A 468,803-nucleotide genomic window follows, 5' to 3' on the forward strand; every position below is an offset into this window, starting at 1 on the left:
TGGGTTCGATCCTCAGCACCACATAAAAATAAATAAATAAAGATATTGTGTAAAAAAAAAATTTAAAAAGAATACCATGCAGCAGGAAAAAAAGAAAAATATTCTATGTAATAATAGAATGGAATACGTTCTATTCCATGTACAATATCTCCAAGACACATTGCCAAGTGGGAGAAAAAGAAAAAGAAAAACCAAACAAATTAAAATAAAAAGCAAGGTGCGTAGCATGCAACATTCTGGGTTAAAAGAGAGGTAGAAGATAATAATATTCACATTTGTTTGCATATGCATAAGAAACTCTGGAAGAATACACCAAGAAAAACTGAGTGAATGAGGGACTTCATACTGTGTATTTTTCTCCTTAGTCTTTATTTTTGACCCACATAAGAATAAATTTTTGAACCTATTCTAAGAGATAATTTTTTAAAATATCTTTTTAGTTGTAGATGGACACAGTACCTTTATTTTATTTGTTTATTTGTATGTAGTGCCGGGGATCGAACCCAGTGCCTCATGCATGCTAGGCAAGTGCTCCAGCACTGAGCCACAACCCCTGCCCCAAGAGATAAACTTTTTTTTTTCAATGTCTTTATTTTGTTGATTTATTTTTTATGTGATGCTGAAGATCCAACCCAGTGCCTCACATGTGCAAGGTAAGTGCTCTGCCTCTGAGCCACAACCCCACCCAAAAGATAAACTTTAACATGTGAAATATGTGAATTGTCATAGAGACTTCTAGTTTCCAATACAATACTGATTCTTGCTTATTAGTAACAGAAGCCCCAGACTACATTTCCTACCTCATTTGTAACAAGATACAGCCATGGGACTGATGAACTAAAGGTGAAATTGCTATTTGTGTCTTCTAGGAAGAATTAAAAGAGACAGGGCATTTGTTCACCCCTCCTCTCTTCTGCACCTGGAATACAATTGTGATGGCTGGAATTCTGATAGCCATATTAAACCATAAGGACAAATGTCACTCCCTTGGGGACGCTGGAGCAGGAAGTTGTCTGCATCCCTGATGATTTTGTGAAGCCGACATATCGGCTCTGGACTTTTCACCTTTGGGCTTCTTTTTGTGTGTATGGAAAATAAGTAAATTTCTTACATTATTTTATTTATTTTTTTTTTTTAAGGAGAGAGGGAGAGAGAGAATTTTTATATTTATTCTTTAGTTTTCAGCCGACACAACATCTTTATTTTTTTTGTATGTGGTGCTGAGGATGGAACCCGGGCTGCACGCATGCCAGGCGAGCATGCTACCGCTTGAGCCACATCCCCAGCCCTCTTACATTATTTTAGACCCTATTTTTTCAGGTTTCTTCTTTTTTTCCTCTTTGCTAATCCTAATGCATAGGTGTGCTGATCAACTACCGAAAGGATGTTAACTTTTGTTATCCAGTTTTGGCGTGATGACAAGATTTTTGTTTTCTTGGTGCTTTTTGGTATTTTCTATGCCAAACATGTATTTTAATAACAACTATCACTTTAAAACAACATTTAGCCAGGTTTGGTGGCACATGCCTGTAATCCCAGCAGCTCGGGGGAGGCTGAGGCAGGAGGATGGTGAGTTCAAAGCCAGCCTCAGCAATTTAGCGAGGCCCTAAGCAACTCAGTGAGACCCTGTCTCTAAAGAAAACACAAAATAGGGCTGGGGATGTGGCTCAGAGGTTGAGTGCCCCTCAGTTCAATCCCCGGTACAAAAAAAAAAAAAAATACCCACATTTACATAGTTACAGGAAATGAATCTTAGAGTTTCTGGTTTTGCATCCAGGGAATTTCAGTTTCAAAAGAGAGGATGATGATCATGATGACACAGAGGCACATCTCTCTAAGCCTCTCACCAGTGGGTATTTTTTTAGCTGCAGAAACCTCAGCTGCATTCCCCACCCCCACCCCCTGCTGTAGAAGGGTAGCCTCAGGTCCTCCCACCAAGGAAAAGCTTCGTGTGGCTTTAAATTGTAAATGGAATCTAGACAGGGGCTTGGAGCCAGGTCTGATTGAGATTTGCCAAATCCCGAGGCTCTACTCTGTCTGCTTTCTGCTGGGAAACAGGTTTCCATTGTCTACTGACTAACTGAAGCCAGGAAGAAATCCTCCAAGGCCTGAGGACACGGAGTTTATGCCCGTTCTGTCTGACTCATCTTGGGAGGATTGAGAGGCCAGCAAACATTCTTGGTCTCAGGCGCTACTTTCCCAAATTGCCATATATAATCAATTCCACAATGAGAGTCTTTACAGAAGAGGCGTTGAAAGGGGGTTCTGAGAGGACCCCATTAGCACTGTATCACCTGAGTTGTGGCTCTCAGGTGCCTGCCATTACAGCCTGTGATTCACCCTGTTGGGCCTTGGCTGGGCTTCTCCCTGGACACCCACCTCTAGGGATGAGGCCTGTCTGTGGGTTCGGACTCCATGGTACGAGTTACAAATACAAGGCTCTGATGCGTTCCTAGCATGCAAGTTTTATTTTTATTTTTTTAACTTTTTGGGGCATCAGAGATTGAACTCGGGGACAGTTGAGCACTGAGCCACATCCCTAGCCCTATTTTGTATTTTATTAGAGACAGGGTCTTAGCTAAATTGCTGAGGCTGGCTTTGAACTTGAGATCCTCCTGCCTCTGCTGTAGGGATGACAGGCATGCGCCACCCCACCCAGCTAGCATGCAAGTTTTATTAAAATATTTTTGGGGTGTGTGTGCGAGTCTCACAGTACAGAGCTTCAAACTGTTTGGAGACTCCTGATGTACTCCTGGGATATTTTGGTTGGGGAATTAGGTGTAAACCCTCGGCTTACAGGATTTAAAATTCATACTAATTTGATACAATTCCTGGTACTAGAATACACCTAATCTTGTTTAGACAAATTCGCCCAATTCCTTTATGGAAAAGTTTTTTATAAAAGGTAGCTGGAGAGGGCTGAGATTGTGGCTCAGCGATAGAGCTCTCGCCTTGCATGGGCAGGACCCAGGTTCGATCCTCAGCACCACATAAAAATAAAGGCATTGTGTTGTGTCCATCTACACCTTAAAAAAAAAAAAAAAGGTAGCTCAGCAAATACTTGTGTATCCAACTAACTCAGAGCCCCATGAGGCTTCCCTTTCCTTCCCACCCTCTGGACATCTCCATTGAAAGATCTGATGGCCTTCTACGGACTCCAGGAGGCCCAGTCTTTCCACTTCCAAGGTAGCTACCCTGGGCCCCCAGGCAACCCCATGACATTATAGTGATGCTAGGACATGGGGTGAACCATAGAGGTAATCATGAGATAGTCAGGGCCCCCTTGTAACAGTGGTCCACTTCGCCTTTGGAATATAGTGCTGAGGTTTTTGTATTTGTTTATTGTGGTGCTGGGGATTGAACCCAGGGCTTTGTGCATGCAGGCAAGAACTCCACCAACTGAGTTATATCCTCAGCCTCTGAGGCTTATTTTTAAAAGGGACACGTTTTCCTTTTCTTCTTCTCCCTCTCTCTAACCTGGGGGCGGGAACAAGGTTACCTAGAGTTATCTGTGTTCCACAGGAAGGAGATGTCTGCCAGAGGATCTGGGGAGTGAATAACTCCCAAGTTCACAAGTGAATCCTAACGCACCAGCAAGGTGCCCTGGGACCCCCCCTACCAGAGCACCCCTGGAATGCAACCCTTTAAAACCCCCCTGTTCCTTCTGATGGGCAGAAATCGCAGCCTCTGGGACAGGAGGAGACCCCTGAGTTTCTCCTTTACTAGCAAAGCAATAAAATTCCTTTTCCCAAAACTGTGTCCTCATTATGAAATTTGGCATTAATTGGCACTTAGGGACAAGGACCAAATTTTTGGTTACATCTTGAAAAGGGCACCTTAACTGAGCTTGCTATTAAAAGCATGGTGTGTGCTTTCCCACCTTAATTCTCAGTTTGTCAGCTACCAAAAGTTTGTTACCTGCCTTATTCATCTACCCTTAAATGTCCTTATCAGCTTCAGAAGCCAGGTACATCTTCAGGGCCAGGTTTTCTAAGGACCAACAACATTGGGGGCTGGGGTGGTGGCTCAGTGGTAGAGCGCTTGCCTAGCATGTGTGAGGCACTGGGTTCGATTCTCAGCACCACATATAAGTCAATAAGTGAAGGTCAATCAACAACTAAAAAAAAAGAATAACATTGTCCAGGAGCCACGGAAACAACAAATTCTGATTCTTCCATGGGAGAATGCAAGAGTCCATCTAGCCAATCACAGACCACCTCCAAGCGAAGATATTAGGAAGCAAAGACCTTGGGAGGTGACTGTGGTCTGGCAGGTGGGCCCAGTGGCTGTGGGGCCGAGAGCAAGGACTTGGGCCTTTGACATCCCCCTGGTGGGTGCTGATGGGGAAGCAGTGGCTAGGTCCCTCTGTGAGTGAGTGGCCCCCTCCAGGACCTGAGGGGCTTGTCCTGCACAAGGCTTTTGTCCTTGTTCCCCGAAGTTGTACCCTCCCAGGCAGCCTGTGGGTGCCCCGAGAAGGCACACTTCCTTGGGGATCTGCAGGAATCAGTTGGCATGGGCAACGGTTTCTTACTGAGGAAAATGCAGCATTGCCACCGGCACGTTGTAGCAGACACTAAAGGCCCACTCCCTGTCGCCCCACCACATATCCCAGGCTAAAATAACACCTATTTTGCTCATTGGAGGGGTATTCCTGTGTCAGGCAGGGCAGACCCCTACACCCACCCACTCAGCACAAATCACAGCTGCGCAGATTGCCCTTCCCTTTGCCCGTGATTGCTTGGGTCCAGGGTATTGGACTATTTTGGCCAACGGGACAGAACCTGAAGGGGCTGGAGGCGGGTTCTGAGAAAGAACCTCATGCTGCCGTTTAATACAGGGGTTCTGAACATAAACGGCACGACCCTTGTTTAGTGTGTCATTAGGAAAAGAAATACATACACAAACTCCTGGTGAAGATGCGTCCCAAAGTGGGAATTCATTTCTAACCTTCACTGGGTAGGGATTATTTTGTGGTTTTTCTTTTCTAACTACAGACAGACATGATACCTTTATTTTATTTATTTATTTTTATGGGGTGCTGAGGATGGAACCCAGGGCCTCACACGTGCTGCTCTACCAAGGAGCTACATCTTCTGCCCCTATTTAGTTGTTTTTTAAAAGTGAACTCTGAGACCACGGACTTCAGAGGACCCGTTTTTGTTTTTTTTTTAAAGAGAGAGAATTTTTAAATATTTATTTATTTTTTTAGTTCTTGGCAGACACAACATCTTTGTTTGTATGTGGTGCTGAGGATCGAACTCGGGCCCCATGCATACCAGGCGAGCGCGCTACCGCTTGAGCCACATCCCCAGCCCTTAGTTGTTTTTTAAATAAGAAACTGTTATGCCAGATTCGTGGGACCCCAGTAGACCTCCAGGAGCCAAATCCGATGCAATGCCACAAGAGTCTTTATTGCAAGCTCGAGCCTGCACTCACTACCATTCCTGACGCAGTGGTCCCAGGGAGTAAGTCCCGGTCCTTTGTTCAGTGAGATTTTATAGGTTTTGGGGGGATATTCTATGCATCACAACATCACACAGCAAATCATTCCATACCACAGGAAAGTCAAACAACAACTCTTAACATTGATTAGCACATTCACTGGAGGGAACAAGTTAGATAGGGGTGATTGGTTAGTACAAGAGGGGGATTCCTTTGAACTGATTGGTTTAGGCCACGAGGGGTGTAGGTGCTAAACTACATAGTTTCCCAACATGTTATCAACCACCATAAACTAGTCATCTGGCATCCCAGGTATTTCCCTGTCTCATGCTGATTGGAGGTTGCTAGGGGGTTGCTATGGGTCCTCACCTAGCCTAACTGAGTCAGGGACACCTGGCACCTCAGACCTCTCCTGTTATTTACAGACAAACAACTCAGCAGGGTGGGTATTTTCCAAGTACAAGGGTCACGCCCCCTTCCTTGCACAGGCTTTACTCTGAGGTAGAGGCTGGTTTCTCAAAAATGGAGTCACATTAGTTTCTCAAAACCACAGCAAATGCACTGAATAGCATTACCCAAAGGAGAAACTTCCTCTCCAGGATGCAGTTCCTTCTCTGCCACAGGTGGCTGTTGGTGGCATGCTGACTGGTGGCTGTGTGCGCAGGCTTTGATGCTAGATCATTTGGGTTTAAAGTTTTGCCTTGTTTTCTCCAATCTCTGTCACTATAGGCAAGTTATTTAGCACTTCTGTGCCTCCGTTTCCTCATCTATACAAGACTAGTATCTGATATCATTGGTACCCCAAGCTCTTCAAATCCAGGACTTGCCAATCCCGTTATTTGTTTAGAAGCCCGATTTCCATCCTGAGAAACGCATCATCATATACCGGCTCCCAGGTCATCACTGCTTTTGGAGAGAGACAACTCTAGTTTGCAAAAGGCTTGGCTTATTCTTGAGCAGGGAGACAATATTCACCCCAGCTGCTTGGGCAGGGATAGGATCTGACCCAGGGTAGCTAACCACCAAGCTGATCATGGAACTGTCAAAGCCTTTGGTATGGAAAGCAATGCTCACCCAGGCAGGGTGGTGGCAAGTCACACCATGGATGTTTCCTGGGGCCTCCAAAGACCTGGACTTGAGAAGAGTTGCCTTTCTCTAAGGAGTTAGGATCTGAAATCAGTGTGGAAGAAAGAGAGACACCATCCGGGACATCTACAAGTTTTCCCTCAGCGGGGTCCAACACAGCCAAGTTTTCCTCTCGGGATGAGCTGAACACTAAATGAAGCTGATTTACAGTCAGGGGACAAGTCGTCCTCGAGCTTTAAATACTGAAACCACGCTCGGTGTCCCAGACACCCATGCAACGCACGACTCGGGGGAACTGAGACTGTTGGAGGGAACAACATATGTCCTGCCTCACGCTTGCTCTGGGGCACGTGGCCACTGATTGCAAAAGCAGGTGGCAACAGACACGTTCTCTTTTTTTAAATCTTATCTCCCCTCCCACCCCAAATATAGGCAGTCAAATTTGTGGAAGTTACAAATGTGACTTGGAGATTCTTCCCTAGGACTGAATGAGGCTCATCTTCCTTATCATGAGCTGCATGTCCCTGTTGTTTGACCCTGTCTGGCCATTGGAAGAGCCCAGTGGTGGCTTCTGGCCTCTGAGAAGAAGGTCTGAACCTTCGCCATGATCCTGTCTTCAGACTTTGACTTTCTCAGAGCAAGGTTCCTTCCCGAGGCGGATGCGTTTTCTAGGATCAGAATTTTCAAATGGCCAAATCATCTAAGGTCACACACACTATTAAGAGAAAGCTGTGGCTCACTTTTCCCATGTCCCACGTTCTGTTTTGCTTCATTTTTCTGATAGGAGGGTAATGACAGGCTTTAAGGAGGGATATAAATAGCATCCCAGATGGGCGAGTGGGAGGGGTGACAGGTCTTTTGCCCAACTCTACAAGATGTCCCAGCCAAACCTTTTTTTTTTTTCCTTTTTATTTTTTATTTAGAGACAGGGTCCTGCTAAGTTGCTTAGGGCCTTGCTAAGTTGCTGAAGCTGGCTTATTATTATTATTATTATTGGTATTTTATTTTTAATTTTTTTCTAATTAGTTATACATGACAGCAGAATGCATTTTGACATATCATACATAAATGGAGTATAACTTCTCATTCTTCTGGTTGTACATAATGTAGAGCTACACCAGTCTTGTACTCATTATCTGCACATAGTAGAATGAATCGGACATTATTACCCTATCATTCCTACCTTCATATCCCCTTCCCTCCCTTCATTCCCCTTTGTCTAATCCAAAGTACCTCTATTATTCCCTAGGTCCCCTGCCTTATTATGAATTAGCATCCACATATCAGAGAAAACATTGAGCCCTTGGTTCTTTGGGATTGGCTTATTTCACTTAGCATGATATTCTCCAGCTCCATCCAATCACCAGCAAAATGCCATAATTTCATTCTTCTTTATGGCTGAGAATATATATTATATAATATATTTATATATTATATAATTATAATATATAATATAATATATTTATATATATTATATATAATTATATATATACCATATTTTCCTTATCCATTCATCTGTTCAAGGGCACCTAGATTGGTTCCATAATTTAGCTATTGTGAATTGAGCTGTTATGAACATTGATGTGCATCACTGTAGTATGCTGATTTTAAGCTTTTTTGATATAAACTGAGGATTGGGATAACTGGGTCAAATGGTAGTTTCATTCCAAGTTTTCTGAGGAATCTCCATACTGCTTTCCAGAGAGGTTGCACCAATTTGCAGTCCCACCAGCAATGTGAGGGTACCTTTTTCCCCAACATCCTTGCCAACAATTACTGTTGCTTGTATTCTTGATAATTGCCATTCTGATTGGAGTGAGATGAAATCTTTTTTTTAAAAAAAATATTTATTTTTTAGTTTTTTTTAAAGGTGGACACAATGTCTTTATTTTATTTTTATATGGTGTTGAGGATTGAACCCAGCTCCCCGCGCATGCCAGGCAAGCGCACTACTGCTTGAGCCATATCCCCAGCCCGAGATGAAATCTTCAGAGTAGCTTTAATTTGCATTTCTCTAATTGCTAAAGATGATGAACATTTCTTCATATATTTGTTGATTGATTGTATTTCTTCTGTGAAGTGTCTGTTCAGTTCTTTAGCACATTTATTGATTGGATTATTTGATTTTGGGGTGTTGAGTTTTTTGAGTTCTTTATATAACCTGGAAATCGATGCTCTATCTGAGGTACATCTGATTAAGATTTTGTCCCATTCTGTAGATTCTCTTCGCATTCATTGTTTCCTTTGCTGTGGAGCAGCTTTTTAGTTTAATTCCATTTTATTTAATTTGATTCCCACTTATTGATTCTTGATTTTACTTTTTGGACTGTAGGAGTCTTGTTGAAGAAGTCAGTTCTTAGGCCAACATGATGAAGATTTGGGCCTACTTTTTCTTCTGTTAGATGCAGGGTCTCTGTTCTAGTGCCTAAATCCTTGATCTACTCTGAGTTGACGTTTGTGCATGGTGAGAGATAGGGACTGAATTTTATTTTATTGCATATGGATTTCCTGTTTTCCCTGCACTATGTTTTAGAAGAGGCAATCTTTTCTCCAATGTATGTTTTTGGCGCCTTTATCTAGTATGAGATAACTGTATTTATGTGGGTTAGTCTTTGTGTCTTCTTTTCTGTACCCCTGATCTACATGACTGTTTTGGTGCCAAAACCAAGTCATCGTTGTTACTATAACTCTGTAGTAAAGTTTAAGGTCTGGTATTGTGATGCCTCCTACTTCACTTTTCTTGCTAAGGAGTGCTTTGACTATTCTGGGTCTCTTATTTTTCCAAATGACTTTCATGATTGCTTTTTCTTTTTCTTTTTTTTTTTTTTTAACCAGGGGTTGAACTCAGGGGCACTCAGCCACTGAGCCACACATCCCCAGTCCTATTTTGTATTTTCTTTGGAAACAGAGTCTCACTGAGTTGCTTAGCGCCTCACCGTTGCTGAGGTTGGCTTTGAAATCACATTCCTCCTGCCCCAGCCTCCCGAACTGCTGGGATTACAGGCGTGCACCACTGTACCCGGCTGCCTTTTCTATTTCTAAGAAGAATGTCATTGGGTTTTTAATTGGAATTGCATTAAATCTGTACAGTGATTTTGGTAGTATGGCCATTTAGACAATGTTAATTCTGCCTATCCAAGAACAAGGGAGATCTTTCCATCTTCCAAAGTCTTCTTCAATGTCTTTCTTTAATGCTTTGTAATTTTCCTTGTAGAGTTCTTTTCACCTTCTTTGTTAGGTTGATTCCCAAGTATTTTATTTTCTTTGAGGCTATTGTAAATGGGGTAATCTTCCTAATTTCTCTTGCAATGGATTCATCATTGGTGTATAGGATCACATTTGATTTGTGGATGTTAATTTTTTTAATATTTATTTTTTAGTTTTAGGTGGATGCAATATTTTTATTTTATTTTATTTTTATGTGGTGCTGAGGATTGATCCCAGTGCCTCACACATGCAAGGCAAGCACACTACCACTTGAGCCATATCCCCAGCTCCTATGGATGTTAGCTTTATATCCTACTTATTTGCTGAATTCATTTATTAGTTCTAGAAGTTTTTTGGTGGAATTTTTGGGTCTTCTGAATATAGAGTCATGTCATCGGCAAATAGTGATAGTTTGAGTTCTTCTTTTCTTATTCAAATCTCTTTATTTTCTTTCTTTTCTTCTAGTTGTTTTCACTAGCATTTCAAAGACCATGTTGAATAAAAGTGGTATAAGAGGGCCTCCTTGTCTTGTTCCAGTTCTTAGAGGGAAGGCTTTCAATTTTTTTCCATTTAGAATGATGTTGGCCTTGGGTTTAGCAGATACAGCTTTTACAATGTTGAGGTATGTTCCTGTTATTCCTAGTTTTTCTAGTGTTTTGAACATAAATGGGTGCTATATTTTGTCAAAGGCTTTTTCTGCATCTATTGAGATAATCATGATTCTTGTCTTTAAGTCTGTTGATGTGATTAATTTTGTTTATTGATTTCCATATGTTGAACCAATCTTGCGTCCCTGAGATGAATCCTACTTGACTGTGGTACACTATCTTATAAATATGTTTTTGTATGCAATTTGCCAGAATTTTATTGAGAAATTTTGCATCTATGCTTATCGGGAATATTGGTCTGAAGTTTTCTTTCCTTGATGTGTCTTTGTCTGGTTTTGGTATCAGGGTGATACTAGCTTCTCATAATGAGTTTGGAAGGGTTCCTTCCTTTCCTATTTCATGGAATAATTTGAGGGGAATTGGTGTTAATTCATCTTTGAAGGTCTTATAGAAAGCAGTTGATCCTGGGCTTTTCTTAGTTGATAGGCTTTTGATGTCATCTTCTATTTCATTGCCTGAAATTGATTTGTTTAAATTATATATGTTTTCATGATTCAGTTTAGGTAGGTCATACATCTCTAGAAATTTGTCAATGTCTTCAAGATTTTTTTATTTTCTTAGAATATAAATTTTCAAAATAGTTTTTGATTGTCTTCTGTATTTCAGTAGTGTTTGTTGTGATATTTCCTTTTTCATCATGAATTTTAGTAATTTGAGTTTACTCTCTCTTAGCATGGCTAAGGGTTTATCAATTTTATTTATTTTTTCAAAGAAACAACTTTTTGTTTTGTCATAAACATATGTGTGTGTGTTTTGTTTATATATATATATATATATATATATATATATATATAGGGGGTACCAGAGATTAAACTCAGGGACACTCAACCATTGAGCCACATCCCCAGCCCTATTTTATATTTTATTTAGAGACAGGGTCTCACTAAGTTGCTTAGTGCCTTGTTGGTGCTGAGGCTGGCTTTGAACTCACAATCCTCCTGCCTCAGCCTCTGGATATGTTGGTAGCTGCTAGGATTACAGGCATGTGCCACCATGCCTGGCTAAAAATATTTTTTTAAATTATAAATAGACATGATACCTTTATTTCATTCATTCATTCATTTGTTTGTTTGTTTGTTTATTTATTTTTTTTATGTGATGCTAAAGATTGAACCAGTGCCTCACACCTGCTTGGCAAGTGCTCTACCACTGAGCCACAACCCTAGTCCTGTTTTGTCAATTTTGAATTTAATTATTTCCTGTCTTCTACTGCTTTTGGTGTTGATTTATTCTTTTTCTAGGGCTTTGAGATGTAATATTAGATAATTTATTTGTTGACTTTCTGTTCTTTTTTAAAAAAATGTTTTAGATGTTGATGAATCTTTATTTTATTCATTTATTTATATGTAGTGTTGAGAATTGATCCCAGTGCCTCACACATGCTAGGCAAGTGCTCTACCACTGAGCCACAGCCACAGCCACAGCCCAACTTTCTCTTCTTTTAAGGAAGGAGCTCAATGCAATGAACTTTCTTCTTAGCACCTCCCTTATAGTGGCCCAGGTTTTGACATGTTTATCACTATTTTCATTTACTTCTGAGCATTTTTTAAAAATTTCATCCCTGTTTTTTTTCAGCTATCCAGTGTTTATTCAATAGCATATTATTTAATTTTCAGGTGTTAAGAGTAGCTTCTATTTAAAAAAAAATTTTAGACATTGAAGGCCTTTATTTTAGGTCACTTATGTTCAAGGTTATTATGGAGATATGATTTGTGCTGAGAACTGAACCCAGTGACTCATACTTGCTAAGTAAGCACTCTATTACTGAGCCACAAACCCAGCTCTATTCTATTTTTTTTTTATCATTGATTTCTAATTTCATTCCATTATGATCTGAGAGAATGCAGCATATGATCTCTGTTTTTTTTCTTTTTGTATTTATCTATTTATGGTCTATTTTAAGTGTATTCACTCATTGATGGATAAAATACTCTCTATATGTCTGTGAAGTCTAAATTATTGGTTATATTATTTTGTTCTATAGTTTCTTTCTTTAGTTTTTGTTTGGAGGATCTATCTAATGGTCAGAGAGGTTTGATAAAGTCACCCAGTATTATTGTGTTGTGATTTATTTGATACTTTTTTGTGTGTGTGTGTGGTGCTGGGGATCGAACCCAGGGCCTCGTGTATGCAAAGCAAGCACTCTACCAACTGAGTTATATCCCCAGCCCTGATTCTTGAATTTGAGATGGGTTGTTTGATGTATATAGATGATCCATTGTTTGGGGCATAAATATTTATGATTTTTATGTCTTATTGATGTATAATACCCTTAAGCAGGATGAAATGTCTTTCTTTGTCTCTTCTGATTACCTTTTGCTTGAATTCCATTTTATCTGATGTGAGGATAGAAACCCCTGCTTATTTACAAGATCCATGTGAACGGCATGTTTTTTTCCAATTCTTTCACTGTCAATCTGTGGATGTCTTTTCCTATGAGGTGAGTCTCTTAGAGACAGCATATTGTTAGGTCTTGTTTTTGAATCCAATTTGCCAGTCTTTGTCTTTTGATTGATAAGTTTAGGCCATTTATGTTCAAGGTTACTATGGAGATATGATTTGTATTCCCAGTCATTTTGGTTTATTTCTGGTTTTTAATTTGAAGGTTTCTCCTTTGGTCGATTATTCCTTTAGTGTAGTTCTTCCCTTTGCTGGTTTTCACTTTTTCTTTTCATTTTAGCTTCACGAAATATTTTGTTGAGAATGTTCTGTAGTGCAGGCTTTCTAGTTGTGAATTCTTTTAACTTTTGTTTATCATAGAAGGTTTTTATTTCATTTTCAAATCTGAAGCTTAATTTTGCTGGATATAGAATTCTTGGTTGGCATTCATTTTCTTTCAGAGCTTGGTATATATTATTCCAAGACCTCCTAGCTTTGAGGGTCTGGGTTGAGAAATCAGCTGAGATCTGAATTGGTTCCCCCCTAAACATAATCTGACATTTTTCTCTCCTAGCCTTTTAAATTCTGTCTTTATTCTTAATGTTAGGCATTTTTACTACAATGGAAATTACAGCCTTGGTGTGTGTCTTTTGTAATTTTGTACATTTGGAGTCCTGTAAGCCTCTCATATTTGATTTTCCATTTCATTCTTTAGGTGTGGGTAATTTAAAAAATGTTTTTAGTTGTCAATGGATCTTTATTTATTTAGTTATTTTTATGCAGTGCTGAGAAATGAACCCAGTGCCTCACTCATGCTAGGCAAGTGCTCTACCACTGAGTCATGACTCCAGCCCCAGGTTTGGGTAATTTTCTGATATTATTTCATTGAAAAGATTGTGCATTCTTTTGGTTTGTATCTCTGTGCTTTCATTTGGAAAATCTTAAATTTGGTCTTTTTGTGTTATCTGTTATTTCTTGGAAGTTCTGTTCATGATTTCTTAACATCTTCTCTCCATGGTCAACTTTTATTTTCATGATTATATATTTTGTCTTCACTGCCTGAGAGTCTGTCTTCCAAGTAGTCTATCTGTTGGTGATACTTTCCATTGAATTTTTAATTAGGTTTATTGATTCCTTCCTTTTGAGGATTTCTGCTTGATTTCTTTTCAGAATCTCTCTTTATTAAAGTGATCTTTCATCTCCTGAATTTTCTCTCTCATTTCATTCCTTACATTGCTTTTACATCACTCAGTTTAACTATGTACATTTTATCTTTTTATATATATATTATTTTTTTGGATACCATACCTTTATTTATTTATCTATTTGTATGTGGTGCTGAGGATTGAACCCAGGGCCTTACACACCAAGCAAGTGCTCTACCACTGAGCCACAGCCAGAGCCTCTTAACTGTGTACATTTTAAACTCATCTGACATTTCATTTTCCATATTGTCAATGGATTCTATTATTGGAGAATCTTGGTTTGTTTGGAGTGATTTGTTCCCTGTTTGTGTGTCTTCCCATCTAGCTGTAAGTCTACCCTGTAGACTTACAGTTGTCCCTGAAGGTTTTCAGTACCTCACCTTTAAAGGGAAGAAAAAAAAAAAAAAACAGCACCGAGTGAAAAATAATACACAGCCTTAAACCAAGTAGCTCTACTAAGACATCTACCATTTTTGTTTTGTTGGAATAAACAGAAATGATGTTTTCAATTACTGCCTACAATACAAACAGTAAATTAGCAAAAGAGTTTACAATTTCAAATGGTTGACAAAGAGAGAACAGAAGTGGTATAGGATGTGATGTTTATGAGGAAGGAAGAGAAAAGATAAAAGTAAAAAATTATAGGAAGGGCTAGGGCTGTAGCTCAGGGATAGAGCCCAGCATGTGGGAGGCCCTGGGTTCAATTCTCAGCACCACATATAAATAAATGAAGAAACTAAAGGTCCATCAACAACTAAAAAATATATTTAAAAATTATAGGAAGAGGGGCTGGGGATGTGGCTCAAGTGGTAGCGCGCTCGCCTGGCGTGCGTGCGGCCCGGGTTCGATCCTCAGCACCACATACCAACAAAGATGTTGTGTCCGCCGAGAACTAAAAAAATAAATAAATGTTAAAAATTCTCTCTCTCTCTCTCTCTCTCTCTCTCTCTCTCTCTCTCTCTCTCTCTCACTCTCTTTAAAAAAAATTATAGGAAGAGTGAAAGAGGGATTAATAGAGGTTGGCTTTAGCAGGAGAAAAGAGAGAAAGAGAATCCAGGGAAACAGATAACAGGAAAAATATATATAAAGTAAAATTTTTTTTTAAATTAAAAATTGAAAACACACACACACACACACACACACACACACACACACACACACACACACACACACCAAAACTGTAATATACTATCCATACATCCCAGGCTTCAATGAACCAATGCATAAAAAATACTTGGTTTAAAAAATGGTGGACATGTGAGAGGAAAAAGAGAAAGGGGGGAGGGAGAGGGAGGGAGGGAGGGAGGGAGGGAGGGGGAGAGAGAGAGAGATCTCGATGAAAAATTGTTTCCATTGGAACTCAAAACTTTCTTAGTTCTCCTTCTCAGCAGTTAGGTGGAGTTGTCTGGAGTAGGATGCTGGCTCCACTCTCCGCATGGGTGGGGTTGCTAGGGTAAGGGTTAGATGTGCAGGTGAACTCCTGGAGGCGGGGTGCAGGCTTAGGTGTGCTCCAGTCTCTTGGCTGGGTGCCAATCGGTCTGGAGATTTTACATCAGTGTGTTTCCAGCACTCAGCAATTGCCATCCCACCCCACCAAATCTTTTTATGGCATGTGTTTCATAATCTAGAAAACTCGAACTGAAGTTTTGGTAGGGCGGGTGAGTTAAGTTAGATTGCATTCATTTAAAGAGCCTGGGAGGTTTGGAGATTCTACTTGGAAACATACTGTATGGTTTCATTCATGATACTAGAAATAAAACCAGCAAAGAAAAAAAGGAAAAAATGAAGGGCTTAGGGAGGTCAGGTTTCAAGTTTCTCCCCAGGGTCTTTCCCACTTCTGGAGAATGCTGCCAACAATTGTTCACAAGACCGACCACAGCCCTGAAGGCCAGCTGCATGTGGAGATGTTTCTTCCCCGGAGTTCCACGGTGAATTCCAAGTTGGAATGAGGGCAATTGGCAGCTGGATGGTTCCCATAATTAAAAAAAAATATATATTTATACAGCAATAGCAACTGCTGCTTATCTGGTTGAGGTATTCTGAGCAACTCCACCCTCAAGGGGCTCAGATGAAGTATAACTAAACAGCCCGAGAATCCCAGCCCTTCTCACATGAGAAAGGCCAGCCCTCTATGGGCTGAAGAGGCAGAAGATAAGAGATTCCCCAGGAATTGTTCAGTTCTCCAGGAAGCAGAGACCACAGTGAGCACTGTGTGTATCAGACCTTGTTAGACTCCTCCTACCTGATGCCTCAATTTTCTTAAAAAAAATATTTTTTAGTTGTAGTTGGATACAATACCTTTATTTATTTTTTTTTGTGGTGCTGAGGATCAAAAACCTAGGGCCTCACATGTGCTAGGCGAGTGCTCTACCACGGAGCCACACTCCCATCCCTGATCCTTCATTTAATATGACCACTTCATGGATCTTCCTGGGTTGGGCATTTCCCAACTACAGTTGCTATGGTTTGAATGTGTCTCCCCAAAGATTACGTATTAAGAACTTAGACCCCCAGAGTCATATGTTAGTGATGTTTGGAGGTGGGAACTGTGAGAATTAGATGAGGTCATGAGGATGGACCCCCTAGAAGACATTAGAGGCCTTGTAAGAGAAAGACCTAAGCTAACACACTTGATCTGTCGCACCATGTGATGCAGAGGCTACTGGGAGGAAAGGCTGAGATAGTGGAACTTCTCTGGGAGGAGGGAGAAGTGACTGTATATGGCAAGCTCCTCCTGTCCTGTGTGCTGGGCTGGTGGCCTAAGACACTAAACTGAATGATGGTGTCCAGGTGATATCAGAAGAGCCACTTGTCACCTGGTGAGCTGACACACACAGTGCCTTGGTGTCAGCAGACACTGGCATCCTGTGTCATTTAAAATTCATATCCACTTTGTTTCAATCCTGGCACAACTCTTCCCCTGTTTAGCACCCCTTGGATATAGTTTCCAGGGCCTTGGTTGGCATTTGGTCACACGTTTAACACTAAACACATCCTGTGCACCTCTGCACAGCCTGGCAGCATCCAGGAAGGGTCTTGAAGGGTGATTTTCACAAGAACCATATTACAGCAAGACAACTGTGGAAGGGGGGAAGCAGAGGAGCCCTCTGGCCTCTAGTCCCTTGTGTTAAGTTCTCAGAATTCCTGGAAACGGCAGTGAGGGCCGTGACCCATGAGGAACATGGACATAGGATGCCGTTTGAAAGCAGACTCAATGTAAGCTTGGCGGTTTGAAAGCATGCTAATGATGAAAGTCACTGGGGAAAAATAATCGGACAGAAACAAAATATATTTATTAGAAATATTACAGTCACACATCTTACACTTTCAGGTTAATACATCTATGTTAGCATGTCATGTCCTGACAGTGCTTGGTTCGATCTAATGTGCTCTTTGTAGAAACTGGGCCATGGACGTATCAAGTGTACTCAACTACTGCAGTTAAAAATCAGTGAACTACACAGGATGTTATGGGTTCAGCAAAACTCCAACCTGGGTCAGAGGACTGAAATGGCCAGTGAGCAAGGGCAAAAAGTATTAAAAATATTTTTTTAAAAGGCTGCGAGGTTATAGGTTCTACTGCTTCTCAAAATGGCTCTCAAAATGTGGAATGTAAGAACTAACTTCTGGGTTTGGTAGGTGGGCTTGTCTCTAAGGAAAAGAGTTCACCATCTCCACAGGCCAGTGACACGTCCACTTCCTCCATGGGGAAGAGGGAAGGCAGAGACTGAGAACTGACATTTGTCAGTGGTGGGGAGGAGAACACAACAGCTCTCCATTCTCATGAGAGGCTAATCACTCTGATAATTTTTTTGAGATGGCATCTTGCTATGTTGCTATATTGTCCAGGCTGGCCTCAAACCTGGGGACTCAAGTTATCCTCCTGCCTTGGCCTTCCAAGTAGCTGGGACTACTGGTGGCTGCCACCATGCTCAGCAGGACATTTTTGTCTTCCACCCATAGCATCTACTTTGGATGACTTCTACAAGAGCTGCCCACCAACCACAGAACAAAGGACAAAAAAACAGAAGACCAACATTGTTTCTGAGGTGTGAAGGGCCTAGGAGGCAGGTTTGTCACAATGCTGCCCTGGGGAACACTAGCCCTACCACCAGTCAGCTGAGAAGCAATCCAGGAGGCAACGCAGTGCAGAGAACTGCCACTTCTCTTTGTGTCTTAACTTCTCAGGATCTTGTATTTTGCAGCTTTTATGGAAAAATCATACATTAAATTTTTTCTGCAGAACCACCAAATAATTTTAAATTAAGTACCAGCTGGGGGGAGATGGAAGAATCATGGGCTATGATGGTCTCTAAAATCCTCAAGCCAGACAACTGGAAATGGTATAATTTGCTGAGAACTAGAGAAAATATAAGATGCTATTTAATTTTCTTAGTTTACCAGTTTTTCACCGTCAGTTTTGTGCTCTGAACGTTCCCAAAACTTGCACCTCCACACTCGGATCACCTCTTCAACAGTAAGGGAAACTCCTTGAATTTTAAGAACAAACTGCATGTGGCAGTTTGTTTCACAGGACGTTTTCCCCTCCTTCTTTACTGATAAAGAAGGGTCAGTGTGGCCAGTCATGGGTAACGTCGGCTCCTACTGGAGATGGCACGACTACACATGGCTCTGCCTGGCTCAGAGCTCCTCTGAAGCCCTTTTCACATCATCATTGCAAACAGAGTGTCAATCAGGCTCACCATCCCTCTGTGAATCCCAAGACCTCAACTGCTTGCCCCATACAAAACCCTGGGGTAATCCCAGTTTAGGCACCACCACCCACAGCTCAACCTGACTAGTTGGAATATACGTCTCTCCACTTTGATGGTGGCAAAGGAGAAGCTTGGGAATAATAAAGATGCACCAACAATGTCACCTTCGATGTTAACACAGGTGCAGGAAGCAGCACAGGCAGGGACTTTCATCTGAACACATTCAGCTGAAGGAGAAAGTTAAAACTGTTACAGCTGAATCCCAAGCTTCCATATGAAAACAAGGGGCTAGTTACATAATGAATGCTGGTCCCCAAACAACTGCTTGGGAGCTTGACTGCTGCACTGCTGTGGGGCCACAAAACGAGTCCCCGAGGCCTCGGAATGACAGACCACACATCTCTGCTCCCATTCCAGATATTCTGACTCACTGATCCAGGGAGGCTGGGCATGTGGCTTCTAGAAACTTCCCAGAGGATTTGGATACAGAGCCACAGCTGAGAACCACAGACCAGACTGGGAGGCAGAAGTTCCAGCCTCACACAGGTCACAGCAGTTTGAGAATCAGGGCTGGCCTCACTCAGCAGTCACCTCTGGGAAAAGTTAACCTGGAGGAGGGGAAAGAGCCCATTCTACTCCCAAGACAGGGAGTGGACTTGAAGTCTCCATAACCTGTCCCTGAATGAGCGGCTCAGATCAGCAATCAGGATTCACTTTAAAGAATTTTGGCAGTCGTTGTAACTCTGGGGGACTTAATGTAAAGACACCCTTTGTCAGAGGGGTACTAACAGCTATTTGGCACTTAAAACAGCAAGTCATGGACATTTACACATCTACCTTGACTGCCTGTGTGAGTGGCCCCCTCATTTGCTACAGAATACATTTATTTGTCCAAGTAGAAGACCCGCCACCAGATGGATACCTAAACAGAGCACCTTGGGAGGTCCCTGCCTCTACTAGGGTAACCAGTAGGATATCAGGGGAAATGCATTTCCCTCCATTCAGTGATATTGGAGCCATCAAAGCCCACCCCCAAGAGCTTCTTTTTGTCATGCAAATGTAAAAGGTCCAGTAAGAAGTCCCAAGGACTAAGTCGCCTGGAGTTGGAATACTATTTGGATTTGCTGTCTATCCAGAATCCAGAGGGACATACATCCTCAGCCTGTTTGTGCAAAAACATAAAGACCACAACATTCACAACATTGCACACACACAAGTGACTCTATCAAATTCTTCATGTGTGACAAATGTGCGTGGGTATGAATAGGAGGTGAGTAAATGGGATAGAAGGCGCTGTGGACAATGACTGTGGTTTCCCTTTCAGCCCGTAAACTGTCCACTGTACACACTCCCTGCTATGAGACACCTCAGGGGACCTTCAGCAAGGCACCGCAGGCTCCTTTGCATACTGAAGACTCAAATAATTGAGTTCTACAGAGCCAAAGTGTTTCCAAGGTTGCTTTGAAGCAAAGCAAAAGTTTCTTTGTTTTCTGTGTTTTGTGGGGCGGTTGACAAGGGCAGTTTTTATGAAAGCAAAAGCCAGGGGTTTTAAGTAAAAAAAAATCAAAAAGCAAAAAACAAAAAAACTGGTTTGGAGGTGTTGTACCTCAAGAATCTCTGTGCAGATTACTCATCAAGTCACCAAGTGGGATTGGTGACATCCTGGGTTCTTTCTCACAGAAATATGCCTGTGGGATCTTGGTTTGGAAGAAGGAAGGCCATCCTCTTTAGAAACCTGCCATGGAAGAGCAAAGATTCCCCAACTTATAATCCAAATGCATTTGCATTTGCAATAGGGACACTGTAGAATCCAGCTCTAGTTTCTTCTTTGAGTGTTGATTCACTTGGTTTGAGCCTTTCTTAGAAATTCAGGAGGCTGGGCAGTGGGCAGAGCAAGACTGGTGGCAACCAGGTGCTTCCAGGACAAACTGACGTTGGTGGCAGCTACTTCTTTTGGGCCCTGAGGTTTACGTCTCAAAGTACTTGTAGATCTGGGCCACATACTGCATCACGCTCTGCCAGTCAGGCCGGTCAGTGTACAACATCTCACTGAGCTCCTGCAGGGAAAAGGAAAGGGGACAAATTACAAGGGGAATGTCACAGACCCCTTCCCACTAAGGGACTCATATCCAGGTCTTGGCTTTAACTGCCTGAAAACTCTCCACCTACACAACGATGTAGTGCTAAATGTGCCAAGGTAAAAAAGACTTTTCATCCTATTTATTCCCTTTTAACAGATGCAAGGCATGGCCTCTTGTTGCTTTTGTTTTTAAACATGACAGCATTAAGAAAGATCTGCAAACAGATGATCTCAGCCATAAATTTGCTATCAGAAAATGATTTCTGTTTTCCTTAACTACAGTCACATATAATTAGTCTCTGACTTCCAGGGTTCCATAGCAGTGGACATGTTAGGTGTACTCTCTGCTTCTTCATGGACTTTTTCATATGCCATTCCCCACGCTGCTGGGTTGTTTGGCTGGCTCCCACTGTGCTGGATGCTCTCTGTCTAAGGGGACTACTGCCCAAGGTTGACAAGACATGTAATTTATGTTTACTTCTTCACTGTTCCAGAGTTCACAATGAACATCTCTGTGCAGGACTGTTTCCTTCCATTGAATTACTTAAGAGAAATTCCTAAGAACAGAGTTGAGCCAATATAAACACTTATTTTGCTAACATTAAGTCAGTCATATCTTTTAGTGTGTGAGTTTTTGTTGTTGTTTATTGCATTAATTTAGTAAATTTCTTGCATTTACATATTTACTTTTGCTAACCTCTTCCTCTTATTTTAAAAATTTCATTTGTTTATTTTTGCTAACTTTTCAACGCGCAAGCTAATACAGAGGCTATAAAGTGACAGGGAAGAGGACTAGGCATTCTGCAGAGCAGTCAGTCGAGCTTTTTGAAAATTTGTGCCACTGGATTTGTTTAATAATTAACTTTGGGTCTGAATTTGTATTCTTTTGTGGTCACAGGAGGATAATAGGAAAGAACCTTGATGGAAAAGCCAGAAGCAAAGATGCAATGGAAAAAATAAGGCTGAACTGAGCACATCTGTTTCTGGGCGGTGACACAACTAGCTGAGGTTGTTAACCAGCCATTTATCCTCTGATTCAACAACATCTAAATATATTTTGCTTCCTTCTTTGCTTCCTGGTTATGCTAAAATTATCAGTGTATCATTCATTATTCATTGAGAAGGAGTCAAAAAGGAGTAAGTGGAACAATCTACACAGAATAATTTTAAAAGAAAGAACAAAATTTCCCCAGATTACAAGGATCAAAAAGTCTCTTTCCATCTGGGCATGGTGGAGCATGACTGTAAAATCCCAGCTGCTCCAGAGGCTGAGAGGCAGGAGAATCACAAGTTTGAGGCCAGCCTTGGCAACTTAGTGAGACCTTGTCTTAAAAATAAAGGGGCTGGAGATGTAACTCAGAGGTGAAAGTGTCCCCGAGATCAATCCCCAGTACCAGAAAAAAACCAAAAACATGATCAAGAAAGAAAAAAAAATCAATAAATGGGACTTTATAAAAATTAAAAACTTAAAAAATGTGGCATTTATACACAATGGAGTATTACTCTGCATTAAAAAATGACAAAATCATAGAATTTGGAGGGAAATGGATGGCATTAGAGCAGATTATGCTAAGTGAAGCCAGCCAATCCCTAAAAAACAAATGCCAAATGTCTTCTTTGATATAAGGAGAGTAACTAAGAACAGAGTAGGAACAAAGAGCATGAGAAGAAGATTAACATTAAACAGGGATGAGAGGTGGGAGGGAAAGGGAGAGAGAAGGGAAATTGCATGGAAATGGAAGGAGACCCTCAGGGTTACACAAAAGGAAGTGAGGGGAAAGGGAAAAATAATACAGGGGGGAGAAATGAATTACAGTAGAGGGGGTAGAGAGAGAAGAGGGGAGGGGAGGGGAGGGGGGATAGTAGAGGATAGAAAAAGCAGCAGAATACAACAGACACTAGTATGGCAATATGTAAATCAATGGAAGTGTAACTGATGTGATTCTGCAATATGTATACGGGGTAAAAATGGGAGTTCATAACCCACTTGAATCAAAATGTGAAATATGATATATCAAGAACTATGTAATGTTTTGAACAACCAACAATAAAAAAAAAAGAAAAAAAAATTAAAAACTTGGGCTGGGGTTGTGGCTCAGTGGTAGAGCACTTGCCTAGCATGTGTGAGGCCCTGGGTTCGATTCTCAGCACTGAATATAAATAAATGAATAAAATAAAGATCCATCAACATCTAAAAAAATTTTAAAAAATAAAATTAAAATTAAAAACTGCTCTGAGAAAGAGTGTTAAGAGAATTAAAAGTTACAGAGTGTGTGGCTGGGGTTGTAGCTCAGTGGTAGAGCACTTGCCTTGCTTGTGTGAGGCACTGGGGTTTGATTCTCTACATATAAACAAACAAATAAAAAAGGACCATTAATAACTAATAAAATATTTTTTAAAAAGTTACAGAGTGGGAAAAAATAGCTAAAAATCACATATGATAAAGGACTTTTATACAGAATATTAAAAAAATTTTAGGGCTGGGGCTGTGGCTCAGGGGTAGAGTGCTCACCTAGCATGTGTGAGGCCCTGGGTTTGATCCTCAGCACCACATAAAAATAAATAAATAAAAGTATTGTGTCCAACTACAACTAAAAAATAAATATTTTTTTAAAAAAATTTAAATCCAATAATAAGAAAGCAATCTGATTTAGAAATGGGCAAAAGATTTGAATAGACACTAGACCAAAGAAGATATGTGGCCAATAAATAGCATATGGAAAAAAGCTCAACATAATTTGCCAATAGAGAAATGCCAATTAAAACAAGATACTCCCCTACCACCCCACCCTATACTGGGGAATGAACCCAGGGGTGCTATATCACTGAGCTACATCTCCAGCCCTTTTTATTTTTTGAGATAAGGTGACTAAGTTGCTGAAGCTGGCCTTGAATTTGTAATCCTGCCTCAGCCTCCCAAGTAGCTGGAATTATACGCATTATATACTTGGCAAGGTACACCCCTATACCTTTTAGAATGACTAAAATCTAAAAACATGGCAGTACCAAAAGTTAGTGAGGATACAGGAGAAAAAAAAAAAACCACCTCTTTTCAACTTACTTTTTACAACTAAAACCACTGCAATAAAAACAATCAGCTGGGCGTGGTGCTATGAGACCATAATCTTAGTGATCAAAGGATTGCAAGTTCAAGGCCAGCCTGTGCAATTTAGCAACCAGTTTTAAAAAGCTTTAAAATAAAAGGCTGGGGCTGGATGTGTTGGTGCACACCTGTAATCTCAGCAGCTAGGGAGGCTGAGACAGGAGGATCAGGAGGGGCTAAGCAACTCAGGAAGATCCTGTCTCTAAAGAAAATACAAAATAGGACTGGGGATGTGGCTCAGTGGTTTAGTGCCCCTGAGTTCAATCCCCAGTACCCCTCACCCCCCCCCCAAATAAAGGCTTGGGATGTCACTCAGGGGTAGAGTGCCCTTGCATTTAATTTGTAGTACCGAAGGTATTAATTTGCCCAATAATTTTCCAGACAAGCAAACACACAAGAAAGCAGCAAGTGGATGCCAGGGTGAACAGGGCTGGGGTTGTAGGGCAGTGCTTGACAGCAGGATGAAAACTAGGGGCAATATTTTTTTGGTTGGGTTGGGGGTACAGGGATTGTACTCAGGAGTACTCAACCACTGAGCCACATCCTCATGTCTATTTGTATTTTATTTAGAGACAAGGTCTCCCTGAGTTGCTTGGAGCCTCACAGTTGCTGAGGCTGGCTTTGAATCCGAGACCCTCCTGCCTAATATATAATGGGGAGGGTGTCCAGGTAGCATTCAACCTAAAAGAGGATCCCATAACCCCCGACTTAATGTTAATGCAGGCCTTCTCAGAGGAATTTGTGCTAAAGGCATTGGCTAGCCCTATTCACTTAAGAGAAAAGGTGAATTTAGTGAAATTCCTGCATCTCTGTGATAGTATCTAGATAATAAAGCCCCAAGTGGATAATCATAGAAAGTGACATATGAGATTTTCTGTTTGTTTTGCCAGGAAACATTCAGTTATACTCATTTGGCCATCTAATGAACCTATGGTCTTTTTTTGAACATGATCCAAAGTTAGGGTTTGAAGCCATCTATCTTACAAAAGCCAGACCCCATGATGTAGGATCGAAGAAGTTTTTTTCCCCTCCCCGCCCCCCAAAGAGATTTTAACTGGATTTTTTTTCAACTAATGATACAAAAATCTAAAGAAACTTGTGAAGCAAAACGACTGCAGAATCCCTCTAGATGTTTATAATTGCCTTTAAATAATAATTTTCATTCTGATTAATATAAAATATTAATTTGTGATTTAATGGGTTATTATGAAGCAAATATTATGTATAATGACCAACCAGATCAAGAAAAGACCCCTTCCCTTTCACGATCTGCCTTGACAGGTTGTCATTTGTGTCTTTCAGAATCTTTTGCAACACTAATCTGGCGAGAAGAAAACTTCTACTATTCATATGAAGCTGATTCTGATTTTAAGATAGAGAGATTAAGTACCCTTTACAATTGCTACATCAGTGCTAATACAAAGAAATGATTCTTCAATGAGGTGGATACTATGTATGGTTTCCCATGGAATAAGAATCTAATTCTGGGCTGGGGTTGTGGCTCAGGGGTAGAACTCTCGCCTTGGACATGCGAGACCCTGGGTTTGATCCTCAGCACCACATAAAAATAAATAAGTGAAGTAAAAGTTCTTGTGTCCAACTACAACTAAAAAATAAATATATATAACAAAGAATCTAATTCATGGAACGCTGAAGACCAATAAAATGGAAGAGAAAAAAGTTCCAGCCAGGATGAAAATGAATTTGATTTAAAAAATAATGACTATGATTTTCCTCAATACTTTGATGTTAATGAACTTATAATTAACATCAGAAATGAACTAAAGTTTCCTATTTTATTCACTTAATAACTCATAGTTGTTAATTACAATCAATAACCTGGAATTGTTCTAAGAACCTTTTAACTTAGATAATAACAAAGGCAAGTCATGTGTATGCCCATGTTCATGGAAGTACTATTCACATCAGCTAATCTGGAAGCACCCCCAGCGTCCAAAGGATGAATGGATGAGCAAAGGTGTGGAACAGACATAAAATTGGGATACTATTCAGCCTTTAAAAGGAAGGAAATATGAACATATGCTAAACATAGATAAACTCTGAGGACATTATACTATGTTAAGTAAACCAGCTGGAAGGACAAATACTGTATGACCAAAGATTATGTATGACAAACACCACTTATATAAGGTACCTGAAATAGGTAAATTCATAGAGACAGAAAACAGAATGGTGTTTGCCTGGCTGGGGATGAAAGAATGAGGAGTTAGTGTTTAACAGGCACAGCGTTTTAATTTTATAAGATAAAAAGAGATGGAGGGGATGTGAATATACTTAACACCACTTAAAAATGGCTAAAATGGTAAAGCTTATGTGTATTTTACCACAATAAAATAAAATCAATATCATTTATTGACTTAGATGATCATACTAAATGTTTAAAAAGACAGTTGGAAAAAAAGTAAGGCTTCTTGCTCTTGGGAGATTACAACCTTGTAGGGGTGGAGGGAATGGACATAATCAGATGAATCATCATATAGTAGGGCATGGGGATATCAAACTATGAATAAATTGTGCTTTAAGAGCCCAAAAGGAAGACAGGGCTGTCACAGAAGCAGTGTTACCTAGAGGTGATGGGCAATGGCTCTAGAGTCTGCCTGCCTGGCTCGGATTCTTGCCTCTGATACTCATTAGCCATGTGATCTTTTTTATTAACTGCATGTGTCCCTGTCCCACCTGCATCATGTATCTACCTCACAGGATTTCTGTGAGGGTTCAGGAGGGTCAATATATGGAAAAATCCTAGAATTGTGTGTGATATATAGTAAATATGAGAAAAATGTGTGTGTGTGCGCGTACACAAGCCTAATTAAGCTCAAGGTAACTATGGAAGCACACATAAAGTTTATACCAGAGTAGGCTCAGTCATGCCTAACGTATATTTAAAATCCTGAGTTGTAATGACATTACTCCATTGGGGCTCCGAGGAACACTGTCTGTGTGACTATCCTGTTGGCTGCTTCAGCTCACTTGGTGAGCAACAGCCCTCATGGGCTAAATGAACAATGAAACAGTGTGCCCCCACCAAGCCACAGACACATCAGCCCTGAGGACACATTACTGTCCTTCTGTGATAACGACAATGATGCCATATATCCTCTCTTACCCAGTGCTTTCTGTAAGGAGTTGCTCACCCCAGTGATGTGGCAAGATAAATCTCTCTCATTACACAGTGGCTAGGGAGGAATGCTGTCTAAAATTTGGGAGACACTATAGAACTTCACTTTTTAAAGATCTTATCCTTGTTAATCTGCTATACCCAGAAATGTAGCTGTACTTAAATATGTAATTATACATGGAAATTTTTCCCGCATAATCTTAATAGAACTTAATCAAAGATGGGGTTAATTATGATTGTCACTTCTGATTGGGTGTAGTTTTAAAAGTGTTGAAGGAGCATCTCATTATTAACCTGACTCCATTTTGTTTCTCCCGGATCTTTCCTTTTCTGAGTTGCTCTTTCGAAACCTTAGTGTATTTTAAATTCCAGGATCACAGGGGCTGATAAATATTCTGAGAACTAAATGGAGACTGTTCCCTAAGAAGTGGCAATTTCCTTGAGACTAATAAGATTCTGGATGACCAGGCCCAAGATAATGATCAACCACATTATGGCCTAACTGGGATTGCCTTTGTTCTCTCACAGCTATATAACCTCAAGGTAGCTCCTGATTCCCCAAAGCCAGCCCTAAGATCTGTCTTCCCAGTGTGGCTGCACTGAAATTGAAGTTCTCTTCTTGTTTCACCACTGACTTCTCTACCTGTTTTGTTTTTTGAGGGGGGATGAGTGGCTAAATCTAATCTGTTGGGACCCCTAGAGTCGGGCTTCTGCGCTGGGACTGTGTAATGGTGTCGAGTGTAACTCAATACATGGCTTTTCAGTCCGTTTCAAGATACTGGAAAGTAGAGGCTGTGGGTGTAGCTCGATGGTAGGATAGGTGTCTAGTCTGCTCAAGGGCCTGGGCTCAGTCTCTAGCACCAATAAGATATTTAAAATCAAATTTAAGAATATAAGAAATTTCTACTTTGCTGTATAAACTGGTTACATTGCTTACAAACATTCCTGAATGCTTTCAGGATTAGTCATCATGTCAGCAGCCACTTTCAACTGTCTATGCAAATAAAATTGTTGGCTCCAACAATCAGGTCAACAAATTATCTCATTTATGTCCTAGGTCACTAACTTCTACAATGCTTTAGATGAAAATTAAGAAAAAATAGCAAATTTAAAAAGAAGCACATATACTATAATACTAGAAAGAAAAAAAATATTGTTTGTATAATATAATTTCCTAACAAGTTTTTATCATTTCTGGTCCTTATGTGAACTGTTTGTACTTGTTGATTGTCCCACTATTTCCAGACAGTATAAATCAAATTCCTCTTACTTCATCATGGTTAGATGTGTAGGGCCCCTTACTCCCTTTTAATTTCTCTGGACTTAAATATACATGATAGGGATATTTGTTTTCTTAAAGGTTTAAAAGAATTTGGGCTCACTGGGACTCTTGTTTGTGTGTCTATGACTACATTTTAAAATATGCATTCAATTTCTTTAATGGTTAAAGTTCTATTTTTGAATAGGTTCTAGAGAAATATTTGGATTTAATATTTTTAGAAATATTTTGGTATTTCTCTGGAAATTTCTGTTTCCAATTTGTGGTATAACATTGTTCATATTACTAAGATTTCTATAATAGGTATACTTGTGCTTTTTTATTTTTTGGATTCCTCCTGTCTTCCAAGGGTTATGAAATTGTATCCCGTTGTTTTACAGCTTAGATTTTCCTGATCATGAATGAAACTGAACATCTTAAATAGTTAGTGGCGATTCATGACCCAGTTCTGTGAGTTGTATATTCTAGATTTTGATAATTTCATTTTACTTTAAAAAAAAGTTTAAAATTTTTTTTTATAGTTGTAGATGGAGACTACCTTTATTTTATTTGTTTATTTTTATGGGGTGTTGAGGATTGAATCCAGTGCCTCCTACAAGCTAGGCAAGTGCTGTGCCACTGGACCCCAGCCCCAGACCTACTTTTTGAGTTTTGATGAACTTTTATTTATTTATATGTGGTGCTGAGAACCAAACCCAGTGCCTCACATATGCTAGGCATGTGCCCTACCACTGAGCCACAGCCCAGTGGTTTATCTCTTATTACTTGAATTTAATAATTTTCAGTGGTTTATCTCTTATTACTTATTAGCTGGAACTTTTTATAGGTGTTCAGTCTAATCTTTGCATTTACTGTAGTTTCATTACAATATTTTATTTTATTCATCCTGGTTAGACTCATTAAGAATCATGGGCTCTTGTCTTCATCATTCTGGAAATTTTTCAGGTACTCAATATTCAAATATTGTCTCTATTCCATTATTATTTTGGGGGGTACCAGAGGTTGAACTCAGGGGCACTCAACCACTGAGCCACATCACCAGCCCTATTTTGTATTTTATTTAGAGACAGGGTCTCAATGAGTAGCTTAGCACCTTGCCGTTGTTGAGGCTGACTTTGAACTTGTGATCCTCCTGATTCAGCCTCCCAAGCTGCTGGGATTACAGGCATGCACCATTGCACCCAGCTATTCCATTATTTTTAACCTCTGTTTCAGGAATTCCACTGGACATGGGACATGGAAATAGACTGCTTTAATCTTCTAGGTCTCTTAAACTCTGTGACAGACAGTACTAGCTGGTTAACTTAACAGTCATTCCCAACCTCTCTTTCCCTTGTAGACTTCCCTCTAGAGAGGCTGGAAAATGTTATATGTTGATTTTCTCAAAAGCCCCTGCAGTCAGGGTGGTCATATAACAGTACTGCCAGTGAACTGGAGGGACCCTAGGAAGCCTTTTGCTTCCCTTATCAAAAGAGAAAGATATGAAGGATTGGTTCTATTCCTTCCCTCTTCTCCCTTCCCCGCAGGTGGGAATAATGTCTGGAGTTTGGTAGTCACATTAAACCACAGAGAAATATGGGAACAAAGAGTCAACAGATAGATTGTGGAGTGCAGTGAAGAGACATTCCAGGTCTTTTATTAAAACACTGAGCAGGGAACTAAACCTAAAAATACGTTTGAACTTCTCATTAAAATAAAAAAAAATTCTTTGTGATTTCAAGCAACTGTTAGTTGGGTTTTCTATTTCTTGAAGCTGAATGTATACTGATAAAGGCCCCCTATTATATTTTCCATTTTTGATTGTTTTATATTCTGAGCAATCTCCTTATATTTATTTTCTAGTTCAGTAGTTCTTTCTTTTGCTGTATCTAATCAGTTTGGCAACTCATGTCATTGTTTTTTTAATTCCAAATTTTCATTTGTAGAAGCTTTACCTGATTACTTTTCCAAAACTCTTTTTTATACTATCAAGGTCCTTCCTTATTGTTTCTATTCCTCCTTTTGGGTCTCTTTTAATAAATTTAAATGTAGTCAATGTAAAGTCTTTCATTATTATTTTTGTGGGGTTTTTTTGTACCGAGGATTGAACTCAGGGGCACTCGATCACTAAACCACATCCCCAGCCCTATTTTGTATTTTATTTAGAGTCAGGTCTTACCGAGTTGCTTAGTGCCTTGCTCCACTGCATGTGGCACAGGTCTTTCAATATCAATCTCCAGTTCTGGTAGATAATCCTCTTGCTTGTTGTACCTACTGACTAGCTTAGTTGGTAACTTTCTTGAGTGATTTGGATGATTCGGAATTCTGACTTGTGAGCCTATTTCCAGCAGCCATTGTATTACCAAGAGACTCCTGTATCAAAGAGTAGAAGCCAAGGGCTTTGCACAGCACAGATACAAATTTGGACTCTAAATGTTACCTGGCTCTTTTTTTTCCTTACAAGAGATTTTTTTTTTTCCTCCCACAAAACATCCAAGGTGGAGATAAACTTCATTACTTTTCTGAATGATGCAGGTGTAGCTTTTAAAATCTCAAGATTTTAAAATCCTTTCACTAAGAGGAAGAGTACACTGTGAGCCCTGGTTTCATGTGGGGATCTCAGTACTAGTGCTTTGTTTAAGGGAGCTTAGATTCTTATCTCTTGTTCCTGTGATTAAATAAAGCCTGCAGCCACTAGGGCTTATGAGGTATCTACTTATTATAAGCCCTATATCACCAGCCCCATCTCTGTCCCCTAGGGTTGCCATGATCTCAGGTCATGCCTTATGGTTTGTTTTTTACTTTCTAAATTTCAGGCATCTGTTTATTTTCTATTTTTTTCCAAAAGCTTGATTATATATTGACATTTAAACATTTTTTTTACAATTTTACTTATTCTAATTAGATATATATGAAAGTAGAATGCAGTTCAATTCGTATATATAAACAGAGCACAGTTTTTTGTGTCTCTGGTTGAATGCATCGACACTTTATTTACTTATTTATTTAAAAAAGTTTTTTAGCTGTAGTTGGACCCGATACCTTTATTTTACTTATTTTATGTGACGCTGAGGATCGAACCCAGTGCCTTGCATGTGCTAGGCAAGCACTATGCCGCTGAGCCACAACCTCAACCATGTATCGACATTTTAAAAAATGATATTTTATTGGGATTTCTAGATGATTTGTGTGCGCTAATGATAATTTAGCCCACTGTATTTCCAGAACTGAAATTTATCCAGTGAAATCTTAATTGAAAAAACACTAAATCATTTGTGATCAGACAAACTGGATAAATTTGTACAGGGATCATGAGTAACAGATCTGCAAATAGATTTTGGTGTTCTATAAGAAACTGTCTAGTAGATGGCATAAAATTCTTTATCATATATTGAATAAAATATAAAAAGGATACAAAATAGGATACTTACCAAGCTGGGTTTGATTCCTACACTTTCAGCTGCTTCAAATGCCAATAAGAGATTCTTCTTCTAGGTTAGAAAGACAAAGGGGATAAAATCATCATCTTTTAAAAAAAAAGTAGTTTTTGCTAGAAGAGAACATCAGTTGACACTCCCCTATAGATTATTTATGATTTTAAGACAAATAATAATTAAATATGCAAATAATGGTCTCAGTTTGAGGATTAACATATTATAATTACATTGAAAATAACATTATTGTCATCTATCAAAGATCCATAGTTCCAAAGTCATGATCCTCTGCCACTCAATAAATGGTTTCAAATTGGGTGCAGTGGCACATGCCTGTAATCCCATTAACTCAGAAGGCTCTGGCAGGAGGATCTCAAGTTCAAGCACAGCTCTGGTAACTTAGGGAGACCCTCAGCAACTTAGGGAGAATCTGTTTCAAAATTTAAAAAAAAAAAAAATGTAAATCAGTGGTAAAGTGCCCCTGGATTCAATCCCTAGAACAACAACAACACATTTGTTTCAAGAAGATTTTCCTCTTTATTACTCTACCCACTGATCAAATCATACCGAATTTTAAGTCTGCTCCAGATTTGGATCCTTCTCCAAAAGTGTTTTTTTCCCTACAGTTTCTGCTTATCTTAGACTTTTCTTAGTGGGAGAAGAACTTTGTGTCTCTTTTATCATCTAGCTTCTTACTCATTTTAATGAAAGCTTAAAGTTTACAATATTCTCCTATGGCCCAAATTTTCCATTCTAACATGGAGGTACTGCCTCATGGACCGTGACTTCTCTGCATAGCTTCTCATTTTCTCTTTTTTCATACACTCAAGCTCTTAAACATACCATTCAACAAAATCCTTTAGCCCAGAGCCCTCTAGAACCTCGTACGAATTTTTGGATTAAACCCCAGTCTTACTAGAGTTCATTCTTAGGTTTTCTTCTAAGGTAAGAATGTGGGGGAAAAACATTTTCTGGATGTAATCACATGTGACAATATCTATATTCTTTTTATTTATTTATTTTAATTAGGTATATATGACAGCAGAATGCATTTTGATTCATTTATACAATTACACACAATTTTTCATTTCTCTGATTATACACAGTGTAGCATTGCACAAATTGTGTAGTCATACATGTACTTAGGGCAATGATGTCCATCTCATTCCACCATCTTTCCTGCCCCCATGCATCCTCCTTATCCCCACCCTTTGCCCAATCAAAATTCCTCCACACACGTCTCCCCCAACCATGGATCAGCATCCACTTATCAGAACATTTGGCCTTTGTTTATTTTTTGGAATTGGCTTACTTCGCTTACCATGATATTCTCCAACTCCATCCATTTACCTGCAAATGCCATGATTTTATTCTCTTTTAATTCGGAGTATTCCATTGTGTATATATGCCACAGTTTCTTTATCTATTCACCTATGGAAGGGCATCTAGGTTGCTTCCACAATTTAGTTACTATGAATTGAGCTGCTATGAATATTGATATGATTGTCTTATTATAGTATGTTGATTTTAAGTCCTTTGGGTATAGACCAAGGAGTGGGGTAGCTAGGTCAAAACAAAGTCTCTTCTACCATCACACATGGTTAACAGTTTGATTGGACAGAAAATTCTACATTGAAAATAATTTTTCTTTAGAAAAGTAATAGTGCTGCTCCATAATCACTCAGTCCTAGTTTTTAGCTCCTGAAACTGTTTCTGTCTATTCTTTAATGTTTCTTTGGAGAGATGAACTTAAGAATCATTTGGTCATGTTTCTAATTTGGTCATAATTCATTTTAAAGCCATTAGGATTTATTAAAATTTAAAATTGGCGTATTAAATATTATTGAGAGAAAAATGTTCCACTACCTATTCATGTTCTTTTGTTTCTTGCAGTGTTAGGGATTGAACCTAAGAGTTCACATGGTAGGCAAGCATTCTAACACTAAGCTATGTCTTCAGTCCTTTTTATTTTAGAGACTTGGTCTCATTAAGTTGCTGAGGCTGGCCTCAAATTTATAATCCTCGCCTTCTATGTGGCGAGGATTACAGGCATGTGTGACTATGTCTGGTTGTTTTATGTTCTTTGGTGGAAATTCATAATTTTATATACTTAGGTATTATACATAGCCACATTTCGTAGTACACACCCACAGTCCCATGTACTTGGGAGGCTAAAGTAGAAAGATGGCTCAGTCTAGGAGTTAAAAGCCAGCCTGAGCATCATAACAAGTCCCTGACTCAAGATAAAATAAAAAGGGCTGAGGATATAGCTCAGTGGTAAAGAACCCTTGAGTTCTATCCCTAGCACTGGGGGGAAAAAGATTTTATACAGAATTTTATACTCTATTCCATTTCCCCCATAGCTTTCACTCTGCCTGAGACTAAAGGGTTTGCCCTGACACTAAAACCAACTCTGAGAAACCCAGTGAGAGAGAAGACCCAGAAAGATGTGGCTATATGTTTCTTCCAGCTGGTGGTTGAGGCTTTGAGAAGCTGTGTTCTGGCCTAAGATTCTAACTTTTTTCCTTGAAATTAAGAGGTATTAATCAGTTGGACTGGAAATCTCACACTTGCTTCCATAATACTGTTCTATTCTGCTGAGTTGGGGCACTGGGCATTGGTTTCCATATTCAATGCGGCCCAAAGCACTCTCCTATGTTGGTGCTAATGAGGCCTTTTCCTTATTGTAAACTTCTTTGGGTTAGAATAATAAGGGGCTCTGTAAGCCTGTTTTTAGGTGACCATCACTCCTGGAAGTCAAGATACAAACATTTTTATGGCTTTTGAGATGTACTGTCAAATTGCTTTCTAAAATGTTATACCAATTTCCTTTCTAGCAGTAGTGCCCATTTTTGGTACCCTTACCTGGACAGAATATTAGGACTTCCAAAAGGCTCTGCCAAATGTGTCAGGCTTAAATAAGATATTTTATTTTTTATCTGTATTCTCGGATTACTAGTAAGATCTAAAAATGAAGGCATTTCTATTTTTCTTTTTTTAAATTTTTTTATTATTTATTTTTGGTAATGGGGATTGAACTGAAGGGCACTTAACCACCGAGCCACATCTCCAGCCCTTTTCTGTATTTTATTTAACAACAGGGTCTCACTGAGTTGCTTAGTGCCTTGATAAGTTGCTAAGGCTGGCTTTGAACTCATGATCCTCCTGAGCCACTAGGATTACAGGCATGCACCATGGTGCCCAGCTAGGTGAAGGCATTTCTAAGTAAAGATTTTATAGGGAACTCTCAAGGCCCTCTAGTGTGATTTACATAAAACCAATTGTGTTTCTTTGCAGATATGACAGAATAGTCCATACTGCAAAATTTTCTCAAATGCTCTGACTTGAGTGACCAGGTGTCACTATCCTAATACTCTTTCACTGGAACGTTGTCACAGGCACTGTGTAGCAGCCTCTGACAGGAGCAAAGAGTTTATTTTTTTATTTTTTTGGGGTACCAGGGATTGAACTCAGGGGTGCTCAACCACTGAAGTCACATCCCCAGCCCTATTTCTCTTATTTATTTATTTTACTTATAGGTAGACACAATATCTTTGTTTTTTATGTGGTCCTGGGGATCGAACCCAGTGACTCATGCATGCTGGTTTCCATATTCAATGCAGCCCAAAGCACTCTCCTATGTTGGTGCTAATGAAGCCTTTTCCTTATTGTAAAGTTCTTTGGGTTAGAACAATAATGCATGCTAGGCAAGCACTCTACTACTGAGCCACAATCCCAGCTCCAGCCCTATTTCATATTTTATTTAGAGATAAGGTCTTACTGAATTGCTTAATGCCTTACCAAGGCTGAGACTGGCTTTGAACTTGTGATCCTGCCATCTCAGCCTCCCATGACACTGGGATTACTGTTCCCAGCTAAAGGTAAGCCCTCTAAAGAAGCTGGGAGTGGGAACTCATTTGTCTATAAGATGTGAGCTTCAGTTGGGGACAGTGTGAGGCTGTCTTGCAGTGTCTGCCCTGGGGAAGGTGTAGGTAGGCCTGAGACCTTCCAGTTCCAAGACAGTCTAAATCCTCAACCTAGAGTATAACTGTCACCAGCCTGGCTAGCGGGGGTTGAGCTGTTGGAATACCTCTCCTGAAACTGAAGGGAGAAATGATGCCAATTCTAGAAATTCTCCTCTCACATTCATATTTCATTTCAGATCTTAAAATAAGCATACTCCATTCAATCACCTGACTATAACTCATGCCCTGTGACTGCATATCCTTTTAATGTCACAGAAGACATCCTTGTTAGTTTTATCAGAAATTCCCTATTTAAAACCGGTGTCAAGCTTACTTGCTTTAATTACTTTCATCCATATGGGAGCAGCTCATGATTTCAGAAACTTCTGGGCTAATTAATAGCTATATCATAAAGTTTCATTTTAAAAAAGATTATTTACTCATTTACTTAGTTATTTTGGTTCTCAGTTCTCTACCGCTGAGCTACACCTCCAGTTCCTATATCCTATGATCTATAGATCACAATTTTAATAGACTTTCTCAGATATTATGAGGCCTCTTTTTATGCCTCTTTTTAAAAAATATTTTTAGTTATAGATGGACATAATTATTTTATTTATTTTTGCATGTGGTGCTGAGGATCGAACCCAGTGCCTCATGAGTGCTAGGCAAGTACTCTACCACTGAGCCCTACCCCAGCCTTCTCTTGGTGCCCTTTTTGATGTCTATGTACTCTAAAAGACCCTCTTAAAAAACAAAACCCCAACACTGAGGCTTGCCAGAACAAGACTGCAGGCTAGAGTCTGGATGATGTTCAGTCATCCTAAGGATATCTGAGGTCTCTATTTCATTCAAGTCAACTTGTTTCCATAGAAACCTACTTCAAATATGCCCTTGATTAGGGACAGTCTGACATGAGTGGTGGGAACATGAGGCTGAGGGAATAATTTTATAAACTGGGCACACTGTGCTGACCGCCACATGCTTTCACTTCTAAAAAAGCAATTTACCTGCAGCCCTGCCTGGCTTCAGTCCACAGGACATGTTACATTCCTCAGCAAGCTGCCTATTATCTGCTAGAGAAATGCAGGCCCAAAATAACACTGATAAGAAGAACATAAATTACCGAGAACAGGAGGGGACCTTCTGTGACCCTTACACAGACCAGATCCCAGGACTCAGGAAGATAAAGTTAATTCCCCCAACCATAAAATCTATAAGAACAGGTTCAGTTAGAACTGGTCAGCACCGGCCAAAGTCCCCCTACAGTTGTCATGGGGTTGGGGGACTTGGAAGTCTGCTGTCAATCACAAGTCAAGAGGTGAACCTGAGTGAGATTCTCTGGAAACTTTCCTGGGACCCCCAATTAAACTGGAGCGCAACAGAGACATGCTGTCCCCCTCCCAAATGATCTACTTTTCTCTTTTAGAGTGTCCCCTTCCCCCCTTTCCTACTCCTTCTAATAATCTTATGCCTGTTAGAATTTCTGAGTAACATGTCTGAAATCTTTCTGATTTGATTGGGGGGACTGTGAAGGGGAACCTCAGTTTCCTGGAAGGCCCCAGCCCTGAAACACCCATTTTGGGAAAACTCTCCTGTTTATACCATCTCTCCTCTGGTAAGATTCCCTTCACACTGGGTTTCACACATATGCTCAGTTTTACACTGTATTAATTTACTTAAGTTAACACATCCTGAAAATGCTTTCCCATAACCATAAGGAATCGGGCCTCTCACCCCCAGGGCACGCTCGTCACACCTCAAGTAGCCCAAAAAGTGGCTGATGCAGTCATTGTACTTGGAGGGCAGGGGCGGGGGGTGGGGGGTGTGGGGGGGTGGGGGGTGTGGGGGTGTGTGTGGGGTGGGGGGGTGGGGAGTGTGGGGGGTGTGGGGGTGGGGGGTGTGGGGGGGGTGTGGTTAGAAAATAGGAAGCCAGATGTTCCTTCAGGGAACGGTGGGCAGGTGGTAACCGAGACCGAGGTGGTGGGACACAAATCCAACTCCAGTTGATAGAGAGGATGTGAACCCAAACAGATCTTAAAATGCGGCAGGTCTCTGGAGCTGACTCCTGAACCACATCAAAGACCCATGGTCTTTCACCTGTGGCTGTTCCCTGAGGTCAGCAGATAGATCTGGGAAAAGGAGTACAACCCTGTAAAAGACCCATGATGTAGAAAATAGGGGCCTCTGTCCTGTCAGAGCAACAGAAGGAAGAACATCAATGTCTGCCTGCCCTGCTGCATGTCTCCAGGCTGCGAGAGACCATTGGGCACAGAGGTCACGTCCCAGTGGGGGAATATCAGGGATCCAGAATGAAACAAAGAGGTTTCAGACACCAGGACTTGAAGTGTGAAAGCGAATATTCACAGGCCCATTATTTCCAACCAGACCTGAATTCGATTCAAAGACATAAAAGTCAAGTCTGCTGACTGCAGACCAGTGTCACTTTCCAAAGACACAGGCTTGTTGGAGGTATGCTCAAGCTCACACTCCCTACAGTTTTAGGAAGGCCTTAATCACTTTCCGTTGTCCTATGTCCTCTATTTCCTTGACTGTTTCTGTGATCAGTGGAAAAGCAAGGGCTGAAAAATCAAGAGGGTGCAGGGGATGGACACCCAGATCATGGTCAGATGCAGGCTTTGCTTGTGAGGCTATGCCAGATGCCTTGGCCTCTGTGAACCTTCTGGCCCCAACTCCACTCCTACTGTCTGGCTGCTCCCTCCCCTTCCCTCTGCTAGGTCATCTCCCTCTACCTATAGCACAAACACTGGAGTCCTCATCTTTCTACACTTCTGCTGTGGTTATCCGTTTGATGTGGCTTGAATGTGCCCTCCAGTGTTCACGTGCAGGACAGTTGGCCCAGTGTGGTGTTGGGTGGTGGAACCTTTAAGACACAGGGGGTAATGGGAGACGATTAAACCACTGCACGTGTCACCCTCAGAAGTAATTAAAGTCGTGCTTATGGAGCATGATTGGTTCCTACAAGGGCAAGTTGCAATAAAAAGAGCAGCCCAGCATAGATGGCTTCTTGTTTCACCCACTGATCTCTTCTGCACATGCTCCCACCAGGTGATGCCATCTGCCCTGAGGTCTTTCTCAGAGGCTGAACAGATGGGACACCCAGTCTTGGCCTTTCAGAATCCTAAACCGTGAATTAATTAAACCTCCTTTTTTTTTTTTTTTTTGTACTGGGGATTGAACCCAGGGGCACTCAACCACTGAGCCACATCCTCACCCCTATTTTGTATTTTATTAGAGACAGGGTCTTACTGAGTTGCTTAGCGCCTCGCTGTTGCTGAGGCTGGTTTTGAACTCGTGATCCTCCTGTCTCAGGCTCTGGAATGGCTGGGATTACAGGTGTGAGCTACTTGCACAGATAAATCTCTTTTCTTTATAAAGTACTCTGCCTCAGATGTTGTATTACAGCAATAAAAAACCAAGACAATTTCCCTTAAGACATAGTGACTGGATGATCTCTAGGCCCATAGCTTTAAATATCATATGTACCCTGTCCAATACAGTAGCCACTTGTGACATGTGGCTATTTAAATTGAAATTAACTAGTCAAACTAGTAATAGTTCATGTGCTCTTCAGCTCTTGTGGTTGATGGCTGCCATATTGGACAGTACAGATATTATTCCACTACACAGCACTGATCTTCACTGATGATCCCAGATGGTTATTTCTAGCTCTGACTTCCCATCTGAACTCCAGACTTGCTCTCCAGTTCCTTTTCTGACACTAGTACCTACATATTTCTGATATCTCAGACTTTAACAGGATTAGAAACAAAATCTTTTTTCCTTCAAAATGTTAAATAATTCTGTCCATCCTGTTTTATAGATTATAGACAAAGCACCCACATAAAAGTGCTCTATAATTTTAATATGCTCTATGATGGTTGATTCTATATGTCAACTTGGCTATGCATGGTATGTCCATTTGACTCCTGATGTGGGTTAAAACCTCTCTATGCATTTCCCATCCTGAAAAATGGTTTTTTCAAACTTGTCAAACTGGATATCCAGGAGTTATCTTTGACTCCTTCCTCTTCTCTTTCCTACAATCAACCTGTGGCTAACTCCAGGTGATTCTGTATCTAAGACATATTTTGAGCCTTTCTACATCTTTCCATCTGCACTACCACTACAGTCTCAGTTAGTGGGTGAAGTCAAGGAAAATGAATTCTCTGGATGACTCCTGCAATAGCTCCTTCTTCATTCTTGTTCTCCTTCCAATGCAATCTTTCACATAAAAGTCAGAGAGCTCTTTTATAAACACCAATCATGCCTCTCCACTGTTTAGAATCCTTCAATGGCTTCCCACTATACACAGAGTAAAGAATAAACTTCTCACCAGTCACCTGCAGAAGCTCTGTGGGAATTGGCCTCCTCTGCCTGATCCCTGGCATATCCAGAAGCCTCTCTTCCTACTCCCTGGAATCCAGCCAATGCTTCCTTCCATATCCTTGACAGCACCCCGGCATTCCCTTCTTAATTGTTCCATGAGCTGGAAGGGCTCCCCTAGAGCTTTGTACGGCTCTCGTTCACATCTGTTCTTCAGAAATCAGCTTGAGTACCATCTCCTCAGAAGACTGTCTCAGTCTTCCTGATCTAATAGGATTGCCAGGAGTGGGATGTTGCTCAGATGAGATCCCCACTGACCGCTCTCACAGTACTGTGTTTCTCTCTTGGCTTTTTCACAACTTGTAAAAGTTGTGTTTATCATCTGTTTATCTTATGAGGGCACAGAACAAGCCTGTGTTGGTCACTGTTGTCTTTATGACTGTGCACCAAGCTTGGCAAGAGATTCTTTCTGAGTGAAAGAGTGCAGGACCCAGGCATGGTGTTTTCTAAAGCACACTCTGTGGAATATGATTTTGTAGGTTGTACAAAGTCAGAGTTGACAAGCTACTACCTCTGCACTGAATTCAACAGCCACGGCCACACAGTTACATACTGTCAAGGGCCACTTCAGCTTAATGATAAGGTCGAATAGTTATGACAAAGACCATTATGGTTTGAATGTGAAATGTCCCCCAGAGGCTCATGTGTTGAAGGCTTGGTACTCAATGGAACAAAGTTCAAAGGTGAGAAGTGGGCTCTGCTCTCATCAGTGAATCAATCTGTGATGGGTTCATCGCTGAGGACATTACTGGGAGGGGGTGGAGCCTTTAGGAGCCTATTGGGAGGAGGTAGTATGTCACTGGGGGAATGCTCTAGAGGGGCATATTGGTCTCTGGCCTCCCCATTCTCTAAGCCAAGCGACTTTTCTACACTGTGACTTTTTATTGTGATGTCCCACCTCACCTTAGGCCCAGAGCAATGGAGCCAGCAGACTATGAACTGAAACCTCTGACATTGTAAGCCAAAATAAATCCTTCCTTCTTTAAGTTGTTTTTCTCAGGTATTTTGTTGCAGTGACAAAAAATTGACTAACATACCAAATGACTCATAAAGCTATTTGGTTCCTAACAGATAAGTCTGCTAATCCTTGTTATGGGCGATTATAGCAGAACTAAAACAAAACAAAACAAAAGGTTCTGTGGGTCTGACATATGTTGAGTTAAACAAAGTCATATGAAAATCTCCAAAACTGTGCCATAACATACCATTTCCTTTTTTGCACTTGCTGGTCCTTTGGAATAAACTTTATTTTGCTTTTTGTTTTTGCAGCATTAGGGATCAAACCTTGCGTATGACAGGCAGATGCAGTATTTCACTGCATAATTGTGATCCCTGAATTGACAAGTATCTCATGCATCCTAATCTTGTGTCAAAGGTAATTTAATAATAAATGATTTTTAAGTAATACTGGCACAATGTTTTTAGCTTCACATAGTGGTTATACTCTTTTTGCAGAAAAAAAGGCATAAATATCTGACAATTATGCAGTGAAATATGATGTTCTTCTATGGAGCTTAAACCACTAGCCTTGGAATAGACTTTGAAAAATGCTGGTTTGAACAATGAAGGTGAAATTCCATCAAGTTTTCTCTGGACAGTGTGTGATAAGAATTTCTCAGTAGTCACAGTAAACTGGCCTTCAATACTTCAGGGGTAAGTATTAAGAAGGGAAGCTGAGAAGTATCTATTAAGGATTGGACTTCATAGAGTAATCATGCATTCAGTATCAATATCCTAGCATCTCTTTCAACTCTATAAACAATCCCCAATGGGATATATCAACATAACTAGGAATACCCCCTGTAGTTCTAGAAGAGAACGGGATGACTGAGCAGTGACTTACTTTTTCTTGACTGTTCAGCTCATGGTACGGGATGTGGGCAGGCAAGTAGGTGTGGAGCAGAGCACAGAAGGCCAGGCCATCACTCCAGCTGCTGCTGAAGTTGGTGATGTCAATGTTCTGCAGCAGGGAAAAAAGCAGTATTAAACCCCTAAACTGAGCAATGTCAATACAAGGGAGACTGTTCGGTTAGGACTCTAACTTTGGGTTTTTGGAAAGGCAACATAGGAACGAACTACCCCAAACTGCTGGGAGTACATTTGATTTTGGCACCTAGAAAGGCTTGGTATGGTCCCCATTCTTTTCCAGGATAGTAGGAAAAGAAGGTGTAAATACTCAAAACAGCAGGAAATTCCGGTTGTCTCCTGCAGAGGTCTTCCCACTGAGTTGCTTTGTATATCTCAGTACTTCCCAGATATATTTGGCCAAGAGAGAATCATCATCAACATCATCAACATCATGTGTAACATAATCAGCAACAAGCAGTTCAAGATGAACAAAAAGGTCGTAAAGCCCTGAGTGACTGGTCTGGCAGCTTGTCTTGCTTCCTCACCTGGAGAACTCCTCAGTGGAGAGAGAGACCTTCAGGCTCCACCGTCCCTCTGGGAGCACACCATCAGTGGGGATCACATGGGGAAATGGGATTCCACCTTCAGCACAGGCGGGGCTCCTGTTGGCTGTCTGGTTCACAGTTATTAAGAAGCTAAAATCTAACGTTAAAGAGCCTCCTAGGCAGGTGGCCTAGGCTTGCAGCTCCAGGGTACCTCTGCCTTGCAGATCTTCAGACCTTCCTTGCTTATTCTTACAGGGTTTCCTTCCCTGGTTTCACAAAGCTTATCCCAGATGCAATGTCAGGTTCTAAGGCCTGTGAAGGCTTTCATGTTTACGTGGTTCAGTTCAAATGTATTGAAATAGCTCACAAGGGAGGTCTGCAAGGGGTTGCAGAAGTGGGGCCCACTTGAGGCTTGGGTTTTATGTCTGTGTTCTGAGCAGCCTGAAGGTGATAAAAGGAATTGGGCCAGTGCAGGACTCCTTGCAATCTCTTCACAGTTGCTGGGGCTTGAGCACCCAGTCCTGGGAAAAAGGGGAGTCAAGAAAGCTGGCAAAGATTTTGAAGAGGGGTGATGGTCGCTGGCTCCTTCTAATGGAGTGGATGTTGACAGCCCCTCCTTCCCTCTGCCCAAACAGCCAAATGTAACTATAACCAGTCAACTCTCTGACTGCCCTGGTGTTTTTTTCTTTTTTTTTTTTTAGAGTGTTTCTATCTATCAGAGGCAACTGGCAGTTTAAAAGGACAGGAAAAGAGAATAAAAAATGGCATGAAGTTAAATTGGAATAGGGAAGGAAGACCTTCGTGGAATTCTTCTCAAAGTGTGTAGAGAAGTTTTAGAGAATATACATAGGTGGAAATAAATAATAAAACACAGCAGAATGTTTCCTGTGAAGTTTCCTTGGAAGCAAATGATCTACGCTCTCATTTGTGTTGTTTTTTTTTAATACCTTTATTTTATGGGTTTATATTTTTATGTGGTGCTGAGGATCAAACCCAGTGCCTTATGTATGCTAGGCAAGCACTCTACCACTGAGCCATAACCCCGACCCCCATTTGGGTTTTTATCTAGATTCTTCCAGTATTAGTTTGAGCTAGCCTCACCCTTAGCCACAAGGTTGGTCAAATACCTCATTGGTGAGTAATGAAATTGAGACAGAAGAGGTGATGTGACATGTCACACATGAGCCTTTCCTGAAGGGCACAGACACCAGGAACCCACACCTCTGCCTTTCTATCAAACCTCCTCTTGCCTTTAGCCAAAGTCCAAATGATTCTGGTGGACCCTAGACCTTTATCCCAACACACAGGCTATCTTGAGTCTACTTTGCAATTGCATTCACCCAGGGAAGGACATTTGGTTGAAAGCAACACACCACTGTGATAATGCCTCTCTATTCAGATTTTCATGACTGAAGCACAATTAACTTGTAATAGTTGCTAAACATCAGTGTTACATAAAAGTCTGAGAATGCCACTGTTGCAAGGGGCCCTGTATCCATTTTCAGTTTGACTGTAATGGCCCTCTGAGAAGCTGATCACTGGAATTATTTGGCTCTAAAACCTCTTTTGGTTCAGTAGTTACCTGGCAAGACCTGGATACTTACAGACTAAATAAATAAATAAATAAATAAATAAATAAATAAATAAATAAATAAATGCTTTGGCTTTGTACTTTCAGAAGAGGTTTATATGTTTAAAGAACAGAGGGGAAAAAAATGGGCCTGGGGGTTGGGGGAATGATCTATTTCACCAGCTTAGATTCAAGCATTCAAACTACACATCACTCTGGAAAGGGGAACTTAAGGGGGAAGGACAAGGTCAACCTTGGGGAATGGCTCTTACCAAAAATCAAATTCCTTTCCTTTCTTTCTTTGCCACACACAGGTTGCCTGAGACCCCATCTTCAACTAACCTCTCATATGGCTGTGACTTGGAGGAGGGAAAGCCAGGATGTATTTCCAGAGGCCACATGCTTATGCCTTTTATTTATTATGGCCCCTATAGTTTCTTTGTAAACAGAAGCAAGCACCGCAGAGGGATTGCAAGCGTTCCTTCTGCAAGGCAACATAGACCTAGATCATTTCATTTCCAACAGAAGGCCACATTTTAAACTAGAAGTTGAATGCTCAGTGGTCAAGATGAAGGTCCTTTAAGTTTCAAGCTCCAAAGATGCTGGGGGTGGTAAGAATAGTGATATTTGTCAAATGCCTACAATGTGTCTGCCACTGTGTACTTTGTCATTTAATTTTCAGAACTGCCGTACATGGTTAGTCGGGTTATGCCCATTTTATGGACAAGAAAGCTGCAGCAAAAAGAAATATTAGTGCCAGAGTCAAGGTTTAGTTCCATGTGACTACAAAGCACATGTATTGTTTACTGTGGGATACTGTTACCCAGGGAGGAAGAGGTTGGGGGTGGGTGGGTGTTGAGGCAGGACGAACTGAGCATAGAATTCAACACCATCTGCAGTGCTGGAAGCAGACCCTACAATTCCTGGATTCACATCTAGGACAAGAATAAACAGAAATGCTGAGGCGAGAGAAAGCAGATTCTAGAGGGAGTCAAGGATGGAACTTTGACTCCATTACTCTTGTAAGTTAGTAAACTAGAACCACATTTTCTGTCACCAGGCTATTGATCACAAGGAACAGGCTCTAGGGTAAACAGCATCACTCTTCCAGCACTAGTGAATGTTACACACTGAGAAACTTATATGTCCCAAATGGGCCAGATTCTCCCTTCCTCCTCCAATTTATTTTATATTTAAAACTTTTAAAATTTGCTAAATCTTTTTTTTTTTGGGGGGGGGGGGTTTACTGGGAATTGAACCCAGGGGCACTTAACAACCGAGCCACATCCTGAGCCCTTTTGCATATTTTATTTAGAGAGGGTCTCACTGAGTTGCTGAGGCTGGCTTTGAACTTCTGATCCTCCTGTCTCAGCCTCTTGAGCTTCTGGGAATGCAGGTGTGTGCCACTGTGCCCAGCTGCTAAATCTTTCCCTTCCTAAAACATGAGAACATTTAATAGACATGTGTCTTGTGTCAATTATCATATTGTTACAGGGGCCATTGATTTGGACCCAGCCCTTATACTAGGCCCCAGTGGATCAGATAAACCAAAATGGGGTCACACATGCTAAATAATCCATCATCAAACTGAAACTTCAAGGAAACATTCCAAGACACAGACATTTTCCCTGAAAATAGGAGATTCTAATCTACTTGAGTCAGAAGAAGGAAGTTGCCCTCAGCTTTCCTCTTTACAAGCAACATGATGTTAATATGTGTTTTTTGTTTATACTGTTTTCCTGTTTCCACCTTACAAAAACCCACCATTTTGTCAGCAGGAGCTCTCACTCTTGTTTTATAGCATGAAAGCTGTTCTGATCAATGAACTGAGAATAAAAACCATTTAGATTTATAACTAATTGTTATAATTTTTTCTTTCAAAAGATAACAATATGAAATACCATTTCCTTTCTTTTTTCTTTTTCTTTTTTTTCGGTGGTGCTGGGGATTGAACCCAGGGCCTTGTGCATGTGAGGCAAGCACTCTACCAACTGAGCTATATATCCCCAGCCCCCCATTTCCTTTCATCAGCAGAATCTTCAGAAGCGTTTTGAGAGGTCAAACGGATCCAAAGATGTGATGAAGCCATCCATCTCACAAAATTGAGAAAGTGTCTGGTATATTAGTAAACAGAATCCCAGTTAAGAATAATCACTGATCTATCACTATAAATGAATAAAAGGTTCAGACTAAAATCTCATTACATCAAATCCATGATTGAAAAATGAAACAAAATCACCTGTCACCTCAGGACAGCTCAGATTCACAGGATATTTCAGAACAGATTATAGCCTGCAGGTCTCTCTGGAAGATTGAGACACATTTTATCTACTTATTTATTTATTGTTCTAGGGATCAAACCCAGGGCTGGGGGTGTAGCTCAGTGGTAAAGCATTTGCCTATCAGGTGTAAAGCCCTGGGTTCCATGCCCAGGATCACCAAAAAGAAAAAAAAAAGAAAAAAGGAGAAAAGACAAACATTTTAATGTAAGACACACTTCGACAATAAATAATGGGCTGGGGCTGTAGCTTAGTGGTAGAGCACTTGCCTTGCATGTATGAGGTGCTGGGTTCAACCCTCAGCACCACCTAAAAATAAATAAAGATACTGTATTCATCTACAACTAAAAAAATTTTTAAAAAATTAATAAGAGTGCACAGAAGTCATATTAGAAAATCGAAGAAGTATTCCACCTTTTAAAATAGGGAATTATTATGGGAATTCCAAATTTAGGTAATCTAATCCCACATCCAGGTCAGGAAATGTTTCTCTTATGTGTAAGCTATTCTCCATGTTTAAGACTTTTTACTATTCTGACACTGGCAGAGATGGAGGATAATCAGGTACGATTTGTATTATTAGACTCATTCCAAGAACATTACACCATCAAGTAAAAACCCTACCCTTTTTATTACAGAGTGGAACAACCTCAATTCTTGTTCCCTGAACGTCACTTGAAATGGTCTCTAATTGCATTTGAGTGCCAAGAGTGTCAACAATTCCGTACTTGACACGGCTCACTGAACAACTCAAATTGTGTGTACACATTCTTATCTCAGGAGAGGATGGCTGTCAACCTGCAAGCACCACGCACTTCTCAGGCCGTTGCTTTTGTTGCCATTATTACAAAAGTGATTTCGTTACCAGACATGGAGGCATATTTCTGTGAGCCACAGGTATATTTTTGTGAATGAGGAGTTAGCTGACGTGGTGTGACACAATTTGGTTCTTTTCTTTTCTCTCTCTCTCTTTTTTTTAAACACAGATGTAAGATGAATTACAGAAAATAGATGCGTTGATGTATGCTTCATCACTCTCCCCTCACTTCACTCTGAAAGAGCCACACTGCTTACATTACGGTTCCCTTGTGGATCTTCTAGAGACCCCTGCAAGCTGTGTGGTATGCAGGACTCCTACCAGCAGAACAGAGGGAAGGTCAAGCAAGCTAAGAATGGGAGTGGATGAACAGGAGAGAGAAGAGTAGTCTCTGAAGACCCTGGCTTCATGGGGGCTGTGCCGTACACTTTGTATGCAAATATGGTAGGGGTATAGGTTGAACCCAGAGACGCTTTGCCACGGAGCTATATCCCTAGCCCTTTTTATTTATTTATTTAGAGACAGGGTCTCATTAAGTTGATCAGCTGGCCTCTAACTTTGCAATCCTCCTGTCTCAGCCTCCTGAGTTACCATTGCACCTAGGCTGGTCTGGTAAGAGGTAACATTCCAAGTGTATTTGACAGTTACATTTCTAAGAGCACTTAGAAGAAAATGTTGTAAATTACAGAATTTTGTCCCTTTTGGTGCTACAAAGTCGGTTGAGAATGAATACACTGAATCATACATGAGAAGTTCAACCTCTAACTTTAGCAAATATTCCAGACTGCCTTTTGAGTGGGTTGGGTGTCACCACAGTTCCAGAAGGATGAATGCAGAAATGCAAAGGCTGTACTTTTTTTTTTTTTTTTTTTTGGTACTGAGGATTGAACTCAGGGGCACTCAATCTCTGAGCCACATCCCTAGCCCTATTTTGTATTTTATTTAAAGACAGGGTCTCACTGAGTTGCTTAGTGCTTCGTTTTTGCTAAGGTTGGCTTTGAACTTTCGATCCTCCTGCCTCAGCCTCCCAAGCGCTGAGATTACAGGCGTGCACCACTTTACCCAGAGAGGCAGTACTCTTAATGCATGGAACAGAAGCAAAGCAAACCCTAACAACCTAGAGCATTTTGCTTCCAGAATATTAATCTCATTTGTCTTCTGTTGCCTGGAAACCCAATATTTAGTTAAAAAAAAAATAATAATCATAGGAAAGAGAAGCCACAGAGCACACACTGAAATGACTCTTGTGCTCAATTCTACTGAGGATACACAGTTGGACTTGGTGGCTGTGTGACTTTATTCCTACCATTCCATCTTCTCTGAGGATCTCTGGTTTCCTCCATTGCATTTCTAAGAATGGAATGACTCTGAATGCACTAAATAGCAAAGTTTAAAAACAATTAAAAAGCAGCAAAGTAAAGCTTCTGGGAAAAAGGCAGGAAATGGATTAGAAAATGTAGTATGTTAATTCCTGCAAAAATTAGCTCTCTCAGGCTGAGGGTGTCTTAAATATCCTTCCTCCCAGGATAGCTCTGGGGCTTTTCTTGGTAGGTCTTCATTGTCACAGCTGTGAAATAATGCTTTTGTTTGTCTTTTAATGTAACAATTTATAGATCCCAGAGGATAACAGATGATCATTCCTCACTAAGGTTCAGCATGAGTAAGAGACCAGGAAGGTCCAAATTCACTTTGAAGATTTGGTGGGACAGAATACAGAGCATATACACTAATCAGAAGGTTCATGTGAAATTGCAAAAAGGCAGCCTATTCCTTCCCTGTATTTGTATTTAGCACTCATCCCTTGTCTCAGGCAGGTGTGTGTACCATAGAATTTTAATGTTTCAGCTTCAGGCCAGGCCATCTGGTCAACTTCAAGTTATACATGGACAGTGTGGCCTTCTACCAAGGACTTTAGTGACCTGTACAAAGGCTTCTGTGTCCCCCTCTCCATATAGCATCCTCCCTTCTGCCATCCCATCGAATGAACTGTTCAAGGTGCCTTCTCTGATTGCTGCCTTCTCAGCGACTGTGTTCTATTCATTGCCAGCTCTCTGTACTGTGATGTGGAGACTGTGCCCAAATGGAGGGCTGGTGACCAGGGCATCACCCTGGGTTTCTCTTCCCATGGAGATTATTCCTGTGCTTGTTCTCTAGAGGTAAATTCTAGATGGATACATTTAAAACTAAAATTGTAACATTAGTAGAAGGAAATATAGAAGAATAGTTTCATAATCTCAGGGAGACAAAGTTATCTACAGCATAAAATTCAAAAAGCATAAAAGACAGGGCTGAGAAATCTTACTATACAATGAAGTTTCTATATGACAAAATTTTAAAACTATATGTACGTATATATAGAGAAAATGAGAGAGTGCAAATGATGAATATTTATAATATATGCCTATAAGCAATAAGGAAGAGAGAACACAAGTAAAAATGGTTGTAAGAATAAACCAGTGATGCATCAAAGAGGAAATACAGTCTGAAACCTATAAAGAAATTTTCAGCCTCACGAGAAAATAAGAATGGTGAAACAAAATTTTCACTCATTAAAAACTAAAAAGACTGGGCGGGGATTGGGGCTCGGTGGTAGAGTGCTTGCCTAGCATGTGTGAGGCACTGGGTTCAATTCTCAGCGCCACATATAAATAAAATAAAGGTTCATCAACATCTAAAAAAATTTAATTTTTTTAAATTAAAAAGACTGCTAATTCATAGAGTTAATGAAGATATGGGGAAATGAATTTTCTTATATTGGGTGATGAGAATATAAAATGGTATAGGATTTTAGGAAGACAACTGGAAGTATTTTTTTTTTAAAATGAAATTATTTGACCCAGTAGTATCACACTAGGGAGATCTGTTCTAGAAAAGACATAACTAGAATGAAAAAAAACTAGAAAAGACGTGTAGAATATTGTTCAGAATGGGGAATTAGAAATATCCTAATGGAAGTAGGCTAAGTAAACTTTTTTTTGAGATTTTTTTATAAAAAATAATCTATAATATAGTTTCCTAATCAGCAGAAATTTCTGTGAAGCTCATGGGGAAAATCTTATGTTTTTTTTTTTTTTTTCCCCTGGGGTGTGTGTGGGTGGGGGGTGGGGTACTGAGCCACTACTGAGCCACATCCCCAGTAATATTTTGTATTTTACTTAGAGATAGGGTCTCACTGAGTTGCTTAGTGCCTCGGTTTTGCTGAGGCTGCCTTTGAACTTGTGATCCTCCTGCCTCAGCTTCTGGAGCTGCTAGAATTACAGGTATGCGCCACCCTGCTGGGCCTTATCTGGTTTTTGATGGGTTTGTTATATGCAATAACTTGTTGCTTTTTGGTAATATTTTGATAGATGTCAATCTAGATGGTTAGTCCTATAGTTTTCTATGTGTTCACTGACTTGGTTAAAGAAATTTGGGAAGGATATAAATAACAAATTCATAGATTCATGATCCAAAAATATTTTAATAGGCAAAAAATAGAAATCAAATAAGATGGCATTTAACTTGATTCTTCTTCATCTTTTGTATATTTCCAATCTTTCTATAATGACAATGTATTATTTTTACAGTGAGAACTAAAAATAATAACAAAACACATAGACGAAATAGGCCAATGTGGTAATGAATTTATAATTTCCAAGGTAATGAATTTATAAAAGTCCTATTAATTGTAGGATTTAGGGTCAAATAAATTGTGGAGGAGTGCCCTCTTACCTGTGTTTTTTCAAAATTTGAGGAAGAAGAAAAGGCTGGGTTATAGATGAGGGAAGGCAGATGTAATTAAGAACTTGCTAGGTCTGGGGATGCTTACCTAGCATGCACTAGGCCTTTGGTTCAACTCCAGCCTCTGGCCCCCTCCCCCCAACACACACTAGAGGGGATGGGGCCCACAGCTCAAATGTAGAATACATGCTTAGCATGTCTGTGGAAGAAGTGACATTGGGATTTCCAAAGCCAGAACATAAAAAGCCTTGAATTTCTATCCAAAACTCTTGGAATGCTCTCTCTGGGGCCTCTGTAGCTTCTGAGGTATGCAGAAATCTGTGGAGAAAGCCTGGCCAGCTCCTAACTATTCTAGCCTGTAGCCATTTAAGGTTCTAGACCTCAAGGAACAGAGGGAAGTCACACCTGAATTTCAGATTTGTGGTGGCAGCGGAGGGACCCAACACTATTGTTATTCTAATCTACTAAATTTGGGGATAGTTTGTTTTGCAGTTGTAGATAAGCAAAACAACTTCACATCACTTCTGTGACATCTGCTACAAAGGACAGAATCATCTCTCTGTGACAGTGGAAACCAATCTTTTGTCCCTAAAGCAGATGACTTGGGTTTTCTTTCTTTTCTTTTTTTTTTATTAGTTGCTCATGACAATACAATGATTTTGACATATCATACATTTATAACTTGGGTTTTCATTGGAATTTCTATCCACTTTTGATCCTATTCATAATATTGCTTTAATCACTTATTTCTCTATTTAAGATTTTATATTTGGACTTTTTCTCCCAAATCAAGTCTGACAAGTTGTATTTAAAGGAGTTTATGGGCTGGGGTTGTGGCTCAGCGGTAGAATGTTCACCTAGCACGTGAGGGGCCCTGGGTTCAATCCTCAGCACCACGTAAAAATAAATTAATTAAGGTATTGTGTCCAACTACAACTAAAAAAATAAATGTTAAAAAAAAAGGAGTTTAAAAAACATGGACCTGAGCTAGGGACATAACTCGGGAGTAAAGGGCTTACCTAGTATGTATGAGGCCCTAGGACCCCGGGTACCATAGAAATAAAAACAAAACCCCCAAAATGAACCTGTTTAATCAATCTGGTCAATTCTTATTAAACATGAGTCTCAGGAACCAACGTTATGATGGCTTCCCCTGTTGGTGTTCTCCCTTCTGGAATATCTCAGGTAGGTAGAAGGGTTTTTGAAGTAGAGGCCTTATTTACCACAGCTCACGGTAAATAAGAGAAAACTGGCCTTTATTTTTCTCTGTAAAACTTTCTTGGTTCTTCTTCCTGTTTTCTTCCAGGTGAATATTTAACTATTTTTTTAAGTTTAGGAAGAAAGACATTCTGTTGGGATTTTAATAAGAATTGTATTCGATTTATAGGTTAATTTGGAAGACCACTTTTTTTTTATGATTTTACCCATTTTCTTTTTTTAAAACCCCACTGGAGGAACTAAGGGTTTGGAATATAGATAAGAAGGCCATGGTTAGTGAGATCAGGAAATACTGTACTGTGGTTTACCTGGCAAGGTCAAAGGGAAAAGTTATGGGGATTGTAAAAAAACAACACTCCTTTGAGGATAAGAGCTTCTAATGACAAGGAGACTGCTGTATCAATAGAGCTGTTTGGGCAGACACCACACAGCTACTTTCTGAAATAGAATAAGAAGGCTTTTCACACCAGAAGAGTGGCTGAGACTTGTGATGGTTAATTAACTGTAGGTGTCAGCTTGACTGGATGAAGAACTATCTGGAGGACTGGTAAAGCATGACTTTTGAGTGCCTCTGTCAGGGTTTCTAGAAGAGACCTGTGTGAGTGAAGACCCACCCTCAGTGTGGGCAGGCACCATCCAATTGGCTGGGGAATCAGAACAGAAAAATGGCAGAGAAAAGGATTTTGCCTCTTTTCTGGAGCTGAGAATCTCTTTCCTTTCCTCCCCCTTTCTGCCTTCTGAATGGAGTGACACAGTAGTGAGAAGGCCCTTGCCAGATGCTGGTGCCATGTTCTTAGACTTTCCAGCTTGCAGAACTGTGAGCCAAATAAAGTTCTATTACAAATAAATTACCTATTATGTAGCATTCAGTTACAGCATAGAAAAGGGATGCAGACAGAGCTCTTATTTTTCTTGCTTCCTCCTTTTTCACTTAAACACTTGAGAGCCTCCACCCTTGCAATTTCTTCCCTGGGGTTCTCTGGTTTGGGTATCTTGACCCTTGGTTTAGTTTGTCTATTTATTTTGATGTCCTGAGAAATGAACCCAGGGTTGCTTTACCACTGAGATACATCTCTAGCCTTTTTTATTTTGAAACAGGATCTCGCTAAGTTGCCAGGTTGGCTTTGAACTTGCAATCTTCTTGCCTCCTGAGTAGCTAGGATTGTAGACTTGTGCCATGGCATGGACCACTTGGTCTAATTTAACTGCAAACTCTGGATCCTGCTGTCCAATAACTCTTGACCCATTTGGCTGGGTCCACATCCATATTGGCACTCCCTACCCCAATTCTTGCCAGAAGCCCAACTGATGGGCTTCTATACAGCCAACGTTGGCAAAGGAAGATGAAATATCATAACTAAGTACAACTTTGGTTCTATAGCGTCCTGTGAGCAGATCTTTTCTGTACCTCTCACCCTGAGAATCAAATGATTCTCTGCTAGGAATCCCTAGTTCCAGACCATATTCCAGGTCTCTGGAGAAAACATTTTTGGAATTTTCTTCCTCAACTTTTCTCTTCTACCTTTCTGTAGAGTTGAGTATCTTTTTGTTAAGTTCCTTCTTCTTATTATTTTTTCTAAAAAGGGATGGTTATTGGGAACTCTGCTGGTTCTACTCATCCTAGAATCACCCAGTCACTCACTTTTCAGGCTGACTTATCTGTTAGCAACTGTTATACCCTAAATTCTCCTAGCAGAAAGCTTATCTATATCCATCAGTTCCCCAAGAAAATGTTAATGAAACCTAATTATGAACCACATGCACTAATGATTCAACTCTACTTAAATCTATATAGCCTTTTGTCCATAACTACAGTTATCAAACTAATTGAGCCCCTCTACTTGTAAGGTGCTGAGGGATATACAAACAATGAAGCATGGTCCCTGCCCAGTATAGGTCACCACATCATGAGTGAGGCAGGCAAAACACACTTGAGCCTGCAAAGTAGCACATGCCTATAATCCCAGTGACCTGGAAGTCGAAGGCAGGAAAATCACAAGTTCAAGGCCAGCCTCAACAATTTAGTGAAGCTCTAAGCAACTTAATGAGACCTTGTCTCAAAATAAAAAAATACTGGGCTGGAGTTGTGGCTCAGTGGCAGGGCCTCATATGTGTGAGGCACTGGGTTCCATTCTCAGCACCACATATAAATAAATAAAAAATAAAGGTCCGTCAACAACTAAAAAGGGGGTGGGGGGCTGGGAATATAACTCAGTGGTAAAGTTCAATTCTTTACTGGGTTCAATTCTCAGTACCAAAACAAAACAAGACACACTTAACACATGTAAGTCTGGGATTTGGAGGAGTCATGATGAGGTCTGGTTCCAAAGAATGAGTAAATTGCTAGTAGGATTTACCACAGAGTTCTGGGACCCTGGGGACAAAAGTCTGGGCTCTCTTCTGTCTTTATTAAGATGATAATCAGATTTAACTAAGCCTTGGAACACCGAAACGCTAATTACTCTAAAGAAGAAACCAACCCAAATTGCAAGCAGCTCCACAACTCTTCCTCCTTCCCTCAGGACAGCAGCTGTGTGATCGACTTCAGGAAAATGACTCAACTTTTCTGGCCTATAGTTTCCTCATCTCTCAAATGAGGTCGCTGGATTATATCAATGGTTTTGAAATGATTTGAAATAATTAGTCATAGGACCTGTACTTCCATCTAAGTTTCCGCAGAAGTTTTTCCCCCCTAGTGAAGTTTGAAAGCCACAAGATTCAATGATCTTTTCTTTTGCCTTCTTTCACATATATTCTATTTTTAACTAACCTATACAACAGCCACTAATTAACATTAAATACAATTAAATATTCAGTTTCCCAGTCCCATTAACCATCTCTTAAGTGCTCAATAATTACATGTGGCCTGTAGCTGCTGGATTGGATAGCATAGCTTTAACACTCTGAAAGTTCTAAAAGACAGTGCTGGCCTGCATTTATACAAACATGTGTATGTGCATGCGTGTGTGTATGTGTGTGTGTGTGTGTGTGTGTGTGTGTATGTAGAAATATTTTATACAAATGGTAGCATGCTTTTTATCCTTACTGAGATATATGGGGAGAGTGCCTTTCACTACATATAGAAAACAATTATAATGAAGAGATCAAGAAGCCAGACAGCAAGAGGTAAATACTGGTTCTGTCACTTACTAGTGGGTCTCTGAGCAATTACTTGACCTCGTTATGCCTTAGTTTCTCTGTCCTTAAAAATGGATATACACTTTAGACATGGCTGGGAATCTACCTGCCATCCTTGCCTTAAAAAACTTTAAGGACCCTAGAATCAAATGAATTAGACTCTGTAGGAAAAGACATGTCTTAAGATAAAAACAGTAAGTTTTAGAAAACAACATGATTTTCTTCACATCGTGATGCTCTAGAGCTCCAAATTGAGTATTTTTAGTAAGAAAAAAAATTTAAAGGTGGTCCTTCTATATTTTTGGATGTGCTTACTAAGAAAATTACACATAACTGAAGAAGTCTAAGAAAATCTATTCCAAGGCCAAGTTTAATTTATTTTTGACAAATAACTTTCAACCCAATGTCAATCTCCCATCCTCAGAAGACTGAATTCAATCCCTGAAATCATTAAGACTGTGGCTAGATGAGTTCTTTTTTCCCCAAAATGAGCATTTTATGAGTAAGAAAGTGGAAAAAATGTTCAGTGCAGATTCACTTGGTGTTGTTATTATGTGAACAGACTTACATGCTTTCCTGGGGGATGGAGAAGGAACAGCAGCAAATATCAAAGCCTCCTTTTTGTTCATGAAGGTAAGATAATGGCTACTGGTGTTTGATGGTATCATGCGCCAATATCAGCTGCTAGCATACTTGACCCTAGGAAGACCCCTGCCTAGATCAAATGGCCCACAGGAGGAAAGAAACCCAGGGTGCTTTAAATTAAACTATTTCTTAGTAGGAGGAAACATTTATAAATTTTGTTTTGAAAATCTTACTTTTACTTCTATACATATGAAAAATGTGTACACTGGCAATTTTTTTAAAATTTACTTTTAATTGTTAAAAAATGTACACATTTATGGGAGTACCATGTGCTGTTTAGTTACATGAATATACTATATGTGTTCAAATCAGGATAAGCATATTTATCTCCTAAAATGTTTATCATTTCTTTGAGATGGAAACCTTCAAAATCCTTTCTTTCAGCTTTCTGAAATATATGTTGACAACATGGCTGATGCTCGTGCCATGTCCTGAGCTTCTAGAACTATGAGCTAAATAAACCTCTTTTCTTTATAAAATACTTACCCCCTCAAATTATTTCATCATAGTGATGTACCAGTACATCTGATGACAACTGCCTGTTGACCTGGCCCATGGAGCTCTCCTTCCATCTGCCTCAGAAAGTGTCCCTGGCAAGAGCAACTGAGCCTAGGTTCTGCCTCCAATTTTGACTTCCAACCACAATGGGGCCAGCTAAACTCTTTCTCATTAATGCAATTTAGCTTTGTGGCACTGTGTTTTAAAAATATGTTTTTTGGTTTTCTTTGAAAAGACCTGTTTACTCTGCACAAATTTGGCAAAAACTTGACTTCAGCTTTAAATCTCACAACTATCCCTCAAGGCCTCTCAGCTCCTCAGGCAAGACCACCTCTGCTTTTTCACTTTTTAAATCCATACATCTTCCCATGCAGCTGGCGGATGACTAGAAATCAGAAAGAGGAAACCAGTAAGCATACTAAAAATGAAAATAAGATAAAAGGAATAAGATAAAATAGATACTAATAGCCACAAGAAAATGTGAATTATCTAAACTTCCAGATTATTTATAAGGCTAAACTAACTACAAGAAATACATCTGGGCTGTTGATGTAGTACAGTGGTTCAGTGCTCTCAGAGTATAAGCAAGTCCCTGGAATTCAATTTCCAGTGCTACAAAAACAGTAATAACAACAACAAAGATAAACCTAAAACATGTGACTAAGAAAGGGTGGAAATAAAAGAAGTAAAAATATATCACACAAATAAGAGCTAAACATAAACAGGAATAGTGACTTTGGTATCATAAAATGTAAACTTCTAGCTCAAGAGGATTAACTAAAATAAAAGGTGAAGCCTACTAAGGAGATATAAAAGCTAGGAACTTTTAAGTTTAGTTGAAAATGTTTAAGGTCAAAACTTAAAAATCAAAGATTTTAACAACAACAACAAAAAAATCACAATCAGAGTTAAAAGACCTCAAAGCACCTCTCAGAACTGAATAGATCAATGGGACACGCAGTGACGGGACATGCTCCACTCCTGAATGAGGCTCAGGGGCCAGAGGGTGCCTCTGGAACAGACATTCAAGACCAGAGCTTTATGACTGAGCAACTAAGAGGTCCTTTCAAGGATGTTCCTGGGAACAAGAGAACACTCAGTCCCAAGGGATATTAAATCTTTGCTTTTAGAGAATACAAAATCTGTCTGGAACTTTCAAATGAGAGATTTCCCAACTGTCACCCAAGATGATGATGATGATGATGATGATGATAATAAATCAGTTTTTGAACATCAGAATCTTGTAAATTAAAAAAAAATTTTTTTAAGTACTGGGGATTGAACTCAGGTTGCTTAACCACTGAGCTACATCCCCAGCCCTTTTTTATATTTTATTCAGAGCCAGGGTCTCACTGAGTTGCTCAAGGTCTGGCTAAGTTGCTGAGGCCAGCTTTGAATTTGTGATCCTTAGCTTCCTGGGCTGCAAGAATTGCAGGCTTCTGCCACTGCACCTGGCAACATTTTTTTCGATTAAGAATTTATCCTGGGCTGGGGATGTGGCTCGAGCGGTAGCATGCTCGCCTGGCATGTGTGGGGCGCTGGGTTCCATCTTCAGCACCACATAAACATAAAATAAAGATGTTGTGTCCACTGAAAACTAAAAAAAAATTAAAAAATTCTCTCTCTCTTTAAAAAGAAAAAAAAAAAAAAAGAATTTATCCTGTCACCAACCCGACTACAGAAGGCAGTGTTATGGTTTGGATCTGGATTGTTCCCCAAAGGCTCATGTGCTAAAGACATGGTCCCCAGTGCAGAAATGTTCATAGGTGGGAATTTGGGAACAGATTGATCATGAGGGATTAATCCATTGATGAATTCACAGCTGAATGAACTACTGGGAGGTGGTGGAGATTATGGGAAGTGAGACTTGGTTGAAGGAGTGGGTCCCTGGGGAGTGTGTATCTTGTCACCAGCCCTTTCTTCTCACTCTCTGCTTCCTGGATGCTATGGGGCGAGCAGCTTTCCTTTGCCATGCCCTTCTGATGTTTTGCTGAGCCCATAAAACAAAATAAAACTCCTTTAAGTTGTTTTTCTCAGGTGTCTTGTCACAGCAACAAAAGTTGACTAACACAGGCAGTAAAGTAACTAACTAAGCAACAACAAGTTAAATACCCCTTTATTACTAATAGAGTAAAAAAACAATATGCTTTGGTTGTAGCTGTGGTACATGCTTGTGTTTCCAGCTACTTTGGAAGCAAAGGCAGGAAGATCACCAAGTTTAAGACCAGCCTCAGCAACTTAGTGAAACAATTGTCTCCAAATAAAAAAAGTGGGGAAGGTGGGTGGGAGGGAGCTAGAGATGTAGCTCAGTGATAAAATACCTCTGGGTTTAATTATCAGTATCAAGCAAGATCAATCATTCCATAAAACATACCATGACAAAGTTGTGGTTTTTCTCCCATATAAGAATGTTTCACCTCTAGGAATCTATCTATATTGCTAATTATATAAACGAGTTAAAAGGGAAGACATCATATGGATAGCTCAGTAAATGCCAAAAAATAATTTAAATATTATTCTTATTTCTGGATTAAGGAAAAAAACAAAATCAAAACGCTCAGTAAACTCAAAACAGATACAAGTTCCTTTAGCTGATAAAGTATTTACCAGAAAACAACCCAAAAATCATATATATTTTTTAATATTTATTTTTTAGTTGTAATTGGACACAATACTTATGTTTTTATGTGGTGCTGAGGATCCAACCCAGGGCCTTGCGCTTGCTAGGTGAGTGCACTACCACTGAGCCACAATGCCAGCCCCCAAAAATCATATTTAAAGGTGAGATATTATTAATGGAAAATGAGGCAAGACTATCTACCATCAATAGTATTATTTAATATTGTTCTGGACTTTCATGAATGCAATAAAACATAAAAAGTACAAAAGGCATAAATATTGAAAAGAAACAAAAATCATCATTATTTGTAATAGTTTACCTAGAAAAGTCTAAAAATCAGTAAGTAATCAAACAATAAAATGTAAAAAGGCATAAAAATTAACACAGAAATATAACTAATGAGGGTCAACATTCAGAGAGCCCTTGTGGTGGAGCATCAGTATAATATGCAGTACTAACGGCCACTTTTTGGTTTTTCTGACCAGTTGCAACCTGTGTCAGAGAACTGGACTAACAGATCAACAGAAGAGAACAGAGTCAAGGCACATACTGCATTTCCATGTCTACCTGGATCTATCAAGTAGTCGAAGACAGACTGTTAAAGAGATGATGCTAGGATACCAGGCTGGGGATATAGCTCAGTGGCAGAGTCCCTGCCTAATATATGCAAGGCCCAGGGTTCCATCTCCAGCCCTGTGCATGCACACACACATGTGCACACACAACACAAACACACACAGAAAAATAAATAATGCTAAACAAATAGCCATGCCATCCATCCATTTAGGATAAAAAGGTAAAAAAAAAAACTCTTAGCATATAAATTACAAAAGGAAACAAGGGCATGTAGAGTGTACACCTTTACCACTGGAAGACAGAGAAGCTGTACCTAAAAATTTATGACAGGAAATAATTTCTGAACTATAATTTTTTTTTTGCCCAATGAAACCATCAAATATCAGGGTAAAGTACAGATGAAAGCCATAGAATTTTACCTTCTATGAACCCATTCTCAGAAAAATACTGTGAAAAAAAGGGGGAATTAGGAGGGGGAATTAAAGGACGTGGGATATAGAGGATCAAAAACAAGGAGCTGGGCGTGGTGGCACATGCCTACAATCCCAGTGGCTCGGGAGACTAAGGCAGAAGGATCGTGAGTTCAGAGTCAGCCTCAGTAACTTAGTGAGGCCCTGAGCAACTTGGCAAGGCCCTATCTCTAAATAAAATATTAAAAAAGGGCCAGGATATAGCTCAGTGGTTAAGTGCCTTGGGTTCAATTCCCATTTCCAAGAAAATGAGCGGGAGGTGGGGAGGAAAGCAAAGAAATAACAGTGACTGGGCACCAGGCAGAGAGGACAGCATGTGGAAGGCCAAAGATTTCAGGTCAGATTTTCTGAAAATGAAACTGGAATTTCTGACTCATATGATGCATGGAATTAGTTCACAGACAGTTTGGGGCTGAACAGTGATAAAAGTTGTGCATCCCTAAATCTAAAAATCCACTTGAAAAGTTTCAGATTCTGGAGCATTTTGGGTCTCAGATTTTTCAGATTAGGGACATTCAAGTGGTTCTATGAAAATGATGAAAATGGAAACACTTTTGCTTCCAAACATTTCCGATAAAGGATATTCAACCTGTAATTACACAGAAAACTGAATAAACTACAAGCAAAACCATTTTAAGTGTAGGAGGAATAAAAGGTTGTGCAAGGGCTGGGGATGTGGCTCAAGCGGTAGCGCGCTCGCCTGGCGTGCGTGCGGCCCGGGTTCGATCCTCAGCACCACATACCAACAAAGATGTTGTGTCCGCCGAGAACTGAAAAATAAATGTTAAAAATTCTCTCTCTCTCTCACTCTCTCTCTCCTCTCTCACTCTCTTTAAAAAAAAAAAAAAAAGAATTAACCAAAAGACATCTCACAGGAAAAGTCAACATCCTCATTGAATATGTGGTGATGGAAAGATAAAAAAAAAAAAAAAAGGTTGTGCAAAAAGGAAAGAGCAATAATGGCATGTACTGTGCTACTACCTGGGTACCAGTGAATCACATTTCTATCGTTTTTTTTTTTTTTTTTTAAGTTGTCAATGGATCTTTATTTATTTATATATGGTGCTTAGAATCGAACCCTGTGCTTCATACATGCCAGGCAAGCACTCTATCACCGAGCCAGGACCCCAGTCCCATTTCTATCATCTTAATGAGAACTCAAAAAATCATACAATTATGAAAGAATAAGAAGACAGGAAGAATGGGAGAGGGGTAGTCGAAAAGAGAGAAAACTTCATTTCTTCTATCAGGAGCTCCAGACATTTAAAAAAAAAAATCCAGAAATTGCAGTTTTGAGCATCCTCCTTAGCTCCTTAGCAATGCCCACTGCACTGTCTGGATGACCTGACCTGACAGTGCTTGACTCTGGGGAGTGGAAACAGACCTCTCAAGACAGGCTGGCTGCTTGCTTTTAAGAGCCTTTGTAGACCTTATTATGGGCATGTTTAACTTAGATGAAAATAAAAACTAAAACGAAAACAAAAAGATCTCTCATAAATCTTAAGGAATAAAGATGATCACACAAATAGAAAAATATGCAAAGCAACTACACTGGTAATTCCGAATGACTATAAAAAAGATTAACGAACTGATAAAAGGTGCTGTATTTCTATTAGTAATGAGAAATTATCTTATCCCAGGATGAAAAAGATAAAAAAGTATGTCTATTCAGGATTTGAGAAGGTACAATTATCATACATCAAATTATAGAAGTGTAAAAGGAATAATTTTATAGTAAAAATTTGATAATGTGGATCAAAATGGGAAGGGCAATATAGCCCTTCATAAAGCAAATTCACTTCTAGGAATTTATTTTATAAAAACTTAGAACTGGGGCTGGGGTTGTGGCCCAGTGGCAGAGTGCCTGCCTCCCATGTATGAGGCACTGGGTTCGATCCTCAGCACCACATAAAAATAAATAAACAAAAAATAAAGTTATAACAAAGAAAAAAACACAACTGTTTCACAAGTATTTAACACAAACTTAGAAAAAGGCATGACAGATGATATTTATCATCATGATGATTTTTAAAAACTTTTGGTGAAATTCATGTAACAAAATTTGCCATTTTAAGCTAATTCAGAGTGTACAGTTCAGCAGCTTTATTTGGTAATGCTGTGCAACCTTTGCCACTACCTAGCTGCAGTGCATTTTCATCACCCCACAGGACACCCTGTACCTATTAAGCAGTCACTCTACTCCCTCTTCTCCCTTCTCCTCAACCTCTAGCAATCACTAGTTTGCCTTCTGTTTTTATGGATTTTCCTATTCTGGATCTTTCCTGTAAATGGAATCATACAAAATGTGGCCTTTGTATCTGGCTTCTTTTACGCAGCACGTCTTCAAGACACATTCATGTTGTACTATATGTCAATACTTCACTTCTGTTATGGCTAAATAAAAAGTTCAGGTTCTAGGATTGCTAGGAGGATTTAAAGGGCTCAGCAGAGTCACAGCTACTCAATTATAGCTATTCACAGATTTATTACAAGGAAAGATACATATCAAGCAAAATTAGGAAAGGGAAAAGGCACATCCAGTGAAATCCAGAGGAAAGCAGGCACAAGCTTCCAAGAATTTTCTCCCAGGGGAGTCATTCGAGTTAATTCTCCCAGCAATGATCTGTGAGAACATGTATGAAATGTGACCTGCCGGGGAAGTTCACTAGTGACCCAGGACCCAGGATTTTTACTAGGGGGTTGGTCATGTAGGCCCCCTCTGCCTACTACATGCCACACCCCAGGCACCCAGAAGGAAAGCAGGTATTTAGCATAAACCAGAGTTTGCAAAAATAGTTTAGACAAAGCAAGCCACTCTTTAGGGTAGTAGGCGCCCTCCTGAAATTTAAGTTCCTTGATGCCAGCCAGGGGACAGCCTGGTAAGCAGCCTTCCGAGGATTACTATCCTTACTACGTTCACTTTTCTCCTCAGTGGCAAAAACATGGCTGCCAACAGTATCTTGATTTTATGTGGTATTACAGAATAATCTTTCAGTTTTATTTCCAACATTTCTGGGGAAGGGGCTACTGCACCCAGCTTAGATTCTCATGGCTGCTGCTTGGAGTTCATGTACATGAAGGAAGAAACCCTTCCCCATCTGCTGCACAAACAATCAGAGAGGTCTTTCTGTGCCCTTCAATGGTTTTGTTCAGAAAGTTATTCTTGTGACTTGAGGTCTCAAACATATGGGGAGGTACACACAACTGGGAGTGAGAGGGAGCGCTCCAAAGTGCAGGCTCACAAGAGAAAACCAAATGGAAAGACAGGTAACCAGGAGAGGGCTCTGAGTCCATCACAACTTGAAAAATGAAAGTCTTTTTGTCTTAGATACGTAGGTGGCATGTTCCTATAAACTTAGAAGCTTGGGAGGCTGAGGCAGGAGGATAACAAGTTTGAGGCCAGCCCAGTTAACTTAGTCAGACCCTGTCTCTAAATAAAATAAAAGGCTGGGGATGTAGCTCAGTGGCAGAGTGCTCCTGGGTTCAACTGTAGTACCACAAAAAAACAAACAACATCAAGCAAGAAAGCCTTTATTTTCCAACAAATTCTACTATTATAAAAAATAGGCCTACGTCATTTAAAATGTCTTCACAAATCACTGTGTTGTAAGCTGTCACAAAAGTAGAAGATATGTGGAAAGTAGCCTCAACAGAGTAGAAACTCACGATTTTCATTTTCTACTGGGAATATATCTTTATAATAAAGACAGGAAAAGGTCCTCTGATGACAATAAATAAATCAGAGAATTTTACTTTCTTTGAAAGCCCTCAAGAGACCTGTCTCAAAAAAGAAAACAACACATAGAGTCTCAAATGGCCTGACATTTCAAAGGCTGCTTGCTATTTGGATAAGCATATTCCACTGTGTCTCTGGGAACTCAGAGATGGAAAAACAGAAATTACGTGCAACGTGGGTGTTCTGTCCAGATTCAAAACATGATTCACTTTGGACAAAGACTGATTTTTTTTTTTCTGGCCAAAGAAAAGAAGCTAACGGTCTTCATTAACAGGTTAATATCACACTCTAAGATATCTATCTGTCCTTTAGAGATAGTGCTGGTATCCCTTGCTATCTGAATTCTTAACAATATAAAATCAGAAACTGAACAGAGTCAGATAAATTTTCAAGTAAATCCCTTGACAGCTGAACCCTTGCTTCTTGCTATCTGAATGAAATGCAAGAATCATACAGTGTTTGAATAACAGGAGATCCTTCCTTGATTTGTCTAAGGGAAGGGCCAGCAAACTTTTTCTGTAAAGGGGCAGACTATAAATAGCTTTTGTTTTGTACCTCATCTGGCCAAAAGGTCTGTTGTACTTGGCTCTGCATTTGCTGCAAAAGCAGCTACAGATAATGTGTATACAAATGGGTAACAATATGAATGGGTTACAAATGAACTGTTTTATAATAAAACTTTATTTACAAAAACATGTGGTAGGCCAGATTTACCCCTCGAGCCATCTAAATCAAGACTTTAATCAAGACCAACAGCATCAGACCCATATTATTACGATTTCAAATGACAAAAACTTTGATGATATAAAACATCACTCCTAGGGCTGGGGATGTGGCTCAAGCGGTAGCGCGCTCGCCTGGCATGCGTGCGGCCGGGGTTCGATCCTCAGCACCACATACCAACAAAGATGTTGTGTCCACCGAGAACTGAAAAATAAATATTAAAAATTCTCTCTCTCTCTTTCTCACTCTCCTCTCTCACTCTCTCTTTAAAAAAAAATCACTCCTATTATCTTTATAAAATAAGAGGGGACTATGACAAAATGAGAAAATTCTGAATTATAGTATGTGCAAATCAGGGTAAGGATATTTTAGGTATGTCACTTGAAAAAAATACTATTTTTCTGAAAATGTTTCATCAGATTTTTATGTTTATATTTTAATTTTAAGAGATGCAGTTTAGCAATAAATACCTTGTTAATTATCACATGGCTTTGAAGTGGGATGGCAGAGATGTTATGAAACTCAACCCAACAGGAACCTAAAGTCCATTCCTTGTCTTACAGTTCCAGAAGAGCAAATTTTCGTTAGGTCTTGTTTTTCTACTTTAATTTTTTATTTCCCCCAAGAAAAGAACTACTTTAACTATCTACTGTAATACCCCATTATGGCCTTTTCCCTCAGACTTCTTAGAATCTGTCTTAGAATCTGGCCCTCCCCCCCCCACTTTCTTTGAAGTGCTGGGGGATAAAACCCAGGGCTTTGCGTATGCTAGGTAAGTGCTTTACCATTGAGCCACAACCACCCCCAGCCCTTACATTTTTTAAAAAATATTTTTTAATTATCAATGGACCTTTATTTTACTTATTATATGCGGTGCTGAGAAAAGAACCCAGTGCCTTACACATGCTAGGCAAGTGTTCTACCATCAAACTACAACCTCAGCAAGACCTTACTTTTTGACTTAATGTACTATGCACATCTTTTCCCCTGCCATTAAAGAGATTTTCCCAAAGCATAATTTTTATTCCATTTATTCCACTGTAAACATATATCATAATTTATTCAATTCCCCTATATATATCATCTCTAGTCTATTTTAAATAATCATAAATAAAACTATAATGAATGTGTTATAATTACATCTTTATAGGCATCCATGCTTATTTCTTTTACATGAACACCTAGAAATACAAATTAATTCTGTTAGAGGGCATTTTTGTTTATGTTTTTGGGTACTAGGGATTGAACTAAAGGACACTTGACCATTGAGCCACATCCCCAGCCCTATTTTGTATTTTATTTAGAGTCAGGATCTCAGTGAATTGCTTAGTGCCTTGCTTTTGCTGAGACTGACTTTGAACTTGTGACCCTTCAGTCTCAGCCTTCTGAACCACTGGGATTACAGGCATTTGCCACTGTGAGCAGCTTACAGGGCATTTTTAAGATTCATGCTACACATTGCTAAATTTCCCTCCCTAAAGTTGGTATTCATTTGCACTTCCACCAATGGTGCAGTAAGATTCTTGCTTTGATCACTTCATCATTAAAAAAAAAAAAAAACAAACTTCCAGGGCTGGGGCTGTAGTTCAATGGTAAAGCACTTGCCTTGCATGTGTAAGACACTTGGTTCGATCCTCAGCACCACATAAAAACAAATAAAGATACTGTGTGTTCATCTACAACTAAAAAAAATTTAAACAAAACAAAATAAAACAAAAAAAACCTTCCAGCATGGTAAGTAAAGAAACTGTATTTCATTTATGATTTCTTTGATGACCAGTGAGATTGAACAATTTTTACATTTAGTTAAAATAGCAATTTTATGGGTTTTTGTTTTTGTGTGTGTGTGTGTGTGGAGGGTGTTGAGGATCAAACTCAGGGCCTTGTACATGAGAGGCAAGCGCTCTATGTACTGAGTTACATACCCAGCCCAAAACAGAAATTTTAATTTTTGATCATTTATATTATTATTATTTTTTTAGTTTTTCGGTGGACACAACATCTTTGTAGGTCGTACTGAGGATCGAACCCGGGCCGCACGAATGCCAGGCAAGCGTGCTACCGCTTAAGCCACATCCCCAGCCCAATTTTTGATAATTTATAACAATTTATGATATTTATTATTGAGTTCTTTCAATTTTATTATTTATTTATTTTCTCAGAGCTGGGGGCCATATACAGGGTCTCAAGTGCTAGGCAAGCACTCTACCACTAAACTACATACCCCATAAATGATTCAAGAGAAACGCTTTAACTTACATGGAGTTTGCTCTATTGAATTCAAGTCTCTATAGTCATAGGTGGTTGTCAGAGTCTATGTAACAGAGAAGATATTCAAAACCCCGGGAAGGTAGGATTACCACTTTCTTCCCCTTGAAGATGAATGAGGAATACAATGGAGGACAAGTGTATATGCAACGTCAGGGAACCATGTACCAGCTGGGACTTGGCAAAGGCCAAGTCATCATCTCTACTATGGGACTGAACTCCCACTCAGAAGCCTTGAGTTCCATTTCCACCAGAAATAGTAAGGCATGATGCAAAAGGCCAACTCCCCAATCTCACCCAGACCCATTCTGTACTCACCCATTATCCTTAACCACTCCAGTCTTTGTTCTGTCTCTCTAACACATTATACTCCTTTCCTCCCAAGCCTTTTATATGAACTGTTCCTCCTCCTGGGATCCTTCCACCCCATTACCGCAGGGCTGGATCTCCTCTCATTCTGGTTCTAATTAATGTTACCTCAGATGCGTATTCCCAATCTACAGCTCTTCCATAATTACTCCATTCTTTTCTTTAATTCTCTGCATAGCACTCAGGCCCATTCCCTTCTTCTTCTTTCTTCTTATTTTCTTGTCTGCCCTTCTACTCTTGACCCACCCACTTCCTGGAGGTCTAGACATGGTTGCTGAATAGCATCTAGCAGGTATTCAGTATAGAGTTGGTTCTCCCTATTTGTGGGCTCTACATATGTAGATTCCACCAATCTCAGATAGGAAAAAAATTATATATTCATATATATATATATATATATATATATATATATATATATATATATATATATATATAGTTAGTTAGTTAGTTAGTTTTTCCTATCTGCAGCTTCTACAACTATGGATTCCACCAACCTTAGATCAGGAATAATTTTTTTTTAAATTGCATCTGTACTGAAAATGTACAGATTTTTCTTGTCATTATTTCTTAAGCAATAGAGTATAGTAACTATTTACATAGTCTTTACATTGTGTTAAGTTTTTCTTTTCTTTTTTTTTTTTTAAGAATAATTTTTTTTTAGTTGTCTATGGGCCTTTATTTTATTTATATGCGGTGCTGAGATTTGAACCCGGGGCCTCACACATGCCAGGCAAGTGCTCTACCACTGAGCCACAACCCCAACCCTATGTTAGGTTTCTAAGTAATCTACAGATGTTTTAAAAGAGGATGTACAAAGGTTATATATATACAAATACTATAATATTGGATATCCATGGATCTTAGTATTCTTCAAGAGATCCTGAAACCAATCCTCTATTGATACACAGGATGACTATATAACCCTTAAGTGAGTCTATATATAAATAAAGTTAGTTTGGTAATATTCCCACAATCGCCACCTTGGGTCTAAAATTAAGTTTGATTATTCCCCAATCAATATTCTTCTGATTATCTCATGCCAGAGTTCAAAGTATCCCTATGATGTTTCTTCCAGAAATTGTATGAATCAAAACTAACAGTAGCACCCTACTCAGTTTTCTGGGCACAGCCTGATGCAACACTACCCCTAGGCTGACAGCAGCATCCCCCCAGGTGCTGGGGAATATAACCCTGGGCCTTGTACAGGCTCTATCACTGAACTACACACCAGCCCCCAGTACCAGTTTTCAACTGCAGCTCTTCCTATGACTGCCACCAGACTCCCATTAGTGCTATGAACCTCACTCCTGGGTCCTCAGTGCTTGTGAAATAAAGCTATAGGGCCTTTGGAATATTTTTTTTTAATTGGTTCTTTCTGTTATACATGATGGTAGAATCCATTCTGATTTAATTATACAAGCATGGAATATCTTATTCTAATTAGAAGTCCAGTCTTGTGGATGTACATGATGGGGACTCTCGGATTTTGATCCAGCCTTGATTAAAATTAAAAGATAAAATGTGAATCACATTGATGTGTGATGGTGTGTGTGTGTGTGTGTGTGTGTGTGTGCGTGTGTGTAGACAGACACAATATCTTTGTTTTATTTATTTGCTGGGAATTGAACCCAGTGCCTCAAAGGTGCCAGGCAAATGCTCTACCATTGAGCCACCACCCCAGCCCTGATGTGTGCTTTTGAAAGAAAAGATCTTGTTGGTGATGAATTTTCTTATTAAATTACCTTGTTTAAATTATCTAACTAAAGATATGGAAGAGTTGATTATAGTATATTTATATAATAGTGACTACGAAAGTATTTAAGAAAAACACAATCCAGGCATGCAAAAGGTCATTTGAGCTTAAACCTGTGGAGATTAGGTTCTTACTTACTGTGAATCAGTTTTTCTGTTCAAAATTTCCCGAGATATTTAACTATTCTCCACAATTTTTGTTTTAATCTCTCATGAGTGAAGCCTTTAATGATGCAGCATATCATGGCAACAAAGCTTGTAAACAGGTTTGTTACAGGAAATAGCCTTTATTTATTAATGTACAGAATATAAGAAAATGTTCACGTAAGTGGTAAATGAACTCAAGAAACTTTAGATAAGCAACACAGTCATATCTATATCTACATCTAACTATATCTGGTCTAGGTTTTTTTTTTTTTTCTTTTAAAAATGCTGGGGATTGACCAGGGCCTTGTGCATGCAAGTCAAGCACTTTACCAACTGAGCTATATCTCCAGCCCCAAAGTTTTTCTTGTTTATTAGAAAGCTCTAGAATCTTTATGTCTGGCCTCAGAGAATGCTTAAACAATAAGTGTCTCTAGTAAATCCAACTATGCAATCTGGTTCTTTCATGATATCTATAGGTTGACAGGAACAGGCTGGCACCAAAACAACAAAGTGCTGAGTTCTTACAACTACCCACAAAATGCCACATGGAGTGGTCTATGGTTTTGAATCAAGAACTACAGTGCTGCAGAGCCCTTGATCTCAGTGCCCTCAGACCTCACCTAGGCTGAGAATGAGTTTGCTCTGCGTTCTGCCTTCCCTTTGCCAAGGAACCCAAACCTGGAATACCCTCTGATGAACGTGCAGAATTCACTTTTAAGTCTCTTCAAACTCTTCTGTACCTCTCAAAAAGCATGAGGAGGCACAACCACTCCTTGCATAGGTGACACACTGGCTATATCCCTAGGGCTCTGTCATGTTCTTGGACTCTGTGGCTAATACTGGTCAAGGTCCCAGGGAAATTTCAAAAGGGTGAAGTATGTCAACACCCTGAGCAACCTTGGAAGTAGATTCTTTTTCAGAGCCTGAAGGTGAGAGCCCAGTCTAGTTGACACCTGGACACAGAGGCAGAGAACCTTGCTGAGCTTGCAGTGGCTTTCGATCCCCACAATTGCAAACTACTAAGTGGATGTTATTTAAGCTGCTACATTTGTAGCAATAAAAAGTAAGAGAGAGGGGCTGGGATGTGGTTCAAGTGGTAGTGCGCTTGCCTGGCATGCGTGTGGCCCGGGTTCGATCCTCAGCACCACATACCAACAAAGATGTTGTGTCCACCGAAAACTAAAAAATAAATATTAAAAAAAAAAAAAGTAAGAGAGACCTTATTGGGATCATGAGTTAACATACCATTCTATAGTCCTTTGGTAGACTCAGGTGTTTAGTTAGTTTAGGTGACAGACAAGTGATTTTCTCTTCTTCAGGTCATTAGTGTTTTCATTATTCATGATTATTGTGTTTCTAATTTTTTTTATATTTATCTTTTAGTTATAACTGGACACAATACCTTTATTTTATTTATTTCTTTTTTAATGTGGTGCTGAGGATTGCATCCAGGGCCTTGCACATGCTAGGCAAGTGCACTACTGCTGAGCCACAACCCCAGCCACTCTGATTTTTTTTTTTTTACAGTATGAAGACTCTTACCAACTCAAGACACAGGTTAAGAATGCTCGTGGGTTGGAGTCTCCATTTGCTGCCTATTCACACTAGAATCACTAGGGTACCTATCTTAGCCCCTTGAGACTGCTACAACAAAATATCACAGACTTCATAGCTTATAAACAATAGAAAATTGTTTTTTCTGATTCTGGAATCTGGGAAGTCCAAGATCAAGGCAGATCAGTGACTGGGCAGGGCCTATTTTCTGGTTCATAGGGGAAACCTTCTGGCTGTGTTACTAGAAGATGGAAGGGGTGAGGCAGTTCTCTGGGGTCTGTTTTATAAGGGCACAGATCCCATCGGGGGTGCCTGACTGAAGTGAGCTCATGGAACTGTAATGGAGCAATCCTGAGCTGCAGCATTGGCCTGGTACTGTGATTGGGGAGTGCTGAGGGCCATTGCCAAGTAGGAATGACGCATCAAAATCTCCTTGCCAGCGTACCCCATGCTGCTTAGAGGACATTCGATGGGACATTGCATGTATGCTTTAGTAAGGTGACCTTGCTCAAAGACCAGGGCGGATCGGGGTTTAGAGTTGATCAGGTTTGAGGAACTTTCCGCTCCTTGAGTTTAAGACAATAGGGGTTTTAGGGAAATTGGAGGTTGAAGATTATTGCTGCTGGGATTAGGGTGTTCCTGCTGCTTGTTCCCATTGAGATTCAAATGAGATTTGGAAAAAGCCCATTTGGAGTAGGTAAATTGGGCTGAGAGATTTTAGATTGCCACTGAACCTGTGTGGAGTCGGTGTGAGTTCGGGAATAAAGAATTGCTGTTTGAATCTACAAGTGTGTGGTGGCTCGTGATTCTGTGCCAAGACGAGACCTTGGCAGGGGAGGAGGTCTCCACCCTATTCCTGTGAGTCCCCAGGAGTATCCTTGACTGTGGCTGGAGCTATCTTCCTGCCTGGTGACAATTGTGATGATGACCTGTACCTGCATGAATCAGGGCCACCCAGGGCTATGCATACCCCAGTGCCTCTCAGCCCTGAGCCTGGCATGGCCACCCATCCCTGTGAGTATCCCTGAAAACCCTAAGCTTGGCTGAGCGGCTGCCAATGCTACCTTACTCCCCTCCTCATTGTTGCCAGGACCTGACAGGTGATGGATCTTGCCAAGTATTTTCCTGCATTTTCCTGGAGGGGTGGCAGTGAGCACCTCTGCCATCTCTTGACAGCTGAGTGCAGATGGACCTATCACACACCAATAGATTGCTACGTTAAGTGCAAACCTCAGTGTGGGCAGCAAAGAACTGGCAAGATCTATACAGAAATCCTGTGATTGTGTGCAACAATTGGCTGTGTGCTTACCTGAGCCCACCTGGGTGGCTACATAAGCTTCATTCCTCACATCCTCAGAGAGCCAGTTCAGGAACCTGTCCTGTGCACTGCTTCCCTTGTGCTCAAGAATAAGTTCCAAAAAAAACTCGTTTGGATCATGTAACTTTGCCTTTTCATGATTTCTATCTCAAATTAAGCAAAAGAGCCCAAAGTTGACCTAGTAATATTTTTTTTGAGAGAGAGAACTTTAATATTTATTTTTCAGTATTTGGCGGACACAGCATCTTTATTTTTGTATGTGGTGCTGAGGATCGAACCTGGGCCGCACGCATGCCAGGCGAGCGCGCTACCACTTGAGCCACATCCCCAGCCCTTGACCTAGTAATATTAAAAGCTGAGAGCTGGCGACACCTCAAGAACTGTACTTGGGTTTTTCATGGTTTCTATCCCAAAGGGACCAACAGTTGCTGGCAGACTGGCAACATAACCACCTTCCAAAAACCTATCTCCTAAAATCATCACACTGGTGATTAGGTCTCAACATATGAATTTGGTGGAGGGAAGACAAAAAATACTGGGGCCTGGCTCCTCCTTATGAGACCTTGATTCTTTAGAACTATAGTTAGACCCAGATATAGGTATTTTTTAAAAGCTCCCATTGTTCCAAAGTGTAGTCTGTATTGAGATTATGCTTCAATGGGCAGAATGCTAACACATCTTTCATAACCTCCACTCCCTGGTATTATACCATGATGATTCTACGTTAGGTCACAAAACGGATCTTATATATGTAATTAAGGTTATTAATGAACTGACTCTAAGGTAGGAAGGTGACCTGGGTGGGCCTGAGGGGTCACATGCAAGTTTTAAGAGCAGAGCATTTTCTCCAGTGGATAAAGAGAAAGAAACTGGGTTAGCATGAGGTGCTAGGTTGGAGATGGAGGGGGTCATGTGGGCAAGACCCAATGGCAGCCTCCAGGAGTTAAGTGAGACTCCTGGTGGACAGCCTGCAAGTAAATGGGGACCTTGATCTTACAACTTCAAAGAAATCTGTCAACAATCTCAATAAACTTGGAAGTTGCTTGGTCCTTCCCCAGAACCTCCAGGTGAGGATTCTAATGTGACACTCTTCTTTCAGCTTTTGAAAGACCCTGTCTTCTTCATTTTCTGTTGCTTTAACAAAATACCGGAATCTGGGTAATTTGTTAAAAAAAAAAAAAAAAAAAGGAGGTCTATTTGGATTTATGGTTATGGAGGCTGGCAAGTCCAAGATCATGGTGCTAGCAACTGATGAGGGCCTTACACTACATAATAACAACAAGCTCAGATCTCATGCCCTCTTCTTAGAAAGCCACTACTGCCATCAAAGGGACTCCACTCTCATGACCTCACTTAATCCTTCCAAAATCCACTAACATGGATTTTGAGATTAAATTCCAACATACTTTCAAGCCAAGCACTGTCATGCATGCCTGTAATACCAGCTACTTGGAAAGCTGAGGCAGTAGAATCATAAGTTTGAGTCCAGCCTGTGCAACTTAGTGAGATCCTGTATTAAAAAAATAGAAAGGGCCAGAGATACAGTTTAGTGGTACAGCACTTGCCTAGCCCTGGGTTCACTCCCCAGCATTGGAGGAAAAAAATAAAAAGAGTTTCCCACACACACTTTCAAATCAGAGAAGACTTTAAAGTGCAGAACTAGCCATGCCAAGTGGGACCTCTGACCTACTGTGAGGTAATAAACAGATGGGGTGTAAAGTTGCTAAGTCTGTGATAATTTGTACACAGCAAAAGAAAACTAATATAGGGGCTGGGGTTGTAGCTCAGTGGCACAGCACTTGCCTAGCACGTGCAAGGCACTGGGTTCGATCCTTACCACTTCATACAAATAAAAATAAAGGCAGTCTGTCCAACTACAACTACAAAAAAATTCTTAAAAAGAAAAAAAAACTAATACAATGACAGAGATGAAAGCATTAAAAATTCTGGGCCATTTCTAACCAAACTCTTCAATCGCACTTCCCTTAGCATAAACTTTGGTATCACTTTGCGCCTTCTTCCTTTCTACTATAATACTGCTCTTGTGTTCTAATTTAACACAGGAAACCAGAGGTCTTTAAACCTTTTAAGCTCATCACTTTAAAAAATGCTAATAGGGTGGGGAGTGGGGGGTGCTGTACAGTAGGAGGCTGAGACAGGAGGATGAAGACTTTAACACCTCAGCAGCCAGGGCTAGGGATGTGGCTCCGTGGTTAAGTGGCCCTGAGTGCAATCCCCGGTACCAACCAACAAACAAAAAACAAAATTGCTAAGTGATGAATCCTAGTTTTGTTTTTTCTTCCTTTACGAGACTGAGAATGAAACCTAGGGCCTTGCACATGTCAGGCACGTTCACAACCACTGACATGAACCTCATTCTGCATTCCAGCTTTTGATATACAGAAAAGATGGAGGGAATCCCTACCAAGGCCCTTGACTAAATCACCATATCAACCACAGAATCCAGGACATGGCAGCATCCTAAGAATGCAGCCATTTGTGCAGGTGTGGGGTGGTTGTACTTTGCCATAGTTCTTGGGAGCTAACAGGACTGTGGAGAGATTTAAAATAAATCCCACATTTTCATCAGAGGAGATTCCTGGCCCAGGTCCCTTGTAAGAGTGCAAGGCAGAATTATTAGTGGTTAAAATTATCAGTGGTTAAGTGAAAATTTCTCCATCATAATATAAAACTAGGAGCTAAAAGTAGAAAGAAAGGGAGATGCAGGAGTTCTCTGGGTCAGGTCTATCCCTGATGTGGAATATAGCTAACAGGCATAAGGAGCACCAAGTTCAGGGATGGAGAGTAATTTTCAGGCCTTCTGGGAATCTGATATTCCAAAATAAGACCCAAGGATGTAGGAGTTGAGCAGAATGTTTATCTTCTCCTATGAGAGGCATTTCAAGGTCAGTGAGGACCTCCCTCCACAGCCAGAGTTCCCTCTCAATCCTCAGGCCATTTTAGGTGAACCTGGGGTTTTTTCAAGAGTCCAACTTTCTAGTGCTACTAGAGTTAGAGCCGATATCTCAATATCTCATATTATTTAAACTCCAATTGATGAAGTCACTAACTGGATGGCCTCCTGACTCTGACCCTCTATGCCTGGCACTGTTGTTTTCATATCCATGGGTTCAGTTCACCACGGTCAATTACGGTCTAAAAATATTAAGTGGAAAATTCCATGTTTTGAGTGAAAGAGATAAACCACATTTATATGACATTTATTATAATATATTGTTATAATTGTTCTGTTTTCCTCTTGGTTATTATTAATTTCTCCCTGTGCCTAATTTATATATTAAACTTTATCATAAGGGCTGGGGATGTGGCTCAAGCGGTAGCGCGCTCGCCTGGCATGCGTGCGGCCCGGGTTTGATCCTCAGCACCACATACCAACAAAGATGTTGTGTCCGCCGAGAACTAAAAAATAAATATTAAAAAAAAATAAAATAAAATAAACTTTATCATAAATATGTATGTATTAAAAAAGCAGTAAATATTGGGTTTGGTACTATCCAAGGTTTCAGGTGTCCACTGGGTATACTGGATACATCCCCAGTAAATAAAACAGAACTACTATATTTGATGTGGCATAACAACCTTGATGGAAAAACCAAAGTCTTTCTGGTAAACCTTCACTCAAATGTCACCTCCTTGATCGCTGTATTACAATTATATCCAAACAGCCATAATTCCCAGTCCTCCTTCCCTGTTCTACTTTTCTTCACAGCATACACCTCCTTCTAATTTAGTACATATTTTGCTTTTTAAATTTTAGTTAACTGTCAGTCCCCATAAGAATATAAGTCCCCAAAAACCTGTCTCATTCACTACTGAATCCCCAGCACCTAAAGTATTATTTGGTACTAAGGATCCCTCCACAAAAACTCATTATTAAATTAATATAGAGGTATTTAACATAACCTGTCACACTATGTTTACATGCAGTAAAAAGAAAGTTAAGTCAAAATACACATGATGGTAGAGTGAGTGTTTACCTCGCATGCGCAAAGCCCTGGGTTCAATCCCCAGCAACACCAAAAAAAAAAAAAAAAAAAAGTTACTGGTTTTCAAAAGACTATGAACCTTGTTGAAAATTATTTGTTTTGGCTAATTATGAGAGATCTCAGACAAATAGATCTAGACAAAGAATATTCTATTAAGGAGCAAAAAAGCAGACACATACAGTTTATATTTCCCTCTAAATTTATAGACATTTAACAATGAGTGAAAAGTATTCTTCAGGAAAAATAAGTGGTGGGTCTCATCAAATGGAAAATGTCTTGAAAACTATTTTAAGATGTTCACAAAACAACAAAGAAGTTGTTACAGCAGGAAATATTATTTTCACAACTATGACTAGAAATATCTTACTGTCTATCTCATCCCTGCCTTCTAATTATAACCATGTCACATCACAAGGGGGCTAATTCCTTCTGAAAAGTCTGTCTTTTTATGTGCCTTCTGGCAGTTCCCTCAATCCATTTCTGTGGCGGGGAAATGATGGTGCCCAAAACCAGCCACATTGCGGCTGAGCCACAATTAAGGCTTCATTCCTGACTGACTATTCTTGTTAATTGTTTTCTTCAACTTTCCATTACCATTTCTGTTTCTTTTATGGAAAAACATCCCATAATCAGCTTTCTCTCTCTAGCTTTTTTCTTTTCCATTTCCTCAGCCAGCAAGGCTGACATGCTGAGGGATACTGTTATTGAAGTGACCTCTGTTTTCAGAATGGTTCAACCCTTAGACAGGGGCTGATGCATGGTAGACAGAGTCAATGAAAGAATAAACAATGATAGCCGGGCGCCTGTAATCCCAGCAGCTTGGGAGGCTGAGACAGGAGGATTGTGAGTTCCAAGCCAGTCTCAGCAATGGTGAAACGCTTAGCAACTCAGTGAGGCCCTGTCTCTAAGTAAAATACAAAGTAGGGCTGAGGATGTGGCTCAGTACTTGAGAGCCCCTGAGTTCAATCCCTGGTATCAAAAAATAAAATTTAAGGAGAAAAAAAACCCAAAAAACCAATGGGCCCGATTGTAGGTACCGCTCTGTTTCTCAACTATCTGGGTTGGCTCTCAGCCAAGGCCCGTTTCTTGCTAGTTTTTTTCTCTGTCCCTGCTACCCACAAAATTTTGAGGTTGGGAAGGGTATGTTGTGGTGCCAAAAATCTTTAAAAGTTTTAGCAAAATGGGGGTAAAGGTGTGAGAAGGCTAGTATGAGTAGAAAATGAGTAATTGGCAATTTTATTTTATTTTATTTTTTAATATTTATTTTTTAGTTCTCGGCGGACACAACATCTTTGTTGGTATGCGGTGCTGAGGATCGAACCCGGGCCGCACGCATGCCAGGCAAGCGAGCTACCGCTTGAGCCACATCCCCAGCCCCTGGCAATTTTAAATAGGTCATCTATTTAGTGTGAAAAGTACAATGATAAAGCTTCTAGAAGAAGAGAGGATAATATCTTTATAAACTTAAAATAAACAACAATTTTTTTTAAAGAGAGAGAGAAAGAGAATTTTTTGATATTTATTTTTTAGTTTTCGGTGGATACAACATTTTTTAATGTGGTGCTGAGGATCGAACCCAGCGAGCATGCTACCACTTGAGCCACATCCCCAGCCTCAACAATTCTTTTTTTTAAAAATTTTTTTAGTTATAGCTGGGTGCAGTGGCACACGCCTGTAATCCCAGCAGCTTGGGAGGCTGAAGCAGGAAGATCACGAGTTCAAAGTCAGCCTCGACAAAAATGAGGCACTAAGCAACTCAATGAGACCCTGTCTCTAAATAAAGTACAAAATAGGGCTGAGGATGTGGCTGAGTGGTAGAGTACCCCTGAGTTCAATCAAAATTAAAAAAAAAAAAAAAAAAAAAAAAAGAGTTCTGAGCAAAAAAATAAACAGTAGTGAAAGTGAGAGTAAATCTACCCCATGAAGGATGAATGGCCACATGAACCTTTGACTTCAGAGTCCACCTTGGCTGGCAGATTCCATTCCTAATATTCCCAACTGCACAGGCCCTTTTGTGTCTGAGTCATTAGCTTCTCTGCTCTGCACCTCTGGAAGCCCCCTTCTCTCGATGTCACCTGTTTTAATCTACTCTTCCTCCAACGCCTCCTCCATGCCACCTCTCTAGGGCCTTTCTTTATCTCACATACCTGTTTTCCTTTCTTCTCTGGGTTCTTTCTATGTGGCATTTAATTAATTCTGCCATGTATTATAATCGATTGTTCTCCCAAGACTGTCCTTCTGGAAGGTGAGGCTCAGATGTGATCTTGTATTATTTGTGAAGAGTCCCACCTTACTCGAGTTAAATCTGCTTTGCACCCAACTCCATGTAAGGCTCCAAAGCAGGCTAGACTTAAGCTTATTATGTTCAAAGGACAGATTTTTGTTGTCAAGATTACTGTGATCTCAAAATAACCAAGGGATATAATACAAAACTAAGTAAAGGTTTGGGTAAATTATAAGACATGTAACATTGGGCTGGGGATGTGGCTCAAGCGGTAGTGCGCTTGCCTGGCATGCGTGCGGCCCGGATTCGATCCTCAGCACCACATACCAACAAAGATGTTGTGTCCGCCGAGAACTAAAAAATAAATATTAAAAAAAAATTCTCTCTCTCTCTCTCTCCTCTCTCACTCTCTCTTTTAAAAAAAAATTTAAAAAAAGACATGTAACATTCACTAGAAGACCTTTAAAAGAAAGTAAAATTCCTCATCATTGAGTTGATAAAGTTATGTGTCTTTGTGGAGGCAAAGTAGATACCAAAGTTATATTAATGTTATTATAGAAATTATGTTTCTTGGTTCAAAGCTATTGTACAAACTGAATATGTTTTTGGTCTTGTTAATTTCATTTTGTATTTTCCTTGTAGAACTTAATAGCTTTTGCCTGTTAATGTTTTGAAGAAGCACTCCTTCTAACAGGACAACCTGAGTTAATTTTCAAATTAGCCATCACCTATAGGACAGACAAAATATTAGGCTGACTTCCAGTACTAATACTGACCTCAATTAAATGGAAGGGATAAACAAAATTAAAAGCCAGTACACCCACTTTAAGATTGGTGAAATTGACTTGATGGATGTTTAAAACCAAAACCAAGTTAAGAAAATTTAAGGGCTAAGGGAAAATAGCCAATATTTGGTTCTTGCCCTCTGAGGTCAGTAAGGACCCAGGGAACTACAAGATTTCTCTAAAGACTTTGCAACTCTGGGCCATATTACTTCTTGACCAGGAGGATCAAAGGGACCCTGGAGAAGAGGAAGTCAACCAGTGCACATTCTGTAAAAAGGAAGGTCATTAGGGTGATGTCCCTGATGCTTCCAAGGGAAGCCACATGTGGTCAGCAAGACCCTGATCCATCCTAGTAGGTGGCACTAAAGAAGATAAGAGGCTTCTTACAAGTTCCCAAGTAACCCCTGAGGAATCTCAGCTGATTCTTAGTAATAGATAGAAAGAAACAAGGTCAATTTTGACCAATTTGATTTTATATACCTGCCAGGACAGTGTAACCAAAACCATAGTCGTACATGGGCATTTAAAAGAAAAGCCAATAGATCTTTTGATGTAACTGGAGATGTATATTTATCAGTTGTGGGAGGCCAACCTTACGGGTGACTGAGTTACACTCCCCAGCTGGGTGCTGAGGCGCTCAGTCACAGAAATGGGTGTGTCTTGCTACAGCTCCATGGGTGAAGCTATGCTCACCTGTTCCTTTGTAATATACCCCCTTTCCCTGTTTAGGATAGAATCTTCCATGGAAGTGCCTTGTGTGTGTCCCCTCTTACTGTGCCTTGGGTGTGGCCTACCCAGGTGTCAGTCAACCTGCAGACAGTGGACATCATGAAGACAGACTCAGCCCCTGAAACCTGACCCCTTGCCTCATTTGAATAGCTTCTCCTCAATAAAAGGGGTCAGCGCATGCTCTCACTCTCTCTCTTTCTGTGGACCCTTAAGGTCAGAGGAGCCGACACAGCAACTCCAAAGAAAAAGGTATTTGTGTCTCTTGTGTGGTTATTTCGTGCAGCCCAGTTAGCCCAGTTTAACTGGAGTGACCCCTGAGCCTTTTAGAACAGAAACCCGGCAATCAGTCCTCTCAAAAGTAAATAAAACAGGAAGTTATAAAGAAAGGGTTTTTGCACAAGAAAACTTGATACATGAGTTGATTCTTAGTTCAAGATGTACAAGTCTTCCTAACCTACATAGGCAGACTTGATCTGTGTTTCTTCCTTTTTTTTTTTTTTTTTTACTGGTATGATTATTATAAACTGCCACTCAAACTCCCCTTCTAGAATTTGCCATTTATCACTTCCCTTCTGATGACTTGATTTTAATCAAGATCTGAAGAGAAGACAGTTTTCAACCAAGCTGGAAAGTCCCTTACCAAGTCTCGTGATCACCAGGATGGCTATCTGAACTGCTAAAAATGGGAAGACTCAGGGTGATTTCTACCTTGAAAAGTTTATATCTTGGATAGATGAATACCAAAGAGTAAATGAAAATGAAACCAAAAGGTATAAAAAGAAAGAGAGGGGATTTGTGAGAATTAGAAAGCCTGATGGTCCATTTTCAGAATATAGTGTTTAGCTTTAATTGGATCCAACTATAGCCCTTCCGTTTTGCTCCTCATAATCCTAAAATTAGTTGATCATGGAGATTGTAACCCTGAACTCATCTAATCAGAGTGAAGGGTGGTGCTACATGGGGTCAGAGATATGAATCAGTGACTGCCTAGGTGTGCTTGCTAGCCAGGTTCCCGTAGCATGGCCTTCTGTTAGAAGTAAGGGTTAGCCTTGCCCACCCACTTTCAAGCACATGTTTGACTTCTTGTGGCACCTCATTATTTCTAACATCACTGGAACAGTGAAAATTCAAGCCACATTCAAGATGGACTTGCCAACCTCCATATGATATAAAAAAATTATATCTTGAATATCAAAGAATTCCTTAGAGTAGTAAGGAAAAGAAAGAAAATGATTTTTAAAATAGCCAAGGGCTGAGTCTACAGTTCAGAAGAAGAGAGAATTATTAGTATGCATAAGGCTCTGAGTTTAATTTCTAGCACCAAAATAATAAAAGTGGGCAAAGGACTTGAATAAATACATCCTCAAAGAGACTATCCAAATGGTCGATCAGCACATCAAAAAATTCTCAATCCTATTAGCCCAAGGGAAAATACAAATCAAAACCACAAAAAAATACGTTCACCCAAAGACCAAGATTAAAGAGATTAAGGACAAGCCAGCATGGTGGCATAACCTTGTAAACCCAGCAGCTCAGGAGGATCACAAGTTCAAAAGCAGCCTCAGCAAAAGCAAGGTGCTAAGTAACTCAGTGAGACCCTGTCTCTAAATAATATACAAAATAGGGCTGGGGATGTGGCTGCATGGTTGAGTTAAAAACAATACTAAGAATTGGTGAGAATGTTGAGAAACATATCTTTTTAAAGCTGGTTGGGTGTAAACTACTTCAGAAGTCTGCTTGGCACTATCTACTTAGATATAAGCATACTATATGGCCCAGTAATTCCATTCCCAAGTGGGATAAGAACATACATATTCTAAGAGTTCACGTACAAAAGCATACCTGTACTATTTATAATAACTAGAAATGACTTAGTTGTCTAACAACAATAGAATGAATAAATAATAATCATACCACAGGTTACTAAATGATGAAGAAAGTAAACAAATTATAGCTATTTGCAACAATATGGACAAATTGTACTAACTTAAAACTGTGTGGGGGAAAAAAACAGACATCAACTATTACAATATTTTTGTTCCATTTATATGAAAGTCAAGTGCAGGCAAATCTAACTTAGTATTTGGGATACATACGTTTATAGAAAACTATAAGCGAAATTGAGGTCTACAGGTATTTTAGGGTATTGTGAGGGATCATGGTTGGAAAGTCGTATGAAAGGTGGCAACTATCAATGCTGAGTTTCTAGACAGGAACAGTGATGACATGGCTTTTGCTTCATTTGTAAACTCTATATATCAACAGACTTTTTTCTTTGTGATATTTCATAATTAAAAAAAAAAACTACGTCAGGTACTTCAGAGAAAATAAACACTGTCTTAGTAAACCAAGACTCTTACTAAAATAAATGCAAGCATTCTTAAAACCACGGAAAAAAATTTTAGAAAAATCCTGGAGGACAACATCTTGGGGTCTTTGTGTGAATTAGGAGGATGCTTTACCAAAAACTGTGTCTGAGGAGAATAAGTCTGTCAGGTGTACTGGGGAGGGGAGCTTATGCCCCCTACGAGCAAAGAGAAGGGTTCCCTCCCCACAGGAAATGCAGCTCTCTGCATTCAGGAATATGGTTTGCAGGGAAGTCTGAAGATGTGCTTTGAGTCCCACCTGCCTCTGTTAGGCCTTTGTGCAGTGCAAAAATATCACTCTCCCTGGCAGCTCTGCCTGGGAAGAGAGAATGGTGACAATCAAATGACAACTGGACCAGTAAGCATATGCATACATGGAACATAACCTGGAACAGGGCCACTACCGCCAATCTATGTTACTGTTCCTTACCGCATAGCCTTCTGTCTTCTTCTGGCACCATTTTAGTAGTGCGTTGCGCTTGGAGCCGCCGTATTCACGAGCCAGGGCTGCTAGAGGGTCTCTTCTTTCCACACTTGTTAGAAAGAAGAACGCATAGTAAGGAGAAGATATTGGCTTTTAAAACTCTCAAATATACAAGCAACAAGTAACTAGATTAGAAAAAATAAAAGCCTAAGTTTATCCAGAGGTACTCCAAAGAGATAACTAAATTAGTCACATTTAATAATATATCTTATGTCTCATTAAATAAAAGAAAACCTAAATCATGCTTCTTGACAATCCTAAACTGGGGAGAGTTTAATTCTGTTTTAAAAATCCATCTATCTATGTATCTATAAACCTATCTGCCTATTTATTGGGTACCGGGGATTGAACTCAGGGGCACTCCACCACTGAGCCATATCCCCAGTCCAATGTTATATGTTATTTAGAGACAGGGTCTCACTGAGTTGCTTAAGGCCTTGCTTTTGCTAAGGCTGGTTTTGGACTTGTGATCCTCCTTCCTCAGCCTCCTGAGCCACTGGGGTTACAAGAGTGCGTGCGCCACTGTGCCCAGCTCTTCTTATTTATTTAATGAAGCACAATATAATTTTAATTAAAGACCCCTATACATAACATAAAAAACAGATCTGAAGACCACACCTATATCTAAGCAATGTGTAAAAGGTAACATGTAAAAAAAGAAGGGCATACTAAAAACACCAGATCTGCTGCTTATGAGAGGTAATATGAGTAGAGAGGGAGGAGAAATAAGTAAGATAAAATGAAATGACTCCAAAACTGGGGTTTTGCACACACTGAAGTGATACTCAATTCTTAGTATCTGATGTAGCCAATATCTTTTTTTTTAAATTTATTTTTTAGTTTTCGGCAGATACAACATCTTTGTTTGAATGTGGTGCTGAGGATCGAACCCAGGCAACCCGCATGCCAGGCGAGCACGCTACCGCTTGAGCGACATCCCCAGCCCTGATGTAGCCAATATCAAGGTGACTTTGCTAATACCTTAGCATCCCGTGATCAAAGGTTTAGATGCCCCATCCTTGATTTTCTATCAACTTGACATTAATTTTCATGCTAGCCCAAATTTCAAACATTAAAAAGGGACTTAAAACCATAACTAAACCAAAACCTAACTATGTTTCTATAGGATTTTTGTACAGTATCCCATTTCTCTAACACCATGTGCACTCATTGTAATAGTGAAAATTTATTAAAAAAAAAAAAAGGCACATCCATAGGCAAACACAAATGAGTTGTGATCTAGTCACACAATGTTACTCTATAGCAAAACGAAAGAGTTTAGAGCCAGCCTTAGCTAAAGCGAAGCACTAAGCAACTCAGTGAGACCCTCTCTCTAAATAAAATACAAAATAGGGCCAGGGTGTTGCTTAGTGGTAACTAAACTCACTTAGTAGTAACTAAAGTGAGAAACAGCATTACATTTTTAGTTAGCCTAAGACCCTCTTAGACTTGATTCTTCTCCCTGCTTAACACAGACCTCTAAATAAAATACAAAATAGGACCCGGGTGTTGCTTAGTGGCCTAGTGCCCCTGAATTCAATCCCTGGTACACCCCCACCCCCTCAAAAAGAAGTTATTTATCTTTCATTTAGCTGACCTTTGTTGGGAGAATTCACATTTTGTGATGGCTCTTATGCTTCTGTACATTAAAAAATTTTGTATGTTTTTTTTTTCCTGTTAATCTATTGCCAGTTTATTTGATAGACTAAAATTATTAAACTTTCAGGGGAAGGTTGAAACTTTCCTACAGTATCTATTCAATATTTAATAAAAATCTTTGGGCTGGAGATATGGCTCAAGCGGTAGTGCGCTTGCCTGGCGTGCGTGCAGCCCGGGTTCGATCCTCAGCACCACATACAAACAAAGATGTTGTGTCCGCTGAAAACTAAAAAATAAATATTAAAAAAAAATTCTCTCTCTCTCTCTCTCTCTCTCTCTCTCTCTCTCTCTCTCTCTCTCTCAAAAACAAAAAATCTTTTAAAATGATCTTTAAAAATGGAATAGGATGATCCTAGACTTTAGCAATATGAACCAAGATAGAGATATTTTTGGAAAAACAGTTCAAATGTTAATTCAATTTTTTGTGTGTACATTTTGATGAATGCTTATCTGTACCTGATATATATGAAGTCAAGCCTGTAAGTTTCTTTGGTCAGTGTTACTATTAACTACAAAGCTCTAGTGACCATGGCTGGCATTATGTCACCCCTCAGAACTGAGCTTCTGTGCCAGGCATGGTAGCATATACCTGTAATTCCAGCCACTCAAGAACTTCAGACAGGGGCTGAAGATATAGTTCAGTTGAGAGAGTGCTTGCCTTGCATACACAAAGTCCTGAGTTCAATCCCTAACATCACACACACAAAAAAACAAAAAACAAAATAAACAAACAAAATAACCTCACACAAGAGGATTCCAAGTTCAAGGCTGGTCTTAGCAACTTAAGTGAGATCCTGTCTCAAAATAAAAAAACAGAAAGGGCTGGGCAAATAGCTCAGCAGTAGAGTGTCTCTGGATTCAATCACTACTACCATAACAAGAAAACAAAAACAAAAACTGAGCTTCTGCACTTTGCACATTAGAAAGAACAGAAATGAGGGGCTGGGGTTGTGGCTCAGCGGTAGAACGCTCACCTAGCACATGCGAGACCCTGGGCTAGATCCTCAGCATCACATAAAAATAAATAAAATAAAGGTATTGTGTCCAACTACAAACGAAAGAAAGAAAGAAAGAAAGGACAGAAATGATGAAAGCTTGTAAAAGTTTCTGTATAAATATAAGACTAAAGCATTCAACAAACATTCTTTCTTTAAAACATAAGTAAATATGATCCCTCCTCAAATTTAATAATTCAGGTTGAGAACTTCTAAAGTAAGTACTTGCTATTGTCACTGTCATAGGTTAATCTCAATGACACGAACATAAAATTTAAATAGAAAATTAATTTTACTAATTTAACCTTTCATGACGAAAGGTACAATGTAAACAGCATACTAATGTACACATAGCATTTTGAATGCATTTAAGATACTAGTTTGAGAAGTGCACTAATTCTGGTCCTTAAAACCTATCTTGATTTTCTTAAATCTCTGCAAATAAACAGGACAATATATAATATTTAGGGATTGAAATTAAACCCTTAAAACAAATGATTTAATCTACTTGGGTCCAAACATAGTCTATTCCCAAAGATTCAGAATTGGCACTTATTCGGACTTTCATAAATCCTTTTCCATATTGATGATTATAATATTTATTATAAGTTGCTACACTAGACAGTTTTATATATTCATCTATCTACCAATTCATAAGTATATTCTGAGTGAAATGCTGTGTATATCACAGAATGCAAGGGCCTGGGAAAGATACCAAAGACAAAATATCTACTATTCCCTAAATTACAGCCATTCTGTAGACAAGGGCAAAGACTATGCAAATTATTCACACTACAAAGCAGCGTATTCAAATGAATGAAAGACACCAAAGTCAGAGAAGGGGAACGTCAATGCTACCAAGGTGGTTAGTATCACTTCATGGTAAGTTTGAATTTGAAGAAGCAGCAGTATTTAGGAGTATAAAAGGACAAAAGGAAAGCATTTCAATCCAGCAAATAAAGATCTAGAATCAGAAATGTTCGCATTATATTGCAAAGGCAGGGAGTTAGGTAGGCTTGGAAGGAGGGAAAAACTGGGCCATTCTAGCTGGTGAGTGGGGGTGGCACTAACTTGTGGCTTAGCTAAAAAATAAGGAGTGTGGATGACAAAGTAATGGGAGTTTCTGAGAGGTATGCAGCAGGATGCACTCAGTGCTTCAGAAAAATAGCATGGAGAAGCAGGGAAGTCACAAGGGATGCAGGAAGCAGCTGAAGGAGGTCTACTGGAGTCTAGGTGATCAGAAGCACCAAAGGGGAGGAGGTGGCAGAGGTGTGAGAGAGAGAACAGACTACTGATAACCATCTTGCCAGGCTCAACATTCTCTCCCTCTCTCACTAGATCTTTAACATTCTTGCTAATGTTCCTTTAAACACTGATCTCAAAAATGCCTTTCTAATGCTTATTATATGCCACTGCGTTCTGATTAATCTGCCTTAAAGAGCAGGTCTAATCTTAACCACTATTCAAAAACAAAAACAAAATCCCACAGACTTAGTGGTTCCCCATGGCCATACCAAAATATGTAGGAACCTTTTCCTTGCTAATGAGGACTGTTTGCAACAGGCCTGCGACTTGCCTTTTCAGAGGTTAACATCCTAGTCATCCATCTACCACTGAACCCTTGACAGAGAGCTGCTGTATACGTCTCAGGGTCCCTGCCCTGAGAAGCCCAGGTTCTAGTTCCACATCTTGCTCAGGATAGCACCTTGCACATCCTGGCGGAATTTTCACATCTCTCTAGACTTCTTGATCCAATTAACAACACCCACCCCAAGCACTGTGCTTATCTTTTTTTTTTTTTTGGCAGCCCTTCATTTCACATAATACAATATAGTATCTACTGTCCCTCTTTTAGACTCATTGAAGGCAGGTACTGTCTTTTTTTGTTGTTTGTGTGTGGTATTGAGGATTGAAGCCAGGGCGGGGGCTCTACCACCACCAAGCTCCAATTCTAGCCCTTTTAAAAATTTTTTTGAGAAAGGGTCTCTCCAAGTGGCCAAGATTTGCCTCGAGCTTTTGATCCTCAGCCTCCCAGGTAGCTGACATTAAACATGTGCCACTGAACCTGACTCAGGTACTGTAGCTTAATAACTTTCACTCAAGAGGTATATACATAACTAAATTGTCCATGGGGGATAAAACAGAAGGAAGACAGTCCAGTGTTTTCTGATTTCTCATTGTTTAAAATATGGTACCTGAGTTTGCTTGGTGGTTTCAACCCCCCGGTGGAGGCGCTCAGCAGTCTGGTACTCCCGAAGCCCAGGGAGGGGGGTCTGCTCAGTGATTCCAATGAGGGACTCTTTCTGAGGTAAGGGTCTGGCTTCATGTCCTCAGCTCTTCCCTTCAGAAGATCTGTGTGAACAACAATATAATCACCTATATTTGAAGAGGAGAAATCTGACAGTTCATCATACTTTTATTCTCTTTTTTTGTGTGTGTGGGTGTGTGGGTGTGTGTACTGGGGATTGAACTCAGGGGCACTCAACCACTGAGCCACATCCCCATCCCTATTTTGTATTTATTTAGAGACAGGCTCTCACTGAGTTGCTCAGCACCTCACCATTGCTGAGGCTGGCTTTGAACTTGTAATCCTCAGCCTCCAGAGCTGCTGGGATTACAGGTATGAGCCACTGTGCCCAGCATCATACTTATTCTTAAGTACAATTCTTATTTTATTCTCAAGTACAAATATACAAACACACACACACACACACACATACACACACACACACACACACATACTCATGCAATTTTCTCTCCTGAAGTAACAAAAATACAAACAGGGACATGGTATTTGCTAATGATGCTTTAGGCAGTACCAACTACATAAACTATAGGACCTAGATGCCAAATTAGCCTCTGGGCAAAAAATGATTATTAATTTAAAAGTGACTTTATCAGAGCATTTAAGCAAAGTATGGGCCCTTCTAACAGGCTGTGCAACTACTCAGTTTGGATGCCGTGACCCTGTCCCTGTCCCCAAAGAATGTATTTTATTTTATTTGGTAGGCACCAGAAAGAATGAGCTGGCAGGAAAATGCCTCATGATTATCAGCTCACAGTCAACAGCAGAGAAAAATCTTGAGGACTAAGAATGATAACTTATAATTTTATAAGAAAAAAGTTATTCTAATCACAAGGTCTGGTTCACCAAAAATTTAGCAAAATTCATCCTTTTAAACGTTCCAAATACTGTCATATTAGTCTGGGTCAAAACAGGTCCTCAAATGGGCTGAATCCACCAGATAATCCTTAAAGCACCATAAAAGTAGAAAACAGGAGAAAATATTGAGAATGATTTATATTGATAGAGGAAATGAGCTCAGAGAATCAAGTTCAAAGCTACAGGACAGGCCAGTGAGCAGGCTGAGCCCTGCGGTTGCTTCCTGTGGTCCTACATATAGTTACAGAAGAAAACAATACTTCTACAGCTAATAGCCATCAATTATGGGTAGTGAAGTTGGGAGTGAGGCTAATTAGCTCTAAATACCCGAGAAAAATAGTGTTTACATCACTAAAGAGAACAACAAAAACAGAACATTAATCCCTGTTTCTGTAGCTTCTGATGACCTCAATGTTGACAAGCAATTTCTGGAAATGACTAGAAGAAAACAGTTTTCACTGTGTAATCCTTTCTTTATTATAGTAAATAATATTCCCATAGACAGGTGCCTGGTGGTGGATGAGGTGGGGAGGGTTGCCAATGAGCTATTTACTCCCAGCAATAGTTGTGGTCTCAACTTCAATATTTATCTTGTCAATCAAAAGGATGGTTTCTCTAGACCAATAGGAAACTTTGAAGCTGGTGGGACATAGAGAAGAGGATACATATACTATTGTTCAAAGCTCACCTACCAAGTATATTTAAAAATGGTTAAGATGGTGAATTTTATGTTAATATCTTTTACTGTAATTTTAGAAAAAGCAAACCAAACACTATGCATATAATTAAGTTATTCCCTATTTTATGTTATGTAATAAGTTATGCAGTTTTGAAAATCAGTCAGGCTTTCAATTTTCTGCTTTGGCTTTCTCCCTCCCATGGGGCTCATAACTTTAAGGTGAGGCTAATACTCATTTACCATTTTGAAAATTCTGCGATTCTAAAAATGATACTAAGTCAACTGTGCTTATGTTCTATATGCCGAAGAACAAAAGTTTGATGACACCGTATCTGTTTACAATATAGCTTACTAAGTATGTTAAGCCCATTATTGAGAGCTATTGCTCAGGGGGGAAAAAAAAAGATTCTTTTCAAAATATTACTGCTCATTCAAAGTGCACCTGGCCACCCAAAAGCTCTAATGGAAATGTACAATGAAATTAATGTTGTTTTCATGCCTGCTAACAGAGCATCCACTCTGTAGCCATGGATCAAGGAGTAATTTCAAATCTTATTATTTGAACAATACATTTCATAAGGCTATAACTGCCATAGGTGATGATTTTAACAGTAAGAAGTGGATTATACACAGTGATATCTTTTTTTTTTTTGGTGTTGCTGGGGTTTGAACTAGGGCCTTGTGCATGTGAGGCAAACACTCTACCAACCGAGCAATATCCCCAGCTGGACAATGTTATTTTAAGAGGCATATTTTAAGAATTGTGGAAACCATAGGCAAATTCAAAATAAGATAGATTTTAAAATTTTATTTGTTTATTTACTTATTTTAAAAAGTAGAAGAGGGACTGGGATTGCAGCTCAGTGGTATATCACTTGCAGTGCATGCAAAAGGTACTAGGTTCGAATTTCAGCACCAAAAAAATAAATAAATGAAGATATTGCGTCCATCTACAACTAAAAATAATTTTTAAAAATAGAAGATATTCTTTTGAGAATCAGTGAATATATCTTTGCAGACGTATATAAACGTACGTATGTACATATACATATGTATGTAATAGAAAACAATAACCAAGTTTGACATTTGTCTCTAGGTCCACGCATGCTGAGACACCCTTTTGTCTCAGGGCTGCACAACTGGATATAGCATCCACAAATGTCTACATGCAGTGCTGGAAATCAGTTGAAAAAACTGATATCAATTATTTTCTTACATTCAGTTTCATGAAAAGGCAAGCAGAAAAGTCAGCCCCACAAAAAAGTAGGTCAAAAGAACTTCATGTTTAAGGTAATTTACCTGAGAGAGGAAGGTCTGGAAGATCTAAGCGCTGAGTCACACCTTTGTTGGCTGGCCTCAAGCTGCTGTAAGTTGAATGCCTCTATCAAAACAAAAGGGCACAACAGCACAGGTGAGCTTGTGACTTAACAAGGGCTGGGGGTGTGGCTAGGTGGTAGAGCACTTGCCTAGCATGTTTGAGGCACTGGGTTTGATCCTCAGCACTACATAAATAAATAAATAAAACAAAAGAAAGTTATAAAAATAAACAAACAAACTGAAAAACCAGCCTCTACCTCAGAGCAAAGCCTGTCCAAGAAAAGGACATGACCTTTGTCCTTGGAAAGACCCACAGAACACTCCTAGGCACATTCCCACGCTGATAAGTTGTTTATCTACAAGTAACAGGAGAGATCTGCTGCACCAGGTGTCCCTGACTCAGTTAGGCTAGGTGGGGACCCATAGCAACCCCCTAGCAACCACCAATCAGCATGAGACAGGGAAATGGAATGCCAGATGACCCTCCCAGTAGTTTATGGTGTTGGGAAACCATGTAGTTCAGCATGAACACTCCTCTTGGCTTAAACCAATCAGTTCAAATGAATCCCCCATCTTGTAGTAACCAATCACCCCTACCCAACTTGTTCCCGCCAGTGAATGTGCTAATCATGTTTTAAGAGTTGTTTTATGATTTTCCCTCAGTGTGTGATGATTTGCTAAGAGATGCTATGATGTATGTGAAGTCCCTGCCTTCCCCAAAGAGTGCATAAAACTGCTGCAAACCCTGGGCTCGGGGCCTCTCTGCATCACCAGTTGCTATGTGTGTGCAGAGGACATGGAGGACAGAGCTAGCTCGCAATAAACACCTCTTTGCTGCTTACATCGATCCTGGTCTCTGGTGGTCTTTTGGGGGTCCTAAATTCGAGCATAATAAAACAAAGAACAACATAACAGAGGTGCATGTGTGTGTATACATAAAACATTTTAAGCACACCAGAATCACTATTGGGGAGCTTTGAAAATAATTTATTTATTTGAATAGGTAGTAAATGCAATTGGCATACTACTAAAAGGAGGAAAAAAAGTGCAAACTGTGAAAACAAAAATTCTTTTACTCCCTCATCTATTTCTTTTTCCCAGAGGTAATAATTAATCAGCTTTGGGACTATCCTCTGTGGAACATTCTCTATATATTCAAAGCAATGCACAGAACATTTTTTAATGGCCATAGTTATATGAAAAGATGCTCAATTTCACTAATCAGGGAAATGAAAATCAACACCACACTAAGATATCACTTCATTTTCAAAAGGAGGCCATTATAAACACAAACAAATGAATAAACAAACAAAAAACCTAGAAAATAACAAGTGTTGGTGAAGACCTGAAGAAATGAGAACCCTGTATTCTGTTGTTGGAAATATAAAATGGTACAATTGCTATGGAAAACAGTATGAAAGTTCCCAAAAAAAGTTAAAAATAAGACCCATCAGTGCTATTTTTGCATATTTAGCCAAAACAATAAAATCAGAATCTTAAAGAGATATTTACAGTCATGTTTAATGCAGAATTATTCACAATAGCCAAAATGTGGAAACAACCTCAATGTTTAGCCAGAGAAAATAGAGAGCTGCTATTCTAGAGAACTGCTATACATCATGCTTATAGTTAATAATAACATGTTTTACTTTAAGAGCCAGGTGCAGTGGTGCATGCCTAAAATCCCAGCAGCTTGGGAGGCTGAGACAAGAGGATTTGGAGTTCAAAGCCAACCTCAGCAACAGGAAGGTGTTAAGTAAATCAGTGCCCTGTCTCTAAACAAAATACAAAATAGGGCTAGGGATGTGACTCAGTGGTGGAGTGCCCCTGATTCAATCCCTGGTACTTGCCCCCCACCAAAAAAATTTTTGTTAAGAATGCAGATTGGGCTGGGGATGTGGCTCAAGTGGTAGCGCGCTTGCCTGGCATGCGCGGGGCGCTGGGTTCAATCCTCAGCACTACATAAAAATAAATGAATGAAATAAAAATTCCTGATATATCAGGGTTGTGGATGTAGCTCAATGGTACAGCACTTATCTAGCAGACACAAGGCCCTGGGTTTGATCCCCAGTACTGCAAAAAAATAAAAATAAAAATTGCTGGTACAGGTAATTTATACCTTCTCTTCTTTGTAGCAATCTTGCCAGAAGTTTATCAATTTCCAATCTTTTATAATAATTTTTTAAAGAGAAAGAGAGAGAGAGAGAATTTTAATATTTATTTTTTAGTTTTCAGCAGACACAACATCTTTGTTTGTATGTGGTGCTGAGGATCGAACCCGGGCTGCATGCATGCCAGGCGAGCGCACTACCGCTTGAGCCACATCCCTAGCCCAACAGCTAAATCTATTTAGTGTTTTAAGTTATGAAATTTAAAAACAAAAATGTTTATTTTTATTTATTTATATGTGGTGCTGAGGATTGAACCCAGGGCCACATGCATGCTAGGCAAGCGCTCTACAACTGAGCCCCAGCCTCAGCCCCAAGTTATGGAATTTCTAATGAAATCTTTTTTTTTTAAATTGTTAGTTTTCTGAAATTATTTATCTTGTCTTTTATTTTCTTGACTTTTGTATGCTGGCGGTTCACTTAGTTCACTATATAACGCTGTATTTGAAAAAATGTGAATGTAGATTGAGGTTATGGATAATATAATCTTCTTCCAACTTATTTATTTCTGCTTCCAGGAAGCAATTAAGAGTGAAGTTTGGGCTGGGGATGTGGCTCAAGCAGTAGCGCGCTCGCCTGGCATGCCATGCGGCCCAGGTTCGATCCTCAGCACCACATACCAACAAAGATGTTGTGTCCGCCGAGAACTAAAAAATAAATATTAAAAATTCTCTCTCTCTCTCTCTCTAAAAAAAAAAAAAAAAGAGATTTATAAAAAAAAAAAAAAAGAGTGAAGTTCATTTACATCCAAACCCATGTTTCTATAGATTTGAAAATTAGACAAAAGCTTTCTTAAAGATATTAATGGAGAGGAGATGGGGTCATAGCTCAGTGGTAGAGTGCTTGCCTAGCACATGCAAGGCACTGGGTCCGCTTCTTAGCACCCCATAGAAATAAAATAAAGATATTGTGTCCATCTATAACTAAAAATATTTTTAAATAGTATTAATGGAGAATATTTTAGTAAGCTAATATCTAGAAAGATATTTTAAAGTAGGATACAAAGTTCCTTAAAATCATAAATGAAAACATTGAATACAGAAATATAAAATTTCTTTTTTTAATTTTATTTATTTATTTATTTATTTATTTATTTATTTATTTTTAAAGAGAGAGTGAGAGAGGAGAGAGAGAGAGAGAATTTTTTAAATATTTATTTTTTAGTTCTAGGCAGACACAACATCTTTGTTGGTATGTGGTGCTGAGGATCGAACCTGGGCCGCACGCATGCCAGGCGAGCGCGCTACCGCTTGAGCCACATCCCCAGCCTCTTTTTTTAATTTTAGAAATATAAAATTTCTATACAGTAAAAGATAACTATACATAGAGTTAAAATATAACAAAGAATAGCAATGTGTATCAACACAAATGTTAAAAAGCACAACATAGGCTGGAGTTGTGGCTCAGAGGTAGAGCGCTCACCTAGCATGCATGAGGCACTGGGTTCGTTCGATCCTAAGCACCACATAAAAAATAAAATAAAGATATTATGTCCACCTATAACTAAAAAAAAATAAATATTAAAAAATCCACAATACATCAAGATGACTTATAAATAGGAAAAAGACTAATAGCCCAAAAGAAAAACAGGTAAAGCATATGTGATCACATATACTCAAAAGATACAAAATGGGGCTAGGGCTGTGGCTCAGTGGTACAGCACTTGCCTCGTAAGTTGAGGCACTGGATCAATCCTCAGCACTACATAAAAAACAAATTAATAAACAAAAATATATGTGTCCATCTACAACTAAAAAAATATTTTAAAAGATACCAAATGATCTATAAATATATGAAGTGTTCAACCTTACCAATAAACAAAGTAAAATAAGATATCACAGTTCATTTACTCAAATCCTCAAAATGTATAAAGGGTGTTAAAATTCTTGGAAAATAGCACTTTAATGTGAGTGGAGCGCAAATTTCAAGGTAATATATCAAAATTTTCATGTTCCAAGAAACAGCAAGTCCATTTCCTTTTCTAGTAATTCATTTTCTATTACTCAGAACAAATTTGGGTCTCAGAATTGGCTCACTGAACTTCATTCTAGTTCCTTTGTAGGGTGACTCACTGAATTACATGAGACTGAAAAGCTAAAGGGTATATTTTTCAAACTCCCTCAAAGTTTGGTTCACCCAGTGATCTACCTAGCTTTTGTCAACAGGCCCATTCTCAGAAGACCTGAAAGGGGCAAGGGAGGGTAAATGTGCTTTTGCTAGCAATCATGGCTTGGAGGCATACTGCCTGTCTCTGGCAGGGATGGAGGTTCTGGTGTGTGATCCCATAACTTCATGGTATTATGAAGGAGGGGGTAGAGCTTGTGTTCTCCTGGCATGAACTACACCTGCAGCAGTATGGTCCTGAAGCCGGCCCTAGATCCTGGCAAAAGTGGGGGTCCTAGGCCAGCACTTAGTGAAAGAATTCCTGATTCTGGCAGAAATAAAAGATTTTTTTTAAAAGTTATTTTTGTCTTGTTACTCGACACTAAACCCAGGGGTACTTAAGCATGGAACCACATCCCTTTTTAATTTTTATTTTGAGATAGGACCTTGCTAAGTTGCTGAGGCTGGCTTTGTGATCCTCCTGCTTCTCCCTAGTCATCAGAATTACAGGCATGCACCACTACACCCAGCTGCAGAAGATTCTTTGATGGGCCAACTTGAGATGTTTTGAGAACCTTTCCTAGAAGCTCAGAGAGACTAAAACCTTCTCTTCCAGTCCTTTCAGTATCAAAACCCCTGAATCACTCTAGCTTAACTAGAGTGATTTCTGATATCTGCAAATGAATGAATCCTAATATACTCTTACATAAAAATAGTTCCTTAGGAGGTCAAAAATTTGTAAAAGGACCTTCACTGTACTGCTTTTATAATAAGGTAAATCCAAAACAATCTAAACATCTACCTGAAAGACATGGTTACCTACATTCCTCCCACTCTACCCTAAACTCCTCCCATTACTTGGCCCTGCCTGCCAAGAGGGCCCTCCAAAAGTAACTAGCTCCTCCAATGATCTGGCTCTGCTTAGGCCCCCAGACTCTCGAGGTGGCCCACTGCCATTTTCCCCCCAAAAATGTGCCCCTCCAGTGCTGAATGAAGCATTGCCAGTCCATGGGGTCTTCTCCCATTTTTTTTTTTTTATTCTCTTTCATGTGCTTTCATCAATAGAAGAGTAGCTAAATAAACCACTGCATGTAATGTAGCTTTAAAAAGGATGAATTATTTCTCCATATATTGACATATAAAAACATATTCCTTCATTTGTTGAACAAATATTTATTGGGTTTTTACTGTGATATGACTATTATGCCAGTCATTGTTCTAAACAAGCAAAGTCTCAAAAATCCCTATCCTTATCAAAACCAGCCTCAGTAACTTAGTGAGGCCTTAAGCAATTCAGGGAGACTCGGTCTCTAAATAAGGTATAAAAAAAAAAGTTGGGGAGGGGCTGGGCTGTAGCTCAGTAGTAGAACACTTGCCTAGCCTGAGTGAGGCACTGGGTTTGATCCTTAGCATCACCTAAAAATAAAAACCAAACATAATAAAGGCAAGCTATTCATCTATACAACTACCAAAAAAAAAAGGGTAGGGGAGCTGGGGATGTGGCTCAGTGATTAGGCGCCCTCTGGGTTCACTCCCCAGTAAGGGAAAAAAAAAAAAAATCCTGTCCTCACAGAACCTATGCTCCAAAATTAAAGTGAAATGAGTGTCAGAAAAATATGTAATCCCATTTGTAAAGCGAACACACTTGTCTTCTCCACCCCATCCCACAGAGATATATGTAAATAAGAACATCTAGGATACACAACATGCCATAAACAGTGGTTGTTTGGGACCTTCTAATACCTGCATGGGAGAGACAGCAGCTGCTGGAGTGGTCCTTACTGGTATTCCACTTAGGGGACTTCTGGGGGTCTTATGGACAGAAATATTCTGTCCAGTTCCACCTACAAAGGAAAGAGATTGAAACATACATGTTTGTTCCAGATAAAAAATCACAAATAATAGTTCTCAATTTGTTGTTACTTTTTTGGTGACTTCAATATTCCATGATGTTCAGTGCATTATCCTTTTCTCTAGAGTGAATTGGGGAAATGTGAGGGGAAAAGTGGGAGTTGGTCTTGGATATAGGATAAATGAGGAAAAAGAAAATGTCTATATAATAAGGTTCCTCTAGGAGGAAAGGAACAGGAAAGCCCATACACAAATCATTAACTGTTGATTCATTTCTTACCTGTGTCTGACTCACAGTGAATATCAATAGTCTTATTCAAACACAGGAACAGGAACTACACCTGGAGGCTAACTGGTGGAAATAAATGTTAATAAGCATTATCAAGGCTTATTTAAAATGTAAAAGACCTTGAGGCTCACCTGGGGAAAGCTGCAGTTGTCTGGGAAGTGGAAAAACTGAAAGGTGAGGATAAACCCAGATGGATGTTATTGGAAGACCATAGCCTTCGTGCTGTTTTCACATAGATTTTGCTCTATGCTCTACCCAGAACCATATATAAGCTCCTAAATTAGCACACCAAAATGGGTTTTTCTGCTAACAGCTCCCTTAGTGCATGGTGGGAGTTTTATTTCTTCTCTATTAAATAAATACTGCTCTGTTTATTCTTCCCATCTATGATTGTCTATGGATTTTATTCTTAAAAATTTACGAGACAAGAACCCAGAGAAAACTGGTGAAGTGGGGAATCTAGTCTTATCTCAAAACTCCAGTTTCAATGAGGCTTTCCTATCTTTGAATATGTATAGCCTAACATGTGAGTCCAGTTTAGCTGCAAATTATTTCAGCAGAGACAAGCAAGTACATCCTAGGATTAGTTATTCCAAGCCTCCAATACAATGCATATTTGTTATAGTCAGGGAAGAAAGATCGTTTCTGAGGAGAGATGCACATTCCATTTCTTCAATTTAATGAACTCTGTATATTACATATATGTGGTATGAATGTGTATTTTTCTCATATACATAAGTAAAGCCAGAATTAGGCAGTCAGTATAGATAGGTAAATCGAGTCAGATTAATCAAGGAGGCCAATTTTGAGTGAGTCAGGAGAGTTGGAGATTGTCCTCTGAGGGATTGAAAAGTTAATTCCTCCAGAGCTCTTCCTCCATCCTTACCAAGAACTTGCCCCTGCTCCAACCTGTTGCCAAGGTAACCAGTCCTAGGAATTGTCCCTCCCTACAGGGAGCTATAAAGTTGTTAATTAATGTGTCAGGAGCTGTACCATCCTATCCTTCCCCCTTAGGCCCACCTGTTTCCCACCTTTTGGCTATCCCACCAAGCACTGGGTGGGTGGGTGGGGGGGCTAATCACATACACGGGATGGAGAAAGGTAAGGGGAAGAGGACAGGAGAACAAAGGAAGCAGAACACCTGGCTTTTTGGGATACCAGGATGCCAGCTACAGCCCCCTCTCCCTGGGGGGTGGGGTGGGGGGGGAAGTCTGTTACCCCTTTGTAAATAAACTCTGCTTTAGATGCTTGCCTCTAATGTTCAAACTTCAACATTCGAGGGAGCAGAACCCATCACCGGTAACTGGCAATATCCTAAGGGTAAGTTTAACTAAAGGGAAATTGTGAATCTGTCAGGTCATTGCATTAAAGGTGCAAATGCACCAAGATCAGGAATGACCAAAAAAAAAAAAAAAAAAAAAAAAAAAAAAAAATCAGCACCAGAACATGCAAGAGGTAGAAAGAAGTCTTAACAGCACACTGCCAAGTAAGAATGGCCAGGGTCCAACAAAAAGGATGAATGCACAGACGGGATGCCTCATTTCCTGGAAGATAAAGCCTCTGGCTGACGCTGCTCATTCTCAGGAGATGTGAAGAAGGAAAACAGTAGTGATCTGAATGTAACGGCTACAAGAAGCAGAAAAGGAAGAAGGCGGCTAAGCAGAAATTAAGAGGTTGGGAAGAGGTGTAGAGAAAGGGAGGCTGTGTTTGTTTTATCTATGAGCTAGACTCTCTGTTTTGGCCTCACTGAGCCTCTGCCCGGCTCCTGCACTCTTCATACAGTGGCTGCCCAAGGCATGACCTAGAAAGAGCCCTGGTGGTCATTATGGAGCAGAGATGATGTGTCAAGACATGATTTGAATGTGGAGCTTTGCTTTTGGGAAAAAACTATTAAATACCTGAGCGTCCCAAGTCAAATGACTTGATCAGTGACTTAACAGTCGTCGCAGACTCTGCAGGTGCTGGAGCTGTTCTGGTGACGTAGACGCCATGCCACCGGCCAGCAGCATCGACCTCTGAGGGCTCAGATTCTTCATTCACAGCTCTGCATGGTAAAGAGCATATTAAGTTGAAAAGGTGGAGGATGTCCCCATGGGGAAAAGACAACGGATGGAAATAGAACCAATACAGAGAAAATGCACAAAGCTGGAAGGAGGATTATAAATTTAAAATGCCATTTCCTGGATCAGCTTTGCATCTTTAGGAAATAACATACTACTCTCAATTTTTCAGAAAGAGGTGTTCTCTAGGAAATGGTCAGAAATAATGTTTATATGTATAATGACTTGATGGTACTTCTAAATAAATGAGTCTACTCTGCAAATGATGAAAAAATACAAATGTTTATTTAAACATTTAGCTTCCTATCAATGGCAGATGCTGATTGGCTTGTGGACATTTGTTCCAAACCCCAGGTAGCATACTCAGAGGTTGGAAAGATGAAATTTTGGGACTCTTCTGCAGCTAAGATTTCAGAAACACTTGAGCAAGATCTGGAGTGAGACCTGAACTCAGGGAGAGAGGCAGGGCATGGGGCATTCACTATGGTGATACAGACTGTAACAGAGACAAGTTGCTTCTAGTATTGGCAATGGTGGTTGTAGCTTTCCAACTGGGCAGGCAGCCTCCCAATTTTAAGGCTCCCCAACATGGTGGAGACATAAGGGACTCTGCAAACTCATCCTGGAAGCTTAGCTGGGAGTCTTGCTTCTTTAGCCCTCCCAACAACTCTGCAAGCCACTTAATATCTTTTTGCCTAAGCCAACTAAAGTGCAATACATTATATACAACAGAATCCTGCTTCATATATCCTGTTGACCCTCTAAATTCTGTGTGCTATTAATCTTCTACTCTCATCAGAATTTTTTTTTCTCCTTTTTTTTTCTTTTTGGTGTTGGGGATTGGACCCAGGGACCCTTAACCACTGAGTCACATTTTCAGCCTTTTAAAAATTTTTTTATTTTGAGATAGGGTCTTGCTAAGTTACTCAGGACCTCAATAAGTTGCTGAGCCCGACTTTGAATTTGCAATCCTTCTGCCTTAGCCTCCTGAGCCCCTGGAATTACAAGGGTGCATCACTGTGTCTGGCCACCCAAATTTTCTGGTAGGTTCTTGGTGTGGTTCCTAAATTCCTGCACAGACTCATAGAAGAATCTTTTAAAGACAGAATATGTGATTCTGTCCTCTCATGCATGGCTTCCTCATCTCATGTCATTTAATCTCCTTGTGAATGAGCCAAGACAAGAACTCCCAACCTCTGATTGCTAAATCACTGCTGAAAAAAAAAATCATATTGCCACAGCTGTTTTGCAAGATGACTAATTTATGAGAATGGATCAAATAAAATATTTCTGGCAGCATATTTTAATAAGGTCAGTAGAAGTTTAAAATACTTATTTCCTGATCTTTCTGAAAGAAACCTTAATAAGCTTCTGCAATTGAATTTACTCATCCTTAATCCTCTTTGCTTTCTTCTGTTGCTGTATAATCAACAGAGAAAATTTAAATGAAGCAGTGTTTTAATTTAAAACACTTAAACCACTCTGCCCTACACTCTTGACCTGACTTCCCTTTCTTTTGAGTGAAAACAAAATTAGCAAACTCAAAACTTTTTGGAAAAAACTATCAGAAATTGTAGGGGGTTTGGTTTTAAAAAAAAAAATTAAAGGTTTATTGAAAGGAGTTAGTTGTTGTATTTCCTCCTTGTGTTACACAGTATAAAACCAGACGGTGAGCTGGGCACAATGGCACAGTCCCAGATACTCAGGAGACTGATGCAGGAGGATCACTTGAGTTTAGGAACTTGAGGCCAGCCTAGGCAACATAGAAGACACCCTGTCTCAAAAAACAAACAAACAAACAGTAGAAAAAGAATAAAATCAGGTTAGGTCTAAACAGGGGGGAAAAAAAAAAAAACCCCTCCTTTTTATCACAAAGATCATCAACAAGGTAGGATACCTTCTTACCAGTCCACTTAAATGATTTGCTATCAAAGTATCTCCAAGGAAGATCATTTTCTAAAAATTAATTTTAATTTCACTCCTTGTTAATTAAATAAGAATAAAATGGAGGATCCTACCTTCTGTTGAGGTATTCCTAATTTTCTCTTTGATTCAAAACATCAAATGATAATTAAAAAGACTCACATAGACTTCATAAGAAAACCATAAAGCCCTGCCTTCAGATACCAAAGATGCTATTTCAAATGATCAGTCAGTCTTCTTGGCTAGAACAACATCAGTCAGTATGAGGAAGCTAAGCAAATTATGTAAGTAGATTAGAAAAATACCCACTAGATACCCACCATATCATATAACTCTGTGTGTATGTATGTATGTGTGTGTATGTATCTCACATGTGTGTAGAAGGGATACACAAAACAAAGCCTGAATTTAATAAACATAGAAAACAGATAAGAATTTTATTTATTTATTTATCTATTTATTTATTTGTTTATTTTTTGGTGCTGGGGATTGAACCCAGGGCCTTGGGCTTGCAAGACAAGCACTCTACCAACTGAGCTATACCCCCAGCCCCTATTGGTTTTATTAGTACAGTCAAACATCCATTATCTAAGAATCTGAGATATAAATTATCTAAAATCTAAGACTTCTGAGCACTGACATAAAGCCAGAAGTGGAAATTCCACACAACCCCACAGGACAAGTATAGGTAAAGCACACATGCACTAAAAATATTGTATAAAATTACCTTCAGGCTATGTGTATAAGATGTATATGAAATATCAGTGAATTTCGGGTAAAGACTTAGGTCCCTTCCCAAAATACCTAATTATGTATATGCAAATATTTAAAACGTGAAAAAAATCTGAAATTCGAAACACTTCTGGTCCCAAGAATTTCAGCTAATAAACCATACCTCACATCAGATTAAACACACAAAGGGTGGTCAAGGATCTCTCTGTGTGTGGTGTGTGAGTGTGAGAGAGACAGTATAAAATAGATTAAGAAAACTGAAAAGTCTATTTGCATAATACTGGGGTAGGAGAAGCCCTAAAAACAATCCTCTCAGAAACAGTAAAGGAAAATACAAACAGACTATATTATATAACAATATAACGGCTGGGGGTGCTTCACTAGCATGTGTGAACTCCTAAATTCAATTGCCAGCATCACAACTAAAATAAGTAAATAAATGGAGATCCTATAAAATATGAAATTTTCCATGATGTAGTCAAAAAAGTCATATTATACTGTGATAACTACTAATTTATAAACTGGTAAGAAAAAAAATAATCAGTTCAGTGAAAAAAACTAGGTAAAAGGGCTAATCAACTGGTAATTTCTAGCAGGGAAAATGCAAACAGTTAGTAAACATATAAAAATATGCTCAGGGAAATGCAAAGTGTTAATAATATATATATTTTTTGCTTATCCTGATATCCAATAAAATTGATTTGTCTCAGTTGATAAGTCTGTGTAGAAGTGGGCATTCTCATCAAGACTAACACCATCACGCAGGCTGGGGCTGGGACTCGTGGCAAAGTACTTGCCTAGCATGTGTGAGGCACTGGGTTTGATCCTCAGCACCACATAAAAGTAAATAAAATAAAGGCATGCTGTCCATACATGACTACAAAATAAATAAATAAATAATTTAAAAAGACTAAAGATGGTAAATAATCTGGCAATATCTATGAAAATAAAAACATGAATACTCTTTAATGCAGCAATCATATTTTTAGGAACCCATCCTATAAAAAAAAGGTGGTGGTGGGGGCACGGGGCTGGGAGTGTAGCTCAGTGGTAGAGTGTGTGTTTGGCATGGTTAAGGCCCTGGGTTCAATTCCCAATATCAAAAGTAAATAAGTAAATAAATTAATAAATTAAGATACAACCATATACGGTTATGTTACACCATTATTTGAGGGGGAAAAGAGATTCAAAAATGTAACCTTGGCATCTCAGCATCTGAATATTCTCAGATCCACGTAGAATACCATGCAACTCTTAAAATTACTTAGATTTGTAATACTGCCCAGGACACATCAACTGAAATGTGAAGGTACATGGTACTGTGTAGAATATAATTCCAAATTTATAAAAAATATAAAAATGAGCCCTACTGGTACATTTATATGATATATGAGTAAAGGGAAAGATAAAGAAAAATACACATACTGTTAACATTGATTACCTTATAGGATGATGACAAAATAAGGAAAAGGATTACTATTTTTCTTCACATATCTTCAGTTCATCATTAGTATTCCCACATAATTACTTCATAATTAAGAAAAATCATATTATTATTATTATTATCATTATTTTGGTACTGGAGATTGAACTCAGGGGTACTCTACTGAGTCACATCCCAGCCCTATTCTGTATTTTATTTAGAGACAGGGCTGGGGATATAACTCAGTTGGTAGAGTGCTTGCCTTGCATGCACAAGGCCCTGGGTTCGATCCCCAGCACCACATTAAAAAAAAAAAGAAAAGAAAGAAAGAAGAGGTATTTAGAGATAGGAGACAGGGTCTCACTGAGTTGCTTAGTGTCTTGCTTTTGCTGAGGCTGGCTTTGAACTCTCCATCCTCCTGCCTCAGCCTCCCAAGCTGCTGGGATTACAGTTATGAGCCACCACACCCAGTGAAAAAAATCAAATTATTAAATCATCAATCTAATTGTTTTTAAATTTCAAATAGTTTTAAAATTTCAATTTAGACTTCAAATTCTATGTATTACTACTTTCTGATACTCTAGAGTTTTGCTTTAAATATTACTTTATGCAAAAATGTTTTCACGTTTTCTTTTTCAAACAATGAAATCATTAAAAGTTACGTTCATATTCCATTTCAACCTATTCTCTACAACTTATATTTCAAGTCCAGCTTATTTCTACTTCAAATTGTAGTCTGAAACTAGGGTCTAGAGATAAAAGCTCAGTGATAAAGTACTCCCTAGCATGTACAAGGCCCTGGATTTGAGTCACAGCATGGAGGGGAAAAAAGTTCTGAAAATATATTAAGGAAAAATGTCAAAGCAACATAAAGGTCCTGAAGAAACATGATCAATGATTAAAAATCAAACAACAGACTCTTCTAAATAATAACATATTTATTTAGCACTTCATAAACTCTTACATATAAAAATATTCAACAGTACCTGGAGTAAAGATAGATCAAAATATGCATGTGAACACAGTTGTGCATTTTAAGTTGAGGTTACATTTTTCTTATTGTTTTTTTATTTACTGTTGTTTATATTTGAAAACACCCAGCAAGTAAATTTTAAGTCATTCTAAAAATTCTCAATCTGAGGTAAATATCTCCTAGAATAAAAATTTCAATCCTACTAGACAATTTCAGCAAGTATCTTAATTATTTTTACAGAGAAGACATTAACGTCTCTCCCACACAAAGCTAAATATTTCTAGTGAATCTGTACTCCCCAGTTTGATTCCCCAAAACATCTTCCTGAGTTTAAAGAGCATTCTTGATCCTAATTTTTCCTTTATTAGCTAACAACTCCTATCTTATCCTTAGCATGCATGATGCAGCTAACAACCCTACACTGTATACACTTTAAACGACTCCTCACATGAGAAGTACAGTAGTAGGCTTTTGCCTGATGGACTTTGCTGAATCAGGTAAAGACATTTACAAATGTTCTTCCCAACTCTGAATTGTACACTTCTGCATTAAAAAATCTTTTAAGTTTTCATGGTAAGTTTTATTCACAAGTCTTTTGTTGTAAGTTGTCCTTCATTAGTTTTCAGTTAGCACTGTTACTGCATACCTATCTGGTTAACTTCATCTTTTATTATCAACCAAATATCTATTTATGTTTAGCCCAATGAAGATTCTGGAAAATAGACCAAAGCTTAGTGGTAGCTTGTTTCAGATGAGGTAATAAAGCGAGACCCCAGCTTGGAAAGGCTGAATCAAGACTTGATAAAAGGGAGCAGAACTTTCTAACTTCTTCAGAATAAGGCATCATGCAGACGGCTTCTTATTTTGCCTTGAGTAGTGTGAATTCTCAGATTATCAGATACTATACCAAAAGGCAGCATAAAAATAAACTCCAAAAGGAGAACCCATACATTCACCAATACTTGGAGTTTGCTATGCAGTTATTCTTTCTGAACACTCCGGTTGCATATAAAATATTTCTTTCAAAGGACTTGTTTTTAAATTTTTTTCTGAACTTCATTTTACTCTTCCAAAAAGAGAACACTGAATCTTCTGAGGGGGGGACAAAAAGATTATCTTTGATCATGCATGATTTGATTCCAGAATGTAGGAAAAAAAGTAAAGAGACTTGATTGCAATGACTCTGTGGGGAACAATGAATGTACACAAAACAACTGGGTTCTTTATAAAACAGTAATTTCTCCTCTATAGACTCCCCCTTTCATATAGAAATGGCTGTAGTTTCCAATCATGGCAAGGGCTGGACTGTCTTTCTTCCACCAAATGCTCTGCTAGCTGACAGAGACCATGGAGCTGTGAAGATAGAAATGGAAGGGAAGGCTGGTAAAGGAGTGACGTAAGGCAACGGGGTCTTCGTTTATAACATAAGAATTAACAGCCTATACTGTCCCACAGAGAAAAGCAAATACCCACAATAGGGCCAATAAGCTTTCACTCCCACTATTACAATATTTTTTGGAAGTCAAAGGTTTTCAGACAGAAAAATGTCAAAGACTTCAAAATGCCATTACGAGGCTCCTTCCAGCAGAACTTCTCCAACAAAGAAATATGTTGGAGAAGCAGAGATGCCCAGGTAAACACCTGCCCTACTGTCATTTACAGAGAGGCTCATGCTTACCTCTATTATCAAGGCTAAATATATATATATATATATATATATACGTGATATATATATATCATGTATATATATATATTATTATTATGACAGACTAAAAATCCTAAGGGTTTAAGGGAGTCATATCAAAACGAATCTGTAAAATGGGGATCAGGAACCAGAGAGGCAGATGTAGGCCTTTAGGCTTAGACCAGGACTGGGGATACACATCAGCGGTATAGCATTTGCCTCGCATATATGAGGCCCTGGGTTCAATCCTCAGCACAGCCAAAAAAGTAAAAAAAAATGTACAATTACAGGCTATATATTTAATGTTAAACCTGTAAATTTAAACTACGAAAGAAATATATAAAGAAGAGATCATGCTTCCTGGAGTGAAAGGATACCAAGAGGACTAATTTTTACATTAAGGGTCAAATGAAAGGCCAGTGGTCGTGACAGTTGTAGGAGCTAAGGTGGGTCTGTTCAGTAATTGCTTAGGAATTCCATGGGAACTGGCCCCCTCTATGAAGGCCAGGGATTCAGTATCACAGACTGCATCTTAGCTCCCAAGAACATATACCTCCAGCTCCCATTCTTCCCTTTCAGCAGTAGCTACAGAACACTTGCTGAGCAGCTGTGAAACATTAGAATGCTAAGAACAATACAGAGGGCAGCACAGGTACACACAAGTGATGTTAGGACGTGACGTGGATGTGCACATGCAAGTTACAAGCCAATTCCAGCAGAGTCTGCACAAGACAAGCCACCACACTGCTCACTTCAGCTGGGACAATGTGAGAATCAGTGGGTGGTACGGGCTATCATGGAAGCAAATGCCCTTAATTAGAAACAAATTCTAAGTGTTTTCAAAGACCTCTTTCTTTTTAAGATATCTTCCACGGATGCTTATTTGGTGTTACATGATAAACACAGTATAAATTGTGTAAGTCATCCTAAAAATAATGGCTTTAACTTTTTTAGAATGAGAAATAAATGCATATGGGTCATTCTCTGCCACTGTTCACGAAGTACATCAACAATGTCTTTCATTAACAAAGTTTGTGTGTGGCCTATAGAATCGTGATGTGTCTCCTCTGTATCAGTCAGGCCTCAGAACTCAACTTTTTAGGAAGAAGATCTGATGACCCCACTCCCCCTCATGCTGGGAATCTAACCCAAGGCCTTGCAAATGTAGACAGGCACTCTGCCTCTAAGCTACACCCCCAGCCCCACATCTGATGTTTTAATTTCAGTGAAAGTCTTCATTTTTTTTGGTACCGGGAGTTGAACTCAGGGGCCCTTGACTACTGAGCCACATCCCCAGCCCTATTTTGTTGCCCAGCGCCTCGCCATTGCTGAGGCTGGCTTTGAACTCGGGATCCTCCTTGTCTCAGCCTCCCAAGCCACTGGGATTACAGGCGTGGGCCACCACACCCGGTTGAAAGTCTTCATTTCGATGCCTTTCTCTTAATTGTTCAAAATGGGAAAAGCCAAGGTTGAGAAAGTTTTTCATTATCCTTTTATTCATTAATTTATATATTCAGTAAAACACAGACTGCTTTCAGGTTTGTTCAAATTTCTGTGACAGAAAAATCAGGCCCACAGGTCACAGCTAAAATTCAGAGATTTTTTGAACTGAGGTTCAAAGATTGTACCAAATAAATGGAGTTTATTAGCACTCATTTCTGACTTTCCCACTACGGGAAGGCCAGTTGACCAACCAGTCTCAGAATAGCATGGTTTAACGGGACCCTGAAACACTACTATATATGATGGAGCTAGGTCTAGGAAGGGGACACTGGTGTAAGAATGTCACTGCCTTAATTTCCCATGAATCTTAACATCATTTATTCTTACTCTAAAATTTAAATAAATACATAAATAAATAAATAACATCAGCTGGCTGTGGTGACAGGGGTTTGTAGTTCCAGCTACTCAGGAGGCTAAGAAGGGAGGACCCCCTGGATGCACAAGTTGGAGACCAGCCTGGGCAACACAGCAAGACCTCATCTCGAAAAATTGATAAATAAAACAAAAATATCTCTGAAAATGTAACAGGAATGAAGATCTTTAATCAGTTAAATAATATCCCACTTTGTTTTAGTTACTGAGTTCTTGGTAACAAGTGCTAATTTGTTTTCCTATCTAGACTCATCATTCATTTGCCCACCTATCAGCCCAGCTCTTAACAATCTCCTTGAATATCAATCTGTTCAAAATGAGAATACGAACCAGTTAACCCCATGTCACAGTCAAGGTACTTTTCAGGATGCTCTTACCTTCTCTCAGTTGTGCTTGGAGGACCTCATCAGAGGGTGTTCTGCAAGTTCTGTGACTGTGGCTGAGCCAAGAATGACCTTTGAGTTCTTATGAGATGACTGTCGAAGTCAAATTAAGTGTCAAGCACTTATTCAGTCAAGATGGAAACACTAAGTTGCTGCAGGAGCTTTGAGGTATGAGTTAGTTGGTTTCCATTCTTGTCCATGGTAGGTGCAGGAGGTAGCTGAGCCATCAGTGAGTAACTTTGAAATGGTCAGCTGCTATTATTATTATTATTATGTATCAAGGATTGAACCCAGAGGCATTTTACCACTGAGCCATATCCCCAGCAGTTTTTAAAATATTTTATTTAGAGATAGGGTCTCAGCTGAGTTGCTTAGTGCCTCACTACATTGCTGTGGCTGGCTTTGAATTCACAATCCTCCTGCCTCAGTCTCCTGAACTGCCAGGATTGCAGGTGCACACCATTGAGCCCAGCAAACAGTCAACTCCTTAAGGGGAGCAGCTTACCAGACAAGTGAAAAATCAGACAAGAAACCATCACCAGCAGTTGTCTGATGTTCTGCCAAATGCAATGACAGGCAAGACACATTCTGATGCCAATGGTTTCCTGTAATGTGTCATGTTCTGATTGGTGTCAATTCTAAAATTTTGAAAGGTTTTGTGATAAAATTGTGATTAAATTGCTAGATTTGGAAGATAGGCTTAAGAAAAAAAAATCATAGGAGCTGGGCATAGTGGCACATGCCTATAATCCCAATGACTCAGGAGACCCTAAGCAACTTAGCAAGACTCTACCTCAAAATAAAAAATCAAAAAGGGCTGGGGATATGATTCAGTTGTTAAGCAACCCTGGGTTCAATTCCTGGTACCAAAAAAAAAAAAAAAAAAGGTGGGTGGGAGAAAGAAACATTCTGTGTTTAAAAGAAAAAGTAACTTTAAATGTGAAGATGCAGAGTGTATGAAGCCTTGGACTATCTGGACACACAGAGATTACCTATTATGTAGAGCTAAAGCCTGTATCTTAGAATCTATGGAAGAAATTCAATATCTCATACAATAACCTATTTAGGAACACCATGAAAACTCAGGGTTTGTCTTTTACCATTTATCTTTAGATAGGAAGTAACAAAAGCTATGACTTAGTTCTTCTTCCAAAGACGGACATTATGGAAGCAAGACAGACAAAGGCAGACACAAAAGCAAACTAGAATGACCTTGTAGTCCTTTCAGCAGGGAACACTGGGAAATCTCCTGCCTTCCTGTAAAATCACGTCTGTGGCTAGAGGGAAGACGGGTGACTGGGAAATAATGATTCTGGTTTTTTCAAGACTGAAGTGTGAAACTGGACACATTATTCCTTGTCTAGAGGCCACTTAATAAAAAAAATCATAAACAAAGAAGCAGGGATTTATTGGAGCAGGTTTTATGATAGAATTTTATGATTCTATGATAGAAATTTATGATAGAACTGAATTCTGAGAAGAAATCCACTCTTTCCAATGCCATGACACTCATGATCACAGAACATCAGACCTCAAGGTGCAGAAACAAGCCAACAAACAACCCTTCTGATCCTGGAAAAACAAGATTAGGGTAAACTGTACACATCAAAATTCAGAACCCACTAAATCTGATTTTATAAGACTATATTTTACATTTGAAAGATATCTAAAAACTCAAAAATAGTTTCCTAATATTCAAAGTTAAGGACAGTGACTCCTGATTGGGGAAAGATAACATTTTATTAGTCAAAGTCTAAAATATTGCTTATAATTTTATCTATGTCCCCCTCCCTTTAAATTTTAAATCATAATTAGTTTTAAGCTCACCTTAGGAATACCTTCTTCTTAAACACCTGTTCAATAGGGCCTTTGTGCTAACACATGAGAAGGGGAAGTCATGAATCTGCAAGATCTTTTGTTTTCCACGCTATCTTATCCTTTTTAATAGATTGGGTTATGTCAGGCCTTATTTGAAATAGCCCATGAGAGCAGTGATTTGAGCCTAGATTTGGAAGGTTCCAAGTAGGGAAGTGGCATGGTTAATGGGAGACTGATCAAAGAAAAGACATCATAGAACCTGGCACAGAGAGACACAAAAGCTTTTGTCTCTATAACACAGCCTCATGCACAGTGATTAAGTGAGAAGCCAAAGCACTGTTCAGGGGCTCATCAGACTCACGGAGATGGGGCTCCACCCATGACCCACCTGCTATGGCCCTGCATGTCCCCCAGCTCCTTTTGTAGCCTGGCGTTCTTCTCTTCCTCTTCCAGCAGCCTCCTCTTAACAGAGCGCAGTTCCTGCTGGGCCTCGCACTTGATGTCATTGGCCACAACCACTGCAGTCTGCAGGTCTGCCTGGAACCGCCTCCATTCCTCTGTCTCCTCCTGAAAATGCCAGAGCCCAAACCTGTGAGAAAGGCCTCCTGGGGCAAACACGCAGGCAGGGGCCTAGACTCACCATATCAATCCCAAGGAAGAACACAGGGAGGCCCTGCATTCATGTTGTCTCCCTACTAAGAAGAGGCACAGATGGAAATTCCTTCCTCAAGTCACAGAATTCTCCATCCTAAAACTGAACAATTGATTTCATTTTACTTCCTGCCAACAGGAAGGCTCAAGTTGTTGAAATGTTCGGTGAGAAAGCAGACTTAGAAAGGGCAACTGGTATTTTCCTAATGTTTCCAAACCCTGGGAACCATTTATAGTGAGACAGTGGAGAAGGTCCCTGTTCACAGCTGTAACCCACACTCACCTTTATCTGCTTTGTCAGGGTCTTCAGCTGCCGTTCCAAGTCTGACTTCTGTTCCTCCAATTTGATCACATTGCCTAGAAGCAAGTGATTGAGACAGGAGTTGAAAACGTTGTGAGAGAAAGTAAGCTGGGAAGCAGAGGGACAGCTCTGCTTATTGTCCTCAGAGGGACAATAAGGCAAGTCCATTCCTTCCACTATAAATTCAGTTTTTAGCACCCAGCGGATGGGGAGCTAGCAGCAGAAGGTTCTTCCAAGACAGGGATTGGGATAATTTGGGAAATAAGTAGTGGGGTTTTTTGTTTGTTTGTTTTTAGGATATACCACCAGAAGTACCACCATGTGGCACTATAAGAGAAGACCTCAATAGCTGTTCACACTTACACACTTGTGTTGAGCACTTCCCTGCTATTTGCACACAATTGTCCTGAATAGTCTTTATCACTGAAAGGTGGAGGGCTTTTGTATAATAGAGGATGTAACTGGTTATTACTCCTGTGAATCTGAAATGCATTTCTAGAGTAGCAGTTCTTAATCATAGTTAAACCTCAGAATCACATGCGGCACTTTTCAAAAGCACAGATTTGTAAGACACCAACTCTAGACCTATGGGCTCCAGAATCTCTGAGCACAGATAGAATCTGGGCCCAGGGATATTCTAACAGCTTGATCACCTCTCCCAAATTAAGAACAACTTTCCTCACTGGTTCTCCAAGTCTCCAATTTGCTCCATGAGGCTATCAGAGCCATTTAAGTGTTCTTATCATGTCAGTCACCAAGGTAAAGTTCCTGAATGGTTTCTCTCTTCTAGAGCAGCACTTGTCTATTAAGGATATGAATAAGAATCACTAGAGAAGGTTAAAGAACAAATCTTTATGGTCACATCCTATTCCAGCAGTGGAGCCTAAGAATCTGTGTTCGGGATCAATGCCTGAGTAAGAAAATCCTTCTTCACTTCTTTTTCTTGTTCTGCCTGTTTCTCTCAAGACTCTTATGGGAAAGAGTGATTAGGGCTGGAATTGAGTGTGCCTGGTTCTCCTAACAAAAATATATCTTAATAATACCTTAATATTCCTAACAGAAGTTTAAAAGCCCTTAAAAGTTGCTCTGTGTTATTTTTCAGTCTTGGATAGATTTTGATATAATCACTGGGGATGGGCCTGAAATCTGCTGTGGACACTAATTATACACTGGTTTTTTTGGTTGTGTCTGGACTGACTCTTAAGAATTTAAAGACAATACAACCATTTTCTCAATAGCAATATGCCACAAAAACAAAACCCAAACAAAACAGAACTCATCTCCTTTGACTTCACTTTTTTCAAGGGCAGTACTCTTTAGAAATAGTCTTTAATTGTATCCTAGTACCACCGTTGAGCCTGGGTGATACTGAGAGCCAAGACTCTACAGTTCGTCATGTCTAAGGAAGAATGGAACAGGTACTATCACACAGGCGCAGACCGCAGTCAATTCTCATTATTTGTGGTAGCTACATAAAGTTGCCAAGCTCACTCAACTAGCAAGGACTGAATCTCTGCTCATAGGGGAAAAACAGAGTTAGGTTCCTATAAGCCTCTGGTTAAAACATCTTTCATTAACTGAAACTCTGTTTGCATTACATAGGTTTGTCTGCCAAATGAATATGTTAAACGTGTTAGAAACATGCTCTTCCCTTTCTTTGTGACACGGGAAAGATATTTTTAAAATCTTCTGTAGCATGAAGAACCTTTCTGGCTCACAAGTTTAACTTCTCTCACACCTTCTGGGTGTGCAATGAGGACTGATCATTTTCCTGATCCTGAGCCATATAAAGTAAATTTCTTTGGTTTTTGACATTGCAATAATGCTGCCTGCTATACTTCCTTTTGGCCTCCATCTCACAAATCCATAAATTTATTCCTTTTCTATCTTCTCCATAGCGTCATCTTACACTATATGTGTTACTTTAGCACTTTCCAGAGCAGTCTTATGAGCAAATTGAAGAAGTTCTTCTTTCTTTCTCTGAGTGCACTGGGTTGTTGACTCATTAACATTGAACTCATGCCAGTGGCTCAAAACTCAGTCCTGAAACAAGTTTATGTGACACACATGACTCTCCATCAAGGTATATCACAGCTTTCTTTTCTTTTTGGTCCTGGGGATTGAATTCAGAGCACTCAACCACTGAGCCACATCCCCACCCCTATTTTTAATTTTATTTAGAGACAGGGTCTCACTGAGTTGATTAGCTCCCCACTTTTGTTGAGGCTGGCTTTGAACTTGAGATCTTCCTGCCTCGGCCTCCCGAGCTGCTGGGATTACAGGCGTGTGCCACATGCCCGACCCTATCACAGCTTTCTTATACTTAGGGTCAGCAGAAGGCACTTCAGTATTGCACTGTGGTAGAGGGGTGCACTTTAAACAGCAAAATCACCAAAAACAGGCACAAAAATGTTAAAAACATGGCATTAGTAGACTGTAAAAAGGACACTGGTATATAGTATCAGAACTGAGATAAGAAGACAGAGTTTTTTATCTCAGTTGGAAATGTAAGTGGTAGGATGACTCTAATTTTTCACTTCTCTGTGCATTTCCAAAAATAGCAACGAAAGCATCATGAGTACTGATTTGGGATTACAAATAAGTTTTAGTTAGTTAGAACACAGAATCTGTGAATAATGAGGATTAATCGTACATATTGGGGAACTTCTCAGATAACTAAGCTATTTTTAGTAATGTGTTAGTATTAAAAGCTCTGTACATAATTCTTTCGTTATAAAAGCAAAACACATTAGATGTGATAATTTTATAAGAATTATTTGAACAAAGCAGGTAATATTTAATCTTTTTAAAATATTTCCCTAGTCAAAGCAAACAATGAGCTTATAAATAAATCATATATTGATGTCTCTTTAGTAAGAAGTGCCAACATCTGTTATCTGATATCCTACTGTCAACGGGACACATGTTGGAATTGTTTTCTCCCTCAGACCAAAGGCACACATTGTTCACGCCACTCTGAACCTCTATCCATCAGATCCAAAGACAGCACATTGTCTGTACTTGATAAGTGTAGTAAACAGTTCATTTTGAATGACCCTCTCCTACACCAGGACTATCTGCAGGAAATTTCCATGTGAACAGTCACATCTAAACTCAAAACAGACTAAGTGGTAGTATATACCACATGTATCTGTCTCAAGACAGAGGCAGCAGCATGGCTCTGCCTCATGACACATACTAGTACCTAACATCTGAAATGTACATGCTCCTTCTTATAGTTGTCTTGTGCTACTGCTCATGGTTAATAATCTCTTCTGTCATTTACTTTCTGACTTAATTTAAGAGATTAATGATTATTTCTTAAGTGCCATTATTCTTTTTTTTAAAATATTTATTTATTTATTTTTTTAGTTCTCAGCAGACACAACATCTTTGGGTTTTTTTGTATGTAGTGCTGAGAATCGAACCCAGGCCGCATGCATGCCAGGCGAGCGCACTACCACTTGAGCCACATCCCCAGCCCAAGTGCCATTATTCTTGAGAGATTACAGAGTAGTCATAAAACTCTTCTTAGACCCCGCACACACACATTCTTAAAAACTGTTCCACAGTCACCTGCGAATACCAGTTTCTTTAGCATCCTACTCAGGCCCGTTCCACATTTCACCTGGACAAGACTTCACTTACTTTCCAGCTCACTAATGAGTTGATTATTGTGTAACTTGACAGCCCGGTGCTGTTCCACCTGATCTTCCAATTCGAATATAGTTTCTTTCATGTCTTTTATCTCTGCATCACTCTCTGATGCTTTCTCTTGCAGTTTTAGGCTGGTTCTGCTCAGCTGTTCTGCTTGATGATCACAGATCTCCTTCAGGTAAGAATAATCTTTTTCCATCTAGAACAGAGAAGGTTCCCCAGTTAGTGTAATGGCAAAGAAGTTCACCAAAAAGTAGCAGAAAGGCTGGCTGGTGCAACAGCAAAGGATGCTCTTGGCATGTAACGTTTCTTTTATTCTTAGTCTGAGAAACAGACAAGGCTGTGAATGTTCAGGAAAACGTGTGTATCCAAATGGCTGCATTTTGTGCCCCTTTTCACAAACAGAAGGAAAGCTACATGTACTTAAAATAACTTTCTTTCCCACACCAGGGTAGAACACTGGTTTTGTGAGAGGCGCTGGTGCTACACTGGTGCTGGTGCTACTCTGGTAGGAGGGATGGGATGCCTGGTGTGGCTGCTCCATCTTCTATCTGCTATGGAGCAGCGCCCTCTGCTGGTTAGACACAAACAATGCTCCTGAAACCTGACCAATCTGCAAATCCCCCAAATCTCAACCCTAAGATACTTGTTGCAGCTTTTCTTTGGAGAAAATAAAATGATAGACCACACAGAACATAGAAATGTGCATGCCCCAGAAACAGAGGAGTAGCCCATAAAAGTAATATCATCTGTTTTTAATTATTACAAGTTGTAATAATTAACACAGAAAAGCACTCCAAATAATGAAATAACCATTCACCCAGATATACTTAACAATAGTTGAGTTTTGCCACATTTGCTAAATCTTTTACTTTATTAATATTTGTTAACACATCAACCTTCTCTCCCACCTCCAAGAGTGATAAGCATTATCCCCAAATTGATGTGTGGTCATACTTTGAAGGGTTTTCCACTTTTATAATAAATATATGTCCCCATGACATATATTTAAATATATGTCCCCATGTCCTGGATATTTAAAAACTTTTACACAAATGATATATTATGTTTTTTTTCATGTACAATATTATACTGAGGTATATAATAAGTAATATGCTTTTGTCCTGTACTATACAATTCTTGTGTTCTTATAACTTGTTTTTTTTGTTTGTTTGTTTGTTTTGTTTTGTTTTTAGTGCTGTGGATTGAACTCAAGGCCTTCTCCATGCAAGGCTTGTAACTTGTTTTTAACTGTGTTTTGGAAAGGAATCCATATTGCTACACATCTCATTAGGTCATTACTTTAATTACTGCATATTATTATTCCCCCGTCTGAAAATACTAATTAATTCATTATTTTGAACAACACAGCAATAAACACCATTGACCCTTTTCTATAGTCCTTTAATGGATATTATTACATAGCTGTATATTTAGGGGAGTAATCTAAACTTGATACCAATAGATTTCTTCCCAGGTAGTTTTTTGGGGGGAGGGGTTTCAGGGACTTCATCTGCAATTTTTTTTCCAACTGCATTTCATGTGCAAAACCTTCTGGCTATGAACTCTATGGGGACAAGGACTTCATCTGCTGTATTCACCACTGTATCCCCTGTGCCTGAAGGTCAGACACAGAGGAAGCAATAGGGGGATATAGCTTAGTTGGCAGAGTGCTTGCCTTGCATGCACAAGGCCCTGGGTTCAATCCCCAGCACCCCCCCACCAAAAAAAAAAAAGTAGTTGATGAATGAATGAATGAACAAACAGTGAAGGGCAATCCTGCAGTGTTTTTCACTTGGGAAGCTGTGGATGAATGGATGGAAGAATGGAAGGAAGGAGGAAGTGGGTAGGTAACAAAAAGTAAGAAAACTAATAAAAGAACCAACACTGCCAAAGTATACTACCTGTGCTAAGGGTCAGCATTGCTCTGTGAAACTTGTATTTCAATTGTAAAAATGTGTGGCTCTGGACTGTGACGGTAGAATATATCACTGCAGTGTGTGGTCAAAATATTTAAAAGCTGTTGTTCATTAAAATGGTTCCAGCTCCAGACTCTGGGAGCTGGACTACCAGGTTTTAAATCTACTATATCAAACCTTTTATCTTTTTAATCCCTCTGCCTGAACAATGGGATGGTTCAAGAAGTAATGTACTCAGAAAGTTTATCAAAGTGCCTGGTACATAGTAAGCACTTAATAAGAGCCACTCTTTATTTTATAATGAGCTTAGGTATACAATATGAATAATAATATAGGTCCATTCAACCAAGAAAATCTCAATTTGTTGAAAAAGCCAGAAGTCTCATGATCTTAACAATAGCTATTTTGTGAAACAGAAGACAATTTCAAAGAGAAGCAGCCACAACATTTTAAATACAGAAGGCTGAAGTCTGAAGCGATCTGGAGAGCAGTAAGGGCAGGCTGCCTTTGTTGGGAAGAGTCAGGCAGAGGAATGTTATCTGGGTTCTAGAAATATGCATGAAACTGTCTGGGATGTCTGTGAGTCAGTTGAGCAACGGAACCCAAAGACTGAGCACACCAAGGAAGGTCTGAGTGCAACCAAGGCTGCTGGACCCTTTATAGACTCCCATGTCCCTTTATTTCTCATGTGTTGGCTCATCATAATCATGGGCATCAAAGAGTGGTGACATGGCATAGCGATGGGTACAGTGTGGACTGCCAGGTCAGTAAATCTATATAAATCAGGTACTGTTTCAAATATACTGATCAATTCTTGATTTTGGAGTAATTCTCTCAATTTAACAGTGTATTTCAGAAAGGTACTGAAAAAAAAAAAGGAAGAAAGAAAGAACAGAACTGAGGCAGGAGGATCACAAATTAAAGGCCAGCCTTAGCAACTTACTAACTTACAGAGGCCCTAAGCAACTTAGTAAGATCCAGTCTCAAAGTTAAAAAAAAGTGATAAAGTGCTTCTGGGTACAATCCTCAGTACCTAATATTAATAATAATAATAATAATAAATTATAATTACACAATTATTATTATTATTATAAAAATTTTTAAAAGAAAAGTAAAAACCAAAAGCCCTTAAGCAGCCTCAACACTTCTTATAGGGACTCGATAAATAACAGGCTGGTGTTTTAATATTCATTTCAAAGATTAACAAAGAGAGGGGCTGGGGATGTGGCTCAAGCGGTAACACGCTCCACCTGGCTTGTGCGGGGTGCTGGGTTCGATCCTCAGCACCACATAAAAATAAAATAAAGATGTTGGGTCCACCGAAAACTTTAAAAAATAAATAAATAAATATTTTAAAAAAAGATTAACAAAGAGAGGGAGAAATTAATCACTTGAAAAGAATAATCCTGTGTATCAAGTAGCTGAGAACAAACCTTTTAATTTCATGATTGTTAAGAGTTCGAGGCTGCCTTTTATGTTGGCTTTTCTGCTGGCCAGCAACACAAACTCCTTTGAATTTTAGCTTCTCTGGATCAGGAATTACACTATCAGAAACCCAGCAACGTGATTTTTCCCTTGAAAAGAGAAATCTCTTCCATGGATTCCAAACATCTCTCATCTTTGAAAATCAACTTTTTTTTTTTTTTAAACATTTTTTTAAGAGAGAGTGAGAGAGGAGAGAGAGAGAGAGAGAGAGAGAGAGAGAGAGAGAGAGAGAGAGAGAGAGAGAGAGAGAGAGAGAGAGAGAGAGAGAGAGAGAGAGAGAGAATTTTTTAATATTTATTTTTTAGTTATCGACGGACACAACATCTTTGTTGGTATGTGGTGCTGAGGATCAAACCCGGGCCGCACGCATGCCAGGTGAGCGAGCTACCGCTTGAGCCACATCCCCAGCCCCAGAAAATCAACTTCTTGTGGCTGGGGTTGTGGCTCAGTGGTAGAGCCCTTGCCTAATATGTGTGAGGCACTGGGTTTGATCCTCAGTACCACATAAAAAAATAAAATAGGAAAAAAAAAAAAGAATATTCCATTATTATAAAAAAAATCAACTTCTTCAGAAATGGGTCCTTTAAGGTTATATTACAAGTAGATTCAAAGGAATTTCTCAGGAACACCAGGACTTCCTGAGGAGAAGGCAGTGAAAGCCATTCCGGATGGCCTAAAATTGCCAGAGGCACGCGGCAGCAGAGGTAGCTCCACAGCCCAAGGGCAGTGCTGGGAGCACACATCCAGGGCAGCTCTGAGACCAGACCCACTGAATCTTGGCAAATGTCACTATCTCCCAGCGCTCAGCCAGATACTGAATTTGAGGAAAAGATTCTATCATAGGTCAGGTTCCCTGGAAACATGTAGAGATGGAGAGGTGGACAAGGGAAGTTTATTGAGAACTGCCTGGGAGTGGGAGAGGGGTGTCCAAGCTGTGGAAGAAAGAAGCAGAACCATGAAATTGTCACACAAAGACTTCAGTTAATCCCCTGGGGATTAACATGAAGATGCCCTTCAGTACTGATCCAGATGGAAGCAAAGCCTGGAGCTTGGTCCTCCTGGGGCTTAGCCACAGTATGGGCTACCCTGTGGAAGGCAGCACTCCTCAGCAGAGTTAAGTCCTGGCAGGAGGGCATGCTACAGTCCTGGAGAGCTCCTGGGGAGTGGTGCCCCCACCTCTGCAGATATTAGAGAACACTGTGGTGCCACATACACACATTCAGATTATCTTCTTGGGGAAATGAGTAACTGGTCAAAATAGTTTTACCATTAGGTCAATCGACTACAGTGAATAAAGACCTCCAAAAGGCACATCTGTTTATCTTTGTTGGGTAAGATGAAGTATAAAGGAAATCAAACTAAGAACCATGGTCCCATCTTACACAAACTAGTCCCAAGAATAGAAAATTTCAAATAAAGAGAATACACTAAGGAAACAGGTTTACAGCTAACCTAGCAATGTTTCAGTATAGAAGGAACTAGGAATTCACTACATCAAAATCAAAGCATCCTGCAAGACGAAAATATGGTTTAAATATTTTAGTGTTGTGGTTGGTTCTTCTTCTTTTTTTAAATATCTTTACTTTACTTATTTATTTCTATTGGTGCTGAGGATGGAACCCAGTGCCTCGCATGTGCTAGGCTCTATCGCTGAGCCACAACCCCAGCCCTGCTGTGGTTATTCTTAATAGGTTCTCAAGAAAGAACTTTTTTGAAAAATCAGACCCTGCCTTTCATACATCATTTCATCATTCAGTCATGTATGAATAACATAGAGACATAGGCAGATGTAGTTATATCACTGTAATAAATTCTAAATAAATTCCAATATCATTAAAGTTGTATAGATAGTTCTGTTAGAAACCAGCAAAGGTGGATAAGTTATGTTGCCAATAGCAAGGTACATGGCTTGTAAAATAAACCCTGTACTGCTTCTTATGTAAGGATGTTGCGTTTTTGTTTGTCTGTGGTACCACGGATGGAACCCAGGGCCACACCCATGCTAGGCAAGTGCTCTACCACACCCATAGCCTAGTTTGTCATTTTACTTGGCTTTTGACTGAATCTGGTGATTATACTGTCTATTTGATAAAAATGATCCTCAATACTAAAAAAAAAAAGTAAATCATCTAGGAAGGAAGAAAATAAAGACATTAAGATCCAAACCCGGGCTGGGGATGTGGCTCAAGCGGTAGCGTGCTCACCTGGCATGCATGGGGCGCTGGGTTCGATCCTCAGCACCACATAAAAATAAAAAAATAAAGATATTGTGTCTGCCGAAAACTAAAAAATAAATATTAAAAAAAATTCTCTCTCTTTAAAAAAAAAAAATCCAATCCTGGGGCTGGGGCTGGCGCTGGGGTGGGGGCTCAGTGGTAGAGCACTTGTCTCGCACGTGTAAGGCTCTGGGTTTCATCCTTAGCACCATATAAATAAAATAAAAAGGCACTGTGTCCACCTACAACTAAAAAAAAAAAAAAAAAAAAAATCCAACCCCCACACATTCCAATAGTGACTTCTTTTTCAACAAACCTCAGAAATGTGAAATGTGTAACTAGGGAAACATCCTAGTTGCCTATAGTTTTACTGCTTCTAAAGGGACAAAAGGGTCTAAGGAAGGCCTTAGGTACAGGAAATGAAGTAGCTCCTGGCCTGGAGACCTTTGGCCTAAAGCTGAGGGGTCATCTATGGCTGACAGGCAGGTGCTGACAGGGGCTCAATGAGCAGGCCTGAATACCTTCTTTGCTTCAACAGTCATCACTCCTCCCCAAGCTGCTCCAGGTTCTGTGCTCCCTCTCAGGAAACAGCACAACCACATGTGCAACCACACAAGGGGAGGATTGGGGAATGGACCAAAGGCCTGTTTCTAGGGATCCCCAATATCATATTGGACACCAAACCCTAATGGGCCTAACTCCTAGAATATCTAATGTCTAAATGTCTTTCAAATCCTGTCCTCCCTTCTATCTTGTCCCCTCTTCAGTCCTTCATTCTTTCTTACCTAACTGTGGCTAAAGCAATCTTTCTTTTTTTTTTTTTTTTGGTACCGGGGATTGAACTCAGGGGCACTCGACCACTGAGCCACATCCCCAGCCCTATTTTGTATGTTATTTAGAGACAGGGTCTCACTGAGTTGCTTAGCACCTCGCTTTTGCTGAGGCTGGCTTTGAACTCTGATCCTCTTGTCTCAGTCTCCCAAACTGCTGGGATTACAGGAGTGTGCAACCGCACCCGGCTAGCAATCTTTCTTTTGTCCTTTTTAAAATATATACTTTTTAGTTATAGGTGGACACAATACCTTTACTTTATTTTTACATGGTGTGAAGGATCAAGCCCAGTGCCTCACGTGTGCCAGGCGAGCACTCCACCATTGAACTGTAGCTCTAGCCCAGCAATCGTTCTGAATCTGAGATTCTCTCACTCCCTTGTTTAAAATTTCTAAAACCAAAAGCACAAACCACAACAAAACAATAACTTGGACTTCATATAATTAAAATTAAAACAAAAAATTTGTGCCTTCAAGGACATTAAAAGACAGTAAAAAGATAACCCACAGAATGGAAGAAGATATTTACAAATTGCTTCTCTGATAAAGCATTATATTCAGAATATGTAAAGAATTCTTAGAACTGAACCGTAAGACAAAAAAAAAAATGTGTGAGGGATTTAAATTGTTTCTCCAAAGATGATATACAATTATTAAGTATGTACATGAAAAATGCTCAGTATCATTAGACACTGAAGAAATGACTAATGTCATCTTTGGGGAGGTGCATATCAAACTTTAGGCAGCTTACACAAAAAGACAATAACAAGGGAGAGGAGGATGTGGCAAAAGTGGAAACCAAACACTTTGCTGGTGGGAATATAAAATGGTGTGACCACTCTGAAAAACAGTTTGAGAGTCCCTTACAAATTTAAATACAAGCCAGGTGTGGTAGCGCACACCTGTAATCCCAGTGGCTTGGGAGGCTGAGGCAGGAGCATCTCAAGTTCAAAGCCAGCCTCAGCAAAAGCAAGAAGCTAAGCAACTCAGCGAGACCCTGTGTCTAAATAAAATACAAAATAGGGCTGGGGATGTGGATCAGTGGTCGAAAGCCCCTGAGGAAAAACAAAGTTAAATATAGAATTAAATGATCAGGAATTCCACTCCTAGGTATATGCCCAAGAGAAATGAAATATATTAATACAAAAGGCTGTATGCAAACATTAATAGCAATAGTATCTGCAATAACCAAAAAGGTAGAAACAACTTTCTCATCAACTGAATGGATAAACAAAATGTGATGGATTTATACAATGGAATATTAGCTATGAAAAAGAATGAAGTACTGACATAGGCTACCGTGTGGGTTAACCTTGAAAGAACTGCAGTGAGTGAAAAAAAATAGATGATAAAAGTCACATAGTATATGATTTCATAAAATGTTCAGAAGAGGCAGATCCAAAGAGTCACAAAATAGATTAGAGGTTGCCAAAGGATGGGAGGGCAAAGGTGATACGGGGGAAGCATGTTATGGTTAGCATATGTGTCTCTCAAAAGCTCCTGCTAATGCAGGAATATACAGAGGTAAAACTATTACATTATGAGAGCTGTAACTTAGTCAGTCCATCCGCATTTGAATGGACTGGGTGGTAACCATAAGCAGGTGGTATGGATGGAGGAGGTGGGTCACAGGGGGTGTGCCTTGAAGGGTGCATCTACTCTGTGGCCCCTTTTTCTTGGATCCTCTCTCCAGCTGCCCTGAGGGAGCAGCTCTTCTCTCTACCTCACATGTCTTCCATGATGTGCTGCCTTTTCTTAGGCCCAGAACCATGGAGTCAGCCCTCTATGGACTGATACCTGTGAAACTGTGAGGCCCCAATAAATTTTTTCTCCTCTAAGTTGCTCTTGTCAGATATTTTGGTCACAGTGACACGAAAGTTGACTCAAGCGGCGGTGACTTTAATATGTGGTACAGATTTCTTTACTGGGTAATAAAAATGATGTAAAACTGATTGTGGCAATGGCTATACAACCATGAGAATATACTAAAAATTACTGGCTTATACATTTTCTGAATTATATCTCAATAAAGCTGCTATTTTAAAAAAAATCCTTCTAAGACTTACTATGTCTTGAGGGTGAAATTCAATCTACGTGGTTGGCATTTCTTCCTGTTCACTTCCAGGGACCATCCTATGCACTCCAGCAATGACAAAAAAATGAGCATTACTTCCTCAAGGGCCAGGCTTTCTGGCCTTAGGACTTGTTATTGTCTTCTAGTGACATTCCCCAGTCCCTACCCCAACACTTCACCTGGTAAACTCATTCTTACCCCTCCTCATCATTCAGGCTAGAAGTCAAACAAAAACATTTCTTGATAATTCAGGTTTTTGCTGTAAACTTTCTCACTGTGTTATAATCAAGTAAAATTCTTCTAGTAAATGAGGCTTTGTTTTTTCAGTGGGGGGAAAAAAACAGCATTGGCCTAAGACCACATGGTATTAGAGTCATTAGGTCTGCTTTATATATTTTCCTATCTCTTTGCTTTCAGTAACCAGAAAGCCACATAAATCAGTGATTAAAGACAGACATGTTGCTGGGTGCAGTGGCGCATGCCTGTAATCCTGGCAGCTCAGGAGGTTAAGGCGGGAGAATCTCAAATTCAAAGCCAGCCTCAGCAACAGCAGCAAAGTGCTAAGCAACTCAGTGAAACCCTGTCTCTAAATAAAATACAAAATAGGGCTGGGGACGTGAACAAGTGGTCAAGTGCCCCTGAGTTCAGTCCGTACCAGTTCAGCTCCTGGTACCCCCCCCCCCCCACACACACACAAAAAATATCTAGGCATGTTGAAGTCAAACCCAGTTTTGATCCTGGTTTCATCAATTAATTAATTAAGCTTATATTGACAATATCTACTATGTAAGGTTATGATGATTATAGTCTCTAAGAGTGCCTAACACATAAAAAGCATTAAAATACTAGCTATTATTATTAAAATATGATAAAATTTGTTTTGAACATATTGATAAATTATAGCAGTCTCTTTTAATTCCACTGTAAATTTCTTTGCCATTCATTCACTTATTCACTGACAAGTATTTATTGAATACCTAATATGTGGATGAAACAGCAATGCTAAAATCATATACAGCATAAAAAGTAAACAAACCTGGAATGACAGCTTGAGTAACTCTGCCATGAGTAAGGATGTTGTGTTTGTTGTTTTTGTTTTGACATCTAGCTTGGCTACTATAAAACAACTTCTGCTTCATTCTTGGCCACACTGTGAATAGGTACTGCTGATACTCATAGCTATATTGCATTCTTACTGACCTAAGTTTAAATTTTTCTTTCCTTTTTTGCAATGCTATTCTGCCAAGGGAGAAGAGAATATGCTAGTTTATTTACACTTCTGTTATGAAAAAGACTGATAGAAAACTCAAAGGTGTAGAATAAAAATCTGAATTTTATCTTTGGGAACTCACAGGCAAGCTGAAGAAGCAGGGGCTGTGTGCTGGGAATGGCATTGGCAGTAGCAGAGCCCCATAAAAGTGCTGCCCCAAGAATGTACACAGGAGGGAGATGTTGGGGCAACTCTAGGGCTCCCAAAGAGTCCTGAGGTCACATTCAAGGACAAGAATAGTGCTCGGGCCTTATCTCATTAAAAGAACTAACATGACTAAGAAGAAAAATGAATTTGTCACAGGGGATGAAGTTCTGGCAAGGAAACTCAGAAAAGGGGCAGCCCATGTAGGTCGGCAGTGAGAAGCACCCTCCTCCAGTGGAACCACAGTAGGTGTAGGAGGCAGAGCCACAAGTGTTCTGTGTTCCGATCACCCACAAGACCGTATTTCTTCTCCACCAAAGTTCAGCTTCAACTCTTCCCTCTGAGTTTCAGAGATCGATCTGCTGGGAAGAACCTGGTATATACCCCATCATGTGACTACTGTGTTTGGGGCCATGTCGCTATTATATCTCACATAATAAGGGACACAAGGGCATTCTAGCTGTGTAATTTAATCTTTGTAAGCTTCAGCTCCTAGTGCATAGCCAGGCAGGAGGGGGCCTTCAGCAAATTTCCCTGCAGGCCTCTCCTCATGTTGCCACCCTGAGGTGCCTCCTTTGAGTCTACCTCCTCCAGGCTTCCACAGGACAGCTGCAGCAGGCTGTTTATAGAACTTCCTCACTTGCCTTCCTCCTCGTTGATGTTTTGTGGCCAGAAAATGGGGTAAATTATGTCTCAATTGAAGAGGAATGAAATCTCCATGTCTTTGGATAAGTAACCTTAACCCATAACCAGTCCATCATTCAGGCAGGAGAAACGAATGAATATTCTCCAAATTTTCCCTGAACTCTACACAATAGATTTGCCAATACTTCCAAGCACATCCTGAGGTGCTATGAAGGGCAAAGGCTTTCACACAGAGATTCTGGTTGATCTAGAACAAAATCATTTGTTGAAAGAAGCCATGAGAGTCCATGAGTTAATGATCCAACGGAGCTGAAGGCCTCTTTGAAGAAGTGTTCCCATAGCTAAGACTGAAAGCTGCAGAAAACACCAGGCAAGAGAGACAGAGAGACCACTAAACCAACACCCAGAAGCAGGCAAGGACTCAATCTAGCTGGTTCTGGGCAAGGAGGGAAACAGTGGGGCTGAGGCTGGAGTATAGGGATGCCAAGCTGCTGGGCTCTGGGCATCCATGAAGTGTTTGATGAAATGGGAAGCCGCTGAAGGACTTACATGATTAGGTTACCATGAGTGCTTTGTGGAAAAAAGTAAAGATATGGAGTCCTGTGGGGAGGCTGTCAAACAGTGCCTATAACCCCCCTTTTTTCTTTCTATGGGAACCTCAATTTTGTTTAAGAATCAGGTTATGAACTTATTTCAAAATCGGTGGGCTGGGATGTAAATGTGTTTTTTTTTTTTTTTTTTTTTTGGCGGTGGTAGTGCTGGAGATTGAACCACGGCCTTGTGCATGCAAGACAGGCACTCTACCAACTGAGCTATATCCCCAGCCCACAAATATGGTACTATTTTGACCAATCAGACATAAAGGAAAAGAAATTGGGAGAAGCTTCCCAGGAACCAGGTTCTACTCATAGAACTGAGAGGTCTGAGGACACGTTTTCTGCCTGGAACCACAACATGTGGTTAAAGAGGCCCAAGGAAGCTGAGCTACCCTGTACCCTTGGCAGGAGGGTCGAGAATAATAGAACAGAGCTACCAGCCCATAGCCCTGGAATTATGGAGCCCTGGAACCACTGCTAGCAACTGCCTGAATTCTGACCTCAGAGAATGGAAGCAGCGAGTACGACAACTGGCATACATCACAGACACTGGGGTTTTCTGTTTCATGTGGTCCAAGGCATCACCTGGGGATTCTATTGGACCACCTGATTACTTAAGGTTTTAAGATCTCTTAAGTCCTTAAGACATTCTATTCTGAAGTCATGGCCATAGGATTATTCACTCATTATATCTTTCTCTCAAATTCCAGTTCTGCAATCTTTGCCCAGAGGTTGCTCTAATCAGTTTGGCCTCAGAATCAACCTTGGTTACACACTGATCACTTTGACTCTACTGGGCTCCCCTGACCACCCACAGTGAGTGGTTATTTATAATCGTCTTACTTCTTTGGAGGAGAACCATGAGTTTCTGAAGAAAAAGCTAGTTTCTAAACATACCAACTATAAGCTTTAAGGCCTCGGTATTTTTCTTTTAAAATTTCTAAGTTTCAAGCCTAGTCAAGAAAGTCTATTGTAAAATCAAGATCCCAAACAACTGAAAAAGGTGAAAATCAAAAAATTTAAATCTGGCACAGTGGCATATGGTATATGCTTATATTTCTGGCTACTCGGGGGGTTGAAATACAAGGATTCCTTGGTCCCAGGAATTTGAAGGCAGCCTGGGAAACACTCTGAGACCCTGTCCCAAATAAATAAATAAAATAAACTTAAAGCTGGTTGTCAAAAGCTGGGGGAAAAAAAATAATAACCCCAAGCAACTACAAGCTGTTATCTGGCTACAGGGGCTATCTGGGTACCTAAATGCCTCACAGGAAGCTGAGGCTTTGGGGTCCTGTGGACATCATGACCTTTTTCAAAATTATACCGAAGTGTCTTACATAAGCTGCCAGAAAAATGTATAGGGAATCTACCAGAGAAAATGAAAAGAACGGAGATATTGGGGTTGGGGATGTGGCGAGTTGGTAGAGTGCTTGCCTTGCACGTATAAATCCCTGGGTTCAATCCCCAGCACCACAAAAAAAAAAAAAAAAAATGGAGATATTATTAGTGAACTGCTTAGACAAATTCAAGGAAGAAAAATCCTATGAAACAAAAACATAGTTATTGTACTAAGTTTCTATTTATTTCACAAGGAAAAGTACTATATACTATCCAAAAAAGAAGTACATTTGAAGACTTCAGAGTTTCTGTTGAGTCATTAAGTAACATATTTGAATTGAAACTCTTATAGATTCACTAACTATTAACTCTGTCAGGTATAGTAAATCTGTAACTATTAGATTGTAGGGTGGGTTGGCATTGCTTTTCCCCTTTGTAAATACACGACTTTATTCTTTTATCGTATCTATTTCTTCTGCCAAAAATTAGAGTGGATGAATATGATGCTCAAGGGATAAAGTACTGATCACCAAACAGTCTGCTCAGTGATAAATAGAACAGTCCATTCTGGCAGCTGCTTAAAGTCATCATATGTGAAGATTCTGGGCAAAAAATGTCAAGCGAAATGACTGAGCACTGAAGAATGAGGATTCACCCCAGGAATGCCAAGATGACTTAACATAATCTGTTATTGTAATTCACCTCAGTAACAAAATAAAGGAGAAAAAAAGCAATGTGATGGCACAAAAATAGATGTCAGTAGATACAGAAAGAATTTAACCCCTATCCTTCATTTAAAAATCAGACACGTCTTAGCAAAACACTTATAATAACATAATATAGGTTATGTACCAAATGTCTACAACAAAAATAATTAATGATGAAATGTTAAATGCTTCATTTTGGGCACAAAACCAGAATACACCCACCATCATACTTCTGCTCAACACGGTGGATGGAAAGAGGCCTGCCTGAGGTCATAGACTTGTCACTGGGTAAGTCAGGAAGACCCAGTCTAACACTTACTTCTTTAATTCTATGCTAAAACTGTTCCTGTTATCCTTAAGGCATGGGTCGCTTAAGCAACATCATTTGAATTCACAATTGCTGATAGATTAGCTGATATTCTACAGTGGGGATACAATAAGCTACTATGGTTTGGATATAGTGTGTCCCCACCAAAACTCACAATGAAATTTGATTCCCAATGTAGTGGGATTGGGAGGTGGAGCCCTAACAGGTGATTAGGTTTGGGGGGCTCTATCCCTATAAACGGATGAATGCAGTCTCATGGGAACTCTCATGCTCCTGAAACTAGACTGGTGACCTTGACAGGAGATTGTTACCAACTAAGCCTGACATCTCCCCTCACTCTCTCACACACGATCCATCTTCCGAATGCAGAGCTTCTCCTTCCAATTTTCCACCATAAGTTGAAGCATAACCTGGCCCACGCCAGATTTGACCACCTGGTTTTAGATTTTCCAGCCTCTAGAACCAAGAGCCAAAATAAAGCTTTTTTCTTTTAAATTACCTAGTCTCAGATGTTCTTTGAAAGCAACAGAAAACAGAGATGGTCTCTTCCATAGGTATGGATTATACTTTTTCTATGTTAATATAAAACAGCAGGAAGATTAAGTTACAGATTCACTGCCATTACAAATCAATGTCTTTGCAAACAACAGTGCAAAATCATAGAGCTGAGGTCTTGATAGGTATAAAGAAACCTTTTGTGGCAGCATATCTCATCTTTTACCTCAGACTTTCACCTAAACACTGCCTAAAATCTTTTTCATCTTCCATTAGAATTTGATAACTTTAATTAGCCAGAAATAAGATATGGACTATATAAATAACAGCTTGATTTTATAACATTTATAATAACTTGATATTAAATATATATATCTTGTGCTTTATATTCTACAGAGAATGCAAATACTTGCCTTTTCCTCCATATCATATTAAGTTTACACCAAAAAATTCTACATTTTATTGTCATTATTTAGCCAAAACCACATGAAAGCAAAAAATTCATGACTTTAAAGAAAGAACAAAGTTAAATGAAGAATTTTACTTAAGAAGCTAGGAAGAAAACAAACAAAAATGTATAAAAAGGGATATAAAAGAATTTTAAATGATAAAAGAAATGTATAAATCAGAAATAGATTTTATAAACAAATCTAATGGGGATCACTGTATTAATGAAAGATATACTCTATTCTTTTTGGCAGAAAGATTAAATAAAACTCTGTCAATACAGGTTTATATGCATAAACAAACTTGTAAAGAACACACAAAAAATGTTGATAGTTTTTTCTTCAAGATGTGATATTAAAGGTTATTTATTTATTTTAGTTGTAAATGGACACAATACCTTTATTTTTATTTACTTATTTTTATGTGGTGCTGAGGATTGAACCCAGTGTCTCACACTTGCCAGGCAACTACTCTACCACTGAGCTACAACCCCAGCCTCATATTTAGATTATTAGAGGTTATAAAGGTCACTTTTTATACTTTTCTGTATTTTCTAAATCTTCTATAATAAATATTTTATGATAAGAAGTAAGCTATTTTTAAGATGCCAAATTATTTCTCACTGATACATATATTTAGTGAGATACCAATCAAAAATACCAAAGAGAACAAAGAAGGACTAAAAGAGGACTTGAAAAATACTCTTTGAGGGCTGGGGATATAGCTCAATTGCTAGAGTGCTTGCCTCACATGCACAAGGCCCTGAGTTTAATCTCCAGCAACACACACAAACACATACAAAAAGTCCTTGGTGGTGGGGGACTAGGGCTGTAGCTCAATGGCACTGGGTTCGATCCTTAGTACCACACAAAAATAAACAAATACAATAAAGGCATTCTGTCTATCTACAACTACAAAAAAAAAAAACTTAAAAAAAAGTCTTTTGGGAGACTAAATATTTTGTAAAAGAGTACTCAGTAATCTTTAAGCAAAATAGATAAATATTCTACTGGGTGACAAAGCAAAGCTTCATTTATCTATCTACAATTAAATGAGTACCTGGCTAGTAACCTCGAATTCTAATCCTGTGTTTTCAATAACATACTTATGAATTTAGAACATAGACGATGGTAAAAACTCCTAACACAACATACTACTACGACCATCAGAAAGTCGAACTGCAGAATTAGGATGAGACTGACAGGTCTCAAGACAGATGAAGCGATGCAGAAAAGTCTGCCTAAGAGCTTACAGCCCAAATTGCTGCTTGAATCAGTGATAAACCCCCACATAAAGTGAGAAGGGTTTTTATCCTCACTCCCCAGCAGACCCCTAATTCACAGACCCAAGAGCTTGATGAAGACAGAAACAAGAAGTCATCTCTCTGTATCTACCCTGTGGGGTAGGCAGACTATCCTACAATTATTATCAATCTTGCATCACACAGGAAAATTCCAGAACAATCAAAAGGTCACTTGAAAATGAATGAAGTGATCATTTATTTGATCTTGGGCTAGAGAAGATCTTTCTAAATTAAAAAGGTAAAAAAAATATTTTTAAAGGAAATGATTAACAGATTTGAATGACATAATTTAATACCAAGTGTTGGCAAGGGCTCAGGGAAACAAGTGCTCTCATGAACTGCTCGTGGGAACAAATTGGCATAATATTTCTGGAGGGCAATCTGGCTGAATGTGTTGAAAGTCTTTAAAATGTTTATACTCTCTGACTCACCAAGTCAACGTCTAGGAATTTTTCCTGAAGAAATAATCAGAGAGAGACAAAAAATGTATTTACACTAGTGAAAGACCAGAAAAAAAAAACATAAATATCCAATAAAACACATATGTTTAATAACACAGGACTAGTGAATATAAGATAGTTATATAATAAAGTACTATCTGGTATTTAAAATAATATCCAAAAGAATAATTAATGGGGAGAATATGCTCAGAAAATGTTAAATGCAACAAAAAAAAGTTAATAACATGTACAGGATGGTTCTAAATGTTATTTTCTACAGTGCTGAAGATGAAAGCCCAGGGTCTCATGTACTCTATCATTGACCTATGCCCCCAGCCCTTAATTTTTTTAAATTTATGAGATATATGCATACATATTTTTGACAGAAAATATTAAAATAGTGGTTGTATTATTTTTTAAATATTTTTTTAGTTGTAGGTGAACACAATGCCTTTATTTTTATTTATTTATGTTTATGTGGTGCTGAGGATTGAACCCAGTGCCTCACCCATACTAGGTGAGCATTCTATCACTGAGCCACAACCCCAGCCCATGGCTGTATTATTTCTTGCTGGGAAAACTGGGGACAATTTTAACTGTTACTAATAGCTAAACTCATGATGATAGACTTAGATAATTCAATCGTCAAGCCTCAGCTTAGCTGTCACTTTTCCAGGAAGTACTACTTCTGTACTACTCCTGCCCTGCCCCCCTCCCATATTATTCTCAGGTCCCTCCTCTGCACTAGACTGCAGCTTCAGCAGAAATTTTTTTTCTTCGGTATTCGATGAAAACCAGGGCCTCATGCATGCTAGGCAAGCATCTACCATTGAACTGTATTCCCCAGCCCTATGAAATTCTTTATCAATACATCCTGCCATTTGATGTGATTTACTATATCCCCATTATCCTTTCAATTGCCTGTAGTCAGAAATTTGGGTATTTCCTTTTGAATCTCAATACCAGTCCATCTGGAATCACAGATCTTCAAGCATTTAGAATGCTAAGTTCATGAATGAAAGTAACAGAACAAATGATTCTCTTTGCAACTTTAAGGTCAAGGAGAGAAACGTTAGTAAGGATGAACAAATACCAGGTAAGAGACACCTATTCTTACCTTGGCTAGCAGGCTTGAAACATGTTTAATTTCACCATTTGCCTTTAGCAATTCTTGTCTGAGCTCTGTGCAAGACAGTTCCAGTTGATCTTTTTCAGCTCGAGCCACTTCCAACATTTCCTGGACTTTACAGTTCTCTGCTGTCTGCCCCAGGGTACTACTACTGGTCTCCATAGTTTTTTGCTTTTCTCCCTCCAAATGAGACTTCAAGGACCCATTCTCTGTCTTCAAGCCTTCCAAGGTAACTCTACATTCTTCCAAAGTTTTGGCCATCACACTATTATTACACCGCTCTAGTTCTAGAAACCCATTAAGTTTTTCATTTTCTTCCTTTAGGTGCTTAATCATGTCTAAAGCTCCTTGGTTTTCCTCCTCAACCTTCCGTAAGCTACAGGTCAACTGCTGCTGAATATTGAGCAACTTCTCTCTTTCAAAGCGGCTCTTCTCAAGAATATCTGTGCACTTCTGCTCCAGCTCCAGGATTTTTCCTCCTTGGGCACTGGGCTCTTCATTCTTCACTCGCTCTTGTAAAAGGTTTATCAGTTTCTCATTTTCTTGACTTAGCTGCTCTGCCCTTTCTCGATGCTGGTGAAAGGATGTCTCTAAAATCGTCTTCTCATCCACCAGTTTCTCGTTCTCAGCTGTCAGTTCCTGCACCATTTGCTGCTGGTCTGATAACTCTTGCAGAGTAGCCTGCAGCTCTTCTGCAGTGCTGTGCTGATTTTCTTCCATCTTGTGTATCTTCTCTGTGAGGGAAGCCAGGGACAGCTCGCTGGCGTTATTTGGGGAACTCCCAGTAGGGGAACACTTGGAGCTCTTAAAAGGGTTGCTAGTGGAGGACAAGGGCCGAGACGGGGTATCTGCAGTGATGTGCTCAAAATCAGAGGCATCTGGTGACAAGGAAGCTTTGGTAACATCGCTGCTCGAGGACCCTGATGTCCGCAATGTATTTCCATGTGTGTTTTTTTTATACTCTTCAATTTCACTTGACAGCTCATTTCCAGTTGGACTTCCAAAGCTTGACTCTTGAGTTATAGATGTTGGGCAGCTGCTGTCACCAATGTGACTTGCTACCCCTTCAGAATTTGGTGACTGCTCGAGGTAAGTCAGTTTCTCCTTCAAGGCCCTATTTTCTTCCTCTAGGTCAGCAAGCTCTTTCTGAAAGATTTTGTTCTTCTCCTCAAGGGCTCTTAATAAAGATTCTGTGTCACCTGGTGGGGCTGATATCCCATCAACACTTGGGTCCGAAGCATCAGTCCCCTCAGTGCTCTGGGCCCTTCTCTCCTTACATTTCTTTAGTTCACTTCGAAGCCTGTTGATTTCACTGTCTTTGGCTTTGGCTTCTGCCAGAAGTTCCCGAACTTGAGACTCAAGAACAGCTTTTTCTCCACCTTCATTCTCTTGCTTGGATTTGGCTGAAGTGGTCCTCAGGTGCTTGGTAGGGGTCGGGGTACAGGAGGAAGTTGGACTGGACCCAGATTTCCTTGGGTTGGAGGGACCACGGGGCACAGACCTCTCTCTTGAGACAGTTACTGAGAGTTCTCGGGGAGCTGGAATGCCTGTCCGTTTGGTTGTTGAAACAGCCCCTAAAAACAGAAGGAAAAAAATGAAGAAAAACACCAGAAAAACAAGAACTTTTATAATGGAATGACATCCAAACACATGGCATAGTGAATGATGGGGCTATCACCTTTCAACCATTTCCTCCTGTTACCCACTTCCTGTTGGGGTTTCTCTATCTCCTCCCACAGCCCTACCCACTTGGGAAAGCTGACTCTCAGTCTGAGCTACTCAGACAATCCTATCGCCAGCTACAGTTGCTGGCACAAAACAGGGGCACACAGTATATTAATACCAATGGGCACAAGAAAGGTTTTCAGGGCAGGCTGTCAAACATCACTGGATATCAGTAAGAAAGTGCATGAATATGGAATGGCTTGCAACCACTTTGCCCTTGTAAGAGGAAACTGGGATTGCAGACAGCAAGATAGAAAGAAGGAAGCCAAATTTTTATTGGCATTGTTGAGCTGCAATACAGATGCCCTGTTGCTGATCTTTCAGCTACACCAGCCAATGTTTATGCTTCATATAAGTCACTATGGAACAGTTTTTCTTTAACTTGCAATTTAATACATATAAACTGATACAATGTTGGCAAATAAACAATAGCCATTTGACAAAATACAAGTTCATTGAGCATTTCTCAAAAAAAACTTGTAGAAGGTATCATTAACGTATTTGAGCACAACTCTGATTAAGAAATCAATGAGTTTAATCTTAGTATTAGAGGGGAGGGGTAGTAATTAGAAGACACAATGATACTAAACAGAAACTGATCAGACCATGATGTATCAATTTTAACACCACTGGAAATGGTATGCTATTTGGAGTCACAGAGAAATAAGAATGAATGGGATAAGGATGTATTATGAATATCTATGGAATAGTTATAAATATTAAAGGGATTTATATGACATTGAAATGATACAGAATTTAGTATATTTATAATGGGAAATATAAGATATAAAGAATTATTTCTTTATTTTCATCTATGTTGTATCACAGACACATAAAAAATATTCTAGGGTAAAAACCCAGAAACCATTCTTGTTTGTGCTCTGGAATTGAAGACTAATATTAGAAGTGAAGGGGAAATGAAAACTCTTGACCTGTTTAACACATGCAAAGACCATCAAGGCTGACTGTTGCAATCCTGCTAACAAAGGATCCCAGAAGTGATCACCAATCTCCAGGTGTCTTCAGAATAGAAAGCAGGTGTGGGAGAATGCCCCCCTCTCCAGACAGGCACAGATTTAGAACCCAGCCTGACCCAGATGCTCCAACCCACTACCCAGATTGCTAGGGAAAAGGAACAGCCACCAATCTAAACACCTGACTCGGAAGTGATGATGTACAGGCGGGTAGCTTACCTTGCTAAGCACCTACCACTAAGTCCTTTTGAAACTTTGATATAATAAAGGCCAAGCTGTCATATTAATGTACAGAAACTATGATTTTTAAGGTAACTCTTTTAAACTAAGCTCCTGGGACAGAGACTGAGTACCACAACAGATTTTTGATACTTTTAGGTATCTAGATGCCTCACTTGCATCATACTGAATTACTCAATGAAGAAAAGATCTATTTAATTTTTCTTATAAAATGAAGATTAAAACCACTATGCAATGAAATATTTTAGTAACAACAGCTCTCTAGAATGAAGTCATCCTGGGAAGGACTATGATAAACACTGCAAGATAACAAAAGTTATGGCCCAACAGGCATATATGCAAGTCAAGGACTCATTATCACAGCAGCATCTGCCATTCCTAGAATACCACTAAATTCAGGCTCTCCTTTCTTCTTTCCTCCTTCCCCGCTTCTTTCCCCTCTCCCTTCCTTTCTTCTTTCTACCTTCAATCATTTTTTGGTTCTGAAGATGGAGAGAACTCCAACAGAACAACAGAACAAATTATTTCTAGCTATAATTTAATTAATTCCTTCCTTTTGGTTCTAAATCTCAATCTGGTTCTTCTCAAAAATGTACCTAACTATTCAATTTTTTTTCAAATAGCAAACCAAAGTTTATTTATGAACTACATCTAGCGCATTATGAAATATATAATCCAGTTGTATTTTTCATTACATCTATTCTTTTTCTTTTTAAATATATATATATTTTTGAAGTTGTAAAACAGAATGCCTTTATTTTGTTTATTTATATGTGGTGCTAAGGATCGAACCCAGTGCCTCACACACGCCAGGCAAGCACTCTGCCACTGAGCTACAGCCCCAGCCCTCTTTTTTCTTTTTTAAAACTACATCTGTATCTGTTCTTTAAGGTTCTCTCTTCTGTGTGCACATCACTTCAGAAATATAAGAAACAGAGGGAAGATTTAAAGAGAGCTGCTAAAATGCATCACAGACACATCAGACTAAACCTGGGCTGGTTCATGGCCTCTCACACCTTCCATAAGTGCCTACTCTCCAGTCCAACATACTTCCTCAGGGTACTCAAGGGAAGAAGTAAAGTGGCAATGATGTAAGCCCCTGAAAGACACCTGCTAGTGGAGTCTCCTTCAAGTACAGACATCCCCAACTAAAGGTGGTTCAACTCATGTTGATGTGAAAGTATATCCATACAACCATTCAGAAAAAAAGTTGCTTTTCACTTTTAGTAAGGAATTCAATAAATTAGTGATATTCAATACTTTACTATAAAATAGTTTTTGCGGTAGATGATTTTGCCTAGCTTTATTCTAATGTAAGTGTTCTCAGCATGTTTCAGGTTGGCTAACCTAAAACTGTTAGGCTTTATTATCTTGGTAGGTTTGGTGAGTTAAATGCATTTCAACTTAGCCTATTTTCAACTTAGAATGAGTTGTGGTTTTAGTTTGCATTTCCTTGTGTATTAGTGGCTTAGTAGTAGAGTGCTCGCCTACTACTCAGTAGTCTCACCATAAGTCCAGGAAAAACATCTTTACTGTGAGTTAAGACTCATTGCTAAACAATGTATTCTAAACCCCTGACACTGGCCATGCTACCTTACAAAATACATCCTTGCAAGGTGACAGCAGGGTGTCAAGAGGAATGGGCAGATGGAACTGTGGTGGGCTCAGTCAGCACCTTTATATCCTTTATTCTCTTCCCATTCCCCCACTTATTCCCACTCATGAGCTTAACTGGCCAGCTAACTGAAAGAGGTTGAAATGAAAACAAGCTCCACCTCTTAACTAGGAAGACAAATACAAAAAAAAATTAAAATATTTAATATAATATTTTTAAATGCCAGTGAAAACAATATTATGCTGTGATTGATCACAAGTATATAAAACTAAATATTCATAGACACGAACTAGAAGGGAATATAGAATATTGAGAACAGTTGAGTATTAAGCTGGTTGCTCTGTAAGTAATTTTCTGTTTCCTTTTTAGTTATATTTATGCAGTAGATTTTAAAAAATGGGGTAACTAAACAGTATGTAGAAATTCACCAATACACAAGGAAATGCAAAATAAAACCACAATGTGGTATCACCTCCCATCTGTTAGAATGGCTATGATAAAAAAAAAAGATGAAAGATGAGTGCTGGCAAAGATATGGAGAAAATGGAACCCTTTGCACATTGTTGGTAGGAATGTAAATTCTGGAGAACAGTATGGAATTTCCTCCAAAAAAATTAGCATGTGATCCAGCAATCCTACTTCTGGGTATATACGCAAAGGAAATGAAATCTGTTATGTCCAAGAGATATCTGTACTCCTGAATTCACTGCAGCATTGGGAAATGGCTATGTCGAGTACATGTATTCCCTCATAAACTTACTAATTTTTGTGGTGAAACACTTGAAATCTCTCCTAGCTATATTTTTAAAATATTTTATTTTTTAGTTGTAGATGGACACAATACCTTTAATTAATTAATTATGTGGTGCTAGGGATCGAACCCAGTGTCTCACATGTGCTAGGCAAGCACTCTACTACTGAGCCACAACCTCAGTCCCTCTCCTAGTGATTTTTAATGTATCCAACATATTGTTATTAACTGGGGTGATCATGTTGTATGTGAATTTTTTGAACTTACTCATCGTAACTGTACACTTTGGCCAACATTTCTCCAGCCCCTTCTTACAAGCCCCAGTCCACTATTCAACTCTTTATTTCTATGGAACCAACTTTTTTAGACTCTACATGTAAGTGAGATACATGTGTGGTATTTGTCTTTCTGTGCCTGGCTTATTTCATTCAGCGTAATATCCCCAGAATCATTCATATTGTTGTACAAAGAGTTTCTTTCTTTTGAAGGCTGAATAATATTCCACTGTGTGTATATACTGTATTTTCCTTTTCCATTCAACTGCTGAGGGACACTTTGGTTACTTCTATATCTTGGCTACTGTGAATAGTGCTGCAATGAACATGGTATACAGGTGTCTTTCCAACACATCCAGAAGTGGGACTGTTGGATCAGATTGTAGATCTATTTTTAATTTTCTGAGGAACTTTCATACACAAGGCTGCTTCTCTGAAACACTCCTTTGGAGTCATACTTTCCTAGCTTTTCTCCTACCTCAGGGGCCACCTTCTATCTTCTTTGCTGATTCCTCCTTCTCCCTCTACGTTTTCCATGCTAGAATTCTTCAGACCTCAGTCCTGGGACTTTTTTATTACTTTATTTTCCTGGTGACTTTACTCAATCTCATAATCTTTTTTAAAAATAGTTATTTTTTTAATATTTTTTTTTAGTTATTGGCAGACACAACATCTTTGTTTGTATGTGGTGCTGAGAATCGAACCCGGGCCGCACGCATGCCAGGCGAGCGCGCTACCACTTGAGCCACATCCCCAGCCCCTAAAAATAGTTATTTTTTAGTTGTAGGTAGACACAATATCTTTCTTTCAATTTTATGTGGTCCTGAGGTTTGAACCCAGTGCCTCACATGTGCTAGGCAAGCACTCTACCACTGAGCCACACCCCTAGCCCCAGTCTCATGATCTTAAATACTTAATCTCATGAACTTAACTGAAGACTCCCAATTAACTTTTCCAGAGACCTCTCTTCTCAGCAACAAATTTGAAAGTTAAGGGACACACTTGATAAGCATAACTGAACTATCATAAAAACATCTTAAACTATATCCAGGAGATCAAACAATCAGTTAACAGAAGTTTCAGAAATACTGACTGGCGGAAACCAAATGGAAGAATTTATCAAAGAGGAAGAGAATTCTCCAAAGATAAAGAACGTGTTTCCAAAACTCATGTCAAGCAAAATTGATGAGAAAAAGAAAAAGATATATTTTTAATGAAGCTTTAGAATACCAAAAATGCCTAAAAATTTGGGGAAGGCATGTGGATAGAGAATAAAATGAGCCATCACTGTGCATTTGCAATACTGAATTCTAGAAAGCAATCAAGTAAATGCCTTCAAAGTTCAGAGGAAAAGATTATTTCAGTCTAGAATTCTATATCCAACTAAAATATAAACCAATCACAAAAGTTAAAAATACATGTTAAAAGTCAGGTATATAGTTCAGTGGTGGAGTGCTTGCCTTGCATGCTTGAGGCCCTGGGTTGAATCCCCAGCACTGCAAAAAATAAATTAAAATAAAAATATCAGTATAATTTAAAAATACACATTAAAGCATTCGAAGACTCAGAAAACTGAAGTGTCAATACCCACTCTAAGGAAGTTATTTGAGTGTGTGCACCAGTAAAACAAGGGGCTAAACCAATGAGGAAGAGAAAAAGTGATCTAGGAAGCAGTGGCTCCATTACAGGAACCAGTCAAGGGAAGTCCAAAGATGATACCCAGAAACAAGTTTGAGAAAAAAGTCTAGACCGGTTCAAGAGGACAAAGTGCCACCAGAAGGGAAGTTTCTTTGACAGAATATCTGCCTTGATGAAGACTATGAAAAACAATGAGGAAATAAATTTTAAAAAGTGGAAAAATGGGGCTGAGGATATGGCTCAAATAGTAAGGCACTCGCTTGGCATGTGTGAGGCACTGGGTTCGATCCTCAGCACCACGTAAAAATAAAATAAAGATATTTTACCTAAAGCTAAACAAAAAAAAAAGAAAAGAAAAGAAAAGTGGAAAAACAAGAAGCTGCATAAGACAGGTAGCAAAACAATGACCTCACTTTGCAGGGAAGAATGCATATGTAGTCACAATAATGTGGATACTGCTTAAATTGACCAGTATGCAGAGTAAGCAAGACCATTTTCTAGATCGTTTGAATATTATCATATTTAAAGACAAAATAGTCACAGAGGAAAGAAACTGAGAGGTACAAGACAAGGTAGAGAGGATACTAGTAATAATGTCTTCCTCTGCCTTTACAAACGGAGAGCCAAAGATACTATACACAGTTGACAAAATAATAAAGATGAAATGCATTATTAAAATAAAAGCAATAGGGCTGGAGTTCTAGCTCAGTGGTAGAGCGCTTGCCTAGCATGTGTGGGGCACTAGGTTCGATCCACAACACCACATAAAAATAAATAAAGGCACTGTGTCCATATATAAGTAAAAAACTATTTAAATAAAGTTAAGTAAAAGCAATAACCAAGACAGGAACTAAAAACAGTAACAATATTATGATATTGAGAAAAGGTGTAAGGTTAGGAGTTAAATCCTTATCTATCATAGCAAACAATCAAAAAAATGTGTGTGTGAGGGCTGGGGCTGATGCGCAGTAGTAGAGCACTTACTTTGCATGTGTGAAGCACTGGGTTCGATCCTCAGCATCACATAAAAATAAAGACACTGTGTCCATCTACAACTAAAAGAATATTTTTAAAAAATGTGTGGGTGAAAAAATAAACTATAGTAGTATCAAAAGAATGAGAAAACAGGCCACAGATTGGGAGAACATTTTGCAAATGACATGTTACAAAAGGCTGATATTCAAAATATGTAAAGAGCTCCTAAAACTCAACACTACAAAAACAAACAACCTGACTAAAAATGTGCAAAAGATTTGAACAGACAACTCATCAAAAGAGATAGACAGTTGGGTGCAGGGCACCAAGTGCACGCCTGTAATTTCAGTGACTGCAGCAGGAGGATCACAAGTTTGAGGCCAGCCTGACTGAGCAAGATCCTGTCTCAAAAAATAAAATATAAGTAAAAAGGTCTGGAAATGTAGTTCAGTGGTAGAGTACACCTGGGTTCAATCTCTTTTTTTTTTTATTGGTTGTTCAAAACATTACAAAGCTCTTGACATATCATATTTCACACATTAGATTCAAGTGGGTTATGAACTCCCATTTTTACCCCAAATACAGATTGCAGAATCACATCTGTTACACATTCACAATTTTTACATATTGCCATACTAGTAACTGTTGTATTCTGCTGCCTTTCCTATCCTCTACAATCCCCCCTCCCCTCCCCTTCCATCTTCTCTCTCTACCCCATCTACTGTAATTCATTTCTCTCCTTGTTTATTTTCTCATTCCCCTCACAACCTCTTATATGTAATTTTGTATAACAATGAGGGTCTCCCTCCATTTCCATGCAATTTCCCTTTTCTCTCCCTTTCCCTCCCACCTCATGTCTCTGTTTAATGTTAATCTTTTCTTCCTGCTCTTCCTCCCTGCTCTGTTCATAGTTGTTCTCATTATATCAAAGAAGACATTTGGTATTTGTTTTTCAGGGATTGGCTAGCTTTACTAAGCATAATCTGCTCTAGTGCCATCCATTTCCCTGCAAATTCCATGATTTTGTCATTTTTTAGTACTGCGTAATAATACTCCATGGTGTATAAATGCCACATTTTTTTAATCCATTCATCTATTGAAGGGCATCTGGGTTGGTTCCACAGTCTAGCTATTGTGAGTTGTGCTGCTATGAACATCGATGTGGCAGTATCCCTGTAGTACACTCTTTTAAGGTCTTCAGGGAATAGTCCAAGAAGGGCAATAGCTGGGTCAAATGGTGGTTCCATTCCCAGCTTTCCCAGGAATCTCCATACTGCTTTCCAAATTGGCCGCACCAGTTTGCAGTCCCACCAGCAATGTACAAGAGTACCCTTTTCCCCACATCCTCTCCAGCACTTGTTGTTGTTTGACTTCATAATGGTTGCCAATCTTACTGGAGTGAGATGGTATCTTAGGGTGGTTTTGATTTGCATTTCTCTGACTGCTAGAGATGGTGAGCATTTTTTCATGTACTTGTTGATTGATTGTATGTCCTCCTCTTCGAAGTGTTTGTTCAGGTCCTTGGCCCATTTGTTGATTGGGTAATTTGTTATCTTATTGTCTAATTTTATGAGTTCTTTGTATACTCTGGATATTAGGGCTCTATCTGAAGTGTGAGGAGTAAAAATTTGTTCCCATGATGTAGGCTCCCTATTTACCTATCTTATTGTTTCTCTTGCTGAGAAAAAACTTTTCAGTTTAAGTAAGTCCCATTTGTTGATTCTTGTTATTAACTCTTATGCTATGGGTGTCCTATTAAGGAATTTGGAGCCCGACCCCACAATATGTGGATAGGAGCCAACTTTTTCTTCTATCAGACACAGAGTCTCTGATTTGATATCTAGCTCCTTGATCCACTTTGAGTTAACTTTTGTGCATGGCGAGAGGAGGGGATTCAGTTTCATTTTGTTGCATATGGATTTCCAGTTTTCCCAACACCATTTGTTGAAGATGCTATCCTTCCTCCATTGCATACATTTAGCTCCTTTATCAAATATAAGATAGTTGTAGCTTTGTGGATTAGTCTCTGTGTCCTCTATTCTGTACCATTGGTCCACCGCCTGTTTTGGTACCAGTACCATGCTGTTTTTGTTACTAGTGCTCTGTAATATAGTTTGAAATCTGGTATCGCTATACCGCCTGATTCACACTTCCTGCTTAGAATTGCTTTTATTTTTCCATATGAATTTCATGATTGCTTTATCTATTTCTACAAGAAATGCCGTTGGGATTTTGATTGGCATTGCATTAAACCTATAGAGAACTTTTGGTAATATTGCCATTTTGATGATGTTAGTTCTGCCTATCCATGAACAGGGTATATTTTTCCATCTTCTAAGATCTTCTTCTACTTCTCTCTTTAGGGTTCTGTAGTTTTCATTGTATAAATCTTTCACCTCTTTTGTTAGGTTGATTCCCAAGTATTTTATTTTTGTTGAGGATATTGTGAGTGGAGTGTTTTTCCTCATTTCTGTTTCAGAAGTTTTGTCACTGATATACAGAAATGCCTTATTTATGCGTGTTGATTTTATATCCTGCCACTTTGCTGAATTCATTTATTAGTTCTAGAAGTTTCTTTGTAGACCCTTTTGGGTCTTCTAGGTATAGAATCATGTCATCTGAAAATAGTGATAAGTTCTTCTTTTCCTATTTTTATGCCTTTAATTTCTTTTGCCTGTCTAATTGCTCTGGCCAGTGTTTCGAGAACTATATTGAATAGAAGTGGTGATAGAGGGCATCCCTGTCTTGTTCCAGATTTTAGAGGGAATGCCTTCAATTTTTCTCCATTCAGAATGATGCTAGCCTGAGGCTTAGCATAGATAGCTTTTACAATGTCGAGGTAAGTTCCTGTTTTCCCTAGTTTTTCTAATGTTTTGAACATAAAGGGATGCTGTACTTTGTCGAATGCTTTTTCTGCGTCTATCGAGATGATCATATGGTTCTTATCTTTAAGTCTATTGATGTGGTGAATAACATTTATTGATTTCCGTATATTGAACCATCCTTGCATCCCAGGGATGAATCCTACTTGATCATGGTGCACAATTTTTTTGATGTGCCTTTGTATCCGATTCGCCAGAATTTTATTGAGGATTTTTGCATCTAGGTTCATCAGAGATATTGGTCTGTAGTTTTCTTTCTTTGAGGTGTCTTTGTCTGGTTTTGGAATCAGGATGATGTTGGCTTCATAGAATGAATTTGGCAGAGCTCCCTCTTTTTCTATTTCCTGAAATAACTTGAAAAGTATTGGTATTAATTATTCTTTAAAGGTTTTGTAAAACTCTGCTGTATACCCATCCAGTCCTGGGCTTTTCTTGGTTGGTAGTCTTTTGATTGCTTCTTCTATTTCATCCATTGATATTGGTCTGTTCAAATTGTGTGTATCCTCCTGACTCATATGACTTAAGAAATTTATTGATGTCTTCACTATCTTCTATTTTATTGGAATATAGGTTTTCAAAATAATTTCTAATTGTCTTCTGTATTTCTGTAGCATCTGTTGTGATATTGCCTTTTTCATCCCCTATGTTAGTAATTTGAGTTCTCTCTCTTCTTCTCTTTGTTAGCATGGCTAAGGGTCTGTCGATCTTATTTATTTTTTTGAAGAACCAACTTTTAGTTTTGATAATTTTTTCAATAGTTTCTTTTGTTTCAATTTCGTTGATTTCCACTCTGATTTTAATTATTTCTTGCCTTCTGCTACATTTGCTATTGTTTTGCTCTTCCTTTTCTAGGGCTTTGAGATGAAGTGTGAGCTCATTTATTTGTTGGTTTTTCCTTTTTTTGAGGAATGACCTCCAGGCAATGAATTTCCCTCTTAAAACTGCTTTCATTGTGTCCCATAGATTCCGATATGTTGTGTCTGTATTTTCATTTATCTAAGAATTTTTTAATTTCCTCCTTTATGTCTTCTGTAACCCATTAATCATTCAGTAACATATTGCTCATTTTCCATGTGATGTAGGATTTTTCCTTCCTTCTTTTATCATTGATTTCCAGTTTCATTCCATTATAATCAGATAAAATGCATGGTATTATCTCCACCCCTTTATATTTACTGAGGGTTGCCCTAGCATAATATATGGTCTATTTTTGAGAAGGATCCATGTGCTGCTGAGAAAAAAGTATATCCATTTGATGATGGTTGATATATTCTATATATGGTCAGTTAAGTCTAGGTTATTGATTGTGGTATTGAGTTCTATAGTTTCTTTATCCAACTTTTGTTTGGAGGATCTGTCCAATGGTGAGAGAGGTGTGTTGAAGTCACCCATAATTATTGTGTTGTGGTCTATTTGGTTCTTGAACTTGAGGAGAATTTGTTTTATGAACGTCGCAGCACCATTATTTGGTGCATAAATATTGATAATTGTTATGTCTTGTTGGTGAATGGTTCCTTTTAACAGTATATAATGTCCTTCCTTATCCCTTTTGAGTAACTTAGTCTTGAAGTCGATTTTATTCAATATGAGGATGGCCACCCCTGCTTGCTTACGAGGACCATGTGCGTGGTATATTTTTTCCCAACCTTTCACCTTCAGCCTGTGTATGTCTTTTCCAATCAGATGTGTCTCCTGGAGGCAACATATTGTTGGATTTGTTTTTTTAATCCATGTTACCAGCCTATGTTGCTTTATTGGAGAGTTTAAGCCATTAATGTTTAGAGTTACTATTGATATATGGTTTGTACTGCCAGCCATGTTTGATTATTTATCTTTTTTTTTTTAATTTAGTTTGTTTCTCCATGATTAGTTTTCCCCCCTGCCCTCTGTCATTACCGAAGCACTTCCCACTGATGGTTTTGGTTGTTGTTTTTCATTTCTTCCTCATGTAGTGTTTTGCTCAAGACGCTTTGCAATGCTGGTTTTCTGGCTGCAAATTCTTTTAGCTTTTGTTTATCATGAAAGATTTTTATTTTGTTGTTGTATCTGAAGCTTAATTTTGCTGGATACAGAATTCTTGGTTGGCATCTATTGTCTTTCAGTGTTTGAAATACGTTGTTCCAGGATCTTCTCGCTTTCAGCGTCTGTGATGAAAAATCCGTTGTTAACCTTATTGGTTTACCCCTGAATGTAATCTGCCTCCTTTCTCTTGTAGCTTTTAATATTTTCTCTTTGTTCTGTATATTGGATATCTTCATATTAATGTGTCTTGGCGTTGGTCTACTGTGATTTTGTGTGCTTGATGTCCTGTATGCATCTACAATTTGTATATCCGTTTCCTTTTTTATTTCTGGAAAGTTTTCTGTAATTATTTCATTCAGCAGGTTACTCATTCCCTTGGTTTGAATCTCTGTACCTTCCTCTATCCCGATGACTCATAAGTTTGGTTTTTTTACGTTATCCCATATCTCTTGGATGTTTTTCTCGTGATTTTTTACCAGCCTTTCTGAGTTGGCTAGACTCTTCAAGATGATATATTTTGTCTTCATTATCTGACATTCTGGCTTCTACTTACTTCCACTCTGTTAGTGATACTTTCAATTGAGTTTTTAATTTGGTTTATCGTTTCCTTCATTTCTAGAATTATTGTTTGATTTTTTTCATAATCTCTATCTCCTGATAAAGATACTTAACTTCTTCTTTTATCTGTTTATGTAATTCATTTTCAATGTGTTCTTTCACTGTTTGGATTTGCTGTCTCATATCCTCTTAAGGTTCCATTCCATCTGTCTAAGGTATTCCTTGAGTTCTTTATATGACCATTTTTCTGATGACTCTAGGTCCTCCTGAATATTTAGGCTGTCCTTCATTGTTTGGACTCCTTTTCTTCCTTGCTTTTTTGTGCTGCTCATGTTACTTCTTGTTCTGTTTGACTGCTGAGTTACTGTTTACTCTTATAAATTTATTTGATGCTTGGGAGGAAAGATATTAGAAGGAAAGGGAAGAAGTCACTAAAGAGAATGAGAGTAGGCAGGTAGAATTCAAGGAAGGGAGAATAAGAAAATTGAAAAGAAATGAAAAGACAAAAGAAAAAAATAGAAAATAAAGAAAGAAAAAAAAATTTTAAAATAATAATGATAATAAAAAATGAAAATTAAAATCTAAAAAAAATAATAAAAAAATTAAAAAAATTGAAAACATTAAAAAAAGAGTTAAAGAACAACAACAAAAAATGAAAATGAAAGAAAAAAAACCCAAATTAAGAAAAAAATAATAATAATAAATGCAGTCATAGAGTTAGATTAACTTCTCTTCCAGAACGTGGAGCTGTGCCCAATGGGCCAAGCTTCTCCTCTCAATAGGTGGGAACCAATCACTGTGCAGCAGCTCTTCCTCCCAGACTGGGTGGGTCTCCAATCCTGAGTGTCTTGGGCCTTCTCTTGTATTTCCTCCAGCCAGGCCCCGCTCACCTGTGATGCTCACCACAATACTGGCTATACGCCAGGTCTGCTGCTCCTGGGAGCCCTGTTTTCATGAACGCCTGGGCACACTCTCCCTGTTTGCCTCCCTCAGACCCTAAGTTTGTAGAGCTTGGGGCTGAGAACCCCCAGCAAATTTGCTTGCCCTCCGGTATCCACTCCCCTGGTAGCTGGTGCAAGGGACCTCAGTTGTCAGCACTGGTGGGAACGGTAGCCGGGAGTTCTGCGCCGCTAGTCCCAAGTCACTCCTGATTCCCTCGGTCTGGCTATTGCACTCACGGGAGAGCTGGGAGGGGCCCTTAAGGTTTCCCCGCTGTGTGGACAGGGATGGCTAGGGGATTACACACCTGTCGCCACTGGTTTCAATGAAGTTATCTCCTCCGCCCATGACGTCAGTTCTCTGCCATGGTGGTATCGCATGCAAATGGTGTCCGTTTGTTCCCTTTGCCGGGTGACCAATGAACAGGTGGGTCCTGACTGTGTCTCCCAAACCCCGTTTCAATCCTGTGGCCACTGCCTATGAAGGCTTGGTTGGCTTTTACCTCTGTAAGTTCAGAAGGGCCGACTAGTTATTTCAGCGGGATCATTAGTACTGAGTCACGAGAAGCAGGCGAACCGGAGCTTGAATGCAGCCAATCCGGGCTCGGTGTGTGTTCCGAGAGGCCCAGACTGTTTGCCCCAGATCCACGTCAGCTCAGCTTTGCCTAGTGATCCTGAGCAAACAGCATTTAGACAGTTTACGACTCCCTATGCCCGCGCAGCTGAAGGGGTCAGAGACTTGATCTCTCCGAGCCCGCCGCCATGTTGGATCTCCAGTCACAATCATGATGCTGTGATTCAAGCCTCTTCAGGGCAGTGGGGCATAGCTCTGATAGGTGGCAACATGTCCATACAGGAGAGCACTTGAGCAAGTCTTGAGTCACTCCAAGCTTTAGGCGTTCCCCGTACTGGCCACCAATTGCCTCAGTCTGGCTAGGGTTGAAACTGCCGCCAATGCCCCATAAGCCCCCGGGAAGAATCCCAATCGACCCACGCGGCGTTCTCCCTGGGTTCAATCTCTTATACCACATGAAGAAAGAAAGATACAGATGGAAGAAGAGCAGGTGAAAAGCTACTCCATATCATCATGGAGATTTTAATAGTTAAAACCACAGTGAGACATCACTACACATCAATTAGAATGGCTAAAGTCTCAAACACTGACAACACCAAATGCTGGCAAGATTGTGGGACAAATAGGAACTCTCACAGGGTGCAGTGGTGCACATCTGTAATACCAGCAGCTCAGGAGGCTAGGTAGGAGGATCACGAGTTCAAGGCCAGTTTTAGCCAATTAGTGAGGCTCTAAGCAACTTAGTGAGACCCCTACTCAAAATAAAAACTAAAATGGTTTGGGGAAGTAGCTCAATGGTAAAATGCCACTGGGTTTAATCTCCAGTAACTAACTAACTAAATAAATAAATAAACAAATGAGCTATCAAGCTGTGTTAGTCAGCTGTCACTGTAATAATATAAAATAATAAACATTTAAAAAAAGAGATTTATTTTGGCTCACAATTTAGGTTTCAGACTGATGGGTTAGCCCTGTCGTTTTTGTCCTGTGGCACATACAAAGGGAGCTCATGATGGAGCAAAATCATTCACCTCGTGGCTAGGAAGCAAGAGAGAAGAAGTGGGTCCCCCAGTCACCAACAGTGGCACACCCTCAGTGACTTGAAGACCTCCTACTAGGCACCACCTCTTAAAGCTTGGCATTGAGCTTCTAATACATGGACACTTATTCAAACCACAGCACAAACCATGAGAAGACATGGAAGAACCTTGAGTACATGGTACTAAGTGGAAGGAGACAATCTGAAAAGGTTGCATACCTTATGATTCCAACTATAAGGCATTCTGGAAAAGGCAAGACTATAGAGACAGTAAAAAATAAATAAATAAATACCAAGAATAAATGGTTGCCCCGGGGTGAGGAAGGAGGGAAAGATAAATAGGCACAGCACAAAGGAATTTGAAGGCACTGAAAATACTCCATTTGATACTGCAATGGTGGGTGAAAGTCATTTCACATCTGTCCAAACCCACAGAACACATACCACCAAGAGCGAACCCCAGTGTAGCATAGGGACCCTGGGTGCCAAAGATGTGTCAGTAGGTTCATTGATTACAACAAACGTATCAGTCTGGTGAGAGATGTTGATAACAGGTGTGTTTGGGGACAGGAGGTACACAAGAGTAACTGTATTACTTGCCCAATTTTGCTATGCATAAAACTAGTCTAAAAAATAAAGTGTGTGTGTGTGCACATGAATGTGTGTTTTAAATGCAGTATAAGCATAATCAAGTTGTTATTTGATCATCCCCAAAAGAGGGACACAAATTGAGAAGAGGACAGGGCATCAGTGGTCTTGCTTTTTATAGGTTCCTTGTCCTAGTCTGTTTTTAAACCTGTGTGTATACTACTCTGATAATAAAAATTATGACAAAGCAATGTGTATGTTTACAAATATAGTGTAGAAGCAGGAAATCCATTGGGTTTTCTAGGCAGTACTGAGTCTTTTGACTTAGAATAAATAAGATGAAAAGAAGTTTGAGGCAATTCAGCAAGCAGACTCTCTGCCATAAGGAACAAAATCTGTTATCATACCTTGGGGCCCCACCTTGACCATGTAAAATGGAATTTCTTCCATAGCTAGACTGCTCTTTGGGTAGTCTCACTACAGTGTGCTCTAGAGATTCATACAATCTAAAATTAAAGTTAACGGAGACATTCTTTGCAAATCAGAGGAAAAGCCACAAATAGAGTCCTCACTCATCCAAATGAATCAAATCACTCACTTTGCCTTCTTTGTTAAAAGCAAACAGTAATATCAACATTTAGAGGTTTTGTATCCCTTCTTTCTTTCTTTCTTTCTGCTTCTCTTTCTTTGCAGAATTAATTTTGCTCATACTCCACTTGCTCAGCAACTTGGGTTAGAATTTTAAACACTTGTAAATCTACATCCTCCTCTTCCCCAAATATTCATGCTGTACCACAACCACCATGAACAGTGCTCCAGAATGAGGGGGGACAATAAAGCTTCTGAACAAAAGACCCCTAACACTCAGAAGGGGGCTCCAGCCTGGAGAGGACACAGTGACCGCTCTGTGTTGGGTTGCAGGCTAGATGCGGGAGGACACAAAGCTGCAGTGTTTGTGAGGAGAGATAATGGTATGGTCTGACCAGCTTCTTGCAGGCAACCCACACAGCTGGCTGCAGTTAGTCATCTCCAGAAGAAGCCAAAATGGTTCTGGAAGGGCAGCTCCCAACATGCAAAAGTTTGGAAACTACAAAGCAGCCAGGGACATCTACTTTCCACTGAAAGCAAAGTGGCCAGAAGAATGCCTGACCCCAAAATTCACTCTGCACACAGCATTAGTCTCCTTGCCCATTGTGTGGGCCAAATGAAATCCTCATTGCCCAACTTGAGAGCTTGGCACTGCTGAAGCGAAATCTCCCAGCTTTGTGGGAGAAGAAAACCCACGGTCTCCAGGCAGCAAACGCTAAGAATGAATTGTTGTCGAGGGCAGTGGAGCTTTAGTGAATGAAAAGATCTGCCTCTCCACGTGCAGCCTTGTTTCCGGAGAGATGGGAAAAGCTGGACTTCCAGGTTTGTAAGTTCAATGCAAGTTAGAACAACCTAGTCTAGACCACAATGGAACCCTGACTCCTAAAAATACTACACCTAGCTGAGCTGTAGCTCTGCCAGAGATCACTTAGAAACATTCAAGTTCCACTATTAAATTCATCTGAGAATTAGATGGAATGGATCCACTGAAACCTGCTTATTTTAATTAATATTGCTTTTTTGGGGTTGGGGGGATGACTTTTTTTTTTTTTTTGGTGATGCTGGGGATTGAAACCCGGGCCTTGTGCATGCGAGGCAAGCACTCTGCCACCTGAGCTATATCCCCAGCCCTGGGGTATGATTTTTAAAATTGATATGAGTCAAAACATAAAAAGAAGTTTAAGGAATCACCTACATATCTTAAATGAGAGTTTACTATGGAAGGGGATAATAAGGAGGATAGGGCTGGAATCAAACCCAGAGACCTGTGTTTGCTAGGCAAAAGTCCTACCACTGAGCTAAATCCCCAATCCAGTGCTTTAGTTTTCAAAGTATATTCATATAAAAAAATCAACTGGCAAAAGTATTAATTTTTTTTGAGGCAGTGTCTCACTATATTGCCCAGGTTAATCTCGAATTCTTGAACTCAAGCCATCCTCCTGCCATATCCTCCTGAGCAGCCAGAAGTACAGAGATATGCCACTGTGCTGGCTTTTTGCTAATATATTATTAACATCATTTTACAGATCAATAAAGTAAAGCTTCATAATTTGCTCCAGGGTCACATAATAAGTAAATCTTCTGATACCTAAGGAATTATAAAATCATGTTCTTTCAGAGCTGGAAGAAACAGAAATTACATACCCTAATTTTTCATAGAAAATAGTATCAATGGCATCCAAAATCTGCTACTATTTGTTAAATTCCCATGTATCAGTTACCATGGAGTGTTTTCAGTGAAAGAGAACCCAGCCTTAGACAAGCTAACATTCAACAGCTCACATAGCTGGACTATTATCCTTTATGTAAAGCTGAATTCTGTCTTCGTTCACATGGTATACACTGGTTCCAGATTTTTTTTCAGAACAGGAATCACAAAATACAAATGTATTGCCTCTTCCACATGACATGCGAGTATTTATTTGAGGGCAACTTTGTTTTCCATACATCTTCTATTCTTCACTCCAAACATTCCTAATTCTTCCCACCAGGCCTCAGGCCCAGAGTTCATTCGTTGAATGAACTGTCCAGAGATCTTTTGACTTACCTATGGTCCTCTGAAACATTACCCAGAATCTCAGAAATGCTGCAGATATGGTTTCTATGAGTTAGGAATCTTTGGATTCCAACAGAAACACACAATGAGTTTTCAACAATATAAAGAAAAGTTTTTGGCAGGTGCAACTGAAAGTCTAGGCCAATTTAAGGTCTGGTTCAAGCAAAAGATGTTCTTAGGGTCCGTTTCTTTCCATATCTTGCTTCTGCCTTCCTTCCCAAATCATCTTCAACAATAAGCTGCCTGCCCTTATGATGGCTCCAGCAGCTCAAAGCCTCATATCATATCCCATCAAATGCCCCAGTGAATGTCTCCTGGCATTCATTGTGTGACTTTTTCCTGGAATGAAGTCTGCCTCACTGAAACATCCAGACATGGAAGCCAACATGAATTCTACTGACAACTGGTCAATTCCAAAGACCACTGGGAAGACTTCTCCCTGGTAAGTACAGGACTCTCAATTTTCTGTACTTTCTGGGGCTATTTAGTCCCATTTCTTCACTTTGGTATAAAGAAGGCAAAGATATGAATAAGAAACATTTTGTTGCTTCACCATGTTCTTCAAGCTCTAAGACTGATGAAAACATGTTCAGCACTTTACCAATGACCTTTGTTTTACCCTCAACTAAATTAATATTCCAAGTTTTAAAATAAGAAAACCAACCGTTCCTGTGTAGAACCTATATCGCACCCAACACCTTACAAATATTAACACAAAACCCTATGCAGTAGGTACAGTTTTATACATATTTTACCAAGATGGAAACTGAGGCACGGCTAGGTCAGATAACTTATTCATGATTACAGAACGTTGAGCTAGGATTCAATTGCAGGAAATATGGGCTCCAATGTTCATACTTTCAACCACTAAATTCCTCATTCCTAGCATATGGAAATAATATATGCTCTTTGTAAAAGCAAAATAACCAAAATCCTATACCAGCCTGTGATGATCATTAAGAAGATACGGGAAAGGATCTCTCAAGTTGATACAAACATGGCTGGTCTTATTTGGGATCACAGCATACATACATGACATAAAGCTATAAACATCCTTTTGTGAACTATGTTTTATCATTTTAGAATACATTCTAGTTATAGCTTTCCAGGACAATGTAAATAGATGTAACTTGCTCTTTTTTGATTATATAAAAAATTTCGTTACTATATTAGTATATATACTCATTTTAGTACTATGCACTATCATTTATTTAACAAATACCTAACTTAGCGACATTCAGATTGTTCCTAGACTTCAGCCACACTGAAAAAGACTACAATTAGCAAATTTTCCCTAAATTCACTACATATATGTATGCACAGGTACGTTTACTTCTAGAGGACAGAAGCCCTGCATTCTCAAAAGCAATTCAGTCACAACAGCTATTGCCAGACTGTTTTCCAAAAAAGATTGCAATTATTTACATGATACTATCAATATATAGGAATAATTACCTCTCTGTACCCTACCAACACTGGAAGTTACTCTTTGATGGGTAAAAAATGCTTTTGTTTGCCTTGAATTTCTGATTATTACTAATGTTAAATATATTTTTTTCTCTTCTTTTTTGTTTTTGCAATTTGAGTTGCTCATCACTCTACTCCTTACTGACCCCCGCTACCACTTCTGGCATTTAGGTTTTTTTTTTGTTTATAGGTATACTTTATGTATTCAGGATATTGCACAAAATTTTCCCCAGAGTGTTGCATCTACCCAAGTAGAGACTACTTGTATCCCAGAATTTCTTCTTTACTTAACATTTAAATTAATTTTAACTGCTTTGTAAAAATATTAAGTTGTACATATTAATAATATAATAATGTGGGCTGGGGTTGTAGCTCAGCCGTAGAGCACTTGCCTAACACGTATGAGGCCCTGGGTTCAATGCTCAGCACCACATAAAAATAAATAAAATAAAGGTACAAAAAATATAATAATGTGATATTTCAATACATGCATATACTCTGTAATGTTTAAATTTGGTTAAACATATCTCCTCATTTATCAATTCTTTTTTTTTTTTTTAAAGAGAGAGTGAGAGAGGAGAGAGAGAGAGAAACAATTTTTAATATTTATTTTTTAGTTCTCGGTGGACACAACATCTTTGTTGGTATGTGGTGCTGAGGATCGAACCCAGGCTGTACGCATGCCAGGCGAGCGCGCTACCGCTTGAGCCACATCCCCAGCCCCATTTATCAATTCTTTATGGTGAAAACTTTCAATGTACTTTCTTTCATTATTATTACCTATATTCATCCTAAAATAGCACATGCTATTTTTAAATTTTTCTTCCTGAGTAACATGATTTACAGTTGGGCATGTGGTTCCAAAATGACATTTTAACCTCTTTTGAAGCTGACTGCAACCAGGTGACTCAGTTCCGGCCAATCAGATGAAGCTTTCCTGGAGAGGGTCCTTAATAGACATTCCAATTTCCTTTGTTCTCTCTCTTTCCTCTCCTCTCTCCTAGATCTGCTGCCTGAAACTACAACATCTTGGACCAGAGATCAAGGCTTCACATAGTGGAGCCACAGTTGGGTACTGCTGAGAATCACACCAGCCATGGGTCAATACTGAGCTCTATATGAGAAATAAACATGTGTCTTGTTTAAGCAATCATTATTTTGTCACTTGCAGTAAAATTAAATCCTAATATTGTGACTCTGAATATAGGGTGATATTCCTTTCCAGTAAAAGCAAAAACAAACAAAACAAATTATAGTTTTTTGACCAAAGTAAACTTGTATTGCTGCAGTTAAATCCCTACTTTAAATTTATGTGTGTATATATATATATAATTTATACATTCATTATAAAATACTTACTATATATAGCATATTTATATATTTATTTACATATACATACTTAAGTCACATATAAAATCTCTTAGATCAAACTTGTTTTTTTCTTTTACAATATTTAAACAAAAATGTTTTTGCCACATAGCATTGATACCAAAGTGATGTCAAATAAAAGTGTTAATACTTCAGGTTTTATATTTTTTCTAGGAGCAGTTTTGTGAATTTATATTTTGAAAGAAAAATTCCAATTTCCCCCAGTTTTTCATATCTATTGTTCCTGATTTTGTTTCTTCCACACCTGTAAATTAGATCCTTATCTGTTTTCAATATTTTTTTTCTTTTTTTTGCAATACTTGAGATTGAACCCAGGAGTACTCTCTCATTGAGCTACACCCCCAGCCCTTTTTTTTATTTTGAGATGGTCTCATTAAGTTACTGAGGCTAGCCTCAAACTTGCAATCCTCCTGCCTCAGCATTCCAAGTAGCCAGAATTATAGACATGCATCACTGAGTCTGGCTACCTTTTGCCTTTTCAAATAGTGTTAACTCTTATTTACATTTTATGTTTTCTACTTCACTCACTTCAGTTTTTATCATTATTCATTTCTTTTTCTTTTTTGTTCTTTTACCTACTTTCACTCATACATTTTTCAGTCTGTCTTTTCTTACACTAAAAGCATCTACAACTTAACTTCCTGATTATAGCTGCTATTCTACAGATTTTGCCTCTTTGAAACTCGCCTCTTTCTATTTATTGCTAGATGATTTATAATTTCTAGTTGACCTTTTTTTTTGGTGAAATAGGATATTTAAGAAGGGTATCTCTTCAAGGTAGTTTTTTTAATAATAATTTTTCTTCTTTCTACTAATTTCACTAGATTAAAATCAGGTTACTGTGATCTTAATCCAGTGATTAAGATAGTTTCTACATTTTATTTTTGTTTTCTGTAATAAACTATATTTCTGTAAATATACCCTTGACACAGGGGAAGAATGTATATATTTCCTGCTCCATACATTTATTGAGTATATTGTCTATAACCTCTATATTTTGTCTTATTTTATTTTTGTTTCTTTCAAAGGTTGAAAACTGGCAGTCTCCAAGCTACAGACATGCTTTGTTTAGCTGGCAAATGGCTTTAAAATGTATAAATCCCAATGCCTCCAGGCAAGGCGTGCATTATCCAGTTCACTGTGCAATTCCCATCATCCCTGCTGCCTTCTCCCTAATTCACATATTCATGCTACCCACTGGCCCCTTTGGGATTCCAAGTTGGCAGTCTAGTGTATCTGACCTGTCAAATTAGAAAATACACACATAATTAACATCTTCTAGTGTAATATGCTTTTAAATGAATTCTTTTATATTTAGTTTTTGTTTTATGTATTTTGCTGCATAAAGGTCAAAGACAGTTATATATTTTTGTCTTTTATCAGTATAGTCTTTGTTCTGTTCAATACATTTACTCTTATTCAGCTTTATATGATGCTAATATCGTTAATCTTTGATTTGGGGTAGGTGAATTTATTTTAAGAATTTTTATTGTGGTACAGAGTTCACTTCATTTTGTTTGCTGTTTGTGAACTTTTTTTGTGTTATGTGGTACTGGGGATCGAACCCAGGGCATTGTAGATTCGAGGCAAGCACTCTACCAACTGAGCTATATCCTAGCCCTAACTTTTTTTTTTTTTAATATTTTTAGTTGTAGATGGACACAATACCTTTGTTTGTTTAGCTTTGTGTGGTGCTGGGGATCAAATCCAGGGCCTCACACATGCTAGTCAACTGCTCTACTACTGTGCAAGTGCTACAACCCCAGCCCCTGTTTACTAACTTTTTTTTAGTAACTTTATTTTATTTTTTTTATGTCGTGCTAAGGATTGCACCCAGTGCTCAGACATGTGAGTAAGCACTCTAACCCTGAGCCACAACCCCAGCCCTGTTTGTTAACTTTTACTTCATCATATATCCTTTCCTCACTTTTGCCAATTTGACATTGCTTCTCTTTCTTTCCTTTTGGTCTGCTTAGCCCTCGGGAGCATCTTAAATCTCTTGTTACTTTGGAAATTCAGATTTAAGTATCCCTAATCTGAAAATCCAAACTCTGAAATGCTCCAAAAAGCACTCAAAAACTTCCAGACTTTTGATTTTTTCAGATTAGGAATACTCAAGTTATACTATGTTTTGTCTCTTTTTAGTGGTTATCTGTCATTCCTAACAGTCTTCACCAAACTTTAAGCTATGTAACAATGCCTCGAAATCCCTCAACGATAAAGAATGAGATTTTTAGAGAAATTTTATATCTGAATGCCTTGGATTTTTCCAACCCTAGTCCTGGATTTTACTAAGATAGTCTACAATTTTTAGTTCTAGGCTATGTCCTGAATTTTCCTTGGTAGTCAGATCCTTCTTCTAAAGAATCCTCCCCACTTTACACTTACATTATGAATTTTCACTTATGTATACTATATAATTTATGTATTCAACATTTCCTGCTGCAAGATTGACTGCTTGCCACTATATCTTATATTTTAATCTTCCTCTGTATCTTCATAGTTGTATTCTGATCTAATCACCAGCATTTAATCGGATGTCTGATTATTTGTTCAAATAGGAAACATGAATCTTTCATGTCTAAAAAGATCCTTCTTTTGCCCTGATTCATAGAATGGTATCTTTTTTTTTTTTAAGAGAGAGAGAGAGAGAGATGAGAGAGAGAGAATTTTTTTTTAAAGAGAGAGTGAGAGAGGGGAGGGAGAGAGAGAGAGAGAGAGAGAGAGAGAGAGAGAGAGAGAGAGAGAGAGAGAGAGAGAATTTTCAATATTCATTTTTTAGTTCTCGGTGGACACATCATCTTTGTTGGTATGTGGTGCTGAGGATCGAACCTGGGCCGCACGCATGCCAGGCGAGCGCGCTACCGCTTGAGCCACATCCCCAGCCCCCATAGAATGATATCTTGACAGGAGTATTTAATATCTGACATTCTTTCTGACTACCTAGCTTTTTAACCTTTCTTTCCAATGCTTGGGGATTTCCCCTCCATAATAGTATTTGTTGATACCACCTCTCGCCAAATAAGCTGAAAATGCCAGCTTCTGGTTTTCCTGCTTAAGGCTAGGAAGGTCCCTTGACTTTACCATTGTTTATACTCATCCTGGACTAATTTGATTCAGGAACTAATTTTGCAAAGCAAGGGCTATGATGGGAAATGTAACTCTGGTTACAGTAACATCAAGATCCTAGCAAGGGGCTGGGGATGTGGCTCAAGTGGTAGCGCACTCGCCTGGCATGCGTGCAGCCCGGGTTCGATCCTCAGCACCACATACCAACAAAGATGTTGTGTCCGCCGAAAACTAAAAAATAAATATTAAAAAAAAAAAGATCCTAGCAAGTAGTGGCCAAGGTCATCTCTGTGGACATCAGTACCAGCCATATGTAGCATAAGCTACACTCTCTATGCTCGGGAACACTGTAGCAACATATTCCTTGGGCCAATTTTGAGTTAGATTTCCAGCTTCTATGGCCTACAAATTAGAACTCAGGAAGTTCTAATCTGAGTGGTATAGAAGGTAGTGACTGGTATAGAAGGTTTACATTGTATTTCTTTAGAATCATTACTCCCTGTAGATGAATGAGATTTCCAATACCATGCTAATTCTCCTCAAAACTGACCTATCTTCTCCCTTAAAGTGGGACACACTATTTCTTTGCTAAATATGGGTTTGGTCCTCTGTATACAAACAAATTCTCATACAAAGGAAGACATGGCAGTTTCCGTGCTAGAGCTCTGGTGTGCATGAACCTGTTGAACCCCTTCCCCTAGACATGGGGAGCACTTGTGTCTTGTCTAATACCTCTGAGAATAATCAAACAAGAAGAACTCCTTCCTCAAGAAAATATTTAAAAACTTAAATACAGGGCTGGGGATGTGGCTCAAGCGGTAGCGTGCTCGCCTGGCATGCGTGCGGCCCGGTTCGATCCTCGGCACCACATGCAAAACAAAGATGTTGTGTCCTCCAAGAACTAAAAAATAAATATTAAAAAAAATATAATAAAAAATAAATAAAAATAAAAACTTAAATACAGGTTTATGGATAGTACTATTTAAAATAGAGAAAACATTGGATCCGATAATAAGATTAAATTATGGTAATACATTAAGAATTATAGAAATTTAAGAATATTTGGAAGTATCTAATTACATGAAGAAATGTTATGATACACTATTAAATAAAAAATTTTAAAAATTAAGGGGCTGGGGTTGTGGCTCAGTGGTAGAGCGCTCATCTAGTACGTGCAAGGCCCTGGGTTCAATCCTTAGCTCCACATAAAAATAAATAAAATAAAGGTATGTGTCCAACTACAACTGAAAAAAATTTTTTAAAAATGAATTTGAATACATAGTTTGATTTCAACTTTGTAGAAGTGTGTGCACATGTGCATGTTCATGCGTGTGTATATGTGTGTGTGGGTGTGTGTGGGTGTGTATCTGTAATGGAAATACACACACAGAAATGTCAACAGTTATCATCTCTGGGAAGCAGGATTATGAATGATTTGTTTTTATTTTTATTTTTTGATGGACACAATACCTTTATTTTACTTATTTTTATGTGGTGTAGAGGATCGAACCCAGTGCCTCATACATGCTAGGCAAGCACTCTCCACTGAGCTACAACCCCAGCCCGAGTAATTTGTTTTCTTGATACATTTCTTTAGTTTATTCATTTTATATAAATTGAAAATGTACTACCTACATAATCAGAAAAAAAATTAAAAACCCACCAAAGTCATTTCACAGATCCCCTTTCTTCATAATCAATTCTAAACCCTTTATCACAACACAGTTCAATCTCAAACTATACATTTATTTGCCTTACCTCCCACCCCTGCCCCTTACACCCTATGTCCTGGCAACATTGAAGATCTAACTATTCCTCAAAATTGTTAGATTATTTCACAACTTATTTCTTGTTAAGTGCTGTTCCTCTTACCCCACGTAGCAAATACCTCCTCATCCTTCAAGATTCAGTTCCCATGTCCCTCTTCTGTGCAACTTTCCCAATGCCCCTAAGGAGCAATAACTGCTTCTTTTTTAATATTTATTTATTTTTGTTTTCGGCGGATACAACATCTTTTTTGTATGTGATGCTGAAGATCGAACCCGGGCCACACGCATGCCAGGCGAGCACGCTATAGCTTGAGCCACATCCCCAGCCCCAATAACTGCTTCTGTCGGAGTTCCACACCTCTTTGCTCAAGGTACCAATGTGATGGTACCACCTGCACTATGCTATAACTAAGTTTATAGATCCTCCTTTCTGCAGAAGACTAAATAATGGCTCTCAGCAATGTCAACATCCTAATCCTTGGAACCTGTAACTTATGTTACTTTGCGTGGCAAAGAGATTTTTCAGATGCTAGAAAAGGATCTTGAGATGGAGAGACTATTCTGCATTAGCTGGTGGATTTGATGTCTTCACAAGGGTATTATCTCATTACAGGAAAGCAGGAGAATCAGAGGGGGAAAAAAAGCAAGTGTGATAACAGAATAAGAGGTTGGAGAGAGATACAGTGAAGATGGAGGAAAGGACCACAATGCAAGGAATAAGCACAGCCTCTAGAACCTAGGAAAAGCAAGGAAATGAATTTTCCCCTAAAGCCTCCAGAAGGACTGTGGCCCTGCTAACATCCTGACCTTAGACTTCTAACTTACTGAACTGCCAGAGAACAAATCAGTGTCTGCAGCTACTAAATCTGATAATTTGTTACAGCAGTGATAGGAAACAAACATACTGCCTTGCTATGTTAAGCGCACTCAGGGCAGGCAAGGGGAAGAATACAGAATCATGAAGAAACACTGTGTAAACATTTGGTAAGAAATTAAAATGACTGAAAAGACATCAAAGAAAATGACTGAAAGACACAGGAAAACAAGGAAGGGGGGAAGAAGAGATGAAGAGGGTTAATTTTTATTGTGACTTCAACATTTAGCTTATTTAACATTTACTAACATCTTTTGAGAACCTATTAACTTATATCATTCCAGGAAACCCTGTAAGTAAATACTATTATCCCTATTTTATAAAAAAGGGAAATTACCTAAGAAATTAAGGCCAGGCATGATGGTGCCTGTAATCCCAGCAGCTCAGGAGGCAGAGGCAGGAGGATCTCGAGTTCAAAACCAGTCTCAGCAATTTAACAAGGTGCTAAGCAACTCTAAGCAACTCTGTCTCTAATAAAATACAAAATAGGGCTAGGGATGTGGCTCAGTGGTCAAGTGCCCCTCAGTTCAGTCTCTGGTACCCAAAAATAAAAATAAATCAACTAGTCAGCCTATAATTCCACAGTAAGTAAATAAGGAAGTCAAGGTAAGAATCTAGGAATTCTGACTCCAGAACCCATGATGTTAACTTGTAATAAAAAATCAAGTACACAGGAATGTAAGGTTGGTTCAACATATGGAAATCATCACATCAATAGACCCAAAGATAAAAATCATTTTTTATCTCAATGGATGCTGAGAAAACATTTGATAAAATACAGCACCCCTTCAATTCAAAGCACTAGAAAAACTAGGGATAACAGGAACATACCTCAACATTGTAAAGGTTATTTATGCTAAGCCCCAGGCCAACATCATTCTAAATGGAGAAAAATCGAAAGCATTCTCTCTAAAAACTGGAATAAGACAGGGATGCCCTCTAACACCACTTCTATTTAACACAGTTCTTGAAACTCTAGCCAGAGCAATCAGACAGACAAAGAAATTAAAGGGATATGGGTAAGAAAAGGAGAACTCAAATTATCACCATTTGAGGACAATATGACTCTATACCTAGAAGACCCAAAACATTACACCAGAAATGTCCTAGAACTAATAAATGAATTCAGAAAAGTAGCTGGATATAAAATCAATACCCATAAATCGAAGGCATTTCTGAAAGAGAAACTAGGAAAACCACCCCATTTACAATAGCCTCAAAAAAAAAATAATTAGGAATAAACTTAACGAAAGAGGTGAAAGACCTCTACAATGAAAACTACAATACTCTAAAGAAATTAAAGAAGGGGCTGTGGATGTGGCTCTAGCAGTAGCGCGCTCGCCTGGCATGCGTGCGGCCCGGGTTCGATCCTCAGCACCACATGCCAACAAAGATGTTGTGTCCACCGAGAACTAAAAAATAAATATTAAAAATTCTCTCTCTCTCTCTCTCTCACTCTCTCTTTAAAAAAAAAAAGAAATTAAAGAAGACCTAGAAGATCTTGGATAAGTGAAATTAATATTGTCAAAATGAACACACTACCAAAAGCACTATACAGATTCAATGCAATCCCAATTAAAATCCCAATGACATTCCTCATAGAAATAGAAAAAACAATCATGAAATTCATCTGGAAAAATAAGAGATGAGACCCAGAATAGCCAAAGTAATCATTAGCAATAAGAGTGAAGCTGGTAGCATTACTATTCCAGACCTTAAACTATACTACAGAACAATAGTAACAAAAACAGCATGGTATTGGCACCAAAATAGACCTGTAGGCCAATGGTACAGAATAGAGGACACAGAATCTAACCCACATAATTACAGTTATCTTATATTAGACAAAGGTGCCAAAAATGTACATTGAAGAAAAGACAGTCTCTTCAACAAATGGTGCTGGGAAAACTGGAAATCCACATGTAACAAAATGAAATTAAACCTCTATCTCTCACCATGCACAAAACTCAACTGGATTGAGTTGGGTCAAGGACCTAGGAATTAAACCTGAGATCTTGCGCCTAATGGAAGAAAAAGTAGGCCCAAATCTCTATCATGTCAGATTAGGCCCCAACTTTCTTAATAAGACTCCTATAGGGGCTGGGGATGTGGCTCAAACGGTAGCGCGCTCGCCTGGCATGCGTGCGGCCCGGGTTTGATCCTTAGCACCACATACAAACAAAGACATTGTGTTGGCCGAAAACTAAAAAATAAATATTAAAAAATTCTCTCTTTCTTTAAAAAAAAAAAAAGACTCCTATAGCGCAAGAATTAAAACCAAGAATCAATAAATGGGATGGATTCACACTAAAAAGCTTCTTCGGAGCAAAAGAAACAATCAGTGAGGTGAATAGAGAGCCTACAGAATGGGAGCAAATCTTTACCCCTCACACATCAGAGAGAGAACTAACCTCTAGGATATATAAAGCACTCAAAAACCGTAACACCAAAAAACACAAATAACCTAATCAATAAATGGACCAAGGAACCGAACAGACACTTCTCAGAAGAGGATATACAATCAATCAACTAATCTATGAAAAAATATTCAACATCTCTAGGAATCAGAGAAATGCAAATCAAAACTAAGATTTCATCTCACTCCAGTCAGAATGGCAGCTTATCAAGTAATATAAACAAAAATAGGTGTTGGTGAGCATGTGGAGGAAAAGGCACACTCATACATTGCTGGTGGGACTGCAAATTGGTGCAGCCAATCTCTAAAGAAGTATGGAGATTCCTTGGGAAACTTGGAATGGAACCACTATTTGACCCAGCTATCCCATCCTCAGTTTATACTGATTTAAAAACAGCATACTACAGGGACACAGCCATGTCAATGTTTATAGCAGCACAATTTATTCACAATAGTTAAACCATGGAACCAACCTAGATGCCCTTCAGTAGATAAATGGATAGGGAAACTTCAGTATATATATACAATGGAACAGTACTCAGCATTAAAAGAGAATAAAATCATGGTATTTGCAGGTAAATGGATGAAGCTGGAGAATACAATTCTAAGTGAAGCAAGCTAATCCCAAAAAACCAATGGCCAAATATTTTCTTTGATATGAGGATGCTGGCTCATAATGGCAATGTGGGGGGAGCATGGGAGGAATGGAGGAACTTTAAATAGGGCAAAGGTGAGGAAGGGGGAGGGAGGGGGCGAGGAGGTATAGGAGTGATGGTGGAATGAGTTAGACAGCAGTACCCTGAGTACATGTATGAAGACATGAATGGTGTGAAAATACTTTGTGTACAATCAGTGACTTGAAAAATTGTACTTTATATGTGTGATATGAAATGAATTGCATCTGCCATCATGTATAACAAATTAGAATAAATAAATAATTTATTTTTTTTTAAAGATGTCTTCATAGAGTGGGTGCTGTGGCACATGCCTGTAATCCCAGCAATTCAGAAGGCTGAAACAGAAGATCACAAGTTTAAGGCCATCCTCAGCAATATATTAAGACTGTATCTCAAAAATAAAAAGCAAAAAAAGGGTTGAAGGCGTAGATCAGTGGTTGAATCCTTTCCTAGCATGGGTAAAGCCCTGGGTTTAATCCCCAGTACCATACACACATGCACATATATGCTATTAAGAAGTTTTGATTTAAAACAAAATCCAGAATAATAATACTTAGGGATATGAAGATGACTTTGCATGACCTTTTAAATCTACTTCCATGAATATATCTTACCTGCTTTGGAGGAGAGAAACCTTCTGGGTTTCCCTACCAGACCCTCCCACAAATAGCAGTAGTGTGTGTTTTTTAACCTGAACTTATTGCCACAATAATTCGTAGCAAGTATCAAGACAAGAGGAATAAGAATCTAATTGTTGCCTTAATCAGTAGGGTTAAAAACATCCTCTATGGCCTTCAAAGCATGTGTCTTTGTGAGCCATTAAATACTTTCAGCAAAGCAACTGTTCCATCGAAAACCAGGGTAGGAGTGGCCACTGAATTCCATTTTGTTGTTTTGTTTTTTTAAAAAAACATGAATTCCAAGGTGGTTCCTCCCCTTGTTTCTATTTATTTATTTATTTTTGTGGTGCTGGGGATTGAACCCAGGGCCTTATGCATTTAAGGAAAGCACTCTATCAACTGAGCTATATCCCCAGCCCCCATTTTGGTGTTTTGAATCCAGGCTATACTGTCACATTTTAAGGCTGGGGGTGGGGTGGGAAAAAAAAAATATATATATAGACATATATATATATATATATATATATATATATAGACATATATATATATATATATATAGACATATATATATATATATATATACACACATACACATATATATGTAGGGATTTTAAGGAATTTTTGCATTTATGTAAGCTAAAGGGGTTGAATATCATTTAAAATGACCTAAATTTATTTTTAAAAGGCTCTTGATTTCATGTGCCATATTCAGGATGGTTCTAATTCTTGAGTGGTCAAATTCACACTTGGATTCAAATTCTGTGGCATGATGCAGAAGAGGAAGTCCAGAGCCTGGGAGTGATGGGCCTGTTCTTCCTGTGTACCCACCCAACCCACCTTCCCACCCTCAACTTGGAGAGACCTGGAGACTATTCCATGGTACAAGGACCTTAACTGGATACTGGTTAAGTATCTAGCACCTATAAAGCATCCACTCACTGGTGTTCTTTTAGGGGCTGGGTAAAAGTCAGGCAGTGGCACTTAGCCCCCAGGAACAAAACAGACATGGTAACAAAATTCAGCATGACTGTGTGGTAAACAAGCCTTTAGAAAGTCTACCCTCCATATTTTCAGTAAGATCGAAAAGGAGATGACATTCATTTAAAAGGAAAATACGATCTCAGGAAAGACTGCTCTCACGTGAACTATGGTTTGGATCTGGAATATCCTCCAAAGGCCCATATGTTAAAGGCTTAGTCCCCTTAGCACTACCAGGAAATGGTGGAACTTTAAAGTGGCACCTAGTGGGGCTAGTGGAAGGCTTTAAGTCACTGGAGTCATGCCCTTGAAGGGATCTGAGGGACCCCAGTCTCCTACTCTTTCTCTTTCCTTGACACTCGAGTCCTGAGGTGAGGAGTTTTGCTCTGCCATGTGTTCCCCACCATGATGTGCTAACTGGTCTCGGGCCAAAACACAATGGGGTTAACTGACCACGGACTGAAATCTCTAGAACCGTGGGTTAAAATAAACATTATATTAGCTGGCTATCTCAGGGATTTGTTATAGTGACAAAAAGCGTACTAACATAATACACAAAGCAATGCTGAACACTATGGGGCACTTGCTCATTCTGATTAAAAGAATACTGAGATGATGAAAATTTTTAAAAAATTGAGACATGTAAGAAGACTGAGAAGAGCCAACATAAGTATAATAGGAAACATAAAAAATTAAAAACAATGGGAGAAAACTAACCTGAGATAAAGTGTAAAGAGATGTAAAATGTTCTTCCTGTGAACCCACCCTCAACTTGGAGAGACCTGGAGACTATTCCCTGCAGCAAGGACCTTAACTGGATAGTGGTTAGAAAAGCTCTTGTACCTATAAAGCATCCACTCACTGGTGTTCTTTTAGGGGCAATGACCAGGCAAAAACAATGAAAGGGATTCCCACCAAGACATATCATCAAATGTCTGAGTTCTAAGTACTCTGAATAGAAGTGAGGGGTTTTGATGGTACTAAGAGCCAGCAGCCGAGGGATGACTGGATCCTGTCTGAAGTTCTGCCTTCACCCCCATGGGAGTCAGACAGAAGGTGCTGGGCCCATGGTGAAAATCATATTGAAGACAGAGAAGCACTTTCTTGACAACTGGCCAGGGCTCTCCTGCCAAGGCTGAACTGAAGAAGACAAGGGTGGCTCAGGCCTTGGAGAAGCTTCTGACCCAAACTCACTACTCTGCAAGGCGAGCTGTAACCTGGCCCATCCACCCTACTACAGGCCCATCCAAAGGAGGTAGGAAGAGGGCCTGGGGAAACAGGCCCTGACGAGATCCACAGAAAGGAGAGGAGGTCAAGTCCTAGCCCTGACCTCCTGAGCCAGCTCAGCCATGGGGTCCATCTCCACAAAATAAACATTTTAAAGAAGAAAATACTGAGTGTTTATTTGTCTTCAGGATATTGAAATGCCCCGTTGGAGCTGGAATTCATACAGGAAATGAAGGGAAATACTCCTGGAAAAGGCAGGTTCTCCCTTCACCCAACCTCATGCTATTTGGCTGATGGGAGAGGTAGAGAGATGTGATCACCTAGTCTCAACGTGAGACACCGTGAAGGTCCATCTTAGCTTGAGTTCTCTTTGGGATAGAGGAAGCCACTGTGGCAACTGTATCCCATTTTGACCCAGCCCACTTCCTTCACCCCTCCTTGGTACTATTTCTGAAGTCAGCCCCTATAAACACACATCTGGGTCTCAAGGCCTATTTCCCCAGGAAGCAGCTAAGAGACAATCGACCCCATTGTATATTTATAGTACATGAACTTAATTTTAAAACTTACTTTATTTTAAAAGCATCTCTTTTTTTAATTAAAATTAAATTCCTGTGTTAGTCTTTTATTTATTTATCTAGCGGTGCCTCCCCCATGTCAGGCACCTTCTCCATCACTGAACTACACCTCCAATTCTTGTTTTATTTTTTTAAATCAGGGGTCAAAAATTCAATTGCCTATAGAACCAGATTAGCAAGTAAATGTCTGTGAAGGGCAAAATGAAGAACAAAGGGAGTGGCAGGAAATGTGACATGTAGAGAATAAAATATTTTCAGGCCCCATAAAATATTCTTATTAAAAAAACTCCAAAGCCCTCTATAAGACAAATGAGCTTTGTGTCATCTGGGCTATCCTTTTACAAAGATATAATCAGCATACATACAAGTTTGTACTCAGTATTGTTCATTCACCTTTATAGCATACATTTCCTCATGTTTGGGTATAATTCTGACAATTACAGTTTTAAATGGCAGTGTGCCTATTATCCACTGAATCCAATCACCATAATTACTTCATCATTCCTTTATGGTTAGAGGGCTAAAATGCTGGGAGGTCACTCAGCCATGTTTGTGACAGTATTAGATAAGGGTGTTTATTGAATGTCTCCCATAATCACTTGTGAGCCTAGATTACTTTCTCTAAATTTAGCTTTTAAGCACTGTTCCTGGTACATACACAATAAGCTTGACAGTTTTGTAAATAAAAGTGACCATGCTTTCTCAAAGATAATACAACCATCTTAATATTGCACAAATATTTTGAAATCTGGAAAGAACCTTCTTTGGGAATAATGGTCAAAGCTGGCCATTTCACCTAAATATGAAATAAAACAGAAACCTTTAGGTCAGCTAATAGTCTGCATTCTTTTCATGCCAGGGCAAAGGCTACACTTGTATTTTAGTTATTGTTTCCCTTTGTTTCCCAGACTTATGCAGCCTTATTTGGAAGTTTCCCTTTTTGGTCAGCAATTGGGGGAAAAAAAACTACTTTGTAGAAATTCAAAATGCTTCATAGTGTGAACTCTCCAGAGCATATAATATAATCCATACTTATAGAAGTTGGGAGAGTCTTCATGGATGTAGACATAGTTCAGGTTCTCATTTTACCAATTTGAAAAACCATCAATGCCAAGAAAGGAAGAGAAATGAGTTCAAAGTTTCTCTCTGAATCTAGGATTTTAATAGCCCAACCTATCACCTAGAGAAAACAGAGTTTGTGTATTCAATGTAAGTCACTAGAAGTCTCTCCCTGTATTGGTCCTCTTAAAGCTAATCCACACTCCATCTCATTTTTCAAATACTGAACTTTGACTCTGCAGTCTTGAGAGGTAAGCAGACAAAAATTCTTCAAGAATGATATCCAGGATAACACTGGTAAGCCTTCCTGTAAACCCAAGCCTACAGAACAGAACTCTCCCACGGTTCTTCCTCCTTTTCTCCTCACTTTAACCATTCTCCTTTCATCCTTCCCCAGCCTCCCAGCAGCTAGTTGCCTCTCCCTTCTCCCTTCTAGGCATGCATGAGTCCTCATAGGAAAAGAAGTCTGAATTTCCCTCCCCACAATCTCTGGGTGGGTCCATCAAGCCCCAGGGGGGCTTGCCACAGCAAGCAAAAAAACTCACCCCTGGGAAAGAAGGGGAGATTTACTTGGGAGATGACATGAGAGTTGAAACTGAAAGAATGAGAAGTAGGATGGTGTAATTTTTCTTCCAAATTGGAACACTTTTTTTCTTTTAATTTATTAATTTATCCTCATTTGTTATACATGACAGCAGAATGCATTTCAATCCATAGTACACATATAGAGTACAATTTTTCATTTCTCTGGTTATACACAAAGTAGGGTCACACCATTCGTGTCTTCATACATGTACTTAGCACAGTAATGTTCCATCTTATTCCACTGTCTTTCTTACCCCCATGAAAGACATTTTCTTACCTCCCCCCTCCCTTCTCCACCTCTCTTTTGCCCTATCTAAAGATCTTCCATTCCTCCCATGCTCCCCACCTAAACTGGAACACTTTTGAGAATAAAACTGATGAGCGTTCAATGGGACTCTCCTGGGCAACTTGAGGCTTATGGCCAACCTATGGAGGGGTCCACAGATACAGCTGTAAAGCAACATGAGAAAAGGTGCAAGAACCCCAGGGTAAGGAGCAGGTTGTGCTTCCAGGGACAGAGGGGAGGCCAATGGCAGGGGAATAGCACCCAACCTGTAATAAATCTAACAAAGACCATTCAGCTACCTGAGATTATGCCAACCCAGGAATAGAAAGAGATCTCCAGGGAAGCTAAAAATGTCTGTATCTATATCTTAATCTTCGCATCTTTTTATTAACAGGAAATAGTAACTAGTCTATCCACAGTTCTGGCAGGTTTAGTTCTGGTTTCCAGGCATGCAGGAACAGATCAGAGGCAGAAGAGAAGAAATAGTTTTAAAATGTTGACAAGCAGGGCTGGGGTTGTGGCTCAGAGGTAAAGCACTTGCCTAGCATGTGTGAGGCACTGGGTTCAATTCTCAGAACTACATATAAATAAAATACAGGTTCATCAACAACTAAAAAATAAACAAAACAAAATGCTGACAAGCATATGACCACAGTGTGTGGACTGACCCCAGCAACAAGAGGTCCTCAGAGCACCCCCAGAATCAGGCTAGTAACAGAATTAACATTGATAGTGATGATCCAAGTGATGAGAAAAGAGTAAATGAAAAAGGGATGCCTGCACTATTTTAGTTTGTATCTGGAATAGTTGGCATAAGGTTCTAGATACCAAATTTATTATACATAAAAGGTCACTTTTTAAAACAACATTTTTTTAGTTGTAGATGGACACAATATCTTTATTTCTTTTTATGTGGGGCTGAAGATCGAACCCAGTGACTCACATATGTGAGGCAGGTGCCCTACCACTAAGCTACAGCCCCAGCCCCAAAAAGATCATTTAAAAAAATTTTTTTAAGTTGTAGATGAACACAGTGCCTTTATTTTATTTATTTTTTATGTGGTGCTGAGGCTTGAACCCAGTGCCTCACACATGCTAGGCAAGCACTCTACCACTGAGCCACAACCCCAGTCCAAGGTCATTTTAATGTATAGTTTATATCTAAAATTTAATCATTGCTCCAATTACAGTTACTGCACTTTCTTATTCTTCTACAATTACTGATTGAAAACCTCAACCAAAACATAAAACACAAGAATAGAATGTCAGAGAAACTTAGGGTATCAGGGAAGCTGTGAGGGACATACACACATACAGAAAAACATAAAAGTATGTACACAGAGAGAGACACACATATGCCTTCTCACAAAACTTTGTCTACCTGTAAAAGAGATCACTTTACCACATTTTGGGTCTAGCTGAGTAAGCACATAATTCCATGTAACTGGCACACAGTAATGTTTTCAGATTGAAGGAACAGAAGAGAACATAATGATGAACAGATAATTATCATAATAGTTTCATGATCACTATGAATAGGCTCCTTGTTTATTTGTTTATAGATCAGGAGGTTAGACAGCTGATAATCTGACCTTCTAAGAGTGGCCTCCTGCCCCCCCCCCCAATTTGGTTGCTGGTTCTAGAGAGAAAAGCAGAGCCCATTAGATAAAGGAGATAAATTCTTTGGCATACTACACAATGGGAATTTTCAAGAGCTTTGGATGTTGTTGGCACCAGTTTTTATTGGGTACAGTTTCAGATCAAAATTTATGACTTTACTTTTCTAGGTTTATCAGAAGTCCTAACGGTAACACCTGTCCACATCAAAGTTTAATTTGGGACAAGTAGTTAGAAATAAGAGAAAGATCAAGGAGAAAAGACAGATTTTTCTGAATAGGGCAAGGGTTAAAAAAAAAAAAAAGATGAGCTGAGAAAGGACAGTGGTTTGATGGATTTTGAGAAAGGATAATGGTCTGATGGATTTGAAAGAACATGTTTAGGCACTGGGGATATGGCTCAAGTAGTAGCTCGCTTGCCTGGCATGCGTGAAGCACTGGGTTTGATCCTCAGCACCACAAAAAAATAAAATAAAGATATTGTGTCCACAAAAAGCTAATAAATAAAGAAATAAAGAACATGTTTACCTTATAATGAATTTTAAATCAGATTTTTCTAAATTCTCTCTTTGGAATTTTTTTTGACATGAAAAGTTAATTAACAACATTTTTGTTGTTACCTTGTTGCCTCACATAAAAAATATGACAGGATAGTGAACAGATATGAGTTATGAAAGACCAGGTAAACACGGGTCCTCTGACAGGAATGAAATGAGACGGTAGGCAAGTTCCCTGCGCTGACCAGAAAGAGTCAGTCCCCTTGGCCTAGAATCATGAGTTATCTTTGTAGTGGTGTGGAATGAAGAAAAACTCTTCTCTGCACAAGCTTGTCTGAAGTTCATAACATTAAAAGATTTTTTTAAATTCCAGTCTTAAATACTTGTCCATATTAATTTAGAAATAATAAACCTACTCTCTCCTAAGAATTCAAATGTTTCCTGGAAATATGAGAAACAGCTGAAATCAGTTCATCAGAACCCTACTTGATGTTCAGGACTCTTCAGAGTTAGGGGCTAGAGAGATGACAAAGACGAACAAGAATTCAGCATCCAAGGGAAGGTAGATGCCAGAGAGGTCCCTCACCAAAGGGAATGGGAAGTTGGTGGACAAACAGGATGAAGAAGAGAAGAGAGGCTGGGGTGGGTTGGTCCTGAGAGAAGCGTTTTGTCCTGTGATAACAAAATCTTCCTAAAGATGGACGCCCTTCAAAATGTTCAGTTTTCAGGCTGCTTCTATGGTTTTACATGGGCGGTTATGATCTGATTGGAACCATATAAATTTTTTTAAATAAAGTAAAATAATTCAACAGACTAGATCTAGTGAGGCAACACACTCAAATACTTTCTTGAGTTTGGATGTTTAAATGTCTAAAAACATAAAATCATAGAATGTTAAAGTTAGCAGGAAATTTAGAGCTAACCTCTAACACACTCTCATATCTTTTGTATGAGGCAACAAGATACCAACAAAAGCATTTTGTTAATTAACCTTTCATGTAAAAAAAAAAAAAATTCCAAAGAGAGAATTTAGAAAAATCTGATTTAAAAATCATTATAAGGTAAACATCTTCTTTCAAATCCATCAAACCAAACCATTATATCTAAAAAGAAAAATCCTAAGATTGAGATGGATGTCTACAAGGCATTTTACAAAATTCAGCAACAAGTATTTATGATTTTTTTTTTTTTTTTTTTTGGTGCTGGGGAGGAATCCAGGGCCTTGTGCATGCTAAACATGTACTCAACTAGTGATCTATACTTTCAGACTCTATTTCTATTTTTAAAAACTGTAATATATGAAAGATAACTGCTTCATATAAAAGATGATATCTATCTCATCTCTCTAGTTTCTATGCTTCTATGAATTTATGGTTTATCATAGAGGGCTTGTATGTTTTCTTATTTCTCCCCCAGGTTTTATACATTTTGTTCATTCTGTGATTGTGACCTTTATATCCTTACCTCTACCCCCGACTCCCACGCAGGGAATTGAACCCAGGGCCTCAGGAGTTCTAAGCATGTACTCTACTACTGATTTATATCCCTACCCTTGAATGTAACTTTTTAATAAATAATTCATTGTTGATTTCTGATTACTACTAACATAAAAGAAAACCACTGTTATATATACATTCACATACATACATACATACTTTTCATATTTGAATATGCGTATTCATTTACAAGATGGGTTACCTTACTGAATTCTCCTTAGTTCTAAGTTTTTCAGTGAACTCCATGGCTATTTTTTCAATTTTATCCATTGCTGTTCTAATAAAAGAATTACAGTACTTATAAATAATCTAATATTATCTCATTTTTAATAAGCATTTTCAAAAGAGCTTAACTACTTTGGATAGTATATCTGAAAACGATATTGTACAGTCTTACCAGGGTACCGCTGTCTTGTTCCAGATCTTTACGGAAATATTTTTAGTTTCCTGTTAAGCTGCTTTAAGACCATTTTAGTTATTATCTTAAGAAAGGATCCATGCCATTCCAATATGAATTAAATATTTATGAGGCAGATGTTAAATTTTATTAAATGTTTTATTGACATGTAGTAAAACAATTTTTCTCATTAAATTTACTTATTTTGTGCTGGGGTTGTAGCTCAGTGGTAGAGCACTTGCCTCACATGCATGAGGTACTGGGTTTGATCCTTAGCACCACATAAAAATAAATAAATAAATAAATAAAGGTAAAAAAAATTTAAATTTACTTATTTTGTAAATCCTATTTATTTAATAACATTATTACACTCTTGAAACAAGCCAGTTTTTAACTGATGGTGTAATATTTTATAAAATATACGGTTTGGTTAAATTTGGCTTATATTTTAGTTAGAGCTTATACTTCTACATTTGTAAGAATGTACTATTGTAGCCTCTGTAGCTTTATCTACTCCATTCTTTAACAGTCTACTTGTATATTTTTCAATTCTAGTGCTTATTTTAATGTTTTTTCATATTTATTCAACAAATATTAACTAAATGCCATCCATGTGCTAAGAAAGAGAAAAAGTGAAATTGACCAAGTTATAATTTACTGGATTGATTTCTGCGCTTCTTAAAAACTTTCCTGTTAGCCGGGTGCCATGGCACACACCTATAATACCAGTGGCTCAGGAGGCTGAGGCAGGAGGATCATGAGTTCAAAGCCAGTCTCAGCAATGGCAAGGCCCTAAGAAACTCAGTGAGACCCTGTCTCTAAATAAAATACAAAATAGGGCTGGGAATGTGGCTCAGTGGTTGAGTGCCCCTGAGTTCAATCCCTGGTAACTCCCGGTGAAAAAAAAAAACTTTCCTAGGGGTCAAAGTTGTGGCCTGTAGAGCACTTGTCTAGTGTGTGTGAGGCACTGGGTTTGATCCCCAGCACCACATAAAAATAAACAAATAAAATAAGGGTGTATATATATATATATATATATATATATATATATATATGCTTCTGTGAATTTATGGTTTATCATAGAGGGCTTGTACCTTTCTTATTTCTCCCCCAGGTTTTATACATTTTGTTCATTCTGTGACTATATCCTTACCTCCACCTTCCCATGCAGGAGTTGTTAAAAAAATAACAACTTTCCTGTTTCCCACATTTCTTGTCTTTTGTGGTTTTTGTTGAGATGGGGTCTTGTTATATGGCCCTAGTTGGCCTCCATCTTATGTTCAAGCATCCTCCTAACTCAGCCTCTCCCAAATAGGTGGAACTCAGGAATGGTACTACCATACCTGGTCTGTTTTATATTTTCTAATGCTTTTTGTGTATTTCATTTTTTTTTATTTATTTATTTTATGTGGTGCTGAGGATGGAACCCAGTGCCTCGCACGTGGTAGGCAAGCGCTCTACCGCTGAGCCACAACCCCAGCTCCGTGTACTTTATTTATTTTTATTCTTTCTCAATGATAAAAGCTTTCTGAAGAATGAATTTTCTTTATTTTATTTGTGATTATTAGTATTCATGTTATTTTTCTAAATGATTTATAAACATAGTTTTTAGCTCCCATTGAATAAAAAATTTTAAATAGCTTTTAAATTTTCAGTTTTTATTATTTACAGTTTATTGATTATGATCATAGGGTAACCATAAAATTTCCCTTAAAAAGAGTATAATGAGGGCTGGGGTTGCGGCTCAGTGACAGAGCACTTTCCTAACCATGTGTGAGGCACTGAATTAGATTCTCAGCACCACTTATATAAATAAATAAAATAAAGGTCCATTGACAACTAAAAATTATTGACAAAAAAATGAGTATAATAAGGTTTCTTTTTGGTCTTAATGAATAGGTAAATGTCTTAACCATTCCATGAACATTCTGAAAAAATGGTGTGTGTATGACACATGGTTAAATTCTCCCATTCTACTTGTGAGTGTCCCCATGAGTTTCTAATAGGTTTTCATTACTGCCAATGTTTTGCTATTTAGTGTATCAGATTTTGTAACTTCTACTTTTCTTCTTGGATTATAATTTTACTAACATAAAATGTCCTGTCTCATTTGAGGTACTCAGGGTGTGTGTTTGTGTCTTCAACTGATTGTTTCTATTGTTTCAGTGGAGTGACCTTGTAAGTTAAACAGAGCCTAGAGAGACATCCACAGTTAAATCACATTTGTCTTACTATCAAAAAAGATACTGCCTTAAGATACAGAAAGTATAAAAAAAACAGGCAGCATTCTATCAAGTCAAAGGTCTTTGTAGTTAGGTACAAAAAAATATTTACGTATTTTAAATGCAAAAAAAAAAGTGCAAATTCTAATCAAGTGGTATGCCCATATGAGCATGGGGCTTTGGGGGGTAGTTGTTCAGGCTCCTATCAGGGGTGATAAGAATTAAGTAAAATATAACTTGACTCCAAAGTACATTGGCATTATAGCACTTCCTTGTTTAATTTTTGAAATCCATGCTGTAGAGAGATTCTGAACTTAGGAATCTATACCTAGTCAAACTGTCAATAAAGCCTAGGGCAATGTAGGTCAGGAGAAAGTTGAGGAAATTTATCATGTGCAGATTGTCCCTGTATATGCTCAAATCAAATGTTTAAGAATACGTTCACCCAAAACAAAAGGGGCTAAAGTTTACATCTGAAGCTTAAGGAATCAATCCTTGGCCCTGTCAGAGATGTCTGTTTTAAAAATCTCAGCAAACTAAGATGGAAATCCCAAAAATTATATGGAAAGAGATTCCTATATTATTTGGAATAAAACATTACAGCATAGTAGTGCTAGTAGGTAATCTCAGCAACTTGGGAGACTGATTGCAAGTTCAATGCCAGTCTGCAACTCAACGAGATCCTGTCTCACAGTAAAAAATAAAAAAGGGCTGGTGATATAGCTTAGTGGTAAAACACCCAGTTCAATTCCCAATACCACAAATAAGTAAAAAAAGTCGTCATGTAAACATCTTTTAACCATGGAAGGACTTAGAACAAGCAGAGAAATATTTTAAAACAATCAAACAAATAGTAATACTAAGTTGCGTTTTAGAATTATATTTTTTATGTTTAAGAGAATTGTACCTGTTAAACAGTTACAGGTCAACTTTTTGATTCTACTATAATGTGTAATTGAGTATTAATTTGTGATTTTAATTTGAAAGTGTGCATTTATAGATTCACACATGTAAAAAAGAGAATGTATAAGTGTTTTGAAATATGTATAGACTGAAGAATCACTATGCTTTTTATAATAATTATTAAATTTATAAGACTTAAAAAACCAAAATTGTCATTCAGACTTTAACAGGAACCTAAACATATTAATAGACACAATTCAAAATGCTTAAAATTTGTTAGTAAAGTTTATATATTGAACTGAATATTAATCAAAGATCCCCTTAAAAGTGATCACTAAATTTTATTGGATTTTTAAATAGGATATCACAATGTTGAACTCGAAAGCTTAAATAACTGGTTTTTATTATTCACTTTAATTGACTTAAGTTTTAAAATCAAGTAATATCTGAAAAAGCATAGGATTTTGGTTGTATCTTAATCTGTGGAAGGAAGACTCTTTTTATTAATGAACAGTTTAACCCATTCATATTTACTATGGCAACAGATATACTTGATTTTATCTTTTTAAAATATGTGTTATCACCGATTTTTTTATGTAGATATCTTCATTTTAATAAAAAGGTGCATTTTCCAAAGTATGCCTCTCAGAACACTTCATGAAATTCTTCTTCAGAACAAAATATACTTGAAAAAAATGCATACTATACTGAACTCTTAGTGAATATATGAAATCCATGAAATTGAAAACTAATGACATCAGAAGCCAGTAACTCCCGCTCAAGCCCTTTGACCAACCCTCCACCACCTGTATTCCACCACTAGCCTTCGAATACTAACAATGAATTTAGAAAGTTTATGTGTGACTTGCAGAAATGGGGCACAAGAGGAAACTTCTCAACTTTTGTAGAGAGGGTTAGTGGAGAGTCTTGGAAGCTAATAAATCAAGAATTCATAAAAACATAGTATATTACTTTATGTAGAATTATAGGGATTATCACCGCGGCTTTGAAATGCACCAGAAAATAAGTTGGAATTTTTGGAAGGATAGAGGGACAAAAAGATGAATGAATATAGCAAAATATTAATTATAGATCCAGGTGATGTGTATTTGCATGTTCACTTATATAAGCCTTTCACCTTTTCAGATTAAAATTCTTAAAAATGAAATATTGACACAAATGTGGTTGAGAATGATCATCAAAAGAGACTGCTAGTGTTCACCTCCATCCATGCTATCCTCTGCTTGACACACTGCAGACACTTTCCAGTCACTTGGCGTCCTGGTGGGGCTGTGTGACTGAGCTTGGCCTGTGGAATGTGGGTGGAACTGGCATGCACCACTTCCAGGCCCGACCCTTAAAGCCTCCTGTAGGATCCTCCAAGCATTCTCACTCTCCTGAATTCAGGCAGATGGATGGCAATCTAGGAGCCATATGATGAAGATGAAGATGAACATCTAATAACCATCAATAATTCCTCTAAAGGCACCAACTCACAGCAGACTGCGATAGGAGGGATAAATAAACTTTTACTGTCTAAACTGGCTATTTAGGGGATTCATCTGTAACTACAGTTATCATTACCTATAATACAGAGTGCAACCTGAGGAAGTATTACTTTTATATATCATTTGTATTTATCTTTTAAATGCATACATATAAATTTACAACAAGAAGTAAGCAGACTGTCAACTAGTATCAGGACGAGGGAAAGGCTTCTAAACTCATTTTCTAAGAGATCTTTAACATACTGGGCACCTTTGCTTGAATACAAACAGTAAAAACTGCAAAACAGACCCCTTCCTCTGGGTTTATACAATCACAGCTGGGCCCACTCACACCTTTACCCAGATGTCTTTGAGTAGTGTACAGACTGCACAACAGCCCTCTCTGACAATATAAGAACTGAAAACCTGGTTGGAAACAAGAGTTGTTAACCGGGACCTTCTAGGAAATAAGAGATGTGGTCTTTAGCATGCTGTTCTGTTTCTAGCTGCCCTTAGATACACATCCTTTCAAGTCACTTGATCAATTTTTCTTACCCATCCTGCAATAACACAATGCGTCACAATGACCTAATTCAGAACGTCGAAGATACCACCAAAGATGAACTTTGTTTGCCACCACAGCAAATCCAAGGGCTAGAAAATGAATAGCAGTTAAAAACCTGCCTCCTGCCTGGATACACCCCAAAGTAGGCAAGGAAGAGAAGACCTGGAAGAGATGGTGCCCTCCAGCCCTCTGAATCCTGCTGAAGGAGTCTGAAAGGAGAATTTTACCCCCATTTATTCTTTTATTTATTTATTTTGAGATGGGGGTCTCACTATGTCACCCAGACTGTTTTCTAACTCCTGCTTCAGCCTCCCAAGTAGCTGGGACTAGAGTTGTGTGCCATACCCTTTAAAAAGATCCTCCTCTCCCAAACATCTGAGGTCCTGCAGATCCACAAAATCCTAAAATTGTGACTGACTGCTCTCCAAGGACAGATTCTAATCCAATGCACCAATAACTGCCAGTGGGAGGCATCTAATCCTGTTCCAGCCCCCATGGTAAAGCAAAGTGAAAATACATTTATCTTTAACAAAACACTACTTTCCAGAATCTCACTGATACATTTCATCATAGCAATAAGAAGAGACTAGTTAAGATTACACTCATCCTTTCAGTCAAATGTCCAGCATTGAAAGTCCTTACCAAGATTTCCCAATCAAATGTCTTTAACTTCAACGAATCAGACTCAGTTCCTATTCTGAAATTATATAAACCCTGAAAACTACAAACACAAAAGTGTCATTAACATAAAAATATCTTGGATTTCTTATTCATCAGGAGTGCTTTAAAATGTAAGGTCACTTAGAAATTGAAACACAAAGATCCAAAAACTCGAAAGCATTAACAAGAATGACAATCTTTTTACAATGTTAACTCAAAGGAAATAATAATAAACAGGGTTTTTTCACATTTCTTGGGCACTAGTGAGAGATGTTTTGAAAATGTTACAAATCCTTTACCTAATAACTTATCAACAGGGCTTACCCAGGCTTCTTTGCACAGAAAAATCAATATACTGTTATTATTTTTGTATATATTGGTTATTCTGCACAGAAAAGTTTGGACAACTATTGTGTAACTAGACTTCTATGTAATCTACGCAGTAACCCCACTCCTAAGATTTTTCTTGACAGTGTTTCTGTGTAGTTATTAAAGTTTTCAGTCCTGGCTATTGTACCAGTTCAACATGCCACAGAACCAGGGAGGCACCCACCTTTGCCCAGCCCCAGGAATATGGTCAAAACAAGCAGTTCAAGGACTGAGGCATAAATGACTGAGGCTGAGACACCAAGTTTTTAATCATAGCACTGCTCCCAATTCAAGGGATAAATCATTTGGACAAATCAGTTCACTTCAGAGCCTCAATTTCCTGGCTCAAATTAAAAATTAAAGATTACTCCTTTAAAAAAGATTTAATAGTTATGACTACCTGCCACCAAAGGACTCCAACATTAGATCAACTCTCTCTTTCCCAATTTTTGAGATTAAAATAAAATCCACTGACTTCATGTGTCAGTACAAAAACGTTCTGTTTCATTTTTTTAAAAAACGCAACCCGTGGTTATCAGCATCAAAATCTGTGCGGGAGTCCAGGATGAAGGACCAGAAGATGAAATCTAGAGCCCAGCTGTCTCTACAAAAGCTCACTCACTTCATTTCCAAGGAAATAAAAATTTGATAAACTGGACAAGTTCTGGCATCCCAGAATAAGGACAGATTATGTTGGGGGAAGACACAGTCACAATCGAGCCCTGGGTCTGAGTATGAGTAACAAAATCAGCTGACGGGGTCGCCACCTTCCCCGGGACTCCAGAAAAGTGTGTGATATGCAAATGATGCACTGCAAAAAAACGGCCAAGGAGCCAGAAAACCACTGCCAAGTCACACTTTTCGTCGCCCATGGCCCAGAAAGTCTGCAAGAACTGCCTACACCGCATAGGAGACCAGAAGGGCCAGAGAGGTCACACGGTGACGCCTTCACCAAGACTTCTCCCCCGACCCCACTTCTCGGGCCGGGCCTGGGCGCTCCTTCCCGCTCCACTCTCGGGAGTCCGGGCTGACCCCGGGGCTTTCAGGTACGTGTTTATAGCGAGTGGCATTTCCTGGTCGCGGAACCAGCACAGGTAATTTCACCACCCCATCAGCGCATTCCAAAGGCAAGAATCACATCGCGGGAACTTCACCTTTCCACACTCGCCCCCACTCCGCGCAGCGGGTAGCGCCACCGCCGCCGCCGCCGCCCGCCCGGGAGGCGGGTGGGGGAAGGGCGCTCGGCAGGGGAGGGGGCGCGGCGCGACCCCCAGCCAAACCGCACCGACCTGGTTCGGGATCCTCCGGTCGCCCAGAGTGGTTGCCCATGCTCTGCTGACTCGGGTAGCTGCCGGCTGGCCGGCCTCGGACAGGGTGTCCACCGTGCCGCAGAGCGCGCTGGCTCTGGCTGGAGAGGCAGCTGCGTCCGCGGGTCCGCTCCAGTCAAAGAAAGGGCCGGGCGCCTTCCAGTTCCCGGCGGCCGCCGGCTGAGCCGCTCGTCGCGCCCGCGGGCGGGCCCGCCCCCTCATCTACATACCGCCCGCCCCCTCATCTACATAGCGCCCGCCCTCCTTCGTTCCACGCGGCCCGCCCCCCTCATCTGCCTCCCGCCCGACTAGAAAGGGCTGGCCTTCCTCGACTCCACGCGCCTCGCTGGGCGCGGCCCGCCCATCTCATCTACATAGCCCCGCCCATTAATCTGCATATCGCTTCCCCGGTGTCCCCAGGGTCCCCTCCCGGTCTTGGGACTGACGCACCGGTTGACCGACTTCTGGCCTCCGTCCGCCCACAGCGAGAACTGCAGTTGGACCAGGTAGGCTGGAAAAACCCCACGGCGGAGAGGCTAACGCCAAGAGCCACAGAAAAGGCCAAGAACCGCGCATGTGAAATTAGATCTATCGGAACCAGAAAAACCTAGAGTTGGCACAGAAAAGACGCTTAATAAAGATGTTTCCGGATGAATGAATGAATGAATCGATGAACAAACAACTCTTGAGGAGGTGAAGAAGAAAATAACCCTCACAAAGACATGCCCACTAGTCAAGAAGAATACTATCACTAGTAATAAAAATGCATGCAGATCATAGATATTTCTATTTATATACTATACTGCCACTGTTGGAAATGATTGATTTATGCAAATTACCCTGAGCAGCTCTCATCTTACAATGAAAACACTTAGAACTAACTAAATCTGCAGTGACAATATTTAGAAGTAAAAAAAAAATCATTAATGGAATGCTGGTCCTGTCTTCTGCATCTTTGAACATTACAGTCCATTTTCAGTCATTTTTCCTATCAACATTTTAGAACATTGCTAATCACTCCCAGCATTTTAAAACTGTATTCACTTGGTTTTCAGGATGCTATACTCTCCTAGTTTTTGGTCCACCTCCCTGGTGGCCTCTTCTCAATCCCCTTTGTTGAACATGACCTCTAGACTCTGGAGTGCCTTACAGCTCAGCCGCCTGACTTCTCAACTCTCTTGGTCTTTTATTTCCCAATTTGTGGCTTTTTTTTTTTTAATAGGGGGATTGAACCCAGGGGTGCTTAACCACTGTGTCCCAGCCTCACTTTTTAAATTTTGACACAGGGCCTGGCTAAATTGCTGAGGGTCTTACTAAGTTGCTGAGACTGGCCTTGACCTTGTGGTCCTCCTGCCTCAGCCTCCCAAGTTGCTGGGATTACAGGCATATGCCACCATGCCTGGCCCAACTTGTAGCTTTTAAATACCATCTAAGTATCATCAGGCTGGTCCCCTCTTCTGAAGTTCAGACTTATTTATCCAACTGCTTTCTCAATGACACTTCTTGATGATTCCACTTAGACATCTAAATAAACATCTCCAATTTAACCAGAACAAAACTGAGCTCTTGCTTTTCTCCCATAGATCTATGCCCCTCATATCTTCTCCATTTCCATAAAAGGAAATTCCATTCTTCCAGTGACTCAGACCATAGACTTCAATGCCTCTCACATGCCACATCCAGTTCATCAGCAAATCCTATTAGTATAGATTGTGTATATCATAAATGCCACTATGTTTCAGTACTTCCTACCTCCTCCACTTACTGCCAAGCCATTTACTGTCCAAGCCACTGTCATCTCCGGCCAGGATTACTGCAACTGCCTTCTAACCAGTCTCCCTTCATCCCCTGCTTCTCTATAGTCTATTCTCCACATACTAGAATAGAGTGATGGTTCTAAAACCTAGCTCAAATCATATCATGCCTCCATTTACAATAGTTCTGATGTGCCTCTGTCTCATGTAAAGGAAAAGTAAAAAATCAGTCGCCTCCAAGTCCCGGAATAATTTTCCCCTTTCCTCCTCAATGAACTCACCTTCCCCATCTCACACTGGTTTTACGGCTCCAGCCTCTTTGCTATTCTTCAAATTAGCTGAGCATGCTACCACCTAAAGGCCTTTGTACTTGCTATTCCCTCTCCCTGGAACACTCATCCATCGAGATACCTATGTTAAATTGACCATATGATTCACTCTCACCTCCTAGGTCTCTACTCAAAGGCCTCTTCTTATTAGGAGCTTCTCTTATAAAACCACATTAAAAAGTAAAACAGACCCTCGACCCTCCTGTCCTCTTCTTTTCTGATCTCTGTGACCCTTATCACCATTTTGTACAGTAGGTTTCCCTTATCCATGGGGAAAATGTTCCAAGACTCCCTGTGGATGCCTGAAATCACAGATAGTACTGAACTGTACCTGTACTGTATGTTTTCCTGTGTGTATGTGCCTATGACAAAGTTTAACTTACAAATTCAGGCACCATAAGAGATTAACTACAATAACTTACTTTAGATCTTAGCAAACTCAGCGTATGATTTTTTTTCTATCCTTACTAAGTTGCAAAATATTTTTATTTAAAGGAAGCACATTATGGCATCTCTTTTGCACATCCATATCGCCAGCATCACTGGTCTTGTGCTTCGGGATCATTAATAAGTAAATAAGGGGCTGGGGATGTGGCTGAAGTGGTAGCGCGCTCGCCTGGCATGCATGGGACCCGTGTTCGATCCTCAGCACCACATACAAACAAAGATGTTGTGTCCGCCGAAAACTAAAAAATAAATATTAAAATTCTCTCTCTCTCTCTCTTAAAAAAATAATAAGGATTACTTGAATAGAAACACTGTGATATGGTGACAGTAGAGCTGATAACCAAGATGGCTACTAAATGAGTAATGACAAGGGATAATGTATACAGTGTTTGATACACTGGACAAAGGAATGATTCACTTCTCAGAGTGGGACAGCCTGAGATGTCATACTTACAATGGCACACAATTTAAAACTTACAAATTGTATATTTCTGGGATAGTCTATATTTTCAGACTGTAGTTGATCATAACTGAAATTGCAAAACGTAAAACCGAGTGTGGGGGCTGCTATATAGTCTGAGTATACTAATTGCTTACCCTCCCCTGGAATATAAGCTTCATGAGAGCAGGAACTCTGAAGAAATGAACAAATGGATGGAAAAAATGTGTAGAATTCATCACATATAAATCAGTCCTTAGTTAGACATTATTTCTTTTTAGTGAAAGTACCATAAATTGGTTTCTCAAATAAAATTAACTGGAGACAAAAGTGTCGCAGTTTTCTTTCTGTAATCTACCAAACCTAACACAGCTCTAAACACAGAAAAGCAAATGGACTAATGACAATGTGACACAGGACAAAAGGAGGGCAGAAATGTGTATGAGATCATGTCAACCCCCTCCCTTTAAAAAAATGTGAATAATCAGCCCAGAAAAGATGGCTGACTTCCCCAAATGTTTCCAGAATGATAGGTAAAACCTGAGTTTGTGAACATTGTTAACAACAATATAACTTCAGTTTAGAGAATAGTTACATACTTACCATAGAGTTTGGAAACTGATGAGTCATTTTATTAATTTATAATGTGTTGAGTCATTAACATGTCTCTTTATGAACACTGGACAAGTAAGACACCAGCCCAATCTGGACGCCTATGGCTCTTTCAACTGTCACATCAAAAATATCTGGATAATCCTGTGTTTCCTTAACATGGTTCAGATGTTGCCTCTCTCATCTCTTGCTGCATCTGCTTTAATGTGGGCCTTCATCTCTTACAAGAGTGACTGAATTAGCTTCCCAGATCACTTGCTGCTTCCAGTTTTGCTTATGTTCAAATTGCTTCTCCTTCCCAACTTTTTAAAAATAACAATTCTGACCATATCAATCCTCAGTTTAAAAGCTCCCTGTGACTCCCCTCTACCTTTAAGACAAAGTCCCTGGTTCTTAAGCATGGTGAACAAGGTCCTTCAAAATCTTAGACCCCATCTTCATACCTATTACTCTAGCCTCATCTTTCAAAAGTGCTATATGTCCTTCTACTTTATATTCCAGCAACATTAAGCCAGTTGTAGTTCCCGAAATACAACCTACTGTCGTAGGCCTCTGTGCATTTATATCTCCTATCTCTCTGTTTTGATTACCATCTCATAACTTGGCTGCCTGGCAAATGCCTAGTCATCTTCTATGAATTGGATTGTGCTCTCTTACTTCCGCCTCCCAATTCATCAGTGAAGCTCTAACCTCCAATTTGATGGAATTTGGAGATAGGGTGTTTAAGAGATAATTAAGTTTAAATGAGGTCATCAGGGTGGGACAATCTGATAGGATCTTAAAAGAAGATCTCTCTAGCCTTAGGCATGGTGTCACAGGCCTGTAATCCCAGCTACTAGGGAAACTGAGGCAGGAGGATCTCAAGTTTACAGCCAGCCTCAGAAGCTTAGCAAGACCTTGTCTCAAAATAAGCAGGGCTATGGGATGTAGCTCAGTGATAAAGCACCACTGGGTTCTGTCTCCTGTATGATGTGTGATGATGTATGTGTGTGTCCCTCTCTCTCCCCCTTCTTCTTGCTTTCTCTCTGATAAAGTGAGGATACAGTGAGAAGGTAACCTTGTAAAAGCCAAAGAGAGAGCCTTCACCATAAACTGACCATGCTATCTGCATTGTGATCTCAGACTTCAGCCTCTAGAACTTTAAGAAATAAGGTGTTGTTTAAGCCACTCAGACGATGGTATTTGGTTGTGGCTGCCCAAGCAAACTAAGGCATCACCTCCTCTGATTAGCCTGCCCATCCCAGGCAGAATTAAGATCCTTCTCCTTTCTGATACTTCTCCATTTTGCAAATGCTTGTATTTCCCCATGTAACTACACCATTTGAATCATTCTTCTTAGGAGACTATCAACTCTCTGAGTGGCAGCAATGCTGTCTTATTCCTCTTTTCCTCCCTAATACCTAACATAAAGTAATTCTTTTAATATTTATTTACCTTACAGTATGGCGAAAACATTAATTTCTCAAATAAAAAAAAACTGACATGAATATTTGAATTGTTAAAGGAACCTTTGCTATCTACAGAAATTGTTATACAATGAGAAAACAAAGACATCAAGTCTATCCAGATTTAATCTATAACTTTAACATAATTCAAATCAATCATGAACTTGATGTGTTTATTACTAGGTTCACCTGGAAGAATAAAGGCATTGGGAAATCCAAGAAAATTTGGAAAAGAAAGAATAAAGATGAAATCTACTTTATTAGAATTTCAGAATGCCAAAAAATTACATAGTAATGTGATTACAATAAAATGGAAATTAAAATATAGGTTTAAAAGAATTTAATATAAAGTGGCACTTAAAGCTAAAGTTAAGCAAAACCCCTATCTCACTCCTTATGACTAAATTCCAATTCAATACTACTTTAATGGGAAAATGTGAAAATATGAGAGTCCTAGAAGAATAATTTATAAAAAAAATATAAAATTTCATCTAAAATGTACAAAAGTTGGGCTGGGGATGTGGCTCAAGCGGTAGCGAGCTTGCCTGGCATGTGTGTGGCCCAGGTTCAATCCTCAGCACCACATACAAATAAAGATGTTGTGTCTGTTGAAAACTAAAAAATAAATATTAAAAATTCTCTCTCTCTCTCTCTTAAAAAAAATAAAATGTACAAAAGTCTTTATTGTTCAGTTTTTCATTTTGAACATTTTCAAATTAATATATAAGTGTCACAATTATAAGACAAAGATCACTATTATATGCCCATCATCTACATCTACCAATTGTAAACATTCTACCACATTTGCTTTTTATTTCTACCACCCCCCCCATAATTGGGGGAAACTGAGGGTAATGGCGAGGGGGGGTATATGGAAAATTTTTATACTTTCCACTCAGTTTCCTATAATCTAAAAAATAAAATCCATTAATTTAAACAAATCACAATCAAATAATAACCTGGAGCTTTAATTAACACTATAAAAAAGGTTTAACACTCTGTGGATGACCTATCTATGAGACATCCCTACCTTTTCCTTATCAAATAATTCCAGGGCTCTGACCCTGATAGAAGGGTCAGGAGTGATTCTTAATTCACAGTCTGAGTCAATCACAGTGATTCCATTCTGCTTGTTAGTGACTAGACTGGGCATGCTGTGGGGCCTACTTCTGGCCAACAACACAGGAGGGGAGGTTTGCGGGCGGGTGGGTTGGGAAAAGTTCTCCCATTCTTAAGGAGACCCATTGGAAGAGAAGTGTTCTTGCACTGGACTCAAGATGGCCAGAACTATAGCAGAGAACTACTCAGAATACCAGGCCAACATAACTTGGGATGATAGACCTGAAAGATGGAAAGAACCTGGATCCCCAATGGCATTACTGAGTCCCCAAATTGAACAACCTTCTGATCACCTAGTTTTCTTTTCTTTATTGCAGTGCTGTAAATGGAACCAGGACCTTGTGCATGCTCAGCAAGTACTCCACCACCTCTTGTTTTGTTTTACAACAGTAGTACACTTGCCCAGTGTTGAAGTCCAGCTGAATCGGGTATGATCTGACCTAGTAGCTACTCTTTTTCTCTTCTTACAAGTAAAGAACTGAGATCCAGAGAGATTAAGCTATCTTGCCCAAGGTCATGCAGATTAAATGTGGGGAACTGGAATTTAATTCAGGCCGACTGCCTCCAAAGGACTTGTTCTTTCTGCACTACCCCATTTTGTCTCCAGCAGAAGCTGGGCACAGAATCTTCAAAGAGAAGCCAATATTTCAGGAGTCAGAGAAAACAAATAGTATCTTGCAATATAAGTAACTATAAACTGTGGAATATCCTTAAGGAGAAAACTCTTGAAAATTCTCTTAAATTAGAAAGAACATATTTTCATTTTCAGTTTGTATTCTTAACTTGAATATGAATGACAGCCCTACAGTCTAAAGGAAAGAAGATCAATATAATCAGCACTACAAAGATAGTGTGTTTTTTGTTTATTTATTTTTGGCAGTACCAAGGGTTAAGCCCAGGGGCACTTTACCACTGAGCTGCATCCCCAGCCCCTTTAGTTTTTTATTTTGAAACAGGGCATTTTTATGGTGCTTAGGCTGGCCTCAAACTTGTAATCCTCCTGCCTCAGTCTCTCTAGTCTATGGGATTACAAGAGTGCACCACTCTTCCCAGGTATAATCACCACTGTAAAACCATGTACAAGGCTCTGGGTTCGATTCAGAACATCAAAAAGTTAATTAAAAACAACAGGGCTGGGGATGTGGCTCAAGCGGTAGCGCGCTCGCCTGGCATGCGTGCGGCCCAGGTTCGATCCTCAGCACCACATACCAACAAAGATGTTGTGTCCGCTGAGAACTAAGAAAAAATAAATAAATATTAAAATTCTCTCTCTCTCTCTGTCCCCCCTCTCTCTCACTCTCTCTTAAAAACAACAACAACAACAACAACAACAAAATCATACCCAGAAAATCTCCCATACTTATATCAGTCACAGACTCATTAAGTGACCCTGTTCAGGCCATCCCTTGAGAAGATTATTATCAACCTACTGCCTTGTCTCCGAATCTGGTACAAATAATAATAATAATAATAATAAATGTTACTGGCCTTCGATGTTTTGAAGTACTTCACACTATATGTGAACAAAAAGCAGAGTTGAATTCCTATCTATGTATTTGGTGCATCCCATATTTTCCTAAATTATATTTCTGGGGTTAAAAATGGGGTCACATTAACAATACACAGTGTATTTTCACGGCTCTAATCATTTACTATTATAACTTGACCTTCATTCTCACTGCAAAGCTTCCCCAATTATTTCTGCCAGGAGTACGTTGCTTTTTCTCCATGAACTTACAGCATGTGTTCTTCACATTCACTAGTCTTCCAAACTCCCTTAAGAAGCTCAGTGGCGGCAGCCCAGCCGTCCACCCCTACACTGCACAAGGAGGTCCCACATTGCCTCTGATCCCACATTACCCTGCGGTAGACCCTGGGTCTCCTCCACAGGCTCAAGCCCAACATCCACACAGTGTCCCAGTTTCTGTGCCTCTGTAATCACATCCTGCCCTGCTACTGACCTCCTCTAGGGGACACCCATGTCTGACCTGGATTCCCACAAGATCCAGGACTGCCTCCCCGGACCCCAAAGGACACTAATTTTTGTTGTGAATAGTGATATCACCACGGACAGAGATGTTTGGAAAGATAATTACCATAGTTTAACACCAGTTGCTTCTAAGAGGGGATGTTTAGGATAAGTTTTATTTAACTTTCTTCTTTGTACTTTTTTTTTCCCCCTATTCATCTCTTTAATTTTTTTAACTCATGGTAAAACACACATGAATGTTACCATCTTCATCATTTTTAAGTGTTTCTTTCAGTGACATGAAGTGCATTCACATTGTTAGGTATTCATTTCCAGAATTTTCATCTTGCAAAGCAAAAATCTGTACCCATTAAACAACAACTCCTTACTCCCTCTTCTCCTAGCTCCTCACAATCACTGGTCGACTTTCTACATCTAAGGATTTTACAGCTCTAGGTAACCTCATAAGAGTGAGATCATACAGTGTTTATCCTCTTGTGACTGGCTTATTGTACTCAGCATAATGTCTTCAAGGTTGTCGATGTTGTAGCACGTGTCATAATTTCCTCCTTTTTAAGGCTGCATAGCATCTGTCCATCTATGAATGGACATCTGGATGGCTTCCACCTTTTGATTATTGCAAACTATACTCTTATAAACGTGGATGTACACATCTCTTTTATAGTCTCTGCATTCAACTATTTTGGATATGTACTCAGACATGGAAATAATGGATTATATTATACTTTTCTTTTTATGACATCACTTTGTTCTGTACTCTTTAAGCTATCAAGCATAAATCATTTTAATAAAAATGGCATTTTCCTTACCAAAGGTTGAAAATTACTAATTACCAAAAAATAATAATTAAGTAGTTTTATGTTCATTCTACTGAATATAACAGAAAAGATTTTCCATGCCTTAGAGGGAATTAGATTCCTTTATACAGTAAATAATATTCAGTATCTGTTATTGTACATGATACTATTCAAGTTTTCCATATTCTAAGGGAGGACAAAAAGCTCAAATTTCTCAATAAGCCAAAGGCCAACTTGCTGAACAAGGACTTGGTTCACACAACAAAGAAAACCAAGGGAAACTTGAACATGAGGAGAAAGAGTAAAAGAGAAGATAACAAAGCCAAGTCATTGAATCAGACACAAAGTTCCTTAGGTAAATAGCATGCATATTGGTCTAGAAAACATTCCAATTATGAAAAAGAGGCAGGAAAAGTCCAGGATAGCTCTAGAAGGATAAATAGCAGATTAGTGGTTGCCTGGAGCTGGTGGTAGAAACAGTATGTGACTGGAAAGGGAAGGAGAGAGATTTTTGAGGTAACCAATATTTTAAAACTCATTTACAGTGATGGTTCTAACTCGGCCAATTTATTAACAGCCGTTGGATGGCACATTTTAAATGGGTGAGGTTTATGGTATGTCAATTATGCTTCAATAAAGCTGATTAAAAAAAAAAAGAAAGAAAATCAAGGGAGGTAAGTGCAAGAATTTTCAAGACTCTGTGTTATTTCTGAACTAAAATGAGCCTTGTCCTCTCTTGGAATCAATTAGCATGACTGAAGCTGAGAGTGCCTTGCCTGCTGGGAATAAAAGCCAGAATGACACAGGCTTGGAAGAAGAGGAAATAAGGGGGGAAAGATAAGGGAGAAAAGCTTCACTCACGCCCTGGAGTTGCTTGCTTACTGAACTGGGCTCCATTCAAAGACACCAAGGATTATTAGGGAAAAAAGAAGAAGCAGGACAAATTGGGACATAGTAAAAACATCTTAACAGAAATACACACGCAATGCTACGGAAGATTTTAAAAGCAAGAAAGCATATCCTGTTGTGAGTTGTTCCAGAAAGGCCTTTTGAAGAGGTGCTACTTATAAGCTTGGTCCCCGCACATTTCCGTCAATGTCTGCAGTGGTAAGAGGGGGCAGGGGGCAGCAGGGAGGGAGGCACTTGGCATAGACGTGCACATTCTGCACAAATAAGGGTGGGGCCATGGCCCGTGTCTTTGTTCACCAGGTTGAACAAAGGTTTGATTGTGAAAAAGTCACGATCCAGGCACCAACAGGGAAAGGAGATAAGGCTGCAAAGGGGTCACATGAATCAAGGCAAGAGGTTGCCTTACCTAGTGAGGCATGCCTGAAGGTCATGGAGTGGAGAAATAGTCTGATGAGAGTCATGGCAGGAAGATGTTCTGGTAACACAGGAGTTCTCTCTTATACACCATCTACTTAACATTTTACAGATAACTAATTCTCCAACATAGCCAATGCAGCCCCTGTTGTAAGGCATACTGTCTGATATCCATGGCAAGATGAATTCTTTTGGCTAGTAGGTTCCTCTCCAAGATCCCTGTGCCCTTCTGCTCCCCAGCATTGGGTTGTTTATGTTCTGAGCCCGGTGTATATGTCCCCAAATCTGTTTATGCTATTTGTGTTGTATTTACCTAAATTATCACAAAACCAATGAAATATGAGTGGTGGTGGTGGGAAGATTGTTTCTTCAAAATCCACATTGAATGTTTTGAAAAGCCTCCATGAAGGTGAGTCCCTAAAAGTGGGGACAGCAACTGCAAAAGACTAAGAGAATATATACTATCATATGAAAAGATTCTGCATGCAATCTTCTCAAGAACCTTTATTCTTGCACATGTTTTAAAAAAAGACAAACTCAAAGCCAGGAGTGGTGGTGCACACTTGTACCACCATGAGCCTCCCAGCAGTTTTGGAGACTGAGGCAGGAGGATTGCAGGTTCAAAGTCAGACTCAGCAATTTAATGAGACTATAAGCAACCTAGTGAGAGCTCATCTCAAAATTTAAAAAAAAAGTAAAAGTGGTTGGGAATGTAGCTTAGTGATTAAGGGGCCCCAGTTTCAATTCCTGTTACAAAAAAAAAAAAAGAAAAAAGAAAAAAAAATTAGCCTAAAACTGGAAGTTACAGATTATGTAATACCAGTGTGAAAAGATGTTAAGGAACTCCAACCTACAGGCCTAATCTAAGAAAATGCTTTAGCCTATAACTAGAGATCAGTGAATGGATGCACACTTGAATGTTTTATGTGAAAATAAAATGAAATATATATGTTTATTTTTTCTTTAGGATTCCCTAATTTAACTTAATTTAAGAAAAGGCCTTGGGCTGGGGCTGTAGCTTAGTGGCAGAGTGCTTGCCTAGCATGTGTTAGGCACTGGGTTAGATCCTCGGCACCACATAAAAATAAACAAATAAAGGCACTCTGTCCATCTACAAAAAGAAAAAAGAAAGAAAAAGAAAAGAAATGAAATTGTTTTAATTGCTGCATCCCTACCACCCAGAAAGATGCCTAGAGCATAGTAAATACTACATATTTGTGGGATGAATGAATGCATATGCTGAACAACCTTGATATATTTTTGGCAAATAGTTGGAGAAGTGTTTTATAGTACAAGGGGCAAACTGGGACCAGAGATGCAGGTTTAGGAGTTATCAGGAACCTGTCTATCTTGTAACTCCAGGGCTTGGACTAGTGATTCCTACTTGAGAGGACATAAGACAAAATACCTAATAAAAGGTCTTCAACCTTAAAGGCAACACTTTTGGGGTTGGAAAGGACTTTGATGAAGATCTTCTAATCCTATCAATATATAATATCTCCATGAAGGACTTGTTCAGTGTAGAATGAAGACTTTCTTTATCAATAATGTGGATCTACTCATTTCCAGTATGCTTATCTCTGAAATTCCACAGCTACTAGAACATTCTACAAGATATTAAGTCAAAACCTGGCCCTAATTTTACTTCTTACAAATGAGAAGTAAAAGTTTAATTTTGCTTGATAAAGTATAAATGATGGTAGTTTGGGAAGAAAAAAAAAATGTCATCCCCAGAAAGCAAAGCTTCAGAGATGTTCAGAGCAGCTTTATTCACAGTTGCCAAAACTTGGAAGCAAGGAAGATGTCCTTCATTGGTGAATGAATAAACTGTGGCACTACCAGACAATGGAATATTATTCAGCCCTAAAAAGCTATTAAGCCATGGGAAGATATGGAATAATACTAAGTCCATATTACTAAGTGAAAGAAGCCAATCTTCATAAGCTGTATGCCATATGATTTCAATCATATGACATTATGGAAAAGGTAAAACTTTAGAGATAGTAAAAAGATCAGTAATTGCCAGGAGTTAGGGGAGGAAGGGGTGAACTAGGCAGTGAAACTATTCTGTATGATACTGCAATGATGGACACATGTTACTCCGTATTTGTCCAAACACATGAAATGCATAACACTAAGAGAGAACCCTAATGTGAACTATGGACTTTGAGTGATATTGATGTATCAGTGTCACAACTGTCTGATATGATTAATTTCATCTTCTGGATAAAGTAATAAATGTGCCATTCCTAATGGGGGATGCTGATAATCGGGAAGGAGAGGGAAAGAACCTTCCTCTCAATTTTGCTGTGAACAAAAAAACAAAAACAAACAAACAAAAAAAAAAGCCCAAAATAGTAGATATTAAAAGTTTTAAGAAAAAAAGAAAATGAAACTTGAATAAGAGTCTAGGCAAGATGCTCTAAAGTCTAAGGCAGGTGAATGTTTTAATTTTAATTTTTTTTTTTTTTTGCCACAGTTCCTAACTAGGGGATTCTATTAAGGAAGACGGTTTTAGGGGAAAATCACATTTTATAAAAAAGACCCTTTCAGTTTCCATTCTTGGAGTCTTATACTGTCATCCCTTGTTAACTGAGGGAGATGGCTTCCAGGACCCCTGGCTGATACCCAAATCCTCAGATGCCCAAGTCTCTTGTTTAAATGGTGTAGAATTTCCATATAATCTAGGCACGTCTTCGTATATATTTTAAGTCATCTCCAGATTACTTGTAAATGCTGTTGCACAGTTATTATACTATAGTTTTTAGGAAATCACGAAATGAAAATAAGAGTCTATACATGTTCAATACAGACACAATTTAAAACAAATATTTTTACATGTCGATGGACACGATACCTTTATTTTATTCATTTGTTTTTATGTGGTGCTGAGGATCAAACCCAGGGCTTCACACATGCTAGGCAAATGCTCTACCATTGAGCCCAGATACATTTTTTTTCCCAAATATTTTTGATTTGAGGTTGGTTGGAAACAGATGTGGAACCCATAGATGTGGGAGCCAACAGTATATATCATTTCATTTAATTGTCACGACTGTCTGTGACAGATAGGATTAACCCCGTCTTCCGGATAAAGTAACAGGCTCAGGAAGCTGAGCAGCTTATTCAAAGTCACACGTGATGCTTCTCCAAGGAGGCTAAAAGGTTCTAAGCATTAAATTCTGACACCCATGTGTAATAGATTCTGACTGATGAATAAACATGGTGAAGGTTCCTCAAGAAACCAGTGTAAACATCCAGGTTGTCCTTGATGTGCTTATAAGCAAATGTATTAAAACCCCAAATAAAACAATGTATTAAAACCCCAAATAAGACAAGTAGGCCTGGGTGAATTAGGGGATTGTCAGAAACCTATCAGAAAAGGGTCTAAACTAACACATTTATAAAATGAGAAGGAGCTGTGGTAGTTTAAAATGGTAAGGGCAAAATCCACCCCAGGAACCAGATGGATTAGTCAGGAAAAATCACCAAGAGTAAACCGCACTCTGCTCTAGGTCTTCTCCCACAGAATTTCATTTTAAAATCCACAGATTCGGCTATTCCCCGGACTAGGAATGAAGTGGCGGTGGATGAAGTTGCTTAAGGTCACAAGCCAGGATTTACAGAGAGGACAGACAAGTTTCTTCTAGGTCTCCCTCATGGCCAACTTTTCCTAAAAGTTTTCTTGTTGCTTTCCTGACTGTACGAGTATTTTCTGTTCCTCTGGCATCAAACCCACACATGATTTCAAAAGTAATAGCCACATAAACTGTTAAATATGTGTTGGTTTAATATATGATAAATTTCTTGGCTTAATGTTCTAAAATCAATCCCCACCACACAAAATCACCCTCCCTGGTTTGTCTTTTGGAAATGATCAAATAAGGATAAATATCTCTAGGTTTTTTTAGAAAAACCCAGCCAGATTTCACAGCAGAGAGGTGTGATATCAACAATACATACGTCTATTCTGATCCTTTTCCTAATTTGCTTAGGAAAGGTACTTTGTACAGTATTAAACTAATTTTTGAAGTAGAAATCAATACCCAAACCAAGACAATTCAGTGGCAAGCTCAGTAATCCAAACAAACTCTCAGGAAGAAAGAACACAACACTGAGAATCCACTGTGTGTCAGCAGCCAGGAAAAGCAGCATAAGAGATCTGGTCATGTTTTCCATTCAGGGACTCGAACATTTCAGAAGGTCATGGCTGAGTTCAAGGGCTGGAACTTTAATATTCCATGAATTCAGTGGAAAGACCTCCAGTTTCCCTTCCACCCAACGTGATGATTACACAGACCCAGAAAAGCAGAACTTTCTTTTGGAACATAAAAACTTGTTCTTCTGTAGGATTCTACAATTCTCTCCCCTTTTCTCCTCTTCTCTAATGAAACGTGGGATACTGGCAGCAGGTCACACTATTCTAAGCATAAATCCACTCGAGGGAAGGAGTAGAAATCATGGTCACTCCCTTAGAAAAAGTAATAAATGAATGCATACATTTAGAAGAAGTAGGAGATTTCATTCAAGGAATTTAGTCATGATGATCTAACAGGAAGGGCAGTCACAATAGAAAATGTCCTTGTCCTCTATCTTCTATGCTATAGTCATTTAGCACCTGAGTTTTTACAATGACCCCCGTATTTATATTCACAATGCACCATCTCTCTCTCTCTCTCTCTCTCTCTCTCTCTCTATATATATATATATATATATATATCAGTTAGTAGACACTAATTTTTGTTACTATAAATATCTATCATTGATAACCTATCTTCCTTCATCCCTGAAGTTTCAACCAGTCTTTACTATTCTAGCACACTTCCAAGCCTAATTATATTATTACTCTAGCATACCCTCATTCTTAATGTATTATTACCCAAGCATATGCCCCACCCTTACTGTATCATTACTCCATCCATCTTCTACCCTTATAGCATCAGTACTCCAGCACATACTCCACCATATTCCTCTAGCACATCCCCCAGGCCTTACTAATCCTCTTTCCTTCCACAAGCCTCGCTTGGTTTAAGGACACTTAAATCTAACAGTAATGCTGTGTTTATTTATTAAACATTGCAGTGGTAAATAGTAAGTGTATATATTGTTTTAAGAGTGATAATAGAGGAAACATTAACCTCTGGGGTGCTAGTGGACTATTCAGCTATATTATATTTGTTTCACATAATGACTGTTGACTTTATAATATTTAAACTTGGACCCTTTCCAGATTTCCAAAGGAGAGGATTATTTTTGTTTTTGTTCTTTTTTGTTTGTTTGTTTGCAATGGTAGAGCAGCAAGAGCTATATTCAAAGCATAAGGTGGACGACGGTTACATTTCCCTACTGTCAATTTCTATATCCCATTTCTATGGAAAGATGGGCGATGACATCGCTAAGCTGTTTCTTGCTGAAAGAGGGTGAAGTTGGGGGAGGTAAACCAAAGTCCTTGTTCTCTGTCAGGTGAGGTGTGGACAGTGAAGGTTATTCAGCCTCAGGGCAGTCCAGAGGTCCACAGTGACAGATGGCCAATGACTGGACAGGTATGCGTAGGAAGTTTGTTGTTTTTAATGTTTCTAATAACTGGATTCTTATCATTTCATTCTCATGAGTCACATTTCCCTCTTTCCTCTGACTCTAAAAAACTCAGAGACAATCAACCTACCCCAGTGCATATGACTCTCCTAAATGTGCATTAATTCTAGTCTTCGATTTTTCTATTTCCCAGCCCCATTTCCTCATTTATTGTATTTTTATATTCTGACGTGCATCTCTGGAATACTTCTCAGATTCTTTCCGACAAGAAAAGGTATACATAAAAACATAGACAATTCCATTTCTCGCTTTTCTTTACAATGATTTTGGAAATGCCCTCTAAACTCCTGCATTTGACTGTTGAATGTCCCTTTCCACATGCCAGGTCCTGGGAAGATGCATGCAAGCCAGTAGAGGCAGAGGGACTGTTCAGGCCTGTATTCACACCAGAGTATCACCCAAGCCTTCTCTTGATCTTTGATACTACAACATTCTATAAGGAGAAGTAACTTTCTCATCAAAGGAAGCAGGAGATCTAACTTTTCAACAAGGCAAACAACTTGAAATAAGTGACTTTGAAATGTATGATATTAAGAGAGCTACTAGTTGGACTCAGAGTATAGCTTAGGGGTAGAGTGTTTGCCTGGCACATGTGAGGCCCTGGGTTTCATCCCTAACTCCAAAGAAAGAAGAAATGAAGATGGGAAAAAAAAAAAACAAGTTCCTGAACCAATCTTTCCCTCCCTTTCCCAAGGGGAGGGGCCAGCATGAGATCTGAGTACTGGACAATGCAAGGAGAAACACCAGCAGTGGGCCTGGATGGCTGGAGGTGGGTGGAGGTGGCAGGTGGGAGAAGGATTCGTGAAAATGGCTGCATTGAGCACATACATAAATAGAGTATAATGAGAGCTGTGTTTCTCATTCCCAAAGATGACAGTTATAAACACAGACTGGGCAAAGCTAGAAAGAACCCTGAGATGTTCAGATAAATGAATTTGGAAATATGGCTTCATAATATGTATATTATATTTTATTATTTATTTTATATGTATTTATGATATATTTAATATGTATTTTGTATATTTATGATAATGAATATAGTTTTTGTATAAATTTATATACATATCATATGGCATGTAAATATTCTATGTGAGTATTTACAATCTATAAATTTACACATATAATATGTTGTATATGTGTATACAGAGAGAAACTTGTAACCATTTATTGTTATGAATAACACCATCCGGGCACCAGGGAAACACTTCACATCTCCTTTCTTTGTCCTTGACACAAGAGGGAAGCTGTGGAGGTTCATGGGGTTGTACTGCTGTCCACACTGTAAATGGAGGCTGATTTTTGGAAAGCAAAGTAGGACACCAGGAAAGGGCTTCCTAAGAGATAACACAAACCACTTAATTTGTTAAACTGGTTTTAGACACAATGAATATGATAGAGTCTTCTACTGAGCCAGAGGTGCCAAGTATTCATTATCTGTTTTCTTTCTTTTCTTCTCATCCCAACGGGTGGTTCTGGAATGAATTCCTGCACTATCTGCAATAGTTGGAAGGGCGACTGAGGAAAATTTCACAAAACTAAACAATTCTTATTACTCTCAAATTTGTATATATATAAATCTAAACATACTATAAGTCATATGTAGTGCAGGTTTTTGTTTTGCTTTTTTGGTAGTATTGGGAATTTTAAAAACTGCCATGTGTTCTAAGGGAAGATTCTGTTAAGGAAGATAGTCTAAGGAGGAGAAAGTAATTATGTTTCATAAAAATATTTCTTTCAGGTGCTACTCTAGATGTTTATGTATAAAATTAACTTTGTTTTTATAGATAAGGAAATATTTAAAATGAGCAGAAATCAATGAAATTGAAAGCAGAAAAAATAGAGAAAATTAATGATATAGTGCTGGGTTTTACAAAGATCTATAAAATCGATGAACAAACGTTTAGCAAGACTAAGAAAGAAAAAGAAAAAGAAGAAAAGAAAATACAGATTATGAATATCAGGAAGGAAATGAAGTATATCACTACAGATTCTGAAGTCTCAAAAAAATAAATAAAAACTGTATAACCCAGAAAAAATGGATTGTTTGAAAAACACAACTCACTCAATATGAAATAGGTAATATGAACAGCAGTATAACTCTTAGGGAGAATGTGAATTTGTAATTTAAAAAAATCTACTACTCTTGGGCTGGAGATGTGGCTCAAGTGGTAGTGCGCTTGCCTGGCATGCACAGAGCACTGGATTCGATCCTCAGCACCACATACAAATAAAATAAAGATGTTGTGTCCACTGAAAACTGAAAAATAAATATTAAAAAATTCTCTCTCTCTTTAAAAAAAAAAAATCTCCTACTCTCTGCCTCCTGCTCCCCCCCAAAAACCAAAAAACTACAGGCACAAATGTTTTCACTAGAGAATTCTACCAAATACATAATGAAGAATTAATACCAACCCTATGTAAATTTTTTTCCAGAAAATAGAAGAGCTGAAGATACTTCTCAATTTACTTTATGAAGTAGTATTATCCTGATATCAAATCCAAACAGAAACAGTACAAAACATGCAAATTACAGGCTCTCAGGAATATAGGTGGAAAAATCTTTACAAAATACTAATAATAGAATTCAGCAATGTTAAAAAAAAATCATACACCATGACTAAATGGGAGTGTAAGGCAAGTTCAAGAACTGAAAAAAGTCAATCAATGTAATCGACCACATGGACAGGTTAAAAAAAAGAAAAATCACATAATCATATCTATCAATTTGAAAAAAACAGTCAACAAAATCCCATCCTCTTAATAAAAACTGAAATAGAGGAAAAATCTGAGAAAAACTGGAATATAAGGAAATTCATCAACTTAATTAAGAGCATCTACAAAAAAACTCCAACACCAAGATAATGTATAAAGACAAAATGCTTTTTCCTTAAGACCAGGAACAAGGCAAGGATATCCATTCAACATTCATTCATTCAACAGGTGCCAGTGTAATAAGGCAAGAAAAGGAAATAAAAAGCATATAGATCATAAATGAAGAACAAAATTGCCTCTATTTGTAGATGATATTATTGTTTATGTTAAAAATCATAAGGAATGTAAAATAATCCACAAATGCTGTGAGTTTAACAAAGTTGCAAGATGCAAGATAAATATATGAAAATCAGTGTTGGGACCTGAACCCAGGGCCTTGTGCATGCTAGGCAAGCACTCTCCTAGTTCCACTGCTAGGCCTATAAAATATTTTTGAAATAACAAAATTACAGAAATGGAATACAAATCTTATGGCCAAAAGTTAAAAGTCTATGGAAGAAAGGAGGTGGGTATGGCTCCAAATGGGGAACATGAGGAATTTTTGTGATGGTGAAAATGCTTATAACTTCACTGTATCAAAGCGAATGTCCTGGCTGTGGGATGGTACTATCAGTTTGCAAAAGGTTACCACTGGGGGGGGCGGGGCTGGAGTTGTAGCTCAGAGGTAGAGCACTTACCTCGTACATGTGAGGCACTTCGTTCGATTTCCAGCACCACAAATAAATAAGCAAATAAAATAAAGGTCCATCAACAAGTAAAAAAAAAAAAATATTAAAAAAAAATAAGGTTACCATTGAGGAAATTGGGAAAATGGTACAAGGGAGTGATCTGTAGTACTTGTAACAATTGCATGAGAATCTACAATTATTGCTAAGAAAAGAGCATATGAAATATATTTAACTAAATTTAAAATATCAAATACATTTCAACCATTATGTGGACTTGAATTGACATTTTGAAGAAAATGTATACACTTTGAAAACATTTAAAAAACCTCAGAAAGCATACAAAATTCAAAGTAATAGAAAAAAGAAAAATACTAAAATAAAAATAAAACTCAGGGGGAAAAGCTGAGAAGAAAAAAAAAAATTACCACACCAAATTCACCCACTACTGATAAAAGCAACAATAATGTGTCAGAAAGCTATTTTTATTTCATCTACAATATAGATCATCTGAAATCCCTGCAACTTGATTTATATCCTTTACTAGAATATTGATTACCCATCAGAACACTGTGAATACACAGCAAGCCTCCGTAAGTGCTCTTGCCCCAAGCCATATCGGGTACACACGTGCCTCCTATATAGCTAGCTCCCTTTCTTTCCTTACATTATGCCATCATTTGAAGGTGGAAAAACTGTTTATAATTATATAAGTTCACAATCTAATTCTGTTTTGCACAGAATCACAAAAACAGTGTGACAGAGTATTATTAGTATTATACACTTAGCCTTCTTAGAATGCAATAAACGTCTATCTTCAAAGGAAAGCAGTACTTTGCTTTGTTCGAAAGTTTACCCTGAGTTGTGAGCGTTTTAGAGAGCCACTCAGGTCAACACTGCTCTGGTATTTGAATCCCCCACACTGCACCAAGTGGTCTTCTCTGTAGCATTTAGATTCTCAGCCAGCTCCACCCAGGTACAGGCATCTAACGGTCTCCTAGTGGAGTCAGCAAATACACATCTAAATGTGTTACTTTATTAAGAAATGGGTTTCCTTTTATTTCTCTTCTACATGACAGGCAGCGCACTGTATTGATTTTTTCCAGTCCTACATATGGATTGACAAATTTCATTCTAGGATATTAAAGGGTGCCTTACAAAATAATCATCATTAAAAAAAAAAAAAAGTAACTGGACCACAAGGTCGAGACCTCTGCAGAAGCCCCTCAGAAAGCATTGCAGGGCTTTTTTCTCCTTGACTGCATTCCACTGGAAGGCCATGCACGGGAAATAACCATGGCTGGCTGATAACAACAACAATATAAGTCACGGACAGCAAAACCAGGGGCACTCACACAAGCAGCGGAGAGGATAAGGCCACCTTCAGGCAGCGACCAAGGCAACCACAACAAAACAAAATCATTAAGAGAGAAAAGAAAATGTGCCCAAACTGTACCCCAGGTTGTATCGCCCTCCCCACTCTCATTCTGGTTAATATAAAACATGTTTCCCCTTTACCTGGGCATAAAAAGTCTGACCTGATACCCTCATTCTCTCCAATGGAATTTTTCTTATTTCCAATTCGGGACACACACCACAAGCTTTCCTTATAGAATAATCACTAGATCTACGTGGAAAATTTTGGCAACTCACGAGAGGACCTATCTGAGGATTCCAGGGAAATATGTACCCATGAAACAGCTCCCAGAAGAAACTAGAAATTTAGAAAATTTCTAATTTACCTTCTCATTGAAATCTAAAATTTTATCACAGTGAGAGTAGGGCAAGGAGTGATGAAGAAGAAACAATTTGAAAGCAGAGAAATTGAGAAATCGGATGAAAGATTAAAAAACACAAGAGTAGATGGAATGGCGCAAACTATGTTGTATGTATTTGTGAACGTCAAAATGAACCTCTCTATTAGATGCACTACTAAAAAATTTTAGAAGAAATATGCAAAAAAAAAAGAAGCCCAGGGGCTGGGGATGTGGCTCAAGCGGTAGCACGCTCGCCTGGCATTCGTGCGGCCCGGGTTTGATCCTCAGCACCACATACAAACAAAGATGTTGTGTCCACGGAAAACTAAAAAATAAATATTAAAAAAATTTTTAAAAATCCCACAGAAGTAAAGAAATACACAAAACAAAAAACATAGTAGATGATACTTTTTTTTTTTAATTCAGAGGATTCATGAAAGTGATTAAAAGAATCAAAGAAAATATGTGACATGGAAGATATACCCAGGAGACCCAATACACACATATTTTAATTTCCTGAAAGAGACTCCAGGGTGAAAAGAGGAGCAATAATCAAAGTAATAACTGAATGCCTGGAAGGCATGTAATAAAATCCACCTCTCAATTCTAATAACAACCTAAGTAGGAAGAGTAAAAATATTATTATCTCAAGCCAACTTTCTGCATCATATTTAATGGCAAAACACCAAAAACTGCTCGAAGTAAGGTAAGAGCAAGTTCAGGACGTCACTAGTATTTAACACAACTCAGGTCACACAGGTAGACCAGCAGGAACCAGAAATAAAATGAATAAGTACTGGTATGGGGGAGATGAAAGGCATTGTTCTCTGTGGCTGAGCTAAAGGACCACACACGAGAATCAACTGAAAATCATTAAGTAAAGATGGTGAGGAAAAGCTAGTCACAAGTGAAACAACTAAAGTTACAAAAAAGTACAATGAAGCCCAGCACGGTGGTGCATCTGTCATCCCAGTTACTTTGAGTGGTTAAAGCAGAGGGATCACTTGAATCAGGAGTTGCCACCCTGGGCAAAATAGCAAGACCCTGAATCAAAACAAAAGCAAAAAATAAAAACAAACAAACAAACAAAACCCACAAATATTTGCTTTGGTGGCATTAATACTAAAAGTGGAATGAATCAGAGATTAGCACAGCCCTTGCTTACATAAGAATGACATTCAGATTCATTCCATATTTTTAAAAATAAGGCAAAAATACAATAAATGAAGAATCCCATTCATGTAGGAATGGAAGCATAACATGAAGACATAAACTTAGAGAACTGACACACAGAGAGAGAGAAGAGATAAATTCTAGCGGGGAACAAAAAGAGAAGAGAGGACTTTCAGAACAGGAAAAATAGCCAGATCCCCGGATGGAGACATGGCAAAGATATTGTCATTCTTTGGTGAGATGCAGGGAGAGTTCCCACTTCTCAGAACTATAGGCTGAGAGTGGAAGACCCAGAAAATGCTATCCCCAAACCACACTCGATACCTTGTGCCTAGGCAGAAAGCCAGAGGAAAACCCTGGCCCCCCCCCCCCCCGTTCCAAGGCCCTATCTCAACCATGCACTCCTAGGAGATGTGGGGCCATAAAACCACTGAGTGCATCATGGAGTTTCAGATGCAGGACTCTAACAAGCCAAGCTCACAACAGCCTCACAACTGGGTTCACCCAGACACAGTCAAAAGCTAAAACCATGTAGGAATGGACAAAGTGTGATCCATCCGTGGCTTGGCATGTCATTCAGCCTTAAAGAGGAAGGACATTTTGACTCATGCTACAATATGGACGGAGCTTGAGGACATTATGCTGAGCAAAATAAGCCAATCACAGAAGGACAAATATTGCACCATCTTACTTGCATGTAGAATCTAAATTAATCAGACTCATAGGGACAGAAAGCAGAATAGTAGATGCCAGGGACTGTGGAGAGGAGGAGAAGGGTGGTGACCCTTCATTGGGTACAGAGTTTCAGTCACATGAGATGCATCAGTTCTAGAGAGCTGCTGTAACTAGTGTGCCTACTGTCAACAAGACTATGTTGCACGCTTAAAAATTTGTCAAAGGGGTGGATCTCAAATAAATCACAATTTAAAAAAAAAAGAACTAAATGTAGAAGAAAGAGCAGGAAATAGTGAATCTGAAATGTCATTTATTTTTAATATTTTTATTTTTTAGTTGTAGTTGGACACAATACTTTTACTTATTTTTATTTTTATGTGGTGCTGAGGATTGAACCCAGGGCCTCACATGTGCTAGGCGAGCACTCTACCACTGAGCCACAACCCCAGCCCCTGAAATGTTATTTTTTAATCACATAATGTATTCATCCATAAACGATTCCTCTAAAATTATGAAAGCAACAACAAATTCATTCCTGGCACTCTGTGATTTTACTGGCTCTCATCTCCAAATGGACTTAGACTCCTCACCTGCCCAGAGTCCTTCCCTCGGTATTCAACACCTCCTTGGGGCCCTTTAGGGCTCATGATGAAATTGGCATGTCCTTAGGCTGAGCTCGTCTCTGAGTGCCCCTTACTCCCTTGACTGCAAGACTTCCACCACTGCCTTTTCATGCATGTCTCTTCCTCTTTTTACATTTCCTGAACCTGCAGGCATGAGGTGTCCCAAGTGTCCCAACGGTCTCTTGCTCTTGCTTCTGTGAAATGGATACCCTCCATCTCTGAGGTTCTTGCAGCAGGACCTGGCTCCCAACCCCGCCCCCCCCATACCCACTGCTGTTGTCTATCATCTACCGATTCCACCCCAACCTCTCAATTCCTTGACATTCCTGGGTGAGGTGTGCCTCTTGCAGGGCTCCCCCATCCTCACTTTCAAGATCTACCTATCTTGATAGGTAGCCCGGAAGCTACCTATCTCCTGGTTTTCTCTCAGCTTCAGTTCCTGAATCTGCAGGTCCTATCTCCAATATTCACTGTGTGTGGATTAGAACAGTCAGCTTCATGGCTTTTTGCCCTGGTCTCCTGATCTATAAAATGGAATGGTAATAATGACACTGTCCATAGGTTTGTAGTAAAGACTAAAGGAGACTAAACTTATTCAGTATGTCCATTAGAATAGCTCACACAGTGAGCTAAGAATATCAGTGTTGATAGTAGTCACACAATCACAAGGGAAGATGGTAGAAAAGATATGAGGGCTTCTACCTGCAGCAAAAAGTGCAGCAGAAGAAAAAACTCTGGGTTTGGGAAACTACAAAACCTAGCCTGGCCTCGGTTTCTTTACACTTAAGAAAATGATGAGAACGTTTACCTCCTGTGTCTGAGGAGCCAGCACCTGGCAGGAGCCTCGGGTCACTCCCTTGCCATGTCAGAGAGGGTAGGTAGGTCAGAGCCTGAGATATTACCTGAGTATAATGTAAGCAAATAGAGAATGGATGGACATGGGTACTGGCATGGAAGTGAGTCAGTTCTGACCTTGGAACCACACTGCTTCGTCCTCCTTGATGACACTCTAAGCTGTCTAAGATTCTGTGACGTTAAAGCAGAATGTGGTCAAGGTAAAACTGGCACTTAACACATTTCTACTTATTGAAATTTTAAAAGGAACTGACATCAATTTAAAATAGTGACATTCTTTTCAATCCTATATGGGATATATATAGGATCATCTGAAAGAATATTTCTGTACTTTACCAGTTTTCAAAATGTTCACCCTGTGGTCATGTGAGCCCCCCTGCCAGCTGCCTTCTCCAGAAGAGAACTGTGTGCCCTCCTTATCCCTTGGTGCCTGTCAGACCTGATTTCACTAACCCCACTGTTACTTTGAGCAGAAATCTGACTCTACACCCATCTTAAAATCTGTCGGGAGAATCCAGAAACCCTACTTCTTTCCCATGTCAGAGAGGGTAGGTAGGGTAGGTATTTACTTCTGAGTCAATAACCAAGAAATGAAAGCAAGGCTCAGAGAGACACATGTACACTGGTGTTCACAGGAGCACTATTCATAATAGCCAAGAGGAGGAAAGAGATAAGCTGTCCATCAACAGATGGAAGGGTAAAGAAAATTTGGTAAATATATACAGAAGAATATTATTTAGCCTGACAAAAGAAAAGGAATCCTGACATGTGCTACACCATGGATGAACACCAAGGGCACAGAAGGACAAATACTACATCATTCCACTTCTAGGGTAGTCAAATTCATAGAGACAGAAAGTTGAATGAGGATTGACAGGATTTGGTGAGTGGGGTGGGTATGGGGAATTAGTGTTTCATGGATACAGAATTTCTGTTTTGCAAGATGAAAAGACTTCTGAAGACAAGATGGTGGATAGATAGATTGCAAAAACAATTGGAATATTCTTCATGCCACTAAACTTCATACTTAAAATATAGTTAAGATGGTAAATTTTATGTTATGTGTATTTTATCACAATTTCAAAAATCTACCAGGAGAGTTATAGATGGTTGTTCTCACCCTTTAAATTATATCCAGAAGGGGGCTGGGGTTGTGGCTCAGTGGCAGAGCGCTCACCTAGCACATGTGAGGTCCTGGGTTCGATCCTCAGCACCACATTAAAAAAAAATTATATATATATAATATATATTTGGGTTCTGGAGATATATATATATATATATATATACAGAACCCAATTACTGTTCCTCAGCTCCCCACTTACCAACCCAGCTCGGGCCACTGTGACTTCTTTCTGAGATTAATACTGTGACTTCCAATCCAATATCCTCCTCACTCCAACTGTCCACTCACAAGAAGATGCCAAAGGATTCCTTACAAAATGAAGTCAGGTCATATCACTGCTCTGTGCAAAACTCTGCGAAATTACCCAACCTGCCTTTCTCATCCATGGCTGTTGACTTGTGACAGCCCCATTGACCTTCTTACTGCTCCCTGGGCATGCCAGACATGGGCTCATGAGAGTAGAGTGTATTTTGACATATTGTATATACATGCATATGGGTCTGTATCAGGTAGCTCCGTGAAGGCAAGAATCTTTGTCCTGGCCACTGCTAGAATAGTGCCAAACATGGAAATCACTCAAAATATTTGTTGAATTAGTGAATAAATATAAGAAGGGTTGTTTTGAAGTCAGGTAGAACTTGACCTCAGAGCCAGAACTTGGACTGCAAGGGCATCTTGATGTTTTGACAAGGCTGCCACCTGGTGGCCAGATTCCCTTACTGCTTTCTGGGGGCGTCCCTAGAATCTCATTTGACCTTGAGAAAAGGGGTTTATGGGGCAGGCAGGAAACTGCCTCCTGAACACAAGGAAACCCAACCCTTCTCTAAAGCTTACACTGGTTGGGTAAGATGAGCTATACTCAAAGGGTACCTCGGGAAGAATAAGAACTGGCTACAATTCTGCACATGTGAGATTGATGGAAGAAAATTGTGCATGTTAAGTGTGGACACCTGGGTGGGCATGGGAGATACAAAGCCAAAATTGTTTGATTTTTCTGCAGCCAAGTTTCCCTGATCTGGATAAAATACTACCTTCTGCTTAAGGCTGTTTTGATGATGAAATGGAGTAACAGACCAGAGGTCGCACAGGGGCTGCAGGTGACAGGGCTCGATGTGGTAGTGGCTGCCCTTTTGTGATTTTTGCTTTTGTGATTTTTTTTGTTTTTGTTCTTGGAAGACCATAAAGCCTGGATCTAAAAACTAGAAATAGTCTTTAAACAAGCAAAAAGGAAAGGCTTCCAGAAAATTCTTGTCTCTCAATTCAATCAGTTCCAATCCCAAAAGAGTCAAATGTCCAGTTAAAACAAAAGTAGACAGAGGACACAATATAACATTATTACCAAAAGATGAAACATTTTCTTCTGCTACTAGGCTTGAGAGATTCTCCCAAAGGACAGATCAATTCCCAAGAAAAGATGTCTTAATACAGGAATACTGCCAGGCACAGTGGTGCATGCCTGTAATCCCAGAGGCTCAGGAAGTTGAGGCAGGAGAATCACAAATTCAAAGCTAGTCTCAGCAACTTAGCAAGGTACTTAACAAGGTATTTAGCAACTCAGCGAGACCCTGTTTCTAAATAAAATATTAAAAAAAAAAAAAAAGGCTGGGGATGTGACTCAGTAGTTAAGTGCCCCTGGGTTCAATCCTTAGGATCAAAATAAATAAATAAATAAAACAATATAGGAATATGACAAGTTTATATATTGTGACTTGAAAATTACAGTACTATATTATACTTTCATGACAAAATTCTTTCAAAAATTAATAAAGCCTAACAAAGAAATGTTAAATATTTGAAGTTATGGATATGCCGATTATCCTGATTTGATTACACATTTTACACAAGTTGAAGTATAATGCCATATTCCATAAATATGTACTTATTATGTGATAATTAAAGATAATATAATAATAAAAAATGGATATACTGGAAAGAAAATACAGAATACCATATATGCATTGGAGAAAACAAATTAAAATTCCAAAAATTAAGACTGGAGTGACTTCCGTCCCCTAAGAGTCTACATATAATTTAGCCTTTTCCTTTCAGAGGAAACCAACTACACATTGCCAGCATTTACCCGATTTTCTTTAATTTGATTCTTTTCTTTCACAGCTTAACCTATAGGGAATTACTTGAAGTTCTGCAAGTGTCTAATGGTTGGTTGATGCCATTTCTAACACACAAGTAATTTCCATTTTTATCTCAACTGAATTAAGATATTTTTTTAATATTTCTTTTTTTAGTTTTAGGTGGACATAATATCTCTATTTTTTAATTTTTATATGGTGCTGAGAATCGAACCCAGTGCCTCATGCATGCTACCACTTGAGCCACATCCCCAGCCCCTGTATTAAGATTTTAAGACGTGCCCTTATGTGTGACTAGTACCAGCAGTTTCGTTCTATTTTTTTTTTTTTTTTTGGTACTGGGGTGCTTAATCACTGAGCCAGCCCTTTTTATTTTTTATTTTGAGATAGGCCCTTAGCTAAGTTGCTTAGGGCTTTGCTAAGTTGCTGAGGCTGGCTTCAAATTTTTGATCCTCCTGCCTCAGCCTTTCAAATTGCTGGGATTATAGGCATGTATCATCATGCTGGGATTTTTTTTTTCTTTTCTTTCTTTTTTTTTTTTAATGCATGTTGCTGTAATTTGGATCTTGAATATCCCTCAGAGGCCCACATGTTAAAGGTTTCATTCCCAGGGTGGCACTAGTGGGTGGTGGTGGAACCTTTGAGAGGTGAGGCCTAGTAGGAGGTCTTCAGGTCACCGGAGACATTCCCTTGAAGAGGACTGTAAGACATCAGCCCTCTTCTCACTCTTTTTGGCTTCCTGGCCATGAGATGAGCTGTTTTGCTCCACCTCCTGCTTCTTCTGTGAAGTGCTGTCTCACCGTGGCCCAAAGCAGCAGGATCTACTGATCGTGGATTGGAATCTTCAAAACTATGAGCCAGAATAAACCTTTTCTCTTTATAGGACTGGGGATGTAGCCTGGCAGAAGGGTGCCCTGGGTTCAATCACCAGCACCAAAAACAAAACAAAATCTTTTCTCTCTGTTAGTCGATGATCTCAGATATTTTTTTATAGTGACAGAAAGCTAACACACATGTAAAATGCAATCGAATATTCAAATGTCTACCCAAATAAATGTCTACTGTGTGATTGCTAAGGTGGCAATACCCAAAACAGAGAAGTGTTGATGCACTGCTCCCAACGTTTGGTCCTAACAGTCACTCCTTTGTGACTCCACAAAGGAGTCATTTTGGGGATCTCATGATGGTGTACAAAAGTGCTAGCTATCCAGAAGCTATTAAGGTCTACCTGTATTTAAAAATAAAAACTCCAGAGCTGGGAATGTAGCTCAGTGGTAGAGCACTTGCCTCGAATGCACAAGGCCCGGGGTTTGAGCCCCAGCAACAATAACAACAACAACAATAATGATAATAATAAAAGTTCCAGAGACAAAATTTAATTCCAAATTCAGCTCTATTAAGTCAAATCATTTAATTGCATTAAAATAAGTAAACTGACAAAGTGAGTTTGGAAACCTAGGAGAATGTCTTACATTCCAATAGCCCATCGCAATTTACACGGTATTCCCAGATATTTGTCCCAAGAACATCACTGTAGTTGTCTCCTTCATTTGATAAATAAGGAAGCTAGTGCCCCATGGGGTGTAGGAACTGGCCCAATTTAGGAGTTCCTATTAAGCCAGGATCTTTTGCTAGAATTCTGAACAAAGGAGCACATGCCTGAGCAAGCAATCAGACAAATCCCAACAAATATCTAAGAAACACGGCAAAAGGCAACAGGGCAAAAGGCAGATAGAACAAAGAATTAGCGAAGGGGAAAAAAGTTTAAGATATGGGCTGTGGATGTGACTCAGTGGTAGAGTGTTTGCCTTGTATGTGTGAGGCCTGGGTTCCATCCCCACATCCCTAGTACCACACATGCATCATACACACGAGTTTAGATGATAACTTGTATTTATCCTGTTTTAAACTTTTTATAGTAATCTATGTTAAAATTTTTCAAACAGTGAGGAAAAATCTAAAATAAAAATCTCCCTTCACCATTTTCAACAATGGTAACATTCCTCAGAGAATCAGACTTGGATCCTTGTAGAGAAAATATTTATGATTTTAATAATTGCCATATCATTAAAACAAATAAGACTACACTATATTATAAATGCACCATGTTATTTTCCCCACTTAGTATCTTGGAAATCTTTCCCTATCAGTACAGACAAATCTGTGCCCATTTTCATATTGTATACTACTCACCCAAAACCTCATTATTCAACCAGCCTTGTAACGATCATACACTGGGCTGTGGCCAGGATTTTGCTATTGTAAATAACAGTGCAAACATCTTCCTCATAAATATTGGCATCCTTTTCCAAGAATATCAGTAATGTTAAAAAATCAACAGGCTGAGATGCACAGCACAGTGGAAGAGCACTCGTTTAGCATGTTCAAGGGCCTGGGTTTCACAAAATAATAACAACAACAAAAAAAAAAAACAACAAAAACAAACATTAGGAATACCTGATCAAAGATACATATTTAAAATTCAGGCAAAATATTGCTAAATTGTTACCAAAATATGATTTGGCAAATTGCCAAATATCCTTGTGCTACATTCACATGTGGTATGCCAGCTCCTTGCACCCTTAGTGATACCAGCAATTGTCAACTGTTTTAGTTTCTGCTAATCTTTTAGGGGAAATAATATATGAAATTATTATTTTGATTAGCATTTCTTTATAAATGAGGTTTAGCATCTTCTGGTTATCTGTATTTCTCTTATATGAACTACCCATTTTTCCACTGTATTCTTTTCTTTATGGATTTGTATAAATTCTTTGTAAAAAAGCTCTTTGTTACATATATTGCAAGTAATTTCCTCTTTTTATGAAGCACTTTGAAATATTTATGTAATTACATTTTCAATCTTTCCCTTTGTGACTTTTGGGCCTGTTCCTACTTAGAAAAGCCCAAGGCTAAGACTACAAATTAATTCTCTGATGTTTTCTCTTTGTACTTTCATAGTCTCATTTTTTATTATTTAAATATTTATTGCTTTTGAAAAATTTTTTTGATGAATTAAAATAGGGATCCAGATTTATTTTTTCCTGAAATTTTAATCAGTCTTTGTGTGTGTGTATGTGTGTGTGTGTGCCTGTGTGTGGCAGTGCTGGAGATTGAACCCAGGGCCTCACACATGCTAAGCATGGGCTCTCCTTGTAAGCTATACCCCCAGTATCTCAGTCCTTATTTTTGAGTGAATTATCCATCTTGGTGTAAAATGCCAACTTCACCCAATACTAAATTAGCCAGTGTATCTTGGACTTTCTCTGCTGTTCCTTTGAGCTGCCCATTTCTTCTCTAGCTCTAAGATGTTTATGATTAGACCCTTAATTACTATTTTTCAGTAGAGGACATTTATTCTTCTACATCAGGTTTTATCAACAGTGGTGCCACTGACAGTTTGGGCAGAATAATTACGGGGGACTATCCTATGCCTAAGATGTTTGGCAGCACCTCCACCCTCTTCCCACTAGATGTCAGTATCACCTCCCAGTCTTGACAACCCAAATCATCCTCAGACATGGCCAATTACTCACTGGGTCTTAGGAGGGAACCAAGTTCAGACCCTACTGAGATCCAGTTTCAGATATACTCCAGTATAATTTTATGCATGTTTCCACTCCCAAATTCATATGAATTCATAGAATAATTTAGACATCCTATTACACTTAATGTGTTATACTATCAAAATTTAATATTTATTATAAATCTTCTTAACCAAAAACCACCGATAGTCTTCCACTTATTTATATCTTCTCTGAAGGGCATATACTTGTTCTTTAAAAGAGTTTTAAAATGCTTTTTAATATATAGTTCCTTGTACTACTAAGTTTATTCCTAGGTATTTTACTTTTATCATTTCTTCATAAACAGGGTTGTTTATTATATTATTATCTTTTTAAACTAGTCATTGTTAAGAAAGCTATTTATTTATCCATTTTGAGTCAGACCTCACTATGTTGGCCTTGAACTCCTGGGCCAAGCAATCCCCCTGCCTCAACCTCCAGAGCAGTTGGGCCTACATATGCCATATATTTTATATCACCAAAGAAGCCTCCATATGTTTATAGTCTACCAAGAGTCTATTATTAATCAGAAAGATTGATAATTGTGACAAATATATCTTGTATATCTATTTTTCAGTATAGGATATTTATTCTTCTACATCAAGTTTTATCAACAGTGGTACCACTGACAGTTTGGGCAGAATAATTACTGGGGACTGTCCCAGGCATAAGACAGGCATAAGGCAGCACCTCTACCCTCTGCCCACTAGGTGTCAGTATCACCTTCCAGTCTTGACAACCTAAGGTAGTTTTTCTTTGGTCTATTATTATTCTACAATAGATCAGATTGAGATTCTCTATTATTCATTCATTCTTGGATGACATAAATCCACTTGATTGTGATATATACTACTGTTTTTTAATTTCTTGTTGAATTCTATTTGCTAATATTTGAACTTACATTTTTTTGCTTTTAAATAAGCTTTTTATTTTAGAATAATTTCATCGATAGAAAAATCATAAAGATAGTACAGATTTTCCATATATTCCACATACATTTTCCCCTATTAACATTTTATGTTAGTATGGTACAATCATTACAAGTAATGGATCGATAATTATATACTATTTTCATTAAGGTTCATACTTTCAAATTTCCTTAATTTTTTAAAATTATTTTTCAAAATATTTATTCTTAAGTTTTAGGTGGACACAATATCTTCATTTTACATTTATGTGGTGCTGAGGATTGAACCCAATGCCTCGTACAAGCTAGGCAAGCACTCTACCACTGAGCCACAACACCAGCCCCTCCTTAGTTTTTTTTTTTTTTTTTAATTTTAACATTTACTTATTTTTTTCTTAGTTCTCGGCGGACACAACATCTTTGTTGGTATGTGGTGCTGCTGAGGATCGAACCCGGGCCGCACGCATGCTAGGCGAGCGCACTACCGCTTGAGCCACATCCCCAGCCCCCGCCCCCTTAGTTTTTATCTAACATTATTTTTCTGTGTTAGGATCCAATCTACAAGCCATCTTACATTTAGTAATTTTGTATTCTTAGTCTCTTCTTGTCTGTAACAGTTTATCAGATTTCTCTTACTTTGTATAGTCTTATGAGTCTGAAGAGTATTCAATAGTTATTTTGTAGAATGTTCCTCAATTAAGATTTTGTCTGATATTTACCTCCTGAGTAGTTTCAGTAGATTCATTGGTATTACATATCTTATTCTGAATTATTGAATTAGGCAAAGTCGAACTACTTAGTCCCTCACTTGAGCCTGTCGAACAAGATGGTAAGAGACTGACTCCATCACAGAGGGATTTATCTTCTAGGTAATTCTCACTTTGGTCACACAAAGAACAACCATGGGAAGATTATAGAAAGAAAAATCAATTTTAAAATTGGAGAAAGCTGTTTAAACACTAACTTAGGTACATTATTAAAAGTGTACTTAAGAAAAATGAACTTAAATATTAGAATTTGGATCAAAACTGAAAGATACACCCAAATACAAATACTACATATGGTGTAGTCAAAGAAAGAGAGTAAACAGATCTAACATATATTTTAAACTATAAACCCCTAGGGTCTTTGTTTATATCAACCTTGTTGCCCTTCAACAAATGAATGGATAAAAAATGTGATACACACACACACACACACACACACACATACATTGGAATATTACTCAGCTATAAAAATGAATGACTTTATGATTTTTTTCTTGTAAGTAGATGGATCTGGAGACTACCATGCTAAGTGAAATAAGCCAATCCTCCCAAACCAAAGGTCAAATGTTCTCTCTGATACACAGATACTAACACACAACAGGGTGGGGAGAGGGGAAGAATAGTAGTTTAGTAGATTAGACAAATGGGGAATGAAGGGAAGGGAGGAGAGATAGAAATAGGAAAGAGAGTGGAATGAATCAGACTTAACTTTCCTAAGTTCATATATGAATACACCACCAGTGAAACTCCGTTTAATGTTCAATTATAAGAATGGAATCCTAATTAGAATAAGTTATACTCCATGTATTTATAATATGTCAAATAACACTCTACTGTCATGTATATCTAAAAAGAACAAATTTTAAAAAAAGACAAAAAAGAAATACAGTTTGTCTACGGACATACAGGGATGTCTGATTTTTAATTCTTGGACAAAATAGGATGGAATATATAATGTGCTCTCTAAGGTTGGAATGTTCCCCTAATGATCTCCGAGGTTTCTTTACTAATGGCTTTCAACTCTCCTAAATAGTTTGAAAAGCCTCTGTTGGTTATTGAAAAAGCTACAGAAAACTTTTTCCAGGAAGCTTTCTGAACATGTAAGATGTTGATCTGACATTTCGGCATCAATATTTGAGAGTAAAATTGTTCTGTCATTTTTTTAGTGGGCTTTAATAATTTTTGGAATCAGTGTTAGGCTAGTTTGGCCTGAAAAATAAGTTGGGATTTCATTATTGTTGTTTGCAGTACTGACAATGGAACTCAGGGCCTCACATATGCCAGGCAAGAATTTTACCATTAAGCTACATCCTCAGCATTTAAAAAAATTTTTTTTTAATTTTGAGAACTGGGGGTGTGGCTCTGGGTGTGAGGCACTGGGTTTGATTCTCAGCACTACATATAAATAAATTAAAAAAAAATAAAGGTCCATTGACAACTAAAAATATATATATATTTTTAAAAATTTATTTTGAGACAGGGTCTCACTAAGTTGCCTAGGCTAACCTCAAACTTGTGATCCTTTTGCCTTAGCCTCCCAAGCAGCTGGGATTACAGGCAAGTGTCACCATGCCCAACCATTTGTTGTATTTTTTTAAGTTATGTGTGTTTGTGTGTGTTTGCATGTGTGTGTGTGTGAGTTTGTGTGTGTTTATATGAAATCAGTCTTTAAAATAGTAAAACTTTTATATAGAAACACCAGGCAATTTCCCTCACATCCAAGAGCTACATACAACCTTTAGCAATTCAACTTTTTTGAAAACTGAATAAATTAAAATGCACCTTTGGGAAGGTAGTCTAGAACATGTTTTATGAAGAATACAAAATCATAAGTGTACTAATCTTCAACATCTATTATAAATGAATGATGATATATTTAAGTTATTTTCCCATCTTAAACCATTTAGCAATTCAGGGAGAGCTGTGTGATAAGAGTGAGTCCACGGAATGCTTAGCTTTCTTATCTGAATGCTCAAAACCTTTTTGCACCACAGAACCTACACCACCCTGCCTGGAGCCCAAGGATTTCACACACGCATGGTAACAAGGGGATTATAGAGCAGACTGAGCAAACCATCACACTTACTTCCTGTGACCTTTCTGATTCTCATTTCTCTCCACATGGATACACGTTAAACTCCCCTGAGGGCAAGGACACTCCCTAAATCAGTTCCTGGCACAGGGTGAGTGATTAATAAAAATCTGATGAGGGAAGAGAGGAAGGCATCACCCATGTGCTTTTGTATGGCCAAGATGAATGGCTTCCTAGTCCCTCCTGCCCAGGTCCCTCCTACCTGTATTGGTCCTCAGGCGACTCTCAGCTAGCTCAGAGAGGGCTCCTGCTGTCGAAGTCTTTTTCAGTCGAACTACCCCTGATGAGGTGGTACTTCCAGGTTTGTTGAGCATATCCTCGCTACTGGCCCTCTTGAGCTACAAGAGAGGTTGGAAGGAAAAAGAGAGGATGAAGACAGGTTGTCAGTAAGGAGTGCTGCAAAACAACAAGGTATCTGAGTGGAACCATGTGTCCAGGGGCTTAGATACCATACTCTGAGTAGCACTAGTGTGTGAAGTGAAAAAAAATGTCAAGTTAGGCAAACCTGTGCCTGTCATTCGCAGGTCAGAGTATGATCTTCTATAAGATCTTCTATAATCATTTCAAAGAACAGAGTTAAGATGACGGTGTATAGTACCCATCCTGTCACACTTCAGAATCAGTTGTCTCTCCTTAAGTGCAGAGAATACATGCCAAGTCCACTGCTAGTTCTCAAGTTTCCAGCCCTTTATATACTGTTTCATTCCTACAGTAGATCTTACCCACCTTGACATAGAATCTTTTTTCTTTCCTTATGAAGTTGAGAATTTTAATCTCTTCACTCGAAGCACTACACAGCGTGTCTGAATTGCCAGCATCAACTACTCTTGCATTTTGGGGCCATTCATGAGTAAAATAATGGTTACAGGTTACATAAACCCAAGCACAGAGATATGGTGACAGTTGGTCTGATAACCAAGACAGGGTGAGGAGTATCCGCAGCATGGATGTTGAACACATGGATGATTTACCTCCCAGACAGTATGGTGCAAGGTTTCATCATGGTACCCAGAATTGCACGTGATTCAAAAGTTATGAATCGATTATTTCTGGAAATTTTCACTTCATATTTTTTGGACCATGGCTAACCGAAACTGTGGAAAGTGAAATGTGCAGGTAAGAGGGGGACTGAATAACTGGAAAAAAAAATCTGGTAGAAAAACAAACAATGGCACTGGCAAAAAAAGAACTGTGAGCAGCACAAAAGGCAGGATAGGGCTGTGCACAGAACATTTCTAAAATAGCTTAATGTACATCAGGAACGTGTCTGTATAACCAATGTGATTCTGCAATCTGTACACTTGGAAAAACGAGAAATTATACCCCATTTTATTCAAATGAATGATATGTCAAGATCATTGTATTGTCATGAGCAACTAATAAAAAAATTTTTAAAAAGTACATCAGGAGGAAATGATTGGAGAATCTACATGACACCAGGCACTCTGTAGAGCATCTCATAAAAGAGGTGGTCGGCCACAGTGTTGATGCCTCAAAGGCAGCTCCATTCTGCTCCACTGGCTTTGGAGCCACTTACTGAGGGTTAGAACTTCACACATTTGCACAATTAAAAAAAAAAAAAAAGAGGCATTTTCCATTTTCGTATCATTTAAATTTCAAGGCATAACCACATGCCCCCAGAACAGTTTGAAAGAGAAAAAATTCCAATACCAAATGTTGGTGTATTCAGCAGCAACTATCACGTCTTGCTGGTGGGAAGGCAAATTAGTAAAATTGCAGTATCAATGCAGCTAAGTACTTTCACTTTATGCTTCAGCAGCCCTACTCCTAGCTCTGTGTCCAAGAAGACTACTTTAAAAGAATGTTCATAGCACCTTTATTTGTAATAGTCCCAGTCAAAGCAATCCAAATATCCTTCGACAGAAAAGACATTAAATAGTGGTATATTTCACAATGGAAACACAGCAATAGAAAAAAAATAAAGTTTGATATTAATAAATGGATCAATCTCATAGGTATCCTAAGTGAAAAGAACCAGAAGCAAAAGATCACTTACTGCCTAATTCCATGTATGTGAAGTCTAAGAATGGCAAAGCCAATTGATGGCAACAGAGGTCAGAACAGAGGTTCTATCTGGGAACTTACATATAAGAAGGAACCTTTTGGGTGCTGGAACATCCACATATACAGTGGGTGGTGGTTATCTGAGTATGAACTTGTATAAATATTCAGTGAACTGAATAGCTAAGATCATGACGTATGCACTTTGCACTTACTGTAGTATGCTGTGCTTTATTAAAAAAGAAAAAAGGTGGGGCTGGGATTGTGGCTCAGTGGTAGAGAGCTCGCCTAGCATGTGCAAGGCTCTGGGTTCGATCCTCAGCACTATATTAAAATAAATAAAATAAAGATATTTAGTCCAACTACAACTAAAAAAATAAATATTTAAAAAAAAAGAAAGAAAAATGGGGCTGGGGTTGTGGCTCAGTGGTAGAGTGTTTGTCTAGCATGTGCGAGGCACTGGGTTCGATTCTCAGTACCACATATAAATAAGTAAATAATATAAAGGTCCATGAACAACTAAGAAAAATATTTTTAAAAAAAAGAAAAAGAAAAAGAGATTGGGAATTTAGTTCAATGGTAGAATACTTGAGCAGAATGCATAAGACCCTGAATTTCATTCTCAGCACTGCAAAGAAAGAGAGAGAGAGAGAGAGAGAGAGAGAGAGAGAGAGAGAGAGAGAGACAGAGACAGAGACAGAGACAGAAAGAAAAGAGTAAATTGGGGTGGAGGTGGTTGCAATTTGAGGCAAAGTACTGGTCCCATTCCTACAAATATTAACGTACTTTTGTTTTAATTTTTTTAAAAAAATTTATTGTGGCAAAATGAGCCTAACATAAAATTTACTATTTTAATCATTTTAGGTGAACAATTCAGTGACATTAAATATAGTCATAATGTTTTATGGCCGTTACCATCTGCAGTCATCTCAAACTGAAACTCTATTCATTAAAAAAGAAAAACATACTTTTTTTTTTTGTATCAATGATTGAACTCAGGGGCACTTGACCACTGAGTCACATCCCAGCCCTTTTTTGCATTTTATTTAGAGACAGGGTCTCACTGAGTTGCTTAGTGCCTTGCTGTTGCTGAGACTGGATTTGAACTCGTGATCCTCCTATCTCAGCTTCCCAAGCCACTGGATGGTGCACCACCCCACCCAGCCCACATACTGCATTTTAAAAAGAGGACCTTGCCAGTAATCCTAGCAACTTGAGAGGCTAAGGCAGGAGGATTGCAAGTTCAACACTAGCCTCAACAACTTATTAAGACTCTGTCTCAAAATAAAAAACAAAAAGGTCTTGGGATGTGGCTTAGTGATAAAGTACCCCTGGGATCAATCCCTTGTACCACCGAAAGAAAACAAACAAACAAAAAAAGGGTTGGGGGACATTATTTAAAGACTTAATATTAGCCAAACAACCCTGGTCAAGATTTTAAAACAAATTAATAATTTAAAAATCAAATAATATTAAAAGAATGACTTTCATTTAGTAGATGATCAAATTTTTTAGATAACAGCATAATCCCTGGTTGAGCAACTGGATAAATATGGCACCTGAGGTTGTCACAGAAGTTGCACTATTGCCCTTTTTTAGGGACTCCAGAATTGTCTTCCCACTTCCCGTCTCAGAGTAAAAGGTGTTTCTTTGCTTAAGATTTCCAACCTCTCAAACCATCCATCAGATTGTCAGTATATGTGTTCGATATTAAATGGCCACCGTCTATAATGTCAGCAGCTTTTTCCCGATAGGAAACTATAAATGAACTTATTTTTCACTCTGCCAAGAATCATGACCAAGTGCATCCCTGGTTCCCAAAGGAAATCAATTCTGATCTCAGACTTTAAAAATTCTCAAGGGGACACCTCAAATGAAAAGTGGAAATCATTGTAGTTAAGGGAATACTCAAAGCAAGAGTGCAAAGGGTATGCACTTAGTTCTACTTTCCTCTCATTGGCCGACATTGTTGAAATCAGTTAAGTCTGACTTGAAGCACGGATTTATCAAACCCTTTAGCAAAAGGCCCAGAGGGCAAGTGCTCAACCTTCAAATCAGAACAGGGCTTCCACAAACCAGAGCACTTCCATTGGGGTAGAAAGAAAACCATTTCAGCCTCCACCCCAACCACACCCTGGGACACTCTATCCCTTCTTCTATATGGGGTTGGGTCCTGAAGATGTGGGGTCTTGATGAGATGCCAACAGGAGTTGGCAATCAGGGGGAAGACTTGCATGGTAAGATGGCCTGGCCCAGCAATAAAGGAAGTGAGGGTGATCATAAGAATTGCAGTGGGGGTTGTAGAAATAACAGTGATCAGGAGAAATGCTCAGGTGGCTGAAGCACCAGACTCAGGACTGGAGGGTTCAAGTGCACAGTTAGTGGTGGGAGAGCTGAGAGCTCTTGCATTAAACTCTAAGGTATATCATTTTGTTTGGGGCAAGGCAGGAAGGGAGTGGGGGATGCAAATAGGGGACCCAGGATATGGAATCTCTATATGCCAGCTTCCAGCAAGCACATGGGAAGGAGGCAGCTCAGGATTGGTAAGGGCTGTGCAACCAGGCTGTAGAGACAGGCTGCTAGGGACAGATCCTGCCCTGCTCTTTCCCACCTATGTAACTAGAGGAACTGTTTTTTAGTCCTCCAATTCTAAAATGGAGAAAATAATCATCCTAGTTCTTTGATTGTGCCCTTAATTAAGCACTAAATTAAGAATACAACAAGTATCGGTGGATATTATTATTAATACATCCCAAATACTGAAGTAACTGGTTAAATATAACCTCTGCTTCAAACACGTTGAATTTTGACTGTTGGTCTCAAAACACTTTAAATTCACAGCATAGATAAATATGAAAGGAGGATGCTTCTGGAATACTGTGTTCTTAGGCAGCCTGGAGTGGTCCTATACAGGCGCATACAGAAGCCAAGGGGGAGAATGGCAGGGCAGAGAGCTCCGAAGACACCCCTCCTCTTCCCTCCTTGTTACTGTGCCAGGGCTGCTTCTCTAGGGGCCGAGAACTTTTCTGATCTACCTGGATACTATACTTCAGCTAAGTGTTTACTGAAAAAGTACTATCGACTGGGTGTGAAGCATTCTGGAGGGAGCAGGTGGGTGCCAGAGAACAAGAGGTGCTTATTGCAATAGTCCATGGAGAGAGGGCTGGGATTCTCGGCTCCCTCACTACCCCAGGTGCAATGGTAGAGGATTCAGATCTGAATCAGTAGAAGTCAGGACCACCCATGTGTGTAGAATATCAGGCAGCACAGCTGGATCTGCACTGGAGAGCCCCCTCTGTGAGCAAGGGGCAAATGAGGCAGAGAAGTAGAGAGAGGATGGGCAGATCTACCTAATGGGAGGCCAAGTTAAGGCAGAGTCTATTTTGAAGATCAGGGCAGGTAAGAGTACATTCAGGTTTAGGGATAGAATTAACAGTATAAGTAGGTGGAAGGGAGCCGGCCAGGGCAGCTCAGCATGGTGGGCACTTGTTGATTCTTCCAGGTCATTTACCTGCATGTTCCTTCTCATTCCAGCACAACTCTATGATGCTGTATGTTAGGAAACATTAAGTAAGTTGCTCAAGACTACATAGGTGCAGTGGAGCTGGAATTTGAACCCAGGACTCTATTTCCGAGTCCCATATTTTTTCCACAACATCACCAGTTTGAAAAGCAATGGGAGCTGGGTGCATTGGTGCACACCTATATTCCCAGCAACTAGGGAGGCCAAGGCAGGAGGATCTCAAGTTCAAAGCCAGCCTCAGCAATTCAGTGAGGCTGTAAGCAACTGAGTAAGACACTGTCTCTAATAAAATACAAAAAGGGCTGGGGATGTGACTCAGTGGCTAAGTCCCTTCCCCCCATTCACAGGGCTAGAAGGAAAATTGTCATGTCGGCATGGTCCCACAGTTTAGTGGCCAAGGGCCTGGGCTGGAAATCCAGATGACCTGGATGTGATCCTGGCTCTGTCAGTTGCCAACTATGTGACGGTAGGTAAATCACTTCACCTTTCTGTGCTTTGGTTTCTTTACCCTCTAAATAGATATAATAATGGTGTCTACCTCATAGTGTTGTTTTGAGGATTAGAGGAATTACCCACCCAATGTGCTTAAATAACTGTGTCTAACTCATAGTATGCCTTCAACAGAAGTCAGCTATAATAACCATGAAATAAAATTAACATTATTATTTTTATACTATTGTTACTCTATACAAACTGATTTCAAATTAAGCCAAGGATAATAAGAAGGGAATATTTTTAGGAAAACGTTAAAGCAATGTGATGGAGATTCCAGAGTGCACAGTAGAACATCAAGCAAATCATTAACTTCTCTGAAGCTCAGCTCTTATGTTAAATCCATTCAATAACGCATTCAATAACATCATACAGTGTGCCTGCTTATGACATACCTGGCTAGTGCTATGGTTTAGATGCAGTTTGGTATTCCCCAAGGGTTCCTGTGTTGGAAGCTTGGTCCCTTGTTAATAGGTGGAGACTCCTTTAAGAGGTGGGGCCTCGTAAGAGGTCATTATTGGTCCTCCTTTGCGCTTTAGCTTTCTGTCCTACCATGTATTCTCTTTCTCTCTCTTGTCTCTTTCTCTTGTATTCCCACCACTGAGATGCCATTCATCACAAAGCCCTCTCCAATGCCCACTTGATGTCAATGCCATGACCTTGAATCTCTAGAACTGTGAATTAAAAAAATAAACCTCTTTATAAAGTTACCCAGAGCCTCAGGTATTTCATTACAGTAACAGAAAATGGACTAATATATTCAAGGATACCAGATACTTTACAAAAGTATTGTGAGAATTGGAAATTAAGTATATAAAACACCTTAGCTAATCACCCACTGTGCCACAAATAATAGCTGCTCTTAAAAGTATTGATACTTTAGTTACCCATGCAATGCTAGCTTGGAAGACCACTTTTGAGTTTCTTTTCTGCCAGCGATACCCGCTTCTCTGCTTCTTGGATCTGAGATGCCACTCTGTACCATACATAGATCTCATGCTATCCTTCTTAGGAAGCAGGATAAAAAAGATGTGCTACAGGCCAATGTAGTACCTCCTCATCACGTAGCAGTTAGTTTGCAGAGAGGCAAAGGTCTTGTTTTAGTTTTGCATTGCTAGGAATGGAACCAGGGCCTGGTGTACATGCTGTACCACTGAGCTACACCCCCAGCCAACAGAGCTTTTAAAGAGAGCATTTTATTTCCCCTGCATCTTCCATGAGAGAAAGACTGGGAGGTACAGCACACACACTACAAAGTGATCCTACCTGTCCTCAGAAAAAAAACAGCGGAAGCTACTTATTCTATCACTACTCTTTTTTGGATGCAACATCAAATAGGAAAAGCTCCTTGTCTCAGTTACTGATTTGTGACCTATCTCTATTCATGGCTGCATTTTTTTGGCTCTAATTCCTGGTCACACAACAGCATCAGCACCACCCAAGGTTTCTGGTTTGTTATAGAAGATCCCTACAAAGGTTCTGTGCTTTGGTGTGGCTTTGATAGGTTGAAAAGGTATTTTTGCTAATGGTTTCACTGATACTTAAGCTGCTGAGCACCTGCATATGAAAGCTTGCAAAAGGAAAAAGTTTAAATACCTCACAGATTAAAGAAACTAAGAAAGTCCTCTGAATTTCACAAAGATGAGGGGAAAACCCAAAGTTCTAAAATCATCAGCCATAGTGTAATCTGGGGGCTGGGGATGTGGCTTAAGTGGTAGCGTGCTCGCCTGGCATGTGTGTGGCCGGGGTTCGATCCTCAGCACCACATACAAACAAAGATGTTGTATCCGCCAAAAACCAAAAAATAAATATTAAAAAAAATGTAATCTGGTCTTCAGAGGGAGATGACATGTGATGATTGCACAATGGTCCTCAAATGTGAGCAGGCATCAGAATTCTGGGGAGGGTTTGTTGAAATGAGATTGCTGACTTCACCTCTCTTTAGACCCACCATCAACTACCATGTTTCTGATTTACTAGGTCTAGGGTAGGGCCCAAGAATTTGCTTTTCTACCAAGTTCCCAGGAAATGCTGATCTTCTGATCCAGAGACCACACTTTGAGAACCAAAGTTTTTTTTTTTTTTAATATTTATTTTTCAGTTGTAGTTAGACACAATACCTTTGTTTTATTTATTTATTTTTATGTGGTGCTGAGGATGGAACCCAGGGCCTCGCACGTGCTAAGTGAGCACTCTATCGCCGAGCCACAACCCCAGCCCAGAGAACCAAAGTTTTAGTGCAGCACTGTCCACGGAAATATGAGGCATAGTTTTATATTGTGTGGTGGCCACATTAAGAAGTAAACCGAAGCCAGGTGCAGTGGCGCACACCTGTAATTCTAGCAGCTTGGGAGGCTGGGGTAGGAGAATCACAAGTTCAAAACCAGTTTCAGCAACTTAGCAAGGCATTTAGCAACTCAGCTAGACTTTCTCTGGGGATGTGACTCAGTGGTTAAGCACTCCCCCGTGAGGAGGAGGAGGGGGAGGAGGAGGAGGAGGAGGAGGAGGAGGAGAAAAAGAAGAAGAAAACTAAAGTATTAGTAGCAAGGCACTAAGTAACTCAGTGAGACCTTGTCTCTAAATAAAATACAAGAAGGGGTGGGGATGTGGCTCAGTGGTTGAGTGCCCATGAGTTCAATCCCTGGTTAAGGAAAAAAAAGAAGTAAACTGAAACAGATAAAAGAATTTTAATAATATATTTTCTTTACCCAAATATAAGCAAAATATCATCAACATGCAATCAAAGTAAAATAGAGTCCTGTGTCAATGATAGGCTATATTCTGAAAATGAGTTGTTAGGCAATTTTGTCATTGTGAGAACATCATAAAGTATGCTTCTATAAACCCAGTTGGTGTTGCCTATTATACACCCAGGCTATAGGAGATATATATATATATATATTAGCCTATTACTCCTAGGGCAGAGTTAGCACAAAATGACTGAGCTGAGTACAGACTTCATGGATCAGCAAAGCCTTTATTCAGCATCAAAGTTGTGCATCAGGTGGGTGCATTTTCTGGTCAGAAAATGGCCATGGTTACAGGAGAAATCTGGGTTAATATAGGTTATGTTGGGGAGACTTAACCCTTGAAGACTTTAACAGCTTGTGGGCAAAAGGTTGCAAACATCTGGATCTTGTTTTTACTGGGCATGGTTTGTACTAGGCAGTGTTGAGGAACCCTGTAGGAGGAGGGTTCAAAGTTTAGAGTCCAGTGCCCATCCTGACCTCCAGAGGTCTTCATCTTGTCACGGAGGTAAGACTGATGGGCAGTTTGCTATCACTGGGAAGGGATTTGATTAGGGAAGGGATCCCATTTCACAGGGACTTCCACCTTCAAAGTTTCTGTCTCTCCCTCCCTTCTCCCAGGCCCTACTGTTTCTGGGGCTTTATTAATTTCATATCCTTCACTGTGCTGAGCAAAACAACATGAGATTAAATCAAGCACAAGAGAAGTTGATGCAATCAAGAGGCACGGTAATCACGAAGCTGCTGCTAGATCACATAGCAGTTTTATGGCAAATTTTTTCTTTATAAATAGAAGTACCCTCCAAAATAATGATGAAAAGTACAGTATAGTAAGTTTATAAACCAGTAATATAGTTTCTTTCTTTTTATTTTTTAAAGAGAGAGAATTTTTTAATATTTATTTTTTTAGTTTTTTGGTGGACACAACATCTTTATTTTATTTTTATGTGGTGCTGAGGATTGAACCCAGTGCTTCACGCAAGCCAGGCGAGTGCACTACTGCTTGAGCCACATCCCCAGCCCAGTAACATAGTTTCTTATATCATTATTCATTTTTACGTACTGTACATAATTGTACATGCTATTCTTTTATGCAACTGGCATCACAGTCACACAAACATATTAACACATGAATAATGCATTGTCCTATGACATCACTAAGCCAAAGGAATTCTTCAGCTCCATTGTAATCTGATGGCATCACCAGTATACGTGTGTGTCATTGATTGAAATGTTGTTATATGGTACATGGATGAATATTAGCGAGACATTCTTCATTTTTTAGCATTAACTCTTCAAATCTGGTGTGTATTTTTACATATAGGGCACATCCCAATTTTGACTAGCCACATTTCAAGGGCTCCAATTTGCTCCAGGTGGTTAATGGCTACCATATTTACAGCATTTTGTAAGAATGATTACAGAAGCCTCATACAACACAACCACACTATAAAACTGCTTTCCTAACCACAGCTGAATTCTCTGGGAGGACTGAGGCTGCTCCAACACCAAGCCCTGATCCCTTGACCCCAGCAGGCTGCACAAGGTCAATGCTGGACCACACCTGGCCAAAAACAAAACCAAAAACCAAAAACCAAAAAGAAACTGAACAGGTCTTTGCTTCTTGTTTGACTTTTTTATTGTTGTTTTAAACAAGTAGGAATGAGCAAAAAAGTGGCCAAGGCTTCTAAGAGATGTAGGAGTCACAGCATGCTGACCACCATGCTTCATCCCCATGTGAGAGGATGCTGGGTGTCAGTGGGCATCATAGAAATAAAGGAGCAGAGTTAAGTAGAGACATGCAACAGAGAGAGTGGCCTGCGCTTGGTCCAGCCTTACACCCTTGTCCCCACAGTGACGTGGAAACCTTAGGCCCTCCAGATCCACAGGTTCATATCCTCAGATACAGCCAACCTCCAATAAAAAATATTCTGAGTTTGTGGATAAAGCTCAGTTGGTAGAGGGCTTTCCTTGCATGCATAAGGCCCTGGGTTCAAAACACAGCACCATAAAAAAAAAAAAAAAAGCATCTATACTGAACATGCACAGACTTTTCCTTGTCATTATTCTCTAAACAGTATAGTATAACATCTATTTTCATAACATTTATATTGTATTAGGTGTTACAAATAATCTAGAGATGAGTTAGAGTTTATAGGAAGATATGAATAGGTTATATGCAAATTCTACACACCATAACATACTAGGGCACTTGATCATTCTTGGATGTTGTTGTCTGTGGGGAGTTCTGGAACAAATCCCCTAGGAGTAGCAAGGATGACTAGATTTCTCTCAGCTGGAGCAAGCTCAAGCCACTGTTTCATAGTATGCAACCCAGAGAGCCCTGGTACATAGACCTGGGTCTTCTAAATGGCCAGGATGGGGTGAATCAGAGTACTCTAGGTGCTTGAGTACAGTGAGAATGATATACACCACCATTCCCCATCTTGCTGATCTTGTTGTCCATGCTTTGTTCTGCCACTGCTCCCACAGCTCAGCCGGTATTGAAGTTGAGTATTTTTGGTGGACTTCTTTCACTTTTCCTATTTTGATCCGTTAAAACCATATGTATCCATTTACTGTAAAGCAAATGGAATAAGTATGATGTCCACCATGGAGTCCAGGCAGTGGTACGTGAGTGTTTTCTGTATGATTCCATATCTCTATCTGCTTGTAAGTTTTTGCAGTAAACTTTTAGGGGAAGGAAATCTACTTATTTTCTGACCTCACCATTTCCTCATTTTCTCTTATCTTCTCTAGATTTTTAGTTTTCATCATCTACCCACCAATGTAAGGGGAAAGGAGATTGTCAGAGCAAAACGGGATAAAGGAGTCGGCATGGTCCAATTCCTTCTGCTACTCCTTCCTTCAAGCCTTGTCATTCTCTAGAATCAGAACATGAGATCCCAGGAATATGGAGAATAGAAATCCTCTAATATGAACTGTGCTTTCCTCTGACATTTTCCCTGTGGAACAAGTTTCCAAAACACGAACCTCCTGATGTCAGAAGTGGCCAACATCTCGCTATCCTGATGAAACACTCCTGCATATCAGGATTTATTATTTTTTTCATGCTTTTTATAAAAAATATTTCAATGTATTCCAGAAGTAGTTCTAATGATCTATTATTGATAGAATATATGCATTCATTTAAAAATCTAAAATGTGATATTAGGTGAAAGATAATAAAAACAAAATAAATGGAAATGAGGTTGAGTCCTCGATAATAGAATAAGAAAATTATATGACAAACACTTTAAGTAAATTTACTCCTCATGGCAACTAAGGTATTACCTTCCTCTCAAAGTCAAGAAAGCAGGAGCTTAGGATGGTTCCACGGTTTCTCTGAGATCTCACAGCTGGAATGTGGGAGAACCAAGTTTCCACATCAGGCTGCTCTGACCAACGCCAAACTCCTCTATTCCACCAGGCTTCTGCTCCCAGAAGAACAGGGGGACATGAGTATTCATCAAATACTCTGGGCCCACCAGGTAGCTGGTAACTTTTCTCTCTTTTTTAAATGTTATTTATTTATTTAGTTAATTAGTTTTAGGTGGACACTATATCTGTATTTTTTATTTTTATTGGTGCTAAAGATTGAACCCAGTGCTTCATGCATGGTGGGCTCTACCACTGAGCCACAACCCCAGCCCCAGCCACTAGGTGTTCTTAGCACTAGGGTCAGAGAGTTGCAAACAACAAAACAGCAGACAATTCCTGCCATCCCGGGGTTCAGTCACAGGGAGACAAACATTAAATAAGCAAATATGTGCAATGGTATAAGAGCCAAGAGGGAAAATAAGGCAGGATAAGGAGGGTGGATGGAAGCTAAAGGGCACTTTGAATACAGTGGTCAGGGATGACACCTCTGATAATGCACCTTCCTGGTAGAGGCAATCGTCAACACAAACATGCTGCTGCAAGAGTATGGCTGGCATGTCCAAGGGACAGTTGTCATAGTCACTAGGAAATTGTGGTCAAAGCTATGGAAGAAAATGACAGTGTTTGAGAAGAAATGGGGTCAGGTCTTTGAGAACACCTCAGTGACTCTGAGTGAATGGAGAGAGCCCTAGAGAGTTTTAAGCAGAGAAGTGACATGTCATGACGTGACTTTTGTGCTAAAAGGACCACTCTGACTTCTGCCGAAAACAGAAAATAGAGCATAGAGAGGAAAGCAGAGTTTAGGAAAGCCAGGACAAGAAAAGGTAGATGGATGGCAGGTCACAGTTGGTGTAAAGAGGTCGCAGCTGACATGTATTTTTAAGCAGAAGTGATGGCATTTCACTGATCCATCATGGGACACTAGAGAAGATCATGTGTGTGAGCAATCAAAAGGATGGTATTGCTGTTAACTCAAAAGGGAAGATTTGAAGGAGATTTGAGGGATGGGGGAGATGAAATAAAAGGAATCAAGATTCAATTTTGAGCCTAGCATGGTGGCCTACGCCTATAATCCCAGCGGCTCAGGAGGCAGAGGTAAGAGGATCATGAGTTCAAAGCCAGCCTCAGCAAAAGTGAGGTACTAAGCAACTCGGTGAGACCCTGTCTCTAAATAAAATACAAAATAGGACTGGAGATGTGGCTCAGTGGTCGAGTGCCCCTGAGTTCAATCCCTGGTAACCCCCCCGCTCAAAAAAAAAAAAAAAGATGCAATTTTGGACATGTTATCCCAGAGGCAACATTTAGATTTCCAAGAGGCAATGTCACAGAGGCTATAGTAGGGGTCCTGGCTGGAGATGGAAATTTGGATGTCATCCACATACAGTGTTAAAAGCCAAAATAACACTCACTGTCACCTAGAAAAATAGTTCTCCATAGGGATAATGCTGTCCTGGGAAATGTTGGAAATATGAGGTACATTTTTGCATGTCACCATGATGGACATGCTACTGATAATGGGTGACAGGATGGGAAATCTAGATGTCCTACAATGCATGTGACAAGTTGGCAAAATTTATTTCCTTACCACTCATGCAATTTTCACAGATTCTGTGACATCCACAGAATAGGTGGAATACCTTTTTCTTATCATTCAGTCTTAACATCTACCTTCATTTTATACATAAAGGCAATGTACTTGTTGCACAATCCTTAAGACATGCTGAACTTTCTTTTTTTTTTTTTCCTTTTTGTAGCACTTGGGGTTGAACCTAGGGGTGCTCTGCCACTGAGTTACATTCCCAGCCCTTGTTACTTATTTTTAGGTTGAGACAGGGTCTCACTAGGCTGGTCTTGAACTTGAGATCCTCCCGCCTCAGCCTCTGAGTCACTGGGATTACAGGAGTGTGCCACCACACCCAGTGACACACTGAACTTTCTAAGAATACAACCATCATAATAAAACAAAAGAAGACCGCACTATGTTTGGCTCAGAATTTCACCAAGAGCATTCACTGTTTCAAAACAATCATCTGTCATCGACACAAGCCTGAGTCAGACTACATCATCACTTTCACATCCATGAGCTCTCAGGAGCAGCTTGGTTCTTTTGCACAGTCATGCTCAGGCATTTGCAGATGGAAATACAAGTCATTGAATACTTTTCCTTTTATACTAGAGTCTGGATACTATATTGATTTTGCAAACGTCTGCTGGCAGGTAGGTGAAACTGTCTATGAATTTCATCTCAGAACACCTAAGGAGGTGTCAGGTGTGGCGTGTGGAGAATCTCTGATGTAGAGAATGAATGTAGCTGAAAAACAGGTGGGTGCAAAGTCTGTACTGTGGACCCATCTAATATTAGAGATGAATGGGGATGAAGAGGAAGGAGAAAAATGAGAGAAGAATGTATCACCAGAGGGAGGACATAATAAACAGTGTTGATAGGCCAAGAGATAGAGAGACAGAGAGAGATACAGAGAGAAGAGAGGAGGATAGAGAATGACTGGATTGTCGGGTTGGGAAGATTATGAGTGATCTTGAACCTCATCCAGGGACATGATGGGGCAAAACTGCCTAGAGTCCACATAATTCAGGGCAGAAGACCCTATTTTTGTGTTAAACATCTCTTAGATTTCCTTTCTCATCCCCATACCACCCCAGCTCTAGGGTGCTCTGTACTCTGGGGCTCTTCCTTAGGAGTCTGTTTCCCAGTCCTGAAAGCTCACTGGTTTGCCAACTACCCTCTTCAATTCTCCCAATCTGGGCATCAAGAATCACCACAGCCCCGTCCTGGGCATCTTAGTCTATACCTTGCTGAGCCGGGACTCAAAAGCCAAGGAGGTTGAAGATTTAGAACTCCTCATGCCAGAAGAAGCTGTAGGAAGGGGCCGTGCACGTTCAGGGCCATGACTCCCGGGTTTGATGACAGGATTCCAGGGCTTGGCTGCGCTCCTCATGTTTGTCCTAGGGCAGGGGACTGTCTTTCTGTAGAAGAGCAGAAAAGGAAAACATGTATCTCCATAATTTAAACCTACCAAGTGATGAGGTCAAGCTTTACCCCTCTCAACTGCTGTCACAGAGAATGAGTGCTTAAAAGTTGGCCAGAATCAGAAAACTCTATTCCTAAGATGACACCTTTGTATTAGGGTAATTTTTACAACTCTAAAACAGACTTTACCAAATTATTGAAATGTGTACTATTTAATGATACTCTGATATTACTTTTTGGCAAATTAATAGCTTATTATCCATCAGAGACACCTAACACAGTAATGTACCAGGTTTACACACACACACACACACACACACACACACACATACACACACAAAACAGGGCAGCAAGAATCAAACCAGGAAACAGCCAGAAGATTTGCAGCTTTAGGGCTGGCAGAGGAATAATCAACCTAATTTTTAAATAGACATAAATGAATTACTTGAAAGTTAGATTTCATGGAAGCATAAAATGACTCTTTTTTCTTCTTTTGGATAAAAATGGCTATCATTTAAAAATTAATGAAGCATGTTTTAATTGGTCAGATTTGACATTACGGGGCAGAGCTGCTGCTCTGACTGAATTATTTTATGAAATAAAAATTGTTCAGGGGCTGGAGTTGTGGCTCAGTAGTAAGAGCACTTGCCTAGCATGTGTGAGGCCCTGGGCTCGATTCTCAGCACCATGTATAAATAAATGAATCAAATAAAGGTCCATCAACATCTAAAAAAATATTTTAAAAGATTGTTAAAAGTAGAAAGATGCAGCTAAAGTTCTTGGGGAACATCCACATGCAGAGAGACTGGGAGGGTGGCCTGGGTCTCTCCACTGGCAATCATTTAAAAAAATCATCCTAGTCTGTTATTCCTGAGCCAGAAGTAGCTGGCACACCCCTTTCCCTGATCCTCTGTTTCTTCTGTCAGCAATGTAACAGGACTGGATTAAATGCCCTTGAGGATCTTCTTTAGCCCCAACCTTACCTTTCCCCAACCCTGTAGACTCTGATGGCCAAGAGTGTGACACAGGGCACCTAAACCAAAGTGCTGCATCCTTTGAAAAAACATCACAAATGCACTTTAGGGCTGGGGTGGTGGCTCAGTGGTAGAGCCTTTGCCTAGCATGTATGAGGCCCTGGGTTCGATTCTCAGCACCACATACAAATAAATGAATAAAATAAAGGTCCATCAATGTCTAAAAACAACAACAAAAAATGCACTTTAAAAAACACTCACATTGGGCTGGAGATGTGGCTCAAGCTGTAGCGCGCTTGCCTGGCATGTGTGCAGCCCGGGTTCAATCCCCAGCACCACATACAAATAAAGATGTTATGTCCGCCAAAAACTAAAAAATAAATATTAAAAAATTCTCTCTCTCTCTCTCTCTCTCTCTCTCTCTTTAAAAAACAAACAAACAAACAAACAAAACACTTACATATGGGGCTGGGGTTGTGGCTCAGCTGTAGAGCGCTTGCCTAGCCCGTGTGGGGCCCTGGGTTCGATTCTCAGCACCGCATATGAATGGATAAATAAAATAAAGGTATTGTTTCCAACTACAATTAAAAAATAAATATTTAAAAAATATATTTACATGGAGCTGGGAGCTGGGCACTGTGGTACATGCCTACTATAATTTCAGTAGCTCAAGAGGCTGAGGCAGGAAATCACAAGTTCAAAGCTAGCCTCAAAAACTTATCAAGGATCTAAACAACTCAGCATGACCCTGTTACTAAATAAAATATTAAAAAGGGCTGGGAATGTGGCTTGATAGTTAAGGGCCCCTGTTCCAAGGGAAAAAAAAGAAATAAAATACTCATAGGCTGGAGATAGAGCTCAGTGGTAGAGCACTTGTCTAGCTGGGCAAGGCCACCTTATGTTCCTGTCTCCTTTCTTGGCTAGAAGAGAACATTTCAACTGACAATACCTCTCTCCTCCAGAGTCATTATTTCTTCCTATTTAAACAAAGGGATTAGCTGGGGACATGGGTCCAATTGTCAGCCTGTGAATGCCACCACTGGTGAAATGTTCTTTTTTTAAAAAATTGGTTCTTTTTAGTTTTACATGACAGTAGAATACATTTTGACATAATGACACAAGCCTAGAATATATTTTGTTCTAATAGTAAAGACTTTGTAATTTGTTTTCCATAATGTTTCTGAGAAAAACTACACGTGATTTCAGTGATATGATGAGCTCAGAACCTTATGAACCTCAGCCTGCTTCCAGGTATCATGATTTAAAAAAAAAAAAAAATCTCGTATAAGAAAAGCAGCGTACTGCTCCTGTATTTTACTGATGTTCAGCAATGATTATTTTTATTTCTTAGCCCACAATTTTTGTTGCTGGTTTCCACAGCAACAGCAAAAGAATGTCTAGGTTAAGACCTGTTCAGTAACTAATTTCATTAGGACTCCCTCCCGAGATAAAATAAACTAACAGAGCCTTAATGATTCATGAAGAAAATTAGTAACGAGCACAGATTCCAACAGCAACCCATCAGTCTGACTTGGGGAGATGGTTTAAATAAAATATCTGCTTCATCAATCAACACCACCTTTTATGGGTGATAAGAACTACTTACAAATGACTATGACTTTAGGAACGCGTAAGGCGATTTTGCAAGGCATCTAAGTGTTCCAAAATCTGCCCAGGTAACCCCTGAAACTCTCCCCCAAGAGCTTAAAAAATATGAAGATTAAAAACAGCAGTGGGGGGCTGAGGATGTGGCTCAAGTGGTAGCACGCTCGCCTGGCATGCATGAGTTACTGGATTCAATTCTCAGCACCACATAAAAATAAAAAATAAAAATGTTGTAACCACCTAAAACTAAAAAATAAATATTAAAAAAAAATACAGCAATGGGCTGGGGTTGGTGTTGTGGCTCAGCAGTAGAGCGCTCACCTTGCACATGCAAGATCTTGGGTTTGATCTTCAGCACCACATGAAAATAAATAAGTGAAATAAAGGTATTGTGTCCAACTACAACTAAAAAAAAAAAAGCAAGAAAAGGGACAGGACATTATCTTTGCAGTCTTTCCCCCAACATTTCAGGAATCCAAGTACAAAACAAGGAAGGAAGGAAAAGGAAAAGAGGGAAGGAAGAAAGGAGAGGAGGGAGGCAGGCAGGTCATGTCAAAATTTGGAGATCTTAACTCTTAATCTCTGGCATCAGATCTCATAGTCTCCTGGATGGTGCATCCCATAATGCTCAATCATTTTTCAAAGTCTGACAAGTTGCTTGCTCTGAAGTAAAGCTCTGCAGGTTACTTCATTGCTCATATCCCTCCTTTCTTTACCATCCCCTTAAATTCAGCTCTTATTCCCAAATGAATGTCCCCAATGAACTCTTGTCATCTGGACCCCTCCTATTTCCCACACTATTTTCTGAGTATCCTTCATTCCATTCTGCCAGCATTTTTTTTTCTTGAATTCAGCCTTGTGTTCATACATCAGCTAGATTCTTTCCTTCCAATCCCATTTTGTTTCATAATTGATAATGTGAGATAATGAATCATCAACGTCCTACTCACTGTAACCAGGAAGAAAAGCCCACAAGAAGAGAAAATGCCCAGGATGGGATGCCTGGGAGTGGCCTCATGACACCTGTTCTGGAGAGGTGATAGACTATGCAGGTCGGTGCAGACAAGAGGATAGGAATTGGTGTGTGAGGAAGAGAGCTGCTCCCTGTGCTCCATCAGACTGAATGGAAGTCTTGCTTCCTGCTTCCCAGGCTCCATGTCTTAGGATCTTATTAAACATCACCTGTTGTCTACCCCAGCTCCGACCAGTGTCCTTGTGATGCCACTGAGATATTCTAGAGGCTTCTCTCTTTCCCCTGATGTATCCACCCTGAGTCCTGGGGTTTTCTGGAACACAGAGCTATGACCTCTGAGCTGTCTGCCTGCACAGCATGGACCATGTTAACCCAGCTCTCTGTCCACCTGCAGCAATGCCTTCGCCCCAAAGGAACAGTGATACCTCTTAGCCCTCCCCTAATTGACTCTAGCTTTCCATCCAATCCACTTCCCACTGCTCCTACTACTCTCTTCTCAGATCCCACCCTTAGGCCTGGCTCTGCGGCACAGGGAACCAGTTGATCACATAAATGGTGCAGTGACAGACAAGCCAAGATTCAAACCTAGTTTACATTGGCTCCAAAACCTGAGTGCTTAAACACCAGGATGGGTATGGTCTCTCTAGATAATCCCTGTTCACATGGCAAGGCATGAGGGTTTGTGGATCAAAGGTACCTGGAACAGATGCAGCTTCAGCTTGATTGTGTGAGCTTGGGCATGCTTTTTGAGCGCTGTGAATCTCAATATCTTCACCCAGAAAGGAGAAGTTGAATAGTGACTTCACAAAACTGTGAAGCCTAAAGGAGAAGGTAGGAATCAAATGCCAGGCACGTGGAAGACTCTTAGCATATATGAGCCGCTTTCTAGACAAAATTGTTGATTGTTTTAAATGGAGGGCTTCTCTGCTTTATTAACTCAACAACACACAGTGACAGATCAATTAAATATTGAGGGAAGGAGGCAGACAGACATTCAATGTGAGGAAAATGCTCTTCTTACAGAGCCATCTATTTTCATTTGGAAACGTGAACGGGGGAAAGCAGAGAGGGCAATAAGCACTGAGGGAAGACGCCTTACAGTCATTAGAACTACTGCTAACAAATCTCAGCTGCTGCAAGATAAACACAGGTGGGGATGCTGGCTAAGTAATATTTTCTAATGGATGCAAATTAATAACATGAAATGAATAGATGGTCCCTAGGCAAGTACAAAACAGTGGGGGCAAAAAGTGTTTCTTAAAAACCTCATAGACATCACAAAAAATCAAATCATCCAAGGGAATACTGTTAAATCTAGAAACCCATTCCCCAAAGAGAGTACGAAATGGAGAGAAAGGGGCAGAGAAAGGGTATTCCCAGGGATATATATATATTTTTTAATTTGTCAAACATTTTATTTTCTTATCAAACTTCTTTCCTATCCAAAATAGCAAAAGACTAACATTTAAGCTATAACTCATAAATTGTACAGTATAATGTAGAAAAGAAAGAGGGGAGGGAGGTGGGGAGGGAGGAAAGGAAGGGACAGGGGACAGCTATTTTAGGAATACAATGAGGTGCTTGGGCACAGGGGAGGTCAGAGCCCATGCATATGTCTCCTGCTCCCTGAAAACATGTTATTTTGCTACCGAATCTCCGCCTTCACAGCCTGTGTTGGGGGATTATCTTGGGGCTCTTGGTTTTATTTCCCTTTTAAGGTAAAGAAAACTGGAAGGTGATTGGGAAACCATTCTGGATAATCAGAAAATAATGACAAGTCTGTGAGAGTGGGAGAAGGCATTCATGTCGCAGCTTCAAGTACAATAAGCATTAGGAAGCGGAAAGCTAAAGCATTCAAGTCTGAGAACTAACAAAATAAGAATGTGCACATAGCTCAATTACCATGGGACTTGGCAGGAAATAGAATATTAGTGAACAGCACGTTGAAAATATCTAACTAGAGCTTGTTAGAACATGTGTTGAGTTTGCTACTGACCACTTGGAAGGTAGTGGTTCTAAGTCTGGCAGGGGACATGTGGCAAAGTGTGAAGGCATTTATGGTGGTAATACCTTGGGTGTTAGTGGGTAGAAGCCAGAGAGGCAACTGGAACTATAGAACCAAAGAAGCAGTCCTATGATAAGTAAATATGTGGCCTCAATGAAGTTGAAAAACTGCTGTAGGGCAAGAAGGAGAGTCCTGGGACTCTGAGTTACAGAGGGACGGACACACAATGCACCTGGAGAGTTTCCCATCTAACATGGAAACCTTGTTGCACCAAATCTGGTTAGGGAAGAGCCAAAGAAATCCCAGGCTTTAGCCAGTGACCACAGGAAATTCTTTAAAGATGATTATTTCCTGTGATCTTGGGGTTGAAAAAAAATTTTTTTCCCAATAGCCCTAAATTACTTCCTGGTAAATAAGGAAAAGGACAGATTTCCTTATGGTCTCAGAAGGAAAAACTGCAAAAGAAAACACACTGGTCCCCTCTGCAGACATCCCCAGAAGGGAAAGAGAATCAAAAAGGGACCAAACAAAAATTAAATGAGAAAGGACATTTGTATGGATCACACTACCTCAAACCTGAAAATAAACACTGAGAGGGGAATAACGACTCACAGAAACTATGGCACACGGCCACAGGCAGAAACCCACAAGGGATAGGGTGTAATCTGGAATAAGAAACAGAAGCAGAGGTGGTTCACAAATATGATACACAAGCCATAAACAGAGGCTGTAATCTAGCAGCTATATTGAGACCAAGCACTCAGAATCACGGGTCTGTGATGTCCTTAGGTCTCTAAAGCTGAACCAAGAGGTCAGTATCCCAAAGAGCTGAATGACCACTAATGAGTAGTTATTTCCTTACCTATCATGTGGCTTCACATCAAAGACTTAAAAGTGAATGGGCCAAGGCAGTAGAAAAAGGAGACAGAAATAAAATCCTTCAAGATCCCTTCTTTGGGGACAGTTTAAAAGGATCTACTGCAGAAGAAGAAAGAATAAAATCTAAACTGTAAGAAAACCCAGAGACTTTCCTATTTATTTCGATGGAAGCATCCTGTGCCCTATTTATTCAGTCCCAGTTCTGGGCACCTGAGGATTGCCGAGAGGAACTGCTGACAAGGGCGTGGGCAGGGTTTTGGAGAAGCCACGGGGAAGCTTGCAAAACCCTAGGACTGGGATCCTTATCATCCCTAGCTCTGCAAGGGGGTAGGCAGAGGAAGCAGTGGGAAGCTAGAAGGAACTGGCCTAGGATTCAGAGTTTGGGCCTTTAGTACAAAAACCCAACCAACTAAGGAGACTCAGGGAAGGCAGCAGAAGAAAAAAAATTTTCAATGGAGTTAATTCTCTTCTCCCTCCAGTGGACCAGCCAAAGCAAGGCATGGAGCATAGAGGCAGTGTCTCTAGCAGAGCACAGAGATGGTAGGGGAGCCGACAGAGGAAGCCCACGATACCTGCTCAGCACTCAACTTCCAAAGTGACCTCAAGTCTCTCCACTCTAGAAAACCTCCCCAACCCAAGTCCAAGAGGGTCTCTTTGACTGTCCATTTACCTGTGTGCCAGCTGGCCTGGAAGCCCTCCTGGGGGCGGCCTCATGGCCAGACTTAGTGGAAAGATCCAGAACAGACTCTCAATAAGTAGACTTACCCTTAAATCTTCCCACTGCTATCACCAACATGGCTTTTCTCTTACTTTCCCAGACGGCAAACTATAGAGTCGTTTGGGACTCTGCCCTTAGGTTACCATTCTCAAATTCCCTTCCCACATCGGCCAATCCAACTCCTTGAAGCACTTTGGGTGGGAGCCCTCTCCGTCCCAGCATAGGCTTGCACTGAAGTTCTGCCTGGGGCTCATTCTTTATGTATTCCTGACAGAATTCTGAAGTTTGGGCTGGGATTGGTCACTCTCTGCTCAAAACTCTTCACTACTTTCTTATAATATTTATCCACACGAAAGAAGCAGGCACAATGTTCAGTATTTTCTTATATCAATCGTCTCTCATGTTCCTGACTATCCTGCCAGGGAGCTGTTGTCACGGATCTTAAAGATCAGCAACAGGGGCAGGGGATGTGGCTCAAGCATGCGCAGGTTCGATCCTTAGCACCATATACAAATAAAGATGTTGTGTCCACCGAAAACTAAAAAAATAAATATTAAAAAATTCTGTCTCTCTTAAAAAAAAAAAAAAAAAGATCAGCAACAACAAATTGCCCAGAAGTTTGTTCAATTCCCATTATAGGCCCAGGTGGCACCACTTCCAAGCTGTGGACCCAACTGGGTCATTTAGAAACAAAAGGAATTTATTGCTCACAGTTCTGGAAGCTGAGAAGTCCAAGATCAAGACACCAGCAAATTCAGTGTCTGAGGGCTCCTTCTGTGCTTCAAACTCATCCAATTTTATACATGAAATATGTATATTTTTATCCATCAATGATATGTCAATGAAGCTGTAAATTTTTCTTTCATTTATAATGATGCAATTAAAATGTTAAACTTTAGTTTTAAAAACTATTATTTTTTTTAAAAAAAATACCACAAGGCAGGAAGGGGTGTTATTTAGAGGTAGAGTGTGTGCTTAGCATGTGTGAAGCCCTGAGTTCAAACCCCAGCACAAAAAACAAACAACAGAATCTCTACAAATCATTATGTCCAATGGCCTATCACCACTGCACTTGGGACAAAAAGCCAAACTCTTTGTCATGGCCCCCAAGGTCCTGGGACATGCCCACCTGCTTGGACCACTCTTCCCTGCTCACTCTACTTCAGTTACAAAAGTTGTTTCCAGTTCCTTGAATAGGCCTTGCTATGTGCTCCCAAAGAGCTTTGTGCTTTGATCTTTCCTCAAATTCACTTCCTCTAAGATACTTTTTCCTCCCACTTTGTAGAGTAGCTCTCTCATCCAACGTATCAGATCACCTTGACTGTGGTCTTATTTCTTCTGAGCTTTTATCACCAAATGAAGACTTTTGCCATAAATGATTCATCTGCCATTAATTCTCCGCCTCCCTCCACCATGGAACATGAGTACTATATTTGGATTTGAAGTATCCCCCAAAAGCCCATGTACTGAAGGCTTAGTCCCCAGTCTATGGTGCTATTAGTAGACGGTAAAACCTTTAAGACTCTGGTACAGCCTAGTGGGAGGAAGTTAGGTCATTGGTAGCAAGGGGATATTGGGACCTCAGGTCTTTCCTTTCTCTTTGCTTCCTGGCTGCCATGAAGGAAGGAGATTCTTCTACTATGTGCTCCCATCATGATGTACTGGGACACCATAGACCCCAAACAACCATGAATTAAAATCTCTAAAACCTTGAGCCAAAGTAAGTCTTCTCCCTTCTTAAATTGATTGTCTCAGGACCCTGCCAATATGATAGGAGGCACTCACCTAAGCAGGTGCTAAATGAATTGGTGAATACAAAATAGAATAGAAAGCAATGACAATCCTTTATCTGTAAGACTTATGAATATCTCTAACCATTGCAAAAAAGGGGGTCCCGAAATTGCTTTCAGAATGAGAACCCCATTGATATAGAGCCTTCTAGGGTTATTACCTTAAAAATAACATTCATGTTGATGTTTAAGCATTCATATTATAAAACTTAATCCCATTAACTTATAGTCATGCTTGAGAAATAGTCCCTAAAATTATTCAGTACCAAATCTCTAAAGTCATTTCCTGCTCCATCTAATTTCCTGAATTTATTCCGGAAGGATGGCAGGATAATTTTTTGGTATACATCCTAGTTTCATAGTCAAAGTAAATAATACATTTTTTATGGCTTATGGCTTAACTAGATGTCTTAATAGAAACATCATAAATGAATTTGTTAGTAGATGTTTTATAAAGTGGGAGCCGATGGTAACCACAGATTTAAGGAATGAATAAAATATCGAAATGTGAGAACTTTATCTTTTATCCAGCCTTTTCTGTTTCTTCCCGAGACCTCTATGTCAGATGGGACAAAGGGCAAAGCACTATGATGTCAGTGGCACAGCTTCCAGGACAACAACAAGCCAGTTCTGTCTCATTCTGTTCTATTTCCTTTTAAGAACAATGCAAGAACCCCACACACCCAGCCACGGCTGTGCCCTCCACCAATGGGCACAACGCCCTGGAACTCTTAAGACCCAAGAGGGAGAGGCAAACCCTTTCCCCCAGCACTGGTTTTCTGACCACAGGAAGACATCCTCAAGAAGAAACCAGAACCAGCTCTGCAAACTCAGAAGAGGCAGATCCCGCATGCCACGTGCCCATCCTGACCACACATGCTAACTATATTGCAAATGGAACTCCACGAGAGAAACCTCAGGTCATCTCACAAGTCCACTTATTGCAGAAGTGCCTTAAAGATTCCAGAAAGCAAGCCATGGTGAAAGCATTCCACCCAGTCTACCACGCCTTGACCATCATTGAGGGAATAAATCCTCCATCAAGTGATTTTCATGAGTCACATGACAGGACTTCCTCCAGTGGCTCATTTCCCCTCTACTACTTCAGTTATGATCACTTATTTTTTCTTCCCCCGAAAGACACCCATCTCTACCAGTTCTTCACACTCATCTGCATTGGATATCAAAGGTAGGGTCTGCTCTCTCCTCAGGAGGCCAAGTAAAGAATTCATCTAACAAATGTCCAAAATTTTTTGACCAATTCCTGATTCTGTGTGTGTGTGTGTGTGTGTGTGTGTGTGTGTGTGTGTGTGTGTACAACCAATTTAAAACTAAAGTGTAGTTGGAGCTTGGTAAAAACCTCAGATGTTAGCAAACGGGAGAAAAAAAAAACTGGACTCTGGCTCCTCTTTCTCCATGATGGTGGTCTTCTCTTTCATAATAGTACCTTCAGAGTCATTTGGTCACTGATTACACTCAAGAAGAACTTCCACAAACAGAAACAAGATTGCTATAAAGGTGACCTTATTGAATTCTGCAAAGGCAGCCTCAAACCTTGCAAGCTTGAAAATCAGAGTAGAGGGTCTCAACTGGATCCCAATTACAAGGAAGGCTGTGGCCCAGGCAGGTGGGGAGGCTGGCAGGGAGAGCTCCTGACAGTCTGTCTGTCTAAGGAACTGAAAAGCTTCCTGGGAGAACTCTCAGCCTAGGAGAAGAAATGTAGTTAGGAATAGGGCCATTAAAAACCACTGAAGGGCTGGGGATGGGGCTCAAGCGGTAGCACGCTCGCCTGGCATGCATGAAGCCCGGGTTCCATCCTCAGCACCAAATACAAACAAAGATGTTGTGTCCGCCGAAAACTAAAAAATAAATATTAAAAAATTCTCTCTCTCAAAAAAAAAAAAAAAAAAAAAACCATTGAAAGAGCTAGTTCCTCAAGAAATTCTGAGGTGTCCCAACCAGATTTATTGTGCCTTCTGTGCTTTCTTATTGAAGATATGACTTTCTGGCACCTTGAAACTACAAAGCAACAGGACAGTGGCAGTGAGGGTGCCCAGGGTGATGGAGGAAGCAGCCTGCCAGGGAAACACTCCCATCTGTGGCCCCAGAAGTTATGGAGAGATATCTTCAGGACTGTGGGCAGTAGAGGCCTTAAGTGTAGTGGACATGATGGCAGCACCCATTTGGAAGAGTGGCTGAGTCTGTTCATTAATGTCACTCCTTAGGGCCACCAGGTCGAAACAGGGGGAAGAAAGAAATTACCTGGAGTGTCTATAGGAACAAATGAAGCACAAACAACATCGAGATTGTCCCTCTGGGGTCTAACTCATGCCTGCACCATCACCCTGGGTACCTGGGTTTGGGGGGGGGGACACCCTCTATTGAACAGAGAAAGTGTGTTCTCTTGCACACATTGTGGGAGACAGTTATTGCTCAGAGCACCATGAGTTCTGGATTTCTTTATTGTTACCGGATTAAGTTAAATCACTGAATGCAGCTGATTTCCTTTTTGTTCTCACATTCCTGAAATTTTCTTTCCTAACCCACAGGCTTTAGCTATCTTCCTGTAGAGCCAGCTGGCTAATGAAAGCAACTGCTGTGCTTTGCAGGGTTAATTTATTCAGGGGCCTGCAATAGGCCCTATCTCTCTCCTCAGCACCAAACCCTTCTAGTATTAGGTTTTAAATATATACAAGAACTACAAAGATAAGGGATTATTTTGCAGGCTGCTCCCGGGATTATCTTGTCATGACACATTTCTTACACAGTCCTCAGGAGTAATTCTACAAGGAACAGAGAGTACAGTTTGCACGACATGATCTGTGCCCAGGGTGGGGGACAGAAGTGGTTATGTAACAGTGCTGCGGCCACCCGCTAAGGATGAGCTCTTTATGACACAGTCTCATCTGACAATGTCCTGGCCTTCAAACAACAGGGCATGAGCTATATCATAAAGCCAACCTCACCTCTTCTTTGTTTCAGGATACAGGACATTGAGTGACCCATATGGAGCCTCTGTTCTCCTCTGCCCACTCCTGCCAGCCACCATGCATATACTCCAGGAACAGCCAATGCCCAACAGATACTGGGACATAGCAATCTATAATCCAGCCTCCAGCCTCCCCATGGCTACTCCAACCCCCAAACAGTATTCCCACTCCTGGTTTCTGCTTTCTACCTACCTCCTACTTGTCTCCTATAAAACTCAGTCCCTGGTCTTTACCTGGAGATTAGTCCTGCTTCAAAAACCCCAGTGAGCATCCTCAGCACCCTGTACACAAGCTCACCAGGGATTGAACTCAGGGGTACCACATCCCTGGTGAGCTCCTCACACCATAAGAATGTTGTTGACTTTGTTCCCCAGCCCCAGCCCAGATGACCCAGAGGGAAGGGTTCTGTCTCATTCCTCTTTGTTTTCTGTAGTTCTAGGCCCAGTGCCTGGATCCCAATAAATGTTAAAGATGGATCACAGACGGAAATGTGAAGTTTGAAATTAGAAAACATCCAGCAGAGAAGAGGAGAGTCTTTGTGATTTTGGGTTTGGCAAAATTTCTTTGATACGATACCAAGTACATAATCCACAAAATATTTTTTAAAAAACTAATAAATTGGAATTCATCAAAATGTAAAACTTCTGGTCTTCAAAAGACATGGCTGAGAAAAATGAAAGGATAAACCACAGACCAGAAGGAAATTTCTATGAAGGACTTTATTCCTGAATTTATAGAGTTTATAAAACTCAATAATCAATAGTAGTTTCAATAATCGTAATGAAATGCACAATTCAATAAAAAGTGGTCAAAGACTTAAACACATACTTCACCAAAGAAGATATTTGAGCTGGGCATGATGGTGCATGCCTATAATCCTAGCAGCTTGGGAGATTGAGACAGGAGGATCGGGAGTTCAAAGCCTGCCTCAGCAAATTAGGCTCTAAGCAATTCAGCAAGACCCTGTCTCTAAATAAAATACAAAATAGGACCGGGAATGTGGTACCCCTGAGTTCAATCCCTGGTATGCCCCCCCTCAAAAAAGAAGATATTTGAATGGCAAATGGCAAATGAGCACATGAAAAGATGCTCAACATTATTAGTCACTAAGAAAATGCAAACTGAAACCACAAGAAGAAGATATTATCATACACCTATCAGAATGGCTAAAAATTAAAAAGAAGTGTTAGAAAGGCTCTGAAGCAAGTAGAGGAATAATTTTGTTGTTCTATAGCACAGTAGGGTGACTATAGTTAACAATAATGCATTGCATATTTCAAAATAGCCAAAGAGAAGATTCTGAATGTTCTAACCCAAAGAAATGATAAATGTTTAAAGTGATGGTTACACTAATACATCAACATATTGCTAATGGAAATGCAAAATGGTACAGCTATTTTGCAAAACAGCATAGCAGTTTCTTAAAAATTAAACGTGAGCTGTGTGCAGTGGTGCATGCCTATAATCCCAGTTGCTCGGGAGGCTAAGACAGGAGGATTATGAGTTCAAAGCCAGCCTCAGCAATGGCGAGGTGCTAAGCAACTCAGTGAGACCCTGTCTCTAAATAAAATACAAAATAGGGCTAGGGTTGTGGTTCAGTGATTGAGTGTCCCTGAGTTCAATCCCTGTTCTCCCCAAAAATAAAATAAATAATAATAATAATGAAAAGGCTGGGGGATGTGACTCAATAGTTAGAAAACTTACATGCACAAAGTCCTGGGTACAATCCCAGCACTAGAAAAAAAGTCAGCAGATATAAAAGAATGAACAGCACAGAAAAGGAAACTATCAACAGAGCAAAGAGAGCATACAGAATAGGAGAAAATATTTGCAAACTACACATCTGACAAGGGATATTAATCCAGAATATAGGAGGAACTCTAGCAAAAAAAAAAACCAAAATCAAATCTGATTAAAAAATGGGTAAAAGACCTGAATAAACGTTTCTCAAAAGAAGAAATATAGATGGCCAACAGGCATATGAAAAAACAATATCACTTATCAGATATCAAAGCCACTATGAGATATCAATTCATCTAGTTAGAATGAACATAATTTAAAAAAGGATGTGGCAAAAAAGGAACTCTTTCTTATACACTGTTCGGAATGTAAATTTGTACAGTCATTATGGAAACCATTATGGAAATATCTCAAAAAATTAAAAAACAAAACTACCCTATGACCCAGGACTACAGCAAATGATAACAACACATTGTTTATTTCAAAATAGCTAGAAAAGAGAATTTTGTATGTTCTCACCACAAAGAGATGATAAATGTTTGAGGTACTGGTTATGCTAATTACTCTGATTTGATCATTGCACAATGTGTTGAAACATCACACTGTACAATCTTTATGTGTCAAAAATAGGACTGGGGTGTAGTTCAGTGGGAGAGCACATATTTAGTTAACACAAGTCCCGAGTTTAATCCTCAACTTTGCTACATAATAAAATAATGAAATGTTTTAAAAGCTAAAAAAATATAAATGAGCTACTTATATGCATTAAAAAATTGATGAATTTTAGGGCTGGGGATGTGGCTAAAGTGGTAGTGCGCTTGCCTGGCATGCGTGCGGCCCGGGTTCGATCCTCAGCACTACATACAAAAACAAACATGTTGTGTCCACCAAGAGCTAAAAAAATAAATATTAAAATTCTCTCTCTTTCTCTCTTTAAAAAAATATCCTATTAAAAAAATTGATAAATTTTAAATGCATCATGCTAAGTGAAAGCAGCCAGAATTCAAAGGCTGCTTACTATATGCACAATTCTTATTCATCTTTTCATCCCAGATCAAATGTTACCTCTTCTCTAGATCCTTATCTGATTACTACCTTCCCCACACCTATGAAAAGAACACATGATTTGATATGCCTTCCAAGCATTTTTCTCTCTTACGTTTAATGCCTTCTTATGTATGACAGGGTATGCAAATATCACCTCTCCAACTAATTCTAAGCACCAAATCTGATTCATTTTGCATTCATGCACAGACAGCATCTGGATCCATTCCTTACACGTGGGAAATGCACAGAAATTTTGTTTGATGGGTTCATTAAAAATTAAATGGACAGGATACACTGTGGCAGATAAAGTTGGTGTGGTCAGCCCTGTCACGATATAGTCCAGGAGTTTATATAGCTTTGAGGGTCTTTTGATGATATTTCAGGTGAATGAAGGAATGAATACCAAAAGACAAAGATCAGCATTAGAAAGAAATCCACTCAGGGGCTGATGCATGAGAACGGGAAGCTGATGCAGGAGAACTTGAGTGAAACTAGAGCAAAGCTCAAATTCATATGAGACTCAGTCAAATGTTGAAGTCAGAACCCCAGTACCTCACAATGTGACTATATTTGGAGAGATCTTTAAAGAGGTAATTGAGGGGCTGGGGATGTGGCTCAAACGGTAGCGTGCTCTCCTGGCATGCGTGCGGCCCGGGTTCGATCCTCAGCACCACATACCAACAAAGATGTTGTGTCCGCCGAGAACTAAAAAATAAATATTAAAAATTCTCTCTCTCTCTCTTAAAAAAATACAGAGGTAATTGAAGTGAAATGAGGTCTTTAGGGTGGATCCTAATCTAGAATAATGAAAGGAGATGGGAACACAGACGTAACAGATGGAAGACCTTGTAACTACACAGTGAGAAAATGCCACCTACCAACAAAAGACAGAATCCTCAGAAGGAGTTAACTTGCTGACACCCGGATCTGGAAATTCTGGCCTCCAGGATTGTGGGGTGGGGGGGGGGAATATATATATAAAATTTCTGATGTTTAAGACTGATGGCTTAGATAATGCACATCCAGTCTACACTGCTTTGTTATGGAAGCCCTGGAACACTAATTCAGCTGTGAAGGAAGGATGGGACAGCAAGATGTGGACTTGAAAGGCATTCCAGGTGAGAAGAGCATATCCATAGGCAGGCAAGAGAGCAACACCAACGTATGGATGTTGTGGTGGCTCAGGGGGCAGTAGGAGATGAGCATGGCATGTAGTACACAATAGCCCTGGGAAAAATGGGTTGGCAAAAGATTGTGGAGGTCCAGAATGGCAGGTTAAAGATCTTAGGCTTTGCACTGGGGTTGTGGCTCCGTGATAGAACACTTGCCTAGCACCTGTGAGGTACTGGGTTCCATCCTCAGCACCACATAAAAAATAAATAAATAAAATAAAGCTATTGTGTCCACCAACAACTAAAAATATAGTTTAAAGAAAGATCTTAGAGTTTATTCTGTAGGCAAAAGTGCCTCTTTCCTCTAGGGTTGGTGGCAGCTAGGTATTATCTATCATGGGAGGAAGAACATGGCTGCTTCCCTAGGCATCCTGATAGGAAGTGGCACACACACCTGACAGACAAGGGTGTCAGCAAGCATGCCAGCTGCTGCCACCTGGGCCACACTGCTGACATGCAGGGGTGGGGAAGGTACCTGTAGTGGCTTTCTGTATGGATTTTTATTTATTTCCTAATGGGAAACTTAGGACCACAGCATAGCTCTCTTGTTGATCAGAGCAAGAACATATAATGGAGTCCTGTTGCCCATAACCACCATGATCAGCAGCTCATTCTTCAGAATAGATCCCAAATGTTATGGTTTAGATGTGAGGAATCCCCCAAAGCTCACTTGTAAGACAATGCAAGAAAGTTCAGAGGTAAAATGGTTAGGTTATGAGCATCTTAGCCTAGGCAGTGCATTAATCCACTTGAATGGATTAATTATAGGAAGGGTGGTAATTACAGGAAGGAAGGGTGTAGCTGGAGAAGGTAAGTCACAGGGGGCATGTCTTTGGGGTATATATTTTGTTCCTGGTGAGGGGAGTTCTCTCTGCTTCCTTTTGGCCATATCGTGAGCTGCTTTTCTCCACTCCACATTTTCACTGTGATCTTCTGCCTTACCTCTGGCCCAGAGCAGTGGAGTTAGTTATATATGAACTGAGACCTCTGAAATAATAAGCCAAATAAAAATTTCCTCCTCTAAAATTGTTCTTGTCAGGTTTTTTTTTTTTTTTTTTTTTTTGCTCACAGAGGCAAAAAACAAAACAAAACAAAACTGACTAAAACACCAAATCTACCTGGATCATCTTCTGGATGCAGGGACCATCCTCTGATTCACCTCCATCCTTCTACTCACCCCTCTTCCTCTGCCAGCTCATCTTTCCGCATGAACCACAGTCATCCTTTTAAATATAGGTCAGATATTGTCATTCCCCTGCTCCAAACCCTCTAGTGGGTCTCCAGGCTCCTCAGAATAAAATCCGACCTTTCAACTGTGGTCCACATACATGCCCTGCACCTCTACCCGGGGTCCCTGGTCTTCCCATCATTCCCTGTGCTTTGCTGCACTGGGAGAGGAAAAGTCAACCCGAAGAGGAGTCATGGGAACTCACTTGTTTACACAACCAGACAGCTGGGGACCATTTCATTCTTGTGTTTGCTCAACCAACATTTTTGGACCACCTTCTGTATCTCAGGCACTATGGCCAGCGCCAGGATACAGGGATCGGCCAACCCCATCTCTCCCTACCTGAGGTTTGTGGTCCAGTTCAGGGAACTAGTCAATAACCACAAAAGACACAATGTCAACAGTGAAAATGCAAGATTTCATCGAGAATGGGTATGACCAAGTCAAGGAGGGAAAGACCCTTCAGGTGACCTTCCCGGGGTGACAGGCATGAATGAAGTGGAAAGAGAGACATCCACGGGCAGAGGGAACAGAAAAGCAAGGGAAGGAGATACTGTGGCAGGAGGTGGAAACACAAGTATGTAGGACTTCACGTTCCTGCTCTGCAGGGGCCACCTGGGCAGGGGAACCTCATGAAAGATTCAGGATTTGGCTCACGATTTCAGGTGCAGGGGACCACCACCCCTTACCTGCCCTGGCTCTGCAGGTGGGCCCAGACCCCCTCAGGGAAGGCCAAAGAAATGCCCAAATGGTCTCAGTAGTCCAAACTCCTTTACCAAAGCTGCTGTACCAAATGCTTGTCCTAGGATCCCCCCCCTCCATGCTGAGGCTACCAGGTGGCACAGAGGAAGCCAGGAGGACTTCCTGTATATGTTCTCAGACCCCATCAAGAAGAGAGAGCCTGGGCTGGGGTTGTGGCTCAGTTATAGAGTGCTTGCCTAGCATGCATGAGGCACTGGGTTTGATCCTCAGCACCACATAAAAATAAAAAATAAAGATATTGTGTGCACCTCAAACTAAAAAATATTTTTTTAAAAAAAAAGAAAAAGAAAGAGAGCTAGCTGGGCGCAGTGGTGCATACCTGTAATCCCAGCTATTTGGGAGGCTGAGGCAGGAGGATCTCGAGTTCAAACCCAGTCTCAGCAATTTAGTGAGGTCCTGAGCAACTCCTCAAGATCCTGTCTATAATAAAATTTAAAAAAAGGGCTGGGGATGTGGCTCAGTTGTTAAGCACCTCAGTTCAATCCCTGGCCGCACCCTCACACCCTGCCCGGCAAAAAAAGAAGAGAGAGCTAACAAAAGTTCCAGTAGCAGGTGGATACCCCAGAGGTCTGCAAGCCCCCAGGATCTCATCCTTATCTACCTGTGATCCCTCCCCAACTCCTATACCCCAGGGTCATTTACTTCAGGCACTTGTGGCTCTTCTCATTAGGAGGAGACCCATTACTGCAGCAACCAGATGAGGCTCTCGCCCAGCCGGCCTCAGAGGGACCCTCTGATTCCCCAAGTTGTAATGTTTTGCTGGTTTACCTCACCCACTCTTAGGATTGTACAAAAGAAATAAATGCCCTGCAGTCTCTGCCTCTTGTTCTCATCTCTTTCCTGCAATGTCTTTCCTGAATTCACTGACAACCAAGTCATTTTCTGCCTGCTAACCATTTAAACTTAATACATGTCTTTTCTCTCCCATCGGTAGCACCCCTTTGGGGATCAAAGCAACCCTGTTTATGCCTAATATCAGGTTAAAGTGCTCTCCTTCATTAAGGATCATTAAGGATCATTGTAAAACTGTCATCATTTGGTTTGCACTGTTTCTCATTTGCAGTCAGCCACAGAACTTCCTTTTAAAGTACATTAAGAAGGTAACTGGATTTTAGGGAACTGAATACATGTTGGTAGTAGGCTATGGCAACAACTGTGAAAAGAGAAATTAAATGACTAAAATCTAGGAAACAGTGGTCCCAATGAAAGGAAGGGCGGTAGGAGTGCAGAGGAGGAGATGAAATAGGAGAGATGGGGGCGATGGAATTAGCATGAGGTGAGAAGTGCTTGAATGTGCACCAAGGTGGGGGCCTCAAAAACATGCTGACATTGCCTGCAAGTGCTTCTCCGAACAGCCTCAGCTTTTTGGCCCTCCTGGCCTCCCTTTTGAAGAAGCCCTCCCCTACAACTCTGCATCACAAGCCCCTCAAGGTAGCTTCACAGCTAGGATCTTAAGCAGTGATGGGGTTCATTAGTGTGTTTACTGTCCCTTCTCTACTAGTGTGTTGGTCCCCGAGGCTGGCATATTATCTCTCTCGCTCACCCTTGTCTCCCCAGGGCCTCACACTGCCTGGCTCAGACTAGGTCCTAGATATATGCTAGATATATAACTGCATGCTATAGTTTGGGTCTGGTTTGAGTGTAGCCCCCGAAGGTTCATGTGTATGAGGTTGATCCCCAGGGTGGTGGGGGTGTTGAGCTGGTGGATCCTTTAAGAGTTGGGGTCTTGGGGCTGCAGTTATAGCTCAGTGGTAGAGAGCTTACCTTGCATGTATGAGTCACTGGGTTCTATCCTCAGTACCACATAAAAATAAATAAAATAAAGGTGCTGTGTCCATCTACAACTTAAAAAAAAAAAAGTCGGGGGTCCTCGTGGGAGGTGGCCAGATGATTGGGAGGGGCCACTCATGGAAGGGATTATGGTTAATTCCTGCAGAGCAGGACTGCCCCTTGAATTTCCCTGGACTTTCTGTCTTATTATGTGATCCCGTGCTCCCACCATGATGCCATCTGCCCTGTGGTGACGTACCCAGAGGTGAGGATCAGAGGCTGAACATATGGGGGGCCATCTGATCTTGAACTTTCAACCTCTAAAACTGGAAGCAGAATAAACTTCTTTTTAAATAAAATCCCCAGTGTCAGGAATTCTGTTTTGGCAACAGAAAAAGGACTAAGACATTGGAGAAAGGGCTATTTTGGACCTCAGATGATGGCTTTTTAAAATAGAGATAAGGAACCTAGGATGAAAAGGCTGGAGGAACACAATGACTCCAGAGGGTGTCTATAAGCCCTATAGATGGGGACACCACACCAAAGCCCAAAAACAGGGACGGAAGCTAGGAAGAGGTCACCACCCATAAATAAAGCAATTTTTCCTCCATGCTCCTATGGGATTGAGTGTTCTCAAAAGTTCCTTGCCCCCCCCTTTTTTTTCCTAAAACCTAAGTTAAAACCTTTAAGAAATCTTAAAATACTGCCTCCCAAATGCTCACTTTTCCTAAAATTTGCCATCTATTTTCCCAACCCCGAGTTTCTACACCTAGGATCCTGCTCCCAAAAACCATCTTGCCTGTGGGTTTGGAAAAATGCCTATTTATATCACTTATTTTCACAAACAAAACAAATACAGACTCATAAAATATTTAAACACAGCCATACATATAACAAAAGGAGAAAATGACCTTGCCCTCATTCTACTTCCCTTTTCCAGAGGCTACCCAGTAAACAGCTTGATATCACGTATCCAGTACATTTTAAATATTATATACATACACACAGACACACCCAAATAAAAATACATAGTTTCGGTTTTTTTAATGTAAATAAAAAATTAAACATAAGAATGGTTACATTGCATATTCTTGTTTAAAATATGTATAATATTTTCTAAGATATATTGAAGATATGCACATTTTGCATTTTGATAGGTTTTATACGTTTGATATAGAAAAAAAGATTTCCAAAGTTTTGTTCCCATTCTTGCTAATGCTCATCTCCATATGTTCTCTTTATACTGAATATTGTTTATGTTTTCAATTTTTTTTTTTTTTGCGGATCTGTTGCATGGGAAGTGATATGTAATTAGCATTTGAATTTGAATTTTCATGATTATTTCTCAGGTTGAACATCACACAATTATTGGCCTTTTTCTTCTGGGATTTACTTGCTTATAACCTTTGCCCGTTTTTCTTTTGTTAATACGTTTCTAAGTGATTTGTGGGAATTCTTCACTTACTATGAATAGCAATCTTTGTGATATGTGTGTTACATGTATTTCTTTCTGTCTGCACTTGCCTGTTTTTATAATGTACTGTGTTTTAACTACATAAAATCAAATATTTCCCTCTTTTCCTTTTTGGCTTATGACAACCTTCCTTGTCTCCCAAGATTTCATGAAAGGTTTCATAATGCACATTTATGTGTATAAAATTCATATGTATTTATACTTCAAATACTCCCTATATACATCTGCATACATCAGATATTTTCTCAATGTGTGTGTATGTATGTTTTAATTTAGGTTTTATTTCCTCACTCCCAAAACACTGTGGAATAGACACTGTTACTACCCCCATTTCACAGATAGCAAGATGAAGGGACAAAGATGTTACTTAAGGCTGAGCCATTTGCCTCCTGTGCCCAAGGTCTTAAGCAGCGCCTTATTTTGACTCAATATTACTCCACACTACTCATTCTTTCAACATATTATAAAAGCCACAAAAATTACCACAATGTGATAATACCATAGAAATAGCTCCTACACATAGACAGGGAATACACAAAAAAACTCTGAAGGTATAAAAAGATGAAATTATAAAATATTAGAGAACCTGAGGATTGTTCTTAAATAATAGTGGAAAAAGAGGTTAACATTATTTTTAAAAAGTCAATTTACTTTCACATCATCTACTAAAGTGAATATGAGAAGGAAGTGAATCCTTAAATGGCAAGAACCTAGATATTAAACTAAGAAGAATCAGAAAAAGGACAGATTTTACTGTGTAAAACTGTTAAACAGCTGCATGTTTTGTTTGGTTTGGTCTTTGGTTTTAGTACTGGGGATTAATCCCAGAGGCACTTTACCACTGAGCTGCATCCCCAGCCCTTTTTAAATTTTGAGACAGGGTTTTACTAAGCTGCCTAAGCTGAACTTGTAATTCTCCTGCCTCAGCCTTCTGAGTCCTTGAGATTACAGGCACGCACCACTGCACCCAGTGGGTTTTTTTTTTTTTAGAACTCATTTTTATTTTTATTTTATTTATTTTTAATTGCATGTGTGTTGCTGGAGATTGAACACAAGACATTATACTTGCTAGGCAAACATTCAACCACTGAGCCACATTCACATTCTAAAAACTCATTTAAAAGGTAAACAACAGACTGAGAAATAACGGACAAAAATATGGTAAATACATATTATTTAAAGACAATATAAATTAGAAAAAGTCAAAATAAAATCCTAAAATAATGATCAAAATAGAATGTGTAACTTGTAAACAAGCATATGAAAAAAAAATGTTCAGCCTAACTAAATTGAAAGAAATGAAAAAAGACAAAACAGAGTCCCTATTTTACCTATTCCCTCCCCACAGTTCTGTCCACTGGTAGAATGAATGAAATGAAACTGTTATTCTCTCACACAGTGTGGATAGAAGATAACTCAGCAGCACCTACCAACCAATCTTCATTAAAAAGTTCATGCCCAAGATGGGGATATAGCTCAGTGGCAGAGTGCCTGCTTAGCCCCAAAATACACACACACACACACACACACACACGTACAAGGGCAATATCCAGTGTACACATAAACAAAGTTCACACCCTTTTACCCAGCAATTCCACATCAGCAAATTTACAGATAAAGCCCAAAAAACATGAGAAACATTCTATGGCTAAAAATAGTTATTTATAATAGCAAGAAATAAACAAAGAAAGAAAAATAAAGAAAGGAAGGAAGGAAGGAAGGCAGACAGGCAACCTAATCTTTTTTTAAAATATTTTTTTAGTTGTAGATGGATGCAATACCTTTATTTAATTTATTTATTATTATTATTGTTTTTAAATACTTAGTTTTTAGTCTTAGGTAGACACAATATCTTTATTTTATGTGGTTTTGAGGATCAAACCCAGTGCCTCATGCATGCTAGGTGAGCACTCTACCACTGAGCCACAAACCCAATCCCTAATTTATTTATTATTTTTATGTGGTACTGAGGATTGAACTCAGTGCCTCACACGTGTTCAGGCAAGCACTCTACCACTCAGCCACAACCCTAGCCCACAACCTAATCTTTAAGAACAAGGAATAAATTATTTATGGGACAATCACTTAATAGAACATTATGCATCATTTAAAATAATTGTGAAACTATATAATAACATTAAAAACTCCTGTGCTAGAAAATCTAGTTGTACAAGTAGAAAGAATTATAGAAATTTTAGAAGTTGTTTTAGGGTGTGAAACTGAGTCACTGTTTTCTCTAACTTCCAAATTTGCTAAAATGCTCTATCAGACCACAAGGTCTGGACTGAGAGAGACCCAAGTTCCTGTCCTGGCTATCCCACTCTCTTGTCCACCCACCTGTCTGACCATGGTAAGGTTGCATTACCGCTCCATTCCTTTGTTTCCTCACCTAAGTGAAGGTTATAAAGGGGCTACTGTGAGAATCAAGTGAAATAATAATTGTAAAGAGTTTGAATGCTGTACCTGTCTTCAGAGAGGGTGCTCAAAAATGTCATTTTCATCATTTTAAACAACTTAATGTATTTGAAAAAAATAAACCCAAGTGGGGAAAAATAGGATAGTTCACATGCAATGGTTTATTTCATATTTCAGAGTTTCAAAATAAAGTTTATTATGGTTTATTTTGTGAGGGGTTCCTCGGTTTAGACCGTACTTGACATGTTGACTCACTTCACAAAAGGAAGATTAAAGGAAGTGAAACATGGCTCATCTAAAAAAGAACCACATAAAAAATATGGTGTCTATGGAATGGAGTTGTAAAGGAACAAAAAGGAACCATGTTGATGTCTACTATAGCAGAGGCAACAAATAAATGTCTTAACCTTTGTACTCCACTGAGAAAGAAATGGGGAGGTCATGTTTTCCAAACAAATGTAAGATATGACCTTCCTGTTTTACTGAGAAAGATATTTTATTTCAATGAGAAATTAGAGTCTCTGGGAAAAGGAGATCAAAACCAAAGACTAGAAAAACATTTCTAGAAAACAGAATAGTTAGGAAGTAATGTCAAATTTATCTTGAGCCTTTTGGGGGGATACTTTATAAACAGAAACAGTGTAACACATAACTTCCTAGAAAAGCCACTATCTTTGTCATATCGTTGCTTTGAAACTGTGCCATCGAGGGCTGCTTGAACATCAAATTTCAGACCTACCACAGCCTATTGCCCAGATGTTGAGCACTCAGACATTATCAGTCCCTCTGCCAGACAAGAAGCCACATTGCATTCTACCTGCGGATCCCCTCCAAGGGGAGACAATCTGTTAAACCTTCATGTGGGCTAAGCACCTTCAAGTAGGTGACTTTCTGCATTAGACTCTTGACAATAAGAATATATAGCAGCAGCTTATGAGACACTCGGCTTATGAAAACAGATCTTCACATTACAAGTAATTAATTAGTATCAGAGAGAGAGGACTTGTTTTCCAAGAACTTTACATTAACTTGAAGTTAGCATGAATCATCCTTACTTTGCAAGATGGAAAAAAAAAAAAAGGACAAACAGTGAGAAAGGACTGTTTCTCCCCACCCCCAAGATATCAGAAGATGAATTTCAAATCCATTTTCAGTACTACTCACTCCCTGCCAAAGCGAGCGTGTAGCATGAACTTATGCAGACCACGCACCACCCCAAAAGAAGGCATTGATGCTGCCTTAGTGACATCAGGGTCTGTGGGATACATTAGACATTGTGCCTATAGCAGAAGGATCCCTAACCCCAGATACAGCTGTCTTCTAAGATTTCCCATCCCCATCTTAAAAAATAACCAACTATATACTTACTGATAAACCCTTGGCTTCTCGTGCTTCTCAGGAGTTACTGACCTCAATCAGCAAGTCAGCCGCACTATTCTGGGCTGGGTGCTGGCCTGGGAGGAAAACCACATTCAGAGAGCGCTTGAGCAAGGCTTCTCTCAGGAAGCAGGCGGGCTCTGCTCCCCACGCCTCTGCTTCTTCCTTGGCCTCTCCCTCATCAGCCCCACCCCCCGCCATACGCACAGTGCAAAATCATATTTCTTTTTGACTGGGTCCTAAATACTTAATTTGCACCTCTCCAAAAGGATTCAGAGATGTAGGCTGGCTAGCTTCTTGCTGATTGCTCCCCAAGATATTGAACAGGAACAAACAACAAAAGACACCTCCCCCAAACCAGTCTGACCTCCCAAAATGGGTGTACTTGAAGCCACAGGGCTCCTCACTTCCCCCCTGAGTGCAGCAAATATAGAGTATTCCAGGTGTAGCGGGGATGTCAAAGCAGGGGGTCTGGTGGACTAACAAAAGGGGTACTAGGGACAGGGAACTGAATCTCTGAGTCATTAGTGATTTGTTGTGATTTCTTTATTTATCCTAAATAAATATGTTCATACCTAATTTTGAATTCAGAGAGCTCCCAACTTATATGGGCATCCTCATAAAACTTGGGGTTCACGTCTCCTGCTACTACGGATGGGCTATGGTAAGTCCCAATGACCATGGAATCCACTGAACAGGGAGTGAGGACATGGCACAGAAAACACGTGGAAGAGATTTTTTTATGAAGGTCAATAAACAATGGTCTAGCCACATGCACCAAGAACTCTAGTCAGCAGGTCTAGGGTAAGCTTAGTCATTGCCACAGGCTGGATTTTCATTGCTATTTGGCTAGATAATAGGTGTGATAACCAGCCAAGCAGCTCTTCCATGGCAGGTGGTATAAGCCCAGGGAGCCTCACGTCCAGTGTAATTCCACCCGCACCCAGACTCTGGCTTTCTAAAGGACAGACCACATAAAGAGCTGTGGTCAGGCAGCTCAGAGAGGACTTCCTTTGCCAGGGTATTCAACACTAGTGGCCACGTGGCTCACCTGGCCAATGCTACGGCCTCGCATGGCCATTCCTCTGCCTTGAAAGAGGCAAGAAGCACAATGCATTGGATCTGCTCTCACTAAGGAAATCTACCTGCCTGGGAGAGGTTGGGAGTACACAGGGATCTAAGTCCCTAGCCTGTGGCATCACAGCACAGACAGGAGAGGTGGTAGTGGTTCAGACTGTGCAAATGACAAAAATGCAACTCAAAAAAAAAAAAAAAAATCCAGCCGGGCGCCATGGCGCATGCCTGTAATCCCAAAGGCTCGGGAAGCTGAGGCAGGAGGATTGCAAATTCAAAGCCAGCCTCAGCAACAGCAGCAAGTTGCTAAGCAACTCAGTGAAACCCTGTCTCTAAATAAAATTCAAAAAAGGGCTGGGGATGTGGCTCAGTGGTCAAGTGTCCCTAAATTCAATCCCCCATACCAAAAAAAAAAAAAAAATCGACTCAATGCATCTTAAATAAAATGGAGAATTTATTGGCTTGAGTAACTGGAAAATCTAGGGGTGAATTTAAACTGGCTTTAATCCAGCTAGAAGCTGAGGTTCAAATGATGTCATCAGAAATTGTTTTAATCACCTCTCAGCCCCGCTTTCCTAAGTCAGCATCATTTGAACACAGGTGCTCTAGGGATAGGTAATCCTTTCTTGGGATTAGAGGTCTTTAGCATGCAAGACCCCACAACAGAGGCTCTCCCCAGAGGAGCCCAGGGGGATACCCAACCCATTGGCAGAGCAGAAGGACCAGGGTGATTGGCAGCCCTACTAGTTATAAAAAGAGCAGTTTCCTAAAGAAAAAAAAAATGCTGGGCAGATAAAAAGGATAAGCACATCAGCTAATAGTGCCTTAGATTATCAAGTCTTTCCTATGATGTTTTATTTCCCCAAGTAGACCATAAATCTATTAATAGGAAGATACACACAAAATATTAATAGTGGTTATATTTCACATTGTAAGTAATTTTTAAAATTCACACTATATTTTCTAAAATGAGTATTGTGTTAAATTATGTAATAGTAAATTATACACATGCTAGAAAAGATTCTACTTATAAGAATATATATATATATTATCTATGAATAAATCTGATAAGAATAATGGAGTTATCCACAAAGAACCCTCCACGATGCTTCACTGTATGACAAAAAAGACTAGATAAAAAAATATATATCATATTCTTCCAACCAGATAATCACTCTTCACAAATGATTTTATAAATGTATTATAAGTCTAAGAAAAATCCTAATGGGATTAGAATATGAAGAAAAAAAATTTATAAAGAGATCCTGAAATTCAGATTAGAAGAACTGATAATTCTTTCCTACAGAAGATTTAGAGTAATTTAGTCTCTACAAAAGAAAATTCTTGAAAAAAAATGTAAGATATTAAAATAGAACCAAAAAATATAATCATTACAATGGTATAATTCAGGAATACAGAGATGGCCCAAAGATGGTGTCACCAATTCAAAGATAAAGAATGGATTTTCTTTAAAAAAAAAATGGCATTCATAAAATTGACTAATCACTTGTCAAAAAGAAAACAGACTCCTACTCACACTATGTATCCAAATAAGTTCTCATGAAATAAAGATTTAAGTGGAAAAAAACAAGAAGCATTATAAGAACCAGAAGAAAATACAGGAGATAATATACCAATCAAGGTATGAAGACCTTGCTGAGCCTATATGCAAAGGCAGAGTAAAGAAAAAACTGATGGAACTATTTGAAAATTCAAAACTTCTGAAAATTAAGACCCTTCCAAAAAAAAACAAAACAAACAAAAAAAAAAACGAAAAACCCAGACTAGATGTGATGGCACACGCCCGTCATCACAGATACTCAGAAGGCAGAGGCAGAAGGATGGCAAGTTCAAGGCCAGCTGTGGCAACTTAGCAAGACCCTTTCTCAAAATAAAATACAAAGGATGGGGTATGCAGCTCAGTGTGAGAGTCAATGGCAAGATGAGACACACGTCTGTGTATGGCCTTTGGTTCAGTTATCCCATTTGTAGAAATGGATCCTAAGAAAATAATCATGAAAAATACAAAACTGTATGAGCGAGTGCAATGAGCTTATCCTCAATTATCAAAACAACAAAGGAACTAAGGTCTAGTTGGTTGCATTTACTGGTTACATTATGGTATATGGGTATTCTATGACACATGTATATGAATTAAATCTCAATTTAAAAGTGATACTGTAAAATATTTGATGATATAGAATAATGATGACAGATTGTAAATACAGATTGTAAATGGTATATACTGTAGGAGCTACATTTACATTTAGGCATAGAAAAAAGGCTGGAAATAATCAGCAAATTAAAAGTTATCTCTGGGTGGTGAGATAATATAAAATTTCAATTTCCTTTCATATATATGTATACACACACACACACATATAGTTAGTTGTCAATGGATCTTTATTTACTTTTTTGTGGTGCTGAGAATCGAACCCTGTGCCTCACACATGCTAGGCAAGCGCTCTATCATTGAGTCATGACCCCAGCCCTTCCTTTCTTTTTTGATACTGGGTATTGAACCCAAGGGTGCTTTATCACTGTGCTACATCCCCAATCCTTTTAAACATTTTTATTTTGAGATAGGGTCTCACTAAATCAGTGAGTGTCCCCCTAAAATGCTGAGGCTGGCCTCAAACTTGCAATCTCCTGCCTAACCCGCCAGAGTCACCGAGATTACAGAAGTATCTCACTGCACCAGTTAGAAATTTCTGTTTTCTTTGTGTTCTTTAAATTTTTCTAAAGTATCAACAATGAACATGTAACAGTTTTAGAAATTTTAAAATCCTACTTAATCATAACAAAATGCATCAGACTCTTTGTAAAAATGTCATGACTTTTAATGCACAAAGTAAGTTTAATTCAACTGAGGAAGGCTTTCTTAATTGAAGGAATAATTAAACCCTGGATGAGTTTTCTTTTGCAGAGACTTTGAAATCTCCGCTCCTGGATTCCTTAAGAACAGAAGAAGATGATTATCTACAATGACACACTGACATGTCCATTTGCCCGAAGGCTGGGAGGTGTCCGGATGGCCAACCCTCAGATCAATGTTCTACAGCTGAAGGAAATTTCTGTGTGGGCTAGGTTTATAAGTGCCTCAGTGGGAAACCTGCCAGTTCTTCACAGAACAAGAATTTCCCAAATCCTAGCCAAAAATCAAGGCTTAAAAATGCTGTTTTGCTCTTGGAAAATAAATTTATCAACCCTAAAAATAACTAGGACAAAGTCAAAAGATGAAAGTGATTCTGAATGAGTGTCAAACAGATGTTGGACTAATTTTTATAAAAACTGTCAGAGTAAGAGTTTTCAGGACTCCAACACAATAGCAGAGGGGTATCTAAGATAATTTGTAATGATCTAGAAAGGCAGGATACACCCACCAGAGAAGAAAAAGGCAAAAAATCTTCATGGGTTTTTAAGTTTCATCTAGCCAGCAACAAAGGTCAGTGTTTATTACCAGAAAATGGGTATAAATGGAAATTATTTATGTAATAGGTTAGCAGATCATAATTAATGTAACAATATACTAAATAAAATCTGAAAATTGTCATGAGCACAGAATACAGATATATGTTTGTGTTAGTTTTCTGTTACTGTAATGAAATACCTGAGATAACAACTGAGGAAAGGTTTGTTTTGGTTCAGAGTTTTGGAGGTTTCAGTCCAGGGTTGATTGGTCCATTGGTTTTGGGACTGTGGCGAGGAAGCACATCATAGTGGGAGCATGTGGTAGAGCAACACTGCTGACCTCATGAACTGAATGCAAAAGAGAGAAAGAAGAACAAACCCTAATATCTGAAAGCTCTCCCACTAGACCCCTTAAGGTTCCACCATCTAACAACAGCACTATCTTGGGCCTTTGGGGAATATTTAAGATCCAAAGTCTAGCAGTATTGCTCTTCTTTGTAATATCTATAAATTCTGACTACAAATACCCATTTCTACTAGGAGGAACTTCACTTGTATATCAACCAAACCCTCTCTTTAGATGACTTTAATTTTGTTTTAAGCACACCATTTCACTGTAAGAAATAACACAGAAAGAACTAGTTACAGAGGGAAACAGACCACACTGAGCAAGGGATGGTGAGTGAAGCTAGTCTCATTACCAGGTAAGAGACAAGGTTCATTGTGTCCTCCCTGTGAGAACACAAAGGCAAGGCTTTTTCTGGAATGCGTGACTTGGAACAAGAAGTTTGTCACAAGTCACAATGTGTTTAGAAGTCACAATGTGCTGAGGGGTTGTTGTTGTTTTTTTAAAGCATTACAGTTGTGCCAAGTGAGTTCATACAGCACAGGTCATGACCTTGGGAGGTTATCCAGGGAGAAAAGAGGACCATCTGGCTCCATGGATAGACCCTCCTGGTATCCTCCCACTCAGCACAGATCACTCTCAGCTTCTAATGCTGTACACCTGCCACCCACGCTGAACTTCCCTCCTGGGCTGAATCAATTTGCATTTGTTTAATTAGCCAGGAATAGGAAAGTAGCTACCCTTTTGATTCCAAAGCAGATGTTAAACTAATTTCAGGAAAGAATAAGAGCCCGGAATAGCCTCAAGAATGACTCAGCCCCAGTCCCCCTCAAGTTCTATCTCACTTGAGGATGTGCCCACCTATTCAACTGTCCTATCATCAAGTTCAGGATGTGCAGTGCCCTTCTCTGACCTCCAGATGCTCCTCCTTCAGAAGTTCTACAATCAAACTCCCTCTGCACCTGGCTCGTATGCTCATGTGAAACCAAAGCCCCTGACCCTCCCTCTTCTGATCTCATACCTTCCTGACCACTCTGAACTCCAAGGTTATCTCCTTCCACCAATCTGGCTCTCCTCCATTAGCTACCCATGATGGACCACCAACTCATTTTTCTTTATTTTTGATCTGGATCTCCAAACAGAAATGAACTGGGTTCAGTGGTACACACCTATAATCCCAGTGACTTAGGAGGCTGAGGCAGGAGGTTCACAAGTATGAAGCCAGCCTGTGCAGTTTATTGATACTGTCTCAAATGCTGTGGGGGGCAGAAATTTAGCCCTGTATTAGCGCACCCTTGGTTCAATCCTCAGTACTGCAAAAAAAAAAAAAAAAAAAAGGAACAATTGATCTCTCCTGAGACAATTTGGCCCTTAGTGTTTCTAAGTAATTGATTTATTCATCTCTAACTGGCTTTTTATTAGCCATCCTGAAGCATTTATGCTAAGAATTTCTTAGTTAACTTTAACTCAGAGGTGGAGGGTCCTTAGGTTAACTATGATTACAGGTCAATCACTATTCTTCGATTCAGCCTTATTATGAATAAAGCTGATAGTTTGATTTCAATCTGTCTACTTCCTGACTCATCTCTTATTTCTTAATTGATTCTGAAATGTCTGGTTTGTGATGGTGGTTGGGAGGATGCGAAGGAATGTCATGTGTGAATGGGAACGATGTTAATAATTGTTTCCCCAAACCCCAACAATTGTTTTTTGTTTCCAGAAAGGGTCTTTTCCCTAAGACCACAGAAAGTAGGAGGGAGAAATGCATAAAGAAAGCAGCAATTAATGAGGCACAAAACATTAATTGAAGATTAATAAAACTAAAAGCTGTTTCAAACAAGATATTTTTTTAAAAAAAACCCTCTGGCTAATCTAATCAAGGAAGAAAAAAAGAGAGAGAGAAGATGTCCAAATTAGAAACAAGAACAAGGACATAATTGCATGTGTGGATTTGTAAACTAGGCGAAACCAATAATTTTCTAGGAAAACACATATTACCAAAATTAACTCAAGAAGAAACAAACAGTCCACAGAATAAAAGCAAAGGATATAAAAAAGCAACTCATAAAAGTAAAAATACAATGACCAAACATGTGTAAAGGTGCTTAGCCTACCTAATAGCCAACAAACATGGGCTAAAGCAACAAGGCATTTTAAAAACTCTTCATATGGACCAATATTTTAAAAAGAGATAACAATGTTATCAAAAATGTAGGAAATAAGCACTTTTACATGCTTGTGGGTATGGCTCATGGGGGAGGTAAGTGGAGTGGGGATTGTGAAGAGAGACGTTTCATATTTTACTTTATTTTTATATTTGAATTTTTATAAAAATGCATTTTTGTGTGTTGTAACTGAAAAGTTTAGAACTTTTAGGTCCATATGCAAAAGATTAATACCACAATTGTTACTGTGTGTTTAGATTGGAGAACAAAATTTGAAATGAGAACATGGAGTTAAAGTAGTTTATGGATCTGAAACATAGAAGGTAAGAAAAATTTTTAAAAAATAGAAAAATTGGCTGCAAACTAGACTGGATATATTACGGGAGAAAACCACAAAGACAAAGCACTAGTTCTGTGAGACAAAACACTGTCCTATTTCACAGAGTTTCTAGCAAGCCCTTGGTAAATGATTGCTAAATAAATGAAAGAAAATAGAATCAAAGTAATAAATCATAGAAAGCATTATAAAATGTTATCTGATCAGTTAAGAGGAACAACTTAAAGACCTTCAAAAAGAATTGGGGGTGGGGAGAGGAAGAACAAAACCAGTGTCTTAGTAGGCATTGTTCGGACAATAATCCCAAGTGATGATCTGTGCTAAATGGGTGACAGCAACTGAGGATAGAAGGTTCCCAAAGCTTATACTCTTAAGGATTTACCAAGTGCACGCTAGCCATCAGTGAATCAGAATGGCCTCCACCTCAGTCCAGATCACCAACCGACTGCGGCGCAAAGCACACACTGCTGGAGGCTAGAAGTGGTACTGATCCTAAACCCTAAAGACACAAACCCGAATGCCCTAATCATGAATGCTGAAGTGTTGCAAGATCAAAATCTCTGAAGTCTAAAACTCCAGAAATCACAATCCCCCCAAAATAAAATACTGAATATTGAAATCCTGGAAGCTGAAATTCTAAAAACCTGAATTCTCATTGGAGAGATGAAAGGTTATTATAAAAAGGGTAGAAAGGTGGGGCTGGGGTTGTGGCTCAGCAGTAGAGCGTTCACCTAGCACGTGTGAGGCCCTGGGTTCGATCCTCAGCACCACATAAAAATAAAATAAAGGTATTAAGTCCAACTAAAACAAAATATTAAAAAAAAAAGTAGAGGGTAGAAAGGTGAATTCTGGGGAAGGGATTAGTGAGCAATTTAATTAAGACTTAGTTTGTATGTCAAATGACTTCAGCAATAAAGCTGGGTGTACAAACTTACCCAATATAATAACATATGTCCATACATTTTGCTTTTGATCTATTTCTCCATAACTATTATATCCCCACAACTGTCATTAGTATAGACTCTATTGTATAAAGTGTCCTATGAAGTGTTCAGTTATGTTTTTATTTGTTTCTTAAATAAATTCCCTTTAAAGAATATAAGTGTCTTTTAAAGAATTTTTAAATTATTTCTTTCAGAGTTCTATTTTCAGAATTTCAGAATTTAGGGATTTTTATGTTTAAAGATTTTGACATTTGGATTTATGTTGTTCAGAAACATTTTTGGGGATTATGGCCCAAACGTGGCTGGAGACCATATGAAAACCCCCAGAAGTATATCAAGTATATGCTGGAGCCAAACATGGTGGTGCATGACTGTAATCCCAGCAACTCAGGAGGCTGAGGAAGGAGGATCACAAGTTCAAAGCCAGCCTCAGCAACTTAGCGAAGTCCTCAGCAACTTAATGAGACTCTATCTCAAAATAAAAAAATAAAAGAGCTGGAATGTGTCTCAGTAGTTAAACCCCTTCTGGGTCATCCCTGGTATTAAAAAAAAAAAAAAAAGATAAGCTGGGAATTTCTGTTTCAAAAGAAACAAACAATTTTGTTCATATATATTTCACAAATTTGAGATGCAAAATTATATTCACTGACATATTATACTCTTAATGTAATCATTAATATTAAAATTTATACTAGCTTATAAATACTGGTCATTTTTCTATGGCTAGCCTTCGGTTTAAAGGATGTGGTTCAACTTGACAAGTCTGTTATTGTTTTTTCACAATATATTTTTTTTGAGAATTTTAATATTTATTTTTTAGTTTTCGGCGGACACAACATCTTTATTTGTATGTGGTGCTGAGGATCGCACCCGGGCCGTATGCATGCCAGGCGAGCGCGCTACTGCTTGAGCCACATCCCCAGCCCTCACAATATATATATTTTTTAATTTTTTTAGCTGTAGATAGACATAATACCTTTATTTTATTTATTTATTTTTACATGGTGCTGAGGATCAAACTTAGTGCCATACATATGTTAGGTAAGTGCTCTTCCACTGAGCTCCAACACCAGCCCCAAAATCTATTTTTATAACATATACGTGCTGCTATTTATGTGCAATCATATTTACTGAAATTCAGTTTTCATCTCTTTCTATTTTGTAATGCTACATCAGTTCAGAAAAGTGGATATATAGCAAAATGGTTCCTTGAAGTATAAAAGTCATATTGAGAGTAATATAAATATGAAATCTTAACAATTGTTAGGATCACTATTGAACAGGACTCAAATGCAAGCTGCAGAGATACAAGCCCTGTGTGTCCAGTGCTATGCTGGAAGCATAATAGCAAAATACTGAAAAATTGGGATTTATCAAACCAGTGCCCTATTGCTTTTATGAGACTTCTAAAATCGTAGTCACTTTCAAAGTATAGTCAACGCGTTGCATACTAACATTTTGGCCAGTGATGGACAGCATATATAACAGTGGTCCTACAATATTTTATTGCCTAGTGACATTGTGTTTGTGTTAAATACCAGCTATTATATTTGCACGACAGTGAAGTTGGCTAAACAACACATTTCCCAGACTTAGTCCCTCTTGTTAGCGAAGCATGGCTATACAGTGGCCTCTTTGGTAAATCATTCAAGGTTTCCCTTAAGGGTAGAATAATGTTTCTCAGTGCAGAACCAATCCATTTCATTACCAAAAAGAAAAGAACCCCCAATACAGAGGCATCATTCAAAGTTGCATTCCTTAGAGACAAAAAGCTGGTACTGAAAAAACACATAGTAATGGAACATTCTTTGGAAGATCTGTAAGTTAATAATAGCTGTTTTTGTCAAAAAGTACAAAGAACAAGACATTAGCAAAAGCTTTTCTATCAAACACCACTGTGAACATGAAGTGTTCAGCATGCCATATGTAAGAGGCACTGTGATTGCATATGCACACTGGAAGTTAATTTCAATTTACCACTAAATGAGCCCTCTGTGCAATCAAGCACCTTTTGCTTTTGAAGCTCATTATGAGGATCAAACTACAAAGTGAAAAGAGAGCCCTAAGATCTACACTGATGGTGGATGGGGAAAAAAAGAGACTGTAGGATAAAAGAGACTGCATTTAATGTCAACACATGCCACCACATCTTCCTCAGAGAAGAGTTGATGATTGTAATACTCTAATCTTCACTTAGTATGGCCAATCTTTTCATAGCCATGAGTTTTGCATCTCTAGATTCAACCAACGGCAGACTGAAAATATTTTTTAAAAAACTTGCACCTGGGGCTGGGATTGTGGCTCAGTGGTAGAGCCCTCGCTTAGCACAGGCGGGACCTGGGTTCGATCCTCAGCACCGCGTGGAAATAAATAAATGAAATAAAGGTATTGTGTCCAACTACAACTAAAACAAACAAAAAAGAAAAAACTTGCACCTGTATTGAACATGCACAGACGTTTTTTCCCCTTGTCAGTATTCCCCCAAACAATACAGTACAATAACTATTTACTATATTTATACTATATCAGATATTATAAGTGATCTAGAAATGATTTCTAGTATATGGGAAGATATGCATAGGTTATAAGCAAATGCTATACTATTTTATATAAGGGACTTGAGTATGGATTTTGGTATCTATAAATAAACAATTATGAAGCTAGGTGTGGTGGTGCACACCTGTAATCCCAGAGACTCAGGAGGCTGAGAAAGGAGGACCACAAGTTCAAAACCATCCTCAGGAACTTACTGAGACCCTTAGCAACTTAGCAAGACACTATCTCAAAATAAAAAATAAAAAGGACTGCGAATGTGGCTCCCTGGTTAGTATTCCTTTACAACTGAGAGTTCAATCCCTAGTACAAAAAACAACTACCAAAAAAAAAAAAAAAAAACCTTGCAGATTATGGCCAATCTATCTTTTCAGTGTGAAGTATGTACAGTGGGTACCAGTGTCTGCTTTCTCAGACAAAGCACACTGGCTGTTAAACGGAATATTTAAAATGAGAAATGAGAGGCTGGGGCTATAGCTCATTGGCAGAGCACTTGCCTAGTATACGTGAGGCACTGAGTTCGATCCTTTTTATGTGCTGTACCACATAAAAATAAACAAATAAAATAAAGATATGCTGTCAACCTACAGCTACAAAAAAAAAAAGAGGCATGACATAAAACTATTTCTTCATAACAGTGATAATACTGATGAAGACTAGGTGACTCAAGTGGTATACTTTCGTAATCATATTTGGGGCAGCCTGAGTCTTAGACAAAACATCATGATTTTTATTGACAAGATCTTAGGGTCTTTTTTAAACATTTTTCTTTTTTTAGTTTTAGATAGACACAATGCCTTTATTTTATTTACTTTTTTTAATTTTATTTTTTTAAGAGAGAGAGAGAATTTTTTTTAATATTTATTTTTTAGTTTTCGGCGGACACAACATCTTTGTTTGTATGTGGTGCTGGGAATCGAACCCGGGCCCACGCATGCCAGGCGGGTGCACTACCGCTTGAGCCACATCCCCAGCCCTATTTTATTTACTTTTATTTGGTGCTGAGGATTGAACCTAATGCCTCACACATGTGAGGCAAGCACTCTACCACTGAGTTATAGCTCCAGACCAGGATATCTTGATATGATCAAACTGCCATGCAGATAGCTGAATCTCCATGAGTTTGACTTCCCTTGTAGTTGACAGTTTCCTTCACAAAGTGGGGAAATGAATTTTTGATATATTATTGGCATATTTAAAAACTACACTGAAATGCTAAGAAATGATACAAAGAAACATTTTCCAGAATCAAAGAATAGATGAGGGATCCACTCACCATTGTCAAAGAGAAAGGCAGAGTCTCCCAGCTTTTAAGCAAAAATATGCTTGTTTCCTCAGCTGTAGAAAGTGACCTTCAGTAAGAAATTACTATAATCTCTGTGTCCATACTTACCCTGAATGTACAGCTCTATCAGAGTCAAAACACTTTTAAACATTCTTGATGACCTATAATTCTAAGTTAGGCTTTCTGTTAACAAAAATAGGGTAAGAAAAGAAATGAGGGGCTGGGGCTGGGGCTGGGGCTGGGGCTGTAGCTCAGTGGTAGAATGCCTGCCTCTCACATGTGAGGCAGCACTGGGTTCCATCCTCAGCACCACATAAAAATAAATAAATAAAGATATTGTGTCCATCTACAACTAAAAAAAAAAGAAAAGAAAAGAAGTGGAAAAACTCTGGAGTCTGTCCTAGAGTTTAAGATTATAAACAATGTGATCTCTCTTATAAATATATGAAATATGGTATGATTAATTTAAAATCATTTAATATTTACATTTTTAAAGATTATGGTGCATAATTTTGGCTTTTTATTCTAAAATACATCTATAAATTCTAATCTCTTAAAAGTCAGGGTTTTCCACCAGAATACAATCATTTATTGTGCACTTGACAATTTGTTAAGAAGGGTGGTCTCATGTCAAGTGTTCTTACCACAATAAAATAAATAATATGGCTGGGCACAATTGCACACACCTGTAATCCAGTTAATTGGGAGGCTGAGACAGGAGTACATCAAGCTTGAAGTTAGCTTCTATAAACTAGCAAGATCCTGTCTCAAAATTAAAAAAAAATAATAAAAATAAAAAGGACTGTGGTAAAACACCCTTGGATTCAATCCTCAGGATCCAGTAAAAAAAAAAATGTGTTTATATTTGGCCATTTTCAGGCATCATTTTTCTGTATGCTTTATTCATTTTGTTTTGCTGTATATATAGTATATAAAATGGACAAATAAATCCCAATTGTTCAACATTCAGTCTCTAGATGTTAAAGAGGTTGCTAATATGACCAAGTAGTTAGCAAAGTTGATACCTTGGTACATTTTGTGTTGAAATTCACAGGAAAACTTGTCATCTGTAAAAGATTTCTGGGTAGGAATTTGTTCAATCATCTCTAAGGGTTATGTATGTCTGTGCTTGCCCACTGGATTGAAAGTCAAGAGAAGGGGGCGGGAGATGTGGCTCAAGCGGTGACGTGCTTGCCTGGCATGCACCGGGCGCTGGGTTCGATCCTCAGCACCACATAAAATAAAGATGTTGTGTCCACCAAAAACTGAAAAATAAATATTAAAAAAAAATTTTAAAAAAGAAAGTCAAGAAAAGGAAGTGAGGAGGGAAAGGTTCAAGAACAAAATGGTCATATTACAAGGTGCCTCAGATTATAACCATTGCTAAGTGTGCAATTTTATTTACCAGTGCTGTGTGCAGAGTGGACAGGTTCTTATGTGGAATATCTAGTCCTTCTATATATTCAGAAATATTTGATACATTTAAAAGTAAAAGTAGTAGGATTTTTTTTGTAAATATCACTTTTTTTTTTAAGGGGAGGGGTTTGAAGATGTCAATGATAGAGTGCTTGCCTAGCATGTGTGAGGCCCTGGGTTTCATCCCCCAGTGTAGCAAAAATAGATAATATGAACATTTTTTTTTAAGTTCAGAGAAGCACCACTACCATGAATAAAGCTCAGTTCTTAATCTAGTGGGATTCCTAGTCTAATTGTGAGTCAGACATTGAGAAACAATTAATTACAGTGATGTGATCACAGCAATTACAGAAATATCTGCTGGGGTTTAAGGAAGAAGAGGGGAGGGATGTCTCACTTTCGGTAGATAAAGTTGGAGAGTTGGTGAACGCCTGCCAAAAAGCAGAGAGGACTTCACACACTAAGTCACAGAAGCAGGAAGAGCCATGGGAGATTCTGGCAACCATCAGCCATTTCTGATGGCTGCACTTCCTACTGCATGAGGCATGAGAGGCGGAACTGGAAATCGAAGCCAGTCTCAAACCTCGGATGACTTTACCTGCCCTGCTAAGGTGAGGTTACCTCTAGCCAGTAAGGATAATTTAACCAGAGAATAGAGATGATCAAGTTCACATTTTAGAATGAGGGCTCTGTTTGTAGTCAGGGGACCGATTATAAGGGAATAAAACTGGAGGCAGTTTAAACAATCTAGATGAGAAATAACAAACGAAGAGAGTGACAGTAAAAATAAGAAAATAAGAACAGTCTAAACCAATGATTTTCTAAACGGAAATAACAGGACTTAGTCACAGGTTGAATTTAAGGAAGAAAAAAGGAATTTCCTAGTTTGGGTTCAATTTGCTGAGACTGGGAAAATAGGTTTGCTGGGTATATTGGTTAACTATTGCTGTGTAACAAATCACCCACAACTATTGGCAGCTTAAAGCAACAAATGTGCTGTCTCAGTATTTCTGTGGGTCCGGAGTCTGGAGGAGGCTTAGCCAGCTGGCTCAAGCTCAGGATTTCTTGTCAGGATGCTAGCAGGGACCCCAGTGTAGGAAGGCTCAGCTGGAGCTGGAAGATCCACTTCCAAGTTCACTCACATGCCTGGTAAGGTACAGCTAGTTGTTGGTGGCGCATCTTAGTTCCTTGCCAAGTGAACCTCTCTATAGCACTGTTAGAATATTCTACCAATATGGCGGTTGGCTTCCCAAGAGCAAGTGACCCCAAAGAGAGGAGATCAGAAAGAAGCCAGCCACAATGTCTTTAATGGCCTAGTCCCTTCATGCCATCACTTCTGTCCTATTCCACTAGCTGGAAGGAAGATGCTGAATCTGGTCCATGGTCAAGGGGAGGCACATTAAGTTCCACCTCTTAAAAGGAAAAGTATCAAAGCATTTGTGGAAACATGTTAGAAGCATCACACTATGGAAGTGGAGCTGAATTCATGTTAAAATTCATGCTGAATTTGAAATGCCCAAGACATACCACTGGAGAGGTTCAACAGTTGCCTTCCCCAAGAACACAGCAAGGTCCCAAGAACACAGCAAGGTAAGGAGGTCATAACTAAGAATTCAGCAAGATTATAGAATTAAGTAGGAAACTAAAGATAAAGGAAATGGGGTCAGGCTCTCCTAAAAACTTTGCCCTGAAAGGAAGTCAACAGTTAAGGCAGAACAGAGGTTGATGGTTCTGTTCTTTTTAATGGTAAGAGATATAGGAGTGTGTTTTTAGGTAGACGGAGAAATTAAAATAAGAACGATAGGGGATAACTGACAAAGACCTCGACAGAATCCTTCATCAATCAACTTGAGGCCCAGGGAGGAACACCTCTTTATTGAGAGAAAGGAAAAAGAAGAAAGAATTAGTGCTATTTAGCATGGTTCTGTCTCTAGAGCAAATGGATAGGTGAGCAATCAGTTTATTTGTTACCTACACCTTCCTTTCTTCCCTTATGCTGGATGCAGACCCCTATTTCATCTCCCTGGCCTATACTAGGTTTCAGTACAGTGGCTGACCTGCTACCCCAATCTCTACCCTCCCTATAGTCCCTGCTCCTCCCTGGATTGCCACTTCATTGGGCTGCTTAGCTAAGAAGTGATGACTTCTACTTGGTCTCAGAATCTCCTCCATCAGCAGCCCCAATAGCTTTGGTATCTTGGGGCTGTTCCTGCTCCCAGCTTGGAGTCTAGTAGGATCCCAGCCTAGTTCCCTAGTTTGGGTAAGGTACTAAATATCCTTGAATCCTAGTTTTTCCTCAGTGTGAAACAAATGAAACAGTATATCCAGGTTATACTGAGGTTACTACCTTTTGGGTCTATTCAAAATTGTTCTTATTCAATGTTCAATCAATCTAGTTCCCTTTCTATTAGGTATGACCTCAACAAAATTTGGCCAAACATTAGGTGAACATTAAACAACAACATTTCCTGGAAATGAATATGCTGATACCAGCAATTCCCTATTTTAGCAGTTGCCATGGTGACAATGAGCACGTGTGGATGTTTAAAGCTTTCTTTGAAACATACCATCTTACTGACTCATGATATTAAAACTATAGAAATTATGGGGAAATTTCTTATTTGAAAAATTTTAATGAACAAAGCAATTAAGTTAGTAATATTTTAGCTACTGTTTATAAGTCACATACTTTTTGAGGCTTTTCTATTATAGATCTCTTTTCTAGGTGCTCTTCCTTATCATATTTAATTCCACATAAGCCACTATGGAATAGGGATATTTTTCTCTTTCTGAGCTATTGAGGAAACTGGGGAGCAAGGTGATTTACTCAAGTACAAAGAGTTTGCACATAGATAACCTAAGATTTATACAGAATCTTACCTAACTCAAGGTGCATGCTTCCCATTTGCCACAATGTCTTTCCAATAAATAGTAACTAATATTAATTATTAACTATATATATAACCTCCTACTAGATATTGCCCCCAAGGTGATCCACTATCACCCTGCTTTATTTTTTTATTTCCTTAGAACTGATCACAACCTGGGGCTGGGGTTATGGCTCAGTGGTAGAGTGCTTGCCTAGCACATGTGAGGCACTGGGTTCAAACCTCAGCACACAGGGGCTGGGGATGTGGCTCAAGCGGTAGCACGCTCGCCTGGCATGCGTGCGGTGTGGGTTCGATCCTCAGCACCACATATAAACAAAGATGTTGTACCCGCGGATAACTAAACAATAAGTATTAAAATTCTCTCTCTCTCTCTCTATCTCTCTCTTTAAAAAAAAAAGAAATATTAAAAAAAGAAACCTCAGCACATAAAAAAAATGAAATAAAGATATTATGTCCACCTGTGACTACAAACTAAATATTAAAAAAAAAAGAACTGATCACAACCTGAGATTTTCTTATTTATTGCCCAACTCCCCCGCTAATTATGAATTCAATGAGAACGGCGTTCTTGTCTATTTTGTTCCCCACTGCATGTCGGTAAGCAGGAAATTGTCTAGGGAAAGCAGGTAATCAATAAATATTCATTTAATTAAATGAATAAAGGGCTGGGATTGTGGCTCAGCGGTAGAGAGCTCGCCTAGCATATGTGAGGCCCTGGGTTCGATCCTCAGCATCACATAAAAAATAAAATAAAGATATATAAAAAAATAAAACATATTTGAATAAAAAAAATAAATGAATAAAAATTCCAAAGGGGGAAAAAGCACTAAAATAAATGTTTACATAAATATAGCAGTTTAAAAGAAATAATATGTCAAGCTCAAGACCAAATTTAAATAATTATCTTGAAGAAATAACCAAATGTTTTTTGGGGATATACTGTACTAGGTTTTTCCATGTACACTATTTTCAGTGAAGCAGTTAGCAAACTTGCAAGATCATAATAACAAAAATGTGCTTATATTAGTCTGAAATTGTAGCTAAGAAGTTCTTTTTTACCAGCTCATGCATACATTAGTCTAAAAATTTGTAACAATTTTTTTTTTCTTGGAGAATATCCATAGCCAGCTTATTTAGTTAAAGGAGGATGAAGCTATCAAATGTAACCTAAATTGGGCCATTTAATGTCAATATATTATAGACCAAAAAAAAATTCATCCTGATTTCCTCTGCCAACTTTATTAGCAAGTTCATTTCTTGTGTCACTGGGGAGCTGGGGTAAAATACTGTAGAGTAACCAACTGAGAATGCTGACTTCTGTTAGCAAAATCAATTCAAAGCAGGTAAGTGGATGCATATCCTAACAATGAATAGGCCCCAAAGAATTATCTAAAGTTTCTCACTGTTAAGATACTACTAAAATCTTCCAACATGACTTCCCTTCAAAATAATTTTATTAAATTAATTGAAAGCAGAAGGATAATATGTGTTGCATGGGCTGGGGTCATAGCTCAGTGGCAGAGCACTTGCCTAGCACGTGTGAGGCACTGGGTTCTAAGCACCACATTAAAAAAAAAAACCACACAAATAAAGGCATGCTATCCATCTACAACTATTAAAAAATATGTGTAATAGCGATAGTATGATTAGGTTAGTATGAACAGATTTCTAGGAAAGAAAATTACTGTATACACAGAAAAGATCTGAAAGAATAGAAACAAAACAGTTGGAGGAAAATTGGGAATTTTCACTATGTCAAGCATCTACATTATCTGCAACTTTTACCACAAGCAGAAATTATTACTTTTTTTCTTTTTTTTGGCTTTTCTTTATTTTTATTTTTTTGTAGTTGTAGATGGACAGCATGCCTTTATTTTATTTGTTTAGTTTTATGCAGTGCTAAGGATCAAACCCAGTGTCTCACACATGCTAGGTAAGTGCTCTGCCACTGAGCTACAGCCCCAGTCCCTCTTCTTTTCTTTTGAGATGAAATTTCACTGTGTTGCCCAGGCTAGTCTTGAACTTGTGGGCTCAAGCCATCCTCTTGCCTCAGTCTCCTAAGTAGCTGGGACTATAGGTGCAGGCCACCACACCTGGCTAAAAATGACTTTTTGAAAGAAGATATCACATTTAAAAACCAAAAATATTTATTTAAATAGTGTCTTTTTTATATTTATACACATTTTACTTGTTAAATGTAATGGTTAGTATTTTAGTCATTCCTTTTTAAGTTCTATTTATTCACTCAAATGCAGGTTATAAATAAATCTACTTTCCCGTGTCCTCTGCCTAAACCTTCTTTGAGCAAATTGAAAAAAAAAACTATAACTTTATAGTCCCTTTATTATTTCACTTGAAACTCTTATTAAAATGCTATACTACCACTCCCTCAAGTAAAAGCAAACCTAGGACCTGACATGAGGTTTCCTTGGTTGCTCCTTTTTATGACTAAGTTCTATGCTTATATTCTTTTTTAGTTTAATGACTACATATAAAAAGATTTTATGTTTGTCTCATTTCCTCTTTTAAAATTTTTAACAGATACGTAAAATTGTACATATGAATGGGGTACCATATGATGTTCACTACCTGTATATATCACTGTGTGATGTTTTCATCTGAATTCAATTTGTTTAGAATCCTGTCATACTCTTCCGGGTGAAGATAAGGAAAAGAAATTGAGCCATTGACTGGCTTCAAAGGCATATAGTAATACAGTAGGAGAGTCATTCAGTAAAAGAAAAAGCACAGGTCTCCTATCCAAAGGCTCAGCGCACCAGTTTTATACCACTCACTTCTTGGGTGAACCATAAACCTTTGAGAGTCACTTTCAACAAGCATTCACATTGAATCCCCACCATTACCTTACTTAATCCACTGGGAAGAACAGTCTCATGCCTTATAATAGCCATTTTTAATATGCTGAAGCCAATAAAATGCTTTCCATTCAACAAGAGAAACAAGTTCTGAAACACTTAATAATTTGCCCACAGCCTACCAACATATCCACGCAACCTGAATATTCTCCACTCAGTCAGAACATTTGGAAAACACTTGAATCAGGCTAAGGAGGAAGCTCAGTGATAGAGCAAGGAATGTGCAAGGTCCTGGGTTCCATCCCTGCTCTGCCCCTACCACAAAGTATATTAATATTAATATTATATTTATATTTATATAAATGACTATAAATTATTAAATATGATTGAAACACACATTGATACTAAAAAAAAGGAATAAAAGGATGGGGGAATAAAGTTCTTCTCTAAAGAATACGAGTTAACTAATGTAAAGAAAAATAATAGAATTAGGAAATCACCATTTTGTAACCCTATTATATTGATCAAGATGTGTCAAAAGTGTTGAGTAGAAAGTGGTTGGGGGAAAAGCATGCTCACTTGATATCAAAGTTTACCCCACAGATAATTTATTAATTTCAAAAAGGAAGATGCGATCAAGCTTGCCTTCCCCACCAGCTGAGCAACCTGACATGATCATGCGCCTCCTGATGAGACGTAGGGAGATATGCAGCATCACCTGTGTAGCCTGCTTGTTAACGCTATTCCTTTGAAGCTCATCATGAGTTTCGGGAAAGACTTACACAAATTCAGAACATGGGACAGTTTACTGCTTGCCTGGCCTCTTAAATAAAACCGTTTCACAAAAACATGGTGTGGACTTGGGCTACCAGTAAGGGGGAGATGGTTTTCTTTATTCTACCCCTTAAGTACAGTTAAAAATGCTGGACATCAGAGATAGAGCATATATAAACAGGTTCTGAAAGGTGGGGAGAAGAAGGCAGGCTGTCTGTCTAGGGAACCTACAGCCCAAGGAACACCCCAGTGATGAATCAATAAATTTTCTTATTGCCTCGTTACCCCAAACTTGGAGCTGAAAAAGCAAGTGATTTGGAATCACTGAAAGACACAGATGTAAAGAACCTTAAGAAAAGCCTTCTCAGGCCAAAGGTCCAGGAAAGGGGCATTCTAGTAAGATGGAAAACATTTAGGCCACACTGCTCTACTCCAGCCCAGTAACACACACACACCCACACACAAAACTAGGCCTTACCCTACCCCGATTCTAACAGGAGAATAGGGAGCCCAGGCTTCCACCTTCATGAAGATATACAAGGCACCTAGCGCCTCATCAGGACAATGTCAGGAAAAGCTGGCAAGACTGAAGAACCCACTCCACCACCATCCTCCTAGCAGCATCAGTGGAATTGGTATTTCCAGTCTGTCTTAGTCTGGTTTTGTTGTTGTTGCTGCAATAAAATACCTGAGGCTGGGTACTTTACAAAGAAAAGAGGTTCATTTATCTCCGTTCTGGAAGTTCAAGAGCCTGATACCAGCACCTGTTCAGCTTCTGGTGAGAGCCTTCCTGCTGGGTCCTAACACAGCAGAAGATATCCCATAATGAGACAGAGTATGCAAGCCAGAGAGGCTTGTTTTTGTAACAAAGTCATTCCAGTTATAACCCATTAATGCTCTAATCCAGGTAGAGTCCGTATGACCCAAACATATTTATTAATTTTGCCACCTGGTCCCACCTTTTTTTTTTTTTTTTTTAAATAGTGGGGTTTTAACCCAGGGGCACTTTACAATTGAGCTACACCCCCAGCCCTTTTTATTTTTTATTTTGAAACATGGTCTCACTAAGTTGCTTAGGGCCTTGCTAAATTGCTGAGACTGGCCTCAAACTTGCTATCCTCCTGTCTCAGCCTCTTGAGCCACTGGGATTACAGGCATGTGTCACTGCGTCCAGCTGGTTCCACTTCTTAATACTTCATGATACGAATTAAATTGCAAAGTGAGTTTTTGCCTGGCCTCTTTTGTTTGGTTTTGGTTTTGGTACCAAGGATTGAACCCAGGAGTACTTAACCACTGAGCCACATACCCAGTCCCTTTTATATTTTGAGATAGGGTCTCACTAAGTTGCTTAGGGCCTCGCTAAATTGCTGAGACTGGTTTTGAACTTGCGTTCCTCCTGCCTCCACCTCCTGAGCTGCTGGGATTAGAGGCGTATACTACCATGCCTGGCTGCAAAGTGAGTTTTGATGAGCACATAGCACACTCCTGGCCAGCAAAGTGAAGGCAGCCTTTCCCCTTCCTGTTGTATAGTGTCATTCAATTGAGAAGAGATCAACAAGCACCAAAACCGAGATAATACAGATGTCAGAATTATCTGATAGTGATTTTTAAGAAGCCATCATCTTTAAAACAATTATGAATGTGATAGTAAAGAAGTAAAAGATACATATTTTGATGGAATTTTAGAAAAATTTAGAAAAATATAATAACCAACACCCCTCAAAATGTAAAAGAATCACAAAAGAAAGTGCCCTCAACAGAAAGAAAATTAGGAAAGAGGGAACTTAAAAACATGAGAACAGAAGAAATAACATGTTAAAAAAAAGTATGTATTTACAATGAAATTTCTATCTTAAGTTTTCTAAATTAGCTTCAATGGATGAAGCAAAAATTATAACTGTGATCCTAAAAGTATGTAGAAACTCATAAATAGAGAAAGTAAAGAAAGATAAAGTTTCTACACTTCACTGAAGTGGTAAAACACTGATGCCTGCAGATTTTGAAAAGTTATATAAAGTAATAATTACAGCAACCACTAATAACATTATGCAAAGAGATAGGAAGAAAAAGACTTCAGAAAAATCCAAATGAATTCTAAAAATATTAAAAAAAAATCCATAGGAAGACAGAAAAAAAGAAAACAGAAAATTTTAAAAAATAAAGATGTTGTGTCCACCGAAAACTAAAAAAAAAAAAAAAATTAAAAAATTCTCTCTCTTAAAAAAAAGGAAAACAGAACAAACTATTAACAAAAAAAAGTAAGCAAATGTCAGGTTTAAGCTCTAAACTATCAACAGTTATGATATAAATGACTTATGGTTGAAATTAAAAGATGGCACAGTATGTCATGTGAACTTCAATAAAAAGAAAATAGGAGGGCTGGGGCTGTAGCTCAGTGGTAGAGTGCTTGCCTCACATGTGAGGCACTGGGTTCAATCCTCAGTACCACATAAAAATAATGACATAAAAAGACAATGTATCCATTTACAACCAAAAATTTTAAAAAAAAATAAGTAAGAAAGAAAACAAGAGCTGTGCGTGGTGGCACACACCTGTAAACCCAGCAGCTTGGAAGGCTGAGGCAGGAGGATTGCAAGTTCAAAGCCAGCCTCAGCAACTTAGCAAGGTCCTAAAGCAACTTCAAGAGACCTTGTCTCCAGATAAAATGTATTGCTTAGAAGTTAAGCGCCCCTGGGTTCAATCCCTGCTACCAAAAAAGAAGAAAAGAAAAAAAAAAAAAGAATAGAAAAGAGAACAGGAGTGGCGGAATCTATTAATAACAGATAAAGTCATTTCAAAAAAGATATAGCTTTGGGGCTGGGGTTGTGGCTCAGTGGTAGAGTGCTCGTCTAGCATGCATGAGGCACTGGGTTCGATCCTCAGCACCACATAAAGTAAAATAAAGATATTGTGTCCACCAAAAAACTAAAAAATAAATATTAAAAAAAAGATATAGCTTCTATTGGCTCCCAGTAATCCTAGGTGTTCCCTAGTGTTCCCACTGAAGTGGTAAACAATGACTTTGAAAAGTTCCAAGTTGCACCTCTCTTATCTACCAGAAGAAAGGAAGTAAATAATAAAAATGAGAACAGAAGATAAGAAACAAGAGAAAAATAGAGACAATGGCAATGCAAGAATAGAGGCACTACTAGAGAGAAGAGAGTAATTAATTCCACACCGAATAAACAAAAAAACAAAGGACGTGATGAAAAGTTATAGAAATAATGAGCAAAAATTCACCAGAGAAAGAAAAAGGTGAGAAAACCAACTGGGCAGGAAAATTGCACATAGAGAAACACACTGCAGGAAAGCTTCTCGGGTAATGATGAAATTCAAAGTCAAATTTATTCGAGCATTTTTTTTTAAGTATAAGTTTTTTTTTTTAGTTGTTTATTTATTTTTTTGTTTTTGTATGTGTTGCTGAGGATGGAACCCAGGGTCTCACACATGTGAGGCGAGCGCTCTACCGCTGAGCCACAACCCCAGCCCCATTATTACAACCCCAGCCCCATTATTAGAGCATTTATCCGCACTCTCCAAAGATGATTCTATAGCTTTTCCCTTTTATTTGTCTAATGTATTAGGCGAACATACATCCAATTATCGGAACATTCAGGAAATTTCTAGACTAAAATCTATTTGGTCAAAATTTATTACTCTTTGAATGGTCTGCTGGACTCATTTTGTGCTTATATTTATGATATTTACACACATACCATACGTGAACTTGGTCTATAGTTTATTTTTATGGGCTTCTACTGTTCTCCACCTGGGTTATTTTAGCCTCATAAAGTGAGTTGGCATGCTCTCATGTTTTCTTATGTTCTGGCACATTTAACTAGCATGGGACTCGTCTTCATCAACCTTTGATTATCAGCATTCCTGATTCTATGTCAGAATTTTTTTCCCCTCCCGTCTCTGTTGTCATTTCTGCTTCCTACTTTTGGGTTGCTTACCACTCCAACTCTAAATCTACCCCAATTCTCCCTTTCCTTGATACCACAAAACCATGATCTCCACTTTCCAGTTTTATTGGGCTAAACTCTCACCTCGTAGATTTTGCAGATGAAGTATCAGGAAAAAAAAAAGCCTTTGCCTCTTTGCCTCATCCTGGCTAACTCTTTTGCTCACTTTATTTAGATATCACCTTCTAAGAAACCTTATCTGACATGCCCCCTCCCTACTCCTGCTGCCCAATTTTGTGCTCAACCCTTGTCATCCTTTCTGGTAACTGCCTGCCCACTCCTCTGTCTCCCCACCCAAACATTAACTTAATAGACAGATCTTGCATCCTATTCCTCACAAAAATCTCAGCACCTAATGCCGCAGTCTGGCTGGGCACAATTCAGGAGCCACTTGTCAAAAGAAGCTAACTTTATTTTTAGAACTACAAATGCCAAACAAAACAGCTCCTCAGGAAAAAACTCTCAGAGCCCAACTGCCACCACCGGCTTCCACAAGCCTCTCACCCACACCAACCTCTCCACCTCCCACAATCCTCCTACTCTTGAGGCTGATTGGCTGGGTCGCGTGGGCAGAGCCAAAGAAGTCCCCCAATGAGCAGCTCCGTGGTCTGAAAGGGCAAGGAAACAGCCCAATGAACGTCACCGCAGAGGAGCCAATCAGCTAGATGTTGCTGGGGCCGCTGTGAGCCAATCATCAGCCGGCAGCTGGAAGTTTGCTGGGGTCCCTTTGGCTGTGGCTCTCAACACACCTGATTCACAGTTGATCCTTATTACTATGTATTTATCAGCAGAATTTTATATTGCTTGAGCACCCACCCCTAAGTCCCAAAATCCAAGATCTGAAATGTTCCTAAATCAAAAATTTCTTGAATGCCAATATGATGCCACAAGGAGAAAACTTCACACCTCATCTCATATGTGACAGTGGCAGTCAGACACAGGTGAACCAAAAATACTGTATAAATTATCTCAGGCCATGTGTATAAGGTGTATACAAAACATGAATGATTTTTTGTTTAGACTTGGGCCCCCTCTCCGAGATCTCTCGTGTTTAAGCAAATATTCCAAAATCGCCAAGCATTTCAGACAAGAGTTACTCAAACTGTGTATAACCTTGCACCTAAGCTACAAAAGAAGGAAGAAAAAAATAAATCCTAGTGTGCTGCCAGGGGCATGTAGGATGGTGCAGTTATTCTGGAGAACAAGGTGACAGTACATGGTTGTCCTGTAGTATCCACAGGGCATAGGTTCCAGGATGCCCCTTAGATACCAAAATCTTCAGATGCTTATGTCCCTTATGTACTTGCAAGGCCTTTCCCATATCCTCCTGTGTACTTTAAATTTTCTCAAGATTACTTGTAACTCCCAATACAATGTAAGATGCTATGCAAATAATTGTTATACTGTATTGCTTAGGGAATAATCACAAGGAACAAAAGCCTACACGTGTTCAATATAGATGTAGATTTTAAAAATAGTTTCCATCCATGATTGGTTGAATTTGTAAACATGAAACCCAGAGATATGAAGGGCCAATTGTTTAGGTGCATACTATGACCGGGCAATGCCACTCCTAGATCTAAATCTCAAAGAGACTCTCACACAAGCCCATAAGGAGACATGTTTGAGTTTCATTCAACATTTCTCGAGGTGTCTGGGGGTAGGAATAAATCTGGGTACCATCCATAGGGGAGCAGAAAGGCAAAATGTGGCAGATATGAAGACCAGGGAGCCACAAAGCAACAGGGATGGACCGTGAGTGATGATAAACATGATGGTGAGTGATGCCACTTAGAAACAGAAAAAAGGCCATAACATGACACTAAAATTACATGCATACAATACAGTATACACACAATGAAAGCATACCTAGGGAGCACATCAGAATAGTTGGCTATGAGGGGAAGGAAATGAGAGTGGATCATAGGGATCACACAGAATGAAAGGGCATGTGAACCAACAAATTCAAGACCAAGCAAAGCAAGAGAGGGGCTTGCACGGACCTGTGATGACAAAAGAGTAAAGAATGAGAATATAACTAACTCAGCCCCCTCCCCCTCATGCCTGGGAAAAGGGAGGAAACAGGTCTACAACTAGAAACAGCCCACAGAGTAAGGCAGAAAAGATGATTTGACAATGGAAGCCCACGCTCAGGTTCAATGACCTCAAAAAGTCTTTCAAACGAAAACCTTTCATTATGCCATCCACTGCAGACAGAACTCAGACAACTCAAGCAGTTCATTTCGGCTCGGTGCTTTGTATCATCATCCTTGGCACGGAACAAAATTCATTTACGTGTTAAGCAGGAGATATAGAATGGAAGAAGAGACCGCTTTCTCCCTTTTAGCTGTTCTTTCGATAATAGGCACCAACTATAAGCATGTCATCCTTCCAAGGAGACACAGGATGTATAACTAAGTATGACTTGTGTTCGGTCCTCAAGGAATCCTCAATCTGGCGGGAGGTCAAATTCAGACAAACAAGAAGTTAAGTGATAAAAACTGTAATGCAACCACAAAAGGGGAAGTTAGTGACAAAATGTCATGTGAACCCTGGAAGGAGTTTGGGGGAATAGTGATTACAGGAATGGTAGTGATGTAGGTGATGAACCCAACCTAATTCCATTTTATGATTGGGAGCCATCTCGTCACAAAATCACGAAAGGTTCACTTCTGTTTTACTGTAAAATACTAAGATTTCTATTTGGCCTGACCATAATTTGATGTTTTAAAAACTAGCTTGGGATTCCTGTTTGTGCTTTGAACTTATCCATGCCCAGCTTTCCTTGACCAGATAACAACCCTCCCTGAAATCCCAGCTACTCCTCATTAACTTTGAGGTTGGAATCTGAGTTTGCTTCCTATCTTGAGATGTTAAACAATGCAGATCATAAACCTGCTGTCTGCCCTTGTATTCTGCTTGCTAGAACACAGTTGGCTGTAAACTCCCAAGACACCCCACTTTTTGTGCCATAAAAAAAACTTCCCTGTAATCTGATCAGCTGCTGTTCTCTGGCCCTGTTTTTCTGAGTGAGACAGCTGCTGACCAGCTCTCTCTTGTGTACACAATATAAGCTTGCTGTAATTTGGTTTAAATTGGAGTCAATGGTCTTTTCTTTGCATTATGGTTCAACAGTAAGGGGTTGCAATTAGGATGGTTCTATGGAAAGGATGTAAATGAATTTGGGATGGCTATGTTGGATGATGTTCATCTTGAAGTGACTAAACGTCAATTAAGGGAAAAAATAAATGTAAATGTTTAAGTGTTTCCTTCATGCTCTTTCACGTTTATACCTTCAAGTCTATTTAGCACGTGCCATGCTTTGGTAATCTTCCAAAGTCAGGAAATGGTTCTTTGACCACAGTTTGTTTATTTTGTATTTCCACGATGCTGGCAAACCTGGGGCATCAGGTATGCGAGGCTGGACATATGCCACCCCAGTCTATTTTGTTATATTCACATAAATGCTGTTCTCTCCTTGTGGGAGGGCAAAAGTCACTTTTCTGGCTGGGAGAAGTCATTTCTGGGTACAGTGTCCATCTTTTTTTGAGAAAAATAAGAAGGAACTTTTGAAGGAAAATATAAACATAGCAGGTCTGAGATTGCTGCTATTCCTAAAGAACCCGAGGTTGACCCAACTTGGCAGGCATTTGGAAACTGGGGTTCCCACTATCCTAAGTGGTCAGAGTGACTCACTGTGCCTAAACTATTTGTGCAAACACTCCAGTTTATGCTGAACACCTGCTTTCTTTCTGGGAGTCTGGAATGTGCTAGGCAAAGGGGGTCCTGTGTGCTCAGCTCTCAGTAAAAACCCTGAGCTCTGACTCTCTAGGGACCTTCTCTAGTTGGCAACATTTCATGTGTTGTCACAGCTCATTTCTAGGAAAACTAAGCACATTTGTGTGACTGCACTGGGAAAGGACTCTTGGAAGCTTGTGCCTGGTTTCTTTTAGATGTGGACCCCGTAATAAACCTTTTCCTTTTGCTGATTTTGCTTTGTATCCTTTCACTGTAATAAATCATGGCCATGAAAGCCATGTAGTGGCTCATACCTATAATCCCAGCAACTCAGGAAGCTGAGGCAGGAAGATCACAAGTTCAAGGCCAGACTGGGCAACTTAGTGACACCCTGTCTAAAAATAAAAAAGGGTGGGAATGTAGCTCAGTGGCAGAGTGTTCTTGAGTTTACTCTCCAGTATCACTAAAAATAAAAATAATTAAACAACAAATAAAATTATGGCCATGAACACAACTACATGCTGAGTACTGTAAGTCACTGGCAGTATCTAGGAAAGCTATCTACAAAAGATTTGCACACTCTAGGTCTGGGGTTGTGACTCACCCGTAGAGCTCTCGCCTAGCACATGTGAGGCCCTGGGTTTGATCCTCAGCACCACATAAAAATAAATAAATAAAATGAAGGTATATATATATATATATATATATATAAAAAGATATGCACCCTCTATATGATGAAATTGAACTCCTGGCTATAAATTCACAGAAACATATACATTCATTCAACAAAAGATAAAAGCTAGAATGTTCACGACAGCACATTACATAAAGTCCCAAACTGCAAACAACCTAAATGCCAATGGATACATACATTATAAATATATACACAATAGGATAGATATAATAATAAGAATGAAATTAATCAAAAATGAAATAAGCCAAACTCAGAAGGTTAAGAGTAGTTATGTTTCTCTCATATGCAGAAGGTACAAAGGAAAAAGGAAAAGAAAGGTGGTGATGGTGAGATCACTTCATGAAAAATCAAAGGGAGGCCGGGTGTGGTGGCGCACACCTATAATCCCAGCAGGACAGCAGGCTGCGGCAGCAGGATCCCAAGTTCAAGGCCAGCCTTAGGGACAGCAAGGTGCTGAGCAACTCAGTGAGACCCTGAGGAAATAGAGCTGGGATGTGGTTCAATGATCAAGTGCCTCTGAGTTCAACCCCTTTTACCCCCCCACCCCCCCCCAAAAAAATCAGAGGGAGATCAGTAGAGGAAAAGGACCATGGTGGAGGAGGAGAGGGAGGGGGGAAGTGTTGGGGAGTGATACTGCCCTAATTATATTGCTATATTGCATACATGTATGAATACATAAGGACAAATCTCATCATTATGTACCACTTAATGCACCAATAAAAAATGTGGAAGGAGAAAAAAAAGAATGAAATTAACCACAACTGCACTCAAGAATATAGACAAATCTCACAAATGTAAAGTTGATGGAAAGAAGCCAGAATCAAAAGAATACAGACTGTATAATTCTAATGTTAAGTAGAAAAATGCAAAACTAATCTATTGTGTTATAAATCAAAATAGAGGGGCTGTGGGTGTAGCTTAGTAGTAGTGTACCTGCCTGGGATTCACGAGGCTTTGGGTTCAATCCATGGCACTACAAAATTAAAACAGAACTATACACAATAGTGGTTATCCTTGATGGTGAGCACAACAAAGCAGGTTTGGGAGCATAGGAAAAGTTTTCTTCTTATTCTGAAAGCTGATTATATATATTCAGTTTACCAAAATACATTGAGCTAGACATTTGTAGTTTTTACACCTTTGCACATGTTTCTCAATGAAAAATTGCCAAAAAAATGAGTACCTAACCACAGCCGAGTAGGAAGATTATATGTAACTTACATGTCTTGAGAGATATAAATGGAACAAGAAAAACTCAATCCAACAAAAATTGCATAATGAGTGGAGGCTAGCAAGGAGCAAGAAATAGAAAATGAAATAAAACAACAGGAATAAGCCCCCAAATATCATAATCAAAATAAATGTTAAGTGGTTTAAAGATGCCTATTAAAAGACAAAGATTTCAAGCCAGTCCTGGGGGTGTACCCTTCAAATCCCAGCTACTTGGGAGGATGAGGCAGAAGGACCTCAAGATCAAGGCCAACCCAGGCAACTTAGCAAGACCCTGTCTCAAAAAAAAAAAAAAAAAAAAACAGAACAAAACAGGGGCTGAGGTTGTAGCTCAGCGGTAGATCTCTCGTCTAGCACCTACAAGGCACTGGGTTTGATCCTCAGCGATACATAAAAATAAAAAAAATTAAAATAAAGGTATTGTGTCCAACTACAACTGGAAAAATAAAAATAAAAAACAAAAAACAGATGGTGTGTGTAGCAGTTGCAATTGCCTAGCATGGTGAGGTTCTGGGATCAATCTCCAGCACCACACACACACACATAGACACACACACACAAAAAAAAGATAGAATTTTATAATATTTTATACCCATTAAGTGGATGATTTAAAAAAAAACAGAAAATAACATATGTTGACAGGATATGGAGAAATTAGAACCCTATATCTCACTGGTGGAAGTGTAAAATGGTACCGCCTCTTTTGAAATCATTATGGCAAATCTTCAAAACATTGAAAATTGAATTAGCTTATGATCCAGAAAACAGGTTCTCATAGAGCTATTTGTACATCCATGGTCATAGCAGCATTACCCACAATAGCTAAAATTTGGAAGCAGCACCAGTACCCACCATTGGCAGGCGAACAAATAAGCAAATGTGATGTATACATAAAGTGGAATATCATTTAGCCTTAAAAGGAATAAAATTCTTACATGTTGTATAAGATAGATGAACCTTGATGAGGTACTATGTTAAGAATCTAAAATAGCTGGGTGCTCTGGCACATGCCTATTATCCCAGTGGCTTGGGAGGCTGAGGCAGGAGGATCAAAGCCAGCCTCAGCAACTTAGTGAGGTCCTAAGCAACTCAGCAAGACCCTGTCTCTAAATAAAATTCAAAAATGTGGCTCAGTAGTTAAGTGCCCCTGGTTTCAATCCCCAGTATCCCACTCCCACAAAAAAATAATCTAAAATAGATGGTCATAGAAAGTAGAAATGTAATTTCTAGAGCTAGAGGAGCAGATAATGGGTAGATTTCTGTTTTGCAAGATGAAAATGTTCTCAACAACACTGTGAATATACTTGACACTAGTAAACTATACATTTAAAAATGGTCAAATAGTAAATTTTGTGTTCGTATATTTTACAATTTTTATAAAAGATTAATAAGTAAAACAAAAAAATCACTGATCACTAGAGTAACAAGTCAAACAAAACAGAAAATTTAAAATAAATAAGTGAAAAAAAATGCCAGATAAATGCTAACAAAAAGAAAACATAACAATATTAATACCAGAAAAAATAGAATTAAAAGCAAAATAATTAAATGAGATGTATCTAGAGCACTTGCCTAGCATGTGTGAGGCACTGGGTTTGATTCTCAGCACAACATAAAATGAATAAAATAAATGAATAAATAACATAAATGAATAAAATAAAGTCCATAAACATCTAAAAAAGTTTTAAAACTACAGTTCAACAAGAAGATATAAAAATTGTGAATCTCGAAGCACTTAAAAACACAGCTTCAAAAATACAATGTATAGCTATATGTGGTGGTATATACCTGTAATCCCAGCAACTTGGGAGACTGAGGCAAGAGGATCCCAAGTTTGAGGCCACCCCTGGGCAATTTAATGAGACTCTGCCTCAAAATAAAATATAAAATAGAGTAGGGGGTGTAGTTCAATGGTATAGCACATCTAGGTTCAATCCCCAGTACTACATACACAAAAAATAGAATGAATCAAAATTATATACATGGTGTACACACACACACAAACACACATCAGTATTCACATATCCAATAGAAGCATAACACAAAACATGTACAAGAATCAAAATCTTTACCACAACTCTCATAATTAATAGGAAAAACAAATTAGGGAGATAGAGAACATGAACTATAACCAATAAACTTAAACTTCTATTCAATTTAAGGGCACTGGGAATAGTTATAAAAACTGACAGTTCATTAGACTACAGGACCTCAGCTTCAGTTCGATCCTCAGCACCAAATAAAAATAAATAAACAAAATAAAGGTATTGTGTCTATCTGCAACTAAACTTTTTAAATTTTATATATATATAAATATATTTTTAGTTGTTAGTGGACCTTTATTTTATTTGTTTATTTATATGTGGTGCTGAGAATTGAACCCAGTGTCTCACACATGCCAGGCACGTGCTCTACCACTGAGCCACAACTCCAGCCCTGAAACAATTAAAAAAAAAAAAATTTAATCCAGGGGCTGGGGTTGTGACTCAGCAGCAGTGCCTGCTCATCTAGCATGTGCAAGGCCCTGGGTTCGATTCAGTACCACATAAAAATAAATAAATGAAATAAACATATTGTGTCCAAGTACAACTAAAAAATAAAATATATACAAAAAGATTAATCCAAACTTTCAATTCAAAAGATTAGAGCTTAAAATAAATTCAAATTAAGTAGAAAGATAAAGAATAAAAATCAATGAAATAGAAGAATAAAAATCAATAGGACTAATCAATAAATCCAAAATCTGGTTATTTGAAAGGATTAATAAAACAATCATTAAGCAAGTCTTACCAATAAAAAGAGAGAAAAAGCACCAAAAGCATTAATATTAACAAGAAAGATAACATCATAAATACATGAGTTTATTTTCTTACTCTAGAATACTACATACATCATGTTAAAATATATTAAATTTTAATAATGCTAAGGATTTTCTATAAAAATAGAAAGTATTAAATTGACTTTGAAGAAATAGAAAACCTGAGAAATCAATGGTTATGAAAAAAAATGAAAAGGAAGTTAAATACTGATATCAACTTCCTAAAAAACATCAGCAGGGCTGCAGATGTACCACAGTGGTAAAGGGCTTGCCTAGCATGGGTGAGGCTCTGAGTTCAATCTCCAAAACAGAAAAAAAGAAGGGAAAGAAGAAAGAAAACATAAGTAGCAGCCCAGGCAGTCTGCAGTCAAGTTCTGTGAAACTTCAAGGAACAGATAATTCTTCTGCTCCAGAGCACAGAAAATGATGGGAAGTTTCCCAACTTAATCAGTAAGGAGAGCAAAACCTTAATTATGAGCTCACAAAAATGGGGAAGGAAGAAAACTATATACCAATCTTGCTTATAAATATAGATAGCAAACCCCAAATAAAATGTTAGGTTATTGACTCTACCAAACTACCCAAAAGTGCACTTCAAAGTATCCCAAGATTTTAGAGGAAAAAAAAAATCTAGCAGCATAATCACTTATGTTAGTAATTTTAAGATGGAAGCCTACATGGTCATATCAATGAATGCTATACAAAAGCATTTGGAAAAACCAAAGCACATCCCCAAGTTTTAAACTCTTAGTACTTAGGAATAAATACTAACATAAGAGCACACTTAGTGATTTTACAGGAGAAGCATTCCCCTAAAATTAAGCCCAAAGAAGATGTCCTGTTTAACCTTTAAAGTCAACACTGTCAAGAGAATGACCCATGGAAGAAAAGAAATAAGAAGCACAAAAATTAGAAAGAGACATATGGTGTTGCCTCTTAACAGACAACAAAATTATCTAACTGGAACAGCCAAACTAATCAGCTTAAAACTAGTATTGAGGGGCTGCGGTTGTAGCTCAGTGGTAGAGCCCTTGCCTTGCAAGTGTGAGGCACTGGGTTCGATCCTCAGCACCACAGAAAAATAAAATAAATAAAATAAAGGTATTGTATTCACCTACAACTAAAAATCACCAATTAAAAAAAACCCTAGTATTAAAACATATACAGAGTTCGGTATGCAGGCTTAGCTTCGGATCTACATATTCAACTTGCTTGTTTTGAAAGTTAATTATGCAAAGCTATTTTCTATAGAATAAGCTATTAGGATTGACAAATTCATTCCCCCCCCATCCCCATCTTAAACGTTGAAATGAGTGTTTGAAACTGGATAACCAAAATCTGTTAAAACCAAAAATCGTTCTGAAGGGCTGAGTTGTGACTCTACTCAAAAACACTTTATCTCTCGCCTCCAGCTACTGCAGTTACTAATGGATAAGCATGTCAACCAGTCCAACATAATTCATCCGATAGAGGGCAAGGAAGAGCACCTTCACCGGAATTCCCCCCCCCCGCCCAAAGCGTACACTGCTTATTATATAAACTTGCGTGCTGGCAAATGGAGCTCCCACGAAATAAAAATAAGATATTCGGAATCAAACTTGGTGTTTTAAAAAATAAGAACATAAAACTAATTTTGTTCAAGGCATTTGGGAAAGGTGGTTGTTACTGTTGCACTCACGACAGGCTCCGCATTACCGGGACACCCACAAGCATCCACCCGGTCCTCCTGGGCTCACCAGGTGCACTGCGCGGTTGCACCGCGAGCTAACCCTGGAGACCGGCACCGGCGCCCTTCCGAGGTCACCACAGGACAGGAAGCCGGGCAGAGCTCTGTGGGCGCGAGGATGGCCAAGGTCTTAGATCCTGACACTACACAGCAATACCCCCTCCTCATACACACACACCTCGGGCATCATCAAGGAGGATGTGGGAGGCTTCCCGGGCCCCAGGATCCCCGGCCAGGAGCTCCCAGGCACCCGTCCCACCACTTCAAGGGCTAGGAATGCCTCCCAGGGCCACAGTCTTCGGGAGCCACCTGGCCCTCAGTCCGAGGATCCTGCGCCAATCACCTCCTCCCCAAGCCCGGAGAGGAGGGGGCGGCCACCTGACACTATCACCTGCAGCACTGGTCCCTCCATTCCCAGAGTGAATCGGACAGAGCGTGACGTCCCTTTCCAACTGGGGACAGGACCTGCTGCACGAAGAGGTACCGGAGCCACACGGCAATCACCGCAGCGCGTCTTCCCAGAGGGGCAGTCCTGTGTCCCTGCGCCCGTAATCCCGGACTCTCGCTCGCCCGCTTAAATCGGGAAGACAACGCAACTACGCTTAAAGGAGCCAGTGGCCGGCGCAGCTCCTACTGACCCACCTCTTTAGGTTCCTGTTGGGCTTCCGCGGTGCCGCTGCAGCTCGCAGCAGCCCTGGCTCGCCGCGCTCGCGGATGCTCTGTCAAAGGTCCCAGAGATTCCCCCGCGGCGCCTACTCCTCCAGCCGCCTCTAGAGGGCGCGCGGTAGCTGGCGCGATGCTCTCTGGGAGATGTAGTCCAGGGGCTTCAGCATCTTTGACCTACCCTGTCTCCCTCCGGCTGCCTTGACCAGGTGGTCCATCCTTTCTTCTTGTTGTCTCCTCAATCTTTCATCCTCCGCTCTTGGATAATCCATGTGGGAGCGTCTCATTGAGAGGCTGGGTGCCCTCTCAGCACTCTAAACCAGTGTTCTTAAAGTGGCCCAGCACCTTCAGCATCTCGTGGGAACTTGATGAAAATACAAATTCTCCATCCCACAAAGGTTTTTCGATTTTTGTTTTGTTGTTTTATTTTTGTAGTGCTAGGGATTGAACACAGGCCTCAAGCATACCAGGTAAATCCTGTGCCACTGAGCTACATCCCCGGCCCTATTTTTTTTTTTTTAAGAGAGAGAGAGAATTTTTAATATTTATTTATTTATTTTAGTTTTCGGTGGACACAACATATTTATTTTATTTTTATGTGGTTCTGAGGATCGAACCCAGTGCCCTGCGCATGCCAGGTGATTGCGCTACCGCTTGAGCCACATCCCCAGCCCCCTATTTGGTTTTTACTGAAGCTGAGGCCCTGCAGTCTGCATTTATTGCAAACCCTTTGTGTGATTCTGACATACCCTCAAGTTTGAGAACTTGATTAAAATTCCCCTCACCCTACTCATGTTTCCTATGGCATTACTTACATATATACACATTTATCTGTGTGTCCCTGTGCACTATGGGAGACCTAGGCATTTATGTCCCACCTAGATGTCCCCTCTCACTTTAGCCCTGTTACCCCAATGTCCACCCAACATTTTGAGTATGCCTCTGAGGCACCTGAAACTCAACCAGGTCAAGATCAAGTTCAATTTGGTTCTCCTCCAATGGGCCTCACATCCAGGGACTGAAGAATGTTCACTGTATTTATTGACATGGTAGTCACTTAGTACCTCTGTGAAAGCTTCAGGCGCAGAATGACAGGACCTTGAGTCATATTTAAGGGAGTGAGGATCATAACCAACTCTTGCCAGATTGGTCGGGAGGGAGTTCCTGGTGACTGGATATGGAAGTGCTATTAAAGGAGAGTTTTTTGGTTTAGTTTGGTTTGGGTTTGGTTTACAATGGAGAAATTTCAGCATATTTAAATATTTTTTTATGAAAATAATTTTGTTGAGAGGGAGCTGTTGACCATCCTGGTGAGAAAATGATAGTTAATACTGCATGGTTTCTGAGCTTATTGTGTATGCACAAAGGGGGTGATAGAATCCCAGGCACTTGTAGAAGCATGAGCATATGCTAGTGGTTCTCCCCCACAAACATTTGGCAACATCTGAAGATATTCTTGGTTGCCACAACTCGGGGCCATGCTACTTGCATCTACTGGATAGAGGCCAGAGATCCTGTTAATCATCCTACAGTGAACAAGGCAGTCCCCACAACAAAGACTGATCTAACTCAAAACATCAATGAGTGGTGAGGTTGAGAAATCCTGGCCTAGGCAATAACAACTCCTCTATTATAAAAAGAGGAAAGGATGAAAGAAGAGGGGGCGGGGTTGATAGAGGAAAGTCAGAGAAGTTTTCTCAGACCAGCATAGTGGCACATGCCTGTAATCCCAGCTACTCAGGAGGCTGAGGCAGGAGGATGGAAAGTTTTAGGCCTAAATGGAAAACTTTAGTGAGACCAAAGTCTCAAAATAAAATTAAAAAAAAAAATGGGATTCAGCTCAGTGGTAGAGCTCTTGCCTAGCATGCTCAAGGCCCTAGGTTCAATCTCCGGTACCTCAAAAAACAAACAAGGGCTGATGCTGTAGTTCAGCAGCAGAGCACTCACCTAGCACTGGTTTCAATCCTCAGCACCACATAAAAATAAATGCATTCTGTGTATCTACAACTACAAAAAAAAAATCAATAGCATTTTCACTGAAAAAGTAAGAGTATAAGTTATCCGTGAGGTGGTTAGGAGTGTGTGTGTGTGTGTGTGTGTGTGTGTGTGTGTGTGTATCAAAGGCAGAATTCTGGGCTGGGGATGTGGCTCAAGCGTAGTGCACTCGCTTGGCATGCGCGGGGTGCTGGGTTCAGGGGCACTGGGTTCGATCCTCAACACCACATAAAAATAAAGATGTAGTGTCAATAAATAAATAAATAAATAAAAATGTTAAAAAAGATGTAGTGTCCATCAAAAACTAAAAAATAAATATTAAAAAATTGTCTCTCTCTCAAAAAAAAAATCAAAGGCAGAATTCTGGGATCTAAGCTGATGGAGAAAAGAAATAAAGGAAGGGGAGAGCCAAATGTTTGGGAGAAAGTAGTTCAACAATCTAGGAATTTTGATGTTGCCCAATTTATCTTATTAAAGTAATTGAAAAACCCAGCCAGAGAAGAGTTTCTGTTAAGAGAATCAGGATACTATCTGATGACCAGGTCAGGATGAGAATGGATGGTGTCACAGACTGAGTGTACCCCTTCCCCCAAATTAATATGTCGTGACCCAATTCCCAGTGCGATGGTGTTTACAGATGGGGCCTTTTCAAGGTAGTTAGGTGGAGATCTCATGACTGGGATTAGTGAGACCTCAAGAGCTCCCTTCACCATGTCATCCAGTGAGAAAATAGCAAGAAGGTGCCATCTATGGCCCAGGATGGAGGCCTTAGCAGACACCAAACATGCTTTGATCTTAGATTTCCCAGCCTCTAGAACTATGAGGAATATATTTCTTTTGTTTAAACCACCCAGACTATGGTGTTTTTGTTACAGCATCCAAACAGACAACCAAATAACAAGCACGGAGTAGAGTTAGGGCCACCATGTACCCATTATGGATTGTGCAGTGCCCAAGCTGCCCTGAATATAGGAGTGGCATACACTGAGAGGCCAAGGTCGTGCACATGGATGTGGAAACCAGCCATAAACATGGCTGAACACTTTTTGCATCATTGGTGAATAACATTTCAATGAATAATAAAGTAATAAGGAAGAAGAGAGAGTGATAAAGTCCAATGTTTTAAGTTTTTTTTTTAATTTTAATATTTATTTTTTAGCTTTCGGCAGACACAATATCTTTGTTTGTATGTGGTGCTGAGGATCGAACCCGGGCCGCACACATGCCAGGCAAGCGCGCTACCGCTTGAGCCACATCCCCAGCCCCAATGTTTAAAGTTTTAAAAAAGCAGAACTTTTGACAAAAGTGAAGCATGCTCTATGTTTTTAGAAGATAGCAGATTCAGGTGTCCTTGGGGACATTTGCGTTTCAATCAAAGCAGATGTGGGAGCTACTCAGAGAGCTTAAGCTTCGAAGAGGATTTGCAGGGAGTTGAAGTTGTGGGGGACTGTGGGCCAGGACAGGAAAAGTCTGAGAGGAAGACAAGTGGGACAGGGAGCAGATGAATGAGCATCTATTTTAGATTATTTTTTTTGTGGGGGTGGGATACTGGGGATTGAACCCAGGGGCACTTAACCATTAAGACACATTTTTATATTTTATTTAGAGACAGGGTCTTGCTGAGTTGCTTATAACCTCACTAAGTTGCTGAGGCTGGCTTTGATCCTCTTGCCTCAGCCTCCAAGCCGCTGGGATTATAGGCATTTGCCACAGCACCCAGCTATTTTAGATTCTTAACTTAGTATCTCATCAAGGTTCACCCAAAAAGAAGAATAAAATAATGGCATTTGCCAGTAAGTCGATAGAACTGGAGACTGTCATGTTACATGAAGTAAGACAATCCCCGCAACCAAAGGCCAACTGTTCTTTCTGATTCGTGGATGCTAACCCAATACAAGGGAGGTTGGGGAGGGGAATAATAGAAATCCATTGGATTACACAAAGGGAAATGAAGGGAAGAATGGGAGGGGAGCAGGAAAGACAGTAAAATTAATCTGGCATAACTTTCCTAGCCTTGTATTTGAATACACGACCAGGGTACTCTGCATCATGTACAGCCACAAGTATGGGATCTTAAATAGAGTAAGTTATACTCTACGTATATACAACTTGCCAAAATATATTCTACTCTCATGTATACATGAGGTGGGAGGGAAAGGGAGAAGAAAGGGAAATTGCATGGTAATGGAGGGAGACCCTCATTGTTATACAAAATTACACATAAGAGGTTGTGAGGGGAATGGGATAATAAACAAGGAGGGAAATGAATTACAGTAGATGGGGTAGAGAAAGAAGATGGGAGGGGAGGGGAGGGGGGATAGTAGAGGAGACAAAAGGTAGCAGAATACAACAGTCACTAATATGGCAGTATGTAAAAATGTGGATGTGTAACCGATGTGATTCTGCAATCTGTATTTGGGGTAAAAATGGGAGTTCATAACCCACTTGATTCTAATGTATGAAATATGATATGTCAAGAGCTTTGTCATGTTGTGAACAACCAATAAAAAAAGAAAATATATATTCTAAAAAGAACATATAAAATAAAATAAATTTTTAAAAAAATCTTACTTAGGGGCTGGGGATGTGGCTCAAGCGGTAGCACGCCTGGCATGCGTGCAGCCCGGATTCGATCCTCAGCACCACACACAAAGATGTTGTTTCTACCGAAGGCTAAAAAATAAATATTAAAAACTCTTTCTCTCTCTTTAAAAAAAAAGGGGGAAAAAATAAAAATTTTACTTTGAGGCAGGGTCTTGCTAAATTGTTTGAGCTGGCCTCAAATTTGGGATTATCCTCCCAAGTAGCTGGCATTACAGGTGTGTGCCACTATGCTTTAGTGGTCTTAATCCATGATCAATTGGACCCCATTGCTTGGGCCTGTGACCGTGCATTGTGTGGGAGTGTGTGACAGAGCAAAACAGCTCATCTCATGGCCAGGAAGAAAAGGAGAGCAAAAGAAAGGCTTTGTGGTCCCAACATCCCTTTCTTTTTTTCTTTTCTTTTCTTTTTTTTTTTTAGAATTTTAATATTTATTTTTTAGTTTTCGGCAGACACAACATCTTTGTTTGTATGTGGTGCTGAGGATCGAACTGGGCCGCACGCATGCCAGGTGAGCGTGCTACCGCTTGAGCCACATCTCCAGCCCCCAACATCCCTTTCAGGCATGCCCCCAATGGCCTGAAGACCTCCTACTAGGCCTAACCTCTCAAAGGTTCTCCCACCTGCAGTACTGCCATACTGGAGATCAAACTTCTAATACCTGGGCCTTCAAGGGACATGTGCTATCGCACCACTCTTGAGCATTTCCTCATGATTCTATTTCCATGCCATTCAAGTAAATTCCTTCTGTGCTTAAGAGAACCAAAGATGGGCTGGGGGTGGTGACTCAGTGGTAGAGAGAGCTTGCCTAGCATGTGTGATGCACTGGGCTGGATTCTCAGCATCACATATAAATAAATGAATAAAATAAAGGTCCATCAATATCTAAAAAAAAATTTTAAAAGGGAACCAGAGGTGATTTCTGTTGCTTGAAATCAATAAATTTGGTGAAACTAAAGTTTCCATTCACTTAAATCCTTTCTCCAACCAGGCAATGCCTAGCCTACCTTTAAGTAGTTCTTGTGGTAATTCACTCATTCATTTATTTGTTCAACAAGCTCTGGACCAGAGACTGAGAATACAAAGATATTAAAGTTATAGTGCCTGTCTAGTTTAGTTGAGGGGAAAATCTGCACTTCAAAGGGGGCTAGAATGTACAACCTGAGAACTTTCTGAAATCAATACAATAGTTTAAATTTGGGACCAACAATCACAGCAATAAGACAGGAATAACACTTTGGTACATTTAGCTTGCACTGAAATAAATCATTGAAAATATAAAAAGGAAGGGAAGCTTGGGGTTCTGGATTACATTCAAATACTAAAGGACTGGGTGTTGGGTGGGGGAGGAATGTAGATGATGGTTAGTTAGGTGATGGTTAGTAGGGACCAGGGTGTGGTTGGTTATGATGAATAACTTCTAATGTTCTATAGCACAGTAGGCTAATTATGGTTGACAATTAATTGTAGATTTCAAAACAGATAGTAGAGAGGATTTGAAGGTTATGAACAGAAGGTTATGATCAGGTTATGGGTATGTCAATTGCTCTGATTATTACACATTGTATACATGAATGAAGTACCCCAGTGTACCCCATAAATATGTTCAATTATTGTATGTAAATTTGTTTAACTTTAAAAAATGAAATAAACTGCCATTGCTACTTGCCTGGATCTTAAGTAACTCAAGTGTATTTCTGTTCGCTGTTGTCATTAACAGCAAAAGGACCCAGCTCCTTGAAGAGGTTTATATTGGTATTTTTGCTGCCACCTAGAGGACTGATTTAGTATTGACCCGTGTGAAAAATTCAGAGCCCTAGGCTTGTGACTGCTTCCTATCTATCAGACCCTCTGAGCATAGTTCTGTGTTCAGGTATGTGCCTCCTCTACTAATCTGTACTTCTTAAGGGCAGCAACAGGATATAATCTTCTATGCATTCACCCTAGGGCCTTGCATGCATGGAGTGGGGGTAGACCTTCGATATAAATCAATAACCAAAGTAATAAAAACATTTCAACAATAGCAGCAATAGCAGCTTCCATCTGTTGAATACCTTTAAAAAGGCCAAACTCTGTTCCAGGCACTTCCTACATACTGTTTTTATATGGAGCACCACCCTAGGAGGTAGATGATTTTCCTATTTTACACATATCATTCATGAAATGTCAGTCTCTTAACCACCACATTTGCCAAACCAAATCTTTATGCAGTATGGCATAAAGAAAGGGGCTTTGGAGATAGAACTGCATTCCAATCCTCAACTCTGCTTTTTATTTGCTGTAAGATCTTAGGCAATTTATTTAACCTCTCAGAAGACTTGTTTTCTCATTCACGAAATGAGGCAAATAATAATATCTACCATCCCAGGTGTCGTTAGAATGAAATGCAACATTATGTTTAATGAAATGAAAAGTCCCTTGGACAATATCTGGTATACTGTGTGCACTAGACAAGGAGAGATTTACCTCTCTATCTTTTTAGTGGATACTTAGAATCTCAGAAATGATCCTGATAATAGAATATTGCTGAAATGCCATCCAGAGTCATTTAATATAATTGTGGATCCTGGGCAAGTAAAGGAGCGGGTAAGAGGGTGGATTATAAAGCTTTAGGCTCAGTAGTCTGCTTTTAGGGAGGAAAAAAATCAAATAAAACACTAACTTAGACTTTAATATCTACTTTTTAACACTGCTGCTCATTATAATTACCCAAACTGATTAGACCAAAGCCTATTTGAGACTCTTGCATCTGCAAAATGAAAGCTATCATAGGGATTAAGTTAAAACAGCAAACAAAACTATGTCTAGCAGGTGCCCCAAGTGACAGGTGCTATTATCACTGTGGTGGTCATTACTGTTGCTATCATTATGTGTGAAAGGGTTGAGTTTTCTGATCCATAGATGGTGGTAATTATGTGAGACTGTTGCTAAGATCCCTTCTAGCTTTGACAATCATTAATTCTAGTGTCCTCTGGAGAAATATATTTGAGACATCCTAGGCAAAGGACCATGCAAGAACTACAAACATGGCAACTTATTTGACTTTGGAAACTCAGCAATTCCTGATAAGTTAGGACTCAATTGTCCCTTGTGCGTGTACAAAACATAACAATCAAGACAGATTATTCTAACATTTCGTTTACTCAGCTTCTTCTGATCCCTGTCTCCCAGCAGCATTTGAAAGATATGGCAAACTCATGAGTTGTAAAGATTCCCTGGAGGGCTGGGCATACAGCTCAGTTGTTAGAGTGCTTGCCTTGCATGCACAAGGCCCTGGGTTCAATCTCTGGAATCCATTTAACCTTGTGATTTTTACAAACATATTCCCTTGGCTTCATTCGGGGACACCCTGAACTTGCTGTCTGGAGTGGGAGCATTTGCCCACTGTTTCCCACCTCTCTCCTCTCAGTCTCATCTGGTTCTGTATCCAACTCTGTATTGGCTCTGCATGGCTTCATGAAGGGGTAACCTGATAGCACCTCACCTCCCTCCCCTACTATGCATGTCTCCCCTTCTCTGGGCTTCCATATTGACCAGGTCATGAAGTGTATTTTTAGCCATGAATCACAAGAATTAATGCCCTATGTGGTAAATCATTGATCAATGGGAGCTGGTGGATAAACACTTCCTGATTTATACAGGTTGTTAAGTAACATTCCTACAGATCTGGTCATCTTTTCACCTGGTGGTGACCAACTCAATAACTATTGTGCATCTCCCTCCTGCCTGACTCACTCCCCTTATCTCTCCTTCCTTCTCTTTTGGGACTGGGCTTCTTAACATGGCTTTGCTATGAGCCCTCTATATTAGGTTTTGCTTTCTGGGTCACTTAGGTACTTAAGCACTAGGTGTCTCCAAAAGAGGGTTAGGATTTGGGGGTTAGATTATTCACCTATGTCTTAGTCTATTCACCAGTATCTTAGGCTATTATGACCAAATACCAAGGACTGGATGGCTTATAAACAACAGAAATTTATTTATCATGGTTCTGGATCCTGTGGACTCCAAAATCAAAGTGCTGGTAGATTGTGTCTGGGGGAGGTCTCTTTTCTGGGTTATAGACGGTAACTTGCATCTGTGTCCTCTTGTGGTGGAAATAGTAAGGAGTCTCTCTGGGAACTCTCTTATATGGGTATTAGTTCATGAATTTTGGGAGGATACAAACATTTAGACCATAGCAATCAGTATGACAGCAGTAAGACTATTATTACTGGTGGTGAGTAGAGGTACAAATAATCTCTTGCAAGAAGTAGCATCAAAAGTAATTAGGCTGTCAGTTTTGATTAATTTTTTTTATTAGAGTTATACATAGAAATTGAGGGTTTTTTTTTGAGGGGGTACTAGAGATTGAACTCAGGTGTACTTGATCACTGAGCCACATCCCCAGCCCTATTTGTATTTTATTTAGAGACAAGTTCTCACTGAATTGCTTAGCACCTTGCCATTGCTAAGGCTGGCTTTGAACTTGTGATCCTCCTGCCTCAGCCTTCTGAGCTGCTGGGATTACAGGTAAGAACCACCATGTCTGGCAGTTGGGTTCATTTTAACAAAATCATACATTCATGGAACTTGATTTACTCCATTTCAGTTCCTGATCCCCCACTTTCCCTCTCCTCCTCCCTCCTCCATTGTCCTTTCACTCATTTACTTTTGACTGGTGCTTTCTATACATACATAAAGGTGAAATTCCCTGTGGTGTATGTTATAATTAATTGAGAAGCTTTGGGATAGGTTGTATCTGTGCCATTTAAGTTGTGTGGAAGTGCTATGACCTGAAATTTTGCATCCCAAGTCCCCAAATTCATATGTTGAGATACTAACCACCATCGGATGTATTTGGAGGTGGAGCCCTTGGGAGGTGATCATGTCATGAGGGTGGAAACTTCAGGAAGGGGGCTCTACAGGAGGCCCCCCAAGAGGTCTTTGCCCCTTACCATGTGAGCCCTCAGCAAGCAGGTGTCATCTGTGAGCTAAAAAGTGACCCCTACCAGGCACCAAATCTCTGAGCAACTTGATCTTGGAATTCTAGCCTCCAGGACTAACAAAATTAGTTTCTCTTGTTTATAAGCCCCTTGGCCTGTGATATTTTGTTATAGCAGCCCAAACAGACAAAGATGGAAAGTAATGTTAATTTTAAGGACTAGTAATCTGGCTTCTGGTAGATAAATTAAATGTAATGCTCAGAGTATCCAATTGCCAATATATTGTGAAAGTCATAGGATTAATTTGGTAGCATTTCTTTCTTTTTCTTTTTCTCTTTTTTCTTTCTTTCTTTTCTTTTTTCTTTCTTTCTTTTTTTTTTCTTTTTTTTTTTTTTTTGGTGTCTGTGTAGGGGGTGGTGCCTGTGTGCTAGAAATTAAACCCGGGACTTCATGCACACCAAACATACACTCTACAACTGAGTTATATACCCACCTCTATGACAGCATTTAGGAAGTAGTTGCAGAAAGAGTGCTGATAATCAGACCCAAAATCTCACTATTAGAGAAAGAGAGTTAAACCAGGTGTGGTAGCACCCGCCTGTAATCCCAGCAACTCAGGAGGCTGAGGCAGGATTGCAAGTTTGAGGCCAGCCTGGGCAACTTAGTGAGACCCTACTTCAAAATAAAAAGGACTAGGGAATATATATTGGTGGTGAAGTGCTGCTGGGCTCAATTCTCAGTACCAATAAATAAATAAACATAAAAAGAAAAAGCAATAGTCTTAACTGCTCTCCTGATCAAAGCTAGTGCCCTGATGGATGAGTGGAACTGAAATGTGACATGGGGACAATGAGGTGGATAAGCCTGAAAAGCTTGAATCTTAACAGGCTTATTCAGCCTCCTTTTTCTCCCCAGAGGAGACAGATATTATGTAAGATGCCATTCGGCTTGCTAGAGATAGACTTTTCACTCCAGATTGTTCCTAGGTTTCAGTGTAACTTAAGCAAGGAAGTCAGTCCATGTTATGGTAGAAAATATCACACTGGTCAAAGAAGCCCTGACCGCTATGTGCTGTGTATGGGAGAAACCAGGGGTTCATGTATGAAGGTTGCTTTCGAAACAGCTGGACTGTGGTGGGCTGAAATATAAGCCTGAGTTCCCCCTCCTCCATTTGGGGGCCTTCTTTCACAACTCAAGTTCTTTTTTAAAAAAATATTATTTTAGTTGTAGATGAATATAATATCTTCATTTTACTTATTTATTTGTATGTGGTGCCGAGGATCGAACCTAGTGCCTCACATGTTCTAGGCAAGTGCTCTGCCGACTGAGCCACAACTTCAGCCCCACAACTCAAGATCTTGTACTTCGGCCAGAATATCCAGAACTGGTCCTACTACACACTATTTGGATTTAATTTGGTCTAAAGTAAATGAGGAAGATATTTGCAGAACTTTCTTGACACTGTTTTAAGAAAGAGGTCAGAAGGTTTAAGGAGGCAGGAATGTTAGAACTATTTACTTGCAAAACCTGAGAAACTTTCAGAGGACACTGGCCTCTGTGAGAGGTTTGATGGTTGAGTGAGCAGTGAGAGGTGCTACTAGCAACGGGAATGACTGGATTCTGGAATGGCAAAGGCCCTGGGGAGAGCTCAACCTAACTTCACAAGAAGAAAAATTTCCACACTTGACCTCACATGATTGGACACAATTAAAATGCAGGTACACTAAAAATATTGCCCCAAATTACCTTCATATTATGTGTATGAGACATGAATAAAATTTCATATGTAGACTTAGGACCCATTGCCAAGATATCTCATTAAGTATATGCAAATATTCCAAAATCTGGGGGAAAAAATCCTAAATCCAAACTGCTCCTGGTCCCAAAAGGATACTCAAACTGTATTGGCAGGATAGCCCATCAGGATTCTTTGACCCATAGGGAAATAAAATATGGTTAATGGATCATAGTATTCCTAAATGGAAGAAAGATGGACAGCCAACTAGGGCATTCTTGATATATAAAATAATTTATTTTCAATCAATAGTTTATGAGAAGTCAGCTGTCACAGTGGAAAATCACATTCCTTCCCAAGTTCCCAGATGTCAGTTCTCAGGGCCAGAGTACATCATTTGAAAAGAAAGCCAGGTCTCCTTAGGAAGGACTTCACAAGACTATGAGAAGGATATATAATAAATATTTTCCCCGAAAGAGCTGAGATCATTTTTCAAGGTAACTAAGCTTAGAATTTTCAAGGACTATGTGAGATGGGATCTGAGATATGGCTGATTGAAACAAGAGGACCGAAACCTTATGTGCTTCTGTGCTTAGAGTGAAGATTTATGAAGTCCTGACTCAAGTCAGTAACCTCTCCACTCTAGATATTTTGTAAGGGTCCGGCGAAGCGTCGGAGGAAGAGACCACAAGAGACTGGCTTCATGCAATTGGCAGAAGGGGATTTATTGAACCAGCATGCTGAGGCTCCAGGCTTACTCAGGAAAGGAGAACGGCCCAGAGCCCCGAGCAGAGCGAACAGAGGTCAAGCAGAGCTTAAGTACACTTTTTTGGGGAGGGCAGGGGGCTTTGCATACATCAGAACAAATCATCATGAGGTGCGGGAAAATTGAACAACAACTCTGAGACATGATTAGTACATTCATTGGCAGGAACAGATTGGATGGAGGTGATTGGTCACTCCTAAGCAGGGTACACATTCAAACTGATTGGTTTTAGGGCCTAAAGGACTATGTGACAAACTACACAGAGTCCAAGGTTATTAAACAACCAGTGGAAACAGTGGGGATATTTACTGGGCAGTTCCAGTATTGTCCTAACAGCTACAGGGATTACAGGTTCTGGGGGTAGCAGAGGAATTTTAATAATACCTAGTCTTTTACTTTTTAACCCAGGCCTTGCAGTTTAGAAACTTTACAATGCCCGGTCTTTCACTCTTTAACTCAGGCTTTGCGGCTTAGAATCAGCTTAGAAATTTTACCTTTACAATTTCCTTAGGAACTGGGACCATGTAGCAGACACTGTAATCAGTATGAAAAGATGAGATATTTTTACATTCTTTTTTTGATTCCAAGTTTGAAATATGACCTGTGGTAGTTAGGACTCTAGCACTTCCAACCTTCTCTATGCACAAGCCAAGTGCACTACAGGTGGTAGAGGAAGCTCACAAAGAGCCACAAACATTTGCAATAGGAAGCTGTCAGGTCAAAGTACATGGAATGGCAAAGGCATAATTGTGTATTCTATACATTTATAGCTTATCTTAATTCAATTAGCCACATTTCAAGTGCCCAAGATCTTCAGGCTAATAGCTATCACATTAGACAATGCAAGCCTGAAGAATCCTTGATTGGACATTCTGCAGAACATCGTACTGGAACACTATATTGATGACATCACACTAATTGGACCCAGTGAGCAAGAAAATGGCAGGTATTCTAGATAAAGTAGCCAGAAGGTGGAATATAATCCCTACAAAGATTCAGGGGGCTGCCACACTGGTGAAGTTTTTAAAAACCTGTTCGATGTTTATGTAGAAAAGGATTTAACCAGTGGGTGAAGTGGTACATGCCTGTAATCCCAGCTACTCCAGGGACTGAAGCAGGAGAATCACAAATTTAAGGTCATCCTGTGCAACTTATTGAGACTCCATCTCAAAAATAAAAAGGGATGGGAATGTAGCTCAGTAGTAGACAGACTTTCTAGCATTTGTGAGGCCCAGGGAAAGAAAAGGGAAGAAAGAAATCACCTTACCCAAAGAGAGATTTGGCCTATGCTGTTGGCTTCTAGGTCCTTGAAGTTATTCCTGGTGGGAGAGTTTTTGTTTTGACTACTGACCTTGGGCCAGCTAGATTAATAATATGCAGGGTACACCCTGAGGGACTGGACATTGATCATCTTTATGGGCAATCAACTGTGCTTAAATGATAGAACCCCCAAAACAAATATTTTGGACACCAAAGTTCGGGTTAGTTGCCCTGGGAGAGGGCAACCAGAAATTCTCTGTTTGGTACTTTCTTGAGCACTATCCTATGCATTTCTTCTCTTGGCTTATTTAACCTGGAACCTTTGATTATAATAAATTATAATTTCATAAGTACAATAGCTTTCAGGGAGTTTTGTGAGTCCTTCTGGCAAATTATCATATCTAAGGGAAGCCTTGGAAACCACTTAATTTACAGTTAAATATGAGGGTGTGGACTGTAATCCTTAACTTTGTAGTTGGCTAACTTTTGTAACTTTATCATTACTGATTACACTTAATGTTTATTCATATTTACCCACATACCACTTTGTTGTTGTTGTTCCTTATAATACATTGCATTTAATACTCTCTATCTTATTCATTTTAATTCTGCCTGAAGTAAATCCTTTAAAAGATCCTTTAGGAAGATCTGCTGGTGACAATCTTTCTGTTTTTGTTTGAAAGTGTTTTTGCATTGAAATACATTTCTGATGTGTATAGCATTCTAGATTGGTAGTTACTTTAATTTTTTTTTTTACTTATAGATGAACATAATATCTTTATTTTATTTATTTATTTTTATGTGGTGCTGAGAATCAAACCCAGTACCTCAAGCATGACAGGCAAGTACTCCATCACTGAGCCATAACCCCAGCCTGGGTAGTTACTTTTTATAGCAAATTGAAGATTTAATTTCAGTCTTCTGGCTCCCATTGCAGCTGTTGAAAAAAAAAAATCACCTGCCTGTTTAAATGTTGTTCTTTAAAGGTAATATGTTACCCCTACTCCTAGCAATTTTTATTATTTTTTTTTTGTTTTTATTTCTTGACCTTTTCTTATATGCATGGATTTCTTATCTATTTCGCTTGTGATTCTTGAATTGGTGGGTTGATTCTGTTGTCATTTCAGAAAAATTGTCAGCCATTAGGTTTTCTTTTTTTTTAATATTTATTTTTTAGGTGTAGATGGACAGAACACAAGGCCTTTATTTTTATGTGGTGCTGAGGATTGAACCCGGGTCCCGCCCATGCTAGGGGAGCGCTCTACTGCTGAGCCACAATCCCAGCCCAGCCATTAAGTTTTCTACTATATTCTCTCTTCTCCCCTTCTGGTACTCTGCCCAAACACATGGTAAACCTTTTCATTGTATTCTCTTATTATTCTTACCCTCATTGCATGTTTAATTCCAGAAATTTTTCTTCTGTTTCACAAATTCTCTCTCCAGCTGCAACTGTTTTTACAAATCCATTTAGTTCTTAGTTTCATTTTTATTATTCAGTTCAAGAATTTCTGTTTGCTTCTTTCTCATATTTACTCTTTCGATTGTTATTGATTCCAGTTCTTTGCCCAAATTTTCAATCTTGTCTTTTATCTTTGTTTTTTCTTTTTTAAAAAATTGATGGATGCAATAAGTTTATTTTATTTATTTTTTATGTGGTGCTGAGAATTGAACCCAGTGGCTCATATGTGCTATGCAAGCACTCTACCATTGAGCCAAAAAAGCCCCAGTCCCAACTTTTATGTCTTTGAACAAAATTTTTAAAAAAGCATTACATTAAAATCTGTATCTAATAATTCTATCTGTAGATTTCATGTAACTATTTATTTCTTCTCTTTTTATTCCCCCTGGTATTATATATCTCTATCACTGAGATACATTCATACTACTTTTTATTTTTTATTTTGAGGCAGAGTCTTGCTAAATCACCCAGGGTGGCCTTGAATTTTCAACCCTCCCACCTCAGCATTCTGAGGAGTTGGGAGTACAAGTAGTTGGGGTACAGGCAGGGACCACCATGTTCCACTTTCATGTATCCGTTTCTATTATTTATTGTTTCTCCTGGCTCTTGTTTCTAATGTCTCATCTCATGTGTCCAGATGCCTGTAACTGTGTGCCAAACAATATATTTGAAAAATTGGAAGGGAAATACTGGGGAATGACATTAGTCAAATTATATTGTTATATAGGTAACAATGAATCCCACCATTAGGTATATGCAAAGATAAAAATACAGAAAATCTTTTTTTGCTGAAATAACTTGAGACTTTGCGTGATGTTATCTTATTCCAAGAGAAGTTTTATTTGCTTCCATTAGGCACACAGGGGCACCAGAAGTCAGGATTTTCTGAATTTATAAGGGATTAGGATTTCCTGAATCACCCAGATAATTGAAAGTTGGATTATAGGGGCTGGGGATGTGGCTCAAGCGGTAGCGTGCTCTACTGGCATGCGTGTGGCCCGGGTTCGATCCTCAGCACCACATACAAACAAAGATGTTGTGTCCGCTGAAAACTAAAAAATAAATATTAAAATTCTCTCTCTCTCTCTCAAAAAAAAAAGAAGAGAAAAGAAAGTTGGATTATAAAATCAACCCTTCAAGGGCTAGTTTACTTCTGAAGTAGCTTTTTCAGAATCCCAACCCAAATCAGGCCCTAGGCTCCAACATTTTTGCTGTAGTCTATGAGCTATGAACAGCACCACTTAATCAACTCAGTTTCTTGGTCTTTTTTTTTTTTTAGTGCTGGTGTTTGAACACCCAGGGCTTCACACATGCTACAGAAGAGCTCTACCCCTGAGCTGTATCTCCAGAACAGTCTTTTGCATAAGTAGCAAAATCTCCCAAATGCCAGATTTAACTCTCTGGATTTTCTTTTCCCTTTATCTTCATCTTCTCTACCTGCTTATTACCCCAAAGTCTAATTAATATTTTTGTTCACCTTTTTAGGTTTTCTTCCGCATCTTGCCACATGAAATTATTTATTCCCAGGTTATTACATGAGGAAGTCTCTGTTGTGCAGATTTGAGACTATTGTTATAATCTCTCAATTATTTTTTTAAGTTCCTTTGATGAGAAAAATGTGCAATAAATTCCCATTTATCTGCCACGATTAGAGACTCTAGATGCAGTTGGCTTGATTGAAACTCAAATCAGAAGCCACAATTTCTTTTTTTTTTTTTTTTTTTTTTTAAAGAGAGAGTGAGAGAGGGGGACAGAAAGAGAGAGAGAATTTTAACATTTATTTATTTTTTCTTAGTTCTTGGCGGACACAACATCTTTGTTGGTATGTGGTGCTGCTGAGGATCGAACCCGGGCCGCACGCATGCTAGGCGAGCGCGCTACCGCTTGAGCCACATCCCCAGCCCCAGAAGCCACAATTTCTTTTAGAAATTGAGCTCACAAAGCTATTGAGGTAAATGCTTTTAAAAAAAATATTTTTAGTTATAGTTGGGCACAATACCTTTATTTTTATTTATTTTTATGTGGTGCTGAGGATCCAACCCAGCACCTTGCATGTGCTAGGCGAGCACTGTACTGCTGAGCCACAATCCCAGCCCCGAGGCAAATGCTTTTAATAATGTAAAACATTGGATTAAGAATTGAGGTTGGAGGGATGGGGATGTGGCTCAAGCGGTAGCGCGCTTCCCTGGCAAGGATGAGACCCGGGTTTGATCCTCAGCACCACATACAAACAAAGATGTTGTGTCCACCGAAAACTAAAAAAAAAAAAAAAAAAAAAAAAAAAAAAAGAATAAGTAGATATTAAAATTTTCTCTCTCTCCCTGTTTAAAAAAAAAAAAAAACAACACTGAAACTCCTTCTGGACCTTCTTCCTACCCCCCACCCCTTAAAAAAAAAAAAGGATTGAGGTTGGAGCCAGGCACTGTGGCACACCCCTGAAATCCCAGTGGTTCAGGAGGTTGAGGCAGGAGAATTTCGAGTTCAAAGTCAGCCTCAGCAACTGGAGGCACTAAGCAACTGATGCAAATAACACAGAATGGGATCCTAGCTATGACAGTGAAAAACTGAAGGGATGCACCTCTGTTAACAAACTAGTATATGAAAATATAAATGGGCTCTCTATCCCTAGTGCCTCGGGGGTGGTCATCTGACATCTATCAGTACCTCAGATACCCTGAATATCAACAACTCAGCCCAGGGAAGAACTGCATTATTAAACTATAAAAATTTGCCATCTTTGCCTCCAGTTTGGAAGCCAGCAAGCTAAGTAGGGATGAAGATGACAATTTAGGACCAAAGATCCCATGTCTCAATGGCTACCATGATAATCTAGATCCAATGCATAACAATGTAAATACAGAGAATGTAACTGTGCCAGGAAGCGCTCACAAAATAGAATACTCAAGGCGTTGGGACTGTACACACTGACAGTCTTTAACTTTGATATCAGACGCCCAAGTTTAGAACACAAGCAGCTCAATTACATACAGGTTGACTTGGAAGGTGGCAGTGATTCTGTCAACCCTCAGACTCCAAAAACGCCTACCACTCCCCTTCCACAAACCCCTACCAGGTGCACAGAGCTGTATGCTGTGGTAGACATCAAGAGAACTGCTGCTATGTCAAATTTGCAGAAAGCACGGCCACGAGAGGATGGTACATCTAGGAAAACTAGACATTATAGTACTGATCTGCCCATGTGAGCCTGGAATGCATTATGTTGTTTGCACTTTTGTGAAGTTTTTAAAAATGAGGACGCAAGTGCTTTGTTTTCATTTCTACACTAACTCCTTATATAGGCTGATAAATTTTTTTTCTGCATATCTCATTCACATCTTTAACTAAAGGGAATTAATGTAGAGCGGGTACTCCTTAAAGAGTATAGAATACTTATTATTGTATGGCAACATTCCCATTCTCTGAATTTTTTGCTGGGGACGGGGGGCTGGGCAGGGGGATGCTGAGAATTGAACCCAGGACCTTGTGCATTCGAGGAAAGCACTCTGCCAACTGAGCTATGACCCCAGCCCACCATTCCTGGTCTCTCAGTGCTTATTTAAAATGAGTTGAAACGAATGACGTGCTGGTTGAGTTTTATTCAACATTCTAGACTTCTGTGTATCTTTCATGTCTAAGTCACAGTTGGCATTTAAACCTTTTTCCAGAGCCTCTTGATAATGTGCATTGCCAACAGATAACTCTAGGCTTTGAGAGTAATACTGCAGATTTGCTTCACAGCTCCTTTATTTCATGAATTAAAGGTTTTGTGACTTGGCCAAGACATATGTAAAGGAAACAGAAATACCACATCTCCTTTGATAGCAGTCAGCTCCTTTGCCTTCAGTGTTACCAGAAAGAGTCTGTGTCGTGCGTAAAGTTTGCTTTAGTGTGCTGAAAGACCAGCCGGAGACAAGATTTTCTGTTTACTCATCTCATGATGTCATTTGAAGGGCATGTCCAGGTATCATACTCAGAATTACGAGAGGCTTAAGAATCAGTCTCAGGTCACTTTACCCAAAAACATTTTTGAAAAATCTGAACGAAGATCTGTTGACGTTTGTCCCCTGTAGGTTATTGACGACAAATTGTTTTCTGGAGGCATTTGTGTCATTAGGTTCCCATTTGGTTTTTCATTTAAAAAAATTTTTTTATTTGTTCTTTTTAGTAATACATGACAGTAGCATGTATTTTAACGTATCAAACACACATGCAGTATAACTTCCCATTCTTGTGGTTGAACACGATGTGGAGTTACACTGGTCGTGTAAGGTGTCCACTATTCCAGTCAGAATGGCAGCTATTATGAAAACAAACAACATTAAGTGTTGGTGAGGACTGCAAATTGTTGCAGCCAATATGGAGAGCAGTATGGAGATTCCTTGGAAAATTGGGAATGGAATCACCATTTGACCCAGCTATCCCTGGGTCTTTACCTAAAGGATTTAAAAACAACACACTACAGGGACACAGCCACAACAATGTTTATAACAGAACAATTCACAATAGCTAAACTATGGAGCCAATCTAGATTCCCTTCAGTAGATTAATGGATTAAAAAAAATGTGGCATGTATACACAATGGAATATTACTCAGCAATAAAAGAGAATAAAGTCATGGCATTTGCAGATTAATGGATGGAGTTGGAGAAGATAATGCTAAGTGAAGCTAGCCAATCCCCAAAATCCAAAAGTCAATGTTTTCTCTGATATAAAGAGGCGGATTCATAGTGGGTAGGGAGGGGGAGCATAGGAGGAATAGAGGAACTCTAGATAGGGCAGAGAGGGTAGAGGAGAAGGGAGGGGGTATGGGGTTAGCAAGGATGGTGGAATGTGATGGATGTCATTATCCAAAGTACATGTATGAAGACACGAATTGGTATGAATATACTTTGTGTGAATATACTTTGTATACAACCAGAGATGTGAAAAATTGTGTTCTATACGTGTAATAAGAATTATAATGCATTCTTCTGTCATGTATAAATGAAAAATAATAATAAAAACCCCAGAAATTACATGAGAAAAAAATTCTGATAACTTCTCCACTGAAGTTACTACACAGGTCCAGATATGAGTCTTGTAAAATGAAATCTGAGGTCATAAACATGCTTTGTACATCTGGAATCTTGCCTGTGGCAGATATTCTAAAACCCGAGATGCTGTAGTGAAGCAAGGAAAACTGCACTTTCAGAATGCCTACCAAGTGTCAGGACTTGCACAGTTTACTTCCTTACAGGATGGTGACAAGGTCATGTCATCAGTGTTCAGGAAAGACTGAACAAAACCAAGACCCCCACTCCAGCTTTCTGAACCAGCACTTGATCATCTCCTGAGTGCATCTTGCTGCCCCTCCAAGGTCAAGAGTATCAAAAAAGTTTACCAAAAACATCACATAGCTTCACAGGGCACAGGGCACTCCCTGTAAAGTGGACTGGTGGAGTGCTCTGAGCATTAGACTCCCATTTAACTTCAACTTCTTTCTTTGGTGTTTAGGATGTCATATTTTGTTGCCTTTATATGTCTTTATAAATTTAAAATCTTCAACTTTGTATATGGTTTTGAAATTGGATTATGTGTACATTTTTACTTAGTTTGCATTTTTGTCAAATTATGGTTTGAAGGTTCTTTCAGAACTTACTATTATTCTATAACAAGCTTGCCCTTGTCCAGTGTTTGTTTATAGGCTATTTACTTTTCAAGTTGAAAAAAAAATTTTCTCAATTGTAAATTTCTTCTCTGTCCAAATGTGATATCTCTAGTAGCTGAGGAATAAAAAAAAAAAAAAAGTGCTTTCAACATGCAAAATTCCCTAAAGGTACTCTGTGGGCACTCTCCTCAGGTGTTAGCAAGGATTCCCAAAGCTACGTTGCTGTAGCTGTACTCTTGGCCACTCTGCTGTTCTTTGGTTCTGCCGTCCAGATCTCTGATTATTCTTTGATTTCAATGGAATGTTAATATTGTTGCCAGCATAGCAGATACAGTGGAAGTCTTGTAGTAATGAGATTGTGTCATAATTTAGAGTTTAAAATGAACTGAGGTTTATATATACTGAGGAGGGTTCAGATGTCAAACTCTTGGAAAATCAATGTCCCATATTCCAAACACTAGAAAATACAAGGGATGATAGAGTAAAAGAAAGTTAGGTAAACTTGCAAAATATTTTACTGTTTTTCTCTAAATATGAGGAAGTTTGAGATTGTGATCTGGATCCACCACAGGGAACTAAGAATTAATTCAGAACTAAGAATTAATTTGTAAGAAAACATTTCAATTATGTAACATCCAATGTATGCAATAAATGACTTATTGATAGAAGAATGAATGGATTAGCAGAACAATAGTGGGACCATTATAGGAAAAAAAAAACTACAGGGTGTGTTTGTCATTTTCAGTGCCATTGTTTTAACAGCATAACAGAATTTTGTCTTTCCTTTTTACCCCCTGGGAACTTGGTGCTTACTGTTCACTGTTCTCTTAAGAAGAACAGTGGTACAGTTTCCATTTTTAATATGTTGTTCCATTTTTTTCCTTTCTTCTGAGTAGATTGCTAACTGTGCCAAATTTATGTAATGGTGTTTGTAATGTGGAAGAATAATAATGACAGAACCAATGCACATGCTGTTCTGTGAAAACAAGCAGTCAGGACAGAGCATCCATCTCCAAATGAAAGGGCTGATCTGTTTATTCACTTTGGAGGTTGGATACTTTATTCTTTCTTTCCCTCATTGTTTTCACTTTTCCCTCCAGATTCTAATTAGTTTTCATATTTTTTTAGATAACTAATATAATCAGTACAATTTATGCTTTAAATACTGTGTGCTTTAAAAATGAAAATGAGACCAGTTTGTCTGCTAAGAAGTTGATTTTAAGGTATATAAGAATATCAAGAAGAGCTATGTAATGGTGTTAATTCTAGATGTCTTCTGGAAGTCACCTGTATTCCTATTTAATGAAAAGTAAGTTAGAATACTACTTGTCCTTCACAGTAGTCTAATAATGGGTAGTAAGTCCTGTCCTGGAAGAATGTACCTATTACCCGGTGCAATATTTTATTAGCATAGAATTGTGGCCATATGTCTCTGATTTTCTGAGATGAGCCTAATTTTAGATATTTGGTTTTGTTCATAGACCATCTGATCCTACATTTTTTTTTTACACACGAGAGTTCATTTGTCAGAGTTGACAAATAAAGGCACATTGTTCCATAGACAGAGAGAGAAGGATCCTACTTTAAAAAAAATTTTTTTGTTTTAGTTGTAGTTGGACACAATATCTTTATTTTATTTTTACGTAGTGTTAAGGATGGAACCCAGCATCCCTCACGTGCTAGGCGAGCACTCCACTGCTGAGCCACAACCCGATCCCCTATCTGATCCTACTTTTTGGTTTTGGAAATATAATCATTGTTCATTTGGTTTTCCCAAGTAGAACTCTCTTTTATCCATATTGATCATAACAACATTTATCCCAGACCAGGGTTGGAAACTGATATGGGTATAACCTGTGTTTTCTTAGTGTTTTATTTCACAGTTGCATTTTCCTTTTTTTAAAAAAATGAAAATATGGTGCCTTCCCTCTCTCCAGGAAGATTGGCAAAGAGTTGTGAGGATGGCCATAGGTCTGAGCCTAAGCAACTCTATTTTTAAAACTCCAGTTTGAAACCTGCAGTCTCATCAGGCACACCTAAAGAGGAGCCCTCCAGTATGGCCCTGGGGCACAAAGTCACTTCCCCCCACCCTGATAAACTCAGAGTGAAGCCACAAGCAAGCTGTCCTCCCCCATAAGATGGAAAGGGGAAAAGATCAGGGTGGGGGCCACCAGACCAGATGTTTTAACCCCAAATGATGTCACTGAGAAATCCAGTGGCAGCTGATAAGGATTGAAAGCAGGGGTCAAAAGCCCCCAAACTTAGTATAGAGCAAATGAATAGTCATTCAGCCAGCCCATACTGATGCCCTCACTGAGAGCCCGATGAAGACCTGGACTGACATCCCAACACTTCTCATTGTCGCTGATCCTCTGCATTTTCCTCACCGCTCTCAAACTCTACAGCCACATCTTGACCCTGGTGATAGCCACAGCAACTTCTCCCTAAGACCTTCTCCTCAGCCATCAGCTCCACCCCAGGAGAAGCCTGCTTTGTTTGGTTCCTGATCTGATCACCGGGGTCTGAGTGAGTGTGCATCTGCTGGACTTACAACTTTATCTTTACTTTGTTCATTTACTTTTATGTGGTGCTGAGGATGAAACCCAGTGCCTCAAACGTGGGAGGCAAGCGCTTTACCGATGAGCCACACCCCAGCCACCAGGGCTTGCGGCTTTTGATCTGACACTTGAATTTTAGCACGCAGAGGGAATGTCTGTCATGAGCCTGTCATGATTAGGTGTGTTTAGGATTGTTTGCTGTGAATTAATTACGTCTATTGCAGTGCCTAGCATTAAGGATTGTCGGTTTTCTTCATTAAGAACCTATAGAATGAAATTGTATTGAGTGATTTGAGTGAGTAAAGCATTGAAAAGGGCAGAAACTCATGGACATTATTTATTTCTCCCCCTCGACTGTATAAGTCTTACCTTTTGCCCATCACAAGAGTTCCTTTTATTGACTGCTCCTGTGGAGTGAGGAGATATGCACTTTACTCTTTTTTTTTTTAATTTTTATTTTTAATTTTTATGTGGTCCTGAGGATCAAACCCAGTGCCTCACATATTTGAGGCAAGCTCTCTGTCACTGAGCCACAATCCCAGGCAGGCATTCCAAGCAAGTTTAGAAATCGCAGTGTAATGCCAGATTCTTGGGACCCCAATAGACCCCCAGGAGCCGAAGCCGATGCAATCACACAAGAGTCTTTATTGCAAGCTCGAGCCTGGACTCAAAACCGTTTCCGATGCAGTGGTCCCAGGAAGTGAGTCCCAGTCCTTTGTCCAGTGAGATTTTATAGGTTTTGGGGAGATACTCTATGCATCACAACATCATACAGCAAATCATTCCATACTGCAGGAAAATCAAACAACAACTCTTAACATTGATTTGCACATTCACTGGAGGGAACAAGTTGGGTAGGGGTGATAGGTTAGTGCAAGAGGGGGATTCCTTTGAACTGATTGGTTTAGTCCATGAGGGGTGTACGTGCTAAACTACATGGTTTCCCAACATGTTATCAACCACCATAAACTAGTCATTTGGCATTCCAGGTATTTTCCCTGTCTCATGCTGACTGGTGGTTGCTAGGGGATTGCTATGAGTCTTCACCTAGCCTAACTGAGTCAGGGACACCTGGCACTGCAGATCTCTCCTGTTATTTGTAGACAAACAACTCAGAAGGGTGGGTATATGCTTAGGAGTGCTCTGTGGGTTTTTCCAAGGATAAGGGTCACGCTCCCTTGCACAGGCTTTGCTCTGAGGTAGAGGCTGGTTTCTCAAAAATGGAGTCACATTAGTTTCTCAGCAGTAATTTATAGTAAAATAAAAATAAACTTTTCATGACTTTGTGATGAGATGGCTCCCAACCTTAAGATGGAATTCGGCTGGGTTCATCACTTATGTTTTTATAATTTCAAAACAATGTGCTATCAGTTGTTTGCCTCAAGGTAAAGGTTTTAACAAACTGAAAAGTATTTCCCAGTTTCCCCCTGTGCTGTTCCTAACCCATAATGTCCAAGTGTTTTTTGTGTGTAAATACATATTTGTGAAATAGATATACCATCAGAGACATCATTCAGAAGTAACTGATGCATTGGCATCTCATTCCTATTTCTGATATGTGAGGTATATGGTACTAATTACCTTTTCCTTGATGTTTGTCAAATCTGAATAAAGGCAATCGTATGAAATTACAGAATGTATAGAAAATGTTTTTGGCTTGAAAAATTAACAAATATTTTATGATACACCACAATATACTCTGCCTAAACCAGCACCCTATCTATCTTTTTCCTGTTCTTTACATCTTTATTCCCCATCCTTACTTCCTCTTTTTGGGGGGTATAGCAGTTCTTTTGTAGCATCATTATAGTTGCAATTCTATGTCAGTTGGATGGAAATAGACTGGTATGAATAGTACAGTAGTCACCAATGTGCCTCATTTGCATTAGTAAATGCAAAATATACATTTTTATAAAGGGCAAACTGTGTTATGTTTTTATTTGCATTGTATAACATTCTAAGATTATTGTATGTCCTAATTCACATTATAATATAAAATAGCAATTTGTATAAAGGTAGCTTATTAGATTTTAAATGTTTTCCTTTATAAAAATCGTCTACCAGTAGGACTAACATTGCCAAATAGTATATGAAATATGAATTTTACTCCATAATTAATTTCTTTTAAAAATATTTCATATTTCTCTAATAAAAGACATGTTATATTGTACTATGCACAAATTATATTTTAATGCTATTTCATATCAGCATTTTTAATCTTGGCAAAACTTAACCACTGTTAATGAATGAATGAATGAATGAATGAATGAATTTTTTTAAATAAATATTTTTTAGGTGTAGATGGACACAACACAATGCCTTTATTTTTAGGTGGTGCTGAGGATCGAACACTGGTCCCACCCGTGCTAGGGGAGCGCTCTACCACTGAGCCACAATCCCAGCCCCAACCACTGTTAATTTAAATAAAACCTTGTTGTATATGTAACATCATTTGCCCCTCTGTCCCTACCCACCCTTTGTTCTCTAGTTCTCTCTGGAAGTGCCAACTTCATATATTTTGTAGCATAGCAATAAAATACAACTTTTACACTACAAAAAAAAAAAAAGAAAGAATTGGGGCTCAGTGGTAGAGCTTTTGCCTACCATTCATGAAGCCCTGGGTTCAAGACCCAGCACCATAATAACATCAAAGAATTAATCTTTCTGTATATAGTTGATGAGAATTTTAAATTATATCAATATGTATACTCAATTTTTATCTCATAAATCTGAGTTTCTCAGCTTCTTACTAAAAACAGACCAAGTTTTCTTTTTCTATATCAAAAAATTTGAAAAGTATTCTTGAGGTTTTGAATATTTGATTCAAAAAAACTAGAAATTATTTGTAGAATGTTTGTTTTAGAACATCATTCCTTAATTTGCAAGAAGGATTTGCTATAGGAGATTAATTTTATTCAGTGGCTTTAGGATAATTAACTTACTGATTTTATCTCATTGATTTATTGTAACTAATACAGCCAGTATTAAAAAGTCTGAGAGCCAAGTGTGGTGGTATATGACTGTAATTCCAGAGGTTTGGGAAGGTGAGGCAGGAGGATTAAGTTCAAAGCTTAGTTTTAGCAACTTTAGTGAGGCCCTCAGTAATTTAGGGAGACTCTGTTCCAAAATAAGAAATAAAATGGGCTAGGAATGTGCCTCAGTGGTTAAGCACTTCAATCCACGGTACCAAAAAAAAAAAAAAAAGAAAGAAAGGAAAATATTCTGAGAAGTCCCTTAAAATAAGTTACATAATTAAGGGTACTTCTTCTGATCAGGATTTATATTTTACATGTAAATTAAAGTGACTCAGATTAATTTGGAGGTACAATGCAGAGAATCAGTGTGTCATGACCAAGTATTCAAGCTAATGGAAGTATTCTGTTTTTTTTTTTTTTTTAGTTGTAGTTGGACACACTACCTTTATTTTTATTTATTTATTTTTATGTGGTGCTGAGGATTGAACCCTCGCATATGCTAGGCGAGGGCTCTCCTACTGAGCCACAACCCCGGCCCTTGTTACTGATTTTTATATTAACTTTATGCATATATGTTTCATCAAATTTTAAAAGATTAAATGATAATACTCTTCAAATATGAATTTTCCTAAGCATATAAACACTTTACTAGTTATGTTGGCTTTGCACTACTCTATGTGACAAGATACCTAAGATAACTTAGAAGATGCTGCTATTTATTTTGACTTGTGATTTCAGTCTATGGTCACTTGATCCTGTTGTTTGGGGCTTGTGGTGAGGCAGAACTTTATGCTGGGCAGCATGTGGTAGAGCAAAGATGCTCACTTTATGGTGGTCAGGAAAGGGAGTGAAGAGAGGGGAGGGAGAGAAGGGAATTGGGATCCCAATATCCCTTTCAAGGACACCTCCCCCCCAAATAACCTAACTCCCTCTCACATAGTTCCACTTCTTAAAGGTTCCACAGCCTCCCACTGGTACCACAGGTTGGCAACCAAGCCTTTAGCACATGTGTCTTTGGGGGATATTTAAGATCAGACCATAACAATGGTGACGATGCAGAAGGAACCTGAAGCATCTGCGCTGCTACATATCACTTGTCCCCCTATACTTTTAAGAATTATTTTTAATTTGTTGTTTTTAGATATACATGACAGTAGGGTACATTTGGACATATTATACATATGTGGGGTACAACCCCTTACACTTTTGATCCCATTCTTGTGGTTGAATATGATATGGAGTTACACTGATCATGTTTCATATATGAGCATAGGAAAGTTATGTCTGATTCATTCTACTTTTTCCTATTCCCATCCTTCCTCCTTTCCCTTCCTTCCCCTTTGTCTAATCCAATGAATTTCTATACTTCCCCTCTGTACCCTCCCTTGTTATGGGTTAGCATCCACATATCAGAGAGAACATGTGACCTTTCATTTTTTGGGACTGGCTTATTTCACTTGGCATGATATTCCCTAGTTCCATCCATTTAAAAGCAAATGCTGTGATTTCATTCTTCTTTATAGCTGAGCAATATTTTTTAAAAAAAACTTTATATATATATATATATATATATATATATATATATATATTGTTGATGGACCTTTATTTCACTCATTTACCTCGCACATGCTAGGCAAGTGTGCTACCACTGAAATACAATTCCAGTCCTAGCTGAGTAATATTTCATTGTGTATATATACCACATTTTCTTTACCCATTCATCTATTGAAGGGCACTTAGTTTATTTCCATAGCTTGGCTACTGTGAATTGGGCTGCTATGAACATTGATGTCGCTGCATCACTATAGTATGCTGATTTTAATTTCTTTAGGTATAAACGGAGGAGTGGGATAACTGGGTCAAATGGTGGTTCCATTTCAAGTTTTCTAAGGAGTCTCCATATTGCTTTCCAGAGTGATTGCACCAATTTGCAGTCCCACCCGCAATATATGAGTGTGCCTTTTCCCCCACATCCTCGCCAACATTTATTATGACTTGTATTTTTTTTTTGAGAGAGAGAGAGAGAGAATTTTTTAATATTTTTTTTAGTTTTTGGTGGACACAACTTCTATATTTTATTATTTTTATGTGGTGCTGAGGATCGAACCCAGCGCCTCTCGCATGCCAGGCGCTACTGCTTGAGCCACATCCCCAGCCCCAATTTACTTGTATTCTTGATAATTGCCATTCTGACTGGAGATGGAATCTCAGTGTAGTTTTAATTTTCATTTAACTAATTGTTAGAGATTTTGAGCATTTTTTCACATATTTTTGACCATTCTCATTTCTTCTGTGGAGTGCCTACTCAGTTCCTTTGCCTGTGTATTTTTTGGGGGGAGGGGTGCAGGGTGTTCAGCTTTTTGAGTTCTTTGTATACCCTGGAGATTAATACTCGATTTGAGGTCATTCTCTTACACTTGCCCAACAGACATCCTATTCTAGAATGTTAGCTATTTGACTATTAGCTAGAGGTGGAAGGAAGGAAAGGAGAAAACTTCAATACTGCCTTCCTTTGGTGTCAGACTGACAGTGGTTGAAATTCTGTCTCTCTCTTACTTGTCTTGTGATTCTGGAGAAGTTACACTGAGCCTCAGGCCATCCTTTGTAAATTAGGGGTAATGGTGGCAACCATCTCACAGGGTTTCATTTTTGCGGAGGTGGGGAGCAGGGGTGAAAGATTAAGTATAATCCTGATTATAAAGTGCTTAGTATACAGAGGGCATGTTTTAAGCACTACTTAGTAAATAATGACAGCTATTATTAGCTGACTGGGACATCTTCAGCTGACTAGGGGAATAAAAGCAACTTCAGAATTTCTAGTAGAAAAGACTCATGGGCAGCAATCACATTGGGGAAGGCACTGCTTCTACACTGATTCTGTGCCTAGCTGGAGAAAATGAGGATGGGTTTGAGAAGATGTGGAGGAATTAGAGTCTTCCCCTTCAACCCCATAAGCACTTCTCTTATCCCAGAGATACACAGGGGATTTCTCTAACAGTCCCTTCCCCTGAGTTTCCCCCATCCAACCACCTAACTAGGCTACAAATACAAAATAGCCCCTACAAAGCGAAAGAAGGGAAAGAGGAATATTGAGCTTTCTTGCTAGGAGTGTGGATGCCCTATTCTTGTGGCCCTCTGCTAGAAAACCACTTGTTTCCCTTGGACTTGTTACCAGGATCACAGAAACTGACTTTGGGGTACACGCAGACTAGGTTCAGCCACTCATCTCAAAAAAAAAAAAAAAACCTTGGAGAAGTTGATGGAATTAAATTTAATTTCAGTGTGCCACGCCAGGAAGACAGATCTAAGGACCACTTTGGGGATGTTGGTGTTACCACTGTTTACCGGTTTACCTTATTTTATTAAAGGACAGTAGAAAAGACTTCTCCCCAGAGGCAGAAGGGGACCCAAGAGGTGGAATCCGTGGAAGGGCAAGATCTTCCCTCTTTTATAACTAAGGTCTTCTTTCAGCTTTCCCACATTCCTGTCGGAGTTGACTGTTATCTTGCAGTGATGGAATGCAGTTGGGAAGGCCCAAAGGGTGGGAGACAGGTGGGCTGAGTGAGTAATCTGGGCAGGGAGGACTTTTGGATTAGCACCTCCAGGTTTTCTGGGAGCTGCTTCATTAACATTTCCTTGAGATGGGTTCTGGGCCTTGGGGACATTTTCAATTCCCCTTTCCCTGGACTCCATTCTCAACATGGCCTTCATTCTCGATTTTACTCCACATTAGACCCGATTTAGCTAACTGTACTAACTACCTATCTTTAAATCTGGCTTCATTGGTAGTAGTAGCTCTGGGGTTATAAGAAGGAAAGAACAAAGGCAAAAGCTGTGAAGTTTGTGTAATATGTAGTCTTCTCAGTTTGTGGGGTTGGGTGAGCCAATATTCATTTGGCGTCAAGGGAGTAATCTCCATTTACTTCACCGGATGTTTATCTATCAGGCCCAGGGATCCTGAACTTTAAGATAAATTGAGGGAAAAAGCCAGGTGCCATGGTTCATGTGTGTAACCTCAGCAATTCAGGAGGCTAAAGCAAGAGGATTTCCAGTTCAAATCCAGCTTCAACAACTTAAGGAGGCTCTAAGTAACAGCGAGATTCTGTCTCAAAACAAAAAAATATAAAGGGCTGGGGATGTAGCCCCTGGGTTCCAAGCCCCAGTACCAAAAGCAAAAACAAAAAACCTGGAGGGAAAGTACAACTTCAGAAAAAGACAGGTCAGGGAGGCAAAATGGTGTTATTTAGGTTAATAAGTCAATCTTCCTTTAGGCTCATGTGATAGAGAAATCCCACTTAGCACTTCAGGTTAGCTCTTCTCTAACTTCAGTCAATCTCTCTTCAGATATGAGGTTTTATTGGTCACAGACAAGGGGTGTCTTTTCCTGGTTCCCCCATCAAGCCCCCAAGTGCATATTGGCTTCCAAATGTACCTTCAACCTTGGGGGATGCTGGTCAGAATTCACTCTGCTGAAGCTGGAGGAAACAGATGTTCACTTCAGCATCAGCTCACACAGGCAACCAGGGCCTCAGTCAGTCTTTTCTGCTCCAATATCCCTCCTCACCCAGGAAGACACTTGGCCTTGAAATCTTTTTCTTTTCTTTTAAATATTTTTTATAATGGATATAATGGTGTATTATGAATTGTAATGCAAAAATAAATAAATAAATATTTTTAGTTTTTTTAAATATTTATTTTTTGGTTAGACACAATACCTTTATTTTGTTTACTTATTTATTTTTATGTGGTGTTGAGGATTGAACCCAGGGCCTCGCACATGCTAGGCGAGCGCTCTACCACTGAGTCACAACCTCAACCCTATTTTTTAGTTTTAGATGGACACGATACCTTTATATTTATGTGGTACTGAGGATCAAACTCAGTGTCTCACACACATGTGCCAGGCAAGCACTTTGCCACTGAGCCACAACCCAGCCTGCACAGTGACTTTTTTCTGTGCAGTATGTTTCCTCCATATCAAAACTAAGTCTAAGTACCATTGCTTATCTGGAAGGTTTCGCACAATACCTGTGTAAAATAAGTTTTGGGAAATGTTAGCTTTCATGGCCTTTCATGCACTTGGAAACATGCCTTGAAATCAAATAGGCAAATCTATTAACCTGATCAAATAATATGGAAAAGATCCCAGGTTCTAGGTAGTCTTATTACAGGTTTCAAGGCCTTCTGGAAACTGGGACTGTGAAGGCCTTCCTTCAAACTCTAATTCTTGTGATCAAGTCAGAAAGATTTCAGACAGTCATTCAGAGTAACAGGCAAGGATTTTATTACAAGGGATAAGAAAGGGGAAAAGGAAACAAGTTCAAGGGAAAGGGTGAGACCTCTGAAAGGAGAAGGACAACTTGCCTCTCTTATACTCCAGTTTTTCTGGGGATAGAAAGAAATTTCCTGGGAGTCCTGCCCAGGTCTACCTCTTGACGTGACTGACAGTAGTATGACATCAGACTTTCAAGTCCCCCCTCCCTTGACAACTCAAGGTCATTTTGGCTCATATTGACTAATTCTAATTGGATTCTTAGCCAAAAATTGTTATGGATTTTAGGCCAGGAGGAATTATTCTTATCTCTCTGGATTCCGGGATCTGATCAGTGAAAAGGGTCACAAACTCTCCCCCTTCGGGGTAACTCGGGTTCCTTTTATTGACAACATTTCAGGCCTGCATTTCTTCTGCACATAACAGGTAGTTTGCTAAGGAATATGAAATATCCTGACCACTTGAGCCACGTAGGGCAGCAGGTAAATAGCTTCTTGGAAAAGAAAGCACGTTGGGACCCACACAGCAGGCCCATTTGATAGAATTATTTTCTTAACCTGTTCCCACCACTCTCATCTGTTTGTCCCCTATCAGTCTTAGTACTGGTCAATGAGCAATCTTGGGCATGTTACCTCCTCTTCTGTATCTGTTTCGCTGTCTGTCCCATTATAGACTTAATTGATTTTAAAAAACCCTGAGAATGTATATTGAGTTGTTACAGCCATTGGCTGGCTCCTTCCCTGCAGCTACAATCATCACCCACTCTAAGTGCATTTACTGAATGTTGAGGGTTAGCACTAAAGGTGGAGAGGCTTTATTCTTTCTGCTTTAAGAGTTGAGGGAGGGTCAGAAGATTCACAGGTAAATGATATTCAAAATAAGACTTGAAAAAGATATTTACTGGAGGCTTTTATGTCGCTGTCCTTTTCAAATTTAACCATTCTTCGAGATCGCACTCTGAAAGCAAGTCTACTTCCTTTTATTCCCTATGGTCACTATGACAGAGGGAGGGAGGCTTTGGAGCTGCATAAAGCAGATTATTCCTCCTACTCCCCATTTAGGGTCGACTATTACCTAGAACCTGCCAGCCAGGTCAGCCCTGGGGAAACAGAGGCTGAGAGTGCAAAGTAGTATAAGCCGGCCAGCATCCTTCGGCAAACTTTGAGGAACAGGAGGTGCGGCTGAGCTGGCTCTGGCTTTTGGAAAAGCAAGCTCTGCAACGTGCCCCAAGAGCTAGGAGCTCCGCATCCGAAGCGCGCGCTTTCCCAGCTCCAGGGCGGGCTCCTGTTCCAGGACTAAATACTCGGTCTCAGTTTGACCCGCGTTCCATCTAGGGCCAGCGCCAGCGGACTTAAAACCTCACCGGGAACCCGGCTATTTGCCGAAACCCGTGCTGCAGCAAAGAGGCTCAAAGCCGCACGCGCGCAGAGTCACGTGGGCGGTGCGGGAGCTCTCCAGCACCCACGGGAGGAGGTGGGGAGCAGGGGGCGGGGCTGGCGGACGGGCCTCCCGTGAAGCCTCGCGCGGGGAAGGACCGGAACTCCGGGCGGGCAGCTTGTTGATAATATGGCGGCAGGAGCTGCTTGGGCATCCCGAGAAGGCGGTGGGGCCCACACCCGGAAGAAGGGTCTCTTTTCTGGCTAGTGCTACAGCTCCTGCGGACCCGGAAGTCCGGGCCAATTGCTGAATGAGGGGAGCCGGGCCCTCCCCGGGACAGTCCCCCCGCGCCCTCCGCCCCGACCCGGGCCCCGCCATGTCCTTCTTCCGGCGGAAAGGTACCTGAGGGGGCGCCGGTGGGGGGCCAGGCTGGGCCTCTGGGGCGGCGGTGGGACCTTTGGCCCTGCGAGGGCTTCCTTCAGGGCGGCTGCAAGGCCCTTGGTGAGCCGCTCGCTCTCTGCTCAGACGCCCCCTTATGCCTTGCTGTGCTCCGGGACTCTGCAGGGAGGGAGAAGGCGGCGGCCTCGCGCGAGGTCAGAGGGGGAATGGTCACGCCTGTCCAAAAGTGTCTCCTGAAACCCACGGAAGTTGGTGCTTGTTTGCTTAACGACTTTCCAGGGTTTTTTGTCCTTGTTGTTTTTGCGTACTGTGGATCAAGATCGAGGAAAAAAACATTTATACCTTTTGACGGAAGTTTCTGGCTTTTCCGAATATTGAGGGTTTAATGCCTGAAAGCAACATGTGAAAAATAGTTTTTTTTCCAACCAGTGCTCGTTTCCAGTTTCCTCTTTTTTTTTGTGTGTGTGTGGGGAGGGTTGGGGGAACTGCTGTTCCTAAAATAAAACGACTTACTACTGAAGTTTCTTAATGAGGAAGACCGCTTCTTCTGATGACTTAGCAAGTTTATTAGTTACTGGAACCCTATCTTTACGAAAGAACTACTTATATTTCTGATTTTTAGTTGTAAAAGGTGCCCAGTTATTAAGTAGAGGCATCATGATTTTGGTCCTGGGAAAGGTCATTGCATTTCATTAAAAAAATACATATCCAAAGAGAACAAGTGAGAGTTTTTTTTATGATGGTAATGGTTAGTCTGTCAATTCTTGTTTCAAAGGAAAGGTTCCAGGTTTGGTTTGGAGGGCGGGGGCGGGGGAGGGGGGGGACTAAATCATGGACTTGGGTTCACAAGACAGCTCATTTACTAACAATGTAAACTGATTTAGGCCAATTAACCCACTTTTTCACTCTTTTCTTAGTGGAGAATCAGGTGATTCCTAAAGGCTCTATTGAACTCTGACTAAAAAATTCCTCTTCAGTGGTTACAGGGTTTTAGTAACTGATGCTGGGTGATGAATGAACGAAACAGTACTGAGAGGATGAAACTGGTAAAATGATAGGATGCTTTATAAAGTTCCTAGGTAGAGAGAATGTATAGTTTATGTTGAAGTAGTTAGGATTTTTGTTGTTTGTTTTGTTTTTGGGAAAGAAAGCATTCAAAGATGGGGCTAATTAGGTGTTGCACAACATATTCTTGTCTCTATCCTCTGCAATCTGCCAGGCACTTTGCTAGGACCTCATGATTAAGCACTCAACAAGAAAAAGCCCTACTGTATGAGTGTGTGTATCTCTTTGTGTTTACAAATTGAATAAAGTGTAATGAAAGAGTAGTTTAAGAAAACCATATTTTGGTTTGATGTTAGGGAAAACTCAGCAGGTGATGTTGAAATATAAAGCCCAAAGGATTAGTGAGTAGGAGGTAACTTTAGAGAGGACTGGGAAGAGCACTTGAGACAAGAGAATAAAGAGCTTGGTGTGCTCTTCAAGAACAGAAAGAAGGCTACTGTGACTGGGGCATGGAGAGGTAGGCAAAGATCAGATGATTGAAAACTTTATAGGTTGTGGTTAGGTTTCATTTTAAACACAACGTGATTCTGCAATCTGCATTTGGGGTAAAATTGGGAGTTCATAACCCACTTCAATCTAATGTATGAAATATGATATGTCAAGAGCTTTGTAATGTTGTGAACAACCAGTAAAAAAATTAAAAAATAAATAAATAAATAAATAGAGGGAACTTAGCACTAAAAAAAAAAAAGAATATTTTAAAATTCTTTGAAGAAGAATGATTCGGTATGTTTTAAAAAGATCATTTTAGATGCATTTTGGAGACTGGATGTGGCAAGATTAGAAGCTAGAAACAGTCTAATTAGGGATCCCATCTAGGCCTTAAATGCCATCTTTAAATACTACCTATGTTTTTATGACTCCTAAATTTACACCTCCAGCTTGGTTCTTCACCCCTAAATACAGACCAATTGTTGGTCTGCTTTTTATCTCTACTTGACAAGTTTATTTACAATATCTAAAATTTAACTTCAGATTTAGTCCTTCTAAACCTGTTCTTCATATTTTTGGTCTTTTAATGATGCTCTGACTTAAACTTTGGTACATTGTTGCCCCCCTCCCTTCTCTCCTACTGTATATCTGATCATCAACAAATTTGTTAGAACTATCCCAGGTCGTGGCCAAATCCAACCACTTTTTACCATTCTCACCCTGGTCTAGGATTGGGGAAAGAAAGCATTCAAAGATGGGGCTAAATAGGTGTTGCACAACATATTCTTATCTCTGTCGTCTTCAATCTGTCAGGCACTATGCTAGGACCTCATGATTAAGCACTCAACAAGAAAAAGCCCTACTGTATGAGTGTGTGTATCTCTGTGTGTTTACAAATTGAATAAAGTGTAATGAAAGAGTAATTTAAGAAAACCATCCTCTTTGTTTAAATTGAGTGGCTAAGACAAGCCCTATGAGGAGATGTCATTTGAATCTCAGTTTAAATGTTAAGAGAGGAAGCAGCATTATTTTGCTATAGCCTTGTTTTTTGGTTTCCCTTCCATTTTTCATTCATTTGTTATATTTTCAAAAGAGATGCACAGAAATAAATCCAGGTTATACATGGGAAGCGGGTATGTTAAAAAGAGTTCCTAGGGGCTAGCATTGTGATTCAGTGGTAGAGCGCTTGCTTGGCACATGTGAGGTCCTGAGTTCAAGCCTTAGCACCACATAAAATAAATGAATAAAATAAAGCTATTAAAAAAAAAGGTCCTAGTCAGTTGGGAAAGGATGAATTAGTAAATGATACTGGTTTTCTATGTAGCAGGAAAAAAAAAAAAAGAAGTCCAATATATAGCAGTGGACAGCAGGCTTTTTCTGTAAAGGACCGGAAAAGTAAATACTTCAGGATTTGCAAGCATTATACTCTCCTCTAGCTTTGTGGCTATAGGCATTGTTTAAACAAACGGGCATGGCTGTGCTACAGTAGAACATTATTTATAAAAAATGTGGTAGGCTAGTTTTGACCCATGAGCAATGGTTTGTTGATCCCTGATATACAGAAATAAATTCCAGGTAGATAAGAGCCCTAAATGTGGAAAAGCAAGCTGAAATCATAGAACACAGAAGGAAAAATCTGACCATGGAATAGAAAGGATATATATTTTTTTATTGACTTTTTTTTTTTAGGTGAACACAATATATTTTTTTGTGGTGCTGAGGATCGAACCCAATGCCTCACGTATGCCGGACAAGAGCACTACTCCTTGAGCCACATCCCCAACCCAGGAAAGGATATTTTATTTTATTTATTTTTTTTTAAAGAGAGAGTGAGAGAGGAGAGAGAGAGAGAGAATTTTTAATATTTCTTTCTTTCTTTCTTTTTTTTTTTTTAGTTCTCGGCGGACACAACATCTTTGTTGGTATGTGGTGCTGAGGATCGAACCCGGGCCGCACGCATGCCAGGCAAGCTCGCTACCGCTTGAGCCACATCCCCAGCCCAGGAAAGGATATTTTAACAAAATCAGTCTAACCCCAGCAACTCAGGGAGCCAGATCCTGCCCCAACATAAAAAAAAGGACTGGGGGCTGGGGATGTGGCTCAAGCAGTCGCTCTGCCTGGCATGCGTGCGGCCCGGCCCGGTTAGATCCTCAGCACCACATACAAAACAAAGATGTTGTGTCCGCCGAGAACTAAAATAAATAAATATTTAAAAAACTCTCTCTCTCTCTCTCTCTCTCTCTCTATCTCTATCTCTATCTATCTCTCTCTCATCTCTCTCTCTCTTTAAAAAAAAAAAAAAAGACTGGGAATATAGTTCAGTGATAGAGCTCCCCTGCGCAGTCCCCTCAACAACAACAAAAGGCCCAAAATCCCCACAAGAGCCAGGTGTCAGCTCATGCTTTCAATTCCAGCTGCCTGGGAGACTGAGATGAAAGGACAGCAAATCAGGGCTAGCCTGGGGAACTAAGGGAGACCCCCTTCTCAAACAAAATAACATAGTCTGTAATGTTAATCTAGCTACTTAAAAAACAAACAAAAACAAAACAAAAAAACTTCCATACAATAAAATATGCCTAGGATAGTTGTTATACAAATAACAAAAAGGTTTAATATGTGTAGACTTAAAAGGACATGAAAGAGTCAGATCATGAGAGGAAGTCTCAGTGGTCAATAAACACGAAAGGTGTCTGATCTCAAGGAAATTAAGTTAAAACATCAAATAGCATTTCAAAACTAGTAACTTGGCAGAAATTAAAAATACTAAGGATGAGAATATGAAAGCCTGGCTTGGTGGGGCAAGCCTATAATCCCAGCGACTCAGGAGACTGAGGCAGAAGAATTGCAAGTTCAAAGCCAGCCTCTACAATTTAGCGAGGCCCTACGCAACTCTGCAAGACACTGTCTCTAATAAAATATTTTTAAAAAATATTTTAAATAAATACATTTTTGTTTATTTTTATGTAGTGCTGATGATTGAATTTATGGTCTCACACGTGTGGGGCAATCGCTCTACCACTGAGCTACATCCCCAGCCCTAATAAAATATTTTTAAAAAGGGCTGGGGCTGGGGCTGGGGCTGGGGCTGGGGCTGGGGCTGGGGCTGGGGCTGTTAGCGGTAAAGCACTCACCTTGCACGTGTGAGACCCTGGGTTCGATCCTCAGCACCACATAAAAATAAATAAGCAAAATAAAAATATTGTGTCCATGTATAACTTAAAAAAAAGGGGGGGCGCTGGGGATGTGGCTTAGTGGGTAAGTGCCCCTAGGTTCAATCCCTGGTACCTTAAAAAAAAAAAAAAAAAAAAAAGAAGCACGGCTTTAGTTGTATAAATTGGTTCAGTGTTTTCATTAAAATGTAATAATTGAGCCAGCGCAGAGGCACCTGCCTGCAATCCCAGTAATTTGGGAGGCTGAGGCAGGAGGATTGCAAGTTCAAGACAAGCCTCACCAATTTAGTGAGGCCCTAAGTAATTTAGCAAGCCCCTGTCTCAAAATTAAAAAAATAAAAATGTGGCTCAGTGGTTAAGCGCCCCTGTGTTAAATCCCCAGTACCAGAAAAACAAAACAAAACAAAAAAACCCCCACAATTTGTTATTTAGTAATTTCATTTCAAGGAATTTATATTAGATTCTTGCATATATCATAGGAAAACTGTACCAGAATGTTTATCACATCGATGTTGTATGTGAAAATTAGAAATAAAGCACATGTTTAATAATATAAAAGTGGGTAAATATATAAAGGAATTAGGTGTGTAAAATAAACTAGAGCTACATGAATGAAGTAGAACTGCATTTATAGGTGTCATGTTGAATGAATACAAGTCAGATATGTATAGAATACTGTTTACGTATTTTATTTTTTTGTTGGGGATTGAACCTGGGAACTCAGGCATACTAGACAAGCATTCTACCACTGGATTATGCCCCCCCCCAAAAAACAAAAACAAAACAAAAACAAACCAACCCTCATTTGTGTAATTTTTAAAGATGTATTGGATTTGCAAGCCTTATGGTGTTGCATTTTGTTGTTGCTTAATGTGTGTATATGTGATAACAGTGTCAGTGGGTTGTATGTACATTTTTATGTTTGAAGTGTAATAGGAGCTCTGATTAGAAGAATTATTTTGAAGGTGGAAAATAGCTGTGGAGGTAGGTATATTTCGGTGGTAGAATCAGTTTTTCTTAGCGGAGGTTTCAGTGTGGGAGGTAAGGGAAAGAGTAGAGAATGTTAAGCATTACTCTCAGATTTTTGGCCTGAGTTTTAGATGGCTGATGGTGTTATTTAATGGGGGAAGATGAAGACTGAGGTAGAAACAGGTTAGAGAAAAGATGATATGTTACCAGACAAGGTAATGGTTAGTTATATGAACTAGAGATGAAAAAAGATTTAGAATGGAGACTTAAAATTTAGGAATTATAACTTATCTGTGGTACTGAAAGAATGGGAACCCTGATCTTTACATATTGTACATGTACGGAAATGTCACTCTGTACCCCATGAATATGTACTATTACTATGTGTCGGTTAAAAATATATTTTCTGGGCTGGGATTTTGGCTTAGTGGTAGAGCACTTACCTAGCATGTGAGGCACTGGGTTTGATTTTCAGTACCGCATATGAATAAATAAAATAAAGTCCATTGACAACTAAATTTTTTTTTTTAAATATATTTTTTCAGGGGCTGGGGTTGTGGCTCAGTGGTGGCACACTCACGTAGCATGCACAGGGCACTGGGTTTGATCCTCAGCACCACATAAATGTAAAATAAAGATATTGTGTCGACCTAAAGCTAAAAAATAATATCATATATTATATATTTAAAAAATTTTTTTTTCCTAAAAAATGGGGAAGATCAGGTAGAAAATACACATGTATATGGTTTAAAAGAAAAGAGGCACCCATACTTTTCCTGAGAAACTCCCAATGGGCAAAGGAGGAGAGGCCAGTAAGGGATAAGAGCTGAGAAATGACTAGAAAACTAGGAGAGTAGGGTGTAACAGGAGGCAAGACAATTTGATGTTTCAAGCAAGAGATTTGTTTGGTTGGTAGATGGCAGCTCTTCACCAATTACTCTGCATTTCCTATTTTTGTGATCAGTACCTGCGATGCTCTTACTTATTTTCTCCATTGCTGGTCTCTGCACACTTGCAGGTAGACTTCTTTATGGAAGGATCATGGCCTTTACTGAGACAGAAGAGAATCTGGCACATGCTAGGCACTCAAATTGTTAGTGGATTAACACTCAATGAGATACTCTTGAGAGTTATTTCCTCCTACTAGCATTTAAACTTTTAATATTTCCGAGCACAAGTAGAGAGATGGGCAAATTTTGGGATTTCTTATTTTGATAATCTTTTCATGATGGGTTTACAGACTATTGTTGAAAGAAAAACAAGAAAAGTGAAGAAGGTTAAAAATAGTCTTCTGTCAGATCCTGTAATGGAGTTCACACTTGGCTTGACTTCCTTTCTTGGATGTTATATTGTTAGCTTATCTGCAGTAGACTTTTTCACTGTTTTATGTAATAGAGGAAAAATTATATGATCACTTTAGAGACAACTTGTTAGATCTTGAATGTTAGGAGGTTTAGAATGTAAGTTTAGAATGTTTGCCTTTTATTGGCATGGGGGGGATTCAGAAGTAAGATGATATACAACCAAAGAAATCTTTTTCTTTACTATGCTTATAATACCCAGTACAGTGGATGGCATGTGGTAATAATATTAGTTAACATTTATCCTAAATTTAGTTAGTCTTCAAATGCCCTTTACAAGTGTTTATTTTTTCATCATAAACTAAGGTTTTATTATTGACCTATTTTTTTTTTTATTAATCAGGGAGATTAAGACACAGTGAAGGAAGGTAACTCATTCATGGTTAATAAGTGGGAGAGGCAGAATTTGAACACAGGTGGTTTCCCCATACACAATGCCCAGTGTTTTTTGACTGAATGCTGTTCAGAGGTCACTTTCTTAGAGAAAGTTTTCCTGATAGCTGCATTACCCTGTCCTGCTCCAAGGCCATTAGTCCATTTTTCTGCAACTTCCAATACTCATGTGTTAGAATAAAGCTTCTCTGAGTTTTACAATGTATAGCAGGGATCTCTTTGACTACAGAAGTTGGTTATGATTCACTTTTGTCTTCTAGTGAAAGGCAAAGAACAAGAGAAGACTTCTGATGTCAAGTCCATTAAAGGTGAGTTCATCCAAAGTGATGTCTTCACATTTAAGAGCTTTACATTTATTAGTTTTTTAATCCTGTTATCTTCTCCCTTTGGGCATTAATCATTTCTTTTTAAATTATTATCGTATTTTAAATTATCATATTTTTAAATTATTTATGATTGTGACTTATTTCCTTCTTTAACCTGTAACTCCTTAACAACTGTCACATAATAGTCTTTAACAGAGCATTTGGTGGCTACACAAGTGTGAACCAGCACCCTTCTTATTCATAACACATTTGATTGTTTCCTAAAAAGTGGTTAGCTATCTTTATTCACTAAAACAAAACAATAGACTACTCACTTGAACAGTTTTGACTGCTAAGGGAAAGCACTCCCATTTATAAGGCTTGGTTTTCTGTTTATTCAGAAATGTAAATGATCATTTTAAAATTTATTCAGACAACCTTGTTCTCAATACATTGTCCTTATTTATAGGTTACAGTGTGCTTTTTTTTTTTTAGATTATAATCTGCTATGTTTTTGACTCATTCCATTAAAGATTGTAATGGGAAAATTACAATGGGAATTATTTCTATAGTCACTAGATATAAATTTTGTAAATGTAACTTAATTTCATCAAATCTGTAGATTGTTACATTTAGATTTTTTTTACAGTGTTTATCTGTTGTGTAGCTTACATGGAATGTTTATATAATGTTTATTATATGTGTTATGTTCAATTTGCCAGAGAAAGAATGATTATAATTTATTATGAATTTTGCAAGATCAGCTTTGTTGTCTATTTTTTATAATTTAAAGCCAGTTGAATCTCACATTAGTTCACCCTTCTTTCTTTAAGCCAAATTGATTGGCACTAATAAAGTCTGAAAGCCCTTAGCCAGCAGAAACTTGTAAAAACTAGATCTGATTGTGTAGAAGGAAGGAACTCTGATATCTCTGGAAGTTAGAACACACCAGTCTTCTACTCCAGACTTTGCCACTGACAGTCTGACCTTGGGAAGTCATGTAACTTTCTTCAGATTCTTCATTTGTAGAATGATGGGATTGGCCTAGCTGGTTTCTAGATTTCTAAATTTAAAATCCAGGCTAAAAAATTTCAAGCTCATATTACCTTGTTGCAATACATAATTGGTGCTTCATAATCACTGACTTAATCTTAAAACAATACAAAAATAGTACAGGAAACACCCCTTCAAGAAGTTTGCAGTTTAATTGAGAGGGGGAAGCAGTTTGCAGTCTATGATTAGAAGGACAAGCTTAGTCACAGAACAGTAGCAAATAAAGCAAAATAATAATAGCTACTGTTTGTGGAATATGCCTTTTGTTTTAGTTATTAGACAAAAACTGTGGCTGTAACAGTGAACAAAAAGGACTTATTCTTAATGAAATTGCAAATTGCTACAGGAGAGGAACATTAATCAAATAATCCCACAGGTAATTTGGGCTAGATTAGTAGTAATGGGAATAGGGAGATCTAGACTGATTTGAAAAAAATTTTAGGAGCTAAAATGAATAGAACTTTGTTAATGATTAAATATGAGGTATGAAGGAGAGGGAGATTTAAGGTTAATGGCTACCTTTCTGGCATGCTAAACAGAACAAAGCTGGAAAATTATATGTTCAGTTTTAGTATTTAGAGGGGTAAGTGCTTTTGAGTTACTAATTTACATATGTTATATGTGCAGATAATTTTAGGGTCTAATTTTTAATCAAAGGATAGAGACTCTAAGGTTTAAGTCCTACTTGTTGAAATGTTTCTTTACTAGCTGATAGACCTAGGGCAAACTATTTAATTTCTTTTACACTTGTGTCTTCACCTCTAAAACAGGGATTGCTGGATTATTATGAGAGAAATAAAATATTGTCTTCCCCCAAAAAGAAAGTGTTCATTAAGAAACCAGTATAGTGCCTAGTAATATATAGTAGATTCTCCATTGGCAGCTATTATCTAGTTTTAGCATAGTAGTCCCTCAGGGTTGAATTAGTCAAATTAAGAGAAGTATTACAAGGAGTTCAGATGAGTTTGCAATTAATAAATAATTTCTGAAGTTGAGGAGAAACTTATGAAAATGAGACCTACCTTGTATAAAAGTTGAAAGGTTTGAATGAAAGAGATGATTCTTTCCCTGCCTGCTTAGCATTTTATTATTTCTCCTTCTCCTCTCTTTCTTCTTTCTTCTTCCTTCTTTCTTTCTTTCTTTTCTTCTTCTCCTTCTCTTTCTCCTTCTCCTTCTTGGATTTGAACACAGGGGCCCTCAGCCACTGAGCCACATCCCCAGCCCTATTTTATATTTTATTTGGAGACAGGGTCTCACTGAGTTGTTTAGCTCCTCACTATTGCTGAGGCTGTTTTTGAACTTGTGATCCTCCTGCCTCAACCTCCCGAGCTGCTGCTGGGATTACAGGTGTGGACCACTGAGGCTGGCTAGCATTTTATTTCTTTGAGTGTATATTGTTCAGAGCTTCACGTAAGAAAAGGGAAATACTTGCAGAAAGATTGAGATAATATTTAGAGGGTCCTTAATGGCCAGAAAAGAAAGTAGAGACAGAAAATGGAGTCAACATGGCTACTTACTAGTGTTTATGAAAGGTCAGTCAGTTAGGTAGGATAGAGACCTTAGAAGTTCTTTTCTTAGTGCAGTTGAAAATGAACAGATAAATAAATGTTTAAACATCTTGAAAGAAAAGTTTACAGATATTGGCAAGTAAATAGATACAGTGAAATGAGACAATGAAGCTGGGTGCACGCCCAGCTTGGGAGGCTGAGGCAGGAGGTTCATAAGTTCAAAGCCAGCCCCAGCAAGTTACCAAGTCCATAAGCAACTCAGTGAGACTTTGTCTATATATAAAACAAACAACAACAAAAAAAAGGCTAGGGATGTGGCTCAGTGGTTTAATGCCCAAGTTCAATCTCCTCTACCAAAAAAAAAAAGGGGGGGAGACCTTTTTTGAGATTCAGAAACTGGTGTATTGAACAGAGATCAGGAAATTAGGAAGGAGAATTAGTTTAAAAGAAGATGTGTTATTTAGAAGTTTGATATTTTTAAGAATTGAGCTTGATGGCTTGTGGAACCAACCTACCAGTAGATGAATGGATAAGGAAACTTTGGGGTGTGTGTCTGTGTGTGTGTGTGTGTGTGTGTGTGTGTGTGTGTGTATAATTGAACATTACTCAGCATTAAAAGAGAATAAAATCATGGTATATCAGGTAAATGAATGGAGTTGGAGAATATGCTATGTAAGCCAATCCCCAAAAACCAAAGATCGAATGTTTTCTTTGATATGAAGATGCTGACTCATAATGGCGATGGTCGGGGATCAGAGGAATGGAGGAACTTTAGATAGGGCAAAGGGGAAAAAGGGGAAGGGAGGGTGAGGGGGTAGGAATGATGGTGGTATGAGTTAGACATCATTACCCTAAGTACATGTATGAAGACACGAATGGTGTGAAAATACTTTGTGTACAATCAGTGACTCGAAAAATTGTGCTCTATATGTATAATATGAAATGAATTGCATTCAGTTATTGTGTATAACAAATTAGAATAAATAAATAATTTAATAAAAAAAGAAGACTTGAGCTTAAAATGGCAAAGTCAAAGTGAGAATATATAATAGTAAATGATTGAAGATACAAAACTGGAGTCCAGGTTAAAGAATAGGTCTGAGAAGTCAGGGATTCTCCAGCTATTCTACAGAAGTTGTCCACTTTGAGGCATGAGTAAGACTACCTTTGAATCAGCCAGAATGAATTCTGGTTTTATCCATTTTACAGGCATATCAGGGTCTGTATTTTATTAAGTTTATTTAGGCAGCGGAAGAAAAGGAGTTTACAACTTTAAAAAAAGGAACGTTTAAAAACTTGCTCTGGTAATATTGGAGATTTAAGAATAAATGTGCTGTCTAGCAGAAAGAATTAAAGAACAGCCTGAGGATGACCAGAAGTTAAGGAAGAAGACCATTGCTGACACAGTGGACACTTAATAAATGTATACCTAAAGAATGAGAGGGATGAACAGATAGAAAATTAGTGATTACCATGGAGGCTGAAGTCAGATGGAATATCAGGAAGGAGCAGGTAAATAAGAGGTACTAGTTCTAACAAGTTAAGGGTGGGGGAAGCCTTGCACAAGTGAGTTAGTAGTATATTACATTATTATAGATGTCTAGTTAAGAAACAGAAAGTCTAACCATTCCCATGGGATCTTACTTGTAATTTATTGTTTGTATAAGAAAACTATTGTCCATAAACTTGCTAAAATGATTTTGCTCCCTTTAATTTAACATGAAAATAAAAATAAAGTTTTCTTCTAAAGTTGAGCAAATAGTTCAAAGACATTTACTCTTTATCCCATAATTCCCAAAATTCTTATTGAATGATGGATAAATTTAAATACCTGGTAAACATGCATAGATATCCATATTTTAAAATATTTTATCCTATAACACATATCAAAGAGCCATCGACTGAATTATAGTACTATGTGCTCTTTGTACATTGTTCATCTTCATTACTCAGATTTTGCATCTGAGACTGTTGCTGAAATTGAGAGCATTTATGAAGGATACTAGGAGATTCAGCTTTAATTATCTCAGAGCATTTATCTTGAGGGAGAGACTGTTTAGTGACCTTTATCATTTCTTTCCTTCTTGTTATAGCAATTTCTTAAAAACCTTTTATGAGAGTCATTGATAGTTCTGTGGAATACATAGGATAGGTAGAATCTTAATTATCTATACTTTGACAGTATTGTTATATTGAGTGATTTCCTATTAGTGAATTGGTAACTAACTTCTTTATTCTGAAGTCAAAAGGATGACTTCAAAGTATTTCTTCAGACTACTAAACAAAATATATTTTTTAATTTTTTTATATATTACTGGCGATTGAACTCAGGGCCTCACACATACTTGGCAAGCATTCTACCACAAAACTTTAATTCCATCTCATATTTTGTAAGTTTTACGTGTGCTTCATCTTTGAACTTTAATCAATATATTTTATTAGATGAAGAAATCTTGTTACTCAACTAAAAAAAATATTCTAAAGATTATTTCTTCAGTTTTCTCTCCCCCAGGTATTTATTTTGTAACTTTGGTTTTGCTTCTGAAGCAAGCAGGGATTAAGAAATTGAAAAGGGTCCGTATTTCAGGATGGTTTGGTACTTTCTATTCTCCATAAACAGAGTTCTCAAAGAAGTTTCTCTTTTATTCACTTTAAGTACAGTATTTTGAGAGTTATAAATAATGTTAAGTGTTTTCTTTCCTGTTTTTTGCTATTTGATTTGATTGTGTTATCTTTCATCTTAAGTATTTTTTGTTGAGTATGCTGCTTAAGCAGAGTGTTATGTAACTTAATTTTTAAAGTTTTTTGAAAGTTGTCTGAAGAGTTTTAGGTTATTATATTGTGTTTAATTAATGACTTTTTTTTTTTTTTAATTACAGCTTCAGTATCTGTACATTCCCCACAAAAAAGCACTAAAAATCATGCCTTGCTGGAAGCTGCAGGACCAAGTCATGTTGCAATCAATGCCATTTCTGCCAACATGGACTCCTTTTCAAGTAGCAGGACAGCAACACTTAAGAAGCAGCCAAGTCACATGGAGGCTGCTCATTTTGGGGACCTGGGTAAGTGGCTATCACTTTTTGTTGACTCTGATAAAGAAAGGACTTGAGTACAATATGTGAAACTCCTGTCATAGTGTACTAAACAATGTCATTGGAAGGGACTTTGAAAAAATATATTTAAAGTAGAGCAATGAGTGTTATAGGTGACAACTGTGTTATGTTCCTATAAATATACAAAATGTAAAGCATGACTAGTATAAAAATGAGCAATTTCCAGAAGTATATTTGACCATTAAATACATGAAAAAGATGCCTTACTTCAGTAGTGCTGAGGGAAATCTAAATTAAAATAATGGGTTTAAGCACATTAGCACATATTTAAGGTTTGGTAATTTGAATATTAGTGAAGAAGCAGGGAAATGACCATTCCCTTAGTGATGGTATAAATTGGTGAAAACTCTTTGGAAAGCAGTCTGTTTGATAGTAATTGTCAAAATATAAAGTATTTGTGCCATATAGGCAATGCTTCTTTGTAAAACTTGGCCCTTGGTGATGCTTGCACATATGAACAAAAATGTGTAAGTATGTGTAAAAGTTATTTGTAGTAGTGTTGTTCATGATAGCAAAAAATTAAGAACAACGTATAGATATCTGTTAGGAGAGAAATAATCAAATTTGCTATATCCTGGAATACAGTGTAGCCATTTAAAAGCAGTAACCATTTAAATACAATGTAGCCATTTTAATGTCAGAGAATATCTTAAGAAGCCTTAAAGTGAAAAATGGACACATAGGGGTGCATATAGTAAGATCTCTGTTATGTTAAAATAATTCTCCCCCATAAAGAGATATGTAGGAGATCCTTGTTTTCTGAGTATTTGTTACTCAGACTTCTTCACTTATAAAAATTGCACGTCATAAATAGAAAAAAATTCATAATGAGTTGACTTCTAATGAAATTATTCCCTTTTTTGATATCTCTTTGCTTAATATTTTATATACTCAAAGCCAGGATGCCTAATCTTTCTGGGTTGTACTCAACAATGCACTTCAAACAAATGCTTATTGGTCACAAAATAAAATTATAAGTTTTACTGGACATATTGTTGATGGGAATTTAAGTGGTATAGTCACTCTCAAACAGTGAAACATTTTCTTGTAAAGCTAAACACAGAATTACCATATGACCCAGTACTTGCACTTTTAGAAACTTATCTTAGAGAAATGAAAATTTTATGTTTACATAAAACCTGTACACAAATGTTTATGGCAGCTTACTAGTGATTAAGTGAATGTCCTTCAATAGCTAAATGACCTGGTAAATTCATACCACAGAATACTACTTAAAATAAAATGAAATAATCTATAAACACAACAGGGATGAATTTCAAGGGAATTGTGGTAAAAGGCAAAAGCCGATCACAAAAGGAATGTAACTGAAAGCCTAGCCCTTGTCCCTGATGCCAATCAAATAAGGAGGATAAAATTTTGAGAAAAAGGAAAGAAGTTTTATTTCTTTGCTAGCAAAGGAGAAACACAGGGGATTCCTGTCCGAAAGGCCGTGATTCTGCCCATCAGTAGGAACACAGGGCTTTTAAAGAGGTGATTAAAGGATACATTCTGTATGGCCTCTGTTGAAGTTGTAATTTACTCTTTAATTTGGGAGATAGTCAATTCTGAGATCTTCTGATACCATCCCCAGAGTCTAGATTACTTCATTCCAATGGTGGGTATGTATTCAAGGACAGATAAAGTCTGCCTAGGATAGTGAAAAAAGGTGATCCTGTTTCCCCTAAGATTAGGAGGGGAAGAGAAAGAAACATGTCCATTTTAAAAATCATTTGCAGTGGCAGAGCACCAAGGGCTATATTCAAAGCATAAAGTGGACCACTGTTACAGCAGAAGTACATTTGCATAGCATTCTTGAACTGATAAAATTAAAGAAATTAAGAAATTAGTGACTGCCAGTTAGTGATGGAGGAGGTAAGGAGACTTGGTGAGTATGGTTATGAGTGGGCAGCATGAGGAATCCTTGTGGTGTTGAAACTTTAAATGTCTTGGCAATGGATACATATATCTACACATGATAAAATTACACTAGAACTAAATATACACAAATGAATACAAGTAAAATTGAGGAAATCTGGAATAAAATTGGTGGATTCTATCATTGTCAGTATCTTGGTATAATATTATACTCTTGTTTTCGAAGATATTACTGTGCTGGAAATTAAAAAGTTCAAGGGCTCTTCCTTTCTTTCTCCCTCCCTTCCTTGATTGGGATAGAACCCAGGCCTTGTACATGCTAGCTAAGTAGCTTATTGCTGGGCTACACTCCCAGCCCTTCAAGGGAGTTTTCTATATTATTTCTCACAACTCTGTGTGAATCTATCATTATCTCAGAGTTTAATTAAAAGAAATTTTAAAGTCTTGCAAAATATCAGGATTTCCCTAAATTCATGAAGTGATACTATCAAAGATGGACTTAGTTAACATTGATGGCAAGATAGTCATGAGAAATGATGACACAAGAAGTGCTTCAAAAGAGAAACATTTGAATATCAAAGGATTAAGAAAAGTCCTTTTGAAAAATTAATGAAACCCTCAGCTAATTTTATAAATTTTTATAAATTTATATGACCCTTTACAATCATACTGTGAAGGCCAAAAATTTTTCTCACTTTTTTGGTTACCTTAATAAATGGCTTATGGTTATAATGATAAACTAAATTTAAATATAAAGTAAGAGAAATGTATCTTTTATTAAGTTTTAATTCTTTGAGATAAGATCCCAAAGCCATTATGGAGAATTCATGACACCTTTATAGCTATATCCACATATCCACAATTTTTCTTCAGGACAAGTGCTCACAAGTGGAGTTATTGGATTGAAAAACTTTTGCTATGTTTTTCTAAGTTTTGCGAAGTTTTTCTAACTTGCTAGTTTGCTAAGGCTTTACTGTGTGTTCCTGAATGCTCCCTTGAAAAGTTTTTGCCAGCTAATAGTCTTATCACCAGTGCCTGAGAGTGTTGCTGATGTCCCCATGCCCTTGATAGTGCTTATTTATTTATTTATTTTGAAAAAACATCTTCCAGTTTGAGAGGCAAAATGTCATCTTACATTACTTTTTTTAGTTGTAGATGGACACAATACCTTTATTTTATTTAGTTACTTATTTTTATGTGGTACTGATAATCAAACCCAGTGTCTCACATGAGCTAGGCAAGTGCTCTACCAGCCCTTTCTGGGATTTCAATAAGGTTAAAACTTTTTTTAAAAAATAATTTTATTATCCCTCTTTATTGGTCCTTTTTCTTTGGGATTGGTATCATAAGTTATTCATACCATAAGATTATTTTTTTCTTTTAAGAATTTACATATTCTGGGGCTGGGGTTGTGGCTCAGTTGTAGAGTGCTTGCCTAGCATGGGTGAGGCACTGGGTTCAATTCTCAGTACCGTATATAAATAAAATGTAAAATAAAGGTCCATGGACAACCAAAAAAAAAAAAGGAATTTACATGTTCTGAATTAATACTAAGGAGATAATAAGGATTGAGTAACAAAGTATTTTTCGGTAATTTAAATAGTTTTAGATGGTTGTTTTTTGCATTGTTTAGAAACCAAAATCATAGTATCTATAGTTCATTTATTGTGGTTGCTAGGAAACGAATTTTATTTAAGAATCCTCTGGTATCCTTGTTGCTAAAGGTGATTGAATAATCTTTCTATGTGAAATTATTTGTTACCTAACTGCTGACATTTTTGCTTCTTTTAGGCAGATCTTGTCTGGACTACCAGACTCAGGAGACCAAATCAAGTCTTTCCAAAACCCTTGAACAAGTCTTGCACGACACTGTTGTCCTCCCATATTTCATTCAATTCATGGAACTTCGGAGAATGGAGCATTTGGTTAAATTTTGGTTAGAAGCTGAAAGTTTTCATTCTACAACTTGGTCCCGAATAAGAGCACACAGTCTGAACACAGTGAAGCAGAGCTCTCTGGCTGAGCCTGTATCTCCATCAAAAAAGCATGAAACTACAGCATCTTTTGTAACTGAGTCCCGTGACAAGAGATTGGAGGGTTCTAGCTCAGCCCAATTGCTTATGACTCAATCAGAAGGAATTAGCCTGAATAACAGAACTAACAACACTCAGAATCACTTGCTGCTTTCCCAGGAATGTGACAGTACCCCTTCTCTTCACCTTGAAATGGCCAGAGCAGGAGCTAGTCAAGTTTCCATGGAAACTCAAGAATCCTCCTCCAGACTTATAATAGCCAGTAGAAATAGTCCCTCTTCTCCACTAAAAGAATTGTCAGGAAAACTAATGAAAAGTAAGTATGTGGTTTTCTTGTTTTAATTCACAAAGCAGGGGCTGGGGATGTGGCTCAGTGGTAGCACGCTCGTCTGGCATGCGTGCGGCCCGGGTTCGATCCTCAGCACCACATACCAATAAAGATGTTGTGTCCGCCGAGAACTAAAAAATAAATATTAAAAAAAAAAAAAATTAAAAAAAAAATTCACAAAGCAGAGCTTAAGATGAGAAATAAAAGCATTAGAATAGTATCTTCTTTTCTAACTGCTTGCAAATTTGGAATGATTTGGAAAGTGGAGTAGAATCACATCAGTGTATGAAAAAGGAGCAGGAGGGATATCTAGAGTGACTACTTCCTCTAAGAGTTGGAAATCAAACTATTATCCATAGATTATCCATATAGGCTTATTTTTTCTGTCTCAATCTATTTTACTGCACTTTGCAGATAAAGTTTTTATATATATATATTTTTTTTAATTGTCATCAGGTGCTGACAGGTAATGTATTGAGTTCTGTGCTAAGTGTATATTTGGATTTCATTTAATAGCCACAACATTTATATGAAGTAGGCATTGTTACCTTGTTTTATAAAGGAGAAAATCATGACTCAGCAAGGTTAAGTAACTTGCCGTGGGTTGTACAGTAAGAGAGGAACTGGAATTAAAACCTAGGCATATTGACAACAGCATCCCTTTTCTTTCAATTCTCTTCTCTTAATAGTTTAGAAATTGCACACTCCTTTTCTTTAGTTATCACCTTCTGGAATTCTCATTGCACAGCCTCTGTGTTTTTCTCTTTTCTTTCATCTTATCTGTTTTTTGTTTCTCAAAAGGCTGGTGGTTTCTTCATGGGTTCATTGTTCTCTCTAAATGGGTTCATTGATTGTCTCTAAAGTTGGTTCTTCGTTATTGAGTCAACTTTGGCATGTTATCTTCATTGTAAAATGATTGAATTCTTCATTTCTAGAAACACTTTTATTTTCTTGAAATGTGTTTGCTTGTTTTTCATAGTTTTCTTGTTCCTTTTACCTTCATCCCACCTCTGATCTTGTCTTTCATTTCCTTAAACTTATTAAACATAGGGCTGGAACTGTAGCTTAGTGATAAGAGTGCTTGCCTAGCTTGAGCAAAGCTCTGGGTTTAATACATAGCACCACCAAAAATAAATAACTTTATTGAACATATATTCCACTGTCTATTGCTTTTATGGATCTGATTTAACATTTGTTTCTTCAGATTCATTTTCTTGATGTGGTGATTTCAATGATTTTTAGCTGTGAACTTGTTTCATGAATTACTACCACCTTTTTCTAACCAGCTGAGCTTAACTGACCATCTGTTTCATGAACCTACCAGTGGGCATTCTTTAAGTACTCAGGTGTATTTGCATTTGCTTTTGTCATGCACTTGGAGCTTGGTTCACTACCTTTCTGGTACTATTTAAAATATGTTTATTTGGGTTTTTAAGGCACTAAACCTGGGAGTAGTCTTGTGGTCAGGAATTGTCTAAGAAGATTTTTTTCTTTTTTTCCTCTGGCATCAGAACACTGTTGTGTTCCTCTTAGAGGTCTTTTATTGCCCTCCTGAGTTAATCCACCAAAGATCTTGCCCTTTGAGCTTTTGGCTTTAGACATTCTATTTGTCTAATTTTCCTTGTTTGGGCCCTGGACAGTTGTCCTTTAATGTGAAGGTACTAGATCTTTTTTATCCCTCCCACCCCCTTAAGTGAATGCTTTGTCTTGACTTTTTTCTATCTGAATTTGTACAGGTTGCTATAAAATATAGAAAGCTTTGACTATCTGAAGTTATTTTTTAACAAAACCTAACCTGAACTGCAATGAACTTGTTGCAGAAATATAAATGTGTTTAATTATCGGGTATTGTCCCAGATAGTGCTATATTTTAAACATAGTGTGTCACCCCTATAAAAACCTTAAAACTTCTGAATTTCAAAGTACTACTGGCCCACAGGTAAGGGAACTGTTTTTACTCATTTGTGCCCTTTTTTTAACACAACCTCTGATACACTTCCCTTCCCCTTCCTTTCTTGGCTCGGGCATTGATTCTGGGGGCCCTTGCATGTATTAGGCAAAACACTCTACCACTGATCTATATTCCCAGCCCTCTGCTATACTTTTAAAAGACATTTTGATGGGGCTGGGGATGTGGCTCAAGTGGTAGCGCGCTCGCCTGGCATGCGTGCGGCCTGGGTTCGATCATCAGCACCACATACAAAGAAAGATGTTGTGTCCGCCAAATACTAAAAAATAAATATTAAAAAATTCTCTCTCTCTCTCTTTCTTTAAAAAAAAAGGCATTTTGAGGGAATTCAGTATTGGGATAAGTTTCTTTGAACATATAGTCTGGCATGTTTCTGAAAATGGAAATGTAAGGTTTGTTCCTTTAATTTTCATACGCTTTATTGTTTTTGGAAACAGTCTTTGCTTTGATGGTAATTTATTTCATTTAAAAAATATTGATAGCAATGGTCATTACTTTTTTCCTGTTTCAATTGTTATTTTTAAAATTTGTATATAGTAAATTTGACCTTTTAAAAATATTTACTTGTCTGAATTTTAGCACATGTATAGATTCTTTTAACTATCACCACAGTCAGGACAAAGAAGAGTTCTATCACCTTTGTAGCCAAACCCTTCTCTTCCAAATTTGGCAACCAGTGATCTATTTTCCATCTTTACAATTTCGCCTTTTCCAAAATGTCATATAAGTGAATTTATACAGAATATTAACCTTTGAGGTTTATTTTTATAGTTTATTTTTTTTTAAAGAGAGAGAGAGAGAGCGAGAATCTTAATATTTATTTATTTTTTTAGTTATCGGCGGATACAACATCTTTGTTTGTATGTGGTGCTGAGGATTGAACCCGGGCCGCACGCATGCCAGGCGAGCATGCTACCGCTTGAGCCACATCCCCAGCCCCATATAGTTTATTTCTTTTTATTTCAAGTAGTATTCCTTTGTATTGGTATATTTCATTGGTCTACTGGAATATATTTGGATTGTTTTGCTTGTTGGTAGTTATAAATAGGAACTGCTGTAACCATTTGTGTATAGGTTTTTGTGTAGGCATAGTTTTTATTTCTTTTCTACATAGGGCAAATGTCTGGTAGTGGGTTTGCTAGATTATGTGCTAAGTATATATTTAATTATATATATAAGTCCCTGCTAGACTGTTGTGTAGAAAGTACCATTTTGCATTCTTAGCAGCAATATATGAGTTCTAATTCCTTCATATCCCAACCAGCACTAATATTGTCAATGTTTTGTTTATTGTGTTTTTTAAAACCATTCTAATAGATGTGTAATAGCATCTCATTTTGGTTTTACTCTGCGTTTCCCTGATAGCTAACGTCGAGTATTTTTTTTGTATTTCTTATCCATGTTTTTAGTGAATTATTTAAATATTTCCCATAGTTTATTGGGTTGACTTTTTCATTGTTGAAATTTTAGAGTTATGTATGTATTTTGGATGTAATTTTTATTTTTTTTTAATGTGATTTGCAAATGTTTACTTCCAGGTGAACATTCCAGTTTGACTTTTCATTCTTTTAACAGAGATTTTCCTCAGAGCAGAATGATGATTAAGTCCATCTTACCCACTTTTTCTTTTACAGATGTGCAGAGGTCATGAAGATTTTCTCCCCATGTTTTCTAATAAAAGTATTACAGTTTTTACATTTCACATTTTTATATATGATCCTTTTTGAGTTGATGTTGTATAATTGTGATGGTTTTATGTTTATTTTGACAAATGAATGTCCAGATGTCCAGTTGTTCCAACATCATTTATTGAAAAGAATACCCTACTCCATCAGATTGCCATTGTATCTTGGCCACATTGGTGTAGGCCTCTGAGTCCTCCAACTTTCTTCTTCTTTTTTTCTAAAATTATTTTGGCTGTTCTAATAATCCCCATTATAAATTTTAGAATTATATTGTCTACATCTACAAAAAAAAAAAGACCCTTCTGGAATTTTATTAAAATTGTGTTCAATTTATAAATTAGTTTGGGAAGAATTGACGTGTTAATTATGTCAAGTTTTACAATCCATTAACATGGTATGTATATCCATTTACCTGGGCCTCTGGCTTCTTTTCATCAGTTTTATATAATTTCAACATATGGATCCTTCATACTTTGTTAGAATTATATCTTAAGTATTTCTCTTTTTTTTCCTTTTGATGCTGTTGTGAATAATAGTGCTTTAAAAATTGTGTTTTAAAATTTTCATGGCTTGCATATAAAACAATTGTTTTTTTATATTGATTTTGTATTCTGTGACTTACTAAACTATTATTCCTAGGAACTTTTTTGTAGGTTTCTTGAGATTTTTCTATATAAATAATCATGTGGTCTATCAATAGGAATAGGGAATTTTATTTCTTCATTTCCAATTTGTTTCTTCTTCTCTCTTTCAGCCTTGTTCTCCTGTCTTATTGCACTAGCTAAGACATCTATTACAGTGTTGATTAGGAATGGTGAAGCATTCTGTTTTTCTCATTAAGTCTGAGGTTAGCTGTAAGTTTTTTTATAAATGCCCTTTATCAGTTTGATAAACTTCCCTTCTTGTGCTAGTTTGCTGAAAGTTATTGTTGTTTTGAATCATAAATGGGTGTTGAATTTTGTCAGATACTTTTTTTCTGTGTTATTTGATAGGACTGGTTTCCTTTTGTCTGTTAATATATTGGATTATATTGATTGGTTTTTGAATATTGGATCAGTGTTGTATTCTCAGAATAAACTTCACTTGCTTGTGCTATATTTTTATTTGTTGCTGGATTTGACTTCCCTTTTTTTTTTTTTTTTTTTTACATTTTTGTAACTTTGTCTTGTATTGCTTTTATCTGGTTTGGGTATGTCAGATTTAGTTGGTTGATGATGGTATTCAGTTTTTCTATATCCTTGCAGATATTTTGTTTGCGATCATATTACTCTATTACTGAGAGAAGGTAGAAGTGTGTTGACGTCTCCAACTATAATTGTGAGTTTTTCCAGTTCTTTTTATTTTTATTGTTGTTGTTGTTGTTGTTGTTATTATTATTATTGTGGATTGAACCTAGGGGCACTTTACCAGCAAGCTACATCCCCAGCCCTTTTTACTTTTTGAGACAGGGTCTCACCAAGTTGCTTAGGGCTTTGCTAATTTGCTGAGGCTGGCTTCGAACTTGTAATCTTCCTGCCTCAGCCTTCTGAGTGGCTGATTACAGGTATGTGCCATTGCATCTGGTTCCAGTTCTTCTAATTCAGTCTGGTTTTGTTTTATATATTTTTGAGGCCCTATTGTAAGGTATATACACATTTAGAATTATTTACTTTCTTCGTGAATTACCTCTTTTTATCATTGTATATACTTTTCTTTATCTAAGTCATGGTATACGTTCTTCTTTTTTGTTAATATTTTTTTAGTTGTCGATGGACCTTTATTATATTTTATTCATATGTAGTGCTGATAATTGAACCTAGTGCCTCACACATGCTAGGCAAGCACTCTATCACTGAGCTATAATCCCAGCCCTGTATATACTCTTCTTTATAGTAACATTGCTTGTTCTGAGATCAGAAATATATGTTGTCTGATTTATATAGATAATCCAACTTTCATTTGATTAGTGTTTATATATCTTTTCTCATTTCCTTACTTGGGGCTGTCTTTACAATTTTTATTTGAAGTGCGTTTCTTGTGGGTAACATATAGTTGGATCATGTTACTTCACCCATTCTGACAATCTCTGTGGGGGTTTTTTGTTTGTAAATTTAATTAGTACAGATTTTAATGTAATTCTTTAAGTTAAATAATTACTGCAATGTGATTATAATATAATATGTAAGCAAAATTATTGGTATTGGTTAATATAATTTTATTATGATCATAGTAAATATAACATGTTTGAATTCATGTCTACCTATTTGTTTGTTCCTTGTTTTCTATTCCTTGATTTCTCCTTTTCTGCTTTCTTTTGGATTCTTTGAAATTTTTTAGTTTATTGAGTTCTTTTTTCTTTTTTTATAATATTAGGAATTGAACTTAGGGCCTTTTACCATTGAGCTGCATATCCAGCCCTTTTTATTTTTTTTATTTTGAGGCAGTCTTGCTAAATTGCTCAGGGCCTCATTAAGTTGCTGAGGCTGGCCTCAAATTTGAGATCCTTCTACTTCAGCCTCCAGAGTCACTGAAGTTCAGGTATACACCACTGCACCAGGGTGTTTTTGAGTTCTTCTTTGTGTAGATTTTTTGTTGCTTTGCATACTTTTTACAGTATACTTAAAATCAATATTCTGTGACTCCAATGGAATGTAGAAACTTACCATCATATAGATTTCTTTATATTCCTACTTATATTTTGTAATTGTCAACTGTACATTGAAAGCCTTTCAGAAATGTTGTAATTTTTGCTTTCAGTTGTCATACATGGTTTAAAGAACCTAGGAGAAAAATGGTCATCTTCTATTTACCCAGTTATTTGCTGTATATGTTGTTGTTCCTTTATCTTTGAAGTTCAGTTATCGTTTCATCATCTCAAGAATTTCCTATATCATTTCTTTTCTTTTTTGGTACTGGGGATTTTACCCAGGGGCACTCAACCATTGAGCCACATCCCCAGCCCTTTTTATTCATTTATTTTTTTTATTTTGAGACAGAGTCTCCATAAATTGTTTAGGTTAGTTTTGAACTTGAAATCCTCTTACCTCAGCCTCCTGTACTGCTAGGATTATAGGCATGTACCACCATGACTGGCCCCTTGCTTTCATTCTTGAAATAATTTTCATTTGGTAGAGAATTCTGTGTTGGTGGGGGTTTTTTTTCTTTTTTAACCACTTTAAAAAATTGTTTCTTTGTTTTCTGGCCTGCATGGTTACTGGTGATTATTTTGCTACATCTTGGAATCATTATTACTATGTATTTAACACATTGCTTTTAAGTTTTTTTTTTCCTCTTTAGTTTTTAGCAATTGGGTTATGGTATTTAAAAATGGATCTGAATTTCTTTGTTTTTCTTCCTACTTGAGGGTTACTAAGCTTCACATTTGTATAAGTTTGGGGGATTTGGGGAGTTTTCAGCCATTCATTCTTTAAAAATTGGCACTATAGTGTTTGTCCACTTCTAGAACTCTGATGATCCTAATGTTAGAGCTTTGTTATTGTTCTACAGGTTCCTGAGGCTGTATTTACTTTTTTCTATTCTTTTTTTTACCCCCTTCCAACTTTGTAACTTTTTATTCAGTTATCCTCAAATTCACTGATTCTTTTCTCTGTCATTTCCATTCTGTTATTGGGTCTTTGTTTTCTTTAAAAACAATTTTTTTTTTAGTTGTATATGGACACAGTACCTTTATTTTTATGCTGTGCTGGGGATTGATCTCTGCCTCACACATGCATACTACCTCTGATTGCAACCCCAGTCCTCCCTCTATTTTGTTTTCTTTTTTCCTTTCTTTTTTTTTTTTTGTTGAGATGGGGGTCTTTGTTGTTTAGTGATCCTCCTACTTCAGTCTCCCAATAAAGTAGGACTACGGGTTGATACAACTGTACCCAGCTTGCCTAGTATTTATCAGTTAATTTTTTTTTAAAGTGTATTAACTAACTGCTGGGCATGGTGGTACAACTACAACAGTAATTCCAGCCGCTCAAATGTCTGAGGCAGGAGAATCTTCGGTTCAAAGCCAGCCTCAGCAACTTAGTGAAGCCCTAAGCAACTCTGTGAGACCCTATCTCTAAATAACATAGAATAAAGGGCTGGGGATGTAACTCAGTGGTTAAGTGCCCATGAGTTCAATATCTGGTACCAAAACAAAAACAAAAATCAAAACAGTGTATTGACTTTTACATTTTAAATGTTTATTAATGTTTTAAAATTTATTACTGTCCTTCTATCCTTAATATGCGAAAACTTAAGTTTTCTGGATCCAAAAGAGAAGCATAACCAAGTTTTATGTTTCTGAACTTATATTTATTTATTTATTTATTTTTAATATTTTATTTACATTTTAGTTTTCGGCAGACATAACATCTTTGTTTGTATGTGGTGCTGAGGATCGAACCTGGGCTGCACCCATGCCATGGGAACGCGTTACCGCTTGAGCCACATCCCCAGCCCCTGAACTTATAAGGGTATCAAAACTTTTTTCAGTAGTTTTAATGCCCTGGAACATAAATATGCTTAAATATCTATATAAATTCTTACTGTATTTATCTAGAATTAGCAGATATTTTTGATAATGGAAAAGCAAGGATTTAGAAATTTCCATATTATATTTTTAAAAATTTTTACAGATGTTTTTTGTAAATCAGAAGTCTTTGTTTTGCCTGCATAATTTGTTTGTACTAGCTATGCAATAAATATTTGCTAAAAGAATGGGGTTAGTTCAGATTGTTTTAGATCTGGTGAATGGGAAACAGTTACCTCAGGTCTTCACAAATGGTGTCTTTCATCAAGCCTTGTGTTATAGACAGGATAAATTTACAAGCAAAATAACTCCCCTTCCCAGAAATATTTCTTCACATAAATTTTTAATCATGGAGACAGCACTGAGCTTTAGTCCTGACCTTGATACTTTCTTTTCTTTTCCCCTGTGAATTCTTTTTTTGATTTTTTTTTTTAAGTTGTAGTTGGACACAATACATTTATTTATTTATTTATTTATTTATGTATGTTTGTGGGTGCTGAGGATGGAACCCAGCTAGCGAGCACTCTACCACTAAGCCGGCCCCAATGAATTCTTTTTTTAATAACACGAGTACTTTTTAAAATTGACGAGTACAAGTTATATATAGTTATGGTTTAGAACAATGTTTTCAGGGGCTATAGTTGTAGCTCAGTGGTAGAGTACTTAACTCTGGCATGTGTGAGGTATATGTATATTTAATTGTTTAATCTTCCTGATGTAGCAATGATTATGAGATAAATACATAGACATATGATTGTAGGATCATACAATAGTCCATTTTTATTTTTTTGAGAAACCTCCATATTATTTTTCTTAGCAGCTGCACCATTTTACATTTCCACTAACAGTGTACAGGGGTTCCCACTTTTCCATATTCTTGTCACTACTTGTTATCTTTTGGCTTTTTTGTAATGGTCATCCTAACAGGTGTGAGATGATATTTCACTGTAATTTTGACTTATATTTCCCTGATGCTACTGATATTGAGCATTTTTTTTTCATTTTCAAAAGAAGGCATTTGAGGCAGGTACTGTTGCATACACCTGTAAATCTTAGTTACTTAGGAGACTAAGGAAGGAGGATCACAAGTTCAAGACCAACCTGAACAATTTCACAATACCCTGTCTAGAAACAGAATTTTTTTGAAAATATCCGGAGGATATAGGTCAGTAGTAGAATACTTGCCTTAGCATGTTCAATCCTCAGTACCCCATTTTGTCTTCATAGGAGAAATGTCTTTTCAATTCCTTTGTCTTTAAATTGAGTGATTTTTTTTTTTTTTTTGCTATTGAGTTGTAGGATTTCCTTTTATATTTTTTTTTTTAGAGACAGAGAGCGAGAGAGAGAGAGGGAGAGGGAGAATTTTAATATTTATTTTTTTTAGTTATTGGCGGACACAACATCTTTGTTTGTATGTGGTGCTGAGAATTGAATCCGGGCTGCACGCATGCCAGGCGAGCGCGCTACTGCTTGAGCCACATCCCCAGCCCTCCTTTTATATTTTGGATATTAATTATATTTTGAATATTAATTCAGATATATGGTTTTTAAATATTTTCTCTCATTCCATAGTTTTCTTTTCTCAGTTTTGTTTTCTTTGCTGTGCAGAAGTTTTTTAGTTCACCATAATCTCACTTGTTTTTGTGTTTGATGCCTATACTTTTTAGGTTAAATCCAAGAAAGCATTTCCTAATCCAGTGTTATGAAACTTTTTCACCTTATATTTTGTTTTAGGAATTTTATAATTTGAGTCATATCTTTCATTGTTTTGAATTAATTTTGGTATAGGGTATAAGGTAAAAGATCCAGCTTCACTCTTTTGCATGTGGATTTCTAGGTTTGCCAGCACTGTTTGTTGAAGATGGTATTCTTTCCCTATTTTGTGTTTTTGGTATGGTTATCAAATCATTTAGTGTCGCATGCCTGTAATCCCAGCAATTTGAGAGGCTGAGGATTGTGAGTTCAAAGCCAGCCTCAGCAACAGCAAAAGGCTAAGCAATTCAGTGAGACCCTGTCTCTAAATAAAAAATACAAAATAGAGCTGGGGTATCTCAGTGGTTGAGTGTCCCTGAGTTCAATCTTGGGTACCATAAATAAATGAGTGAATGAATGAATGAATGAATGAATGAATGAATGAATAAAAAATCAATTAACTGGGCTGGGGTTGTAGATAAGGGGTAGAGTGCTTGCTTAGCATATGTGAGGCCCTGTGTTTCATCCTCAGCACCACATAAAAACAAATAAAACAAAGATATTGTATCCATCTACAACTAAAAAAACCAGCTGCATGACTTTATTTCCCTGCTTTTTATTATGTTGCATTGGTCTGTTTATTTATGTAAGTATCATTGTTTTAATTATTGTTGCTTTGTCATAAATTTTGAAATCATAATGATACCTCCACATTTGTTCTTTTTATTTATTTATTTTTTAGTTGTAATTGGACACAATACCTTTATTTCACTTATTTATTTTTTATGTGATTGCTGAGGATCAAACCCAGGGTCTGGCACTTGCAAGGCAAGCGCTCTCCCGCTGAGCCACAACCCCAGCCCCAGATTTGTTCTTTTTAAAGTCCTTTTTACTTCTAAGTCTGTTTAGATTTTTTTTTATTTCTTAATGATTTAGTCTTGATAGGCTTTATATGTCTAGGAATTTGTCCATTTCTTCTTGGTTATCTGATTGTTAGTGTGTAGTTGTTCAGAATAGTCTCTTATGACCCTTTTTGTTTTCTTTCTTTCTTTCTTTTTTTTTTTTTGAGAGAGAGAGAATTTTTAAAATATTTATTTATTTTTTAGTTTTCAGCAGACCCAACATCTTTGTTTGTATGTGATGCTGAGGATCAAACTCGGGCTGCACGCATGCCAGGCGAGCACGCTACCACTTGAGCCACATCCCTACCCTTTTTGATTTCTATGGTATCAGTTGCAATCAATGTCTCCTCTTTCATTTCTGATTTTATTAGCATGCCCCCTCCCCACTTTTTAACCTAGCTTAAGGGTTTGTCACATTTTTTATCTTTTCAAAAACACAAATCTTAGCTTCATTGATTCCCCCCCCCCCCTATTTTCTCTGTTTTGTTCATTTCTGCTCTAATCTTCATTATTTCCTTCCTTCCTGCTAACCTTGGGCTTAGTTTATTCTTCTTTTTCTAATTTCTTGAGATATAAAACTAGGTTGTTATTTCCTTTTAGTACTACTTTTGCAATATCTCAAAAAAGTTTTAGTATGTTGAATTTTCACTTATCTCAAGATATTTTTTGATTTCCCTTTTGATTTGTTCTTTGACTCATCATTGTTCAAGAGTATGTTGTTTAATTTTGACATATTTTTGAATTTTGAAGTTTTCCTTCAGTTGTTGATTTCTAGTTTCATTCCATTGTGTTTAGAAAATATACTTGCTATGACTTTATTCTCCATAAATTCATTAAGACTTGTTTTGTGACCTAACAGGTCTACCCTGGGGAATCTTCTATTAAGCTTGAGAAGAATATATATATATATTGTTATATCTAGTTGTTTGGATGTTCAAGTCTTCTGTTCCCTTACTATTTTCTTTTTTTTTTTTTTAAGAGAGAGTGAGAGAGGAGAGAGAGAGAGAGAGAGAGAATTTTTTTTTTAATATTTATTTTTTAGTTCTCAGTGGACACAACATCTTTGTTGGTATGTGGTGCTGAGGATCGAACCCGGGCCGCACGCATGCCAGGCGAGCGTGCTACCGCTTGAGCCACATCCCCAGCCCCTCCCTTACTATTTTCTTTGTCTTTGATTCTATTCATTATTGAAAGTAGGGTATTAAAGTATTCTATTATTATTATGTTGCTGTTTCTCTCCTCAGTTCTATCAGTGTTTGCTATATATATTTAAATGATTTGATTTTTGGATACATATTTGTCTCAAGTGAATTTGGTCTGACTAAATAAAGACATAGACACAGAAAGTACCTTTTCTTTTTCTTTTATTTATTTATTTATTTATTTATTATCAGTGAAGGCTCCTCAGCCACAGCTCCCATAAGGGGGGCAAAGCAGGCAAGAAAGAGAGGGAGCATGCCTGAAAACCAGGTTTTTTTGTGAGTGAGGGGAGAAGCCATTCATATGAGTCAAGGGGTAGTATTACAACAAACAAGTGGGTGTAATCCAACCCCATTGGGTGATGCCCACTCCTGGAGCTGTACCTCTTATCCACGTGGAGGTAAAGTCCAAATTGTATTGTGGGGTGCAGTACCTATTCAGTACCTCTTAGGACTTAAGTGAGTGCATAGCACCTGTCCAGAGCGGCTTCCAACATTTATTTATAATTGTTATATCTTCCTGATGGTTCTTTGTGATGGAGTTAAAATCTATTTTGTCTGATACACATGTGACTCTTAGTTACCATTTGCATATTGTCTTCTTCCAGCTATGTAGAGTATTGTCTTCTATTCCTTCACTTTCAGCCTGTGAGTATCCTTAAATCTGAAAAATTAAGACAACATATATTTGGGTCTTCTTTTTTATTTATTTTATTTATATATTTAAAAAAATTTTTTTTTAGATGTTGATGGACCTTTATTTTATTCACTTATTTATACGTGGTGCTGAGAATCGAACCCAGTGCCTCACACATGTGAGGCAAGTGCTCTACCACTGAGCCACAATCCCAGCCCCTGGGTCTTCTTTTTTAAACCAGTCAGCCACTCTTTGTCTTTTGGCTAGAGAATTTAATCCTTTTACATTTAATGTAATTTTTTTAAAAAAATATGTGGTGCTGAGTATCGAACCCAATGCCTCACACATGCTAGGCAAGCGTTCTATCACTGACCCACAATCCCAGCCCCTAATGTAATTGTTAATAGGGTAAGATTTAACTTCCATTTGTTAGTTGTTTTCCATGTTGTAGTGCCTTTGCTCCATTTTCCCTATCTTCCTTTGTATTTTATTGATTTTGTGAATGTGTGTGCATGCTTGCATGAATGTGCAAATGTGCATTGGCATGCTTTTATCTTTTCCCATTTTTCTTTATTTTTCGTTTGCCATGAGACTTACGTAAAACATCTTGTAACAGTCTATTTTAAGCTGGAAACAATTGCAAACACATATAAAACCTATATTTTTACTCCCCATTCCCATACTTTCTTGATTCAAATAAGATTTTTCTTTATTGTACATACCTTTTTTTTTCCTATAAAAATGGGAATACTAGCTGGATGTGGTGGCACATACTTATAGTCCCTGCAACTCAGGAGGCTGAGGCAGGAGGATGTAAGTTCAAGGACAGCCTAAGCAATTTAGTGAGAACTGGTCTCAAAGTAAAAATTAAAAAGAGCTAGGAATGTAGCTCAGAGATAAAGTGCCTCTCAGGTCCATCTGCACCCCCAAAAAAGTCAGGGAGTAGGGATGCATAATAATCTATTTAGCTTACGTCGGGGATTCTTGAAATGTAGTTTGTATACCTGTAGGGATTCCCTAACATTTAAGCAGGTCTGTGAGGTCAAAACTGTTTTCACAGTTCTAAGATTTGTTATTTGTCTTTTTCACTGTGTTGACATTAGTAATGGTGGTACAAGAGACATAGTGGGGAAAATGTACTGGCTTTAGACAGACTTGTACTAGTAAGTTGGTATATTCTTTTTTTTTAAATTCTTTTTTTTTAAACATATTTCTTTTAGTTGTCAATGGAACTTTATTTTTATTTATTTATATGTGGTACTGAGAATCGAACCCAGTGCCTCACACATGCTGGGCAAGCACTCTACCACTGAGCCACAACCCCAGCTCCAGTTGGTATATTCTTTACTGCTCTTATTTCTGGTGAAACTAAATGCTAGTTTTACTTAAGGATGTCTTTGGGGTAATAAAGAATTACTTTTATTAAATAAGCTAAACCTTTGAGTCCACAGTAATTTCTTTTTAATATGTGTAATGAGGTAGAAATTATGTGTAAAGCTCTTTATACTAAAGTACACTAGTTGGCTTAAAAAAACACACATGAGCAATTGATTGTGATTTGAGCTCAATTAGCTCAAATCAACTAATATATATATTAGTTGTAGATGGATACAATATCTATATTTATTTATTGTTATATGTTGTTGAGGATTGAATTTAGTGCCTCACATGTGCTAGGCAAGCACTCTACCACTGAGCTACAACCCCAGCCATAGACTATCACTTTTACTACAAAGAATGAACACTGACAAACTATGGCAGACATTTGTTTGGAAACTAATAAAGTGAGCCTATCACTTCAAGGAAAACACTGCATTTGTTGCCCAGTGCTAAAATTTAAACTTTTCAAATTAAAATAAGAATTTTGGAAAACTTCTAAATACCATCATGTGCATTGAAAGTTTTAAAGGGTTTTCCAATAAGATCATTGGTGAAATTAATGATGGTTTTAGATTTACATAAACCTATAAAGATCTGTATAAATCAGAATACCAGTATTTTCTGAAGTAGTGGAAAACATGATTTTTATAAAATCATTCATAAATAAGAGAACAGAAACTAGGACTGTAGATTTTACTGTAACAATATGAAAACTTCATTGACATGGTTTTAGGTTCTACATTCTAACCTTTTAGAACTACCACACATTTTGTTGAAATATTAAAGAATATATCCACAGTTATCTCAAAAAACCATTCAAATTCTATTTTTCCCAATTACACGTCTGATGTTCTTAATATCTATTTTAATCAAAGCAGCGTGGCATAAGGTTGAATGCCAAAGCATATATGAGAATCCAAATTTAGAGTTGCGAAAGTGTAAAACAGTGCCTTCATCCCACCAATTTTTTTATTTTGAAAATAGCTATTTTTCATAAAAATGTTCATGTTGAACACAAAAGATTTAAGTGTTGATTTTAACTTAATTTTTTTCATTCTTAGTTTTTCTAATACCTTAATATTTATAAACGAACCATACATAAGTAGAAGTTCTTTAGGATTCTCATTTTCTTTCTTCTATTTCTTTTTTTTCTGGGTGATGCTGACCTCCTGCCTCTGTTTCCTTGCCTCACTTATGCTAGGCAGGTTCTCTACCACTGAGCTACAACCCCAGCCCACTAGCTCCTGTTTTTAAGGTTATAAAGAAATCCTGAGATTTAAAAGTTCGAGATTTGTTGTTTAACCTTCCAAGTTTGTTGAAAGTCAAAGAGATGGTATTCATGTATGTGAAATAATTGGTAAAACATTTAAATATAGATTTATAAAAGTTTTGCATTTTATATTGTTGTGCAAGTCTTTCAAGTTGGGAGAATGTACATTAAAAAAAAATTGCTATTAATAATGAAGTTTGTTATCTCATAAGGTGACTGGAGAGAATTCACATATAAATCTTCTGCTCCCAAACTAAAGAAAAGGTAGCCTTACAATGGAAGTTTCTCTTGTAACAAAAGAACACAATAAGCCAAATCCTGCTATTCTTGAATATAGTCCATTGCTATGGTCCAAGTTGCTTTTCAGTTTTGAACTTTGTCCCCTTCTTCCCTTGTAGGTATAGAACAAGATGCAGTAAATACTTTTACCAAATATATATCTCCTGATGCTGCTAAGCCAATACCAATTTCAGAAGCAATGAGAAATGACATCATAGGTAAGTAGTGCTTGAAGTTATAATAAAAAAAAAACTGACTATTTTTGATTATTGACCAAGAGAGTTTTTGTCTTTTTTTTTTTTTTTTTTTTTTAGTGCTAGAGGTTAAACCTAGGGCCTTGTACATGCTAGGCAAACACTCTACCACTAAGCTTTATCCCTTACACTTTTTTAATTTTGAGACAAGATCTCACTAAGTTGTTCAGGCTGTCCTCAAACTTCTTATCCTCCTGTCTTGGCTTCCCAAGTAGTTGAGATTACAGGCATGTGCCACTATGCTCAGCTAAGAGATTTGTTTTTTTCTTTTTTTTGGGAGAATTTTTAATGAACATTAAATATCCTAACATACTTCCCTTCCTAGTCTGTGTTCTTAGTACTTTCTTATATCTGTTACATAGATGTATAGGTCACTTAAAAAGTTGCTTTCCTATATGTGGACCTGAATTCCTAGATTTTAACCTGAATAACAACAAAAGCAAGAACAATAATAACATATTTATTAGTACAATGTCCAGATGATAAGCTAAGGACTTCCCATAGATAAATTCATTTTAACTTCTATAGAACCTTGTTGGATAAGTAGCTATTATTTTATGAATGAGGAAACTGAAGTAGAGAAACATTAACTACATTGTTCAAAGCAACATCTCACAGTCAGAATTTGAGATTAGACTATACCCTAATTGGTAGTGTTTTCATACTTAGGTTGGAACCAGCTTTCTCTTATGCCCTCTTGCCCCTGCCAAAAAAAAAAAAAAAAGGCTAGAATAGAAAATTCAAAGCCTTTCCCGTAGTAAGGGCAAAGATTTCAGGAATTTTTTTTCCATCATACATGCATATATGTATGTATAGATAATACTGAATGAACAACTTCTCTGGAGATCTTAGTAAAAAAAAGTTTGGAAGCTTTTACTGTGTTTCATCAGGATGACCTATATTCACAGAAAAAAAATTGGTTCATTTATTCATCAGCAAATATATTCCAATAAGTTCTAGTACTAAATTTTGTTATTTTTATTCACCTCAAACTTAGTACTTGTGATTTATGAAATAAAGTACCTTACTCCTAGTAGGTTATTCTAGTATGGGGCTTCTTCATTCCTTTCTGTGAGTACTTTGAACTCACTTATTATGGATGAAGCATGACCCCTTTCAGGCTCAGCTGTGGTTCTTAAATTAGCCCACCATACTTTCCAGTGAACACCTGTTGGCTATTTTGGGGTACATGAAATGATGCCCCTGTTTTCCTTTTTCTTCCATGCAAACACCTAAAACATAGATTTGTTGATGCTGGTTGGTTGTCTCCATCGTATTTTGAGGGTTGTGGAATACTAGTTCATCTACTTTTGTTGACTGATCGTGTTATGGGATTTTGGTTTTCTGTGGCAGTGGATTGAACCTGGGGCATAGCTGAATTGCCCCAGCTCTTCTCAATATTGAATCCTTCTACCTTGGCTTCCCTGGTAGCTGGGATTATTGGCATGGGCCATCATACCCAGTGGATTTTGAGTTTTCTACATAGTTGGAATTTGTTGCTACCATCTTCTAGACTTTCCTGGACCATCTTTTCTTAGTAATACAATTGGGGTGAGGTTGGCTAAAAGTTCCAATTCTCTAATCCATGCCTTGATCTTTTTTGGTGACTAGTCCTCATCCTGAGGCTCTACCAGTCATCTCATTAGCACATTAAAAACAAAACAAAACAACTTTTTATCACTGAGAAGACTTCCAAGAATTTTAGGAAGTACATGTTAGGAAAGTGGACAAAGACCATGTACATATTTCACATTGTCACAGCTAGGTGTTGTCTAGGAGAAAGTGGGAGTAAATGGATCAGTGGACCAGGAAACTATAATACAATCTGATTCTTGTGGGGTTTTTTGTTTGTTTGTTTGTTTGTTTGTTTGTTTCATTAAAGTCCATCTAACAGCTTGAACTCAGAGTGAGACCTCATGGTTGTTTGTCTAACAGCCAACTAAATAGCTTCATTTATTTGCAGCTGTTTAGGCAGTTCCATTTGTGTTGTAAATTTTCCACCCATAACTTTTTTATTTTTTGCAGGGGATCCTGGGGATTGAACCCAGGGCCTCATAGGTGCTTGGCAAGTACTTTACCACTGAATTTATACCCCCAGCCCAACCAGTAACATTTTGACAAACTTCTTTATAAGTAAATGTTTTTAACAAATCCTTAATTCTTCAGGTTTCAATCCTAGGAATACAATTGCCAATTGAAAGAGTATGTTCATTTTTAACACTTAAGTTGGAAACTGCCAAGCTGCCCTTTAAAAGATATGTCAATTTATATTTCCACTAACACTTATTGTAGTTTTCCCATGCTCTTCATCAAGTATATTAAAAAAGTACATTATTAAACATAAATATTAACATCAAACATTATTAAACAAGTACACTTATGTATTGTTAAAATTATGCTGCTTTATTAAACAAAAGTATAATGCCTTCTTATTCTAATTTGTATTATTTAGTGATCATGTATATCTTTTCATATTTGTTGACCATTTTATGTTAGTTCTTTTGAGTTGTTAGTTCTTTGCTTGTTTTCTTTTGGGCTTTTCTTACTAGTTTGCATGGTTTGATAAATTAATGATAGTAATCTCCTAACTATCATATGCTACAGATTTTGTCTTTTTATTTTGTTTTTGAGGGTGTTTGTATAAAAATGTTATGTTATTAAATCTTGATTGCTGCTTTTATATAATGTATATCGCAAAAGACTTTTTCAAGCTGTTATCTGTGTTTTCTTTTAATTCTCTTTAAACCTCACTTATATGTCCTTATTGTTATTTCCCAATTTGATTAACGAATGGGTATAGTTTGAATTTAGTGGAAGCTTGACTCTTTACTGTTTCTTTTACAGCAAAGATTTGTGGCGAAGATGGACAGGTGGATCCCAACTGCTTTGTTTTGGCACAGGCCATAGTCTTTAGTGCAATGGAGCAAGAGTAAGCTAGTTTTGTATTTTCACATTTTGCATTCTTGGGAATTTGGGTTCAGTGTTAAAAATGGACTTCACTCAACTAAAAACAAAGTATCTTTGAGGATTTAAATAATTTGGATATGTGTAAAGTTATACAAGCACATTCTAAAACTCTTGGTTAATAGTTTTTTTTAAAATATAAATAATTTAGATTCCAATTAAAACAAAACAATTTTTTCTTTTAATGTTAATATTGCCTAAGTTAAAAGAATTTGTTTTTAGTTCTGAAGTCATTTTGGAGGTGATTGAGGTTAATGTGTGACTATTCAAATTGGTTTATTTATTTAAGTGATACATGTCTTCAGATGGATATCCTAATTTTTTAGTTATGTTTTTTATTTAGTGTGTGCTGTATAACTAAATCCACATAGATTTGTTGAAATGGCCTCAGGGCTTTTTAAAATGCCCTTAAAAAATCTTTTCTACTCATTTCTTTCATTCAGCATTTATTAAATGCTCTATGCAAGGCATGGTTAGGTATAGTACCTGCCTCAAAGGAAGTTAACAGCCTAATAAAAGAAACAGGGCATGTTCTTTGATTATTGTAATACAAAGTACCATGTGTGTTAAATATTACAGGAGGGTTACAAAGTCTTGAGAGGTAGGAGAGAGTACATAAAGGTAAAGGAATCAGGAAGAGCACCGTGGGAAGTGAGGTAGCCTTGACCCAGGCCTTTCACATACCATAGGGACAGTATGGAAAGAGTCTTGTTTTTCCCAATTAAGCTCTTTCCTTGGGTGTTCCCTCAAATTTTCCCTTTTTTGTCCGTGTGCAGGCACTTTAGTGAGTTTCTGCGAAGTCACCATTTCTGTAAATACCAGATTGAAGTGCTGACCAGTGGAACTGTTTACCTGGCTGACATTCTCTTCTGTGAGTCAGCTCTCTTTTATTTCTCTGAGGTAAATTCTGCATTTCTTTTTACACTCTACTAGAGCATTCCAGCCTCTGAACTATAAAATGCTGGGGCCCCATCTATAGAAAATGACATAGAAGATATAAGTCATTTCCAAAGATGTATTATTGTATTGTTTTTTTTATCTAATGACAAGAGTACTTTGATGGCATATTCATCAGAGAACATGAAAATTCCATTCAAAAATAAAAAGTTTCAGTGTAAAATAACTCTAATTTTGAAAACCTAATTAAGCCATTGCTTATGAGAATGCATGTTTTTAATTATTTGAAACTATTTTAAAGCCATAGAATTTTTTGACAGATTATATTAGCTCATGAATATGAGAATATTTTTGAAAAGTTTAAAATGTATTACAGATAGAAGAGATTGAGTGTAAGGTTTTGGTCACACTGATTAATGCATTAAGTGTACAGCCATCAGTAATTATTGTCATTTTTTAAAAGTCTCTTATGTACCAAATAAAGCTATAGAATTTGATACTGAATTCCAGTGCATAAATAATTGGAGTCCCAACTTCTGAAGAAAGAAAAGTAGTAAAATTTTTCCTATGCTCATCATTTTTACTTAAGCTGCTTGATAGGATTACATAGTGAAGCATTTACAAAATCAATAAGTATACTAATCTCTTTGAGGCATGGTTTTGTTTAATAGCATTTATTAGGTTTCAGCAAATGGAATTATTTTGTTGCAAAGGAAGTGACTATTAAGAGGATTCCCAATCTCACAAAATGTAATCTGGACACTTGGATTCTCTTTTGCCAGAATACTCAGTTGATTTGCTTTCACACCCTTTCTTTGCTATAACTTAAATCAGTATTTGTTCAGGTTAATATATTCTTATGGAATGATGGAAATGATCAAGTGTAAAAGATTTGGTTTGATTTTCTTACTTTTTTTTTTTCTTTTTGTATCAGAGATTGAACCTAGGGGTGCTTAACTACTTAGTTACCTCCCCAGCCCTTGTTTTAAATATTTTATTTAGAGGCAGGGTCTCATTGAATTGCCTAGAGCCTCCCTAAATTGCTGAGGTTGACTTTGAACTCATGAGCCTCCTGCCTCAGCCTCCCTACCTCTGGGATTATAGGTGTGTGCCACTGCACCCAACTACTCTTTGTATTTTTGATGGTGGGAACTACTAATCCAATTTAGTGTAATTTTTACTCCAGTTCACTAAATTTTGCATCTATCTGTGTGGTGGGTTTTTTTTGTTGTTGTTGTTCATTTGGGTGTTCTGCCCTTGCCAAGAATATTTTACAACTTCTCTATCTCAAATGACTGTGTGCCCTATTGCTAACTGATGTTAAGTAAAAATGTAGATTTGTTTTTGCTTTTTGCTTATATCCTATATTTTAATGCATAGGGCTCATGAAGTAGACAAGTGAAAGAAATCCATTTTTAGTCTTATTTTCCCTTTTGTGTTTTTCCTTTCTAGTACATGGAAAAAGAAGATGCAGTAAATATATTACAATTCTGGTTAGCAGCAGATAACTTCCAATCTCAGCTTGCTGCCAAAAAGGGCCAGTATGATGGACAAGAGGCCCAGAATGATGCTATGATTTTATATGACAAGTGAGTTTTATTGGTAGATGTATTCAGCAGGTATTTACTGTTTGAAAACAAAGATGAATAAACTCAGTCTCTGCTGTCAAGGAGCTGCTTTTTATATGGTGTGTGTAAGGCTTTGTGGGAAACAAAAGTTTCTGTTGGGGGAAGGGGATGTTTATGTGTAGAAGTCAGGATAACAATATGGTGTTCAGGAAGGGTTTCCATAGGAAAAGGATTTGATTTGGATCTGAAAAGTGAATGGAATTTTGCCAGCTTGAGAAGGCAAGGAAAGAAAGTTCTAAGTAAAGATATTAATACAAGCAGAGTCATAGAAACTTTAAGGAATGTGGCACTTTCAAGAAACCCGAGTTTGAGGGCTTCGTGACAGAACTGTACTTGGCATGCCTAAGACACTGTATTAAATCAGGAAAAAGGAAGGTAGGGAAGGAACACAAGTTTGAATCATTAAAAGGATAAGGAATACAAGAGGAACATGTAACTGGTTGGTATAGATTGCAAAGAGCCTTAAATATCTTTGTTTGAGGGGATGGGGTTGGCTCAGCAGTGGAGCACTTGCCTTGCAGTGTGAGGCACTGGCTTGATCCTCAGCACCACATGAAAATAAATAAAATAAAGGTATTGTGTCCCTCTACAACAAAAAATATATATGTGTATATATATTTTTAAAAATCTTTGTTTGAGTATCACACTTTCTGGTGCAAATCTGCTTAATTACATTATAAATGAATGAAAGTTTTGCATAATTGTTGGTTGTTTTCTATTTTGGGTATAGGGGATTGAATTTGGAGCTTCACTCATGCTAAGCTTGTGCTCTCCCAAGCTATAGCCCCAGCCAGTTTTTTATTAGCTTTCACTGAAAACGAGAAGTTGCAAAGATCTTGTAGTAAATAGAATTCAAAATAGTTGCTTGGATAAGCGATAAGACTATGGCCAGATCCAAAACCTGAGGTGGTCTGTTCATTTAAAGTTTCTTATTTTATGGAGAAAAGTAATTTGTTATTTGCATCCATAAGCAAATACTAAGAGAATAACTTAAGGATAGAGAAAACTGTAAAGAATGTTAGAATTGGAAGGAGAGCCAAAAACTTATAGACCACTGGTCCCTGAACATCAGTCTGCAGGCTCATGCCAAGTTGCATAAGTCACCTGGGAGCTTGTTAAAAATAAGTTTCCGGTTATTTTCCGGTTATCTCGGAGATTTGGATTCAGCAGGTTTCAGTTGTACCCCAGGAGTCTTTATTTTAGAAGATAATTCCAGGTAATTCTGATGAATAGCCAGATTAGAGATCTAGTCTGATTTTCTTCATTTTGCAGATAAAGAAACTAAGGCCGAAAGAGGTGGTAATTTTTCCAAAAGATATTACATAAAAAAAGATTGTTAAATCTTGAAACAGTAAGAGTTTACATTTGATCTGGGGAGCCTGAAAATTCATATTATGAAGGAGTATTTACCAGTTTATTAATTACAACATGGGAGGCTCACTTTTTGTTGTGAAAATTTTGACTAGAAAAGAGTTTTCTTTATGCCGAGTCAGTGGCACTAGCACTAACTAGCAAGGTCCTGACTGGAGCTCAGTAATCACAGCAGAGAACCTGCTTCCCACTGGATTCCATTTCACCTTTGGAGCTGTTATTAAATGAAGATGACTATGTGACATCCCACTGGCACCATCATTTTGCCAGGCTCATTGTGCCAGATTTGATTTTGTAATTCCCAACTTGTTTGTGATTGTATGCATCATCAATTAGGATCATCAGACTTTTTGTGTTTCTGTCAGAAACTAGAGATTATAAGCTACTCAAAAGTGCTTGGAAGAGATACTTTTTTTTTTTCTGATTTAATGTGTTCTTTGTATCTACTTCATAATCAATTTACCAAAATACCAGCTACATTTTATCCCATCAAATTGGAAATCTTTGAGTAACCGTTATTTACTCCTTTTCCTTTCTATGTCAAATCACTAGCAAGTCTTGTTTTCATGAAGTATATCAAATTCATCCACTTGACCCTTGGTAGCATTTTGTTTTGAATTCCTACATGTTTATTGCTATGCCTCCAAATTATGATGGTTTGTTCTTATTGTGTCATGTGCACAGATCTTTTCTCTTTTCTTACCTTTTTATAAATCCATTTCTATCAACTAAATTCTGAAAGAGGGCTAGGTGCCCATCAAATATGTGTGATTCTTTCCTTTCCTTAGTCGTAGCTTGACTTTCATATCTCTTAAACACCAGCAGAGTTGACTGGACAGAAGCTAAGGATGGCTGGAAGGCAGGTAGGTAGGTTGCAAATTCATCCAGATATTTTTGACAAAGTGAGAATAAATAAAGATTATAGGAGAGCTGTCATCACTTTGCTCTGTGGTTCTAGGTCTGCAGCTGAATCAAGTAATGACAAAAATTTCTTATACTTGCTATGGAATTTGATTTTACTTTGGATGTCTTTCTGCCATAGATACTTCTCCCTCCAAGCCACACATCCTCTTGGATTTGATGATGTTGTACGATTAGAAATTGAATCCAATATTTGCAGGGAAGGTGGACCACTCCCTAACTGTTTCACAACTCCACTACGACAGGCCTGGACAACCATGGAGAAGGTAACCAGGATCTCCTAAAGTATTACAAGAAGTTTTTTTTAATAGTGGATCCCAGAAAATATACCATGGGAAAAAGCAAACATAACACAATAGTGGAAAATGGAAGCAGTATAACATAGTGACTAGGAGCAGAGGCCTTGAGTCTGGAATGAGTTTTAGTATATAAACTTTTATAGTCAGAGTGACCTCAGTTATTGAAATTCTGTACTGCCATTGTCTTCATCTGCCAAGAATTGCACAGAATCTAGGACAGCCTGTGAGGTTATATTGCTAATACATGGCATGTGTATACAGTTGGGAAAAGGTTAATTAAGCACTGTTACATAATATATTACACAAAATCTGAATTTCTGATATTATATATAAATCTTTGAAAAGCTGGAGGTAACAGAATATCACCAGTTATCTAAGGATAATTCTTTTTCATAGTTGAAATTAAAAATTGTATGATATATAAAGATCAAATCTTTGAAAAGCTGGAGGTAACAGAATATCACCAGTTATCTAAGGATAATTCTTTTTCATAGTTGAAATTTAAAATTCTATGAATTTAAAAGTCCAGATCTATAGCATATAAATGATATTAACTTTCTGGGTTATAAAATATATCCTGGCATGGTGGTGCATGCCTGTAAAGGCGGCTAAGGCAGGAGGATCACAAGTGCAAAACCAGCCTAAGCAACTTAGCAAGAACCTGTCTCAAAATTTAAAAAAATTAAATACAGAGAAAAACAAAGTGCTAAGACGGTCCTTACTAAATGTTTATAGGTAAAGAACTTGCACTAATTTTAAAAACACCAGCAGGACCCTGGTAGATAACTGGGAAGAGGACAATGAAGACATGAATTATTCATTTAACAAGTACTTTGAATATTTCTATGTTAGTTGTTGGTGTTATGGTGGTGAATTAAAAAAAGGTGGTTTCTGCTCCCTCCCCCAGCTTAGTCTATAAAGAAGGTACATATTAAATACAGACATAAATATTTACAAGGGTACTAAGTGCTATGAACAAAAGCTTTGTAGTAAATGCAGATAATAAACGTGGAAGCTGGGGACTGCAAATTGGTGCGGCCAATTTGGAAAGCAGTATGGAGATTCCTCGGAAAGCTGGGAATGGAACCACCATTTGACCCAGCTATTGCCCTTCTCGGACTATTCCCTGAAGACCTTAAAAGAGCATGCTATAGGGATACTGCTACATTGATGTTCATAGCAGCACAATTCACAATAGCTAGATTGTGGAACCAACCTAGATGCCCTTCAATAGATGAATGGATAAAAAAAAAATGTGGCATTTATACACAATGGAGTATTACTCAGCACTAAAAAATGACAAAATCATTGCATTTGCAGGGAAATGGATGGCATTAGAGCAGATAATGCTAAGTGAAGTTAGCCAATCCCTAAAAAACAAATGCCAAATGTCTTCTTTGATATAAGGAGAGTAACTAAGAACAGAGCAGGGAGGAAGAGCATGAGAAAAAGATTAACATTAACAGGGAGGGAAAGGGAGAGAGAAGGGAAATTGCATGGAAATGGAAGGAGACCTTCATTATTATACAAAATTACATATAAGAGGATGTGAGGGGAAAGGGAAAAAACACAGGGGAGAAATGAATTACAGTAGATGGGGTAGAGAGAGAAGATGGGAGGGGGAGGGGGGATAGTAGAGGATAGGAAAGGTAGCAGAATACAACAGTCACTAGTATGGCAATATGTAAAAACGTGGATGTGTAACCGATGTGATTCTGCAATCTGTATACGGGGTAAAAATGGGAGTTCATAACCCACTTGAATCAAATGTATGAAATAGGAAAAAAGAACATGGAAGCTTATTCATCATCATTAGTAATTATTAAGTGGAAATAAAAACATTTGTGCATCACTTTTCAAATTTAACAATTTGAAAAGAACAAAGCACAAAACCCAGTTTTAGAAAGCTCATGTGGAAATAGATGTTTGATATATTCCTAATGATACAAATTAATAACACATTTTAGTGGTGTTTTTTTTTGTAAATTTTTTTTAGTCATAGTTGGACACAATACTTTTATTTTATTCACTTATTTTTATATGGTGCTGAGGATTGAACCCAGCACCTTGCACATGCCAGGCGAATGCTATGCCACTGAGCCTCAACCCCAGCCCTGATAACATACTTTTGAAGGATAAATTGCCCATACATGCCAAAGTTAAAATTAGCTAAGCAAGCAGTAATATCCTGACAATTTATCTTAAAAAAATTAGTTCAGGGGCTGGGGTAGTGGCTCAGTTGTAGAATACTTGCCTAGCATGTGTGGGGTTCTATCTTCACCACATAAAAATAAATGAAGATTTAAAAAAGCAGTTCAGAACCAAAAATCAATATATCAAAAAACTTTAACATTTATCACAAACCAGAAAGATCTAGTTTCAGATTATTCTACCCTGTAGATGATTTTCTGCTAAGAATTAATATCAAGACATGTAGTTTCTATGAGAAGTGTTTTTTGGGGTGGGGGCAACAAAATTGTATGTGTCATAATTTTAATTGCCAAGTAAATTGTACAGAGCAGTAATATTCAGGGTAACAGGAAGTAGTATGAACATTTGTTTTATCTGGTAGAATTACAGGTAAAATATGTTTATTAAAATATAGTTTTAGATACATTTGATTTTTCAACTTTAAAATTACGTTTTTCCTCTCTTTCAGGTCTTTTTGCCAGGCTTTTTGTCCAGCAATCTTTATTATAAGTATTTGAATGATCTCATTCATTCAGTTCGAGGAGATGAGTTTCTGGGAGGCAATGTTTCACTGACTGCTCATGGTTCTGTTGGCCTTCCTGATGAGTCTCTTCCAGGTGGCACTGACAGTGCCACTTCACAGGTAGTCACTGATTTGCATCTACCAGTAGGAAGATGTATACCAATCCTTTCCTTTAAATAGCAGTACTAGATCCTATTTGTAAGTTTTAAGTTATAGACATAAAAGAGAAAGTTAGCCTACTTACTATTTATAATCAAAGTATTTGTAGTGAATAACCATACATATTGTGAAGTATCTTACTGTTTTATTCAGGCCATTACTCTGCTAGACATTGTGGCTGTTCCTCTTACTAAATTCATTTTTAGCCTCTGAAGAGCTCTTTGTGTAATTGAGAAATTTTAATAACTAAATTTGGATGCTTTTTGTTAATAGAAAAGTGAACTCTTTAAGTTTCATAATATTGACCTTTTGGGTTCATTTTGAACTAGAATGCTATATTGTATATATTTCTTTGACTTTGGGTTTGGCGGGGAGCATTAATCCTAAATCAAACCTTACCTTATTGTCTCCACAATCTCGTGAAATGAGATATTCTAAAGATAGAAAATCTAAAGGAGGCATTAAGAAGTTAACCAGTTTTTAGGCTGTGAAGTTAGTCAGTGGTAGAGTGCTTAGCTAGCATGTGTGAGATCCTAGGTTCAATCCCCAGCACTGCCAAAAATGAATGAATGGATAAATATATAAATGAATGAATGAATGAATGAATAGTTATTTTGTTAAAGTTACATATTGGTAGAACCAGAAATATTACCCTCCAGGCATTCTTAAACATAAGCTTTATAATATAACTTATTAATCTTATCACTATTGACAAATGAATAAATAACACGGCAAACTTGAATGCTGGGTCTTGGATAAGTTTTAAGACAATACTATTTTACTGCTGTCAACAAGGTTCTCTTGAATACTTTTTCTCCTTATTAAGTTTACATAGGGGGCAACCTGCTAAGTGTGGTTGCCATTTTGTTTTTTGATATAAACTAGAAGGGCTTGTTTTTATTTATTATTGTTATTATTTTTCTTGGGTAATAGGATTGAACCCAGGACTTCATGCTTTTTAAGCATACTCTACCACTGAGCTACATCCCCAGCAACATAAAGTTTGTTCATATTTTTGCTTGGAAGTATACTACATACAGAAACCTGCACTTATCATAACTATATATAGAATTTTCACAAACAGAGCTAACCCATGTAACTGACATCCAGATTAAGAAACAGAACATTACTAGCCAGAAGCCCCCTGGAGCCCCTTCTAGTCTCTATCCTCTTCCCTGCCAGGATAGCTACTGTCCTGTCTTAACAGCATATACCTATTCACTTTGTAAATGAAGTCATATAATGTATTTCTTTTTTTATTAGTATAGTTTTATTATAATAATTCACATTTATATTAGATAATTCAATGGTTTTTAGTATATTTAGTATATTCAAAATTTTATCTTTTTATTCAGAACTATCTCCACAGTGAATCTTAAAGTATTTTTATACCCCAAAAGAAAATCCCATTTACTACACTACAAATCCCTGCTCTTCAGCCATAGGGAACTGCTAATCTATTTTTTGTCTCGATAGAGCCAAAGATTTGCTTATTTTGGATATTTTATAGAAGTGGAACCATTTAAGATGTGGCCTCTTGTGACTGACTTTTCATTTAGCATCACATTGTCAAGGTTCATCCATGTTTAGTGTGTATCAATCAGTTGGTAGACATTGAGTTCCCCTCTTTCTGCTGTTATGAATTACGGTACTGTGAACATTTGTGTACAACTTTTTATATGGACTTGTGTTTTTACTTCTGTTGTTGTATTCACCTAGGTATATTTTTTGAGCAATTGCCAGACTGTTTTCCAAGGTGACTACCATTTTGTGTCCCACCCACATTTTTTATGAGATTTCCAATTTATTCATTCTTATCAGAACTTATCATCTGTCTTTTTGTTTATAGCCACCTTGGGTATAAAGTTTTATCTCATTGTGGTTTTTATTTTCATTTCCCTGATGACTGATAATGTTACACATTTTTTTTTTTTAATTTTAACATTTATTTATTTTTTCTTAGTTCTCTGCAGACACAACATCTTCGTTTGTATGTGGTGCTGAGGATCGAACCCAGGCCGCACGCATGCCAGGCGAGCGCGCTACCGCTTGAGCCACATCCCCAGCCCCTGTTACGCATCTTTTCATGTGTTTATTGGCCTTTTAAAATTTAACTTTGAAGAAAGTTTATTCGAATTTTTTACCCATTTTTACATTGGGTTGTCTGTCTTTTTATTATGACTTGGAGTAGTTCTTTTTATATTCTAGATATGTCCTTTATCAGACTTACCAGATAGTGATTTGCAAATATTTTCTGGTTTTGTAGGCTGTTTTTTTTTTTTTTACTTTATAGTGTTTTATTTGTTGTTGTTGTTTTGTTGTTATTGTTGGATTTTGGCAGTACTAGGAATTAAACTCAGGAATTGAGCATGCTTGGCATGTGTTCTACCACTGAGCTACTTGCCTATCCCTCTTGATAGTGTCTTTTGAAATTCAGAATCTTAAGTTTTGATGAAGTCTAGTTTGTCTGTTTGCTTTGGTTGTACAGACTTTTGGTATTATGTCTAAGAACCATTGCCAAATATGCAGTAACCATGGTTTACAGTTTGCTGTGTTTTCTTCCAAGGGTTTTATATCTGATCCATTTTAAGTTAGCTTTGCATGTGGTATGAGGTAGAGGTCCAACTTCATTCTTTTTCATATTGATATCCAGTTGTCCCAACATCATTTGTTGAAAAAACTATTCTTACATCATTGAATCATAGAAAAATCAATTGGCCGTGTAAATATGTTTTTATTTCTGAACTTTCAGTTCTTTTCCATTGAACTATGTGTTTATCCTTGTGCCAGTACCACATTGTTTTGAGTACTAAGTTTTGAAATCAGATAGCATTTGTACTGTAGCTTTCTTCCCTTTTTTAATTTTTATTTTTTCTTTTCATTTTCAAGATTGTTTTGGTTTTTCTGGATCCCTTACATTCCATATGAACTTTGCCATCAGCTTTTTCATTTTGGTGAAGATTGCATGGAATCTGCCTTGGGGACTATTCTCATCGTAAATCTTCTAATCAACACAGGATATGTTTCTATTTATTTATGTCTTCTTTAATGTATTCCAGTAACATTTTATAGTTTGTTCCCAAGGTTTTCTTTTTTCTTTTGTAGTAGGGCTTAAACTCACGGTTGCTTTTACCACTGAGCTATATCCCCAGCTCCCCGCAACTTTTTAAAAAATTTTGAGACAAGTTCTCAGTAAGTTGTTGAGGCTGGTCTCAAACTTGCAGTCCTCTAACGATAGTCTCCCAGATCCTTGAGATTAAAGTTGTGTGCTATTGTTCCTAGCCCATTTTTCTTTCTGATGCAATTATAAATAGAATTGTTTTCTTAATTTCATTTTGGATTGTTCTAATATGCTGATTTTTGTGTGTTAATTGTGTGCTTTGAACTTTACTAAATTTGCTTATTAGCTTTAATAGTCTTTTTGTGAATTCTTTAGGATTTTCTGTATAAAATCATGTTTCCTGTGAATAAGGATAATTTTCTTCCTCTCCATTTTGGATGCTTTGTATTTTTTTTTTTTCATCTAATCATTCTCGTTAGAACTTTTAGAACAATGTGAAGTAGGCGTGACAAAAGCAAGCATCTTTGTCTTATTTTTGATCTCATAGGGAAACCTTTTGAGTTTTTCATCATTTAATATGAAGTTAGATGTGACTTTTTAAATTTATCAATGTTGTTTATCAGATTGAATAAGCTCCCTACTAATCTTAATTTTTTTTAATTACAAAAGGGTACTAGATTTTGTCAAATGTCCTTTCTGTGCCAATGAAATAGTAATATAGGTTTCTGGGGTTTTTCTTTCTATTGATAAGTATTAAATTGATTTTCAGGTATTAAACCAACCTTGCTTTCCTAGGATAAATCCAACATGGTTATGGTGTTTAGTAATCCTTTCAACATGCTGCCAGATGTAGTTTTGTTGAGGATTTTATATCAGTACTCATAAAATACACTTCATAGTATGAGAGATTTGTCTTGGTTTTCTTGTGATATATGGATTTGATATCTGAGTAGTAATTGTCTCATAGAATTAATTGAAATGTGTTCCTTTCTTATGATGAATGTTTCTTTTCTAACTATGTGTCTTAGAGAGTATTCTTTTTCTCTATTTGAGTCCCCCTCTTCTCCATCACCAAAGCATTGTTTAAGTGTTTGTTAAATTATTTTGTTCATTTACTATATGCCTAAGTTATGAATATTAGGCTTGATTCCTCCCTTTTGTTATTTTAAACAGTGCTGCAGCAAATAATCTTGCATATATGTCATTTTTGCGTAAGTGTGAGTCTGTCTATAGTTGAGTTTCTAGAAGTAGAATTTCTGGATCAACCTATAGCTCTGTATTTCGTGAAAATACCAAATTTAACTTGCTTTTTTTGTAGGAGTGGGGTGTAAGAGGTAGAATGCTGGAGAGGAACATACTGTACTCAGCTAGCTTGTCATTCTAGAAAGGGTTCTTTAGCTTCTATTTTGTCAAACAGCCTCACTGAGAATCCAAAACATTCATGATCACCCTGTAAAAAGTTGGGCTTTGTTAGCTAAGATACATGTGTGGATGGATGAGAGCTTTGTACACTGGGAAAATAATGACTGTAAGGATAGCACATTTGTCGAACTTAGGTCATTAAGAAAACAGATTTGGGCTGGGATGTGGCTCAAGCGGTAGCGCGCTCGCCTGGTATGCGTGCGGCCCAAGTTCAATCCTCAGCACCACATACCAACAAAGATGTTGTGTCTGCCGAAAACTAAAAAATAAACATTAAAAAAAATTCTCTCTCTTTCTCTCTATCTCTTCTCTCTCACTCTCTCTTTAAAAAAAAAAAAGAAAAAAAAAAAGAACAGATTTGGCATGTTAAATACATGTTTTACATTTTAATCTTTTGCTCTCCTTCAGTTAGTTTGAGAGTACATTTCAGAATTGTTGCTATTGAGTTTCTCAGTAGTAAAAGGATTGAGTGAAAATCGTACATTGAAGAAAATTTTGTTCAGATCTGTCATAGTCCAGACAAAGGACTGATTGTTTCCTGAATAATGTACTACTTATTTTATAATTTCTATTGTAGTCCAATGTGAAAAAAGCCAGTATTAAAATTCTGAAAAATTTTGATGAAGCGATAATTGTGGATGCTGCGAGTCTGGATCCAGAATCTTTATATCAACGGACATATGCAGGGTAAGCTTAGCTGATGTCTAGAATTTTTACAAATGTAAAGAATTTAGCCAGGTGTGGTAATGTACACCTATAATCCCAGCTACTCAGGAGGCTGAGGCAGTAGTATCACAAGTTAGAAGCCAGCCTGGGCAGCTCAGTGAGACACTGTCACAAAATAAAATTTTAAAAGAAGGACTAGGAATGTAGCTCAGTGGTAGAGTATTTGCCTGTCATTCAAGAGTCAGTCCAGGGCCTTATGCATGATACAACAAACAGAATTTACATCTTTTAAAATTTTTAATTAAATTTATAGTGTGAGTTTTATAATATATAGTGTGAGAGTAACATTGTGGCTAAAGTGAAGGCTCTGGAGTGACTTCTTGGGTTTTCATCTTGGCTTTGCTACTTATTATATTAGCAAGCTGCTTAACCTGTTTGTGTGTCAGTTTTTCATCTGTAAAATGAGAATAATATTAATACTTCCTTGAGTTTAAGGGATTAAAGAAGATAATACATGAAAAGCATTTAAAATGTTAACCTGATATCTAGTAGGCACATCATAAACATTACCATCCTTATTCCACCAGCATATGCCAGATTAATGAGTGTCTTGGTAATATAGTCTGTCTCTTACACATTTTGTTTGATTCACATGTTAGCTATGTCAAACTTTTGGTCTTAAAAACAAAAAGCAAAAAAGATGCCAACATCATTTATTGTGGAGTACATAACTAGCATTTGGGAAATGGAATGTAATCATTTCTTTGTATTTAAGAACTAGGTTGTATTCATTTTACCTGGGAAGAGAAAGACAATGATACATAAGATATGCCACTTACTGAGAGTTACTACAGACAAATCACAAAATCACTGCCTCTTCTCTGAAGATAGCTTAACACATAAACCTGTGTAGTCTTGATTACCCTACCTCAGCCCCTAACCTAGTCCCAACAGTACCATGAAGGAGGGTTTTCAACATGTTTAATTGCCGTTTATTAGAAAGTAACAGTGATTTGGGGGAAACTGAGGAGTCTTTGTTAAAGGAAGGGACTGGAGTTGTAGCTCAGTGGTAGAGCGCTTGCCTAGCATCTGTGACGCACTGGGTTTGATTTTGAGCACACATATAAATACATAAAGAAAATAAAGTTCCATCAACGACCAAAAAAATTTTTTAAATATTGAAGAAATTAAAATTTATTTAATTTCATTGTCTTTGGAAAGTACACTTCAGCTGTGTCAGACTTATAGTTTATAATGTGTAATTGTTGTAGTGATCTTTTAGAAAATAGTGGATGATAAGCCTGAATGAGTTAATTCCCAAAGGTGAGATTTATTCTTAGGAATGGTTTATTTACATAAGAAAGTTTTATCAGTTGTGAAATGTTTACCTCTATATTTTTGTGTGTATAAATGTATATTTTAAATAATGCATAAAATGGATCCAAAAAGAGAAATGATAATTTTTCTTCATCATTTTTAAAGTTGGTTTTCATTGTTTGTTTTAGTTTTATGATTTTAGCATCTTCCTGAAGTTTTTCTCAAGACAAATTTTTATCAGTTGGTATATTGGCATACGTATGTGCCATGAATGAAATGAGGATTTATTAAGAAGAATACTTCTAAGGGCTGGGGATGTAGCTCAGTGGCAGAGTGCTTGCCTCACACATGTGAGGTACTGGGTTCGATTCTCAGCACCACATATAAATAAGTTAAAAAAAAAATAAAGGTCCATTGACAACTAAAAAAATATTTTTAAAAAGATTATCTGTAAAATAAAGTCCCCTTTATCTGGAATAAAATTATACAGGTATCACAAAAACTTTCTTCTTTTAACCAACTTTTAATTACAAATAGATTATTCTTACAAAAAATTAAATTTACCTATAAGTTTAATGTCTTCTAATTTAACATACACCAATATTTATTTTATTTCCTGCTTACTTAGAGTAGTCACTGTTACGTTATGGTTTCCTTCCTTCTTTCCTTCCTTTTCTTTCCTTTTTAAAAAATAGTACTGGGGATTGAACCCAGAAATGTTCTTCCAATAAAGTTTTGAGACAGGATCTTGCTAAATTGCCCATGTTGGACTAGAATTTGTAATCCTTATGTCTCAGCCTCCCATGTCACTGGGATTACAGACATGGTGCACTCTGCCTTGCCTATTTGCTTATTTTTATGTAATTGATATTGTGCTCTATTCTGTGTCTTGTGCTATCATTTACAATTTTTTAGTTTTGTTTATTTGCTTGCTTATTTGTTTTGTTTTGTTTTGTTTTGGGGGTTTTGGGTGCTGAGGATTGAACCCAGGGCATCATGCATGCTAAGCATACACTCTACAGTGAATTACAACCCCAACCTCTTCTTTATAATGTATTCTGATCATTGTTAGAGCAAGTCCTACTTCTTTGTTTCTTCTTTTAGAAAATTGTTTATTCTTGTGCCTTTTCTCTTCTGCATGAATTTTAGAACTGTGAATTCCCTATTTGTCATGTTTCATAAACCTTTTTGAGATTTTGAATGAAATTTAATTGAATTTGCTTTCTGTGGAGGAAGGTTCTATTTTCAGTAAGCTTTTTAAATTTATATGAAATGCTTAAAAACGGATTAAATTCTAGCTATTAGAAGTTACATATAATTTTTCTTATGTAGGAAGATGACGTTTGGAAGAGTCAGTGACTTGGGTCAGTTTATCCGAGAATCTGAGCCTGAACCCGATGTAAAGAAATCAAAAGGTTTGTGGTATTTTTATACTTCATATTAAACCTTTGCTCATGTTACTCACTGGCTATAATTGAAGGACTGCTTAAGTTTAAACTGGTCATAGCCACCATATCTTTCACCCCATGTTTACATTCACAAGTTAGTTCAAGGGCTGAATGAAGTTACTGAACTGGCTTTACCAAAATGGAAGGCAGAGTAGTGAGAAAAGATTGCTTACCTTTTTATTTAGTGGCAAAATACCCAATCCACATTAGACTTGAGATTTACTTTATTTTATTAAATTTTCACAAAACCATTGAAAATTATTATGAGATATATTTGGAGAATATTAGTAGGTTGAAATTCAGAACCTTACTTCGTTTAATCAGCAGAAGAGTGGCTTGGTCAATTCTAGAGTTAGACTCATATCTTTTTTTTTAAGTGCTTTTGTGATTGATTTTAGCTTCCAAACAGTTGATTTATACAGGAAGATTATGGAAACAAATGTGAATCCATTTGGATATGTGATTGGCTGACAATAGTGTCTTGAGTAAAGGATGCTAACTTTATTAAGTAGAAAGTACTCCATTTTAATAAGTGTATTTAAAATTAAGAACTATTGTTAATCTTTCTATTGAATTTAATAATACTAAATTCCTGTTACGTTATCCTATTTTTTTTTAACCCAACTACAGCTGGGTGATGAATTATACTGCTTTATTTTGATGAATGCTCTAGGTTAGATCTACATAGTTGAAAAAAATGCAACCAATTTTTTGAAGCAATTTAGAACAGAAAAGGACCTATTACTGGGGCTGGGGATGTGGCTCAAGCGGTAGCGCGCTTGCCTGGCATGAGTGCAGCCCAGGTTTGATCCTCAGCACCACATACCAACAAAGATGTTGTGTCGGCTGAAAACTAAAAAATAAATATTAAAAAAAATTTTTACAAAAAGGATCTATTACTTACTTGACCTTATTTATCCATATAATTGATTCTATTTATTTTCTGTTTTGTCAGAGAAGTCTCAGGTCCTCAGTTAAGAAGAATGTAAAGATTAAGGGAAAATATAAACACTTTATTCATCAAATTGCTTGCTTTTTCCCTCGCCTGTGCTAGGGATTAAATGCAGGACCTCAGGCATGCTAGGAACGTATTCTCTCTGAGCTAGTAAATCACTGAGCTAGTATCTGCAGCCCACTAAATGATTTTTTAGTGCCTCTGTATACTAATATTCACTGAGCATGTTAGAAGGTGCAGATCCTGTCCTCAAGAAACTTACAGTCTAGTAGTTACGTGTCTTGTCTTGGATAAAAGATGAATATTGGGAAGAGATAGCCTTTAAATAGAGGAAGTGCTGGATGACCTCTGTGAGACATTGGCCAGGAAGAACTCTATAGTGTCATTAGGTAGCATTTGTCAATGAGGATAATGGGGTCTCCAGTATTAACAGAAAAATCTCTATTTAATTTTTTTTTTTAAATCTGGTCTTATACCTCTGAAAGCTCATGAAGTAATGTTACTACTCCATATTCAGATGTTGGAAATATTATAGGCATAGCATAGGAATTGGGAGTTTGAAGTTAGCTTGTTTTATGTGAAGTAAGATATATTATGAAAACAGATACACAAGAAATTTTTTCCTAAATCATGATCTCTGCTCAGTCTCTTTATGCTATTCATTTATTCTAAAAAATTGATGAGTGCCTATTATATATGTCTACTGTTCTAGGTCCTGAGAAGAAAACAGAATTTTTTTTCTTATAACTTAAATGATAGTGAAGGAGACATTTAAGAGATAATACTGTTTATGTACATGTTTGTAAATATGAGCATGTGTGTGTGTGTGTGTGTGTGTGTGTAAGCATAAAAAGTAGGGTAACGGGTTGGCAGAGTAGTGGGTAGTGGTATTTGAATGGTCTTCAGCAAAGGCCTCACTGAGGCGACAGCATTTTAAGTAAAGATCTTAACCCAATAGGGGAGAAGCTCAGGCAATATCTGGAAGAAGAGTGTTCTTGGCTAAAGAAACAAGGTGCAAGACCATTGTGGCTGGAGTGCAGTGAGCAAAGGGATGAGTGGTAGAAGGTGAGTGAGAGACCATGGCAAGGACTGGAAAGTATTGGGGAAACATGGGAGGTTGGATCAGGGAAACAATGTAATGTGACTTATGTGTTAAAGGGATTGCTCTGGCAGCTGTTTGGAAATAAAGTGTCAAGCTTTAAGAGAGGCAGAGAAACAAAACATTCTGGTCAGAATCTAAGTAAGGGAGGATAGTTGTAGATTTAGCTTAAGTGGAGATTAGGCTGCAAGTGGGCTATATTTGAAGGTAGAGGTAGTAGGTTCGTATCTCTATCAACAAGCACATCCACCAGTTTACTGGCATTAAATCAAGATGTGCCTATATAAAGTTTCAAATAGGAGTTTGTTAAATACATCCACATATCTTGGTTCTTCCTTTGGTTTTCCAGATGTCTCAAAATTTTAAGTATTTTTGGTAATATAGGAGCACAGAGATTGCATTCATTCACTAAGAAGGCGTTTAAATGATTCCTATGTGCCAGGCACTGTGCTAGATGTCAAAGATGATATAAATAGGAGGATATAACCTCGATCTGTTTTTACTGTAGCTTGGTTTCTTTCTTATGACCAGACTTATGAAACAATCAGGCTAAGAACCCTGCAGAATGTTCAACCTTCTGGATTTTCCTGATTATATTATTTATGTTATTGCTCCCTTCCCAGCATTTTTTTTTCTTTTTTAAAAAATATATTTACTTTTTAAAATTTTTATTTAAATTGTAGATGGATCTTTATTTTATTTATTTATATGTAATGCTGACAGTCAAACCCAGTACCTCTTCATAGCATTTCTTGAAAACTAGAAGTTATACCTGAAATTTAAAAAAAAAAAAAATTTTGTTATAGATGGATACATTACCTTTATTTTATTTATTTATTTTTATGTGGTGCTGAGGATCAAACCCAGTGCTTCACGCATGCTAGGCAAGCACTCTACCACTGAGCTACAACCCCAGCCTCTACACTGGAAATTTTGATGGTTCAAGTAACATGTCATAAATTATAAGTGCTATGATATGTGATTTATATTTCTACACACACATACACACACACACACACACACACACACACACATTTTTGCAGTGCTAGGGAACTCAGAACCTCTCTTAGGCTAGATGAGAGTTCCCTCTACCATTGAGCTACACCTGTACACCCCCTGCCATACATATATAACATTTTATTTTTTTAATTATTTTTTTAGTTTTAGGTGGACACAGTATCTTTATTTCATTTTTATGCAGTGCTGAGAATCGAACCCAGTGCCTCACGCATGCTAGATGAGTACGCTACCACTTGAGCCACATCCCCAACCCCACATATATAACATTTTAAAAAAGACTATATTGGTGTATACATTTAAAAATCACCTGAAAATATATGTATAAAATTCAGCAGCAGTTACTTTAAGAAGAGGGAAGGTACCTTTTACTTTTTATTATAACCTTTCCCCCCACGTTTTGAATTTCCTTACATTGTGCCTATGTCACTTCACCCCTTTCCCATGGCTTCTTGTGGTACTTGAAATAAAATCTCTCCTCTTATTGTGACTTATGAATGTCTCCTTCTGTCTCTGTTACCTTACTATGAACTACTCTTTCTTTCACAGACTAAGCTCTAATTCAACTATCCTTTATTCTTTTTTCTGAGGTTTCTTTACATTTAGGGCCTCTGCAGCTGCTATTTTCCTCTGCCATGACTTTCATGCCACAATTGGCTCCTCCTTTTCTCAGCATAGTCTCTTCAGGGAGCCCTTTCCAACCTCAAGATCTAAAATCATCTGTACTACTAACATGCCACTTCTTTCTTATTCATTGACTGAAATTATTTTATTTGCATACATTCTTATAATCTATTTTTCTCATAACTGGAATATTGCCTCTGTGAGAGAAGAGATTTTATCTGTCTTATTTGGCACTATATTCTCCAATTTTAAAATTATGCCAGCCAGGTACATAGTAGATAGTTACTTATTAAATATTTTTTGATTGTATTAATTGATTTTTAAGAATTCCATTAGAGGGGAGTGTAGCTTGGTGATAGAGATCTTGCCTAACATGCACAAGACATGAGTTTAATCCACTGTACTACCAAAAAAAAAAAAAAAAAATCACTAGAGATTATGGATGACAAAATTCTGGACTATATAATTCCATTTAAGAAAAAAAATCCAGGAGCTGTGGTTGTGGCTCAGCAGTAGAGCACATGCCTTGCATGTGTGAGGCACTGGGTTCGATCCTCAGCACTAAATAAAAATAAACAAACAAAATAAAGGTATATTAAAAAAGAGATAATACATTTTTTAAAAATCCAATTCCTAGCACCACAGAATAAAGAAAAAAAAATTCTTAAATTTGGCTGCCTTTTGCACACTGAGACCCTGAATTTTCTTACCCAGATTACTTTCTTCCTACGATACTCACAGAGGCTCCTCTCTCTTCTCACACCCAAATAATGAATATTTCTTAGCATTTTCAAGCTCATGCAATTTAGATAATACATTGATATATACCACCTCCCCATTCTATAGATGAAGTAATCAAGAAATGGGGAGATGTAATTTGTTCAGAATACTGTCTTGATAGTAGTTGTTTATAGTTCAATTTCCCCTTCGTTTACTTTCTTCTCCTTCCTTGCTAAGTATAGCTGGACAGAATGTTTGTCATTTACCAGCCTGTAGTTTTAATTTGGGTTTTGCATCTCTGATAATACAGCACTGAGGAAGAAAAAGTAGAATTTTGAGAAGAGTGTATCTCAGAGGCTTTTTAACAAGGTAATTTAAAAAGTTACATTAAAAATCATCTCGGAGAAAGTGTAACAAGAAGGAATTATAGAAAGATGTTGTGAGCTAAAATAAGAATGAATTGTAGTTGGGGAGCGATTGGTGTCAGAAAACACAATGCAGCAGGATTAGGAGTAATTAGAAGAGGATTTGAAGTTAGTGGTAGCGTGAATTGGAAAGAAGGTCAGATTCATGAGGCTTCCAAGGGTAAGTTCAAGAGACTGCATTTCAAGGTGGAATTTGGTAGCATTTTTACTGTGCCAGCGATAGAACCCAGTGAGTTCCCCACGTAAGCTAGGCAAGTGCTCTGCTGCTGAGCCACATCGCCAGCCCTATGTTGAGTAGTTTAACATAGATTCTCTGAAAGAAAAATTTAAGAGAACACACCAAAAAAAGAGTAGATAAGAGGTAGATGATTTTATAAAATGTGAAATTTGAGATTCTATTATATAATTTGGAAATAAGGATTTGATGCTCAAGGAGGAAATTCTGAATTATTTGCATATTAAAGGAAGTTAAAGCCATAGAAGGGAATGAGATGGCCAGAAGATTACAAGTTGGAAAAAAAAGGGGGAGGGCTGACAATGGGGATCCTGGATAAACTCCATGTTAAAGGGGGAACACAGAATTGTCATGGAAGATGTAGGTATTAGAGGTAAAGAACAGTGTCAATAGGAAGGAGACTGTCAGTAGTGTGACTCTGCAGATAAGCCTGATGAGAAAGCAGTGCATTGATTAATTGAACAGCTGGGTGAAATTTTAGGCAAAGCATTTAACTCTGTGGCTCTGTTTGTCCTCATTGATAGTAAAATTTGACCAGACCAGTATTTGAATGTATTTCAAGTTGAGTTATACTGTGGCTTGGATAGAGATGACTATTTAAAATTTTGTTCTCATCCAGTTCATTTAGGTAATCCAACTTATAACAATATGATCTGTACTAGAAGACTGTATAGGAACTGGTCTAAAGGTTTAAAAATATAATAAATGTCTTGTTATCTGCTGGGTTTCTGATCTCACAACTAAAAGGCTCAGGGGTCACTCCAGTTAAACTGGGTTAACTGGGCTGCACGAAATAACCACACAAGAGACACAATACCTTTTTCTTTGGGGTCACTGTGACGGCTCCTCTGACCTTAAGGATCCACAGAAAGAGAGAGAGAGAGCACACCCGCTGACCCTTTTTATTGAGGAGAAGTTATTTAAATGAGGCAAGGGGTCAGGTTTCAGGGGGCTGAGTCTATCTTCATGAAGTTCACTGTTAGCAGGTTGACTGACACCTTGGTAGGCCACACCCAAGGGCACAGTAAGAGAAGGGGACACAAGGCACTTCCATGGAAGATTCTATCCTAAACAGGGCAAGGGATTATATTACAAAGGAACAAGTAAGCATAGCTTCACCCATGGGCCTGTAGCAAGACACACCCATGCACAAGACACTGACCCTCAGACTCAAGAAGGGTGGGGAAAGCTCTGCCACATTTCTGCAACTGAGCGCCTCAGCACCCAGCCAGGGATTGTAACTCAGTCATGTGTAAGGTTGGTCTCCCACAGTTATCTCCTGATGTATTGCTAGTTTCTTACCTAAGATCAGTGTCCTGGTTAGGTGTTTTTTGTTTGTTTGTTTGTTTGTTTTAATGTTTACTGTAAATTTGACACTAGATAATAATTTCTTTCATCAGGTAAGGAGAGTAGGAAAAAAAATCTAGAATTCTGAAATAGCTTTTCAAAAGCACTTCTATGATATTTGTAAGGTAAATACTTTGTTATGGAACATACAGACATACTTGGTTTTTACCAGTGGTAATATTCCTTAATGTTTTGGATGGGATCATACTAGAAAAGAATATCCATGTCTAAAAGTAACAGCTTTTAAATAAGAGCATTTTTAATGTAAAATTATGTATGAAATCTGTATTCAATTTTGCTTTGTTACTAGGATCCATGTTCTCACAAGCTATGAAGAAATGGGTACAAGGAAATACTGATGAGGTAAATTCTACTTTTAGTATAAAAAGATCCCTTTTATAAATGCTACCCTTTTCTAAGAAAGGTTTTAAGTTTTCTCTTTCTTTAGTTCCATGTTTAAACAGCTTGACATATCTGTGCTCCCTTATCCAGAATATAACAAGAAAAGAAAGGCCCTTCTTAGCAACTAAGAATTGCATGGTGATGATAAGAATGATTCTAGACCACGGGACTTCAGTACAGAGACTATGGCCATTGAAGGATATCAATCCATTCAAATTTCCATCAATCAGTAGGCATGGATCATATTGCAGAAGCAAAAGCTGTCCTTCCCCACTCTGATTTTACTTTCAAAAGTGGAGGCTTGCTTGAATAGCCATCTATCATTGATAGATGGGAGTAGAAAATGTAAAGTGTTAGATTTTGACCTTCTAACACAAAAGTAGTCATATTGGCTGACTCTAGAAAATAATACCTGACTCTAGAAAAAATACATGGAAAAGTATTTGTTATTAAAATTATTTCTCTATATGAATGATTTTAGACCTCTAATTATGTGCATCTTGATCCATCTAATGAATAACCATTATCATCAGTTTAAATTACTTCCTTTAGGCCCAAGAAGAGCTAGCTTGGAAGATCGCTAAAATGATAGTCAGTGATGTTATGCAGCAGGCTCAGTATGATCAACCTATGGGGACATCTACAAAGGTAAGGATGATTTCTGTTCTGAGTTAGCTTGTATAAAACTGAAAAGAATTATATTCCAAATGTATAAAAATTAAAAAGGACATAGGGTACATCTGTGTCTGCCTTTGAAGGGTTAACTGCTATAGGAATTGCCTTCTCACTATAAATAATTATAAAACTGATAAACTAAAAACAACTTATTTTCAAATATTGAACAGTAGGCAATATAGGACTATAATCCTTGAGAGGAGAATAATATTGAAGTGATACTTCCTTCACTGATTAGAAACAGTTTACAGAGAGGGAAAAAACAAACAGTGCCCGATAGGTTTATTGAATTAAGGAATTAGAAGTCAAAGTTGGAAGAGCTGTTGTGACTAGAAGTTACAGGACAAGGTACCAGAAAAGAGGGAGTGGCCTAGAAAGTGAGCTGCAGAGGAGAGTCCTCTCAAGTCCTTGGCCAAATACTAATCTCTGTATATGTGAAGTAAAAATGCACATATCTAGGCAAAGATTCCCTAGAAGTTAAGATGCTAAGTCATTCTGGCCATAATATTATATAAAACATTGCATAGTGTCCTCACAAAGGTTATGTCTTATTACTAGAGCTAAATCAGCCCTAGTAATTTTAAACTTGACCAAGTTTAAAAGCAAATTTTGAAAGGATTGAAATGCTCTATGAATAACAACTGCATGCCAAGACAATCTTCCTTAAAGGAATACAACAAAATTGAGCATTCCACAGTATAAAGTTACAATGTTTATCATCTAATCAAAAATTACTAAGCATGAAAGGAAGCATACATAGACTGGACCCATAACCAGGGAAGATTCAATCATAGAAACAGGCTCAAAAATGAGAAAGATGCTGAAATTAGCAAAGGCCATAAAACAACTAGTTTAAAAAGACTCAAATGGAATTTCTTGAAATAAAAAAATATTGTATCTGACCTGGCACAGTGGTATACGCCTGTAATCCCAGTGGCTCTGGAGGCCCGAGGCAGGAGGATCACAAGTTCAAAGCCAGCCTCAGCAATTTAGCGAGGCAATAAGCAACTCAGCCAGACCCTGTTTCTAAATAAAATACAAATAGGTTTGAGGTAAAGTGACCCTAGGTTCAATCCCTGGTTACAACCCCCCCCCCAAAAAATTGTATCAAATGAAAAATACTGCATGAGATAAATACCTGCTTAGAAGCCATAAAAGGATTAGTGGAAAACAGTGGAAACTATCCAAAAAGAAGTACAACAGAGAGAAGACTGGGAAGAAAAAAGTATAATCCCGATTACTCAGAGTGTGAGTCAAGAGGATCACAAGTTCAAGGTCAGCCTCAGCATGTTAGCAAAATCCTGCCTCAAAAATAGAAAATGAAAAGAACGGGGGATGTGTGTAGCTCAGTGATAGAATGCCCCTGGGTTCAGTCACTAGTGAGGGCTAGGGAGGGAAGCTGAACAAATAATGATTAAAATTTGTAATATTTGATGGAAATAAAAATAATAGTCTTCTTGTCAAAATGCAAACAAGCCAGAAGATAGCTGAACCAACATGTTTAATATCCAAGAAGAAAAACAGCCTAAACAGTGAAGTCTTTTCATTTGATAAAAGTCTTTATTTCATTTAAAAAAAAATAAAGACTTTTATCAAATGAAACCTTAAAGAAATTCATTTTTTATAGACTTACAATTAAAATAAATCTTTTTTTTTTTTTGTGGTGCTGGGGTTTGAACCCCAGGGTCTTGTGCATACTAGGCAAGCACTCTACCAACTAAGCTATATCCCCAGCCCTAAAATAAATCTTAAGAAAGTTCTTCAGGGAGGACAGAGTGGTACCAGCTAGAAATTTCATCTGTAAATAAATGAGTAACTAAGTTGATCTTGTTCCCCTACCCCTTTCTTTTTTCTTTTACACATTTTACTGGGAATTGAATCTAAAGGTTGGCACATGCTAGACAAATGCTCTATCACTGAGGTACATCACCAGCCCTATTTTATTTTATTTTTTATTTTGAGACAGGGTCTTGCTGGTTGATCAAGCTGGCCTTGAATTTGTGATCCTCCTTTTTACATTTTTAAAATATATTTTTATATTTAAGAGGCTTTTTTGTTTGGTTGATTTTGGTTTGGTTGGAGTTTTTTGTTGTTTTTGGCTTGTTTGTTTGTTTTTAACGTACTAGAATTAGAATTCAGGGGTTTTTTACCCCTACAATCCCTGCCCTTTTTATTTATTTTGAGACAGGGTCTTGCTAAGTTTTCTATTCTGGCCTTGAAATTAGGATCTTCCTGCCTTAGCATTCTGAGTCACACGGATTACATACCACCATTTCCTGAAAGAGATAATTATTTAAAGCCAAACAATAACAGTGTGTTGTAGGGTCTATAACATACATAGAAGTAAAATGTACTATAATACAAAGAACAGGAAGGAAGAAGTGAAAATAAACTTTTAAGATTCTAACTTTAAAGATGAGGTCATATGATGTACCATAAACCTTAAGAACAAACATAAAAAATGAGTTGTATAGGTGATTAACCAATAGTGAGAGATAAACCAAGCCCCCAAAAAATACTGAATCTAAAAGATACAGGAAAAGAAGAAAAAGAAGAAGAAAGAACCGGTAGGACAAATAACAAGATGATAGATTTAAACCAATCATATTAATAATTACATTACAAATGTAAATGAGAGATTATCAGATTGGATAATAAAACAACAGGTTTAAAGTAAAAAGTAGAAGTAAAAATAAATGTTATGCAGACACTATCAAAAGTAAGCTGGCCGGATGCAGTGGCGCACGCCTGTAATCGCAGTAGCTTGGGAGGCTGAGGCAGGAGGATCAAAAGTTCAAAGCCAGCCTCAGCAATGGCAAGGTGCTAAGCAACTCAGTGAGTTTCTAACTCTAAATAAAATACAAAAAAGGGCTGGGGATGTGGCTCAGTGGTCGAGTACCCCTGAGTTTAATCCCTGGTACAAAAAAAAAAAAAAAACTGAATAGCTATTTCTAGAAATTAGAGTAAACTTTAAGGAGTATTACCAGACATAGAATCATCCAGAAAATATGAGTACATCAATAACAGCTTCAGAATACATGAAGCAAAACTGAGAATTGCACGGAGAAATACCACAACCCCATAGTAACTGTTGGAGATGTCAACGGTAATTAAATTTAATGTGCACATGGAAGATTCATCAAGATATTCTTAGCCATGAAACAAATTCAGTAAATTTTAAAGGATTGAAATCATTCTATCTCTGGTCACAAAGAAATTAAATAGAAAATCAGTAACATAGCTGGAAAATCCTCACATATTTGGAAGATAAACCACACACTTCATAGTAACCCATAAATTAAAAAAGAAATCAAAAGGGATGTTAGAAAATGTTTTAGACTGAATAAAATGAAAACCCAACCTAATAATTGTAGGATAGTGCGAAAGCTATCTTAAGAGGGACATTAATACATCAGACACTAGAATGGCAATATGTAAATCAATGGAAGTGTAACTGATGTGATACAGCAATCTGTATACGGGGTAAAAAATGGGAGTTCATAAACCACTTGAATCAAACTGTGAAATATGATATATCAAGAACTATGTAATGTTTTGAACGACCAACAATAAAAAAAGAAAAAAAAAGAGGGACATTAATAGCGTTAAATGTTTATTTTGAGCATTCAAAAAAAAAAAAAAAGTCTGTCTCTTAAGGAACTAGAAAAGGAGAAAACCTAGAGAGCTGAGCGCCATGGCACATACCTGTAGCAGGAGGATTGCGAGTTCAGAGCCAGCTCTGGCAACTTATCAAGGCCATAAGCAACTCAGTGAGACCCTGTCTTAAAATATTATTTAAAAAAGGGCTGGGGATGTGGCTCAGTGGTTAAATGCCCCTGAGTTCAATCCTTGGTATCAAAAAAAGAAAACCTAAAGAAAGCAGAAAGCAGAAAGCAGAAGTAAGTATAACAGAGTGAATATCAGTAAGATAGAGGCAAACAATTACCTTTTTGAAAAATCCATCTAAATTAATAAATCTTTTGCCTGACTAATTAATGGCAAATATGAAGTCAGGAATGAATTAAAAGTGCCAGGATTGAAAGAGAGGACATTACCACAGATTCTGTAGTTATTAAAATGACAATAGGGGAATCATCTCTACTCTCCTATCCCAACCAACGTTGGACAACAAAGATGGCAGCAGGAACGAGCAGTTACTGGGAAGATCTCAGGAAACAGGCTCAACAGGTGGAAAATGAACTTGACTTGAAACTAGTTTCCTTCAGTAAACTATGTACAAGTTACAATCATAGCAGCATCTGAAATGGAAGATGCAACAGGTATAGTTCTGACACAACACCGCTTTTAAATGGATCAAGCCAAGACAGAATGTTTGAGACAATGGCAATTGAGATTGAACAACTTTTGGCAAGGCTTACACAAGGGTAAATGATAAAATGGCAGAATATAACAGCAGTGCAAATATTTCTTCCTTGAATGCAGCGCTAATGCATAAGTTACAGTGAAATAGAGACATATTACAGGATTAAACCTATGAATTTCATAAAACCAAAGCAAACTTTATAGCAATACACTAAAGGGAGAATCTTATGGGATCAATACAGAAAGATATTGATATAAAAGTGCGTCTGGAGTAAACAACCAAAGAATTGAACTATTTTTCAAAGAACATGGCTACCTTAGAAACTCAGATCATCGATAGAAGAAACAATAAGCATTGTTGTGGCAATAAAAGAAAATATGACTTCACAGAGAGGAATGTTGAAGTCAATTCACAGCAAAATGAACACTTTGGCCAATTGTTTTTCCTGCTGTGAACAGGCTGATCCACAGGATCAACCTTAAGAAGCAGTGAGACTCACTCATCCTAGATGGTGTGATTGGTGTCTGTACCATCCTATTGTTGCTGTATGTTTTTTGTTGATGGGACATCTCCAAGGACTCTTGATGACCACCACTTTCACGCCCTGATTTGGAATAAAGAAAAATAGGACAGAGAAGTTGATTGTCCTGATGATTAATCTGACCACCCGGGTGAACTCAAACTAATATATCAAAAACACAACTAAAACCAATCAAGAACAGAGCTGGTGATTCACATCTATAATTCCAGCATCTGGGGAAGCTGAGACAGGAGAATCCCAAGTTCAAAGCCAGCCTCAGCAACGTTGAGGTACAAAGCAACTGTCTCTAAATAAAGTACAAAATAGGGCTGGAGATGTGGTTGTGCCCCTGAATTCAGTCCCGGGTACTACCCCCTCCCCACCCCTCCAAAAAAAAAAGCTTCCATGCTTCAGTGATAGTGTTGAAGCCTGATGACAAGCCAGATCTTATAGCTGGACTCTTCAAAATGACAGGTTTCTCTATGTCCAAAGACTACTTTCTTTCAGTCACCTGATTGAGTTATGAATAAAAATAATTAACATTCATGATGAGAAATCACAAGTCCTTTCTTGAAAATCTGGGCTATAGATTTTTGTTCTCTGTCCCCAGCTTTTTTGATAGTCAAGGAAAACTCCATTTTTCACAGTTTCTTTTGAGATGCTGATAAGCCAACAACAGCATGTTTGAGGTTATCTGAAATGGAGAACACAATAAAAAAGCTTTTATCTTTTCTTTTTAAAAATTATGAGTACACTGGGATTAACTATATTATTAGAAAATCATCAAGAATGACAGACCTTTTTTTAAAGGAAGCATCATTGTTTTGACTGTTTTTTTCTTCCACTACAAGATAATGAAATCCACTACTACTGCAACAAGATAATGAAATCTTAATTCTACCATGACAAAAGAAAGAAACTAATAACCAATGTCTGTAACATCCCCAGTTTTTCCTATTATGTCAGCATTAACGCTGGTAACTGGAAACAGAGGGACTGCTCAATTTTCAGTGAGATTTATTCAACAAACCACATGCAAAAAGACATTCAAGAGTCACTATCCAGATAATCTTTTGGTAAATGCTCCACAACTTAGAAGCAAAGTTTAAGAACTACTGCCTGCTGTATCAAGAATTCTGTGTTTTGTGAAAATCTATTTATTCCAAATCTGTTAAGCTTTTCTAGATATCCAGAGAATGATTTTACTATTGAAGGTGCCTGTGACAGAATCTGTCTATCTGCACCTATCTTCTATTACCATCCTTGGACGGTGACAAAATTGTAAACTACTCAACAGAATTCTTTCCCAGTTTAACCATTTCTCAGTCTGAAAATTCATTAGTTGTCTTACTGAACTACCAGGTAGTTTAAAGACTTCTAACATCTACACTTGCACCAAGAGAAGGCTGCTGCTCTTCCCCATTGGAATTTACTATGTTTATTTCAGCTTCGGACTGTGCCACAGGGAATGAGGACATTAGCTTGTCATTCTTCACTATGGTGTGTATACACTGCTGTTCAGGTGAACTTGATGACTGGCTGAGAGGCTTATCATTCTTGTGTCAAAAGTTTTATTATATTCTGGGTACGGAGGGCATTTAATATATTTTTCTTAACTATGGGGTTTATTTTTATAAATATAGGTCAATTGATCAGTTTATTGACTGGGGATGTCCTTAAAAGAAAGTTTTCTCATTGTGAACCTTAAGGGTCAGGGAAGTAAGTTCATTTGTTACAGTCTATTTTGGGAAAACAAAACTTCTCTCCCCTGATATACTATTATCTTTGATTTTTCAAAGGACCTTGATTTTATTGGTAGTTGTGCCTCAGTTAAAATTTATGGGACTTTTGTTGCTATATAGTTGGCATTTTTAATATGTGAAGTATCGTAAATAAAGTTATTTATTTAATTTTTAAAAATGACAGTAGGGATATATTATTAACAACTTCATGCTAATAAGTTTTTAAAACTTTTTTTGTAGTTGTAGATGGCAGAATGCCTTTATTTTATTTGTATATGGTGCTAAGGATCGAACCCAGTGCCTTGCACATGCTAGGCAAGCACTCTGCCACTAAGCACAGCTACAGCCCCATGCTAATAAGTTTAATAATTTAGGGAAATGGAGAAATTCCTTGACACAAATTACCAAAGCTCATGCAAGAAGCAATAGAAAACCTGAGTAATGACTACATCTATTAGATTGTGTAGTTAAACACCTTTCCACAAAGAAAGTTCTAGGCTCAAATATAATTTAAAGAATACCAATTCTAGGCAAAGTTCTAGGAAAATAAAGAGAGGGTTCTCATTCCTGACTCCTTGTGTAAGACCAGAATTACCTAGACACCAAAAATCAGACAAAAACATTGTAAGAAAACTACAGACTAGTTTCCATCATGGACATTCACACAAAATTCTTGACAAAAATATAAGGAAGCTAATCCAGCGATACATAGAAAGGGTAATACATCATGACAAGTAGGGGATATCCTAGAAATGCAAGGTTCTTTAACATCTGGAAATCGATTTGTATAATTTACCTTGTTAACATGATCATCTATAGATGTAGAAAAAGAATTTGGTAAAACTCAACAGCCATTGCTAACAAAAACTCTTAGGACACTAGGAATATAAGAGAACTTCCTACGTCTGATAGCACCTAATAGCTATTAACAGGTTTAATGGATGAGGGGGGAATGTTCAGTCAAGGCAGTATAGTATTTGCATAAAGGTGGACATTGGTCAATGGAGCAAATAGAGTGCAGAAGTAGACCCACAAGTAAGCCAATTGATTTTTAGAATATATGCCAAGAGAGATTCGATTGGGACAAAAGACCATCTTTGTCAGTCAATGGTGCTGAAACAACTGGTTTTATATATACAAATATGTAGAAAAAATAAACCTTGGCCCTTACAGCATATATAAAATTTAACTCAAAATAGATCATGGACTTAAATATAAAAGCTCAAACTCTAAAACCTGTGGAAGAAAATTTTCAGGATTTTGACATAAGTCAAAATCTTTGCCTAAGCAAAAATCTCTTAGGTCATACCCAGTATGAGCCATCAAATAAGGGGCAAAGTAAAGATAAACTGAACTTCATCAACAGTGAAAGCTGCTCTTCTGTTAAAAAGTGGGGGAGGAGTGCTGGGGTTGTGGCTCAGAGGTAGAGTGCTCGCCTAGCATGTGTGAGACTCTGGGTTTGATCCTCAGCACCAAATAAAAATAAAATAAAGATTTAAAAAAAAAAAAAGATTCTGTTAAGAAAATGAGAAAACAAAACTTTGGATTAGAAGAAGGTATTTGCAAACATCTTTCTGGTGAAGGAATTTTATCCAGACTAAAGAATCTTTAAACTGGAGGGTGCAGTGACACAGATAATCCCAGTGTCTTGAGAGCTAAGGCAGGCAGGAGGATTAAAAGTTCAAAGCCAGCCTTAGCAATTTAGAGTCTGTCCTCAAAAGTTTGGGGATGTGGTTCAGTGATTAAGTACCTCTGCATTAAATCTCTAGTTGCCCTCCCCTGCCCAAAAAAAAGAATCCTTGAAATCCTAAGATTGGCAATATGATTTTTTAAAAATATTTATTTCTTAATTGTAGTTGGACACAATATCTTTGTTTATTTATATGTGGTGCTGAGGATCAAACCCAGACCTTGCATGTGCTAGGCGAGCACTCTACCACTGCCACAAACCCAGCCCAGCAATATGATTTTTTGTAATGGATAAGAACAAACACTACACAGAGAAGATATATGGATGTCAAATACTTACATGCATAAGGCACCCAATATCATTTTTTTAGGGAAATGCAAATTAAAGTTAGTGATATTCCACTACATACCCAAAAGAAAGCTAAGATTAAAAAGAGTGACATTAATTACCATGTATTAGCAAGAATGTACAACAATTTTATTATTGGTGGGAATAAAAAAGGACAGCAAACACTTCGAAAAACAGTTTGCAATTTCTTATAAAGTTAATTGTAAATTAACTAGCCCGATATATTTTCTTGGGAAATCTGTTGTCCAATTTTTTTTTTAAGTTTTTCTCCTTAGACTAATCATATTCCTCAGAGAAAACTCAAGATAAAGTGTAGGCTGCCAGGTTTTTAGGAGCAAAATAGGGCAAAAGAGGGCTCAGTGTTATATTCACCCCTTCCTTGATCACCCTTTTCTCAGTACAGCATCTTTGCCCTCAGGTGTGTCTAACCTACTTTGCTCAGAGATCTCAGGCTTTTCTGCTGGCATTAGGGGTAGTTGCCTGACTGGATAGTTTGTAGAGTAATCCATTTAGGTGTTTCTAATTCTAACTTTTAACAAGTTTCATGCTTTTACCCACTCTCATTCCCCTTATTGGGTACAGGTGCCATCACTTTCCCAGGCAAGGTTGCTCCTCAGCTTTTCTAGTTTTAGGATTGAGATTTTTAATTCTGCAAAAGCTGGTTTCAAGAAGGAGCAAGCTTGTTTGGTGGCACATACCTGTAATCCCAGTGATTGCAAGTTCAAGGCCAACCTTAGCAACTTAGTGAGACCCTGTCTTAAAAATCAAAGTGTCTGGGGTTGTGGCTCAGTGTAGAGTACCCCTGCATTCAGTCCCCAGTACCACACACACACACACAAATCCTTTTTTTAAAAAAAATTTTTTCTGTAATGCTAACAATTGAACCAGGGCTTTGAGCATGCTAGGTAAGCATTCTATCACTAAACTATACCCCTAACCCCCCCCAAAAAAAAATAAGTTCAGTGACATCATATATCCCTTAGTAGGTTAGAGGGCTTGAATTTGGTTTAGGTCCAACATCACTCTTTCCCTGCTAAATGTCTAACTTTTTCCTCTGAGAACTGTCATTACCAAACTTGGTTTAATTGTGAACTTTTCACTGGGCTGATTCATACCAAAGCCCTATTCATTTTTGCAGACTCTATCCTTTTTTCTGTATAAGGGTGATAATTTTTGTCTATATTTATCTTTTGGCTCAGGCAAACCTAAAATAATAAAGAGCAAACTAAAGGTGTATGAAGACATACAAGGTAGTTATTTTTGTGATTCTCCATTATCAGCTTGATGATCAAATGTTTGAATAAGAAAATGTTCTTTAGAAACTATTCTGGAAAGCAGATGTTTATAATTCAGGTTTTTCATTTGAGTTATGTATTTAGATTTTATTACCACATGCTTTTCATTTTTAGGATATATGGATATATTTTGCTGTCTTTTATATTTTGAGCTTCCTAGGCCTTGTCTTTGGCTTGTCAGGGCATCTATCTGTCCTACCTGTCCCTCAGAGATCAGTGGTTTATTGCTATGAAACAACAACAACAACAAAAGCAAAAACAAAAAACACTAAACTAGCAAGGACTAGCTGAATCTGTTTAATTAATTAATTAATTTCACAGTGCTGGGTGTCAGTGGCTTCACGAATGCTGTCCAAATGTTCCACTACCAGACTGTCCCCAAGCTTTTGAATCCATTTTTAGGCAATATGTGTGACCTTTTGCAAGTGACTTTGCTGCTTCAGTACCTCATTTCCTCTCAATAGATTAGAGAGATTGCATAAGAAGACCTCAAAAGATCCCCTTCTATTTCTCATTCCATGACTTTATGAAAATGAGCAATCCCTAGACCCATGCAGGATTGCTCAGTCTGTTTAGCTCATGTTGATTCCTCCCTCTGCTTTGAACCCCCAACTCTGCATTTGCCTATAGAATATGCTTAGACATTTTGTATGAACTACCTCACATCATTACTGAATTGTTTGATGAGCATTTGCCATCAAACAATTGTTTCTGCAATGTTTGTTTCTTCCCCATTACTCTAAATAAAAGAGACACTCAGTCTTGTGAGCTTTGTGGTATTACATATTATGGTTTTATTGTCATTTAATGAGTCCCTATGGTCAGTTATTTTGAATATTTGATGTTTATACCTGTTACAAACAACATTTTTATGAATGTTTTGTAAGTCTTTACCTTCTCTTATGCTGTAGGGTTAATTTCCAGAAGTAGAATTACTCTGTCATAAAGTGAAACCATTTTTCATTCTGATATTGCCAAAACAAAAAGATTCAAGCAAGTACTTAACCTCTTTAAACTTCCATGCACTTATATGTAAACTGAGGAGATTTATATTTACTTCTCAAGACTTTAGTCAGTTTCTGAACTGTCATAAGCTCTGATGTATAGTTCATATAACAAACACTGAGTAAATGTTGATTGCCTTCTTCTTTAATCTGTATTGATAATATGTTACTTGTTACAGAGATGTTACTTTACCTTATACTTTTTCTTTTTCTTTTCAGCTATGATTCAAGAACTGAGATAAAGGAAATCTGCTTTTGAAGTATAAGAGAACCTTTTTTCCTTTGGTTGGATTCTTCAACACAGCCAATGAAAACAGCACTGTATTTCTTTTCACTGATATAACACTGTTATTTCCAGGAATGAATGGGAGACAATCCTAGACTTCCACCATATTGCAGAGTAACATGTAGACATAAATGATGCACATGATGTTCATACAGTGAGTCACAAAGCTACAAAGTGGTATTGTTTACATTACTAGAAAATTATTAGTTTTCCAATGGCAATAACCCATGTATGAGAGAGTTAGCCCACTGAAATAGACAGGGACCACATCCTGTGAGAGGCAGATAAGTATAGAGCTGATATTTGGTGCACATTCTTAGAGCAGGAGTCCATCTCAAGTAGAATTATAAAACGTGGCAGAGGTGCTTTGCTTTGTCCTCCTAAAATTAACAGGTGAGTCAGCCCCACTCGGAGTCAGGCAGCTCTCAGTGGCAATGTGTGGAACTGGGTGAGAGTTCCTTGTGTAGTCTTCTTCACAGAAGCATTAATTTAGAAAGAAACAGACAAATCACAGGTCATGTTTCAGTGACATTGTCCTTTTCTTTGGTGGCAGCATATCCTTAATACCAGTCTCTCCCTGTTAACAAAAGGGCAAATTTAGTTTTCTTTGAGCATTAGGTCTTGCTCCTTTGGAGCAAGTAGCAACATTTACTACGCTCCAGTTACTTAACTTCCCTTTCAGAATACATGTGGGAGGAAAGACATAAGGATCACTCCAGTTTTTTCCCTGTGGTACCTCGAACAAAATGTTTATTCACAGATTATAATTTTGTTTTTTAAAATGGGGAGAAAAGTACTCAACTTGTTTGATTGCCTCCTCCATTTTTTGCTGTGAGTGGGAAGTGTGCAATGGTGGCCTTTTTTTCTTTTTGTCTTCAGTACAGAAAGACTCACTCATTGCCCTTCTGCTCAGGCGGCTTTGCATTGGGACTGCACAGCCATCAGCAAGGTGGCCCAGTTGACATGCACACTCCGCCAGCCACACCATGCCAGTGCTTCCTCTCTGTGTGTAAATGAAGGGATAGAATGTTCTCTTAGGTGTTACTGCTTTTGCTCAGACTTTGCAAAAAAGAAGAAGAGAAAAAAAAACGGATATATATATATGCATAAATATATAATTATTAATCACCTCTCTCCTTGAGAAAGTCTTGATTGAATAGAGAATTTATTCGTTGCAATATTGATTGTATAGAGGCACACTGTTTCATCAACAGAAGAAGCAAAAAGGCTGTGTATGTTTTTTGGTACTATGTACCACCTCTGTTCTTATAAAGCTGAAGTATTCATGTACTTAAACCATATTCTATTTAATTGTGTTTGATTTTAAATATATATATATGAATTATATTTAAAATGGTGTCAGCTTTCTGCTTTCAGGGCATTTATGGCTCTTCTGTTGAAATTTATTGATCCCGCCTAATATTTCCATTTGCTTTACAAAAACCCAGAATACAAACCACTACTGGATTTAGCCTTGTGTTTGGAGTGTAGGCATAGACTTGAAGTCTTTATTAGGTGTATATGCTGTGATTAATTTATTTTGTTCTTTTAGCAAAATATTTCCATCCATTTTACATTGCTTCAAACTTTAAATAGGAGAAAAGCAATATAAAGGTCTTAGAATTAAATGTGGTTTTGGGTGACTGTTGCTGCCTCTGCATGTTTTGGACTAACAAATTCTGTAAAACTCTAGGCTATTCAAACTTAGTGCTTTCAATTAAGATAATTTCTAGTCATTTCTTTGTATACATTTTGTGCTTCTGAGTTAGAGATGCCAGTAGTCATAAACTTCTTATAAAGACAAGAATAGCAAGTTTGAGATTTGGTTACCCTTTCTGCCTCACCTGCTATGAAATACAGAAGCAGCTTTGGTCTGAAATTATTAGCCAGATTTCATATTTGATCTAAAGTAAGTCCTTGTGCTCCTTTTAAAATTGGAATGGAATTCATCTATTATTGAGCAATTTTTGTGTTCCAGGTTCTATGCATTGTGCCCATAAAATATAATTCCCTGGCAGGGTTTTTATAGGTGCAAGTAATTAGTTGTACACTCTTTTATCATGTCATTGACATCAACTCATTGTTTAAAAAGTAAAAATAATAGTGAGAAAGTGATACTTTTTGTAATTTGGTGTCTTTATCACACCTTTATAAATTTGATGAGAGTGAAAAGCATTGTCAGCCAAATCCAGTGAAGAGCAATAAAACAGGGAGCAATTTATTGTAACTTTCTACTTGGGGTCCAATATTCACTACAGCTTTATGAAATGTAAGTGGTTTACAATACTGGAACTTTGACTAGTTCAGTAGAAATTTGGAGGGGAAGGTCATTCTGAATTGTAGGAAATCTAAACTTCATTGCTGTTTTATTTAGCTAAGCCACTGACCTATCTATTGACACTGTTTGGGATCCTTCCTGACTCAAAAGTTTAACACTCCTATGTTTGTACAGTGACCTTTCTTTTGCCTTTTCAACCCTATCCCCCACATTCCGATTGATTGGACCAGGGCTCAACTCCTGATCCTGATAGGCCCAAGACAATTCTTTATTTGAAGGATTTTGCATGAGGAAGAAATGGTGGTTTGGATGTGGCACTTAGAAAAGAGTTGGCAGTGCATGGGCAAGCCTAAGAGAGCAGCTGCCTTGGTAACCCTCAAGACTGTCCTGATTTCTGCATCCAGTCCTGCATCCTTGTGTTGGACTCCACTCATCCCTTAGCATTGCATAGAGTGAATCAACCTAAAGTTAGTATTACATAGCAACCAGAGGAACCTTGACTAAATCCTGCTCTAATTCCTAATGATCATGTGTGTTCTGCATGTCTTCAAAGTATTACATTCTGGGAAAGACTTTTTCTTTAGTAAACCTTCCTTGGTCATGGTATATTCTCTCAAAATGGAATCCTAACCCAATGGAACTAAGAGACACTCACTCATTTTTGTAATGAGAAGTTAGGCCTCAGTAAAGTCCCTTACTGCTGGGTGCGATGACATACACTTGTAATCCAGGGGCTTGGGAGGCTGAGGCAGGAGGATCACGAGTTTAAAGCTACCTTCAGCAACAGCAAGGCACTAAGCATCAGTGAAGGCCCTAAGCATCAGTGAAGGCCCTGTCTCTAAATAAAATACAAAACAGGGCTGAGGATGTGGCTCAGTGGTCAAGTGCTCCTGAGTTCAATCCCCGGTTTTCTGTGCCCCCCAGTCTTCCCACCCCCACCAAAAGAAAAAGAAAAAAGTTCCTTACCTATTGCAGGATGGTCACCATGAAAACTTAGTCTTCCTAGGCCAGGGCCTCTTCATGTTTCTCTGTATTCTGCATTCATCAATGTAATAAACCCAGAAATAGAAGGCATTTCAGTTCACATAAGCTCAAAATGAGAGGAGGGGAATAATTGTTATAAAAATCTATAAATGCTAACCACTTCTATGACCAGGCCAGATTCTAGCTTTTGGATAGAGTCAAGGGAGTAAAACCCTTCAAGGTTACAACCTGTGGGGTTCACACTAACAGTAACCCTCTGATGCCTTTTTCAGGAAGGCACTGAGGAAGGCTTACTGCTTAGGCAGGATTAGAAATGGCTCCAAATAGCAGGAGAATGGTACTGTGGATTCTGAACCAGTGAGAGTGGTCATAAAAGACACTGGGGGGACCTGTGAGCAAAAACCCAAGGATATTTATCTTCAGTTGGGGTTTTGCCTTTTCTGCTTGCCTAACACACAGGAAAGTGAGTATTCTTGCTTTAGTGAGTATCACTAAAGTATTTCCTCAATTTGTGTCTTTCAAACTCTGTGCTGGCACATTCAGGATGCCACAAAACTTCCCTGGAACTTCCCTTGCCTAAGACTGGTAGTGCATCTGTTACCAGATGGCACCATGGAAAGGCATCTGGATGAGTGGGCCTTTAGATGTTCCATGAGTAGATCTTGTAAGCATGGGCTGGGACAGGGATTCTCTGGGCCCAGTCTCTCTGTGGCAGGTATGCAAGCAGCCTAAAAAGAGTAGGCTTCAGCTTGAAGAAAGTTGAGATTTGCCAAAGAGCAACTGAAAGATGATGATTATGACAACTGCCTTTTTCCCTCATCATCTAATTTCCAAGTCCCATTGTCTTGAATGTGCCTTCAGGCACATCCCTAAATGATCTCAAGCTGGCCTCTTCTACATCATGGTATGAATCCCATAATGCCATACAACATGTGAGGGGGGTGCTGGCTTAAAGAAGCACCTGGTCAGGGCTTGGCCTTTCAGGTTAAGTGTAGCTCTAGGTGGTAGGCCCCAGCCTCAGGAGCTCATCAAAGCCCCACAGTTTCTTTCAGATTTTAGTTTTCTTCATTTTCGTGAAGAGCAACCAGCATTCCTTCTGATTATTCAAGTATTGGTTTCATAAATGTCCACCCTATAAGTATCAGGTCTGTTTATCCTGAAGGGACACAGAAAGGAATAAAACTTTTAGACCCTTTGGAACTTGTATTCTACTGAAGAGATGGAAATTAGAATTAGCATCTAAAATGTACTGTGGGCAAGAGATGTGCCTCTGTGGTAGAATATGTGTACTATGCACAACGTCCTAGGTTCCAGCCCCAGCCCTCTCCCCCGCCCCAATAAGTTAATAAGATATGTGCTGGGGGTTTTGACTCAAGATGGCCTTTTGAGCCTATGATTTAACTCCTCTACCTACCCCTAAAGTCCTACTGTATGTCATCAAGCTCCTGCGAAGCTCATAGGGAGAACTGTGGCTTAAAGGAGGAGAGACATGGGGCCTGAGAAGGTATGCCCTTCCATGAGAATGGGTTGCTGTGTCACTCCATTTACTTGCTGCAAGATTAGTAGAGCTTTTGGTACTTATTTAGGCTTTGAGTAAGGTGTGGACATCTTGATGTCTGACCATGAAGACCAGACTGTCTCTAAAAAGGGCAAGGATTAGAAGAGCTCATAGGATCAGTTTCAGCTCTATAGAGTTTAGGACATGTCGATTCTTAGAAACCAGAGACAAGACTAATGTGTGCATATAATATAAAATCATGACCTTGGGAAAACCTGCCTAGCTACTGAACTAAGTCCATAAAGTGATGAGCTCCTTGAAAGTTCTACTTTAATGATAATAATAAACAGCATAATTGAGTACTTGCCATAGGCCAAGCACTATCTCATCTGACTCTTATGACAATCTTGAAAGGTAAGTGCTTATTTTTTCCTTTCTTATAAATGAGGAGACTGAAGGTTTTGAGGTAAAGGAATTTTCCAGAATCTCACACCCAAGCTGTGAGACTGCCTCTTAACACTGCTATGCCTAGCAAAAAATAGATGTTTGCTCTTCCTTCTTTTGTTTTCCCCATTAGCAATACTCACCATGGAGTAGCAGATGTCAAAGACTTAAGAAAAATTTATTACCTTAAAGCAGTAGTTCTTAAACTTTCACATGTCTGGATCCCTTGAAAAGATGTTTTGAAACAGGTTTCTGGGCCTAACATCCAATTTCTGATTTAGTAGATCTGGGGTGGAGCCTAAGAATTAGCATTTTATCAGATTCCTAGATGATGATACTGTTGCTTTGCTGCAAATTGAGAAATGAGTGTTTTCATTCCTGTTTATTTGAAATGCCATGCTATATAAAATGTAATTTGAGACCTATCATTCATGACTCACTCAAACAGGCAAAAGTCCTTTATTAGCATACAGATGTTTATCAGAGCTGAACACTACCACCACCTAAACACTAGCCCCATTTCTCAGTCCCTAGGAACCTGAACATGTCTGAGACCCTGAAGTCTTGTCTCATGCAAGAGTAAGGGTTAGAAGAGGCCACAGACCAGTTCCACCCCCATAGTCATCAGTTTTCAGTTCTCCAGCTTCAGTGCCTTTGCTGGGAACCCTAACATATTCCTTCAGGCTGTGATTTGGGGCTATCTGGATGCTACTCAAGGTCCCTGTGGAAACTTTTGAATAAATCCTGTCTGATCCATTTCCTGTAGTTTGTCTTGTAGGTTTTTGATGCCAGCTGCCCTCTGAGGTCCTGACCATACCTTTCCTGGCCCATCTCCTTTGCTGCCCACCTTCCTAAGTTCCATAGGATACAGGTACCTCATTCTTTGATCTTCTCTTTCTTCTCCATTTCTTCCTCCAACACTTATTTCCTGAGAGCCTGTTATATGCCTGTTCTAGTTGCCATAGATACAGTGCTATCCAGGGCAGACCTGGCATCTGTCTGCAGTCTAGAAAATGAATGAGACAATTCAGTCTGATGAGTTCTGTGAGAGACAGTAGGGACCTGTTGGGGGCAATTTTGGTATAATACCTTCTCCTTTTGTGATTCACAAACTTCTTGACCATCTCAATCTTTCTCTAGGATCTACCCATTCTGCACATCTCTTTCCTCAAGATAACTATTTCTTGGCTTGGGGATGTAGCTCAGCTTGTGTGTGAGGCCCTGAGTTCCATCCTCCACACTGCAGAAAAAGAAGAGAAATCATTTTTTAATTGTCATGGTGTGCTGGTCACTCCCAACCCCATGACTGGACCAGGATTCCTTACCAGCATCCTCCATAAGCTCCTTGCCAAATCCTTGCTCCATATCCTCATTTAAACCCTTGCCACCTGGGAAGACTGCCCTATGATCTCCACTGTTTGCTTGGCTCCAATCCACTCCTGATTCCAATCTCCAAGTCTTTGATATACCACTTCTAGCTTTCTTCACTCCTACCCCAGGCCATCCCAGGAAACATCACTGTTCATGATGTTGATCTGCCCAACAACCTCTTGCTATTTCATTCCTCAGTCACCCATATAACCATCCTTGTCATTCCCTGCAACTGTTCTATGCCTGGCTGCTCCTCACATTTTAGCCCATACCAGCCTCAAGCAAGGCAAGTTTGTATAGTTATAGTTTCCTCCTACTGGAATGGATTAAATAGAAGGAGAAAACTTGACTATTCCAGGAAAGTGTTCCCTCACTATTACAGGAGTTAGATTTTTCAAACCAGCCTTTCAAAGAGCTATTTCAAAAGCAATAAGCAAGTGGTTCTAAGGTTTACAAACATAGACCTACATGATAATTGGGTGTGAGGAAAAATGATCCTAAGGTGATGACTTGGATCAGACTTTCCAGTGAGTGTCAAAGGCATGTTTTAAAAAGTGCTGCTACTCAAACAACTTAAGACACAAGGGATGGAGGTGTGCTTCAAAAAACTCTGGCTATAGATCTGAAGACTTTGAAACACAAGATGCTTGTAGAGAATTTGAATAAAAATTGTTACTTGAAACATGAGAATGGGAAAAAAGCAATATTTTGTATTACTGTATTATTGTATATACTGTTATTTTAAATAAGCATGTGTAAGTAAATAAATTAGCTATTATAAATAGACATCTGACTATTTAATCAACATTCCTGAAAGTATGAATACACAGATGAATATCATAATTTTTTAAAAAATTCTTTTTCTTTTGAAATTGGATCTTGCTATGTTGCCTGGGCTGGTCTTGAACTCCTGGGCTCAAGCAATCCTCCTGCCTCAGCCTCCCCAGTAGTTGGAACTACAAGCACATACCATCATGCCTAGCTCAAAAATTAAGGAAATGGGGATTTACCTTAAATATAACATCAACTGTTTGCATAACATTATTTGCTAAGTCCAGATTCCTTATTGAGCATTGAAAATATTGACAGACCTAATCTCAAATTATGAATCTTCAATTCATTTTTGGTTTTCAGAGCTGCTGCCTTTGCTCAAGCAATGCCCACAATCTAAAATGTCTTCCCCCATACTGTCTAAAGAAGTCCTTTTCATCTCCAAAGTCTTTGTCACCACCTCTTTTACTTCCTCCTTCCAAAAAGTCTTTCCTGATATCCAATTCAGTTGAGTCCCCCTGTGCTGCCCTAACACAGTGTCCAGTTTGGAACCATTGAGTTGATTCAGGCCAGGTGTGATGTGGTGCATGCCTGTAATCCCAGCAACTTGGGAAACTGAGGCAGAAGGATAACAATTTCAAAGCCAGCTCAGCAACTTAGCAAGACCCTGTCTCAAAATAAATAGGGGTGGGGATGTGGCTCATTAGTTAACCACCCCTGGGTTCAATCATGGGTACGCACACAAGAATTTTTAATCATGGTCTATCTCCATCACCAGATGGGAATGAACTCTCCCAGGAAAGAGCTGGGTTTCTCCTAGGAAATGCTAGGTTGAAAAAAGTTTGCTCTAAATGAAGCAGGCCAAGTTAATGGCCTTTCTAGGCTCATCTACCCAAACTCGGAACTAAGCCTTCCTACAATTGGGGGCTGAAAAACCCTATCTACTCTAGCCAGAGGCTAATTTTGAGATGTTCCTCTTGGATTAGTCCAGCAATTCACAAGCCATCATTTATGGGTGCTCAAGTGCCCCTGGGACCCATTCTGGAAGTCTGCAAAGCCAAAATTAATTTCATACTAACACTAGATGGATTGTTTTTGTCCCTGTATGAATATTTGCACTAAAGATGGGAAACTGATGTGTGAAATTTCTGGCAACAGGAAAGGACACTAAACTGTACCTGTCATTACTTTATTCTTCAACAACATGCACTCTCCAGGAGGGGGAAAGCCAACTTCCCATAACAGTGTTCTTGGTGCATCAATAAGAATTACTGGTTTTGTGAAATCTTAACCCTTGAGTACATTTGGTTTTTTTGTTTTGTTTTGCTTTGTTTTGAGAGAGAATATCTTTTTTGTAGATGGATACAACACAATGCCTTTATTTTTATGTGGTGCTTAGAATCGAACCCAGGTCCTGCCCGTGCTAGGCGAGCGCTCTATCGCAGGCGAGCGCTCTATCGCTGAGTCACAATCCCAGCCCCAAGTACATGTTTTTTTAGTATCCTGTGTGACAAAATGGGAAGTCCACATAAAGTGCTTCTGCATAAACACTGACATTGCTGAGGATAAAATTTGAGTTGTTGAGCAAAAACTGATTTTGGATAACAGTAGTTCCTCACTGTAAGTTGATAGCTCCCCAATACTTAAAGCTATTTCTGATGAGATCTGGTTAACAAATTTGATTTTTTTTTTTTAAAGAGAGAGTGAGAGAGGAGAGAGAGAGAGACAGAGAATTTTTAATATTTATTTTTTAGTTCTCGGCGGACACATCTTTGTTGGTATGTGGTGCTGAGGATTGAACCCGGGCCGTACGCATGCCAGGCTAGCGTGCTACCGCTTGAGCCACATCCCCAGTCCAACAAATTTGATTTTTAATATTGTAAAATGTCTCAACATTTGAAAGTTCTAAGCCAAAAGAACCAATATTTTCCAAATGACTAATGCATGTTGTACGAAACCACATGAAGGTAAAAGTTCCATTCAAAGTGCAAGATCTACCAATAGATTTTGATATAATGGAATATGAAACATCCATTGATATCATTCAAATCCTTGTAACTAACCTTTAGGAAACAATGGTTTGTCAAATTTTGGTGTACCATCAAAGAATATCCATAATACCTGAATAGGCTGTGTAATTATAGCTTTTCCTACTACATATCTGTGAGACCAGATTTCCTTTTTCTTATTTTATTTTTTATTCTTTGGTGCTAGGTTTCAAACCCAAGGCCTCACACTCATCAGGCAAGAACTCTTATCACTGAATTACATCCCCAGGCCCTAGACTGTCTGCAATTAAAACAGCACATCACAACAGATTTAATGCAAAAACAAAACAAAAAACATAAAAACCGAAGAATCCAGCTGTCTTCTGTCAAAGCCAGACATTAGAGATTTGCAAAAACAAACAATGTCACTTTTCTTATTAAATTAGATTTTGGAAAGGACAGATTTTTATAATATATATTGTGTGTTTATTTATAATGGCCTTACTGTAATCACTAAATAAATGAATGTGTTTCAAATTCTTCAGTTTTGATTTTAGTACATTTAATATATCATGAAGTCTTGAAACTAAGAAATTTGAGAACTGGATTAATTAAGCAAATGAAAAAAATAATTAAAAACTAAGAAAAAGGACTAGAAGAAATGAAGACAAATGTAAATGCTATTAGAAATGAAACAAACTAAGCAGGAAATGTAGCTCAATGGTAGAGCACTTGCCTAGTATGCAGGAGACCCTGGGTTCTATTCCCAACAATTCCAAAAAATTGCAAAAAAAGCAAAAGCAACAAAGTGTCTATCCTTTTTAAAAACCTCTTTTTCTTTGCTCTTTATTTCTATTATTATTTATTGTGTATGTAGAGGAGAGGTACTGGGGGATTGAACTCAGATGCACTATACCACTGGGTTTGATACCCAGCACCAAAGAATACAAAAGAAAAGAAAAAAGGAAATCTGGCCTCACAGATATGTAGAAGGAAAAGCTATAATTATACAGCCTATTCAGGTATTATGGATATTCTTTGATGATGCACCAAAATTTGACAAATGATTGTTTCCTAAAGGTTAGTTACAAGGATTTGAATTATATCAATGGATTTTTCATAATTCTATTATATCAAAATGGGCTACATTCTCACCTCTTTTTAAAAATTTTGGAACAGGGTCTCACTAAATTACAAGCTGACCTCAAACTGGAAATCCTCCTATATCAACTTCCAAAGTTGCTGGCCTTACAGGTATGCACCACTATGCCAGGCACATAGTAACAATTCTAAGAAAATGTTGTTTGTTTATTACATAAAAATAAACCTGTTATTTAATGGCAAAAGTGGAAATTACCACAAAAATAAATAAATAAATAAAACCAACATCTTGCCATTTGTTAAACTCGGCAACTCATACAAATGAAGTTTTAGAAACCCCATGGATTGCAGATGAACAAAAATTTATGAACTTTAGCTACTAATTAAAGCATTTATTCCAATAAATTATATACATGGGTGTATGTGTGTGTTTTCTAAAGAGACATTCTCTATTAAACATACAGGCCACTTCATGACTTCAAATTTAATGGAAAATCATGAGAATTATTTGATGTAATTTCCTTTTTTTTTTTTTTTTTTTTGGTGATTGGTGGTGCAGAGGACTGACCCCAGGGCCTTATACTCGCTAAGTACATGTGCTATCACTGAGCTAACCCCCATCCTCTATGATTAGATCATTCATTTTTCAGAAAAAGTCCAATTTAATGAATGAGAGACATGTCAGACAAATGATCACCCAACAATTTTGAAGTTCCTAACAAATTATTTAGGAATTATCAAAGTAATTTAACAAATAATTTGTGTTAACCTTACATTGGTAAGAAGCTTCATGGTATGTGTTGGTTTATTCAGAGACTAAAATAGAATGTTTATTCATATTTCAGCATATGATATTCTTATGTCACCATATATTAAAATTAAGTATTTTTAACACCCCAAATCAAAGAAAGGTTTGGTCCCTGTTCTCAGTAGCCCCTCAATGAGTAAAACTGTTCCAGTTAATACATTGCTATATTGAAAAAATTATTTAAAACAAGTACTGTTGGGGCTGGGGATGTGGCTCAAGCAGTAGTGGGCTCGCCTGGCATGCGTGCGGCCCGGGTTCGATCCTCAGCACCACAAAGATGTTGTGTCCCCTGAGAACTAAAAAATTCTCTCTCTTTAAACAGTCTTTAAAAAAATTAAATTAAATTACAAAAACTTAAAAAAAATAAAAAACAAGTACTGTTTTTTAAAAACATATTCTGTAGGAATTCATGTAGGCCCATCAAGAATGGCTCATCTCTGTCCCACATGATATTGGGCTGAAGGATCCAAGACACCTCACTAAAATGTTCCATGACTCTCTCCACTCATGGTTTGAACACTTAGGACTGCTTAGGAGTGCCCAGCCTTATTAGGTAGAGTGGGCTGGATTCACTTATAACTGAAAATTTGATTCTCCAATCAGTCTTCTTGTGCTTCTCCAATCAGTCTTCTTGTGCTCTATCCAGTCACTATCCCCCGAAGGGTAGCACTATCCTAACTTCTAGATTTAATTTTATTGGGTTTATGTCTGGCTTTCTCTCTCTCTTTTTTTTTTTCTTTTTCCTTTTTTGGATTTTTGTCTGTTTGGGTACTAGAGATTAAATCCAGGGCTTCATGAATGAGTGCTCTACCAATAAGCTACATCCCCAGCCTTTTTAAATTTTTGTTTTGAGACAGGATCTCACTAAGTTGCCAAGGCTGGCCTTGAATTTATGATCCTCTTGCCTCAGTCTCCCAAGTAATGGGGTTATAGGTGTATACCAACTCATGACCTGCTTCCTCTTTGGCTTCTTTTACTCAGAATTGTGTATGTGAGAGAATCATCTACATATTGCTTTTCCTGCATTCATTCTTACTATTCAATATCCTGTGGTATGCATAAATCATAATTTATCCACTCCTTCATTAGTAATTATTAAGGTAGTGCCAAGTGCTCCTATGAACACTCTAGGTCACGTAGTATTTTTGTATTAGTTAGCCTTTTTGTCACTATGACCAAAAGACCCAACAAGAACATTTAGAAGGGGAAAAGTTTATTTGGCACACAGTTTCAGAGGTCTCAGTCATAGACTTAATGTGCCCACCAGGAAGCAGAGAAAACTGCTTACCAAGAACAAAATACATACCCCAAAACATACCCCAGGGATCTGCCTCCTCCAGCTACACCCTACCTGTCTACCATTACCATCTGGTTAATCCATTCCATGTATTGATTAGATTAAGACTCTGGAACAATCAGAACCTGGTTGTTTCACCTCTAAATTTTTTTTTCTTGCCTTGTCTCGTGAGTTTTGGGGGGAGACCTCATATCTAAATCATAACAATAGTGAACATATATATGTAAACATTTCTGTTCGAGCCACTGTGATGACAAGTCTGTAATTCCAGTGGCTCAGGAGACTGAGGTAGGAGCATGGCAAGTTCAAAGCCAATCTCTGCAAAAGCAAGACCCTAAGTAACTCAGGGAGACCCTGTCTCTAAACAAAATACAAAATAGGGCTGGGGATGGGGCTCAGTGGTCAAGTGCCCCTGAATTCAATCCCTGGTACAAAAAAAAAAAAAAAAATCTGTTCAGTATATACCTAGCAATGGAATTGCTGGGTCATAGACAATACACAAACTCAATATTGATAGAACTAATAAAGTATCTTCCAAAGTGTTTATACCAATTACACTTCACCAGCAAAGTATGTGGGTTTTAGTTGCTCTACCTTGTCAGTAGATATTGTCACTTAATATTGTCAGTCTCTCTTTCCATTTGATGGGTGACAGTACAGTTTTAACCTTCTCCTGATAGACAATAAGGATAAGCTACGTTACATGTTACTTCCCCTCTGTAGCCATGAAAAGTAACCCCCAGGAATTGCAAATCAACTTCCTGTCAGGTGATTTGAAAATCCAAGTTAATGAGGGGAGGGGTATCTCTTTGTTTGCCTGGTGTCTTGTCGCATCACCAGATCCTGAAATAGGAGACATGGATCCTCATCCTGATCCCTCCAATTCCTTTTTACTTCCTTTCTCCTTAAAGTTCATCTCCACATACCCTGAATTCAGATCTGCACACTCAGTACCTGTCAGCTCTCAAATATACCAGCCCCTGCCAGATATGTTGGTGTATGCCTGTAATCCCACCAATCTGGCAGGCTGAAGCAGGAGTATCACAAGTTCAAGACTAGCCTCAGCAATTTAGCAAGGCCCTAAGCAACTTAGTGAGACCCTGTATCAAAGTAAAAAATGAAAGGGGCAGAAGGTTCAGCTTAATGGCTAAGTGCCCCTGAGTTCAATTCCCAGTACAAAATATATATATATGTATATATATATATTAGCCGGTTACACCTCTTGAGATTTTTGTTGCTGTTATAATTCTTCTACTTGGTATGACTATTCTATCAAAACCCTCCACGTTCTCAAAGTCCAACTCATATATTAGATTCATATATTAGATTCTCTATAAAGTTCTCCTGGATTCTCCAGGCCTCTTTGAAACTCTTCACCATGTTAACTTGTATTTTGCACCAGGGTCTTTGCATCTGCGGTCACCCGTGCCTGAAACCCTTTTTGTTCCATGTGATTTGCTCCCTCAACAATTTCTTCTCTTTTACTCATTGATCTTTTTAGTGCCTGGCTCCTCCCGCTGGAAGGTAAGCTCTCTGTGATCAATCAATTGTTATCTACTTAATTCATCATTCTAGTCCCTTGCCTAAAAAGTGCCTGACTCACAGGAATGCCTCTATTTGTTGAATGAACAAATCTTGTCTCAATTCACCTGCTCCTGTGACTCTCTTGTAGCAGCTATTTCCTCCTCTCTTTTTCCTCTACAAAATCCATTCCTTGGTCGCAGAGATCACATCTCAGGCAGCTCTGTATTTTCACACCTAGCTTGGCCTGACATGCAGTGTCTGGAGCACCCCACAAACCAGTGTGATCTGTCCGAAGCAGAACTAGAACTAGAACTAGAAGCAACTAAGCAGATCTGGACGGATCATGCGAGACTAATCTGAAAAGCAAGCAATTCATGGGTACAGGAGAAGAAGTATCCTCAGGCCAAGTTAGCAGGTTATATCCAAGTACAGCAACTGTAAATAACCCAGTAGGGCTGGAGTATAAGGATCAAGTAGAGGATGAAGGAGATGAAGTGAGGAAAGAAGTAAAGGAGCCACGTCATTTCTTCATTCAACGAACAATTGTTGAATACCTGGACAAGAGAGAAAGTTGGGAGTCATCAGTGAATGCTCAGGAGACAAAGCAGCAACAAGTGTTTAGACAACAATAGACAAGAACAGAGAGAGAGAGGGACCTTGGAAACATAAAAAAAAATCCTGGGGCTGGGTGGTTAAGCCCCAGCCTAGCATGTATGAGGCACTGGGTTTGATCCTCAGCACAGCATATAAATAAATAAAATAGAGGTCCATTGACAACTAAAAAAATATTAAAACTAAATAAATAAAGATATACCCAAAGGACTTAAAATCAGCACACTACTGTGAAGCAGTCACATCAATGTTTATAGCAGCTCAATTCACAATAGCTAAACTATGGAACCAACCTAGATACCCTTCAATAGGTGAATGGATAAAGAAAATGTGGTCCATATACATAATGCAATATTACTCAGCCTTCAAGAAAAATGAAATTATGACATTTGCAGGTAAGTGGATGCAACTGGAGAATATCATGCTAAGTGAAATAAGCCAAACCCAAAAAATCAAAGGCCAAATGTTTTCTCTGAGAAGCAAATGCTAATCCGTAATGGGGGCAGGAATGAAGGAGCTTTGAGTTGCGCAGAGGGGAGTGAAGGGAGGGGGGGCATGTAAGGATGGGAAGGAGGTAGAATGAGACAACGATTACACTACCAGTGTGACTCTACACCATGTTCAGCCAGAGGAAGAAGTTGTGCTCCATTAGTGTGTAATGTGTCAAAATGCATTCTACTGTCATGTATAACTAATTAGAACAACAACAATTGTAAAAAGGTAGTGTGTCTGTAAGGGACCGGCGAAACGTCGGAGGAAGAGACCACCAAGACACTGCCTCATGCAACAGAAAAGGGTTTATTTGGGGACCAGCATGCTGGGGCTCAGAGCTCACTAGAGCAAAGAGAGAGCCCTGAGAACAGCTTAAGCAGAGCTTATATACTTTCCTTGGAGAGGGCAGGGAGAGAAGTTACATTTTGTAGTTTGGCAGTTGGGGACAGCTCATTCTGGGAACAAGATTAGCAAACAGTTCACAGTTGGGGACAGCACATTCTGGGAACAAGATTAGCAAACAGTTATTAAGATTTCAACAGTGTTTTGTTAAGCATATAGAAAAATGGAGTGACAAGTACCTATTTTATTAACCTTTCATGTCCATCTACGATTAAAATTTTTTAAAGTTTTATCTTTAAAAAAAATAAATACTGTATGAAGCATCTAGTGGGGGTGGGGTGGGGGTGGGGTGGGGGGTGGGGTGGGTATTAAGACATCTTTCCTGATCCAGGCATTGTGGTATACACCTGTAGTCCCAGGATGCAGAGGAAGGAGTTTCACTTAAACCCAGGAGTTCAAGGCCAGAATGAGCAATATAGCAAGACCCTATCTCTTAAAATTAAAAAATAAATAACAAACAAACAAACAAACAAAAAAACCCTGGGGTATGGGCCATAGCGTCCCCCTTGTCAGAAGCCCAGCATTGGGCATGGCCTGGTTACCTCACAGAGGACAGGCAGCAGGGACACGGGGTTCCCATGGCACGACTGGGCGGAGCAGTGTCACCGCCAAAGAAGTGAGGCGGACATCAGAGTGCGGAGGTGTCAGGGCAGCCCACAGGTCCTAGGTCCCCAGAAGCAAGAAAGATGTAGGAAAAGAATAAAGGAAGACAGAGGAATATCCTAGCCTAGAATATTATCATTTCTAAGGACACCTTAAACTGGATACCAAGATTTCTGGCCATAAGAATTCCATGACTGGGCTGGGGATGTGGCTCAAGCGGTAGCGCACTCGCCTGGCATGCGTGCGGCCTGGGTTCGATCCCCAGCACCACATACCAACAAAGATGTTGTGTCCGCCGAGAACTAAGAAATAAAAAAATGTTGGAAATTCTCTCTCTCTCTCCCTCCTCTCCTCTCACTCTCTCTTTAAAAAAAATAAATAAATAAAAATAAAAATAAAAAAAAAAGAATTCCATGACTAATGTAGAAGAGAGAGAAAGCTTAGAACCCGTGTTATCCATTATCTCCTGGGTATAGAGGAAAATGATGGCGCCTCAACAATTGATGACTTTGGAAGATGTGGTTGTGAATTTCACCTTAGAGGAGTGGCAGTTCCTGGAACGTGCTCAGAAGAAACTGCACCAGGAGAATTATAATAATGTTGGAGAATTATAATAATCTGGTCTCACTGGAATTTAAAACTACTACCAACCAAATGCACTCTCCAACTTGGAGCAAGAAGAACTGTGGATAATAGATGATGAGGTAAAAAATGGGACCTGTCCAGAAGTCAAGAAAGTTGATGGCATCAGCCAGGAGTACTCTCAAAACCAAAGATTCCTGAAGAGCATGCATCAGTGCAGTGGTCAGAATGCATTTAAAAATATCATTCATTTGAGCAAAACACATTTTATTATACTGCAAAATCATGATACAAGTCATGATTTGTATGCATTCTGCTGTCATGTATAACAAATTAGAATAAATAAATTTAAAAAAAAAACATAATTTGTAAAGAAAATTTTTGAAATCAAGATTGTTTTGTTAACCAGAAGAGAAAACATGAAATAAATAACCCTGTTGAGTTTAATGGAAGTAAGAAAATCCACCTACACAATAATGATGAACACATGTATACAGAAATGAAATTCCCTGAAAGTACAAAATTCACAGATTCTAAATTTCAAGTCTTCAAGCATCAGAAAACTCAAAAAATTGAGAGATCTCTTGCATGCATTGAAGGTGAGAAAACCTTCATCAGAATGTCTCGGCTCATTATTATCAGGGCTCATCATGGATGATGAGCTTTCATTAATTGACAGAAATAGCAGTGACGTGACCATGGCAAAGCTTCTACCCAGCAACAATACCTCAATTAGTGTCATGTGTTCACACTGGAGAATAATTTTATGGTAATCAATATGACAAGATTTAATGACACATTCTGCTTCATTGTTTGTTAGGAAATCAGATAGAAAATAAAACTGTTCTGAATATGTTAAATGTAGACCACCTTTAGCAAAATATCGGAGAGCTTCTGAAGAAATGAAGTCCAGTAAAAATGAATGTTTGAGGACTTTTGAGTCTAGCCTCGTTGTATATTAGACAATACACTGATGTGCATTTTCAGGAAGGCTGTCCCAGACCTCCTTTCTAGCTTCCTTGCCAGTGATTCCGTGTTTTTTTCCCACTGATGCTGGACAGCAAACCCAGGGCCTTCAAGCATGCTAGGGGAAAGTGCTCTACCACTGAGCTATACTCTCTGTCTTCTAAATTCTGTAATTTAGAAAAATTGCTCTATACATCACTAATTTTTTTCTGTATTAAAAAAAAAACTTTATTTCAGAGGTATTTTTGAAATACTACATCTTGATAAACCATGTATTTTTTAATTATTTTATTTTTAAATACACAATAGCGGAATGCATTGCAATTCTTATTACACATATAGAGCACAATTTTTCATATCTTTGTATATAAATTATGTTCATGTCTTCATACATGTACACTGTATGCATTACAATTCTTATTACACATACATACCACAATTTTTCATATCTCTGTATAAAGTATGTTGACACTCAATTCATGTCTTCACACATGTACTTTGGATAATGATGTCCATCACATTCCACCATCCTTGCTAATCCCCTGCCCCTCCTTTCCCTCCTACCCCTCTTCCCTATCTAGAATTCATCTAATCCTCTCTTGTTCCCCCTCCCTACCCCACTATGAGTGAGCCTCCTTATATCAGAGAAAACTAATTTTTATTGTAAGAAATATGTTTGCTATATGTCTCTGATTCCTTGCACAGAGCTAAAACCCTTGGAATTTCATAAATGATAAGAATGTCTTGTTATTCACAAGGAAGTCCTTTTATTCACACCCGAGTTTATCATAATGAGGTGATAAAGAGTGGGACTGGTCACCATAAAGATCAAATGAATATAGGGTAGAATCTGGTAGAGGAGTCTGAAGATGGAACTCCTGAATAGTGAAATTGTAGAGCTTCCAAACTGGTGAAAATACGTGAATGCTGACAGGTTCTCATATCCTAGTTCTGAGGGGACAGTGGCTTTTGAGCTCTGGGTCCTTCCACACTTTGTACCTTTTTGTCTGAATGTTCATTTGTATCCTTTATAATAGACTAGTAAATCTTAAGAAAAAAAACTGAAACTGAAGGTGTAGTTCAGTGGTTAAGCACATGCCTAGCATGTGTGATGCCCTGGGCTCCTTCCTAACACCACAGGAAAAAGAGAATCTTCCCTGATTCTTCTTCTTTTTTTAACCAGGGATTGAACTCAGGGGTACTTGACCACTGGGCCCCATTCCCATTTTGTATTTTATTTAGAGACAGGGTCTCACTTAGTTGCTTAGCGCCTCACAGTTGCTGAGGCTGGCTTTGTACTTGTCAAACCACACTTTACTGTCATGTATATCCAAAAATAATAAAGAAAAAACTAAGGAATATGCACATCTTTTCATATATTTATATGCCATTTGGATTTGTTCTTTGTGATTTGCCTGTTTGAGTATTTGGCAATGTGTCAGATCTCTTTGTAGAAATATTTAAGATGTATACACATTCATGTATATATAGTATGCATTCTCACACATACTTTGCCTTTTGACTGGAAAAATTGTTTTTCCAAATCTGTAATTTCCCTTTTGGCTTCGCTTATGGAGTCCTTTATGATACATTTTTTTAAAAATTTTTTCAAATATGCCTTTCTGTTTTGTGTTATTTTTGTTCATCTTCTGGGTTTCCTGTCTTAGTTGGAAACTTCCTTTTTCTCCTTTTGCATTTAAATTTTTTTAAAAAATATTGTTTTAGTTGTAGATGGATACAATATCTTTATTTTTATGTGGTGCTGAGGATCAAACCCAGTGCCCCACGCATGCTAGGCAAGCGCTCTGCCATTGAGCTATAGCCCCAGCCCTACATTTGATTTGAGATTTTTTCCTAAGCTACAAAAATGAAAAATGAAATTGTACTTGTAAATATTGCTGTTTAGTTTTCCCAAGATAATTAAATGAAGCACCTGTGTTTTGTAAGGTCTCATTTGTTCAGTACACACACACACACACACACACACACACACACACACACACACACGAGAGAGAGAGAGAGAGAGAGAGAGAGAGAGAGAGAGAGAGAGAGAGAGAGAGAGAGAGAGAGAGAGAGAGAAGGGGAGGGGAGGGGAGGGGAGGGGAGGGGAGGGGAGGGGAGAGGAGAGGAGAGGAGAGGGAGAAAAGAGAGAGAGAAGAGAGAGAGAAGAGAGATAGATAGATCAGGCCCCAAAGTTTAAAATCAGCACAAACAGCAGAGGAAATGCAACATGTTTAGAGAAATAATGACTCCAAGTTAGCAAGACCTTAAATTTGAGCATGTGTTAAACAAAAGTGAGCCAATCAGAAAGAGGCTGGGCACACTGGGAAAATAAAAAGCCAGCACCAAGAAGACAATCTGGGTGAGACTGAATATTGGTTTAAGTTTTATTTTTCTTGACACAAGCGAGGCCTCTAATGACATCCTGGCTTCCAATTGAGCTCACTCAGTACCATGGAAGCTTTATTTCCCATGTAGCTTTGCAAGGACGAGGGTATGTGATGATCTATTGCTACCAGCATTGTAGCCCACAGACAATTCATTTACTTAATTCAGTCAACAAGATTTTAGAAGCAAACATAAACTGACAAAGTCCCTGTTCTCAGGAAGATAGTTCTCTAGAAGAGACCATGGAGAGGAAAAAAGAATAAAATAGATAGGATATGAGCTAGGGATAGGTACTAGGGAGAAAACTAAATCTGGGAAGGGAGATAGGAAATAGAAAGGGAAAGACCGTTTTAAAACAGGTGAGAATGTAATATCTGGAACAAGACCTGAGGGAAGTGAAGGTATGCTCCCTTAAGATATTTAGAGAGAGAGCTTTTCAAGTGAAAGAAATAGCAAGTGCAAAGGCCCTGAGGGAGGAGGCTGCTTGTAGCCCAATGTTGGAGCCCAGTGAACCAGAAAGAAGGTGATTGGACACAAAGGGAAGACAAAGAGAAAAAAGGGGCCAGGTATAGTAGGGTCTCAGATCATTTAAGGACTTTGAGTTTTTTCCTGGTTCAGACAAGAAGTCTTTGTAGGATTTTAAACAAAAGAACAACATAATCTGGGTTACTTAAAAAAAAAAAAGTTTTTTTCTTTAAAAAGCAGTTTTAGGTTCAGAGCAAAATCAAGCAGAAAGTACAGAGATTTGGGGCTGGCCAGGGTATAGCTCAGTGGTAGAGCACTTACCTAGCATGCTCAAGGCCCTGAGTTCAATCCTCAGCAACACACACACACACACACACACACACACACACACACACACACACCCCAGAGAGAGATAACAAAGAATTCCCAAATAGTCTTTGTCTCTTCCCCCACAGCCATTCCCATGAATAGTTTTTATTCTTAGTGTTGTATATTTACAGATTCTGGCAAATGTCAACGTTGAGATAATGCTGCTCTATTTCTAGTTTGCTGAGAGTTTTTGTCATGAAGAGGTATTGGATTTCATCAAACACCTTTTACTGCTTTACCTTTTAACAGTTGAACTTTTTCTGAGATCAATAAATTGACTCCCTGGAGTGTGTGTTTCATAACTTCTGGGGAATGTATTAATGTGAACTGCTCTTGACAGAGATATCTCACTCGGATCTCTAGGTGCTCATGAAAATCTGGTGCGTGGACCTGGCAGGCCAAGTTCACATCCTTGAATTGTGGTCTCTGTAAAGCAGGCTCAGTGGTAAAGAGCCCCTGGGTTAGATCCCAGTACTAAAAAATAAAAAAAAAAATGAGGTGTTATTGTAATGCCAGATTCGTGGACCCCAATAGACCTCCAGGAGCCGAATCCGATGCAATCACACAAGAGTCTTTATTGCATCTCAAGCTCCGTTTCCAACACAGTGGTCCCAGGGAGTGAGCCCCAGTCCTTTGTTCAGTGAGATTTTATAGATTTTGGGGGGATACTCTATGTGTCACAACATCACACAGCAAATCATTCCACACCGTGGGAAACAACAACATTGATTAGCACATTCACTGGAGGGAACAAGTTGGGTAGGCATGATAGGTTACTACAAGAGGGGGATTTGTTTGAACTGATTGGTTTAGGCCACGAGGGGTGTACGTGCTGAACTACATGGTTTCCCAATATGTTATCAACCACCATAAACTACTGGGGGGTCATCTGGCATCCCAGGTATTTCCCTGTCTCATGCTGATTGGTGGTTGCTAGGGGATTGCTATGGGTCCTCACCTAGCCTAACTGAGTCAGGGACACCTGGCACTGCAGATCTCTCCTGTTATTTACAAACAACTCAGCAGGGTGGGTATGTGCCTAGGAGTGCTCTGTGGGTTTTTCCAAGCACAAGGGTCACCCCCCTTCCTTGGACAGGCTTTGCTCTGAGATTGAGGCTTGTTTCTCAAAAATGGAGTCACATCAGTTTCTCATTAGGAGGAGGACAGGAGGCCTCTAGTTTCTCTTGATGACCCCCTTTCTGCCAACATGCAGTGGTGCAGGATAACCAATCTCACAGCAGGGATCTTGTTGGTTCTTTGGGTCTCTCTACTTTTCTTTCTTTTCTCCTCCCTCCCTCCCTCCCATGCTTATTTCCTCCTTCCTATTCTGGGGCTGGAACCCAGGGCCTTGCACATGATAGGTAAGTGCTCTATCACTGAGTTACATCCCCAGCGCCCTGTCTACTTATTTCTGCACTGAGACCACACACTTTTTTTTCCCCTTGTTGCCAGTGGGTTTTGCTTCTTCCTCCCTTGAGGAAGGCCCACAGCCCCCACGGGTTTCCTTCCTGAGAGCTGCGGCTATCAGCTGTGTACTATGTGGCTGACCTCAGGCAGGGATCCAGGCCAGGTCTTGGAGAAGCAGAGGAGATGGCTTTGAGCCCTGTGGTCAAGACAAAGCATTCACTTCCTCTTGAGTTTGGTGAAAATATCAGATCAGCAATTCTCACCATACTGGAGAGAAAAAAAAAGGGAAATTTCAGTTACCCAGTGTTAGCAATTACTCAACTATAAATAAACCCTTATGATTAGAGACTTATCTAATGAAAAATCAAGAGCTACTGGATCTATATTAGGTGAAGTAGCCTTGAAAATAAGACTGTTCAACAGAGTCTCTGCTTATAATAAGCCAAAGAAAACCAACTTCACCTTCTACTTCATAGTACCTCATCAGGACCTCCAGATTCTACCACCAAATGTTTCTCCAGTCAGCAAACATTTCTCTCTGCCACCACCAGCTGAGCTCAAGTGATCCTTGTGCCTTCCAAGTTGCTGGGACTACAGACACATAACACTGCACCCGGCTATCCTGAAAATGTTTTCAGGGTCTCAAAAAGCTTTGGTTTATGCAGGTTCTATCTTTGATATACATATTATATCAAGAACTAAAATGGGGGCCAGGAACAGTGGTACATGCCTATAATGACTTGGGAGGCTGAAGCAGGAGGATTGCCAAGTTCAAGGCCAGCCTTAGCAACTTAGTGATATCATTTCAAAAATAAAAAATAAAAAGGCCTGGGAATATAGCTCGTTCATAGTGTGCCCCAGATTCCAACCCCAGTACTACCAAAAAAAAAAAAAAAAAAGAAAAAGAAATTATACTGGAGACATTAAAAATATATTTTTTATTTTACAATATTCATTTTAGAATATTAAATCCAGTAATGTTAACATAAATGATATATTATGAAAAATTACAATACTATTCAAATCAAAAATTGGTGAGATATTTGCAAGTCTTTTATTGTCTGGCTTACAGAAAACAACTGGACTCTCATATCTATATTTATATTCAATTTGTTTGATTGATTCAATTTGTTTTGGTTGAAGTATATAAAGAAAATATGGCCTCTTAGGTAAGTAGTTAAGAAAGAGAGGAGTATTTTAATAGCCTTTTGGATAATCTTCTCTGATACTGCAGCAAAATTTGACAAGTGGTTGTTTCTTCAAGGTAATTTACAATGGCTGATTGTTGTGATACACACCTGTAGTCCCATCAGCTCAGGAGGCTGAGGCTTAGGATCATGAGTTGGAGGCCAGCCTCAGCAACTTAGTGAGGCCCTATCTCAAAATAAAAAATAAAAAGGGCTGGGGATGTGGTTCAGTGATAAAGAGGCCCCTGGGTTCTAGATCCCAGTACTAAAAAATAAAAAAATAATAAAAAAATTAAAAAATAAAAAGAACTGGGGATGTAGCTGAGTGGTAAAATAACTCGGCTCTATTTCTAGTATTGGGGGAAAAAAAACGACAAACAGGTTCATTACAATGTAGGCTCTGAACCATATCAGCAAACTTTTCATACTCTAGATTAAAATCTATTGGTGGATTTTGTTCTTTGAATGGAAATTTTACCTATCAGTGATTTTTTTAATCATGCATTGGTTATTTGGAAAATATTGGGTTTATGCAGGTCTTCCAAATGTTTACATACTTTATTATACAACACTTAAAAATCACATTTGTTAACCAGATCTCATCAGAAATGTATTTCAGTATTGGGGAGCTATCATGCTCACAGTGGTGAACTACTGTTTTTTTAAAATCATGATTTTTGCTCGGAAACTCAAGTTTTATTCTCAGTAATACTGTGGGTATTATTTTTCTTGATATGACAGGCTCAATTCATTCCGTTTTAAGGAAAAAATGTCTTTTAAATACCAAGTCTGAATAGCTAGTTTGTCAGTTGTCCTTTCAAGTAAAAATGCATTCCATGAAAATGGTGGCTGACATAGGACAAACGCTTTTCCTAGAGCCGGCCATGCTTTTCAGTATGCAGAAGTGCTCTGTGTGGACTTCCCATTTTTGTCACAAACAGTATTTAAAAAATGTACTTAAGATTGAGATCTTAGAAAATCAGTAATGCTGCACCAAGAATATTTCTTATGAGAAACTGGCTTTTTAATTTTATTTTTTTTATCTTGGAAATGACATGGTGGTGAAAAACATGATGACAACTAGTACATTTTAGTGACATTGTTCAGATTCTGCTAAAATGCCAGATATTTCATCCATCACTGATTTTGCAATCTCAGTTCACATACTGACACAGTGAAAAAGGCAAATCATCAATTTGTATTATTATGAAAATAGTTTTGACTTCATAGAACCCCTGACTGTGTCTTGGAGACCTGAAGGAGACCTCTAAATTCATATTTTGATAACCATTAAATTGTTGGGAACAAAACCCAGGGCATGGTGTATGCTAGGCAAATGTTCTACCACTGAGCTACATCTCCAGCCCAGCTGAATTTCCCCCCCCACTCAGCCCCCCAGTACTGGAAATTGAACCCTGGGACACCCTGCAATGAGCTACATCCCAGTCCTTTTTTAATTTTTATTTTGAGACAGGGTCCCACTAATTACCCAGGCTGGCCTTGAATTTGCAATTCTCCTGCCTCAGCCTCCTGAGTTGCTGAGATTATGGCATGCACCACTGTGCCCGCTTATTACTTATTACTTTTTTAGCCACTCCTGTTTTACAATTTTTATTAGACTTTATCAATTAGAATTGATAGCATTTCTTAGCTGGTTTGTCATCCAGGGCAACAACTGCCTGTCAAGGTCCAGGACTTCATTCAGTTGTCAATATTTTAATTCCAATATTCAGATATTCATTTCATTTTCCCTTCAGTGTATTTGACATCTGGCAGTAAATATAAAATTTATTAAGGAAAGACTTAAAATGATTTACTTAATTTACAAATGTATTGCATCTTCCAGAGATAATTGAATATAATGACTAAAAGCCAAATATCTGAAAATTATCTTAATGTTTGGTTGAAACACTAGATTTTCCCCTTAGTATTACACTGGCACTATCAGTACAAAATTTAATATCAAAAATTTCTTCTCTTTTTTATTTGTTTTTATGTTGGGGATCAAATTCGTGACCTCATACATGTTAAGCACATCTTTATACTGAGCTATGTCCCACAAGAAAGTTTTCATATGCATATTTCTCATTGAAATAAATTTTCTTGAGCACTGACAGTCAAATTGAATATGTGCTTAACCAGGTGTGCACACCTGTAATCCCAGTGAGTTGAGAGGCTGCAGCAAGAGGATTCCAAGTTTCAGACCAGTCTGGACAACTTAGTGAGACCGTGTCTCAAAATAAATAGAAAAAATTGGAGATGTACCTCAATGGTAAAGTGCCCCTGGGTTTGATTCCCAGTACTTGGAAAAAAATTAATATATGCTTTTAGTTATTGTTCCACATTATTTTCAAGACTCACTAAACAATCTTCAGTCTTAAAATTTGCATTTTAAGTATATTATTAAAATGATTCTATATGGAAAAAAGAAACAACAGTGGGGTGTGGTGTTTCATGACTTTATTTATTTATTTATTTATTTTAAAGAGAGAGTGAGAGAGGAGAGAGAGAGAGAATTTTTTTTTTAAATATTTATTTTCTTAGTTCTCGGGGACACAACATCTTTGTTGGTATGTGGTGCTGAGGATCGAACCCTGGCCGCACGCATGTCAGGCAAGCGCGCTACCACTTGAGCCACATCCCCAGCCCCTGTTTCATGACTTTAATTCCAGTAACTCTGGAGGCTGAGACAGGAGGATTGTGAGGTCAAGCTCAGCTTGGACAACTTAGTGAGACCCTGTTTCCCCTATTTCGAAATAAAAATTAAAAAGGGCTGTGGACATAGCTCAGTGGTAAAGTGCCCCTGGGTTTGATCCCCAGAATTAAAAACAAACAAACACACAGATGTGGCATGGATAATAGTGGAAAATTACAGCCTGCCCTTCAAATTTTCTAAGTAGTTGTAGTAGCCTCAGAGGTGTGCTGCCCAGACTCCCTTTGGAAAAAGGAGGTGGCTCAAGTGGTAGAGCGCTTGCCTGGCATGCGTGAGGCACTGAGTTCGATCCTCAGCACCACACAAAAATAATAAAATAAAGGTACTATGTCCACCTAAAACTAAAAAATAAGTATTAATTTTTAAAAAAATTTAAGATGTTTTTCATCTTAAATTTTAGGGGCTGAGGATGCAATTCATTGGTAGAGTGCTACATGTCTAGCATGTGCCAGGTTCTAACTTCAATCCCCAGTATTATGTTTTAAAAGTTCATTTTATTTATTGTCTCATCAGTAAAATATCTTTTTTAAAATGTGGAAAGTGGAGAAAAATATTTCTTTTAGGTGTTTTGGCATTTCAAATATTTATTTGGGAAACAGACTCATGATATTATTTGAAATGTATCTCAGTGATGTTTGCAAATATTCTCTTTTTTTTTTTCAAAGAGAGAGAGAATTTTGTAATATTTATTTTTTAGTTTTCGGTGGACACAACATCTTTTTTTTTTTTTTTTTTTTAATGTGGTGCTAAGGATTGAACCCAGCACCCCGCGCATGCCAGGCAAGCGTGCTATCACTTGAGCCACATCCCCAGCCCACAAATGTTCTTTATTTCAACCATTAGCATTAGTAAAACATTATTGCCATTCCTATGAAATATATGAATTTTTAAGCTACTGATTATGTAACAGTAACAAAGTAAGTCACTCATATTCTGGGTTGAAATAGCTAAATTGTTGTTTATTTTGGAGTTCACTTACCAATGAGCTACATTACCCCAGTCCAGTCCTTTTTATTTTTTATTTTGAGTCAGGGTCTCCCTAAGTTGCTGAGGGTCTGGGTTAAGTTTCTGAGTCTCCCTCAAACTTGTGATTCTCTTGTTTCAGCTACTGAGTTGCTAGGATTATAGGTATGTGCTACCATAAATAGCAGAAGTGCACATTTTAGACTGATTTTTGTACAATATTAAAACTGCTCCTGCCAAGTGTGGTGGTGGATTCCTATAATCCCAGCAATTTGGGAGGCTTAGGCAGGATGATGGTAAATTAAAAACCAGCCTCAGCGACTTCTCAAGGCCCTAAGCAAGTTAGTGAGACTCTGTTTCAAAATCAAAAGGGCTGAGGATGTGGCTCAGTGGTTAAGTGCTCCTGGTTTCAATCCCTAGTGCCCAAAAAACAAAAACAGAAACCCCCAAAACTGCTCCCTGCCATTCTCAATTTTGCATTGTATCAGAAGATTCCTAGGCTGAAGTTTATTATTACCACTTTAAAAGATTTATGTTTATGATTCCAAAGGTTTGTGGTTATAATATTTCTTCAAATTTTTAAGAAACATATAAAAACTTTACTGTCCCTTCCTTTTATGTGCTCATTTTCCATATTTTATTGCAACTTCCTTCACAAACAAATACCCAAACACCACACTCTTAACTATTCACAAGAAATTCAAATCATCAGCAATTCATGATCAAAGCAGAATCAATCTAACCAAAATAGAAGCAATACCAACGATGTGATTTGAAGATAATAATGAAGTGGCTACTCTCCTAAATCTCAGAATGTCTCCTGCCAAGCAGAATACTTCTCTCATTGATTTTCATAGGAGGCCCTTCACTACCAGAAAATCCTACATCACTAGGCTGATGAACTAATGAATTTATATTAGCATTTTACATTCATCATTAATTTTGTCTCTCATTGCAGTTACTATTGTACTTTTTACTAACAGATACTGAAACCTTTCAATAGTTTATCATATGTACCTGTTTGTTCACATACATTCACATACATGTATCGTTAATAGGATAAATTAAGAACTGAAAATGAATCCAATCAACTATTTTAGAATAAAGTTAGATATCCTCCCTTGCCACTATGTCGAACACTTTTTTGGGGTACCTATTCTGTCCCTGCTTCTGGGGAATCACTTCTTTCCCCCAACACCTGTTGACTGGTCTGGTGCCTTGGCACATGTCTGTAATCCCAGCAATTTGGGAGGCTGAGGCAGGTAGATTAAGAGTTGGAGGCTGGTGCTAGAGTTGTAGCTCAGCAGTAGAGCGCTTGCTTAGCACATGTGAGGTGCTGGGTTCGATCCTCAGCACCACATAAAAATAAATAATTGAGATATTGTGACCATCTACAACTAAAAAAGATTTGGAGTCCATCCAGAACCTGTCTGGGGATGTCTGTCAAAGGTAAGGTGCCTCCAGGTTCAATCCTCTGTTCCAAAACAACAACAAAGACCCACCTGCTGGCTGCATTGGGAGCAGCCTTAGTTATACAAGGTGATCCAGACTTCCTCAGTTCTACTCCTCAGCTTTGGATGATCGTTCACTGCCCAGCACCTTGACTGAAGTTGTAAAGATAATAATCTCTTCTGAATTTGGATTTGAGATTTAAAAATTTTTTAAAATTTGTTTTAATTAATTGTACATGAGAGTAGAATGCACTTTGATACATCATATATAATGGAGTGTAATTTCTCATTCTTCTGGTTATACATGATGTGGAATCCCACCTATCCTGTAGTTATATATGTACATAGGATAATTATGTCTGATGCTTTCTACTGTCCTTCCTACCCCCAAACCCCCTCCCCTCCCTTCACTCTGCTGTACCTAATCTACAGTAATTCTATTCTTCCCTAGCCCCCACCCCCTTAATGTGAATTAGCATCTGCATATCAGACTGATGGCTATCAGTGCTTATCTTTTAGCCACTTTGGAAGTTTGTGACAAGAGGAGAAAGTGGTCTTCTCTAGGTCCCTAGTTCTATTGGTAGTTTGCTTTGAAGGCCCTGCCTGGAAACTCCAGAGAGAGGTGCACCTGTACCCTTATCTCCAATTCTTTACTTTTTAAATTTTTATTTTATTTTATTTATTTTTTAGTTGTCAATGGACCTTTTTAAAATTTATTTATATGCAGTGCTGAGAATCAAACCCAGTGCCTCACACAAGCAAGCAAGCGTTCTGCCACTGAGCCTCAATCCCAGCCTCCATTTATTTACTTTTAACTTTATCACATTTGATTCTTCTTATTTGTTACCCACATAGTTCTAACTAAACATTTCTTTAGCAAAGCTCTTCCTACCCCACCACTTCTTCTTCTTCTTTTTTTTTTTTAAATATAATTTTTCTTTAGTTGTAGGTGGACACAATACCTTTATTTAATTTTTATGTGGTGCTGAGGATGGAACTCAGGGCTTCACGCATGCTAGGTGAGCGCTTTTCCTCTGAGCTACAATCCCAACTCCCCACCACTTCTTTTGATAATTAGGGTCAATGTAAAAAAATATCCTTATATGGGTGAGCTCCAGGTGCTTAGCCTTGAATACAGGGCGCAAATGATGTTTACACTAAGGGCCTAGAGGTGGCTTCTTAATTAATACCTTTGTAATGCCCTAGGGTGGGGATGTGATTTTTAGTGGCATTAAAACATCTCAAAATTTTATAAATGTGTGTAAATATATGTATATGGATGTATATATTTTATTATGTATGTATACATCCATATACATATATTTACACACATATATAAAATATGTACATACATGTATAAACATATATGTGTTTCTAACAGATACAACCTTGTAAATGGGAGTTTTAGGGTCTTTTAGGACTTTGAGGGATTATGGATTGTATCTCATCACCAAAACATGGAGACACAGATACCTGTAAAATATCCATCGATTCCATTGGTTCAACAAAGATTACACTTGCGTCCTCATCTGGACGGTGAGGTGACCAGCAGGAGGACTAAGGGCTGCTCCAGGGACAGATGCTGAAGCCTGCAGTTTCCCTGACTCTGGCAGCCAGAGGGGGTTCTCCTCTGGTTCTCTATGATGTGAGCTGGACACTGTGAAAACTGCGGCGGCCCTACTCCAGCTGTGCTGTCTCCCTCGCCTGCGTCCCTGCTCTCCGAACATTTTACACTCATTGCTTTTGGGGAAGTGAATTCTCCAGATGTTTGCAGATAAATTGGCCTTAGCAGGTATAGATGGTTTATCCCTGAAGCTGAGAAATTAGGTCTCTGTTCACTTGTAAATCACCTGGGGAGTAGATGGAGAAGAATGGGGATGGGATCCCAAAGGTCTAAAAATATTTAGATAATATTTTTAATTTAAAAATATTAAAAAAAAATATATATATATATATAGTGAAATCAAAGCTTGCCTCGGAGTAGCTTTGATTTCACTACATTTTTTTATTTTATTTTTTGAATTTTATTATTTATTTTTTTTAGTTTTCGGCAGACACAACATCTTTGTTTGTATGTGGTGCTGAGGATCGAACCTGGGCCGCACTCATGCCAGGCCTGCGCCCTACCGCTTGAGCCACATCCCCAGCCCTCACTATATATATATTTTTAAATATTTTATTTTTTTAGTTGTACACAATACCTGTATTTCACTTATTTATTTTTATGTGGTGCTGAGGATCGAACCCAGGGCCTCGCACGTGCTAGGTGAATGCTCTACCGCTGAGCCCCTCAGCCCTGATTTCACCATACTTAACCAAGACTTCAGTAGTTCTTTATTTGTGCCAGGAGATGAGATGATCACTTTACACTTTTAGCTCATTTATCATCATCATCATTGTTATTATTTTTACTTTTAGCTCAGTTACTCCCCTTAATAATCCAATGAGGTTGTGGCTGTTCTCAATTTGAAGGCTCCAGACGTTCAGAGTCTAACACAACCACCAAGGCCAGATTTTGAAGTAGGGATCAATTATGTGAGTGTGCACAGTGGTGGGGACAGAAGCCCCAAGCCCTTACATTTTGAGGGTGTGAGGAAGGCGGTTTAAATATGGTTTGCTTCTTCCAAAACTCATATTGAAATTTAATCCCCATCATGAGATGTTAAGAAACAGGACCTGGGCTAGGGTTGTAGCTCAGTAGTAGAGGACTTGCCTAGCACATGTGAGGGACTGGGTTCGAATCTCAGCACTGAATATAAATAAATAAATAAAAGTCCATTGACAACTAAAAAAATAAAAATAAATTAAAAAAAAAAGATACAGGATCTCTCACAGGTAATTGTGGTTCTGCTTTCATGAATGGGTTAACCTGTGCATTCCATGAGTAGATTAATGGGTTGCTTTAAGAGTGAGTCTGCTATATAAGCCAGATTGGGGCAGGGGATGTAGTTCAGGGGTAAAGCACCTGCTTAGCATACATGAGGCCCTGTGTTGGATCCCCAGGATTGCTGGGGGTAGTGAGGGAAGAAGGGGAGCCAGTTTGGCTAGGTTCCTCTCTTGCTCCCTGTTTCTTCTATTGCAATGACATGTGCTACCATGTGACTCTTCAGCAAGAAAGTCATTGCCAGATGTGTCCCCTCAATTTGGAGGCAAGAACTGTGAATCAGTGTAAATCTTTTTTTCTTTATGACTTGCTGATTATGGTTTGGATATGGTTGGATCTTAGCCCCCCCACAGTTTCATGTGCTGGAAGCTTGGTTCTTAATGTGGTGGTGTTGAGGTGGTAAGACATGTTTAAGAGGTGGATCCTAGTGAGAGGCTGTTATCGGTGCCACCCTCAGAAGGGGTTAATATAGTTCTGGGATCCTAGGTAGTTTTCTCCAGAGTGAATCATTACAAAAGAACAAAACTGGCTTCTTCCCGCTCTTTGGCTTCATCATGTGATCTCGCCATCTCCCACCACTCCCATCATGATGCAATTTGCCATGAGGCTTTTACCAGAGCTGGTGCTACACACTTTGGACTTTCAGCCAAATATTTAGCTCTTTGTGAGCTAAATAAACCTATTTTCTTTATAAAGGATCCAGCCTCAGGTATTTTGTAATAGCAATGGAAAATTGACTAACCTACTTACTCAGTTTGTGGTATTGTGTTACTAGAAACAGAAAATGAAGTAAAAACAGAAGTTTCTCTTGGAATTCTGAATTGATTGCTATAAGGCTGGAATTTTTTAGGGTCCTTGCTTGGCCTTCAGAGTTGGGAGTGCAAGGATAGGCAATGTTATTGAGGTGGTAAGAGATAACAGGAAAGCAAAAACCCTAAAAACACGTTGAGTTTTTAGGGGCCTGAGTTTTCTTTGTCATTTTCAAGCGTATTGTTTATAAAATGATTTCATGAAAGACTTCCTCGAAGTTGACAAAGAAGCGCCTTGTTACTTGAACAACCTTAATAATTAGGTACAAAAGAAATTTTTCTTAAAGGGGCTGGGGTTGTGGCTCTGTGGTAGAGCTCTTGTCTAGCATGCATGAGGCATTGGGTTCGATTCCCAGACACCACATTAAAAAAAAAATAATAAACAAAGTAAAAGCATTAAAAAAAAAAAAAGAAATTTTCCTTAAAGCCGTCAAAGGTAAACCCGAGGTCAAACTTGCAGGTCACTTGCCTAGGACAGACCATACCAATATGTACAATATTACCTCTGCGGGCATAAGCATTTCTCTGAGAAGGGCTTCCCGCACTGTCATCAGCTTTTCACAGAGGCCAGGGAGCCCCCCAAAACGTGAGGAATCCCTGCAGGACAGATCCCTTTAGAGACCCGGAGAGAGCAAAGCCTAAGAAGGGTGGGAGAAAGTCTGCAGTACGTATTCTGGTTTGAGAGGTCAAGGGAAAGCCCGGGTTCTGGGAATTGCTCCTTTGCCCTCCCTGGACTCCTGGGGGTCTACACTGCACAAGCAATACCCCCGTCCCGCCTGCAAATGGTGTTCAATACGGGTTTCTCTGAAGCCCGCTTCCGGGCAAGCGGACTCAAAGCCAGGGCGTGGCCGGCTCTAATCGGCTCCCAGCGCCAGCTCGGAGCCTGCAGCGGGTAACTACCTCTGGCCGCAGGAGCCCGCACCTTCCTTGCCTCAGTGCCTCTGGATTTGCTTTGGCTTGAGGGCGCCGCGCCCAGATGCACGAACTCCTTTTCTCAGCGGAAGGAGCGGGCATTGCCGCGTGCTGCGTCCTACAAGACGTGCTTACGTCGCGGAGGGCCGGCAGTCGGCACCGGAGCGGCCGGCGTCCCAGTTCGTGTGCGTTGGGCGCTACCGCGAGGCGGGGAAACGATAGGACAGCGGCTGTGCGGGTTTTAGGGCGGCGGCTGCCACAGCAGCAGCGCCCCGGGCGGAGAGGGCCTTGGCGGCCGAGCAAGCTGGGGATGGGGAGGACCGGGTGCCGCACCTCTTTCGGGTGCGTGTGCGACTCCGGAGTCGCACAGTGACGGCGACGGCGCCCCTGGCCCGGCATCTCCGAGGCCGCTTCGCCCAAGAGCTCGCGGCGGGCCGGGCCATGAGGAGCGTCCGGGGCCGGGCCAGGCCTCGCTGACCTCGGCTCCGCGCGGCGGCCTCCCCCATTTCCGCTCCGGCCTTACGGCATGAGTGTCCGCCCGGGCCCGGGGCCGCGGCTGCCCCAGTCCCGCTGCCCGCGGGCGCGCTTGGGGTTCGCGAGCCCGCGGTGCTGATCCCGGTTCGTCGCGCCGCCTGCCCGCCCGCTGTATGCCCCCCGGGCGCGGCCATGGAGGTGGTGGGCGACTTCGAGTACAGCAAGAGGGACCTCGTGGGACACGGGGCCTTCGCCGTGGTTTTCCGGGGGCGGCACCGCCAGGTGAGCGCTGCCTGCCCAGCTGGCCAGGACGAGGCCGGGACCCCTGGGCCGTAGCCCGACTAAGGGGTCCTGAAACTTGACCAAGCCGCAGGAGTCGAGGTCCCCCTATCATGGCTTGCCGCCTGGGGCCTGCCATTGTGCTCGCTGTCAGTGTCGCGGGGTTTGTTTTGGTAGTGCGAGGATTGTTTTGAGGCCGGAGCCTCCCTCTAGGCAGCGCTCCACCTACCGACGGGCGCCGGGTCACTGATGTCCCCTCCTAGTCAGTAGTGCGCTTAGGGTTTCGACCCTGTTAGCCGCCCAGGCAAGCTTTTCCACCTGAAGTTAACCCAAATGATAGCACTGTTCCTTGCATCTCTGGAGGCTCAATCATGGACCTTTGGTCCCTCGCAGCTCCAGCCCTGGGTTGCCGGGACTTGTCACCTTTGAGGATGGTAATTGCAGACCCAGCGGAAAATGGGCGGGTTTCCCGCCTGAGGCTTTCTCAAACTGGGAAGTATTACTTTTCCCAGCATTTGTTCCTCTACACCCCGAGGAGCTCCATACTATCTTCCCCTCCTGGTTAGAAGGGCCCCTAGTGGAAAAGATAGTTGGACGCTTCATTTATAATGAAAATAAAGAAGAATGCATGTTCAAGCCTTTAAGAGATTCTTTAAAAGCCTTTGCTGTTTCGCAAGAAAGGTCACATGAGGTTTTAGAATCTAAAGAATTTGGGAAGGCACATTGGGAGTGGTGGAAATTGTAAAGGCTTGGACTGTTGTGATAGTTGCCAAGGGGCATGTTAAAAGTGGGCTGTCTTACTTTTCATTTGTTATGAAAGTAAGGAAAAACTCAAGAAAAAAATTTAAAACACCTATAATCTAGTCAAGCTAACAAATACTGTTTTTCAGTTAACCATATCACTTTCCAAATTTGTAAACACATTTATCCATAATTCTTAGGTGGTTGTAAACTGTATTTTTTCATTTGATGCCAGTTCCTGTTTTGGACTTCATATTTGCTGTTTTTAGTAGCTGTGTTGTAGGACACTGGCTTGTTAAAATATAATTTATGAGACCATTTTCTTGTTGAGATTGAGGTTCTTTTTTATTTTCCCAAATGTCATACATTTATTTGTTAAAAGGATCTTTGTGCTTATAGATTTTTTTTCTGTTGAGTTGTTTCTATGTAATACTTTCCAGGAGTGACATTGTTTTTCTTTTCAGAAAACTGATTGGGAGGTAGCTATTAAAAGTATTAATAAAAAGAACTTGTCAAAATCACAAATACTGCTTGGAAAGGAAATTAAAATCTTAAAGGTATGTTACTTTTATGCAGTGTAATATTCTAGGTTAAAGACTATTCTAAATTTAATGAATATGTAATGACATTCTTTGCCATTTTGGTGATTGAGCCCAAGTTTGAGAATTCAGCTGCTGCTCATTTTTGCATGATCAGTTTTTTGCTCTGAAGCTGTTTTTTTTTTTTGTTTTTTTGTTTGTTTTTGGTTCCAGAGATTGAACCCAGCGGTATTTGAACAGTAAAACATGGTCCCAGGCCTTTTAATTTTTATTTATTTTTATTTTTATTGAGACAAGGTTTTGTTAAGATGCTTAGAACCTGGATAAATTGTTGAGGCTGATTTTTGAGTTTGAAATTCTCCTGCTTCAGCCTCCAGAGCCACTGAGATTACTGGTGTGCCCCAGAGCTCCTGACTTTCTGAGGCGGTTTTTAGGAACTGAAATGTATTTTTCTGTTATGTATAACTAATTAGAACTAATAATAATTTTTAAAAAATAGATACTTGTGGTTCTTGGCCAGACTTACAGGGATTCTGTGAAGAATGATTTTAGCTTCTCAAATTTCTTTTTTCTAGTTATTGTGTTACTGTTTGAGAAAAGGGCCAGGCAGCCTCATCCGATACATTGTTTTCTTCTAATGTTGACCTCTTACACATATAATTAAATTTTGGGGAATAGTGGGGACTCTTGAGGTCTTTTTTCTTTCCTTATAAATTGAAGAAAGTTATTTTCCTTAGAGGTGGGTTTTTTTTAGATGATTTACAGCCAGTATAATCCAAGGGAGAGGCTTTGAGGAAAAAGGGTTCCATGGTTAAATAAATTTGGAAAATCCTGTTTACTAAATATTTGGGCAGTCACACAACACTTGGCTCATTAAAGTGAAAAATCTTACCAGTTTCAGTGTACTTAACCCAGTGTTTCCCAAACTAAAATGAGCATGGAACCTTCACCCAATACTCACCAGCTTTCCTCATAATTATTCTGCTGAGAGTTCTTTGGAAAGTGTTTCAGTTCTTTGGGCTAAGAATTATAGTTTGTTTTCTTGCAAGCTTATAATATACTTTTTAAAAACACTTTGGAATTTTATCTCCATTGCCATTACAAAGAATATCAAATTTAGAAAACCAGAAAAAAGTAGTAGAAATTCTTTGGCTCTATTTAAGTAACATTTGCTCTGTAAAGGAGAGTACTCACTTTATTAGAAATCCAAAAATATTATGGTAAAGAAAATATTTAGATCCCAAATAAAGTTTGGTCAGACATATTATTTTGTTGTAATAAATTGAATTATTCCAGGCTATTAATAAAGGTGTGATATGCTAGAACATATGTATATGTATACTTTAATTTGTATTTACACACTGAAATATATTAAAATTACTAGGATCTTTATTTATTTCTCAATTTCCTTAACAGGAACTTCAGCACGAAAATATTGTAGCACTCTATGATGTTCAGGTAACTTATTTTGGATTATTGTTTTTTCTATTTCATATATATTTAAGTAAATTTTAATTAAAATTGTCAGTTCTTTTTGAAAAGATACAGTATGAATGGCATGTTTATTAGTTAAGAAATTGTTAAGGTAGCATATAGCAGTAGGCTAAAAAGTGTTGTGTGAGTAAATTTATTAACAATTAAAAATATACCATAGGGGTAGTATTGTTTTAGGTCAAGTACAGGAGTACTGACATCAGATATAGCATTTCCATCATAAATGTGAAAAAGACTTTTGTGGGCTATTTAAAAACTTAATAGAATGTTTTACTTTTCTTTTTTTTGGTACCAGGGATTGAAATCAGGGGTGCTAAACCAGTGAACCACATCCCCAATACTTTCTTATTTTTTATTTTAAGACAGGGTCTTGCTAAGTTATGAAAACAACATTTGTAAATCATAAAAGAAATATTAAAGAATAAAATGAATAAAAACAAGAACACTGTGCATGTTTCTCAGGTACAGCTATAGTTGTCAACATGGCATAAAATAGAATTGCATTGTATTTGTATGTGGGAAAGCTGTGTTCTAGTCATCTTCTAAGGTGAAATTTTTCTGTTGTCAGAATTATTCTTGGAAGTCCTTTTAAGAGGCCAGCTTTGGAGAAAAGTACTGTGTTCTGGGTAGTATGCCAGTTCAATTAGTTGGTCCATATTATGTTTAAATTTTTTTCTTTTATATAACTTAAATCACACGTGGCTACTGTGGTGTTCACTGTGTGAGAGCTATGAAGACAGACATAAGGAGAGAACTGCAGATTCAGGTTTTCTCTCCACTCTAGGGCAGATCCGTATGCATGATTTACATTTCGTTTGTTTTGCTTGGTTTTACAGTTGAATTCCAGTAAAGCAAATGGATATATTATGTGATTCTGTTATTTTTACTTCTAGTTAAAAACTTTTCTGTATTCATTTACATTATTCAAATTCATTCATTTTTGCAAATTTTTGAGTGGCTACCATATGCCAAGCATCGTACTAAGTGCTAGGAATAAAAAAATAAAGTTCTTGCTCTCAGTGTGCTTAATTTTAGTGGGGTGAAACGAAATGGACTGTTCTAGATATGCTTTCAAAACATGCACTACTTTTTAAAAAAGTATTTTTAGTCGTAGATGGGTACAATACTTTTATGTGGTGTTGAGGATCGAACCCCATGCCTCACCATGCGAGGCAAGTTCTCTACCACTGAGCTACAACCCAACCCTGTGTACTAATTTTTTTTATACATTTATTTTATTTGTTTATTTTTATGTGATGCTGAGGATCGAACCCAGGGCTTTGCATGTGCTAGGTGAGCACTCTACCCCTGAGCCACAACCCCAGCCCTGTGTACTAATTTTTGATGATGTCATATTGTGCTAAAAAGAAACTAAATCCACTTAATATTTGTTTTTGCCATTACAGAAAAATAGTGTATCCCTTCTGAACATATGTTTATTTCTTTTTTTATTAGTTATAGATGGACATAATACCTTTGTTTATTTTTATGTGGTCCCGGGATTGAACCCAGTGCCTCATGCATGCTAGACGAGAGCTCTACCACTAGGCCACAACCCTGGCCCCCATATATTTATTTCTTTAAGTTTAAGAATTGGAAGTACCAGATTAATAACCTGCGCAGGTTTAAAGTTTTTTTTTTAAATTTCATTTATTTATTCATTATGTGGTGGCGAGGATTGAACCTAGTGCCTCACATGTGCTAGGCAAGCGCTCTGCCACTGAGTTACAACTCCAGCCCCTTTCTGATGGTTTTTGAAAGCAACAATTTAACTTTAATCCACAGTTATATTTCGTAGTTATATTTCAGAATGTTTTAGATAAAACCTATTAGATAAAAGAAATACAGCATGTTTGTTACCTAATGCTAAATTAAAGTTTTTGATTATAGAGTACTATTGTGGGCTGGGGATGTGGCTCAAGTGGTAGCGTGCAGCCCGGGTTCAATCCTCAGCACCACATACAAACAAAGGTGTTGTGTCCGCCGAAAACTAGAGAATAAATATTAAAAAATTCTCTCTCTCTCTCAAAAAAAAGTATATTTAAAAAAAATAGAGTATTATTGTGCTTCACATTTGCAGTTTAAATTCCCCTGTACAGAATATATGAGTGCTGTGGGTATATTTTATTACCTATTTAAAAAGGTGTAATTTATTCCTTCATTAAGGAAATTCAAAGCAATATAGAAAAGGGGAAAAAACTCTTTAAATTCAAAACAAAATTCATCTCACAGTCCCTAGTTGAAATGTCCATTCTCTTCAGAGCTGTTTGGGTAGTTTGTCTTAGATTCTATGGATAGAGGGCACCAAGTGGTACAAGCCAGTGCCTAGTACAAAAATTGTTAAATAATATTAACTCTTAATTTCCCTTTTCTAGAGAGGTATGGAAAAACCCCAATATTGCTGAGTTTGTTTTGCTTTCATAGTGGAGTATACTTAGATTTTTTTCTATCAGAATGAGAAGTATTTTTAAGTACCATTTTTGGTTGTAGAATGAGATAACATTAGGGAGATATGTACTCAAAAACTCTGAATTTCAAGGTGACTGTTTTAAAATGTTTTATTATTTTGTACACTGTATACTATTGGAACTAATGTGTAAAAAATAAACTTAAGAAATATCAGTGAAATAAATGTCATTTTGAGCATTTAGCTATCAAGTAAACAGTCTCAATCTAGTATTTTAGATTTTCTTCCTTGATTCTGATTGTTTATCAAGGGGTACACTAAGTTTAGAAACTAGTACTTTTATCAACTTGAAATGAACATCATTTTTACTGACCATCAGTTTTGGAGATCTGTCTAAAGTGTATGTTTATGCTTTTTAAAATTTATTTATAAATATTGGTGTTAGAACCCAGGGCCTCAGTCATGCTGTTGCTGTACCACTGAGCTACATCAATATAAATAAATATTTATAAAATAAATAAATAAATATAAATTATATATAAAAATTTAGAAATTATATGTGTGTGTGTGTATACATACACAGGGGTACCAACCACTAAGTCATATCCCCAGCTTTTCTGATTTTATATTTTCAAACAGGGATTGCTAAGTTGCTTAGGGCTTCACTAAATTGCTGAGGCTGACCTTTAACTTCTGATCCTCCTGCCTCAGTCTCCTGAGTCACTGAGATAACAGGTGTGTGCCACCATTCCTAGCCCATCTGTTTTTTAAAAGAGATAACTTTTCTTTTTTTGGTGTTGGGTTTGAATTAGTACCAAAACTGCTAAGTACATGTCTACCACTGAACTACATCCCTGGCCCCCAAATTGAGAACTTTTGACATAAATATCAGTTCAGATGACACTTAAAACACATTTTCTCTCTCTGATTACAAGAGTATTTTTTGCTCCTAGTTACAATTATCAAACATTGTCAGAATGACAGATAGAAATGACAATTCCCAGAGAGCAATTTGGTGTATTTCTCTTAGATTTTTCTAAATATATTAATCCATTGTCATCGATATTTTTATGCTTTTCATTATGAGAGATTTATTAATAATTTTATACATGAATACAACTTTTATTAAGCTTAGTGTATCTTAAATTTTCATAATTATAACACTGAAGGAATAAATGACAATTTATTTACGTAAAACTCGATTATTGCCCTCTGGTTTATCTTTTCCTTTTGGATACAATGCTGCAGAGAAAGTTGTACATATCTTTAATTAGTTTTATGGTGTTCCTGAAATTGCTTGGTCAAAGATATATCATTTTGTTTTCTAAAAGGTTAAAGCAATTTATTTTTACCAATAGTGACTTTTTTTTGGGGCAATTTTTAGTAGGAAAATATTTTAAATATTTTATCTTTTTATTTCATTAATTTTTAGTATATGGACCATGTTGTATCTCTTCTAAATTTTCCATTGCTGGTTTATGATGCTTCTGTTGTGTTTTTTTAAAAATATGTTTATTTTTTAATTGTTGATTGACCTTTATTTATTTATATGTGGTGCTGAGAATTGAACCCAGTGCCTCACACATGCCAGGCAGGTGCGCTACCATTGAGCCCCAGCCCTTGTGTTTTGATTTTCGTACTGATTTCTTTGTGATTAATATTACTTGAGCCATTTAATGAGATGTACAGGAATATAGTAGTGAACAAAACAGAAATGTTTTTTGTCTTTGTGGAGCTTTAACTATATAAGGGGAAGATGATAATAAGCAAATAGTTGGTAATTCTAAGTGTACCAACTGCTATAAGGAACTCTGGGAGGGGCTTGGAGGAAACAGTATGGGGGCAGAAGAGTGGATCTAGGAAAGGTTCCCTAAAGATGTTTAAACAGACTTGCCAGGGGTTGGTGGTAGAAGAGCAAGTGAACTTGCATGGGAGAATGAAGCTTTTTATAAAGGCCACAGGCAAGAAAGATCACTAAGTTTGAGGACCAGGGAGAAGGCCAGTGTGACCAGACCACAGAATGAGAGAGAGTAGTGCTCAATGATGCTGGAGAGGTTACAGGGACCAGATGTGCTCTTTATTCTAAGGATAGTGCAAAAACCATGTTAAAGGAGGAGATTGAAGTCATGTCTGTTTTTTTAAGAGGCAAGTGTTGTCAGGAATACTGTACTTACCTATTTTTTTGATTGCTGATAAAACTCATAGATGAGAAAAAATAAAGTTGGAACTGCATTTTCATCATTTTCCAAAAGAATCAAAGGCTTAACTATGAAGCATAAATAATAACAAACTTAGAATGATATTTAGATGACAATATATACTCCAAGGGTTAGAAAGACATTTTTAAAAATATTTTTTTGTTGTCAGTGGACCTTTATTTTATTTATTTATATGTGGTGCTGAGAGTTGAACATGCTAGGGAAGCCGCTCTACCTCTAAGCCAGAGCCTCAGCCTCTTATTTTATTTTTTAAATATTTTTAGTTGTAGATGGACATAGTACCTTTATTTAGTTTTTTTTTTTTTTTTTTTTTTTTAATGTGCTGGGGATTGAACCCAGTGCCTCATGCATGTTAGGCAAGTGCTCTACCACTGAGCCACATCCCTAGCCCTAGAAAGACATTTTTTTTAATGTTTATTTTTTAATTTTAGGTGGACACAATATCTTTATTTTACATTTATGTGGTGCTGAGGATCGAACCCAGTGCCTTGTGCATGCCAGGCAAGCACTCTACCACTGAGCCACAACCCCAGCCCCTAGAAAGACATTTTAAATCAAGAGAAGACAGTCAGAGCAGAAGGATTGCAAATGAATTTTTTTTTTTTTTTTGTGGGCGTACTGGGGGTTGAACCACTGACCCACATCCCAATCCTTTTTTGTATTTTATTTAGAGACAGGGTCTTGCTGAGTTGCTCCGGGCCTTGCTAAGATGATGAGGCTGGCTTTGAAGTCACAGTACACCTGTCTCAGCTTCCCAAGCTGTTGAGATTATAGGCATGGGCGACTGTGCATTGCACATTTGAGGCCAGCCTTGGAAACTTAGTGAGAACCTGTTTCAAAAAAAGGGGGGTTGGGAGGGGGCTGGGGTCATAGCTTAGTAGGGACTTTTTATATGGCAAAAAATACCATGCAGCCATAAAAAGGAACATGCTATATAATATATACGAATCTCAGCATGTTAAGAAGAGACAGAACTAAGCAAATGTGTCTGAAATGAGGAAAATCAGAACAGAAGTGCCCCTTGGTAGCTGGAACAGATGTCAAAGGGAGACAAGGGAACTTTCTGGAGAGATGGAAATATAACATTTTTATTGGAAGGATAGTCACAGTATATATACACACATTTGTTATAATTCACTGAGCTCTACACTTAAATTTAAGTTTGTGTTAGTGTATATAAATTATACTTCAGGAAAGTATAAAAGAGCATAATTGGCAAATAATAGTTTGAGAATGAGCTGGGGCTTTTTACTCTATTAGTGGCAGAGTACTTGCTTAGCATGTGTTCACTGGGTTCAATACTTAAGCACCATATAAAAATAAACAAAAGCATCTGTCCATCTACAACTACAAAAAATTTATCAAAAAATAATTTGAGAAAATATTTACAACATGACAGCCATAGGCTGATATCTAAAGTGTACAAATTCTCTCAAATTGATAAAGATAATCCAAAGAGAAAATAAGCAAAGGATGTAAATTATTGGTTCTCATAAGAAAAATAAAATGACTAATAACTATATGTATTTATACTCACAAACAAGGACTCGGGGGAAATGTAAATCAAAGTTACAGTGAGATGTCATTTCTCACCGAACCAATTGGTGAAATGAAAATGTGCAGTCGGGCCTGGGATTGTGGCTCAGTGGTAGAGCACTCGCCTAGCATGTGTGGGGTTCGGGATTCGATCCTCAGCACCACTTAAAAATAAAATAAAAGTATTGTGTTCAACTACAACTAAAAAAACCCAAAAATATTTTTTAAAAGTGCAGTGTTCTCACTGGTAGAGTTGAGAACAGAGTAGTGTGAGATGGTCTCTTGTGCCAGTTACAGAAATGTAAATTGTGAAAATATTTTTTGAAATACTGCCTGGTGATACCTGTTTCTATTCCTTTGCTTCCATCCTGAATATTCTTCTCAATGTTTTTATCAAAATGATTTTGCTAATGCAAATCAGGGTACACTCCTTCTCTATCACTGGCTCCTCATTTCTGTCAGAGTAAAAGCTAAAGTTCCATCAACACAGCCAGACCAATTTGTTCTTTTATCGACTTGAAAGAACATCATTTTTACTGGCCATCAGTTTTGGAGATCTCTCTAAAGTTTATGTATATGCTTTTTTTTTTTTTTTTTTAGAGAGGGAGAATTTTTTTTAATATTTATTTTTTAGTTTTTGGTGGACACAACATCTTTATTTTTATGTGGTGCTGAGGATCAAACCCAGCGCCCCGTGCATGCCAGGTGAGCCACATCCCTAGCCCTATATATGCTTTTTTTAAAAATATTTTTTTTAGTTGTAGTTAGACACAATACCTTTATTTTATTTATTTACTTTTGTGTGGAGCTGAGGATCAAACCCAGCGCCTTGCACGTGCTAGGTGAATGCTCTACTGCTGAGCTACAACCCCTGTATATGCTTTTATAAAGATTTTTTTTTTCTTTTTTTCTCTCTTACTCCCTGCCCCCTTCCCCCTTTTTTCCTCCCCTCTCTTTCTTTTGAACCCAGGGCCTTTGCATGCAAGGCAAGCAGTCTAACACTGAGCTACACCCATGTTTTTGAGATGGGGTTTTGCTAGGTTGCCCAGGCTGGTTTTGAATTTGTAATCTTCCTGCTTCAGCCTCCCAAGAAGCTGGGATTACAATTGTACATCATTGACCTGGGCTTTCTTTTTTCCTTTGTTTTTTTATTTTAGTTATACATGGACACAATATTTTTATTTTGCTTATTTATTTTTATGTGGTGCTGAGGATCAAACCCAGTGCCTCACATGTGCAAGGCAAGCTCTCTGCCACTGAGCCACAACCCCAGCCCTTTTTTTCCTTTGTTAATGCATGTATACAAGTATACATACACTAAACATTCTTTGGAAGCATGCAACTTTATTATTATTATTTTTTCATCCCCCATGTTGAGGATGACATCAGGGCCCTGAGCCTGCTAGGCAAGCACTGTACCACTGAGGTACATCCCCAGTTAAACAGTTTTTTTTTCTTTTTAATTGGTCCTGACTTTACATTTTTCCAAATTGACCTCCTTCTTGATTTTATAGCATTTTTACTTTCTCTCCACCTCAGCGCCCCTTTAAGAAGTACATAGGAGCAGTGAAAACAGCTTGTTGCTGTGGTTTCCCCTTCAGTTTCCCCTTCACCATTCTTCTGTGCTGAAATAAGTATAGCTAGGGACAGTCTCTAGGAGAATAATTTCTGGATCATAGGGCACATGGGGGCCCAATTTTAGTAGATACTGCCAGTGAATTGCTTTGTACTCCTACTAGCAGATGTTTGACAGTTTGGTTGCTCCACATCCTTGCCAACACTTGGCAATTTTAGACATTAATTATGATTTTCATTTGCATTTTCCTGTTGACTACTGATTTGAGCACATTTTGTATGTTTATTAGCCATATAATTATCTTTTTGATGCTGGGTGTGGTGGCTGACACCTGTAATTTCAGCAGTTTGGGAGGCTGAGGCAGGAGGATCACAAGTTTAAGGCCAGCCTCAACAATTTAGTGAGGCCTTGAGCTACTTAGTGAGATCCTGTCTTAAAATAAAACATATAAAAGGGCTTGGTGATATAGCTCAATGGCAAAGTACCTCTAGGTTCAATCACCAGTACCAATAAATAAATATCTTTTTTTTTGAAATTAATATGGAAATATCTTGCCTGGTTTTCCACTGGGTTGCCTTTTTGTTATTAATTTGTTGGAGATTAGCCAGTCATGGTGGCATATACTTGTAATATTTAAGTGATTTGGGAGACTAAGATAGCAAGCTTGAGTCCAGCCAGAGCAATTTAGACCCTAAAGTATATTATTTAATATATATTTTTAGTTGTTTAGGGACTTTATTTATTTATATGCGGTGCTGAGAATCGAACCCAGTGCTTCACACATGTGAGGCCAGCACTCTATCACTGAGCCACAACTCTGGCCCCTGTATTTCTTTATATTATTGTGGACTTGAGTCTTACCAGACATATGTATTTGAGGTGACTTATCCCACACTGTAACTTTCCTTTTTACTCTATTAGTGGTTTATTTTAATGAACAGAAATTCTTGATTTCAGTGTAGTCCATGCTATAGTTTATTTTCCTTTTGTATTTAGTTGTTTGTGTCATAGTTAAGAAGACTTTATCTACCCTACAGTCATGAAGATATTCTGTATTTTTTTTCTAGTCTTTATTGTTTTGCCTTTCACATTTAGCTCTGCCATCTACCTGGAAGTGATTTTTATGTTTGGCATGAAATAGAGGTCAGGATTTAGTCACATTTACAAATGGGCAGCCATTTGACCTATAACCATTTATTGACCTAAATACCCTTTTCCTTTTGTCTGGAAGTGTTTCCTTTGTCATAAATGAGTAGCCACTTATGTGTGGGCTCATTTCTAAACTCTCTAACTTCAGGATTTTACCATTGTTTTTTTCTTACTATAGTTAAGCCTTGAAACATAGTGATAAGTCTTTCAATTTTTGTTTTTATTCTTCTAGATTACATTTGGTTACTTTTGACATTTTCCATTTCCACATAAATTTTAGAATCAACTTTTCAGTTTCTGTAGAACCAAAACATCCTAGGATTTTGATTGAGATTACATTGAATCTTGGGAATTTCTTTGTAGAAAGGTTTTAAATTACAGTTCAATTTCTTTAATAGCTAAGAGCTTTTTCAAATGTTCTCTTATCATTTTGTGTTTTTCATCAAATTGTTTTTCACATTGGCTTACAATTGTTCATAATATCTCTTTTTGGTTTTTAGTAATTAGGTTTTATGCTTTTTTTTTTTTTTTTTTTTTTTTTTTTTTGTGGTGCTGGGGATTGAACCCAGGGCTTTGTGTATGCAAGGCAAGCACTCTACCAACTGAGCTATAGCCCCAGCCCAGTAACTAGGTTTTAACTCTTACAGGTTTTAATTCTTAGTTATTAAGGAGTTTGAGTAGGGGAATGATGGAGTGAAAGTTCTATGACTTTAATTTTGTGGGTTAGAGGTGCTGGAGAGAAGCAGAGAATGAGGATTTTTAGGTATCAGGAAAGGAGAATTTATGTGAAGTGTGTAGCCATGGCAAATTCTTGGTGTTCTGATTTACTTCTCAGTCTTTCTGATTATACAAGTCCCTGTCTTTGAAGTTCTTTGGTGTCCCAATACCAGTTGTTTCAATTTCTATTTGTCTGTAAGTGACTTGACTGACTCTGTTAAGAAAAAGAACATTTTCTTTTTTCTTTATTAACTCTTTCCCGTCTCTTATAGTGACTAATGTTCCATATTACTTATGTACTTCATTTAAAAAAATGCACTATTTTGTAAAGGGGGGCCTAAAAGGAGGGGGTATTTAAGAGAAAAGAATGAGATCTTCACAGCTTTGAAGGTGGGCAAAAGGAGGTGTGCATGAGAGATCAGGATATTTCATTTATTATTTATTAAATTGTGAATAAGTGGAGAAAACTGAATAGTTAGGTATATTTCTTAAATTGTGAATACCTACCAAAATGGGAATTTGACCTCTTCTGTTGAGTGATCGGAAGTTATTTATGGCTGTTGAGTCTCTCTTAAGAATTCCTAGCTCTCTTTTCTCTGCAGTATTTGGATATGGTGCTGTTACATGAGTAAGCAACACTGATTTGAGATAATATTGTACTTTATACTTGAGAAGAAGAAAATATTATTGAAAGTTGTCAATGTTGAATGATTTTTCATTATTTTAAGGATTACATGATATTTGGTTTGGGTTTGATCAGGTTTTGTGAGGAAAACTATTTGGTTTGCATTAAAGATGATTTAACTCTTATAAATATATTTTGTTTTCATTTCTGATGTGAGGAAGCATTTATTTCTTACAAATTTGATCTTCTCAGCTTTTGGGTGCTGGCTGTTGTCGCCTCTTTTCTGATTAGTCAGTGGAGCCCTGCTGTTAGGAAGTCAAGCTAGTTTTGTAGGCTTTTCATTCTGGGGTTCTGCTGTGGTAGAAACTGGCTCCTCCTTCCTTAACAGAAAATGGCATCTCCATTCTTGTGAACTTCTGCATAACTCTTGGATCAAAGCATTGATTGGGCAGAATGTATTTTGATTATTTATTAGTCTTCTTGAGAAATGTTTAGCAAATCATCCTGAGGTTTCTTTAAAAAAAATTTTTTTAGATGTTGATGAACCTTTATTTTATTCATTTGTTTATATGCGGTACTGAGAATTGAACCTAGTGCCTCACACATATTAGGCAAGTGCTCTACCACTGAACTACAACTCAGTCCCAGTCCTGAGTTTTTTATAGACATACTTTTACATTGAGGTCTTTTGAATTGCAGCATTTGGACCTGTGGTAACTGCATGGCAGTTTTTGTGTTGCTCCTTGTTGCAGGGAAGAATGTTATCTATACCAGCTGTCAGGAAGCACTAGTTTATATTACTGATTTGGATGAACCGAGACTTTTGTAAATTTGAATTATTATAAAGGTGAAATAAAGAGGGCCTAAAAATGGACATCTAGTTTTTGTTGCTTTTCTTTTTTTTTTTTTTTTGGAGGTGCTGGGGATGAAACCCAGTAATACTGAGCTACACCTCAGCTTCCAGAGGTTTTTTTTTTTTTTTTTTTTTTTTTTTATTTTTAAATTTTTTTTTTTTTTTTTTAGAGAGAGAGAGAGAGAATTTTTCATATTTATTTTTTAGTTCTCTGCGGACACAACATCTTTGTTTGTATGTGGTGCTGAGGATCGAACCCGGGCCGCACACATGCGAGGCGAGCGCGCTACCGCTTGAGCCACATCCCCAGCCCAGCTTCCAGAGTTTTTATTATTAGGTTCAGCAGACAAAATTACCTTTGTAGAATTGCTTTAAACCTTTTCAAATTCTACCATTAATTTCTGTAGTTAACTAGTGGGCTAGTGTGAGATAATAGCTGATAATTGTTTATTAGATAGTGAATTAATGGAGAAAACTAAATAGTTAGGTATACCTGTTAAATTGTGAATATCTACCAAAATGGGAATTTGACCTCTTCTGTTGATCTTTGAACCAATGAGTACTACTGCTCTAAACTGCCCCCCTTCTGCCCTGCCCTCTTCCTTTTCCCACTGAATACTTTATCTTTTGATTTTAGGATCTTGGTGAAACCAGGTGCTACCTGGAAGCACTATATTTTGAATCACAGTTGAGCATAGGCTTAAACCCATGGGAGACACAATTTAAAATCTAGTTAACGTTATAAAAATTGTCATTGAAGAGCCAGCTAATCAGTCTTTGAATTATTTACTCAAGAAACAGACCTGGAGCTATATATATATTTGAAGGACTTTGTAAAATTTCTCAAATTAGTTCCTTACAACCTTGGAACATATCTTGGTGTAACATCAGATGAACCTTTTTTGCCAACAATTTGCCTGATTATGTGATTGCCCCAAGTAAACATAAAAACCAGGAGAAAAGAACAGTGCATCCTGAGTCATGTTTTCTAGAAATCAGACTAAAAAAAAATATGTTTGGAGTTACTAGGAAGGATTAAAAGTCATTTTTCTGCCCATCTCATACTTTAAAAAAATTTTTTTTATAGTAGATGGACACAGTACTTTTATTTTATTTTTATGTGGTGCTGAGGCTTGAATCAATGCCTCACATGTGTGAGGTGAGCGCTCTACCAAGTGAGCTATAACCCCAGCCCCAACTCATACTTTACAAAGTGCAGCTATTTCCCTAAGGACCCAATAATCTTTCCCTTTTCATAATTAGTAAATTTACCATGCTTTTTGTCTGAGATATTGTTTTAGGTTAGTCATCACCAAAAGATGAATTGCTCTTTAGTTTTTTTCATAAACAGAATTGAATTTCTTGATAAATTGTGTCCTCGGGGCTGGGGATGTGGCTCAAGCGGTAGCGCGCTCACCTGGCATGCGTGCAGCCCGGGTTTGATCCTCAGCACCACATACCAACAAAAGATGTTGTGTCTGCCGAGAACTAAAAAATAAATATTAAAAATTCTCTCTCTCTCTCTCTTAAAAAAATAAAATAAAATAAAAATATTAAAAAAAATAAATAAATTGTGTCCTCGTTATCAAACCTTGCTTTGACTTTGATGAGGAGGTGCTTAAATCATTGTATTGGGACTTTTCATTTCACTTTCTGATAGATTTTGTGTGTTCACTTTATTAATTTAATAATGATCAAGTGTGTTTTTAAAGTATCATTATTTTAAAATTTGGCATTTAGTTTTTTTAAGTGTGATATTTAATATGTTTACTTTTTAGGAATTGCCGAACTCTGTCTTTCTGGTGATGGAGGTAGGTATTATACAAGTTTCCGTTGAATTCATTTCAAATTCATTTTGATTAATTTGTACTTTTAAATTGACACTAGTTTATTATTAGAAATTTTAAATTAGCTGAGCATGGTGGTGCACGCCTATAATCCCAGTGGCTTGGGAGGCTGAGGCAGGAGGATCATGGGTTCAAAGCTAACCTTGGCAAAAGTGAGGCACTAAGCAACTCAGTGAGACCTTGTCTCTAAATAAAATACAAAATAGGGCTGGGGATATGGCTCAGTGGTCGAGTGCCCCTGAGTTTAACCCCCAGTATGCCCCCCTCAAAAAAAGAAAGTTTAAATTAATAAAATTGATTTGGTGATTTAGATTCTACTTTATAAGAATATAAAAATTTAAAATTTTGATTATAATGTTTTTTGATGACATTTATATGCAAATTTGATTTAGAATAGATTGAGTTTATCTTGAATTGCTATCTTAATTTTAATTACTTTTTCTTTTGTGTATCAGTATTGCAATGGTGGAGACCTGGCAGATTATTTGCAAGGTAATTTTGTGTGTGTGAGAATGTTCAATAAAGATAGTATTGCAGTCTGTTTAATCCTCAGAGATGGTTCTGAAATATGCTGTCTTTTTCCTGCACTTGTGTAGAAACAATCAATAAATATTTGTGTATTTGTTTAATTCATAGTCATTTTGCTGATCAGTTGTTGTTTATTGTGAGTTTTTTTCATATTTATTTACATATAGTTACCTTTTTTTGCTGTCTCTGTTGGCAGTGAGAAAGGGGATCCTTTCCCTAGGAGGAAAGAAATCAAATAGAATCTCTCTCCTTCAAGAGACTTTATTGGAGGGGCGGGGGATTTAGCTCAGTGGTATAGTGCTTGCCTAGCATGAATGAAAGCTGGGGTTAATTGCCAGCACCAAAACAAAAAACAAGAAACAAATTTCAGCTTGCCACAGTGACATGCCTGTATTCCCAGCAACTTGGAAGGTTGAAACAGGAAGATCACAAGTTCGAGGCCAGCCTGATGAACTTAACGAGACCCTGTCTCAATAAACAATAAAAATGGCTGGGGATGTGGCTTAGTGGTAGTGCCAGCACCCTTGGACCCAATCCCTTGTTCTGCAATTGAACAAAAAGACTTGAAGAGGTTGCCACTAGCAACCCAAAATTAAAAAATAAAATAAAAAATTTGTAGGGGAAGAATGTATCCAAGAATCTATTTATGGGAACATTTCTTATAATAAACCCAACAAAATTCAATAGCATTATAATGGATTAAATGTGACAAGGTGTTTGAAATTTTGTACCCAAAATGCATACATATAAGGTTTGAAGCATTCAGGTCAATTTATGTACCTCCAAAGTATTTTATTTCAATGATGCTATATAGGAGGCTAATATCTATTTGTTCATCACTTAAAAATTGCAAGGGAAATATGCAAAATGAAAGTAAGAGATTAATACGTTCAACCTATAAACAGATTGTAGCAATTGGTGGTAAAAGCATTAAGGCCAGTGAATACACACGCAAAATGGACAATTTATAAAAGAGAAACAATTTATTTAAAATGTTTGATTTGGGCTGGGGTTGTAGCTCAGTGGTAGAGCGCTTGCCTTGCACGCATGAGACTCTGAGTATGATCTCCAGCACCACATAAAAATAAATAAAAATAAAGATATTGTGTTTTTCTACAATTAAAAAAAAATATATATTAAAAAAAATGTTTTTTACCTAACAGCCAGGGAGTGCAATTAACAATGACTCAAACAAACAAAACAAAACAAAAAAACAACCCTTTAAAATATAGAATATTGCCCACATTCACAATCTGTGTAAAGAATAACAAAGTACACTGGTATATACTCCAAATTAAAAAAGAATTATAAATATAATTGAAACTTCTTGTAAGTCCTCCTGCAGTTCTATTCCCATCTTTCATCTATAGGTAACTATTGTCCTGAATTTGATAGATTAAAAAAATCTGTCAATTTATAAAATGATGTTTTCAAAATGTCTTTTTTGAATAGATAGAATGCAGTAAGATGAGTACTTTGATTCACTGTCAGTGAAAGAAGTTGAAGCTAGGAAGCACCTTGCTCTGTCTTGCTGTCTGTTTCTGAATCTTGTGTTCTTTGACATCCTAAGGGTTCCTGGTACAGACATCTTTGTGCTAGGGTCAGACCAAGTGGTACTTATATCAGCTTACAGTACTTAATCAGCTTAGAGTTTGCTTCATAAACAATACAAGCATGTTATCCAGTGAAGCAGATTTAAATTAATTTTGACAGTTATATACTTGATGTTGAACTCTTGTGTTTGATATTTCTAGAGTAGTATTCTTAAATCAGGGGACCAAATAGTAGAGTTTGAATGTTGGAATTAACCAGGCAATCATAGTTCTAGTTCTAATATTTATATCACTTAATTGCTGTGTAATTTTTGTTTTTTTTAACCTCTTTCCAGAACTTCACTGTCATAGTCCATAAGGGGATCTCCTATAGCTTAAAAATACTTCTAAAGACATAAAAAATGTTATGGTCTTTAAGGAATTGCCTGCAGTTGCATTGTCTGACACAGTAGCCACTGACCACATGGAGTCTTGAACTGTGGCTAAACTCATTTGTGCTATAAGTGTAAAATGCATACTGAGTTTTTAGCACTTAAATAGAACAAAAGAATGATTAAATCTCATTAATTTTTGGATATCATTCCAAGTTAAAATGATAAAATTTTGGATGTATTGGGTTAAATATGTTAATTTCATCTTTCTTTCCTTTTTTTGATACCAGGGATTAAACCCAGGGCCACTTAACCGTGGAGCCACATCTCTAGCCCTTTGTATTCATTTATTTATTACTATTTTTTATTCTTTTATTTGTTTTCATTTTTATGTGGTACCAGGGATCAAACCCAGTGTCTCATGTATGCTAGGCTAGTACGTGCTATACCATTGAGCCACACCCTAGCACCCCCTTTCTATTTATTTTATTTATTTATTTTTTTGGTGGTGCTGGGAATTGAACCCATAGTCTTATGCATGTGAGGCAAGCACTGTACCAACTGAGCTATATCCCCAGTCCTCCCCTTTTTATTTTTAAAAAATACTTTTTAGTTGTAGATGGACACAATACCTTTATTTTATTTTTTTTTTTGGTAATATTTATTTTTAATTGTAGTTGGACACAATACTTTTATTTTTTTAATATATATTTTTTTAGTTGTAGTTGGACAGAATACTTTTATTTCATTTATTTTTATGTGGTGCTGAGGATCGAACCCAGTACCTCACAGGTGCTGGGCGAGCACTCTACTGCTGAGCCACAACCCTAGCTCTTGTTTTTTATTTTGAGACAGGGTCACACTAAGTTGCTGAGGCTGGCTTTGAACTAGTGATCCTCTTGCTCCAGCCTCCCCAGTTGCTGGGATTACAGGTGTGTACCACCTCTCCTGGCTTCTTTCCACTTTTAAAAATATAACTACTAGAAGATTTAAAGTTACATGTATGGTTCACATGGCATTTCTATCACAGAGCTCTGGTTTGCAAGGTCTGGAATGTCTGGAAGGTCAACTGCCATTGTATGATAACTTGATCATTCAAACCTTTTATTTGCTCTGATAAATAAAAATTCACAATTTCAGAAGATAGAAAATAAATTCTGTCAATTGGAAGCTTAAAAAATTTCTAAATTAAATTAGTAAACTGTGTTTTAACATTAGTTATAGTATTCTAAGTGTGGCATCTATAGCTGAGCCTACTTTTTTGATGTTAATTTCCTCAAGAATTCATTCAAAATAGTTTTGATGTTGTCACTGCCTTTGCTGTTTTTGAAGTGAGAATTTCAGTTTCCAGAATTGTGTTTGAAACAGCTTAAAGTTGGTCATTGTTTTTTTTTTAAGTATTTTTTTGTAGTTGTAATTAATTTTTTATGTAGTACTAAGGATCGAACCCAAGGCCTTGCACGTGCGAGGCGAGCACTCTACTGCTGAGCCATAACCCCAGCCCCAAGTTGGTAGTTGTTTTTATTCCTCATGGGATAAGTGTTAGAATTTGGACTCTGAATCAGATAAATTTCAGGTATGTTCAATGTTATTTTACAGGACATAGATATAAGTTTTAAGCACCTGCAGTAATTTTAAAGTAGCTAAATTATTCTACGCCCCAAACTGAAATTATAAATGAGTAAAATGAAAAAGATGTGATATCCATTTTGTTGGAATGTAATTTTAAGTAAAACATCATTGATTTGCCCCACTAGCTAATATGAAGTAATGTGTATGTTGACATTTACAAGAAAGTAGATCTGAAAGAATGTGTTCTAAATTTTTTTTTCTTTTTTTGTATTTTTTTTTTTTTTTTTTTGCAGTGCTGAGGATGAACCCAGGGCCTCACACATACTAAGCAGGTGCTCTGCTAAGTTTCACCCCAGCTCTGTACTCTAAATTATTCATTTTTTGGGGGGTACTGGGAATGGGAGTTGAACCCACGGGTGCTTAACCACTGACATATCCCTAGCCCTTTTTTATTTTTTATTTTTATTTTTTTTTATAAATAAAATCAGTAAACAGATATTTGATTATTAGAAATATGACTCAAAAGAAAGTCTTTTCATTTATAAGCCTATACTATTGCCTAATACCTAAACTGGGTATTTGATTGGCTTAAAGTTCCATGATCCTCCACTTGTTTTACTTTGCCCCTGTATACTCTCTGCACTCTTTTGTAATCTCCAGTAACATTTTCACTGTCTTTTTTTGTTTTCTCCTCATCTTGTTCTCTTCTCCTGCTAATGGCCAAATTCTATTGTTTTCTTTTTTTTATATATAACCTTAAAAACTATAATGAAAGAAAAAATTACCTCTCAAGCATTAACAAAAGCACCTGTAGCCTCTATCTGCTTAGATTCTTTTTTTAAATGATTTTTTATTATCATTACAATTCTTAATACACCATTGTACAATAATTTATCATATATCTGATTATATATAAGGTATGTTGACACCAAACCTTTTTTAATTTTTTATTTTGAAACAGGGTCTTACTAAGTTGCATACGGCTTTGCTAAATTGCTGAGCCTGGCCCAGAACTTGCATCCTCCTGTTAGCCTCCTGAGTTCCTAGTTTATAGACATGAGCTCCTGTGCTTGGCTCAAATTCTTAACTCTGTTCTTTTTCAAGAATAGTATAGATTTCATTTTTTTTTTTAATATTGAATATTAGGACAAGAGCCCCAGAGAATAAAAAGACGGAGGACAAGTTAAGAACAGTCCTCACAGGAAAAATATTTGATAAAATTTATACCATGTTGATTTGTTTTATCTGAAGATATTAAGAACATAAATGTCAGTATGTCATTAAAGTGGTTTTATTTTATTTTTGGTACTGAGGATTGAGCCCAGGGGTACTTTTACCATTGAGCTACATCCCCAATCTTTTTTGATATTTTACTTTGAGGTAAGGTCTCACTAAATTGCTGAAGCTGGCCTTGAACTTGTGATCCTTCTGCTTCAGCCTCCTTAGTTGCTGAGATTATAGGTGTGTGCAACCATGCCTGGTGATATTAAAGTGATTTTTTTTTTTTCTTGTGATGCTGGGGATTGAATCCAGGGCCTTGTGCATGCAAGGCAAGCGCTCTACGAACTGAGCTATATCCCTAGCCCTTAAAGTGAGTTTTTTTGGTTTTATCTGTTTTTATTAATGCCATTTTAAAAATATTTTTTAGTTGTAGATGGACACAATGTCTTTATTTTGTTTATTTTTTTATGTGGCGCCAGGATCAAACCCAGTGCCTCACGCATGATCAGCAAGCTCTCTACCGCTGAGCCACAACCCTGGCCCCCATTTTTTTAATATTTATTTTTTAGATATAGGTGGACACAATATCTTATTTTTATGTGGTGCTGAGGATTGAACCCAGTGCCTCATGCATGGTAGGCGAGCGCTCTGTCTCTGAGCCACAACCCCAGCCCCCCAATTTTTTTTTTTTAATTTATTTATTTGATCTAATTTTACATGACAACAGAATGCATTTCAATTCATAGTACACATATGGAGCACAGTTTTTCATTCCTCTGGTTGTACACAAAGTACAGTCACTCCCTTCATGTCTTTATACACGTACCTAGGGAAAATATGTCCATCTCATTGCACCACCTTTCCTACCTACAAACCCCTCCCTTCCCTCCTCTTTGCCCTATACAAAGTTCCTCCATTTCTCCCATGCTTCCCCCAACCCCATTACAAAGCAGCATCTACTTATCAGAGAAAACATTCGGCCTTTGGTTTTTTGTGATTTGCTTACCTCACTTAACATCATATTCTCCAGCTCCATCCATTTACTTGCAAATGCCATGATTTTATTATCTTTTTAAGACTGAATAATATTTCTTTGTGTATTCATACCACAGTTTCTTTATTCATTCATCTATTGAAGGGCATAAGGTTGGTTCCACAATTTAGCTATTGTGAATTGTGCTGCTATAAACATTGATGTGGCTGCATCACTGTATTATGCTGTTTTTAAGTCCTTTGGGTATAAACGAGGAGTGGGATAGCAGGGTCAAATGATGGTTCCATTCCAAGTTTTCTAAGGAATCTCCATACTGCTTTCCAGATTGGTTGCACCAATTTACAGTCCCACCAGCAATTTAAGAGTGTGCCTTTTCCCCCCACTTTCTTGCCAACACTTACTGTTACCTTATAGTGATTTTTAAAATCATTTGTCACTTGACATGTCGTTTAAAAACGATTTTTAAACCTTAATATTACACTTATTTCAGGTTTTAACTTTTACCTTTTAAAATTATATGTGGAAAAGTTATGTAAAACATATTCTGCAAATTGTATAGGCAGAAATGTGTTCACAAAGGTTTTAAACAGGTTTAAGGATATTTAAAGTGGAGTCAAGTAACTGAACTTGTGATGTTTAGGTCCATTACAATAAAAAGTTTCTCTTTGCATACTTACTACATTTGAGTGTGTATTATGAGTTAGGCCTTCTGAAGTCTTCATTACTAAGGGTGTTATCTTACTTAATCCTCACAACAATCTCATGTGATCAGCCTCTTTTCAGCTTTGTGTGGAAAAGGGAGAGAATTGATCATCTTCCAGGACACACAGGGAGGGTGGAGCTGGGATTTAAACAAAGGCAGCCTTACCGGACAGAGGTGATTAGCCATTACCTACCCTAAATGCTGCTGAGTTAATGATTAATGAATACTTCTAATAATGTGCACACTTTCTCATTGTTGAAAATATCTGCTTGTAAAGGTATCTTTTTTTTTTAAATTTTTTTTTAGCTGTAGTGGGACACAATATCTTTATTTTATTTATTTATTTTTATGTGGTGCTGAGGATCCAACCCAGCGCCTCTAGGCGAGCACTCTACCACTGAGCCCCAGCCCCAGCCCCCTTGTTAAAGGTATCTTTAGTTATAAAAGATCCTATGAGGGTCAGGGGTGTTGGGGCAACAGAGAAGATATGAGGAAAAAGATGAGGCGCTCAGATCCCTGTCAGGTACAAGAGGCGGTAGATGCCACTCAAAGATTTCACCTGTTTTTAATTCATGCTTATGTGATGATTGAGTCTAAATAAGAACGATTATTCCAGGTGTTTGACTAACATGAAGGTTTATAAAGGAGATTTGCATTTGTTGAGCACCTCTTGTTTTCAGAACTGTTTGTATACCTTCTGCAAGTAAATACAAGAAGGGAAAAGCAAAAGAAAAGAAAACAAAAAACCATAGTGAAAACAAAAATGCAAATGCAAATCAACTCTCTTTACATCAGTTTGGTTACCATGTTGGAGAAATCTTATATCCCTTCATGGTAGACTAATTATTAAAGTAAAAAAGGAATCCTAGTTCTTTATTCCTTTCATGCCCTCCTTCACAATTCAATTCTCTTGATGGAATATACAGATGGTATTTGATTTGTGTGCTTAAATATTTATGTGACTCCTTTTCTACCAGCTAAAGGAACTCTCAGTGAAGATACTATCAGAGTGTTTCTACATCAGATTGCAGCTGCCATGCGAATCCTGCACAGCAAAGGAATAATCCACAGGGATCTCAAACCGCAGAACATTTTGTTGTCTTACGCCAATCGCAGAAAGTCAAGTGTCAGTGGTATTCGCATCAAAATAGGTAAACAGCTATGTTTTTTTGCTTTATGGAAAGGATATTTCTGAGACTCAGTATTTTTAGATAATTTTAGTTCAGCGTCTTTTGTCAGTTTTTTGGTGCTCTAGTATAAAAATTACTTGAAGCCATCAGTAAGAGGACATTCAAATTCTGTATCTGGTATTGATATTTAATGAGAGCTATATTAATAAATCATTTATTGTATTAGCATTTTTACTTGAGAAGATTGGTATTCCTTGGTTACACAACTTGTTGAGTAGTGAATTGTACAGTTGATTATAACTACTATTTTTTAGTTTGTTGAAATTGAGATAGCTACTACTTTTCCTTCAGTGGCAGACTTATTCAGTAAGTTCTTTGTTTTTCACAATTCCTGTGTCTTAAAGAATCATATGATATTTGTTAAGAGTGAGCCAAAAGTATCATTTGTTTTTCTGCTTTTATTTTGTGAAATAGCGGATTTTGGTTTTGCTCGTTACCTACACAGTAATATGATGGCTGCAACGCTGTGTGGATCCCCAATGTACATGGTAAGTAAGTTTGTGCACCATAAGCATTGAAATTTAAATATAATGCTTGTTTCTGAGTAATATTGATTTTTATATATGGTTGAACATTGTTATTTCTATTATTGATGTTAATTATAGTACCAATATTGCAGTTATCTTTTGCTTTAGCATAGTGGGCTATGAAAAAATTAAGTCATTTTTGTCCATTTGCCTTTATTTTTAAATAATTTTTATAATAATAAGAGAGAAACCCTATTAAGTTGAAAATAAAAATTCATTAAGTATAAAGATGCAATAGTTGACATAGTTCTTAGGAATATTTAAAAATACCTCTTCTGCTAATACCATTTTCTCCATGTTTTCTGTCTTGACAAGATCCCTGAACTGTAGACATCCTCACACTTAATGATGAAAATCTTATCTTTTCTCTTTATTCTTTCATGTACCTATTATTATATCTGTTGTAGGCTATGAAACTTCTAAACTAATGGGAAAAACATTTTTTTTTTCTTTTGGTACTGGGAATTTAACTTAGGGCCCCGTATGTATATGCTAGGCAAGTGCTCTATTGCTGAGCTATATGTATAGACCTAATGTGAAATATTAAGTTTAGAAATAACTTAATTCTGGAACTTCAGAATTATGTGACGTAAATAAATGTCTGTTCCTGTTCTATATATATAAGATAGGTTTATATTCTTCTAATTGGGCTAGTGTGGTATACCCCTATCTCTTTATGAGAAGTGGGAAAAATACCTGTAACAAGTAATAGAGAAAAGCCTTTGCTTGTAAGATTCATTTTATTTTTTTAAATATTTATTTTTTAGTTATAGTTGGACACAATACCTTTATTTTATTTATTTATTTTTATGTGGTGCTGAGGATCGAACCCAGGCCCTCGCACATGGGAGGTGAATACTTTACCGATGAGCCATAACCCCAGCCCGTTAAGATACATTTTGTTATTGTGTTTTACATCATAGTTTTTCTGTAATTAGAAAAGCTTTCAAAATGCAGAAAAAATGTAGGGAAAAATGAAGCATATGCCTGTGAACCTACCATCCATATTTAATGAAGTTAATATTTTGCCATGTTTGGCTTGAGCTTTGTTTAGAAATTAAAATATTTCAGACAACCCAATTACCTTCTCCCTAATCTCATTACCTACATTCCACCTCTCATAACTTTGAGGGAATCTTTGTTCTGTACTATAATTGGTGTGTATTTTTCCTTCTTATTTTAATACTTTTACTGTATTTTGTGTCCATCATAATATGTAGAAATATTTGTTTCTCCTTTTCATGTAGCATTGTTTTTGAGATTTACTAGCAAATCTCAAGACCTCATAATTATGTCGATCTAAATTCATTGCAGTGTCATTTGATTAGAGAAATACCAAAGTGTGTTAGTTTTTTAAGTAGTTACAAGTGTGACCATAGTCAGTCAACTAATACATGCAGTTAATTATGTATTTAACATTCATTCATGTTTCTTCAATTTTTTATATTCAGGCTCCTGAAGTTATTATGTCTCAACATTATGATGCTAAGGCAGACTTGTGGAGCATAGGAACAGTGATATATCAATGCCTAGTTGGAAAACCACCTTTTCAGGTAGCCTGATTTTTTTCTTTATGTCCTCAGTTTTGGAATCTTCTCATTTTGTAGTTGCCTTTGACTTATAAAATGAATACCTTGAAAGCAGTGTTTTTGGATCCTTTGTGACTTACTTTGATTTTGTTCCAGGAAGAAACTGCTATGGTGAGCTAGAACATCTTTTGCTTTTTCATTTATCTGCCTGCCTTTTGTAATTAGACTGGGCATGAAAGCTGTAGGATGTTTTCCAGGCTAGAGAAAACTGGTTGGAGTCTAGCGGTGGTGGGAGGTGGGTGTGAATATTGACAAAAGCACTTTCTGTTTAGTCTGGTTTTGGGGTCCTAGAATCCATGTGAGGATTGGAGCTGATCTGGGAGATCCTTGGAACTCGTATCTCCAACTCTGACAATGCTGGGTGAGAGGGAGTTAATTGTTGAGGTTTTTTTGTAAATTACTTTGGGTTTTTCTTTTTTTTTCCCTACCATCCTGTAAAGAAGTGGCCTTACAGATAATAATTATGATGAATTCTGTTGGGTTCATATTGTGATGTTATAATTTCTTAGTTACAAAGATTTTTAAATCTGAAAACTTGGAACAAAGTGAAATTATTTGCCCAAAATGTTTTAAACAAAATCAGTGAAACCAGGTAAATAATTTCTAATTTTCCAATCTAATTTGTATATAGAGTCAGTTTCACTAATTCTGCAGCTCTTGCTATAAGGATACTATTTATTCCTATGGAGAGATTGGATAGTGCCAATATACGTAGTTCCTTTCCTTGAATTCTTTGAAGGTCCTAAGTTAAATACACTTCTATTTTACACAGTAATAATTTACCTTTTGATTAGACCATGTAACCTCCAGAATAGTAGATTTTTTTGTTTGCTTGTTTGTTTTGGAGTGCTGGGAATCTAACCTAGGACACTGCACATGCTAGGCAGGTGTAATTCCAGAGTTTCATTCCCAGCCCTAGAATAACAATTCTTAACTTTAACAGTTTGTCTTTAGAAAAGGTACAGTATATCCATGTGTAGAATTTGCACAGTTCCTTAATGACTAATCCTTCAGCAATTCAAGGCTTTCAAGTTAAAATTCTAGTTCTCAAGAATACAAATATTGATCATATGATTTGGAAGTTCTACAATCCCCTCCCACATCACCACTTTTGTTAGGAAACTAAGCTCCCCACCCTTCTTTCTTTTAACAGGCCAATAGTCCTCAAGACCTAAGGATGTTTTATGAAAAAAACAGGAGCTTAATGCCTAGGTATGTATTTAGATTACACTGAGTTTTACTCTTTGTGAGCATTGTGTTATTTATTTGAACCCTGGGTGTTTTATGTAGAATTTTACTCTTTGTGAGCATTGTGTTATTTATTTGAACCTTAGGTTTTATGTATTTCTGTGAGTGTTTTTTCAACTGACAGTGATGTTATGGCAGGAAATTAGAAAATTGCTAACACAGTGGAGGTACTTATATAGTGATGGACCATTTTATTTTTTGTTTTTTAAATATAAAGTAAATTTAAGATAAAAAATTACAGAAGTTTTAAATGTGTTCTTTGTGGGGAGGCAGACAGAATAAATGTGCATAAAGTAGAAAGTAAATTCCTGTCTATGTTTTACCCTGTTCCGTAGGATTAACAAGAGTTTGCTCTGAGTCTTTCCGAATCTTTTATGTGGGAGTTTTTTTATACATGTTTGCTCATTTATGAGTATGTTCACACATACACATATAGTTCAAGACAAGTTACACTGTATTTTATGAATTGTTCTGAAACTTAACTTTAGTATTTCTTACTGTATACATTAGTATATACATTCAATGATAGTTTATAGAGAGATACTGCATCCTTTTGAATGGCAATCTAGAGTCCTATAGTTAGGTGTTCCATATTTTATTTAACCAGGTCCTTGTTGTTTTCATTTTTTGGTTGCTACAAGCACGCTTTAGTGAATGTGTGTGTGTGTGTGTGTGTGTGTGTGTGTGTGTGTGTGTGTGTGTGTGGTGTGCACTTGTGTGTACACAATATCATTGTGCATTTCTTTAGGATGGATTCCTAGAAATAGAATTATTGGACTGAAAGATATGCTTTCCAAATAGGCTGTCCCAGATGAAATAGCCATGTAAACTTTTTTCCACACATTTTTTAAAATTATTAAAAAAAGTTTTTTTTTTGTAGTTGTAGCTGGATATCATGCCTTTATTTTGTTTATTTTTTATGTGGTGCTAAGGATCAAACCCAGTGCCTCACACGTGCTAGGCAAGCCCACTGCCACTGAGCCCCAGCCCCAGCCCCTTTCCTCACATTTTTACCAACATGTAATGTTGAATTTCCAGACTTGATGCCTCATAAATGGAGTAGGACCAAGTAGATGTTAATTTAATTTGCATTATTCTCTTCATTAGTGAAATTGGCTGTTTTTCTTTTCCTTTTGATGTTGGGTATTGAACCCAGAGCCCCTTGCAAGCTATACCTCCAGCAAAGCTAGCTATCTTTTTTTTTATTTGCCTTAATATTCTTTTGTGGTTTTTATTTCATTATTGCTATATTACTGTTACTCATTTTCCATTGCTTTGCCATTTTTATATTAAAGAATTATATTCTTTTTAAAAAAATATTTTTTAATTGGGCACAATATCTTTATTTATTTATTTTTATGTGGTGCTGAGGATCGAACCCAGGGCCTCGAATGTGCAGGGGAGCACTCTATCGCTGAGCCCCAAACCCAGCCCCAAATATATTATATTCTTACTTGAACTTATTTAAGCTCTACCCCTTTCCAGACAAAACTGGATGTGGCTCTTTTTCTAATAGAGAGCTTCATAGTAACTATTTGTGCAAGTTGATTTAAAAACTCAGAGATGTTTGTGTTGTGCTTCTGGAGTGCTTTATTCTTGTAAATTGTAAATTCTCTAAACCAATAACAATAATAGTCACAATTGATGTTGTTTTTCAAGGGCTATTGTAATGCTCTACCCTCTCCCACCAAAATATTATGCTTTGCTGTGGTCTTTTTGTATTTGTGAAACTGCATATACATTTTCCATATTTGCCATCATGAAGGCAAAAATAATGTATTTAATATAAATAAACTTACCACTTAGGTTGTTTTTTTCCTTTTCCCCAGTATTCCTAGAGAAACATCACCTTATTTGGCTAGTCTCCTTTTGGGTTTGCTTCAGAGAAACCAAAAAGACAGAATGGATTTTGGTAAGTAATAGTTTCAAATTTTGTGTGCTTTCTAATTTTACTTTTATATACTCTGAAGAGATTGAAAGTTGATACTATAAAGATGTCAGAAGAAAATTACAGTTAATTAATTAATTTATTTTCTCTTTTTTTTTTTATTAGTTGTTCAAAACATTACAAAGCTCTTGACATATCATGTTTCATACATTTGATTCAAGTGGGTTATGAACTCCCATTTTTACCCCGTATACAGATTACAGAATCACATCGGTTACACATCCACGTTTTTACATACTGCCATACTAGTGTCTGTTGTATTCTGCAAATTACAGTTAATTTAAATTTTCTTTTTTTATCATTTTATTATTCTGCCCTTCTTTATTTTCTTTCACTAATTTTGTAGATATTTATTGAGTCCTTATTATAATCTAGGTACTGAGATAAACAAATTAAAGAAAATTCCTGTCCTCATTAGAATATATTCTATTGGGGGGGGGAGACAAACAAATTATAGACTATAATTGCATACTATAAAGGTACAAGGTACTATGAGAATAATAGGGATAGAGGATTGAAATTTTAAGGTCAGAAGTAAGGTCTTTACTGAGAAAGTGGCATTAAAATGATTTGATCAACTTGAAATGAGTGTGAGCTATGAGGATAGGTATGGGAAGAGCTGTTCAGCAGAGTGAATAGCCCGTTCAAAGTTTCAGAGTAGAGAGCATGCATGGAAGTTTGAGGAACGACTAGAAAGCGGCTAAAGACTACGGAGCCATTGGAAGGTTTTGAGTTGAGGGAAATTGATCTGACTAATGTTTTTAAAAGGATAAATCTGGCTGCTTCTTGAGCATGGACTGTGTATGAGGAGGCGGTCAGAGGCTGGGAGACTCTTCAGGACATTCTTGGTTACCCAAGTGAGACAAAATGGAGCTTAGGCTGGTATAATAGCAGTGGAGGTTGTGAGAAGAAGCTGGGTTCTTGAGTTTTTCTGAGGGCAGAGGCAACAGTGTTTACTGAGGGTTTGAATGTGGGGTGTGAAACAAAGAAAATATTCAGCAACAACTCTGAGGATTTTGGCCAGAGCAGCTGTAAGGGTGGAGTTGTTAGTTATAGAGTTAGGGAAGATTATGGGTAGGGCAAGACTATGAGGACCAGAAGAGTGGTTCCAGCTGGATATGTCACATTTAAGATAATCATTAGATATCTAAGTGCAGCTGTCAGAAGCCACTTGAATTACGGAGGAAAGATTAGGGGTTTATTTTTGAGAGTTGTCAGCTGATGGGGTGATATATATTAAACATTGATTTCTAGTATAGCGTTTAAGTTCCTTTATTGATTCTTTTTTTGAATGCTGTTGAGTCATGGTTGCTTTATCGATTACAGTATGCATTGTAAGTTAGCATAGTCTATTTCATATAAATACTAGCTGAATCCCAGTAAATATTAAAACTTTGTTTTTCTGATATTGCTCCATTCCTTCCTCCCTTTATTCTGTAATTATCACATATGTCACATCTATGTTATAATCTCAACAGTGTGGTATTATAGCTATTGCTTTATATAGTTTTATGTCTTTTTCAGAAGTTAAGGGAAGAAAGAAAAAAAATAGTGAAAAATTTGTATATCTATCATTCTTGGTATTCTTCATTTCTTCTTGTGGATTCAGATTACTGTTTAGTATCACTTTTTGGCTCCAGCATAATTCCATTCCTTCTTGCCTGTCTCCTTTGTGCTATCATTGATTAATGTCTGTTTAAAGATTATATTCTCATTTTTCCTTGCAGAAGCATTTTTTAGCCATCCTTTTCTAGAGCAGGTTCCAGTAAAAAAATGTGAGTACTCTTTGTTTTTTCATTTTTTACTTAAAGAGTGAATGTAAGCTAATAAAAAAATTAGTATTGTATATTACAAAATAACAGTTGTTTTTCTATCCATATCCAAGTTGAAAAAAATCTAGTAATTTTTAGTTGCCTCATGGCAGCTTACTAATTAAGTAAGTAGTTGAATGCAAATTTTTGATTAACACAAAGATGTAGTAATTTTGACAGCTTATTCTATTAGGCAGGGCTTGTAATGTACTATAGTATGATATAGCTCTTTGGCTGTGTTTATTCCCCAGCTTGCCCAGTCCCAGTGCCTGTGTATGCTGGTTCTGTCCCTGGAAACTCCTGTGGCAGCTCTCCATCTTGTCGCTTTGCTTCTCCACCAGTAAGTTCCCATTTTATTAGAAATAATTCCAGAATTAGTGCTATTGCATTTATTCACAAATGGAGCTTGCTGTGGAGGCTCTTTTTTTTTTTTATTAGTGTTTACTAATTAAGCTAAGTTTAAGAGAAAGTGTTAGAGTTGGATCAAGTAGACCTATTTTTGAACTTCTTTCCTTTCTTCACTGTGTAGCTTCAGCAAAAAATATTACCTCTCTGGGCCATTTCCTCTGAACACTGAGCACAGTACTACCACCTTTTTATACTCTATAGGATTTTGATGATGATACTTGCAAACAAAGACTACCCATTACAGGTGAATAAGCAATAAATATTTGTTTTACCTGCATACTATAAATGTTGGGATTATATAGGATTTCTAGTGTGGAGTAGTGACTTTGGAGTCATATTTTTATTGGTTTGATTGTGATTACTGACCCCTTAAAGTTTCTTCTCAAACCTCTTTTCTTCTTCTGAAGTTCCCAAGCCATTTCTTCCATGACTCTGTTCCCTCCGTTTAAGTACTTTCTCCTGATCCTCAGCACATCTGATCACTCTGGTCACCACTTCTTATTTATTTATTTTTATTGATTTAAAAAAAAAAATGACAGTGGAATCCATTACAACTCTTATTACACATATACAGCACAATTTTTCATATTTCTGGTTGTATATAAAGTGTGTTGACAACAATTCGTGTCTTCATACATGTACTTTGGATAATGATGTCATCACATTCCACCATTCTTGCTAATCCCCTGCCCAATCCCTTTCCCTCCCTCCCTTCTGCCCTATCTAGAATTCATCTATTCCTCTCATGCAACCCCCCTCTCTGCCCCACTATGAGTCAGCCTCCTTATATCAGAAAAAACATTGTTTTTTTGGGATTGGCTAACTTCACTTAGCAGCTATCTTCTCCAACACCATCCATTTACTTGCAAATGCCATGATTTTATTCTTTTTTATTGCTGAGTAATATTCCATTGTGTATTTATGCCACATTTTTTTTATCCATTCATTCACTGAAGGGCATCTGGGTTGACTCCACAGTTTAGCTATTGTGAATTGTGCTTCTGTAAACATTGTTGTGGCTATGTCCCTGTAGTATGCTATATGCTGTCACCACTTCTTACTGTACTCTCCTAGGGTGTTATTTTATTTTTTAAAAATATTTTTAGTTGTAGCTGGACATAATACCTTTATTTTACTTATTTATTTTTCTGTGTTGCTGAGGATCAAACCAGTGTTCTAGGCAAATGCTCTACTACAGAACTACAACTCTACCCTCTCCTAGAGTTTTACTTAGCTCTCTTATGTTCTTTTTTTTTTTTTTAATTGACCCTGCCCCCAAATCTGTGTTGCAGCCTGTGACCTTGAGACTTTTACACAGCTGAAGGTCCAAGGCTCTGTGTCAGCTATTGTTAATATTTTTCAGGTTAGCCTGACAGACATGAATTTCTTGAATTCTGTTGGCAGAATGGTGGAGAAGCCATAAAAGGAAGTAATTTTGTGGCTAGACAGTTGAGACAACTCAGGTTTAAGAGCATGGAGTTTGGGAGTTCCTACTTGGCATAGTAACTAGGACAAGGACCTTAATTTCTCTGAGCCCTCCTCGTATGCGAAACGAGTATGATTTACTTCCTTAATAGGATTCTTTAAGGATAAACAGGCTTAAGCCCTTACTACAGTGTATAGTACACAGTAAGTACTCAAGCAGTGATGACAGCTGTTATTATTTTTCAGCGAAATCTAGTAGTTCCTAGTTAAAGCAGATGGGAAAGTAACCTATTGCTAACAGACAAATCTTGAAACTGGCAAAAACCTTTCTTGTAGAACCCTGTAAATCCAAACCAAAAGTGGATGTATTTGTAAGACTTACTTTATATTCCTGTGAAGGTGAAAAATTAAGAGAGGAGAAAGAACTTTGTATATTTCCTATGTCAGTCTGGAATATTTGAAGAACACAAGAAAAAAAAAAAAAGCTACTCTGGATTTGGAGCTTGTCAGGGAGAAAGGTAGAGGAAGTGTATTGACATACAAAACTTTATCTGGAGCCTGGTAGACTGGCCTCATCCTGGCCCCACTACTTTCTCACTGGTAACTTTGAGCTGGCCACTTAGAGAACTGAGTCTGGTTGTTCTCCTGTGGAACTAGGTCTGGTTAACCTTTGCTTGCAGGTTTTTTGTTTGTTTATTTAATTCATTAATTAATTTGCTTTCCATATTATGTATTACATTGTGTCAAATATATACTTTATAATAAAACTTAAAATTACTATGGGGTAGGCCCTTTTCACATATAACCACCACCATTAAGGGTTTTTAAAAAAAATTTAATTGGGTGACAGTAGGTAGGTAAGTCAGTCATGTGTATGTGTAAATTATACATATAAAAATTACATGTATAAATGCATTTACATACATACATAGTATATACATACAGAGCAAGGGGTTGGGCATAGTGGTACATGCCTGTAATCCTAGCTATTTGAGAAGCTGAGGCAGGAGGACCATAGATTGGAGGCCAGCCTGAGCAACTTAGTGAGACCCTGTCTCAAAAAATAAAAGGGGATGTAGCTCAGTGGTAGAGTGCCTCTGGGTTCAGTCCCCAGTACCACCAATGAATAGATAGATAGATAGATAGATAGATAAAATAGATAAATAAAAAAAAAAAACTAGGGACATTGCTCAGTGGCAGAGCACTTGCCTAGCATGCATGAGACCCTGGGTCCAATTCCCAATTCCTTATTCCCACAGGCAATTGAGGTATATAAACCTCAATTGCCTGTGGGAATAAGGATTAGGGGCATCATAATCAGACTGAGGATTCAGAAGGGCTTATCTAAAGAGAGTATTGTTTGAGCTGAGTTTTTAATGAATGAGTTAACAAAAAGATGGTATAAAAGAACCCCCCATATAAGAAGTGATAGAAATGTGAACCACTGAAGGAACTCTACCTCTCCTTGGGGACTTGCTTTTAAATTTGTTAGAATTTAAAATAGTCACACCAGCACCATGTGAAGTACTTGATAGTTGAAGTTGGGGAGAGACTAGTCAATAGGATAAAGATACAAAGTAAGGACTGAAGGGTGGGAGAGCCCTGAGAAGTTCTGTATTTTTCTTCTGGTTTTCAAGAGACAAATGAGAAAATGTACTCACAAAAAAGACAAAGAGGGCTGTGGCTGTAGCTCAGTGGTAGAGCTCTTGCCTCGCACGGATGAGGTTCTGGGTTTGATCCTCAGCACCAAGTGAAAATAAATAAATAAATAAATAGAGACAAAGGAGGGGTCTCCATGAAGTAGGAGGAAAAATAATAAGAGCGGGGCCATGGGGTGAGGGGGAAGAACGTTAAGTACTTTTGTGGTGAAGTATTGACAGTATTTGTAAGCTTAATAAAGACAGTTTTATTGGAGAGTTGAAGACAAAAAATGGATTATGGTAGATTAAGGGATATATAAGCATTAAGGAATTTGAGTCAGTAAAAATAACTTCAAGAAATATCGTTAAGAAAAACAGAGGGCTGGGGCTGTAGCTTATGATAGAGTACTTGTCTAGCGTAAGTGGTAAGTGTGGTCCCAGGTTCAATTCCCAGTATCTATTTATCTATCTTTCTCTCTCCCCCCTTTCTCTCTCTCTCTCTCTCTCTCTCTCTCTCTCTCTCTCTCTCTCTCTCTCTCTCTCTCACACACACACACACACACACACACACACACACACACACAACACACAAAACAACAACAACAATAACAACAACAAAAGGAAAGGTTGGAATAAGGATTAGGGGCATTATAATCAGACTGAGGATTCAGGAGGGCTTGTCTAAAGAGAGTATTGTTTGAGCTGAGTTTTTAATGAATGAATTAGCAAAAAGATGGTATAATAGACAGGAACCCCCCATATAAGAAGTGATAGAAATGTGAACCAATGAAGGAACTCTAGCTCTCCTTGGGGACTTGTATTTGAGATGTGAGAAAATTAAACATATTTATGTGTAGAGGTACAAAAAGCCAGAATCAACAGAGGGTGAAAATGTCAGGAGCTGATCTGTGTCCTTGGGGAGTTAGTATGGGTGGTGGAATGAGGAGCAAGACCAGGTGGAAAGATTAGTTTTGAATAAAAGGGAAGCATCTCTTCTGTGAATATGAGAAATGAGAGGACCATTTGTAGATGTAGATACTTTCATTAATAGCAGGGAAAGAAATTGAGAAAGTTCTTGCTTAACCCACTGTCAAGAAATTGTGGAGTTTGATACTTGCATTCACATCTCAACTCGACTGCCTTTTAGTTATATGGTCTCAGGAAAATTACTTAACCATCTGAGGTTTTGTTTAGTTAGATGCAAAAGGGAGTTCAGAATAAGGCTGGAGTTAGATAACAAGTGGAAAGCTTTGAACTCCTCTTGCCTTTTCTTATTACCTTCAGATATAAAGTCTTCAAAAAGATTTTACGTATGTCACATACAGAAAAGGAAGTAATAAGGTGCTTTGAGACTGATTTCATTGCATGGTGATATTCAGAGGAGCAGCAGGAGTAAATTGGGCATTTAAAGCTTGATGTTAACAGCATGATGTAGTGCAAATTCAATTTTTTAGAAAACCATTGTATAATCAAGACATTCAGAGCTATCACGAGAGAACTTGATTGAGGCAATTGCTGAAAAGTACATAGCTAGTGATACCTAAGTATTTGCTTAAATTGATTTTCTTCTCTTCCTGACCTGTCTTCCACAAACTACCTCACCTCATAACAAAATACAAACAAAAGTAACATACCCACACCTGTAAAGTTTTCCAATATTTTTTTCTGTGAGTGTAAAGTCTAACATAGTTACCCTTATTGACTTATCTATTTTATCTTACATAATATATTAGTCTTTCACTTCCTGTTTATAATGTTTTCTTCATGGTAGATTTAAAACTTGTTTTTGTTTGCAAGATATGATTAATTTAAAATCCCTGGACATTTTGTATTATTAAGTGAATAGTTACTGAGTATCTGCTTTGCTGGGCCACAAGCTTGGGCAGGAGATATTTCAGTGATTAAAAATTCACCTCGAAGGCTTCACAAGAGGCAGATAGATAGGTACATGTGATAAGTTGTATTTTTAAGTATCATTTTTTGAAAATATTTTAGAAGTCTTTATGGCAATACTTCTAAACTGTGCTTTTCTAAAAGAAAAACTTTCCAGAGAGATTTTTTTTTTTTTTTTTGAATCTTAGGTTGAATTCAACTTTGTGCCCCATTTCATGAAGAAAAAAAAAAATTCCTTAGTCTAATGGCTGTTCTGACTTGCATTTGATTATTAGGCCAGTTTTAATTTTATGTTGTTAATTTTAGTCCCTTCCAGATATGCAGCATATTCAGGAAGAAAACTTATCCTCCCCACCATTGGGTCCTCCCAACTATCTACAAGTGTCTAAAGATTCTGCCAGTACTAGTAGCAAGAACTCTTCTTGTGACACGGATGACTTTGTTTTGGTACCACACAACATCTCGTCAGACCACTCATGTGAGAATCTTTCTACTTGTACACATTATATTTCTTAATTTGCTAAATTAGCATTTTTTAATCTACTTTCTTGTGTAGGACACCTTTTCAAATGGGCATTTTATTTAGTTGTTTGAGTTCTTAGAATTACTCACTTGCCTTTCTAAGATCTGTTCAGTCATCTATAAAACAATTTTGGATGCTGAAGTTACATGAAAGTTTTATAAGAAATTATCTCAAATTTTGTATCCAAACAGAAAAAAAGAGAGAAACCATCATAATAAGTAAAATTAACTTTAAGGGAAGGAATTAAAGGAATAACTCATTTAAGAACAAAACCTAAGATTGGAGTCTTTTAGGAAATATATTCAGGAATAAGTTCAGGAACAAGCTTCATAAATATATAGAAAGAATTTTTTATAAAGGAACTAGAACGCAGATTTATACTATAACTAAGTATAGCCAATGTTCTTTGGAATAGTAAAGTGTGCCAGAAAATCTACAAGAGAGAGAAATTAGACAAAAGTGTTAGATGAAAACCATGATTTGAGTATGAAAGAATAGATCAGAGAAGCCAGAAGATCTGGTTCCTTTAGCAGTTGAGTAGTACTAAGTACTAACTATATGCAGAAGTTTGCATCAAGAGGTTTATTTTGTTGTTTGTCAAATACTTATAGGTATTGCCAGGTGTTGTGTACATCATTGCAAAGGTCAAAATCCCCAGATTAACTAAAGGATTTTATTACCCAGGGAGGGAAAACATGGACCACAGCAAGCGTATGTACAATTTATAGTCAGAGCTGTGAGAATCATAAGTTACCCTTAAAAATCATTCACTACAGTGGTTTGATTTCTTTACAAAAATTTAAAAAACTTTTAAAATTACGAAATATTTTAAACAGAAAATAATACTCAAGTTACCTCCCCCATGCTATGCTGCTTTTTAAAAAAATATTTACTTTTTAGTTGTAGTTGAACACAATACCTTTATTTTACTTATTTGTATGTAGTGTTAAGGATTGAACCCAGTGCCTCACAGATGCTAGACGAACATTCTGTGGCTGAGCCACAACCCCAGCCCCCTATGCTGCTTTTTATACATGTCAACATTTTGCCATATTTGTTTTAAATGTTTTCCCTAAAGGTATAAAAATTCTATAGGAACATTCACATTTTCTTCTTTCTATTTTTTTCTAGACAGATATTCTTCCTATAGATATTTTTTCCTTTAATACGTATTCATATATAATAGATAGTATTTTAATCTTTTCATAGTTTTAAATAAATGGTTTATAGAATGCTTACTTCTCTAGTTTGCTTTTTCCTGTTTTTATTATAGATCTGGATACATACTGTTTGTGTTTTGTTCATATTTGAATCTTATAGCACAACTAAAGCCCAGATTGCCCATTTCCTTACTGATTTATATTAGATTATTTCTGCCATTTCACTGTTTAAATTGTACTCTAATAGGTGTCCTTGTATACATGTGCCAGAATTTCTTCTAAGTAGATACACTAGATGGGGACAACTTCCAACTCTATAAAATATTGGTACAAACAAATTGTACCAGTGGCCTTTATCCTGCTGCTCCAATGTTAGAATGGTATTCTCCTGTATTTCCTTCTGAAGGTTTTTAGTTTTTTTTCATATTTAACTTTACCTGGAATTCATTTTTGTAAATAGAGTAAGGTGTAGGGATCTGTAATTATATCAGTATTATTTATTGAATGTTCTATCTTTCTTCCACTGATAATGCAGTGACAGAGTTGTCATTTCAGGTTTAAATATAGGATTGGATTTCTTTTGAGATTCTCCATTCTATTGCATTGGTCTATTTGTATTATTTTATAATAATTTTTATATTTGTGTGTCAAGCATATGTGTGATCTGGAAATGGTGGTAGGGAGTGATAGTATTGTTAAGAATCACTCTGGCAATCGGCTTTTCTCAGTATCAGCTTCCATAAAAAAATGCCTTCAAAAACCATTTTGGGATTTTGATGGGAATTGCATTGATTCAATAGACTTGTTCAAGGATAGTTAGGATTTTTACAGTGTTAAATTATCATGAAGATGTTTGTGTCTCCATTATTTAAGTTTCTTTAATTTTTTTAATGCTTTTTTTAAAAATTAAATTTGTTTATTTTAATTAGGTATATATATGACACAGAATGCATTTTGATTCATTGTACACAATTGTAGCACAACATTTCACTTCTCTGTACATGATGAAGCGTCGCACCATGTTATGTGCTCTTTAATGTTTTCTGATACATCATTTTATGTGTTCCTATATGAAAGTATTTAATTTTTAATTTATTTTTTGTGCTAGTGTTACTAGAGTCTTAGGCTAAAGAGCTGACTCTAATGAGGATTTAGGGTCCGCAAAACACAGGTCTGGCCTGTTGCCCCAAACAAACAATAGTAATAGTGAAAGAAAAGCAACTTTAATCACTGTAGCCATACCAGCAAGACTTGTGGATGAGTTGAAGCCTTTCCCACTTCTAACAAGAGGGCCTCTACTGTAGTTGATCTGTTGCTTACTCACGTAAATCCGCTTCTATCCATTCAGACAATGGCCCAGAATTCACTTCCCAGATAACTCAGGGACTGGCTCATGCGCTATCACTCCCGTGGCATTTGCATTGCCCTTACCACCCCCAGGCTTCTGAAAAAGTTGAAAGGACCAATCGGTACCTTAAAGAGACCCTCATAAAGCTCACCATGGAATTAAGTGCCGCAGTCTGGCTGGGCACAAATAACCCAGCCGCCACAAAGCCTTGTAGGTTCAAACAGCAACTCTTTATTCCCAAACTCTCACTGGCACTCTACACGCTCTTCGCGGTAACACACTCCCTCCACTGGGCTCCGTGTGCCAATTTTCCCGGAACCCCGCGAGAACTCAACGGGAACTCCAAAGTAGTAGGGGTGGTGGTGGTGGTGGTGGTGGTGGGATGGGGGGGTGGGTGCCCGAGGATCCACCCTAATCCCAAAGCAGGGTCACTTTTCAACCATTCTCTCTGGTTAAAATGCCAGGCATCATTCTGACTAAACTGTGGCTCTCAACATCTCCCCCCTTCTGTTTAATTAAACAACAAGCATGTGGCTTAGGGACCGTGCCTAACTTAGGTTGTCCAATACTACATATGGTCCTTACCTGTCATCGGATGAGCTGACCTCAAGTAGTCAGCCTCCTGTCTTAGGTTGGTACCATTGTAATTGGATCTTACCTGTCATTGGCTACCGGTCTAGCGTACAGCCATGCTTGTGGATAGGCCTTTGCATCAGTGGGGGGGTGAGGTTCTTTGCCTCACCTCTATTGGCCCCCAAATTTTAGACCATCACAAGCAGAAAGGGAGGAGGATGCAAAATGCCACGGCACCAAGCCAAATGACGGCTCTTATTGGAAAAATTGTACCACCGATGACACCATTAGCAAAGATACCCCAGCAATACCACAATTCACTGCACCAACAGATAGTTTACAATGTATGCAAGTGATACATAGTCCATGCAAGTTCTGCAAGCAGTTCAAAGCAGAGGAATGTATTAATATGTCCATTTCCTCCCAAAGTAAATCGACTCCTTGATTGAGCATCACTTGCTGAGTTATTATTCATTATGATGCATCAGTTTATACAGTTTACTGTGATAGCTTTCGAAGAAGCTGTAGCTTAGTTTTATCTTTGTCTTCACTGGCACTGGGATGAAGATAGGAATTCTGGCAATGATGGCTTAAAAAAAAATTACGTAACATTCCAGCAGGCACTAAGAAAACAATTTTCTGAACAATTTACATTATCCTGAACAGAATTATTAAATATAATGAAAAGGAAAGGTAAAAGTAAACAAACAGATCTGTTAACCTTCTTTTTTGTTCACATAGTAAAATAATCCTCAACAGTTGTTTACCCAATTTAAATTAAACCATTTAAATCACATGAATAAAAAAAAATTCAGATCCATTTTTTCATGAGCACTCCTCATATATATGGACATATGCACATACAGACATACAACACAAAACAGAAGTGTGCACACATAACACAATACATACAACACATAACATAATAGTAAAGGCCTTGTAGCTTTTCACAGGTGAAGTCTCCACTGCAATGTTTAAAAACTCCATAGTCAAAAAATAGAACTGATCAGCAAAATATTAACCTAGGTCTGTATGAGCTCAAAAAATAAAATAGAACTTCATGATGTGGGAAAAGGCAATAATAAAATAGATATTGAAAAAAAAGCATCCTGGTTACCACCTGGGTTTGACTCTTCTTATGATATCCCATCCTTCTTCCTGTAACTTGCATATGAATCTGAAGGTATTCCCACAAGTAAGCCTCAAGGTTTCTTACATTTGAAATAGGCCTTAATGGTGTTCATTATTCATTAGTTTCCAGGTGTGGGAGAATCACTGTCGAAGATGTAAGAATAGCCAAGCTGGAGTTCTGAATATCAGCTGTTATGGATTTGACCAAATCATCTTCTTTTTAGTCTGTAGAAATCTCGTTAGTTAATCTCTGTGGAATCCAAATCGGCTGCTGTTCTCCCTGTGGAAACACACAAACAAACCCCCGACTCCAGCCAATCACTGGTTCAGGACCTGTCCTGTTAGAATATCCTTCCAAAGTACCTTGGGTTTATGTACATTTTTTGGACACATGTGCCTTTCTGAAGCACTAAGCCCTAATGAATCCAAATATAAAAAGTTTAGAGTAAAAAGGGTTATT

General features: G+C 38.3%; 3 protein-coding genes, 1 long non-coding RNA gene and 1 pseudogene across 14 annotated transcripts in view; 4 read left to right on the plus strand and 1 right to left on the minus strand.

Annotated features, from left to right (window-relative positions):
* Positions 1-17,258: 17,258 nt before the first annotated feature.
* On the minus strand, positions 17,259-289,511 carry Specc1 (sperm antigen with calponin homology and coiled-coil domains 1). 9 transcript variants are annotated; one of them, XM_078042956.1, is made up of 15 exons: positions 289,329-289,441; positions 229,406-229,580; positions 214,633-214,768; positions 131,553-133,138; positions 114,190-114,397; positions 110,524-110,597; positions 109,978-110,156; positions 98,617-98,762; positions 96,322-96,422; positions 90,290-90,371; positions 87,344-87,500; positions 82,441-82,543; positions 41,932-42,048; positions 31,714-31,770; positions 17,259-20,759 (listed from the first exon to the last, which is right to left on the minus strand). In XM_078042956.1, exons 2-15 carry the CDS (start codon positions 229,550-229,552, stop codon positions 20,670-20,672), a joined length of 3,183 nt encoding a protein of 1,060 aa, XP_077899082.1. In that variant the 5' UTR covers positions 229,553-229,580; positions 289,329-289,441; the 3' UTR covers positions 17,259-20,669. The 9 variants fall into 9 exon arrangements, with proteins under 9 accessions (XP_077899082.1, XP_021576229.2, XP_013220921.2 ...); XM_021720554.3 differs by having other exon boundaries at positions 31,714-31,773; XM_013365467.4 differs by lacking the exon at positions 289,329-289,441 and adding an exon at positions 254,495-254,640 and having other exon boundaries at positions 31,714-31,773.
* Positions 179,080-180,447, plus strand: LOC144376186 (uncharacterized). The gene is made up of 2 exons (XR_013436381.1): positions 179,080-179,254; positions 179,936-180,447. It is a non-coding gene; the product is annotated as an uncharacterized LOC144376186 (long non-coding RNA).
* Positions 289,512-322,043: 32,532 nt separating the features above from the next.
* Positions 322,044-400,623, plus strand: Akap10 (A-kinase anchoring protein 10). 3 transcript variants are annotated; one of them, XM_078042959.1, is made up of 16 exons: positions 322,045-322,314; positions 329,966-330,013; positions 335,451-335,633; positions 339,351-339,908; positions 355,554-355,652; positions 358,533-358,617; positions 359,429-359,552; positions 361,002-361,138; positions 363,591-363,735; positions 366,428-366,601; positions 371,701-371,810; positions 374,439-374,521; positions 381,287-381,339; positions 381,931-382,026; positions 391,877-391,927; positions 393,196-400,623. In XM_078042959.1, the coding sequence occupies exons 1-15, from the start codon at positions 322,227-322,229 to the stop codon at positions 391,889-391,891; spliced, it is 1,998 nt and encodes a 665-aa protein (XP_077899085.1). In that variant the 5' UTR covers positions 322,045-322,226; the 3' UTR covers positions 391,892-391,927; positions 393,196-400,623. The 3 variants fall into 3 exon arrangements, with proteins under 3 accessions (XP_077899086.1, XP_077899085.1, XP_005340882.2); XM_078042960.1 differs by lacking the exon at positions 329,966-330,013 and having other exon boundaries at positions 322,044-322,314; XM_005340825.5 differs by lacking the exon at positions 391,877-391,927 and having other exon boundaries at positions 322,046-322,314.
* Positions 382,037-390,165, plus strand: LOC120884228 (Golgi SNAP receptor complex member 1 pseudogene; annotated as a pseudogene).
* Positions 400,624-426,656: 26,033 nt separating the features above from the next.
* The window catches only part of Ulk2 (unc-51 like autophagy activating kinase 2), a 61,578-nt gene continuing 19,431 nt past the window's right edge, over positions 426,657-468,803 (plus strand). The window contains exons 1-13 of the mRNA XM_078041102.1: positions 426,657-427,287; positions 428,490-428,582; positions 429,981-430,022; positions 442,919-442,951; positions 443,443-443,479; positions 450,907-451,080; positions 451,534-451,607; positions 453,098-453,199; positions 454,389-454,447; positions 456,313-456,395; positions 458,159-458,206; positions 458,494-458,582; positions 463,915-464,118. Of these exons, the coding sequence (XP_077897228.1) occupies positions 427,198-427,287; positions 428,490-428,582; positions 429,981-430,022; positions 442,919-442,951; positions 443,443-443,479; positions 450,907-451,080; positions 451,534-451,607; positions 453,098-453,199; positions 454,389-454,447; positions 456,313-456,395; positions 458,159-458,206; positions 458,494-458,582; positions 463,915-464,118 (1,128 nt within the window). The 5' untranslated portion in view covers positions 426,657-427,197. The remainder of the gene's footprint in view (positions 427,288-428,489; positions 428,583-429,980; positions 430,023-442,918; positions 442,952-443,442; positions 443,480-450,906; positions 451,081-451,533; positions 451,608-453,097; positions 453,200-454,388; positions 454,448-456,312; positions 456,396-458,158; positions 458,207-458,493; positions 458,583-463,914; positions 464,119-468,803) is intronic.

The sequence above is a fragment of the Ictidomys tridecemlineatus genome, chromosome 3 (assembly GCF_052094955.1).
Source record: "Ictidomys tridecemlineatus isolate mIctTri1 chromosome 3, mIctTri1.hap1, whole genome shotgun sequence".
Classification (NCBI taxonomy): Eukaryota; Metazoa; Chordata; class Mammalia; order Rodentia; family Sciuridae; genus Ictidomys; species Ictidomys tridecemlineatus.

Excerpts from the sequence above, each read along its gene's own strand:
- Akap10 (XM_078042959.1), top strand. The coding sequence starts at position 322,227 with ATGAGGGGAGCCGGGCCCTCCCCGGGACAGTCCCCCCGCGCCCTCCGC. Across the intron at positions 358,618-359,428 it reads TTTAGTGCAATGGAGCAAGA|GCACTTTAGTGAGTTTCTGC; the intron begins GTAAGCTAGTTT and ends GTCCGTGTGCAG. Across the intron at positions 381,340-381,930 it reads TACAAGGAAATACTGATGAG|GCCCAAGAAGAGCTAGCTTG; the intron begins GTAAATTCTACT and ends TACTTCCTTTAG.
- Specc1 (XM_021720554.3), bottom strand. The coding sequence starts at position 229,552 with ATGAGGAGCGCAGCCAAGCCCTGGAATCCTGTCATCAAACCCGGGAGT. Across the intron at positions 133,139-214,632 it reads TCGCCTGAGGACCAATACAG|GGGCTGTTTCAACAACCAAA; the intron begins GTAGGAGGGACC and ends TTCTGTTTTTAG. Across the intron at positions 87,501-90,289 it reads TCCAGACCTTCCTCTCTCAG|ATCTTCTGAAGGGAAGAGCT; the intron begins GTAAATTACCTT and ends TTGTTCACACAG.